The following is a 411,449-nucleotide window of genomic DNA, read 5'->3' on the forward strand; positions in this document are numbered from 1 at the left end:
ATGCTTGTTGCTAGTATTTATCACTCTTACTCTGATACCTCTTTCTCTTTTAGAATCATAGAATGGTTTAGGTTGGAAGGGACCTCAAAGATCATCCAGTTCCAACTCCCTGCCATAAGCAGGGACACCTCTCACTGGAACAGGTCGCTCAAGGCCTCATCCAACCTAACTTTGAACACCTCAGGGGAGGGAGCATCCACAATCTTCCTGGGCAACCTGTTTTGATGATGGGCTGGAAAGAAGTGAAGAACACAGATGCTCCTGTGGCCACAGCAGGCCTTCAAAAGCCCCTCATGCAAAATATTTTCCTGTGAGATGCTCCACATGGTTTTCAGCATATGGACAAGACAGAGAACCAAAGCAGTAATCTCTAAAAGGAGGAGTATAGTCAGGAGAAATATGCTGCTGGAGTACATGTGCTTCCAGACAGCAGTGAAGAGGTTAACTGTGACAGCACTAGAGTGGTGTATGAGTCCATGGTTACAGCTCTAAAAATTTGTCTTACTATAAAAGGGTCTCTATATTTCTGCTTACATTGTAATCTTCAGTGGAAAAAGAAGTTACTCCCCTGATTTGCAGTAAATTACAGCTCCAGGCAAAAACTTCACCAGAAGAGAAATATTTCTGACCATCCACTTTTATCTATACACAAGACACAATCAGTTTCTGTTGCAGAAAGTCTCCAGCACATTCAGTTATAATTACATCCAAGGTTAACTGGCATCTCCCAACCCCACAGCCCCAAAGCCTGGACTTGCTCTAGAGCTGCAGTGTCACTCTTGAACATAGAATCAGCCAGGTTGGAAGAGACCTCCAAGATCAGCCAGTCCAACCCAGCACCCAGCCCTAGCCAGTCAACCAGACCATGGCACTAAGTGCCTCATCCAGGCTTTGCTTGAACACCTCCAGGGACAGTGACTCCACCACCTCCCTGGGCAGCCCATTCCAATAGCAAATCACTCTCTCATGCTGGTGATTTCCCAATACCTGCACCAGGCACAGCCTCTGATGTTTCTCAGGTGTCTGAGATACAAAGCTCAGGTTTTTCTAATCAAACAATCCATTTCTTCAGCACACATCATGCTTATAATCTTGTGCTCTTCAGAATAAGCTGCAGGTTCTCATCACTGAAAATTGTCCTACCCTTTTTTTTTCAATTCATCCCAATGAAATAAGTTATTAATAATCATAGAATCAACCAGGTTGGAAGGGACCTCCAAGATCATCCAGTCCAACCTAGCACCCAGCCCTATCCAGTCAACTAGACCATGTATTAAAATAGCTTCCTTCCCCCTTGCCTTTGTAGACTTTCTTGAATACTCAAGTTTTTGCTTTTGGTTACATGTAAGTGGCTAAAGGGAAATATTTTATAGACCATATTTAAACAAGTAAGGGCCGTGGATTTGGCTCAGGTTTTGTTGGTTTCAGGTTAAATACTGTATAAGAAATTCGAGCCAGCTTTGATGGCAGGAAGAAATGTCATTAAACAGAGCCTCCTCCTCCCCCTACCCACCTTTCTCTTCCCCTCCCAGCCTTTAGCAGCTTCCAGAAAGCCAACTGCTCTTTAGAAAGGTAACCAAGCTCAGCTCATTTTGGCTCTTTGTTTTCACATCCCATCCTGGCATCACAGTCTCTTTTCAGCCTCAGTTCCCTCTCTCATCCAGCATAGTTTCTCTGCTGGGCAGCTCAACATTACAACCAGCCACACCCCTTCTTGCCAGCTTTCTGATTGTAGGCAAAGGTGAAGAAATTAAATCAGCTGTCAGACTAAAGCCTGTCCTAACAACATGGCTTTCAGACAAACAGGTAACTTCAGTTATCATTGCCTTCTACCTGTACTGTTTGCATCAACTCCAACTGTCTGCAGAACAGTGCCAGCAGCTGCTGAGGGAAGCTGGTTGTGCAGAGCACCCATGCCCTGACTAAACACGGTTCAGAAACATCCCACCTTGCACTTCCCACACATTCCAAACCCCTCCAAAAAGCAATCTGAAATATCTCCTCTGGGCACGGTGCACACATAGAGCTTATTTACAACCTCAAATCAGCTTCATTTCCTACTTCATTTGTCTTCATCAGGCACAATAAGGTCCAGAGAGAGACTTTTTGCTGCAGCTGCCATTCAAGACAGGTGTTTGCCAAAAGCAGAACTCAGAACTCATGCTGGAGTCAGTTTGGCCAGTTTTATTCCTCACCCTCGCAGAAATCTTGTACAATCTGTCCTGGAGTTCTATATACCCCAAAATTCCTCTCCCTCGGTGCTTTGAATAGGAGAGTAAAGGTATGAAAAACCTGTTCCACCCACCCCTGCCCTGCAGGTGTGAAGGGGGGGAGCAAAGGACCATTCCAGCATAAAGAGTGCCCCGTGCAGATACCCACGCTGGAACTGGGCTGGGGATTGGTTGTGATATTTGCATCTAGGAAATAGTAAATCAACTCTTTGTCTAGGAAAGGTATAAATATTGAGGTACTTCTTACCTTGGGGTTCCTGCCTTAGAGTTCTCCCCCGCCTGGATAGTTCCTGCAGGAGTCCACGGGTGCTCCGAAGGACAAGCTCCTGAGGAGCAGGACCCTCCCTGCTTTGGACGGCTTCCCGTAAGCACCTTTTGTGCAAGCTTAATGAGCCTAACGAGCCTCAGCTGTCTTCTGAAAGGGAGTGAGCAGACGAGCATCGGGACCGCCCTTCTCTCAGCCAGCCTGGCTCACCTGTGAGTCGTTTCTGCTCAGCCTGATTGATAATTAGGAAAGCTGTGTTTAATAGCCTTTTCCATCTCCTGGCTTCTAAAACAGTCACATTTATCTATACTATCCTTGTAAGATCTTCTCAATCAAACCGAGCCTGCTAATTAAACTAAATTAATTTCTGTATATAGTTTTGGGGGCAAGGTTTCAGGAAGATAAAATAATTACTTGTATATATATTCCCGACTCAGCCTCGTTAATTCCCTGCCTCCACAACACAATCCAGCTGCTGGATTTTCCCCCCCAGCATTCCCAAACCTGCCTTAAACTTCAGTGGGATGTTTGAACAAGAAGATTGCCATTGGAATGGGCTGCCCAGGGAGGTGGTGGAGTCACCGTCCCTGGAGGTGTTCAAGCAAAGCCTGGATGAGGCACTTAGTGCCATGGTCTGGTTGACTGGCTAGGGCTGGGTGCTAGGTTGGACTGGGTGATCTTGGAGGTCTCTTCCAACCTGGCTGATTCTATGATTCTATGTGTCTTCTCTAACCCTCTAGTAAGGAGTTAGTGAGGAAGACACCTGAGCAGCATCCTCATGTTTTCCCAGATTTGCCTGAGCAGCTTACAGAACCTGAGCTTATCAGATGTCCAAAACAATCTAACTGCTCTGAGTTCAGAGGCACAAACTTAAGATGTCATTATTTGTTTATTATACAGCATTATGATGTCCTGGGAAACTTTTAAAGCTGCTTGTATCCTATGAAGTGACATCACTGCAATGAAAGAGCAGGTCACAGTGTCACAGCTGGAAACATTGAATCCATCATAACAAGATCTCCAAGTTTCCAATTCAAAAGCTCTGGAGTGTTTAAGTATTTTTCCTCCTAAGGCTTTTTTAACTGAGGATTCTGCTTTCCATAGTTCACTAAGAATAGGATTTGGTACTAAGCTGTTGATATTTTCTGGTAACCCTAACTCTGAGAGCACTGTGTGTGGTGAAATGCAGTGTCAGAAGCTATGGTACAGTCCTGGCCAGCCCAAAGGTAGGGTTACATTGCCATGTTGCCATGTGATGGGGTCTTTATAAGTTTCAGAAGTGTATGAAATGCAGGTAAAGAGCCCACATTTGATGGTAGCTAAGCACAGGCTTAGCTGAGGGAGTAAATGTATGACACAGATCTTAATTGCACATAGTAGGACAGGATTTACAGACATAGAATGGTTTAGGTTGGAAGGGACCTCAAAGATCATCCAGTTCCAACTCCCCACCATAGGCAGGGACACCTCCCACTAGAACAGGTTGCTCAAGGCCTCATCCAACCTAGCTTTGAACACCACCAGGGAGGAAGCAATCACAACCTCCCTGGGCAACCTATTCCAGTGTTTCACCACCCTCACTGGCAAGAACTTCTTCCTAACATCTAGTTTCAATCTCCCCTCTGCCAGTTTAAACCCATTAACCCTCATTCTGTCATTACAAGACCTTGTAAATAGTTCCTCCTCAGCCCTCCTGTAGGCCCCCTTCAGATACTGGAAGGCTACTACAAGGTCTCCTCAAAGTCTTCTCTTCTCCAGGATGTAGAGCCCCAACCCTTGTAGCCTGTCCTCATAGCAGAACTGCTTCAGCCCTTTGATCATCTTTGTGGCCTCCTCTGGACTCGCTCCAACAGTTCCATGTCCCTCTTGGGTTGGGGGCTCCAGAACTGCACACAGTACTCCAGGTGGAGTACCAGGAGAGCAGAGTAAAGGAGTTAATCACTTGCTGGCCACGCTTCTCTTGCTGCAGCCCAGCACACAGTTGCTGTCTGGGCTGCACTCACACTGCTGGCTCATGTTGAGCTTTTCATCAACCCAGACCCCCAGGTCCTTTTCCTCAGGGCTGCTCTCCAGCCATTCACCACCCAGCCTGTATCTGTGCTAGGGATTGCACCAACCCAGGTGCAGGACCTTTTATTTGGCCTTGTTGAATTTCATGAGGTTGACCTGGACCCACCTCTCCAGCCTGTCCAGGTCCTTCTGGATGGCATCCCTGCCCTCTAGCAAGTCAACTCAAACAAGGTATCTAGCAGGATAACTGTGAAGAGGATCTATGTCACGAAGATGTTCATTGAGGCAGAGGATGAAGAAAAATGCATGGAAGAGGTCTCATACAGAAACATCTTCTGTTCAGCCCTTTCCCATTTGATCAGTGGAATTCAACATTCTTACATCACAGTATCACAGTATCACCAAGGTTGGAAGAGACCTCACAGATCATCAAGTCCAACCCTTTACCACAGAGCTCAAGGCTAGACCATGGCACCAAGTGCCACGTCCAATCCTGCCTTGAACAGCTCCAGGAACAGTGACTCCACCACCACCCTGGGCAGCCCATTCCAGTATCCAGTATCTTCATGAGTTTACAATGACAAGAGTGGTAGAAGAGTAGCACTGAAGAAGTTTGGATAAACCTGAGGACTCAAGTCTTCAGATTTTTCATAAAGAAGTTGAACTTGAACAATGATGCATACAGCTTCTGCAAATGCTTCTGGACAGGGAAGGAAGTTTAGCCTGCCTAGCACTAATTCTCTCAACAGTCTCTTCCATGTTTTCTCACCAACTGCAGAACAGTTCATTTTTTTCCCCTAAGTCCTTTTACTTACCACAGGCCACTTCTGAGAGCAATATTCTCTGAAACTCACCTAAGACACATCTGTAAAGAGGGGGAAAAAATGAAATCACAAGCTTTAAAAACAAAACCAAGTAATCACCACCAACAGAAATAAAACAAATTAACAACAGCAAATGTTTAGAAGAACCTTCCAAGTATAAAAATGATTTTCTATCTGGCCTACTGGCACTCCTAGAATTAATCAGCCTAAGCAGAAAGAGTATTAAACCTTTTTAAACCATGAAAATCACTTGAGAAATTTCAGCATGATTTGGAGGAAGAACAGTTAAGCAGTGAGTGCTTTTACTCTCACATACAAAACACAAAGGGTTATTTCTTAAAGATAAAAGCCACAAGAGCAATTATTTTAGTGCCAACCCTAGCTGTCTGGAGAACTAGGAGGAACCTGATACAATCTCAAGTCTGAGATTGTCAGCTCTCCATGAGCTGTTATTTTTTTAGCCCTATGGGTTCTGTCTCAGTGAAATAAAAAGAAGAGGGAGGTGGTGGGAATTGAAGGTGTCTTTCAAAGAAGGAAAAGAAATACTAATAAGATGAGTGACTCAGATGCAGTCACCCAGGAAATTTTGTAAAGAAGGAAGGAATGAAGCCAGCTTTGTTTCAGTGTTAGCCACTGGAAAGAACACCAATCTCTCTTCTCTCACATCTGTGTCTGAAATACTAGCAGCAAGACTTGGTATAGACCAACAGAGTATTTTGCCTGTAGAAAACTCCAGAAGGAAAAAGTTAAACCTGTCTATTGTCCAATACAGTACAGCATTGGCAGAGTGGTTAAAAAAATTACCAATCCTCCCTACAAAATCCCTAAAGACATTTTCTTCAGGAATTGCACAGCCTTCTACCCCTCTAAAAGCTATTAAGAGAGCATGAAATAAAATAGAATCATAGAATCAACCAGGTTGGAAGAGACCTCCAAGATCATCCAGTCCAACCTAGCACCCAGCCCCAGCCAGGCAATCAGACCATGGCACTAAGTGCCTCATCCAGTCTTCTCTTGAACACCTCCAGGGACGGTGACTCCACCACCTCCCTGGGCAGCCCATTCCAATGCCAATCACTCTCTCTGCCAACAACTTCCTCCTAACATCCAGCCTAGACCTCCCCCGGCACAACTTGAGACTGTGTCCCCTTGTTCTGTTGCTGCTTGCCTGGGAGAAGAGACCAACCCCCACCTGGCTACAACCTCCCTTCAGATAGTTGTAGACAGCAATGAGGTCACCCCTGAGCCTCCTCTTCTCCAGGCTGCACACCCCCAGCTCCCTCAGTCTCTCCTCACAGGGTTTGTGTTCCAGGCCCCTCATCACCTTTGTTGCCCTTCTCTGGACACCTTCCAGCACCTCAACATCTCTCCTGAATTGAGGGGCCCAGAACTGGACACAGCACTCAAGGTGTGGCCTGACCAGTGCTGAGTACAGGGGCAGAAAAACCTCCCTTGTCCTGCTGGCCACACTGTTCCTGATCCAGGCCAGGATGCCATTGGCTCTCTTGGCCACCTGGGCACACTGCTGCCTCATCTTCAGCCTACTATCTATCAGTAACCCCAGGTCCCTCTCCTCTTGGCTGCTTTCCAGCCACTCTGTCCCCAGCCTGTAGTGCTGCTTGGGGTTGTTGTGGCCAAAGTGCAGAACCCTGCACTTGGCCTTGTTAAATGTCATCCCGTTGGCCTCTGCCCACCTATCCAGCCTGTCCAGGTCCCTCTGCAGGGCTCTCCTACCTTCCAACAGATCAACACCTGTATTTCACTCTCTTTCATATAACACATTTAATGAGAAACAACCAAGTCCTATGGGACAGTGATGGGTAGGGCTGGGTGCTGGGTTGGACTGGATGATCTTGGAGGTCTCTTCCAACCTGGTTGATTCTGTGATGATGATCCTCTGAACAATCTCTCTTTTCATTAGACTCCAAACTCTGTTTAAAAAGCTGCTTGGAACATATCTATTTATTTCTGTTTCACAGCAGTACAGTCATGGAAAGTTTTCCATGTACCACAGCAAGGCCACAGAGCAAACAGTTTATCACTGGAGTGTCTGAGATTGCATGATGAAAAACAAACAGGGACTAATATATGTCAAAACCTTGGAAGTAGAATTTTAGACTCTAAGTGCCTGGTAAGGGGATTTTTTGAATGGGTTGTGTAGGCTAATAAATTTCTTTTTTTGGAGAACAAAAACAAGTCAGCTTTGTCTGGACCTTAATCCTGGGTTAATAGTAGATTGTTATCACAGTGCTCTTCCCCTGTAATTCAGTTTCTCTGCATAGATGTAACAGAATAAGTCTTTTTTTGTTTGTTCAAGGCAGCATGTGATGTAGTGATTCCTGTATAATTTTTGCCTGTATTTAGGGTGAAGAACAACTGGCTTGATTTTTGCTTACACTTTGGTTTCCTTTGGCTCTGGCCAGGAAGACGCTGCAGAATACCTACAGAAGGCTTCCCTCAGTAGCACTGAGCTGGTATTGAGCTTTGTGTATTTTTCCCCTTTCCTGTCCTTTCCTATTCTCCTGTGCAAAGATTTTGGTGGGGAGTCATTGGCCACATGCCCTGTGTCATCAGAGAGCTGGCAGATGAGAGCTCAGAATAGTTCACAGGCAGAAGATGATATGGCTTCTTGTGGTTCAGAGGTATCACCTAGTAGGTCTGGCAAGCACCTGTGTTCAAGAGTAAATGAGCAAATTCAAGTTGACTGGTACTTGCTGTGCCATATCTCACAGATGAGGACTGGTAAAGCTCACAATTGCTGGTCAGTTGCCACAGCACCAATGTGGGACCAACATTCCATATGAGTATAGCTTGGCTGCTCTCAAGACATAATGATTGAAAGCCACAATGAGCAGTGGGAATTAAGATGTCAGATTTGCCTAACTGTTACACAAATTCAGAGGAAATTGCAGAAAGCAAGGATGACTTGCCCCACTTCATAATCCACATATGGAGTCAACAGGACCAACACCTCTTGTTTTCGTGCATCTCACCAAAGTCTTCCCATGTCTACCTCTTGTTTTATTTTCTACACTGCCCTCACTAAAGTATTTAGCCAGGATCCACTTGACCGCTCTGTGATCGTATTATCACAAACACAAAACTTCTCCAGAAGAACAGATGTGCCAAACCAGCCAGAGGATGCTGAACTGAATGGAAAGTACACACTGATCAAATATTTACTGCGGCTGCTGGAGAGGGAGTTGAGAGCTGGTGCTTCCATGACATTTTGTTCCTGTAAAGCCAGCAACTGTTCTATGACCTCTGCATGTCCTTTCAAATCGTTAATCTTACACCAGAGGCAAATTGAGAGATTCAGAAAGGATAAGATTACTTATTGTCAGGCCATGGAGTCACACACTTTTTAATTAAGGCCATTAAGAGATGATCCTCATGATGATTGTGATAAGACTTTAGTTCATATGAATCATAGAATCAACCAGGCTGGAAGAAACCTTAAGGCTATTCACAGATGATCTTCATGATGATTGTGATAAGGAAGACTTTTTAGTTAAGGCTATTCACAGATGATCCTCATGATGATTGTGACAAAGAAGACTTTTTAGTTAAGGCTATTCACAGATGATCTTCATGATGATTGTGACAAAGAAGACTTTTTAGTTAAGGCTATTCACAGATGATCTTCATGATGATTGTGATAAGGAAGACTTTTTAGTTAAGGCTATTCACAGATGATCTTCATGATGATTGTGATAAGGAAGACTTTTTAGTTAAGGCTATTCACAGATGATCTTCATGATGATTGTGATAAGGAAGACTTTTTAGTTAAGGCTATTCACAGATGATCTTCATGATGATTGTGATAAGGAAGACTTTTTAGTTAAGGCTATTCACAGATGATCTTCATGATGATTGTGACAAGACTTTTTAGTTAAGGCTATTCACAGATGATCCTCATGACGATTGTGACAAAGAAGACTTTTTAGTTAAGGCTATTAACAGATGATCCTCATAATCATTGTGACAAAGAAAACTTTTTAGTTAAGGCTATTAACAGATGATCCTCATAATCATTGTGATAAAGAAGACATTTTAGTTAAGGCTATTAACAGATGATCCTCATGATGATTGATAAATAACTGATTGTAACAAAAGAATTCACAGATTAAGAGCAGAATGGCATAAGAACCAGTGCAAGGTTATCTAGCTCTGTCCTGTTGTACCAAGCACATCTGCTTAGCTGAAAGTTTAGTTATAAAAGCACATTCAAATTCCAAAAGTCAGCTAAGATTAGTAGTCTACAAATACTGGGTGTTTCCCTCTCATCTGATAGCCAAAACTCTCAAAACACCCTATAAGAATCAATGAATTAAAACGTTTTTACCACTTCCACACCTCATCAGGTGATTTATCATCCCTTATGAAAGTTATTATTAAAGATAAGGCCTGAGGCACAGCGTGGCTGGAGCTGCATAGAAAGAAAGTGGGAACAAACATACACCATGTGCAAGGGGGTAGCAGGGTAAAGACTCAGAATACAGATTAAATGTGAGAGAATAAAATAGCATGAGAGAATAAAATAGCAGCAGCTGATTTTTCTAACAGAAGTCCAGTTTGTCTCTGTTAAAAATGCACAGGTGGCCACCTTCTCTTCCATCCCTTTTCTGCTCCTTTGCAACCCTGTTGGGATACAGTGAATGTATCTTTGTCAGGCATCACAAAATACCTCAATTCTATCTAGTTCTTCTCTCTAGGAGAAGTGCAAGACAGCTACTTATCCTACACTTAGTAATATTTTGTCCCCCAGCATCCTTCTGGCTGAGGCAGTGTGGTCTGGATGATCAGGTAGTGAGGTGGATGTGAACTGGTTGAAGGAAAGAAGACAGAGTTGTGGTCAATGGGATGGAGTCCAGTTGGAGGCTTGTAACTAGTGGGGTCCCACAGGGGTCAGTACTGTGACCAGTTCTGTTCAATATATTCATCAATGACCTGGATGAAGACACAGAGTGTACTGTCAGCAAGTTTGCTGATGACACCAAGCTGGGAGGAGTGGCTGCCACACCAGAAGGCTGTGCTGCCATTCAGTGAGACTTGGACAGGCTGGAGGGGTGGGCAGGGAGAAATTGAATGGAATTCAACAAAGGCAAGGGTAGAGTCTTGCACCTGGGAAAGAACAGCCCCAGGGATCAGTATAGGTTGGGGACTGACCTGTTGGAAGGGAGCAAAGGGGAAAAGGATCTGGGGGTCCTAGTGGATGGGAGGTTGACCATGAGCCAATGGTGTGCTTTTGTGGCCAGGAGAACCAATGCTGTTTTGGGGTGTGTTAGAAGGGCTGTGGTTAGTAGGTCAAGAGAGGTTCTCCTGCCCCTCTACTCTGCCCTGGTGCGGCTGCATCTGGTGTACTGTGTCCAGTTCTGGGCCCTCCAGTTCAAGAGGAACATAGAACTGCTTGAGAGAGACCAGTGCAGAACCACAAAGTTGATTAAGAGACTGGAACATCTCTCTTAGGAGGAGAGACCGAGGGAGCTGGGGCTCTTTAGCTTGGAGGTGACTGAGAGGTGACCTCATCAGTGTTTAAAAGTATGTAAAGGTGAGTGCCAGGAGGATGGAGCCAGGCTCTGCTCAGTGATGCCTGATGACAGGACAAGGGGCAATAGGTGGAAGCTGAGGCATAGAAGTTTCATTTAAACATGAGGAGGATTTTTTTCCCCTGAGAGGGTGACAGAGCACTGGAGCAGGCTGCTCAGAGAGGTTGTGGAGTCTCCCTCTCTGGAGATATTCAAAACCCATGTGACTGTGTTCCTGTGTGATCTGGTCTAGGTGATCCTGCTCTGGCAGGTGGGTTGATCCAGATGATCTTTTGAGGTCCCCTTTGGCCCCTGACATTCTGTGGTTCTGGGAAGGGTATGCAGGAGTAGGCTTCCCCATGACATTTGTCACCTTTGTCAGTCATTGATAAGGGAGGGATTTTTGTCAGCAGGTTTGCAGATCATATGAGAGCTGGCTAGTCTAATGCTTTGGCATTTGAATGGCTCCCAGCTGCATCCTTTTGGCCCAGAGTCAGTAAAGCTCAGTGCAACCTCAGCAATAGCATTTGATCTACAGTGGTTTAAGAACACAACATGTGAAGCTTTTTACAGTGAGCCATATACCAAGAAGCACACTACAGACTACCAGTGTCCATATAAGGAACAATCCTGGCACAGAGCTGTTGTTCTCACTTAAGTCTCACTCACCTCACATTGCTTCAGCATAGATTCTGCCTGTACAGACTTCTGCATTGCACAGCCCTGCATCAGAAAAAAAGGAGTAGATGAAGCCAGTAACTCAATGACCAGTTTTAGAATCTGCAACGAAAAAAAAAAGTGAAGCAACAAAACAGAACAAGCCCCCACAGCTGTGATTAGTTCTTAGCCCTGCTGCATTTTTGCCACACATCTCTAAAGCCAGGGGGTTCATGGCAGGAGCTGCCTTCTCTACAAAGAGTAGTAACAAAGAGTAACTCTATTGCTCTCCTGACCTCACTGGATCAGCCCCTGGAAGCACCTATGTTACAGCTATTCCTGCATCACTGGGTCCACTCATTGCAGCAGAATGGCTCCAAAATGAAAACAGCTTGGGCTAAAGCTGCCTTCCTGCAACTCCTGCTGTTCCAACCTGCCCAGACAAGCAGGTCCTGAAGAGCTCATTCCTCTGCTTGGTTTTCATACATGAGAAAAGCTAGTTTTTGCTGTCTACAACTACCTGAAGGGAGGTTGTAGCCAGGTGGGGCTTGGTCTCTTCTGCCAGGCAACCAGCAACAGAACAAGGGGATACAGTCTCAAGGAGGTGTTCAAGAAAAGCCTGGATGAGGCACTTAGTGCCATGGTCTGGTTGACTGGATAGGGCTGGGTGCTAGGTTGGACTGGATGATCTTGGAGGTCTCTTCCAACCTGGTTGACTCTATGACTCTCCTGGCCTGCATATCCATAGGTTAGCATGAGGTATAGATATGACTGGTAGTCCCAAGGAAATATTGCTATTGTTTGCTCCTGAAGGTCCAAAATGGACAGCAGAAGTTTCTGCCATGTTTGTAGTAATTCTTACATCTGGCTTTACTGAAAGGGCAAAAGTTCTTGTGGGCTGTGGCACCTCATGCTTGATCCCTCCTGCAAATGGCCAAGCCAGCAATGATAGCCCAGGAGCCCAGGACTTTTTCTCAGTAGAGAACAGCAGTAATTATACCTGCTGAAAACAGGCTACTCAAGCTGTTTCTGTTGGCACTGACATTGCATAACACCCAGGGAAAATGAAGTTGTCCTCCTCAGAAACTTTTCCAGGTAAGATGAACCTCTGTGCTGTTCTCAGGATGAATACTGCTGGGAAGGGCACAAGTGAATCAGTCTGGACCACAAACTAAAGAATATGAAAGAATGCTTCTGTCTATACCAGAGCAAAGACATATTTACAACTCTGCTTACAATTTTAAACAAGCAGCCAAGTGGTCTGCCCTCCCTCATGAGAGACAGACAAGGAAGAACTTGCTTACTTAAAACTCCTCTTTTTTGTTTTCTTTTTTTCCTTTTTTGGATGGTCTGAAGTTCACAGTATCACAGTATTATCAGGGTTGGAAGAGACCTCACAGATCATCAAGTCCAACCCTTTACCACAGAGCTCAAGGCTAGACCATGGCACCAAGTGCCACGTCCAAGCCTGCCTTGAACAGCTCCAGGGACGGCGACTCCACCACCTCCCCGGGCAGCCCATTCCAGTGTCCAATGACTCTCTCAGTGAAGAACTTTCTCCTCACCTCCAGCCTAAATTTCCCCTGGTGCAGCCTGAGACTGTGTCCTCTTGTTCTGGTGCTGGCCACCTGAGAGAAGAGAGCAACCTCCTCCTGGCCACAACCACCCTTCAGGTAGTTGTAGACAGCAATAAGGTCTGCCCTGAGCCTCCTCTTCTCCAGGCTAACCAATCCCAGCTCCCTCAGCCTCTCCTCGTAGGGCTGTGCTCAAGGCCTCTCACCAGCCTCATGGCCCTTCTCTGGACACGCTCAAGCATCTCAATGTCCCTCCTAAACTGGGGGGCCCAGAACTGAACACAGTACTCAAGGTGTGGTCTAATCAGTGCAGAGTACAGGGGCAGAATGACCTCCCTGCTCCTGCTGGCCACACCATTCCTGATGCAGGCCAGGATGCCTCTGGCTCTCTTGGCCACCTGGGCACACTGCTGGCTCATGTTCAGGTGGGTGTCAATCAGCACCCCCAGATCCCTCTCTGTCTGGCTGCTCTCCAGCCACTCCGACCCCAGCCTGTATCTCTGCATGGGGTTGTTGTGGCCAAAGTGCAGCACCCTGCACTTTGAGCTATTGAACCCCATCCCATTGGCCTCTGCCCATCTGTCCAGGCAGTCAAGGTCCCGCTGCAGAGCCCTTCTGCCCTCCAACCCAGCCACATCTGCCCCCAGCTTGGTGTCATCTGCAAACTTGCTGATGACTGACTCCATGCCCTCATCCAGATCATCTATGAAGATGTTAAAGAGGATGAGGCCCAGCACTGATCCTTGAGGGACACCACTAGTTGAAGGAAGTGTTTTAACCAGCTGATGTTTGAACTCCTTTAGAGGTCTGGAAGAAGATTTTATCTTCCATATTTGATCAGAGTGGCAATATAAAAGGACATGAAGGTCCAATTTTACAGATTTTCCAGACAGTCTTCTCTGCCAGTGTCTGAGTTTTGATCCCCCCACAGTAGCCTTCCAATTGACCAGTTTCCATACTCCTCTGTTTTCGAACCTACATGTCCATTTTCTCTCCAAAATCACTTTTTCTGGACTACAGTACAACTACTCTATGTGTTTGTCTGCCCTTCTCTGCTTCCAGCCTCTCTCTCCATTAGGACTCTGCCAAAGTCACAGGATGCATTAGAGCTAACCTGTGTCTTACAGAAGCACAGAATTCACCAGGTTGGAAAAGACCTCTAGGATCAGGGTCCAACCTATCACCTAATCCTTCTAAGTAACTAAACCATGGCACTAAGTGCCTCATCCAGCCTCCTCTTAAACACCTCCAGGGATGGTGACTCTACCACCTCCCCAGGCAGCCCATTCCAATGCCAATCACTCTTGCTGTGAAGAATTTCTAACTTCCAGCCTAAACCTGCCCTGGTGCAGTTTGAGACTGTGTCCCCTTGTTCTATTGCTGGTTGTCTGGGAGAAGAGACCAACCCCCACCTGGCTACAACCTCCCTTCAGGTAGTTGTAGACAGTGATAAGGTCACCCCTGAGCCTCCTCTTCTCCAGGCTAAACAACCCCAGCTCCCTCAGCCTCTCCTCACAGGGCTGTGCTCCAGACCCCTCACCAGCCTCTGGACACATTCAAGCACCTCAATAGCTTTCTTAAGTTGAGGGGCCTAGAACTGGACACAGCACTCAAGGTGTGGCCTGACCAGTGCTGAGTGCAGGGGCAGAATAACCTCCCTTGTCCTGCTGGCCACACTGTTCCTGATACAGGCCAGGATGCCATTGGCCTTCTTGGCCACCTGAGCAAACTGCTGGCTCATGTTCAGTTGTTGTCAACCAGTACCCCCAGGTCCCTCTCTGCCTGGCTGCTCTCCAGCCACTCTGTCCCCAGCCTGTAGCACTACACGGGGTTGTTGTGGCCAAAGTGCAGAACCTGGCACTTGGCTTTGTTAAAACTCTTGGCATTGGACTGTGCCCATCTGTCCAGCCTGTTCAGGTCCCTCTGCAGAGCCCTCCTGCCCACTAACAGATTGACACATGCTCCCAACTTGGTGTCATCTGCAAACTCACTGATGCTGGACTCAATCCCCTCACCCAGATCATCAGTGAAGATAATGAACAGGACTGGGCCCAGCACTGATCCCTGGGGCTCACCACTAGTGACAGCTGCCAGCTGGACACGGCACCATTCACCACCACTTTCTGGGCCTGGCCCTCCAGACAGTTCTTAACCCAGCACAGAGTGCCCCTGTCCAAGCCAAGGGCTGCCAGCTTGACCAGGAGTTTGCTATGGCTGACAGTGTCAAAGGCTTTGCTGAAGTCAGGTAGACTACATCCACAGCCTGCCCCACATCCACCAGGCAGGTCACCTGGTCATAAAAAGAGATCAGGTTGGTTAAGCAGGACCTGCCCCTCCTAAATCCATGCTGGATGGGTCTAATCCCCTGGCCATCCTGTAGGTGCCCTTTGATTGCACCCAGGATGATCTGTTCCATTACCTGGCATGGCACTGAGGCCAGGCTGATAGGTCTGTAATTTCCTGGGTCCTCTTTCCTACCCTTCTTGTGGATAGTGTCCTGAAGCCCTGGATACCCCAAAATTCCTCTCCCTCTGTGGGAGAGGAAAGGCACAAAAAACCCTGTTCCCCTCCCCTGCAGGGGTGAAGCAGGGGGAACAAAGGGTCCCTCGGGCATGAGGGGTGCCCTGTGCAGGTGCCCACGCTGGGATGGGGCTGGGGATTGGCTGTGTGCTTCGTGCCTGTGAAGTGGTGACTCAGCTCTTGGGCTAGGAAAGGTGTAAATATGAACAAAACTGCTTTGTTAACAAATACTCATGCCCACTGTACAGAAGAAACCACAGCGCCTGAAGATGTAGTTTTCCCTCTGCCTCTCCTTGCTCCCACCAAAGCCACACATGTACCAAAAAAAGCAGAGTTTTGACTTCTTTTCTTTCTGTTTAATGACTGTTTACTTTCCTGTGGTTGGATGTTGCCATTTCCAATGCCGTAAGCTGACCTGCTTTATTACCAACATTCCTAACGCTACTGCTGAATGAAGGAAATAATTTCCCCACAAAACCACCTACACACACAAAAATTCTCTTTGGAAAAAAGGCAAAGCATTGAGATGGTAAAGGATAAAAATCAAATCCAGAGCACGTAATTGCTCAGCAAAACTGAGGTTTTGTGGTGTAAAAGTGACATGACTTTTTTATCTTAAGTGCACTGATGCTCTCACAGCTTTAGATATTATTCCACTTCTTGACTCAGCACTGACAAATGACCTGAAACAGCAGCTTCTAAAGAAATAGGCAAGTTAAGTGACAATTTAGTCATTAGTAGATGAAAACTAATTGAGCAATCTGAGACATGCTGTCCCAACCACAAGACTGCCAACAAATGTCATTTCTTGCCACCCTTTGACTCACTTAAGTGGCAACTATGAGAAACATGAAGCTCTTGTAATTCTCTCCTTCCCCATGAAGTTGAAATCTATTTACTGGGAGCCCGGAAGACAGAGGAGCTAATGTTGAGTGTTTATCAGACTACTTAGGAAGTACAAACTAATGCTAACTTCCCCTGTTCAAGTCTTTGTAAGTCACACAAATGATTAAGGAAGATGAACATCTTCCTTATGAGGAGAGGCTGAGGGAGTTGAAGCTTTTTAGCTTGGAGAGGAGGAGGCCACAACAACTCCATGCAGAGATACAGGCTGGGGTCGGAGTGGCTGGAGAGCAGCCAAACAGAAGGGGATCTGGGGCTCAAGCTCTCTCAATGGCTTGGTTTTGGGGTTTTGGTTTGGGGTTGTTGAGGGTTTTTTCCCCTCTTTTTTTTCCCCTCTTCCCCCCCCTTTTTTCCCCTCTTTTGCCCCCCCTCTATTTTTTTCCTTAGCAATGTTGTTATTATGTGCAACAAAGAAAGATTTCCTATGAACTGCTTACGATTGGAAGAGAAAACACTAACCACAGGCTTTGCACAGTCTGCTGTTACATACCAGTGAATGGCACTTACCCTCTCTTCTGAAAGGGCACTCTTGTTATTCCTTCTCAGTAGTGTGCAGAGAGTCACAACTCCTTGGTTAGTAGGAGGAGTTGCTTTATAATCCTATTAATGTGAGAATGACAACATTACGGTAACATGATATGCTAAAACATAATGTAATGGACAACATTAATTTAAACCCCTAAACACTATGCCTAGACCAAAGGCTTTAAAGTCTCAGGGGTGGGGGTAGTGGTGGTAAGAATTGGTTGCAGACTCTATGCAGTCTACACTGAAATAGGTAGCACAAAACAACTTTGTAGCTCTTTCCTTGGTCTGCATCTTCTGTGGAGCATAAACCTGAACCTGAAGTGAAACAGCTCAAAGATTACCACTTTATGTAGCTAATAATAATAGAATCAACCAGGTTGGAAGAGACCTGCAAGATCAGCCAGTCCAACCTAGCACCCAGCCCTAGCCAGGCAACTAGACCATGGCACTAAGTGCCTCATCCAGGCTTTGCTTGAATACCTCCAGGGACAGTGACTCCACCACCTCCCCGGGTAGGCCATTCCATTGCCAATCACTCTCTCTGGGAAGAGCTTCCTCCTAACATCCAGCCTAGATTTCCCCCAGCACAACCTGAGACTGTGTCCCCTTGTTCTGTTGCTGGTTGCCTGGGAGAAGAGACCAACCCCACCTGGCTACAACCTCCCTTCAGGGAGTTGTAGACAGCAACGAGGTCACCCCTGAACCTCCTCTTCTGCAGGCTGCACACCCCCAGCTCCCTCAGCCTCTCCTCCTAGGGTTTGTGTTCCAGGCCCCTCACCAGCCTTGTTGCCCTTCTCTGGACACCTTCCAGCACCTCAACATCTCTCTTGAATCGAGGAGCCCAAAACTGGACAAAGTACTCAATAATAAACTAATAATAGCTATATAAATGTAATTAATGAGTGTTATTTAGTGGCTGCATTCATCATGAATGTAATATATAAACACGTTATTGCATGCTTGGGTTTTCACCTACAGCCTTGTTTATTCAATATTATGATTCAGCAAAGGTGCCACAGTTTGACAGTTTCCTTTTACAGCCTATGATCTAGTTCTTCTCACCCAAACATTCTACTCTGCTTCAGCCTGGCACAAAAGGATAATTCTTCACTTAGTTTTCAAATTCTTTGTGGTCTGTTGTGTTCATTAAAGTAGTGTAAGGCAGGGAAAAGACAGCAGCAAAACAGCTCAGACCCTGCCACTGTCTGTTGACGTGAAACACAAAATGTTTGGTCACACAGCTGGTAACACAGGTTCAGTGTATTAAGTCAAGGCCAAAGAAATAGCACAGCTGTTCCCATCACTGAGTGATGCTGGATGCAAAAGTGACCAAAGATTTGTCTTTCAGGTCAGCTCTCTCAGCCTTTCTACAGTCACAAGCAGTAGCATTTCTGGAAGTAAGAGCACCTTCCCTGCACAAGATTTCACAGAATCACAGAAACATCCAGGTTGGAAAAGACCCTCAGGAACACCAAGTCCAAACTAGAACCCTAGTCTACAAGATTCACCTTAAGCACCACATCCAAACAACCCTAAACACATCCAGGGTGGGTGACTCAGCCACCTCCCTGGGCAGCTCATTCCAGTGCCTGACCTCTCTCTCTGTGAAAAACTTTTTCCTAATGTCCAATCTAGACCTACCCAGCTTCAGCTTGAGGCTATTTCCCCTTGTTCTGTCTCCAGTTCCCTGTGAGAAGAGACCAGCAGCAGCCTCTCCACAACGTCCCTTCAGGTAGACAGCAATGAAGTCTCCCCCCAGCCTCTTCTTTTTCAAGCTAACCATCCCCAGCTGCCTCAGTTGCTCCTCATAAGATTTATTCTCCAGGCCTTTCAGCAGCTTTGTTGCCCTCCTCTGGACTCACTCAGCACCTCCACATCTCTCCTGTATGGCAGCACCCAAAACTGAACTCTAAAGAGCCTCTCTACCCTCATTCAGATCAACACTGCCGCCCAACTTCGTGCCATCTGCAAACTAACTGGTGACACTCTGTGTGCCTGAATCAAGGTCATCAATAAAGAAGTGGTCCCAACACAGATCCCTGAGGAACACCACTAGTGCCTGGCCACCACCTGGATTTAATTGTCTCAGGTTTAGTTTAAATTTCCCAGAGACTCTAATATGGTTAATAGAACCAATAACAATTTACAGGATGCCTTTCCCTCTTCCCCCCTTTTCCAAAGCAAAGGAATTAGATGTAGAGAGGAAAAGGTAAAACACACCCAAATAAATAGGCTCACTTTGATTTGGAAGTTAAAAAAGAAAACTTTAACAATAAACAAAAGGTATTTGAGGTAGGGGAATTACAAAGAGGTATAGGGAAGGGAAAACAAGATACAAAATACATTTATACAACCAGACTGATGGCAGTGGGTTTTGTCCCCTCGTGCACTGGTGGCCATGTGGTAAAGCAAAGAGCAGCAGGATCAGGAGGGTGGTGCTGGCAGGCAGGGAGGCAGGGTGAGAGAGAGCAAAGAGGCAGTTCCTCTGCTTTCATAGGGGGGGCAGACAGGAAGAGGGAGTGGGCTAAGCACCACACCTGGAGAAAGGGTCAGAAACGACCCGGGGTCAGGGTCAAGACCACTCCTCCAGGAGGTTTAACCCTTTACAGACTGCCACTCTCTGGGCCCTCCTGTCCAGCCAGTGCTTTATCCAGGAGACAATGTGCTCAGCCAACCCATGCGTGACCAATTTGTCTACAAGAATTCTGTGGGGAGCAGTATCAAAGGGTTTTAGGAAGTTTAGGAATACAACATTGATAGCCTTTCCCTCATCCAGTAGCCAGGTTACCCTGTCATAGAAGGAGATCAGATTGGTCAGGCAGGACCTGCCCCTCATAAACCCATGCTGACTTGGCCTGATCTCCTGGTTGTTGACTATATGATGTATGATGGCATTTGAGATGACCTGCTCCATGGCCTTTCCTGGTACCAAGGTCAGACTGACAGGTCTGTGGTTTCCCAGATCTTCCTCTCTGCCCTTCTCATAGATAGGTGTTACATTTGCTACCTTCCAATTCATTGGTACCTCCCCAGTCAGCCAGGACTGCAGGTAAATAATGGAAAGCAGCTTAGCAAGCACATCTGCAAGCTCCTTCAGTGCCCTTGGGTGCAGCTCATCCAGCCCTACAGACCTGTGCACATCTAAGTGGCACAGCAGGTCAGTTACCACTTCTCCTCATTTATTTGATTTAGAATCCCTTACCCAACAAATTCCCTGAGCAAGTACTACTTTTCCCGAGTCAAGTTCTTCACTGAGAGAATGATTGGCTACTGGATTGGGCTGCCCGGGGAGGTGGTGGAGTTGCCGTCCCTGGAGCTGTTCAAGGCAGGATTGGATGTGGCACTTGGTGCCATGGTCTAGCCTTGAGCTCTGTGCTAAAGGGTTGGACTTGATGATCTGTGAGGTCTCTTCCAACCCTGATGATACTGTGATACTGTAATTCCCTAATAAATAGACCCCTCATCCCAGACCATGATGCCTATCAGCTGGTGTTGCCCCTCCCTCCATTCCTACCAGCTTTATGGCCAGTGCTTGCCGTGTTCCCAGTGCTGGGAGAACGAGCGGAGTTCACACAGCTCAGCAGGAGCATGGGCTTTACCATCTATGTAATGCAGTCACTTGGATGTCTCAGAGTTTGATAATGTTAGATGCAAATCGCTTCTGGGACCCTGATTTTTATCTAAAGACTTAATCACCCTGCTTGACATTTTCTATGACGAGATTTCCCCAGCTATGAGCTTCTCGAATCAGTCCAACGCACAACGTAACAGCACTTTTCAGAGCTGCCAGCTGGGTCTGTGCAAGTGTTTGGCAGCACCGTGTTAACTGTCCTCTCATGTAGTAAGGGCTATTGGCATTCCCCATTGTAGATCTTGTTTGTTTAACATAGTGATCAAAAGGCACGTTGTATTGCTACCAAACCCTGAGTCACCCTCCCCAAGGAGCTATCACCCTTTCTTTCCATTTGGGTGGAGATAGTATATTTCTTGCTGAGGGAGTGGTGATCTCAAGCTGAAATTTCTTGATAAAATTTAGTGAGCTGAAGCAGGAGTCAGGGAAAATGGAGACTCATTGCACACACGCCAGTAAGCTTTTGTCATTGCACTACTAAGATCGTGGCAGCAGCTTAGAGTTTGTTTTTCCTTAGCGCAGCCACAGAGGGAAAGGGAAGGAGCATCAGTAGAGGTGGTGCTGTGAATTTTGGAAAACATCTGGCAGATCCCAGCTGTAGCAAAGGAACAGAAACATCTCTCTTTCTCTCTCTCCTTCTCTCTTTCTCTCTCTCTCTTATTTTTTCCCCCCAGGCTGCCTGTGCCCCATCTCACTTTCAAACAGGGACAACTCTTTTGCGGAACCACCGTTTTTTACACTGTGTTTTTTTTGTGGTTAGGAAGATGCAGCAAGATCAGGATGTGGCAGTGGCTGTTTGCCTGCTGTGGGCAACGGCGTGTGGGCAGCGGGGAGAAATAGTGAGAGGTGCCTGGCATGTGCTAGGGGATGGGATTTAAGCATAAGAGTGGTTTATCCTGTCTTAGAGAAGGTCAAGCAGAGGACTTTGCAGCTGGATGCCACTTCTTTATGCCCCAAGACAAAAAGGAAGGGAGGAAGGGCCAGAATTCACAGCCAGCACTATGGCAAAACCCACCTCGGGTGAGCTCCTCATTTCTTTCCTAGTAGGTACTATAACCCTCTCAGTTGTCTGGTCAGGGAAGGAGGAAAGAGAAGAGCAACTAAATAAAAGCACAGGGGACATAGGGTGGCACATTGGAAGTGTGCTGGAATTGGTCATTTGGGCTGCAATGTGGTGGAACTCTGGAGAGTTACTCATAACACAAAGTTTTGAAATATGTACAACTCATGCTCAAAAAATGGCTTGTGTCTGAGGGTGGGGAATGTTTTTCCCCAGCCCCTGTTTGCAAAACAAATAGGAGGAAAATTTTGCCACAGGAAATTGTTTGTTTAAATAAAGGTAATTGCACTAAAGTTTGTTCAGGTAAGGCTTATTTTTACTGCCTGCTTCCTAGAGACTCTCCAGGGCACGTATCTGATGACACAGCTGGCTCCTACTGAGGCAAAAAACGTATGCCTGGAAGCCTGAGTCTGAGCTTGCCCTTGGAGAATTTTAAGTAGGCTTTCTTATGAATTAGGGAAAGTGATGCTGAGTGTCTAGGTTGTTTTGAGTTTTTGGGGTTTTGATTGTTTGTTTGTTTGAAGACTGTCCACAGTCAGAAAGGTTATTAATTTACTTCAGCCACATGGAAACATTAGCTGATAATTGCCATTAGCATATTATATATATTTTATAATGTGAATTTTTGCTTGATTCCCAAATCATAGAATCAACCAGGTTGGAAGAGACCTCCAAGATCATCCAGACAAACCTATCCCCTAGCCCTATCCAATCAACCAGACCATGGCACTAAGTGCCTTATCCAGTCTCTTCCTGAACACCTCCAGGGACGGTGACTCCACCACCTCCATGGGCAGCCCATTCCAATGCCAATCACTCTCTCTGTGAGGAACTTCCTCCTAACATCCAGCCTGTACTTCCCCTGGCACAACTTGAGACTGTGTCCCCTTGCTCTACTGGTTGTTGCCTGGGAGAAGAGATCAACCCCCACCTGGCTACAACCTCCCTTCAGGTAGTTGTAGACAGCAGTGAGGTCAGCCCTGAGCCTCCTCTTCTCTAGGCTAAACACCCCCAGCTTCCTCAGCCTCTCCTCATAGGGTTTGTGTTCCAAGCCCCTCACCAACTTTTTTTGCCCTTCTCTGGACACATTCCAGCACCTCAACATCTCTCTTGAATTGAGGGGCCCAGAACTGGACACAGTACTCAAGGTGTGCCCTGACCAGTGTTGAGTACAGGAGCAGAATAACCTCCCTTGTCCTACTGGCCAAATGTATAAAAGCATAAATCTCCTCATACACAAGCCACACTTCTGCACTGCCTGTATCAAAAAATCATTACTTAGATCACTGGCAGCAAATTGTTCTGATGTTTGATAGCAAATTTCTTTTAAAGAAATTATTGGATCTTATGGCTGGTTCAAGTTTTTGCCTGTGCTCAACTGGACACCAGTGCCAGTGCTTCACCATCACTGATGGAGTGATCCTCTCAAAGGTATTTCTGTATAGATATCTCTTGAGTGCTACAATTAATCAAACACTGACAATCCTTGCATGACTCTGGTATGACTGACAGTGACCTAGATTTCTCGTTGTGGCAGAAGATAAGATGACAGGACCATGTTTCAGCCTGATGGGAGGAAAGATTCTTCCCAGCCTGTCCACCTTCAAAAAGATCTTTGCTTGCTCAGCTGTGTATCAAGTCACTCTGACCTGCTACAATTAGATTACTCTAAATATTCTGCAAAAGGAAATGCTTGCTTTAGCTAATGCTGCAGGAAATTACAGGCCAATTCATTTATCATACTCATTGGAATAATACAACACTGGGTGCACACACATTATTCCTCTGATTATTCAGAGCACCATTGTAAAGCACTTAGTGCTCAGAATCTCATCCAAAGTGGAGATGCAAACTGACAGGTGCTTTTTCCTCCTTGTCTCTGGTTCTCCCCATTCCATTTCCTTCTGTCTTCACCTGAAACCACTGAAAAAATATATGGTACTAGCCTTGCCTTCTCTGTTGCTCCCAGTCTAGGAGGTTGGGACAAGAAGCAATCAGAAATAAGCAATACCATACAAGGAGTCTGACTACGTAGTGATATATTGCTCTTTGCTTTGAAGCTCTTTTGATCCTGCAAGGGTGTTAGACTACATAACCTTTAAAGGTCCCTTCCAAACCAAAGCATGTTTTGATTCTATGATTCTGTGGTCATAAAGAACTTCAATTTCTGCCTGGTTTGATGTGCTTTGAGATCACAGAATCATAGAATCAAAGAATGCTTTTGTTTGGAAAGCATTTTCCTCTGCTGGGGCACAGAGATGTACCAGAATGTGTTATAGCTCTCCTGGTATGACACAGGGCTTAGTGCACCCAACACTCCAAAGAGTGCCTATTTTTTACTGTTCATTAAAATAATGTAAGGTGGGCAACTCAGGCCAGGAGATGCATTCAAGGAAGCAACCATGGTCTTTTGCAAGAGTCACGTATGCAGTAAGAAGGACTCTCTCTGAGTTCTGTGTGAGCTGGCATTTCCTTTCAAGCTTTACTACAGTCTCTCTCAGTATTTTTGTCTTTTGCATTCCCTTCTTGTGAATATTTTGAAACATATATTAAAAAAATACCTGTTGAGTGTCTTCATGATGGATGCAGTTCTTTGACAAGACTCAAAGCCAATTCTTCACTTCTCAAAGTCCGTTTCAGACCTGAAGTCCTACGTAGAAATAAAGACCTGTTGCAATCAGAGACAGAAAGATATACCAGACTGATCCAGCATGGGATGACACCAACACTCAGATTATTTAAGTGATAGGTTTTGGGAAAATACATTCAGATACCTCTTTAAATGTTTGCTGTGTTTGCAGAGGTTTATGCAGTGGATGTGTTGAGGGGGGAAAAGTTCCTGGTGTTTTAAAAGCTTTTCACTGTAGTGCCTTATAGGTTTCCTTGCAGTATACACACTGGGTGAACAAAACAGCAGGTTTCACCTACTTGCCAGTGAAATCCAGTTTTTAATTCTCACCTGAGGCCTCACAGCACTGTAATCCTTGTCACATGCAGCTCCTTATGACAGCAAAATGATGTTCCATAACAAAAAGTCTTTGGCACAGAGATCCTGGAGGAGCAGTCACGATGAGTATTAAGGCCCACTTTTGACAGTAAGATGTTTGGATTTGGGTCAGATTAAACTGAAAGAGAAAATTCAGCTGCTGGTCAGTTAAATGTGTTTTTATCTGCTGAACTAAGCACACACTGGAGAAATCTGGTAAAACACAATCTCTATGGGTAAGTGCAATTTGGTTTATAAGTTCTTCCCATTTTCAAAGTTTCATTGTGCTGCAAACATGAGAGCATTGCAGAACTATCACAAGGAGATAGCAGTGGAATGAGAACAGCAACTTAAGTGAAGGAATGAGAGGCAGTGTGGGATGGGGATGATAAACAAGTTAGTTGGTTGTTCTGAAAAGCTGTTTCGTTTTCATCTCTAAACTCATATGCCTGCTAAGGTGAGCAGAGTAGCTTAGAGTGGGAGAGGAGAAGAGAGGGGAGGGAAGGGGAGGAGAGGAGAGGGGAGAGGGGAGGAGAAGGGAGGAGAGGTCAATAGCATCTGGCACAAAACACTGCAGGAATGGCAGTTTCTCCCAGGAGACAGCAACCCTGTTTATAAGGTGTCTTCAAATCCTCTTAAGAGAGATGTTCCTAGGCTGCCTTTGGTTCTCAACTTGCATTCCCAGTACCCACTGTGGTTCCAAGTACTGTTTCTCTGGTTTAAGGCTTTTCTCCAGACTTGGGGGGTTTGGAGAACGCACAAGAGGCACAACACTGCAATTCTGTTATCAAAACTCCAGTAAATCTGCCATGCAATGTAAACTATTCAAAAAAGGAAGACAGCTCTTAACTATTCACCTGCATCCAGGGTTTTGCAGTTGTAACTACTGTGGATTCCCCTCCCACATTCCTAATTGAGTCACAAACTATTTTTTTTCAGAAGATACTAAGTCTTGCTTTTAATCTCTCCTGCATTTTTGTGGCGATGCTCCCTGGAATACATAGGGTTTGGTTTTGTTCCCCTAGAGAAGGTTTGTAAAGTTCAGCTATATTCTTAGTTAGAGCTCATGTAAAATGTCATGTCAGCTCTTATACACTGAAGTCTGGTTAAAATACAGTGTGAATCCTTAAAAGGCAAGTGACTGGTTCCAGGTTTATGGTTTTAGCTGGAAAAAAATGTCAGCCAGTGAATTAAAGTCTCAAAATGATTCCTTAGGCTTCATCCATTTTCGGGGCACCTTGAAAGGGGAGATGAAAGAACTAAGTGCATCAGGTGATTGCATGATGAAGAGGAGGAAATACAGTAGACTTTATTGCTATTGATAAAGCAGCAACAGTTTCACCAAGCAAGAGTTTACAACTCAATATAGTTTTTCTTGTTGCCCTTCTTGGAGTGAGAAGAGTCTTTATTTGATGAGGTTTAGTCTGTGAAAATACCTGACTACTCCTGTGCACAAAGAATGGCATGAAAGAGGGAGAGGCAAGCATACTGATTAAGGAGAAGATAAAGGACACAGGTTTGTTTAGTCTAGCAAAATAAGGACAAATTAGCAGAGTAAGGATACAACTACTGTAAGCAAACACACCAGGACATAACACTGTGCAAGGAAGAAAATACTTAAGATAAAAAACAACGTTAAGCTTACTAAAAATAGGTAAGGACTGGCCAAGAATAAATATGTGCTGAAAATCAGGTTTGCAAACCCCAGAGGAATGAGAAATTCGAATAGCTTTATCTAGGGCTAAATTCCCAAGCTAGATTTAAAAGGGAGCTGGATATATCTGTGAAAATGCTACCTGTGATGCCCATGGAACACATCTGATCACACAGAAGCTACTCTCTTCTCTGACATCTTTATTTTCATGCCTGACTTTTGGATGCAGCATGAAAAAAATCTCAGAAAGGACTCAGATCAGACATGCACTGTGAGATGTCTTCATACGATTACAGAGCAGTGCACGCACATCTCTTCCACGGCTGTCAGTAGAAACTCAAACATAACCTTCAGCAAGTTCAGAGTTGCTATCAGTCAAACTAGGAGAGAACAATAATCTTCAGCAAGTGAAAAGAGTTACTCCCCACAGCACACGGTTTCGTCCCCCAAAGGAAGGAAGCCAAGAATGCACTCCCTTGGTAGGAGGGACAAAAAGAAGAACTTTTTATTGCTTTGGAAATGACTTTGCTGAATTACTCCCAGACACTATTGTTTTACTGCTATCAACTGCAAAGATTAAGTGAATACATGCTTGGGCTATCCTCCTTAGTATGCACAGGCAGCAGCAAGAGAAACAAAATACCTAACAATGGGAGCTGGTGAATTTGAAGGGCAGAGGAGTCAATGGGGAATCAGGCCTGACAAACATTTGCTGTATCAGACTGTCGAGGTTAACTGCCTCGTGTGTTTTTGTGTGCGGCCAACAGATTCCTCAGGCAGCAGCTCGGGTGAGATCATTAGCCTGAACAAGGAATCCCTCTCAGCAGAATTAAGTCGCAGTCTCCAAACGTTCAGACATCCATGACTCAGGCCTCTTAGAGGCATAAGATTTATCTTTAAAAGGCCTTAGAATTGTTAAATGTGTCTGTGTCTAATCTGATAGAACTTTAAAGGCTGGTTTAACAGGGGTTTTTTTGCATAAAAGGTCAGGACAGATTAGGATGTGCCTAATCCTTAGTGTGAAAGCCTAACAATGCTGCAGGCAGTGGGAGTTCTTAGCTAGTGACTTCAGCACACCAGATGCTTCTTTCGCTTTCATCTTGCTGCTGGTGAGTAACAGCCTGGTTTGTGAATTACTGAGGAGAAAATACTTCTCCTGCTTTGTAACTGAAGAAATTGGTGACTAAAGGGTCGCTTTGAAAGAAACTGTTGTCTATACAAGGACAAGAGGGAGATCCGCAGTTTCTCAGCTGTAAGACAAACTAAATTACATTACCTAAGATGTAATTTCTTAGGTCCTGTAGGTACAAGGTACATTTAGTTTATTGCAGAAGCAAACAAGAAATCCAGGAGCTGTTTCTTTGGAAAACAGGATGACATTGTAACTAATGTTTTTCTTTCTTTGTCTATTGGACTACCTTTGTTGGCCAGTGGGCTGCCTCTCCCATGAAAGCTCAGTACTTAATGCAAGCTCAACAGAAGCCTTAGATCTTTTCTGGGGTGAAACTTGATGCTATTATGAACATTCACATCCCATAACAGCTTCTCCAGTGATTCTTGAATGCTGTAGAGAAGACAGCAACAAATAAATATGTCAAAGCAATGGGACCTTGACAGAAAGATCTCTAGGTTGAAAAGGTTGGGTGATCAGAAGCTGGACATAAGGACAAATGTGATGTTGATAGCTGAGCACCTACACTTCTTCACTAGTGGTAGTATAGGACATTTCTGAACATCTGCAAGAACAAGGGGACACAGTCTCAAGTTGTGCCAGGGGAGGTCTAGGCTGGATGTTAGGAGGAAGTTGTTGGCAGAGAGAGTGATTGGCATTGGAATGGGCTGCCTAGGGAGGTGGTGGAGTTGCTGTCCCTGAAGGTGTTGAAGCAAAGCCTGGATGAGACACTTAGTGCCATGTTCTAGTTGACTGGGTAGGGCTGGGTGCTAGGTTGGACTGGATGATCTTCGAGGTCTCTTCCAAGCTGGCTAATTCTATGATTCTATGACCTTTGAGGTAACTAGATGGAGTATCTCAGATACTCATTTTTAGTTCAGAAGGACATAAGGGCTGTAATGGTTTGATTTTGGTTCTAAATCAGTTCTACAAATTTCTTATGATCTGGAGATGGGAAACCAATGATTGAAAGGGAACAGCTTTTGAAAGTTACAGTCTCAAAAGCTTTTTTGAGGTATATGGTCTTCCTGTGAGCCATCTAAGTATTAGAGGATCTAAAGGCAAAGTCACATGGGGATCACAAAGATGATCAGAGGGCTGGAGCAGCTCTACTATCAAGATAGGCTATGAGAGTTGGGGCTCTTCAGCATGGAGAAGAGGTTTCAAGGAGACCTTGTAGTAGCCTTCCATTATCTGAAAGGGGCCTACAGGGGGGCTGGGGAGGGACTATTGACAAGGTCTTATAATGACAGGATGAGGAGTAATGGGTTTAAACTGCAAGAGGGGAGATTTAAACTAGATGTTAGGAAGAAGTTCTTTACGGTGAGGGTGGTGAGGCATTGGCACAGGTTGCCCAGGGAGGTGTGCAAGTCCAGGTTGGATGAGCCTTGAGCAACCTGTTCTAGTAGGAGGTGTCCCTGCTTATGGCAGGGGGTTGGAACTAGATGATCTTTGATGTCACTTCCAACCCAAACTATTCTATGATTCTATGAGGATAATGACTGGGATGAAAAGTTCAACATCTGCTAAAACACACTCCAAAGACCAGTTACTGTTTCTAAAAAGACTGATGCAATTTCAAAGAGGATGAGGAATGCAGAAGATTTGCAGTAAGTGCTGGGAGGATCTGGTGAGGCTCTGATCACATCTGTCTTAGACACACACTGAAGTGGTAAGATGATGGGAAGGATTGGAGAATCCAGTGTTACTGCAAAGTCAGATGTTCATACATTAGACAGTTGCAAGGTAAATGTCTGACTGGACATACATCATTGTGGACAAAGACATCCTTTCCAGGCTGAGCAGAGAAAAAACAAGTTGATTTAGTGCTGGGGCAGGATCCAATGGCAACTTTGAGCCTCTCTCTCTCTCTGGCTCAGGGTGATACACCATCACAATGGTAGCTTCTGTTGCAAAGACTAAGGCAGGGAGCTCCTCATGAAGATCTTGTAAACTTTGTGGTGCTGGGAGATACACAGTCATTTGAGCTTTTGAGGTCAGCCTGTGGTTGCAAACAGCAGAAGCAGAAGAAGAAGGTGGATCAGAAGTCCATCCCACATGTGAAGGCCGAAGACTGATCAAAAAAGGCTGCAGAAAAGCACATTAGGAGCTGCCTGAGAGAAAATGAGGGATGGAAAGTTTGCCCTGTCCTTCCAGTCATGAGTGCTGAGGAGGATATAGTACCAATGGCACTGCTATACAGACTTTGTCAAAGTGAAACATCTGATCTTGATATATAAAGAGCATAAAGAGTAATCCAGGAGTTCAAGTTGCTGTTTTAAGCCATAATTAAAATGATTATTGTTGATAACTTTGACTTAAACTTATTCAACTGAAGAACACAAAGGGCATCACAAGTTTTGACATCTGTTTGATAGATGAAAGTTTCTTCTTTGAGAAAACAATTGCTGGTCTCTATTTAAGCTACCATGGCTGGAGGTGTCCTTCACTAGTTGCCATTGCTGATATATATGAGCTGAGGGAAGAGAACAATTCTATTCTGAAAGATGTTTATAGAATCAACCAGGTTGGAAGAGACCTCCAAGATCATCCAGTCCAACCTAGCACCCAGCCCTAGCCAGTCAACTAGACCATGGCACTAAGTGCCTCATCCAGGCTTTTCTTGAACACCTCCAGGGATGGTGACACCACCACCTCCATGGGCAGCCCATTCCAATGCCAATCACTCTCTCTGACAACAACTTCCTCCTAACATCCAGCCTAGACCTCCTCTGGAACAGCTTGAGACTGTGTCCCCTTGTTCTCTTGCTGCTTGCCTGGGAGAAGAGGCCAACCTCACCTGGCTACAACCTCCCTTCAGGTAGTTGTAGACAGCAATGAGGTCCCCCCCTGAGCCTCCTCCAGGCTGCACACCCCCAGCTCCCTCAGCCTCTCCTCACAGGGTTTGTGTTCCAGGTAGTTTCATATTTATTTCTGATATACTGGATTGAGAAAAAAAAGGCAGTGAGTAACAGTAGTTATCTAAGCATTGCAAGCTGGTTTATATTAATTCATAAGCTCTTCTGTGAGTCTTTTTGTAGTGCATTTTACCAGGAATCACAATCCATTGAATTTTACAGCTGAGGCTGTTATGAAAGATCCCTCCAAAGTTTACAAGACAGGGATAAGTCAGCCTGGCTATCCAACTTGTGTTGTAGATGTGTTAATCCCATCTATTTAAAAATCTGTCACCAAGCTAAACTGTCCACATACCTTCAAGAGAGTAAAATAATTTTTCTATGTTGTCCTCAATCTCTGCATATGGTTGAGCAGCCACTTGATCACAACCCCAAGCTAATTCCAGATCAGAAGTGATCCAGGATCCAAAGGGCTATCTTAAATAACCAGCCTACTCTCACACCCATGGTAGCCATTCAAGTAGTTTTCTTCAGGTAGTCTTTCTCCCATTGACTGAGCTTGCAAACCAGCCAGAGTGCATTATACCTACCAAGGGGAAATTATGTTTGACTAACCTGATAGCATTCTGTGATGCCATAACTGAATGAGTAGATTCAGGGAGACCAGTGGGTGTAGTCTACCTTGACCTTACAAAGGCCTTTGACACCATCTCCTATGACAGCCTAGTGAGCAAACTCAGGAAGTGCGGGATGGAAGAGCAGGCAGTGAGGTGGATTAGGAACTGGTTACAAGATAGAGTTCAGAGGGTGGTGATCAATGGTGCCAGGTCCAGCTGGAGAGCTGTAACTAGGGGAGCCCCCAGGGATCAGTTCTGGGTCTGGTGCTGTTCAACATCTCCATCAATGACATCGATGAGGGCATGGACAGACAGACAGTGGCTGCTCAGCAAGTTTCCTGATGACACCAAACTGAGAGGCTTGTCTGATACAGCTGAAGGCTGTGTGGTCGTCCATCGAGACTTGGACAGACTGGAGAGCTGGGCACAGAGGAACCAAATGAGCTTCAACAAGGCCAAGTGCAGAGCCCTGCATCTGGGGAGGTATAATAAACTCCACCAGGCTAGGAGGTGATCTGCTGGAGAGCAGCCCTGTGGAGAGGGACCCGGGAGTCCTGGTGGATAACAAGTTAACCATGGACAGCAATGTGCCCTTGTAGCCAAGAAAGCCAATGGGATCTTGGGGTGTATCAAGAAGAGCGAGTCCAGCAGATCAAGGGAGGTTCTCCTCCCCCTCTACACTGCCCTGGTGAGACCTCATATTGAGTACCTCATTTGGATTTGGGCTCCTTAGTTTAAGAGGGACAGGGATCTGCTGGAGAGTATCTAGTGGAGGGCTATGAGAATGATTAGGGGAGTGGAGCACTGCCTGATAAGGAAAGGCTGAGGGACCTAAGGCTTTTGAGTCTGGAGAAGAGAAGACTGAGAGGGGATTTAATAAATGTTTCTAAATATCTGAGGGCTGGGGGCCAGGAGGCTGGGAACAGGCTCTGCTCACTGCTCCCTGGGATAGGACAAGGAGCAATGGGTGCAAGTTGCAGTAAAGGAGGTTCCGCCTCAACACAAGAGAGAACTTCCTTACTGTAAGGGTCCCAGAGCACTGGCACAGGCTCCCCAGGGAGGTCGTGGAGTCTCCTCTGGACACTTTCAAGGCCTGTCTGGATGTGTTCCTCTGTGACCTGAGCTAGATTGTATGGTCCTGCTCTGGCAGGGGGGTTGGACTGGATGATCTCTGTGGGTCCTTTCCGACCCCTGCCATCCTATGATCCTGTGAAATAAGGGAAAGAAATACTATGAAGAACAATTAGCAGAGCCACTGCTCATTTTCTGGGCATATTTCTCTTCCCAAATAACCTGCAATCAGACATTACTGCAGAAAGTGATAAGGTGTCTCTGGATCGCAGGAGAGGAATGGGTTGCCATGCCCTACCTCACCAGAATACTCCTGCTCAAGGAACTGGAGGAAGCTGCCCACTGAGCTCTCATGCAGGTTCGCTACTGACTCCAAAAGCACAGTCCCACCACCGAGTGCATGTCGTGTCTGTGCACCCTCTCCTCTTGTTTGGCAATATCGAAGTGCTCAAGTGATGGAGCTGCTGTTTGTGCTTCTGTATTTCAACAGGATGCCAGCAGAGGGAGGGCAAAGACGGCATTAGGCTTAACGTGAGAAATCACACAGGTCACGCTGCCGAACAGAAAAATGGCATGACTTGGGGCAAAGACGAAAAGGAGTAGGAGTTTGTGAAAAAAGAGTTGCCCCAGGACTGTTTTCTTAGCTCCTTTTCCTGCCTTGGGAGCACACAACGCTGCACCGTGAGCACGGCAGCGAGCCCTGCGCTCCCCGCTGAGCTCTGCCGGGCCCAGGCAGCTGCGGCCAGCGGGAGCAGGGAGGTGACTGTCTCCTTGTGCTCAGCTTTGGTGGGGCCACACCTCGAGTGCTGCGGTCAGTTGTGAGCACCTCAATACAAGAGAGATGTGGAGGTGCTGGAGTGGGTCCAGAGGAGGGCAACAAAGCTGCTGAAGGGCCTGGAGAGTAAATCTTATGAGGAGCAACTGAGGCAGCTGGGGATGGTTTGAAAAAGAGGAGGCTGAGGAGAGACCTCTGCTGTCTACAGCTACCTGAAGGGACGTTGTGGAGAGGCTGCTGCTGGCCTCTTCTCACAGGGAACTGGAGACAGAACAAGGGGGAATGGCCTCAAGCTGAAGCTGGGTAGGTCTAGATTGGAGATTAGGAAGAAGTTTCTCACCGAGTGGTCAGGGACTGGAATGAGCTGCCCAGGGAGGTGGTGGAGTCAGTGACCCTGGATGTGTTTAGGGTCATTTGGATGTGGTGCTTAGGGACATGGTTTAAGGTGAATATTGTAGAGTAGGATTCTAGGTTGCACTTGATGATCCTGAGGGTCTTTTCCAATCTGTATGCTTCTGTGATTTTCTCTCTCTGTTTCCTGAATGGCCCAATTAACATGGGCTACAAGGGAAGGTCTTCCCTGGTGTCATGCCCAGGTGGCCAGGAGAGCCAGTGGCACCCTGGCCTGGATCAGGAACAGTGTGGCCAGCAGGACAGGGGAGGTTATTCTGCCCCTGTACTCAGCACTGGTCAGGCCACAGTTTGAGTACTGTGTCCAGTTCTGGGCCCCTCAATTCAAGACAGATGTTGAGGTGCTGGAATGTGCAACAAAGCCTGGAACACAAACTCTATGAGAGGCTGAGGGAGCTGGGGGTGTGCAGCCTGGAGAAGAGGAGGCTCAGGGGGGACCTCATTGCTGTCTACAACTACCTGAAGGGAGGTTGTAGCCAGGTGGGGGTTGGCCTCTTCTGCCAGGTAACCAGGAACAGAACAAGGGGACACAGTCTCAAATTGTGCCAGAGGAGGTCTAGGCTGGATGTTAGGAGGAAGTTGTTGGCAGAGAGAGTGATTGGCATTGGAATGGGCTGCCCAGGGAGGTGGTGGAGTCACTGTCCCTGGAGGTGTTCAAGCAAAGCCTGGATGAGGCACTTAGTGCCATGGTCTGGTTGGTTGGGCAGGGCTGGGTGCTAGGTTGGATCTTGGAGGTCTTTTCCAACCTGGTTGATTCTATGATTCTCAGTAAAGTCCTGAATAGCCCTAAGTATGCAGTACAGAAATATCATTAGGGAGTGATAAAAACATATCAGTCTTCTCAATAGAGGACACAAGTCATAGAAAGGTAAAGCTGAAAGAGACCTTGAAAGATAACTTAAATCCACCCTTCTCTACTGGGAGCAGTGAATGTAGCAACACCACCCCAGCAACTGTTCTCAAACTCTCCAATAGTTTGAAGTCTTTGTCACAGGATCACAGGATGTTAGGGGTTGGAAAGGATCTCCATAGATGCTGTTGTGGAGGCAGGGAATCAATGTGGCCTAGTCAGGAATTTTATAGAAAAATAGAGTTCTTTTATTTCCCAAAAACCTGCCCCCAAAACTAGATACAGAAATTAACTTAGCTTTAGTTACCAGATTCACACACAGTATCACACAGTATCATCACGGTTGGAAGAGACCTCAGAGATCATCAAGTCCAACCCTTTACCACAGAGCTCAAGGCCAGACCATGGCACCAAGTGCCACGTCCAATCCTGCCTTGAACAGCTCCAGGGACGGCGACTCCACCACCTCCCCGGGCAGCCCATTCCAGTGTCCAATGACTCTCTCAGTGAAGAACTTTCTCCTCACCTCAAGCCTAAATTTCCCCTGGCACAGCCTGAGGCTGTGTCCTCTCGTTCTGGTGCTGGCCACCAGAGAGAAGAGAGCAACCTCCTCCTGGCCACAACCACCCTTCAGGTAGTTGTAGACAGCAATAAGGTCACCCCTGAGCCTCCTCTTCTCCAGGCTAACCAATCCCAGCTCCCTCAGCCTCTCCTCGTAGGGCTGTGCTCAAGGCCTCTCCCCAGCCTCGTCGCCCTTCTCTGGACACGCTCAAGCATCTCAATGTCCCTCCTAAACTGGGGGGCCCAGAACTGGACACAGTACTCAAGGTGTGGTCTAACCAGTGCAGAGTACAGGGGCAGAATGACCTCCCTGCTCCTGCTGACCACACCATTCCTGATGCAGGCCAGGATGCCACTGGCTCTCTTGGCCACCTGGGCACACTGCTGGCTCATGTTCAGGCGGGTATCAATCAGCACCCCCAGATCCCTCTCTGTCTGGCTGCCCTCCAGCCACTCCGACCCCAGCCTGTATCTCTGCATGGGGTTGTTGTGGCAGCTCGCTTGAGAAGATCTACAGGATACCATCGGTAATCTGACTGTTTTGGAAGTCAGAGCTGGAAAAGGCTTGAGCTGTTAAATGAACAGCGTTTCCCACTGAACAACAAAGCTGAGCCAAAAACCACTCACAGTCAGGCTGGCTCGGTCCCGCGGCCTGTGCTCTCGCTCTCTCTCGGCAGCCCTGGAAGAGTCGTTAACAGGTACTGAGGTCTGCACAAAGGCGCTGATGGGTGAGGCAGTCCTCTGGAGGCTGGGCTCTGTCTGCAGAATCTATCCAAGCCAAGTGAGGGGGGGGGAGAAGTCTCAGGCAGGCAGGATCCCTGAGGCGGGACCCCAAAGCGGTTAGTCCCCCCACAGACAGAGAGCAGTTACCACTGCCTAGGCCCGAACCCAATCGGGCAGGCACTGCACGGGCAGCCCTCGTCACAGCCAACTACAGCCTGACTGCAGCGCAGGCACTGCACGGGCAGCCCTGGTCACAGCCAACTACAGCCTGCCTCCAGCGCAGGCACTGCACGGGCAGCCCTCGTCACAGCCAACTACAGCCTGCCTCCAGCGCAGGCACTGCACGGGCAGCCCTTGTGCGGGAAGGGCCCCTTGCTCCCCCCCTTCACACCTGCAGGGCAAGGTGTGTGTGTGGGGAAACAGGCATCTTTTCCTCTCCCATTCAGGCCACAGAGGGAGAGGCATTTAGGGGTCCAGGACAGATGCCAGGAATTGGAAAGGACCCAAAGAGAGTCCAACTCTGCTACCAGAGCAGGTCACAGAGGAACACATCCAGATGGGCCTTGAAAGTCTCCAGAGGAGGAGACTCCACAACCTCTCTGGAGAGCCTCTTCCAATGCTCTGTGACCCTTACAGTACAGAAGTTTCCCCTTGTGTTGAGGCAGAAGACTTTATTACTCCCACAGTGGGAAAGAATTTCATAGCATGAGGCTCTGTCTTGTTTCCTGAAGTGTGGACAGATGTCTTCTTTTACTGCCTTTTAGGTTCTCCATGGTCTGCAAGAGAGAGTGGAGATCCCACTCAGTACTCCTCAGCAGCCTTTTGCTCATGAAGCCTGTGTACTAGCCATTTTGTTTTCTAGCTTGAATAAACCAATTTTTTGAGCCTTTTCTAACAATTTTCCCCAAGGTCATGCTTTCATAAAACATTTCCTTCTGGCTGTGATCATAGAATCATAGAATCAGCCAGGCTGGAAGAGACCTCCAAGATCATCCAGTCCAACCTATCCCCCAGCCCTAACCAGTCAACTAAACCATGGCACTAAGTGCCTCATCCAGGCTTTTCTTCAACACCTCCAGGGATGGTGACTCCACCACCTCCCTGGGCAGCCCATTCCAATGCCAATGGATGCAGGCTGCTCTCAGCTTAGTTAGGGCTTCCTTAAAATCTGATGATCTGAGCCCATACTGGCCCCACTGTCCAAGAGAGTGGAATGCCTTCCACCTCTCCCATACCCCACTTCTGCTCATACATCCCAGGATGACACCGATCCTCTTGGAAGCCATCAAGTTTGTTTGCTGGGGAACTTTTATAACTTCCAGATCCTTTTTATGCAGTAGTACTTCTGACACGGCTCCAGCTATTTGATTTGATTTTGATTATCTTTGAAGTGTTTGGGATAACTTTCTTGAGGTGGGAGGATGGGATTTTAAGCATTTCCTGATATGGGCTGTAACCTGATACATTTTGGCTGTTTTCTCATGAATTCTGTTTTTAGTTCCTTCCTGTTTTGCTGCCCAGAGGCCTCTGCACCCAGGGCAGTGCAAAAATTGAAGTTAAGATGAGAGTAGCAGCTAATTGTTTCTGCTTGCTAATGAGAATAGGAAAAGTATGATGAAATTAAACTTTAGAGAGTTGCATATGACACATAAGAAAAATCAGGGTACCTGAAAAAAACAATTGCCAAGAGATGCGACATAAACAGCACCAGCAGATCTTAAGGCTACAATTAGTTGGCTACTTATAGTCAGCACGCAGTTACACAGGTTTGCTTACTACATAGAGTCACAAGTTGGGGAGGAAAGAGGTCATTTCACACCCTTTGTCCTTCCAAGACTATAAATAGCATGGAACGGGCTGAGAGAAAACAAAGCTTATGTTAGGGATTCTGTGTATGAGACCTAGGATCTGATCCTGAGGGAAACAGTAATTCTGCCTCTCCTTTGAGAAAAAGGATGAAGGACATGAGACAGCTCATAGAGTGGAGCCACAAGGAACAACGTTTTCTCTTCAGTAATTGTCAGCTGCCCTACTGAAGTCTTTTCCACATGTGAACTTTGTACAACTCCTGTGAAGCGTTTGCACGTTATTTCTTGTCTGATTTTGTATAATGGAGACCTTCAGTATGAAGGTGTAGGCTTAGCTCCTCGTCACCCTGATTCAGTAGAGGAGAGAAAATATCTCTCTACTGTTTGCTCCTTGCGAATAGATGCTAATCCTTCCTTACCCCAGCTCCTTTCCCAGCAGGTGGCATATGGCAGCACATGCTCTGTTACAGACACATGGCACATCCGAGCCCAAGTGCATAGGTATACTTGAAGAGCTGCAGCAAGAGAAACAAGAGGAAGTGTCCAAAAGCTGTTGTGTTCACCCAAATCATAGAATCAACCAGGTTGGAAGAGACCTCCAAGATCATCCAGTCCAACCTATCACCCAGCCCTATCCAGTCAATTAGACCATGCACCGAGTGCCTCATCCCACTTCCTCTTCCCACTTCACACATCAGCCAGGGTTAAACATAAGACAAAGCAAAGATCTGTTTTGCAGGACACGGTGATGTAGGAGAGTCATCTTCATCTGTAGTTAAGAAGGCTTTTTATTCCTCCTTGTTATGAAGTAGCTATTGTGTGCAGATGCTCTGGTCCTCCTCCTCCCCAAAGCTCTAGTCATCCCAAATGGATAAATGTACAAATACAATGACTTTGATGGTACCAGCTAATCCCAGAAGAAGACTCCTCTACCTCAGCTAATGTCTATCCAGCCAAGAGACAGGCAAATGATATGAATGCCACTGAGAGAACTCTTCCCTGGTCCAGCAGCACTTGCAATTCAGGGTCTGTTCTTCTATGTCTGTAATCAGCTGACTGTCTCTATCTAAAATGTTCCCTTTATACTTCCTGGCACCTTAATAGGCTAGAACTCACCCATGGCACACAGTGCCACCTAGAACCATTCTATGAGCTTGCTCTCCCATGTATTGCTAGCTTTCTACAGACTCCTTGATGATAGCACAGATAGCAAATGTCTCAACTGGGACTTCTCCGCAGATGTGGTTAGTGTGAGACTCTATTCCCACTTTCACGCTTTTGTTGCTGTCTGGGGGCTACCCAAATGATTCCTGACATCTAGGATATTTTTAAAGTCACAGGTTTGACATTCATTTGGAATAACTGTAACTGGGAAAGTAGCACATATGGATTTCTCTAGTGCTTAAAAAAAAATCCATTGTGGGAGTTTTCTGTACCCTAAAGACCAAACATGTAGGATGTCTAGGTTATATTGGTTGCCATCTGGCTCTCAGTCCCACTCTTTGTTTTCAGTCTCCAGGCCATTATGTCTTTAGTAAATAATCAAACATATTTTGTTCTATTAAATTTCTTTTCTGCTGTTGAATTGTTGATTATGAGCCAAAGGTTTATTTAAACAGGTGATGGCTTTGCTGCTTACTTGGTACAACTGGAACTTAGTTTTCGGTCACATCTACATGACAAATATATTTATGTCAAGAAGTGTGAACACAAAGCAATAAGCTGAAGTGTTTCTAAGGCTTTGGAAGCCTTCTGGAGAATTCCAGACTAAAATAGCTAAGCTTTATCCTCCCACTTCAGAGGCTGCAGCATCAGGGCAACTGCAGTAATAAAATGGGATTGCGGAGTGGAGGAGTGGTAGTGGAAGGGAATCGGAGTGGGAGGAAGGGGAGGAGGAATATGGAGCTGGAAATGGTGCAACTACAAATCACAATAGGCACAGCTTCTTTCAAAAACTAAGTTGAACCCCAGCCTCACTAACAAGTGTGTGACTATTTAAATAGGCTTAGGTAGTCCACTTCATGGCCCTGTGGTGAAGCTCTACCCTTGCCCTTAGCAAACCACATCCCTGCACATCTAAATCAACAGCAGATATCAATAGCATGACTGAAAACATACAAAAAACTTGAACTTTTCACTGAAAGAAACCATGACCACTCAGCTGGGTGCCTTGGTTGTTCAATCTCTGTCTCCCTTAGCTGAAGCATTTCAGACTAGAACTCTGAGAGAAGCCAAATCTGTCTTCTGCCGGTCAGCCTAAAATGTCAAGTGTTCACCGTGTCCTGCCTGCAAGCAGTCATGATGTTCCTCGGGGACCACAGGAATTGTAACAGAACAAATGCAATGCCACAGGTGGAAAGGAAAATCAAGGCATACAAGCAAGGAGAGAAGTGGTGGGAGCCACAACAGACAGGCAAAACTGGTATCTCTCTGTGAAACATTATTTGGGTCATTACTGTGCAGGTCTGAATAGATAACTCTTTGAAACCAGTCACCTCTCTCCCCATCCTGAACCTTGTGGCTGGTTTGGCTTTTTAAAAGAATGGCCATTTTACAGTAAATAAAATGTGATAACACCAAAACCTTTTCCTCTCTCTCTGTACCTGAGGAATCTAGGCTTATCCCAAGCATTTCCAAAATCCCATAGCATTTGAGGGCACAGTAGTATATCTGCCTCCCACAGCATCCTTCTGACTAAACCGAGGGAGCTGGGGCTGTGCTGCTTGGAGAAGAGGAGACTGAGAGGTGACCTCAGCAATGTTTATAAGTATGTAAAGGTTGAGTGCCAGGAGCATAGAGCCAGGCTCTGCTGGGTGATGCCCGATGACAGGACCAGGGGCAATGGGTGGAAGCTGAGGCACAGAAGTTTCATTTAAACATGAGGAGGAATTTTTTCCCTGTGAGGGTGGCAGAACACTGGAACAGGCTGCCCAGGGTGGTTGTGGAGTCTCCCTCTCTGGAGATATTCAAAACCCACCTGGCTATGTTCCTCTGTGTTCTGGTCCAGGTGATCCTGCTCTGGCAGAGGGGTTGGACTGGACGAGCTTTTGAGGTCCTTTCCAGCCCCTGACATTCTGTGATTCTATGATTCAGGGTCAGAAACTTTTAAATGAAAGCCAGTCAGAACTTCAATTAATACTCACCTTATTTTTCATTTTTATTGCATTCTCTTGAAGAAGTCTGTCTCAAGCCTACATATTTTAACAGGCTGCCAGTTCTTCCCTGCAAGCTCTGCAGCTTTCAGCTATTATTGTCCCCTAGGATTATGCTTTTCATGTACTGTTAAACATCACAGAATTAAACTCCCTCAGAAAAGCCAGTGTTACCTGGCCACACAACATCTTCAGAAAACTGCTCGAAATTATTTGCTAGAAAAACTCAGTTCCTAGTGTATGAGAGCAAATCTCCCTACAGAGAACATATCCCTCAGCTACCAGAGTTTTGAATCTCTGATTTCATCATGTACTTGAGACAAATTATGTTTCTTGAACTAAAAACACTGCTCTCATTTCAACACCACATCATGTTAACTTTGCTGGAGTGACATCAGAGTGAGGGCTAAATCATAGAATCAACCAAGTTGGAAGAGACCTCCAAGATCATCCAGTCCAACCTAGCACCCATCCCTAGCCAGTCAACTAGACCATGGCACTAAGTGCCTCAGCCAGGCTTTGCTTCAATACCTCCAGGGACAGTGACACCACCACCTCCCTGGGCAGCCCATTCCAATGCCAATCACTCTCTCTGGGAAGAACTTCCTCCTAACATCCAGTCTAGACTTCCCCTGGCACAACTTGAGACTGTGTCCCCTTGTTCTATTGCTGGTTGTCTGGCAGAAGAGACCAACTCCCACCTGGCTACAACCTCCCTTCAGGTAGTTGTAGACAGCAATGAGGTCATCCCTGAGCCTCCTCTTCTCCAGGCTGCACACCCCCAGCTCCCTCAGCCTCTCCTCATAGGGTTTGCATTCCAGGCCTTTAACCAGCTCTCTCTGCAATAAAAGCAGCTGTAAAGGATAGAGAACTTGCACTACAGAACTTCAAAGAACTTGAAGGTTAACGTTTAAAAGCACATGTTTGCATTATTTTCTTACCTTCATCTAACCCCTGTTGTGCTGAGTCCAGTCTGATAGTATAGATTAATTCAGGAAGCTTCACTTTCTGGGAAAACTTCAGGACAGAATGGGTTGTAGAACTGGGCCTTCTTCCTTCCATGAAAGACAGTCCACTTGCAAGCCTTTCTCACTTAAAGTCATCCATTTTCTATCATTCATTAAAAACTGGCAGCCACAAAACTAGCCAAAGAGGGCAGCATCCCCCACAGATGTCCAAAACATATTGTTCTTGGATTAATTTCCCATTCTAATCACCAATTAAAAAGCAGACCAATTAGCTTACTATTTTTCCTTCCTTTCCAGCCATGCCAGAGATGGAATTGGCAGAAGTCCTAGGCTGAGAGGAATAGAAAGGAGGATGTCTGTGTCTCAAGTTTTGATTTGTTCCTTTACTTTTCACTATCTGCCAGCATACGACTGATACGCAGCAAATACGAAGGCTGCCACAGAAGAACAGCTCAGTGTGATGAATAAACACTTATCCTCTAGCTTCAGAAGCTTATGACTGACTACTATTTCAACATGCACATGGATTTATTTCACATTCACATGCACCTATCTTGCAGTTCTGCCCAGAAAGCAGGAGTTTGTAGGAATGAGTGCTCCTCTATGCCCAGTTTATTTTGATGGGTAGTGAATCGCAGAGTGAAGCAGGTTAGAAATGACCTCTGAGATCATCGAGTCCAACCTATCACCCAACACCTTCTAATTAACTAAACCTAAAACACTTAAGTGCCTCATCCAATCTCCTTTTAAACACATCCAGGTATGATAACTCCACCACCTCCCCTTGCAGCCCATTCCAATGCAAAGAGCTTCTTCCTAATGTCCAACCTCAACCTGCCCTGGCGCAGCTTGAGGCTGTGTCCTCTTGTACTGTCACTGGGTGCCTGGGAGAAAAGCCCAACCTCCACCTGGCTACAACCTCCCTTCAGGTAGTTGTAGAGTAATTGGTAGAGCCCAATGCACAAATAAGCACAGAAGAGGACTTTTTTCTCTCTGGTCTTCTCATCATTAGGAAGGGCAATGAAGCTGGTGAGGGGCCTGGAGCACATCCCTGTGAAGGAGAGGCTGAGGAACCTGGGGGTGTGCAGCCTGCAGAAGAGGCAGCTCAGGGCAGACCTCATTGCTGTAAACAACTACCTGAAAGAAGGCTGTGGCCAGGTGGGTTCAGTCTCTTCTGCCAGGCAACCAGCAACAGAACAAGGGGACACAGTCTCAAGTTGTGCCAGGGTAGGTCTAGGCTGGATGTTAGGAGGAAGTTGTTGTCAGAGAGAGTGATTGGCATTGGAATGGGCTGCCCAGGGAGGTGGTGGAGTCACCGTCCCTGGAGGTATTGAAGCAAAGCCTGGCTGAGGCACTTAGTGCCATGGTCTAGTTGACTGGACAGGGCTGGATGCTAGGTTGGCCTGAATGATCTTGGAGGTCTCTTCCAACCTGGTTGATTCTATGATTGATTGATTCAAAGTAGAGAGTGCTACCTGGCTTTTGCTGTGCCTTTTTGAGGGATTAAACCTCCATCAATGCAATCCACCTCCATTCCCCCTTTCCAGATAACCCCTGCTGATGTTCAATAGCAAATGTCCTCGGTCAGACAGCTAATCTTCGCGTTTTGTTTTGTACCTCTGTGTTCTTATCAGTTGTGATACCACTCCCTCTGCTAGAGTGTCTGCATAATCCAGGATAACCTCTGCTTCAATTTGTTTTCATCCCAAGATGCAGAACACCTGCTTGGACACCTCTCTGTACTGCCACAAAACATAACCCTGCCAAAAGCCACCCCTTGTGTGTCTGTTTTCCCTGGAAGCTGGAATGGAAATCAAAGCAGTAAAGGTCAGCAGTGAATACTTTTTCACTGAGACTTTGCCTACCTGCCCCAGGTCAGTGGGAGTCATGTTAGCTTCATCACAGAAGTTATCTGCCAACGTGAAAGTGAAAAGCAATCCTTTGTTAAGACCTTTAAGTACCCCAGGCTGCACAAGACCTGTAGGACACATTTGAGCAGAAAGCTAAGAGACTGCTAAGTAAAAGTACTGCCATGGGTTTACTCTCAGTGAAATGCATGGCCCCTGGCAGGGCCACATATCCTCCCACTCACCTACACATCACTCCCCATTGCTCCTCAGGTATGGAGTTGAAATAAAATCATAGCCTGCAATCATGGCCCAGTCTGCAAGCAGGCCAGGGGAGCTCTCAGGAGGCTTTCTGGAACAAAAAGAAGCCAAAATCTAGTAAGTGCTGCACTCAGCTTAACTTTTGTTTCTAGATATTAGAGTATTTGTTATCTTACTATGACAAAGTTGAGGCTAAAAGAGATTTTAAACCCACAAACCTCAAAAAAAATCCCCAACAAACCTCACAAAAATCCCCAACAAACCTCACCCAACCCTTGCAGAAATACACAAAGTACAAGTAATTAAAAGTCAAACTATAGGGCAACAGATCTTCCTGACCTCCCCACAGGTCCTTACATAAGAATTGAGAGATATTTCATGCTTTCTCCAGAACTTAAGTCCAGTTTGAGAAAATTGCCATGAAGGGAGTGAAGTAGCCCTTGCCTGTGTCAAATGTTCCTGAACAGCAACTTTCCACCCGCTAAGTCTCCCAGAATTCAAGGTGTGAGTTATCTATTGCCATGAACTGCAGGGCTGCTGGTATCAGGTGGTGCCATGCATTTTACAATGTAAAGAACTATGATAAGTGTTCAGTGAAAAGATTAGTGTCAGCTGGTCTGCAGATTTTATCTATTGAGCTATTGTGTTCAAAAAAGCCTGCACTCAGGCATGGGCCATAAGAACAAGCATTTAACAGATACAGGTTTATCCTGTTTGCCTACTTCTCCTTACCCTGCCCTTGTAACTTACTAATGTTCTGCTAAAATACTCAGAGCAGAAGGTAAAGAATAGTCTGTGGGCTCCAACCTGCTGGGAGCTGATAGAAATGGTATCAGGTGCTTCTGTTACATCCTCTCCTCAGTTTCATGAGGGAACCCCACTTCCTTCTGGATACTTGGAGTAACACTCACAAACTGGGACACAGAAGGCTTCACCTCAACATGAGAAATTTCTTTACAGTGAGGGTAACAGAGTACTGGAACAGGCTGCCCAGAGAAGTTGTAGTCTCCTCAGAGCATATTAAAACCATTGGAATGGGCTGCCCAGGGAGGTGGTGGAGTCACCGTCCCTGGAGGTGTTCAAGGAAAGACTGGACGAGGCACTTATGAATCAGTTTTAACACTTCTTGCCTCAGTGCATCTTAAGAGTCCCTTCAAAGAAATAAAGCCTCTAGAATCAAGTTCTGTATTTTTCAACAGCTGTCCAAAATCCTTATTGATTACTTTGTTATGCTATATCCAATTGGAAACCAGATGCTGCTGAAGTTATCAATACCCCATACAAGTACAGGCATCTGCTTGCACAAAAGAACTTGCTTTATTGGCTCTTTACCTTCAAGCTCTTTGGACTAGGATCAGTCTCATCTGTGAGATGCATTACAAGGTCTTGTGCAACAGGTCTTAAGAGGAGCAGCTGAGGGAACTGGGGCTATTTAGGAAAAAGAAAACCACAAAGGAGGCTCACTGCTCTCTGCAACCTCCTGAATGGAGGTTTTAGTGAGGTGAGTGTTCCTCTCTTCTCCCTAGTAACAAGGGACACGTCCAGAGGAAACGGCCTCAAGCTGCATCAGGTGAGGATTACAACAGAGAAACTGCTTCACTGAAAGGGTTATCGAACACTGGAATAGGCTTCCCATGGAGGTGACTGAATCACCGTGGCTGGGAGTGTTTAAAAGACACATAGTTTTTGGTGCTAAGAGACATAGTTTATCACCAGGCTCAGCAGAGATAGATCACGGTTGGACTTAACGATCTTAAAAGGTATTTGCCAAATGCAATGACTCTGTGATTTTAAGTGGAGGGACTAACAAACAAGTAATTTCTTGTCATTTACTTCATGACAGAGAAGATAAACTGTCATTTTTTTTATTGCAAAATATTAAAATAAATTACATTTTACAAAGACTTAGCAAATATTTACATACAGTGCGATTCCAGTGACAATCAGCAACAAAGAACTGACAGACAGGTGTATTATGGAGTGATAAGACTCAGAACTGTACAAACTTCAAAAGCCATAGGAAAGACAACTGTTCAAAAAGCAAATCTATCACAAATGGAAATGAATTCCACGAGGCACAAAACCAAGTCTATAACAGAGTTTGGCTGCTGATTTTTTTGGTTGGTTGGTTGACATTTTTTAGGCCAACAGACTTGTATATTGCTTTTTGTTCTCCTCAGTGACACTTGTCTGTCTCTACACGTACTTTCCCAGCTCAACTGGAGGGAAAAAAAATAATCTCAACATATACAACTGTGCAACTGATGAACTCTTTTCAGTTTGCACTTTTATTTCTGCGTGTTTTGTGACAACCATTGCCAGCAACGGGTTCACAGATTATTAGCTCAGAAAAATTTAATGCACCACTTACTGCATTTCCTCTGATTTCGTACCAGTGTATCAGATGCCTTAAGACCACTTGCTGTGAGATATGTATCTGAAGATGATGCCCTTTTGGTAAAAATAAGGCTTCATTCAAGCAGAAGATAAATCCAAGAAGTGTCCTGCTGATATCATGAAGGATGGGATCACATAGTCTATAGCACTAAAAAAGGGCTTTTGTAGAAACAGACTTTTGTTGTCACATTTCAGGCTGTTTGTTTTTTGGAAAGTACTGGCTCATTTGGCACAATTAAGTTTGTATCTCACTTCACATGATGTGACTGTAAATACAATCTACTTGTAGGCGATAGCTAGAAAGAAGTTTCCACTTCTGTTCCATTCCTTCCTTATGCATGTTTGTAAGCGGCTTTTTAAAAACAAGTATTTAATAATAGCAATAAAAAAACCCATCTCCTTTTTGCTCTTCCTAGAAAGAGATCTGTCTCACCTATAAAACAAATTCCATGACGTTAAGAGAGCTGTTAACAGTATCAGTTTGCTGTATGAAATCTTACATGGTATCCAAAGAAATGTCTCTATACTAACCAGATAATTGAAATAAGTACAAGACCTTATCAAGCAGCACTGGAGAATTAACCCCAGAGAGGCACTTTTGAGGCTGAATAGCTCACAATACAACCTGGACACCCCTCTGACTCACTATGTGTAAATCTGAAGGCAGAAAAACATTAATTTTGACCCCTCAAGCAGCTGCTTTTTTTAAGACATGGAAGACAGGCAGTCAAAAAAGCTGTCTTGCTTAGCACTTTGGCAGTTCCAAGATGGCACCATAATTTTAAAAGCTCTGGGAAATAGCTCAGCTTTTTGGAGAGTGCCAGTATGAAACTTATGTGCCAACTAAACCCCTCCAAAATACTGAAAACAAGTGGGGCTTAACGAGGCCAATTGTGTCGGCCTCTGCGTAAAGAAGAATTCTTTTCCCCTGCGTTAAGTTTACATTAAGGCACATGGTGGGATGTCTTGAGAACAGTTTTGTGAGGTGTGATCATGTTTCCCAAGAGAGTGGGAATATTGTACTTTGTTTTAATAAGTTTAAACTATTATTTTCAATCCCATGACACTTATTATGCAGAGTTAGTCTATGCTGCCTACACCGGGAAAGGCCAGAGCGCCACATCTAACTTACTAATACAAAACAGATCCTCAGCCATTCTCAGCTCCAGCATACAAGTGCACTTTGCTACAGAGAATGGAGGCTCTGGGTTCCAGTGTGCCACATCCCCTCCCAGTGAAAGCAGCCTAGCCAAGAGTTTGGATTGTAGTATTTCTGTATCACTGAATTTTTCTCTCTTCTTTTAAATGCAGATTGAACTACGCTTTTCCACTTCATGCTCTTTCAGCAAGTCGTCTTTCTCCACATTGTCACGTAGGTTTCTAACTGTCACTAAAACTTTAATCTTTACAGCAATAGTGGAAGACAAAGTTGGAGCACAACAAAAGCTGTATGGAGTGTTTTCTCATTTTCTGTCACATTAATGCACACTTTAAAAAATGATGATAAAAAAAGATAGAGAAGGCTAGACTTGCTACACAAGAAGCCATGTGTATCATGCACGTAGTCTTACCTATCACTTCTTACAGTTACAAGATATAGCTGTCAACCACAACCCTTCAGGCACATAGAAATACTTGAAAGGTTTGGAGTCATGAAAAATGACAGGAGTATTAGAAATAAGTTGGTATCTTCCTGAGAGGGACTCTCTTTCCTGCCTGATGCAAGCCAAATCCAGCCACCTCCGCTCCAAATAGCAGTAACACAAGAAAATTTGATTTTGAACTATAGTCTCTCTTCAGCAATAGTTTCATAAAATACAGATTAATTGCCAGACCAAGTGATGTTGATTCCACACTTCTGCCAGTGTCGTAGCCTTTTGTGCACTTTCTATGTCAAAAAGAAGAAGTCATAAATCTGGAAATTTTGGGAAAAAAGACCAGTAAAGAGAGTCTCTTGTTTCACAGTACAGGACTTCAAAACTTCCCTTCAACAGGCTATTGAATCAGAGTGCCAGTTTCCCATATGTCCTCCTCCTGTGGAAGAGGCCAGTGACTAAAGCTGCAGTTCCTAGAAAGAGCTAGCAACTGAAGATTAGCATTGCAAGATTCCATAAGGTCTTCTTAAAGAGTTAGTGAATCTGCCAGCATTACACCAAAACCAAGAACGAGACAACTTTTAACTGTTCGCTGAACTTTGGAAACTTTCAGGCGTACTGGACTGACTTCAATACTGTAAAACCAAGCAGAACAGAACCTGACATTTTAAAGGTCTTGACTGTTTTCTGTTCCAAATATATTTGCTACACCTTAAGTCAGTTTCCTTTTGCTAACTTGTAATCAAGAGCCTCATTTGAAAGAGTTGTCAGGGCTAACATCTAGGTATGGAAAAAGTAAGGAAAATAAAGCTATGCTATAATTTACTTTGTAGCCAGAACTATTTGGGCAGAACTTTTATGAAGACACATACTTCCTTTTCAATGGGAAGCCCACATCCAAGCCAAGAGGTAATACTTTCAGGAGCTCAGAGGCAAAGTTCCTTTTAGAAAAGTGTCTCAGGTCACTTGATCACATCTATTTGCCCAAGATTTGACATTGCCCAGCCTTCTTGAAAGCAGGATAGAATAACCATTATATATGCACAAAAGGTCAAACTTTGAAATGAATAAACAAAGTGTAATCAACTGTTTCAAAAAAATCTTCTCATTCAAGTCTAGTCTGAAGTACCAAGGCAAAGTGGAACATCAAACAATACTGACTAACACACTGCACAGATCAGCAGCAGTGCTACGAGTCCCTTCTGACAGGCATTAGGGCATTTGGAGAATATCTGTGCCTTCCCCCAAGGTGATTTTTTTCCTCAGGAGAACAGTGTCAATAAAACTTCACCTGTACAAAGATACTGTATAAGGTTCATTCAAGTATTTCCTCTAGGTAATGAACAGTGGAAGGACACTTTCATCATTAAGAAAGTTCATTGCATCCCGCTTATGCTCACACATGCTTTGATCAACAGGTCTTCCAATTACTAGCAGTTTTGGGACCGAAGCACAGTTTAGCAGCCCAATTGGTGAGCTTCATCCCAGATGATTTTTCCTTGTTTGAGGGCTCTATCTTCATCCATCTCTTTTGAATTTTAGTATTTCTTTTATGGAATTACACTTCTCAGTCTGCCAATGCATCTTAGCTGTCATCTGCGTGTCCTGGTATTCCATCTTAAGTACAGTTGCACCACTTTGTTGTGGTAAGAGTTTAACAACGGGCAACACAAAAAGCAAATCCCTTGCTTTCATTTGTGGTCAAAGCAGGATTCAAGTCCATGTTTTCAGAGGTGAAACCGAGTAACCGAACGCACTTGATGGCCAAATCAGTCTGCAAGAGTTACACTCCCAAACTAATACCTCAATGAAATGCACGAACGCAGAGCAGGTCCAGTGTATTAACTAGTCTTTTCTACTTTGTTGAAGAACCATACAACCCCAAGAAGGGGCAGGACTCCAAATTCAACTGTTATTTTACAAGTTTTTCAGGTAAGCAAAGCTGATGGGCTCAGAAACCAACCTAGGATGGGAAAAGGACACTGGAGTTAATTAGTTTGAGACTTTTGTTTTCAGAGACAGGAGAAGCTGCAAGGGCATGCTTTTCTCCTTGCTCTCTAAATTTGTTCAAAAGCACTGACCACTTTCAGAGAACCATTGCCAAACACGTTTCACGTTGCAGCCTTCACATTGCTTACTGTATTATATTCATTCATCAGCTGTTCGTAAGGCACAGAAAGCTCCAGCTCGTTATTGGTAAAGGTAGATTCATCAGAAGATGGGAATTTAACCAGTTTTTTTGCAGTTTCAGATTCCTCTGCAAGATTATCATCCATGGAAGATTTTGACGTTTCCTCATCATCTGACATATCTTCCTCTTCATCATCATCTTCATTTACAAATGTTATATTGGCATTCTCAAATATTAAGGGTCGATAGTCTCTGGAATCCCATGCTTCACCTTCTTCTTCACTAATCCTGTCTAGCTGGTTTACAAACATGGTTCCCTCTAGAGGACTGTCTCCAATACGTTTATCATGCAGGGGTCTCAGCACATGACCGTTTTCAATGTCCAGGGAAGTCTCATCGTATTCAAACGATTCTGCTTTTGTGTAAATCACCTGGGCATCTATACTAGCATTCTGCATATTTTGCTTGGCATTTTCTACTTTGATCATTTTGTCATTGCTTGTCCTCAGAGCCTTCTTCCCAATTTGCTTTATAAGATCATTGTATGTTTCTTCCTTCTTTGAGAGGAAGCTGAAAATGTTGACATCCTTTGATGTGCCCATTTGAATGGGTTTTTTAGACCGAGGATGGCTGTCAAGAGACTCCTTTCTTTTTTTCCTCCGTTTCTTTATTGCTTTGTGAACTTCCACAAACATACTGACCTTCCAGTTAACAAAGAGTGAAAGCCAAGCTAGTCCCAGATAGATCCATAACTCCACAAAATATCTGTAAAGGGCATGGTAGTTTGCATCTGGATTTACACCTGCAAATAATTCGAAACAAGAATATTACTGAAAGAAGACTTGGAGCTGATAAACCTTTGAAGTTACGACCCTGAGAATTACAGCACTAACAGAGCCAGGTTATTCAAACACTGCTCCAAGAGGTGGTTACGTGGCAATCTGAAATGCTACTGACAGTAAAAGCTGATCCCTGGTCTTCCAGTTCTTGGCTTGATGTACTCTGACTATTGGACTACAACATAAGTGACAGCATATTTATCTTCTTGTACGCTACAAAAGCGAACTTTCTTCCTGTTTGAAAATTATAAGCCTTCCTGCCACTGAGGTATGCATAGAAGTACTTTCCTTGAGAAAAGGCTTCAAAACTTCACTTACAAGGACCATCTCCAAAGCCCTAAACAAGACAGTGAATTTTAGAGAAAGACAAGATTTAGGAGGGAGATGTTAGGATGCTCAGCATTTCCTGTGGACTGGTTCTAGAAAGCTGCACCAGAGAGCACTGTCTAATACTTACGCATTATGCTTGGGATACTGGACCCCATCTGAAGATGCTTAACTGTCATGGTTGATGGGAAAACTCCTTGCCTGAAACTGGGACCTGAGGCACTTCAAAGAGTATTGAACTCCAGAATTTAGCTCCAGACTTTGCCCATTAAAGGCCTTAGGCACTTAAATTAAAATTAAAGGGCCACTACACTGGATCAGTACTCAGCTTTAATTCAATCTTCTATGCAGCAAAGTATTTTGGAGAAGCTTAGAAACCACCTCTTCAAATTAGAGTTTGGAAATAGAATTGCCACACTGATACATAAAATACAATTACTGACCAGCAACAAAATCTCCAAATCCTATGGTGGTGATGGTGATGAATGAGAAATAGAGGCCTTCAATGTAATCCCATCCTTCAGTCACCATGAAGACGAAGGGAGGAATAACTAGATGGACCAAGACACCCCAAACAATGAAAATGGCTGTGCAGGTAATTTGTGCTTTCCTCTGTAGAAAAAGAAGAATTAAAAAAAGTCAAGGAAAGATCTCTAAATTTTCTTTTCCCATCCATGGAATCAAGCATCATCTGACAGCATCAGACATTCCAGAGTTCTGTGCTAACAATTTATCAGCATAACTAGAAGTCATTAAAATAAACACAACTATTTTTCTTTAACCAGGACTCATTATTCTTACAAACACTTGCTCAATTATCTCCTCAGTTTTCTTTTACACTCCTTAAAAAACGTTTAATGTTGCTCCTGGTATTTTATAAATAGGCATGGTATAGAAGATACAGTACTCTAGTCTAAAAAAAGCAGTCAGTATCTCTGATTTTCCTTTTAATCACTTGAGCATAGAGGATGAGAAGTGTTTAAGATGCTTCTTTCTTATGTTATACCTCTTACCCTCTGCCACCCACACAAATTCTGCACAAAGCTGCACATGTAGTTTTGTCTCAAGTGCCAAATGAAGAAAGTTCTTGCCCCCTTTCTGAAAGCAGGATCTAAATCAGTCCCATTGTTTTTCATGCTCTATTGCCCTGCATTGCTTCCCATCTCAGCACAGTTACAGCTGTGATAGAGTTCACTCAGGGGAAAGGAAGGAGGGCCAACACTAAACACCCCCTAGAAAGACCCAAACCAAAACCCTCAAAACCCAGCACTCCCCCCAGAAAAAAAACAACAAAACAACCACCCGAAAAACAAACTTCACCACCAAGAAAAGTAACAAAAAGCCACAAGCCAGTACCTCAGAACAAAACATTTCCAGCTGGTTCACTGAAAAGCTTGAAGTACTCAGGCTTTAGAAGCAGGTGGGAACGAAGCAGGACAGCTTATTTCTGTGCAGGAGGAGGCTTGCATGAAATGCCTGTGAAATGGAGCCTCAGCTACATTTGTCTTAGGTGTTTCTAATGTGAGAGATGTGTCTCCATAGAAGCTGCAAGATCTATATTTAATAGCAAAGATTTTGACAAGATCTCATTTTGCTGAAATTGCTCGCAGAACTAACATTTCAGACTCAGTGCTCCTAACAGTGCCCCTTTTCAGTTGTTTCTGTGCAACACCATCGGGGGAAATTTGTATTTGTGCAAGTGCTCATCCACTACTAAGATTAGCAGGTAAGTTACAAGTGTAAGCTTAATTTACACATCAAAACCAGACAGCGTGAGCATAAACAAAAGCAAGGTCCTCACCAGGCTTACTCCTCTTTTCGTGAGAAACTGGCCCAGCCTCTTGGCACGTCCTCCAAAGAACTTCCCCAGAGCACTGATCCATGTCAAGCAGAGAGGAACTCCAAAGAGCCCATAAAATATGCAGAAGAGACGCCCAGAGGGTGTCTTTGGAGAAACATTTCCGTAACCTGAAAGAGAAAAGTATGTGCACAGTCCTGTTTGACTGTGGAGAATGTAAGGCAATTCTACCTAGGGAGAAAACAACCCTGTGTGGGCTTCTGCTCTATCAGATGCTCCTTACTTCACCATCTATAAAAGCTTTAGTCTGCCCCAGCTGATGGGAGTCTGGATGCCTTCCAAATGTACTCTAGCAAATGTGTATTCCATTAATGCAAATGAAGAAAATTTGCATTTTAATTTGTTCCTAGATTTTATGCATCTTTTTCTTAGTGAGATAACTGTGAAATAAAGCTCACCACAAAGCTTCTGATTCCCCAGCTTTAAGCAACACTATGAAAAAACTTCTGTTGTTTAACATTTGATTCCATCCATTCATCCTGAAGCTAACTTCCATGTGAAAGATCCACTATATGCACTTAACTTGTGACCTAGCACCTTTAGAGGGTGAGAACTTAAGTGCAAGGTGGCTTGTGAAATAGCAAGGAATTTCAACTGGATTTAGTTCTTCATTGGTCACGGAACTCAACAAGGTGTTACAAACCCAGACTCTAAAATCAGCAGGCTGGTTTTGCCAGAGCTTTCTTAATTAGATGTGTTCCTGACTTCAACTTTTTGTTATAAGTAAGCTAGAAGCAGAGTATTATGAGTTCCAAATAATAAAGAAAACCACAGTACTGCATATGGTTTAACAGTTAAGACTTCCACATGAGTCTGGATGAGGCTCTTAGTGCCATGGTCTAGTTGATTGGACAGGGCTGGGTGCTGGGTTGGACTGGATGACCTTGGAGGTCTCTTCCAATCTGGGTGATTCTATGTACTCTAGGCAACTCCAGCCATGGGGACACCTAAATGGAAGAGTACAAACATACTAAAGCACTAGAAAACTACAGTTAGGAAAGTTGATATCATACATACCGATGGTAGTGATCACAGTAGCAGCAAAGATGACAGCATTAGGCCAGTTCCAGTTGTTGAAAGTATTGTTCCCAGTGATGGCAACCCCCTGATCAGCAGCATTTGACACCACCTGTAAGAAAACCGTTTATGGTCATTCCTGGAAACTCCTGGCAACCTGAAAAAGAAATATCTGTCCCTCTCAGGTGTCCCCCCTCTTTGTTCATAGCCAAGTTTTTCATGAAGACCAGCCTAGTCTATTCACCAACAGTAATTTTAGGAAATAGAAAAAACTTGCTTTGCCTAAGACAAAGTGGTGCAGGTGCTCTGACACTCAGTTAAGAGGTTTTAATTAGATGAGCTTTTACTCGATTTACCAGTTTAACCAAAATGGATCCCAGCCAGAGACCAAACACTCTTCCAGACTGAACTGGCATTTAACCAAATTCAAGAACTACACTGAAGGTTAATGTTAGGGACATCTTCAGAACTACTATCCATTTTAAAACACTGCTACATGCCTCAGCTTGACTTGGGTATGAGCAGGACATCACACAATCCGTGGCACATCACGGAATTGTCAGGGCTGGAAGGGACCTCAAGGATCATCTAGTTCCAACCCCCTCTGCCATGGGGAGGGACACCTCATACTAGATTAGGTTGCTCAGAACTGCATCCAGCCTGGCCTTGAAAACTTCCAGGGATGGAGCTTCCGCCACCTCCCTGGGCAACCTGTTCCAGTCTCACCACCCTCATGGTGAAGAACTTTTACCCAACAGCCAATCTGAATCTATCCACTTCTAGTTTTGCTCCATTCCCTGGGTCCTATCACTACCTGACATCCCAGAAAGTCCCTTGCACCAGCTTTCCTGTAGGCACCCTTGAGATACTGGAAGGCCGCAATAAGGTCACCTTGGAGCCTTCTCTTCTGCAGGCTGAACAGCCCCAACTCCAAGTCTGTCTCCATAGAAGAGGTGTTCCAGCCCTCTGATCGTCCTTGTGGCCCTTCTCTGGACACATTCCAGCATGTCCAGATCTTTGTTGTAACTAGGGCTCCAGAACTAGATGCAGTACTCCAGGTGAGGTGTCACCAGTGTGGAGCAGAGGGGAAGAATCACCTCCCCTGATCTGCTGGCCACGCTTCTTTTGATGCAGCCCAGGACACAGCCTTCTGGGCTGCAAGTGCACACTGCTGGCTCATGCTGAGCTTCTAATCCACCAGCACCCCAAGTCCCTCTTCCCAGGGCCGCTCTCAAGCCAGTCACTGCCCAGCCTGTATTAGTGTTTGGGATTGTCCTGACCCAGGTGCAGGACCTTGCACACAAAGCTTACTGCAATTAGTGTTCATTGACCTGCTGTCCCTGGCAGAGTCAAACCATCTACAAGCCAATGTAAAACTGTACACTTTTCAAATAGAGACAAATTAATGCTTTTCCAAAGTATTCCATGCAGCAGGACTCCAGTCCTTGAATCAAGCCCCTTTCTTATTCCATCTTTCAATCTACTATACCATGATAAATGTAAAGCACTCATTTACAATATGTTAGGGAAGCAGACATAGTTACTGGCATTTCCACAGATTCAGCAAGTCTATTTTCTAACATGTCTTCAGATGCTTAAGAATTATTAATCACCTTTACCTTTTGCAGGAAGAGACTTGGGATACTCAGCCTCCCTTGCCTTTTTAAAACTAGACTGTAGAAAACCAATTGATAAAAACTTTACTATTTAGCGCAGAAAGTCTAAGTTTCAGATCAAAACTATGCATTCTGAAATGTATTACTACCCCTTCAAAGTGAAAAAGAGTTTATCATATTCGCTGCCAGAAATCCCTACTTAATTTTAAATCTTTGCCCTGTCATCTTACCCTGCAATTGAAGCACTGCAGGGTATAAAAACCTGTAAAAACAGGTTACTCTGATTTTCCCCCATTCAGTGTAAATCAAGGCTGTTTGAACAAAACATGATAGGTGAGGTTTCCCTTGAACTGGTAAGAACTTAGAGAGGCACCTACAATCAGCTCTTCCTTCCCTCGTCACTCCTTCCTTCCTACTTGATTAAGATCTGATCTTGGACTCAGCACAGACTCAACACAAAGTTCAATCACTACTGAAAACATACACAAGTTAACACAGGTTTTAATTATTCTCAACACTTATTATCATCCTCCTACCATAATAAAAATGCCCTCAAACTGAATGTATTGTGTGTATACAAGATGTAAACAATTTAATTAAAAATTTACTTTTAATGTGCAAGTTGTTACAGAAGATAAAAGAAGAAGCATTGGAAGCGATCGGAGGTGCAGAACTAGATTTTTCTCCTGGTAGACTTAACGTGTGTGCAAAACTGCATGCAATGTCTTTCCACAGCCTACAGGCTCTGCATAGAAAAGGATAGAGAGAATTCTCACCAAGTTATCTGTCAAAAGAAAGCAGTGTTGAAATGAGAAGTAGACCTGAAAGGAGCAGGTTGAGAGCAAGCAATGTAACATCCTTCCAAGAAGCCTTAGACCACAGGAGTTCATCCAAATAGAGGCATTCCAAATAACTTCATTACTTTCTACTATGGTCTGCAGATAAACTTTCTGAAAGTCCCAAGGGACAATGATCTTCTATGACCTAATGACATGACACCACAGAATCACAGAATCAACCAGGTTGGAAGAGACCTCCAAGATCATCCAGGCCAACCTAGCACCCAGCCCTAGCCACTCAACTAGACCATGGCATTAAGTGCCTCATCCAGGCTTTTCTTCAACACCCCCAGGGATGGTGACTCCAACACCTCCCTGGGCAGCCCATTCCAATGCCAATCACTCTCTCTAGGAAGAACTTCCTCCTAACATCCAGCCTAGACTTCCCCCAGCACAATTTGAGACTGTGTCCCCTTGTTCTGTTGCTGGTTGTCTGGGAGAAGAGACCAACCCCCACCTGGCTACAGCCTCCCTTCAGGTAGTTGTAGACAGCAATGAGGTCACCCCTGAGCCTTCTCTTCTCCAGGCTAAACAACCCCAGCTCCCTCAGCCTCTCCTCATAGGGTTTGTGTTCCAGGCCCCTCACCAGCTTCATCGCCCTTCTCTGGACACCTTCCAGCACCTCAACATCTCTCTTGAATTGAGGAGCCCAGAACTGGACACAGCACTCAAGGTGTGGCCTGACCAGTGTTGAATACAGGGGAAGAATAACCTCCCTCGTCCTACTGGCCACACTGTTCCTCATACAGGCCAGGATGCCATTGGCTCTCTTGGCTACCTGGCACAATACATGATGTAATACCCCTCCAAAGGTCAGGTCATCTTCTTCACTGCCCAGCAACACTGCACTGAATGTTGCATTGAATATCAGTTCACTAGTCATTTTCCATGCTGTAAGGACACTTGGATATTTTGTCTATTGTTATTTCATCAGAAAGCACAGCATAGCTCATAGATCTTCTAAGAGGTGCACCAAAGCATCTGTTTCCATTGTCACTAGGTCATTATCTCATTGCACGACTTTACCTTCAGTATGAAATAACATTTCATACTGATGGTAAAGTACAGTTACGTTGAGATTTGCCAATGCTTGACATCTGGAGGTGTGAAGAGGGCCCAGATCCAAGGGCAAGAAGCTGCTGGACTGAGTAGCACAGAGCTGCCCTTGACATCCAGGCAGTTAACATTGTAGGCGAGGGACAGCCAGCTCTCTGGGTTACATAAACACCCTATATAGACAGTCATGGATAGTCCCCAGCCAAAGCTGCCACCTTCTTCCTGTCTCTGTTTGCACACAGCTATCTGCTGTTAGCACACAATTATCTATCATCTGCAGGGTAGTCTCTTAAGCTACTTTATGCCTACAATAAGCCTGAAAACATTATATGCATCCCAGCCACAGGAAGAAATATGGTCACAAAGCATGCTCAGACAGCTTTGGTGCAGTGGGAAATACAAAGCTGCTTTTCCAACAGTGTAACTTGTACCCATACTGAAATAATGAAATATTTTGGCTTCAACAATGTAAGTGGGCATTATACAGCAAATAGGGGTGGGCTTTTTTTCTTCCTCTAGTAAATATGTTAGGGATGCCATTATTTTCATATGCTAGGATACAGAATGTCTCAGGTTGCCTGTGTTGGATTTGTGCTACAGCAAAGGATCTCTAAAAAGTCTTGGATGGGAAAATGAGAGGCAAGGAGGGAAGAAAAGGGTAGACAGTGCAAATGTTCTTAATATCTTGGAAGATGTAATTTAGAAAAAAACCCTTACATTATTCCCCAATAAGAAAGCTGAAAATAGTTAACTCAGAACTTACACGTTGTCTTAGACCCCACCTCGCACCTCTACCAATGAAAGCAGGACTTTCTTTTCAGTCAAGCAATTTTTGCCTTACAGAAATAAAACTCTCTCTTCTCCCTCACTCCCCAGTACTCCAATTCTGCATTTTGGCAAAGGAAAAGATGATCTAGAGTCCCTGAACTACTGCTGAAAGTAAACAGACTTGTAATAGCAGAGGGAAATTTAAGACAGACATAAAAGTAACTTATCTTCTGATGACATCAACCCAAGTAGAACTAGGGGATGCTATCTGAACACAATCAAGCAGACACTGTCTCATTTGCTGGTACCTTCCCTCAGACAAACCCCAGCATTGCACCAAGACAGCATTGTGTTTCCTGGCCTTTGTGACTTTTTTGTTAACCCTCTTGATGATCAGGCTCACTCAAGATTTACCAGAGATCACTAGAAGTAACTGTTACACCTCCTGTCTTGGGCTAAGAAGAGGAATTTCTCACTGATGCTTTGGGCAAATGCCACTCTTATTCCCTCTACATGTACACAACAGTAATAACAGGCTAAGGAGTTCTCTAAACAAAATTCAAAGTGGCATGGAGAAGCCTTGACCCACATCAGTATCATCAATATGTTCCTAATGCTGTTTATCCTGCTCCTCCACTTTCTCCTGGGTGCAAGTACACGACAGCAAGGTTTGCCCAAACTGGGAAGATACATAGTAATGCATTTGTTCAAACTGTTTTTTCCTACTGGCCTGCCAAGGTTTGCTAGGGTAATTCTCTGGTGGCTTAAAAGCTTGCAGTAGTCAGCAGACTCATTTCCTTGTCTTTGCATTAGCAGAAGTTTGAAGTTCTGTCAATACCATGCAAGGTAAAATGCCTCACCACAGATATTTAATTCCAGCAGAAGTAATGGGAGGGTACAAAACTAAGAGAATAAGCACACTGCCTCCAAGAGACACTTATCATCACTGGGTAAGTAAAATACACTTTTTTACACTGGGCCATTTGGCCCTCAGAAGGAAGAATGGAGCAGAACTATGGCTTTCTGCCTCTCTAAGTGTGAACAAGTGCACAAGGATTTACTTTCATTTCCCTTCCAATATTTATATATACACTGAGGAGATCCTCCCCAGCCCAGCTCTCTCAGCTTTTCCTTGTAGGAGGACTGGTGCACCCTCTAGTCCTTTGACCACCTTAGTAACTCTTTGCTGGACTCCCATTCCATTCTACTCGCAAGAGTACAAAGGACAGCTGGCTGCTGCATCCAAAGGTAGATTCTGCTAAAGCAATGACTGATGCATTCTTTCAAGACTCCTAGGCTTTGTCACCTAGAGGATATAAAGATTTAATGCACCAAAACCCACTGAGAGAGAGTTTAGTACTTTAGGTACTTCAGAGACTCTCCTACAAGGACTAAATCTCTCTTCAAGTTGTTTAATTGATTTGGATGTCAACACGAAAAAAAAAACAACAGAAAACTGTGCAGTAGTTATCTAACTGTAGGTACGTAGAATATTGACAATTCAGCCACTCCTGATAAAATTTTCCAGAGTCAGATGAAACTCTATATTGCTTTTCATCTTCATAAGCAGATTTTAATGGTGACCAAATCCAGAAGCATCAGAGTAAGGAAAAACAAATCGGTGAAGTGATACAAGAAGCTGCATGGATGTCTTATGGCATTTTAAAAGGCTTAAAGTAACTTGAAAGTAAAAAATCCATGCCAAGCAAAGTGCACATCCTTCTACTTGTCTCCCAGAGTTTTCTGGCTCTACCTATAAAGCTACTGTAGCAGTCTGCTGTTTATAAGAAGCAGATTTTGAAATGCAATCAAAACATATTCGTTAATGTTCATCTTTGCAATAATAAAGAAATGGAAATATCCATTACAAAGTCCAGATGACCTAGATAATATTGTCTCAGCATTACATGTAAATAGAGAAAAGAAATTCACTCAGTGTCACTTCAAGAAAAAAGTGTGGAGGTGGTCACAGCTAGACTGACAGAATTGTGCCTCAGACTTAGCATGCAGACAGACGTGGCCATGGCTAGAAATTTCCTGCTTTGCTGGCATATTGCACTTTAACATCTGCTTGTATATTAAAAGCAGCAGAAGCTATTTCACAGGCACAGCTTGAATTTGTAAGTATTTCACAGTTAGATCAAAAGTAGTAGATTCACAGTCAAATTAGGAATATATTAATCCTGGCTGACAGCTGTCATAGCTCACCTATTAAGCAAGTTTGTGTGTCTAGTTGTTAAGCAGCAAATATGTATTTAGTATAATAATAAATGCCACAATCCTTTGAGTTACAGTAACTAGAGATAAGAAAAAAAAAACACAACAATTTAAAGCCAACTGCCTTCCTCCTGCTTATCCAACGTGTTCTAACTGAGCAGAGGATACTGTCCATCAGAGAAAACACTTTCCTTACTAGAGTATCTTGGCAGCTTGGGGTTTGGGTAAGGAAAAGAAGAACCAACTATGCAACTAATAGGAGAAGCCAACCATGCAACTAATGGTTTCACCAACGAGCAAGAAAATTCCCCTCCCACCCCTCTTACTTTTCATATCTAAATACATGAGGTATATACATGTAATGATTTGTTAAAATTTTCTGGTTTGAGCTCTCTAAAACCTTCGCTTTAGCCTATATATTCTTAAGACTAAAATATTTTGTCTCTCTTTCCGAACTTCTCTTCCATACAGAGGTGCATTACTGCTAAGAAAGTCTCGTTACGTGCCACAGTGCTCACTTTGGTAGCCAGAGACACAACGTGGCAGTGCTGCAGAAACTTGGGAGCATACGCACAAGGCAGGAGAAAGAGCAGCATTCCAATGTCATCTTTAGGAGGGCTGCTATAAATATGTCTGTGCACAGAGAAATAAAAGTTCATCACTGGAAAGGAAAAGAATAAATCTTTTGAGGCTTGGAATACAAAATCCCATAACCTAGAACACAAAACAGCAGCACCCTATTTGGGCATGCATATTTCTGCCAGCCACCTGACATATTTAGCACATAATTGGCTCAAGGCAAGAAGAAGTCTCAGGGAAAGATGGCCCCTCCAGAGCAGCTGAAAGTCACCAGAATAGTATACACCCCTGATTCCTGCCATCCTTTATAAACCTCTATTTCTAGTGTAATAACAGACTTACCCTGTGATTGACCAGGGCCAAGTGAACAAGTCTTTCAGGCTGCCCTAGCCACTTGACAGTCTATGCAGGACTATGCTAACCAGCAGGACTTAGAACAGCTGACCTTTCATTTCCCTCTCTGCATTATCTGTGTTGGCAATACAAGTTTCATGTCTGTCAGAACAAGAACAGTGCCAGATGCAAAAAGAAGTCTTTTAGCTGAGTCCTGGATTTCCTGCTTCACTTCTGTGGCTAATGGTTTGCGACCTGGTTTGTAGAAAGACAAATAAGACAAGTGAACCACATTGTCTCAGTTTAACAGGCAACACCCTTGTGTCTTGCTAACCTATGAAAGTTTCCCTGTCCTTTACTGACCTACACAGAGAATCAAGCTGGAAGGCCTTTGGGGCAAGAGATACAGGATATGAGTCAACAGCACCTGCATTAGAGAAAGATGACAGGATTTAATAAATTCTTCATTTATTAATGAGGACATCAGTTGACTATGTAAGTCTCACTTCAGACCAACTTAACCTAGTGGGGTGAATCCACAGTTACTCCAACTGCTGTGCACTGCATTTCTTCCTAGCCACATTCTGCGAGTTACTATGTTCATCAAGACTCTTGTTAGTCCTGGAACCTGTAGAGTCTGTTTTAACAAATGTAAAATCAGAGGCAGAATCAATTTGTTTCTAATAGCAGACTGAGATTATGGCCACTAGCCAAAGTTAAAATTGAGGCAAAAAATTAGGAAGTAGTCACTGACACAATAATGCTAACTTTTACTTCTAAAAGAATAAACTCCACAAAGCCCATGCTTGGTGCTGACAGAGGTAAGTAATAAATCTAAGCAAGAACATTACCCAAAATGCCAGAAAGATCAGTATGACTGTACAGGATTCCTTCTCCCTCATCTATGAATTGAACTAACCCAAAAATAAAATCAAACCCTGGAAAGCAAGTGTTAGTCTCACTATTTACATTCCCACACAGATCAACTACACATAGCAGCGAGCAATTTTCCCCTTTGCTGTAATATGTTGCATTTATAATATGGTTAAGTGTGATTGCAAGTCAAAAAATGTTATGCATTTTTCAGTCAACAGTTCAGTCTTAAAATGCAGTACCTATCAAAGTGAAAACTTTTTAAAACTACCACTTGGGTTAAAAAAATTTAAATCCTGGCAAAATATGGGTTTACATACTTCAGGAGAGGGTTTTCTTTCCAGCAGCAGCAAAATCTAACTCAGGATGACATGGTACTTTCACATTCCTACCAATACAGCAAATAGAACACTATCTTGTCAAGTTTTCCACAGAGAAAGGGCAGCTTAAGGTCTCCTCAACATTTCCTTTCAACTGCTTCAACATATCAGTGATTTGGGAGTTTTAAACAAGGCAATTACAAAGTTATTTAAATTTGCTAAAAGTGACTTTAAATTATCCAACAGTTTCTTAGCATACAAAGCAGGTCAAATGAGCTGTAGATGCTACATTTTATCCAAAAGATTATACAAGAAGACTAAACTGGCTCAACTAATCTTGCTGGTTCTTCACTTCTCCATATTCCATTCTATTCATGCAATAGGGCTTCTCAATGCCTAAATGAATTAGAGAACTAAGAAGAGGAGGCTCAGGGGGACCTCACTGCTGTCTACAACTACCTGCAGGGAGGCTGTAGCCAGGTGGGGTTGGTCTCTTCTCCCAGGCAAGCAGCAATAGAACAAGGGCACACAGTCTCAAGTTGTGCCAGGGGAAGTCTAGGCTGGATGTTAGGAGGAAGTTCTTCCTAGAGAGAGTGATTGGCATTGGAATGGGCTGCTCAGGGAGGTGGTGGAGTCACCGTCTCTGGAGGTGTTGAAGAAAAGCCTGGGTGAGGCATTTACTGCCATAGTCTAGTTGACTGGCTAGGGCTGGGTGATGGGTTGGACTGGATGATCTTGGAGGTCTCTTCCAACCTGGTTGATTCTATATGTTAAGATACTACTAAACAGAATTAAGTGGTCTTCAAGCAGGGAGAAGTACTCTTGACTAAATTGCATCACTGCTGTAAAGAAGATCTATGTATGTCCTTCAAAGAACAGGACTGAGCTTGAAAAGGGGAAAAAAGCATTCACATCTATATCACACACACATACTTTCATGCTGGAAAATGTTTGCTGTTTCTTGTAATTCTGAGAAAGCCTCATCTGAGGTTTATGCTAAATGCTCAGAACAGAGGAAGAACACAGAAATATCCTGAAGCAAACTGGAACTGCTCAACAGGCATCTCTATGATATATCCACAAAGAGAGTGCTTTTTCAGATAAGCCAATGAATTCCTATTACATCAGGTTTCCTCCACTTTCTTCTAAGCACTTGATGACAGCACTTTTCCCCCACCTTAAGCATCATTATTTTAATACACTACCAATTATACAATTAAACAATGCAGGAAATTCCTCCGTGGTTTGAGTCTCAAATGAAACAGAGTGAAAAACTGAGTGTGGGCACCTCAGGGTTTTTTGTCAGTTTGATTTGGCTTTTTCTCTTTTTAATGTGTAAGAGGTAGGAAACATTAAGTTTTCTTAATCTGTAACTGTTGATGCTGACAACAGGAAATAATTTACTTGACCTGTAAATGGTATTCTTGCCAAGAACAGTACTAGAGAAAAAACACCTTTTCTTGTCACTATGTCCTCTTACTCTTCATGTTTCCTAGTATTACTCTTGATGTGTCCTAGCTGACAAAAAGAACTAGGGCTGGGAATGCACATTTGTCACAGACAGGAACACTTCTTCTTTCATTCTTTGTTTTCTTGGGGTTTTTTTAATTACAATTTAACCAGATTGCCTTTCTAAATGATAAATTAATCTGTTAATTAACTCATATTATGAGCAGAACAAAACATGTCCTTCAAGTGCAATCTCAATGTGTTAACCAGAAATAGCTCTCATCCATCAAAGGGGGGGAAACAAGAAGCAGAGAAAAGGTTTTTCATGCAAAATTGTAAGATACATGCTCTATCCTGTTTTTAGCTTGCTACATGAAGGCTATGCAATAAACTGTTGATTTAAAGGAGATGTAAAGAACCACCTTTGTACTTGTTTGAACCTGTAAGACTCATAAAAATTTATTTGTGGCTAATATTTATGAGTCTGGAGGCCTCAAGACACAGTCCAGTGGAAACAATTTGTGAGTCTACAGTCAAATTAATTCTGCATTATTGTTTGGGAATAGAGAAGGTAAATAACTGTACCAGATATTCCCTGCTTGTCAAGATGATCAAAATTAGACAAAGCATGAGCTGGATAAAACAGGATACAGAAGAAGGGAGGATAAATATCTTACGCACTTCTGTAGTGCCAGCATTAGATATATTCAATATTTCTTCCTTCCTTACCCTGCCCTCTTCATCCCAATTAAAACCAGACATTTATGTGCTGACCATTTTAATAGTTCATATAGATGTAGATGCTGATCATTGCAATAAAGCAATTCCTTAGTTGCTTTATTTGAAAGGTCTTGTAATGACAGGATGGCTGGAAGGGAAGAGGTTTAAACTAGATGTTAGGAAGAAGTTCTTTCCAGTGAGGGTGGTGAAACACTGGCACAAGTTGCCCAGGGAGCTTGTGGATGCTCCCTCCCTTGAGGTGTTCAAGGCTAGGTTGGATGAGGCCTTGAGTGACATGTTCTAGTAGGAGGTGTCCCTGCTTATGGCAAGGGGTTGGAACCAAGATGACCTTTGAGATCCCTTCCAACCTAAACCATGATTCTTCTTGGAAAAACAGTCTTAGCATTACTATTATGTACTGTAACATTACCTGCTCAATCAGCACTGGTAACTAACACCATCACTGCTTCATTCCTCTCAGGGTGAATGCAAGCTTCACAAAATGTATCATTACTTTTGAGTTTTGCTTGGGAAATGACAGCTGAGTAATAAACCTAACGAGACCTCATTGCTGTCTACAGCAACCTGAAAGGAGGTTGTGGAGGGGCTGGTGCTGGTCTCTTCTCACAGGTAATTAGTGATAGAACAAGAGGCCTCAAGCTGCCACTGGGGAGGTTTAGATTGGACATTAGGAAGAATTTGTTCCCAGCAAGAGTGGTCAAGCACTGGAATGAGCTGCCCAGGGAGGTGGTGGAGTCACCAGCCCTGGGTGTGTTTAAAAGTCGTTTGGATGTGGTACCTGGGGATATGGTTTAAGGGTGAATTTTGTAGAGGAGGGGGTAATGGTTGGACTTGGTGACCCTGAGGGCCTTTTCCAACTGGGATGTTCCTGTGATTCTGTGATTCCTGTAATCAAGAGACCCTTCCCAAGATGCAAGTAGACTCTTTTCTTTCTTGCACTCTTGTGTGTGTGTCCCTTTGCATGGAGAATAAGGGCTGTGATTTTTAAGTTAATGGAAAACACCCTGGGAAATAATCACCAATGACATAATAAGAGAATTATCTCCTGGGCGACAAACAATGGCATGGGGAACAAATGCACCACTTAGCCCTAATCCTAGATGCCAAACTTCTATTAATTTTCAGATACTACAGAAAAACAGTAGTTCCAGGAAAGGGTGTTCATTTAACAGAAAATGCCTGCTTGCAGAAGAGAACTACTAGAAAACCATATGGCTTAGCTGAACTATACTCTTCCACAAGAGACCAGACCAGCAACATACAGCTCAACATTCGTCTAGTTTCAGTAACTTCCTCCTTCACACTATGCTTTGAACCTCTCCTCTCCTTCAGTTAGCCTGAAAAGGAGTTTCAGAATGTCTGTACCTTGGAAGTTGGACCTTGTTGTCCTTGAGAGCAATATAGGTTATATCATCAGTTTTATTTAGAGAAGATATGGTCTGACACACGTGGCATGCGTGTTGTGATAAGCCCTAGCAGTACCCTAACAGTTTTTTTTTAAACTAATGACAGGTCAATTGGCTAGCAAACTGTCTGTAATCTTTTAGAGTCATTTATTGGCATCATTTAATTTGTTAGCTAGGATGGCACCCATGTACCTGGGGCCTGTGCAAATCTGGTGATAATATAGACTCAGACACGCCTTCTATATATACAAATGCCTTTTGCAAACATTTATTGCTCAGCTAATTTGAGAGGTCTGCAAACAGTTCTGGCCAGTGATACACTAAATCATTACTGCTTTAGTTTAGAGGAACACCTAGTTCTTGGCTAGTGAAAAACTATGTTTCAAAAACTGAGCATTTTTAATATCAGCTGTATAACATCCTACTCACCCACTACAGTTTATTCCAGCTCTCCTTTCCTGTTCTCTGACATAAAAGCGCTATCATAATCTACAGCGGCAAACCTAGGGGGAATGCATTTATTGCATTACATCTCATCAGTCCAGTCATAGAGTTTAGGCATCTCAAAACAAAAAAAGCACACCAATAAACAACAAAAGAAGAACTTCAAGCAACAGCTGGATGCTCAAAATCTCTTTTCTGATGTCTTCATGCCATTCTGCAAAGTGCTGGTGAAACTCAGCTGGCATGATCTCTTCAAGAAATAGGAAGAGAGGTAGACAAGGGCTAGAAGACCAAATTATTACAGGTCAGTCAAAGCAATTTGCACTGCAAAAAAAACAAGGGCTGAGAGGGGAGAGCATTACTTTCTTTTGCTCTATATTAGAATCTACAACACAAGACTACAAATAAAAGCCATTTAAACCAAAATCCAGTGTTGGGATAAAAACAAACCAAAAATCTCAGCTTAATGATTGATTTAGATAATGTAAATGTTTCTACACTGTGGTATTAGAAGATTTTTGATCCAAAACACTACAATTATAATGCACTGGTGAGCATGTTATTGTCCTACAGTATAATCTTTTTAGTAAGAGTGTCTTTCAGACAAACTGTGAGAAAGGGCAAACAATTTCACCATTTTCTGGGGCACCATTCAAAAGGCATGCTTTCTTATGGACTAACATGATGCAGAGTAGGCAAGAGCTAAATACTAAAAAGTAAAACTTGGAAAGGAACAATTGTACTGTTAAATGGAACACAACAACTTTTGCAGCACCAGTTTGATTTAAATTTTCCCTGGCTGACTTCTAACAGGAGTTTAAAAAGGTCTTTCAGTAATACACTTAATTTCCTCTACTGAGCATGCTGGTTAGTGGTTCTACAAAATGGAAATGTGTCCCTACTAATTTTGTGAAGCCTCATCACATTTAAGAGAAGTACAAGTCAGTGTTACTTATTTTGCAATGATTTGCATTCCTTACTCACACAAAGTGCTATTCTACTGAAAGTTTACAGATTACTCTTACAGCTACAGACATAACACAAAAGATACCGTCTTCAGATTAAGCAGATATGAAAGAGGTGGGGGGAGTGTAAAAAAGCAAAGCAAGAGTTTTATCTGTCCTTGCAGTTTTCCCCCACAAACAAAACGTTGTTTTAAAAATAGGCACTTGGGGTGTGTTTTGACTGAAAATCTCTCAAGTAGGTTAGAAAAGTGTACAGGTGTTTTTTTTTAAACCTTGTTGTCTTACTGATTTCACAGTTGTGTTATGCCTTTCTTTCCATCCTCGTGAAAATTCTGTTGCTTTCCCAAACTACTAAAAGGAATGCCTCAAGGGTGAGGCTCCAGTTTTCATGCAGTAAATTCAAGAATAAGGCCTCAAAAGGATGTTTTGCCCAAAAAAGGCTGGACCTAAGGACATGCTACTTCTTCCTTAGCAAGGCAAATTGAGGCCAAGAGAGCACTGCTCATGTGACTTGACAGAAAAACTGTTACCTTAAGTGTGTATTAATTAACTCTCTCATGGCTGCATTGGTAGCTTTTATTCTTAGAAATTAAATCAAGAATGTGATCACACCTCTAAGAGAAAGCACAGAACAACTTAAGGCCACTCTGATCAGAAGTTTTTTGGCAAATCAAACCATTATAGTTGAATAATTAAGTTTCCAACACTTGCTGTCCTGCTGCTAACCTCCTTACCGTGAGAAATAGCTAACTGCACACTTTTAGTGACCTCCTGGCCTAGATGTGTGAAAAAGACTGAACTATTGTAATGAGAAAATGATTAATTCTCCAACAAAGTCCCAAGTTTTGGAAAAGTTTAATTTTAGGATGAAATGTGAAGTAAATAGAGACTCGAGTAGTAAAAGCCCATTTAAAAACCAACCAAATTATTGAGCTCTACTTCCATTCTGCAGTACAAATAGGTGTTACTGTTTCCTCTGGAAAAAAAGTTCTAATTTGTAAGGGTATTAACCTCTTGGAGGCATGACAATATTTTTACAGCATGCACTAAGACTTGCTTGTGTATGATGTATAGCACAGTTAATTTTCCTATAAGTCATCATTTACAGAACAGACAACATGAGTAGTATTAATGGAAAGAGATCAACAAGGTTACTTCCTTTTTGTCGCCTTCTGCAGAGTCAAATAATAAGTGAAACTCATAATTCAGCAAATGACTTAACTGGAAACTATTTTCTCACTGCAAAATGAAATGCTAAAGCTTACCTATTTGTCATAGTTGCAGATCCTATGCTTTAACAAACCAATGCTGCTTAACTTTATCCTTTCAACTTATGAGCAATGGATGTACAACAGTTTTGTAATGGCAGCGGGCTTCTTTGACAGATCATGACTGCAGAATTTAATGGCTGCTATCAATTTTTCCCCCATCAGTTTCAGGGCTAGATTCCAGTTTAATGAACTGTTTAACAAACTATTTTGATGAAAAGCAAATCCAGTGCTTCACCAACATTCCTTTACTCTTGCGATTAATGCAATTATAGAATTGTTTCCTTTTCACTTTCCCAAGTTCCACATAGACATATTTTGAAGACAAATTATCTAAAGGTTACTTCTGCATGAGAACTGCAGCTGTTCTGCAGATGCTGAGTGTCCCAACTTTTCTTTGGCATCTGATTACTCTTATTCTGAAATAAAACCCGTCAGACAATTTCATAGCTCTCATTAGTGCAATTCAATTTTGATGGCCCCCCTGCCAATATTCTTATAACACTTTTCCTTGGCTTGAGAAGAAAAAAAAAAAAAGTATTTCAACAACTTTTAACTTGCATCAGCTGAAATTAAGAAGTTGAAACAATCTATAGTAGCAGATCAGTTTTCCTTCCTATCTGACTGCATACATGGTGACTAAAGCAGCCAACTCCCCTTTAAAAAGAGCTTTGGAAAATGCTGTTGTCCTCATTTTAGAGATAAGAAAGTGGAAGCAGAAGAGTAGAGTTTAATCAAGCCCTCACACCAGTTGGTGACCTGTATTATGCAGGGTTAGGAGCAGACAATGTTTACATGAGACTATTGCAACAGAGTTGGTACCGATTGCATAAACAAATGCTAACCCATGCAGCAGTTTGCTTGTCCAAAACAATACATTTCCATATAGCTGCAACTGATCTAAGTAGAGTTAAACTAAGCCAAAACAATCCTAGTGTCAATAAAAAAGTTTGCTCAGATTAATTTACCAGATGGGAAAGGGTTGGAAGGGGAACTTTGAAGTGTTCCAATTGTTATTTTCCCCCCTCATCCAAACAAGACCACAAGACCTGTAGCAGCAACCCAGAAGCACAGTTAATCTTTCAAACCTCCCCTTCCCCCCAGTAAATGGTGTAATCTGGAATATTTGGGCAGAAATGCCTTATTAGTATACTGAATAAGTGAAAAGGGAAATCAACTTTAAAATGCTGCTTGCCCCACTCCCTGCCCACACACTTTCCATGTATGACAACAGTTCATTACGACAAGCCAAAACACAGGTGTAATCCACGTTTGACATGTTCACTTACACAGGCTTCAATAAGCCTTTTGACTCAGTGACTGAAATGCAGAACACAGTAACATTCTATTAGGAAGCATAGTATGATCTCTCTCCTTTATAACTATGCAAACAAACATGCTTCAGATAAGGAAATTTACAGAACTCAATTTGTTAGAATACTCTAGAAACTGGAGTTTGTTTCTTAGTAACTAGAACCAAAATGTTATAGGCTTTTGGTTTCATGAGCACATCCATTTGATCCTCAAATTTCAATACAGTATTAAAGATCTTGCTTGTCTGAAGACAAACTAGAAGCTGCTGCAAAAGTGTGTTAAGTTTCCTATCTTAAGGAGAAACAAGTGAGAAAAAAAAAGTTTAAAAAACCAGTTCCAGTAACAATTGTTACTTATTTGACAGTTCATGGAGTTTACAAAACATTTGTCCCAACAGCATCAAATCAAACCAATAGACTAAAAGTGAACAGGTTTGTGAGGAGCAGGGTCACCAAGTGTAACATTTTTAATTCATTAGAATTTTGACTTACAGAATAGGAGCAAAAAAGAGTTACACTGTGGGCTATTAACACTTTGTGACAGGACCTTTACTAAGTCACCTTGTTAAGGCAAATAAACAGTGAAGTTTCCAGGACCAACCAAAACTTTATATAACTGCGACCCCACAAGTGTCTCTCCCTGTACTGGTCCATCAATCAGGCAAGGCAGGCTTCCAACGTCAACATGGACAGGATGCTTTGTATGAATAGTAAAGCGATGGGTTTATGTTAAGAGGAGTAACATGGGGGAAAATCCTGCCTCAGAAATGTTATCTGCTTTGACACTCCTGTTACTATGTATTTAGGTTTATCCAGGGCTTAACCTGCAACAAAATTTTGTTATGTTAATGTAAATCCCTTCAACACTAGATTAGCTAAAGACTGATCTTCGAGGAAGATTGGGGAAGGAAAGGAGTGTGCTCTGGATGAATGCTTTCAAATATAGAGATCAGCCAGCATAGTTAAAGCAAGGCAGAAAGAAGTGCAATCAGTAACTAAGTATGCTTGCAAATAGCCTGATCTAAACATCCTCAGACCTGTAGAAGCATAACTTGCCTAGCCTATCTCATTTCTTCTGCAGAGAAAGTGAATAGCTGGTGATAGCATCCATTTGTTGGTTAAGAGCTGCCTACGCACTAGCATATTTCTTAAGCACAGCTGTCAGCATACACACAAACCCCATTTTTGCAGGAATCACACACAACAAGTATGCTCGAACACAATATTCTGCTATTCTATTATGTTCAGCACTATATTATCAAGTACACAGAAGGGGCTTTCTTCCTAAGGCAGCTTTCAATCCATAACTTTGACAAAAAACAGAGCAGATATGCAATCATTTTCCAATGATCTTTTCAGTCTTTATCACATTTAGTTCCAAGTCAAAAAACAATGGTAAACAAGTCATTGTATATAGCCTGTAGAAAGTCTTTTGAGTAAGTGGTAGTTAACTGAAAAATACCTTTCAACATTAAGACTACCAAACTCTGCACTCCTCCAAATTCAGGAAGTTTGCTGTCACTTCTAAACCTCTAAGACAAGTTGAAGGCAAGAGTAATTTACAGCATTGACATGCGGTGTGCCCTGTCACTTCTCAACTGTGCCATCCCTGAGGATGTAAGAAAGTCAAACCACTTTGCTAGCTTCTGGTTGTTACAGTCTCCTCCTTCTTAGCCTGGATTTCCTGCAACTGACATCTGACCGTTCAGCATTCATCTATTACCTTCTTAAAAGCTGAGAAAGAGGAAGCACTTGCACACTGCTAGAGAACCCTCTAGCTTAAAAGTGCTTGGTTATGCAAGATTCTCAGAATCATCAAAACCACAGAAAAGATGCAGTTACCTCAAATAAGTGAGACGGTTTTCCTGAGAAAGATTAACAGAATCCAGCTGAAAGCACAAAGTCAATACCTAGGGTGAAACAATTCCCCCCCAAAGTGTTTCTTTGCTAGTAAACAAGACACAGCCCAGCTGTGGAGACAGCTGGCCAATGAGCCATCTAATTGTAACGCAGCTGAGCATGCATTCTTAAAACACGTGCAAATAAAGCTCAGGCAGTCTCAGAGCTTGAACTATATTTTACTTTTCTTAAATGCAAGATGAAGATGTCTATGCTCTTTTCGTTAATCAGGTTGACAGACCTTAGAGAGACTACATAGCAACTTCATGAACAAGCATAATCATGCTACAGTCACAATTCAGCTAAGATACTACCTTGAAAGTCCAATTATTACCATCACAAATCACATAGAGACATAATAAAGTTAGCTACTGTTTTTTTTCTGCTACAATAGATGCAACCTCAATGTTTTTCATTCTTCCCCTCCCTTTGCTGGCTTTCTACCCCAAAAGCTGTTAACAACAAGAAAAGTCAGAAACATGGAAGTAGCATTTTAAAAGAGCAAACTGACAGTGGTGCAGGTGAGAAGCTTTAAGAGTGCACCAATACCAACAAGAAATAATGATTTTCTAAGCGTCAATGCCAGTGCCTTTCAAAAGCCCCCGGGCCAAAGAGGCAAGCCTTGATTACAAAACTGCTCTTGTGTCATTCTGCAGGCAAAGACGCACCACTTAACACTGGCTTGAAGGATGAAATTCTTATTTAACTAGAAAGTTACCACAATTCAACTATTTAACTTCATTTTAACTTATTTGCATTACAGTGCATGAAGCTGCTTAGCAGTAATAGCAACAGCTGTTGGTTAACTATTTTAACATATAGTATGGTGAGGGTTCCAGCCAGACTGATGAAAGAAAAGCCAAGGTAGAAATTGGCACCACCAGCGAGTTTGATTAGATGTCTTTTTATACAGCTACTTGGCTCCAATCACCTCCCCACTGCCTTTGCTGCCTGGAGGAGACTCAGCCTCACTTCTCTCATTGGCCAGAACAAACATACCTACTACAGGTGCTGCTTCTCTAACATGGGATCACACATAATTATTGAGAAACTTTTCCTCTAAAGCTTTTTTTACTCCCTTGAAGTGGGTTGGCAGTAATAGAGAGGAGCAGCAATGTAAGCACTTGGAGGTCATACAGAAGTCATCAGCATAGAATTTTGCCTTTTAGCCAAGCCACCAAAAATACTGTGTAATATCTGACTGCTTTCTGCCTCTGGACCGTCTCAAGTTCCATTAGCTATCACTCATTGCTGCCATTATCTTATGGTTGACTTTGGAGTCCAAATTAATATTAAACAACTGCCATCTTTGTTTCTAAGAAGGATCAGAGTTCAGATACCTGCCATAGTCCAACTGGAACCTTTTTTTGCACCTGTTGCAACCTCAAAGAGACATACAGATCTGCATTTTGTTTCTCAGCAGCTGGAGTCTGCTTACACAGTATCTGTAAGATGCCAGCATAGAACAAAGTCAGCTTAGTATCTGCTAGTTTTCTCAATCACAATTCACACCTACCTTTTCTTTAAGGCAGAAATATAGTCCTATAGGTGTGGTGACCTGTAGCAACTGATCTTACCAACAGAGGTGAAAACCCACAGGCCTATCACAGGAAACACTACAGAGGCATACTGTTCGAAAAGCAACTTGATTTCAGATTCAGAAATTATGATACACAACCTACTACTGGTTTCATAGTCCTTTTTTATCACTCATGTTTCTCAAGAAAGCAGTGCATGAGGACTGAATTTAAAACATTTCAGAAGCTACTTGGCACCTAATAGTGCCTTTTATCCGTTAGAGTTCACACAACACAATACCAAAAACACAAACAAAATCCACCCCTTCTTTACCGATTTGACTGTTAAATATGAGCTTCTACAGCAAGGAACATCTAGGAAGGATCTATCCTGACTGCAGTGAAAGTGTTAATGAGTACACAACTAACACAAAACATAAGATGGATGGACACAAAAAAACTGGCAGTCTGACAGTCTCTGCTAAAAAACTTGGCATTTTAGAGACAATATGCAGGATCAGCTGAGAAACCTGAACCTGAACGAACACAGGAAATACAGGGAGACAAAGCTAAGCCTACAGGCCTAAGTTATCCCTTCAATAAACAGAGCTAGTAAAAATGCAGAGTGTATTGCATGCCATATTTCAGGGGTTCAATCCGCATCTAAGTGTGGCTTTCCTGAAGGTATCTGTAGCACTCTAGAGACCTTCACATGCGAGTGCAGATTCTGAACTCATATACTCCATGAAGAAACTGAAATACTTGCTCATAAGCATTCAATCCATAAGACCACAGTCAGCACCAAAGTAAAATCTCTGCAAACACCAGCACTGTGATCAGTATGGACCATAGTACCGAAGCACAACACCCCTCTCACTTGCTCCCCCGAGACTGCCAATCAATTAGAATGCAGCTTGTTTCTGGTTGTACCTTACCCTGTTGGCATCTGTTTGCAGTACCAGCACAAGTTATGATCGCTGTTAACAGTATCCAGACAAAAGCAAAACAATAAATTTTGTTTAATTAGTATTAATCAAAATTTGTTTTTAAAAAAGGAAAGCTATACAAACTCATCTTTACCCTGTATGTTCACTGGTTACAGAAGGTATCTGGCAATAACTAGTTACACAGTATGAACCAAAGCAGGGATTCCAAGATCTTTCAGGACAACGAGCTGTTGATGGTCAGTAAATTCCCTTGAATGTCATAGTCCCTAGAGCAGAGCTTGTCAGAAAACACACCTAGCAGCAGAAAGTAGCATGTCAGGTAATACACATATTCTGTCCTAAAGTAACACAAAGATAAATTACAAGCACTGAAGGATGACGTCCACAGCATAAAAAAAAGGCCCATAGCAGAAAAATTATAACTTCTGATCGATTGCTATTGCTCCATCAGCAGAGAGTTGCAGTGTATGCACTTTAAGCTTTGTTTAACTATGTTCCAAGAAAGTTTAAACAACGTAATGGTTAAACAGGGGCGGGAGAGGGGGGGAAGAAGGAAAAAAAAGAATACACAACAGAAAAGCATGCATGCTTACATGCAAAGTTGCATGTAGAAACAGACAGAGAAAAACTGTGGATCAGCATACTGCTGCCCTGTCCTCTTTCCTTCTCCCAACCACATACTGCTGCCCTGTCCTCTTTCCTTCTCCCAACCACATACTGCTGCCCTGTCCTCTTTCCTTCTCCCAACCACATACTGCTGCCCTGTCCTCTTTCCTTCTCCCAACCACATACTGCTGCCCTGTCCTCCTTCCTTCTCCCAACCACATACTGCTGCCCTGTCCTCTTTCCTTCTCCCAATCAAGTGCCAATGTCTGTAACTTATGGGGTGAGAAGCCTGGGTTAATAGAGAAGAGTTTACAGCAGTCCTGTATTTTCATTTTGGTTCATCCCTGCTGAATTTAGAGGGTGCAGAATACATTTGAAAAATCTAGCATTACCTACTTCTCAGGCAGAACTCTCAATTTGTGCTGTCAAGTTTCTATCTGAGAGGTATCAGCTGTAGTTATCAACTGCTTTGCAGTTAAAGATGTTCTGTTGGCAGTCTCTTGTCCTTGTCTGATAGCTGCTCAGCTTGACTTTGTTCAGCCCATTCAGGAGTCTTAGCCTTGAAAGAAACGGTTCATCTGACATTCCAACTAAGAAATTCAGTTTCATAAATCAACAGAAGAATATAAATTATGCTATTAAGTTTATGTTGGGAAAAATCACTATACAAAATTTAAGCTAAAGCCATAATTTCTTTATTAATGTTGAGCTAATCAAAAGCATTTAAAACCTAGCTTTTGTAGGGTCAAGGAGTATTTCATATAGATTTAAACTTCGAGGTGGGGGCTTGGAAGTAAAGCATTGTGGAAAACTGTGCTCAGAATCACAGGCTATTTTTGAAGTCTCATAAAACTGACAAGCTCCAAAAATAAACAAATACAGAAACTTCAGCATCCTAAACACAAAACAAAATCCTGTAAATGCACTTGTCGGTATGTGAGTAGATACCATAGTCTAGCTTTAAAAAAAGAGGGGAGAAGCTACTATTAAGCCACTTGAGTGTTATTTCCATTAGCATAACCCTTCTGTGTGGCACGTATATCCAGCAGAAGCTCTCCTTAAAAGTCTTCCAAATATTTGCTCACAGCACTGGGCTTTAAGTCTAAACATTTAGGTTTTTAAAGTTATCTCTCAGGCCTGTTTAGAGTCTTGCATGCTTTTCAAATAAAGATGTCAATTATTTGTCCTTATACTCAGCGTGGCTGTCTACTTCTCCTAAATAGAGCCAGCAGTTTCTTTCTAAATTTTACTGCTCTGTTTTTAAAGTAACCATTTTCACTCGTCTTCAGGTAAGACCTTTCTTTTCACCAACCCTGATGTTTATCAATGGGCAGCATTTAATTATTTTTATGGCTTCGGTGGGCCACTAAAGGAGACTTCCCAGTAAATAAAATGTGACTGAGTGTTGGCGAGACTTTAGTTCCTGTGAATAGTGACACGAGGGTCAAGAGGGTTCCTCCTTGCATGAATAGCTCCTTTATCATTAGGCTGATGTTTCACAATCAGGATGGAGCAATAAAGAGTAAAAGTAAGGAACTGGAGAAGAGGGAAATTACTGAACTGGCTTACATTGGCTTCAGTCACCAAAACTCATTTCTGCAGCAGGGTAGGCAAAGGTATTATCACTGTGGATCTCTGCCTTCTCTTCCTTCCTACAGAGCCTCAGAACTTCTGGCCACAGCAAAAAGTCTTTTTAATAAACAGACAGAAGTGTTACACTATTCTAATTCCAATAAATGTGGCAGAGCTATATCACTATTAAAAACGTTTCTTTCTGCAGATATACCATAGCATTGAGACATTTCTATTCTAAGGTTACTATACATAGTGGGGTCAGATTGCACAGTTTGTGCCAATACATCATTGGGGCTGAGTATCTTGGAGGCCTACGTAAATTGTTGTGTAAAGCGTCTCAGACATTTTCATCTGAGCAATCAGCTTTACTTGGAAGACAACAGGCAGGCAGCAACCATCCTATCCAAGGTCCAGAGACACTTTTTAAATCATGGTCTATGTATCACTGGCCCAAGGAGAGTTTAAAGTACTTTCTTTAGCACATATTTATAAGTTATATGGCACATAAAATAATCAAAAGGAAACGGATTCTTCACTTAGGAGACTTTTAAAAGAAGTTCATTTTTAGGCATTTCTCAGGATTGGGGAGAAAACTTTCTAGCATATCTTACAATATCCAGCTTTTGAGGTTTTGCAGTATGATAAATGCATATAGATAAGTATTTATTGCAATATATTTCTACTGCAATGTGTTGTAAAAATCTTTTTGTTTTGGCAAACTCCAGACCGCATTTAACAGCCCACTTAATCACTTAAACTGTTGGTAGAGAGATACTAGTCTGTATGTGAATTGAAAGCCTGTGTTGATAACCTACTTGTGTTTTAAAATCACACTACAGATCTCCCTTTGTAGCCATTCCAAACAGTTTCCATTGCATACACCACTAATGTAAGGCTCAGTTGAACACAAGAGTTAACCTGAGTGAGAAACAAGGGCAGCACAGACTAATCTCTGTGATGTCACCTTTCAGAGTGACATCAGTATTGTTAGCTCAACTTTTCACAGAATCCTTGCATATGCTAACAACCATGTAACATACAGTTGATTATGGTGCTTGAACTTTAATATCCCCATTTTAAACAGTGGATAAAGTGAATGTTAGCAAAGCAATAGCAAAGCTCGGCATAGCTCTGTAGAGTCACCTGGGTGTCAGTGGTGACTGAACACAGAGACAAAAGGCTCTGGTATGAAGGTTGAAGGCTACTTTAAACAAGAACAGAGGAATTAGTAAAGTCATGCAAAATCCCAAGAACAAGTTCAGGGAGTCCATGGAAGAGACTCGGGAACAAAACAAAGGTAAGGATTTGGGGTGGAGCAGGAATTGCACATTTTCAAATAAACAACACTCTGGATGGTAAGAGGATACAACGGATGCTAGCGACATTTCAAAGATTCAGTAGAACCCAACAGAGGCAGCACAGATAGTGGGTGAGAAAGGACAACCACAATGAGTATTCCTGATATACTTTACAGCTTACTCAGGACGAATTTCTCATTCCTCTCCACCCCAGCTTCCTTTAGGTACACTACACTTCACTCTGCCTGCCATTCTCTTCTGTAAGAAATACAACTCCTTCTCTTTCTATCACTTCTCACATAGAAGTTGAATAAGAATAGGACGAAAACTACAAGTCTGGAAGAAAGGAAGCAATGAAGTTTCTGGTTACCAGCAAGAGTTAGAGTGAGACTCCCATTTTAGCTAACCTGAATTTAAGACAGCAGGATATCAATTAGGAACCATTGGACCAGCAAGACAGCACAGAAACTAAAGTATAGTTGAAAGTAGTAGAGAGGCAAAAGTGAAATCACATAACCATAAGAATATCATCAGGAGCTAACATGCACTGAAGAGGAGAGGACCTCCACAGTGTGACTTGGAGAGACATTCAAAACAAGTATTTTGATCTGGCCATAGTTCATATCATACTACTGTTTTTTACTCCTCACTGCCCTGCACCCATCTCCATCCTATAGTATGCTCTGTCAAACCATCCAGTTTAACGATCTGCCCAATAATTTTATACTTGTAATTTTGTTTTTTAAGCAAGACCTTTCGGACACTTCAAGATTAATTGTGATGAGGACCACAGGGAAAAAATACAGCTGACTATTTTCTAACATCAACCTGAGTTTCATCTTAAATTGAGCCAGAATCTATATTCTCCACTAGGTCTGTATTAAGTTAAGTATGCCAAGCTTAAGATACCTTCCAATCAATTTTTTTTTCTTGAGGATGATAAAACAGGTTTGGGATTTAACCCAGCATAAGATTTCAGTAAGATTTGAGAACAGCAAAAGCATACTCCAAAAACCCACGGTACCGCTTTACTTTCCAACATCCCTTTATAGTGTCAAGCCTCCATTTGCCTATCCATCCACCATACACCACAAAAACACATTTAATAGGGTACTGAAGCAGTAACAATGAGGACACTGCCACCAGAAGGTTCTGCTATCCGAAGCAGACAAAAAGCAGCCACCAACTGAAGTAGAATTTAAAGCACAAACTTCTAGGAGCTCTTCTATGCTCACACAGCATCAGTTACACCAGCAGAACTAATAAACCATTTTCTCAACCTTCCACACTTTAGAAGCCTTTTAGTAAATATAAAAATAATTACTAAACCCACATATCTGAAACATAACGATCACAAAGCCTAGTTCATATAACTAGTTCTGAAATCATGTCCCCACACATGTTGGTGGGCTACTTTTTCATGGTTCGCCATCACATGCCACAGTGTTTTAATGGATACCGCATCTGTAAAAAGGTACTGACCACTTTTTAAACCGCTCTACGATTTAACACGTGCTATTTATTAGTCATTAGTTTTGAAGGGTAATTCTGCCAGCTAAGCAAGGTAGGACGATTATCAACTCCTTACGGCTTGGACAGAAGTCATTCTCCTGAAGTGCAAAGTGGCAGCGCAAGAGCTACAAGCATCCCTCCCGTGCGAGGCATTCAGCCTTTCCACCAGTTACCCCAGCTGACCTCCGGGACCTGCCCTGCATTCGGACCCTCAGACACGTCTTCCTCACAACCACAGCACTCAGTAAAAAACAAAGAACCCCAAACCAGCCAACCAACCAAAACCACCCAACCCCCAAAAAACTAAACAAGTCACACTAAACACAAGAGGGGCAAGACGTTTGGCCTCACCTTCCCTCCCTTCCCTCCAACACAACATTCACTGAGGCAGAAGAAACCACCCCGGCTGCTAAAACAAGAGTCGCATTCACAGCTACTTGGTTTAGCAGCAGATGGACTTGTGGGCGCAGCCTCCGAGCGCGAATTCCTCCAGCCCCCAAGACCAGCCAGCTAAAACCAAAATTAACCCCAAGCTCTTTTACCATTTCGGAGGGAAAAAGAGGAAACGCAGACTCATTTAATCGCTGTCATTAAGTGGCTAGGAATGGTTAAGAGCTTTCCCCGCACTGCCGCTGGAAGGACAGTTAACAGGCACCGGGCTTTGTAAGGATGCAGCCACGGGGTCGGTCTTTCCCGGGGAGCCGCCAGGCTCTCCAGCCCGGCAGCGCTGGTCCCGCCTGCCCGCCCAAAGGCGCCGTATTTTTCGCTTCGGGGCGCCCGGCAGCACCTGCTGCTGCCGCCGCCCGCCGCCGCCACCACCGTCGCCTGGCACCCACTGGCCTCGGCCGAGTCCGTTGTACCTGCAGGATCTTGTCGAGACCCTCCTGGCCCAGGCAAGGGAACTGCTTGAGTAGCTCCGTCTTCTGCCGCTTGTAGTCATCGGTAGCCGAGCGCCAGTGCGGCTCCTCCAGCACCTCGAAGATCGCCGCCCCAATGGACAGGTAGAAAATGATGGCCGAGGTCAGCAAGGGTCCTCTGTCCACCATGGCGCCGGCGAGAGGGCAGGCGGGCCGGGAAGGCAGCCCCACGCTGCAGCTGTGAGTGCCTGAAGCCGCCCTGTCGCTCCCCTGACACCTCTGCCTTCGTCCGCCGTACCTCCTCTTCTGGCCTCTGCCGGGTTCCCTTAGTCTTCCACACACTCTCCCCTCCCACTCCCTTCTCCTCCTCCCTCTTTCTTCCCTCCTCTGCTCCACTTCGCTTCACTCCACACCTCCCCGACTGCCTACTTCTCCCAGTATTTTCCCCTCCCTCCTCAGCAGCGCTTTGAATTAGGTGCCCTCCCGCTTCCTCCCTTCACCCGCCCGCGCATGCGGGGCTACTGCCGGGGGAAAGGCCGGTGGGTCGCCCCGGCGTGCTGCCCAACCTGCTGCGCTCTGGGCTGGCCCCGGTTAGGGGCGGACGGTCTCGGCAGGACGGGAGAGTGGTGGTTGGCTCTGGCCATGGCCCGCCAGCAAGGGGCCGCCGCGGGGGACGGGAGTGAGGCCGCGACCTCCCTCCTCCTCGCCTCCCGCTCTGCCTGCGCGGCCGTTGGGAGCGGGTGTGGGGCCGTTGAGGTGAGCGCGGCCCGAGGCGCCTTCCCCCTGGAGCAGGGCTGGGCCCTGCGCTCGCAGCCGTGGGTTTGTCTCGAGTTTTTTTGGGGGGGTTGTTTTGTTTTGTTTTTGGGGGGTTGGTTTGTTTGTTGTTTTTTTTCCTTGGTTGGCTGTTTTAGGTTACCTCCCCCCCAATAGTTTTCCTCGAGCCGTAGGAAGAAAGGGTTAAAATTCCTCACTTTTATTCCCTTTTTTTCTCTTGCGCAGCTAGGTCTAGCGGAGTTCCTCGCTTTCGGCAGTGAAAAGCGATGAAGACGAGCTGCGCCTTTCCTGGATGCAGTGAAGTCTGGGAAGGCAGGCGAGCAGGACCTCTGTGGAGAGAAGCTGGGGGATCATTCTCTGAGCTGTTCTCCATACATTTGCAGTACAAATCCTTCACACCAGGAGCTGTGTCTGCCTTTCTTCATGCATTTTGTATGTTCAGTAAACCTAACTACGCGCATCCTGTGTGTGCCTGTGTGAGTTTGGGAGCAAGAGAGAGACAGCAGTGAGTGCTATGAGGTGCTCAAAATCCTGTGCGAGTTGGAGTTCACAGGAGGCTCTCCCGGTCCGTGAAGCCTTACCCAGCAAGGAGCAGCATGCTTACAGCCACAAAAGACTGCACGCCCCTCCCCACTCACACTTAAAAGGCAGAAGCGAGACAAATCGACTAGTTTTGAATGAAAGGGGCTGCAAATGGGCTTAAATGGGTCAGGGAAAGAGCAAAGCAGTGAGAGGATTTAGCTATGTGTTGTGCGCTCTGGCAAAGCAGGCATGGACATAGTTTGTCTTATAAATGCTGTTTTTATGAGGATAACTTAACTTTCTACCCCTACCCCAAGAGAAAAACGCTCAAAATCACGGAGCTATCAACTGCATTAGCACTAGGGATTTGCGGGTGTATAGGTGTGTCAGCCAGAGTCAACAGATCAAAAGACTGAGATAAACCAGCTGAAATTTCTCACACAGAATTAACCAGGTTGGAAAAGCCCTTTGAGATCATCGAGTCCAACTTTTGAACCAACTAAGCCATGGCACGAAGTGCCTCATCCAGTCTCCTTTCACATACCTCCAGCGACCATGACTCCACCACCTCCCTGGCTAGCCCATGCCAATCTTTCTGTGAAGAACTTCTTCCTAACATCCAGCCTAAACCTGTCCTGGTGCAGTTTGAGACTCTGTCCTCTTGGCCTATCACTGGGTGCCTGGGAGAAGAGACCAATCGCCACCAGGCTACAACCTCCCCTTAGGTAGTCGCAGAGAGCAACAAGGTCTCACCTGAGCCTCCTCTTCTCCAGGCTGAACAACCCCCAGCTCCCTCATATGGATATAGTTGAAATGGAAGGAGGAAAAACAGAAGGACAGAAAAAAGTAGAAAATATGTGAAATAGTATGACAAAACATAAAGGAGAACATGTGAAAGGCAAGGGAACATGCCTTGGTTAGGAGGTATCTGTAAAGCTCTGAATTATACCCAATGGATGCCCTTGTGTGAGATTGCCCACAGAAAATGGCACGGCCCCTAACTAGTGCTTCCTAATAACCTGTATATAGTGCTCAGAAAATACATCTGCAAGAGGTTCCTGACATCAGGACTGTAGAAACCACAAAATCCACAAGCATGTTACGTGATCAGCATCACTGTCTTTGCATGGGATTCCTCAGTTATGTAAAAGAAATATGATGAAGAGGAAAGGATTGACAAATCTCAGTAATTAAATATTTAAAATATATATATATATATGTGGTAGAGGTGAAGTAGAAACATCATAATAAAGATTTAAAAAATAACAAATGCCATAGAGAAATGATGGTTATTATTAAGGAAAAAAATAGGGGGATAGTTCATGAAGTTGCAAAGCAGAACTTTTAATTAAAAGGAAAAGAAGAATTTCATGAAGCATAATTACTACTTGAAAATTATTCCCAGGTGTTATCACTTGATCCCATGCTCCATGCAAAACTTGAAATGCCATTGGCTACGTAATTTGAGCATCCATACTAACAAAGTTAAAAACTGTAGGGTATGTAAATGCTCATGGCAAGTGACTGAAAAGTATTTTGGAGGAACCCTTCTCGTAGGTGAACTACGATGAAGTTTTCTTTTTGGTGCTCTTGCAGCTTCTGAGACATGTGCAAATGGTTAGGTTATTCCAACAGCAACATCAGTAGCCTGACACATCACAGCAATATCACACTTGTGTGTTCCTGACCCTGAACATCTGTGCTTTGTAACTTGAAGGTATTTGATTAAGTTTTGAAACGATACTCTCCTCCATCTGTCTTGAAGTCACTAAAAGGCCATTTATGCCATTGAAACAATATCCTAAACGCACAAGGAACAGCAGGAATGACCCTGAACCTATTGCAACTACAAAACACAGATGAGAGCAAAAGCACTTTCAGGCATTTTTTTAGAAAGTTTGTTTGCAATTTTGATCCAACTTCTGCTTGCCACTCTAAACGCCCAGTCACTGATTGCATAATTAGTACTCTCAGTAACTAAGTCAGTCAGTGTTTGAAAACAAACAAGCCTGAAAATCTCAGACCATTTTCCCTGTGTTGAAATGCTATTGCACTTGTTTGACTGTCTCCTGGTGTTTCTCTGAGCTTCAAAGAGGTAAGCCTGGTAAGGAATACCATCTAGAAGGAGTTTATTCCCTCAGTAACTATAGCCTACAAGTAGAGGTGATCCTGTTAGTATCAACAAACTTGTATTTAGATATTTCACTTTGATTCCTCTGTCTTTGGCAGGACAATTTACAAAGCATAACTTCACACTGCTGTCTGAGTGCAGCAAGAAGGAATGTTTTCTGTAGCTGGCCTCTCTTTGCACCTCCTGATCTAAAAATGCCTCTCCTGACCTCATAAAAGATTCCATATCCTTTTATTCCTGGCCCTTTTCTACTCTCTGTTTCCCTTTGATTAAACAGTACCCTTATTGTTAACCCACAACACCTGCCACATAGGCCCCATAGCTTTTCATGTTAGGCTAAGTTAATGAAAAGGCTGGTGTTATTCATTCAGAAGGTTTTGGATTCTGGTAATAAAATCAAGGGAGGAACAGCATACAGCCCTGTGGTGAGCAATACCACAAGTATCAATCATTTGTACTATTTGCATAGGTCATCATTCCAGGCTGTCCAGTCCAAAAGGAAGTCTCTTTCATCCAAGCTGTGTGTCTAAGACACATTTGCCGTACAGATGTTTCCTAGAACAGCCTGAAATGAATGAATAAATGTCAGAAACTGTTTTAGATGGAGCAAATAAAAGACACGGGCAAAGGAAACCTGCCATGTAGTGGCAATGACTGCACGTTGTGCTACAAGGCTCTCTTCAAGCCTCTGCCATTTTTCACCATGGAATTTATTTTTGGCTGCTTGATGGCTCTGTTCTCAATGGTGCCTGTCAGCTCTGCATTTTTCACTTTTCTTTATCCATTCCAATTTGGAGACCTCCATCATTGCTTTCAAGTCTTATACACCTAGCCATGTATGGGTTTAAGTAAGTTGAGGGGGCATACTATCGTGACAAGTGTTTTGGCTTCTTTGGTACAGGCTGGTGCATAGAGAAAGGGTAAGGCTGGTCTGCAGATGATGCAGAATTCTATGTAAGACATTTGTAGAAAGTTCCAAACTTCCCCATGACACTGTTTGTGCCTCTAGGGCTAAGAATTTACACAGAGCGTGTTTTGTGCCCCAAATATATGACAACAGGTACTAAATACTGTAAAAATAAAAACCTTTTCCAAAACAACCTGCATACCACTGCAACAGACTTCTTCACCCATGGACAGATAATGAGTGAACAAACACCACATGACAGATGTTAGTCATGCTGCTTAATGAATAACTGGTGATGAGTACAATACCTGTGTGGAATGTGTTCAAGGGAAAATATGCATTTGGATCATCTGGTTTTCACTAAGCTATCTGCAGTGTTCAAGAGAAATGTCTTCATCAGGAAGTCCTGGTAGTTCAGCATTTTTTTTCTGCTTGTGTTTCCTTGACTGCCTTGTTTCTCAGTCATCCAAAGCAGTCACTGGATCTTTAGAACTGGATGATGAAACCTGGCTTCCTCCAAAATATTACACAAAGGAAGCCTCTGGCCTTCTTTTTCTGCTCTACCATGGCCTCAGTCTTGCAGACAAACACTGATAGTATGAAATGCTTGTGATAGTCCTCCACACTGAAATTCATGTTAGTGATGTAGACAGTTCAGTTTACAGCTGAGCACAAGAACTCAAGTAAGGTAATATCAGTACCAAACCGTGTTTTGCCATCATTTTGCCAGCATTACTCTTATAGATAGTGTGCTCAAGGCTAGCTGAATACCGTGGTAAGAGTCACTGCATAATGCAACAACCTGTTGTTTTGTTATGTAAAACATCACTGTTGAGTCTTATTTTTGTGTCATTAAGAAGGATTTAAGTTCTATTTGTGTATAGTGATATGGATGAATGGCTGCTCAGTGCTCCCAGACTTGTTTCCCAAACCAGTTTACATTGACTTTTAGCAATCTCGTGTCATGCAGTGCTAGTCCTCTCCAGGGTTACACTGTCTGAATGTGACAGAAGCAGATTACAGGGCAGGGCAGGATTCAAAGAGCTGTCGGCCTTCTCTGTCTTGCAGTTGGTTGTGCAGCTGCATGTCAGCGTGCCAGGTTGTGCAACAGGGGCTCTTGTGTGTGATTGAGCAGTTCCAACATCCACATTGGGCTCCTCTCCATGCTCAGCATGTAGTGCTCACGTTTCGTTAGTCAACATGCCTGGGGAGCTGTTCCCACCTACCTCTTCCCTTTATAGAAACAAAATCACCACATCAATTTTGGCAGAAAATAAAGGTAGAGAGAATGTCAGTGCCTTTTTTTTTCCTTTAAATCTCTCTAGGGTGCATACTTGTGGGTAACAAACAAGGATAGCTATACACCCTAAATCCAGTGAAAAGGATCATATTCTTATCATCTATTCTCTTCTAAATGCTGCAGCAACTTCTTGCAAGATTACCTTGAGTCTTATCAAGGGGAAAAGAAAGATCAAGTAAGTAAGCAAGCAAGAGAGTTGGTGACATGCAGTTAAAAGAGTATGAATTTGAAAGAATGTCTTGCTATGGATGCCACTTGTTTTTTGTGCTTGGTGTCCTGGAATGAAAGAAGGGTCATGGCCCACACTGTCTCTATGCATGTGCCTCTCCCTTCCATGCTTAAGGGAGTTTTGTAAAAAACATCAGAATGCCTGGCATAGTCTACCTCTGCAGCCCTTTGCCTCTCACGTGGTCCCTTTGTGACCCTTTGTGGTCCCTCTGCCATCATGTGTGGTGTGGGGAAAGAACACAGCAAAAGCTGAGATGTAACACCCACAGCTGTCCTGCAAATGCTTGCAAGCTCCTGCTGGCTTTTAATTTTCAGTTTTTATCCTCCCAGACCATTATAAGGATAGATATTAAGAGGGTTTGGAGGCAACTTGGATTTCAGTGTCTGTTGTCTTCCAATGATGGCTTCCACATGCCAAAACCTGGTGTAGAAATAGCAAGCAAATCCAGGCCACTAGCAGATATGACTCTTAGGGAGGCAACTTGGCACAAAAATGAGTCAGAACATCAGGAAATAAAACACCTGGTCTAATGTTTCATTTAACAGCTAAACTGTTGTCACTGCTGTAAACAAAAAAAAAAAAGCTTTCTGCAAGTTATAACTTATTCTGGTCTGGTCTCACAGTGAAAACCATGCTCTTGGCTCTCAATGGCTTTTCAGAGGTGTGTGTGGAGAGTCACAGACAGTTGCAGTAACCCATGACTGAGGTGCAAGTCAGATGCTAGAGATTTTCCTTGTATTGTTTAGCATCTCAGCAGTGCTCTGTTACTCATTCTGTTCAATGAGGCCATTGAACAGAACTAGAACAAAGTCCTGGGAGACTGAGGGAGCAGTGAGTGAATGTGAGCAGATTCTAATTGCCCACACTGCTGCTCTTCTTCAGGAGCTCATGGAGGAGTCCTGGTAAATCAGGTCAGACTCACAATGATGCCAGCAATGAGGCATTGGAGAGGCCTGTTAAGAATCAAAGTTGAGGCAAATCAGAGAGCACCCCTAGCTATATCTGAGGATCTGGTACATCTGCAAAAATCTCTGAAGTAGTTGGTGGGGAGAGACAGAAAAGAGGGAGGGGGAAGGTAGCTCTGAGCCCATCAAGATGAAGTGATCTGGTGCTGTCCAAGGGCATTGAAACCAATGTTAACATTGCTAGCTGCTTTGTTTTTTTCACTCAGAGATGACCATTTGAGCTAGCCAGAGTTCCCTAGTGAATATTGCATTGCCAGCATGGGTTATAGAAACTAATGGTTAGCAGGATGTTAGAATTTTCACAACTCATTTAGCTTGAATACTAGTTACTTCTTTTGCTAAAGAAAGAAGAAAAAGGGAGAAAGAGCAAATAAAAACTACATGGGGTAGTTAATTAATTTTAAAAGATTGAGTCATTGAGGAGATGGGCGAACTCTGCAGATGACACTGCTTCAGTTAGGACAGAAAATTCAGTGCTTTCCTTGCATGTGGTTAAGATTTCATTGGAAAAAGGAAGAATATATAAATAATGGGACCAATCTGCAAACACTCAGGTCAGCAGCCTTTGCTTAAGAACTCTCACTGATTAAGGATAGTTAATATTGAGTCCCCAGGATAGGAGAGCATGGCTCTTAGGTCTGCCTCATCTCCTACCCTTGCTTCACTCTCTACTCTCACCCCTGATCTTTTGTAATTCAGTGGCAATCAGAGTTAATAAAAGGTGTGTCTGTGATCCTATAATTTGCATCATCATCTTTCATGATGAAATTTTCACAGGGGAGGAGCAGCAACATTTTGCCCAAGTTAAAGTTGTCCTGGCAATATATCAAGAAGCCTGAAGCCCTTAATTTTCGTAAGAGAGATCTGATTCCTGCAGCCTGTATTTGAGTGCAGGAATGTGTCCTGCAGAAACTACACCACCACTATTACCACCCCCCAACTCCCACTTCCAAGACAAGTCTAAAAGTAGTCTGGAGCTTAGTCTCTTGCATTACTGCCACTGTGTCACAAGCACATGGACAGGCCTTGCTGAAGTTACTGTGCTTCCTCTGTCACAGAGCACATGACACCTCCATCTGCCTTATCAAAAAGTAATTTTCCCTATCTGCTTTGAAGAAACTGAGCTGCTTTCACTAAACAGAAGTGGTCAGAACCTGCCTGCTGACGTTAACTGTGTTGTATGTTATTTCAGTGTGTGTGTATTATAAACAGGTGATAATACAACTTTGATTTTTGCTAAAGCAATTGATAGTTCTCCCAGTGCTATCAAAACATGATAAATAAGCAACGTCTAAGCCAGCCAAATAAAAAGCTGTCAGAAATGTCTCTCTTCTCATGTGCCATCTAGTGCAAATACAGCAGCCTTGCTTAATAAACAAGGCCTCATTTAATTCTGGGCTTGTCTCAACACTAGTCTTTTCCATGCACTTGGGACAAGATCATTAAACCTGCATGTATCAGCCAAAGACCTGCCTCTCAGATTTCCTTCTACTGCTGGGAAAGGCCCTAGTTACACAATTATACATTAACTAACAAATAGTTATTCTCAGTAGTGGGAAGTGAGTTATTGTGCAGCTCTCTGTTGGAGAGTTTGGATGCCTTCTATGAGATTAAATTCCTTTGCCCTTCTTTATGGTTGGACTGTTTGTAAGGCATGCTGCAATGCTGGCATCCAAACCTGCTTGGAGCACAATATGGAAAGATTTCAGTTGGAATATCCATTGTATCCATGATAGCATGTGGAAATCTGGCACCTGTGTGGGAAGGACATTACTGAGGCCCACAGGTAGAGCAGAAAGAGGATTTTGATACTCACTGGAACAGAAAAAGCTGATTTGGTCCTTCACTGGTAAGACAGAGTTAGAAAGTTGCTACAGCACTAAGTTGGGTATTGGAGCCCACAGAAGGGCTGTGCAGGCTGGTCACCATTGTGATCCTTAGGCAATAAGGCTGCACATTGAACAGATACTGCAGCTACAATTTTTGATCATTATCCAGAAAAAAAGTTGACTTTCATATCTGGAGTGACTAAACTAAATTGTTTTTTCTCCACTTAACTATGATGCAATCTCACATTTCTTTCTAAACAGAGATCCCAAGTTTTAAGATCTTTTCTTACTTTTTGGTAGACACTTTGTGGAGAATGTCTCTGAGGCTGGCATTTTTCTGTATCAGAAATGCAGTATTGTTATGCTGTGATTTGAACATAAAATCTGAATTCAGTCCTGTGTGGATAGCAGGATTTCATACCTTGAAACAACAGCAGAGAGAGGATGAAAATGCCTTAAATTATATTAAATGTACAATCTGGCACTGCTAAAGAGACAGATCAAATAACCTCTCTGTCTTTTCCATGTGTGACTTTTGCAGTTCTACATAGGCTTTTCACAACAGTTGAGCATTCCACATGAGGGCCAGGGTGCAGGGGTAGGGAAGAGCTCAGAATAACAGCCTGTCAGTTTGCCAACGCACACAGAACCAATATGCACCTTTCAGTTAGTCACTGCAGTGAATTATGTTTTCAGTTGTACCTTGCAGAGTGAAGAGCAAATAACTTTAGACTATAACACTGTCCAATCTGTTCCCCTATATGCACTCCTTTTCTTCTCCAAGGAATACACCGTACCATGCAGTAATGAGGGTGTCCAAATAACAATGGAAAGAATGACTCTTATATTCTCCTGAACTGACTTCGAAGTTGCATATCCAGTTCTATGCCTTTTTTGGTCAGTCTCTTTACACCATTAATGTCTAATTTTAAACAGACTGTGTAGGAGAAGAGATTCTAGTACACCTGATCCAACTTTTAAAGTCAGCTCCACAGAAAGGCAGACATTATGAAGAGGATAAAATCAGTAGAACTTTCCCTGCTTCCAGCACATTTACAATTGCTTAAAACTAGTCAAATCATACATTGATAGAGTAGGTAAAAATGAGAGTGGAATGTCACATATGAGCTGGAGTGCAGGACACAAAAAGTCATATGTTTCCTTAACATTAAGTGTTATATATGGGAGGCCACTTTGAGGCAGTATATCTCAATATTTGAGGCAATATAACTAATAAATTATCTTTTAGGCACCAATGAAAACCCACTGAAACCAACACAGGCCACCTGTGATATGCAAAGCTTTCAGCTTAAACAGTCACATTCACAAAGCTGAGCCATAAAGTCTAAAATGCCTCCAAATTAGAAAGGTTTACTGTTCTTCCTGGGGAGGGGAGTTTTAGGGACACAACTTATTCCCATGGAGCTCTTACAGTTGCTCATATTCTGTTTCTTCTCACAGTATGGACAGTGCTGCAGCTAGCAAGTCTTCTAGCTGGACAAAATGCCTCTGCTGTGATATCAGCATTGCCAGGCTAAGAGGGAAGACATTGGAACCAGATACATACATAGGATAAGAACGATAGTACTGGTACATTCTTTATTCCTCTATTGACTTTCTCACTAGGACTGTGCTCACCACATCCTGATGTGCAGGCCCATGATAAGGTTTATACAGCACCTGAGTTCTACTTAATCCTCAGTCTGGCTCTAAGTGGGCTATAAATTTTGTGTTATACTTCTGCACATGGGAGAATTTTGATTAAAGATTTGAGAGGAATGAGGACCTTTATTTTTAATTCTTCTTCTTAGTCTGGAAAGGACTGACAAAACCATCATGCTTAAGAAACTGTGAAGACAAAGAATAAAGGTTGCAACTACTACAGCAGGGGAAACTTTACACTATCACTCTGTCCTGTTTGAGTGGTCCACCTCAAGACACTGCTGATGCTCAGACAGTGTAGTTTCTACTCAGAAATGTTTCTGCTTGAGTGTCTGCTACATGCAGTGACAGTTAACTTTACACCATGACTCTGTCCTGTTTGAGTGGTCCACCTCAAGACACTGCTCATGCTCACACAGTGTAGTTTCTACTCAGAAATGTTTCTCCTTGAGTGTCTGCTTCATGCAGTGACAGTTAACTTTACACCATCACTGTCCTGTTTGAGTGGTCCACCTCAGCACACTGTTCATGCTCAGACAGTGTAGTTTCTACTCAGAAATGTTTCTGCTTGAGTGTCTGCTACATGCAGTGACAGTTAACAGAACATCCTGTCATATATGGTGCCTGGCACAGAGCATTGCTTTGCCTTTCCACCCTGCTGCTGAGTACAGGGGCTGTGATGATATTGGTCAAGGCTCCCAAATACACTGGCTGAAGCAAATACATTTCTCCAAAAGTAGTTCCTCCAAGACAAGCAAAATCCAATAAATACTAATTGAAAAACAAACAGCCCCTTAATTCTTTCAGATTTTTCCATGCCTGTTGGTCCACACAAGAATGTATTTATCTATTAAGAGAAATTCTGTTTAAGCAAGGGATGGATAAATTCTTCCATGCCTCTAAAATCCTCCAGGTCTTAGAGACAGCCTGGTCTTATCCTAACCGTCTTTAATACAAAATGAGTCTGGCTCAACCCTTTGCAGACCTCTGAACTCTCAGAAGTCTGCAACAGTGAGGCTTTGTGGGCAATTGCATCACGTGTGAGGGGAGGAGGTCAGAGGGAATCATCACTTGAGAATGCATGCCCAAATCTCAGCTCCTGTGCATGACCTGACACAGGGGCATGTCAGAACGTGCACAGAAAAGCACAGGGCGTGCCGCCGCTGGCAGACACATGCTACTGAACGAGGTTGCTTTGCATGCGAGCCTCTGTGGTTTCCTCCACCTGCTTCGGCTCCAGGCTTGAGCACTTCCTTTCTGCAGCTGACAACAGCTCTTACCTTGCAGGGTGCTACTGGAAGGGATGGGTGCAGTGGTGGAGCAGCAGCAGCAGAGTGAATCGCACTCAAAATACCTCAGGCTCAGCAGGGCTTCTCTTGGCATCTATGAATGGATAATGTCACTGCCATCACAACTGCAGAAATAATGACTGAGATTGACTTTTCCCTTTAAAAATGGAGAAGCTGCACAGTGAACCACGTATTTCTTGGATGCTATATGGCATGCCAAAAGGCTGTAACCTGTCAGATTTCAGTTTCTTTCTACCAGATCCGCCCAAGACCTTCTCTAATCTCCTGAAAATGTTGTGTCTTGTGTCTTATTGCTCAAAGATTAGTTTGTTTATGTTAGGCCAGAGAGGCTCTTTTCGAGAGAATCTGTTAGCATACAGGTTACTAAGCTGCTTGTAGCTTCCTCATGAAAGAGATGTTGTTCCCTGTTCCCTAGAATAGCACTGAAATTGTCGCAACAGTAAGTGTCCATTAAAGATGAAAAATAACTTATAAAATAGAATACATAGAATCACAGAATCATAGAATCAACCAGGTTGGAAGAGACCTCCAAGATCATCCAGTCCAACCTAGCACCCAGCCCTATCCAGTCAACCAGACCATGGCACTAAGTGCCTCATCCAGTCTTTTCTTGAAGACCCCCAGGGACGGTGCCTCCACCACCTCCCTGGGCAGCCCATTCCAATGGGAAATCACTCTCTCTGTGAAGAACTTCTTCCTAATATCTAGCCTATACCTACCCTGGCACAACTTGAGACTGTGTCCCCTTGTTCTATTGCTGGTTGCCTGGGAGAAGAGGCCACCCCCACCTGGCTACAATGTCCCTTCAGGTAGTTGTAGACAGTAATAAGATCACCCCTGAGCCTCCTCTTCTCCAGGCTAAACAGGCCCAGCTCCCTCAACCTCCCTCAACCTCTCCTCATAGGATTTGTGCTCCAGGCCCCTCACCAGCTTTGTTTGGATTCCTACATTTCATAGCTGAAGTGCTTCTGACATACTGAAAAGCACTTCTGTTCAAATACCGAAACAGTGGCTCTCTGTGCTCTCAGGAGGGTGCCAGCAGAAGTGTGAAAGAGGAAAGGAAATCTCCAGCTGAAGCAAGGAGGGGCAGTGAGATGACCGCTATCATTTCAACCAGCAAGAAAAAAAAGAGCAACCTCCAGCTGTTTCTGAACCACCAGCTCTTTTCTGTGCTAGGAGAATGCTACTCCCAGCCTCAGTTTAAATTTGTGTTTCAGAGAAGTAAATGCAAATGTCCCAGGTGAGGACTAATTGGTATGACAGAAAATGAAAGGAGCTCATGACACCAGGAAAGAACAGACTTGAAAAAGGGCTGAGTTTCATTGCCCTGCAGTTTGCTTTGAATTTGCTGAAGTTCAGATACATTCAGAGCTGGAGTTTTGGAAGAGATCCATCTCTCTTGTTAACTCACTTAACCTCTTTTGTCATGGATTGTTTATTACAGAATAGTATGCTTAAGATACCAAAGTAAAAAACACAGAAGAAGGAGTTGTGAGTACACTGGCCATCATAATTCTGTTCTTTAAAATGCTTTAAATGATTTGCTTAGGAAAGCTGGGGACAAGTACGTGTGAAGATATACTGTTCAAACCAATGAACTTTAACCACACAGATCTGCACATCTGAACAGATAACTACATCATAAGCTCAAGCACTCAGGCTAAAGCAGGATGGAGTTGTCAGGAACTTTCAAGCTGTGGACAGAACATATTCCAGTGAGTTGGAAGTAGTACAAAAGGACCACGGGCTGAAAAATCTTTTACCCTGCTTTGAGTTGCAAACAGAGTGGGATGTGGCCCAAAAATACACCATGAAAAGCTCTTTGAATTAAAGTAATAATAGAAATATGTCAGGTTTATACATTTTATCTGATGTTCCCAAATTGATTCATTAAGCATTATTTAGCACTAATTAAACTTAGAGAAGTGTTTTTACAGACAGCTCTGTTATGGTTGTGTGAATTACCCTGGGTCACAAAAGTAAACATTAAATAAATAAATAGAATTATAGACTCATAGAATCAACCAGGTTGGAAGAGACCTCCAAGATCATCCAGTCCAACCTAGCACCCAGCCCTATCCAGTCAACCAGACCATGGCACCAAGTGCCTCAGCCAGGCTTTTCTTGAACACCTCCAGGGATGGTGACTCCACCACCTCCCTGGGCAGCCCATTCCAATGCCAATTACTCTCTTCAGCTTCTGGCTTATCACAAGAGCCCAGGGAGGGTTTTTTTTGTAGCTAAGACGTTGAAAGATATGCACCTATTATAGGTGCCAGTGAATAAATCAAGAAAAGGATAGCAGACCATTGATTACTGTGAGGAAGATGTTCTCACTGCGTCCCCACCTAGTAAAGCCTGGGTCCAAATGTTTGCTGTCAGTTGCTAGAGACTCTGCTAACTTGACATAATCAGAAGCTAATTTCAGAGCTAATACTGTGCTAAAACCATATTTGTCCCATAGAGTGAAATCATGAAGCAAACTTAAGTCAATGTTTACTTCTACTGTTAAAAGCAAGGAGAAAGGGAGAGAACAGTTGGTGGCTGCAAGAGGGCTTGATAGCCAAAGACTAGTGTCCTTGCAAATCTGATAAATAACTGTAGCTTCTCGTAAGAGCTCCAAGGTTTCCTGTAGGATTCCTTTAGATAAGAATTTGAAGGGCACATGTTGCTTCTGAAGGTACATTCTCCTCCCAAGGTCCAGCATATGAGCAGAAACAACACTTTTTAAATTAAAAAAACAACAACAAAAACCCCACAACTGTTTGTCCCCCCTTCTATTTATTTTGTTATAAAGATGGGCTGTCTACACTCTCTTAGAAGAAGCATGCAGTGTCAGGGGATGTGTAAAGCAAGAGAGGCAATCAAACACGATGCTGGTCTTCAGAAACATAAACCAATGAAAAATCAAACCTTGTCATATGTAGCATCCAGAGTCAGACTCGTGCTCTAAATACACAATGTTGTTTCAAGGTAGTTCATGCAGCTTTTAAGTATCTAAACACACACTGACAACATAGTTGGAAAATATTTTCCAGATCCAGCATAATATCCTTTTACTTGTACAGTATGTTCCTTTAATAAGGAAGAGACAGCAATCCTGAACCTGCAGCCAGAGGCACTTGCCTTAGAGGTTCCTAGAACCATCTGGGCTCAGGTTCAAAGGCTGCTCAAGTGTTTAGGCTTAAACTAATCAAGTTAAGTATGTTCTTGACAGATTATTTTCTCCCTTTCATAGGTCTCCCCTGAGGGATATTAGTCATCAACTCAGCAGAACGCCCACACTGCATCCACACAATTTGAAGTACATGTTAAAATAATCCCCCACCTGAGCACACAAATGTGGTAACTGTTCAATCAGTTGTGCAATTTGCATGTGGAGATGAATGTTGTATTCAAGATGGGTTCGGGTGTGTGTTATGGATAGTTAAGAGAGGAGTCTGAAAAAAAACTGTTCTACAGCATTAATTTCCCATCATGTGATTTTATCATATTGAATTATAACCCTGTATCTTTTTATATAGATAAAGATGCACTGAACATACCTGACTGGTTCATATCACTGTGGCACTGCTGAGGCAACTGAGAATGAAGTGGCAGAGCTCTGCACAAGATAGTCACATTTTGGCAAAGTCAGTGGAACAGCAAGACAGGCAGGGTTTATTTTTTAACTGTAGTGGTCTCTGATTTAATATTCTGGATGCTTGGATTTAAGTTTGTTCATCAGTGCAACAGTTACTCTGTGGTTTTTTTTACATGAAAACCTTCAGGTTATGCAATGCACTATTCAAATCTGTGTTGCATTGCTCAGAAAGGAAGTGTGTCACCAGTCCCACTGGCCACTTACTGGCACCAAGTTGTTAGCAAAGTGCTGGTTTTTCCGGCATCAGGCTTTTAAATTAAAAGTTATTTATAGAATCATAGAATCATAGAATCTAGCAGGTTGGAAGAGACCTCCAAGATCATCCAGTCCAACCTATTCCCCAGCCCTGTCCAGTCAACTAGCCCATGGCACTAAGTCACTCATCCAGGCCTTTCTTGAACACCTCCTGAGCTTTCCAGATGAAGGCAGGAAAATAAGGTGGCTTAAGGTTTGAGTCTGTCAGCTCTCTCTGACTGAATTATCATTTTCTGTAATGTGACTAAAAAAACTACACATTTTTGCATGATCAGCCCAGGATAAAACTGGGTGGTTAAAATGACTGACACTTCACCTAGCCTAAGAGAATTCAACTAACATCAATTTGAGGCACTTGGTGACATGATCTAGTTGAGTGGATAGGGCTATGTGCTAGGTTGGACTGGATGGTCTTGGAGGTCTTTTCCAACCTGGTTGATTTTATGATTCTGTGATTCCCAGGGAACATATTTGTATGTTAAAAAAAAAAACAACCAACCAACCAAAGAAAACCCAACCACTTCTGAGTCACATGTTTACAAAACAGTTTCCCAATTTGAATTTCATTTCCTATATAGCTGAGAATTCAAAGAAAGGTCTGTGCTAGTTTGAAGCAGGCTAGAGTGTTTTAGTGAGAAGAACTAGATTACAGGCTGTGAAAGGAAAACGGTGGTGATGTCTACTTCCCTCAGAGGCTTGCTGAGATGTATAGGAACAAGAAATAAAAACATAGATAACCTCTCTCACTCAGGCTGCTGGCTGAGCTGCATCTCTCTAACCTCAGCCTCCATTTTCTTTTCTAATCCACTTTGCTTCCTAACCCCTCTGTCTGAACCTCCATTCTTTCTTGGGACTGGGGTAAGGTTGAGAGGGGTAGGGGGAAGGTGAAGGGGTGGTTGAGAGCCCCTCCTGGGGACTCAGGTTTCTGGGAGGGCTGTTGTGTTTCTGCATTACCTTTTACCTTGTCTATTTCTGTCTATAACTGCATCTACTGTAAATATCTGCTTGTATATTGTGCTAGCTGTAAATATAAGCTTCATTCATATTTCCAGAGCTGGCTGAGTCTAGTCTGGGTGATTTCTAAAGTGTGGGGGTGTGTGGAACACCCAAACCATCACAAGGTCATTTTAGAAGTTATCATGCATTTCATGCTTAGTAATCAGACTAATGTTTGGGTAGTGTTAATGGCACATTTAGGCTTTTCAATTCCTTGTGGAAGCCACAGAGCTACTACTAGGAGGCTATGCTTAGTTTTGTATTATAAAGTTATGTATTTCAATATTCCCTGTCAGATGAAAGGATGCTAACCAGTGTTAGGAACCGATCAAACCATTGGACTAATTTTCCATGGACTTCAAGAAAAGACTGGATGAGGCACTTAGTGCCATGGTCTAGTTGATTGGATAGGGCTGGGTGCTAGGTTGGACTGGATGATCTTGGAGGTCTCTTCCAACCTGCTTGATTCTATGATTTGATTCTATGACTATGATTTGATTTGATTCTATCTGCCTCACACTGATCTGGTTTGGGTTTAAACAAAATGCATTTACCTCAAATTTGTATAGCCTTCAAAATCTTAATCTCAAAGACACCCAGAAAATTTTGGGAAAGAAAAGAATTACCTGCGGTACTCTCCTGCAGTCATTATATATATATAAACACACACACACACACACATATATGTATATGCACACACATATATATATGTATGTATATTTCAGTGCTTTTTCCTTTTAGAAGAAAGAGCAAAATTATATACCTGAATTAATGATTTTCTTTTAGGAGAGAGAAAAATCAGTACTAGGAATTTAAGAATGACAGCATTTTAGAAAAGGTATTACACCAGTGAGCAGACAATTGTATAGGACATTAGCCAGCTGGAAAAAATGAATACTGATTAAATGAGATCAGGACCTTTATCTACCCACTTTAAACTCATTTTCTGGTTTGTAAACTTCCAATTCTCACGCTGAATAGTTAAGAGGTAAAACGAAAGACTTTATATTTCCTTCTTTCCTGTTCTCTCACAGTACTAAATCAGAAACTGATGCCAGTGGTTCAAGCAAAGTAAAATAAAAAGCTCACTATAAAACATCCAAGATCTCCAGAGAGTCTTGTAGGTAAATCAGTCTTAATAAAATAGCATTGACAATTTCTTTCAGTTCCAGAACCTCAAAAGAACCAAGACAATAATTATTTTCCCTTAGTAAATCACTGTAAGGTCAGAGTATGTTACTTTACTTGAAAATTTCAGCCCTAAAAAAGACAGTGTCAAAAAAAAAATATCTCAATGCTGTCCACTGATGATCATAGAGTCATAGAATCAAGCAGGTTGGAAGAGACTTCCAAGATCATCCAGTCCAACTTAGCACCCAGCCCTAGCCAGGCATCTAGACCACGGCACCAAGTGCCTCATCCAGTCTTTTCTTGAGCATCTCCAGGGACGGTGATTCCACCACCTCCCTGGGCAGCCCATTCCAATGCCAATCACTATCTCTGCCAACAACTTCCTCCTAACATCCAGGCTAGACTTCCCCTGGCACAACTTGAGACTGTGTCCCCTTGTTCTATTGCTGGTTGCCTGGCAGAAGAGAGCAACCCCCACCTGGCTACAACCTCCCTTCAGGTAGTTGTAGACAGCTATGAGGTTCCCCCTGAGCCTCCTCTTCTGCAGGCTAAACACCCCCAGCTCCCTCAGCCTCTCCTCATAGGGTTTGCAGAAGACATGCTGTTAGAGGTACTCTCTGTGCTTTTCTGGGTTTTGGCTGCTGCTAGCTGCCCTTGTTTTCACCTACTGCTGGAATATAGCTTTCTCATATGAGGCTGCTGTGTTATGGTGCTGCTTCCTACTGGTGTACTCTTATTTAATTTCTTCAGTCACTGCCTAATGTTTATGCCCTTTGCAATATGTGAATAGAAACAGAAATTAGGGAATGAAAGACACCAACAATATAAGTAAAGCTATAAATCTGTAACTTTTTTCAGTCCTCTACTTCAATCTTTACTATGCTTGTATTTATTTTCTTTTGTTACAGCAATATGCTGCATTTGTGTTTATCCTCCAAAAAAGAAAAAGCTTTTTGGGAAGCCCTTGGTTAGCTAGGAAGTAGGAACATTTTTTTAGGCACAGCAAGTATTTTTCCATCCAGGTCTATCTTCACAACCCCATGATGTCTTTGACAGATGAGGCTATTCACTTCACTGACATTTCCAGTGTGGAGTATTTAGTATTATGTAATATTTTGGTCTGAGGCATTATTTTTACCAGGATAATCACACAGAGCTGAAACCTATAGGAAAAATGCAGCTGAAAAAAACAGACATAATGTTCTGCTTTTCATATGGTAGTGAACTACTCTGCTATAAATACTTCACTGTCAATGTATCTTCATCTACAGTTTGAAGATAGTTGGATGTTTCAGTTCTAATTTAAATTTCCCAGAGACTCAAATATAGTTAATAGAACCAATAACAATTTACAGGATGCCTTTCCCTCTCCCCCACTTTTTTTTTTTTAAAGCAAAGGAATTAGATGTAGAGAGGAAAAGGTAAAACACACCCAAATAAATAGGCTCACTTTGATTTGGAAGTTAAAAGAGAAAACTTTAACAATAAAGAAAAGGTATTTGAGGTAGAGGAGTTACAAAGAGGTACAGGGAAGGGAAAAAACAAGATGCAATATATATATATATATATATATATATATACACAACCAGTTTGATGGCAGTGGGTTTTGTTCACTTCATGGACTGATGGCCATGTGGTAAACCAAAGAGCAGCAGGAACAGGAGGGTGAAGCTGTCAGGCAGGGAGGCAGGGCAGGAGGGAGCGAAACAGTCACTTCCTCTGCTTTCATAGGGGGCTAAGCACTACACCTGGACTAAGGTTTGGACCCACCACCAGGGAGGAATCAGGAGGACCTGGAGTCAGAGTCAAGACCATTCCCTCAGGAGGATTAACTCTTTACATTGGAGCAGTACAATTTCTGTGTAGAAACATAGCCCAGGTGATTTTTTTTTCATGATTCCAGTTGCTTATTCTGATCAATGTAGAATTCAGTTTAACTATGGATATATTTAGTTCAAGTGTTTTCTTGAAAATAAATGTATTTAAACCCTTCAGTTGATCTAAGATGAAGTGATTTGGTGCACAGGAATTGAAAACATGTCTTATATCAATGATGCATTATGCTATTGTGTTAGTGTACCCCATCTATTTGCTGGATGGACAGAATTCAGAGGTTTTTGAAAGGATGCTTGTTCTGGGAAAGCAATTATCCTGTGCTGGTTTGAGGCTAATTTTTACTGAGAGAAATTAAATCCTTAGCCATGAGAAAGGAAAAAAAAAACAACCCACAACAGTAACCTATATCACCAGTTTTCTGCTGAGAAACACAACTAGTCAAAATGTAGCTGAGTGCTTCACACACACACACACACACTGCTCAGCTCTCACTTTGGGCTGTGCTTTCTTTCTGGCAGTCTGGTCTCTGACTGATTCTGCCTTTAACTCTCTAATTCACCTAGCTCCTTTCCCTCTAACCTCCTTTCTGTCTTTTTTTTTTGACATGTCACCTCAGATCTCCAGATTTATCATGTGAGGTATATGTGGGTTGATCTGGTTATTTCTAAAGGGAGGGAAAGAGGGAGGGGGCATAGGGTTTGGGTCAGGAGCCCTTCTGGAGACTCTGATTGTTTCTGGGGGGGCTGTTGTGTTTCTGTGTTACTTTTAATTTGCATATAACTAGATATATTTGTATATATAGAATCATAGAATCAACCAGGTTGGAAGAGACCTCCAAGACCATCCAGCCCAACCTAGCACCCAGCCCTCGCCAGTCAACCAGACCATGGCACTAAGTGCCACATCCAGGCTTTGCTTCAACACCTCCAGGGACGGTGACTCGACCACGTCCCTGGGCAGCCCATTCCAATGGCAAATCACTCTCTCTGTGAAGAACTTCCTCTGTGCTAACCTGTAAATATAGCTTCATTCCTTAATTTCCAGACATCTGAGTCTAGTCTGGGTGATTTTCTTAAGTGTGGGGGTGGGGGGCAGGTAATTCCTGAACCACCACATATTTAAAGACAGAAAACTTAGCAAGAACTATGAAGAGAGACATACTATATATATATATATATATATACGAAGTAATATATATTCTAGAAAGTGACATGATTCTGGAACATATCATTGTATATGTCACTGACATATACAAGTTAATTTTATCTGCTCATACCTCCAAGGCAGAAAAATATGAGGATTTTTTGTGAAAGTTGCCTTTATTTTTTCATTGACCTCCTTCCTTGCAAACAAATTTTTAGTCATAGAATCATAGAATCATAGAATCAACCAGGTTGGAAGAGACCTCCAAGATCATCCAGTCCAACCTGGCACCCAGCCCTAGCCAGTCAACCAGACCATGGCACTAAGTGCCTCATCCAGGCTTTGCTTGAACACCTCCAGGGACAGTGCCTCCACCACCTCCCTGGGAGGTCACTACCCAAACACCTGCAGTGCTGTAGTGGAGGGCCACATAGGCCCAAATAGGCTTACATATGCCTTGCCTTGCCTGTACATGTATTTCTGCCCAAGCACTTGCAGTGTCTAATGAATTTAATTATATTGGATAGTCTGTGTGAGTATGACAGAAGGTGATTGTGAGAATTCAACTGAGAATGAGAAACCTGCAATGTAAAAAGGTTTTATTAGAAAATAAATATTCATAAACCCCCAAATGTTTCACCAAAATATTTTCAGTGCACTTCTGATAAAATGCAGGCTGGATCCACTGGCAATATACATCTTTGACTTAGAGCCCAACCAGTGGATCTGGAAAATAACCAAGAACTTGAGCTTCCAGGTTGATAGCTATGTGTCAGTGCTACAGTGGTAATCTGATGGCTCAGAGTTAGCCTCCAAGGCTTCCAGATCCCATGCTATCAGCAAACCCTATGAGGAGAGGCTGAGGGAGCTGGGGGTGTGCAGCCTGGAGAAGAGGAGGCTCAGGGCTGACCTCATTGCTGTCTACAACTACCTGAAGGGACATTGTAGCCAGGTAGGGGATGGCCTCTTCTGCCAGGCAACCAGCAACAGAACAAGGGGACACAGTCTCAAATTGTGCCAGGGGAAGTCTAGGCTGGATGTTAGGAGGAAGTTGTTGGCAGAGAGAGTGATTGGCATTGGAATGGGCTGCCCAGGGAGGTGGTGGAGGCACCGTCCCTAGAGGTTTTCAAGGGAAGAATGGCTGAGGCACTTAGTGCCATGGTCTAGTTGAGTGGATAGGGCTGGGTGATAGGTTGGACTGGATGATCTTGGAGGTCTCTTCCAACCTGCTTGATTCTATGATTCTATGTAGGTTGTTTCAAAATCAGCAGTCTAAAAGTTTTCCTTCTTTCCTGTCTTCCAGGTCAAGTTCCAACATCCAAGCTCTGCTCAAGGACTGTCCTTGAGTGCCATTGCTGGGAATGTGGGATTTTGTGTAAAGTGAGTTCTCTGTCTGCTGAGAAGAACTTCAGGACTTCCAGAAGTGGTGGGTGATCATATTGTGCCACATCAGTATTCCTCATTGTAAATGTGTATGATACCAAAGAGTTATTTAATTTAGGGTTTAGTGTGACATTATAGCCATGATTGTCTATATGGCTGGTGTCACTACAAGTGGCATTCATATTTCTCAGAGTGGTTGTATGAAGTTATAGTCATGCAGCTATACAGGTGTTAAGCAAGTGTGAGAGTCTAAATCCTCTCTCGTTCATCAACAAAGATAAAGATTGCCTTTGTTAACCTCCGTGACTCAGACTAGGTGCTTGGCCAAACGCTCAGGGATGCAAATCAACAGACAATGCCTGGGAAATTCCTGGACCTCAGCCTGGCTGGAATGCCCAGGATGCCTACATCTTATGTCAGCTATCCCGAAGAGAAAAGGCTGATGTCTATTCAGGCTATGGACAGGTACAGCCAGGGAGGGGGTGGAGGCCCTCCCCCTGTTGGTGCCGGACCCCTGCGAATGCATGAGGATACACAGGAATCATAGAATCATAGAATCAACCAGGTTGGAAGAGACCTCCAAGATCATCCAGTCCAACCTATCACCCAGCCCCAACCAATCACCTAGACCATGGCACTAAGTGCCTCATCCAGGCTTTTCTTGAAGACCCCCAGGGACGGTGCCTCCACCACCTCCCTGGGCAGCCCATTCCAATGGAAGATCCCCTGGGGAGCTGCAGCTGGACACCGAGCTAAAAAACTGTAGGAAAGACAGGAGCAATGCTTGCCAAAAGTGTGGACCTCCAGCAGACTACCAAGGGTGCACCTCCACCACACTACCAAATGGACCTCCACCAGACCACCAAGTGTAGACCTCCACCAGACTACCAGAGCTGCACCACCACCAGAAGACCCCCTGACGAACTCCACAGAAGATCATCCCTGGGCCATGCACCTGTCTCTCTCTCTCTCCCCGCCCCGATCTGCGACTGAGGGTAATATGATCCCAGCTCTTTTCCTTCTCTACTTCTTTTCTTCTCTGTTGTTCTCTTTATCTCCCTCCCTCTGTTTTGCCCAACTTTATCCTTTAATAAACAGTTTTGTGCTGATCTATGGTCTCGTTTGCACCTTAATTTCACAACAGGGAAATCTATAAGAACAGATCTTGCTCCTCTGGCCGGAGACATTGTTAATCTCTGTTCTCTGGACCTTGACAGCAAGTGAGTCTTATATTTGTATAGAAACTGATGTTAAACTCTGTAACCTGAGTGAACACTGTCTTGTGTTGATTTAGTCGCGGTTACTGCCTGCTGACTTATGCTAAATCCTTAAAGCCACTCATAACTTCCTCTGTATCAGGATGTATTCTGTCTAATCATTATGGTTTTCTTTTCTGTCGAGGGTTTAAGCCTTCAAACATACTCCAGTGATTCAGAAGCCTAGGAGTCCTTTTGGAAATTGTCTAGGAGCCTCAGTATTTTTGCAAGACACTAAACTTAAGTTTATCTTGAAAATAATACTGGCAGTCCTAAAATGACAGGAGTCTGCACCTGCATTGTGCAGCATAAAGCCCTAGATTAGAAAACAAGTCCAAAGTAAATATTGAGGATAAACAACAGCTCAGAAAGATCAAATACAAAACTCACGCTTCTGAATAGGACTGTTTAAACTTGCCTGGCTGCAGGTTAGGAGCAGTGACCACTTCGAGGTCACCTTCACAGTCAGAAATGAAAAGAACTCCAACATTTAAGCAATCTCAGATCTCCAGGTATAAGATCTGTGGAGAGCTCGGAACTCTAAGCTAGCCACACATTTCCCACGTCTGGGAATTTCTCATGTCTCATTTAATAACAATCTCCAACTGTGAAAGCCAGTAGTGATCACAGGTTCTTAAACTGTCAGTTATCTAGCATTTGCATCTCTTGTTGAGGGGAAGGATCAGGGTGTGGAAGAGAGAAAGGTGGCAGGCAAAGTGAAACTGAACTCGTAGAGAGATCTGCAAACACATAGCTTGAAAGGTCAGCCACTAAGCTATCTTGTAATGTGGAGACTCAGGAAAGTTAGCAATAGGGATATACTTTCTGGCAATGTCAACAAACAGAGAAAGCAAAATGCTAGCATGGCTTAAGACAGCTTTATGAAATTAATTTTAATCCTTGATTTTAATTAATATAACCAAGTAGAGTTACTACTTTCCTGTTTAGTACCAAAGACAAGCCCTAAGGAGATACTGACAAGCAATCTGTCTTGAGGGGGTAATTTCCAGATGGATTCAGTGCAGAAACCACATTCCTGAAACTAGTAGATGAAAGCATAGCAGCTGATACAGCTTAAATTTGTGACTGAGGCAAATATGTGTTTCCCTGGGTAGGATTAAGGCTGATACCAGCCATAACTGCAGTCACTTACTGCCAGCAGTAAGGGTTCTGGTGTTGTCCATCCAAGATGCTCTACTGGCTGCTGAGAATACACCACTGGTTTCTTCATTTATGTGAAAAATGACAAAACAAACACTCCCAATACAATCTGGGCTTTCTTTTACAGCAAGGTTGAGCTGGTTCAGGCAGGTGATGGTAATTTGTCTGTTGACATTCTTCTGATGGACAAAATGCCTATTATAAATAGGTTTGTTGCTTCTCCTGTGCTAGTGGCCTCTTGCCAGAACTGTGGTCTGATTTTGACTTTAAGAGTTTGCTCTGCAGATACAGTGCTCCCATATGTATCACAGTATCACCAAGGTTGGAAGAGACCTCATAGATCATCAAGTCCAACCCTTTACCACAGAGCTCAAGGCCAGACCATGGCACCAAGTGCCACGTCCAATCCTGCCTTGAACAGCTCCAGGGACGGCGACTCCACCACCTCCCCGGGCAGCCCATTCCAGTGTCCAATGACTCTCTCAGTGAAGAACTTCCTCCTCACCTCCAGCCTAAATTTCCCCTGGCACAGCTTGAGGCTCTCCCCAGCCTCGTTGCCCTTCTCTGGACATGCTCAAGCATCTCAATGTCCCTCCTAAACTGGGGGGCCCAGAACTGAACACAGTAATGCAGCTCCAAACATTAACAGAAAATTAATATGACACATTACTAAGTAGAATAGGCAATTTTAGAAGGTTAAAGCTTCCCACAGCTGTGTGGAAGAGATAGGAGACATATCCTTCTGTGCCTGGTGAATTCAAAGCTTATGAAGAAGGAAGGAATATGGGGATGGGAAGGTGAGAAAGGAGAAGTTAAAATGAAGGCTGCCTGAAGTTAAAATGAGCTCACAGTGCCTGGAACCTTACTTAGAGTTGCAGCCTATGCCTTTCAAGGTCTCTCATTCATCTGCTTTGATACCGATGTTGAGATGATCTATGTGCAGTAATTATATCAGCAAAGCCAAACCTCATTAATTTTCCAGGGTCTCAGCACCTTTCCAATTACATCTATCATGAATGCACACTTTACTCAAAAATCTCTTTATATACATACAAACAGTTTTCAGGATCAAAGCATTCTGCAATCAGACAACACATGGTGACAAAAGGGGGCTGGGAAATTCCATCTCTCTTCCTGATCCCACTGTTTACCAGCAGGACTGAAAAGGAGAGAGCTACCCTCCTGTGCCAGGCATCAAAAAGGATGCCCAGAGACTGCCACAGGACCACAGTGAGCCACTTTGGAAAGGTTGCTGCAAATCCAGGCTGGAGAGCAGAATATCTCGTCGTCCCTGGGGCAGTTCAAGGCAGGGTTGGATGTGGCACTTGGTGCCATGGTCTAGCCTTGGGCACTGTGGTAAAGGGTTGGACTTGATGATCTGTGAGGTCTCTTCCAACCTTGGTGATACTGTGATACTGTGATACTGTGATATCAAGAGAAATTTTGAAATCCTCTCACAGGAAGAGACAGAGACAAGTAGGAGCTGCATGAGAAAAACATGTAACATGGCAAATGGTCTGAAATAGGAGACTATCTTTGCTCTCACAACTCGGTACTTAAATCACTCAGGAGCAAACGCATTTCTATCTGCCTGCTGCAGGATCCTTCCACTTGCCTTGTAAACTTCCAGTCTGACTGCAGTCTCAGGTGGGCTTGGATTAGCTGGATGTTCAACCTGATTTTTCATGCAAATGCCTGTATTCTTCTAAGTGAACAAGCAGCTTGGTTCAAGGTTCAAATCTCATTGCTGCAGTGATATATTAACACATATAAATACCCTGATAAATTGGAGTTTATGCCAGTACCTGTTTTGGGCACTGAGAAGTTGCACCACACAGGAGGAGAGCTCAGGCGACTCTGGGTGGGAAAAGATGCAGACACATGACTGTTATCTCTTCTGGGTTGATTAGCACATGTTAACCACTTGGGTGGATGTTTATTTAAAACCATCTGCTCAGTTAATCTATGTAACTATCTAAAACAACTCCTGAAATCAGTCTTTTAAACAAAGATTGGACAGATGGCCAGCTTCACAATGCAGGTGGAGTACTGTAGGTTTGAGGAAGCAGATATAATTCAAATATAAGCTTGAATTACCCATTTTTCTTGCAGCTGTGGGATTGTTAGAGCTCTTGCATCAGTTCTCAGGTAGTGCTTCTTGTAACATAACCACACTCGTTTATGCTGTTTGTAGGATCTAGCAGCACAGACTGCTCAGCCTCCCATTACCAGGACACATCTAGCAGCTTCCCATTACCATGGCACATCTAGCAGCTAGTATTCAGATAAAAAAGCACAACTATTTGAGTGTGGACAGTTTCAGGCACCTTCTAGAGAACATTTAGACTTGTCATCTTAGTTTGCACTGCTATGACTGTTGCTGTGGCTGTCATCAGTTACTACATCTTAGCTGAAGTGGGGTGAAACTAGCCTCTGAGGGCTGCTAACTCCTTAAGTTTACTGAAGAAAAGAGAACATCTGATTGCATACTTATTACTTCTGAAGGCTTTGCCTGAGTACAGTCAGGCCAACAATCTACCTACCTATGACTCATTTTCTGTATTTACAAAAGAGAAATACAGTACCTGTCTGGCTCCTCAGTGGTATAGGAAACATAATGAGACAATATTCACATTTGAAAAAGAAAATGCATAGAAATGCAGATTTTTCTCTAGGTCTTGCAAGGGTAGCACTTGCTGAGCATGGAAATCATAGAATCATAGAATCAACCAGGCTGGAAGAGACCTTCAAGATCACCCAGCCCTAACCAATCAACCAGACCATGGCAATAAGTGCCTTATCCAGGCTTTTCTTGAACACTTACAGGGATGGTGACTCCACCACCTCCCTGGGCAGCCCATTCCAATGTCAATCACTCTCTCTGCCAACAACTTCCTCCTAACATCCAGCCTAGACCTCCCCTGGCACAACTTGAGACTGTGTCCCCTTGTTCTATTGTTGGTTGCCTGAGAGAAGAGACCAACCCCCACCTGGCTACATCCTCCCTTCAGATCCCTGAGCCTCCTCTTCCCCAGGCTAGACACCCCCAGCTCCCTCAGCGTCTTCCTACAGGGCTGTGTGCCAGGCCTCTCACCAGCTTTGTGGCCCTTCTCTGGACGTGTTCCAGTATCTCAACATTTCTCCTGAATTGAGGGGCCCAGAACTGGACACAGGACTCAAGGTGTGGCCTGACCAGTGCTGAGTACAGGGGCAGAATAACCTCCCTTGTCCTACTGGCCACACTGCTCCTGATGCAGGCCAGGATGCCATTGGCTCTCTTGGCCATCTGGGCACACTGCTGGCTCATCTTCAGCCTACTATCTACCAGTACCCCCAGGTCCCTTTCCTCCTGATTGCTCTCCAGCCACTCTGTCCCCAGCCTGTAGTGTTGCCTGGGGTTGTTGTGGCCAAAGTGTAGGACCCTGCACTTGTCCTTGTTAAATCTCATCCCATTGGCCTCTGCCCACCCATCCAGCCTGTCCAGGTCCCTCTGCAGGGCTCTCCTACCCTCCAACAGATCAACACCTGCTCCTAGCTTGGTGTCATCCCAACAGAAAATACAAGCTATGTTTGGGTATTTTGGTTGTTCTTGAAATCTTACAGAAATGTGGGAGCCAAAGGGAAGATAAACAGTTACAAATATTTGTTTGGCAATGTTTGGTTATCTGTTTACATAAACATATAAAACCAGGGTGATTTTTTTCAGTAAAATGTGTTCTCAGCAGTTTCATGAGACACATCTAACAGATGGCCAACCAACTAATTGGCTTTGTGGCTTTGCAGTGAAATAAATCATTGGGGGCAAATTCAGAATTTGGATCTTCTTGCCAAACAAAAATCAGAAATTTATTTCACTTAACACATCATATTCTGGCTGACATGAAGCATTTCATTTGAAGATTTTTTTAGAGAAGCAGAGATAAATAAGCAGTGGGAATAGTTCCCAGAACTGCTTCTGGGAAGGCAGTTGCCCCTTCATTCAGTATCTCAAGGGCTGTAGCACTTACACAGGGTGTGAGCTGTCCAGATTCAACTCTGTCCTCTGTCTCCCTCACTCACCTCACAGAAAGTGGCATAATCATCACACGTGGTTAAAGAGCAGCTCTCCACTTGTCTGTTGATGTACTTTCATTTCAGATTTGCAACTCCACCCTTCCAGGGGGGTTATCACACACCAGGTGGAGGCCTCATTCCTCAACACTTCTCTCTGGTCTTTCTTTTGTAATATTTAAGTGTTTTAAGTAAAGTGGAGTTGTGGTGCTAATCCAGGGTTTCTCACAATGGGATTCAGCACCCTACTCCCAAACTGTCAGATAAACCCAGTATCTGTCACATTCTCTCTCATCAGTGTAGTAAGAGGAGGAGTAAGTCAGGTTCTAGCCAAAGGTTTCTAATGAATTCAAACTGAATTTGTACATTATCAGGACAAATAACCCAAATATGCTTTGCTGAAAGTTTATCTAGCTTCTTGCAAACTCCTATGGGAGGAGTACTTGTTATAAACATATATTGTCAGACACAAGAAAGCTCAGAGTATCCAAGGAGATGGACTATGGTCTAAAACTGTAACTGCAGCTCCACTGAATGTGTGCAGCATATAGCAGTCTGTGTGAATATATGAGAGTTACATTAACCAGATATAAAATAAATACCTGAGATGGGCAAGACAAATTGAGTGTAAAGTATCACAGTATCACACAGTATCACCAAGGTTGGAAGAGACCTCATAGATCATCAAGTCCAACCCTTTACCACAGAGCTCAAGGCTAGACCATGGCACCAAGTGCCACGTCCAATCCTGCCTTGAACAGCCCCAGGGATGGTGACTCCACCACCTCCCCGGGCAGCCCATTCCAGTGTCCAATGACTCTCTCAGGGAAGAACTTTCTCCTCACCTCCAGCCTAAATTTCCCCTGGTGCAGCCTGAGGCTGTGTCCTCTTGTTCTGGTGCTGGCCACCTGAGAGAAGAGAGCAACCTCCTCCTGGCTACAACCACCCTTCAGGTAGTTGCAGACAGCAATGAGGTCACCCCTGAGCCTCCTCTTCTCCAGGCTAACCAATCCCAGCTCCCTCAGCCTCTCCTCGTAGGGCTGTGCTCAAGGCCTCTCCCCAGCCTCGTCGCCCTTCTCTGGACACGTGTTTAACTCACTGCCATTAAACATTTTTACACTTCAGACAGACAGTCATACACCGTGGAAAAAACATCATGCAAATTCATTGACAATAAACTGATCCTAGCCTCTAAAACATGACATCAGTATTCCCTGTCTAAAGGGTTGTCAATTAGCTACATTTCAATTCAAGTAAGTGTGTAGGGAGGATGAATAGAAAACATTTTTAAAGGGTCACTTGAAAAAGATCTAAGGAAGCACGCTGCCTCATGTGTTGCTGCTGATACACATACCAAAAAAAAAAGTGCCTGGAAGAAGCCAAAACAGAGTCAGGAATGCTGGCATAAGTAGATGAATGGCCAGTGCCTTTGGGGCACTGATGTTTCGTTGCATAGACCAAAATAGACAAGACCATCACATGCATTCACATGTAGCGGGAATGAGGAAAAATTCTATTTTCTTAATGTCAGGAGTCTAAGCCAGGAGACTTTTTGAAATGTATTGATAGATCACAAGATGAGGAAAAGGGAGAGTGCACAGTGGCTTTCATTTTCTTTTTCAGTCTTACAGAAATCAGTTAATGAAAATAAGTCATGCTTTACACCACACCAGAAATCACAGAATCATAGAGTCTTAGAATCAACCAGGTTGGAAGAGACCTCCAAGATCATCCAGTCCAACCTAGCACCCAGCCCTAGCCACTCAACCAGACCATGGCACTAAGTGCCTCATCCAGGCTTTTCTTCAACACCTCCAGGGACAGTGACTCCACCACCTCCCTGGGCAGCCCATTCCAATGCCAATCACTCTCTCTGCCAACAACTTCCTCCTAACATCCAGCCTATACTTCCCCCAGCACAACTTCAGACTGTGTCCCCTTGTTCTCTTGCTGGTTGCCTGCGAGAAGAGACCAATTCCCACCTGGCTACAACCTCCCTTCAGGTAGTTGTAGACAGCAATGAGCTCCCCCCTGAGACTCCTCCCCTCCAGGCTGCACACCCCCAGCTCCCTCAGCCTCTCCTCATAGGGTTTGTGTTCCAGGCCCCTCACCAGCTTTGTCGCCCTTCTCTGGACATGTTCCAGCAGTCTACAGCCATCATCCTCAGGCAAAGGTTGAAACACAAAGTCTGGTTAAAAGTCATAACAATACCTTTGTACTTGGATGCAACAGCTTTATTCCAGGGCACAACTTAGTGCTGTTATTCCTATATAGTAACTAGAGGTGGCAAGAAGGTAAAGCTACCTTCTGCTTCTTGTAAAATCCCAGGCTGCTCAGATTGTACTCAGGACAAAACACCAGCAGACAAATGTGCCCAAATGGGAACAAGTCAGTCCACTGCCCAGCCAAAACACCTGCTCAGCTACAAGCAGGGAAGCCAATGAACTTGGCCTATTTCCTAAAAACCTAGCCAGATTATGAGCCTATCAGGCAGTTACATCTTTAGCCAAGCTGCCACCTTGCCTGATCTTTGCCCAAAGCGTTGAGGTGCCATTGTTGTCTCCAGGAACAAAAAAAACATCTAAAAAGTCACCAGTGAAAAAGTTATTGTCTGAAAAGATGTGGTTTGCTGTAAAAGTCGTGACCAGGTCAAGAGGCAGTTCTGGCTGTGGTGCTTAAACAGTCTCCATTGCCTGAGGCCTGGAATCATTACAAAACATTGCTGATGCCAAAAGGGAGGTACACCCTGGAAACAGGGTATGTGATGTTGTCACAGTCCAAAGGATGCCCAGCTGGACCTTTAACACTGACTGACTATACGCTCTCGGGAACAGAATTATGACTCAAACGAAGTCGACTGCCCAAAATGGTTCATTTGGCAGACAGCAAATGTAAATACGGCGCTGGTCGAGTGCTGAGGACACAAACAGGGGGCAGGAGTGGATCCGGGTGCCACGGCAGCTCCCTGTCTGTCAGGAAGGGCAGAGCAGGGCCAGGCCACGAGGCAGGTCTCTCTCTCTCCATCCAGAGCGCGCCAGGGCAGAGAGACAGGCAGGTATGGAAGGCAGGCTGGTGCGAGTAGCGGCTCCTCATGGCGAGTGGTAACCCTCCCCATCTCCCAGCAGACAGTTCTCCAGCAGCTCCCAAAAAGCCACCCCAAACAGTCTTCCCAAGCAGCCTTTATAGCTTCAACCCTTGCCACCAAGCAGCAGCCACCTGCCCCGATGGCTCTGGGCAGTGTGCGCCTAACGCAATCGCCAGGGCCCAATCCGCAGGGGTCCGGAGCCGCCTTCGTCTCAGGGATTTCTGCTGCCTTTGCCAGCAGGCAGTCCCTGAAGTCCCACCGTGTGCATGTGTGTGTGTGTGTGTCTCCCGAGTTCAGAGTCCTTATTTGACCCTAGGGGGACAAGTATACCAACGAATTGGTTGCTCAGTTGAGGAGGATGCGTTGTTCAAAGAACCTCAAAGCCAATTTTAGTATTTCTTTAGATGCTTCAGTGTGTCCAGAGAAGGGCGATGAGGCTGGAGAGAGGCCTTGAGCACAGCCCTATGAGGAGAGGCTGAGGGAGCTGGGATTGGTTAGCCTGGAGAAGAGGAGGCTCAGGGGGGACCTTATTGCTGTCTACAACTACCTGAGGGGAGGTTGTGGCCAGGAGGAGGTTGCTCTCTTCTCTCAGGTGGCCAGCACCAGAACGAGAGGACACAGCCTCAGGCTGCGCCAGGGGAGATTTAGGCTGGAGGTGAGGAGAAAGTTCTTCACTGAGAGAGTCATTGGACACTGGAATGGGCTGCCCGGGGAGGTGGTGGAGTCGCCGTCCCTGGAGCTGTTCAAGGCAGGATTGGACGTGGCACTTGGTGCCATGGTCTAGCCTTGAGCTGTGTGGTAAAGGGTTGGACTTGATGATCTGTGAGGTATCTTCCAACCCTGATAATACTGTGATACTGTGAATTCTCCCAATGATGTTGAGCCATATGTGTATTTCCAGTCCCCTAGAGATGTTCAAGGAATAGCTGGTGAGGTAGGTAGGAGTAGGACTCAGAGGTCTGGCCACAGAAAACGTGAAGAAGCCTACTCTGCTAACGGCACTCCACTGAACGAGTGACTACTGTTCTTTATGCACTCACTGCTAACTGTCTTTACCCATGGGACTAGAGCACTTGAGACATTTTGCTTCTAAATTTGTGTTCTTGCAACTACAGGGAAAGAAACGTAGTTTCTAATGTTTACAAGCTTCATATGGGCTACTTACTATGTCACAGGAATGCACCAAGAATCACCTGTGTCTGAGGTATAGCTGACTCCAGCCACAGTCCAAAACTTGGCTTACTGACTTGTGTGTCCTAGGTTGACCCTTGATTGAGGTAAGCATTGAACAGAGATCTCTTCTCATTTGCTTCACTTGGTATTTTCCTAAATGATTCTTTTTATGATGCTTCCATGTGTCATAAAGACTTAATGGCTGTCACTAGACCTTTATGGGACTCAACAGCCAGCAATAAAAGGGGGCACTGAACTGTGATGGACTGCTTACAGGCCCTTGAGTACCTTGATGCACTTTCCACTGACAGAAGCCAACAAGAATATATAGCAGAGATGAGGCACATTCTCTGCAGCACAAATCACACATCTCTGACAGATGCTAGACACAAACTGGACATTAAAGTGCTGTGTGTCACTGAGAAATAGAAACTTTACCTTTAAAGAAAATCTTCACTTGTGTTAATAACTATTCCTGCCCTGATCAGAGTTCACAAATCCTGCCACGTAGCCAAAACCCAGCCAGTTTTCAGCTCTCAGAGAGACTGCAGCTGGTATTGGAGCTTTTGATTTATTCAAGCCAGACCTTGACAGTATCCCCCTTTTTCTATTTATATTAAAGAACCCTTTGCATTTCTCTAGCATATTTTATCAGGGGATTGATATCCTTTGCAGACAGTGATGAATGAATGCTTGCAGTGCCAGTGTAAATGGGGATTTATGTCCTCTGCATATGGGAAAAAAAACAAAGCACAAAGATGATTCAACTCATTAAAAAAAGGACTGGCAGAGCCAGGTACAGAATCCAGGTTTCCTGATACCTGAGCCAATGCCTTCACCTATTATTGTTCTCTCAACTGCACACTGTGCAACGAGCATTCCAGCTGGCCACAAACACAAAGAAAATCTTCATCTGCTTTTACAAATGAATGTCTAAATTCATGGATTTGTAGCTAGACACAGGTGAGCTAAATGACCAGGACAGCTTCAGGCATGAGATTTCACTAGTTCTGAAACTTAGTGACTAAATAAGGATGAGGAACCCTAGTTGTAGCCATGCCTTGGTGTTGTTTTTTTTTTTTTTCTTCCCAAATCGTTCCCTTTTTCTAATATGCACTTCTACTTGGCTATGCTGAGTGTGAAAGTAACACAGAAAATAACAAGATACTGTGAAGAGTAAAGGACTCTGCTATAGTTTCACTGGCATATACATGTTCATCTGTCATCAAAAGCAAGACTGGCTTTATTTATAAACATTTGGCAGGGTTTCCAGGAAATATATGCATCAACTAGACCTGACAGTATGTGATTTTGAACATAGGAGCCTCAGGGGGTTTGTAGGTCAACTACCGATAAAGCATCTTGTACTCTGTAGCCATAGGATCATGGAATCAACCAGGTTGGAAGAGACCTCCGAGATCATCCAGTCCAACCTAGCACCCAGCCCTAGCCACTCAACTAGACCATGGCACTAAGTGCCTCATCCAGTCTTTTCCTGAACACCTCCAGGGATGGTGACTCCACCATCTTCCTGAGCAGCCCATTCCAATGCCAATCACTCTCTCTGCCAACAACTTCCTCCTGACATCCAGCCTAGACTTCCCCTGGCACAACTTGAGACTGTGTCCCCTTGTTCTGTTGATGGTTGCCTGGGAGAAGAGACCAACCCCCACCTGGCTACGACCTCCCTTCAGGTAGTTGTAGACAGCAATGAGGTCAGCTCTGAGCCTCCTCTTCTGCAGGCTAAACAGCCTCAGCTCCCTCAGCCTCTCCTCATAGGGTTTGTGTTCCAGGCCCCTCACCAGCTTTGTTGCCCTTCTCTGGACACTTTCCAGCACCTCAACATCTCTCTTCAATTGAGGAGCCCAGAACTGGACACAGCACTCAAGGTGTGGCCTGACCAGTGTTGAGTACAGGGGAAGAATTCCACACTTAGACCAAATCATATCCAGATATCACATCTGTGTCAGCCAGACAAATTACTAATATTTGAAAAGATATAGGAAGCCATAATTGACATTGTGTGACACTCAGATTTTGTGTGCACCAAAGACTTTGTAGGTTACTGTGACTTGAATATATTTTTTGAGGCAAGGAACACATGGAAAGCAATGTTCCAGTGGAAATAGAAGTGAACATGACCATGACTAGCCCTCCAGTAGTTCTGAGTCCCAAGCATTCTCTTTACTTTCATAACAAGTCTTAGTGTTTCTCTTCCAGTCTGCCTCTTCTTGTTCCTCCTTGCACACATGGTCTTTTTGAATCCACTGATTTGAGAGATTTAACTGCAGGTCCAACCTGTGATGTGAACCATTTCTGGGGCAAAAGCTCTTACTTTTCAGCTCTTGCTGTTTCCTGAAATCATACTTAGAGAAGAGTTCTCAAAACTTCTGTTTTTACCCAGACACACAACTGTTTACAATTAAATGAAAAAAAGGCCAGGATTTGAATACTTGCAGTTTGAACACAAGATAACTGAGAATGATAGACCTTCTTGCAACACAGGGAGCTTTCTTTTGCTGTTGTAGACATCATTTGTGATGTCAGCATGGTTTTCCCCATGACAACACTGGAGAAAAAGTCTGAATGCCACTATTTAGCCAGTGGTGGGGTTTTTGTTGTGTTTTCAAACTATGTTTGCTTCTTTTTGACATAGATAATGCTCTATTCCTCTGTAGCTTCAAGCCACATGGAGACTACCTACAGAATGAGTCCCACCCCTGTCTGCTGTTGCTATTTACTGAGATCTGAGGGAGAAAAAAAGTGTCCAGACTATTATTAAAACACACTATGAAGGCGATTCACTCCAGCTTGAAAGTTTTGTCTACATTCTGTAGAATCTGCTTTTATGCATTAACAATTAATTGCCTGTCTGAATGAGCTTTTAAACATTATTATTGCACCATATTTATTGTAGAAATCCGAGTTGGTTGTTCGGATGCTGCCTCTCACAGAGAAATGCTTGTCACTAAACACACCAACAGATTATTGTCCCTAACATAACTGTTCTGTGCGATTCAGGTGTTGGGCTTGGTGAGTACACTGCAGGGCTAAACACATGTGCATGCACACAGTCTAGTCTGAGGACTGTTCAGGCATCCAGGCCAAATTCACAAATTCAGAGCTTCCAAAACCAAGAAAGCAAGTTGTCTGTAGTTAGGCTTGCTCTGACTCTGGCTCTTCCACCTTTGTTGTTCATGTTTTCATTATTAAGAACAATATGGAATGGTATATCTGTACATCCAGTGACCAGCAAAATCACTCTGTGCTTTGCAGCCTGTTTCCAAGTCAAGATTTCTGCTTTAGCCCACCCTGAACCCCTCAGCTCATTCTGCACAAAGGGTCTGAGATTTTCAAGCTATAACCGCTGCTCAGGCCACAGATATCCCACACTAACCTCGGTTTTGTGCTTGGTGCTTTTCCAAATATATTCTAATCCCTTGTTTCCCCATTCCTCTCTTGCTTATAAAAGAAGTCAACTAACATTTGCAACAAGCAGCCCTGGGGACAAGGCAGAGTGAAGGCCTCACAGCATGGCTCTCCAGCTCTCCTAAGGAGGCAACAGCCACCAATGGCAACACAACTTTTCCCATGGAGCCAGACTCAGACTCACATTGCACCTTCTGAAGAAGCTGCTGTAGCAGGAGTTTCGATTAGGCTGCTCAAAGCCCTTCCTTCAAGCAGAGATGCTTTTCCAGTATTTTGCTTTTCCTAACGTGCCACTTCTCCCTGTTTTCCTGCTATACACACTTTCACCAGCTCTCAAGCAAAGCATTAAAGAGGCAAAACCCGGACTAAAATCAGTGAGTTTAATTTATACAAAGCCAAGGTTGACTCAGCTACTCTTTCCCATAGGGAGCCCTCTGAAAGGCAAACATCCTGCAGAGATGTCTCTCTAAAGAAAGCACCTGTGTACATAGGAGAGCTCAAGCAGTAAAAATAGCCCATCTTTGGGGCAGTGAGGTCAGGAAGGCAGGTCAACATTAGCTGGTTCAATTTAGGCCTGGCACAGAGACATCTCTTTTTGGTTTGTGGAGCAGCACACACAGAAATGGTGTAATTCCATGGGCAGAAGGCAGCAGCAGGGAAAACCAAGCACATTTTTTTCCTTGGATGCTCGACTTTATGCAGTATCTTAGATCAGAATTTGGTTTTCTATCTTTCCTCATCTTTGATCTTTCTTACAGGTCTCAGTGTTTAGCTTTGACAAAAATATTTCCTAAACAGTTACAATTCAGTTCATTCTTATTAATCAACACTTTCTGGTGTTTTCACCCTGTAACATTTCCCCATATTTTCTGTTTAAGCTTCGTAGTAATATTTCCTGATGCTGAAAAAGACAATATATATGACTGATTTTAACAAAGCAGCCCTTTTCCTTCCATGCTTAACAGTCTGAAATGCAACTGTCTTTAAAAGCCCAGAAAAACACAAGGAAGAGAAACTCCAGGACAGCTGGGCAATGAAGGTGCACAATTAGTTAATGCAGTTCCAGCTTCACCATTCCTAATGTCCAAAGGGGCAGGAGAAATTTATAATCCTGTTTATTAGCTGTGTTAGGTAATCGTGATCCTAGTTATGTGTACAGCAAAGGTATTTTCTTACCTCATACAAATGGTTTGAGGCTTTATGCTTGAGATCTTTTAGTGGAAGGCCACTGATGCATTAAATCAATGTGCTGGCTAAAGATTCATAGCCATTGAAAACCAGTGAGTGGAAGGTAGTAGTGACATAATATGTTCTATCTTGCAAGGCAAGGTTGTGGGTCTTCTCAGGACCTTAAGCAGTATACACAGTACTGATCAGGAATATGCAATTTCTACCATACAAGTAGGAGCTGCAGCTGTAATCAATATACAAATCTGGAACTGGGGAGAATACTTCCAGATTTCCTACTACCCATTTTTGCAATTCTCAGTAAAATGCACTTCATAAAGATGTGGTTTCTTTTAGACAAAGTATATGGTAGCATTGTCAGACTGATACCTGTAAATACCCTTGTGTCATGGGAATGACTATGTCTAAGCATTTGGCTCTTCAAGACAGATTTTAATTTCATTATCTGAGGGAATATGTACAATAAATAATGGAAAGCAGTGCATAGATTCTTAATTTAGCATCTCCAGATGGCTGTTTGGAGAATAAATGTGCAAGACATTTGCTGAGGTCCAGAAGCAGTGTAGGTGCAGGACATGCAGGCTGATAAGCTCTTCCACTCCACAAGACTTATTACCTTTTGGGACAGTCTAGATTTTAATAATCCTGTCTAGAGTGCATCAGAGATTCCATGTAAACAATGATAAGTTTGTAAATAACACCTTCATCAGATGGGCCCTGACCTGGCATGGAGCAAGATGGCACAAATCAGCTGTCCCATTCCAATTCATTCCATTTCACCCACACTGAGCTCTGTGCGGTGAGACACTGCTTTTGGGATTGCACCACTGCCTCCCTCCCAGGCAGCTGCAAGAGCAAGGTAACACAAGGCCATGCTAGGAGGCTGGAGGGACTGGGCTGAGAGACTGAAGGTAAGAAGGTAGGGGAGCTGGAGCATGGCTGTGGCAGTTGGAGGGACCACAGGCATATCAGAGGTACGTGGTGACACGGTGGAAGAGATTGTTGAGGACTCAGACTGAGGTCTGGGGACAATGCAATATAAGAAGGGATAATTTCCAGTGTGTCTGTGTGTCCACTTTCAGAAGCTGCAAGTGTCTGTCTTGGCTGAATGCTCTCAGCCACAGCCTCAAGCAACAACGGATCCAGTTCCTTTGACAGCTTCCTGACATGTGCCACAAACACCATACCAGGATAACTGCACTTAAACTAATGATCTTAACTGCAGACATCTGAGGCAAAAATTAATCCTGTGTGTTCAGTTCACAGCGTATGTTTTTCATTTGTCCTCAGCTCTTCTGTACTCAGGTGAGTAGGTCACAGGTATTGTGCTGTTTACCTAAAAGCAATTCAAAGCATGCCAGCATGAGGGCTACTGGTGGCATGCTGAAGCAGCCCTCTGGCTCTAAAGCAATACTGAACAGTTGCCACTGCTCTGGTCTTCTCATCTTCTTGACTCATCTACACTTGCAATATTCATTTAAGTGTGAGCTGAGGCCACATAATTTTGTATGTTTTGTATGAGATTCTCCTACCTTCACCCACCAATACAGATGGGTTTTATATGACAGCATAAGGATGGCTTGAAAAAGTCATAGAATTTAACCTGAGAACTGAATCTGTATCAGTATAGAGAAATTGATATGGATGCTACCATCACAGCTTTGATGTATGAGCTCAAACAAACATCACTGCTGTATTTCAAGGCTACTACCTAGTCCCTTTGCTCTTGATTGCCTTATTCAATACAAAGAAAACAATGATGGAAGTTTATTTTATTCTTCACCTCTTCCCCCCTTAAGAGGCACATAATCTCCATTTAGACAGTTACTCTGATGTATGTTTTTTCACTTCAGATTACCTTGGATGCTTTGAATACTAGAACACTGTAAACTGAAGAGACACTTTTCTTCTATAAAATATGGTGCATGGATAGTATATATTATAGTCTAGGGGAAGGCTCTCTTTATTCCCTAGGTGGTGGAGTCACCATCCCTGGAGGGGTTCGTGAAAAGACTGGATGGGGCACTTAGTGCCATGGTCTGGTTGACTGGATAGGGCTGGGTGATAGGTTGGACTGGATGAGCTTGGAAGTCTCTTCCAACCTGGTTGATTCTATGATTCTATGATTGTATGATATCTGTGACATGAAGTGCATGAGCATCCAATACAGTAACCACACAAACTCTATAGATTGGATCTGTGTAAAACTGGTAGAAGTTTGTTTGAGTTTTCTTGTCAGTCCAGGCAGATCTGCACTACTGTAGTAAGTGGGCTACGGAGCATCTGCACATGATCTCTGGGCAGAAAGAGAGAACAAATCTGGGAAGACATGGAAATATGAAACTCCTAAGTTTGATGCATACACTGTGTTGTTGGGAAGCCTCCAGAGAATAACTGAGTGTGCTGATACAACTGCCCTACGTCAATTGCTTAATTGTCTATACTCCCTCTGGGTGCCTAAGTGATGAAACCATACCAAGTTTTTCATTAGCCAATTACATGAAGATAATGAGGCAAGCACTTAGGCAAATCTCTCTCTACATGTAAATTAGCTACTAATATTCTGAAGGAGTAGCTACATAACACCTTATATTGTTTAAAATCTCCTAAAGTCACAGGAGAGTGACTTTCCCTTGCAAAGAAACCCTGAGTTTCATGTTGTGGTGTGAAGGTCTTGCTGTGCACAATGTTTTATTGCCACTGATTTTTTTTTTTTAACTTTCTTCTTTCCCAGGCCATGACAATTGCTTTTATTTCTTGGCTCAGATTTTAAGCTCTTTGGAGCAGAAATGATGTTTGCCTGTGCTTGCACAGCAGAAGTGGGCCTCGCTGTGTGACATGTGGTTTGTAAACATGACTCCACTATAAATAGTGCATTAGTCGTTAATTATATTGTTGATACATTGCTATGCCTTAAGCATCATCATCACTGCCTATGATTCTGACTCCTCACAAGGACAATGTCAAGACATTTCCTTTATTGAAATGCTTGTCTGAAGTCATGGCTGCCCCAGGTCTTCCTGGAAGAGATTCAGAAACAGAAGTTGACACTGCATTGTGAACTTCAGTTGCCTAGGGAAGCACCCACATCACAGATTAGCATACTTTGTGAAACTTCAGAAGGTTAAAAGTTATTAGCTAAGGTATGTGCATTGTCATGCACATCTACATACAATTTGATGCATGCAAGAATCTCAGACTGCCTTGTAAACTTTTTTTGGCTTCCTACAATGTACAAACGTATCATGTAATCAGTTTAACTCCAGGATAAACCAGCATGTTTGGTCAGCACAGTCACAAAATATAAGGTGGTGGTCAAACTTGCCTGTTTGATGTATATTAGAAATGAGTAAATGCTGAACTCCACAAATTAGGTGCAGGTATATTCCAATTTCTTCTGTCAGACAGTGCCTAAACCACACAGTTTGATGTTATTTGACATGAATTGTTTTGGTTGCTAAGGTTGACCTGGAAATCTGTGGCACAGTTAAAAAGAGAAACCAGATCCTCTGACTCTCACTAAATTACAACCTCTGAGTTACAGCAACTGATGGTGTGATCCATAACAGTGTTTAACCACATAAAGAACAATATAAGACAATTTCCCAGCTACCTGAGGCAAATAAATATTACCTAAACTGCCTAGGGACAAGTAGCTTGGACTGGGTGTAGCTTGAAGCAGAGTTGCACGCTTCTATCCATGAAACAGATCGACCACACAAAATCAACTGTAGCCTAGCAGATACAGATTATTCTCTCCTTCCTGAGCCCCCAGACACTATAGTGGATTGCTGTGAGCCTGTCTTGCCCTGTCACTTCTTGACCCATTGTTGTTTTCTTGCTTTTGGCTGGGACAGAGTCATTTTTATTCCTAGTAGCTGATTCTGTGCTGTGTTTTGAGTTCAGTGTGAGAATAACATTGATAACACACTGAGTTGCTAGGTATTGCTTATCCTAAGCTAAGGGTTTCTCAGTTTCCCGTGCTCTGCCAGTAAGCAGGTGAAGAAGCAGCTGTGAGGCATGTCCAGGACAGACTGATCTGAACTAGACAAAGGGACTTCTCATATCACAGAAAGCCTAGAATGTCACGTCCAGTGTATAAACTGGGGGATGTTGGCAAGAAGGAGCAGATTGCTGCTTGGGCCTTGGCCACTGAATGGTGGACGATTATATTGAGCATCACTTGTCTTTTCCTGGGTTTTATTTCTCTTTTTTGGTTGTTGTTATTATTGCAATTATCTAATTTAGTTATTAATCTGTTCCTACACTGACCCATGAGTTTTACATTTCTCCCCTTTCCCCACCTCCCCATCACTCCCCCTGAATTTTCCTCCCCATTCCAATAAGCAAGAGTTGCTGGCTGGTGTTAAACTGTTAAACTATGCCACACTTAAGTTTTGTAGTCCTGGCCCTTATTGTTAAAAGGAGAGTAGGAGGTGTTTACCAGAAATGGCCAGTGCCTGATAACTGGCTGTCCTGGGAACCCTAGGTTCAATGTCCCTGAAGTTGAAGAGGGCCAGAAAGCGACTGTACAAGAAGAAACCACTGGAATGGGTTGTTCTTCCACTTCATTTGCCTGCAGTCAAGAGCATGGCAAATGTTGAAGCTCAAGAGATTGGAAACAGGATGGGAACAATGGTCAAAGGCAGAAGCCATAATCTGATTCAAATAAGTCAAATTACAAGCACTACTCACGTGCATTGGGAGAAATTACTATGAACAAGGCCCACCTTGGATGAGACTTCTTAACTTGTTCAGGCATTGTCATGTTGCAGCAGTTTATCTGCTTCTGGAGACACACTTGGCAATCACGAGTATATTCTTTGACCTTTACAGGAAATAAGATTGCCCATTCTTGAGGTATGTCTGCCTGAGCCTTTCCTTTCTGACTGCCATGATCATCTGCTACTATTTGAGTCCCAGTAGTCCTACATGTCTTCATATGTAAACTACAGTTCTAAGCCACATCACCCTCACATTGCCTCCAAGTTAAGTGTTTCTAGAGTACAGAGGTCCAAGCTTTGTCAAGGATAGTCACGTCACAGATCATGTCGAAATGTTGGTCAGCAGAATAATGCAATAGGTATGAGTGCTTATTTTCTTTCTCATTATTATCACAGTATCACAGTATCACAGTATCTAGCACATGTTCCAAATCTCTTGAAATTAAGGTACAAGAGCAGTTTTATTGTTTGTTCATTACTAGAAGAAACAGTCATCATTCTGTAGATGTGTTGATGTTTCTTAGAAGAGTTCAAGTGTGGCCTTGTGTCTGGAAGGGCACACGAGAGAGGAGAAAGGCCAAAGGTGGCAATTGTCACCTGGTTAGAGAAAGTGAATACCAACTACTTTTCTGTCACTTTAAAAGCCTGTATTTGGCAGATAATACTAAGAAAACAAGGCTCTGGGAGAGGTTTGGAACAAGAGACAAGAGTCTTAATAAGCAGAGTGAAGGGGAAGTATTTAATGGTGAAAAAGAAAACAGAAAGGTGAGATCAGCAGCGACTTCTTACAAGAGATACGTCATTGACAGCATGCAGCCTTTTGACTCACCTTCACTGTTCATTTAGAGGAAACCACCCAACTTTTCTTTAATACCAGTCATCCATTTTATAAAGATGTCTTAAATTCACATGCTTACCATATCCTACAAATGTACTAGAAGGTAATTAACCAGCTCTAATAAACTTCAGAGCGGTCAAGTATTATCTTTCAAGATTCAGCTGGGTAAAGGTCACCAACTCTGAAAGATTAACTCCTTGATGTAAAAAGATACTGCATCATTCCTCATTTTGAAATTGAATTCAAGTGATCCTTAGATATTATTTACCTATCATTTATGTAAGACCACCTCTATCCTGTTGCTTCTAGTGCCTTGCTTCAGGTAAGCTCTTCTGCAGCATCATTTTCTACACAGTTTTTACTTTCTTCCCCCAGAAAAGTCTTAAAAATATTATCTTTCTGCTGCCATAAAATTGGAACATTTAGCTGTGGTGGAAATGAATAACTGGGTATGAATTATGAGTATTGATTTAAATATTAATATTAATGTTTATTAGTAATATTAAAAGTTAGGAATGTTAATATTAATAATGTTAAATGAGATTCTTTGGATTTTCGGTCAACAGGAAGTAGTTGCACAAAAGGTATTTATAAACATGGAATTAAACACTTTAATCAATCAGAACTTGGAAAACAGGAATGTGAAAACAGGAAAATCCTAACTATGCTTATGGAGTCTTAGCATTAACTCCAGTGATGTACTCATGATGCTTTGTATCTGTTCGAAAAGACCTGTATGTACCCTATGCACCATGATACTCTCCTAGTTTCACCCACCAAATACAGATGGGTTTTATATGACACTTCCATCTGATAAGAACCTTGCTTCATTTTTATAGTCTCTTCCACTTTATGCACTTGACACAGTCTAACCCTACACTCATCTGCCATTGAACTTGTCATGCACAGGCAGCTAGAGGCCAGTTGTTGCCTTCCTTATTTATAGAAGTGATTCAAAGCAGTGCTTAAGTGAGATGTGGGGGAGCTGTTGAAGATAAAGAAAGCCATTTTTTGATCACATGAGGGCCCTGTTTAGGAATTCATTCCTCCATTCTTGGAGCTTTTAATCAAGATCTGTTGAATTCCACAGGAAAGGCAGCTGGATAGAGTGGGGTGTTCAAACTCCCTTCCCCCCTCTCCATCAGCAGAGGTTTCAATGGGGGAAGAAGAAGACACAAACCTGTTTTCCCCCATGGCAAAAGGTGCCCCTTTCTCACACGTGTGCTCAACTCAGGGGAAAGCTCACGCTAGAATCTGGGATTGTGTTTGGCTGGATTCTTCATACCCAGTATAGATTGGCACTGGACGTATCGTCTAGGAAGGACTTAAATAGAGTGATGAGAAAGTGTGTGCAGTCCCTCAAGGCCCACAAGTCCAACAAGACCATTAGGTCCATTTGAGAGAGTTGCCTGCAGCACCCAGACCTGGTTTCTCCTTGGACCAGTGTGTCTTGGCTTCCTGCTCGCTACTCCTGGAGCAGAAAGGACCCTGCCTCTGCCATAAACTGATGCTGTTGGCAGGAACATGCAAGCAGCGTGGCTGTCCCTGCACTGCTAAGGCAGTGCTGCTCCAGGACATCTGCTTTGTGGAAGCTGTGTCTGCAGACACTTGGACCATGGTGGGTTCCATTTGCATTAGACTTGTGCCGTGTGGTTCCGCAACTGGATTAGAACTTGCGGTTTCCTGAGGCTGCTGCAAAGGAGACCCAGGGACTGCCTCCAAATTCCCACTCTGCCCTTGTGAGTAAATCAGCCTTTCCTTAGGCTCTCTGCTCTGCCTCTGATTTCTAAGTGGAGTAAAGCTATCTTGAGGCTCAGCCTTTTCCATTTTCTGCCTTTCCCAAATTACCATAAGCATCCTTGTGGAAATTCCTGACTGAATTACAACCTGTAAATAAAATTTAACTAATTTTGTATGTAGTTTTGGGGAGGGGCTTTTTTTGGAAAACAAAAATGTTTTTATCATTTGTGCCCTGTCAAATTAACTCCCAACTAAATCACTCAATGACTTACAAGCAATTCCAGAGCTATTGACAGGAAAGGGTAAGTGTCTAGGTTTTGGACATAAGTCCTTTAAATCTTTATTCCCCTTTGTTTTCAGATGTGGGAGTAAGACCTGAAACTTACTTGGAGGGCATGAAATACCATTGGCTAGCTTTAACTTTGCATTAATGATGCTTTCTTCCAGTGAATGTAACATCTGTCAATTAATTTAAGATCCTCCTCAATGTGGGAGCTGATCAAGAATCACGTCTTCCACTTTGAAAGTATAAAACAAAGCAGAAAGCTGAGCTGGGAGATGTTGAATCATCAATGCTTCATCCTTGTGATGCAAGGATTAGGAGACCAGGAGAACTTAGAATGGCCTTTGAACTAGATGTACCTTGGAATTTGAATTAACATGGTATGAGGTCACAAAATTATTTTTCTGCTATTATTTTTGCAATGAAAATACCTAATCCCAAATAAGTCTATGACAAACCATTTCTTGAAGACCTCAAGGGATGGTGCCTCCACCACCTCCCTGGGCAGCCCATGCTAATGCCAATCACTCTCTCTGGCAACAACTTCCTCCTAACATCCAGGCTATACCTACCCTGGCACAACTTGAGACTGTGTCCCCTTGTTCTATCTCAGCAATATTGTCTGGAAGGGAGAGATTAGCCATTTTTCTCTTAAAAGCATGCATCATCTTTGATATAAATATGAACATTTAGATGAGCTTCATGATTTAAAAGAGGATGAAATACAAAAGAGGATGAAATGTACCTCTACTCGTGAGAGTCCTTCACTATTTTAGAGTTCATCCTGCTTTAGAAGAAATCACTTTTAAAGCTCTGTGTGCTAAAGAAATAAGTGAAACCAACTGTTTCAAACAATAAAAATAGCTTCTTGCCCTGCTGTGTTTCTATTGCCTGGCTGCTTGTTGTAGGCCTTTTTCTTATGAGTCACTGTGAGCAGGAGAGTTTGCTCAGCTGAATTATCTACCAGAGCTCAGGCTGTGTTCCGAGCAATGTGTGTTATAAATTTATAGGCAATGTGATGCAACCAAATGTTTGCATACCACTGTGGTATGTGCTCTATAAATACACAAAAGCAAACAGACATGATTTCCCCTGTGGTCATGTTGGTTAGTTACTGTAACAGGTGTCAGCCTCTTGAACAATTAAGATACCCACTACGTTTAGATATGGTTTGCACTTGTTCATATCTGGCAGGCATGCAGGTAGTATTGAAAAGTACCTACCATGAAAGGGGATTAACCAGCACTATCTTTTCCAAGCTAATTCTGCCATATGACCACTCCTGTGCTGCTCTCCTGGTATTTTTTTGTTAGTACATAGGTGTGTTCAGGTGCTGTTATTTGTTTTCCAGCTTTTATAGGCATATAAAAAGAAGTGGGAGGAAAACTTAAACAGGAGGAAAACACTGTGGAAATTGCTAGTGAAGTAATACAAACACCTTTTTAGGAACTATATCAGGTCAAGGCTACAGCAAAAAACCACGAGCCAGACCTCCTGGGCTTTGTTTTGCAGGTTGTCTGCTGATAAAGTCCATCAGCCTTGGACAAACCACCTGAAAGCACAGTCCTGCATCCACTGAGGGTGCATCTCAGAGACATGGAATAGATTAGTATTATAGGATCACCTGAAGGAAAAGACTGGACAAATGCAGAAGAGCAGCATGAGTGTTGCTTTTCTGCTCAAGATTTTGCTTCTTTGCTCATTCCCTCATTCCCCTTCCAACACACTAAAGAAGCAACAAGCACAATAGAACACTACAGACACTAAAAACATTTGAGGCAACTCTGAACACACTGAAGGGTTATCAGCACTCACAATTTATCACATTTCAGAGTAGAATCCCATTTTAAAGCATTGCATAGGGTTGGTTGGTGGCTAAAGTACTTCAAATAATTAAGTTCTAATTGCGTATTAGCTATCTAAAAGACATTATGGTATCATAGAAGATGATTATGGACTTCATTTTAAGGAGCCTCCAGCAAGTAGCAGAACAGAAGGTATAGCTGTTTTCCCAGCTCTCTCCGTGGTAAGTGAAGAACAGTAACAGCTTTTAATCTGAGACTTTAGGCTGTAACTGGATGCCAGGCAATTGAAGATTTCTTTCAAAGCTTCTCTAATTTGCATTCAGTCAGCCCGGGAAAACAACAACAACAGCAACAGCAACAACAAACCACCAAAACTCAAAAAAAAAAAGCATCCCAAAACCAAAACAAAATGAAGAAAGTGTCTGCTTGGCTGTTTTGAACTGTAATACCTATTTTCCTCTTTTCTCCCCAGCTAAGCCACAGAAGTGATGTCCTGAAAAAGTAATTCACTATCAGGTTGGATCTGTCCTGAGAAAGATTAAAAGTTCTTTTGGAAGGATGTGTGGCAGCATCTTGTATTACTGTACAGAAAAACTGCACAGGCTTAAGCACAAGATACAGTTGTGCCAAGATGAAGTTCTTCAGCAGGATTTTACAGAAGGAGAACAAGGGAATAGTTACAGTATGCTTTGCAATCATTAACTCTTATTTTATAAACATGGGTTCCGCAAAACCTTTTGTCTAACACCTTCTGCCAGCAAATATTTAAATCCAAGGGAGATGAACAGGCCCAAGGTGTGCCTGGGGAAGTATAGGCTGGATGTTAGGAGGAAGTTCTTCACAGACAGAGTGATTGGCATTGGAATGGGCTGCCCAGAGAGGTGGTGGAGTCACCACCTGCACCACCTGCCAGGGTGGAACACCATCCCTGAAGGTGTTCAAGAAAAGACTGGATGAGGCACTTAGTGCCATGGTCTAGCTGACTGGATAGGGCTGGGTGCTAGGTTGGACTGGATGATCTTGGAGGTCTCTTCCAGCCTGGTTGATTCTATGAAGCCTTTTGTGAACAAAGTAGACAAAGAGAGATTCAAGCACTAAAAGGCCCACAGAAATAATTTTCCAGCCCGTTAGCTGAAGTGCAAAACCTTCATGAATGAGTCAAAAGAAAATAAATGTGGGCTTCCTAGCATCTTACAGTGGCATCCCTTCACAAGTTCTGATGTGGCTAACATCCAGACTTCTTCCCTCAGGTTTCCTCCAGTACCACTTCATCAGATGGTACACTGATTTCCAGGCTATGATTTACCACTTGTGGCAGTTTGATCCACTTAGATTGTCAGACTAACTGTGATGATATATATTGTGTGTTCAGCAAAGGGGAATTACCTAAACCTGGGACTATTGCTGCTCTTTCCATTAATAGCACATTTAATCAAAGATCACAAAGCCTACATGATAGAGTAAATTTGGTCTCTATTCACTCCTGTTGAGATCAAGAGCTCTAAAGTTTGCAAGGTTCTTTTGGGTTCTGCATTCAGTGGCTTCACTTTTAAATGAATTTTAAACTATCTCACAACAATGGTTTCCTAACTGCAGTCTCTGTTGTGTGTGGCAATTTTAGAAAGCTTCCTAGAGTTGCTTGCACTTTTAGCTGTCTTTCAGATCTTCCTTCTCTTAAAAAACAGTTATTCTTTCACTAGAAGCAGCACAGAGCCTGTGATTAAATTAGGTGTGCTCTGGAAAATGAAAAGAGTTAACAAAGCTGCTCGTCTTTCTTACCAAGCCTAACTTGGTAGCTGAATTGGTATGTGTGGAAGGGAACTGCTTAAGAACTCCAGAGTAGTGGAGGCAGTGTTGGTGCTAAAGGAGTTTGAGAGCATAGGAGAAACTGTGCTCTTGTTGTTTGGGTTTTCTTTAGTTCTTTTATTACAGAAGTGCATTTTCCAGATGTGAATGCCATCCATATCTGAATAAGGTATAGATTACCTATATTCTGCTTCAAAAGATTTTAAAAGCTTCTCTCCTTCCATTTCAAAACACCTATAAAAAACCTCCCTCAGCCCCATTCTGTCTACACTGGGCTGGTGCAGTGGCTCTGACTGAGACAAGGCTGGAGCTCCAGGATCAGGAGCCAGCAGGGAAGTGTCTGGCAGTGACAGCTCAGCATTCAGCTGTGTAACACTCCTATCCGCCTACCGCATTTGACACTCAGCAGATTGAATGGCTTTGGTTTTCTAATTTAGTTTTCTTCCAACAAATAAACCAACTTTTCCCTTCCCTTTCCTTGACAGTGCCATCTGCTCCAAATCAATTGCTATTTTTTTTTGATGCTTTGTTACTGCCCACATCTTAGGCTATATTAAAAAAAAAAAAAAGAAAAGGCAGCTAAAATATTTCTATTTCTGCTCCAACCAAACTAAAATCAAAACATTCTGCTTATTAATTCAAGGGTTAATGTGTCTTATCACTTGTCTCTCACTCTGTATATGAGCAGTTCCTTCACTAGAACTGAATAAATTCCTTGCTGTAACTTACATTAACTCTAATCTGACACATTTTTGTCTTTCTCTGTGGATAGTTGCCATGAGTAGAAAGGAATTTGCTCATATTCATTCATCAATCAGCTTTAATTACTAATGTAAATTACATCACTCCAACTATCTTAGATCTGATTTAATGATGCACTCGATGCAGTTCTGTATGTGCTGCCACTTGTATGGCCACACAGTCAGCTGGGCCAGAGGGCTGATTTAGGAAGAAACAAAACATTTTAAATGATAAAACTCATTCTGAGCAGGGGCAGTTCCCATAGGAAGATTAATGTGGACCAAAGGATGTGTGGAGATAGCTATGCTCTCTGGTTTAAATTGTAATTGCAGATGAAGTTAATCTCTGCCTGATTCTGGCAAAGAGCTTTGGGCAGTCATAGAATCAACCAGGTTGGAAGAGACCTCCAAGATCATGCAGTCCAACCTATCACCCAGCCCTATCCAATCAACTAGACCATGGCACTAAGTGCCTCATCCAGGCCTTTCTTGAAGACCTCCAGGGACGGTGCCTCCACCACCTCCCTGGGCAGCCCATTCCAATGGGAAATCACTCTCTCTGTGAAGAACTTCTTCCTAATATCCAGCCTATACCTACCCTGGCACAACTTGAGACTGTGTCCCCTTGTTCTATTGCTGGTTGCCTGGGAGAAGAGGCCACCCTCCACCTGGCTACAATGCCCCTTCAGGTACATGTTACTTAGAGCCCAAGGCAACCATATACCTTACTAACTCCTAATGAGGACATATTTATAGCTGGTAAAAGTAAACCCACAGACATCTGTTGGGTAGGTTAGGATGTGATTTATTTAGAGGGATAGGAATAAGAAGGCAAATATTCAGAGCATGGAAACTTCATTGCTTAGTTTTGATCCAACATTTTAATCTCCACTACCCCACTTCATTCTCTCCTCCACCTCTTCTGAGGGTACAGACCACTGGAGAGGTTACTCTGTACACAGGTGTGGGAGTAAGTGCCAGTGCAATCTTAGGCTGTGTGTCTACCCTTAGTGTAGTATAAGTATTGCTTTGCTGAAATGTTTTTATTTACAGGTACCTGCCTACTACTTTTTAAACTGGCTTCACTGAAACATATCAGTTATTTGTCTTTTTCAGCCCCATTGTGCAGTCATTCTGGGAACAATGAATTGTATTTCAAAGTTCAGTATTAACTTCTGACTCATCTGATAGTTGATGCAAACAGTCTTTGTTTCTCTTAAGCTGCTTGCAATTTGCTGGTGAGATTTTTCATGAAAAATGAAAGAGAAAAGATGTGAGCCCAGAAGATAAAATCACATCTCTGCTGATAGAGATGCAGTTGAAACAGAATAAGAAAAAGCAGAGGGGAGAAAAAAAGAAAATGAATCCTTTAGGTCATCTAGTTTATTTAATTAAGCTAATTAGTTTATATCCATAACATATGTCTCCATTAGGAAGACTGTCAGTATATCTATTCTGGTATAATTATGTTCACAGACAAATTCAATTTAATGAATTGATTGGAATGAAAAGGCACAACACATTTTATCTCTACTACTCCAGGTCTGCTTTGGCATTATATGAGCCTAAGCAATAAAAGTAATCTAACTTAGTTCAGTTTCCATCACATGATAGGAAAGTGTTTCTGTCACCTTTCAAATCATAAAAGTGGTTTTTTTTTCATAGCCTTAGAGCTTGCCTTAGGTAAACTACATTAAATGATTTCCTTATGTTAGTCCTCAAAGATAGCATTGGAAAGTTACATGACTGCTACAGAAGAAAGCACTTCTTCAGAGGGAAGGAAAAAGTGAGCCATTTACTGGAAAAATTGAGATTAGCTGAACATGATAGATAAGACTTAAGAAGATCTAAATTCTCCCCATCTCTTCTCTCCAGCTCAATGCTCATCTTAGACCAGTTGATCTTGTGGAACTAAAGCCTATGAAATAGACTCTGATTATCTTCCCCTTGCCATCTGTAGTGCTCGGAGTTTAGTTATTGATGTTTGTACAATACCTGGAGACACAGAATTATTACCACGGAAGTATTAGCACTTCAAAGTGGTCAGCAGCTCAAAATAAAGAAAGAAAAAGAGCTGAACTGACATATGAGGCAGTGGGATGAGTTTGTGCTTATCTGAGTCAACAAAGGCAGACATTGTTTGCATTCACTTCAGATTATTCAGAGGCACAAAGCCCTGAGTAGCCATACACGTAAATGACAGTTCAGTGCTTGTTTCCATAAATTTGCCATTTACAGAAGGTGAAGACTAAATATTCAACCTGACTACAGTGCATGAGGTTTATCTGTCTTGGATCTCGGTCTCCTAAGGGCTTTGTTCCACAAACGTCTTGAGAACTCACTATGTCCACAAGGCAATTTACATGTCGCAATTCAATTACAGATGCAGAGTGTAAATAGCAGCTACACCAGTGGCAGTCATGCATGTAATTTTCTAGGTGCAAGTGAAAAGATTTCCATCTACCCTAGCCAAGTGGCAAATATGTTGATCAGAGATGGAATATTTTTGTTTCTTTTTTACCAGACAAATGCTTATGCCATTAGAAACCCTCAAGTTGTCTGACACTAATGTAAACAACGTTGCTCCTCAAGTCAAAATTCACCGTGCAGCATTTTCATCTGGTATCTTTGTATTTGTGATAAAGTGTGGGGAAAGGTTGCTTGCTTTGACTATACAGATACAGTCAAAGCTGCAAAACTTCCCTGCACTAAGATGCCTTTGCTTATAGAGCCTCCTCATCCTCAGTGCAGTGGTTGTTACTCTAGCGAGATATTTGCCTTCGGTGTAGATAAGGTTTTAGAATCAAAGAATCACAGAATCAACCAGGTTGGAAGAGACCTCCAAGATCATCCAGTCCAACCTAGCACCCAGCCTTATCCACTCAACCAGACCATGGCACTAAATGCCTCATCCAGTCTTTTCTTCAACATCTCCAGGGACGGTTCCTCCACCACCTCCCTGGGCAGCCCATTCCAATGCCAATCACTCTCTCTGCCAACAACTTCCTCCTAACATCCAGCCTATACGTCACCCTGGCACAACTTGAGACTGTGTCCCCTTGTTCTGTTGCTGGTTGCCTGGCAGAAGAGACCAACCCCACCTGGCTATAACCTCCCTTCAGGGAGTTGTAGACAGCAATGAGATCACCCCTGAGCCTCCTCTTCTCCAAGCTAAACACCCCCAGCTCCCTCAGCCTCTCCTCATAGGGTTTGTGTTCCAGGCCTCTCACCAGCTTTGTCGCCCTTCTCTGGACACCTTCCAGCACCTCAACATTTCTCTTGAGTGCTAGATGAAGTATTTGCAATTAACCCTTTGCTGGCTGAAAGCCACTGCAGGGTGTGCCCCTACAATTTCTAGTTTTTCATAAGCACTGGAGCTGGAGAAGGAAGTGGGTCTCTTTGCCTGCTCTGTAAGCAATAACAAACATGGCAGAGGAATGCTGTTTATTTGGTACAGCTGGAAAGAATGAAGATGATCTTCTTCCTTTATCCCTTTCAGGAATTCAGGGCACTGTTAGGTAACAAGAAAACTATGCTAATAATTTTCCAACTAAGTAAGCAAGCATTTCAGCACTGATACTGCAACTGGCTTCTCTACTGCTGCCCAGTTGCACAGGTAATGGATGAAGCTTATATCATGATACCAGAGCCATAGGAACACTTTTCAGCTAACTGCACTACAGAGATTAAAGCATTTAAAGATGCTAAGCAGAGGAATTTTAAGAGGGCTAACAAAATTGTAAGTGTTTAGCTTCATAACAAGACCCATTGCTAGACTATATTCCTTCCCTTGCTTAGACTACATTACTTTTTACATCTTTAGCTGTAAAACTTGGGGTTTTCCTCCACAGGATGTGATTCTCAGAAGGAATGTTTTAGATTCTTTGCACAAATAATTGATACTTGGGGACCTGGGGCTGGGAGTCATTCTCAGTGTCAGAAGACATGGACATGAGAACCTGCACTATGAAGCAGCCTTGTGCTTTTAGATTTAGGTCTTTTGTGCTAGCAATGATGAGTATGTTTCTATACAGATGAGTGTAGATAGTCTCAGTGTTTATCTGCTTGCTCCACATGGTGCCCAGACATGAGTCAGTTCTGATACAGAAGTAACAGCCTTTAAACCCCTTTAACATGAATCACAGAATCAAAGAAACATTCAGGTTGGGAAAGATCCTCAGGATCAACAAGTGCAACTGATAACCCTACCCTACAAGATTCACCCATAAACCAGATTGCCAGGCACCACATTCAAAAGACTTTTAAACACATCCACGGTTGGTGACACAACCACCAATCTGGGCAGCCCATTCCAATGCCTGACCACTTCTTAATGTGTAATTTTTTTTCCTAATATCAAGTCTAAACCTACTGAGTCTCAGCATGAGGCCATTCTCCCTTGTTCTGTCTCCAGTTACCTGTGAGAAGAGACTGTAGACAGCAATGAGGTCTCCCCTCAGACTCCTCTTTTTCAAACTAAACAGCCCCAGCTCCCTCAGTCACTCCCCAGAAGATTTATTCTCCAGGCCCTTCACCAGTTTCCTTGTCCTCCTCTGCACCTGATCCAGCACCTCCACATCTCTCCTGTATTGTGGTGCCCAACTCTGAACGCAATACTCGAGGTGTGGCTTCACCAAAGCCAAGCAAAAGGTGGACAGTCACCTCCCTGCTCCTGCTGACCACAGCATTTCTAGTACATGCCAACATGCCATTGGCCTTCTTGGCCACCTGGGCACACTGCTGGCTCATATTCAGCTGCTTGTCAATTAGAACCCCCAAGGCCCTTTCTGCCAGGCACCTCTCCAGCCACACCGTCCCAAGCCTGTAGAACTGCTTGGGGTTGTTGTGAGCCAAGTGCAGGACCTGGCATTTGGCCTTCTTGAAATTCAGCCCATTAATGTTGGCTCATTGATTAGCCTATCCAAGTGCCTCTGCAGAGCCTCTCTGCCCTCATGCAAATCTACACTGCCACCTAAGCTGCCATCATCTGCAGACTTAATGCTGACACTCTCTACACCTGAATCAAGGTTGCCAATAAAGATGTCAAACAGCAGTGGTCCCAACACTGAGCCCTGAGGAACACCACTTGTGCCTGGCTGCCAGCTGGATTTAGCACAAAAAAATAAAGCCTAAGAAGCTTATTTCAGTACTTTTGCAGCTGCAGGCAAATTTGTAAGGTATCTGCTCTCCAAAAGACTCCACAAGTCAGACATGCCCTACGACAGGCCACAGATCTCTCTCCTGTACCCTGCAGTAAACTTGTGCAGGGAAGGCTACAACATAAACTACATCATAGAAGGGTATCAAAGGGTGTTGTTAGTGCCCTGCAATAATGCTCTGCAGAAGGTATATTAGAGAAAAAATAAGCAGAAGATATGGGGGTCTGGCCCTACATTACAAGAAAAGACAAGATGAAAGAAAGAACTACCTGAGGGAAAGTTTGTGAATTGATAGATCTTACTCAGATGCCAGTGGCATTTGGATTTTCTAGTGCTAGTATCCGTGATAGTGACCAGGTCCCATCAGTGGCCATTTGGTTGCATTGAGGGTCACCATCTGATGCAGAGACCTCCCCCAGTCAAGTGATAGAAATGGGGAAAACTCTGAAATGGCAAAGCAGAGCTATTATGTTTCATCCTTCAGGAGATGGCTCACCTCTCTGATACATGGGGAGAATTAAGGGCAAACATAGTATTTTCCATCTTCTCCTGCTTATCTTTGAAACCCTTAAACAGAGCCCTTCTTATTCTGTATAGCTGTTTGGCAAAACAGTATTCTGCAAATGGAGCTGCTGTAATGCAACTCTGTATCATGGCACAGCCCTCAAAACACAAGCCATACTTCCCCCTCAGTCTTCCTTATGGACAGTTTTGCCATCACAGGAAGAGTCCACATCTTTTCCATATTTCTCCTGAGTCAGCATGGACAGTCAGTAATTCAGCACTGGCCTGCCTTCAGCTGGGACTGGGTGTTGGTGCACTGGCACTGTCTCCCCAGGCTGCACTGCCATGGTACAAGGATTTCAGCAATGAACTCACTTGAGTAGCTCCTGCCTTCATGCCCTCCATCCCTAGCTACTTATTCATACCAGTCTCTCCACTGCATTAACACAACTATGGGTGGGACAGTGGTGGGAACCACAGCAATGAAATGAACCTCAGTGAAAATGGCTCTCTGGGGGAAGGAAGATATGCAGCTATTTGCATCTCCTCTCTGTTCAGTGGTCTAGTTCACGGCATGGCCTGATGAATAGTTATGTCAGCATTAGAAGACCAGTCTGTGGAGATGTAGGGGTGGTGCTCCCCAGACCACAACAGGGCAGGGCCACCTTCACATGGCACTGTTGCCAGAGTGCCTGCACTGCTGTATGGCAGCATCAGCACTCCCATTTCTTAAAAGTACGAGAGGAAGAGAAGGAAGGAAATTGCTAATGATCATCTGTCAGCATGTGCAAATTTGTAAGAGAGAGGCAAAGACTCATTAAGGAAAGCTTACATACTGTTAATTGCTTCTTTTATGCTATAAATAGACTAACCTCCCATTATCAGGTTGAAAATAACCCTGTGTTTTGTTATAAAAGGAAAGACTTAGCTCTTAGTTTTATGTGGAAGGTTTCATTAAACAAGAGCTGACGTAGGATGCAAGAACCATGAAGCATGCCTGGGTGTGAGGGTGGGAAGAGAACAGCAAGCTCCAAACAGGAAGTTGTACCAGTTAACAAACAAGACAGGGCTGCACAGATTTAGTTAAACAGTGTGATTCTGCATAAGGACATTCTGACATTTGCTTACATCATGCTTTTGCTGGATGTATGCCACAGAAGACAGATATAAACTGAAACTGTATGTGCCAGTACTGGGGGTTAGAATGGTCTAAGACTTAAGAACCTTGTAACTTCAATTTGAATAGAGCAGATCTTTGAAAGGTACATACATGCTTAAATTCTCTCATATATCATGAAATTGTATCATCTTGTGAGGTCTGATTACTTGTCAATATAGCTAGGACACAACTTGATCTTACATGAAATATCTTTATGTAGTAGTACTGTTCCCCTCAAAATTCTTGTAGACAAATTGGCTGTGCGTGGCTTGGCTGAGCACACTGTCTCCTGGGTAAAGCACTGCCTGGACAGGAGGGCCCAGAGAGTGGTGCTCAATGGAATTAACTCCACCTGGCAGCCGGTCACAAGTGGTGTTCCTCAGGGCTCAGTGTTGGGACCGCTGCTGTTTGACATCTTTATTGGCAACCTTGATTCATGTGTAGAGAGTGTCAGCATTAAGTCTGCAGATGATGGCAACTTAGGTGGCAGTGTAGATTTGCATGAGGGTAGAGAGGCTCTGCAGAGGCACTTGGATAGGCTAATCAATGAGCCAACATCAATGGGCTGAATTTCAAGAAAGCCAAATGCCAGGTCCTGCACTTGGCTCACAACAACCCCAAGCAGTTCTACATGCTTGGGACGGTGTGGCTGGAGAGCTGCCTGGCAGAAAGGGCCTTGGGGGTTCTAATTGACAAGCAGCTGAATATGAGCCAGCAGTGTGCCCAGGTGGCCAAGAAGGCCAATGGCATGTTGGCATGTACTAGAAATGCGGTGGTCAGCAGGAGCAGGGAGGTGATTGTCCCCCTTTTGCTCGGCTTTGGTGAAGCCACACCTTGAGTATTGTGTTCAGAGTTGGGCACCACAGTACAAGAGAAATGTGGAGGTGCTGGATCAGGTGCAGAGGAGGACAAGGAAACTGGTGAAGGGCCTGGAGAATAAATCTTCTGGGGAGTGACTGAGGGAGCTGGGGCTGTTTAGTTTGAAAAAGAGGAGTCTGAGGGGAGACCTCATTGCTGTCTACAGCTACCCAAAAGGAGGTTGTGGAGAGGCTGCTGCTGGCCTCTTCTCACAGGTAATTGGAGACAGAGCAAGGGAGAATGGCCTAAAGCTGAGACTGCATAAGTTTAGATTGGACATTAGGAAAAACGTTTTTGATGAAGGGAGTGGTCAGGCATTGGAATGAACTGCCCAGGGAGGTGGTTGACTCACTGCTGCTGGATGTGTTTAAGGGTGGGTCATTTGGATGTGGTGCTTAATGATAAGGTTTAAGGTGAATCTTGTAGAATAGAGTTATAGATAGGACTTGGTGATCCTGAGGATCTTTTCCAACTTGGATGTTCCTGTGATTCTGTGATTTTAACTAGGTATTTGTATCTGACTGAGGTTATTGTATAATCTACATCTATAGAATAACTTTAACTAAAGTAAATCTGCAATCTGATCTGTGCTATTACCATGTGTGTTTCAGTGTGTGTGAACTGAATTGTATGTCTGTCAGCTGAAAAATGCCAAGAAAAAAAAGACCTACAGTATGGTAGATTTCTTGATCTGCCATTCACTGAGCCAATAAGCAAAGCAAAGAGAGACAGAAAGTCACAGTATGCTATGCAGTGGTCAATTAACACACAACATTGTTTTGCTTGGTTGATGGCTGCTGACAGCTGTGTGGTCTTAATAGCTGGGTGGTCCTTTTTCAGCTTACATAAATAAACACTGTAATTTCTGATATGACTGGGCTAGAGTATCCTATCCTCACAAGAGAAAATACAGGACACTTGCCTTGTTGGACAGATACTTCTCAGGCTGGGCTTCCTTGAGATGGTAATTTCACATTCAGGGTATGTAGCTGTGGATCAAAACCGTTATGGTCTCAGGATGCAAGGTGCTGAATTAATATTTGCTCTCTTTGCTGGATCAGAAATGTTCAAAATGTTTTTAAGGAGTAGCTCAGCAGCTAAGATCTGCTCTAATCTGCCCAAAATAGTATTTTGAACTCTTGATTTGTCTATTTCAAGTGTGCACTGCCACATGATTCAGCAGAACACAAAAACTGGCATCAATGGACAGGGAATGGAAGCCTCCTTGTTCCAGCTTGGCTAGAAAACAGCACGGTGCAGAATTTCCCCTCATTTTTGGGACCAAATTTATATTTGACTTCATGGAGAAGCATTTTGCAGTACAATTCAGGGCAGAAGGAGACATAAAAAACCTCAGAGGTGAAATGTGGCTTGAGGACTAAAAAGGCTTACCCAGAGGAAGAAAAAATAATGCCAAGACTTTAAAAGGTTGTCTGTAGCAGGTAGAGCTGAACACTGTATCTTGAACATTGTATACTGTCTGCAAATAAAAACAAGCCCTGGAGATAAGGACTGTGAGGGTTGGGAGCTGCAGGTAGGATATTTGAATTCCTGTTTGTTGGCTGATCAGGTTTACAAAATGGTTTTATGCTCAGGAGCATGTTTCTGCTATTTTCTTAGGCTCTTGGCACAAGAATGAAAGTTATTTCCTTAACACAGAAACAGTATGAGGAAAAATGCTTGAGATGGTGGAGGTTTGGCTTCACTGCCTGCTTTGGAGGTATGTGTATCATGTAACACTAAGCACGTCACTCTCTAGGGTCCTTCTATAATCAATGAAAGGAGATAAGGACTTCTGCTCTGCATCACTCTGAAAGAGCTTATCTTTCCCCAGTGATCACAGAGAAAGCCCAAGAAGATGAGCTAACTGACTTCAGCTGTAGTCTTACAGCTATTCTGGTTTAAGTTATCATCTCTTTCCTCCACTTCCCCAGAGATGATTTCCTTCAGTAAACTTTCTTACACCCCATCCAATGGCAAGTTATGCTTCAGTAGTACAGCTGTGCTGCAAACAACCTTGCATGACTACAGCAGTGAAAGTAACACTAATGAAATTACTTTTTGGGATAGAATCTTCCATTCTGGTTCACACAGTAACCACAAAAGCAGCTCTGCCAGCACAACTGGGGCACCCTTGTCAGAGGCAGGATAAAGCATCGAAGGAAGATGCAACATTGCTGGTTTTGAGTAGTTGTAATGTCCCATAGTGCCTTTGTCTGCCTCTATGTTTCTGGAAAATACACTCCTATTCCTGGGGATGGGACACATCACTTCTATATGCAAGACTGAGCATGCACCAGGGTCTCTTCTGTCTTTCTTTTGTCATTATCCTTATCACAGTATCACAGTATCACCAAGGTTGGAAGAGACCTCATAGATCATCAAGTCCAACCCTTTACCACAGAGCTCAAGGCTAGACCATGGCACCAAGTGCCACGTCCAATCCTGCCTTGAACAGCTCCAGGGACAGCGACTCCACCACCTCCCCAGGCAGCCCATTCCAGTGTCCAATGACTCTCTCAGGGAAGAACTTTCTCCTCACCTCCAGCCTAAATTTCCCCTGGTGTAGCTTGAGGCTCTGTCCTCTCATTCTGGTGCTGGCCACATGAGAGAAGAGAGCAACCTCCTCCTGGCCACAACCTCCCCTCAGGTAGTTGTAGACAGCAATAAGGTCTCCCCTGAGCCTCCTCTTCTCCAGGCTAACCAATCCCAGCTCCCTCAGCCTCTCCTCGTAGGGCTGTGCTCAAGGCCTCTCCCCAGCCTCGTCGCCCTTCTCTGGACGTGGAAGCAAGATCCTCTGGCATCTTTTGCTGAATCTACAGGTACTTACTGTGAGCCAAGTGCCTAAATATTAAGTTGAACAATTTCAGTCCTTGCCTTGGATAGGCCTTTGATAGAGAGCCTCTTTTTCCATATCTGACTGGAACAATAACACTTTTCCAACTTTCCAACTCATACCAAGAGCTGCTGTGATGACACAGGCTGCCAGATTGCTATCATCTGAGCTCAGGAAAGCTCAGAAAACCTACAAGACTGTAGTTCCTCTGATGCCAAATTTGTTGATAAGAGAATTCAGTGGAAGCCAGATTCTGTTGGCTGCCTGTTATAAGCAGCCTCATGACAGAGTTTTCTTCTGATGTGGCTTTACTCTGTAACTGCTGTTTGTCAGCCTCTATTGTAACATCATTCTGCAATAAGGCATCCATTCCTTGGGGGAAAAGAGAAATGGATGCTTCCTACTGGGAATGAAAGTGCCATTGATTTTGTTGAGAGTTGTAATTACATTATAAAAAGGTCCCTTCAGACTTGCACACTGACACATGAGCTAGTGAAAACCAAAATCACCCTCTTAACTGCAACCAAGCAGAGTGCTGTAAAGGGGAGCAGAGTAGACAGAAGCAACTAAACCAACTATGCAGTCACATTCTGAGATATTATCAGAAGCAAAGTTTGCAGAGGCTGTCAGAAAACTGAGGGAGTAGTGGCCTGAATTTGATGTCAGGCCTAAAACACATCAGAACAAAAGTACCAACTTACATCAGAATTTTAAATTCCCTGGATGGAAAAGAACATGAACAGTATTCAGAGGCAGTTTTAAACAACAACAACAACAAACCTCCTTACCTTCAAACCAGTCTGCAGTTCAACAACCAGCAAATAAAGGAGTAGAGCACTATGATGGGAAGAAGACTCTGACAATGGGTCTTCACAAGAGGTGCTATGACCTGCACCACCACCACTCAGATGATAAACAGGAATTTAGCAGGTGCCAGTTCTCACCTTATGACATCTTGTGAAGTCATGGAGACCAGGGAAACAGGGAGATTTGCAGTTACCTTTTTGGGTCTGTGTTGTTTTACCATGCACACCAACCTGGACTGTGTCTAAGGAAGCAGTACAGTATCTGCACCCTGCTACATCTGAGCAACTCCTCTCCACCAGTAGACACAAATGAAGAGCAAATCTCTTAAAGTGGTCCCTACTTAATAGCTGTGTTTCTGTTTTCTCAGACTGAATGGTGAGCTATCACAAACACATCAGGGACCAATGGCACTGCAAACAACTTGTCAGATGTGCATTGCCCACCTCCAAGTGTCCACGTGAGTACAGAGGACTGGAAAAGTTATTGTATCCCTACTGATTCATCATTTTCCCCCCCAGGTGAGCTGCTTGTGTTGTATAGCTGCCATTTTAATGTAGTTTGATCTTAACTAGTATATTTGATCTTTTGCCTTACTGTTTTTACAGATGTGTAATCTGGCCATCATATCCAATGAGATTTTTTTATCTCCTTGGGCTGGTTGAGATTATATCTTGCAGTTTCTCACAAATATCTCCACTTACACAGCTGAACTTCTCTACTGCACTATTGTCAGCTCACACCTTGATGACTACCATTTTCTCCTTTCCTTCTTTACTCTAAAAGCAATTTTTATTCAGCTTTATTGATTCTACATTATTGAGCTTTATTAATTCTACATTATTGACCCTGGCTACAAGGGTTTCCTGGCTTCCTGCAGCATGGTGTGTCATAAGGGTGGAAGTGCTCAAAGGACCCATCTTTTACTAGCACTCCAACTCTGAGAGATGAGTTTTGCAAATCATGTTTGCATCCACCCAGGCCTGTAAATGCTGCCTGATTTTGAGGCTTGCTGCCAGTGTTAGAGTTCAAAATCAGTGCTTGAGAAGAGACTGTTACAAAGAATACGCACAGTGGTGTCAAGGACTGAAAATAATGATATGAAAATAGGGAAGAGTTCTGAAGGATGATGCATACGTAAGATCTGGTGCTTTTGCAGCTATCGAGGTACAAAAGCTCACAGCAAGCTGAAGTACTCACAGGTTTATGGAGAGAACATAGGAAATACAGGCACATACTGTCCAGCACAGCTCCTTTTGCTTATGGCCTTGTTACAGCACAAGAATGTCCACACAAAACACTAGCAGAGTTACAGAGTTATGTAAGTACCTTGGCAAGCCAATAGCAGTATATTTTTGCATTGACAGCTCCTACAGTAATCAAATAACAAAGGTTCAAACTGGAAAGAACCCCAGAGTATGAATGCCATTGAACAAAAGCAATTGCTGCATATATTGTTGCTTTTGCATCTTGGAACTACAATGTTTGGCTTTAATATTACTTTCTACATCTGTATCAACTATGCAAGCTGATGTATTTTTCTTTTATTAAGATCTCTATGGTAGTGCAGAAGAAAGAATTGGTCAGTCCTTTAGTTGAGAAAGAAGTGCAAGGCTGGAGAGGCTGCCCATGTGCAACATAAAGAAAAAGCTGCTGGCTGAAACTCCACATACATTAACAAAGTGGAATTTGCACTCAACACCCATGAGCACTGAAGCTGTTATTTAGTTCTGCATAGGCTGATGAGGGGTTTCTATTGATGTCAAGAAATAGTGTGAGGCATAAATGTATATGGGAAGGAGGAGGAAGAAATAAGACAAAATGTTTTCTGTAAATCAGAAGCTAAAAAAAGGAAAAAAAAAGCTTGCAAATAAAGGGAACTTGGAAGCTATAGAACATGTAGTATCAAGGCAACCATCAGAGATGCTAAGGCCATTGTAAGAGTACTGATAGCTCTTGTCTGTATTATGATGCTCATTACAGAAGGAAGTGTCTGCCCTAAAACTGCTGAAACCGTCCTGTTGGCAGATTTACCCAGCTTTAGGTACTTGCCTTGACCAGTTTTTCCTCAGGGATGCAATGCATTCCCAGATTAGGTGCATGGCATGCACCTAAACCTTGATGACCCAATTGAAACCAAAGCAGAGAGCTTGTGGGAGCTTTCAGGTTCAAGAGTCTGTGTAATTAAAGATGTGCTGCAGCCAGGAGGTAAAGACACTGGGCTCTACTCTAGCATTGCACTGCCAGCCAGCCAAGGACAAAGTCCTAAGCAGCTGCTCTTGTGTAAGACATTTGAGTTTTGGCAGCTTTGCATGCAAAAAAACGTTTGTAGTTTGTTTCTTGGGCCAAGAGATAAGTTGACCAAGAAGAAATAGATTTAACCTTTTATTAGAGAGATGAATCATTACTAGTCTGTGAGGCTGCTAAAGGGGATTTCCTGAACTCAAGAGTTTGGGTATTAATAATAACGTGGGGTACACAGTCTGTTAGCAGGCTCACCAGCTAAGCAGGATGAGTTAGAGTGTGTGTAAGGCTCTCGAGGGACATGGATGGGAGTGGCTCTTTATATGATCAAAAAGAATGACAACATTTTGGGAAAAGATTTCTTTGTGGGGAGACATTGCTGAAGCTGTTTAGTGATGCCTGACTTTGAATTTGGTCAATAAGTATGGAGCCGGTAAAAGTCATCCTTGTCAGCAGTACCACTGAGGAACTGAGGTGAGCCAGCTGCTTCAAGGACTCTGTATGACTGCAGATGACAGATCTGGCTTAGGACATCACACAGGTCTGACATATCATAAGAGCTCTACAGGCTGGGGACACAGAGGCTGGAGAGCAGCCAGGAAGAAAGGGACCTGGGGGTGCTGGCCTTAGGCTGAAGATAAGCCAGCAGTATGCCCAGATGGCCAAGAGAGCCAGTGGCATCCTGGCCTGGATCAGGAACAGGGTGGCCAGCAGGAAAAGGGAGGTTATTCTGCCCCTGTACGCAGCACTGGGCAGGCCACACCTTGAGTCCTGTGTCCAGTTCTGGGCTCCTCAATTCAAGAGAGATGTTGAGGTACTGGAACATGTCCAGAGAAGGGCAACAAAGCTGATGAGGGGCCTGGAGCACAGCCCTGTGAGGAGAGGCTGAGGGAGCTGGGGGTGTGCAGCCTGGAGAAGAGGAGGCTCATTGCTGTCTACAGCTACCTGAAAGGAGATTGTAGCCAAGTGGGGGTTGGTCTCTTCTCCCAGGCAGCCAGTAACAGCACAAGAGGACACAGTCTCAAGTTGTGCTGGAGGAGGTACAGGCTGGATGTTAGGAGGAAGTTCTTCAAAGAGTGATTTGCCACTGGAACAGGCTGTCCAGGGAGGTGGTAGAGTCACTGTCCCTGGAGATGACTTTCAAGGAAAGACTGGAGGAGGCACTTAGTCTAGTTGATTGGCTACTATCCACCAGCACCCCCAGGTTGCTTTCTTCCTGGCTGCCCTCCAGCCACTCTGTCTCCAGCCTGTAGCACTGCTTAGGGTTGTTGTGGCCAAAGTGCAGAACCCTTCACTTGGCCTTGTTAAATTTCATCCCATTGGCCTCTGTCCACCCATCCAGCCTGTCTAGGTCTCTCTGAAGGGCTCTCCTACCTTCCAACAGCTCCACACCTGCTCCTAGCTTGGTGTCATCTGCAAACTTACTGATGCTGGACTCAATCCCCTTGTCCAGATCATCAGTAAAGATGTTGAATAGGCCTGGGCCCAGCACTGATCCTTGGGGAACACCACTAGTGACAGCTGCCAACTGGATGTGGCACCATTCACCACCACTCTCTGGGCTCTGCCATCCAGCCAGTTCTTGACCCAGCACAGAGTGAATCTGTCCAAGCCACGAGCTGCCAGCTTGGCTAGGAGGCCACTAGGCTGGTCATCTCATGCTGAAAACCTGTGACTGTAAATATGAGACCAAATAGCACATGCATAGCAGCCACTAATGGACACTGTGCATGTGCATGCATGTGTTTGTGTGGGTGGTGAATTCATACAAGATGTTCCTACAGATATTCATAGAACGGAAATTTGAAAGTGGAATAGAAAGTGGTGAAATTACTGAGTGCTGCATGGAAGTAACAGAAATGTCATGCAACCAGATGTTGGTTTTCCCCCATAAGTCTTTGCTATAGACTGGTATTTGCCTCACTATATTAGTAAGATTGTGCTTACTGGTAAGTGTCCATACCAAACCGATGACACATTAAGGAAGACTGTTTTTAATCAATATGTCTGTCTATCATACTGATTTTATTCTCCCCAGCACATTCACTTTCATAGTGGATAGACTAAGAGGCATGAGCTCCAGCATCAAAAGAAGATGTCAGAAGAATGTTTAGAGATTGGCATCTTTCATGTGGAGTTGGAGGTTTTAGATACATGTTAAACGTAGCAGTTAAAAGAGAACAGCTTTGACTGATGATGCAATGCAATGTTGGGATTGCAGGAAAAGATCTCAGCAGAAGGCCAGCACACAGATGTGTCAGATGGTATTGCATTCCACACACTAGAAGTAATGGTCTCCTCACTGAGCCATCAGCAGCACTGCTGCAGACTTCCTTATGTTTGAAAGCATTGGGATAGACTGGAAGAAATACTGGTCACTGCAAAAGACTTCAGCCTACTGGTGAAAAACCAGAAGAAGCCTTGAAAACACTCACTTTTATAGCAATGAATGGTTCCCATGCTCTTCAGCTGGAATCATAACCCTCCAAACAATCAGCATAAGCTAAGAACAGAACAATCTGGTTGATTTCAGTAAGTGTTTTACTTTCCTTGGGTTTTTTCCCTAATGGGAAAGGGGAATTGTTTTGTGACTTAGAAGATATGTATACTTTCCTGACTGTCTTGTTCTCTTTTACTCTTTGGAAATACACATGGGAAAGGGAGTCCACAATAGACTCTCATAAGACACATAAGATTCATAGAACCATAGTTTTAACTCAGGCTTGTAGACATCCCTGAGGCCATACTACCAGATGACCTGTTTATAGCAGGGCTAACTTCAAAGTTAGGTGAGGTTGCTCAAGGTCTTGACCAGGTGAATTTGGAAATCTCCTAGGACCAATACTCCAAAGACTCTCTGGGAACCTGTTCTAATGCATAGCCAGTTTTGGGGTGAAATCTCCTTCCTTATATTCAATCAGACTTTGCCTAACTGCAAACTGTGTACATTGCCTCTTCTACCTTGCCTGGTGCACCTCTGGGAAGAATCTGTTTCTTCTTCCTCTGTAGTTCCCCTCTAGGTAGTGGGAGATGGCAATTAGTTTCCAATTCCCCTTTTCTTTTTGAAGCTAAACAAACCTTGCTTGTTAAATATCTCCTCACATGTCAGGTATCCTGTATCATACTTTTGGTCCTCTGTTGAACTCCTTCCTGTAAACTGGGCACAGTTCTCCAGATACAGCCCTGTGAATACCAACTTGAGGTAACTGTCCTGCTGGCAAGAGTCCTGCTGAGAAAGATCCTCCTTCTTGCCTTTCTTGGAGGTGGGTGTGATATTTGCCTTTCTTTTTGACATCAAGGACCTCATCAGATTGCCATAATCTTTCAAATGTGGTAGAGCTTGGCCTTGAAATGACACCAGCCAGCTATCTCATAACCCTTGGATCCAAGCCGTCTCAAGGACTTGCACGTGTCCCCGTGCTTGTGCTGATGCATTTGTTTACACAGTCTCTGGCTTAATCTTCCCCTACCATAGCAATGTTTGTCTCCTTCAAACTGCCACAAGGCACATAGTTCTGGGAAGGTGAAGACAGACTTCAACAGTAAAGATGGCAGAAGAGGAGACAAGATCTTTGGCCTTTTCTGTGTCACTCATTACCAGGTCTCTTACCCTCTCAGGAATTGTTCTGAGCTGGCAATACTTTTTTCAGAGAAGGTTTGAGTGTCTGAGTTCTGCAACAGATTTTCACTTTTGAAAATCTGGGCTCTTCCTGGCATAATTTTAATAAAAGTTTTGTGAGAGAAAAGAAAATAGGAGACTGTCAATGTGAATATTTGCAGAAAAAGAGAGCTACAGATCTAAATAGTCTCTCACTGGGTTCTTGCTGGTCAGATTATTCCTCCCTATTATAACTAATATTTCCCATTTTGAAATTCTCTTCATAAAAAGAAATCATTATTCAGGAAAAAAAAAAAAAAACACCAAACCCACAAACCCAGCAACTCTTAATTTATTCCCCAGACTGTAGCTCCACACAGAAAGAAAACACAGATGTTTCATAACACAGCTGTAGAGTGAACTTTTCCAGGTTTGTGCATTTGGCACCCTTCTGCGTCTTTGGGACCCAAATGAATGTCTCAAGGCACATGGCTCCACTCTGGATGCTGTGCTGCTTCAGTAGGGATGAGGAAGTAAGCACAAGCTCCAGCAACACAAGCTCTTAGGATTTGAGTGAAACCAAGCCTGAGATGATTTGTGCCACAGGTTTTGATGTTTGCATTATCTCACAAAATCACAAGCAATTTTCCACTGCAGAAGCAGCAATACAAATATGGCAAAGGAGAGTCTGCAGGATTTGTCACTAGTTTAAGCCATTTGTGGTAGAGAATGGGTGCAGCTTTGCTCAATCCTTTGTGCATTAGCTGGAGTTGTAATCCAGTTGCTTGAGGGCTCCACTGACTGCTGGTGTAGCTGTAAATTATGACTTGCATCAAGTGGAAAGAAGGCCTAAAGGCTGGTATTGTCCCGAGGCAAACTGTCTTGATCCTTCCTTTAACAGTGCCCTTAACATGTATCCCCTGCTGGAGGTAGGTATACCTAGACAGGGTGTGCCTGCCCAACATGGGTTTGTTTCCTACCCTCATTCAGTGACTAGACTGAGAATCTCACATCTTTACAAAGCATTGCTTTCCAAATCTCTGCCAGTCCTCAACTGCATCATGTAACTTCCTTCTCCTTGCTCCTGCAGCTAACTTCTCCCAGATGCAAAGTCTGCAGTTCCTTTTCCTACCTCTCCCAAATCCAATGCAGTATCAAACATCTCACTTCAAATTCACCTGCATTTATATACACTTTTCCATAGCAAAAACAACAACAACAAAAAAAAAAAGAATTCTATGTCTAATAACAAGGAGGAGGAAAAAAAAAAGAAAAGTGATGCTGATGGCTCAAATTATAACTGTACAGAATTAATTCTCTGTAATCTGATCGTGCACCTTAATCAGGACTGCTCCCAGTAAGAGTGAAGGAACAACAGCATTTCATGGCTTCAGCTATATAGCACACTACAGAACCAAAGTACTAACAGGATTAGTTGTTGGAGTACCATACAAAGATTTCCTCTGTGAAGAACTAAGATGAATAACACTAATGTTTTGTAGAAAGGCAGAAACTGGGTACCAGCCAGATCTTTCTGTTCTTTAGTCACTACAGTTTATGCAAGGGAGCACAACAATGCAATAAGCTTTCTCCCTTTGGGACCACAGACATGGATTAGTCTCATCTTTTTGATATGCTTTATCTAGATTTGTTTGGCACTCCAACAAGTGGACACTTACTGATTTCTTCTGAGCTTACAGTTCCATCAAAGTAGAGTCAGATTTTTCTCAAGGGATTACTTAGCCTCGAGGGACAGAATGTAACAGGAAAACAGCAAAACATTTTTATGAATCAGACATCTACTTTTCTGCTAACAGACTGCACAATGAAAACATGTTTGTTTTGATTCTAGAAAACAGATGAAAAATATTTGGATCAAGCAGAGAAGAAAGGAATTTGCCAGTATACCTAGCAAGCTATTTGAAGGAGATACGACAATTACGAGCACTATGTCAGTGCCCAGAGAGACAGAAGAACGGAGTCATACTGTCTCTCACTGGATAATTAACCTTCCATTACTGTTCAAGGGGGTGAGATGAGATAAACTGTGTATGTGGCAGGTAGAACAGAGCAAAGAGGATCAGAGATGTGTGAAGGCAAGACAATAACTAGTATGAAAAGATGACAAATAAGGATACAGCAAAAAGAAGTATTTCAGCTCATTGCCTCTTCTTTTCCCTACACAAGACAAAATAATCAGAAATTAGAATCTTCTAACCTCCCTCATCTCTACTTAACCTTCTTAGGCAGTGCTCGTGTCTCAGATCTCTTAATTTCCTATCAAAAGCTTGTCACCAACCCAAAGAACTGTGCAGTTCCAATAGCTTTCAACTCACTTATGAGTTAACAGGCCAAAGATGCAAATGTATTCAGCTGTAGAGATGTCTTTTCCAGGATTTTTCAAAGCTTTGTCATCTGACAATTCTTTGATTTAAAAATGAAACAAAAGTGACTAATTTCTAGAAGTGATAGAGAAATTCAAGGCTATGCCCTACAGTAGGCTTACAAGGAGAAAGGTTCTAGGAATTAGGCTTAAGCATCTGAATCTTTGCAAACTCTGTGAGTCCTAAATTTCAGCTTGCCTGTAGGTCAAGCTAGTTGCTCAGCAAGAAACCCTAACGTGAGCCCAGTTCTGGGCCCCTCAATTCAAGAGAGATGTTGAGGTGCTGGAAGGTGTCCAGAGAAGGGTGACAAAGCTGGTGAGGGGCCTGGAACATAAATCCTATGAGGAGAGGCTGAGGGAGCTGGGGGTGTGCAGCCTGGAGAAGAGGAGGCTCAGGGGGGACCTCATTGCTGTCTACAACTACCTGAAGGGAGGCTGTAGCCAGGTGGGGGGTGGCCTCTTCTCCCAGGCAACCAGCAATAGAACAAGGGGACACAGTCTCAAGTTGTGCCGGGAAAAGTATAGGCTGGATGTTAGGAGGAAGTTGTTGGCAGAGAGAGTGATTGGCATTGGAATGGGCTGCCCAGGGAGGTGGTGAAGGTACCATCCCTTGAGATCTTCAAGAAAAGCCTGGCTGAGGCACTTGGTGCCATAGTCGAATTGATTGGATAGGGCTAGGTTGGACTGGATGATCTTGGAGGTCTCTTCCAACCTGGCTGATTCTATGATTCTGTGACTATTCATTGGTGGAAAGCAAAAACGGCTGCTATAAAGATGACTGCACACCATTCTCAACTCAGAGCTCTTACCTTGCCTAGAGAATGGCTATGCCACCTCTGACATGTAGTCTGCTACCTTCTCAAACTTCTTAAAGGTTTATTAAATGGAGAACCAAATGCTATTATGAGGACAAGTTTAAAATGCTTCATGCAGGAGGGCTGATTAATCCCATCTGCAGACCAAGGAGGGAGGCCGTTCCTAAGGACTCACCTGGCTTGGCCTCATGTCTTCAGTTTCCTGGGTCTGCTTCATAAAATGGAGCTAAGATGCTAAATGTTGGGGTGAGATGTCAAATGGAGATAAGATGCTAAATTTCAGGGCAGGATGCTAAGTTTTGGGGTAAGATATAAAATGCAGATAAGATGCTAAATTTTGGAGTGGGATGCTAAATTTTGGGGTGGGATGGTAAATTTTGGCATAAGATATAAAATGGAGATAAGATGCAAATTGAAGTAGGATGCTAAATTTTGGCATAAGATGCTAAATTGAGGTAAGATATAAAATGGAGACAGGATGCTAAATTTTGGGGTAATCTATAAAATAGAGCTAAAATGCTAAATTTTGGGGTGAGATGCTAAATTTTGGCATAAGATATAAAATGGAGATATGGTAAATTTTGGGGTGGGATGCTAAATTTTGGGGTAAGATATAAAATGGAGATATGCTAAATTTTGGGGTGGGATGCTAAATTTTGGGGTAAGCTATAAAATGGAGATAAGATGCTGAATTTTGGGGTAAGATATCAAATGCAGAGAATATGCTAAATTTTGGGGTAAGCTATAAAATGGAGATAAGATGCTGAATTTTGGGGTGAGCTATAAAATGGAGATAAGATGTAAAATGAAGTAGGATGCTAAATTTTGGGATAAGATATCAAATGGAGAGAAGATGCTAAATTTTGGGGTAAGCTATAAAATGGAGATAAGATGCTAAATTTTGGGGTAAGCTATAAAATGGAGAGAAGATGCTAAATTTTGGGGTGAGTTATAAAATGGAGATAAGATGTAAAATGAAGTAGGATGCTAAATTTTGGGGTAAGATATCAAATGGAGAGAAGATGCTAAATTTTGGGGCGAGATGTGTCCCTGCCCATGGCAGGGGGGTTGGAACTAGATGAACCTTGTGGTCCCTTCCATCCCTGACTGATTCTATGCTAAATTCTATGCTAAATTGGTGTGTTCAATATATTAATCTTGTTGAAAGCACAGATACCCATTTCTTCAATGGAATAATAATAATAGCTTGTCTTCCTTAGCGACTGGAGCGGTGTGAATAAAAGAGCTCTGCTAGACAGCAGAGAATGCCAAATGGGCATATTTTACTAGAAGAGAAAAACAGCTTGTCACTTCTAATTGTTCAAATTATGTGTGATTCAGTTCTTCCTGCAGTTATTTTTAAAGTGTTGTTAAGAGGGTATAATGTGCAGCTAAGAATAAAAGGGAGTGTGAAATTGTTAGCTCCCCTGGTAGGTACGTGGCGATAATGAACATTTCATAAAGTTCTTATTAGCAGACAAATCTCTGCAGTGCTCAGGATATGTCTCCTGGTGTTAACAGCCTCTGACTGAAGTAAGGGTCCTTGAGGAATACAGATGGGTTTTGATCTGCCACTTTTTTTTCCTTTTCAGTTTCTGAAATGTTGTGTTGTGTGCTCATCACTCTGCCTCTATCTCTCCGTGAGAATAGGCGCAGCAGACATAACAGGTCTCACTTTCACAGGATAGCCCTTGAGTCTGATCTCTGGGAAAACTACAGGCTTAGACTTTTTCTGGCCTGTTAACTACTCTTGTCCTCATGTGGGTATAGAAAAGGCCTGCTAAAGTAGCTAGATTTCTCTGGAATGTCACAGGAACTCAGCTCACACTGATAACAAAGATATTGGACAAGATTAGTTAGGTTACTCAAACACCACAGGCAGAGCTCAGCCCTACAACCCTGCCTAGTATGGTAAGGCAGGGACACCCTCAGTGCCTGAACCAGGTGGCCATGCCAGCAGAAGTCTCTTATGCTGATGCAATTTTAGCAGCAGAGCTGTGCTTCACCAGTAGAGCATGGCTTGCTTCTGTGACTTCACCTCCTGCTGTTTCGACAGGCCACAGCTGTGCTTACAATATCTGCAAACCTGTGGACAACTTCTGCACATGCCTGAGCTCTAGTCACAGAAACTCATGTACCAAGTCTTGAACTAACTTCAGACTTGTTAAGATGGGTGCAGGCAAATACTAGCTTGGGTGATGGCAGTGTAGATAGAATCATAGAATCAACCAGGTTGGAAGAGATCTTGAAGATCATCCAGTCCAACCTATCCCCCAGCCCCATCCACTCAACTAGACCATGGCAATAGAATCATGTGGTGGTATGAAAGAGCTCAGCCTGATCTAGCACTTTACCCAGCCCCAAAACAAATGTTACAGCTACTGAATCTACAAATGAGGGCTTTCTGATCTCTAGGGAGAAAGTCCAGGAGCTTACTTTTAATATTGAATGTTTGATATTCAACTCTTCCTTCTGGGACATCAAGATTGAAACTCAGGATGGGGAGGAGATGAAGAGATGGAAATGGCAGTTTGGAGTACAACAATCAGTGGGAACTTCAAATCCCGGTCAGATTGTCCCACTGCTCCTGAAATATTCCAAGACTAAGTCATAGTATGTTGCTGCTGTGAGGAACATCACATCCTTGCACATCCAAATGCTCGCAGGGCTTTCCTGCCTGCATCTCTGACAGGGAGGCATTTACAGGCTGGGTGTAACAGTGCCATAAACATGCCTTAGTCTGACTAAAGGGCTTTTTCTTTCCTAGGCTCCTGCATGCTTTTATCCTGCTGACCTTTGTTCTATTCAATGATTCAATCTGATGGATAACCAATCTGCCTATGCCATACCTTGATTTTTTGGCAGGTATCCTGCAAATGTTGTTATTGGCATTTTAAGTGTAAGCTTGCTGAGGTCACAAGAGTTTCTGACTCTCTTGCAAGTGGTGGCTTCTCCAGCACCCTGCAAATGTAATTTCTTTCCTGACTGTGGGCTCTGGCACTACAGAGTTCACTTTACAACATGACCTCCACCTTTGTACTCAGCTTTTCTGTGGGATCTCATCCTCTGGAGGAGCTTATCTCATCCACTTTAGATGTTTATAACATGGATATCTATCTGAGGTAGTCAGGCTAGGCTCACTTTATATGTAGTGGAAAGAGAGGCTTTCACAGTGAGATTTATCTGTTGTCTTTTTGTCAGCAAGTTGAGGAGGAAATAAAGTATGCCTCTGCCATACCTTTTTTCTCTCCATTTATTACTAAGGGCACTTAGTAAGTCACTCAGATGTGAGACCTTCACTGGGTAAATCTCACTCCATATGACTGCCAGGTGCTTGCAACATTATCTGATGATCTAATGTAGTCTTCACTGACATAACCATCAGTAAAATTAGTTAGGTCTATTGTGAAGTTAATAAGGGATTTTCTTCCCATGATAAACTTGTTTGGGTAATGGAATTCATCTGATCTACAAAGCAGAATGAAAAGAATTCTCAAGGTATGGAAGTAAGCTAACTTAAAAAATAGAAATCATAGAATTAGGCAGAGTTGGAAGGGACCACAAGGATCGTCTGGTTTCAACCCTCCTCCATGGGCAGGGACACCTCACATTAGATCAGGCTGTCTAGAGTCTCATCCAGCCTGGCCTTAAACACCTCCAGGGATGGGGCTTCCAACATCTCCCTGGGCAACTCATTCCAGGGTCTCACCACCTTCCCGGTGAAGAACTTCTTCCTAACATCCAGTCTGAATCTACCCATTTCTAGCTTTGTACCATTCCCCTTAGACCTATCACTACCTGATACTCTAAAAAGTCCCTCCCCAGCTTTCTTGTAGGCCACCTTCAGATAATGAAAGGTCACAATAAGGTCACCTCAGAGCCTTCTCCTCTCCAGACTGAACAGCCCCAAAATTTGGCTCATGTGTTTGAAAATCACATTGCTGAGCAAGCAATACTTTAAGACTGGGAGAACTGTCATAGAGATAAGACTTCAGAGTCTTACACCTGCCTGTAGCATTGGTTTTGTGGCCTTCAGGCCACTTATTGCCAGCCAGCCTCCCAGGAAATAATATGTTCTTGCAGCAGAGACAATGAGGAAGTAAAATGAATTCTCAGCATCTTGAAAATTAGTTTAACAAAAGTCTGGATTTGCCTCATATCTACAATGAAAAACAATTCAGAGAACTGATCTGAGACTTAATTATCAGAGTCATAAAAGGCTCTGTGACCTAGAAAAAGAGAAGAAACAACCACCTCAGGTCTAACCTCACTGATGTCAATGAAGTTACAGCTAGCATGATCTGAGGCTGTAGACTTTGTTCTTAACCATTATTCCAAATACCCAAAGTACCCAATGGGCAGGGTGATAGATGTGTTTCTTTTTTCAAGAACTTACCAGCCCAATCCATCTGAAACATGTCATGCATCATTCAGGAGCCAGTTGCCCCTCAATTAAAGGATTTTGGCTCTCTGCCCTTTTCTGTAAAAATAGTCCTGCCAGGGTGTTGCAGTCCTGCTAGGGTGTTGCTGCTAGTCTTAGTAGAAGCACTCAGACCTGATTTGGAGCAGGAAAGAGAGAGGGGCCTAGGAGTATGCAAGCTAAACAAAAGCTACAGTATCAATTTTCTCACAACCACTTGTGAGGAATGAGGAAACAACACTTAACCTTCCTTCACTATCCCTTTGTCATTGTGCTGGTTTGAGCCTAGCTAGAATGTTTTGGTGAGAAGAACTAGATTACAGGCTGTGAAAAGGAAACAATGGTGATGTCTACTTCACTCATAGGCTTGCTGAGATGTATAAGAACAAGAACATAAATGTAAGTAACAGAGTCACTCTCTGGGCTTTGTGGGCTGCACTTCTCTCTCTAACCTGCTTCCTAACCCCCCTGGCCCACCCTCCAATCTTCCTTGGGCATAAGGCAAGGTCTGGGTAAGGTAGAGGGGTGGGAGGAAGTTGGAAGGGCAGTTGGGAGCCCCTCCTGGGGACTCAGGTTTCTGGGAGGGCTGTTGTGCTTCTGTATTACCTTTCACCTTGTCTATTTCTGTTTATAACTGTATATATTGTAAATATCTGCTTGTATATTGAGCTAAGCTGTAAATATAAGCTTCATTCAATTTCCAGAGCTGCTGAGTCTAGTCTGGGTGATTTTCCAAAGTGGGGGGGGGAGCAGGGAACACCCAAACCATCACAGTCATTTAAGTTTCTGGTTCACACTGCAGATAAGAGTTGTATCATAATCCACTAAGCAAATGATTCTTGAAAATAGTAATTCATTTACTGTGGTGAATAACAGGTGTTTGTTTCATTGACAGGACACATCTTTGGTCAGCTTTGTTTGTTGAAATAGCGAGGCCCCTACTTAATGGTGGTCAGGGAACAGCAGCATTTGTGACTAGATAAAGCTATTCAGATGGGTCTTCCTACCTCTCAACTCATCAAGAAATCTGTCACCAACAATCATGGCTTTGGAACAAGCAAAGTAACCTCATACACCAGCCAAGAAATAAGTGGCAGCAAAAATCTTAATTTTCAGACGTGAAATACTTGATGTTTATGAGTAATAATTAGTGACAAAACCTGCATGGTAGTGAGAGTGATTAATTTTACTCTTCCCAAGTATTATAGGAGTGTTAAGAATTTTATGGAAGAACAGCAGATTTCCTTGCTAAGGGTTGAAGCAATTCACAACATGCATGGGCTACAGATTAGAAAAAGATTCACTGTGGGGTGTGTGTCCTAGACTGATGGGAGGGTTTTGGCAGGATTCTGCAAGCTTCCTGCACTGGTGCAGCACCTCTAGCATTTTTGAGAGAGAGAGAGAGCAGGAAAAGGGGAGGCAGACTGGGAATTGCAGGAGCTAGTCCCATGAAGATTCTTCACTTTGGTGCATGAGTGTGGTATGACGGTCAATAATTGGATGCTGAAGGTTGTGTGGCTTGCAGAGAAATGGGAGATTGCTATGTATCTTTACTGTGGGGGTGGTGGAGTGCTGCAACAGGTTGCCCAGGGAGGTGGTTGAGGCCCCTTCCCTGGAGACATTCAAAGTGAGTCTTGATGGGGCCCCTGGGTGATCTGGTCTAGTGGGGATGTCCCTGCTGACTGCAGGGGGGCTGGACTAGATGACCTCTAGAGGTCCTTTCCAGCCCAGCCCGGATCATTCTACCTTACAAATAATTTTGGTGCCTGCTGTGCTTACCTGACTTCTGCTTGTATGCAACCAGCAGCTGTGTTGTGGGGAGGTGTCTCTGGGATAAAAGTAATTTTAATCAACAGTTCTTACAAAGCCAAGACATAACAAAAGGCATTCTCAGGAATCTACTGATTAGCAGCTGGGAATAGCTTGAATTTTATCCCCGAGTCCAAGCCACACAAGCAAGATTTTTGTGCAGACATGGTAGCAGGTTGAGGTAAAAGCACAGCCTGGAGCACATACTAAGACTGCAATGCAGACATATCCTAACGCCCTGATTCCTTTGACTTGAGTACTTTCAGTACAGACTGTGGAAGCCTCTCAATCTGAATAGACAAGTAGCAAGCCAATATGAAAAATAAAACCAAACCAAACCAGAATCCAGACCTCTAAACGTCCAGCTATCTGCCCAGTTCACTGTTTTGCACTCATCTTTCTACAATGCACCTCTGAGGTTATGTGTTCTGCTTCAAGTAATACAGGCAAAGAAAAAGCTGAGATGTAATGTAGACCTTTTTGGTGCAGGTTTGCATATAGGCATGCACACTTTTGTAATGGAAAGCATGACCCAAATTGATACCTGGTTTGTCTGTGTGAGTGTGCATGAGTGACCCAGGAATAATAAACTAACCTATGTATAGTTCAGTGTTCATGGACAAAAGTAAAACAGACAACATCAAACAAGCTCTGTACTAGTGAAAGAGCAGGCACAAATCACCTTAAGGTAATAACAACAAAATACCCAGTACATATGACTTCCCCAAGCAAGACAGGTTGTACAGCTCCTGACTCCCATAAGCATCTCTGTCATCCCAAGGTATCAAGAGCTTCCTATCAGAGATGGGAAAGCCTGGATCTGGTAACCTTTATGCTGCAAGGCAGTGAAAGACTAAAGAGGGGAAAGAGCGAACTGAAGATAATGGAAAACACTTTCCCAGATGCCTGCTCCAATGAGCATGGCTTTTTGTTCTTTTTCAGAGTCATTGAAATCAGCAATAAGTAGTGGGATAACAGCAGGCCTGGGCCTGGCAGCAACAAATGGAGCAGTAAGGAAAGAGAGGAATGTTTACGGTTGTTGTATGGAAACTATTCAAAGGAAAACGAAGCATTTTACAGCCTGGATAACCTACCTAATTTAAAAGTGGACATGCTGCCACACATCCTCCCTTTGTAACTCTACAAAAACACAGGGTGAACGAGATTTCATGCCTGCCTCATCAACTTCAATGCACTCTGCAAGTGGTGCTGCTTTGCCTCAGCTCTGACTAGCTGCTCTGCTATTACCTGACTTTTATTACACAGAGCGAGCATCCTTGGCACACAACTGCTGTATGGCTCTGCTATGTCTGAGCTGCCCCAAGGGTTGTTACCCCACTGTGAAGCAGAGCATGCATCAAGTAAGGGAGCTCTCAGCACTTCCCAGAGCTGAAATCTCAGGAGACAGGGATCTGTCTCTGCCTCCAGGGATATCTTCTATCTTTTTGTGGGCTGATCAAGAGAAAAGGGATAGCTACACAAACGTTAATGTCCGCAGCGGTTTATGACTGGCACCCCTGCAGGCAGCAGCTCCCTCCTTTTGTGTTCTCTTACATTCAGGTAACCATGACTTCTATGCTCATATCATACCCATTAACCTGCTTATTTATGTATCTTTCTGTTTCCTAATCTAACCACCTTAAAAATCACTTACAAACTGACACAAGTGCATCCACTCAAGAAGTGATGGTAATTTAAATTAACCAATCTGAATCATCCCCTTGGGCATGACTCATTTTTTTTATATATATATTTAAAATCATATTTCACACAGCCAGGAGATGCAAAACTCAATGTTTACAATTACAGTGGCACTTTCCATTAATGCCAGGAGTCTGCTGTTTAGTGTGGAAGCAATCATAGAAGCCAAATATGTTGATTCCTGCATTCTCCAATACTGTAAAAAAAATCTTTAAAGAAGATGTCTGAAAACATTTTAGCTGAAGAAGTAGAAAAGGTTAAACCATTTAATGCATATATTACCCAAACAAAGTAATAAAAAAGAAGAAAAAATACTCCATGCAGATTGTATTGTTTGCTTTTGGTGTCTGATGGTGTTATCTTTAAGCTGGTTCTTTTTCAGTTACTTTTTTCATCTCTGGTGGTGCCTTTCTTATCTGTAGGGAGACATCCAGCAGGTCTTATTCTCCTCAGACTTATCTTATGCAAGAGAAGTCCATCCTCTCAAAGGATATGGAGTACTAAAACCTTTGAACAGTCTCTATGTAACATAGAAAACTAAAAAAGAATCTGAACAAATATATTCCTGTAACTCCTATCTGTGGTCTCAGGGAGACCAGAGAAACCAAGACAGGTTTGTCCAGCTTAGCAGCTGTGTACTGAATTATATAGTCAGATAATACATAAATTAAAACCATTTGATTAAAAAAAAGAGGAACTGCTCAGGGTACAGACTCATTGATGGGTTCAAAGTGACCCCTGGGCTGTCTATGTGCATGCCTGTATTTGGGTTATGCTGTAGAAAGAAGAATATGCACATCCCTCAAAACATTCCTTGAACAACAGCACAGATCAACCAAACTATTTCAAACAGGCAAGTGGTCTTGTCCAGATTCAGTGCCTGCTTTGTGTCATGGAGATGCCTCTTTTGCTTCAGTGGATGTGCCAGCTGCTGTGTCCACAAAAGAGAGTGAAAAACAGGAGCAGGTGTCTCTCCTGCACCAGGATGCCACTATTCTTGACTTGGGCTTTCACAGAATCACAGAAACATCCAGTTTGGAAAAGATCCTCAAGATCACCAAGACCAACCTATAAACCTACTCTACAAGATTCACCTTAAACCATATGCCTAAGCACCATATCCAAATGACCCTTACACACATCCAGGGTGGGTGACTCAACCACCACCTTTAAATGGAAGGAGTACAGACCTCCTACCTGGTATTCTGTACGAGAAAGACTGGACAAACCAGAGTGACCTGATACTTAAATGTCTTACATTTATGTGTTAACTCTCAGTTCCAGCAGGAAATGTACTGTGGGCCTACATTGTCAACTGACACAAAACTACATTGTTCAAAGATACGATCCACTACCTTTAATCACTCATTTGACATTCTGTTGAATATAGATTGGCTGAGCAGGGCATTGGTTGTAAAAAATTACAAAGTCTGTATCAGTCATTGGTTTGCTAAGAGGGATAAAACAACAATGTATAACCAATTGCTCACCTGGTTCCCTTTGCATTCTGCTTTCCACCTCCTCCACAGCTCCTATGTGCATGGCTGACGGGCAACCTTGACTGATCAGATAACACCTGAGGCCTTGCTGGTTTCCTGTCTGGAGGAGATAAGAAGGTGGTGTTGGCCCCTTCTGGGTTTTCTTTGTCTGGGGTAGGGGGCAGGATTTGATTTCTGTAGCATTTCTAAATTGTAAATCACTGTAAATACCTGTAAATATATTTTGTGTATATGCTTGCTGTAAAATAAAGCTTTTTTCCAGGTTGTCCAGGGAGGTTGTGGATGTTCCCTCCCTGGAGGTGCTCAAGGCCAGGTTGGATGAGGCTTTGAGTTCTAGTGGGAGGTGTCCCTGCCTATGGCAGAGGGCTGGAAGTAGATGAACTTTGAAGTCTCTTCCAACCTAAACCATTCTATGCTTCTACAATTCTATGATTTATCCCATCAAGTATCTGGCATGTATTTAGTGTTCCTCCACTATCATGATCTAGACTTTTATGAGGGGGAAGAACCCTGCACATTGGATATACAATTTAACCAAGAACTTCTCAATAGAAAAATGGCTGAAGTGAGACCTGACTTTTATAAGTAATTTACAAACAGTGCCTGCTTTAAACACTGCCCATGATTCCTCTTTGGAGGCTCCTAGGAGCATACTAATGCCCGTAAGAACAGCACTCTCCACTGCTTGGCAATGAAGCTGTGCTGACAGCAGTGTCAAATCACAGGTTAGGGGGCTGGAAGGGACCTCAAAAGATCATCCAGTCCCAGATCACAGAAGGTTAGGGGGCTGGAAGGGACCTCAAAAGATCACAGTATCACAGTATCACCAAGGTTGGAATAGGCCTCCCTCATAGATCATCAGGTCCAACCCTTTACCACAGAGCTCAAGGCTAGACCATGGCACCAAGTGCCACGTCCAATCCTGCCTTGAACAGCCCTAGGGACGGCGACTCCACCACCTTCCCGGGCAGCCCATTCCAGTGTCCAATGACTCTCTCAGTGAAGAACTTTCTCCTCACCTCCAGCCTAAATTTCCCCTGGAGTAGCCTGAGGCTGTGTCCTCTTGTTCTGGTGCTGGCCACCTGAGAGAAGTGAGCAACCTCCTCCTGGCTACAACCTCCCCTCAGGTAGCTGTAGATCATGCAATCCAACTGCCCTGCCTGAGCAGGATGATAGCTGCCAGCATATCCACATCACACAGCAAAGCATGAGCACAGAGACACCTCGTCCATAAGCCACTGCAGCTAGCAGAAGCAGCATGAATGCTGGAAGTACCAGGGAGGGAGGGTCTTTAGGTGGTCTACTGCTTTTAAACCAGACTTAGTGTCTTCAAAACCAGCTGCCATGTATTACTTCAGAGACACTAGCTTTGGTAGGTATAGGTCAGTATGAGCCTATGTGCCTGTGTTGAACAGGATATGTCCATGCTTTTTCTAGATCCCCAAATAACAGGACTGTTAAAGACTTAACAAAGTTGCACTTCCATCAAAATCACAAAAATCCTGTGTGCAGTGTGAAGAGATCTTTATACACATAAGAAACATATGAATAAGTAGCTTGAGCCTGGGCTTACATTTTGGGACAGAAAAACAGAAAAAGTGTTTTGCAAAATGCAAGTGAAGAACAATGTTTGAGTTTTTATCTCTATGCAAAGAAAATAACTGGCTTGGGTTAAGCCCTTCCCTAGCAGTGTTTGCAGACCAAACATTACACAGCTGCCAAGTGTCTAACAACCAAAATGTGAAACTGACCTAAAACAAAAGCAAAAGTGAGTGCTTTATTTCCAGCAACACAGCAGAGCCATAGATGCAGTGTGAGCAAAGATGTCCAGGATGTGATTCATCAGACATCTTAATGCACACAATACCAAAGCCTCCTATATAAGCAACTGAAAGACACACACACTGCTCAGGTGAAACTGGCTCGCACACATCATGCCCTTGAAGTCCTTTGATGCATTTATGTATGGATGCCTAATATTCAATGAGATTAATACTTTGACTAATGTTTAACAGATCAATCTGCAACATTAAGGTGCCCCTTTCGGTCCAGCTAAGCAGTTTGATGAACAGCAAAAGCAGAAATGAAAATAAAATTTTATAGATGAATGAGAAAAGGGGAGGCTGGAACTGCCTTGTGCTATCTGTGCAGTGACAGTGGCTCTCCAGGAACACAAATTGTTGTACACCAAAGCTACCTTTCATTGTCATTCAGGACTGTGTGCCTATACCCATGCAGACTAGCTAAAGTTCTTCACAGAGAGAGTGATTGGCATTGGAATGGGCTGCCCAGGGAGGTGGTGGAGTCACTGTCCCTGGAGGTGTTCAGGAAAAGACTGGATGAGGCACTTAGTGCCATGGTCTAGTTGATTGAATGGGGCTGGGTGCTAGGTTGGACTGGATGATCTTGGAGGTCTCTTCCAACCTGGTTGATTCTATGGTTCTATGATTCTAAAGCTCAGCATGACCTGCCTGATGAAGATTCAGGAGTGCTCAGACCTTTTTTCCTGCAGAAATACGATAGATGGGAACTAGATTACTGGCAGACATGCAGACCACATCTCATTTTCCTCAAGAGCTGTGTGGATGCTGTCACCAGCCACAGACAATAACTTGTCAAAGGGATCGTTTGAATGCTCACAGCATGCTAACAGTACTCCATCACATTAGCAGTATGCATTAGAGTTCTTCCTTTTAAAAGTACTGTACAAATCTTAAGTAGGGACTCCTCAGTACTTCTGAGAGCTACAGATTAAGGAATATTAATTCCATTTCATTGTTGAAAATGTTGTTACAGAAAAGTGAAAGGCTAAAGAGAGGTCTTACTCCTCCCAAAATTTGTCAGCCTAAGGATGCTGATCCAGAATACAACAGCTATTCCAACCAGATAAGCCTTTATTTCCTTGGGGAAAGCAATATGAGCTTTACACTTGTTAGGAGGGTTTCCTGGTATAGCAATGCCAATTGAAGTTAACTGGCAAATACTTCCTCATGCAGATAAGGTTTGAATTACTGCAGGAATGTTCCTACAACATGCATCACCCCCACTCCACCATTTCCTATATATATATATATATAGCATACTGCATTCAAAATTCAGTTCCTAGTGTATTGTGTACTGTTATATGTGTCTGTGTGCATGCAGAGTTTCAGCATCTCTTACTTCTGAGGTTAAAAGCATCCTGACCCACAACAACTTCCTGAACTGCACAGTGAATTACCAGCCATCTAAACAAAAGCCCTGGAGTAACCCTCTCATGCCCATCTGAATGAAGGCATCTAGGGCTGCAAACCTGAAAGTTACTACCTGTGTTTGTTAGAGTGATTCAGACTGCTCTGCAGGTCACAAACCAGATGTAAGGTAGAGCAGCATTTGCTCTATAAGCACCTTAGCCCCTTTGGAGCTAACTACCTAACTACCTTCTCAAAATTGCTGCCTACTCGGCAGGTGTTCACTTGGAATTTGGGGCCAGGATTCCAAGCCTCTACTCCTCCTGAAATGCAGCTGCTAAGCACCTTGAGTTGAACCTTTTTCAGTTTCTGCAGGAGAGCTTGCCCCACTTGATGTAACTACTTAACAGTGCTAGGAATGGATCCCAAATGTCACATCATCACATTCCCCTCACAAACGAGCTATAGAGTCAACCACTATCTCCGTTCTGTTCCTCAACAAATATATACCTTAGAAGGCTAAGAAAACTTCACTTCTGTTTAGCCTGAGGCCTTTGCTGTGATACAGAATTAAATCCGTTGATTTTAATCACGCAGATCATGGCTTCAACCTAAATGACTTTGCTAACCATTTAACTGCTGGTTGTTTTGAGATGCCTCTGTTGGGTTCCTACAAACAGAAGTGTCACATGTAGGTGTCCGTCTCTGCCAAAGAAACTGTGGCTAAGTGCTGTGTGGAAACAGATGCCTGTCTCAGTCAGACATTTCTATCATTTGCTCTTCTCATTTCCATTTGTTTTTTCAAGTTTTGTGTGGATAATTCTTTGCTGAAGAACAAGGGAGATCTCCTAGTTATGTATCTAAGCATTCTCATGCACTATATGGGGAACATAGTATCACAGTATCACAGTATTATTAGGATTGGAAGAGACCTCACAGATCATCAAGTCCAACCCTTTACCACAGAGCTCAAGGCTAGACCATGGCACCAAGTGCCACGTCCACTCCTGCCTTGAACAGCCCCAGGGACGGCGACTCCACCACCTCCCCGGGCAGCCCATTCCAGTGTCCAATGACTCTCTCAGTATCACAGTATTATTAGGATTGGAAGAGACCTCACAGATCATAAAGTCCAACCTAGCACCCAGCCCTAGCCAGTCATCTAGACCATGGCACTAAGTGCCTCAGCCAGGCTTTGCTTGAACACCTCCAAGGACAGTGACTCCATCACCTCTCTGGGCAGCCCATTCCAATGCCAATCACTCTCTCTGCCAACAACTTCCTCCTAACATCCAGCCTAGACTTTCCTTGGCACAACTTGAGACTGTCCCCCCTTGTTCTGTTGCTGGTTGCCTGGCAGAAGAGACCAACCCCCACCTGGCTACAGCCTCTTTTCATGTAGTTGTAGACAGCAATGAGGTCCCCCCTGAGCCTCCTCTTCTCCAGGTTAAACACCTCCAGCTCCCTCAGCCTCTCCTCATAGGGTCTGTGTTCCAGGCCTGTCACCAGCCTTGTCACCTTCTCTGGCCTTGCAGACCACATCTCATTTTCCTCAAGAGCTGTGTGGATGCTGTCACTAGCTACAGACAGCAGCTTGTCAAAGGGATCGTTTGACTGCTCACAGCATGCTAACAGTACTCCATCACATTAGTAGTATGCATTAGAGTTCTTCCTTTTGAAAGTACTGTACAAATCTTAAGTAGGGACTCCTCAGTACTTCTGAGAGCTACAGATTAAGGAATATTAATTCCATTTCTTCACATCACTGGCTACTCCTATTCAAGCACCAGAATATTATTTCTCTTCCCACTGTAGTCATTCCCTAAGGGCTAAATCCACATAAAGATTTACACATGTAGTGATTCATCAAGCAAGTGAGAGAGGGTGGGAAATGCTTCCCTATCTCATAGCCAAGTTAATAATTTATGAGCAGTGAAAGAGCTTCAAGAGTGGCCGAGATGGCCTGCCCATGAACTTTAGGTAGATGGCATTCATGTTGTACTACTGGCTTGCCCCACCTGAGTCAGAGTGGAGACTTGAGAACAGGTCCCTCCTTCACAGATAGGAACCACAAGCACTCTCCATTTTCAAAACAAAGCACTGGCTTTACATCTCACAAACCAAACAAAAGCACATCACTATGTTTAATATTAGAGTCCTGTCCACTTGTTTGACTTCTTTTTTTGTTTTGTAAGCTGTCTTGGTTATCACCTTTCATTATTTTCCAGAGTTAGTGAATCTTCATTAAAGGCAGGGAACACTGCAGTGTTAGTCTGGGAATTGGAGGTTATATAGAATCAAAGAATCAACCAGGTTGGAAGAGAGCTCCAGGACCATCCAGTCCAACCTAGCACCCAGCCCTAGCCAGTCAAATAGACCATGGCACTAAGTGACTCATGCAATAGTTTTTGGAACACCTTCAGGGACGGTGACTCCACCACCTCCCTGGGCAGCCCATTCCAATGCCAATCACTCTCTCTGCCAACAACTTTCTCCTAACATCCAGCCTATACGTCCCCTGGCACAACTTCAGACTGTGTCCCCTCATTGCTGGTTGCCTGGCAGAAGAGACCACCCCCCACCTGGCTACAACCTCCCTTCAGGTAGTTGTAGACAGCAATGAGGTCCCCCCTGAGCCTCCTCTTCTGCAGGCTGCACACCCCCAGCTCCCTCAGCCTCTCCTCATAGGGTTTGTGTTCCAGGCCCCTCACCAGCTTCGTCACCCTTCTCTGGACACACTCCAGCACGGGGATGATGCAGAGTGACATAGCTCTATATGTGAAATCATGCAGAAACTCCGTGACAGGTCTTCAACTTCCAACTTTTTAGTCCAGTGTTGTAAGAAGTATGCTGCATAGTACACTTTTGTGCCTACTAGTTGCCATCATTACATGTCACATCAAAAGACATTCTCATGTTCAATTCCTATGCCCTCAGCACATTGCTTAGCTGAAACATTCTGTTCTGAGTTCAAAAGGCCACAGTATAATGGAACAAATAGCAATAACATCCAGAGATGTCAGGTTTCAAGAGAGATCCCTGGGGAAGACTATTCCCTGCCCTTTGCTAAACAGTACTTCCTTGACTACTGCAGCTAACACTGCCTCAAAGGGAAGATAGATTCATAGAATCAACCAGGTTGGAAGAGACCTCCAAGATCATCCAGTCCAACCTAGCACCCAGCCCTAGCCACTCAACCAGACCATGGCACTAAGTGCCTCATCCAGGCTTTTCTTCAACACCTCCAGGGACGGTGACTCCACCACCGCCCTGGGCAGCCCATTCCAATGCCAATCACTCTCTCTGACAACAACTTCCTCCTAACATGCAGCCTAGACTTCCCATGGCACAACTTGAGACTGTGTCCCCTTGTTCTGTTGCTGGTTACCTGGGAGAAGCGACCAACCCCCACCTGGCTACAGCCTCCCTTCAGGTAGTTGTAGACAGCAATGAGGTCTGCCCTGAGCCTCCTCTTCTGCAGGCTGCACACCCCCAGCTCCCTCAGCCTCTCCTCATAGGGTTTGTGTTCCAGGCCCCTCACCAGCTTCTTTGCCCTTCTCTGGCCACCTTCCAGTACCTCAACATCTCTCTTGAATTGAGGAGCCCAGAACTGGACACAGGACTCAAGGTGTGGCCTGACCAGTGTTGAGTACAGGGGCAGAATAACCTCCCTTGTCCTGCTGGCCATGAGATGAACTCGTGGGAAGCCATCACTATGTTCCTTCAAGGTTTTCCTCAAGATCTACAGTGTTGTCAGTTCCTTCAAACTCTCCAAAGGCCAAGTGAGTTTGGAGCGTGGCTGCAGAGGACATCAAAAGTTTCTGTTTCCAGTGCTGAGTCTGGGCCACGAGCACAGCCGCCTCTGGAGAACAGAAGTGACTCTCACTCCCTTTGAGGAGTGAGAACAAGGACACTGCACACTGACTGGGATTTGTAAAGACAAATTCTATGTACAAGAGCATATACACAACAGGCAAACAGATAGAATAGGTGCAGAAACCTATTAAGCCCAAACTGGCCTTCTAGAATCCTCCCCTGCTTCTGCCCTCTGTCAGCCTGAAGGTAGGCCAAAACCGCCCCCCCCCAGCTGGGCCTACAAGGCCTGAGTGGCTCAGCTGCCTGCCTGCCAGCTCCCTCACCAACCACGAGATAAGGCTGCACTGCTTGGGGAAGTGGCAGCAAGCCAAGTCAGGCACTACCTTTTAAGCTGTGATACCAGAGAAGCAATAGGATAACAGTATTGCAATGTCCTGGGAGGAGCTGGTGCATCCCCCTGGCATGGGTCTCTGTCCATATGGTTTTGTGTAAGGGGGACCTAGGATCCCCCAAGCTCCCACAGCCAGTGAATTACAACCAAGCCGAAAGCAAGCCACCAGAGATTTTGGACACCTTTGCCCTCCTCACGGAGAAGACCAACAGATCAGAGCTGGCATAGGTACTGGACTTGGAGTCCTAAAATGGACATCATTAAGAGCAGAGAGCAGGAACAGGAGAAGTAGATATCATAGGTCATCTACAAGTACCTGAAGGGAGGCTGTAGCCAGGTGGGGGTTGGCCTCTTCTCCCAGGCAACCAGCAACAGAACAAGGGGACACAGCCTCAAGTTGTGGCAGGGGAGGTATAGGCTGGATGTTAGGAGGAAGTTGTTGCCAGAGAGAGTGATTGGCATTGGAATGGGCTGCCAAGGGAGGTGGTGGAGGCACCGTCCCTGCAGGTGTTCAAGCAAAGCCTGGCTGAGGCACTTAGTGCCATGGTCTAGATGACTGGATAGAGCTGGGTGCTAGGTTGGACTGGATGATCTTGGAGGTCTCTTCCAACCTGGTTGATTCTATGATTCTATGATATTGTTCCACTGTACTCATGTTTCAGAGAAATCTTTGACTCTTTGCCTAGCATGACAGACAGTTGTGTAGACACTGATTCAGCTGTAGGTTTCCATGTGCTGGCAGGAGATCTGTATTTTCAAAAAAGCAGTGAAAAGAAGACACTTTATAAAGCCAAAACCATGCTTGGTAACAATCACAGAAATGATCTGTTCTGGTGCTACCTCACACACAGCTAAGACTGCTGTAAGGGGAGACACTATTGAGCCTAAGTTCCTAAGCCATAGTGTAACAGCACTAAAGATGGACAGCTTTTTATTGCATCCTCCTCCTCCTCCATCAGCCAGAATGTTCCTTTACAGAGATGGAAGGGTCACAAGACCTAATTACATTAAAATTTTGCCCTGATTCAACTAGCAAGGAGTCATCTATAGCAAGCCTCTAATTCAGAAAGAATAAGGTAAAATGAGGTATCCCTTACCTGAAACATCAAATCCTTTTGCTGGAACTTGTAGGTAGATAAGTAACAATGACAGGAAGCTACACCAAGCTGAAAAGCTGAATGTTATTGAATGGTTTTGGAATGCCACAATGCTTTCTAAACACCCATGGACCCTCTCCTCAACTAATTGTGTCTGCTCTGTACTACCCTTCATACACAGCAGTTCTCTGATTGTGAGACAGCAATAATTAGTGACTATGGATTACACAGTTCAATGGAACCTAAGTCTTGGTTGATACCTGCACAGATAAAAGAAAAATTCTTTAAATTAAATGTATATAAACAGACACTGACCTCACTCAGGTCAAAAAGATCCCTTTTTACTCTAGGAAGAATCAAGTCTACCAGGATGGTTCAGAGTGCAACCTGAATGTTAATGGAGACAGTTTAGAGAGAGCAACAGGCAGTGGGATACACTCTGTGAGGAAGAGGATGGCTTGACCTTGAAACACAGAATCACAGAATGGTTGAGCTTGGAAGGGACCTCTGCAGGTCACCTGGTGAAGCACCCCTGCTGGAGCAGAGCCACCTAGAGATGGTTACCCAGGACTGTGCTGAGACAGCTTCTGAATGTCTTCAAGCATGAAGACTCTCTTGACAGCTCACGCCAGAGCTCAGTCAACATCACAGTGAAAAAATGCTTCCTGGTGTTTAGGGGAAATCTGTGTTTCAGTTTGCACCCAGGACAGGACTTCTGTCCTGTCACAGGACTCCACTGAAGAAAGCCTGGCTCCATCCCAGTTATACCATTCCTGCATGTACCAGAGGAAATCACCCTGAGCCTTACCTTCTCCAGCCTAAACAGTCCCAGCTTTAAAATGAGTTATCAGTTGTCCAGTAAGGTAAGTTGTAAGGTAAGATCTTATCAGTCAACCACTGACTTGGAGGCCATCATGGAAAAAGAGCTTTTTTGTTCTGGTCTAGGGATCTTAAAATCCTGTAGTCAACTACAACTACAAATTGTGCAGCTCTGAGCAGTCTGTACTATGCTGTTGCAACATCTTATTACATTTACTGGATATATCTCTCCCCAAGGGGTAAATGTCTCATTTGGACTATCTAAAAGAGGCAGCATGAGAAACACTGAAGCTGAAGCCAGGACTTGTCCTTAGAGTATCTGAGTTAGAAAGAGGCCTACTTTCTTGTTTTAAAGGATTGATTTCCTGGGAAACTGTATAAAGGTCAGAAGCACATTATGGTCTATGTGATTGTGAAAAAGCCTCTGGACACTGATGTTACACAAATATTTACAACTACCCTTACTAACCAAACCTGCTTCTAGCCCCTGCAGCTTCCAAGGAAGAAAACAGGATAAGAGGGAAGAATTGACTTGTACAGAATAACAGCAGTGAAAGTGTAATCCAAAAATCACTCATGGAAAAGGCACAGTTATCTGAACAGGAAGAGACAGTGTTTAAAAAAAATATCCAAGAGTATCTGTAATTTTCCAATGCAGATTACAGAAGACTGCAAGTCGGCTGTGACAAGAATGATAACAGAACCATGCTTTTGTTTTCTTTATTTTACCCTTGAACAGATAACCTTTCATAGTTTGGTAGAGGAGACGCATTGGTGATGATGTTTTTGTGATGTTGCAAAATTCCACTTTCTTCTCATCCTTCTGGGAACAAATTCATCCATGTCACTTAACCACAACACAACTTTAGAAAGAATAGAAAGGCTAGAGGGGCAGTTTATGGAGACTGATACAGTAATAGCTCTTGTCCATATGGAAAGCCAGCTGAGGGGCTGTAAATAAAATCACATTCAGAAGGGATAACATGATAACGTGGCATCAGAGGCAGTCTTTGATGAACTTAATATTTTTTTTAGGTGATGTAGGACACAAGCAAACGACTGCAGCTCTGGAGCTTGCAAGTAGTTCAGATACTCCTCCCATAAAGCATGCCGATGGTGAGCTGCTGGGTAGGACAACAGCGGAAGGAAGTGAATCAGCAAGGATTGCTGGGGCAGATACTGAGTCACCTTGAGACCCAGCTACATACGTAGGCTTGTGGTTGAACGCTGACATAACAGTGGAAGTGCTAAGATCAATGAAGAATTACTGTTTTTTCCTTTGCTTAAGTACTACTCGTAGAGTTCCTCTTCCTTTTAGCTCTTGAAGTGTACATTAGCTGTCCTAAAGTCATGCAACTCTGTGTGTGCACTTGAGTGAGATCAGGGTATCCAAACCTCTAAGGCACTCTTGAAAAACCACATCCACAAGCTACAAATATATGGGAATATGAGATAGATATAATTCATGTCACAGACTGAAAAGAAGAAACTCTTAGCATGCTAAGCAGCCTTCAAGAGCAAAGCTAGCAGAAGTCACCACAGCCTATCATATTTTGAATTAAAATGGAAGTAAATTTAATAATCATTCCCATGCTTTGACAGCAGAAACTCCTACTACCTTCTGAGCATTCAGATTTTAAGATACAGTTATATTTTCTAAGTTTTGCACCTGCAAGAAGGTGCAAAGGGCACATGTAAAAAGGGTACCAGGTTTTCTGCTGTAGAACTGAGACTGGCTTTGAGTTGAAAAAATACACTTTGGGTGTAGTGTAGGCCTAGCCATTATGAATATTAGCAAAGCCTTCACTGAGTACCCACTACTGAGAATAAACAAGATGAAGCATAAAAGAGTCAGGAAAGATTATACTAAGTGCTATTAAAGAAATTACAAGTGTTAAAAAACCCAAAACACCACACTTATTTTGCATTAGTTTTCCCAGCTATGGCCTGAGATTTCCACTACCTCCCTTTCCCAACTCTCCTGGCCCATTTAAACAGTATTTGCAAGAATGTTTATTACTACGGAGTCAGCAAGAGGCTGATGATAAAAAGGCTGACAGGAGGTTGACAGATTAAATATCATCCAGCAGATTTCTTTCCTCCATTTTCTCTTGTAGTCAGTTCCACCACATATCAACAGTCAGAGTAGCCTCCTCTGGAAATACACGTTTGGCATTACATGTTCCAGAGCTTGTGTTCCTGAAGACCACAAACTTTGGATGCACTGCATTTCTGCAAATCCAGCTATGGATATTTCTGATTTGAGTCTCATGTTCTCCAACAGACTGTTTTCAGTCTTTTGTCCATCATCCATGTATAATCTTGGTCAAATGCAGAAGCTGAAGGCTCACCACAATGCTTTGTTCTGGTTTACTGCTACAGTCATGTTTTCAAAGTTAATACTCTAAGATGCAAGTAGCACAACGGGGATAAGAAAAGTAGATCAGATATGAGCTTATACATGGCAGCAGGAGTTAGACTCTTTGACTTTTATAAATGGCATAATTTATCCCAAAATGTTCTGAGAATTTAATGGATTTTAAAAAAAATCTTAATAGTTCTATTCATGACTGACACAGACCAAAAAACCCCAACAGTTGTGCCTAATGACACGAGAAGTTCAAACTATCATGTCTTGGTCACATAGTTTGGTCTGTTTCTAGATTAAAGTAGCCCTTGTTAACATTGGCCATGTGATAATGTGTTACTTGGGATCCAGTAGCACTTGAAACTGCCTCTAGTCCTACTTTTCTAGCCTCCAAGATATAGCAAAATAAAAATCTACCTAAATGAACTGTTAAAATTTAACTGATGACATTTAATCTACTTAAAACTTTACAAAGGACATGCCTACAGAAGTACTGGAGTAAGAAATAGTTTAACCATTTATTTTCTTTTTAATAATAGTGGATCTCTGATGCAGATATTACTTTGAGCAAAAGTTTAGTGATGTGTTTGTATTAAGTGTCTCTACCTTGTGGCCATCCACATAGCAATAATCAGAGAGCAAAAGCGTGTTGCCATCTTTAGCAAGGACAAGCACATAGGTCATGGAGAGCAGCAGTGACTGTCAGGTGGCTTTAAATAGTGCTTCTCATTATGTCTTTCAGAAACCTGCAATTTGTTTTCTGCACTAAGTGGCACCTGCTTTTCTACTTCCAGAATTTGCAAAATGCCATAAAAAGAAAGGCTACAAGAACTTCAAATGCAAAGAAAATGACAACAGCATACAGTGTTGTGTTTGGATATGAAAGTTTACCTCATGAGTTGAGGTGGCAGGGTAGGTAATATCTCTGTAAATCTTTGGCTAATATTCCAGTTGGCAATTCTTGGTGGTGCTGCAAGTGAAACTTTTTATTGCCATTGCTAAATTGAGAACAAGAGAATTTCAGCCTCAGTAAGCAAGCTTTCCACATCATGTGAATATCAGAGCAGCTCTACTCCTGCATTTCAAAGTGATGCATCTCCAGTGCACTAAAATCACCACGGATTTTTTTCTTCCTGCATTTCAAAGTGATGCATCTCCAGTGCACTAAAATTACCAAGGATTTTTTTCTTCCCTAGACTGCTTCTGCAGGAACTGTGTAGGTATGAGATTCATCTGGTCCTTTTAGTTTTGTGTCTTTGTCATTGCCCATCTCCACATTGTGAAGTCCTGTCATGTTATTTTTGTCGTCATCCACGAAGTCTTCTGCCATCTCTGTGCTCTTGTTGCATTGACAGAAGTCACTGGAGCTCTCTAGAAAGTTGATGCAAAATTTGATAACCAGCGCTAGCCAGGCCATCCCAAAGAGGATCCACAGAGAGATTACATTCTTGTACCAGCCTGGATAGGTGCGGTCTGGGTTCATCCCTAGAAGACAATTGCCCAAAACATTTCCAGATTGGATCAAGAGTGCTTCATTAAGTGTAAAGCAAAGTTGGTGGAAATATGACCTATTAGTGATTTCTGTGTAAAATGAGTATGACCTCTACTTGGCATGTGAACAGATCTTGTAAGCAAGCATGTTCCCTAAGAACTGTAAAGATCATCCATATGACAGAAAAATAAATGCCAAATTACATCTATAACAAAGTGACAATATTTAAGAGCAGAGTTTCGTTTCTCTACTTACCATCCAGCATGACAACATTGTATTAGTATGTAAAGGGAGTCCCCTGCAGGCAGAGAGGTAAGTGGATGTATGTATCTTGTTAATCTAGATATAAGCGATCTTCTAAGAGCGGGTGGGAAGGGGCCTGAGCAGTCCTGAAACCTCTGAGAAGCATGAAGCTTTGGAAAACAGCTTGAAACTATGCTGTGCCTGGCTGGTTGCACAGCTAAGTAATTTGTGATGCCTTCTGAGCAAAGCCAAGCCTTTGATTGCATTTCCACAATAGTTAGTGCAAAGAGGCTTCTGCATGCTAGTTTAGTGTCGGCAGCAATATTAAGACAGACAAAGAAAGAAGTGGACTCATCCCCAGAACTTGTGACCAGGCTGCATTTATAAGGCAGGCTGGAGTAGCCTTACAAATCAATGGCAGCAGTCTTTCCATGAGCTTTTTGTCTACTGCTTCTCAGGTCTCATTAACGAGTTCACTTACCTTAGGAAGGGTCATCACTTTATAACTCAATATCTACAGCACAACAGATACTACAGGACCTCCAACATTTTCAGGACAGACTATGAGGATTTAACATCTATAAGGTGGTATCCCCATGAACCTGGAAACCACTCTTCATACCACATTCAAATGAAAATGATATATAGGGATGGGTTGAAATGAAACAACTGTAAAGACAGCTCTTTAGGTATTTATTATCTATGGTTGACTGTATGTAGGAATACTGTCCTGTCCCTACCAGCAGTTCCACATTCATGATCCTGTTACTGTCTACAAGATTGTGATAAGTAATAACTGGCCAGTGAAGCCATATTAAACAGCCAATCTTTTACAACCATTTATTTGGTATTAGTATATATTATACATGGGTTTTGTGCTCCCATTATATTAAAAACATTGAGGTTGTCACTAATGTTAAAGTCAAAGATTTAAAAATCTCAAGGCACTTGGAAGAGAAGAAGGTTACCAGGAGTAGTCAGCATGGATTTGCCAAGGGGAAGTCATGCTTAACTCACCTGATAGCATTTTATGATGCCATAACTGAATGGGTAGATTCAGGGAAAACAGTGGATGTAGTCTACTTTGACCTTAGCAAGGCCTTTGACACTGTCTCCCATGACATTTTAGTGAGCAAGCTGAGGAAGTGTGGGATGGAAGAACAGACAGTGAGGTGGGTTAGGAACTGGTTACAAGATAGAGTTCAGAGGGTGCTATTCAATGGTGCCAGGTCCAGCTGGAGAGCTGTAACTAGTGGAGTCCCCCAGGGATCAGTGCTGGGGCCAGTCCTGTTCAACACCTTCATCAATGACATTGATGAGGGCACAGACAGACAGACAGTGTCTGCTCAGCAAGTTTGCTGACAACACCAAACTGGGAGGCTTGGCTGATCCAGCTGAAGGCTGTGTGGCCATGCAGAGAGACCTGGACAGACTGGAGAGCTGGGCACAGAAGAACCAGATGAAGTTCAACAAGGACAAGTGCAGAGTCCTGCATCTGGGGAGGAGTAACAAACTGCACCAGTACAGGCTGGGAGGAGATCTGCTGGAGAGCAGTCCTGTGGAGAGGGACCTGGGGATTCTGGTGACTAACAAGTTACCCATGGCACAGCAATATGCCCTGGTGGCCAAGAAGGCCAATGGGATCCTGGGGTGTATTAGGAGTGTGTCCAGCAGATCAAGGGAGGTTCTCCTCCCCCTCTACTCTGCCCTGGAGAGACCTCATCTTGAATACTGTGTTCAGTTTTGGGCTCCCCAGTTTAACAGGGACAGGGAGATCTGCTGGAGAGGGTCCAGCAGAGTACTACAAGAATGATTAGGGGACAGGAGGGCATGGCTTATGAAGAGAGGTTGAGAGACTTGGGACTTTTTGTCTGGAAAAGAGAAGACTTAGAGGGTATTTAACAAATATTTGTAAGTATCTGAAGGCTGGCCAGGAGTGGGGGACAGGCTCTGCTCACTTGCTCCCTGTGATGGGACAAGGAGCAATGGGTGTGAATTGCAGCAAAAGAGGTTCAGCCTTACCACAAGGGGGAATTTCTTTACTGTAAGGGTCACAGAGCACTGGAACAGACTTCCCAGAGAGGTCGTGGGGTCTCCTATGGAGACTTTCAAGGCTTGTCTGGATGTGTTCCCCTGTGATCTGTGTATATGGTATTGTCCTGCTCTGGCAGGAGGGTTGGACTCAATGATCTCCTTGGGTCCCTTCCAACCCCTAACATCCTGTGAATCCTGTGAAAATTGTTTGCTTCTGAATAAAAAATGAAAACAAAGAGAAGAGCTATTTGACATGTTTGTGTAGAATACTCAACTACAGAGATAAATGCAGTCCTGGGGATAAGAAAGTTACAGGTTTAGGACCTACAGACAACCTGTGTCCAACAGGAGAGTTTACTGAGTATGTAAATTAACAGTTTTCAAGGTCAGTAAATGGCATCACATCAATATTACTAAATGAAACTGGCCAGGGACCACTCCATGACTTCAAAACCAAGTGTCATATATTTCCCCCAAAATAAAGCAGCTGTATCCAAACTGAACATTGGCCATCACTCCTGGCACATGATATTCCCTGGAATTTACCTGGTCCAGAGCATTCACAGTGGGGAAACAGCACAACAGTCTCAAAGCAGCAACAGACACTTGAACACATACCCTGTCTCTGTTTATTTTTCAGTTAAGACATAAACCACACACAGGGTTGTAAGGCCACTGATGTATTCCATTATTCCCATACTGAGTGGTGGTACACCTGTTAAAGGTACCACACAGGTGCAGGTACACCTGGAAGCAGGATGTATACTAGTGAAGAGCTTAAAACTAGTTATTGGGAACTAACAGAAGCGAAGCTGCCACAGCACAGTTTGGCATCACCTGTAAAATCAGCGTAGGAAAACGCTGAGCTGGCTAGCTTTTGTTAAGCTCCATCTGATTACCCTTACCTAAGCTATCTTGATTCAAGCTCTTAGTGTGCCTACAAAAGCTGTAGCTGTAACTTCAGTACATAATAAACAAGTCCTAAGGTAGCCACCACTAAGTTGTGCAAGCATCAAGCAAACTTTACAAGAGAAGAAAAGAAAGTCTGTAACAAGATATTTTAGTCTGTCTGTGTGCTAGGGATTCAAAGGTGCATGTTTCTGTAATCAATTTGCTTTCAAATGAGAAAGTCTTTGTGAAAAAGGTGTGCCCTGTGTTTAAGCAAATGCAAGGGCATGGGTCCAAATCCACTTCCTCTGGCAAAGGATCTTGGCAACCAAAGCTGGGCTGTGGTTGGTGCCTGACAGTCTACACCTAAGTGACTTTAAGCTGCATTTTAGAAAGTAGTTGTCTGGGGGGTTGACAGGAAATGGTCACAGTCTATTAATGGTGATGCAGAGTAGCATCTGTATAAAGCTCCCCCCCAGTGCACATCAAGTAATACCATCAGTAACTGCAGTGATTAAAACTGTGGCACTCCAGTCTGATGGCATAGTCATTCAAGGGACAGATCACCTGAATGCTGGAATATTAGTCACTGAGAAAATTTACTTGCTCTTCCACAGGTGGCATTGCTGTCTCAGAAATTATGTCTTCTTCAAACTGTCGTCTGTCTACCACAAGATATTTATCACCAGATCTGTAGATTGCTAGTGTTGTAAAATTGCCAACTTGGGAACTGCATATGCCACACTTTCAGCTCTGATGTTTAGTAGGTAAAGTAACGAAACATGTACTCACCAATCACATAATCTCCAAACCCTATAGTGCTGAGGGTAATAAAGGAATAGTAGAAGCCTTCTTCATAAGACCATCCTTCTTTGTCAGAAAATAACAAGGGAGGTAGCAGGAGGAACAATAACAAGCCAGTTACCAGTGCACAGGTCTTAATCAGAAAGGAAGCTTTTTTCTAGTAAAACAGGGGAAAAAAGTAAGAGAGAGAGAGAAAAGACTGTCACAAGAAGGGTGGCAGGGAAAGACCAGCTCTGTTTCACATAGAAAGTGATGCTAAACTCCATAAAACCACACTAACATCCATGACATTTCACTAGGGTAAGTGGTATTGCTCTCCCCAGTCAACACAAGCTGGGTGTCATCTTTATGAGTCTTAAACTAATGCCAGTTTAAAGCTTCTCCACAAACGTTCCCATGTAACTTACATGTGCAATTCTAACTACAACTGATGATAAACAGATGAGATATTCTAGGACTGTGTATGGCTCTAAGGCTCTAGCACTTCTGTTGTAAGGGAAGGCATTCATCACAGAAGCTTCCTCAATTAATAAACAACTTTATCTAACATCTCCTAGGGCTGTCATGAAATAAATTTATTTGCTTCCAGTTATTCCGGAGAATTACTGCTGTTTGGGCCAAATAGGTAGGCAGGCTGTTAGTCAAAGGATCACAAATACCACACAGTGCCCTGTCTTTTCTTCCCTGAACTTGAAGGTGAGACACATCCATCCACATTGCTTACCTGCCAGTGAAACACCTCCTCTAGGCAACGGGCACAATGCTGAACTCCCAACAGCATCAGCTGCCCAATTTCATTGAGGAGGATAAGGTTCAAAGGGATTCCAAACAGTGCAAACAAGATGCAGAAGATTCGACCAGCTGCAGTGCTGGGGCTCAGATTCCCATAGCCTAGGTAGAGGAACAACCATGTATTAAAACTAAAATATTCTCTGCTTTCTCTCCTTCCCTCTCCTAAAAAAGTAACACAAAAAGGTCACTGCTCTAAAAGATTTTTTTTTAATATATATAAATAACTGTAAGTTACATCCATTGTTTGTCATATCCTATTGTAGGTTAGAAAATAACATTTCTTTTCCCTGACATTTTTTTATAGTTCCTTTTCAATTTACCAGTGAATTTCCTCTCTCTCCTGCCCACTGTCTTGGCTGGGATCTGATGTAAATGCAAAACTTCCTTTTAGCTCAGTTTTTGTAAGCATTGGTGGCATGGGACTTGCTGGTAAATGATCCAGCATGACTGTTAGATGGTCTCTGAATCACAACAACAGTGTTTTAGTTAAAACAATAACCTTTTTCTACCGTTGCCCTACAGGAACTTAACACTGCCTCCTTGCTTAAACTCCTCATTTGCACCACAAGTACCAAATACAAACATCAAAATGTTGGCCTAGAGTTAATAAATCTAGAGGAATTATACTTGAGTGAAATACTTCTACCTCAGACTCCAAGAAAATTCTAAAAAAATTGAGATTTTTCCTTTTTCTCCAATCATGTGAACTGCTCTAATAAACCAGTACTGCACTGCAAGCACAGCCATACTTATATTTAGGACATCATGTCTTCAACATCACTGCTGAAGCATTTGTCTTTACAGAATCATAGAATCAACCAGCTTGGAAGAGACCTCCAAGATCATCCAGTCCAACCTAGCACCCATCCCTAGCCACTCAACTAGACCATGGCACTAAGTGCCTCAGCCAGGCTTTGCTTGAACACTTTCAGGGACGCTGAGCAGCACACTCTAATGGCAAATCACTCTCTCTGTGAAGAACTTCCTCCTAACATCCAGCCTAGACTTACCCCGGCAGAACTTAAGACTGTGTCCCCTTGTTCTGTTGTTGGTTGTCTGGGAGACAACCAACCCCCACCTGGCTACAGCCTCCCTTCAGGTAGTTGTAGACAGCAATGAGGTCCCCCCTGAGCCTCCTCCAGGCTAAAGAAGCCCAGCTCTTATCTCCACATTTACAAAGTGTTCTGTAAACGTGCCAGCTTGCACTTCCACAGTTTCAAGTATTTTATGCTACAGAAAAGGGAGATGTAATTTTGGTTTCTTTCACAGGATGACTTTTAAGGCAGGGGAAGGACTAGCACACGACAAGCGTTTCAGCAGTAACACAGCCAGTCAGAGACCTACTGACATCTCACTGTATTTTGTTTGTTAAATATTTGTGTATGTCCATATCCACGGAAAAGCTTCTACTTTCACCACAAACGATGTTATCCCTTCCCAGTGACACCTAATTATTATTGTCACAGTGCAAGCAGAGAGGTACCCATGCCTTACTACTAGGTGATATAGCCCCAGGGCAAGTGAGCAGCCTGTAGGAGGGAAGAGGTCCAAGGGTCAGGCTCTGTACATGGAGAAAGTGAGAGTGCAAACACAGTCAGTCCCATTCCTTCACTGACCTCTGTCCTACACCAGCTGCAGTAAGTCACTGATCAAAAAAGACAGAAAGGTATGCCACTCTGAGCCTGGAATATCTATGCCTTCTGTGCTGCCAACACCTCTCACTGTGGACAATCACCCAAGAAGTTAATTGTGCACATGCACCAGCAAACTAAGCCCAGAAAGAAGGACTGGCAGGAAACTGTTTCACAGCATGCATATAGACGACATCTTAGTTTCATTCCTACCCTCAATGAAGTAAACTTTGTGGAGGAATTTCCCTCCAACAGTTTTAGGATTAAGTGACTTGTGAGCCTCTGGGTTTAACATGTATGTACCTGGGCAGTCTCATTTAGTTGGAGGTGTCCCTGCTCACTGCAGAGGATTTGGACAAGATGACCTTTGGGGGTCCCTTCCAACTTCATGCAGTCTCTAAACATACAATAGAACTCCAAAGCAATGGCTCCAGTTCCCTGCCCCTGGGAGGGGGCAGAGCATCCCACAGAAGCATGGGATGCTGTTATGTAACTAGAGGTTGTTTTCAAATGCAGTCAAACAAAGGGGCTAAATTAAGCCTCTACAGCAATCTTAGTTCCAGTGCCACGCTCTTCACTTATGAGCAGCCCACAAAAGCGTGTAAACATTGTTTCCCCATGTGTAATTGTTGACTTCTGATAGCTTTCACCACTTCTAGACTAACAAGTGTGATGAGAGATGTAGGCAAGTGAATTGAAGGGACACGTGCCTGATGTGACTTGTTTCACAGTGCTTGTGCCACGTTCAAAAGATCTGATCCAGTTTTTATCTTTCATGGAATTAGGGTGTTTTGTGGGCTGGGCTGGCCCAAGAAGAAAGACCCGTGGGGTGTCATGTGGAAATGTACTGTGAGGCTACAATCTGAAAATGAATCACATACATTTAGGGCCAGCTTTCCCAAAGTTTTCTTGTGCTTCCCTGCCCACATCACCTCCCCCCACACACCTTCTTTGCTTTCTGCAGCAAGTTTTAAATGATTTGGGTAGTTCTTTTTACCATAGCTTTCCAGACTCATCCAGTCTCTGGAGAAGACTGTCAGATAAGAGAGAGAGAAAGGTCCATGATCTCAGGTCACTGCAAAACACAGCAGCCTGAAGGATAGAACAAGGGGACACAGTCTCAAGTTGTGCTAGAGGAGGTCTAGGAGGAAGTTGTTGGCAGAGAGAGTGATTTGCATTTGAATGGGCTGCCCAGGGAGGTGGTGGAGTCACCATCCCTGGAGGTGTTCAAGCAAAGCCTGGAAGAGGCACTTAGTGCCATGGTCTAGTTGAGTGGCTAGGGCTGGGTGCTAGGTTGGCCTGGATGATCTTGGAGGTCTCTTCCAACCTGGTTGATTCTATGATTTTGTCTTGAACATCCAGACACTCAGTGAAGCGTAGCCTGGCGAAGCAGACTGGTGTCTCATCTATGAAGAGTATCTGATCCACAGGGCCACTGTTCACCAAGGGATGCCAGTGTAGATTTACATTACTTTGCATTAGAAATTCAAACATTCAGAAGAAGATGCTCTGATTGGCAGCTGGGGTGATCTCCAGCAAGGTACAACCCTACTCCAAACTTACTTTGACCTCTGCCCTGTTAGTCCAAACTAACTAGAAGAGTAAACAGAGAATGGAGAGACTTCGTCTTGGCAAGGGATAAAGATGTCTGCAGGATAAAACCACCAGCAAATTGGCTTCCCTTTCTTTAATCATGTTTAGTACTACAGCTCTAAAGGAACTCTGAGGACAATTCTTCAAGGCACTGGCAAGAGAGGGTTCCTATGGAAACATCTGCATCAAAAGAGGTAATGCATAAGATCTGGGATGGCATGACATGTAAAATACAGTAGTGAAGAAAACACAGAAGTGGGGAGAAGGATTCAGCAGAAGGCCAGGAGTGCCCATCCCACGTGTTTCAGAGTTACAAATGCAGTTCCATTCAAGTTATGAGGTTGCCCAAAATCTGCATAAACTTTTGGATACTTCTATGAACAATAGATTATGGTTCATAGACATCTGTATCAAAAGGATTTAATCCTCAGAAGAGACTTAGCTGAAAAGTAAATTAGCAGAATTAGCTCTGTTCTAGCTCAGACTAAGACATCTTTAAACTTTTGGGATCAGAGTACCTAGTGTGTCCAGCCTCCAGATTAGAACTTTTCTTTTAATGCAAAATTTGCATACAGCTTTTAATCAAATAAATGAGGCTCATTTATGTGGAAAAAAAGGTATAGCATAGAACACAGTGCAAGAGAAGACACAGGGGTTCAAACTGTGGCAGTGGGGGAAGGACCTGAGGTCCCTTCTTGCATCCCAGTGAGAGAACGTTCTGATTAGAACTTGAGAAAGACACCAAGCCTTCAGAAAGAGGCTAAAGCACCTAAAGCAGAAAACAGAAGCTGATAGAGCAGAAAAAAACATCTCACAATGGAAAGTGATGCAGGTAGAAGCGATAACGGCTTTTGCAGTGCTGTTTGAGAAGACCAAGGAAGAAGGCTGACACAAAAGCCACAGGCATTATATTACATAAGAGGCCAACAAGGCATAAGTATCATTAGCTGCAGAGAGAACAGGGAAAACACAAAAGGGAAAAAGGACTTGCATCAGGCTGAACACATGAAATGTTCAAGTACATTCCTTAGCAAAATCTTTGTGCAGTACCTCTAAACTCCTGAGAATCTCTGCATTTCTATCTTCTTCAACATACTCTTAAATGCCTGAGAATTAGAACACTAACCTATACACAATTAACAGTTTCACTTAAAGCAAAAGCCACCAAAGGCTGGAAGGAACTACACGGGCTCTATATTGGAACCCAGTCTGTGTAGCCCTGTCTAATGAGTCTCCACTGCCATCATCTGGCACAACCGATACCTGATAGTGCAACACACTGAACATAGTTCCTACATAGAATAATATATGAACAAAAGTAAGGTGAAAAGGTGTCTTGAGTCACAGGAAGACACCACACACTCCACACACCTCCATATGCAAAATCCCTCTCTGAAACTTGGTTTGGCAGTTTGATGTTTTAAACCCAAGGTATCTTCAGTAACAGAAAAATCAAAGCAATGCATCACCTGGGCACACAAAGAAAATGTTCAATCTAAAAAAGGTACTTGAAGCTGAAGAAAGAGCTGACAGATTCAACACAAATCAGAGACCTGTGAGGGTTTTTGATATTCAACAACCATCTTTCCACACACCTTCACATCAAGGAAAGTTATTAATGGTTTTGAAGACTGGAGACATGCACTGACAAGATTAATAGAATCTGCCTTAAGTAACACTGTACCTACATACATTCTGTTGTTTCTACTCTCTCCCCCACCTCACCTATTTTCATCATTCCTTCATGGCATTGTGTTACTCATTTGCTGAAACCTGACTGAAGTAAATTACTTGTTCATCTATTTGACTTTTACCTAAACAAGCAGGTTCTCATCCAGTACAGGTAGCAATAAGGAGTGATTAATAAATGTAGGCTCTGAAGATTCAACAGCTAATATCAAGAGCTTACTTTAAATCATTGCCTCTGCTTGTTACAAGACAAGTTAGAGGATCATTACTGTGCTTGCATCAACAAAGCACTTCTAGGTTCATGGGTCCTTATATATTTCATGATATAAATAAGCTACATGAAGCCCTATAGAGCTGGAGCAGTGTCTGATAGTACAGAATGCCATTCTTATGCCTTTCCCACCTATGAGGCAGCCCTGTGAGCAAAGAACACTTACCAATGGTTGTTATTGCAGAGATGGAGAAAAAGAAGGACCCACTGTAGTCCCACTTGCCCAAGCTAGTGGTGTTTCCCTGGAGGGTTATGCCACTCTTGTAGGCCTGGATGATATCCTGCAAAGAGATAACAGCATGAGATCCCACAACCCACCTTATGGCAAGTTCATGTGCCTGGAATTTCCAGTGCTGATTGGTAACATCAAACTACAACTACTTTTGGCTCTTAACTACAACTACTTTTGGTTCTTTACATTAGATATCCTGTGCCTTAGAGACAAGAGATCAGAAAAATCAAAATCCAGAATGCTGGTTGTAAAGAAAGGGCATCTACAGTATCCAAAAGTAAGTTGCATGTGCACATGGTAGATCATACAGGCAAAGGTGTAAGAGATTGTAGGGCAAGAGATAACTAGCAAAGCCCAGTCAGGTAGTTATGATGACTGTCTTATGACACTCATTAGGAAAACAAAGTGTTTCCAGAGGGAATAGTCTGATGGCAAGAGTACCAGAGGAGCAAATATACATGCACATGTAAACAAGATACAAATCCCTTGCCTGTACTGGAGAGGGATATACATGGCTGTGATGTAGGAGACAGACCACATAGGATGATCAGTCTACTAGTACAGGGCAATGTGTGCCCACATCAGGATTATTAATAAGAATAAATGGGTTAGCATAATGCCCAGCTCTCTTCAATCCACTGCTGAAGTGTGCAGTTATGCCAAAATATCAGATGTCTTCAGTTTCCACATCTGACAATTCTCTCTTATGCCAGCAAAGTTACTGATGTTGATGTGTTAATCACACCACATACAATAAACATTCCACACCCACTAACCAAGAATCCTTGAGAGTTGGCTACCCTTGAATGTGAAGTGTGACCAAGAACACATAAAATTAATCATCACCAAGATAGACATGCAGGTAAGAAATAAAACTATCCTAACAACAGGGCTGCTGCATAAAGCTTCCACCATTGATCAAAAAGGAAATCACTCTAAGATCCAATTTGTATTGGTTGTGGGTTTTACAGAGGAGTTTTAGTTAACACAGCCATCAAACAACACTTCAAGCCTGCAAAGCAGGAAAGCTCTGCCCTATTTTACTGATGTAACATGCTGTAAGTGGTCTGTATAATTCCATACAAGGTTGTGAATTAAAAATGGTTTCCAGAGACATGAAGATCAGCTTGAAGTACAAGGACCATTATCTCTTTTCTCCAGAGCTACTAGTTACAACACTAAGAGCAAGCTCAGAGATCAAGACATTTTTCTAGACAAGAAACATTTTGATAGGCATTCTCCGATATTCAGGGTCACATTATAAACTAGTAAAGTCTGACAACATGCACTTCTCTGCACAAGACAGAGAGGAGAGCCTTGCTCTGAGGAAAGGCTAAGGACCAAATGCTTTATTCTGTGAAATGTTGCTGCAACTTGAGTGGGCTGACTTAAAAAATTGGTATGCAGCATAAGTGACATGAAGCATTTCATAGAGTCATAGAATCAATCAGGTTGGAAGAGCCCTCCAAGATCATCCAGTCCAACCTAGCACCCAGCCCTAGCCAGGCATCTAGACCATGGCACTGCCTCATCCAGTCTTCTCTTGAACACCCCCAGGGATGGTGACTCCACCACCTCCCTGGGCAGCCCATTCCAATGCCAATCACTCTCTCTGCCAACAACTTCCTCCTAACATCCAGCCTAGGCCTCCCCTGGCACAACTTGAGACTGTGTCCCCTTGTTCTGTTGCTGGTTGCCTGGGAGAAGAGACCAACTCCCACCTGGCTACAACCTCCCTTCAGGTAGTTGTAGACAGCAATGAGGTCTGCCCTGAGCCTCCTCTTCTCCAGGCTAAACACCCCCAGCTCCCTCAGCCTCTCCTCATAGGGTTTGTGTTCCAGGCCCCTCACCAGCTTCGTTGCCCTTCTCTGGGCACCTTCCAGCACCTCAACATCTCTCTTGAACTGAGGAGCCCAGAACTGGACAGAGTACTCCTTCTCCCACCTAAAAAAACCCCAACAACAACAACAAAAACCCAACCAAAAAAGGCTGTATAAGGAAGCCTCCAACTTCAATATTTGCATGCAATTCCTGCCCCTTGCCCTCCCCTCCAGTCTTCCAGGGCTGTATCTTCATTGGTTTGTCAGGCTGCAGGACTCGCAGGCTTTGACTTCTCTGCTCTTGTTCTCTGACAACACTTGACCTCAGGTGTAAGAAGTTCTGCAGACAATGACCTAATTGTGAATCACAGCCCTCACAAACACAATTCCTAAATTAAAGCATACTGCAAGGCAGATGTTAGAAATTTATACAGACTACCTGTATTTTTCCCCTTCCAGAAACCAGTGGTTAAACTTGAAAAGAAAAAGCTTGCTCTTCTCTCAGACTTTCTTTCTGCAGCCTGTGATTCTGCACTTCTGAGCAGTTAGTTTTGAACATGTGGGTACCTGCTAGAACAGCAACAGTCTAGTCCTCCTGTAAGTTTATTGGTTTGACCAATAGGTACAAAACCCCATTCACTCACATGCAGCATGTTTGTTGTTCATTCTCCTGACTGATGTCCTGCTGCTACAAGCTCAGCAGCTGACAAAATTACACACATCATCAAGTTTCTAAAGCCAGACAAACACGGAAGAACCAGGGAGGGCTGTAAGCACCTGTGTTATAGTTGGTCAAAAGAAATGGAAACTTCTTGACGCAGAAGTGAGAAATAAGCAGCCTGAACAAGCCCTCATGTGAGACGATCAGCAGGAACCCTTAAATGTGTCATTTCACCTCACTGCATCACTTCCACTCTGCACAAAGAGACCAGGCAGTTGTGAGCAGCCCTGCTAGCTCTGCAGTGATTTAGAACAGCTCAGTCTCTCACAGTCGGGACCTGAAACCTCCCTGAGGCAATGCTAGTGACAGAGGTATAGCATTTGTCTTAAGAACCTGTAGACAAGCTAAAGTATCTGCACTAAACTGCATCTCACACACATCTCAATGGACAGGGAAGTTACTCATTAGTGAAGAGCAAGCACTGAGATGGCACCATGCCAGCTGTTTCCTCTTTCTGGGATTGAGGCACTCCACATGTGTGTGGTAGGTCTTCAAGAGCCTTGGGCAGTAAGCCTTCAGCTAAGCATGTTCTTGTTAAATGTTGTTATAAAACATCCATGAAAGTCAATTGCTATTAGGCTCACTGCACCCCCCACAGCCTGGTGTGCTGACCACCGAGTACTCATGCAAACCAAAGCCACATCAGTAAACAGACACTTCCAGGAGAAATGTCAAGCCTGTCATTCTTATGAGGAAAGAGCTAAGCTATCATAGACTGAAACAGGTTGGAAGAGACCTCCAAAATTATCCAGTCCAACCTAGCATCCAGCCCCAGCCAGTCAACCAGACCATGGCACTAAGTGCCTCAGCCAGGCTTTGCTTCAACATCTCCAAGGTTGGTGACTCCACCACCTCCCTGGGCAGCCCATTCCAATGCCAATCACTCTCTCTGCCAACAACTTCCTCCTAACATCCAGCCTAGACTTCCCCTGGCACAACTTGAGACTGTGTCCCCTTGTTCTGTTGCTGGTTGCCTGGGAGAAGAGACCAACTCCCACCTGGCTACAACCTCCCTTCAGGTAGTTGTAGACAGCAATGAGGTCCCCCCTGAGACTCGTCTTCTCCAGGCTAAACAATCCCAGCTCCCTCAGTCTCTCCTTAAAGGGAAGGCTAGAGGCTGGTGCTAGTCTCTTCTCACAGCTAACTGGAGACAGAATAAAGGTGAATGGTCCCAAGATGACAGTGGGTAGGTTTAGACTAGATACTAGGAAAAAGTTTTTCATGGAGAGAGTGGTCAGGCACTGGAATGAGCTGCCCAGGGAGGTGGTTGAGTCACAGCCTAGAAGTGCTTAAGGGCCGTTTGGATGTGGTGCTAAGGGGCAGGGTTTAAGGTGAATCTTGTAGCGTCGGGCTCTAGGTTGGACTTGGTGATCCTGAGGGGCTTTTCCAACCTGGATGTTTCTGTGAAGGAGTCAGAGGTAGATATATCAACTTTTGCTCATTCTGAAGTACAAAATATTGCATTATATTATCTAGAATGAACCTTTGACACAGCAGCAGTGACAGAAAATTAAAGATCAATTCTTCTGAGAAGAGCAGAACTAATGGAGCTTGCTTTCCTACAGACATGCACATAGAGGCAGACTCACAAAGCAGAAAGCAATGAGATAGCTACTAATGCATAGAAATTGTTTCTGGCACAGGAAATCATTGGATTGCAAAATCCTAAAAGCCAAGGACACATTCAGGAAGTTACCCACTTATACTTGCCCTAATTTAATACATTCTCCTAGAGTTTTGCTTTTGGCTAATGCTCTTCTTCACAGAAAAATACAACACAGGAAAAACTCATCTAATGAACACTAAAGAAACAGATGAAGTCTCTCTACTTTCCCCACTGAAGAGGCACTGCTAAGTCCTTGCTGCTGATTAAAAAACAGTAATTGAAGTGTATTTTGGCCAGTGGGTTCAAAAAGTTACTGAAGAGGAACTGAATAACACACACTGGCTGACAGCTGATTGGTTCCCTCAAAACTGTCTTTTTGAGAACCAAGACTTCTTTTTCTTCTTTACATTGACTGAGGTGAAATCTCAGTGGCTTTGCTTTTCCTCTTAACAAGGCTAGTTATTTAGAGAGTGTCTTCTTCAAAACCTACTGCATTAAAAAGCACCTAGAAGGAGTAGCATCTCAAATCCAGTGTTTCAAAGCAGGTATCTCCCTAAGACCTCAGTCAATACCACCAGCTGCTCAAATGCAATGAATCTTGAAACTGTACAGTTTAGGCTTGATATTTTGGGGACTTGAAAGGTCATGTGTACAACTCAAAGAATGTGAAGGAAACAGGTGGGTAATTAAATAATCAGGAACAGAACTCTGCTTTGGTTTCTACTGACAAACTACACATAGCAGTAGTTTCACTTCTCTGCATTTACTCTCCCTTCCCACCTCCTGAAATGGTAATAATGTACAACTCACAGAAACTACTGTATCCTTAGCTGACAATGCTGACATAATTTTAAGCTGTAGATAAAAGTTTCCATAGAAACTACTGTAACTGCTAAAGGATTTATAAATGTGCTAGTTTGAAGCTAGCTGGAATGTTTTGGTGAGAAGAACTAGATTACAGGCTGTGGAGGGGAAACAATGGTGATGACTACTTCACTCATAGGCTTGCTGAGAGGTATAAGAACAAGAAATGAAAACGTAGATAACCACTTCTGCTGCTGACAAGCTCTGAGCTGCATCTTTCTAACCTCACCCTTCATTTTTCTTTCCTAATCCACTTTGCTTCCTAACCCCCTGACCGAACCTCCATTCTCCCTTGGGACTGGGGTAAAGTTGAGAGGGGTAGGGGGAAGGTGAAGGGGCGGTTGAGAGTCCCTCCTGGGGACTCAGGTTTCTGGGAGGGCTGTTGTGTTTCTGTGTTACCTTTTACCTTGTCTATTTCTGTATATACTGTACATATCTGCTTGTATATTGAGCTAAGCTGTAAATATAAACTTCATTCAAATTTCCAGACCCAGCTGAGTCTAGTCTGGGTGATTTCTGAAGTGTGGGGGGGTGGGGAACACCCAAACCATCACAATAAATGAGGATATTTTAGGTTCTTAGCTGTTCATGAGACAGTGCCCACTTATGATGTCAAATATTGTCATAGCTGGCAGTTAAAAAGATAGCATGAGTGCCATTCAACGTAGATGCAGGTATCTGCCCCATTACCTTTGTCCAAAATCATGCCTCAATATCCTAACATTTTGCTTACTCTGACCTCCTCAACACCAATTAAAAATTGCACCTTTCACCTCTGTGCTGTCACAACTGCCACATGACTTTCAGAAAAGGCACTTAAGATCAGCAAAAAGGAATGAATGCATACATGAAAACTGAGACACTACTTTCCCTGAAATCTCTACTTACAATCATAGAATCAGTCAAGGTTGGAAGGGACCACAAGGATCAGCCAGGTCCAACCCACCTGCCATGGGCAGGGACACTCTACCCTAGGTCAAGCTCCCCACAGCCTCATCCAGCCTGGCCTTAAACACCTCTAGGGATGGGACCTCAACCACCTCCCTGGGCAACCCATTCCAGCCTCTCACCACTCTCATGCTCACCAACTTCCTCCTTACATCCAGCCTGAACCTACTCATCTCCAGCTTCGCTCCATTCCTCCTAGTCCTGTCCCTCCCTGATATCCTGAAAAAGTCTCCTTCCCCAGCTTTTTTGTAGGCCCCTTCAGATACTGAAAGGCCACAAGAAGGTCCCCTCAGCCTCCTCTTCTCCAGACTGAACAGCCCCAACTCTTTCAGTCTGTCCTCATAACAGAGCTGCTCCAGCCCTCTGAGCATGCTCGTGGCCCTTCTCTGGACACGTTCCAGCACATCCACATCCTTCTTGTAATGGGGGCTCCAGAACTGGATGCAGTACTCCAGGTGGGGTCTCACCAGGATCTGGTTGGCTTTCTGGCCTGCAAGTGCACACTGCTGGCTCATGTTGAGCTTCTCACCCAGCAGCACCCCCAGGTCACTCTCCTCAGGGCTGATCTCCAGCCTGTATTTGTGCTTGAGATTGCCCCAACCCAGACACAGAACACTGCACTTAGTCTTGTTGAAGCTCATGAGGTTGGCTTGTGCCCACCTCTTCAGCCTGTCCAAGCCCCTCTGGATGGCGTCCCTGACCTCCAGCCTGTCTGCTGCACCACACAGCTTGGTGTCATCAGCAAACTTGCTGAGGGTGCACTCAATGCCTCTGTCCATGTCACCGACAAAGATGTTGCACAAGGCTGGTCCCAGAACTGATCCCTGAGGGACTCCACTCGGCCAAGTGGAGGCCAGTGACACGGACCCATTGACAGCCACTCTTTGGGTGCTGCCATCACTTTCTTCAGTACACTACACCTCTTTCCTTCTGTAATCTTTGATCATTTACTTAAAGGTTTTATTGCTGTAATCTATCTGCTCCCCATAATGACAGCAAGATATAAAGTGCAGAAAGGGGAAGCAAAGCCCTGGAAAATTATGACCCTACTGAGGAGCTCTGAAAGAATTCCTGACTCTCAAGTTCAAAATTTCTTTATTTCTGGGAAAAGAGACAGAAACCACATTTTCCCCTCAGAGAAAAAGATCATGGAAGGAGTCATACAAATAACCACTTTATAAACCACAGCTCCGGTGACTGTCATTGCCCTGTGTTTCTGAATGACAGCATTTTGGCCAGAGTAATCTTGAGATGACTTTGCAGGCCAAATCAGCATTTTCTAACTGTATTTGAAAGCATTTCTCAAGGAAGGCAAGAAAGCATGCAAATGGAGCAGGGTAAGACACTTCATTCCCAAGTTTAGTTGAAGTTTACCTATCCATATGCTAAAACCTCCAAAATACCAAAATCAGCTTTGCCAAGGAACTCCTGCTCTTCCCAAAGTTTTTTGCCTCGTTTGACACTCTCTCCTCACTTCCCACAATGTATCAAGGAGATCAAGGTGGTGTTCCCAAGGCACCAAATCACCATTTAGATTAATGTGAACATATAAAGATGCCTAAACTTTGTGCTCTGGAAATTCTATGCACTGTTGGCATACAAACTTTCATTTAAGTCTCAGCATATCAGCTGTAAATCGACAGAAAATAGTTAACATTAACCTTGATCTCAGATTGCAAGGAGGAAAAGTCAATTAACTTCAAATTATTTTACAAGTAGAGTATGAATCACACCTCTCACAGCCATGAGGCCTGATCCCCTGGCCTACTTGAAATGAAAACACAGATCTGAGTTCTGACCACAAGATCAGGCACAAGATGCATTATGAATTCAATGGAATTCAATTGTTTTAACATCATGCCACTTGAATAGCCTGGGACCTGATCAAGTAATTTCTCTCCTCACCTCTTCCAACCATGTTTGCTAGCATAACTAGTACTACTTCTAAACTAAATGAATTCTACCACCAAAACCACTTCTACTTTGCAACTGGGTCTCCACTGCAGCTTCTGGCACTCATCCAAACCTACATAGCAGAGTACAGTACTGCTGCAACCAATGCTACCCTAACCTACTAGCACTTTTCCTGAATATTAACCTTTCATAGTAAGAAAGAAGCTGTGGCATGGGCATGTAGCATGGGACAAAGCATTGCTGAATTCCATATGCTTCCAAGCTGCCTACATAGTCTGTGGAACAGAGCACAGCAGGTTGCACAGCATCATCCTTGTAAAATTGAGGCATCCTTTCCCTGTTAGTTTCTACTTCTTTTGATTGCATTTAGAAATGATAGACTATGATGAACTAGCACCTGCAAGAGTAATTGACATCTTTAAACAACTGACATGAACTACCACTTCCATTTTTGAAGGCACATCTCTGGTCTTCAGATAGCTAATGCCAGAAGTGCCTCTCAAACCTTCCTGATAGGACTGATTATGAAGACAGTCATCAGTTAATTCCAGGTTGCTACACTTCCTCACTTGTTACTTTCCACTAAGCTTGACCAGCTGTAACTAAGAAGTACACAATCAGTTCCTGTGCCCTCCCCTTCTTTGTTTAAGTAGAAGTGCTAGACACTACATCATTGGTCAGAAGACCTAGGAGTGAGTGAACTTACCAGAGACAACAGTTCATCAGTAGTTCTCACCTATCAAAAAGTCCAATAGGAAAGTGCTAGCCTATTGCCTTACTATATGACCACTGCCTTATAAACCTACCAAAGATACACTCTAAAAGGACATTATAAGCCCAGAATTGGTACTGTGCTAAGGTACTCATTATTCTTCTTAATTAATAGGTCTGGCCACAAGTTAACCAAAGCAGTAGTACCTTTTGATAAGAGAATTTGGAAAGAACAGTTACAGGGATCAACTCTGTTTCATCTGCAACAAGCCAATGCTTATTTGGCTAACATGGGTTTTATGAAGACATCACTAATTCACAATTCTAGAGTAAATGATGTTCCTCAAAGTCCCTTATTACCAACAGGTGATCTCTGATGCTCACCTTTTAATAACCATTTAGCACTGTAGGCAAGATGATTAAGTAAACTGTATTCATAGGATTGCATTTCCTGACAGGTGGCACAAATCTCTGTGGGTGCAATGTCAGTGCAGTGATGAGGATCTTTCAGCCACATGGGACCTCATTGCTTTTGTCAACATGAACTCTCTAGCTCCAGATATTGATTCTGGAGATAACAGTATCTAGATCCACCTGCAGGGTTTTAGTTTATGGTCTGCCCTCTAGAATTAAGTTCTTTTTGCTACATCTCAAAATCTTGCTAGATGAATTTTTTTCCCTTGTCAGTCCACCTTTTAATTTGCCTCCTGTACAACACTGTTCAGCTACTAGGAAGAAAATAAACTCTCTAGAGGCAAAACAGGACAGAACGTAAAAAAACAAGGGAATTAGCAAAAAAAAAAAAAAAATGGATAGTGTGAAAAAGATGTCACAGCCTAACACAGAAAATGCACTGTTGCAAGCCTGGCCATATAACCAATCATCTGACCAAAGAGACACTGAAAAGTACAGCTTCTAAAGCTACATCAATGCCTGTAACCAGTGATACAGGAAAATCAGCAAGTTTGCTGGTGCAGAGATATATATGTGTACACAGACACTCATTCTAGGCAGTAAAACCTGCCACAATTACACACTAGAAGGACATCAGGCTGGGTAGTGTGTCTAGTGTCTCTTATCCCCAGAAAGTCAGAGAGCATCTCAGCTCTAAGAGATATGGTAGCATAGAATATGCCTGCTTTGTATGAAATCTCACTCTCTGAATACATCTCAAATCTGCAATCAAAATAATTTTTGTCTGGACAGAGATTCTTATTTGTTGCTGTTGTTGTGGTTTCTTTCCCCCATATGAGTCTAGCTACTGTTCTTCACTGTACTGAGGGTGTATCACTTGAAACGTGCCTTATCACTGCATTTGCTTCCATGTCCTCCAAGTCTTACTGAGTTTCCCTTGATGAGACCCTTCAGCCAGTAATGCTGGCATGTGAAGATCACCATCATTATAGTAGAAAGGCAGATATTGTCCTCTTTGTATGTTGCTTGATGGCTCTTGAGCAACTGTTTGCTCTTGATCTTGTTTGTGGTGAACATGTGTTTATGTCACAGACTATCTACAACGTCAGAAAAACAGCCTAGGATTTGACAGGTCAAACAACCCAAACGTATATTTTCCTTGAGTAGATGCTACTGGATGCACAGTGCATGGACACATGGCCAAGTCCCTTTGTTGTCCCCTATGCTGTCCCTGTTCTAAATAACAGAAGCCAAGAAAAACGCAGATCAGCCTTCCCCATACGCATGCATACAGATATAAACACATGAGCATGCATTTTTCGTTTGCTTCTACATAAAGCATTTGCACATCCTACCCTCAGTTCTTTACTAAACGTGGAAGTGTTTAGCATCCTGCAGGGGAAAAGCCAGCCAGTCCCTTCCAGGCAAAACCAACAACTGTGGGAAGCAAGGAGTCACCACTACAGATGTCACAGTTTCTAATACTTTCTTCTCTGCCATTCAGCTTTTGTTGTTGGTCTTCTTCAGTCTTCTGTTAGCTAGGAAATTCTTCCCTGGGAAGAGTCTAAGCCATAGAAATTACCAAACAAGAATTCACTGGTCTAGCTACCACAGCACAGCCTGTTTCCCTTTGCCTTTCCTCCTGCTTATCCTCACACTGTGCTTTTCCTGCTAGCTCCTCAAAGCAGGAGCTCTCTACTGCTCTCCATCTGTGCAAGGGCTGGAAGAGTGGTTTCCACTCCACTGGTAACTAGACACCAACTGATAAACAGGTTGTAAAATAATGTCTGTACATGGCTTAGCAAACTGGGATTTTATTCCATATTGGCCCCTTTACAAATAAAATAAACAGAGTTTATTATTACCATCTCAGATGAAAGACCTGTAAAAACAATGTAGAATTGCCAGTAATGTCAAAGCAATTAAAATTCACACACGCCTTATGTTTTCACAAGCACTCTTCAAATGTCTTTCTTAATTAGCAAATAATCATCTGTGTGTCTAGAACAAAAGCTTATCTTAACAGGGCTAGCGATGACAATGCTTCATAAATGACTTGCAATTTACTGCAAAGAAAAATTGTGGAGCCCTCTTATAGTATCCAGGCAATTTCTGCACAGGAAATTAAAAGAGCATAGGAAAGAAGCAGTCCTGAGGATTAATGTCTTACTGTGAAAGTTAGTAAAAATAACATACAAAGCCATTCAAACGCAGATTATGGTTTCTCAAAGCATGAAGGCATGCACAAACACTCCATTAAAGAAGCTTTAACTTCCTCATTTAGGGATTTCTCAGGTCACAATTAAGTGCTCACATGGCACATCATAATAATGTCTGTTGTAAAGTGATCTGGGCAGCTGTCCTACTGCTTTGACTACCAGACAGTATGAAAAATTAGCAGATCTCACCCTAGAGTAAAGCAAACCATCAGAATGGCATTAGGAAGACCTTTTTACCTGTTCAGTTATGATGATGATCATCTCTCCACTACCATTATCTGATTAATCACTATCAAGTGAAACCCTCCAACCCCAGGGCAAGAGTCTTGCCTAGCACTCACTGCTCGATGAACCAGCACTGAACGAAGCTCAGCTTGGACCTCCTTTTATGAAGTGCTGGATTAGACTTCTCTGATGTATTTCTCACTTACCTTTCATATCACACAGTATCACAGTATCACCAAGGTTGGAAGAGACCTCATAGATCATCAAGTCCAACCCTTTACCACAGAGCTCAAGGCTAGACCATGGCACCAAGTGCCACGTCCAAGCCTGCCTTGAACAGCTCCAGGGACGGCGACTCCACCACCTCCCCGGGCAGCCCATTCCAGTGTCCAATGACTCTCTCAGTGAAGAACTTTCTCCTCACCTCCAGCCTAAATCTCCCCTGGCGCAGCCTGAGGCTGTGTCCTCTCATTCTGGTGCTGGCCACCTGAGAGAAGACAGCAACCTCCTCCTGACCACAACCTCCCCTCAGGGAGTTGTAGACAGCAATAAGGTCACCCCTGAGCCTCCTCCTCTCCAGGCTAACCAATCCCAGCTCCCTCAGCCTCTCCTCGTAGGGCTGTGCTCAAGGCCTCTCCCCAGCCTCATCGCCCTTCTCTGGACACACTCAAGCATCTCAATGTCCCTCCTAAACTGGGGGGCCCAGAACTGAACACAGGACTCAAGGTGTGGTCTAACCAGTGCAGAGTACAGGGGTAGAGTGACCTCCCTGCTCCTGCTGGCCACACCATTCCTGATGCAGGCCAGGATGCCACTGGCTCTCTTGGCCACCTGGGCACACTGCTGGCTCATGTTCAGGCGGGTATCAATCAGCACCCCCAGATCCCTCTCTGTCTGGCTGCTCTCCAGCCACTCCGGCCCCAGCCTGTATCTCTGCATGGGGTTGTTGTGGCCAAAGTGCAGCACCCTGCACTTGGAGCTATTGAACCCCATCCCATTGGACTCTGCCCATCTGTCCAGGTAGTCAAGGTCCCGCTGCAGAGCCCTTCTGCCCTCCAACTCAGTCACATCTGCCCCCAGCTTAGTGTCATCTGCAAACTTGCTGATGACTGACTCCATGCCCTCATCCAGATCATCTATGAAGATGTTAAAGAGGATGGGGCCCAGCACTGATCCCTGAGGGACACCACTAGTGACAGCTGCCAGCTGGATGTGGCACCATTCACCACCGCTCTCTGGGTCCGGTCCTGCAGCCAGTTCCTAACCCAGCACAGAGTGCTGCCATCCAAGCCATGGGCTGACAGCTTAGCCAGCAGTTTGCTGTGGGGGACAGTGTCAAAGGCCTTGCTGAAGTCCAGATAGAGCACATCCACAGGCCTCCCACATCCACCCAGCGGGTCACAGTACACAGTGCTTAGACACCACGGCAGCTTACAAGGGCCCAAAGCTGTAACACATATTCAGTGTACTACCAATTCCACCAAGAAAGCCAAGGAACGAGGGCCTGAAATCAGTTACTAGCATAAGTTCACCTTCCAAGGCCTTGCTGAAACTCTTCACTAGGTTACCTGTTTGACAGCTCCTAGGTTTTTCTCTCTGCTTGGAAAAAAAACCCCAAACCAGAAGCACTCAAGTCTCTTTTAGGCCCTTTGAACTCTGATGAGCAGCTACTACAGTTTGCACCCCCACCAAGCACCGTTTCTGTCACAAAACACAAACTAACCAAAAAACCCAACAAAACAAAGTTTCCTCCGTTCATTTGGCAGCAGCCACTTGATGCAGGCAGGCCAAAGCAGCAGTATCTACTGAATTACATCAGGTTAAGTAATCAAACGTCACATTCAGCTCCTCAGGCAAAAACTGAGGGAGAACCCTTTTATCCCACACTGCTCATAGCTACATCACTAAATGCATCCACTGGTACCGTCCTGGAGGCGTCCTCGGGATCATTTTTAAGGATATCTCAAGTAATGTTACCAGCATTATCTCTTTTCCTTTAAAAAAACAAAAACTGACCAAGTTTCGAGCCAGTACCGACGGAAATTAAACTTACCACGACAAAGCCTTTCCATTAGAATTCACCACTGACAAAATGTGACCAGCTGTAACTCGCTCTCAAGGCGTTCAACGGGGAAGCAAAAGCTACCTGCGCTTCGGGCCAGGTAAGGAGCGCGTAAGAGGACATGGCCTCGCTCTCTGTCAGAACACTGGCGAACGCCGCAGCCTGCAGGGGCAGCGGGGGTGGGGGCGCGGGAACCGCGAGGAGCGAGTAGCGGCGGTGAGCAGCTGCGCGGAGCCGGTCGCGCCTGCAGGCACAGCGCGGCGCCGCTTTCCGGCTCCGAGAACAGCTCTCGCCGCTGCCCGGGCAGGTTCCCCGGGCCGGACAGAGAAAAGAAAAGGCTTCGGCTTTGGTGGTTTGGGTTTTTCTCTGAGCTAGTCGCGGGCAGCAGACGAGGTTACTGCCGCTCACCTCCCGCCCCGCCAGGACAAAGGCAGCACCGGCTCTGGCAGCTCCCAACTGGGACGCTGCTTGGTTTTACTCCGCCGTGCCGGCAGAGTCCGGCAGAGCCCCAGGCTCACCTCGATGAGCCGCTGCAGGGCGGGCCCCTGCAAGCAGGTGTGGTTGCCGAGCAGATCCCGGTGCTGCTGAAGGAGGTGCTGGGCCGCCTGCACCTCGGCCGGCCGCTCCAGCGCCTGTAGCACACCGGCACCCAGCCCCACATAGCTCAAGTAAGCCGCAAGCAGCACCGGCACCCGCCAGCACCGCTGCTGCTGCCGCCGCCGCGCTGCAACCATCAGCCTCACTGCTGCCGCTGCCGCCGCTGCCAGGGCTGAAAAAGCCGCCGCACGGGGGGAGGGAACGCGGCAGCCCGCCGGAGGAGGGCTGCGCCAGGCAGGGTGCTCGGACGGCCCCCAGCACCTCCCCGAGCCTGCCCCTTGTCCCGCTTCGCAGCGCGAAAGAAATCTAGAGCCCCGCTGTTTCGAGCAGGGCAGCTGCTTCTGCAGCTTCCCCTCCGACAACCCTGACTCCCTCGTCTTCCCCGCGCCTCTCACCTGTCTTCTCCGCAACGTACAACTGCCTCGGGCCACCCTGCTCAGAGCTGCATGTGTCTGCGCAAAGTTGGGCACCGAATCACGTTCGCCCTACAGAGAGATGCTGCCCAGCTACTATTTCAACAATCGCAATTGCTTACATCAATTACAGATCGCTATACCAGTAGCTTGTGCAAATCTAATCTCCTCCTTCCCACAGCTGCTAAGCTAATTTAAAAGGCAGTAAACAGTTGTTTCTGATAATGACTCCTTGATATAAAACAGGTGTGAAGGCAGCAGGTTTCTGGGAGTCCTTTTATTGTTTGTGGGTTTTTTTCTAGGAAAGGTGAGAGTGCTTTTTCTTTTTTAAATGTAGGAAGGTGCCAAGACCTGTTTGATTAATTACTTTTTTTTTTGTATAGGACTATCTCAAATAGTCTTCTCTCACTGGTAGAAAAAAAACCCCAATCATTATGGGTGAATAAAAAGTTTGTACTTTGCAGATTTATTGCAGAATAGAAGATGAATAAATGCACTAACTATCTGCCCAGGATGCATATGTACATTGCCAGAGGGTAATATCTTTTCACCCTGCCCTGTTACCATATTTTTTCTTTTGGTAAGGAAAATGAGAGAAAAGATGCCAAGATACGAGGGGAGGGGAAGGGAAAGTAAGGGGAAAGTATATATTCAGTTTTTCTCTTTCATTTAAGATCTGGAAATATACTTACCTGAGCTCCATTTTGACATTTTAACTGCATTAAAATAAAATAACTTATACAAACACACTGAGTGTAATCATGCCAACACATTACAGACTAAACATAGAACATTTGATATTTATACTAAACATACGTGACATAAAATAAATGACAAGTGAGACTCAGAGCTGGCAACTACATGCAAGACTGGGAAAGCCCAGGACATAAAGAATGTAATTGCTAGAAGTTCACAGTATCACACAGTATCATCAGGGTTGGAAGAGACCTCACAGATCATCAGATCCAACCCTTTACCACAGAGCTCAAGGCCAGACCATGGCACCAAGTGCCACGTCCAGTCCTGCCTTGAACAGCTCCAGGGACGGCGACTCCACCACCTCCCCGGGCAGCCCATTCCAGTGTCCAATGACTCTCTCAGTGAAGAACTTTCTCCTCACCTCCAGCCTAAATTTCCCCTGGCACAGCCTGAGGCTGTGTCCTCTTGTTCTGGTGCTGGCCACCTGAGAGAAGAGAGCAACCTCCTCCTGACCACAACCTCCCCTCAGGTAGTTGTAGACAGCAATAAGGTCACCCCTGAGCCTCCTCTTCTCCAGGCTAACCAATCCCAGCTCCCTCAGCCTCTCCTCGTAGGGCTGTGCTCAAGGCCTCTCCCCAGCCTCGTCACCCTTCTCTGGACACGCTCAAGCATCTCAATGTCCCTCCTAAACTGGGGGGCCCAGAACTGAACACAGGACTCAAGGTGTGGTCTAACCAGGGCAGAGTACAGGGGCAGAATGACCTCCCTGCTCCTGCTGACCACACCATTCCTGATGCAGGCCAGGATGCCACTGGCTCTCTTGGCCACCTGGGCACACTGCTGGCTCATGTTCAGGTGGTTATCAATCAGCACCCCCAGATCCCTCCTCGGCTGCTCTCCAGCCACTTCGACCCCAGCCTGTATCTCTGCGTGGGGTTGCTGTGGCCAAAGTGCAGCCACAAGCCAAAGTTATTTGATGAGGAACAGAAAAGGTCAAGATCCACAACAAATCTTCACATAGCATACTCTAATCACAGTATCACCAAGGTTGGAAGAGACCTCATAGATGATCTAGTCCAACCCTTTACCACAGAGTTCACGGCTAGGCCATGTTAATGGCTGATTTTCTTGAATATTCTTAGAAATGTCACTTGTGGTGGATTTCTGTTTACACCTCCAGAAAGAATGGCTCAAATATTTGCAGGTGTTGTTTCGACATTGAAGATATTAATGCATCTGACAATGAGGAAGAGTTTGCTGAGTAAGTTTAAAGGGTAAGTATAAGCCTGGAAGGACATTTGCTTCTTGACCTGCACTTGATTGCAAGCAGTAGCTTCTCAGGACAATATACTACTTTTCTACGTTAAAGGTGAACATTTCTTGGGCTATGGCTTCGGCCACAGGCTATGGAGATACAGTCAGAGGCTTCAGAAGTGCTGTTTCCCATGCATCTGAGCCACTGATGTACAGCAGGTTGTGTGATCTCCATTACGGGCAGGATTGCACCACTGGTGAAATGAGTTTTTAAAAGAGCAGAAGAGTACCTTTTGTGCACTCTTTTGGCTTCTAGCAGGATTTCACATAACTTCTGCACCGTTTAACAGGAGTGTGGTAGCTTGGCCCAGGTGCCTTCAAGAAAGACCACAGAGACACAGCCCTCTGACAAGAGATAGAGTCCCAAGGATACTGCAACATTGCTATTCCATTCTGTTTTCTGGTCTCACTCACAGTCTGTGAAGCAGTGGCTAGCTGATGTCGCTCTCTTCCCTTCCCTGCTCCTCCTCCTTTCACTTCTGCTCTTCGGGAAGAGCGAGCATCCCTGCTTATGGTCTGCGTGGGGCAAATGGCTTCCAGCCAGCAGGGCATTATGAGATGAGACATGTGGCCTACCCTCAGGCCTGCTGAGGCTGGATGAGGCAGAGCATTCTAGAAGGTTTTAGTCCAGTAGACTTGGCCTAGTTGTGAATATATTCATTCCACCTGAGTGCCTTCTGTCCGTATGTAAATAGAATCTCCCTTTAAACTGCCAATTATTGCACAGCATTTTTGCTTTTACTCCCCAAAAGGAGTAAGTGTAATTTTGGTCCTGAGTAGCTCATGGCCCTAAACGAGGACAGAGAATTGTTTTAGTCCAGGAACTGAACAAATGCTAACATTTTATAGGAAAGCTGCTAACGTCAAAGAACACAAAATTAATCTTAATTAGAGGGATGTCAGTAAGCAAGTGGTCATCACTGTCAACATTCCTCCGTGGTTTTGATTGTTTTCTGATTGCAAATGAAAGACTTCTGCACTTGGCTTCTTCCAGTTGAGATTTTTGATGACAAAACTGAATTTCACTATAGCAAAAGAAAGGATGATAATTAATTACTCCAGGGCAAGTTGCCTTTGTTGAGTGAGAATTGCAAAATGAATCCTGGGACAGTAGTTTTACCACCAGAGCTGCTTCTTTGGAGGTTTTAATTGGCTGATGCCTACAAAACCTGGGGAAATGTCAATGTAACTGAAGCATTTCCTCCTTAGGAAACAGCCCACAACCTGTGGTATGGTCCTTTATCCACAGGGCTTGCTTAGTGTGAGATGTAGATGTAAGATATGCTTTGAAGACTGCTTCCTGTGTACCTTGCTCAGCCAGGGATGTGGATTCTAGGCTGCTCGGGTTCATCTTCCAATTTGATGGTAGCTCCTTCTGCCAAGCTTAAGTTAGACTTGTGCCACTTTAGCTGAAGGAATTTTTCCATCATGTCAGCTCCCACATTGAAGACCAGAGCCAGCCAGGCCAAGCCAAAAACAATCCAAATTGCAGTGAGGCTCCTGTACACTGGGATATAGTGCTTGTTGGGGTTTGTACCTGAAAAATCCAGGAAACTGCATATTAATCTTGACAGACAACCTGGTAGACAACATACATACTCCTACACCATCTTTATCCCTTTGAAATGGGTAATATGTTTGTGCAGTTCCCCCCCCTCTGCTTTTTGTGTTCCAGCTCTCAGGTTAAAGCATATCTTAGCTTACAGTTGGCATCAGACCTCTGAAGCTGAGGCTATATGTTTATTAGGGTTGCACAAAACTGAATTGTTCCATCAATAAGGATTCATCTTGGAAACCCAATGTCGAATCCAGGTTAGCCACAGTTTAGTTGAGACACACACAGAGGATCTCAGATGAGAGGATAACAAGGTTTACTTCTTCAGTGATGCAGTGATTTTTTTTGGTAGGGTGATATACTTTAGAAACCAGGATTCAAAATCACCTAGAAAATATTGTATGGAAAATACAGCCATTTTAAAGAAGTAGTTAAAGGAGTCCTCAGTTTGATATTTCTGCAGCATGGCACAGGACAGCACCACAGCCATTCATTTAGTCTCTGTCACTGAGATCACCATGAAACACCACAGTGCCCATATTCAGCATGGGATGGGTTTTTATCCCCTTTTGGGACATAGTTATGACTTCTAGGAGGAGAGAGTCGCTACCCATGACATAACAGACTAGTGGTTTTTAATGAACAAACACTTTAGAGATAATCTGTTAAGAGCATTTGTTCAAATAAGCAGGGGGGGAAATAGCTCTTCCTGTGTCTGTACTGCTGTCTCTCAGTTTAGATCTCTACAGCCTGTGTAGTGGGCTTCTTTCACAGGTATCCTAGAGCTGTCAGGAATATTCCCCTTGCTGTATACACTAGTCATTTCATATTGGACATGACCTCTTACTGGGAATGGTAAACATGTGCTGAAACAAGTGGGGAGCTGGGACTGCTTAGTTTGAAAAAGAGGAGGCTGAGGGGAGATCTCATTGCTGCCTACTTGAAGGGACATTGTGGAGAGGCTGCTGCTGGTCTCTTCTCACAGGACATTGGAGACAAAACAAGGGGGAATGGCCTCAAGATGAGACTGGGTAGGTTTAGATTGGACATTAGGAAAAAAGAATTCATTGAAAGACTGGTCAGGCACTGGAATGAGCTGCCGTGGGAGATGGTTGAGTCACCCACCCTGGATGTGTTTAAGGGTTGTTTGGATGTGGTGCTTAGGGATACAGTTTGAGGTGAATCTTGTAGAGTAGGATTATAGCTTGGACTTGGTGATCCTAAGGGTCTTTTGCAACCTGGATGAGTCTGTGATTCTGTGAAATCACCATTAGGAGAGGGTGCTTCAAAGGCTTAATACTGACAAAGAGATTTCATTGATATTCCACTCATGGACCACATTCGTATCAGCTTGGACATAGTCAGTGTTGAGTGGGTGTTCAGTGGCATATGTGAAATGAGTCTGGCAACTCTCAGCTGTCAAGAGAAAAATGTCCATGTCATATTACACATTAACTCCTTATTGCCAGTCTGGCCTAGCTTGCTCTTGTACCATATTCACAGTGGAATGGATATCTATGCTCTCTCTATTTAGTTTTACACTAGACTAACTAATTTCAACAAAGCTCAGTCTAGTTTGCCTTCTTTATTACCTACTACATAGTCCCCAAATCCAATGGTGCTCAGGGTGATGAAGGTAAAGTAAAAACCTTCTCCGTAGCTCCAGCCTTCTACATAACTGAATAGCAGTGGTGGGAACACTAGAAAAAGCAAGGTCCCAGTGATCAGGAAGACGGCTACTGCTAGTGTTTGAACCACCTGAAAGACAAAAAGATGGCATCTAAACAGCACTTAGCAGTTATCCAGGAGAAAATTCTGGGTCTCCTTTGCTCTTCAATCATAACCCCCTTCCAGTTTGGAATAACATGTTAAAAAAGAAAGGAAGGATAATCCAATGCTTCTATGCACTGCAGGCTAACACTGCTCTTTACCCCCCATATAGATATGACACCTAATCATGAATCAAAAAACTTGCAGAGTTTTAAAGTATACTCAGCTCATATCTTTGAAGTTATTATGGCAATTAAATACTCAGATTACAATTTCAGATCCTGTGGAGATGTTTTTGTGACCAATTGGCTCCTGTATTTAAGGCAAATCACTGTGTTTTCCGTGAGTCGTGACGCAAAGACTGGAAAGAACAAGTTAGGTTCTTTTCACCAAGACTGCTTCCAAAGATTTATAAAGTGGCTTGCAAGAGCTCAGGATGAAATCTAAGTGAAGTCAGTTTGCCTGCTTTTGTATTTTAACTTTGAAGCATTCTGAGTAGAACCGTTTTCTGTCAGCACAGGCAAGATTTGTGTCTCTCAGTACAAACATCTGCTACCTGGGAGGTAAGCTGCAGCACATGTGGCTGCATTAGATAGGTACAGAGTGGTCAGTGGATGGGTTGTGACAGGGGATTTGGGGGATTTAGGATTGAGAATCAAGAACTCAGGGATTTCCAGGGAACACACTCTGGTGAACTTTTGACTAGCAATATGTGGACTGATGCAAACTCATTGCAGTTCTTCAAAAATGCCCTCAAGGGCACTCAAACCAGAGTGTGATTTATACTATGCATGCACCTACTGGGACTGAATGAAAAGAGAAATCACTGATTATAAAGCAGGAAGTCCAGATATCATGTTTTTCTCTGCCTGTCTTTATTATCTCACATTATGGTTTTGTGGAGCTTGAGAAACTTACTGTGAGCCTACTGAGTGACTTTGACTAATCACTTTGTGTTATCTCTAGCTGTCTAACAATACCTCATTTCAAAGCACTTCATGAATTGCTGATGGACTGGTTAGAGTTGATATCTGTTCTCATTTAGTTCTACCCAGAAGTCTGTGTGAAATTTTACACTGGAATGCACAATATCATTTTTTACTCTGTTTTTAAAGAACTTTTTGGTACAAAACTATTGTGTGGAGGAACAGTAAGTCAGGAATGAAGAACTGATTTCAATTAATTGCCCAAAGCATGACAGAATTACGTTTAAAAGAATATGAAGCAAAAGAAAGAGGTTTTTCAGACTGAATGAGCAGACACAGCTCCAAAGCTTTGTCTGATCACAGGAATTCTGTCAGAAATATTAATTCAGGGGTGATAAGAAAAAAAAAATCACATTCCTGAAGTGCTGCTAGAAATCTTGGGAACAATGCAGCTACATTAGCATGAAAATCCTTCTGGTGGTAGACAAAATCTCTTTCTCATCTTTCCTTGCAAAGCTTGCTGCAGGCAGTCCAGCACAGGTTTAATTGTTCCTGCTGTCTGCCATAAAACACATGATGCCAGGGAAGCTTATGCAGCTAAAGAACTTCTTGGTCATATAAAACCAACTCTGCATTTGACAATACTTTTATAGCTTTCTTAGTGTAGCTAAAGAATGCAGTGACTCAGATTTTACAAATGAAAGAGAAAAAAAAACAAACCCTTGTGCAAGAACCCTGAAATCTTTCAACACATCTAACATATGTGATCTGCCTTTTCCCTCACTAAAGTGGTCAATGAATTGAACCTTTACTCAGAAACATGTACTGCCTTTGTGATAAATGACTTTCACTTAGTTTCTGTTATCAGTCCTTCCCTTATTCCAAAACATCTGGAATAGTTCAATGACTTACCAATAAACTATAACTAAGGAAAACCCAAAACAACCAGGAAAAGCCAAAGAAAAGGAAGGAAGTGCTAAATTGCTGGCACAATCAGGGAAGGTAATTCAAGACACATTAGCAGGCCAATAAAAGTGAGTTGTCTCTGCACAGTGTAGAGCTAGCTCATGGATAAATGATAGCACAGGCTAGATGATAAGAGCTTGATTCAGCAATGTGTGTTTGTGCAAGTATTCTGCCAAGGGTCATCAGAACTTAAGGGCCCTGCCCAAAATCTGGGCCATGCTTGCTTAAATGTTTTGCTGAGTCAGGTTTTAAAAAGGCAAATCTGGATTCCTTCAAGCAAACCCAAATTGCTTTAAAGCTATTGTAGGTAAAAAGAGTATATGAATTTTCTGATATGGAGGGGCCATGTAGTTGGCTCTGGTTCAGGAAAATATAGGCACACAAAAGGAAACCAAACCCAGCAACGGCAGGATTATCTGAGAAGAGAACACTGAATAGCTTTAAAATAGTGGAAATAAATGATAGATGGACACTGTACCTGAGCACGGCCTGGCCTGTGCACCCATCTTTCCAGGGTAATCAGATGACAGTTGAGGCCTTTCCCTAACTGATTAAGGAAGGCCAGGTTAAGGGGCACTCCGAATAAGGCATAAAACACACAGAAGGTCTGCCCTGCCACTGTGCTGGGTGACAGGTTACCATAACCTGGAACAAAAGGAAGAAAACAGCTACATCAAAGGCTTCACAGTCAGGCTCCAGAAAACAGCTACATCAAAGGCTTCACAGTCAGGCTGCAGCCCATCATGGGAAGTTTCTAGTCTTGAAGGTCAACTGTGTTAAGCCTCATGAGCCCCCGGACCTATGATTTGCTGCAATTAAAGCTGTCTACAAGTTGCCACGGCTTGTAACGGAGCTCTGTGCATTCACTGCTGCCAACAGATAAACTAACAGCTGTGCTAGTTTGAAGCAGGCTAGAATGTTTTGGTGAGAAGAACTAGATTACAGGCTGTGAAAGGGAAACAATGGTGATGTCTACTTCACTCACAGGCTTGCTGAGATGTATAGGAACAAGAAATAAAAACATTAGATAACCACTCTCGGCATCACTCCTGCTTGGGCTGCTGGCTGAGCTGCATCTCTCTAACCTCACCCTCCAATTTGGGCTAACCCACTTTGCTTCCTACACCTCTGGCTGAACCTTCATTCTTCCTTGGGACTGGGGTAAGGTTGAGAGGGGTAGGGGGAAGCTGCAGGGGTGGTTGAGAGCCCCTTCTGGGGACTTAGGTTTCTGGGAGGGCTGTTGTGTTTCTGTATTACCTTTTACCTTGTCTATTTCTGTCTATAACTGTATCTACTGTAAATATCTGCTTGTATATTGAGCTAAACTGTAAATATAAGCTTCATTCATATTTCCAGAGCTGGCTGAGTCTGGGTGATTTCTAAAGTGTGGGGGGGTGGGGAACACCCAAACCATCACAACAAGAAAAATATTGTTCTTAAGAGTATTGTCATTTTCTATGGATCTCTGATTTGAGTGCAACTGAGTCTTTCAAAGCAACCTCAAGATTGATAGAGTCATAGAATGCCAGGTTGGAAGGTACCTCAAGGATCACCTGGTTGAACCTGTCAGAGTAAGATTATAGTATAAATGGGGTGGCCCAGCACCCTGTCAAACCAAGCCTTAAAGCTTGCTAATGTAGGGGAATCCACCACCTCCCTTGGAAGTTTATTCTGATTCTAAGAGTTTGAATCATGAACACTTTTTTTCTGGCATCCAGTGCAAATCCAATCCAAATCATCCAGTTAAAATCCAATCCAAATCTGTCCAGCAGCAATGTGTGCCCCTTACCCCTTGTCTTTACCAAGTGACTCTTTGTGAAAAGGGAGTTTCCCTTCTCTTGAGAGATGCCTGTTATGTACTTGTACAAGGTTATGAGGTCTCTCTTAAGCTCTCTCAGCCTTCCTTCACATGACAGGTCTTCCACTCCTCTGATCATTCTTGTGGCCTTTCTATGAACCCTTTCCAGCCTGCCTGCATCCTTCTTGTAGAGTGGGGACTAAAACTGTACATGGTACTCAAGGTGGCCTGACAAGCATTAAGTAGAGTGGGAGAATGACATCTTTATCCCTGCTTCTGACACTGTTATTAATGCAACTCAGCATCCTGTTGGCTTTCTTTGCCACCTCATCACACTGTTCACTGAGATTGAGCCTTTTGTCCACCAAGACACTCAGGTGTCAGCACTCCACAGTGCTGGTCTCAAGCCAGGTGGCTCCAAATCTGAGCTGCATTTCTGGGTTATAAGATGTACAATGCATGCCCAAAATGATATTGCATGTACCAAGTACATGACTATCTTTTTGCAGGTGCAATATGCTGGATACACAAGAATAACAAGTATAATTGGAAAGCAGTAGAAAAACATAACCCATAGTAGTCAAGGTTGTCTTGCAGGTGTATTCTGTCCACCAGTTGCATATTTCTGGGGGCTTTACTGGAGGAACCCCCAATTTCTAAGGAAAAGAAGTACCTCACCTATAGTGGTGACAACAGTTCCTGCAAAAAAGAAGGAGTTGCTGAAGTCCCAGTTACTGGGATTTGTAGAGTTTCCTTCTGGGTTGACCCCTTTCTCCCATGCTTCCAAGAGGACCTGAGGCAAAAAAAGAGGTCAAAGGGGCAAAGATGAGCAATCCATCAGACTAAATCAGGAAGAATGTCACAAAAAAAAAAGAGAGAAGTCAATACTACTTCTATTGCAAGCAGAGCAATTAGCAGTGTAGGTCACAGGATAGAGTCTGATTGAAATGGCCTCATGCTGACATGGTAAAACTTGGAGACAGAGTTGGCCAGGAACTTGAACCTCTGTAGAACCAATTGAAGTAGGAGAGGTTCCATAACTAGTTGAAGACTAAGGAGGAGTGTCAGGAGCCCTCCTCCACTGGGAGAAGAAAGTGAAATAATACGATAAAAAACAAAGGCAGGTCCTCTTCTTTCCTGTCTAGTCACCTTGCTCCAGTTTTCATTTTGGGCATGTGTAGATGGTTGTGTCTTGTGGGGAGGAGCATAAGTGTGCTAGTTTGAAGCTAGCTATAATGTTTTGGTGAGAAGAACTAGATCATAGGCTGTGAAAGGAAAACAATGCTGATGTCTGCTTCCCTCAGAGTCTTGCTGAAGAAGAAAGGAAAACATTAGATAACACTCTCACCATTTTGTCTCACACTCTGCCTTGGGCTGCTGACTGAACTGCATCTCCCTAACCTCACCTTCCATTTGGACTAACCCACCTTTGCTTCCTACACCTCTTGGCTGAACCTCCATTCTTCCTTGGGACTGGGGTAAGGTAGAGAGGGGCAGGGGGAAGGTGCAGGGGTGGTTGAGAGCCCCTCCTGGGGACTCAGGTTTCTGGGAGGGCTGTTGTGTTTCTGTATTCCCTTTTACCTTGTCTATTTCTGTCTATAACTGTATATACTGTAAATATCTGCTTGTATATTGTGCTAGCTGTAAATATAAGCTTCATTCATATTCCCAGAGCTGAGTCTAGTCTGGGTAACTTCTAAAGCGTGGGGGTGCGGGGAACACCCAAGCCATCACAGTAAGGAATGTGATGGTTTCAGTTTCCTCTGTATAATTCCTGGTGAGGAGGAATTCCTGGGTCTGGCTGTTACTTGCCAGTATTTTTTCAGTGAATATGAGGCCTCTCCTCATCCAAAAGATCAGTTGTAGTCTGGGGTCACAAGCACCCTAGGACTGGATGCCAGGAGTGACTCTTTCTCCTTTTAGAGAGTCAGAATGAAGATACTGCACACTGATGGGAAGTTTAAAGAGAGCTTCTATTTAGAGGTGCATATAGGCAAAAGGCAGTCAGGTAAAATGAATACATCCACCAGCTAGGCCAAGTTTGTTGGACTAAATCCATCTAGAATCCTCCACCCGTTCCATCCTCAGCAGGCTTGAGAGTAGGCCATAACTGCTCCCCAGCCCCATCTTAAGCCTACAAGGCCTCAGCAGGTTGTGTGATGCAGCTTAAAAAATCCTGCCAGCTACGAGCCATCTCCACCACACAAACCAGGAGAGAAGGAGGGACGTTGCTCTTCCCAGAGAGAAGAAGTGAGGGGAGGAGAGGCAAGGAGCGAAAGAGAGTGGTAGCGGCCAGGCAATGGCTTAATAAGCTGTGACACCAGAACATGGAATGGGATAACAATATTACAACGTCCCAGGACACCCACATCCATCCCCTGGGATGGGTCTTGGTCCCTGTAGTTTTCTTAGGGGAACCTGGGACCCCTCAAACTACAACATTAATGAAATGGTGCTCCTCCAGATGGCACTCACCAGATGACCAAAACTACTATGTGCAAGAGAAATGGTGCTGCTATTTGTGCATCTTGTTAGCTGCCCAAATGAAGAGTGTGTTCCTTTGTTCTCCCCAAGGACTTCTCTGAAGGAGAATGATTATTCTCTGCACACTGACTTCAAGTATACCCTTGTTTGTTGGAAGAATAATCCTTGTTTATTGCTACCAGTTTTGAGGTTCAGGTCACAGCTTTCATGATTTTGCCAAAAGCTTGAAGGAATTACTTCTTCATCTCTTCTAGAGACTTTTGTATATGAGCAGGATTCATTGCCAACCCCAGCATTAGTTGGTTCCAGGAACACAAGGCCAAGGAAGGTATTATTTCTTGATTCAAGTGTTGGTCACTGCTAGAATGATTGTCTGGAGCCAGATTTCTTGGTGTGGTTGTTGCTTTTAAGTCATGGCTTTTAAACTGTAAAATAAATGGCATCCTGGTGCCCAGGAGAATCATTCCTAAACAAACAGGTTCATGTGCCACAGTTATAATGGCTCCTAGTTCCTTTCATCTACAGCTCAGGGAATGATTATGGCTGCAGTACAAAAGAAAATAGTGGTGAGTATTAGCTGTTTCTTCTGGGAGGAGAAGTGGCCAGTAAATAAAAGCAATGTGCTCTAATTTACAGTAAGACTATGAAGCCTACATAAAGCCATAGTAGGATGTGGAGATAATACAATCTGCCTGCCATTTCTGCTTCTGTCTCCTGATCAATGCATATTGCTGCCACTTGTGGTCATAGACAAGGATTTGGTCCTTCTGGTCTGTATTTATATCAGTTCCTTCGAGGCTGAAAAAGTATGGATGTAATCAAAACACAGACTTAAGAAAGGCACCTTCTTACTCAAGGAATCTCCTCTATCCTGTCAGAATGGCATAATTTCTTTTCCAAAGTATGTTTACTAGACATGTATTATATCATAGAGTTTGGATTTGCACTTTCCCAGTTTCAGACTGTCCACCTTAAGAGCTGCAGCTCAGGGCCACCTCTCAGCTAGGCAGCTTTAGCCAAGCAGAGACAATGCAGTTTATGTACATGGAATTGCAAGAATTTGCTTCATGCAGTCAAGTAAAAAGCCTAATGAATTATAAGTAGTAACTTTATTATTGGCCATAATGGATATGCAGAAAGAAACCTGGGCTGATTCTCATGTTCTAGGATTTAGGTTTAAAGAACTGGTAATAAGAGGATCATAGAATCACAGGATATCAAGGGTTGGAAGGGACCCAAAGAGATCATCCAGTCCAGCTCCCATGCAGGACCATACTGTCTAGCTCAGGTCACAGAGGAACACAGCCAGACAGGTCTTGAAAGTCTCCAGAGAAGGAGACTCCACAACCTCTCTGGGGAGCCTGTGGCAGTGCTCTGTGACCCTTACAGTAAAGAAGTTCCCCCTTGTGTTGAGGTGGAACCTCCTGTGCTGCAGCTTCCATGCATCACTCCTTGTCCTATCACAGGGAGCAAGTGAGCAGAGCCTGTCCCCATCCCCTCCTGACCCCCAGCCCTCAGATGTTTATAAACATTTATCAAATCCCCTCTAACTCTTCTCTTTTCCAGACTAAAAAGCCCGAGGTCCCTCAGCCTCTCTTCATCAGGCAGTGCTCCACTCTCCTAGTCATCCTCGTAGCCTTTCACTGGACCCTCTCCAAAAGATCCCTGTCTCTCCTAAACTGGGGAGCCCAAAACTGAATGCAGCACTTAAGATGGGGTCTCACCAGGGCAGAGTAGAAGGGGAGGAGAATCTCCCTTGATCTGCTGGACTCACTCTTTTTAATACACCTTGGGATCCCATTGGCTTTCTTGGCCACAAGGGTATCATAAGTATAAGGATACACCTTATACTTGTCAGCTGAGCAGGCTGAATCTGGTGGCTGTCTCTCATCACAGTCTGAATCCTGTGACTTTTCAGACTGGAATTACTGACATGATGAACAAGCTGCCTTAACCACGTTGTTAAAATGTACAGATAGATGATTGCTTCCCTGCTTTAGAGTTAAGAGATCTAATATAGAAGACCTCTTCAGAGGTCTTACAGATGATGAGTCAGAGGGCACCTACACTTAATTTACCTTAGGGACTATAAAGCCTAAGTACTTTGAAGCTTGGTGCATTGTAGGTGATAACTTGGTGCCCTCAGCTGGTTTCGTCTGGAACAATTTACCAGAGAAGTAATAGTATCAAATTCAGCAGAGACACAGCAAAATGTGATTCTTTGAGTGGCACAGCAGTGCTAAGGAAGCTTCACAGAAGCCAGAGACAGTTTTCCAGGATACCAGAGATTTAGCTAAACCTTCCAGTCCTAAGGTATATTTGCTTTACAATGGGAATCAGGGTTTTCTCCTTTACAGTCATCATCACAGAGACAAAGGAAAGGCAGGTAATAGCATCAACTGGTGAAGCTGAAAAAACCAGGAATGCTTTCAGGCACCTACTTTCTTGAAAACTTCAGTCATTTTCTGGCCAATGGTAAATGTTCCACAGGAAACATATCGCAGTGTTTGTAAACAGAACATTGCCATTTTAGACAGATGTTCATGGAGCTGCATTTCCCTTTCTTATTCAGAATTGTTTGCTGAAATCCTTCTACTTAATCTGGGCTTTTTGTTGATCAAAAGCATATGCAGAGGACAAGAAAGTCCTCTGACTTGGGCGGCACAAACTTGCAGCATCTTTAGAGTTTCCATCAGATTTAATGATGCAGTAGAAAGAGTTCAAACTATTTAGGTACCCAGCTCTGTAATTTGAAAAACTGTGAACGTGAAGAAAGTGGTACTTGAAGGATTTCTGTGCAATCCTTGCAATACTAGAATGAGAATATACCTATTATACCCAGGAAGGACTAGTAATTTATCTTCAGTCAGTAATAGAAGATGCCACTAATGGAAAACTCACATTGACAAAGAGCCTTTTATTTCTTATAAGTTCACGGTGGTTGAGTGGCTGTTTAGAGGCCTGGAAGTGAAGGGCCAACTTCAGAACCAGTAGACAGTTTGTAGTACAGAAGAATGGCAGAATTTGCACAGGTTTGGATTGCAGAAGCCTGGAAGGGCAAGCTATTTCTTGTAGGGCCACCTTCAGAACCAGCAGAACCTACTTCTTGTAGGGCCACCTTCAGAACCAGCAGAACCTACTTCTTGTAGGGCCACCTTCAGAACCAGCAGGCACTTTGTAGTACAAAAGAATGGCAGAATTTGCACAGGTTTGGACTGCAGAAGCCTGGAAGGCCAACCTACTTCTTGTAGGTTTTTTCTCCCCTATGCATATTTCCCTTGTGATAATTAATAAGGGAACTGAAAACCATGAAGTTAAAATTGTTGCAAGGTAGTACAAAGCTGCCTCAGCAGATTTGCATATTTGGTAAGTTCGTGACTGGGAAAAGAAGTGCAGTAGATGAAAGTAAAGAAGTATGTGAATGGGCTCGAGAAACCTCTGCCTTGTCTTTGTGCAGTTAGCTCTTTGCTGTCATGGATAGCAGATCATCTTATGACATGCTTGGCCACAACAGTTTAATTTCTTCTAACCAAAATAATGGGAATCTGTTCCTCTTACCTGTACAAACTGCTCCAGGGCTTGTCTGTCCAAGCATGAGTAGTTCTGCAGGAACCTGAGCTTCTCCAGCTGGAACTGGTCCCGAAAGTGACTTTCTGCCTGCATCTCCAGCAGCTGGAACACTGTAGCACCCAGGAGGAGGTAAAAGAGATACCCCACCAACAGGAGGGGAGTCCAACTGATCCGCTGGCTGTGTATGGTGAAGAGGGGCATGCTGCTGCTTGCTGCTGCCAGCCCCTGCTCAGTACTTATAGGCTGCTGTTCCAAATCTTGTGCTACCCAGGACACTCAGGAATCACACACTCATGCTGCCAGCTACTACATATAGGCCCATATAAAATGAGACTAAGAGGCAAATTTTATCCCTCTGCATTTTTCTCTAACCAAATTAAAGGAAGAGTATTTGTGGATTAATGTGAATCATACTATTTTTCTTCTATTAAAAACGTGTTATCCAAAGATCCCAGTCAAAGGAATGAAGCCAGACACAAGCTCTCTGAGATTGGTATTGTTTTCCAGGCTGGGAAGGTGAAATTAAACTAGTTGAATGACTTACCCAGGCTCACCCCAGTATAGAATCACAGACTTTTAAAGTATTGACAAGTAAAGCCCTACTCTAAACACTAGAGTTCTGCACAAGAAAACACTACAAACGCTCTAATTAGAGCAGACTTCCAACAACAAAGGAGACTACAGACCTGAATAAATGAGAAAGTCAATAGCTGCTGTCTGTTCCATGCAAACATTGCTGGTACTAGTGAAAACAAAATCATGAAATCCATCAACATCCTGAATTCAGCCTGGTCACAAGTCAGATCTTCTCTTTCTTTTCTAACCCTAATGAGATCAGTCCCCTCACTGCCTGTCCTGCAGCTCCTAAATTCTTTGTCATATGACTCCACTCCTTAGTCCATAGAGTTAGAGAAGGAACCACTCACTCCCCTGCTGTTAGTCTCCGTATTGCCCTTTTAATCCAAATGCGTAAGGGGGAAGGATGGCTTGAGGTTAATTGTTAGCTAAAAGCATCAGAAGTTCACTCATGGGAGCCTTAACGATTATCAGGCACTGGAAATGAGCTGGGCTTGCACATATTTCTGTAGGAAGAGCTTTATGGCTAGCATCATGTATGCCACTGCTTCTGAAAGACAACACACACACAGCAAGAGGGCCACGTGTCTAGGGCTGCAACTGCTACTAAACTCTCCAGCCAGATGTTCTGAATACAGATATCCATCCTTTTCTTGGCATTCAGATTATTTTTCACCTACTTTCAAATAAGTGGTAGTGCTCAGAGAAGAAGAGTTAAAAAAAAATTGTTTCATTCATATCTGTATCTGGGAAAATCCCTGTACTTGACAGCTGAACTGTACTCCTACTGCTTATCACTGACAGAAGACCTCTTGGTGTGTGCTAAGGAAGAAAATTACTCTCAGAGTATTGTCAACAACTGCTTTCATAATTCAAAGGTACAACTTGTTATTCCATACCTTGTGAAATGTTATGGGTAGAGAAGCCTGGGATGTTGCACAACTGTCTGTTATGCTAGCAGTGCTGTCTCTGGTGAGAGATACAGATGTTTGTCTTGTAGTTTGTAGGACCAATGTCTACCTGTCCAAGAGAATGCTAGCCTACTGGTTTTCTGGAACAGATACAAACACTTGTGCATAGCTGGGCTGAGACAAATTCCCACAGCTAAGAAGGTTTCACAGTTAAAGGTATTAATTTAGCCTGGAGAAGAGGAGGCTCAGGGGTGACCTTATTGCTGTCTACAACTCCCTGAGGGGAGGTTGTGGTCAGGAGGAGGTTGCTCTCTTCTCTCAGGTGGCCAGCACCAGAACAAGAGGACACAGCCTCAAGCTATGCCAGGGGAAATTTAGGCTGGAGGTGAGGAGAAAGTTCTTCACTGAGAGAGTCATTGGACACTGGAATGGGCTGCCCGGGGAGGTGGTGGAGTCACCGTCCCTGGAGCTGTTCAAGGCAGGATTGGACGTGGCACTTGGTGCCATGGTCTAGCCTTGAGCTCTGTGGTAAAGGGTTGGACTTGATGATCTATGAGGTCTCTTCCAACCTTGGTGATACTGTGATACTGTAATTAATTAATATAATTAATACATTGTATTATTATTATATATATAGTATAATTAATAAATACATATAATTAATAAAGGTATTAAGTTGTAAACAAACAAATGAAGCACTGAATGTCTTTTATGTCCCCTCCTGTTATGTCCAATCCAATTAAACCAAAGCATTCCAGACACCAAACTTCACAGTCTTAAGTTTTGCCTTAAGAAAAAAAAAAAAGTGTCCACTAAGGCTTACTTTGAGGAACTTAATTTTCTGAAGGGTTTTGTGAATTGAGGCACTGAAATTGTTAAGGTGCATTTACTTCTATATTTTAGATATTCCTACTTAAATCCTTCAGCATTGAAGGTACATCCAATTTGGTTGGCCAAGTGAAATGATTGCTAATCAACTTTGAGTGGAAGTGTGATCATCTTTACCATGACTGTTACATAAAAAGGGGATATTAAAAACAAAAAGAGGGGGAGGAGATATAAATCAGTTAATAGGTAATATAGCAAAGAACTGGGAAGAACTTTAACAGGCACATGGAATAGGTGATGTACCCTGGGGCTGATGTGCAAAGCTGTGTTTTTGCAGAAGGGGGTGGGGGGAAGTAAAAAAAAATTGTGTGTGCACAAGAAACTGCAGAGTAAGTAATGCATTCAGAGATTAATCACTTCACAGCTGAACAACCTTACAGATAAATGCAAGGGCAAAATCATGAAGCACACGTTTAAGAAAGTAGCTTCTATAAACATGCACAGTAGCATGCTGTTGTGGAGGCAGGGAGTTAATATACATATATAGAAATATATATAAAACAACATATAGAAATATATATAAAAATAGATTTCTATAAAATAGAAATATACATAAAAATAGACTTATTTTATTCTCCTGAAACCCTGCCCCCAAAACTATATACAGAAATCAATTCAGTTTTAATTAGCAGACTCAGTTTGATTGAGAAGATCTTACAAGGATACTATAGATAAATCTGACTATTTTAGAAGTCAGGAGATGGAAAGACTAAGCTACCTAACGTAGCATTCCCTACTATTAATCAGGCTAAGCCAAAGTTTACTACTCACAGGTGAGTTAGGCTGTCTAAGAGAAAGGGTGCTCCAGATGCATGTCAGCTCTCTCTCTTTCAGAGGACATCCGAGGCTCCTTAGCTTGCACAAAGGGTGCTTATGGTGGGAAGGGGGTCCTGTCCCTCAGGAGCTTGTCCTTCGCAGCACCAGGGGACTCTTTCTGCAGGAACTATCCAGGCAGGGAGAACTCTAAGGTGGGAACCCCAAGGTGAGAAGTACCCCAATATTTATACCCTTCCTAGACAAAGAGTCGAGTTATCACTGCCTAGGTGCAAAGGCCACAACCGATCCCCAGCCCCATTCCAGTATAGTCAGCATGGATTTACCAAGGGGAAATCATGCTTGACTAACATGATAGGATTCAATGATGACAGAACTGAACAGGTAGATTCAGGGACATCAGTGGATATAGCTGTGAGAGTCTAAATCACCTAATTGTACTCATCTGTAACAGAGTAAAAACATGAAAAACAAAGACAAACAGATAAATATTCTGGCAGAAGGACATTTTAATGTAATCTCCAACAAAGCAGATGTACAAAAGGGGGAAGAGTCTGGCCTTTCCCACCTCTGATCAAATCCTTGCACTTTCTCTTCCCAAAGCAAAAGTAGATCTGAATTTTACCTCACCTTGTACATTCTAAATCCTGCAGAAAGCTTACAGTTTCTGTGCTGGCTGTGCTGACTGTTACAGAAAGTTAAAATTAAAATCAAAAAGGTATCACTGCAATATTCCTTAACCATTTGTTTCTCAGTTGTTAATTTGATAAGCAGATACCTCTGGTAGACTTAAACATGCTGATTCACCTCGACTCCTGAATAACTATGAATTTACCACAGAGCTAAGTATCAAGAACATAAGGAAACACACATCCTTAAGAGTAATATGTAACTTCTGACAATGTATTGCTGTATTTTAATGTGAACAACCCAAACTCTTTCAAATGCACGACTATAACCTTATCACAGGCATGAAAAATGATGATTTCAATCTGGAACTATGGATATCTGAGAGAAACAAACTATATTTTACTGCATGTTTACATTTGGTTTATTCTGAAGTGTAAAATAGGTAGTATGGAATCAGCAGTGATCTTGCATTGACCTAACCACATTTACATGACTATAAGCTTATCACTAGCATGAAAAATGATGACTTCAATCTGGAACTATGGATATCTGAGAGAAATAGACTGTATTTTACTGCATTTTTACACTTGTTTTATTCTGAAGTGTAAAATAGGTAGTATGGAATCAGCAGTGATCTTGCATTGATCTAACCACATTTACATGACGATAAGCTTATCACTGGCATGAAAAATGATGACTTCAATCTGGAACTATGGATATGTGAGAGAAATAGACTGTATTTTACTGCATTTTTACTTTTTTTGGTGTAAAATAGGTAGTATGGAATCAGCAGTGATCTTGCATTGATCTAACCACATTTACATTTTCTCATCTCATTTGTGTTTTCTAAGTATCTGCCCTTTGTTGTTTTACCTTTATTGAGTGTCATTCCTTGGGGAAAAGAAATAATCAGCAAAAGGTCTCAGATCAAACTGTATAGAACTTTGCAACCCAGCAAAATATTGGCTTTGCATAGATGCCAGCTGGATGTAATTATTTTATCTTGATGCAAATTGTTGCAAACAGATATACCATCAGTGCTAATAGGCTCCTCCTCAGATTAAAGATGTAGAAGAGTATTAATACATTAGCTATTTTTAACATTTAGAATACATATAATGAATTCTCAATAAACAAACATACTTGGCAAATTCTTGACTGGTTATTTTAGTTTTGCTTAATCTTAAATACAAGCTGAAGACCCTGAGTGTGAGTATTCAAGTGTAATTCTTTGGAGCAATAGATTTTGCAGCCAAGGACATATAATTTCTATACCTTTACCAATTAAACCTGCACAACTGAAGTATTTATGCATACCTGTTTCTAAAAAGAAGAGGAAGGGAAAAAATAAAGGCCTTCAACTGTTTCTAGATGGAAATAGTGGACTGCAAGAAGAATTTCATTTGTTTCCCAAGCCTGAAAGGAGATAAAGAATACATTAGGCTCTATTTCAGGTTGTGCTGTCAGTTTTAAAACAAACTCCAGAGACACAAAAAACCCTCAAACAAACAAACAAACAAAAACCACAAACTAAACCAACAACAACAAAACCCAAACAAAAATCTCACCAAAGCATCTTAATTTAAAAGTTTTAGGAGAAACCCCCATTCATCTACTCTTCTGTAATTTCATTTCTTTACCTTAAAACTAAATAAGGCCACAAAAGTGTGTGTGCAGTCTAGCCCTTTGTAAGAAGCTTTCCAATGCCCTAACAACCCCAGCAAGCTCCTGTGTATGTACCTGCTTTAATTCTGCTCTGTTTAAAAACCAAATGGTAATAACCTACAAATCCTGAGGTAATAATCTCCACTGAGACCTCTCATTCCCTCTCTTGCATTATTGTCACTAAGGATACTGAGCATTCCCATGCTTTCTGTTTGTGAACCTTATTTTCCACTCTGTTTGCTTCTGCACACATTTTTTCCCCTCCTAGATAGAGTAAAGTGGGGCCCTGAGTTTGCCTCTAAGATACTGATCTAACAGTGTGAAAGGGTCAGGATCAATAAAGGAAAGTGCAGTAAGTATGTTGACACTTTTTAAGCCTAGCAGACTTTGGTTTGGCTGAACCTGTGCTTTCTCATGTTGTTTCCTGCAGTACACTTTGTGTGTAATAAGCAGGGAGTGAAAACATTTGCATGAAAATGAAGAAATGCTTATTGAAACCTCATATGGAGAATCTGAGAAGGAGACAAGAGAGTACTGAAATCAGCATCCTTAGATTCTACATGAAGCTTCTGACTCAGCTTAGTGACTCTGGGCAATTAATTTATCCATGGCTTATTTTGTGTATGTTTGAAATTTATTGAGGAAAGGTTCTGTGTAGGACATAGCTCTCCCCCCAAAATATTCAGTCAGAATACATTCTTTCTTCTTCTATTCTTTCTTCTTCTATTCTTCCTCTCTGATTAACTCTCCACTACCTCTGATAGCTTTTCTTTATACATAAAAATTGCTGTCTACAACTACCTAAGGGAGGCTGCAGCCAGGTGGGGTTGGTCTCTTCTCCCAGACACCCAGAAACAGAACAAGGGGACACAATCTCAAGTTCTGCCAGACATAGGAATAGTGGTGTCTTCTAGCCCACAGTTAGAATGGTTACCACTGCACCTCGTGAATGTCTTTAGCTTTCACTGCAGTGCTGAAGCACAAAGTATTTCCTTAGTAGTACTAATTCATAGATTTTACCCTCCTTTGTCCTGATAAATTAGATTTCTTTTTCAACCAGTGGTTCCTGCTATCAGTGGCTCCATCCTTCAGATCTGTGAGGTTTATCCTCTCCTCATAAGCAATCAAGGAAGAGAAGCCATCTTTTATCTGCCAGGTTGACTTAAAATCCTTCTCAGAAGTGACTGCTGAGCTGTCTCTTATCTATGGCACATCAGGTACCTACATGTTGGCAATATGTTAGTTGTACTTATGAAGCCTCCTTACTTCTTGTTCCCCTGCCTATACTTAGTGATAGGCACTGCTCCTTTTGGCTACTTAGGGAGCATGTAGCACATCTTTAAGTGAACTGCAGAACAATTGAAAAAAAGTGTTGAATGTCCTCTATTCTGCAAGAATTCCTTTCATAATTTGGGGTCTAATAGCTGTCAATGTTAATAATACCTTGTCCCTTCTGAACCAGATAGTAGGTAGGTATCACAGAAGGTATCACAGAATTAACCAGGTTGGAAAAGACCTTCGAGATCATCGAGTCCAACCTAGCACCCAACACCTTCTGATTAACTAAACCATCCACATGGGCACTTAGAATCATAGAATCAAGCAGGTTGGAAGAAACCTCCAAGATCATCCAGTCCAACCTAGCACCCAACACCTTCTAATTAACTAAACCATCCACATGGGCAGGTATTTGAGAGAGATGTTCATGATATGGTATGATTTAGGAGATAATCACAGGACGAGTTTTTGTTGGCTAACATTACTATGTTTCACAGAATGAGTCATATTTGGTCCTTCTAAAGGCCTGAAAAGTTTCTTGAATACACCTGCCTCTAATTGTGTTCTGGTGAACTGCCTGTAAATTCAACCTGCAGAAGAAACCTGACAACAGCTATTCTTAAATAAAGACAAAAGAGATCCCAAAGCCCAAATGTGTTAAGTGTTTGGTTTAGATGACTGCAGGGAGGCTGTTTTTTCTGCCACTGTGTGTTTACCTGACAGTTTTCTGATAAGCAGTGTGACACTGAAACCTCACTTTGTGACAATGCTAACACCATCTGCCAGGAGCTGACAGCTTGTTGAATAATGCTGCCATCAGCACTCAAGCACTGGTGGAAAGTTTCTGCTTCACTGACTACTAACACTTTCATCTTCTAATTAGTTGCTGCCACTAAAAACTATTTTTTATATATATATATATAAGAAAACAACAACAAAAAAAGAACACCATGTGTCATTTTTCTTTATCATGATGAGCTACTTTTAGTCCTTTTAGACTACCTTGCAGTGCCACCATTGTGTATTTACTGCTTTCTGTTTCCTGGGTAATTATTTTACTTATCTATGTTGTAGAATGAACTTTACTGCCTACCTGTGATTTCTCTCTGTGCCTGACTTGGTAACATATACCCACAGAAAGTTTCACTAGGCCTTGGTACAGGGAAATACCTTTTAAGAGCATGCTCTGCTAGACACAGTGGGCCAGTCTGCCTCATGAGGTAGGGTACACTGCAATCATTTCTGTAATCTTTGGTGTCAGTTGTTACAGCTAAACTTGCAAGAGATGAAAACCAGGCCAGATAGTTTCAAGAAAAAGTATACAGAAAAATAAGGAGGTATCAAGAAAAAAACATTCAAATTAATTTACTTAAGTGTAAAGAAATACACTAAGCTAGATGCACAGACATGCATAGAATCATAGAATCAACCAGGCTGGAAGAGACCTCCAAGATCATCCAGTCCATCCTAGCACCCAGCCCTAGCCAGTCATCTAGACCATGGCACTAAGTGCCTCCGTAGTTTTACACTGCAGCACTGAGCTATCAAAATAAATACATGTTAAGAACCTCAGGTGCTTAGAACAGCTGATAACATAAGGTAATAAAATTTAAGTCAGACCCAGTTCTCATTTGCTTCATTCTAAATGTGAACTGAACCTATTCTGGCTTAAAATGCTGTACTAAAGAATTTGGGTTGGCTTCCTATTTTCTGGCAGGATTTACCTTTCTTTTGCAGAATGTTCTGTCTTGCTTTAATGAAAGCTAGGATGTCAGCATCAGCCTGGTTGTCTCCAGTTAGAGGAATAGATGTACTTGAATTTGGTGGGGTCCTGAAAAAAGAAAGTAAGTAGGTTACTTTTCTACTCCATAATCTCCTCTCTTCTTCAGTATGGGGGTCTGCGTTCTTCAGATACATCATTGGAGATGGCACAGTTCAGAGGACAATCAGGCTCAGGACTTCTTAATTCTTTTATGCAGGTTCTTAAGATCAGTCAGTATCTTTTTAGTTTGATAGGGCTACATGCTTAGCAGCTATAAATCCTCTGACAAAGAGTTAAAAAGATGTTACTGCTGAGTCAAAGACTTACTGCCAAGCAGAAAAGCCTAGAATAGTGGATTTACCAAGGAAGTGATGGATGTGATAATGCCATGAGTTTGTTTGCCTGCTATGTCTTTTAACTGCTCAACAGTGGTTTTGCTTACTGTAAGTTTTCATACATACATAGAATCATAGAATATCAGGGGCTTCAAGGGACCTTGAAAGCTCATCTGGTTCAGCCCCCCTGCCAGAGCAGGAGCACCTCCAGCAGATCACACTGGAACGCTTCTTGAATATCTCCAGAGAGGGAGACTCCACAACCTCTCTGGGCAGCTATTCCAGTGCTCTGTCACCCTCACAGTGAAAAAATTCCTCCTCAGGTTCACATGGAATCTCCTATGCCTCAACTTCCACCTATTGCCCTTTGTCCTGTCACTGGGCATCACTGAGAAGAGGTTGACTCCATCCTCCTGGAACTGATCCCTGACATACTTATAAACATGAATGAGATCACCTCACTTGAGCATCTTCCCTATGAAGAGAGACTGAGAGACCTGGGGCTGTTTAGTCTGGAGAAGAGAAGACTGAGAGTGAATCTCATCAATGTCTATAAATGTCTGAGGGTTGGGTCTCAAGTGGAGTGGCACAACCTCTTTTTGGTGGTGCAAGGAACAGTAGATACAAACTTAAACGTAGAAGGCTTCACCTCAACACAAGAAGAAGCTTCTTTACAGTGAGGGTGACAGAACATTAGAACAGGCTGCCCAAAGGAACTGTGGAGTCTCCTTCTCTATAGGCTTTCAATATCCACCTGGATGCATTCCTGTGTGGACTACCCTAGGGGATCCTACTTTTGGCAGGGGAGTTGGATTCGCTGATCTCTGGAGGTCCCTTCCAACCTCTAACATCCTGTGATTCTGTACATAACTACAAATAAGCTGCTTTCCAAGCTGTTTTATCTACCTATAACACTTGTCCACTGGAAAAGGCTTTTCAGTTGAAGTTATTATATGTTTAGCATTTCTCTTCTAAGCACAGTTTGTAACGGTGTATTTAGTTTCTAAAAAGACTATTAGCTATGTGAGGCCTTAGCTCACTTTCTATTATTTCTTTAGTCAGGGAAATTATTACCAAAACCAGTGGGAGACTGGATAAGACTCAGTGAGAACTTTAGGATGTGGATTGCTGATGATAGATAAATTGCAAACAGCTGTTGTGCATTCCTGTGCCTGCAGATAGTGTTATCAATGAACCTCTCTACTAGAAAAGCAGATTTTTGCCATGGGACATCTAGCAACACTTTCCTTTCCCCAGGGCTTGTGTGTGCTGATGGATCTGGTGCCAATCTTAGAGGGGAAACTCAGCTGTAGGATTTTTCCAGTAGATGGCAGGATTGGCAAGTGCTTGCTTGTCTAAGTCTGCAGTAGTTCACTGTTGGCTGATGAATTGGTATTTCTGGCAGAGAGCTTGACAAAGGAAGGAAATTTATTACTAAAATTTTACTCTGTTACATTGTGCCAGGTTCAGTTTTGCAGAAGATACTGTGCCCAAGAGTATAAGTGACTTTCAAACTAACAGCTCTAGGTTTAAGGAACGTTTCTCTTTAACTCCTCAAGTCCCACACCATTTGCACCTGTCTAAATGGGTTAAAATAACCTCAAGTCTCAACCTAATTCAACTATGTATTTCATGTTAATAATATTCCATTCTCTATTACAAGAGCTAGAAAGGATGTGTGACATTATTACCTACTATAAATTTAACAGTATGTGGGAACTTCTCATCATAATTCTGATTTAGGATATCCTGAACACTTTTTTCCATTGATTTTGTAGTTCTTGAAAACTAAGTGATTTGGGGCCTTACATTCCACTTTCTAAAAGGACTCTGTATCTGTGCCCTGAGATACCTAGGCATCCAAGTCATATAATCATGGTTTAATCAATCACTACACACCAACAGAACCTTGGCAACCATTCATGAGTCTGTTCTTGGCCTGCAACAAGCATGAGGTGATGGGACTTAATGTGATCCAAGTTCATTGTTTTATTTTTCAATGAAATAAGCTTCTTTACTTATTGTTTGTCATGAACAGAATGGTGTCAGCTGAAATGATTTTTGGGCTGTGGTAGCTTATTGACTTTAAGTGAAAACTATTCTCCAGAATTGTTAAATCCCCATTTTAAAGGAGATTTAGATCTGGATCTATTAAAAAAAATCCCAGTCTTCAAGTCTGGTAGGGTTTGGTCTGAGGGGATCTCACTCTCAAGTGGATTCCTGTACTCGGGACAGAATGCTAAAACTTGCCTTAGAGTGCATGGGTGAACAGGGCACCTGATGAACAGAATCATAGAATCAACCAGGTTGGAAGAGACCTCCAAGACCAGCCAGTCCAACCTAGCACCCAGCCCTAGCCACTCAACTAGACCATGGCACTAAGTGCCTCATCCAGGCTTTTCTTCAACACCCCCAGGGATGGTGACTCCACCACCTCCCTGGGCAGTCCATTCCAATGCCAATCACTCTCTCTGGCAACAACTTCCTCCTAACATCCAGCCTAGACTTCCCCCAGCACAACTTGAGACTGTGTCCTGTTGCTGGTTGCCTGGGAGAAGAGACCAACCCCCACCTGGCTGCAACCTCCCTTCAGGTAGTTGTAGACAGCAATGAGGGCACCCCTGAGCCTCCTCTTCTCCAGGCTTCACACCCCCAGCTCCCTCAGCCTCTCCTCATAGGGTTTGTGTTCCAGGCCCCTCACCAGCTTTGTTGCCCTTCTCTGGGCACCTTCCAGCACCTCAACATCTCTCTTGAATTGAGGAGCCCAGAACTGGACACAGCACTCAAGGTGTGGCCTGACCAGAGCTGAGTACAGGGGCAGAATAACCTCCCTTGTCCTGCTGGCCACACTGCTCCTGATCCAGGCCAGGATGCCATTGGCTCTCTTGGCCACCTGGGCACACTGTTGGCTCATCTTCAGCTACTATCTATCAGCACCCCCATGTCCCTTTCTTCCTGGCTGTTCTCCAGCCACTCTGTCCCTAGCCTGTAGTGCTGCTTGGGGTTGTTGTGGCCAAAGTGCAGAACCCTGCACTTGGCCTTGTTAAATCTCATCCCAGGATATTAAAAAAAGCCTTAAACTGAGTAAGGTCATGCCCATGATCTGGAAACTAACATTATTATGCTCAGAGACTGATCTTTCACTGCTACCCTTTGCCTGTGGGATTACAGCCAGACATGTTTCCTTCTGTGGGATGCAACCTCTTCTGCTGAAATTAAGGAAATGTGTAAGTTATAAATATATATTTTTCCAATGACTCAAACTGCTGCTTCCATATAAGAGGTAAACAGAGTATCAATTTAACAAATAAGACCTTCAGCTTGGCAGAACCCAAATCTACGTTTTAGATGTCCCTAAGATTTCTCTAATCCCTAGGCTAGAGAGGTGACCTGTGTGGGTGCAATTCACATCCTTCCTACTGAAGCTCTGATTCTATTTCTAAGTCATTGCAAAGCATGTTGAATCATAAGGGGATGAAAGAATGTCATTTTGCTGTGTAGTGATTTGTATTCTCTGATACAACTTGCTTTTGGGCTGTTGTCAGAAGCCAGGACTTCCCTCCTACATGTTAGATGCTATTCCAGTGATGAGAAAAGATGAGAAGTTTTGCTAGTACTGCATTAAAGTTAAATGAAAGTCATTATGACAGCATGGGGTGGGGGTAATGATAACCCTCTCTGTGCGTTAAGCCTGAAGGACTGGATAGCTCAGGGTGCTTGACAAAGCCAGACAAAAACACAGCTAATGTGATTCAGTGTTATGATAATTCATAGGATCATGGGATGTTAGGGGTTAGAAGGAACCCAAAGAGATCATCGAGTCCAGCTCCCCTGCCGGAGCAGGACAATCCTATCTAACACAGATCACAGAGGAACACATCCAGACAGGCCTTGAAAGTTTCTATAGAAAGAGACCCCACAACCTCTCTGGGAAGCCTGTGCCAGTGCTCTGGGACCCTTACAGTAAAGAAGTTCTCCCTTGTGTTGAGGCAGAACCTCTTGTGCTGCAACTTACCCCCATTGCTCCTTGTCCTATCCCAGGGAGCAAGTGAGCAGAGCCTGTCCTCCCGTCCTGGCAGCCCTCAGATACTTATAAACATTTATCAAATCCCCTCTAAGTCTTCTCTTCTGCAGACTAAACAGCCCCAGGTGCCTCAGCCTCTCCTCATAAGCCATGCCCTCCTGTCCCCTAATCATCCTCCTAGCCCTCTGCTGGACCCTCTCCAGCAGATCCCTGTCCCTCTTCAACTGGGAAGCCCAAAACTGAACACAGTATTCAAGATGAGGTTGGAAAGGACCTCAAAGAGCATCTAGTTCCAACCCCCTGCCATAGGCAGGGATGCCTCCACTAGAACAAGTTGCTCAAGGCCTCATCTGACCTAGTTTTGAACACCTCCAGGGAGGGAACATCCACAACCTCCTTGGGCAACCTGTGCCAGTGTTTCACCACCCTCACTGTAAAGAACTTCTTCCTATGTACAAATGCATATATATAAAAGGCAATCAGGTAGAAAAAGTACGAAACCCATTAGGCCCAAACTGGCCTTCTAGAATCCTCCACCCCTTCCACCCTCAGCCAGCCTAAGGGTAGGCTGAAACTGCCCTCCCCAGCTGGGGTCTACAAGGGCTCAGCAGGCTGCACGACACAGCTCACAATTCCCTGCCAGCTGGTAGCCATCTCCCCTACAAACCAGGAGATAAGAAGGAATGCATGCTGTTCCCAGAGAGAAGGGAGAGAAGGCAGGGAGGAGAAGGGGAAGGTATCAGTCAGGCACTGCCTTTTAAGCTATGATACCAGAAAATGGAATAGAAGAACAACATTACAATATCCCAAAATGAGCAAGTCCATCCCCCTGGGATGGGCCTCTGTCTCTGTGACTTTGCTCAGGGAGACCTAGGGCCCTTCAAACTACCACACAGACAAATGAGATCCAGTAAAAGGCAATGCCCCAGGTTAAAAAAGCTGTGGCAGAATGAAAAAGGAATGCATCCCTTCTGAAAAGATTGGAATAACTATGCAACAGTGGCTTGACTCAAGCAGAATAGAAGAACAGGTCAAGCCTAGTGAAACTAAATACTCAGTGAGCTAAGTAACTTGAACAGACAAGGACAGATACATTTCTTAAGTGAAAGTTTACATGGGAGAAGACAATATTAAGATGAACAAAACATTTTCCTTAAAGTCTGAAGTGGAGCAGACATGGAGTGTTTAGCCCAATGTGTGTTTTAAGACTTGCAGATTTCATGGGAGCCCTTTAAGAGACATAAATGTACATACAGTATGAGATGCAGTTAGAACCACATCTTTGTGGTAGAGAAAATATAGACAAGTGGAGTATTCTCTTTCCAGTTTGAGAGATGTCACTAAGTATAATTTTTAACAATTTAGTTATGATTATTTTAAGTTCCTTTTCCTTTAATTCTGCACTGATTCTGGGATTGCTGATTAGATCCTTCTCTGTCTGAAATACGGAGATGGGTCATGGAGATGGGATGGTCTTGGAGGTCTCCTCCAACTTGGTTGATTATATGATTTTTTTTCCCAAGTTTCCCAAGCTTCATTTTAAGTAGTATATTCAGATCAAATGAGATTTAATATTTCCTCTCATATGAAAGACATATGAAAAGATACAGTCTGGAAACCTTCCACATCTACTCACAGGATCACAGGATCACAAGATCACAGGTTAATGAGCATGAGACTTGTACAGTGTCAAAGGCTTTGCTGAAGTCCAGGTAGACTTTCTCTTCCCAAGGCTTAATTTTTCTGAAATTGGAACTTTTTACTCTAATATGTTACTGACTCTAGGAGGGGGAAAATAGAAGTTTCATCCACAGTGGGACGTTAAGCCTTCAGCTCCCACCTCAAAAAGCACAAGCAGTTTTCTCTTTCCACATACATCACGTTGGAAATATACCTGGAAAAAAAATGTTTAAATAGCCTAGCATAAAATAAGATCAGCTTTCTGGAAATGCAAGGAGGAAAGAGTAGTTAACTCCAAAAGATCATTGCAAGAATATTGTTGGAGATGGGAAAACGAAACTGTATTTGTGCAGACTCTCACTTCAATTTAAGTTCAAGAAGATAAATGTTCTGGGACTGTGATAGGTACGCAAGGATCATCCAGTCAGTCTCAGCCAGTATGTCCATTACTTACATAGAGGCTCTTCAGGTGATTTTTTGCCATAAACCCTCTAAACTTGGCAGCTGAAAACAACCAGATACCTTCCCTCATTCTATTTAAAGTTCTAGAAATACTTTCCTAAGAACTGTTGTCCAGTAATAAACACGAATGACAAAGGCATCCAAAAAAAAAAAGTTTAAAAGAAATTTATAAGGAAAGAGTTTTGTTTCTGAGATAAGAATGGGGGAAGGAGAAATCACCGCTCCTGGATGCCAGTCTCCAGTTGTGCTGGAAAGTGTCTGGGCAGTATTGTATATTATTTTTAATTCTAGCTTAATCTGTAAAAGATACTACTCCCCTGAGTAATCCATCAGCACACCAACTGGAAGTTGTTATTCCCTAGGATGGGACAGGAAAGTCGAGCAAGAGATCCTTAGCTCAATCTAAAGGTAAAGAGAGTGACAGTTGTGGATCGCTTAAGCTAACCTGGATAACTTCGTACAAAGCTGGACCAAAACTTCTCTCACATTCTGTTGTATCAGCTGTTCTGTGGGACAAGTACATTTTCAGCCTAAACCCAGAAATGAGAAGCTTGAATTAGACCTAAAACTTGCCAGACATTTGCACAGTGAATAGTCCCTAAGTCTTGAGAGAACACAGAGTAAGAACTGAAGCAAAGCAGAGACTAGAGGAGGTTCTCATCAGTTTGAGCCATCTGAAAATGCCTTCTTATACAACTTTAAATCGTTCTCTTATACAACTTTAAATCGTTCTCTTATACAACTTTAAATCGTTCTCTTATACAACTTTAAATCGTTCTCTTATACAACTTTAAATCGTTCTTTGCATTGATTATGGAATTGTATTGGGTTTGGCTGAGCTGGAGTTAATTCTCCTCAGAGTATCTTTCTGGTGCTGTGTTTTGCAGTGCTGGAGCTGATACCACACCAGCGTTTTGGCTGCTGCTGAACAAGCACCCAGGCTGTGCTTTTCCAACATTTTCCTGCTGCAGGAGTACACAGAAGTGTGAGCAAGATCTTGGGAAGGGACACAGCCAAGCCAGGCGTATTCCATGCCATGTGACATCGGCTCAGGTATAAGAATTAAGGGAAAGAAGGAAGTGGGAGGATATTAATCCATGGTGACTGTCCTCCAGAGAAACTGCCACATTTAGAACCCTGCTCCCTGGGAGTCACTGACCACCACCTGCTGATAGTAAGTAGAGAATAGCATCTCTCTTTGCTTTCACTTCTGTCTGCAGTCTATTGCTTGTGTTTATCATTGTTATTAAATTGCTTCTATCTTATGATTGGCTTTTGTTATATTTTCCCCTCTCTCCTGTCCATCTAAGAGAGCGAGAGATAGAGCAGCATTGGTGGGCATTTGGCCCCCAGCCAAGGCCAAACCACCACAGGAATCTTTACTAGAAATACACAAAAACTTTCAATGAAAATTAGAATATATTTTGCATTTCAAAAAACCCAAACCAAACAGCATTCATTATTTAATGGTATGTAGCATGTATTGTTTGCTATAAAGCAAGGAACATAACTTGTACAGAGCAGTGCTTTAAATTTGTAGGTAAAGCCACTTATCAGTGAAAGATTAACTGCATAACAAGAAGGAAGGAGAGAGGGAGAAAAACAGAGAGGCATGGAGAGACAAAGGAAGAAGGAAGGGAAGAGAACACCTCCATTTATGGTCAATGAATATAGAAACTAGCACATTCAGGTCAAACCAGAAGTGACTGATGATGAAACAATAAGGATGATTGCATTTTTCTACTCTAGAGGATGCATCAGTATTTTACAGTATGAAATGTGCTATCATTGAGAAAAAATATGCTGCATAAATACACCAGCAGGACTGTGTGCAGTTCTGGAGCCCCCAGCACAAGAAGGACATCAAACTGTTGGAGCGAGTCCAGAGGAGAGCTACAAAGATGCTCAGAGGGCTGAAGCAGCTCTGCTATGAGGACAGTCTATGAGAGTTGGGGCTCTTCATCCTGGAGAAGAGACAGTTTCAAGGAGACCTTGCAGGTAACCTTCCAGCATCTGAAGGGGGCCTAATGGAAAGCTGGGGAGGGACTATTTACAAGAGCTTGCAATGACAGGACAAGAGGTAATGGGTTTAAACTGGCAGAGGGGAGATTTAAACTAGATGTTAGGAAGAAGTGGTGAAACTCTGGCACAGGTTGCCCAGGGAGGTTGTGGATGCTCCCTCCCTGGAGATGTTCAAGGCTAGGTTGGATGAGGCCTTGAGGGACCTGTTCTAGTGGGAGGTGCCTGTGGCAGGGAGTCGGCACTAGATGATCTTTGAGGTTCCTTCCAACAAAAACCATTCTATGATTCTATGACATTTTCCAACAGCAAATCTATGTAGGCTCCATATTAAATCACTTTGTAACATTTTTTTGTTTGTTTCCAGCCCACTGAATACATTCTGAAGGAGATACACTCTCCTCATAGCAAAAGCAACAAGTCATTCTGTGAAGTCAAAAGAACTGGGCTGTGATAAGTTACTTTCACTACAACTGGCAAATAACTGAATTACAGAAATTAATTTTCTACACTGTAATGTCACTTGTAATTGGAAATGCACTGTTTGAGTGCAGCATTGGTGAACTGCACTTCTAATAAAACTGCATTTTCTTACAATAAAGGAAGAGAAAAATGACAAATTTACCTGTCAGTTGACAGATGTTGTGAGGATTCGATAAGCTGGGGATAAACAGGTGCAGTATTTGGTGAGCTAAGCGTCTCTGGCTTTTCCTGCTGGGTCTAGATTGAAAAACACAACTATGTAGGTTAGGATTTTTTTAGAATGCTTAATATTGGCCTACATGTCTTAGCAACAAGGTAGGCAAATATTCATTCAGCAAACAAAGAGTCTGGACATACAGTTCTTTCTTCACTTAGATAAACACTTTTAAACACAGAGAAAAGTGTTTAGGGTTGGTTTTAATATTTTAAAGCTCAAATTAGAGGTTTTTAATATCTATCAGCATGTGTTTGCAGATCTGACTTTTATAGAGTGCTCAGAGGTACAGAGATCTCAAAATCCAAGACATCAGTCCAAATTATTTTTTCCAGTTTTCTAATCTTCTGATGATGAATCAGGAAAGGCTGAATCCTGGACCTTTCCTGTTTAAGGACAGAGAAAACTACACTCCAGTGGATTCAAAAATGTTACTTACAGTGTTTTGAAAAGCCTAGCTATTTAGGCATGAGAGTGACTAAAACATCACTCTCTTTGCCACTAATGCAGCTAGGGATTTTAACCTGAAAAGTGCTTGGCAATGATAGCTCAAAATGAAGCTAGTGAGGTTGCTCTTTATGGATAACTGAATCTTTCATGTTAAACTCCATATTTGCTTTTGGTTGACTTCTAAAAAATACATTTTAAATTTAAACAAAATGCTGGATTAATTCTGTTTTGTTTATAACAACTTTTTTCACACAGAATAAATCATTTTCATTTAATAATAAATATGGGATGGACTGGACTCAGCACTCATTTTCACTAGGCTGATGTGCATTTGGTGGCAGTGCTTTGCTGTGAGATGCCATGTCGCTACTTGGAAGACATTAAAAAAGAGTCAGGAGAGTATGAGAAAGTATCACAGTATCACCAAGGTTGGAAGAGACCTCACAGATCATCAAGTCCAACCCTTTACCACAGAGCTCAAGGCTAGACCATGGCACCAAGTGCCACGACCAGCCCTGCCTTGAACAGCTCCAGGGACGGCGACTCCACCACCTCCCCGGGCAGCCCATTCCAGTGTCCAATGACTCTCTCAGTGAAGAACTTTCTCCTCACCTCAAGCCTAAATTTCCCCTGGCACAGCTTGAGGCTGTGACCTCTTGTTCTGATGCTGGCCACCTGAGAGAAGAGAGCAACCTCCTCCTGGCTACAACCTCCCCTCAGGTAGTTGTAGACAGCAATAAGGTCACCCCTGAGCCTTGTTTCAGTTGAATCCCTTCTGGACCCATTTGTACTGTCTCCTGTGTTTGTGAAACTGTGTTCAGCTTTCAGACTGTGTTATGAAGTTCTAATAGACTGTTTAAAATTGCATGTCTTTAGTTTGTTTTTTTATACAAGCCATTAAATAAGAGCACTCTGTTTCTGCTGGGTTCTTAAACAGGCAATGATGGCAGCTAGAGAGTAGGGGGACAAGCTTTGTGCTGAGAGCTGCTGACCCGCTGGGAGCTTAAGAAAGCTGAAAAGTTGCTGGAGTCTTTGCAAACAAAGGAAGTTAAAATTCACTTATGTTTGCTGGGATTTGTCCACATATTGCTGCCAGAACTGCCATATTCTAACGGATATGTCATGCACATGATGAAAGCATAATTTTGCTAACAGCAAAAATAATTACCTTTTCCAATCTCCTAATATTTATTTTACAATCCTTCAGAATTTTAAGTATTTTGAGACCAGTTTTGGCTTTCTCTCTAGTGATTTGAGGAAATGTCAAAACACAAAACAGAGCAGAATGCAAGGAGTTTTGCTGGCGTTAGCTTCATATAACTCACATTAGCTTTGTCTAATTAATGTTGCCATAAGCACAGATCAATCACACACCAAATTTCATCTGTCAACTAACTACTTTTTTAGGAAATGTTGTGTTTACATGAAAATGGAAGCAATATGAGGATATTTCCTACCTGCAGATTTACTGCCTCTTGAGACCACCAGACTTCAAAGTCCTTTTGCAGCTTCGTCTTGCATTTGTCCATAAGAAGCTGTAGATGCTCAGTCTCTATCTTCAGTCCTTTCAAGCGATCAAACATTGTTTTATAACTAATATGAGAAGAAGAAAATATTTTACAGATCCCACCTAGAGTAGCCACAGATTTAAACTAGAAAAGAATATATAATAGCCAGAGATGCAAGGGACAGAGAGAGTGATGGTAGGAAGAGACACCTCACATTTTGTAAGTGCTTCATGGCACACTAAGTTCAAGAACATTCCACAAAGTTTTTATTTCATTAAAGAAATCAGTGACAATCAAATCATACAATCAGCCAGGCTGGAAGAGACCTCCAAGATCATCCAGGCCAACCTAGCACCCAGCCCCATCCAGTCAACCAGACCATGGCACTAAGTGCCTCAGCCAGGCTTTTCTTGAACACCTCCAGGGACGGTGCCTCCACCACCTCCCTGGGCAGCCCATTCCAATGCCAATCACTCTCTCTGCCAACAACTTCCTCCTAACATCCAGCCTAGACTTCCCCTGGCACAACTGGAGACTGTGTCCCCTTGTTCTGTTGCTGGTTGCCTGGCAGAAGAGACCAACCCCCACCTGGCTACAACCTCCCTTCAGGTAGTTGTAGACAGAAATGTGGTCCCCCCTGAGCCTCCTCTTCTCCAGGCTGCACACCCCCAGCTCCCTCAGCCTCTCCTCATAGGGTTTGTGTTCCAGGCCCCTCACCAGCTTTGTTTCCCTTCTCTGGACACCTTCCAGCACCTCAACATCTCTCTTGAATTGAGGAGCCCAGAACTGGACACAGCACTCAAGATGAAAATGGGAACAATGTTGATTATTGATTAAAATACAACTTCAATCAAATATGCCATTTTTTAATTTTGATTTCTCAGCATGTTACCATTAATAAACAACTTGCTGCTAGAGCCTGGATTCAGATAGGAGTTTCTCTTCCAGATGCAAGTTTCTTTAACAAGGTTTGTTGGCTAACATACAACTGGAGATTTACCAATACTATGAAACAGCGAGAAGCTTCCTCACAGATTGCACATAACAGAAATGTTAACAAATTACTTAGAACTGATATTCCTGCACCTCTTTTCTTTTACCCTTTAGAACTGATATTCCTGCATCTCTTTTCTTTTACCCTTTAAAACTGATATTCCTGCACCTCTTTTCTTTTACCCTTTAAAACTGATATTCCTGCATCTCTTTTCTTTTATCCTTTAGAACTGATATTCCTGCACCTCATTTCTTTTACCCTTTAGAACTGATATTCCTGCATCTCTTTTCTTTTACCCTTTAGAACTGATATTCCTGCATCTCTTTTCTTTTACCCTTTAGAACTGATATTCCTGCATCTCTTTTCTTTTACCCTTTACAACTGATACTCCTGCATCTCTTTTCTTTTATCCTTTAGAACTGATATTCCTGCATCTCTTTTCTTTTACCCTTTAGAACTGATATTCCTGCATCTCTTTTCTTTTACCCTTTAGAACTGATATTCCTGCATCTCTTTTCTTTTACCCTTTAGAACTGATAGTCCTGCATCTCTTTATCCTTTAGAACTGATATTCCTGCACCTCTTTTCTTTTTACCCTTTAGAACTGATATTCCTGCATCTCTTTTCTTTTATCCTTTAGAACTGATATTCCTGCATCTCTTTTCTTTTACCCTTTAGAACTGATATTCCTGCATCTCTTTTCTTTTACCCTTTAGAACTGATATTCCTGCATCTCTTTTCTTTTATCCTTTAGAACTGATATTCCTGCATCTCTTTTCTTTTATCCTTTAGAACTGATATTCCTGCATATCTTTTCTTTTACCCTTTAGAACTGATATTCCTGCACCTCTTTTCTTTTATCCTTTAGAACTGATACTCCTGCATCTCTTTTCTTTTACCCTTTAGAACTGATACTCCTGCATCTCTTTTCTTTTACCCTTTAGAACTGATATTCCTGCATCTCTTTTCTTTTACCCTTTAGAACTGATATTCCTGCATCTCTTTTCTTTTACCCTTTAGAACTGATATTCCTGCATCTCTTTTCTTTTATCCTCCTAGCTACAGGGACATTAGAGCAATGAATGGTTAACCAATGCGTATTCTGCATATTATTTACACTTAGTCAATCCTGTGTAGCCTAAAGAGTTTCCTTAGGTCAAGGAAAGCAGGACATTTCTGAACCAACCAAGAGTGTTCACACTACAGTTGGATTCAAACAGTAAGTTTTGACCACTAACCCTCAAGGAGAACATTAAAATACTTTTTTAGCTCAAGCATAGATTTTCCCCCAGTAAGGTACTGTGGCATCTTAGAGAGAAGCCAACAGCATACACACGAATTTTAAATGATTACTGAACCACAAAGCTGACATTTTTAAAATGTCAGAAGAAACCCTGAGGGTAGCTGTGTGTGCAGAATTGTAATTGGAATATAGTATCAGTGTAACTTAGCTCCTGAAGGACAGCAGAAGTTTGAGGCAGAGTTAATACCATTTTTTTTCTTCTTCCATTTGCGTTCGAAGTTTCTCTTCTACTGGATCAAGAGTATTTAGCTCTTCAGGAGGACTGGAGATAGCTACAGGAGAAATTATGAGATGTAAGCAATGACCATAAGATGTCAAAAGAAAAAAACCTTTTGATTAGAATACACACTATTTTTAAAGAGGTAGGTAATGAGATAGGGTTCATTAACTACTTATCTCTCCTGGAAATGTTTCTTCAAATTCCTTACTAATGTCTTAATCAGTACAAAAGGCATCTGATAAAATAGTGATTTTAATTAAATTGCTTTTAATTTTTACTTTTCCTCAGTAAAATCTGAAATATTAATTTTAGATATGGATAAATTTCTGACCTTCATGAATATGAAGCATTCATGCTATAGAGAAGTGTACTTGTGCAGAGCAAACTGAAGTGATTTAGGAAGCTACTATCTCTCAAACAAGAATGCTCACAGACCATGTGAGAGCATTCTTGCTATGTTTCCATGTAAAGCCAGCCAAATTTACTGTGAGGGGTCTTTGGCAGTGGTTAAAGGTACTTTTAGAAATGATAACAAAGGCTTTTATGTAAGATAAGAACCTCTATGACACAAAGTGCCCAGCTTCCTCAACCTTTAATGCAGCTATACCCATTATCTCTAGCAATTTGCTGGCAACATCAAGAAACTTAGGTGTGGGCAAGGTGAGCAGCACAAAGTTTTTTATGTGTATAAAATGGAAAGAGATGAGTACAGTGCAAACTGATAGATGAGTACAGTGCAAGCTACTGGCACTGTACTGCCTTGGCAGCAAAAATAGCATTGGGCCAGACAACCAGCAACAGAACAAGAGGACAGTCTCAAGTTGTGCCAGGGAAAGTCTAGGATGGGTTTTAGGAGGAAGTTGTTGGCAGAGAGAGTGATTGGCATTGGAATGGGCTGCCCAGGGAGGTGGTGGAGTCACCATCCCTGGAGGTGTTCAAGCAAAGCCTGGATGAGGCACTTAGTGCCATGGTCTGGTTGACTGGATAGGGCTGGGTGCTAGGTTGGATTGGATGATCTTGGAGGTCTCTTCCAACCTGGTTGATTCTGTGATTCTATGATATTTCATCAAGTAAATGTCTAAAACTTAAATATTCATCACTGAGTCCCAGTCACAAAAAGCAGAAGAGATCTTATCACAATGTTGGGTAAAGTTCAGTGAGAAGTGAAGCCCAGGACACATCTACTTGGGCACTTTGTAAATTCACTGTTGTATTTTTCCATGATGTTGCAGTCTCCATTTCAGGTTTTGGGTTTTTTTTTTTTGCCATGCCTTCTCATTGCAAGAACATGTTTGTGAACTAATCATCATTTTGCTCCAAAGAGTAGACCTTTTTTGAATCTGTCTAATATATACAGATGGATGCATTCTATCTCATGTCTAATACCAGCAGCATTCCATCTCCTGTCTAATACCAGCATTCCTCAACAGGCAGGCTCAGTTGTTTTAAAATAACATGATATGGACACCTGAGTGAACAGCTGGTAAAACACAGAAAACATAATATTTGTGCACAATTTTCAGATAAATTCCTAAGAAGAAATACTTTCTTTTTGCTATTTTTTAATTTCTCTGAAGAGTTTCTGATTACTGTTACACTTCTGCCTACACGTATAGAAATGGAAAAAGTTTAGTAAATCATCAAATAATTGTATCTATTCATTAATCATGTACAGAATCATTGAATCATAGAATAGTTTAGGTTGGAAGGGACCTCAAAGATTATCTAGTTTCAATCCCTCACCATAGGCAGAGACACCTCCCACCACAACAGGTCCCTCAAGGCCTCATCTAACCTAGCCTTGAACACCTCCAGGGAGGGAGCATCCACAACCTCCCTGGGCAACCTGTTCCAGTGTCTCACCACCCTCACTGGAAAGAACTTCTTCCTAACATCTAGTTTAGATCTCCACTCTGCCAGTTTTAACCTATTACTCCTTGTCCTGTCACTACAAGACCGTGTCAATAGTCCCTCCCCAGCATTCTTGTAGGCCCCCTTCAGATACTGGAAGGCTACTACAAAGTCTCCTAGAAGCTTTCTCTTCTCCAGACTGAAAAGACCCAACTCTCATAGCCTGTCCTTATAGCAGAGCTTCTCCAGCCCTCTGACCATCTTCATGGCCTCCTCTGGACTCACTCTAACAGTTCAGTGTCCTTCTTGTGTTGAGGGTTCCAGAACTGTACACAGTACTCCAGGTGCGGTCTGATGAGAGCAGAGTAAAGGGGGAGAATCCCCTCCCTTGCCCTTCTGGGCTTCTCTTGCTGCAGCCCAGCACACAGTTGCTGTCTGGGCTTTGTACACACTGCTGGCTCATGTTGAGCTTTTCATCAACCCAGATCCCAAGGTCCTTTTCCTCAGGGCTGTTCTCCAGCCATTCACCACCCAGCCTGGATTTGTGCTAGGGATTGCACTGACCCAGGTGCAGGACCTTACACTTGTTCCTGAGGTTGGCCTGGGCACACCTCTCCATCCTGTCCAGATCCCTCTGGATGGATCCCTGCCCTCTAGCAAGTCAACTGTGCCACACAGCTTGGTGTCATCTGCAAACCTGCTGAGGGTGCACTTGATTCCTCTATCCATACTGCTGACAAAGTATATCAAGTACATGTAAATTAAGAAACCCTGGGAACTCACAATTTTTGCTCATTTACATAAAAACATTGCAATGGATTAAAAAGCACAGAGGTGCTACTGCTGAAATATTAACTGTGTGAAATAGTTTCTGCAGCTGCAGGAAGAACACAAAGTAGTTTCTGCTTTGTTCACTCAAGATTATTTTTAATTCTCCAACTGACAGTTTGTCACATGAACCTTGGTTGTACAGTCTAGCTCTATGCTTCTAGTACATCAGCTGAGATGAGCCATTCAGCTGACGTGACTTCTGCGGAACAACAGCTTGGCCTCATCCCGGATAATGTAGACCCAGATTTCAGGGGTGCAGAGGAGGTATGATACTGATGCTCAGGGAAACATTCTTTCTGTGTATACTAGGGGTTTCTGTTAGTATAGAATCCTAGAATCAACCAGGTTGGAAGAGACCTCCAAGATCATCCAGGCCAACCTAGCACCCAGCCCTAGCCACTCAACTAGACCATGGCACTAAGTGCCTCAGCCAGGCTTTGCTTGAACACCTCCAGGGACGGTGACTCCACCACCTCCCTGGGCAGCCCATTCCAATGCCAATTACTCTCTCTGCCAACAACTTCCTCCTAACATCCAGCCTAGATTTCCCCCAGCACAACTTGAGACTGTGTCCTCTTGTTCTCTTGCTGGTTGCCTGGCAGAAGAGACCAACCCCACCTGGCTATAACCTCCCTTCAGGTAGTTGTAGACAGCAATGAGGTCCCCCCTGAGCCTCCTCTTCTGCAGGCTGCACACCCCCAGCTCCCTCAGCCTCTCCTCATAGGGTTTGTGTTCCAGGCCCCTCACCAGCTTTGTTGCCCTTCTCTGGACACATTCCAGCACCTCAACATCTCTCTTGAATTAAGGGGCCCAGAACTGGACACAGCACTCAAGGTGTGGCCTGACCAGTGCTGAGTATCTCCATCCACTTTTATACCACAGTTACTGTAGCAGAAGTCAGTAATAAGGAGTATTAGCTTTTTACATTACCACAACTGTACATCAGCCGAGTGTAAAAAATCAAGAATCCTACATTGTGAAGTCTTTTGTTAAGAGTATTGAGACACATAATGTAAAGAAGAGATTTTGACAGTGCTGCATTATGAAGAGAATAGGCTTATAGCTTTGATAGGGCTGGGTGCTAGGTTGGACTGGATAATCTTGGAGGTCTCTTCCAACCTGGTTGATTCCATGATATTTATCTTCAGGTCAATAGTTTTTATTTCACCTTCAGAAACAACCCATTTGGTGAAATGAAACATGAGATATAATTGATACCAGCTGCCTGCTTAGTGAGGAAGGTGAGCTCTGCATGAGTTGGCACTCAGTCCATATCAACCAACCATTGTTAGTTTGCTTGGACTCTTTTTCACAAAGATTGTAAGAGGCACTTTTAGTTTGGAGCACAGAAAGTAGTAAATTCTATCACACATTCCACATCACCAAATCACCCAGTACCAGAAAAAAATACAGCACCTGCTAACTGGATCATTGTTTCAAAGCAGTATGGGAAGCATGGATGAAACCCACAATTTCTAATGTGAGATAGCAAGTGTTATCATCATAGTTCACTGCAAACTGGCAACAGCTTGAAATACTCTGGCAGATTCTTGTCTACAGTCAGAAAAATTTGCAAGAAACTCTCTGTGACCCTGAACTTTATACTCTCTGGGGCACTCACATATATCTTGCCACCTGAGTGTATGCTAGAGTTCAAATTCCTAAGGATTTGCTGCCTTGTGCCTTAAATAGCAGGGTGCCTTGCTCTCCAGCTGTATTTTTGCAGTCAAAATTTTTGATTTTGCCACTGGATAGTCTTGTGTTTATCTACATAAATGTAGAATCACTTGCAGTGACCAAATATAGAGTTGTATCCAGTTCATGTTTTTACTGCTTTATCTACCAGCTTTGCAGCTTTTGGCAAACTTGGGCTTTAGAGCTTTCACAGAAGCACAGAATGTCAGAGGCTGGAAGGGACCTCAAAAGCTCATCCCGTCCAACCCCCTGCCAGGGCAGAATCACCTAGACCAGATCACACAGGAACATGTCCAGACAGGTTTTGAACACCTCCAGAGAGGGAGATTACACAACCCCTATGAGCAGCCTGTTCCAGTGCTCTGTCACCCTCACAGGGAAAAAAATCCTCCTCATGTTTAAATGAACCTTCTTATGTCTCAGCTTCCACCCATTGCCCCTTGTCCTGTCATTGGGCATCACTGAGCAGAGCCTGGCTCCAGCCTCCTGGCACTCAGCCTTTACATCTTTATAAACATTGATGAGGTCACCTCTCAGTCTCCTCTTCTCCAAGCAGCACAGCCCCAGCTCCCTCAGGCTCTCCTCCTAAGAGAAATGTTCCATTCTCTTAATCATCTTTGTGGCTCTGCACTGGACTCTCTCAAGCAGTTCTATGTCCCTCTTGAAGGTGGTGGTGGGGGCTCTGAATAGGACAGTACTCCAGATGTGGCCTCACCAGGGCAGAGTAGAAGGGCAGAAGAACATCTCTGGACCTACTAACAACACCCCTTTTAATAGACCTCAGGATGGCATTGGCCCTCCTGGCCACAAGAGCACACTGCTGGCTCATGGTCAATCTCCCATCAGCTAGGACCCTCAAATCCTTTTCCTCTTCACGGCCTTCCAACAGGTCAGTCCTCAACCTGGGGTTGTTCTTTGCCAGGTGCAAAACTCTACACTTGCCCTTGTTTCAAACTGGAATGTATGCTGCCATTTGTTTTATTTTTCTTTAAAGAACTACCTGTTCATCTTTATTCAGGATCAGCTTACAAGTAACTCTTCCCCTGCAGGACTAAGGGCATGTGTATTTTGGTGAATATTATTTTTATCTCTGCATTTAGTAAAAGGTTGTTTAAAAAGCCCTATGAGGACAGGCTGAGGGAGCTGGGGTTGTTTAGCCTGGAGAAGAGGCTCAGGGGTGGCCTCATTGCTGTCTACAACTACCTGAAGGGAGGCTGTAGCCAGGTGGGGGTTGGTCTCTTCTCTCAGGCAAACAGCAACAGAAAAAGGGGACACAGTCTCAAGTTGTGTCAGGGGAAGTATAGGCTGGGTGTTAGGAGGAAGTTGTTGCCAGAGAGAGTGATTGGCATTGGAATGGGCTGCCCAGGGAGGTGGTGGAGGCACCATCCCTGGAGGTGTTCAAGAAAAGCCTGGATGAGGCACTTAGTGCCATGGTCTGGTTGACTGGAAAGGGCTGGGTGCTAGGTTGGACTGGATGATCCTGGAGGTCTCTTCCAACCTGCTTGATTCTATGATTCAATGGAAGGGGTGTTGCCTTCATGTCAGCTACACTCAAGCAATGAAAAGTTTCTGAAATCACTGTGGCTAAAAGACCTCTGTTGGTTTCCAAATATATAATGCACTGAAAAAAAAACCCAAACCCACAACCTATGAAGATAAAAAATCAGAGAAACACAAAAATAAAAATAAAAAAGGGAAAAAAAAAAGAGAAACAGCTTTAAGTTTAATGTTTCATATTTACCAGTCTAGCAGCAGATTTAGTGGAACAGTAACATAGCTGGGTCGTAATCAGAAAAGCCCTACTAACTCAAGATCCTTGCCTACAATTAATGTGCTTGTTTGAGGCTAACTGGAATATTTTAATGAGACAAATTAGATTACTGGCTGTGAAAAGAAAATATAGTGACACTCAGAACCACTACACTTAATAAACACATTTTATGTTTTGTCTGCATGACATCATTGCCTCATCATTTATCTTGTTTGTGACAGTAGATAAAACCATACCTGATATATGAATAATCACTTGCCCTTCTGAGAAGGGGTGTGGTTTATTACCCTAAAGTTTTGAGGCTTTGTTAGCATTCATTTCTATCATAGAATCATAGAATCAACCAGGTTGGAAGAGACCTCCAAGATCATCCAGTCCAACCTAGCACCCAGCCCTAGCCACTCAACTAGACCATGGCACTAAGTGCCTCATCCAGTCTTTTCTTGAACACCTCCAGGGACGGTGCCTCCACCACCTCCCTGGGCAGCCCATTCCAATGGGAAATCACTCTCTCTGTGAAGAACTTCTTCCTAATGTCCAGCCTATACCTACCCTGGCACAACTTGAGACTGTGTCCCCTTGTTCTATTGCTGGTTGCCTGGGAGAAGAGGCCACCCCCCACCTGGCTACAATGCCCCTTCAGGTAGTTGTAGACAGTAATAAGATCACCCCTGAGCCTCCTCTTCTCCAGGCTAAACAGGCCCAGCTCCCTCAACCTCAACCTCTAACATGGGAGAGGTTTCATGTGGGAAAATAAAATCTCCTTTGCTATGGAGAAAGCTTCTGAAATGAATGAAAATGCTTCTGAAATGAGTTGCTTACCATGAAGCTGAAGCATTAGGAATACACTGCCACCAATGTGAAGACTGCAGTTGCAGTAAGCAGGCATGGCAATCCTGTGGCTGAGGTAAGAACTTGACTGAGAATAATACAGCACAACTTTACTGACACTAAGGTGCTAAAAGTGAAGTCACACTGAGTGTTTCAGAGCACAGAAGTACTGAAGCTTAGCACGTCTGTTTCTAGTTAGGGACTGTCAGGTAAGTAGCACAGTTCTCAGTTCTGAGAAGTGCCAGCAATATGGGCACAAGCATATACATAGCTATGCAGAGTAAATCCTGTGCTTGCAGGTCACATTTAGGAATGCAGTGCATGCAGCCACTGTGGGATCAATTCAACACCTCTAATGCTTTCTAAAAATAATGGGTGTTAGAACTTGCACTCTGCTGGAAGTCTGGCTGTGGTTGTCAGTACAAATACTCATGAAAATGCACAAAAGGATTTATTTTGGACTGTACACTGGTTTTATAGAATGCCTTTTGAAAGAATATTAAGGAAGAATATGCATATTTTATACTTAAGTGGTTCTGTTTCAGAATGTATAGGTGTAGAGGAGTCATACAACTGCTGTCTCACTTCAGGTTAGGCAATGAAAGGAAATTTGACCTTGATTTAAAAGGTGAATGCTAATCAAGTAAATGCATATGGAAGTAGCAGCCTAAACAATTTTGTTCTTTCTGCTATATTAGCATAAGACCTTTCATCTGCAAGAGAGAAGTAGAGATGATGGAAAACAGAAAGGAAAAATTACATTATTGATGACTAAATGAATGTATTATGAGCATGAGATTGTATTGTAAAGTGTTTAGTTTAACCTTTGGCTCAAATAAGACAAAAGATGTTAGGCCTGAAGCATCTCTGATGAATCTAATATTTTTCTGTGCAAATAGCAGAGATATGCAATGAGAAGTCACTTGGTTAAATGTACCATAAAGACCAAAGTACTACAGAAGTTTTGTCTGGGGATTCAGTGTAAGAGAGAAAAATAATGAGGAGTCTATAAGCACTTGACCTTCACTCCCACAGTTTCAAGATGCCTCCCACAGGGGAGGAAAAACAGTGGGTCACCAGGCCCAGGGGAAAAACAAGACGTGATGTATGTTAAAGACTTGTCTGTACTTGCCTTGATTATGTTAATGCATTGTTTGTATGATGGGATAAAAGGAGTCACCACTAGGGTGACAGGGCCTTTTTGGTCCTTTGCTTTTGGCCCTCTGTCCTGCACAGATCCTATGCCTACACTGGCCTGGAACACAGCGCACCTGCTTCAAACCAAAGTGTTGTTGCATTTGTCAGATTATTGGCAGCAACAGTTTTGGTTTCACTTTCCCAGCTGCCTACTCCATTAGCCCTCAAAAAGAGTTTCCTGCATGCTTTTCTAAACGTTGGTAGGATGCACCAGTTCTCCAGATGAGGTCTGAAGCCACAACATTAGGATTTCATGTTATCAGGAATGTTACTCTTCAAGAAGATTGATTTTGATGCTGTTCAGCGTTCTGGCACATGATCTGTGCTTGATCCATGCCACATACAGCTTGGGCAGTTGTGGGTAGATTATGTTTCTAGGAGCGTGTCCAGAGAAGGGCAACGAGGCTGGGGAGAGGCCTTGAGCACAGCCCTACGAGGAGAGGCTGAGGGAGCTGGGATTGGTTAGCCTGGAGAAGAGGAGGCTCAGGGGAGACCTTATTGCTGTCTACAACTACCTGAAGGGTGGCTGTGGCCAGGAGGAGGTTGCTCTCTTCTCTCAGGTGGCCAGCACCAGAACGAGAGGACACAGCCTCAAGCTACGCCAGGAGAAATTTAGGCTGGAGGTGAGGAGAAAGTTCTTCACTGAGAGAGTCATTGGACACTGGAATGGGCTGCCCGGGGAGGTGGTGAAGTCGTCGTCCCTGGAGCTGTTCAAGGCAGGAGTGGACGTGGCACTTGGTGCCATGGTCTAGCCTTGAGCTCTGTGGTAAAGGGTTGGACTTGATGATCTATGAGGTCTCTTCCAACCTTGGTGATACTGGGATACCTTCTGTCTCTACTGGTACCAACCTTGGTCACCTCTGCCTATGCATATGCCCATTGTCTGCAGCTGCAGAACAGCTAGGCTGTGCTGGGCAACCAGCTCAAGAAGGGGCAAGAAATACACATGCATTTAGACATTTCTCGTAGACAACTCTTTCCTATGACCTGAGAAGGAAAGGACATTGAGTTCTATGTTCTGGTAGCTGTCAACTGGCTAATGCTTGTACTGTATTCTAAGAAGACATTCCAATGTGTCAAAAAAAAAAAAAAAAAAAGAGAAAACTTCACAAGATTCTTATCTGGAGAAATATATCCAACCTCAGCACATTGGTGGGATATGCACATTTGCAGGATATTATTAGTAACTACAGTTTGCAAGTCATTATTTTCTTTAAACTTTAACATGCAAAGTTTTTTGAGCAAAGAAGTAGGGAAGTAATTTATTTTAGACCTTTCAGAAAGAAAAAAAATAAGGGAAATGGAAGAAATTTTTCAACATCTCATTATGCTGCTTCTCTTTCATTCCTTGTCCTGTGTTTTACATGATCAGATAGGAATTGCTGTTTTAGATCTGACCTTTACCTTGAAAACAGACAAAGGAAACACAGATATGAAATGCATTTGTTGTTAGATTATGTAACTGTTGTTCACCACAAAAAGCTCTCACAGAGGAAACTTTGACTGATAAAGGGCTAGTCAAGCTGCCCAACACTGGACATGGTCAGATGAAAAAGGTTTGCTGCAACTTAAACTGCACATTACTCTTAGTTACTTTACCAGCTTTTTAGATTCAAGAGAGAGGCTACTCTGAGGTATACAGAAACTAAACAAGCTTCAATCTAGAATCAGTAGACTGTGCATAACCCCAAATTTATTTTTTGCTCACTTCATCTGTAGGCCTGTTTTCAAATTACAGAATCATTCTGGTTGGAAGGGACCTTGGAAGATTGAGTGTGCCAACCTACTGCTCAAAGATGGGAAAAAACTGAACCAGACTAGGTTGTTCAGGTACATTATGAAAAACAAGGCAAACTCTATTCTGCAAACTTCTCTGATCATTTACAATGTGTAACAATCCTCCTAGCACCTGTTTCCTAATATCTTAATTTTAGTAGACCAGGGAGTTGGTGCAGACACCACCTCTGGAGGTGTTCAAGAAAAGACTAGATAAGGAATTTAGTGCCATGGTCTAGATGACTGGCAGGGCTGGGTGTTAGGTTGGACTGGATGATCTTGGAGGTCTCTTCCAACCTGGTTGATTCTGTAATTCTATGATCTCCAGCTTCTGTCTTGCTTACTTGCTAGTCATCATGAGCCTTTAACTAGCAATGCCATTTTTAACAGTGAAAAAAAAAACCCTGAACATTTCAGGATTTCAGAAGAAATACTTATTTCAAGAAAGCTTACAAAGGCTGCAAGCTGTTCCAAAAACAGTGAAATGCTAAAGTCAGTGTCAATAAAACCAAGAACTGACTAGCTGGGCTGTAAGTTCATGACTTCTAATCAAAATATCACTTGATCCAAAGATGCCTTTGCTCTTTTTTGAGATCAAATAAGATGAAATTGAGTGGGTCACACGAGAAGATTAATAGAAACACATGAGTAGCCTCAGAATTTTCTCTGACAGTTCAAGAGAACATACTTGCAGATATCTCCATTAAAGATGTAGTATTCACTTTCTTGAATACACCATCGAATCATGAAATCATAGAATCAACCAGGCTGGAAGAGACCTCCAAGATCATCCAGTCCAACCTAGCACCCAGCCCTAGCCACTCAACCAGACCATGGCACTAAGTGCCTCAGCCAGGCTTTGCTTGAACACCTCCAGGCACAGTGCCTCCACCACCTCCCTGGGCAGCCCATTCCAATGCCAATTACTCTCTCTATGAAGAACTTCCTCCTAACATCCAGACTAGACCTCCCCTGGCACAACTTGAGACTGTGTCCCCTTGTTCTCTTGCTGGTTGCCTGGGAGAAGAGACCAACCCCACATGGCTACAACCTCCCTTCAGGTATTTGTAGACAGCAATGAGGTTACCCCTGAGCCTCCTCTTCTGCAGGCTGCACACCCCCAGCTCCCTCAGCCTCTCCTCATAGGGTTTGTGTTCCAGGCCCCTCACCAGCTTTGTTGCCCTTCTCTGGACACCTTCCAGCACCTCAACATCTTTCTTGAATTGAGGGGCCCAGAACTGGACACAGTACTCAAGGGAAAACTCATGTCTGCCTCTCTGATTTAGCACTGCATCTAGTAAAGCCTGCCTGTGTGAGGTTGGGGACTATAGGGTTAAAAAATCCTGTAGGGACTAGAAAATTGTTACTCAATCCCATAATTCAGCTATCTCTTTATAAACTCATGGCGAGGCCAGTTTGTTCTCCTCTCCTCCGCCTCCAGCCCTGTGTCTAGCGGGACCCGCTTGTATCAGAACAAACTTGTAAGCACTAGACCAGTTTTGGGGCCTTCAGAGGCTTTTGTTTAGGCCTATGGATGGCAGAGGCATTGGAGGGGAGGACTGGAGCACTGGGGATTACAGATTTAGTTTTGGGTTGGGGGAAAAATTCAAGGGGTTTGCTACGATTTTGTATGTGCTTTCTAATTCCTTTCTGCATCTATCTTTCCAATTATAATTCTGTTTTCTCTCCAATTCATTTGAGGGCTTCATTCTGTCAGCTCTTTAAAAACCACAACACTGCCAAAAACAGTAAATGAGAAAACACAGCAACAATAAGACTGCTAAACACCCCAGAAAGACTACAGGGAAACCTGTGGAAAGAAACATTTCTGTCGGCCTGAGGTCTGAAGGGACAGGTGTTAGAAGTGTCTTCTTACTAGAACATATTCCTGTAGTTTGAAACCTGATTCCTAAATAACACTGAGAAAAACACAAAACATATTATCTTAAAAGAAACCTCAAGCACTGCCCTCAAGGCACTCGTTACTGCTTGTCTAGCTGCTGCGTTGGATTTGTGGTTATTTTCCTGATAGAGATCATTGGAATGGGCTGCCCTGAGAGGTGGTGGAGGCACCGTCCCTGGAGGTATCACACAGTATCACAGTATCATCAAGGTTGGAAGAGACCTCACAGATCATCAAGCCCAACCCTTTACCACAGAGCTCAAGGCTACACCATGGCACCAAGTGCCACGTCCAGTCCTGCCTTGAACAGCTCCAGGGACGGCGACTCCACCACCTCCCCGGGCAGCCCATTCCAGTGTCCAATGACTCTCTCAGGGAAGAACTTTCTCCTCACCTCCAGCCTAAATCTCCCCTGGCGCAGCCTGAGGCTGTGTCCTCTTGTTCTGGTGCTGGCCACCTAAGAGAAGAGAGCAACCTCCTCCTGGCCACAGCCACCCTTCAGGTAGTTGTAGACAGCAATAAGGTCACCCCTGAGCCTCCTCTTCTCCAGGCTAACCAATCCCAGCTCCCTCAGCCTCTCCTCGTAGGGCTGTGCTCAAGGCCTCTCCCCAGCCTCGTCGCCCTTCTCTGGACACGCTCAAGCATCTCAATGTTCCTCCTAAACTGGGGGGCCCAGAACTGAACACAGGACTCAAGGTGTGGTGTTCAAGAAAAGATTGGATGAGGCACTTAGTGCCATGGTCTGGTTGAGTGGCTAGGGCTGGGTGCTAGGTTGGCCTGGATGATCTTGGTGGTCTCTTCCAACCTGGTTGATTCTATGTTCTTTACAGAACAGAACTTGGTATACAGAAAAATGCCAAAAGTTCTTCAAGAGCGCTGACCTGAAACACAAAGCAGTATGCAGAACCAAGAAATGTTGTTAACGGCCACAGCTGCCACAGGCTAAAGCTTATGTTTTTTTCCCTCCAAGACAAGTCTGGAATAATTACAATGATTTAATTACCCTGTAGTAGCAAGAAGCTCTAATGATCCTCTAATCTACTTATGCCGTATTACTACCCACAAATGTTTTCAAAGTTAATTGCCCAGCATTTCAATCATTTGCTTGAAAACTGATCTGGTAATTTTTTTTCCTATGTTACAATACTTGCTCAAAGCAAATGTCAGAGAAGAGCTCAGTGTAAAAGAAAGGCAAAGAGGCACTGGATTTTGAACTTTCAGCCAGTCTTGCTATGATATCTTTGTCTTTGCCGCATAGGAAATGATCACCCTTTTTAATGAGAGTGGTGTTGCCAGATTTCTGCCAGTCTCAGAATTCAAAAAGTAAACCCTGATGCAGAGCATTTCTAATTGCCTTTTTTTTTTTTTTTAAACTTTTGCTTTGAAATAGAAAGACTGAATAAATAAAACCCATCACTAAATAGAGTGGCCTTGATACCACTAGAGGTCACCATAGGAATAAAATCAGTGTTCTACGCGAATAAGATGAATTTCTTACCAAAAAAACCCTCCTCTTGTTGCTTGATGTTTCATGCATAAATGTATAAAACATGACATGCAGAAACAGTGAGCATATAAAAATTCTTTCCCTTATTCTGAGGCCATTGAAAACTAACTGAACCAGTTGGGGTTTTTTTGGGTTTTGTTGTTTGCTTTTTTTTTTTTTTTTCCTTTTCTTTTTCCTTTCCCCTCTCTTTTTCCTCTAAAAGTAGCATAGTTTACACACTGGAAAGACATGAACCCACTGTTGTGGTAGGCCTGATAGGCCCAAAATAGGCTTATCCATGTCCTGCCTTGCATAGGCATGTTTTTCTGCTCCACCAGAGAGACAACTGTGGGGAACGGACACCAAAGAACCTGGAGCTGCTGAGTCTGGCCTGCCCAGGGTCCTGTGGTGTAAGGCACACACACACTTAGCTTGTGCCTGCCTAGTACAAGGCTGTGCTTTGCCCAAATTAGGGAAAAGTGAGCCTGTGGCTTAGCCTAATATGGTCTGGTTTGGCTAACTGCCATCCTGATTGGCTATTCTTTGTCCAAAGGGCAATTAATCTCAGCCCACACTGATAAAAGGAGATAGGCAGGTGAACAACCTGCTTTTGCTTCCCTGCTCTTTGCTGTGCTCTCTCTGCTGTGCCCAGCCCTGCTGCTCTTGCACACTGCCTTATTGCTGCCTGCTAAACTCCACTGCCGCCAGTTACCAGGAGCAGACCCTGGATGCCTGCAGGCGATCGGCCTGTGTGGCCAGCGTGACATGGTGCTGAGACTGCACCACATCTGCCTCTGCACCTGAAGGTCCTGCCTAGAATCCCTGGGCACATACACAGATCATCCAGAAGAAGCCAGCAGACAAGGTCAGAGATTGTCTGCATCCTGTCCCCAGAAGCCAGGAAGATTCAAGCCTCCACGTCCAACAAGACAGAGTCCCCTGAAAGCATTTGGGCACTGTCTGGACTGTGGCTAGCCCCTACAAGTGGATAATAATAATAATCTGTGAGTAAATGCTTCAATGCCTCTTTGTAACTCTCTACTGCCTGCTGCCATAGAGCAGAAAGAGCTTGAGCCCAGCTACTGGACAAGCAGCGTATTGACCACAAGCGGCGTTTGGCCATGGGAATTTTCTCTTCCAGTTCAATTAATGTTTCTATATATTGCTGGTTATGCCTAGATCTAGACATTATCCATAGAATGTTTCCATGACCATGTAAGAACCCAAATAGAATTAAAATCAGTGGTCAGGGGTGGGGAGAGTTCTGAATGGCAACATTAATAAACAATATTAATTTTGGAAAAGATCATCTCCCATCAATTAATTTCCCCTCCGCAACACCCACCTACATGGTTTTGAGAAAGCATCTTTGGCTGCCTAGTAGCATTGAGGATGTGTTGCTTTATCTTTTGTCAAATTAAAAAAGAAAGTAAAATCTTCAAATTCTGCACTTGAAACAGATTATTTCTCTTAAGTGCTTTATTTAGCCCATACAGAAGATATAATTCTTCAGCACCAGGAACGATGGTCTTAAGCTAGGCTATCTATTATTATAGTCTATGGACCATGGTGGATTTGTGTGGGAAAACACAGACCACCACTTTCCTCAGCTTCTGTCATTTTGCAATTTAAAACACTTGTGTCTCTTCATTTCTTGGTATTACTACAGATCAAGACTCTACTGCTTCATAATATCATCTGAGTTACATGATGTAAAGCAATGAAAGAAACTGAGCACACTATTTAAATATGGATTTATTTAAATAAGAGATTAACTCTGATGCAAACCAGCATTTTGGAAGTGCTGTGCACATTTCCATTCACACAGATGACAGCAGATGAGCTCAAGATAGTTCTTCTGAGCCTGATTAATGTTATATATGTCTGTATGATGCTGATATGATTGTAGAGAAGACCACCACACACTCTGTAAACATAGCTTGTATCCACACTAGATATAAACCATGTTGGCCTAGCTTTTCTAGTGGCATAGGCTGTATTAGAAGAGTTCAGGGTCAGGTTGGTCAGGGTGTTGTGCAACCTGACTAGTGAAAGATGTCCCTGCCTGACTTTAAAGGTCCCTTCCAAATCAAATTGTTCTGTGATTCTATGACATCTCACTCTGGACAAGTGGGAACAGCAGTTCCCAATTCTATCTCTTCAGATATGTGTTGGACAACATATTTGCACCCCATCAGGTATAGGATATACAGTAGCAGCAGCTTCTTGCAGCAGAATCAACTACTGCACTGGAAAAACAGTTTATTTGAAATTCCATGCACTAGCTTCATTATTCAGCACTGTCTGTCCTTGCTTTATTTTGGTACTCATCATACCCTTCTTTCACTTCTAATCAAGGAAAAGTGAGGAACCAGAGTGAAGCACGTTATAGACACATAGCAGAGCAACAAGAGCATAAACTGATGCTAACATCTTTAGAACAGGAGTGTAACAGGAAAAGATGATGCAGGCAAAGCTTATAGAGGGAACAAAGATAAGGAGAAAGCTCTCTGTTTCTCTTTTTAAAGCAAATAAGTGTTATAAATCCCAGTATAAAAATAACAGATGCCAAAAGCCTTGCTGTGAGGCATTGCCCACACTAAATTCAATGCTGGTATACCTTTTCAGGAGTTTGAATACAGCTGTTTTTTCTGACTCACTTAGACATTTTAATTTTTAGAAGGAATGGGCTTTTTCAAAGGAAGTTTGCCCAAAATATAACTTGGTAAGAGCTCTTTGAACAACAGCAAAACCAAAAAATCTTATTTCTAAAACCTAAGAAACAATATCTGGGAAAAGAGTTTTAAAAGAAGGTTAATAAAATGTAGATAAAGCTGGGCCTTAATGCTGAAATGCATGGAAAGGCTTCTGATTCCTTAGAGACCATTTGCCATCTTTACCCATATTAGATTGCACCTTCTATCTTTTTTCTCCCTTTTCAAGTAGCCCTACAGAGACCCTGCACTTGGTCTGGTTGAACCTCATAAAGTTGGCACGGGCCCGCCTCTCCAGTCTGTTCAGGTCCCTCTGGGTGGCATCCCTGCACTCCAGCATGTCAGCTGCACCACATAGCTTGGTGTCACTGGCATCCTTGCTAAGGGTGCACTCAGTGCCACTGTCCATGTCACCAATGGAGATGCTAAACAAGACTGGTCCCAGGACTGATCTCTGAGGGACTCTACTGGCCTCCACTTGGACATGGACCTATTGATGTGGACCACTCTTTGGCTGTGGCCATCAAGACACTTTTTAATCCACTGAGTTGTCCATCCATCAAACCCAGATTTTACCAGCTTGGAGACCAAGATGTAGCATGGGCCAGTGTGGAAGACTTTGCTCAGATCCAGATAAACGACATCCCCTTATCTACTGATGCTGTGATCTTTTCACAGAGGCCACCAGGTCTGACAGACACAATTTGCCCTTGGTGAAGTGTTGCAGGCTGTGCTGCCTGCTATCACTGCTTGCTGCGGGCCACAGTAAACAAGCCAATAGACCAATATGGTGCGAGCCTGCCGTGAGGGAGTCTTCAGACAATTCACTGTGAACTATGCAGAAGCCCCATTTATTGATCATAACAGCCTGAATTTATACACTCAGCCAGTAGAGCACAGGCCTACTCATTAGCATAATTAGTCAGGGACAACCCACCACATCTTGTTATTCTCGTTAGCGAAGGTCCATCATCTACCCCTTCTGAGATAAGGTGGCCAGCTGCATGTGAGACCCAAGGTCTGTTATTACAAGGATCTGCCTGTTGCCACTTCACATCCTTTTCCACAGCTCTCCTGCACCTGCACCTCTTCTGCATTCTGCATTCCCACAGTGAAGCTTTTATAGCTAATAAGGACGAATGTCACACTGAGAATGAATCCCTGCAATCTTACACAAAGTATTCAATGTTTCTCATTGTGTACTAAAAAACAGTAATCACCTTCAATGAAAACTCTTATCTAATTGTGTCCTTTGTTAATTCCCAGCATATGGTATTTTAAAAGAGATACCTAAGAACAATGGGGTTAAGTAATGGAATTTTCCACAGACATGATAGATATAAGTTGTTTAAAATCCAGCTAGAATAGTTTCTTAAAGAGTCTGAAATACAAAATGCTTTAAGTTCAGAAAAAAATAAGGCAGCAAAAATAAGGCAACTGGAAGATACTAAATTGTTTTCTAATTGAAACAATGGTGCATTTTATTTCATGCTGAGATTTCAACAGACTCTTAATTAGACTTCTTACCATGCAGTTTTCATTAAAAAGTTATCTTGATGACATTCTGGTCATCAAGAAGATCCTGAGAGACTTGACACCTGTTACTCCTTGGAAGAACATTCATCTAACAAGGCAAGCTGGCAAGTAATGTTTCCCAACTCGCAGATTAAATATTAAGTCAAAATACCCACAGCGTTTAAAAGACTGAGGAGAAAGAAAATACTTAGTGTGGTCTAGACTTAGTGATGATAAAAGAGATAGTAATGCTCAAAACAAAAGGCAAAACCACATGGCTTGCCTGCTACATTGTGGAATACTAATAGACTATTTAGCATGTGACTGTATAGCTGGTAAAGTCACTGCAGTGTCATTTCCCAAGGACATCAAATATAGTTATGCTTACGTATTTCATGCAAAGCAGCTTAGATACTTATTGAAAACAGCACAACATTTGCAACACGTTTTTTATGTTGTAAGAAATCAGTATGCAAGCCCAGATGTTGTCATGCAGATTGAGATATACAGTCAGCACACACCACTCTATTGTTTGAAACACTGAATAAGGAATTCTCATAAATGGCATTTCAAGGATTCATCTTGATCTAACTTCTTAACGTGGCATAAACTTAGTAGAAAGCATTATTAGAAGATAGTATATGTATTGGGCAGTATTAAAACATGGAGTGAATTAAAGAAGAATTCCATGTTATATGGAAGTTAATACTTTTAGATTGAATGGAATAGAATAGATCAGAACAAAACAGAACAGAGCATTTGGATGAGACCTACAATAGTCATTTAGTTCAACTGTCAGACCACTTCAAAGCTGACCAAAAGTTAAAGCACATTACTAAGAGTGCTGACAAATGACTCAACACTGTCAGGCATGGGACATTCATCACCTCTCTAGGAAGCCTGTTCTACTGTTTGACCACCTTCTTGGTGAAGAAATGTTACCTAATATCAAGTCTAGACTTCCTCATATGTTCCAAAGTGTCCTGTCACTGGATATCAGGGAGAAGAGACTAGCACATAGGTCACTTCCTCATCTCATATTGATAAAAAGAAACTTTATTGACAAAGATAGCATTAATTTTCATTGCTCTTTAAAGAAAGAAATATAAGAAAGAATAAAGATATAAAACAATAGCATCATCAACAGATGTTGACATGCATGGCTAAATTAGGAAGAGAAAGGGGAAACTATTTTGCTACTTGATGGTAATTTATTTTCCAAATTTTGAGCAAAGAAAGAGGGAGCAAAGAAAGAAAGAAAGAGGGAGTAAAGAAAGAGGGAGCAAAGAAAGAGGGAGCAAAGAAAGAGGGAGCAAAGAAAGAGGGAGCAAAGAAAGAGGGAGCAAAGAAAGAAAGAAAGAGGGAGCAAAGAAAGAAAGACAGAAAGAAAGAGGGAGCAAAGAAAGCCCCTCCATTTTCTCCTTCCTATTAAGACAAATATTGTTTTTTTGTGTTATGTATACATAGAAATAAAACCATTAACTGCAGTCTGGTCTGAATTAGCTCCATCTTTTATGTGAAGAAGGTCCATGAAGGCACATTGTGGGATCCTTTTATGGATCTAAGTGAGAGTGCCTTAAACTGCTACTGCTCCAGCAGATTTCTGTCACATTTTAGCCAAAGCTTACTGTCTAAAAAGTGAAATTCTCATATGAAAACTCTTAGACTGTTTCATATGTAGTCAGTGGAGTCAGTTTAAAGCATCTTAAACTAAATTTGGACAACTTCACACTTCTATGAACAACTGATATAGTAACTTTTAGCTTCACAGCTGTATCAACAGAAACTTCAAGAAATAGCTTCTCAACTTGTATAACTAGATGCAGAAGAAATGGCCTGTATATGCTTTCTTCAGTCCCTCTTGGGATAAGGAAAATTAAGAAGCATGTTAGATTGTGGCTAGGAGCTCAGTCTCAGGACAAATCAGTGCCTGTTAATGGGAATTCAAATTAGAGTCTTCAGAAAGCAAGAAAAACTTGAAAATGGAGACAGCTGGTCTTGTTTTAGTCTCTATGAGCTCAGAGTAAGCCATTGTCAAACCCCCAAACCTGTAAGACTTTCACGTTATTTTTCTCACCATACATAAAGTCAGGTGCCTTTCAACCCAAACCTCTGACAAAGTTCACAGAGTGTTCTCTGTGGTAGGGATTACTGTAGAAACACTGTGCTAAAAAAAAAATAAATAGAAAATACTATCTGCCTCTCAAGCAGATTCAGCCCTGGGAGAGAGCTTGTTGCCCTCATTGCATCCCATTGTATTTAAAACGCTTTACTCTTACCTAGAGCTGCCCTCTGAATGCGCCTCTGGGTAATTTCTCCTTTCAGATGGTCTGTAAAAGACACAAAATGCAAATAGTAAGGAACCAAACTGCAAAAACTAGTGAAATCATTGCTTATTTCCCAATATTTGAAATCCCTTGTGCTCCTAGCCAATTTAAGGAGTATTTTTGTGATTCACAGGACAAGTAGTTGTCTGAGCTCTATCCTTCTTGCTACTGCTAGTAAACAAGTAGTCACAATTTGGCTTTACATATAACTTTGCCCAGCAAGAAAAGCTGAAGATGAAGCTATTTACTGTCAAGCACTTTCACAGGATAATGAACTCCTGCTGCTAGATACAAAAGAAGTCCAAGTGAGGCGAGAAGACATACAGAATTCCAAATATTTGTTCAAACAGACTTATAGGCGCTAGCAGTGGAAATGAGCTATTAGGTCATCCAGTACGCCTCTTTGCCAGTGAAGGGTTCCCTGCAGTCCATTTTTTCCTGTTCATCCAGCTCAGCTTAAAATATCCCATGTGCTAGAGCTTTTGCAAGTTGTACTGTTCAACAGAACTCACTCTGCTTATGCCACTGGTATTAACAAATAACTTTAATTTCATTATCTCGTTATGCCTAGTTAGACTCTCATGCTTCATAGAATGGTTTACTCTTCTTTTGTTATCTCCAACTTAATCTGTGACACTATTCTAGTTCATCAATTATTTCAAATCATTAAGATTACCACATACAAAGCCATTATTCATAGATATTAATAGAACTAATAAAGGAAAAGCATAACCCTAATTGTGTAATTTGAGCCATATATATGCAGAAGGAGGATGGGATTATGCCTTTCAAGTTTTGAAATCAAAACAATTTTTAATCAGACTTACTTATAAGTTTTACTAAGATGTACATCTTGACACCAAAGCAAGAAAAAAAGTAATCCATGCTGGATTCACTTTTTCTCCCAAAACCTATAGTTATGTATATTATCCATTCTGAATTAAAAATATCCTTCTGCTTTCAAGTGATAAACTGTAAACTAATCAGAGCAAATGACATCATTAAAACCTGCCAAATGCTTAAGTTGAGAATGTGAAAAGTCATTTCAATTCATAGGTCATTAAAGTTAGACTGTTCTAGGACCACCAAAGAATGATGAAAAATTAAGCTTGTTTAGGAATTAATAGAACAAGTCTCAACTATTTAGTAGTAGTGTAGAAAAGATACTGAATGCAACACATAGCACCATAATAGCAAAGGTATGCTGTTTTGAATGCTCTTAGAAACCAAACCCAAACTCCCTACCTCCTCCTTGTCTGTAAAATGGGGTTTGAGGATTCTTAGTTTTCTCCACAGTAAGTTTTATGCTTTTAAATTGTTTCTATTAAGCCAATTAATTATTTCATACTTAAAGTTATCCATAAAATGAAGAAAAGCCTTCAGCTACTGAGAAACAGGTTCTAGCTATACCAAGTAAACCCTTTGTCTCAGCTGTATTAACACTCAACAGAAAAAACTTAGTTAAGTAAGCTCCTGATTTCTAGAACTCTACATGAAATCCCCCTTGATTAATTGCTTTACCAATGAAACCCCAGTTAAATCATCAATAATGTGCTATTTGTGCTTTGAAAACTCTATAAATGATGTCAATACTCAGTGAAACGTGATTAAATGTCCCATTTTTTTCCACAGATTGCTTTTTGCTGTTCTGGATATTTAGGTCTTTGTATTCTATTGTACTCTATCACACATGGTGATGTTAACTCAATATTGAGCCACGAGACAGTTACAAAATAACTGCAGTAATCTTGATATCCATCTCAATAGAATACCATTAACTTAGGTTCCTCAGAAAGCCAGCTATACATGTATCTTCAGAAAAACACTTTCTTAAGTACTGGGAGCTGCAAAAGGCACTGCCACTGTAATCTGAGAAAATGGTTCTAGTAGTGAGAATATGCTGTTCATCGAGAGTCAACTGAAAACAAGACATACAAGTTCTTAATCCTGTCAATACAGGGTTTTAGCAGTGCTATTTCTCTTTCTTTAACCTTGCTAGAAACAGATCAGCAGTAATCTAAATGTTTTGCATCTCAGGTGGCAATGAGATCAGCTGAGCAAAAGCAAACCCAACAAGTCAACAAAAGTAAGACCAATCAATACAAATACATGCAAAAACATGGACACGGGGATGAGATTTTTAATGACTACAGCCAAGAGGCTTGACTTTCAATTACCCTGAATTTACTCTTGGTATAGCAGAAGCCCTACTTCTACTGTAAGCTGTCTTTGTTTGAATGGGTAGTGGGGAAAGAGGCTCTAAAATGACTTTCAACATAATTAAAGACACAAACACACAGAGAATATATTGCAAGAAGGAAGGCCAGAGCCATTATGGGGTCTATTAGAAAGGCTGTGGTTAGTAGGTTGAAAGAGCCTCTCCTTCCCCTCTACTCTGTCCTGGTGAGGACTCATCTGGAGTATTGTGTCCAGTTCTGGGATGCCCAGTTCAAGAGTGACATAGAACTGCTTGAGAGCTACAAAGATGGTAAAGGGAATGGAGCATCTCTCTTAGGAGGAGAGACTGAGAGAGTCAGGGCTTTCTAGCTTGGAGAGGAGGAGACTAAGAGGTGACCTCATTCATGAATAAATATGTAAGGGTCAAGTGTTGCCATTGGAATGGGCTGCTCAGGGAGGTGGTGGAGTCACTGTCCCTGGAGGTGTTCAAGAAAAGACTGGATGAGGCATTTGGTGTCATTGTGTAGATGTCTGGCTAGGGCTGGGTGCTAGGTTGGACTGGATGACCTTGGAGGTCTCTTCCAACGTAGTTGATTCTATGGTCCTAAGTGCCAGGAGGACAGAGCCAGCCTCTTTTCAGCAATGCCCAGTGACAGGAAAAGGGACAATAGGTGCAAGTTGAGGCATAGGAGATTCCATGTGAACCTGAGGAGGAATTTTTTCACTGTGAGGGTGACAGAGCACTGGAATAGCTGCCCAGGGAGGTTGTGGAGTTTCCCTCTCTGGAGATATTCAAGAACCATCTGGATGCATTCCAGTGTGATCCTGCTCTGGCAGGGGGGCTGGACCAGATGATTTTTCAAGGTCCTCTCCAGACCCTGACATTCTGTGATTCTATGATTAAATGTAAGGTTCTACTAATAACTAAAAACTACAATGCAAAGCAGTGCAGTAGCAGATCCATAATCTGGGTTTAACACAAAATCCCATCAACCCAAAACCTTCTCCAAATCTTCCTTCAACCAGACCACAATCAAAACCCTAGCCTTTGTACACTTCTGCTTCATTCATGATACGGATCATGATGTTGTAGAAACGTTGTAATTCTTTTGTTTATCAGCTTTAAAATGAATGAGAAGTTGCAGCCAGAGAGGAACCAAATAAAGCCAGAAAAATACAAATCCAGTCTTACCATTCTTATAGTAAAAGAGTTTTTCTTTTATAAAGATAAAGGTCACACTTATTCATTACACAGAGTCTGAACTGCCTTTTCAGGGCAGCAAAAAAATGAACATTATGTTGCAGAAAACATCTTGGGGATAAACTCCAACTGTATTACAGGAAAAGTAGCCTAAATAGGAATTCTGTTTCAGAGGACATGACAGTATCATGAGACACCTGACTATAATTCCATTCCAAGACTTAGCCAGATATGATTTAATCTTTCAATTTGTTTTAATCCAATTTGAAATTTGACAGTTTATTTAGATTTCCTTTGGAAAAATCCTTCATTTTCATGTTGAAACTCTTATTTTTGTCAAAACCTCGACATTTTCTGTGCATGTTTTTGATTAAAGTAATCTTGCTCTGTTTTCACTACAAATACTTGTGGGGGAGGATGAATGTTTCTGACCTGCTCTACTTTTCTGCCTTTGAGAATACCATCACCCTAACGTAAGGCTTGAAGTTCATAAGTTACAGAAGAAGTGGATGAATCTCTTGCATGCACAGGCCTTCCCGTATAAACAAATGGAAGACTTCAGTCTTTAGTACTGCCAGTTCTACAACCTTCATAAACACAAATATTTACCCAAAGAAATATGAAGAATTGCATTCTCATCCCCCTCCCTCCTGCCACCTCCCCAGTCTATCCTAATCCCAACAGTGCAAAGTTGTGGACAAGGTAGTGTTTTGCAAAAGCTGAATTTCAGACTTGGAGAGAATCTCTCAACATATGGCTAATTATGTTTCCTGAAGTTTCACCAAACAAGAAGTGCTAAAAATAGGTCTGCAGCTTATACAAAATATTTTTTTTCCAGTGGAATCATTCCTCATTTGGAGATAACAGCCCCAATAAAATGTTGAATGCTGCAGCTCCACATGTTCTGGCAAAAAAAGTAGTTTTGGGGAATTTAAGAATTCACTCAGCATGCAGCCAGCTGTCATTAAGGCTGTGATAAATCTGTTGGTTTTGGCCTGTGTTTCTGGACACATGTACCAACCTGAGGTATGGAAAAGAGATGACCTGGTAACACAGGCCGTCAGCTTTGTGGCAGGAGACAAAAGCAAGGAGGGAAATGGAGAAGACAAAATAGAATAGAGAAGATTAATAAAGACTGATGTAAAGCAGAAGAATCTATCCTGTACAATGACTGAATATGACAGGTTTCATAAATTGAATAACATGGCTGTCCTTTAGCTTCTCCTCTTTCATATTCCTCTAGACTGTTTTAAGGAGAGGAAATTATCTTTCAATTTATTACAGGCAACAGTTTGATAACACTGCACATGCTTTAGGGAAATACAAAAAACCTGAATGTGTTGCAATTGAAAATGAAGTGATTTTCAGAAGTATTCTGGGTTTAAGTCCACATTCCAGGTTTTAAAGCTCCTTTTACATTTTATCTGATCTTCCATAAAACACTATTATTAGGTTTCAGAGACTGCTAACTTAAAGGATAAAAATACTACACAAGCTACAACCGTAACTACCTCCCTTTGAGAATAGTTGTTGTTATTGACATGGATAGACCTTTAACTTGATGCAGTGTCCATTCTGACTGAATAACTGACAAGCTGAAACCTTCATCAATAGCCTCTCATTTATTGCTATTCCTTAACATTTTTCTATTAGTGGATATTTTCCAAGCTTAAGAAGTCTTTCCATCCAGGAGATCACAAAGCATTCACACCTCAACTAGGATGCTGTGCTTCTTTCTTCTTTTGTGTTCTTTCTTCTTCTTCAAATGATTTTTGGTGTTACATAAAATACCTAGAACATTCTGTTATGCATCCAGGAATGTGGTCATCCTCCAGGTCATTTTGGGTCCCTGATAATGGTATATGGTTGGGGTTTTTTTGTTTGTTTGGAGTTTTTGCCCTTTTTTGTTTGCTTGGGTGGTTGGTTTTGTTGCCCTTTTTTATTGTTGTTGTTTGTGTGGTGTTTTGATTTGGGTTTTTTGGGTTTGTTTTTTTTTCTATTTCTCACCTGACTCCAACAGTGAGTAGGCTGGAGGTGCACAAGAAGTCGGGAAGGGACACAACTGGGTCAACTGATCAAATGAATATTCCATATCCTATCACGCCATGCTTAGCAAAAATGTCTAAGGGGAGCAAGAAGGAAGTAGAGCAATTTGGAGTGATGCCATTTGTCTTCTCATGTCACAGTTATGCATGGTTAGAACTCTGCTTTTCTGGACATGATTGAACACCTGCCTACCAATGGGAAGTACTGAAGGAGTTACTTGTTCTGCTTTGCTTGTATGGCTTTTGCTTTACCTATTAAACTGGTTCTATTTATCTCAACCCATGACTTTTCTCACTTTCACCCTTCTGATTCTCTCCCCTGTCCCACTGCACAGGGAGTGAGTGAGCAGCTGTGTAGGGCTTAGTTGCTGAATTGGGTTAAACCATGACAGGTAGGCTGAAGATGAGCCAGCAGTGTGCCCAGGTTGTCAAGAGAGCCAGTGGCATCCTGGCCTGCATCAGGAACAGTGTGACCAGTCGGACAAGTGAGGTTATTCTTCCCCTGTACTAAGCACTGGTCAGGCCACACCTTGAGTACTGTGTCCAGTTCTGGGCCCCTTAATTCAAGAGAGGTGTTGAGGTGCTGGAAGGTGTCCAGAGAAGGGCAATGAAGCTGGTGAGGGGCCTGGAACACAAACCCTATGAGGAGAGGCTGAGGGAGCTGGGGGTGTGCAGCCTGGAGAAGAGGAGGCTCAGGGCAGACCTCATTGCTGTCTACAACTACCTGAAGGGAGGTTGTAGCCAGGTGGGGGTTGGTCTCTTCTCCCAGACAACCAGCAATAGAACAAGGGGACACAGTCTCAAGTTGTGCTGGGGGAAGTCTAGGCTGGATGTTAGGAGGAAGTTGTTTCCAGAGAGAGTGATTGGCATTGGAATGGGCTGCCCAGGGAGGTGGTGGAGTCACCATCCCTGGAGGTGTTCAAGCAAAGCCCGGATGAGGCACTTAGTGCCATGGTCTAGTTGACTGGCTAGGGCTGGGTGCTAGATGATCTTGGAGGTCTCTTCCAACCTGGTTGATTCTGTGACAGGAAATATGCAGGGTTGTTCGTAATGCAATGCCTCTTACATATGCAGCAGGGTCAACTATGAAGACCTACTCAAGACTCTGCATCTATTAAATTTGATTCATAAAGTTGCATGCATCCACTTGAATCAGATAAGGAGTCCTGCTAAACAAGCACAAATTAAATCTTCCATGACCTCCCTGGGCAACCTGTTCCAGGGTCTCACCACCTTCATGGTGAAGAACTTCCTAACATCCAGCCTGAATCTACCCATTTTTGGCTTTGTTCCATTCCCCATAGTTGTATCACTACCTGATGTCCTAAAAAGGCCCTCCCCACATTTCTTATAGGCCTCCTTAAGATACTGAAAGGTCACAATAAGGTCACCCCAGAGCCACCTTCTCTCCAAACTGAACAGCCTCAACTCTGTCAGTCTCTTCTCACAGCAGAAGTGCTCCAGCCCTCTGATCATCCTTGGGGCCCTTCTTTGGACATATTCCAGCACATCCACATCCCTCTTGTAATAGCGGCTCCAGAACTGGATGCAGTACTCCAGGTGGGGTCTCACCAGTGCCGAGTAGAGGGGAAGGATCACTTCCCTTGACCTGCTGGCCACACTTCTCTTGATGCAGCACATCTGCAGCAGTTTAAAACTTTACTATCTCTTTCTCCTCTCCCTTCCCTTCTTCTCAAGGTCCACTATCAAAAGTTGCCTTCACAGTAGTATGGGTATCCTACATTCTGGCTGCTCAAGAACAGTTTGGCATGACCATACTGGCAATTTAAGCTATGACATGTAGAAATACACAATTTCCCAACACATTCTTACTATTTGAAGTTTAAACATCACAGATTCAAATGCATACATTTTACTGTCACACAAAAAACTGCACCTTTTGTGATTACTATTTAAAATCTCTCAGTTGGGCATGTTGCTTTCCTTGCCATACTCAGCTGATAACAGGTTTTTTTTACTGACATAGGTAACCCCTTCAAGCATGTTCAAATTTACAAACAGAAAGGTTATCAGACAGCAGTCTCTGTCACTCAGAATCACTGAAGGTTAGGGGTTGGAAGGGACCTTTGGAGATCATTAAGCCCAATCCTCTTGCTGAAGCAGGATGACCTAGGGCAAGCCATACAGGAATGCATCCACTGGGGTTTTCGAAGTCTCCAGAAGAGGAGACTCCACAACCTCCCTGGGCAGCCTGTTTCAAAGGTCTGTCACTCCCACTGTAAAGAATGTCTCTTTGTGTTGAGGTGGAACCTCCTGTGTTCTAAGGCGGAAACTCCTGTGTTCGCTGTGTGTCACTGCTTGCCCTACTCAATATGTAGTTCTCTAAACGTGGTTCCTCTTTCTTGCAGTAATTTCTAACCTTTCAGGTTTGTGATCACCTGAAGAACCTGAAAGTGTTCACGTCCATGGGACCTGATGTGATACACCCATGGGTACTGAGAGAACTGGCGGAGGAGGTTGCTAAACCCCTCTCTGTTATATTCCAAAAATCATGGCAGTCTGGTGAAGTCCCCACTGACTGGAAAAGGGGAAGCATAACTTCCATGCCCCTAGAGGAGCTGGGGAACTCCAGGCCAGTCAGCCTCACCTCTGTGCCTGGTAAGATCATGAAGCAGATCCTCCTGGAGGCACTACTGAGACAGAAGAATAGTGAAGAGGTGATTTGGTACAATCAGCATGGCTTCACCAAGGGCAAATCCTGCCTGACAAACCTGGCAGCCTTCTATGAACAGGTCACAACATTCATAGATGAGGGGTGAGCAACTGATGTCATTTACCTGGACCTGAGTGAAGCCTTTGACACTGTCCTGCACCACACCCTGGTCTCCAAGCTGGTGAAACATGGGTTTGATGGGTGGACAACTAGATAGATAAAGAACTGGCTTGATGGCCACACCCAAAGAGTGGCTGTCAATGGGTCCATGGCCAAGTGGAGTCCAGTGACAAGCAGAATCCCTCAGGGATCAGTCCTGGGGCCAGTCTTGTTTAACATCTCCCTTGGTGACATGGACAGAGGCATTGAGTGCACACTCAAAGTTTGCTGACAACACCAAGCTGTGTGGTGCAGCAGACAGGCTGGAGGTCAGGGATGCCATCCAGAGGGAAAACTTGACAGGCTGGAGAGGTAGGCACAAGCCAACCTCATGGTGTTCAACAAGATTCTTCACTCATAAAATCTCACACCATCCAGTAGAGACACAATCAAGGAAAACTTTTTGTACAAAAAGACTGTAGGATTTTAAAAACCAAACACAGATACAGGCTGGGCAGTGACTGGCTGGAGAGCAACCCCAAGGAGAGGGACTTGAGGGTGCTGGTGGACGAGAAGCTCAACAAGAGCCAGCAGTGTGCACTTGCAGCCTGGAGGGACAACCAGATTTAAAGAAAACAACTTATGTAATATAGCATTAACTACCTATGCTATGTTAAACCCATCTGGGGTAGGGGAGTGGTCTGGAAACCTGATCCCAGGTAGGCAGGGGGACCTGGACCCTTCTGGGGGGAGGACCCCGTGGTCAAAGTTTATTCCACTCCCACTTCCCATCCACAACCCCATTTAAAAGGCAGTCAAGTTCCTGCTCTCTCTCTCGCTACTGCATTCACCTCTGTGACATCTCCTTGCCGCTACTGCTCCTGTTAACTAGGAGAGTGGCCTAACCATGTGGCCACACCTGTGTTGTAGTTTTATAGAGCATGACAGACTTAGATTATTTTACTCTTTTCTTCAAAAAAAGGCAGTAAAATAAGAATGCTCTTCCTGAATTGGAGAGGAATACAGACAAGCTGCATTTAAAGATGTGCAGGAGAAGATACAGGGCACATGAATCCTTAACACCTAATACAGATAGGACACATGAGGATTCCCCCCCAGACCTTCCCTCCAACCAAGCTAAACCACCAAAACCCCAGTGCTTGTTTTCTACCACCCCTCCCACCCCCCCAATTGTCTCCCATTTAGGCCCAAGCAGGCCTGCATTGCACAGCTGGAAATTTGCTGCAGCTGCAACCTTGAAGGCCACAGGCAGGTTTACTCTTACATAGTTACCTAGGTAAGAATCCCTCTGGAGATCTAAAAGGAAGGGAGAAAAGAGAGAGAGCTGACTTGGCTGCTCTGTTATAGAGTGTTAGCAGGATTATGGGATTGAATAACAAAATAAGGATATCAGGGGATGACCAGATCCATTCCCTGGGACAGACTTTGTGGTCTTCCTAAGGGAACCTGGGACCCCTCAAACCACCACAACCTGCTACCTCATGCTGGGGCCTGCATCCAAGGAGAATCCATCTCAATCCAGACAATCCACTGCCATACAGCTTGGTTTGGTGTATGTATATCTATACCTATTCCCTTCCCTTCTATCTCTGTAACCTTCCTTTACTTTAAATGTCTTTTATTTATTGTTAAAATTACCTTTTAACTTTCCAATGAGTGCAAGACTGTTCTTCAGGTTTACCATTTTCACTCTTCTGCCTAATTTTTTCCATACAGGGAGAAGAGAATCATAGAATCAAGCAGGTTGGAAGAGACCTCCAAGATCATCCAGTCCAACCTAGCATCCAGCCCTAGCCAGTCAACTAGACCATGGCACTAAGTGCCTCATCCAGGCTTTTCTTGAACACCTCCAGGGATGGTGACTCCACCACCTCCCTGGGCAGCCCATTCCAATGGCAAACCACTCTCTCTGCGGGGGAAAGCATCCTAAATTCTGTTCCATTGCACCTGTGGGCTCTGGGAAAGCTTAAACAGCAACACTATCATTTGGCATCTTTTCTTTAAAAGAGCAAATGTAATAGACTGACCTAAGGACTTATTAGCTAATAAGCCAGCAAAGTGTAGGGTAGCAATTGAGTAATGACTACCTGACTTCAGTTCATAGACATCCGAGGACCAGAAAAGCTGCTACTTAAAGGTAATTTAACACATTTGTTGTCATGGCAGTTCATAGCTTGATTAAATCCAATGAGCTTGGTTCATTTGCTTCTAGTTATTCTAGTGAAAACCTTAAATAAGAAGGGTTTACTTTGTTTCTCACTTAGCATAACTCTCCTCCCTGAAAATACTTCTGCTTCTGAAGAACAGGACATCATTCGTAATAATTAGAGAAAGGAAAATGTTTCTGACATATGTAGAGTCCAGCTCAGATCCAAAGAAAATATTAGCATCTTAGGCCTGGAGTGACTGTTGCACTAATAAAGTTCCTGTGTCTAAAGAATAGCACATCACGGAAGCATAACAGAGTTGTTCAGATGAATTTACTTGGTTTGGTATTTTCTGAATAAGTCATTTGACAAATTATGTTTTCTCATTCTAAGGACCCATTCAGCCTATGTACTGTCACCCAGGGGCACTGCCTATTGTTTAAAAGTAAAAACAAACATATGGAAGCTGAAACAATGGACAATATTTAGCATTAGCACAAACATATGCATTGCCCCCTGAAGCCAAAAGACTTGGACCTTCCAAAATAAGTTTCCTGAGCATAGCTACAAAGATGATCTTATATTACTGAAGATGGCATTTTCTTCTAGGGAAGAACAGAAACAGAAAAAGGAAGAAGGCTGCCAGAAATCTTCTAGAGCTGCTAGGTTCTTTTGTCAGTCTCATCTTTAACAGAGTGGGGAAGAGAAATCCAGCACTAGCTAAGGACTGAGACTCAGAAATTACATCTTTCTTTCTGTCTGACAATCACCCAAGTATGACTTTGTGCTGTAGCAGAACAAACAGCTCTGTTACTGCTGCCATTGATCCAGTTGGTTATGTCTGAAGTGAGGGAAGAGTAAGACCTAGAAAGTATACATTGCCTACAGCAAGTGTATTAAAGATAGGTTACTTCTTGATTTCAGAAAGCTACAGTAAATCTTTATAGACCATTATTATAACAGAGTTTATATTCTTTGTCTATTTTCCCTCCTTGTTTGCACATTTTACTATCAGTCTTCTGGGCACTCTCATTCAGCTAATAGTATTACTTTATTATTCATTGCTTCATCTTAGGGTGTTAAGAATGATGCCAAGCAAACGTAACTGCACTACTCCAACACAATCTAAGCCCTGCTCACATTGTGGTGGCTTCTGAGATTCTAAACAAAAATGTTAATGTAACTAAAAAAAACCATTTTGTTGATTACAAACAAGGCAGTTGACTCACTCTGAACACTGAAGAAACAACAAAATCATTAACATGAACCTTTCACTGAAATGCTAGCAAGAAAAAAATATCCTGTTGTTCTCTGCTTTATATTATGAGCCAAGTGGTTGTTCCTAGAACAAAACAGATTCTGAAAGCTTTCATCACAGTACTAAATCTGCCCCAAGGTGGTAGCACCATTTACCATTTCGTAGTTATCTGCAAAAGAGTTATCTGCATGAGTAGAATAGAATCAACCAGGTTGGAAGAGACCTCCAAGATCAGCCAGTCCAACCTAGCACCCAGCCCTAGCCAGCCAACCAGACCATGGCACTAAGTGCCTCATCCAGTCTTTTTCTTGAACACCTCCAGGGATGGTGACTCCACCACCTCCCTGGGCAGCCCATTCCAATGCCAATCACTCTCTCTGTGAAGAACTTCCTCCTAACACCCAGCCTGTACTTCCCCCAGCACAACTTGAGACTGTGTCCCCTTGTCCTGTTGTTGGTTGTCTGGGAGAAGAGGCCAACCCCACCTGGCTACAACCTCCCTTCAGGTAGCTGTAGACAGCAATGAGGTCACTGCATTACAGCACTTTGAGAGAAATGTTATGGAAGATGCTGTGAGAGATCACAGCACTTTTACACTGTACTCTACAGATCCCTGGCTAAACTGTGCAACAGAAATCATGCCAGGAGTGATTTGGGCATCAATGGACAAATAAGCTCAACAGAATCAGCGTGAAAGTAAGTTACATTTCATCATGTTAAGAAAGAAAGAAGTTGCAACAGGGAGAGTTAAACCAAACAGAAAAAAAAATGTAGCTTCATGCAAAGCCAAATAAATCACATTTCTGGAAAAAAAAACCAACAAAAAAACCTGCAGATGGTGGCAAGGTGGTTAAGGAAATAAAATCTGCAGAAGCTCAGCTGGTTTTCTGTGTTTTCAGTTCCATGCTTCCAAAAATAAAAAGTGCAACATTAAAAACTACAGATTCCAAACCTGCAGTCATCGTGGCACAACGATTAGATATTTATCCAAAGCTAACACACAAGAGCTATGTTTTTTCAGCATTAGGTTGCAAAACAATTGGGCCAAGAAATTAAGGAGAAAGAATCTGAAGACTGTGTCAGCCATTTTGAAAGGCTTCAGCTTCAACAGCTACTGCTATTTTTGGTGGACACATAAACATGCCTCGTTTATTACAAAATTGCTTTGAAACTGACCTGGAGATCAGAAACAGACTGGGGCTTCTAGGCACTGGGCCACAGTGAATAACATCCCAGCTGGGAAATTACATCTGGGGGACTTTTTGTCCCTGTGCTCTGTTTTCTGTTCTGTTTTTCTCACAGATGGCTGCAGGTTTTGCAGAGCTGATGTGCTCTGCTCTATTAGTGACATCCCTTAGGAGTAAACAGCATAGTTACCCAAGATTAAATACGGTAGAAATACTGGTGTTTCTTTTTCTGACACAACTGCTGTGTCCTGACCAAATCAAGATTGACCATCAAGTGGCAGAGTGTTCCAGTCTGGGCCAGCGGCTTACCTGCTTCAGGAGAACAGAACTGATACCCCTTTTCAGGAGTGAGAATGAGGATACTGCACACTGACTAGGAGTTTAGAGAAGAATTCTATTTACGAGGGCACATATATACAAGGCAATCATAGAACCAACCAGGGTGGAAGAGACCTCCAAGATCATCCAGTCCAACCTAGCACCCAGCCCTAGCCACTCAACTAGACCATGGCACTAAGCATCTCATCCAGGCTTTGCTTGAACACCTCCAGGGATGGTGACTCCACCACCTCCCTGGGCAGCCCATTCCAATGCCAATCACTCTCTCTATGAAGAAGTTCCTCCTAACATCCAGCCTAGACTTCCCCCGGCACAACTTGAGACTGTGTCCCCTTGTTCTGTTGCTGGTTGCCTGGCAGAAGAGACCAACCCCCACCTGGCTACAACCTCCCTTCAGGGAGTTGTAGACAGCAATGAGGTCAGCCCTGAGCCTCTTCTTCTGCAGGCTGCACACCCCCAGCTCCCTCAGCCTCTCCTCACAGGGTTTGTGTTCCAGGCCTCTCACCAGCTTTGTTGCCCTTCTCTGGACACCTTCCAGCACCTCAACATCCCTGGCCCAAACTGGCCTTCTAGAATCCTCCACCCTCAGTTGGCCTGAAGGTAGGCCAAAACTGTCCCCTGCCACCAGCTGGGCCTACATGGCCTCAGTGGCTCAGCTCCCTGCCTGCCAGCTCCCTCACGAACCACGAGATAAGGCTGCACTGCCTGGGGAAGTGGCAGCAAGGGCAGAGAAGATAAGGGGGAGAGACCAAGTCAGGCACTACCTTTTAAGCTGTGATACCAGAGAAGCAATAGAGAAACAGTATTGCAATGTCCTGGGAGGAGCTGGTGCATCCCCCTGGCATGGGTCTCTGTCCATATGGGTTTGTTTAAGGGGGACCTTGGATCCCCCAAACTACCACACAGAGGACACCTGCAACATGCAGGTACTTTTGTGGGAGAGAAGAAATAAGTGGGGACTAAGTGTATTGAGGCTCTGTTTTCACACGTATCTTGGAGCCAGAAGAGAAGTGGAGAAGCAGCAGGCAGATGATCTCTTTATTTTAAAGAGCTTCCAGTCTACACTAACCTGTGCTTGACAAATCTACTCCTCATGTTAAGTTACTGCTTCACATGGTTCTAGATCACTGATTTGGACATGGAGTTCTCAGGTATTGGATAGTCCAGCTAGGGCAGCAGCTGCCCTGGACACACAAATGATTGCCTATGCAGAATGCATGCACAGTGATACTGAGCAGTCTTAGTAGGAGCTGTCTGGGTATACACAGTACGTTTGACACCTACAGAATACGCTGGGTTGCACAGGTCGTGCTGCTTGAGTGCCCAGTTGCAAATGCTCAGCAAAGCCTGAGCAAGTTGCATGTCTCCTGATACAGAACTCAGTGTAATGTTTAAAGACACTTCCATAGAGTGAAACACTTACTTGTGAAATAAGGAAAGGCCCTTAAAAGACCTCACATTGTATCTTTTGTATGATTCTTGAAGACTAGAAATAAGAAAACACTTAGAGGTAATCACCTTTTAAATGGAGGACAGTTTTAAAGTGACCGGCTGAGCACACATGGATTGCCCTCAACATCTCAGCATTGTCTCCTTAGCGGTAATAAAGCTTGGTGACTGCAGTTCAAGGGGGCAGCTTGGACTGTACTGTAATATATTTCACAGCGTAATGGCATTATTTGTCTGTTTAAAACAATGAGGAGGAAGTTCTTCACAGAGAGAGTGATTTCCCATTGGAATGGGCTGCCCAGGGAGGTGGTGGAGGCACCGTCCCTGGAGGTGTTCAAGAAAAGCCTGGATGAGGCACTTAGTGCCATGGTCTATTTGTCTGGCTAGGGCTGGGTGCTAGGTTGGACTGGATGATCTTGGAGGTCTCTTCCAACCTGATTCTATGACTCTATGAATTATATCTGATGATGGCTGTTGCCTTCTAGCAACTAAAACAACAACAAAGCCAAATGTGGAATTTTCTTTTCAATCCTTATATGAAAAGAACTCAAAGTGACCTCAGCTCGAGTTTTGCTTCAGTGAGAATTTCAAGATCTCAAGTTTCATGAACATTAAAGGTCTCTGCAGAGAACAGCAATTCATAACAAGGTACCTGAAGAACAGAATGCTGTGGAATGATGTTATTATCTGTTCATTAAATCTGCATACTGGATAATTTATGAGTTGTTCAGATGTCATTTGAAGCAGATTTGCCTGTGGAATGTAACCTTTCTTCTTGGAGTTTCTCAATCTCCTTTTAAACCCAGGCCTGCCATTTTTCTTTTACATGAGTCATTTCCAGTAAAATTCCCTGAGCATGTATATCAGATATAAGTCTGTGTAAATACTTGATACTTTCTGGAATTAAACTAGAACAGTGAATTATACTAATCAGCAGCTAGGAAGTCTCAATGTTTATTTCCATAAAAGAATAAGTATCTCAGAATATTACACTGAAGAATGGAATGCATTTCAAGGCACAATAATTTCTCCTTTACTATAGCCTCACTTCATTCATGGCTGAAGTAAGTCTAATAAGCTAATGTCTCCAAGTTGGAACATTTACATTAATATAAAACCCATATCTAATACTACTACCAGTACTGAGCTTCATAGAAACATAGAATCAACCAGGTTGGAAGAGACCTCCAAGATCATCCAGTCCAACCTAGCACCCAGCCCTAGCCACTCAACACACTGATTTTGATGCATTTTCTTTTCATATAGCAAATGATAATAGCAATTTTGTTTCATTTAGGTTTCACATAAAGCACAAAATCTTTCTTCAGTGGAAAACTCCCACTCCAGCAAAGGTTTTTAAAATGTTTTTTTGCTCATACAAGACTTTCATCAGTTCTTTCAGTCCATATAATCATTGCCTAAAATATGTACAGCATTACTAGTATCATCATTAGGATTCTTATCACAGAATTACAGAATCATAGAATCAACCAGATTGGAAGAGACCTCCAAGACCAGCCAGTCCAACCTAGCACCTAGCCCTAGCCAATCAACTAGACCATGGCACTAAGTGCCTCATCCAGGCTTTTCTTGAACACCCCCAGGGATGGTGCCTCCACCACCTCCCTGGGCAGCCCATTCCAATGCCAATCACTCTCTCTGCCAACAACTTCCTCCTAACATCCAGCCTAGACCTCCCCTGGCACAACTTGAGATTGTGTCTCCTTGTTCTGTTGCTGATTGCCTGGGAGAAGAGACCAGACCCCACCTGGCTACAACCTTCCTTCAGGTAGTTGTAGACAGCAATGAGGTCTGCCCTGAGCCTCCTCTTCTCCAGGCTAAACAACCCCAGCTCCCTCAGCCTCACCAACTGATTGTCTTTCTGTAATTTACTGCATGCATGTGAAGCTAAAAAGCCACGGCACAGCCAACAGAGTGCTCCCAAACCACCTCTGCCCACAAAACTTCATCTTCTTTCATTTCATATCTATATAAAAAAGGTGTCATTGGTTCCCTTCATAAAGCTGTCTACAAGTAAAGAAGAAAACATTCATGAAATTCATTTTAAAGTAGGTCTACTTAGTTTATCTCCATGAGGAGGTACAGTGGCCTTTAAAATAAATATGATGTGTACATACAGAGTCTTGCACATGGAGAAAAACGTGATTAGAAAGTCATATCTTACATTATTTATATGCTGATTAGTTTTAGCATTTACAGAAATAAAAGTTGAGAGGTACAAGGCAGTGAATCAGAATCCATACTACCCCTGAGCACTGCAATCTTGTCCCCACACTCCTGCAGTCATCATTTCAGTGTCACACTCCATTAACTGTGATACCTAAGGAAAATCTGAATAATTTCCAAGCAAATTAAATTAAGACTCTCCAATAAATTCGCTTTGCAATACTAGGACATGCCCTCACTAATGACCATAATTGGCTTTGCTATCCTACGAGCTCATGCACTGCAATAAAAGCTTGAAAAGAGGCAGAGCCATGCAACATCTCAGCATTCCTGTGGGTACAGTGGCGTCATCAACATCATGTGCACACAATCCACCCACCTCCCTTCTGTCATTCCCCAAGTGTCTGTTTCCTCATACAGTTATTACTCCCACACGAGTTTGTTCTTCCCTCTCCTAGCTTCAGTCATAATGTTAGCTGATTTGTAGGCAGAATAAACCCAATAGCTGCTTCCCTTTGAGCATTAACTACTATTCAACATGCTTTTTTTCTGTTAGGAAAAAAAGTACATCTAATAGTGGTATAAATGCTCCCAAATACACAAACAGGGATGAACAGGGAATCAGGTATTCTTGTACATTCTTCTATATAGGTAAGTTTTTTAGTCACTAAGTTCTGAATTAATATATGCAATTAATTTGCAATGAAAACTGTGTTTTTACTTCCCCTGAACTCTAATTTCCTGTATGATCAATGTGGTAGCTGGTGGGCCTTTTTGTTGTTATTTAATGCTTTGCAGTATGTTCTGATGTAGACTTCTTACTGCCAGAAATCTCTCACAGGTTGTTCTTGGTTATGGTGTAAAACTGCATAAAACTCCTGTTAACTCCTAATAAGGACAGAAATTTTGACTACAGAGGTTTTGTCTTTTGCTTTGTACCATCCAGCTCTATTTCAATTAGTAATAAATGAAATTAATTTTCTCCAACTTGAGTCTGTTATGCCTGTGATGGTGAGTGATCTCTCCATCTTTATCTTGATCCACAAGCTTTTTCCTCTTACGTTCCGTTCCCCCCCCCTATTTTGCTGAGGAAGAGGAGTAAGAGAGCAGCTGGATAGGTTCCTGGCAGCCAGCCCATGACACTGTGCTAGGCACAAACACTCAACCTTTTGCAAGAAGGAATTCTATACTGTCACTATTCTGAAATAAAATCCTTGGTTTAATATCAAGTTTTCTTCACAACGTCTTTTTCAGTACTACCAAATGATCTACAGTCCCAAGCTGTGCCAGGGGAGGTATAGGCTGGATATTAAGAGGAAGTTCTTGCCAGAGAGAGTGATTGGCATTGGAATGGGCTGCCCAGGGAGGTGGTGGAGTCACCATCCCTGGAGGTGTTCAAGAAAAAGACTGGATTGGGGCACTTAGTGCCATGGTCTAGTTGATTGGATAGGGCTGGGTGACAGATTGGACTGGATGTTCTTGGAGGTCTCTTCTGAAGTGGTTGATTCTATGATGTGTTTAAAAGTTGTTTGAATGTGGTGCTTGGTGATATGGTTTAGGGTGAACCATGTAGGGTAGTGTTATTGGTAGGACTTGGTGATCCTGAAGGTCTTTTCCAACCTGAATATTTCTGTGATTCTGTGAAAATTGAATTTATTATTTTTCTCTGATGTTTCTACTTTAGTTCTTAAAGGAACTTTAAAATACTCATGTGTACTATGAGCTATTAAAATTTCTTACAGGAGACATACAAGCATTGTTAATGTTCAGTGCAATACTACTGCTTTGTTAGTACAGTTCAAGGGATCAGTCTGGGTTTTTAGGTTACACAAGAATATGTGTGGGAAATGCAAAGTGAGAAGAAGAAGAACAAATGAGTGGTGGCCTTGGTTCTCAGCAGCTGCTGGCTACCTTATCTCAGAAAGGATAGATAAGGGACATCTTGTTAATGGGAAAAACAAGGCAGAGTTTATGCAGAGGACTGGGTTGTCCTTGCCTAATTATGCTAATAGGTAGGTGTGTGCTCTATGCTCAAAGACTATATAATGAGAGTCAGAACAATCAATAGAGTCTCTGGCATAATTCACATTGAATTGATCTGAAGTCCACGTGGCATTGCTTATGATCACACTGATCTCTGTGTAAACTCTGGCCATGTTCCTGCAGCAGCTAACAGATAGCTGCAACAAATATTCACTCAGATCATATAATCATAGCATCATTTCAGTTGGAAAAGACCCTTATGATCATTGAGTCCAAGCATTAACTAACAAGTCTGGTACTAAAACATATTCTTTAGCACTACATCTGTGCATCTTCCAAACACCTCCAGCAATGGGGATTCAACCACCTCCCTGAGTAGCACATTCCAGTATTTAGTAATTCCTTCAGTGAAGAAGTTTCTTCTAATGTCCAATCTAAATCTACCCTGGTGCAATTTGAGGCCATTTCCTCCTGTCCTGTCACCCACCTTGCGACAACCTCCTTTTGAGTAGTTGTAGAGGGTGATAACTTCTCCCTTCAACCTCCTTTTCTTCAAACTTAACAACCACAGTTCCCTCAGACACTTCTCATAAGACCTGTTCTCCAGATCCTTCACCAACTTCACTGCCCTTCTCTGGGCATGCTCCAGCAACAAAATGTCTTTCTTGGAGTGAGAGGCTGAAAACTGGACACAGTACTTGAGGTGCAGCCTCACCAATGCTGAAGTACAATCACCTTCCTGGTCCTGCTTGTCACACTATTCCTGATACAAGCCAGGATGCTGCTGGCTGCTTTGGCCACGCGAGCACACTGCTAGCTCATATTCAGCCGGCTGCTGATCAACGCACCCCTAAGTCTTTCTTTGCTGGGCAGCTTTTCAGTTACTCTTCCCCAAGCCCACAGCATTGCACGGGGTTGTTGTGACCAGCGTGCAAGATCTGGCACTTGGCCTTGTTGAATTTCATGCAAATTGCCCCAGCTCACTGGTCCAGCCTGTTCCAAGTCCCTTTGCATAGACTTTCTATCTTCAAGCAGATCAACACTTCCTTCCAGCTTTGTATGGTTCATATTCCCCAAATACACTTTCTGTTTCACTTCTAAAATTGAAGAACTTAATCAAAAATAAATTTTGAGGCAAATATTTTTAATTGCAACAAAATCCATACTGTACTTCTGCTTCAGGATTTCTTCTAGATTTTGCTGGAGTCCATGGGAATAGAGTCTTGAGAGGCTACATCTGCATGGCTTTGTTCTATTACTTCTGAAAGTAGCCACAGTAGACTCCTCTAGATATCAAGGCACTTGCAGACTGAATAATCTTGTCCCAACTTGACACTATAAATGGTACCTTCTGGACTGGCATGTGTCCCAGCACTTCCTGTACTGTCTCCCACACCCTCCAAATAGCTGTTCTCCCCCTAAGACATTTGCAAAGGATGCCAGGGGAATTTAAGGTGGCTGCTAGGCTCCTGTCTTCATGCAACATAGCCTCAGGCACTATGAAAGGCATGCTTGTGTGTGGCTGCTTATTGGTGGTGTTCACTACACCTGCTCCGAAAATCAATTTCAACTTCAGCAAGAGAAGTTTGACAGCAAGTCCTGATTTTGGCTCTACCTCGTTTGGGCTAAGAAATCTCATGGCCTTATCACAGGTGAGTAAATCTAGCAGACAGAAGTAAATTGGGACAATGCAGACTTCAAGATGGCAGCAGAGAAAGAGGTTGCATACTAATGTAATGGCATGTGTTCACACTGCTGCCTCAAACCTTCAGACATTATTCATCTTGGAGATGCTTCCTGATGCCTGGCATTGTCCTCCACAGCAGGTTTAATCTGACTGGAGGTTGGACTAGATGATGTTTCGAGGTGACTTTCAGCCCCTGACATTCTGCAATTCTGTGTTTTTTCCAAGTCTGCCAAAACCTATTTGGCAGAATTTAAGCAAGCTTATTAAGGACTCTGGAGAGAACCATACTTGCAAGGTAGATATTGAAATTCTACTTGCTTGGACCAGTCTGTGGATATCCATGCACGAGTTCTGTACTGACATTTATGTTCTGGTGAGTCTGAAGGTAACAAATAAGCTTACTGAAAGAAGGCAGGCTGATTCAACTGTCACGTCGTACAGAAAGAACCCAGTGTTCAGGACACTGCTGCAGCAGGGCTCAGCACCTGATTTCTCTGGTTCTGGATCCCTTCAAAATAGCCTTTGTGCTGTGGTTTGAGAACACAGTGCCAACGTGGCTGAGGCTTTCCACACAGCTGACATAACTTTAAATATACTGTGTAACATCTCTGAGGAACTTGTGTTATACTTGAAGGTGATAGGGAGGGAATCTGGCAGTAGCTACCGCTCATGACCACAGAGAATATAATCATAGCTATGGTATAAGTACAGTGTGCTTGTCAGAAGTGTCATGAGATTTTCATCCCTTCCCAGAAGTCAACTGCTGTTATAAGACAAAAAGTGATGATAATGACTTCATTGTCCATGTCTGTGCTTGTGCCGTCGAAAAAGGAAGGAGATAGAAACTCAGGCTATACTACTATATAGAGCAAGATCTATACCACTGGAGGCAGAGACCACACTACCTTTAAATCTAGTCCCTCACAGCCTGTGTCTGGAAGCTTGGAAAAAATTGGTTCACCTGAAGTAGTCAACACAGGAGGACAAAGACTTGATCTCCAAGGACTTCAGGGGCAGAGGACAAAATTGTGTTTAATATCTGACAGAGAGCCTGGATAGCAATTTTTAGGAAAGAAGCTGGAGGCTTGCAATCAACTGAACTCAGGAATTGACTAGGAATACAACAAAGGCTGCTAGGAGGATCACATAACACCTAGCTTGGGAAAAAAAATGTGTGCATGGGTGATTTTGGGCTTTGAACAACCAGAAACTGGAAAGCAAGCATATGCTATTGGGGCCCTAAAGCAAAAAATTATGCCCCCCGCCCCAGCTGCTTTAATTAATCTGTAGAAAGAGACTCCAGAGATGCAATTCAACAATGAAAACTTAGAATCATAGAATTTCTTTTATCAGAAGCAATATAAATGTATAGTTAAATACAATCCTTAATCCATAGACATCACAATTTGAGATGATGTTTTAGGACCTTTTAATCTCAAGATAAAATTCAGAAAAACTAATTTAATATCTTCTCATTTTCATAAATTTCATCTATCTTGTGAAGTGAAGAAGGAAGCTATTTTTACATTGTGGTATTTGAAATAATCAAAACTAGTATGCAGAACTGTTACTGCTATCTTAGCTAACTTTACACTAAATGTTAATGCATTGTCACTTTTCCTTTGGAAACTAGAAACTCTTCCATATCCTCTGCTCTGATTTCATCAGCTAAAAGGCAAAATGAAGTTAAAGGTGAAACTGAAGGATGAAATTAAAATCTACTCACTTATTTTATTTCTCACTTCATTTAATTTTTCTCCAAGGCATTTAGCTTCAGCAAACCTGTCAATGTAAGCAGAACAATACACCATTACTCTAAAGAACAACTAAGTAAACTAGTTGTTTACAACAAAATACAGAATTACTCAGGACAAATTTTGATTTGTAAATAAAACTAGTTTGAAAAAAAAAGCCTTTCAGAAAATATTGTCTCATCTAAAATAATCTATGTGCAAAAGAAACCATGCCACAAACAGGCTTATAAATGTATTTGACTTTCTACGTTTTAAATATTATGGTTTTTCAAATCTAACAGTTGGATTCTGTTAAATATTCATACAACACTATAGTACCAATTTGAATATGCTACATTACTTGCACTACCTTCACATGCATCTATATAAAAGAAAACATATCCATAGAAAGTCAAAATAAAATGTTTGAAAGTACTAGTCTGTTTATCAGGACTTATAGAATCATAGAATCAACCAGGTTGGAAGAGAGCTCCAAGATCAGCCAGTCCAACCTAGCACCCAGCCCTAGCCAGTCAACTAGACCATGGCACTAAGTGCCTCATCCAGGCTTTTCTTGAACACCTCCAGGGATGGTGACTCCACCACCTCCCTGGTGTCAGTCTGTAATTTGCATACTGCTGGTAATCACTGATCATGCTGTGTGAAAATGCACATCCTAGCCACTAAGAAAAAAATATCTGTTATTCTGTTATACTCAGCTACTTCTTAAATACCAATATAAATCAAAGCGATCTACAGGAAGGTATTCAAATAGCAAGCAAGCAGACTGAGAAGGATAGAAACAATTGATCAGGCTTTAGAAACTCCATTCTTGCTGTATGCGTATAGCTTGACCTCAAATCAAAAGTGGAAACGTGGGGATCACAGAATCAGCCAGGTTGGAAGAGACCTCCAAGATCATCCAGGCCAACCTAGCACCAGCCCTAGCCAGTCACCTAGACCATGGCACTAAGTGCCTCATCCAGGCTTTGCTTCAACACCTTCAGGGATGGTGACTCTACCATCTCCCTGGGCAGCCCATTTCAGTGCCAATCACTCTCTCTGACAACAGCTTCCTCCTAACATCCAGCCTAGACTTCCCCTGGCACAACTTGAGACTGTTTCCCCTTGTTCTGTTGCTGGTTGTTAGGGAGAAGAGACCAACCCTCACCTGGCTACAACCTCCCTTCAGATAGTTGTAGACAGCAATGAGGTCCCCCCTTGAGCCTCCTCTTCTCCAGGCTAAACACCCCCAGCTCCCTCAGCCTCTCCTCATAGGGTTTGTGTTCCAGGCCTTTCACCAGCTTCGTCACCCTTTCACATTTGAAATGTATGTTTCTGATTTAATTTACAGACCACTTCCTCATTATATGCAAATAATCAAATCTTGACATGGTGTGTGAAATATTCCAGTGATCAGAAGTTTCTTTTCTTAGCACCTTTTTTTTTGGCCAGTTTTCTGGTCTTATACAGCAGTTGCTGTCATAGTTATTCTTTTATATTTAACTCAGTACAATATAAATCTGTTTAAGGCAAATGACATGCATGTTATGTTTCCAGATGCTGTAAAAATAATGATAGTCAATTCAATGTCCAATGGCAACATCTGAAGAGTTCCTGAGAGAACTGAGGCTTGTTCAAGCAAATATGCATTGCAGTAGTCTAAATAGTAGCAGCTTAAAATGTAGAAGGATGATATGCTGCATTGTCCTACAATAAATATACATTAGGCTAAACATGAAATTCTGAAGTGTTACTTGGATGTTTACAAGCTGAAACTAGCTGAATGTGGAGGCAGAACCGTAAAACTCAATTGTTAAGCAGGCATTCAGCTGATCTGGAAGAGTATCAGTCTAGCCAAAGTAACTGAGGAAATCCACAAATTTTACTTCTGTCTATCACAAAGAATGTCAAAACAGTTATAAAATAGGACTTTCCCCAGGGGAGGCAGTGCTTGGAAAGTTGCCTCCTCTCAATTAGTCCATTTCCCTGTAAAACTGGATCAAGTTAGAATTTCAGGTGCCTGCTTCTGTATCTGCTCACTAACATTTGCTTTCAAGGCTGAGCTCATCACAGCTAAATGGCTGAAGCTGAGGGTTTCTCAGCCCTTACTGTTTCTTAGGAGAAAGGCAGAAGCATCTGTGAGACTTCTGTATAAGCTTTTCCCACTGGTAGAGCACCCAAGTAGGCCTTTCATATGGTGTAAAGATCAAAGGGAAACATCGCAAAGTACATCTCTTTCTCAGCTTCCATGAACCCAACACTCAGTTCACAAACTACTTAGTAATCCTGGAGGCAAACCTCCTGTTGGCTGATTCATGTTCAGAGAGATTTAGCTGGACAAGCTGAAGCCAGTTATCTATCCAGCATTTCTTATTCCTAGATTCCTGCCAATAACTGAGTGGGCAATGCCTCTGCTTCTCAAATACTACAGTTTAAGAACTGGCACAATAACATCAACTGAAGATTTACATTAAAGTCTGAAAGTCTAATAAACTCCATCTCTGACTATAGATCATATTCAAAACAAACCAGAAAACCACAAAAGATTTTACTCTAATAGTGAAAAGGAAAAAGGCTAATTATGCCACTTCTCTAATAAAGAGGTGATATTATCTAGCATAAATGTGATGTTCCTACAAAAACTGGTGACTGAACAATTATATCACTAGCTGAAGAGAGTTGATGTGTATCCCATACAGAGACCTCTTCACAGAAAGGCTGAAATTGCCAAACCATGCCTTCTATTACCTATGGGATAAACACTTAATGATGAAACCCTAAGGTATATTTAGCCACTAATTTTAATGGAACAAGTATTTCTGCAAAGATTTCACTCTTGAATGCAAAAGCCAGTAAGTAAACAGAGTTAGAAAAACAAATCCCAAATTCACAATGTAAAGGAAAACAAGCTCTGAGGCTGTCTAGTGAGAGTACATTTAGTGAATTAATGTTAACTCATTTTCAATTATTTATTCTATGAAACTCATCCATGGGTACTAAAAAAACCCCAAGTCAGCTGCTAAACAGCTGAAACACAGGAAACAAGGAAGGAAAAAAAGTGGGAAAATTAATGGAGAACAAAATGGAAACTGGATTTACATCACATCTGTCAGCTCAGCAGCATTTTACTACTGGAAAGATTGACTAGGATGGGATTTAAAAGATTTATGCAGTATGCAATATTTCACTGGAGTGGCTCAGCTAGGAAGATTTCTTGGTAGTGTATTTAACCAGAAACTTAGATGTATTTTTCCCCTTCTCAGGGAAATGATGCTAAAAGAACACAGTATTTTTAAGTTCTCTGAAAGTCAAGTACAGGTAGTCCAAATGGCAGAAATCTGATTCTGTCTGGGCATAGACAGATTTTTTTTTTTATAAGTAGGGCAGCAGTTATTAATGGATAGAAGAGAAATGGAAAAGAATTGCTTTGTATTAAGTGCAAACTAATTTGTAGAACACCACCTTTTCTATTTTACAAAGCCACTTCCTACATGCAAACATTCTATCACAGTATCACTAGGATTGGAAGAGACCTCACAGATCATCAAGTCCAACCCTTTACCACACAGCTCAAGGCTAGACCATGGCACCAAGTGCCACGTCCAATCCTGCCTTGAACAGCTCCAGGGACGGCGACTCCACCACCTCCCTGGGCAGCCCATTCCAGTGTCCAATGACTTAAACTATCTACTCAGTGCTGAGTTATGGTACTGAGCTACTGCCCCTCGGAAGAGCTCTGAAGTAGTAGGTGTAAAGTTTTATGTCAAAACCTGTGTTTCTTTCACATATGTTTACTTGTTTTAACAAGACAAATGCTTTTCAGTATTTGATTCAATCTGTTGATTACATTTGATTGCTTATCCACATGTAGTTACAGGGAAAAAAAGTATATTGTATGTGTGACGAAGCATATTCACACCCATAAGAATTTCACAGCCAAAACAAAAGTTACAACCTTCAAAGTCAAACTAGACTCACTGACAGTTCACTATTCAATTAATATAAGAATGATATAATACACACAAAGTCTTAAGAAGATGAGTCAGGAGCTCCTGAGGTAATATGAGACAACAGGAAAAACATCAGTGAAATCCCTCTGTTGCAGACTGTGCTGCTTGTTGTGCCTGCTTGCTGCGGGAACCATGGCAAAAGGCCTGTAGACCACTGTGATCAAGGCCTCGCCACATGGGACTCCAGATGACTCAATGTGAATTGTGCCAGAGACAATTTGTTGCATTACAGCCCGAATATAAATTCACTCAGCCAGCAGAGCACACACCTACCTATTAGCATAATTAGTCAAGGACAGCCTACTACATCAGCATAAACCACGCTTTGTTATTCTCATTAACGAGGTGTCTGTTATCTATCCTTTCTGAGATAAGATAGCCTCCAGCTGGTGGGAAACCAAGGCCAGAATTTGTCTGTTATCCTTCCTCACTCCATTCCCATAGCTCTTCTGCACCTGCATTCCCACATACCTTAAAGGAATTAAGAGGTGTTTCTCTAAGGAGATGACACAGTTGACAGTCCAGCTAAAGTGCCTCTTATGCCAGTGCTCTTAGAAAGCTACAATCTGGTCACGATTACTGCAACTTTTTGGGATGAATCCCATGACTGGAGTGTGGCTACTGGTGGCTACAGACTCTTCAGAAGGGATAGAAGAAGGAGAAAAGATAGAGTGTGAAGAGCAGTGTCTGAAGAACTACAACAAACAGGTCAAAAGCTTATGCATAAGAATCAGAGACCAAGGCAACACAGAGAACCTTGTGGTTAGCTTCTACTAAAGGCTGCCCTATCAAAGCCAGCCTATTGACAAAGCCTTCTTACTCCACCTATAGGAGGCATCACATTTGCAGGTTCTATTCCTGCTGACAGACTTCAACCAACCCAACATCTGCTGGAGAAGTAGCACAATGAGCTACAGGTGATCTATGAGACTCCTGGAATGCATTGAAAATAACTTAAGTCAGGTAATAGACAGCTTTACCAGAGGGGATGCAATACTGGACATAATGGTCACCAACACAAGTGAGCTACTAGGTGATGTCAGCATTTGAAGCAGCCTGGCCTGCAGTGATCATGCACTGGTGGAGTTCACAGCCCTGAGGAGTATGGATCAAGGAAGGAGTAAATTCAGGATCCTGAATTTTGGGAAACCAAACTTGCAGCTCTCAAAGAATTAGTCAATTTGAACTCATGGAAAGCAATCCTCAGGGACAAGGGAGCAGAACTGAGGTGGCAAATCTTTAAGGACACTTTCCATAGAGCATGAGCTCTCGATTCCCACATATAAGATATTAGGCAAGAGAAGAGCCCAGCACAGTTGAGTCGAGACAATCTGGGCAAAGTAAATAGCAAGAAGGAAATGCACAGGCAATGGAAGTAGGTACAGGTATCCTGGGAAGATTACAGGGCCATGGCCTGGTTGCATAGGGCCAGGAAGGCCAAGGCATGACTGTAGCTGAAATTGGCAAGTGATAGAAAAAACAGAAGAAGGGTTTCTATGGGTACATCAGCCAGGGAAAGCATACTATCTGTGACAAGTAAGACTGGCAAGATGTTAGCAAAAGAGAAGAAAGCTGAAGTAATCAACAATTTTTTTGCCTCAGTTGCCACTGACAACCTCTCAAGTGGATGGACTAGAAGACAAGGACTGGAGGAGCAAAGTCCCTCCCACTGTCAGAGAAGATCATACAGAAGTTGATAGGACCTGACAAGATGCATCCCCTAGTCCTGTAAGAATTGACTGATATAGTTGTCTGGCCATTCTTCATGGTATTTGAAGAAGTGTAGCAGTCAGGTGAAGTCCCTGATGACTGGAAAAAGGGAAACACTGCACCAATGTTAAAAGAAAGGTAGAAGCCCTGGGAACTACTGACCTCAGCTTCACCTCTGTGCCTGGAAAGATCATGGAACAGATCCTCCTAGAAGATATGCCAGGGCACACGGAGAACAGGAGATGATTAAAAACAGCCAGCATGACTTCACCCAAGCCAAGTGTTGCCTGACCAACCTAGTGATGTTCTCTGATGGGAGACTACATCAACAGATGCAGGTTATTCATTTGGATTTCTGTAAGCCTTTGGTGCAGTTCCCTGACAACATCATTCTCTCCGAATTGGAGAGATAAGGATTTGATGGGTAGAGTTCTTAGTGGATAAAGCATTGATTGCATGGTCATGCCCAGAGGGTAGTAGACAAGAGCTCAATGTCAAGATGGAGATTGGTGACAAAGTGTCCCTCAGGATGGTGATACTCAGACAGTACTGTTTCATATCTTCATCACTGACATAATGGAACTGAGTGCACAGTCAACCAGTTTGCAGATTACATCATGCTGAGCATTGTGGTTGACATGCCTGAGGGACAGGGTGCCATCCAGAGGGACATGGATAAGCTCAGGATGTATGTGAACCTCATGAGGCTCAAAAAGGCAAGGTACAGGACCCTGCACCTGAGTTGGGGCAACACGCGGTATGAACAGAAGTTGGGGTGTGATGGGTTTGAGAACAGCCCTGCAGAGGACTTGGGACTGTTGGTGGATGTAAAGCTGGATGTGAGGTGACACAGCCAAGGAGCCAACCATATCCTAAGCTGCATCAGAAGAAGCACGGCCATCAGGCTGAAGGAAGTGATTCTGATATTCTACTCTGCTCTGGTGAGACCTCACCTGGAGTATGTGTCCATCTCTGGAGTTATCACAGGAAAGACAGAGGCTTGCTGGGACATGTCCAGAGGAGGGCCACAAAAATGACCTGATGGCTGAATTACCTCCCCTGTGAAGAAAGGCTAGGAGAGTTGGGCTTGTTCAGTGTGGAGAAGTCTTTAGGGAGACCTTATTGCAGCCTTCCAGTACTTAGTGGGGACTTATAAGAAAGATGAGGATAAACTTTTCTGCGGGGCCTGTTGAGACAGGACAAGGGAAAATGGTTTTAAACTAAGAGAGTTTTAGACTTATACAGGAGAAATTTTTAATGCAGAGGGTGATGAATCACTGGAAGAGGCTTCCCAGGGAGGTAGTGGAGTCCTCTATCTCTCAAAACATTCCAAATTAGGTTGGACAGGGCTCTGAGCAAGATAGTCTAGTTGAAGATGTCCCTGCTTGCTGCAGGGAGACTGAATTAGATGACTTCTAAATGTTCCTTCCAACCCAATCTATCCTATGATCATTATCAAGTCAAGAAAGTCTACCCAAAATATCCAAAGGAAAAAAGAAGACAGCTAAAAATAAGCAGTTTGTGAATCAAATACTGTTTGTGGTATGACAGAAGTGGTTATGCAACTATAAACAAAATTATTAACATGAGTGGACTACATATGAAGGGAAGTCATGGTAACTTTTAAACATGTGGTATCCACACACTTCTTCCTGTGCAATTTGAACACTGGCTGGGTAACGGAGCTTTTGTGTAACTGGTAGTTCAGAGCCTGCATTCCAAATTACAGACTGGGTTTGAATAGAAATCCATTCTAATGAACTCAGTAAACTTGGAGCTGTAAGCATCTTTGCTAAAAATGACTGCAAATGGCAGGGAAAACTGTCTTGCTCCAGAGTATCAACATTCACAATAACAGTGATTTCAGCATTCATCTGATGCATATTAGAGAAGGGTTACCCAAGGTATTAGGCTGAATCTCTTTGCCCTTTAGGGACAGCAAATCTGGCATCAAACTTTGTGGATTCTGCCCATCTCTATTACATGTTCTGAAACCAGAAGGAAATACTGGATTGCTTCATAGCAATAACAGAGAAAAATATGGAAGATTTGTGATTAAACTAGAGGAAATTCAGAGCATGATTCAGAACTGTATTGCTCCCATTATGCACTTCAGTGTTCTGCTCAATAGACAGGAAGGTAAGAAATTATTGCAATGTAACAATTTGAGGAGTTATGATGCAGTGATGTGGTATCATGTAATATACTGATCAGAAGAAAGGCATTAGTAAACATTCAGTATACACAAGTAAATTCTGACATACATATCTTGACAAATTGTGTCCCTATGACTAAGTTATACACCCAGGTAGACAGTTAATAAGCTGGGACAAGTGATAAACAGCAAGATCATGAATAAGTCACAGAGATACGGAGATAATTTCTTGCCTTGGTTTCACTGAAATAATTGACTATGAGTCAGTGACCCTGAAAAAAGTGTCTTTCAGGCCTATTATGTCAGAAAATTGTGTTACTAATAAAGCAGGAGAAACTTAGAGGAGAAAACCTCAGAAGCAAAAAAGAAAAACAATCCCAAGCTTATAGCTAAGTTATCAATTTTAAGGGTAGATTACTTTTGGCATTTCAGTCTCAAAACCTTGACTGCTCTTGCAGTACAAGGAGTGTTAACATCTGAAACAGTGACACTGAAACCATACTCTTATCCAATCAACACAGGCAAATATTGGTGGTATAATTCGGGATGCTTAAAATCTGCTTTATGAGTATTGATTTTCTTCAATGTTTTGCCATTCTCATCATCCACTGAAAGATTTTGAAATCTTTTGCCAGCATTAAATCAAGAAGAAAAGTATTATTTCTTTTTTTGAGTGCAAAACTGGCAGAGAGAAGATAAAATCACTTGGAAAACAAGTTAGGAATAACAGACAAAAACATATGTTAAACATCTCCTGGCTTACTGTCCAACTCAGTATCAAAGCCAATAAGACATTTTGACAATGGAAATTGCAGTTATTGATTCAGTCATATGGGTCTTACTTCCTCCAGATAATTAATGATTTATCACATTGGTTCAACGCAGCTATAAAGATAAGATGAATAAAACCTGAGTAACTAGACACTAAGATTCCTCATGCCACCTTCATGCTCTATCCAGACTTTGGTACAACCATCACTCAGTGCCTTCTAAATATGAAATATACCCATTAAGAAAAGGTGAAGTTTCTGTTCCAAGTTTTCAACAGAAGCCTGGGATACCTGGTGTAAAATTATGCATTATGTTAGGGGCTGGAAGAGACCCAAAGAGATCATCAAGTCCAACCCCCCTGCCAGAGCAGGACCATACAATCACAGAAGATGCATCCAGACAGGCCTTGAAAGTCTCCAGAGAAGGAGACTCCACAGCCTCTCTGCAGAGCCTGTTCCAGTGCTCTGTGACCCTTACAGTAAAGAAGTTCCCCCTTGTGTTGAGGTGGAACCTCCTGTGCTGCAGCTTACACCCATTGCTCCTTGTCCTGTCACAGGGAGCAAGTGAGAAGAGCCTGTCCCCTCACTCCTGACCCCCAGCCCTCAGATATTTATAAACATTTATTAAATCCCCTCTCAGTCTTCACTTCTCCAGACTAAAGAGCCCCAGGCCACCCCAGGCCCCTCAGCCTCTCCTCATAAGGTCTCAGTCCCCTAATCATCCTTGTAGCCCTCTGTTTGACTGATCTCAAGTTCTGACCTGTCCCTCTTAAACTGGGGAGCCCAAAACTGAATTCAAGTAGAGGTGGAGAACTTCACTCAATCTGCTGGACACACTCTTGTTAATGCACCCCAGGATCCCATTGGCCCTCTTGGCCACAAGGGCACTTTGCTACTCAGACACATAATCAACTCTCAAATCAAATCTCAAATCAACTCAGCTGTGTGTTGCTGTGACACTCACCTCTGTTTCAGAAGCTGTTTGTTGTCATCAATGGTTATATTGTCAGCATGGTTCCGCTTGAACAGTTCAAAAGCTTCCTGATATCCAAGAGACATCTTTCCTTCTGCCCCAAGAAAACAAACAAACCATGAATCAATAAAAGGGAACTACTTCAGAGTCATCAAAAGACAGGCATTTTGCACTTATTTAACTTCTATTTAGGCAAAGTTATCTGGTCAGTCTGGGGGTTCTCCATTCCAGTCAATGGGAAAGCTGTATCTGACAACTTCATTTCATTTCACATTTCTAAAGTCTGGATGTTTAAGCTGTAGAATTTCTCAAGAGAACTTAAAATGTTCATAAGTAAAACCAAACTCCAAAACCTCAAAATATGTGAAATATCCTCAAGAATGAGGGGAAGGTGTTTTCAAAAGAGCAAACCCAAGTTTGCTTCTGCATTTCTCATCACAGTTCCCTATCTCCGCATATCTTGGGATCACAAATGACTGAGTGTGATCATGCAACGACTGAATTCTCTACTCTCAGAGAAGTAAGGAGGCAGGGTGCAGCAGAACTGCCACCTCGGATTTTCAAAGGGCAGACTTTGACTTGTTTAGGAGACTGCTTGGCAGAGTCCCTTGGGAGGCAGTCCTGAAGGGCAAACTCCTAAAGGCTGAATACTCTTCAAGACAGAAGCCTTAAAGGTGCAGTAGGTCCATACTGTCCTCATGTAAGATGAGCTGGCAGCAAAGAAGACCAGCCTGGCTGAACAGGCAGCTCTGCTTGCAACTCAGGGTAAAAAAGGGGAGTTTATGACCTTTGGAAGAAAGGGCAGGTCACAGCCAATGAGCAGCAAAAAAGACGCTAAGGGAGAGCCTCCATTCTCTATTAGACACAGCAGGACTGGTGACTAAGGATGAGGAAAAGGCTGAGGTGCTTCATGCCGCCTTTGCCTCAGCCTTCGGTAACAGGACTGGTAGTACTCTGGGAATCCAAACCCCTGAGCTAGAAGACAGTGAGGAGAACGATCCTCCTGCAGTCCAGGAAGAGATGATATGGTAGTCTGAGGGATCCCAGGTCTTCCCTTTGTGCTAGTTTGAAGCAGGCTAGAATGTTTTGGTGAGAAGAACTAGATCATAGGCTGTGAAAGGGAAACAGTGCTGATGTCCACGTCCCTCAGAGTCTCGCAAAGGAGTTTGGGAAGGAGAAATGAAAACATTAGATAACACTCATGCCATTTTGTCTCACTTTCTGGCTGGGCTGCTGACTGAGCAACATCTCTCTAACACACCTTCCACTCACCTTTGCTTCTTAACCTCTTGGCTGAACCTTCTTTAGGACTGGGGTAAGGTTGAGAGGGGCAGGGGGAAGGTGCAGGGGTGGTTGGGAGTCCCTCCTGGGGACTCAGGTTTCTGGGAGGGCTGTTGTGTTTCTGTATTACCTTTTCCCTTGTCTATTTCTGTCTATAACTGTATATACTGTAAATATCTGCTTGTATATTGTGCCAGCTGTAAATAAATAGCTTCATTTATATTCCCAGAGCCAGCTGAGACTAGTCTGGGTATTTCTAAAGTGGGGGGCAGGGAACACACAAACCCTTACAATGAGGAAAAGGCTGAGGTGCTTCATGCCACCTTTGCCTCAGCCTTCGGTAACAGGACTGGTAGTGCTCTGGGAATCCAACCCCCTGAGCTAGAAGACAGTGAGGAGAATGATCCCCCTGCAATCCAAGAAGAGATGATATGGTAGTCTGAGGGATCCCAGGTCTCCCCTTAAAACCACAGGGACAGAGGCCCATCCCAGGGCATGGACCTGCTCATCCCATGGTATTGTACTATTGTTGTTCTTTCTATCCCCTTACCGGTACCAGAGCTCCGGAGATGGTGCTTGACTGCGCTTCTCCCCCTTCCCTCCCCTGCCTCCACTCCTCTCTCAGCAGCACACGCTCGCGGGGGAGCTGGCGGGCAGGGAGCTGAGCCACCCACGCCTTGCAGGCCCAGCTGGGCCGTGTGGCTTCGGCCTACCTACAGGCTGGCTGAGGGTGGGAGGCCTGGGAGGCTCTGGAAGCCCAGTTTGGGCCCAGGGGATTCTATACTTGCTCTACCTGATGGCTTTATACATATATATCTATATATATGCTTGCTCTTGGGAATAGAAATTCTCTCTCAGCTTCCAAGCGGTGTACAGTACATTGGTACTCCTGAAAAGGGGTAAGGGTCAATTCTGTTCTCCAGAACAGAGGGTCAGTGACCTGCTGCACCACACAGATACACACAAGTCACGGGGCCAGATGCAATGTTTGCTATGGACAAGTTTATAGACCAGATGAGAGAACTGGGGCTGTTCAGTCTGGAGGAAAGGAGGCTCAGGGGGGGATTTTATTGCTCTCTACAACCAAAGAAAGGTGGGGGTTAGTCTGCTCAGCAAGTGACAAGTGATACATTAACAAAATACACCCAACTAAGCTGGGTTATTGTGATGGTTTGGGTGTTCCCTGCTCCCCCACACTTCAGAAATCACCCAGGCTAGACTCAGCCAGCTCTGGAAATTGAATGAAGCTTATATTTACAGCTGGCACAATATACAAGCAGATATTTACAGTATATACAGTTATAGACAGAAATAGACAAGGGAAAAGGTAACACAGAAACACAACAGCCCTCCCAGAAACCTGAGTCCCCAGGAGGGGCTCCCAACCACCCCTTCCACCTTCCCCCTACTCCTCTCAACCTTATCCCAGTCCCAAGGAAGAATGGGGGTTCAGCCAAGAGGTTAAGAAGCAAAAGTGGGTGGAGGGTGTGCTACAGAGATGTTGCTCAGTCAGCAGCCCAAGCAAGAGTGAGAGAAAATGGCAAGAGCATTATCTAATGTTTTCATTTCTTGTTCAACAAGACTGCAAGCGAAGTAGACATCAGCCTTGTTTTCCTTTCACAGCCTGTAATCTAGTTCTTCTCACCAAAACATTCTAGCTAGCTTCAAACTAGCACAGTTATGCAATACTGGGATGCTGCACCTTATTGGGGTTTAGCTCCATAAAATACATCTAAAATTCCACATATGTTTGGCTCCCCCTTATCATACTTAGAGTATCAGGGTTATTGTCCACTGACATCAATGGAACACAAGCCCTATGAGGAGAGGCAGAGGGAGCTGGGATTGTTTAGCCTACAGAAGAGGAGGCTCAGGGGGGACCTCATTGCTGTCTACAACTACCTGAAGGAACACTGTAGCCAGGTGGGGGGTGGTCTCTTCTCCCAGGCAACCAGCAACAGAACAAGGGGGCACAGTCTCAAGTTGTGCCAGGGAAAGTCTAGGCTGGATGTTAGGAGGAAGTTGTTGCCAGAGAGAGTGACTGGCATTGGAATGGGCTGCCCAGGGAGGTGGTGGAGTCACCAACCCTGGAGGTGTTCATGAAGAGACTGGATGAGGCACTTAGTGCCATGCTCTGGGTGAGTGCCTAGGGCTGGGTGCTAGGTTGGACTGGATGATCTTGGAGGTCTCTTCCAACCTGGTTCATTCTATGATTCTATGACTCTATGAATTCAGGGAGATTTCTGTGCTGTAAGGTACTGCTCACACTAGCATGAGGGGTTCAGTAACCAATAGAAGGTTTAAGAACTTAATTCAAAATACAGTAGAAAAACTTGCTCTCTGTCTCAGTCAAAATCAGCACATATGTTACCAATTTAACTTTTTTTTCTTTGGTTGAAAATAGAACCACAGAGAACGTTTGAGTGGCAAAGCACACAGAAATGCTCCACCTTTTTTGAACAGGAAAATAGAGATACAGTGCAGTGTTTACTGTTGTGTGATCCAAAGAAGGAAGAGGCTTTAGGGAAAAATATTTTTCTGTGATGATGACCTGAGAATATAATGTTCATGTTTCATGTCTGCCTTGAAGAAAAACAGGCGGTGTTGCAAGTAGAATTTTATAGCACATTCATCCCATCACTGGTCCTAGTTTTAAATTGCAGCCTGAACTGACCCTCCAGAAATGCTTTTGTTGCAGAATAAGTTTGTATTATGTGGAGAAAGCCTGGATGAAACTCATGACTGAGTCTAAAACAAGCAATGAAACACCCTTTATCATATATAACACTGCAATGTAAAGTATTTAACCCTTCTGGCAATGTCCTGCTTTTGAAAGCAAAAGTACTAGAAATAAGTTTGGAAAGCAAAACTGTTGTTGTAATTATTGCTTCCAGCTGGCAGAAATGCATCAATTAAAGGTAATCTGATGATCATTCTGCAGGTCAACACTAAGAGGCAACAGATTTGTACAGCCAAATAAAGCACCAAAAAATAGATCCCCAGAACTCTTGAGAAGGGGAAATCTTCTGATTTTTACAACCAATTTAATGAAAATTCAGAAATGTGTGAAGTAGTAAACAATCACATTTTGAAAATGGTATCTAAGGGAAGGAGTTAAAAAAGCTTATTAAGATTGTACCTTAGCATAACATGAATATAAAACACCTATAGAAGAATGTAGGCAATTTAGGATAATAATAAGGGAATATAACAAGGTTAATATCAGTAAAAGACAGCAAGTAACATTGGAAGCCTGATGGAATAGATGTATTTTCATTTGCTCTGTAATACAGATTGTTTCTTCTCTGTGTATAATGGTTTATGTTCAATCATGCACTTTGTATTTCCTTAAATAGCCTATAATTCTGTAAAATAGCTTTGCCTTCTTTTAAATGGCCTTCAAGTGCAAAGGTGCACTTAACATTAATGGTATGCTTTTTCTCCTGGGCCTAATTCAAACATATAAACTGCACTTTCTTTTAAAGTAAAGTGCTATTTAAGTTTTGGTCTTTTCCAGCTGTAAACTGAAATGGAGGTACATGAATATATACACAATATGAATAAAAACAGACTTGAGAGAAAAAAAAACTATTGATGATAACACTTTTTCAGCAAGGTAGTTGTGCTGGCTTGAGGCTAATTGGAATATTTTCTTAAGAGAACTTAGATTATTGTCTGTGAAAAGAAAATAAGGTGATGCCTGTATTATCCATTTGTTCTGCTGGGACATACAAAAGCAAGGACACACTAAAAGATAAGACAGACTCAACCTAGCTGCTGTCATATTAACTCTTCTGTCTGGACCAGCACATTTCCAACTTATCATTCTGCTTCTAATATCCTTTGATGGCCTTTCTAGCTGACCTTGCACATAAGAGATTCTGAGATAAGGGAAAAGGTGGAAATAAGGTGGAGGGGTGTTTGGAAGCCCCTCTTGGGCAGTCTGGCTGCTGGGAGGGGTTTCATTTTTCTGTATTACTTTTAACTTGTATATTACTGCAGATAGTTATAAATATCTGTAACATATTGTATACATATGCTTGTAAATTGTGCTAAGTTATAAATATAAAGCTTCATTCATAGCATATATCATATCATAGAATCAACCAGGTTGAAAGAGACCTCCAAGATCATCCAGTCCAACCTAGCATCCAGCCCTAGCCAATCAACTAAACCATGGCACTAAATGCCTCATCCAGGCTTCTCTTGAACATCTCCAGGGACAGTGACTCCACCACCTCCCTGGGCAGCCCATTCCAATGCCAATCACTCTCTCTGGCAACAACTTCTTCCTAACATCCAGCCTATACTTCCCCCAGCACAACTTGTGCCTGTCCAGCTCTCTGAGTTAGTCTGGTTAATCTAGTGGGGGAGAGGGAAACTCCAGAACCACTACAGTAGTTGAACAGTTCAGCTACAACTGTTAGACTTGGAGGTCTCTTCCAAGCTGGTTGATTGTGTGATTCTGTATGACCACATTGGTTTTTTAAATGTATCTAGCACTAACAGATCCTAGTGCAGCTGGCCTTAGTGATCACAGTTTATTAACACTGGACCATTTTTAAGGTTTTTACCATTAAGATTGCAAGAGTGCTCGAACTGCAAATGACACCTTCTGAGCACTGAGTCTGTCTACCTTCACTCTTCTGGTTTGTTGAGAAAAGGGTTATTGCTCAGAGAGGTGACCTTCATAAAGTTTAATACATAAAACCCGCAGAAAACATTTACATTGTTCTTCAGTTACATATGCAAAATTGTCAAACAATAGTATGATAACCCTGATGTCTTTGTCAGAAAGCAGAATCACAGTGTCTCTTTACAACCCCACCCTGTAACTAGATTTGATCCTCATGAGAGCTCCAAGGGGGTTCCAGTAGCCCTCATGCCAGAGGCTGCCAGTCTAACCTGCAAAAAATTATTGGAGACAACTCTCCAGGAGAGAAGCATTAAGGGTGCAAGCTGAGTTGTTCTGAGGAAGAAACATTAAGACTGTTAACAAAAGCAAACTCTTGGTAATAGCTGCTCAGGCCATGTATTCTGATGAGAAAGGCATCTGCCCACATATCTGCCCACTTATTTGTTTTTCAGAGACTACATTTTCACAGTAGAAGACTTTGTCTTTCCATTCCTATAAGTGGTTTGTTGGACAAGAATTGTCAAGTCTTCTGCTGCAATCAATAGGAACAAAAAGTCCCCTTGGCTCAAGGAAGGCTCTCATTCAAGTCAGACTTTGAAACATGCCAGGATAGCAGCTAGTAGGAATTATGGGTCATCATCCTTATGAAGACTGTCAACCTGTTCATGCTATTATGGATTGCCACTTATCAGAAATGAACAAAGCAATGCAAACATTCTCAAAAGAAACAAAAGTCTTTACAATAGACTTTACAAAAGTATTAGAAGTGTTTGCATGTAAGTATAATCCACTACATCTTTACTAAGATCCCTGAAGATACCATAGCCGTCTGTTTGGAATGGAAAAAGTAGATGTAACAGAGCTTCGGAATAATGAATCAATAAAGAATAAATAAAAATGGGAAAACAACCCCAAAACTAATCCACAAGTACTTCCCCACAGTAAAGCTCAGCTAAACTCTTCATGAAAAGCATGTGTATTGCATTCAGCTAGCTTCATTGGACTGCAATTGAAAAATGGGAAAGATATAAAACAAGGCTGTTCGTGGTACCCCTGTGGTGTTAAACCAAAAAAAAAAGGATCTCTGGGAAAGTCAAAAAGCCTCAAAGCAGACTTGGAATATTCAGACTCAATGAACCAAATAAAGCGTTGGTATAATTGAATTTCTCTGGCTCTGGAGTTTATTTACAAGGGAGGGAGAGGTTAAATTGTACAGTGCCTTGAGACATTGTGGTGGAAGGTTCCAAATTGTACCTAGAATATATATCCATCACATGCCCATAACACATACCTGAATACCCACCTTGGCCCCCCTTCCCGCTCTTCTTCCCAGGTGGAAGAAGTGGGAAAGCAGACAAAAGTTTGGCACCTCTCAGTCTATCACAGACTCCATACTTGGCCTTGTTTTTCAGCTCGCTCTGTTTTGTGATAAAGACAGATCATGGATCCTAGGCCTCTGCATCTGCCTTTTTTGGAGAAATAATTCAAGACTGGTTCTAGGGGAGGTTTTATCTGTTGCTGTTAGTCAAAGACACTTGTCAAAATGTTTAAAACCCAGCAAACTTTTTTTTTTTGCTGCTGCTGCTTATGTTTGGTTGGCTACCTGTGAAGAACTTCCTCCTAACATCCAGCCTATACCTCCCCTGGCACACCTTGAGACTGTGTCCCCTTGTTCTGTTGCTGGTTGCCTGGCAGAAGAGACCAACTCCCACCTGGCTACAGCCTCCTTTCAGGTAGTCATAGACAGCAATGAGGTCTGCCCTGAGCCTCCTCTTCTCCAGGCTAAACAACCTCAGCTCCCTCAGCCTCTCCTCATACGGTTTGTGTTCCATTGATGCAACCAAGTTTTTCCATGTTCTGATACCAATTCTACAGCAGAAATATTTTACATTTCAAGCATGACAGCTTGTATGTCTCAAAAGAGAAAAAAAAGCAGCTACTATTTGCAACCATTGCTTCTTTAAAGCTGCTTGTGACATCATATTTGATTATATTATACATACACACTTTGAAAGTCCTTAATTAGTAGGTTCAAAGAATGAGCCTGAAATGAAGCATGGTTGGTTTGGCAGAAGCTCATGGGTGGATACAAGGGAAACTATGAAGTCAAACCCACAAGAACTTTGCAAGACCCACCCAACAGTGCTACCACTTCTAAGTAAAAAAATCCTCACTTTTGCTTATGCTGGAATCACACATTTCAAGTAACTTCTCCTAACACTTAGATTGCATGGTGCAGCTTATGTTAAATATTAAAAACACATTAAATGAGAATTGCATTAAATATTAGTTGATGTAATTGTAGAAATGTTACTAAATTCCAGCCTTGGTGATACTGTGATACTGTAAATGTAAGAGCCGATGCACTAGGCCTACTGTGCTTAAGATGAAGACTTCAGTCAAGACTGAGCAAGAGAAAGTTAAGCTTAGTTTGACATCCTTTATGTATTTGCCATGTTGCAGTAGCAACATTCACCACTTCTGGTTTAGACCTGAAAAAGAGTTTTTATGTTCAAGGCCAAGGGCAGGGTTCTGCACTTTGGCCACAACAACCCCAAGCAGTGCCATAGGCTGGGGACAGAGTGGCTGGAGAGCAGCCAGGAGGAAAGGGACCTGGGGGTACTGATAGATAGTAAGCTGAAGATGAGCCAACAGTGTGCCCAGGTGGCCAAGAGAGCCAATGGCATCCTGGCCTGCATCAGGAACAGTGTGGCCAGTAGGACAAGGGAGGTTATTCTTCCCCTGTACTCAGCACTGGTCAGACCACACCTTGAGTGCTGTGTCCACTTCTGGGCCCCTCAATTCAAGAAAGATGTTGAGGTGCTGGAACATGTCCAGAGAAGGGCAACAAAGCTGGTGAGGGGCCTGGAGCACAAATCCTATGAGGAGAGGCTGAGGGAGCTGGGCCTGTTTAGCCTGGAGAAGAGGAGGCTCAGGGGTGATCTTATTACTGTCTACAACTACCTGAAGGGGCATTGTAGCCAGGTGGGGGGTAGCCTCTTCTCCCAGGTAACCAGCAGTAGAACAAGGGGACACAGTCTCAAGTTGTGCCAGGGTAGGTATAGGCTGGATATTAGGAAGAAGTTCTTCACAGAGAGAGTGATTTCCCATTGGAATGGGCTGCCCAGGGAGGTGGTGGAGGCACTGTCCCTGGGGGTCTTCAAGAAAAGACTGGATGAGGCACTTAGTGCCATGGTCTGGTTGATTGGATAGGGCTGGGTGCTAGGTTGGCCTGGATGATCTTGGAGGTCTCTTCCAACCTGGTTGATTCTATGATTCTAAGTGTTTACCTGTCTTTTTCAGCTACACCATGGTTAAAAATGGATGGAATGCTCTCAAAATTTGCCTCATGTGCACATTCTGTGTTGTTTTGAGAGATACATATGGTATTTAAGTTTTCCTTTTCCATATATCTTTCTTAATTTTAGAAAAAAACATTACTGTAGGGGGACAGGGATATTTTAAGAGCTCCAGCAAATGACAGCCTACATCAACAGAGTCATGACAGCTTGGACCAAATGTGAGTGACCTCTTTTCTTTTTTGTCAGGGACATCTGTAGAGATCTGCAATGTATTTTTGGTGCCTGAAGAATCATCTCCAACGTCAATCCAGCCAGTAACAACATAAACCACAGAAGAGGCACATTTCATTTTCAGAGTAGTTTAGCAGAGGAAAAATGACTTGTTATAAACATCAATTTGGTTTTGGAAACTTAAGCACACTTTTAATTTAATATAATATTTTATCTTTATTCTTTATTAAGATCCTGAGGTTTTCTGGACTAGAAATCTGTATACACTTAGGTAGATAAGAAGGAAAAAAGGGTCTGCAGTGGTATGCCATCAATTGTATATTAAGATAGCTTGAGGTTATATTTCAGGTTACAAACAATAAGAATGCAGGAACTGCTTCATGAGAAATTGGTTTTCATTGTTTGTTTGGTTTTCAACTTTTTCAGCAGAAACTCAGTACCAAAAGAACAGGGCTGGCTAAGGCAGAGTTGAGAGTAGAAATCATGAGATACACTCCATGTAAGCTACCTCTTCCTTCAAGTCCACAGCTTAGATTAACTGGCTTTTAACTAGTTTGCTATTTACTTGTATTTAGGGATCCTGCTGCTTATTCACCTTGGCAGCTGAAAACTAACAATTAGGAAATCACATCATCACAGAAATCTCCAGATTGGAAAAGACTCTCAGGATCACCAAGTCCAACCCATAAACCTACTCTACAAGATTCACCTTCAACCATATCCCTAAGCACCACATCCAAACGACCCTTAAACACATCCAGGGTTGGTGATTCAGCCACCTCCCTGGGCAGCTCATTCCAGTGCCTGACCACTCTCTCTGTGAAAAACTTTTTCCAAATGTCCAATCTAAACCTACCCAGTCTTGGCTCAAGGCCATTCCCCCTTATTTTGTCTCCAGTTACCTGTGAGAAGAGACCAGCTCCAGCCCCTCCACAATGTCCCTTCAGGTAGTTGTAGACAGCAATGAGGTCTCCCCTCAGACTCCTCTTTTTCAAACTAACCATCCCCAGCTGCCTCAGTCACATCTCATCAGATTTATTCTTCAGGCCCTTCAGCAGCTCTGTTGCCCTCCTCTAGACCCGCTCCAGCACCTCCACATCTCTCTTGTATTGTGGTGAAGTGAAACTTTGTAAAAGAGTGAACTTTGATCACTGCACTCTTGAAGCTTTATCAGAGTTTGCCTCCAATAAACTTTGCCTCAGAGAGCATTCCCTCTTTCTTCTATCATTAGAGATGTTTTGAATAACAGCAATCAGAGCAGTAAATGTATATTAACTGTACTCTATACAAACAAATTGAGCCTTCAGGATTCTAAACTCAGAGTCCTCAGAACTGAGGACTCCTAAGCATGTAATAACCTCCAGAGTATGAGCAAGAGGAGTTCTGTGCACATACAGCAGAATATGTTTAGAGAATTGGTAACACTACTCAGGTGCCTACATGTTCTTAAACATCTACCTTGTCCATAAGTTGTGGAATTCATTATGGATTAAAGCACATTGTGTCTCTCAGGTCACACAAAGGGCACATTTTAGTAAGCTTAAGCAGTTGGTAGTTCATGTAGAAAGACAGTTTCTGTAAGATATATTTTCCATTTTCATAGAACCATAGAATCAGCCAGGTTGGAAGAGACCTCCAAGATCATCCAGTCCAACCTAACATCCATCCCTAGCCAGCCATCTAGACCATGGCACTAAGTGCCTCATCCAGGCTTTTCTTCAAGATGATCTTGGAGGTCTCTTCCAACCTGGTTGATTCTATGACCTCCAGGGATGGCGACTCCACCACCTCCCTGGGCAGCCCATTCCAATGCCAATCACTCTCTCTGGCAACAACTCTCTCCTAACATCCAGCCTAGACTTCCCCTGGCACAACTTGAGACTGTGTCCCCTTGTTCTGTTGCTGGTTGCCTGGGAGAAGAGACCAACTGCCACCTGGCTACAACCTCCCTTCAGGTAGTTGCAGCCAGCAATGAGGTAGCCCCCTGAACCTCCTCTTCTCCAGGCTAAACACCTCCATCTCCCTCAGTCTCTCCTCGTAGGGTTTGTGTTCCAGGCCTTTCACCAGCTTTGTTGCCCTTCTCTGGACATGTTCCAGCACCTCAACATCTCTCTTGAATTGAGGAGCCCAAAATCATTCAAACTAAATGGTTTTGAAATCAGAGTCAAAGTACAGAAGAAGGAATCCTAGACTTACAAATAAATTGGATAAGTTCCTACCTAATTTTTCACTTTCTTCTGTTGTTAAAAGGCTTTTCACTTGTTTTTAAACCCCTTTAATCTATTTTATTCTGAATGAAAAAAACAAACAAGCCAACACATAATCAAACCTATCTTGAGGGATTGAATTATAAAAGAAACATGAAATTTTTGTACACTGTAAACCCTCTGAATGCTCTATAAATTCCTTCTAAACATGAATTTTGACAAACAAGAATATAACCATACTTGCCTTCTGCTTCAGTACTAACCATCTAGAAGACTGAGGTTTAAATAAAGCTACAATTTGCACTATTTAATAAAACATTTTTAATAGCTGCATTCAAAATGTTTTATCCAGAATGTGAATTACAGCTATATTTAAGTTAGTTTTACTGGAATCCTATGACACATTAAGGCAGAACTCAGACAAGGAATCAAATTAATTTTTGCTAACAACAATGACAAATAGAATGCACATTACACATTTAAGAGCAAAATTAGGCAAGACATTATTTACTTTCAGTATTCCAAGAGTAAAACCTTTCAAAACCATATTTCTTCATCAGAAAGATAAATTTGAACTTGGACGTTCTTAAAATACCATGAAAGGTTTACTTAAGTTCACATGGATTTGAGTTATGGCCATTAGCAGTTTGCAGCAAGAAAATTCCTGGCTCTATGGAAACAATGATAAACTAATCAAAATGAGAAAAAGATTTCAAGTAGCAACAGTCCAAAAAAAAAAAACCCAAAACATGAACAGCTGATCCAATCTTTTGGATATAAAAATGCAGCTATATCAAGGCTTTTTGAAATGCTGCTGAAAACTGTTAAAAAGAAAGTAATTGGTCATTTCCACCCCCAGTACATTTCATTTTGCAGGGTGAAGTAATAAATGAGGTATCTTCCCTTTGTTTTTATGAACATTCTTTTGGCTGCCAGGACTGAAGTCATTGGTTGTTGTCCAGTAGCACTGGATATTCATGTTGATTTTATGTGAGCTTTATATTAAACATGATTTTATGTTGATGTTTAACTGTTTCACTCTTGTATTGGGTTATATAAAGTGCAACATAGAAAGAATGTGTTAATGTCAAAGACAGCAAGAAGGGGTTTTGTAAGGAAAGCTAGGGAAAATACAGCCCCTCTGTGAATGAGGTGGGGGGCACCTCGAGTATTGTGTTCAGTTTTGGGCACTGCAATACAAGAGAGATGTGGAGGTGCTGAGTGAGTCCAGAGGAGGGCACTGAAGCTGCTGAAGGGCCTGGAGAATACATCTTATGAGGAGCGACTGAGGTAGCTGGGGATGGTTAGCTTGAAAAAGAGGAGGCTGAGGGGAGACCTCATTGCTGTCTACAGCTACCTGAAGGGACATTGTGGAGAGGCTGGAGCTGGTCTCTTCTCACAGAGAACTGGAGACAGAACAAGGGGAATGGTCTCAAGCCAAGACTGGGTAGGTTTAGATTAGATATTAGGAAGAAGTCCTTCACAGAGAGAGTGGTCAGGCACTGGAATGAGCTGCCCAGGGAGGTGGTTGAGTCACCAACCTTGGATGTGTTCAAGAGTCATTTGGATGTGGTGCTTAGGGATATGGTTGAAGGTGAATCTTGTAGAGTAGGTTTATGGGTTGGACTTGGTGATCCTGAGAGTCTTTTCCAATCTGGAGATTTCTGTGATCTAGTTACACAGGACCTGGAAAAGACTGCTGTACTGGAAACCCTTCTTTGCTTCAGTTTTTACTAGCAAGACCAGCCTTCAGTTATCAGAGGTCCCAGAGGGAATGGGGAAAGCCTGTAATAAGGATGACAGGATAAGAAAGAGGACTACTTAAGCACATGAAACAGATATATTGATGGGCCTTGATGAGGTGGACAAGAGTGTTGAGGAAGATAATGTTACTGTGAGGCTGTTCCCAATAATCTTAGATCAATCAAAGCATCCAAACACTAAAGGAAACATCACTCCTATCTCTAAAAAGGACCCAAGGAACTACAGACTACTTCAGTGTCACCTCAGTCTCTGTGAAGGTGATGGAGCAAGTAATCCTGGAAACCATTTCTAGGCATGTGAAGGATGGGGGAAGTGGTGCTCTGCCAAGCCTTCTAACAAACAAAACAGGATAGGATCAATGTAACAATCACAATCCAGAAAGAGTAGTCGAATTTCAACATCCTTTCAGAGATGACAACAAGTTGAGCCCTAACATTTGCATACCCACAGGTTAATTTCTAGCTGCAAGATCATTTCCTTCCTTTCTTACAATCCTTTTAACAGTTTTATAACAGAACAGATTTTAATTTCCCACTTCCTGTGTTCTGTTAGAAAGCTGCCTCTGACCTTTCTACCTGAAATGTTTACAAAGCTTCTAATTTATTGCTGTATAGCATTCATTACTTCATATCAAATTGATATTTAGTAATCATTTCCACCATTTACCACGCACTTGATATTTGCTTAATAGTTTCATAATTACATTTCCCTGCAACTTGCATTTTAAAAGGTAAAGTTTTAAATTCCTCTTTTAAAACAACTTCATTTTCTTTTAGAAAAGGGGCCTTTTCATCTACTGACTCAGCTCTACTTCTTTATTTCATCTATTCAATGCAAGATGCTTACATGTACTGCAATCTATGTGAGCTCTTACCTGTGACTTGTTCACAGGATCACAGGATGTCAGGGGTTGGTAGGGACCCAAAGAGATCATAAAATCATAGAAACAACCAGGTTGAAAGGGACCTCCAGGATCAGCCAGGCCAACCTAGCACCCAGCCCTAGCCACTCAACCAGACCATGGCACTAAGTGCCTCAGCCAGGCTTTTCTTAAACACCTCCAGGGATGGCAACTCCACCACCCCCCTGGGCAGCCCATTCCAATGCCAATCACTCTCTCTGGCAACAACTTCCTCCTAACATCCAGCCTGTGCTTCTCCCGGCACAACTTGAGACTGTGTCCCCTTGTTCTATTGCTGGTTGCCTGGGAGAAGAGACCAACCCCACCTGGCTACAGCCTCCCTTCAGGTAGTTGTAGACAGCAATAAGGTCTGCCCTGAGCCTCCTCTTCTCCAGGCTAAACAAGCCCAGCTCCCTCAGCCTCTCCTCTAAGGCTTGTGCTCAAGGCCTCTCACCAGCCAGGCATACATCTCACTGTTATTTTGTGTTTGCCAAAGGATTTAGCTTTTGTGTTTTCACAGAAGAAAAAGTTCTGGTAAGAAAACTTCAGTCATTCATCTCTATTCCTCTGCCACACTGGTTAGCAGAACTCTCCATATGAGTGCTCTCTAACTGGTTTCAGTCAAACATTTTAATGTGCTTTAAATGGCAAGTCTTTGCTACTCTTGCAAAGCTTAGATACATGGATATGACAGAATTAGAAAGTCTGGCAATTATGAACAGCAAGGGACAGTAACCTCACATGGAAAAGGAACTGTATCTAGAATAACCTCAAGGAAGGCTTGTGAGAAGTCATGTGTTGGATGTAAGTGGGACCACATAGCAGAGTCGATGTCTAGTGGTATGCTGCTTCTGCCATTCTTACAATACAGCTCAGTCTCAAGAACTTATAAGATAAATCAGTGGTTTTCTTCATAAAATAGATTACAGAGAATGTTGAGAGACATATCCATTAAAATGTAATCAGGCTCTATGCAGAGACACAATCATGTATGCTGAAGGGAAATACTGTTTGTATCACCAAAGCATAATTCACAAACTATGGCAGCTAAGCCCTTGGCAGGTGACCTTTCTGGTTATAAATTACTTGGACATTAATTATTGTTACTGAATATCTACTTACATGCATCTAAGCTCCTAATGTGACAACAGAGTTCCTATCATCTGATTGTATTCACTGATATCCCTCTTTAGCTACTTTAGGAATGTGAGTACTTTTGCTCTGGGAATTTCACAACAGAAGAGATTAAAAGTTGTCCTTGTAATGCCACGGGACAACTGCAGAATGTTAACTATGTGGATGTATTCTTTTCTTAGACTTGGTATGCAATCAAATGACTATTCAAAATGTGTAGTTTTCCATTTCAGATGCAGTTAAAAACGTTAGTTCATTAAACAAACCCAACCACCTAACAGCTAGATGCTTGCAGATGTCTGAGTGAAGGAGGATGGAAGGAAAGCAGGCAATAGTTTCACCAGAATCAGTGAAAGTTACTATTGCACAACCCAATCCTATGCATCAGCTAAAAACCTCTAAAATTTGTGTGTGATACATTTAGAACTTCCTGTGTGTAAGGACAAATGTGTAAACTCAACATGATATAAGTGAGAGCTTATCTCAAGACTAGAAGTAGTACGTGGCAACAGTTAGAGTTTTGCACTGTCTCTAACTTAGATTGCTTGAAAGAAATAAATTCTTGAGAAATGTCATTAATATTGCAGAAATATTTCTGGAATTCAAGCAAATATCCTTGTTTATTCCTCTTGGCACATATACTTCTCATAAAAGATTAAGAAGCATTTGGGACAAAACCCCAACAATCCATAGGATTCTAACAAGGCATCTGATTTAGCAGCAATAGTTAAAACTCCATGTGTTTTACATTGAAGAAGTAATTTAAAGCAGAAATGTTAAGTTCCCTGGCTAATACTATGACTTAGTGAGCTCAGAAATGTAGTTTAAATTCACCATTGGTGCAATTTCTATCATTTGCCCAAACTTGACTGCTACACATTTTGAAGTGCGTCATTAAAAAAGAGCTAAAAAGGAATTTGCATTAAACAGACAAAAACTCCACACCTGAAACACAACCTTCATTTCCCAACATTATTGTGAAAATAGCTTCTCAAATATAGGATACATCCAGGTTTTAAATTGACAAGATTGAATGTGGGAGGTCCTCACTGCCAGTCATTGCACAGAATCATAGAATCAACCAGGTTGGAAGAGACCTCCAAGATCATCCAGGCCAACCTAGCACCCAGCCCTAGCCACTCAACCAGACCATGGCACTAACAGTCGCATCCAGGCTTTTCTTGAACACCCTCCAGGGATGGTGACTCCACCACCTCCCTGGGCAGCCAATTCCAATGCCAATCACTCTCTCTGCCAACAACTTCTTCCCAACATCCAGCCTAGACTTCCCCCGGCACGACTCAAGACTGTGTCCCCTTGTTCTGTTGCTGGTTGCCTGGCAGAAGAGACCAACCCCCACCTGGCTACAACCTCCCTTCAGGTAGTTGTAGACAGCAATGAGGTCCCCCCCTGAGCCTCCTCTTCTCCAGGCTGCACACCCCCAGCTCCCTCAGCCTCTCCTCATAGGGTTTGTGTTCCAGGCACCTCACCAGCTTTGTCGCCTTTCTCTGCGCACATTCCAGCACCTCAACATCTCTCTTGAATTGAGGAGCCCAGAACTGGACACAGGACTCAAGGTGTGGCCTGACCAGTGTTGAGTACAGGGGCAGAATAACCTCCCTTGTCCTACTGGCCACACTGTTCCTGATGCAGGCCAGGATGCCATTGGCTCTCTTGGCCATCTGGGCACACTGCTGCCTCATCTTCAGCCTACTATCCACCAGTACCCCCAGGTCCCTTTCTGCCTGGCTGCTCTCCAGCCACTCTATCCCCAGCCTGTAGTGCTCCTTGGGGTTGTTACGGCCAAAGTGCTCTACCCTGCACTTGGCCTTGTTCAATATCATTCCATTGGCCTCTGCCCACCCAGCCTGACTAGGTCCCTCTGCAGGGCTCTCCTACCTTCCAACAGCTCCACACCTGCTCCTAGCTTGGTGTCATCTGCGAATTTACTGATGCTGGACTCAATCCCCTCGTCCAGGTCATCAATAAAGATATTGAACAGAACTGGGCCCAGCACTGATCCTTGGGGCACACCACTAGTGACAGCTGCCAACTGGATGTGGCACCATTCACCACCACTCTCTGGGCTCGGTCTTCCACATGGAAGATGGATATCTACACTATACTATTTCACTTTTCTTTGCCATCCTCAGCACTTATAATAGGAAAAGTTATTTAGAAGAGGAATGTGCTGGTTTGAAGCTAATTGGAATTGTGGTTTTGTATGACTTTTAACTTATATATAACTGTAAATATTTGTGTATATATATGCTTGTAAATTGTGCTAAACTATAAATACAGCTTCATTCCTTAACTTCCAGCCAGCTGAGTCTAGTCTGGGTGATTTCTTAAGTGGGGGGTTGGGGAGGTGGGTAACTCCCAAACCATCACAAGGAGTTCTTGATCCTGTTTCTGTGGTTTGAAAACTCTTTGTTTAATCAAAACTGATGACATTCCTTTTGCAGTGGAAGTAAAACTGCCTGCTCAAAGCCAACACTCCCCTGTTGTCTCTTTGACTCATCATGTAACAGAGGTTTTCTGGTGAAAATTCAATGGTCTCAGCAGCTATACTAAGCAACTTGACTTAAAATAAATCTTGTCACATAAATTATTTGCATGAAATTCCATTTCATATTGGCACAATTCCCCCTGTGAAAAAGCTGCTATTTTCAATTCCTTTTTAACCAAAAATTTGTAACCAACTGAACTTTGATTCATATGCAGCAAAAGATCAAAAGATAATTTTTGCACCAATAACCTCTGTAGCTCTAAATCTGCTTACGGCAAGACAAAGAATTAAGAGTGGGTTTGCCCCTTGGAGATCTGTTGAAATAAGTGACTATCTCTAGAAAAATAGTATAATTCTTCCTGAATGCCAAGTAAACTATGTTTATCTGATAGCTTTAAACTGCCTTTTTTCCCCCCTTAAGATCAAAATAGGACAATATATTATGGAAATTCCTTGTCATACAAGCTTACTTCAGTATTAAATGTGCTGTATTTTAGAGCCATGAGCTCTTGTGTTAGGCTTTAGTTAATTAAATAAACCTGTTGAAAACCAAAAGGATGTCTGCCTGGAACTTTGGACTTTTTCTTCTAATATTCTCTTGTATAAAGTTGTTTGGACATTCCTCATACAAAACTGAGATCTTCTCCTGTTCCCAAACACTGGTCATTAGTCAAACTGACGTTGTTATCTCCCTGAGCACTTAAAGACTAAAGGAAACTTCTGAAATATTTAGAATTATTTCTCCCCAGAGCTAAAGCTGAATGTAAATTGCATTAAAAAGTTGATCAAAGTGGGGAGGTATTGTAGGAAAAAAGATTACTAATTAAAAATTATTTTAATAGTCAGAAGTTTCCCAGCTCACTCTGAGTGCTTTACTCTGCTTTATATACAGCATTGAATGAAATACATTCGTAGGCAGCTTCTACTTGGAGTTTGCAATAAATATCAAACTTACTATAAATAGAAATGTTTACCCATGCCTGCACAGAATTTTAAGTAGCCAACATAACCTCTATTTACAACAAAGCTTCCAAAATAAATTAGCCATCAATAGAGAGACAATTTCAAGAACCGTGTTGCAACAGCTATGCTAAATGAGGAGGCAAGACTTCTAAAGTTTTATATTGGCTTCTGCTTCTAATTCAATGTCTCCCTTTCACAAATCATTTCATCTGCTCCTCAATGTTAGAAACCCAAGATTTTGCACTTATAGATGGCTTTTGTACATGAAATCTCAAAGTGCTCAAGAATGATAAACCACTCAAATTTATTTTACAGTTTAGAGAGATGAGGTCACTTGTGTAAGTTCACAAACTTAGTAAATAATAGACTTGAAATAAAAAACAGATGCCCTGCATCTCAGTCTGGGGTCTTGTTCAATAGAGTTGCCTCTATAATACAATGGTAAGCTGAATTGTTTGCTTTATGGTTTAAATCCACACATTAGTACAAGCATGCAAACAATTGTGAACATGAAGGAAAAATAGGACAAACAACAAAACTATGATATCAAACCAACTAACAACCTCAGACAATATACTTGATCACAGATATTCAGCTAAAAACCAGAAACATGCATTATGCAGGAAATATTCTTACTAAAACTCTTCAGTTCTTTAGAAATAACATCTAGTGGGTGGGCACTGCTGCAAACAAATCTGTCCAAAATTTCTATGCAAATGTAATGAAAAACTGAACATTACAAATAAAACAACAACAGAAAAAAGGGAAGATGACCATGTGAAGAACAGCATATCAAAAGCAGCATTAAAAATAAAAAGGGAAAGGCAAAGCTTCCATCCCAAACCAAACTTAGCACAGCTGCCACTTATGAATCAGAGTCATAAAATCAGCCAGATTGGAAGAGGCCTCCAAGATCATGCAGTCCAACCTATCACTCATCCCTAGCCAATCAACTAAATCATGGCACCAAGTGCCTCATCCAGTCTTTACTTGAACACCTCCAGGGATGTAACTCCACCACCTCCCTGGGCAGCCCATTCCAATGCCAATCACTCTGTGCGCCAACAACTTCCTCCTAACATCCAGCCTACACCTTCCCTGACATGACTTGTGACTGTGTCCTCTTGTTCTGTTGCTGGTTGCCTGGGAGAAGAGACCAACCTCCACCTGGCTACAGCCTCCCTTCAGGTAGCAACAACGAGGTCTGCCTTGAGCCTCATCTTCTCCAGGCTAAACACCCCCAGCTCCCTCAGCCTCTCCTCATAGGGTTTGTGTTCCAGGCCCCTCACCAGCTTTGTCGCCCTTCTCTGGACACCTTCCAGCACCTCAACATCTCTTTTGAATTGATGGGCCCAGAACTGGACACATTGTGAACAGAGTCTTTGCCATCTCAGAAATGTATACAAAATATTTCCTTCTCTTTAGTCATGCTTCAATTACTGTACTGAACTCCTTCCAAAGTATTTTTCCTGTCTCTTCTTGAACCAAAACTTATATTGTTCCATATATTGTCATTCTATTAATATCCAAGTAAATCAATTATCTGTGAATTTTATGGCATTTTTTCTGACATAAAGATTTCTTGTTGGTATTTATCAATATTGTTTATAAGAAAATGGTAAATATTTTTTCAAGATTCTCATCAAATGCATCATAGTATGACTCAACATTGTGGTAGGCCTGATGGGCCCAAAATAGGCTTATCCATGTCCTGCCTTGCCTAGGCATGTTTTTCTGCTCCAGAGAGGCAAGCATGGGAAATGGACACAAAAGAACCTGGAGCTGCTGAGTCTGGCCTGCCCAGGGTCCTGTGGTGTAAGGCACACACACTTAGCTTGTGCCTGCCTAGTGCAAGGCTGTGCTTTGCCCAAATTAGGGGAAAGTGAGCCTGTGGCTTTGCCTAATATGGTCTGGTTTGGCTGACTGCCATCCTGAGTGGCTGTTCTGTGTCCAAAGGGCAATTAATCTCGGTCCACATTGATAAAAGGAGATAGGCAGGTGAACAACCTGCTTTTGCTTCCCTGCTTTGCTCCCCTGCTCTGTGCCTGCTCTCTCTGCTGTGCCCAGCCCTGCTGCTCTTGCACACTGCCTTATTGCTGCCTGCTAAACTCCACTGCCGCCAGTTACCAGGAGCAGACCCTGGATGCCTGCAGGCAATCGGCCTGTGTGGCCAGCGTGACATGGTGCTGAGACTGCACCACATCTGCCTCTGCACCTGAAGGTCCTGCCTAGAATCCCTGAGCATTTCCATGAATTCCAGAAGAAGCCAGGAGAACAAAGCTAGAGATTGTCTGCATCCTGTCCCCAGAAGCCAGGAAGATTCAAGCCTCAACATCCAACAAGACAGAGTCCCCTGAGAACATTTGGGCACTGTCTGGACTGTGGCCAGCCCGCACGAGGGTAATAATAATAATCTGTGAGTAAATGCTTCAATGCCTCTTTGTGATTCTCTACTGCCTGCTGCCATAGAGCAGAAAGAGCTTGAGCCCAGCTACTGGGCAAGCGGCGTATTGACCACAAGTGGTGTTTGACCGTGGGAATAGTCTCTTCCAGTTCAATTAGTATTTCCATATTTGCTGTTTATCTTAGATGTAGATATTATCCATAGAATGTTTCCATGACTGTGTAAGAACCCAAATGTTATTAAAATCAGTGGTTGGAGGTAGGGACAGTTCTGAATAGCAACACTAATAAACAATATTAATTTTGGAAAATATCATCTCCCATCAATTAATTTCCCCTCTGCAGCACTCATTTACTACATTTACCAAGGTTCTGTTTTCCCTACTAGCAGTTCTGAAATGGCTCCTGATTTGCAATAACCCCTTAGTAATCCGTTCAATACAAACCAGCTTTTGAACTACTGCTCTTTTCAAGCCATCTGAAGATGACCTGTGATTTGACCCTAAGATTAAAGGCACAGTAAGATGAAGGTTGTGCTGATATTATAGGTAGCTGTCTAGCACAGTGAGGAATGTTGCAGGCAGTGTTACTGAAATACTCAGGTTAGTTACCATAAGAGAATAAGAAAACAGTAAAGCATGTTTCTAATATGTTTCTAACCTGTGTGGTCATACAACATACTCACTTTTATATGAACTAATCTATGTCTGCCTTGCCAGTCAACATTAAATGTTATGTCCTTTTGTCCAGACACAAAATGAACCATTGTAAAATTGACCACAGTAAGGAAGATAGTTTCAGTAATTAATGTACAGTTAGGCCAAATGTGTCCAGAGAAGGGCGACAAAGCTGGTGAAAGGCCTGGAACACAAACTCTGAGGAGAGGCTAAGGGAGCTGGGGTTGTTTAGCCTGGAGAAGAGGAGGCTCATTGCTGTCTACAACTACCTGAAGGGAGGTTGTAGCCAGGTGGGGTCTGGTCTCTTCTCCCAGGTAACCCAGCAAGAGAACAAGGGGACACAGTCTTGAGTTGTGCTAGCGGAAGTATAGGCTGGATGTTAGGAGGAAGTTCTTCCCAGAGAGAGTGATTGGCATTGGAATGGGCTGCCCAGGGAGGTGGTGGAGTCACTGTCCCTGGAGGCATTTAAGAAAAGCCTGGATGAGGCACTTAGTGCCATGGTCTAGTTGAGTGGCTAGGGCTGGGTGCTAGGTTGGACTGGATGATCTTGGAGGTCTCTTCCAACCTGGTTGATTCTATGATTCTATTCTATAACAAAACTATCAGTCTGGGGAAAAAAAAAAAAAAATCAATATGATGTTGTGCCTGCATGTAGGAAAAAATGAAGTTTGACAACTTGGACAATTGTTTTCTCACTGACAGTCAGGGGTGATCTTTCCTCTACCCCGTAATCTCTCTCTTTATACACTCTTTCCTAAAGTCCACATTTTACTTCATTACAACTGCCAAAGCCACTTCCTGAACGCACTTGGCAGAAGTGCATGGGTAAAAAAGCCTTATGACATTTTTCAATCCAAGCAAGATGGACATTCCACCCAGCCACATGGAAAAACAATTTAGCCCCAGAACTGTATACCAATGTTACGTATTAGACTGATCAGAGTATTTCAGTCCAGTAGTCATAAATCCTATTTCACATTTGTCAGGAAAAATACTATCAAACAGGTTCCAAACAAGCACAGCAACTACTTGATCTGTAACCCGATTGTTATTCCATTTTTGGTATTTTGCTGCTTTCCTCTCTTCCCTCTGTACTGCCTGGCATATGAATGCACTGTAATAAGTAACTGAAGAAAAGTCTGCAAAGAGCCTATTGATTGGAACCTGATATTATACAGTCACTGTTATATTTGGCATTGACACTATTTATGTTTCATTCAGTAGCAGGCAGAAAATGAAAATGCTTTGGGTTGTCATAAGAGAAAAGCATCAAATACCTGGTACAGAAAGCTGTCCATGACTGGATTTTATATTGGTGGACTTAAACAGGTGTTTCACCAGACCTTGGCCAGCGCAGTCTCTATTATGACAAAGTTAAGTCTTTGACTGCACCACCAGAAATTTTCTAGACCAAAGAATTAAAAGTATCTACAAAGGAAGTAGTACTATTGCTCTGATTGCTTTGGCTCCAGATCAACCTCTTCACCCTTACAGATGAAACAAATAATTGCCCAAGGGATCACAATTAGCATGTTAAAATTGTAACTATTTTCCTACAGTTCCCTTAATTTAGTGAAGCTCCATTAAATCTAAAACATGCACCAGCCCAGGTTCTTGTCTTTAAGCCTTCACTTATTTTTTTTCGGGGGGGGGAGGGGGCAACAGGTAAATTAAGGGAGATGAGCAGTTACTTCCCAGCTACTGGCTTTGTATTATTGTACATGTCATTTCAAAACATATTACCATCTTTTCTCTCTGCCTATTTTCCAGTCATAAACTCTCTTGGGTTCACTTTTCATTCCCTGGTAACTCAAATCTTGCTTGTTTCCAACCTACAGTTTCTTGTTCTCATTCCTAGCTTCACCATCCTAACCCACAAATCTCTTTGTCCTTTTCCACCCTATTCATCAAAGATTGCTCCAATCCATCCCTGACCTTCCCTTTCTACCCTTTCCAAATAAATTTTCTCCTCCCACAGTTTAGATGGTCAAGTGTGAGGTTTCAAAACCATTTTAATATCAATTGCTGACACGGTCTACTCCTATTGCACTTTCCTGGCAGACACAGTATTTTCACAAGAAAGACAAAAAATAGTAGTTGGAAACATGTTTGCTATTTGTAACCAGCACATGGTCTCTTATCTATTCCACCAAACAGATTTGAAGTAAAAAAGCCCCAAAAACAAGTGCAAGAGAAAACATGACCCCATGTAAACATAAAGTGAACAATTACATATGATAAAATACAGGTTACAAGTTTGCTTATAGGAATACAAAAATGTATAACCTCTCAAAGTTGGCACCCTTCAATTTCTTCCTTCCTTTTGTAATAGGTGAGACTTCTAGCAGTGCTTAAGGAGGCAGGTCCAAAATGTCTGATACTTCTAAGGCTAAAGACTTACATTCAGAAATATTTACAAAGAAGAAATGCTGCAAAATTGCCATCATATACATGCAACCCCCACTTCTGTTTAACATACCAACTACTTTTTTACACCAAGCTCAGTTTAAAAACAGTTAAAAGTTGCAGCTCTATACAGACTACAATGCAGGAATGAAACTTGGGCAACAAATGCATGGAAACTGTAACAAAACTCCTTTATTTGAAAAAAGCTCTATTCATTCAGTGCCTGACAGGCATAGATTAAAATGTATTTATTTATAGTGTGTACTTAAATGAGACTAGAGGGTAAAAAAAGCTATGTACTTTGTAATATAAATTATAGCCAAACTTCCTCTTTAAGAGTGGTACTATAAGCTCTGAGTAATTCTCATTGTTTCCATAATGCTGCATAATAATTAGCTGGATTTAAGTGGCTATGTTAATCCCCACTTAAATTATATATCTATTTTTTTTTAAAATTAAAATAAAATGGAATCATATCTGTCATAGAATCACAAAATCAGCCAGGTTGGAAGAGACCACCAAGATCATCCACTCCAACCTAGCACCCAGCCCTAGCCAGTCAACTAGACCATGGCACTGACTGCCTCATCCAGTCTTTTCTTGAACACCTCCAGGAATGGTGACTCCACCACCTCCCTGGGCAGCCCATTCCAATGCAAATCACTCTCTCTGCCAACAACTTCCTCCTAACATCCAGCCTAGACTTCCCCCAGCACAACTTGAGACTGTGTCCCCTTGTTCTGTTGCTGGTTGCCTGGCAGAAGAGACCAACCCCCACCTGGCTACAGCCTCCCTCAGGTAGTTGTAGACAGCAATGAGGTCCCCCCTGAGCCTCCTCTTCTCCAGGCTGCACACCCCCAGCTCCCTCAGCCTCTCCTCATAGGGTTTGTGTTCCAGGCTTCTCACCAGCTTTGTTGACCTTCTCTGGACATGTTCCAGCACCTCAACATCTTTCTTGAACTGAAGAGCCCAGAACTGGACACAGTACTCAAGGTGTGACCTGACCAGTGCTGAATACAGAGGAAGAATAACCTCCCTTGTCCTGCTGGCCACACCATTCCTGATCCAGGCCAGGATGCCATTGGCTCTCTTGGCCACCTGGGGCACACTGCTGGCTCATCTTCAGCCTACTATCTACCAGTACCCCCAGGAGGACATGCTGCTGTCCTGCCCCTTTTGGCTATAACACAGGAACACGGTCTTACAACATCCATGCCTATGTACTATTCCAGTGCTGCTATAATATCTTTGTAGTGCAATTTAGGAATAGAAGCCTCACTGGAAAAATAAGCAATTCCAGCAGTTTGTAAGGGAGAAGTGACAAGGACTGTATGAGAATGAAAAAAACACAACACTCAAAACAATTCTCTATCGCATCACACCTTTCTCTAGCCTGTGCATACCAGAAGAGAAGGTTTAGAAATTCCTGAAAATATAAAAGCAGAAATTGGTTGCACAAGCTGCCAAGGCAATTTAAATAGAACAGGGGCCAATGAAATCTCCTGAAAACAGAGATACGAACTTGCAGTATACATGAGAAAATTCAGTCAGCTTTAACACAAAGCCACAAATACATCTTAGGGTATGTTCTCTTCCTGCCTGTCCTCTGGAAGCAAATACGTTGCAAACAAGGACTGCAAATACCTTTACCTTTGTTCTTTGGGAAAACAGATACACAGACACTTTCAAAAACACAATCTTCTTGAGAGAAGATTTTTATCACTCTGTTACTTCATCACTTGGAGAAATCCTGGGTAATGTTAGCTATATTATAAAAGGTTAGTTGTGCATTGACTCCATTACAATAAAGAAAGTGACTCTGAAGAGAATGAAAAATACCAGTTCAAACTATTTTCATGTCCCTTTCATTGGTATCTTAGATGCACTTAGTTTTATATGAATTGCATGCACATATTGCTTGCAAATATTTTCTTTTTGGAACACAGGAAGTTCCATCTCAATGGAAGGAGAAATTTCTTCACTGTGATGGCAACAAAGCACTGCAACAGGCTGCCCAGGGAGGTTGTGGAGTCTTCTCTGGAAACATTCAAAACCTGCCTGGATGCATTCCTGTGTGACCTGCCCTAGGTGATCCTGCTTTGTCAGGGGGGTTTGACTCCATCTCCGGAGGTCCTTTCCAACTACTAATGGTCTATGATTATCAGATCCTCATAAATGCAAAAGGAAAAAACCCAAGCCTGAATATGTGAGTAGAACATTCTATTAGAAAGTAGAAACAAATAAAAAGAAATGAGACAGTTGAAATGCTCCAGCTTTTCATTACAAAAAAATCCTTTAAGCAGAGCATGAAGCAGATCTATGCACACCCTAAAGCATGCCATAAGTGAAAATCTTTTAAGTCAAAGAGTTAATTAACTTGAACTACTGATTTGATAAACCAGACTCTCCATCTTTTTATTCTCTGTATTGAGACAAACATGGAGGAAGTGGTTTGATTTCTCTTAAGGAGTAAGTAAAGGTTGAATTAGTGTGTAAATATATATTTTTAAAAGCAGGTGAACTCTCCAGATTCTTAAAGTTCAATGTTTTGCCAGTATGATAAATGGAGCTCTGCGGTAAAGGCTTGGACTTGATGATACTGTGATACTTAGGAAAATCACCCAGACTAGACTCAGCAACTGGATTTTCTTAGAGGTTTCTCTCTAGATAAGAGAAAGCTTAAAATGGCACAAGAAAGCAACAGTTACATTGTAATAATTAAATAAATTGCAGAAGGTTTCAAACATGGCATCCAATATTAACAGCATCAGATTTTCAGAATACTTTTTCATTAGTTCTGCTCAGAAATGAACTTCAGAAGAGAGATGTGGAGATGACCATATTATTTGACAGAATTACATAATTGTTAAGTAACATCAGAAAACTGAAATAGTATAAGTAAGCAAGTGTAGCAACATGAAGAGCTAGCAGCAGTTCAAGGGCCAGGAGATGATCAAAGAGATTTACTTTGTTTCTTGCATGTACTAAAGAGTAAGAATATTGATTATAGAAAGTGGGTGGAAACTAGACTGAAAATTAGTAAACTAGAAAAGACAAGAGGAGATGAGATTTATTTTTATTTGAATGTGTGTCTGTGCTAGTTTGAAGCTAGCTAGAACATTCTGGTTAGAAGGAATGGGCTGCCCAGGGACGTGGTGGAGTCACCATCCCTGGAGGTGTTCCAGAAAAGCCTGGATGAGGCACTTAGTGCCATGGTCTGGTTGACTGGCTAGGGCTGGGTGCTAGGTTGGACTGGATGATCTTGGAGGTCTTTTCCAACTTGGTTGATTCTACAATTCTATGACTAGAATACAGGCTGTGAAAGGAAAACAAGGGTGATGTCTACTTCACTCATAGGCTTGCTGAGATGTATAAAGACAAGAATCAAAACATAGATAAGGCTCTTCTCCCGCTGGGGAGCTCTGAGCTGCATCTCTCTCTCTAGCCTCTCTGCCATTTCTCCGTTTAATCCACTTTGCTTCCTAACCCCCTGGCCAAACCTCCATTCTTCCTTGGGACTGGGGTAAGGTTGAGAGAGGGGGGGAAAAGGTGGAAGGGTGGTTGGGAGCCCCTCCTGGGGACTCAGGTTTCTGGGAGGGCTGTTGAGTTTCTGTATTACCTTTTACCTTGGATATTTCTGTCTATAACTGTATCTACTGTAACTATCTGCTTGTATATTGTGCTAGCTGTAAATATAAGCTTCATTCAACTTCCAGAGCCAGCTGAGTCTAGTCTGGGTGATTTCCAAAGTGGGGAGGGGGAAGCAGGGAACATCCAAACCATCACAATGTCTAGCAAAATGACGCTGAAGATCGTATAGAGGCTTCACACTAGGAGTAGGACTATTTGTGCAAGTGTTTGGCATAACATCATTAACAAAACCAACAAAATCTCTCATCACACGTCCAGTCCAGTTGGCCTTAGTGGTTTGAGGAGCAACTGGAAACCCTACTAAATGCTTACCAACATCATCCATATTTCTTTAGCGACACAACTTCTGCTATGGGAAAGTGGCCTTAATTACCCTCATCTCAAGGATCTTTGATTGTTTAGGAAAAAGCACTTCAGCTCTTTGTCTAACTCTGTGTTATTAGTCCAACTTTCAAATTTGCCTTAACTTATGAAAGCCTTAGACCAGCTCCTATCTGCTGCCTCTAGTAATAAAAAGACTGAAGACTGTTTTTAGTGTAGCTTCGTAGATGGTTACAGAACATCTCAGCCATTGATTGGTAAAGCAATGAAAATTAGTAAGAGCTTTTACCTGATCTAGAAGTACAAGTTACGCAACTTAGTGCATAACACCACAGAAAACCAAATGTCACCTGAGCTCTAACTTTATGGGGCATCTCTAAAAAATTGTTTCTCTTTCACACAGAAGTCAGTAAAGGCCCTGATTTTCTCAAAATAACCTAAATGCTACAAACTCCCTGGTAACATAACATTCAACTTTTAAATGTGTGAGCTTACCACAGTGGCTGAAAATGAACAAAAAGGTACAGATACCAAATATATATTCTGAGCTGAAAACTGGAAGAGAGAAAGAGATGGTATACAAGAGGCAAGTGGACTGTACAACAGCAAAAGTATCCAAAACTTGAGAACTCATTCTCACTGAGGAAAAAAAAAAGTCATAGCTCCAACTTTGATGAAAAAAATGTAAGCACAAAATTGGCCTGAAACATTTGTATTTGACTTAATTCCTGTTAAATGTATTGAAAATATCAGAAAAAAAAGTAGGAGCTTGTGTGATATTTCCAATAATTGCCAGTTTAGTTTTATATTCTAATGTCTCTCCAGACAGCATCTGCTTCTGTTAGGCACAGGATGTGAAAAGGCACTTTTTTAGATACACAAAAGTGAAACAGGACTCTAGACTATTGCAGAATTAGCAGTATCTGCACAGAAATATCTGAAGACTAAGATAACAGGAAGGCTTCTAATGTTTTGCATTGTCCACAATATGCTCTGTTAAAAGCTGCTGTAGTCTCTTGCGACTGATGCTCATAACAGCAATATGGAAGAAGTTTCAGAGATGCATTTGCCAAACCTGACAGTCAATATATAAAGAAATTCAATCACCCTTCAAGCACACAGAAACTTTCAGAAGCATATTTTACCTATAAAATATCAAGAACTGAAGAAGTTCAGTCTCAGAAAAACCAAAAACATCTTTAAGGAGTTAGTCTGAAGGATCCAATAGCATTTTTAGGCAGCCAAAATATAGCCAGTGAATCAGAAAGCCCAAAAGATTTGAAATAGTAGAGAAGTTCCAGGGAACACTAGGTTACATTTCAGCAGACTAATCCGGATAAGAGAACAGTAAACTAGCATAAAAACACTGGAAACTTTCCCCATCCAAACAGACTCAAGAAGAAGGCAGTACAAGCTGCCAAAAGCATCTTTAACAAGCTTCCAAACATACGTTCCACATCAGAAAAGATTCCCAGCTGAGAAGTGGAAAGACATGATGGGCATCTTAGGAAAAAAAAACAACCCTGAAATAGTTTGCAAAATTAAATAAAAGTGGAGAAAAAGACAAAGCTATTGGTGGTCTTCTAAGCACTAAAGTGGTTTTACACAACATCATTTTCAATATATGAAAAGATTAAGCTTCAATGTCTCTGAAAAATTAATGAAAGCACTGTAGTGATCCACTCCCCACTCTCCTAAAATCCTTAACAACTTACAAAATTTGCTTTTGATATTGCAAATTGGGACCTCAAAGAGCAAAATCTGGGTTCCATCTCCTAAAAATAACTGTAACTTCATATTTATAAACACTTAATATGACAAATACACTAACACAAAGGGCTTTATCATGGAATAGAAACTGCAAGAGCTCGCTTAACTCTAAATCTTACAACCTGTACTTACATTTCTTTGTAAGAAAGAATATCCCTCTTTTGTGGCTTACAGAGACATTTCTAACAGAGCCTGAAACCTCCTAGAGCATTGGTTTTTACTGTTCACTGATCTCAATGAGTTCAGTTCAGAGTCCTCACTCAAGCAAAACTCACAGTGGACCCACTGTGAATTTCAGTAAAATTGGAGGGCAGAAGGGCTCTGCAGCGGGACCTTGACCACCTGGACAGATGGGCAGAGTCCAATGGGATGGCATTCAATAGCTCCAAGTGCAGGGTACTGCACTTTGGCTACAACAACCTCATGCAGAGATACAGGCTGGGGTCGGAGTGGCTGGAGAGCAGCCAGACAGAGAGGGATCTGGGAGTGCTGATTGATACCCACCTGAACATGAGCCAGCAGTGTGCCCAGGTGGCCAAGAGAGCCAGTGGCATCCTGGCCTGCATCAGGAATGGTGTGGTCAGCAGGAGCAGGGAGGTCATTCTGCCCCTGTACTCTGCACTGGTTAGACCACACCTTGAGTACTGTGTTCAGTTCTGGGGCCCCCAGTTTAGGAGGGACATTGAGATGCTTGAGCATGTCCAGAGAAGGGCGATGAGGCTGGGGAGAGGCCTTGAGCACAGCCCTACGAGGAGAGGCTGAGGGAGCTGGGATTGGTTAGCCTGGAGAAGAGGAGGCTCAGGGGTGACCTTATTGCTGTCTACAACTACCTGAGGGGTGGTTGTGGCCAGGAGGAGGTTGCTCTCTTCTCTCAGGTGGCCAGCACCAGAACAAGAGGACACAGCCTCAGGCTGCGCCAGGGGAAATTTAGGCTGGAAGTGAGGAGAAAGTTCTTCACTGAGAGAGTCATTGGACACTGGAATGGGCTGCCCGGGGAGGTGGTGGAGTCGCCGTCCCTGGGGCTGTTCAAGGCAGGATTGGACGTGGCACTTGGTGCCATGGTCTAGCCTTGAGCTCTGTGGTAAAGGGTTGGACTTGATGATCTATGAGGTCTCTTCCAACCTTGATGATACTGTGATACTGTAAAATAAAGCTTTTGGAAGTAGTACAGACAAAAACACAATAGATTTTGAAAACAATTGAACAAACACAAAACACACCCCAGAACCCCACCAAAACATTCATATCCCAGAAGTCAATCAAGTCTCCTACAAATATGTAGTGTTAGTCTTCTAGGTATTCATTGCAATCAATGTATTTTTACTGAGAGCAATTCTGTCGTAGAAACTATAAACAGAATTTTACTTTGCATTTTAATTTTCAATTTCTGGTTTTACAGAAGATTAAAAAGGGAACTATAACTGTGATCTTTAAAACAGTCAGAGATACCAAAACATAGCAAACCACAATTAAAACATCCCAACAATTGCACGCTGCAAAACACATGCCTGTAGGTGGATGTGTGTTCGTATTTATGACTTAAATTGGAGCCTCAGTAATAGGTGTTTTATCTGGTGCCCTGAAATAATATAACTTTAATTTTGTTAAACTTTTCAGAAGCAAGACCCATAAATTTGTTTAAAAGCATATGCTGACTGCTAACATTTGTTACATTTATCTTGAAGGCTTTTAAAAGTATATAAATCTGAAGCAGTTAAGTCTGATACTTTTTGCTTAGCCCTTAAACTTGGCAATAATGGGAAATTTATGCTAGCAAACAAGCAATTTATGTTAGAGAAAACATTTAATGCTTAAGCAATTAGAAAAACAACATGTCTTAAATATGAGTTACAGAAGTTTAACAGTAACAATGAAATATTTGCTGCATCTTATTGAGAGCTAGTAGTTCAGCTGGAAAACAAATGTAATGCACATATTTCCCTGGGCCTCTAACAGAAAATGTAGCACAAACTTTCTTTTCTCATTAATGACAAAGAACAAGAAGCCTGAACAATGCCCTAAATGCACCAGTGAGCTCTTTTGCTGATGAGCCAGCAGCGTGCCCAGGTGGCCAAGAGAGCCAGTGGCATCCTGGCCTGTGTCAGGAACAGTGTGGCCAGTAGGACAAGGGAAGTTATTCTTCCCCTGCACTCAGCACTGGTCAGGCCACACCTTGAGTACTGTGCCCAGTTCTGGGCTCCTCAATTCAAGAGAGATGTTGAGGTGCTGGAAGGTGTCCAGAGAAGGATGACAAAGCTGGTGAGAGGCCTGGAACACAAACCTTATGAGGAGAGACTGGGGGTGTTTAGCCTGGAGAAGAAGAGGCTCAGGGGGGACCTAAACCAAATTCCCACCTCTGCTACCTGTTCCTTTGAATCACAATCCTCACATTCAAGTAAAGACTAGTAAATCCTTAGGGCTGCTCTGGAGATAGTCTGTGGTATGGAGATGAAAACGTGCCTGGAAATGAGTTAATGAAGAGCTTCTCCCCCTGGCAGCAGAGTTCATTACTGCTTGTGGAGTACTCTATCATACAATGGGCTACATAAGTGCCCAGATTAATTACAAACACAAACTATCTTCTGGAAAGCCTGATGCTGCTACTTACAATTCAGGTTAACAAACACCATACACTGCTCTTTTCCCTCCCTTGCCCAGGGTATTTTCTCTAGTTATTTTGTTTCCCCATCTACTGTTAGAACTAAGGCTGTAAAACTCTGAATACTTCATAGCTTCCTTTCTGGTTCTCATCTCTACACTTTAAGCAGATGTTCCAGACCAACGTGACGAATACCAAGTTGATGTGGCAAATATGACTGTCTTAGCTTGAGAACCACCTCTGTGTAGCTAGAATCTTGAACCTGACTAATCCAGATATTGTATTGAATGTGTTATGATAGAAAGAGAATGAAGAATTAGAGAATTCTTGGGTTCTGCCAGAAAAAAAGAAATCAGCTCCAGCAAGGACACACACCCAGCACCAGTGGATGATGTTGTACATTGCAATGGTTACTGAGCCTAACCCTAGCAAGCCGGGGGGCCACCAGGCCCCCCAGCCTTTGAAATCCTCCACCAATTCACCCAGTGCACACCATAGGGACTCACCAGAGACGCCAGGCAGAGGACCCCTCAGCCCACAATGGGCCTAACTTGGAGCTTCTGGCTTTGCTGGGGCAGAATATAAAGGGGAGTCGCCGGGAGGTAAAAGTGGCCACACCTGGGGTGGGATGAGACTCCAATAGCCAGCTAATAGAAAATGGCATCACCTGGTGGCAGCACAGCTGATGTGTTACAGTAGGAAATTAATTAAATGGTGATTAATTAATTGTAAGCATAGCAGATGATAGCAATATCTGTAATCAAAGCTGATTACATTATGCCCAGATCAAATAGCACAATGAAGATACATATTTGAACAAATAATGCTGGCTAAAGCACAGCATTTAATTTATCTGCTGAAGGGGGCAGTGCAGTGACTGACAAAATATCCTCTGTGTTAAAAGAGGAGATGTTCAAACAAAGCCTGGATGAGGCACTTTGTGCCACGGTCTAGTTGACTGGACAGGGCTGGGTGATAGGTTGGACTGGATGACCTTGGAGGTCTCTTCCAACCTGCTTTCTGCTATGCTATGCTATGCTATGCTTCATTGCTGTCTACAACTACCTGAAGGGAGCCTGTAGCCAGGTGGGGGTTGGTCTCCTCCCAGGTAACCAGCAATAGAACAAGGGGACACAGTCTCAAGTTGTGCTGGGGGAAGTCTAGGTTGGATGTTAGGAGGAAGTTGTTGCCAGAGAGAGTGATTGGCATTGGAATGGGCTACCCAGGGAGGTGGTGGAGTCACCATTCCTGGAGGTGTTGAAGCAAAGCCTGGACAAGGCACTTAGTGCTGTGGTCTAGTTGACTGGCTAGGGCTGGGTGCTAGGTTGGACTGGATGATCTTGGAGGTCTCTTCTAACCTGGCTGATTCTATGATTCTAAAATGGGTACATCTGTTTGCTGACAAAAGATCTGTCATGAACACAGTGCCAAGAGTCTGGCCCCAGGATTGGCCATAAGCACTACTGGATGCATAAAAGACTGCAAGAAACATGTACCTTTGCTAAGTACTTAATTTTTCCTGGAAGGTTGATATCTACCTTTTGCTGAACACAGATTCTGATAGAAACCCTTAGTCAGTTTTTTCTGTTAGGGGCCTTTCTGTGGATTTTCCAATAGAGGGAGGCTTTCCCCTCCAAAAAAGTACTACATAAATATATACAGTAGCCAAGATAAATATTCTGAGAATTCTTAATAGAAGATGAAAATATTTAGCTTTCAAGATTGAACTGTTGCTGTCTTATCATCACTACTTTCCTGGTACTCATAAGCACCATCTGTTTATAGCAAGCACTTAGCACCTTTCATTTTAAACTTAGCCTGTCAGCCCTTTATTAAGAATGCCCTATTTTGTGTATATATATATATAATATATATGTATATATGCTTGCATAGCACTAGCAAAAAGTGATCTTAAGCTTTATGTAAGATACATAGCAGACAATTTCTTCCAAATTCCAGGAAAAAACCTTACAACATCTCAATGAAAGATAAAAGAAGTATCTAAAGATCATCAAAACATGATCCTAACAAAATTCTTTCACAGAACAGCCTAATACTCCTCAAGCCTACCCACATATACAACTATTTGAAGCTCTTACTAAGAAGGGCCACTGGGATGATCAGAGGGCTGCAGCACCTCTCCTATGAGGACAGACTGAAAGAGTTGGGGCTGTTCAGTCTGGAGAAGAGGAGGCTCCGAGGTGATCTTATTGTGGCCTTTCAGTATCTGAAGAGGGCCTACAGAAAAGCTGGGGAAAGACTTTTCAGGATGGGTGATAGGTTGGACTGGATGATCTTGGAGGTCTCTTCCAACCTGGTTGATTCCATGATTCTATGATTCTATGATTTATTGTGGCCTTTCAATGTCACAATATCCACAGTGTCTCCTGGTAAGCAAAATGTTTATATATCAGAGGAAAAACAAATCCAGCAGGAGGAAAATTTGTATACTGACAGATTTATGCTAGAAATAAGCAGCAGTCTGAGACTGCTTTCAGAATAAGACTTATCTGTACAGCAGAAGTGATAAAAGTAAAATAAAACAAGGTTTATCACTCCAGACATGTATGATGAAGTGTGATTTTTAATTGGTTTGCCAGGTTCATTCATACTTTGATTTATCCTTAAACTACTGATTATGGTAATCATTGACAATATCTCCTGAGAAAGAACATCTGCAGTTCTACACTTGAATTTTGACTTCACATACACTATCTCTACCAGATAGGAATTACAAATGAAACAAAAATTGCAGTAGAGATTTTATGATAAACTAAACTGTTGTATTGAAAATAAAATAACTGAAGCATTTATAAAGGCCAGGTTATTATGTGAGTAACCTACTGCATTTTTCTGAATGCTCATCTGAAATATAAATTAAATTCATAACCAGAGAGTTACATCTGTTTTGGAGGCTCAGGGGGAACCTCATTGCTGTCTACAGCTACCTGAAGGGAGGTTGTAGCCAGGTGGGGGTTGGTCTCTTCTCCCAGATAACCAGCAACAGAACAAGGGGACACAGTCTCAAGTTGTGCTGGGGGAGGTCTAGGCTGGATGTTAGGAGGAAGTTGTTGTCAGAGAGACTGATTGGCATTGGAATGGGCTGCCCAGGGAGGTGGTGGAGTCATTGTCCCTGGAGGTGTTCAAGCAAAGCCTGGCTGAGGGACTTAGTGCCATGATTTAGTTGACTGGCGAGGGCTGGGTGCTAGGTGATCTTGGAGGTCTTTTTCAACCTCCTTGATTCTATGATAAGTTGCTACTTCTGATGAAGGTGAATAAGTCTGGAGATTTTAAAATGCAAAAGCAGTGGCAAACCTAGCATGACAGCAACAGAATGAAATGAATCTATTCTTTAGCACAGAATGGTAAAGATCTGTTTCTGGACAAAGAAATGTGAAAGGTACACAGCATATCAATGCCAAAGTAAATGAAAGGTTCTAAATTAAGTAATTTCTCTTCTAAGAAACCACTCATTAGCTAGACCTGCCTACAACTCTTTCACTAAGTATTTCTTTTTCCTAAGTTTTCTGATGATTTTCTAGTTTAATTGTTTTTAGGGTAACGAAACAAGACAGGAAAATGGAAAACACATTAGAGACACAATTAGAGACACAACAGACACTGTTTTGGTAACCTATTAAAAGAATGATTGTAGATTTGAGAGCAGAATTAAATAAAGCAAGTTTGCAAAGTAAAATGTTCGAAGAGTTAATGCATGACACAGCCTACAAGCTGCAAATGGAAATCTTGATAAATTATATAAGGAATTTATGTTTAAATTATGAAGAAGATCTTTAATATCACACTGAAAGTTCTACTTGGGAGTTTAACCCTGGCTCAGGCCCCAGCTTTTCCATACATCTTTAGCAAATCCTTAACAGCTATAGACAGAAAGACACATGTATACATATGGATTTTGAAAAGAATGGCTAACCTTACAATCATGAATAGCTGCAGCCTTGCAATATGTGAAAAAGGAGGCTCTGTGCTCAAGTGAGAATGATATCTCACTTCATTTTTTTTCCCTTCTCTGGTGATGAAATGTCAGGACAGAATCAAAGTCAGGTCATCACCAAAGGTTTTCCTGACATATCTGTCCTTAGTAACGTAGAGTGCAGGAGATAAGTTTGAACCATCCAGTCAGTTGGAGCTTACATGGTGAAAGAACATAAGAACAAATATATTTGCTTGCAAAAAGAGAAAGCAGAATATCAAAGCTGAGAATTTGCTAATGCTTCTAAGATTATTATTTAAAGACTAAACCATAAGTGCCATTAAATACAATATGTAATAATACTACACATTTGTTGATAAAATAAAGCTACTTTGGGCTATGTTTTATGAGGACATAATTATATTTATTTAATAGTATTATGTCACTAAATCAAGTAAATTCTTCCTATAAAATGAGACAGAGCATAATAAATAGAAAAAGGATGGATGCAATCTCCTCTACTAATAGTTACAATCCTGCCACAAGTTACTGTGACAGCCAATTGCTAGTTCAACCACTAAGCAATTTTAGAGGATAATTAGCAAATTTAAACAGTTTAAGAAATCCATTCACATTATAACACTAGCAAAATCTAAGTTTATCCTGGTCAGCTGTCCTGTTTGAATTTTCAGCTGAAGATTCTCATTTCAGTAAAAAAATCACAAAATGCACAAAAAACAGTATACAAAATGTAGATCAAGAACACATAAAAATTTACATGATGGCCTGGGATGAGGTATTCTTCCTTACTAATGAAAACATAACCACTTCTGGAAACAGAAGTCTGGCAGTCTGGTGAAGTCCCCACTGACTGGAAAAGGGGAAATATAACTCCCATTTTCAAAAAGGGTAGGAAGGAGGAGCTGGGGAACTCCAGGCCAGTCAGCCTCACCTCTGTGCCTGGTGAGATCATGGAGCAGATCCTCCTGGAGGCACTACTGAGACAGAAGAATAGTGAAGAGGTGATTTGGTACAATCAGAATGGCTTCAGCAAGAGCAAATCCTGCCTGACAAACCTGGTGGCCTTCTATGAACAGGTCACCACATTCATAGACAAGGGACAAGCAACTGATGTCATTTACCTGGACCTGAACAAGGCCTTTGACACTGTCCCGCACCACACCCTGGTCTCCAAGCTGGTGACACATGGGTTTGGTGGGTGTACCATGAGATGGACAAAGAACTGGCTTGATGGCCACATCCAAAGAGTGGCTGTCAATGGGTCCGTGGCCAAGTGGAGGCCAGTGACAAGTGGAGTCCCTCAGAGATCAGTCCTGGGACCAGACTTATTCAACATCTTTGTCAGTGACATGGACAGAGGCATTGAGTGCACACTCCGCAAGTTTGCTGATGACACCAAGCTGTGTGGTGCAGCAGACACACCGGAGGGCAGGGATGTCATCCAGAGGGACCTGGACAGGCTGGAGACGTGGGCATAAGCCAACCTCATGAGGTTAAACAAGACCAAGTGCAAAGTCCTGCATTTGGGTCAAGGCAATCCCAAGCACAAATCCAGGCTGGGCAGTGACTGGCTAGAGAGCAGCCCTGAGTGCTGGTGGACAAGAAGCTCAACATGAGCCAGCAGTGTGCACTTGCAGCCTGGAGGGGCAACCAGATCCTAGGCTACATCAGAATTGTGGCCAGCAGGTCAAGAGAGGTGATTCTCCCCCTCTGCTCTGGTGAGACTCCACCTGGAGTACTGCATCCAGTTCTGGAGCCCCCATTACAAGAAGGATGTGGACATGCTGGAGTGTGTCCAGAGAAGGGCCACGAGCATGCTCAGAGGGCTGGAGCAGCTCTGCTGTGAGGACAGACTGAAAGAGTTGGAGCTGTTCAGTCTGGAGAAGAGGAGGCTCTGAGGTGACCTTCTTGTGGCCTTTCAGTACCTGAAGGGGGCCTACAAAAAAGCTGGGGAGGGACTTTTTAGGCTGTCAGGGAGTGACAGGAGTAGGGGGAACGGAGCAAAGCTGCAGATAGGGAGGTTCAGGCTGGACATGAGGAGGAAGTTGTTCAGCATGAGAGTGGTGAGAACCTGGAATGGGTTGCCCAGGGAGGTAGTTGAGGCCCCATCCCTGGAGGTGTTTAAGGCCAGGCTGGATGAGGCTCTGGCCAGCCTGATCTAGGGTAGGGTGTCCCTGCCCGTGGCAGGGAGGTTGGAACTAGATAATCCTTGTGGTCCCTTTCAACCCTGACTGATTATAATTCTAACCTGCTGACACCAAGAAATCTTTGTATTTTAACACTTAAATAATACAGCAAATAAAACATTCAACTATGCAACAGAAGTCTGCCTGCAGTTACTGGAAATTGTTTCATGTGGATATTGAAACTAAGAATTTGCAAGGATATTGTTAATTATTGTCATAAATGAGCAGTCAGTTGATGCAAGAATAACTGTAATGCTTAACTCTTTTCAGTTAAGCACTGTAAAAACTCCCTTACTTACACAATCAGTGTTAATTGATTAATATAATAGCCAATATAATTGTTTCAGTTGCTGTTTCTGTAACAGTTTCAGCACATAGCCAAATCCTGTGGTACTACTTATAAGCATGAAGTGAAATACGTCCTTAAAATCGTGGTTTCAGGTAGCTCTGAAAATTTAGCATGCAGAAGAATCTGTTTTCCAGAACATCTAATAGTGATTATTGCCTGTGTCTCTGTATCTCTTAAAATTTGCTCTTCTGGAATATACTGATGGGAATATTTAATGTCATCTTTTAAAGTGTTTGATTCAGTATTTATACCTCTTGGGGCTGGCAACATAAGTTTCAGGAATTTGTTTAATAGCCATATTAACTGAAGCATGAAAGAAAGTATTAGATGAATTAGTTACGAGTCCTGATGAGTCTATGGTAATTCCTAACTCCTGAGAAGACCATTTCATGCTCTTGGATGGTATTAGATGAATTAGTTATGAGTCCTGATGAGTCTATGGTAATTCCTAACTCCTGAGAAGACCATTTCATACTCTTGGGTGGTATTAGATGAATTAGTTATGAGTCCTGATGAGTCTATGGTAATTCCTAACTCCTGAGAAGACCATTTCATACTCTTGGACGGTATTAGATGAAGCAGTGTATTTACCACCATTTACCTACAAATAGTAGTCAGACAATGACAATGCCACAGCACAGCAATGTATTTACTACTATTTACCTACAGACAAATAGTACTCATCCAATGACAATGCCACAGCACAGCAATGTATTTACTACTATTTACCTACAGACAAATAGTACTCATCCAATGACAATGCCACAGCACAGCAGCGTATTTATTACCATTTACCTACAGATAAATAGTACTCATCCAATGACAATGCCACAGCACAGCAATGTATTTACTACTATTTACCTGCAGACAAATAGTACTCATCCAATGACAATGCCACAGCACAGCAATGTATTTACTACTATTTACCTACAGACAAATAGTACTCATCCAATGACAATGCCACAGCACAGCAATGTATTTACTACTATTTACCTACAGACAAATAGTACTCATCCAATGACAATGCCACAGCACAGCAATGTATTTACTACTATTTACCTACAGACAAATAGTACTCATCCAATGACAATGCCACAGCACAGCAGTGTATTTATTACCATTTACCTACAGATAAATAGTACTCATCCAATGACAATGCCACAGCACAGCAATGTATTTACTACCATTTACCTGCAGACAAATAGCAGTCACCCAATGACAATGCCACAGCACAGCAGTGTATTTATTACCATTTACCTACAGACAAATAGTAGTCATCCAATGACAATGCCACAGCAGTGTATTTATTACCATTTACTTACAGACAATTAGTAGTCATCCAATGACAATGCCACAGCACAGCAGTGTATTTATTGCCACTTACCTACAGACAATTAGTAGTCATTCAATGACAGTGCCACAGCACAGTATAGTGTATAGTGTATAGTGTGCTAGCCATCCTTAATGAATGCATTACTTGTGAACTCAGCTCTAACTATATAATAGAGAAATAACTACATGGACAAAAAAGTTGCATGTTTGCAATCTGATATCAGAGCTAGAAGCATAATTAATGTCTATTTTATTTGAATGTAAGATTTCTCTCCCAGGGTGGAAGACTGAAAAAAAATAATATTGTGTTTAGGGATACTGTGCAATTAATAATGACTACACAAAAACTCTCTCAGTACAGTACATGAATTTCTGATTTGGATTTCTGTCAGAAGTCAGTATTTTCAAATATTCCAAGGGAAAAAAAACAAACAAACAACTGCCTAGTGTTTTTTAATCAATTATGCTTAAGACCATCATTTTCTGAGAATTTACTCCAAGATTCAGTTGCAGGCCCTTGAATTTATATCTTGGTTTTGTAGAAGTATTCAGCAGAGCGTTCACACTAGTATGTGAAAGCCACTGGCACTCTGAGAGGGCTAATTCCTGCACTTGTGGTACAAAATTAGCAAAATAAAGCTGATATTGAATAAAAAACTTTCTTGTTCTGGTCCATACTTGAATGATATGCTGTAAATCATACTGTAATAATCCAATAAACTACTGACTGAATTACACTAACCTGTTTGTCTGGGAAGAGAAGGTAGACTGCAAACAGAAGAGCTAAAATCTTTTGCCTCTTGTAAACAGCAAGATGGACTCTGGCTTTCTTCCAAATTCAGCAGAAGAGACTGCTCCAAGGCTGCAGAACCAGCAGAGGCAGCATTAAGCTGGAAAAGAGCATCTTGTGATTTCTTTCTTTCTTTTTTCAGCATGTTTACCAGAATATCTGCAAGATACATTAAGGAATCATTAGAGACACTTTTTAAAAAGCAACAACCATCTTTGTTTATGTCTTCTTGATTCTAGGTAGAACAATTCACAATATGGAATCCTACATTTGAATGGGAATTTGAATTTGGGCATATTCTTTGTCATAGAATCATAGAATCATAGATTTGACCAAGTTGGAAGAGACCTCCAAGATCATCCAGTCCAACCTAGCACCCAGCCCTAGACAATCAACCAGACCATGGCACTAAGTGCCTCAGCCAGGCTTTTCTTCAACATCTGCAGAGACCACAACTCCACCACCTCCCTGGACAGCCCACTCCAATGCCAATCACTCTCTCTGCCAATAACTTCCTCCTAACATCCAGCCTAGACCTCCCCTGGCAAAACTTCACAGTATCATCAGGGTTGGAAGAGACCTCATAGATCATCAAGTCCAACCCTTTACCACAGAGCTCAAGGCTAGACCATGGCACCAAGTGCCACGTCCAACCTTGCCTTGAACAGCTCCAGGGACGGCGACTCCACCACCTCCCCGGGCAGCCCATTCCAGTGTCCAATGACTCTCTCAGTGAAGAACTTCCTCCTCACCTCAAGCCTAAATTTCCCCTGGCGCAGCCTGAGGCTGCGTCCTCTCGTTCTGGTGCTGGCCACCTGAGAGAAGAGAGCAACCTCCTCCTGGCCACAGCCACCCCTCAGGTAGTTGTAGACAGCAATAAGGTCACCCCTGAGCCTCCTCTTCTCCAGGCTAACCAATCCCAGCTCCCTCAGCCTCTCCTCGTAGGGCTGTGCTCAAGGCCTCTCCCCAGCCTCGTCGCCCTTCTCTGGACACGCTCAAGCATCTCAATGTCCCTCTTAAACTGGGGGGCCCAGAACTGAACACAATACTCAAGGTGTGGTCTAACCAGTGCAGAGTACAGGGGCAGAATGACCTCCCTGCTCCTGCTGACCACACCATTCCTGATGCAGGCCAGGATGCCACTGGCTCTCTTGGCCACCTGGGCACACTGCTGGCTCATGTTCAGGTGGGTATCAATCAGCACCCTCAGATCCCTCTCTGTTTGGCTGCTCTCCAGCTACTCCGACCCCAGCCTGTATCTCTGCATGGGGTTGTTGTGGCCAAAGTGCAGCACCCTGCACTTGGAGCTATTGAATGCCATCCCATTGGACTCAGCCCATCTGTCCAGGTGGTCAAGGTCCCGCTGCAGAGCCCTTCTGCCCTCCAACCCAGCCACATCTGCCCCCAGCTTAGTGTCATCTGCAAACTTGCTGATGACTGACTCGATGCTTATATTCACCCACAAATGTATCACATCCATAAGCTTTTCACAAGGAGGTTTACTAAAATGCAAACCAGCTTTTTTGGGAAACTCCTTACAATACCCTCTATATTTACTGAAAGTATATTTGGTGTACATCCATTTTGCCTAACAGCTTACAGAGGGCTTCGATTCATTCAGCCAAAACCACAGGAGCCCCAGTGATGGGTGTTTTTGATATGCTACTCATTTTAATCCTAATTAATCTTCTAAACGAACAGCAGAAAATCTAAGCAGTCTTTGGGGAACTTTATTAACTAGACTAGCTAGTCATAATAAAACACTTTGCAATTCAGTCATCCTGATAGCTCCTGGATACAATAAAGCAAGAAGGACCTCATTGTCCTTTGACTAAAGATATTCCATATTTCACAGAATCATAGAGTCACAGAATCAACCTGGTTGGAAGAGACCTACAAGATCATCCAGTCCAACCTAGCACCCAGCCCTAACCAGTCAACCAGACCATGGCACTAAGTGCCTCATCCAGGCTTTGCCTGAACACCTCCAGGGACCGTGCCTCCACCACCTCCCTGGGCAGCCCATTCCAATGCCAATCACTCTCTCTGTGAAGAACTTCCTCTTACCACTTCATGCATTAGACACTATTAATTTCCTAATGATAACTTGCAGTTACTGTGGTGGAAGGTCCAAATCGTGCCTAGGACACATACCCATTCCATGCCCTAAACACCTGCCCAAACACCCACCTTGGCCCTCCCTTCCTGCTGCTTCTTCCCGGGTGGCAGAAGCAGGAAAGCAGAGAAAAGCTTTGGCGCCTCTCAGTCTCTCACAGACCCCATACTGGGCCTTGTTTTGCAGCTCGCTTTGGTTCGTGACAAACACAGGTCAGGATCCTAGGCCTGTGCATCTGCCTTTGTTGGAGCAATAACTCAGGGCTGGTTCCAGGGCTGGTTTTCCCTGTTGCTATTGCTCAAAGATGCTCATCAAAATGCTTCAACCCCTAACAAACTGCTTGTTTGCTGCTGCTGCGTTGTTTTGTTTGCCGCCTGTTTGCCTTACTGCCTCTGTGTGCCACCACACTTTGCATGGCACCTAAGTGGGGACTTGCCTACGGCTGGCAGCCTGACCCTGCCTGATGGAGCCCGAACATAGGTCACGACCCAGCAACGACCTGGCAATGAGCTCCAACACTGGGACTCGCCGGCCGCCGCTCCGGCCTGAGGGCAGGCTCCTTGCTGCACACAGCCCGAGGGCAGGCTCCTTGCTGCACACAGCCCGAGGGCAGGCTGCTTGCTGCACACAGCCCGAGGGCAGGCTCCTTGCTGCACACAGCCCTCACTCACACTGCACACAGCCCGAGGGCAGGCTACTTGCTGCACACAGCTCACTCGCACTGCTCCGGCCCGAGGGCAGGCTACTTGCTGCACACAGCTCACTCGCACTGCTCCGGCCCGAGGGCAGGCTACTTGCTGCACACAGCTCACCCGCACTGCTCCGGCCCGAGGGCAGGCTCCTTGCTGCACACAGCCCTCACTCGGACTGCTCCGGCCCGAGGGCAGGCTCCTTGCTGCACACAGCCCTCACTCGCACTGCTCCGGCCCGAGGGCAGGCTCCTTGCTGCACACAGCTCACTCGCACTGCTCCGGCCCGAGGGCAGGCTCCTTGCTGCACACAGCTCACTCGCACTGCTCCGGCCCGAGGTCAGGCTCCTTGTTGCACACAGCTCACTCGCACTGCTCCGGCCCGAGGGCAGGCTCCTTGCTGCACACAGCTCACTCGCACTGCTCCGGCCCGAGGGCAGGCTCCTTGCTGCACACAGCCCTCACTCGCACTGCTCCGGCCCGAGGGCAGGCTCCTTGCTGCACACAGCCCTCACTCGCACTGCTCCGGCCCGAGGGCAGGCTCCTTGCTGCACACAGCGCTCACTCGCACTGCTCCGGCCCGAGGGCAGGCTCCTTGCTGCACACAGCTCACTCGCACTGCTCCGGCCCGAGGGCAGGCTCCTTGCTGCACACAGCCCTCACTCGGACTGCTCTGGCCCGAGGGCAGGCTCCTTGCTGCACACAGCACTCACTCGGACTGCTCCAGCCCGCACACCTGCACCCTGCTCTGCCCAGGGGGCTGCTGACCGCCCGGTGACTGCCTGAGAGCCGCGGGACACCTCTCTCGTGTCCGTGAGCCTTCTCAGACGGAAAATGTTCCATTTGGACTGAACCAGCAGCACAGCCCCGTGGCACCATCATCACCTGGAGTCCACCACCTGGCTTTCGCTAGATACATTTTCCTGTTTATGCTCTTGGAGCGCAAACATTGAGACTTTTGGCCAGTGAGGAACCGAACTCTCCTTACTCAAGTTGGTAAAGGTTTGTGTTTATCCTTTCAGCAGCAGTTTGTGCTGCAAGGCTCTCTAGTTACAAACCTTCCTAAAGACTTTTCCTAAGTCATTTAGTTTGGCTGTATAGAGACACATTCTGCACAGCAGTTTTACCACCCGCAGCATAGAATCTGCCTGTGTCAATTGTAAATAAGTTTGGGGAAGTTCTCTTTGTATAATTAATAAACTATTTAATCATTTTTCACACCGGCCTCGTTACAATTCACTCCTAACCCAGATTCAAACCCCTCCTTAACAATTACTTAGCAGCTGCAACTCTGTAAACCAGTGTTGTGTTCAAAGTCTTAGCTCTTAATTCTTCCTATGTGACTCTGACATGGATTTGCACAAGTCTCTTCCTTGTGCACCTTCAAACAAAGCAGTATAAATATGTATATGCATCTCAAGCACAAGCACATGTGATGGAGATTTGGGGTTTGGGGCTTTTTTCATCACCAATCTCATACTAATGAAACAATTTCTTTTGGGAAGAGATGCTTCTGGGAATACAGATCTTAAGACTGACATGAAAATTGAAGAACTTTTTAAAGAAGGAAGAATAAGGCAGCATTAAAACTGAATTTGATAGCCTGCCTTGGCTGTTCTGCCACCTCAGCTCAGACTTGGCAGCATGCTACATATAAAATCACATTCTCATTTGACATAAAATCTTGGTCCATTGACTGTAAAGAATCCGACTGAGTTTGGTTTTTTCCTAATTGTGAATGAATCTGCATCACCTATAAAGTCAAAACAAAATCAAACCCCTTTGCTCCATTCTTTGTCCACATCTGTGGTGAATAGTCCTAAAGGACATAAAATGGGCTTGAGCATGCCCTGTCTTATTTACCTGCCTGTCTGCAACCAGAGGCAGGAAAACAGGACAAAGAAACCCAGGCAGCCCAGTCTGGTTCAATCCGGTTGCCTGAGAGGGGTACAATGGGGACCATGCCCCTGTCACATGCAAGGTGTATGTGCCCCTCATTTTTGGAAGACAACAGCCTGTGGGTTCTGCCATTTTTGGGTCTGCTTGGGTGATTGCCAGAGGTGACTGGGTGAGTGTGTCGCCAATGAGACCATTAGCCTCGGACATTACCCTATCAATGGGGATGAACAGGTACATAAGGAGCTTGCCTGCTCGCTGGTTCCTCGCTTACCTGCCACTCACTCACCCACCTGCTGCCTCAGCCACCTCAGCCAGCAGCTGATTCCACTTTGCAGCCCACATGGAATTCGCCACAGGACTTCTGTTGAATATTTTCCTGCCTATGTTTTGGGCCACAGACATTAGGACTAGTGAGCATTCTTAACTCTCTGTTCAAGCTGCTAAAGGATTTTAATCGACCTCACAAGTGGTGAATGAAGCTGCCAGACTCTCTATTAGAGACACTTCCTGAAACCTGTCAAAATTCCATTGTACAGAGACATTCTGTAAAACAGTTCTGCCAACCACATCAAAGAACTTGTGTGGAGAGTTGTAAATTAGTTTGGGGGAATTATTCTGTGTATATTAATAAATTATTTAATAACTTTTAAATCAGCCTCATTGCATTTTATCCCAAACTGAGATTTCAACTAGCCCCCTTCATAACAACAGCTCTGTCAACCTGCTAAAATGAAGAGGAGGCTCAGGGGTGACCTCATTGCTGTCTACAACCACCTGAAGGGAGGTTGTAGCGAGGTGGGGGGTGGCCTCTTCTCCCAGGCAACCAGCAATAGGACAAGGGGACACAGTCTCAAGTTGTGCCGGGGGAGGTCTAGGCTGGATGTTAGGAGGAAGTTCTTGCCAGAGAGAGTGATTGGCATTGGAATGGGCTGCCCAGGGAGGTGGCGGAGTCACCGTCCCTGGAGCTGTTCAAGCAAAGCCTGGATGAGGCACTTAGTGCCATGGTCTAGTTGACTGGATAGGGCTGGGGGATGGGTTGGCCTGGATGATCTTGGAGGTCTCTTCCAACCTGGTTTATTCTATGATATGAACAAAAATAACTCCCACTCATTGTGCAGTGCTGCAGCAAACTACTCAAGTGAGGCAGCAAAATGGACAGGGCATGTCTGAGCAGTTCAGTATTTCTATATGCAAAAACCTTCAGCTTAATTTAAATGTTAAAGCTGTATGTAAAAAGTACAAGCCTCATATTTACTCTAAAGGCAGAAGTTCTCAAAGTAGCACTTCATTTGTCTAAAAATAACACTTCCAGGAAATTCGATTCTTTGTGAGGTAATAAATTGGTCTTTACAGACCATCAGAGTTTCCCATCATAAAGAACTGTATAATTTGCTTGAGGAAAGAGATTTAGGTGTGGCCTGATCCATGGTATTTGGATCTTGGCTGGTCCATTCCATAGCTAATTCATGCTTGGATCCAGCATTTTGGTTTGGGTCACAACTGAAGTGGAAGCAAGTGCAAAGCCTGAATCCTGCCACATAAAAATCTGGAAATGAGCAATTGCTTCAACACAGTGGGGTCAGTAAAATTTCTTTCACTACAGCAAACACCCTTTTCTCACACACCAAAACCATTGTAGCTACGTCAGGTCAAATATTTTTTTTCCTCACAAAGGATACTGATTTCATTGTCTCTTTGCTGCAGAAGTTCCTTCAGTTTTATCAGTTCTTCTTCAGCTGCTTCTTTATTAATATCTTTTTCTTCAGGGATGTGTTGTGAGAGCAGTTGTTTGTCAGACATATTTGAATGCTTCATTAGTTGCTATGAGGAGAAACAAAAAAAAGAGCACACTTAACAGCTATGTATTTATTCTGCTGTCCACCTGCCTAGCTATAGTAGGAAAGGTAAAACTTTTGTAGACCCTTAACAGAACAAAATCATGGTACCAGTTGACTGCCGTGTTATACAGGTTATCAAATACAGGGCAAGTTGTAATTGCTGATCTGCACTATCAGGCCTACAGTTTATTCTTTCTACATATATGTTTTGGTGTTCTCTAGTAGACTGGAACTTTCTGTATTAACAACATGTGATGGTTTGGGTGTTCCCTGCCCCCCCCACGCTTTGGAAATCACCCAGACTAGACTCAGCCAGCTCTGGAAATTGAATGAAGCTTATATTTACAGCTTAGCACAATATACAAGCAGTATATGCAGTTATAGACAGAAATAGATAAGGTAAAAGGTAATAAAGAAACACAACAGCCCTCCCAGAAACCTGAGTCCCCAGGAGGGGCTCCCAACTGCCCTTCCATCTTCTCCCACCCCTCTCAACCTTACCCCAGTCCCAAGGAAGAATGAAGGTTTGGCCAGGGGGTTAGGAAGCAAAGTGGATTAATCAGAGAAGCAGCAGAGAGGCTGGAAAAATATGCAGCTCCGAGCTCCCAAGCAGAAGGACTCCCTTATCTATGTTTGGATTTTTGTTCTTCTACCTCTCAGCAAGCCAATGAGAGTAGACATCACCCTTGTTTTCCTTTCACAGCCTGTAATCTAGTTCTTCTCACCAACACATTCTAGCTAGCTTCAAACTAGCACACAACATAACAAAAACTAAGTTATTTAAAGACAATGAATTAAGATTAGCAATGTATACATTATTATATTGGAAAACTATATCCCAAAATACAGAAAAAAAACCTATGTTTGCCTTTTAATACAGGAAGAACAAATTAAATTAAACCTAAGGAGTTTGCTCAGTGGCTTACAACACCATCAGGACAGTTAGTGTAACAGATTTGGGGAGACAGCATTTTTACTCTCTTTTTATCTTCCAACAGAGTTGTCCAAAATGAAGCCTCCATAGGGCTGGCACTACAGATAGCTATATCTGTCCATAAACAAGTAACTTTTCTGCAACTTTCAGTACTCTAATAACTGCATACTGAGATCCTTGCTGGATGGAATTTCCACTCCTGCTGAATTCTTCCAAATACTGAAATCTCCAAAAATGCTTGCTGCATTTTTCCAAATAAATTCCAATTTCTACCAGTCCTGCATGCACTTCACAGTTACCCTTTCCCAATATGGCTCAACAGTATTGCACTTCTTCTGTGACATTTTGAGTTGTGCATGCCTTCAAGTAACTTTGAGTGCCAGTTGCACTCCCATCTAGGTTTAAAAGAAATACCTTCACACGAATGAAGCAATATTTGATCTTCCGTGTGTCAGCACCAACATCCAGAGTGCTATCAGGATCATTATCTTCAAGATATGTTTCAATTAACTCATCCAACCTGGAAATTTTTAAAGAGGAAAAAAAATCACAAACAAGGAAACAATTCTCTAATGTGTCAAATACAATGTAAGATTTATCAAGCTGACTTGATATTAGTAGGCTATTTTCCTTTGAGGACCATGCAATTCCTTTATACTTTTTGTTCCTGATACTAAAACCTAGATTTGATACTAGAGATTCTACAACTCTGTATCAGAACACGCTTGCACATGCACATGAATAGCTGTAGAAGAGCATGTAAGAAATAGAATCACCAAATCATCCAGGTTGGAAGAGACCTCCAAGATCATCCAGTCCAACCTATCCCCCAACCCTAGGCAGTCAACCAGACCATGGCACTAAGTGCCTCATCCAGGCTTTTCTTCAACACCCCCAGGGATGGTGACTCCACCACCTCCCTGGGCAGCCCATTCCAATGCCAATCACTCTCTCTGGGAAGAACTTCTTCCTAACACCCAGCCTAGACTTCCCCCGGCACAACTTGAGACTGTGTTCCCTCGTTCTGTTGCTGGTTATCTGGGAGAAGAGACCAACCCCCACCTGGCTACAACCTCCCTTCAGGTGGTTGTAGACAGCAATGAGGTCCCCCCTGAGCCTCCTCTTAGATAATCTATTTTTCTCATTGTGCTGTTTTGGCTGTGAGAGTCGATTTTCTTCATAGTAGCTAGTAAGGGGCTATGTTTGGCTTTGTGCTGGAAACAGTGTTGATCACACAGGGATGTTTTCCTTCCTGCTGAGCAGAGCTCACACAGTCAAGGCCCCTTCTGCCTCTCACAATAGGCAGAGGGTGCACAAGAAGCTGCGAGGGGGCACAACCTGAACAGTTGACTCTTCTGTGCACATGTTGCGGAGCAAAGGTAATATAAAATGATGGGGTAAACAAGGTTCTTTTTTATAGAGGACTTTTCCCACCTCAGTCATAGCAGATTAAAAAAAAAAAACCAACAAACCAACAAACCAATAAGAAACAAAGTATTTTTGGTCAGTTGATTACCAGCAAATAAAATGAGCAAAAAGAACAATCCCCCAACTAAAATAAAAATTAACTGACCAAAAGACCTAATAATGAAATAACAAAAATCCTAGTAACAGGTATCTCACTCTCACTGGACCTGAAACTCACATAAAGATGATCTGTAGATTATTGCCTGAAGTTGAGGACCAAGAATTCCATTTCACACCAGAGACACCTTTATAAGAAATACTAGTCCCCTGCTTTCTCACTGCTCAGCTTATTAAGTTGGAGTGCGCTCAGCTTGATGGGAAAAAGCAATAATGGAAACCATTGAACTGAAATTCAATGGAAACCTAATTAAGGGGTTAGCTATAAACATAGAATTGAAAATTACTGAATTGCTTACAAGTTGCACTTAAATGCTTCAGAGAAAATATGCATCATGGATCTTTATTTCAAAAGTTGGTGTTCTTTTAATGGAAGATGGTTGATTTATCTAATTTTGAGGGGATTTTCTTATACTGGTGAATTACATAAGAAAAGGTTACAGGCACCATCCCTGGAGGTGTTCAAGAAAAGACTGGATGAGGCACTTAGTGCCATGGTCTAGCTGACTGGCTAGGGCTGGGTGCTAGGTTGGACTGGGTGATCTTGGAGGTCTCTTCTAACCTGGTTGATTCTATGATTCTAATCTGAAATAGACTATCCATAAAATGTTTTCAGCACAAGTACCTAAATAAGGAAATAAATCCCTATGAAGTGCATTTTAGAAATGATACAGTCTCTCAGTATCAAAATAAACATTAAACTAACAGTCATTTCTTTGCTGTGGTTAGTAACATTATCAAGGCAGCTGCTTTATTCATTAGCTTTAGCTTACTACATCTCTCAATCATGTTTCCATGCAAAATTTGTGCTAATCAAATACAGACCATCGATAATCATAGATGGCATGGGATTAGAACTAGATGATCTTTGAGGTCCCTTTCAACCTAAATCATTCTATGATTTCACATGTGTGATAGTTTGAAGCAAGTGTGGGGGGGCGGGTAAGAGCCCAAACCATCACAACATGTTAGGAAAAAATACTTAAAATCAGCATTGGACAAAAACCATAGAATCATAGAATCAACCAGGTTGGAAAAGACCTCCAAGATCATCCAGTCCAACCTAGCACCCAGCCCTAGCCAGTCTACCAGACCATGGCACCAAGTGCCTCATCCAGGCTTTTCTTGAACACCTCCAGGGACGGCGACTCCACCACCTCCCTGGGCAGCCCATTCCAATGCCAATCACTCTTTCTGGCTACAACTTCCTCCTAACATCCAGCCTATACCTCCCCCAGCAGAGATCTACTGATCTAAAATGGTTCTCTCTTTCCCCCCTTTTTGTTTGGGTAGGTTGTTAAGGCAAAGGAAATTACAGACCATTAAACATTTATTAATGTTATTACAGTAGATGAAATGTAAAAAGAGGATTTCTCCTAAGTCTCCATTCTTCCATTTAGGGTTGCAAGTTTCTACCCTAAAAACAGCAGGCCTAACATACACTAATAAAAACCAAGGGTGTGCTGAAGCTCGTTGCCAGAACCCTGCTGTATAAGGAAGAATAGTTTTTCCAACAGAAAATTCCCTGAAGGAGGAAGAATATGAAAGCATCAAAGACTAATTTTCTGTGAAAAACAGCAGTAAACAAAGAATAGAGTTGTCTCAGTGCTCATTAAAAAAAAAAGAGAGTAAAAAAATCACACAGACACACAAGTTTCTAAGTCAATGCCAAGGGAACAGTATCACATCATTGGTGAGATTAACATAAAAGTAATTTTGATAGTGATCTTATACATAACAACATAGCTCAAAAAGAAAGGCATGCCAGTGTTGATCCCAGCACTGTGCTTCAATTATGGTACCAGACTCTGAAAACACAAGCTGGGTCAAGCATAGATCTGTTCTTATGCTGATGCAGTTAAGAAAAAAATTAAAGCAGAACCAGTCTTAAATAGTTGGGGTGGAAATGTGGTAAACTAACAGTACTCTCTGTTAGGGACTGTGAATCAGTCCCAAATTCTTGGTCTAGCATTTCCCTCTTTTTAGTTGTTTGTTGTTGGTTTGGGTTTTTATTGTTGCTGTTGTTGTTTTTCCAAATATAAACACATGATGTACTGCAGCTCACAAGCAACTTTTACATTGTCAACTTAATTTCTCTTCTGTTACTTTCTAAACATCAGGAATCCTTTTAATTAATGAAGCCTGCTTACTCTTTAGACTACCTGAAGGGGCATTGTAGCCAGGTGGGGGGTGGCCTCTTCTCCCAGGTAACCAGCAATAGAACAAGGGGAACACAGTCTCAAGTTGTGCCAGGGTAGGTATAGGCTGGATATTAGGAAGAAGTTCTTCACAGAGAGAGTGATTTCCCATCCCAGGCAAAGCCTGGATGAGGCACTTAGTGCCATGGTCTAGTTGACTGGCTAGGGCTGGGTGCTGGGTTGGAAGAGACCTCCAACATCATCCAGTCCAACCTAGCACCCAGCCCTAGCCAGACAACTAGACTAGGTTGGACTGGATGATCTTGGAGGTCTCTTCCAACCCGTTTGATTCTATGATTCTACATAGCAAATTTTATCAAAAATGCTGTGGAGAATAGAAAGGGAAGGTATTTCCAGACATTGTGGTTAATGGCATGACAAAAAAGGTAAACCACATAGAATACATCTAAGCTTACCCTGAGAAGTGCTATAAGAATACACTGATGATGCGTAGGGCACATGATAGCAGTTGCCTAACACAAGTGACATATACAGAGAGTAATGTATTCTGTACCCATAAATATCTGCTCAATGCTTAATTTAACAGAAGTGGGTTAATGCCTGGATGAAATAAAGGTAACTAAATAGTGGAACTGGTTACCTAAGCATTTGTACAATGCCCTCTGCAACTGTAAAAATAGTTTTATTAACATAGCCTTGGAATAGGCTGCATTGCTTTGGTGTAAACCTGGAGCAGGGAAGTAAAAGCATTAAGTCCTTAACTGTCTTCTGGTCCTACAGTCTGGAAGATTTTTTTTTTTTTCACTTTAAACCTCTGTACAGTGCTTTAACAACTGAAAAAAAAATGAATCTCTTATGGGCAATAAAGAGATCTCCTTTCTACTACTGATTACAATGAAATGAAAAAATCTAAACACAGTGCACTTCATACTTAAGTGTACACAGTGGGAAGTTGAGCAGTATTAAAGTGGTGTGCTACAAATTTGATGAGCTTCAGTTTCATACTGAAAATACATTCTATGTCAGTCTATAAGTAATGCTATTAATCATACTAGCAAGTGAGTTCTAAGAAAAAAAAAATCATGAGACCTTCTAGATGCCTCAAGAATATTTTATCTGCCTTTTCACCCTGGTTGGGCAGGGTACAAGAGAGCCCAACCACGATATCTGCCACAACACTCACTAGGAGTAGAAATCAACAGGTTTTTGAATGCCATGAACATTTTGCTAATATTAGAGTCAACAATTAGGATTTATATGCTGCCCCAGCAGGAATCTGAAGATTCTATATTCAAGGTGGCATGAAACAGATGATTTCCCCCCCCTACTTTTATTAAGTTCATTTGTTGAAGGTGAAAATTTAGAAAATAAGGCTGCTAGTTTTTTTAATGAAGTCAAATAGTATCCTAGACAGATGAATGCTTAGCAGTAAAGACTTGCACTGCACAGTACACATGCATGCACCTCCTCTTACAGCCACAGTACCCACTTTTTAATCAGATGTATAGGCAAAGCCGTTTTTGTTCTATTTTATGTGAGGACAGCTTTCGGAATTCAATGGCTTCAATGTGGCAAACAGATGTAGTTTACACAACTGAAAATCATTCCAATGATGAAATGAACACAGATCTAAATCTTTTATTGTTAAGTCAAGGGGAGTTTTGGCATCGGCTCTAAAAAGAGCAAGACTGGCTATATATAGGGAATAAATGCCTGCATTGATGCTACACGCTAAGTTTTTGTTGCAGAGAAGAAACATGTCAAGTAGCTTGCCAAGTAGATGATTTCCTTCTACAGTCCTTTATAATAACAAAACTAAAGCGCATGCATAAGGAAATGCTACTCTATCACCTAATGTTTGTGGCCATAACAGTAGTCATATTCTAATCACTAGAGTATATATAAAAATTAGCAAGGGAATACTAAGCTTCAGCTTACCAACATTTGAAAAACACAAATGTCTGTAAGGAGAAGGTAGCAAGAAGTAGGCTGAAGATGAGCCAGCAGTGTGCCCAGGTGGCCAAGAGAGACAGTGGCATCCTGGCCTGGATCAGGAACAGTATGGCCAGTAGGACAAGGGAGGTTATTCTCCCTCTGTACTCAACACTGGTCAGGCCACACCTTGAGTACTGTGTCCAGTTCTGGGCCCTTCAATTCAAGAGAGATGTTGAGGTGCTGGAACGTGTCCAGAGAAGGGCAACAAAGCTGGTGAGGGGCCTGGAACACAAACCCTATGAGGAGAGGCTGAGGGAGCTGGGGGTGTTTATCCTGGAGAAGAGGAGGCTCAGGGGGGACCTCATTGCTGTCTACAACTACCTGAAGGGAGGTTGTAGCCAGGTGGGGTTGGTCTCTTCTGCCAGGCAACCAGCAACAGAACAAGGGGACACAGTCTCAAGTTGTGCCAGGGGAAGTCTAGGCTGGATGTTAGGAGGAAGTTGTTGCCAGAGAGAGTGATTGGCATTGGAATGGGCTGCCCAGGGAGGTGGTGGAGTCACCGTCCCTGGAGGTGTTCAAGCAAAGACTGGATGAGGCACTTAGTGCCATGGTCTAGATGGCTGAATAGGGCTGGGTGCTAGGTTGGCCTGGCTGATCTTGGAGGTCTCTTCCATCCTGGTTGATTCTATGAGAATTTGAAATAAAAAGAAGAAATGCAGGACAAACATAAAAAACTGTTCAAGGAATTATACATGATTCATATGTATTGTGTAAAATGTCACAGATTATTAACTAGACGCAGAAGCTCAGAATAAAGGTTTTCAGAAATCAAAGTGTCAAAAGATGCAGGCAGGTATTTAGTGATACTTTCACAAGTAGTTCAGCAGATGAAGCGCTCAAGCAATGTCATCAAGTATCAAAAAAGCTGCCATGATCAGGCACTTTTGAATGTGCTTGGAAATCACCTCGAAGATGTTTTTCAAACATCTAAACAATCAAATTAATCTATGCTGTTTTTCCTTCAAGCACCTCACTAATATGACTTACACTGTATTTCATCACCTTTCTTCAAACCATGTGACATCAGGTGAAAGGTAAACTTTCAAACAGTAGAAAACAGGACATCATACAGCTTTCTTCCTCTGACCCCTCCAGTGAAACAAACTTGCTAATTGTTGAATTTAAAATTATCTCTCAATAGTTTTAATGTAAAAGGTGATCACTGTGAACATACAAATATTTTCCACTTTCAGTGGCCATGTGTGATGGATTGGCTGTTCCCTGCCCACTTACACTTTGGAAATCACCCAGACTAGACTCAGCCAGCTCTGGAAATTTGAATGAAGCTTATATTTACAGCTAGCACAATATGCAAGCAGATATTTACAATATATACAGTTATAGACAGAAATAGACAAGGTAAAAGGGAATACAGAAACACAACAGCCCTCCCAGAAACCTGAGTCCCCAGGAGGGGCTCCCAACCACCCTTCCACCTTCTCCCACCCCTCTCAACCTTACCCCAGTCCCAAGGAAGAATGGAGGTTCAGCCAGTGGATTAGGAAGCAAAGTGGATTAATCAGAGAGACAGCAGAGAGGCTAGAAAGAAGTGCAGCTCAGGCAATGCCCCAAGAAGAAGTGCCTTATTTATGTTTGGATTCTTATTCTTTTACATCTCAGCAAGCCTATGAGTGAAGTAGACATCACCCTTGTTTGTCTTTCACAGTCCAGTTCTTCTCACCAAAACATACCAGCTAGCTTCAAACTAGCACACCATGGAACAAAATAGCAAGATTTAAGAAAAGTATTTCCCTGTACTTTAAGCATGCAGCTTCAGTAGCTGCATTAGCAATCTCAACTTCTTGTGCTGTCACTAAGGATTTTGTAACATTTAAGAGAAAAAAAAATGCCCTCTAGAGAAATAAATTGATTTAAAAGGATTCTAATGCTAGCATCTACGCTAGAAGTTAGTGAGACATTTAAAGACTGTTTAATAGTTAATATAGCTTTTCTCTTGAATATTGTCTACACAGCTTATGTCAGACAGTCTGCTAACTGCTACACCAATCTACCATTTGCCAAGCTGTGTTGACATAAGGCAGGGAAATATGATTCTATTTCTTCCACTTTGCAACTGAAATTGAACAGTGATATCAGCAAATAAGAACATTTGCTCTGCTTTGTAAATGAAACCATTTGTTCAACAGCTTAAGTATGAGTAACTGTTAAAGTTCTATATTGTACAACAGTGCAATATTGTTAATACCATGATAGCATACAGATGTCACAACACTGAAACAAAAAAAAAATGAAAGACAGAAAGAAGTAATGAGAAACCCAGGACTTGAGTGAGATGAACAATATATGACTGTTGAAGTAAAAAATAGAAGCCTTTGTAATAACATATGTATCTGAAAGAAATAAGGTAAAGTTATTAATAAATTAAAGTGCTAAACTCGTACTTCTGATCCTGTTCCTAGAGAATTCCAACTGGCAAAGTCTTTGGAAGCGTGGGTGCTCTGGAACACAGAACCTTGATTTGAAATCCTGACTTTCTGGGGGCATGTCGTAAATTGCTACTGAGCTCATTTGTGACAACAACAACAGCAAAAAATCCCCAATGATTCAAGCATAAAGGGCGCTCCCTTTCCCTTTGGCAAGCTTCTAACAACAACAACAAAACAGGTAATTTGAAGGCCATTTCCATCTACTCTAGAGCATAACACAGAAGCCTGTGTAAGTGCCATTTCCTTCTGTTTGGGATGCATGATGTTATTTTTCTATTTTTTAAAATTAGTCCAAAATGTTCCTTTCTCCTCTATCCCAAAAAAGAAATTAATTCTCCAGCTCAAAGAAATATTTAGAGATCAGCCTTTTACAGCTGTGGAGGTAGACAGTAAGATCCAAAGCAAGCAATCCAGATTTTGGAAGCATTTTATGGACTACATTCTGAACCACTTATGTAGTTTAGATTGTTTTTTTTTATGCTGTGCTTTTTAAATAAACAAAAAGAGAGCAGCAGAACACATGCATCTTAACATCTGTGAGAACACAATAATAAGATAAAAAATATGAGATAGTAATATAAATGCTCATCATTTAACACAGAATTCTGAAATAAGAACTAGAGAGATGTAACTTTACTCACAGGACTGATAATCTGTGTTGTATTAGCGTGTAGTGCTCACAAGAGTAGGACAAGGGAGGTTATCCTGCCCCTGTACTCAACAGTGGTCAGGCCACACCTTGAGCCCTGTGTCCAGTTCTGGGCTCCTCAATTCAAGAGAGATGTTGAGGTGCTGGAGGGTGTCCAGAGAAGGGCAACAAAGCTGGTGAGAGGCCTGGAACACAAACCCTATGAGGAGAGGCTGAGGGAGCTGGGGGTGTGCAGCCTAGAGAAGAGGAGGCTCAGGGGGGACCTCATTGCTGTCTACAACTACCTGAAGGGACATTGTAGCCAGGTGGGGTTGGTCTCTTCTCCCAGGCAAGCAGCAACAGAACAAGGGGACACAGTCTCAAGTTGTGCTGAGGGAAGTATAGAAGGAAGTTGTTGCCAGAGACAGTGATTGGCATTGGAATGGGCTGCCCAGGGAGGTGGTGGAGTCACCGTCCCTGGAGGTCTTCAAGCAAAGCCTGGCTGAGGCACTTAGTGCCCTGGTCTAGTTGAGTGGCTAGGGCTGGTTGCTAGGTTGGACTGGATGATCTTGGAGGTCTCTTCCAACCTGGTTGAGTCTATGATTCTAAGTGCCTGTGCTGGTTTGGGGGTTTATGTTTTTTTTCAAGTCAATACTTTTGTTTGGACTACTCATTTGTACACTCATCATTTCATGTGAACAAACTCTCCAGATAAAGAGCATCTTCAAACTCAGGCAGCCAGTCTTGATGAACAGAAGAGTCATAAATACCTGCCATGTTATCCATTGATAGACTCTAACTGCAAGCAGAACACTTAGATGCTACCTGTCGATTTTCATAAGCGAGCAGTATATTTATGGACAGGAGGCTCAGATAGATGTGAACCAGCATGTTCACAAATACTGACACAGGAAATCAAGCTCAAAATGTATGTATTCAAAAGCACAGAAAGAAATTTTCAGCCAAGTAGTGCCTTTTCATACTATCATTCCATTAGAATTCCATTTGGGCATTTAGTACAGTCCTACTTTTCCTTTGGGTATTAAAGACTTTTAGCAATTGTGAGCCATTCACATTTATATGACTGTGCATTTTCATAGCAAAAATCAGCAGGATGTTTCAGGAAGTAAGATTCCCAACTGCAGCCTAAACCCACAAAATTATTTCCAACCCCCTAATCTGCCTATAGAAACTAGAAAGCAAAGAAGACCCCAGGAGAAAATCCACACAAAGGATATTAGGAAAGTCCATCTTTAAAAGAATATATAGATTTAAGTATGTCTGAATACAGTCAGAAAGAGACATTAATCTTCTGAAAGACTAGTTCTGTCAGGATAAAAAGGAATTAGCCAAAATAAGTGTTGGAATGATACAGCTATTGGAATTTGAAACACTGGAACATAAGCCATGGACAGGCAAGAGTGCACGAGCTCAGTAAGTGCTGAGTTGAGATAAAATGGAAAGTTGGAATGACCTTAGAGAATGGTGTAACAAATACAAACAGATGTAAGGCTGGAGCCTGTGGTTTTCACCTATCTCTGCTGACTTAGATTGCTTAGACACAATGCAGGTGTTGCTGAGAGAATATGATGAATGTCTATGCCAATTAGTATGTAATTTCTAACACAAGTACCTGTAACCAATTGCAGTTTAATACAATTTGTAGCCTTCTGATGAAAGGTATAGAAACACATGTTTGGAATGCAATAAATGGAGTGGATTGGTTTGTATGAGGCATCTTCTCCCTGTCTCTTCTAATGCCCATAGTATTCAGCCCGTGGTGAATAAGTGCATTTAATTTTGCATGTAAAGCCAAAGAAAGACACTTCTGGGTTCCTTCTTATTCTTTCTGTGGATTGATGTTGGCACATTTGGTGCTACCTTATAATGCATTTGGTGCATGAAACTCACATACATTTGGACAGAATGGTAAATTAATCTTCTAGCCAGTTAATATTTTACCAATAACTATGTTGAAAGGTACTCATATTAGTGGTGTAAAATATATATTATATATATACACACTCACATATACTACTACCTAGTTCATTTTTAATACAGATGCCATGTAGTTTCTATGTTAAAAGAAAACAATCAAACTCAAGAACTAACAATTAACGCCAATCTACACAAGATACTCAGTGCTCAAGGTAGCAGCTTGTCCTGAAGTCTCAAGAACCTCCTGGATGTCAGAGGAAATTAGCACTACCAGCCTTTTTCTTGACCAGTTTGGAGAGAAATTTGGGAAAAAAAAACAAACACCAAAAAGTTGTCACAGCTTCAACTTAGTTGTAATTAATATACTAACCAAACAAAATTTCTAGGCAGCTGACACTGTCTTTCAGAGATTAAATAGGTCCACTCTGCAGAATCAATTACTTTTTCAGAACTAGGAATAGAATTCTGTTACTGTGAACATTTAGATCTAGGTATACACTTCTACATTATACATAGAAAGTTCTTGCTCACTGTACTGATCTGTTACAAAAAGGTGCAAGGTGGCAAATCATATATGTGAGTCATAGTATTTGACCTAAGGCATAGATTAATCGTGTATCAGAAAGAGAAGATTTCTCTTGGTCTGTGTCTACCACTGCAGCAGGATGCTTCTCAGCACAAAGATTGTTTCTTCAATTCTACTCAGATTGTATGTGCAGTTTTGAGAAATAGCAGGGTTTTCTTATTCTGCACTATTATACAACATTTACAGCTGTTACACAACATTTCTTTTTGCCTGGCATCTGACAGGCATTCTCATCCTTTGCATTTACTTCACTTCCTCAAAGCTAGGGCTGCAGAATCACTGCCAGCAGCCTGAGAGTGCTTTTCATGGAAAAATACCCTTCTAACCTGGCACCTAAGGTCACTTTATTGTTCACTCAGATAAGTTGAAAATTCTGAGAAGAATGTAAATATTTACACCCACAAATAAACTGATCAAAACCAGAAGGAAACAAAAAGAATATAAGACATTACTGAAGTAGCTCTTCCTGTGAAAGCTCTGATGTTCTTTGCTTGCCAGTCACCAGCGCCAGCTCATCCTTCAGCTCCTGGATCTCCTTTTGCAGCTGGACAATCATCTACAAACAGCAAGGCATAAACCAAGCATCACATACAAATTAATAACCAGTTTATAGTTTCTACATTAGAAGATTAAGTTTGGGGAAACAATAAATTTTGGGGGTTGTTTTTTTAAACACCTCCTTTAAAAATAGTTCAAATGCCTTAAATAAAGCATTTAAAAAATCTTTTTTCCACTGAAGTCTTCCAAACACAGTAAATTCTGTGCATTAGAGGACACAGCTGTAGAGAAAAAAATCCAAAGGATCATTTGCAAATGAGATAATTCAAAATATAGAAAGAAAAAAGTGGGCTGACTCATCAGTTTTGTCTATTAGCAGTGAAAACAATTCAAGTAGAATTGATGTCTTCATTAGGGAAGGGACAACTGAGAACATGAAGTAATGGTTTGTTACTTCCCCCTTTAGAAGCAGAAATTCCAAAATGATACCAGTATTTTAATATTATCTTCTTCTTCATAGAATCACAGAACCAACGAGGTTGGAAGAGACCTCCAAAATCGTCCAGTCCAACCTAGCACCCAGCCCTAGCCAGTCAACCAGACCGTGTCACTAAGTGCCTCATCCAGGCTTTGCTTGAACACCTCCAGAGACGGCGACTCCACCACCTCCCAGGGCAGCCCATTCCAATGCCAATCACTCTCTCTGACAACAACTTCCTCCTAACATCCAGCCTAGACTTCCCCCGGGTCAACTTGAGACTGTGTCCCCTTGTTCTGTTGTTGGTTGCCTGGGAGAAGAGACCAACCCTCACCTGGCTATATCCTTCCTTCAGGTAGTTGTAGACAGCAATGAGGTCAGCCCTGAGCCTCCTCTTCTCCAAGCTAAACAACCCCAGCTCCCTCAGCCTCTCCTCACAGGGTTTGTGTTCCAGGCCTCTCACCAAATTTGTTGCCCTTCTCTGAACATGTTGCAGCACATTCCACTCTTATTAGAATTAGAGCATACTATAGAATATACCAATTGCCACCAACAAAGAAATAGTATAAATTGACACTATGAAATGAAAATGCATTGAAGAATTAAAGATTGTGAAGGTGACTTAGAGAACTATAGTAGACTTTAAAATGAATAACTATTGTTTGAGCCTGTACTTTTGGAAAAAACACTGCTATTTTACCAATCATTAGCTTCCCAAGGCTAAGTTCTACAAGGTGCAGACAACATACAAATCTCCAGGACTAAAATGTGAATAGCTTTTTGGATACCTAATGACTGACCAATTCAATGATGTATTTAATGGCTTAAATGTACTAGAAGTCCAAAAACATTTTTAGAGCCTGGATGAGGCACTTAGTGCCATGGTCTGGTTGAATGGCTAGGGCTGGATGCTAGGTTGGACTGGATGATCTTGGACGTCTCTTCCAACCTGGTTGATTCTACAATTCTCTCTTTTTTCCTAATGGTAATTTTACAGCATTCTTTCTTCCTAGTTAAAATGCTCCTTGGACCAGTCTCAAGGAAGGACTGTACCTGTATGTTTCTTAGCTTTCTTAGCTGTTTAAGTGGAGCAGTGTGTTTTCATCAGGAAGAGAATAATGAAAGTGACTGTTGCTCTTCAGATGCTCAAGAGCCAAGAAAGCCTTTAAAAGATTTATAATGGCCTATTAAAACTCTATCCAAAAGAGTAAAAATAGTAGTTATTACATAGAAGAAAAGACATGGAACTTGCATATATAAAAACATTTAATAGGATCATTCAATACAAAATCCTAGATTATCCTTTGGCTGCTATTGATTATTAGAACATAAGCAAAGCAATGTCCTTCCCTCTGCCCCAAGACCAGTCTCACCAATCTGGGGTCAATTTCTTCATTGAGAACAGCTTCATTCTTAATAAGAGCAACTCGCTGTGCAAACCTGCAAGTTGATATAGATTCCTGGAAGAAAGAGAACAAAAGATTCAGTTAGCTTTGTAGCAAGTGAGTAGAGCAGACTGATAATGAAGTCATCAAACTGCTATATTTTTTGGTATATTTTACATAAATGCCATTTCATACTCCAAACCAAGAATATTCATGGGAAATTAAGTTAGCATTTTAATGACAGTGATGTAAAACTGTCAAATCATAATACAGATTTTATTGACCAAGTCAATCCCTTGTTCAGATGTGTTTCAGATGAGTTCCCAGTGGTCATTAAAGGGTAAGAAAGCCATACTACTCAGAAGGTAACAATTTGAATGATGAGAAAAAGAAATAGAACTAGACCAGTGTGCTAGTTTGAAGCTAGCTAGAATGTTTTGGTGAGAACAGCTAGATTACAGGCTGTGAAAGGCAAACAAGGGTGATGTCTACTTCACTCATAGGCTTGCTGAGAGGTATAAGAACAAGAATCCAAACACAGATAGGGACGACTTCTGTTTAGGAGCTCTGGGCTGCATTTCTCTCTCTAGTCTCTCTGCCATCTCTCTGATTAATCCATTTTGCTTCCTACCCCCCTGGCCCTTCCTTGGGACTGCGGTAAGGTTGAGAGGGGTGGGAGAAGGTGGAAGAGCACTTGGAAGCCTCTCCTGGGGACTGAGGTTTCTTGGAGGGCTGTTGTGTTTCTCTATCACCTTTTACCTTGTCTATTTCTGTCTATAACTGTATATACTGTAAATATCTGCTTGTATATTGTGCTAGCTGTAAATATAAGCTTCATTCCCATTCCAGAGCTGGCTGAGTCTAGTCTGGGTGATTTCCAAAGGCTCTGGAAATTGAATGAAGCTTATATTTACAGCTAGCACAATATACAAGCAGATATTTACAGTATATACAGTTATAGACAGACAAGGCAAGAGGTAATACAGAAACACAACAGCCCTCCCAGAAACCTGAGTCCCCAGGAGGGGCTCCCAACCACCCTTACACCTTCTCCCACTCCCCTTCCTTACCCCAGATGTTGCCTTGTGCCCCAAGCAAGAATGGAGGGTTGGCCAGGGGGGGTTAAGGAGCAAGTGGATTAATCAGAGAGACGGAGGGTGAGATTAGAGAGAAATGCAGCTCAGAGCTCAGACAAAGAGCGACTCCCTTATCTCTGTTTGGATTCTTGTTCTTATACATCTCAGCAAGCCTATGAGTGAAGTAGACATCACTCTTGTTTGTCTTTCCCAGCCTGTAATCTAGTTCTTCTCACCAAAACATTCTAGCTAGCTTCAAATTAGCACAACCTTACTGGAATTTACACTGATGCAATCATCTCCTGGAAACAAAGCTTAAATTCTTTTTGGCAAGAATGAGAATGGAAGTGCATGCACTTGAATTTCAAACTGTGTAAAACTGAAGACAGCAGAATATTTAGAGAAGTGAAAACATTTTTGTTGAAAAAAATATAGCAATAATATACCTCTATGTTTCTTTTGTCTATAGAGAGCGTTGCTATCATGGTAGTCATGCAGTTTCCTCCCAGGCTGTCTCTTAGCACTGAGGTCATCATAGAGTTTCGGTAAGGAATGTGGGACCGGTTTTTCTCTGCAAGGGCAATTATTACCTGAAAGGATAGTAAAAATGGAAAAGACTTCAAATTCATATGCATATCAATAACTGATACACAAAAAGGACAACAACAACAAGAGATACGTTCATGAATTGAAATTTCTGACAACAAAATTTTGTTTATGCACTCAGGTAGCATCAAACTCACTGATTTTATTGAAAGCATTTCAAATTATATTTCAGTGTGCTTTTGTGTCTTTATAGGAACTGTACCTGAAAGACTAGTAAGTTCAATTTTATCATATCCCAGCTTTACACCCTCGCAGGAACATGGAAACTGAACAGAACAAACTAAAACTTATATACTTGCATAAGACACAGGAACTTACTGAAAAATCTTCCTCATATTTTGTCTATTGTAATAATAAAATATGAATAGTATTCAAAATCTTCCTTAAAATAGGCTTTTAAAATTAAATATTCATAAAGCATGTGGTCTTTATAAAGGTCAATACATTTTGGAGAATTATAGAATCAACCAGGTTGGAAGAGATCTCCAAGGTCATCCACTCCACCCTAGCACCCAGCCCTGTCCAGTCAACCAGACCATGGTGCTAAGTGCCTCAGCCAGTCTTCTCTTGAACACCTCCAGGGATGGCAACTCCACAACCTCCCTGGGCAGCTCATTCCAATGGCAAATCACTCTCTCTGTGAAGAACTTCCTCCTAACATCCAGCTTATACTTCCCTCAGCACAACTTGAGACTGAACATGAATGCAATCACCCCTCAGTCTCTTCCTCTCCAAGCTAAAAAGCCCCAGCTCACTCAGTCTCTCCTCATAAGGAAGACATACACCTTCCTTAATCATTTTTGTAGCTTTGTGCCTCAAAACATCCAAAGACTATCTCAGCACTGGAATGAAGATTTCCAAAACACTGCACATTGCTAAACAGTAAGGTAGAAAAGGGAGAAAAGTTTCACTTTATCCTAATTTTACCTGCTCCAAATAATGTAATGACAGGTTGATGTACTTGGCCTCTGTCAATAAATGACCTCCAACTCCAGTCTTTGCAACACGCTCTGATCCAGCAAGGTCTACCAAGTGTAACTTGGAGCGTCGGATAGTTGCGGATCCTGGTTCCTTGCTGGAGATGTGAATAGTGAAAATGCAGTGAGAACGCGATGAGGCTTGGTTCATTGGTGTCTACAATGAGAAGAAGAGTCCTCAGGGTTCATAGCAATACATTTACAATTTTACAGCTGAATAATTGGACAATTAAAATTGTCTATCCTATTTTTAACTACTGTACCTGTAATAAAGATGCAAAAATTACCCAAAAGGATTTACCTAGCATTTGCATTCTGGCTAAATACTTGGGTGACTTTGATCTGGACAAATTGTACTGCAAGCAAACAAACAACTATCCATGTTCCAAAATACTCTTATGTCAGCAGACTCTTATTATAGAGTTTGCTGACATACTTAAGAGTATTTTGGAACACGGATAGTTGCTTGGTGTTGATCTGCTGGAAGGTAGGAGAGCCCTGCAGAGGGACCTGGACAGGCTGGATGGGTGGGCAGAGGCCAATGGGAGGAGATTTAACAAGGCCGAGGGCAGAGTTCTGCACTTTGGCCACAACAACCCCAAGCAGTGCTACAAACTGGGGATAGAGTGGCTGAGAGCAGCCTGGGGGTACTGGTGGATAGTAGCTGAAGATGAGCCAGCAGTGTGCCCAGGTGGCCAAGAGAGCCAATGGCATCCTGGCCTGGATCAGGAACAGTGTGGCCAGTAGGACAAGGGACTAGATACACTATTGGTGGCTTTTCCATAGTCTGCTTTGTTATGAAACATTCTAGGTGACAAAATAACCTGCCCATTGCAGATGTTGAAGGTGTTGTCTTGCTAACCCACAAAGGACATGTCTTAATAGAAAGCCTGCAATTTGAATATTCACTTACCAGGAATTATATGAACAGCTATATCTCTTGACTGAATTGTCTCCTCTTTCATATCACTTTTTTTCCTGACTTAATAGTGCTAGCACTACTGAATTGATTTTACAAACAGTTTCAGGTCAAAGAAAGAAAGAAAAAGTCTGCAAACCATAGCTATTTAACATGGATCAGTTTCCTGTTCCAGACACAAGTTCAGATGTAGAAAGCAGTTGTGCTGGAATAATTAATTGAAAATGCAGCATGCAGCAAGTGAATAAGTGATGTGCAGAAACAGCATATGCTTGTAGTTGTTGGTGAAAATTCTATCATGAAATAACAGTCATAGCACTACTTTATTTTCATAGAATCAGAGAATCAACCAGGTTGGAAAAGACCTCCAAGATCATCCAGTCCAACCTAGCACCCAGCCCTATCCAGGCGCCTAGACCATGGCACTAAGTGCCTCATCCAGGCTTTTACCTAATACAGCCAAGCTCGCATGGAGAGGAAGAAGTTTAGATTATTAGTTTACACATATGTGGAATTTTAGAAGAATATAGGCAAGGCAATGGCTCTGCTTAGCTGTCTGTTTTCTAAGGATCATGTCACAGTCCTGTGAAATGAGTATCAGAGTGCAGTCACATGTTATGCTGTCCTCAGAGGCAAACCTCAACAAATGAAGGGGCAGTGAGTTGTAGCATAAGAATGAAAGTTAACAGGCTCCGAGAGAAATGTCAAGCAAGAAAATACTTCCAAACATTTAAAATACATTCATACCAAGAAAACTTTGCATGTTGTTAAGCTGTACTTTAATTATGGATTCAGAATTGTTGAATAATCAGAGCCAGTTTCACTTACTAGGAAAGGGACAATTTCACTATTTGCAGCTCTGTGAAGCAGAAATGGGTATTTTCTTTTTTTTCAGCTCAAAATCCACAGCAGAATTAATATCCAAGGACATTCTCCTCAACTGAACTGATATTTGAGGACATTCTGCACAGTAGTGATGGCATCAGTCTTACTATACTGAAGTCAGCACCAGATCAATTAGCAATACAGATCTAGCTATGGAAGCACAAAGTAAAGGCTGCCATGAAAGAAGAAATCATCATACTCCACAATAAGCACTCTTAAGCAAACACAAGTTTCACCATGCAGCAAAGCTCCAAGTTCAAAAGCTGTGCACTTTTAGTCACACATGTTTAACTCAAGAGGCAAAGCAAATCAAAGATACAAAAGAAAATAATTTCAGGATGCTGAGTTCTAAAAGCTCAGTAGTAGTTGACCTATTAGATCTTTATTGTCTATAGCAATGCACTAGCCATAACTTGGCTTTGCACATGCCAAGCAGAATCTGCTGGACTGGTTATCAGAAATTCTATTACTTTTCTCTCCACTCATATAAAATGAGTGAAGCTGATTTGGAAGTTGTTGGATAGAATTCCAAGCTTCTATTTTTAAAGTCCTTCAGAGTAGAGCTGTGCCTTAATCAATGCAACGATACTCCTGTTTTATGACATAGCCTATCTCTACTTTGCAGTTTCTATTTAGAAAGCTCTATTAGGACTTTTGCAGGAAGTATAAAGCAACAGAAGATCAAACTCTTATTATATGGGATGGGATCATGAAATATTAATTGCATTCATCATCTTCAAAGCTTTGCTACTTTTACCACACAAGGACATGTGAAACACAGTAATGACAATTTGTCAGCATCTTCAATGACTACTTTTTATCTTGCTATCTTATGCATGGAACTACAAGTATCAGCATTTATCTGTTCAGAAAATTTGAAACCTGAAACCATAATCAAAGAATCATAGAATCCACCAGGTTGGAAGAGACCTCCAAGATCATCCAGTCCAACCTAGCACCCAGCCCTAGCCAGTCAACTAGACCATGGTACTAAGTGCCTCATCCAGGCTTTTCTTGGAACACCTCCAGGGATGGTGCCTCCACCACCTCCCCAGGCAGCCCATTCCAATGGGAAATCACTTTCTCTGGGAAGAACTTCCTCCTAACATCCAGCCTAGACTTCCCCCGGCACAACTTGAGACTGTGTCCCCTTGTTCCATTGCTGGTTGCCTGGGAGAACAGACCAACCCCACCTGGCTACAACCTCCCTTCAGGTAGTTGTAGACAGCAATGAGGTCACACCTGAGCCTCCTCTTCTCTGGACAGTGTCTCCATGCCTGCTAAAATATTCCTTTAAGGGCTCTCAGAGTCCATTTTGTTAGCAGTATTCAAACCATATGTACATGAAATCATCCGCACACTAATTTGATGTGATCAAGGGAAAAAAGAAAGAGGGGAGGGGCTTGGCTCTCAGCAGATGGTTGCTATTGTGGAAGCTATATATAGAACAACTGATGAGCTGCAGCTACTTACAAAGAATAACCTTTTCCAGGCATTTTGTGACATCATAAACCACATAAGCAGACTTTGGATGCTTTGTGGTATCACATGAACGCTACAGAAGAATTAACGCTAGGTCGTCTGTTGCTGCCTATTTGTGGCATGGGAAAAGAGAATTTCAATAACATTTCTCTCAAGTTTATGATTTGGTAAAGTATCAATGACTTTTTTTGACTTTAGAGGTAAAAGAGATATTTCAAGTCATACAATGGAACCTCATTTTTCTCCAGGATCAGGACATACCTGTGTTTTCTGAAATGAAACTGTATGGAAACTTTGTGACTTAAGCCACTGTATCTATTCACACAACATTTGCAAGAAGGTGGTTTCTACTTAAATGAGAACCTGTAGTACAGCCATATTGCAAGAAGCACCTGAGCCAGATGTTTCTGTCAAGAAATGCAAGGTAATGAAAGGTCCAAAAGCTTACTGAAGCCTAAATTATCCTCTTTAATCTAATTGTTAGCTATCTTGAATCAACAATGTACTGCAGAAGTTCTTCCCCATACAAGAACTTATGTATTTCCCATATACTTCTTTCATTTTGAACTATATGAAAAGCTGTTTGAAAAATCACCATTAAAACTAAGAGAAGTTGCTACTGCCTGGAAAGAGAATGTGTTGATTACAGCTGCCAAATACACTCACAGTAAATACAAAAAAAAAAAGAGTTCAGAACAGCTGGGACAAAAAGATTTCATAGGAGATAAATGTAGTCATTCAACCCATGCTTCCAACCATCTCCACTTGGTAGTTTCTACAGTTCCAGGGGATATTTAGACATCAGTAGTGCATGGCTTTTCCTGTCTGACCAAATTAATGACCAGCCATGGCATAAATATGTCAGGTTGATTCTTCATATATAAAGATTGTACCAGAGGAGGTTTAGGTTGGGTAGGTTTAGGTGTATCAAGATTAAGAAGGTCCTTAGGAGCAGTCAACAAGGGTTTATCAAGGAATAAAACCATGTTTAACCAACCTGACAGCCTTGTATGAGGACAAACCAGGTGGAAAGATAATGGTAGCGTAGTGGATGTGGTTTATCTTGATTTCAGCAAGGCATCTGACAGTGTCTCCCACAGCATCCTCGCAGCTTAACTGAGGAAGTGTTGTGTGGATGATCAGATAGTGAAGTGGATTGAGAACTGGCTGAAGGAAAGCACTCAACAGGACAGAGTCTAATTGGAGGCCTTTATCTAGTGGAATCCTGCAGCAGCTGGTGGTGGGACCAGTACTGTTCAATATATTCATCAGCAACCTGGATGAGGGCACAGAGTGCACTGTCAGCAGATTTGCTAGTGACACAAAACTGGGAGGAGTGGCTGATATACCTGAAGGCTGTGCTGTCCATTCAGCAAGACCTGGACCAGCTGGAGAGCTGGGCAGGGAGAAATGCAATGGGAAACAACAAGAACAAGTGTAGAGTTTTGCATCTAGGAAAGAACAACTTCATGACCATGAGCACCAGTTCATGTGCTCCTGCAGCCAAGAAGGCCAATGCCATTCTGGGGTGTATTAGAAGGGGTATGGTTAGTATGACAAGGGAGGTTCTTCTCCCTCTCTACTCTGCCCTGGTGTGTGGCTACATCTGAAGTATTGTGCCCAGTTCTAGGCCCTTCAGTTCAAGAAGGATCTGAGGGAACTGCTTGAAAGAGTCCAGCACAGAGCCACAACGATGATTAAGGGACTGGAACACCTCTTTTATGAGGGAACACTGAAGAGCTGGGTCTTTTAAGCTTGGAGGAGACTGACAGGTGACCTCATTAATGTTTGTAAGTATGTGAAGTGTCAGGAGGACAGAGCCAGGATCTTCTCTGTGATGTTTAAGAATAGGACAAGGGGCAGTGGGTGAAAGTTGAAGCATAGGAGATTCTGTGTGAACATAAGGAAATTTTTTTTCACTCTGAGGGTGTCAGAGCACTGGAACAGGGTGTCCAAAGAGGCTGTGGAGTCTCCTTCCATAGAGACGTTCAAACCCCACCCAGATGCATTCCTGTGTGACCTAGTCTAGATGATTCTGCTCTGGCAGGGGCGATTGGACTAGATGACATTTCAAGATCCCTTCCAACCCCTAATATTCTGTGATAATGAAAAACTTCTTTACTGAGACAGTGATATGCATCAGAATAGGCTCTGTAGGGAAGTTAGGGAGTTCCAGCATGTGTTAAAAAAGCCAATGTGTAGACATGGCACTTTGAGACATGGTTCAGTGGCCATGGTGAGGAAACTAGGAATGTAAAAAGTTTTAATTCAATCTGGAATGCAGCTCTAATATGGATAAAAGTATTTAATCTCACAACATTCAAATCCTATTTTTCATATTTCATCTAACAAAAAACCTCATTCAAACACTACTAGTGGCTTTCCAAATAGATTCAAGAGAGTATTAACAGACAATAAAAATACATTCAAAGGGAATAAGTCCAATTCAGAGATCATAATTCAGTCCCCATTAACCTTTAAATGTTAAAAAGTTTTGGTCTTACTTGAAACACATGTTTAAAGATTACCAAATCTTCCTACTTGTCCTATGCATACTTCAAACACTTTAAGTTATAAAGAAAATACTGTGTAGTCTGAAGTTTATTCTAAATTTAAGCAATGGACTATTATGCATATTAAAAAAAATCTCCTTCCTCATTAAAATTAAGTAATTATCATTAGAGGAAAAACAACTGCTAACTGTGCATGCATCTGCACTGTTCAGACATATCAATCTCACAAAGGTTTTACCATTTTGAAATCAATGCATGCCTTTGGTCTATCTCACTTTGCTATTGTAAGAGAAATAGTAAAAACATACTAAGAATTCTCTAAATCAGAGGTGCAGCCTCCTCCAAACACAGCAATCACAGGGTATTTTCATCACAAGAATTTAGAAAAGATAACTTTAGCTGAAGATCTTTTAATAGCATATTGACCAAAATAAAATGGTATGTGAACAGTACCTAAATGACACTGTGATGCTGCTACCATCTGTGCCATATGTCTGGTGAAGGACCTGGAACACAAACCCCACGAGGAGAGGCTGAAGGAGCTGGGATTGTTTAGCCTGGAGAAGAGGAGGCTCAGGGGAGACCTTATTGCTGTCTACAACTACCTGAAGGGTGGTTGTAGCCAGGAGGAGGTTGCTGTCTTCTCTCAGGTGGCCAGCATCAGAACAAGAGGACACAGCCTCAAGCTACACCAGGGGAAATTTAGGCTGGAGGTGAGGAGAAAGTTCTTCACTGAGAGAGTCATTGGACACTGGAATGGGCTGCCCGGGGAGGTGGTGGAGTCGCTGTCTCTGGAGCTGTTCAAGGCAGGATTGGATGTGGCACTTGGTGCCATGGTCCAACCTTGAGCTCTGTGGTAAAGGGTTGGACTTGATGATCTATGAGGTCTCTTCCAACCTTGGTGATACTGTGATACATCAATCCCATGTTTCTGTAGACACCATGGTCTGCTTATGATAAGTCACCCCACAAAACACCACAGTCACCTAAAGCCAAAAAATGTCAACTGATAACAGGTGCTAAATTCTGAATGCCTGAGAGGAAGCAGAAGCCAGTAAGCTCACTGAACTGTACTGCAACTGCAATGAAACTAAGAAATAATTACATAAATAAAACTTCTACAATGAACTTCATCTGAGTTTTTTGATGTCATATTAACATTCAGACCAAGCAAGCAATATTGCTGTAAGGGATGACAGCTATTCAAAATATTGTTAGATGAGTGAATTCTCTGCTACTGGGTTCATGCACAGCCAGCACTTGTTTTCTGACACGTACTAGCATGATCCAGATAAAACTAGCAAGTTTTAGAGTACAAAGTAAGCTAAAGGAAACCGTTCAGCACACAACACAGTTAAGTCATGGACTTTGTGTCACACAAGACTTCATGATACAATTAGCTGAGGTTAACAACAAGCATCTGAGTAAATCAATGTAAAGAATAATGCAATAAAAGTTATTATTTTGGGAAAAAAAATAGCCTATTTACTTGGTTTATCCTTTGCAGTATATATTTGCTATTGGCCACTGTTCAAAACAGGAAATGAGTAGACAGATCTTTGGTTTTACCCATTAGGAATAATCTTTTAGTTTTACTGAATGTAACTTTGTCTTAACCTTTATTAACTTAACATCTTCATTAGTGCTGCTATTTGTTCAAGACTTGTTTGGTATATGTTTTCTCTTTAAGCAACATTTTCCAGGTATGGAAGACAGTTGCCCTTTGCAGTTGCTGATTTATGATCCAGTCAGTCAGCAGCACATCACTCTTTAAATATCCTATCTCATTTTCATGGACAGCACTTCTGAAGTGATCAGAGAGTTCATGAAAAAACATTATCCAAGCAATGAACTGTTTTTTTTTCTGGTTTCATTACCAACTACCATGATAAATTTTCAGGTTCCCAAACTCAGTATCACCTTTGTCTCTTTTGCTACACTTCCTCAAATTCTTCTCTAAATTGTACCAACCTTTCAATTTCAATATTATCAAACAGTTCTTTGCCTCAATATTCATCTTTACTACATAAATATGCATCTGATGTGGAGAAGTTTATGATCATTTCAACCCTAGTGGTGTTAAGTAAGACATGTAGCAGCAGTTCCCACCTCAGCAATCATTCTGTTGGTGTCTCCCAAGAAGAGTAGGTTTAAGGCTTCTTCTTCATTGCTTGCTTGCTGAAGAGACAAGTTTTTTAGATGAATGTTCTGATCAGCATCTTCCATTATTGTAACTTTTCTACATGGAAAAAAAAACAGCAAATGACAATCCATGCAACACCCAAAATGGAAACTTATTGTTCTAAGGTAATCTTTGTTTCATACTTTAGTTTTGATTGCGTCTAAAAGCTGACATCTAAAACCCAAGATCAATCATAATAGAACTAAAGGCATCAATAGTAAATACTGTGTTAAAGGAAGTAGTGAATTTTAACTGACATCTCTTTTGTATCCCATAATTATAAATATCCACAAAGACAGTTCTAAAAGCTCTATTAGCTAAAGCTTTGGGATTTATTTTTATGACATATAGTAAAAGCAAGAGCAAGAGGTTAGATGAATCACAATCAGCAACAGAATGAGGGGACACAGTCTCAAGTTGTGCAGGGAAAGTACAGGCTGGATGTTAGGAGGAAGTTCTTCCCAGAGAGAGAGATTGGCATTGGAATGGGCTGCCCAGGGAGGTGGTGGAGTCACCATCCCTGGAGGTGTTCAGGTAAAGCCTGGATGAGGCACTTAGTGCCATGGTCTAGTTGACTGGATAAAACTGGATGCTAGGTTGGACTGGATGATCTTGGAGGTCTCTTCCAAACTGGTTAATTCTATGATCACCACAAACAAATAATAATTAGGAGTTTGTTTGCCATTACTACAGCTATTGAAGCCCAGATTATGCATAAAGCATAGCATAATCTTGATGAGCAAACAGGCATGGAGTATTTCAGAATGAACATATTTGGAACTAACATGGTTTTGATTACTTTGCATTTGTCAAGACTTTTTCCCCATTCTTCTCAAATGGTAACAATGGCAAATGTAAATGATCCCTTTCTTAAATTAAAAGCAAACAAACAGAATGATTGTATTTATTTTCAGTGTGGCTAGAAAAGCTCTCAGCTGTACTTCTTTAAACCTTGAAGTTCAGAAAAAATGAAGTAGTGTGGATATGGAAAAGCTGCAGGACACCTACTAAGTATTACTGCAACTCTTTTTCACTTTAAATATCCCTTTGATCAGACTACCTTATTTGCTTTACTGAATAGCCATTAGGGTCTCCTCATGTGCTAGCCTGAAGCTAGCTAGAATGTTTTGGTGAGAAGAACTAGATCACAGGCTGTGAAAGGGAAACAATGGTGATGTCTATTTCACTCATAGGCTTGCTGAGAGGTATAAGAGCAAGAATCCAAACATAGATAAGGGAGTTGCTCTCTGTCTGGGCTTTGAGCTGCATTTCTCTCTCTCTAACCTAGCCTGATTAATCCACTTGCTTCCTAAAGCCTTCCTTGGGGCACAAGGCAACGTCTGGGGTAAGGTAGAGGGGTGGGACAAGGTGTAAGAGTGGTTGGGAGCCCCTCCTGGGGACTCAGGTTTCTGGGAGGGCTGTTGTGTTTCTGTAGTACCTTTTCCCTTGTCTATTTCTGCATATAACTATATATAACTATATATATAACTATATATATAAAAATAAAATATCTGCTTGTCTATTGTGCTAAGCTGTAAATATAAGCTTCACTCAATTTCCAGCTGAGTCTAGTTTGGGTGATCTTACAATGTGTGTGTATGGGGGGGGGGGGGAGGGGGGGCAGGGAACACCCAAACCATCACACCTCAGTTAGGACATTCTCCAGAATTCAACATGGAAGCTGAGCAGTTGCATCACAGGATTTGAAAAACTCAGAGTGAACATTCTATTAAAAATCAAAGCACACTAATTCTGAGGGTGGCTGAGGTACAGCACAGTGAATTAGATGTTTTGAAATAACTTGTAACTACCACATCAGAACTGTTTCAAAAGTTATATAGTTATTAAAAAAAAAAACATTTCCCCCATGGATAGATACAGCATTCACTACCTAGATAATATAGTATGTAGTATCAAGTATTAGCTATACTATATACATGCATATGCATGCATATGTATGTGTGTATATATATATATATATTCCTATTCTTCATAGCTAACCACAAGAGGGAGTATGGGGCTTGAGTTTCTATGTCTAGTTCTTGCATGCTAAATACTCCCAGATGCTTCATAACCCCATAGGTTGTGTTTTGTTCTGCTTCACTTGTCATTTTTCCCCCAAAACTGACAGAATCAAACAGAGAAACTAACCAGCATTCCATAGCATTACTCTTAGCATTAGTTTACCCTCTGATGGTGAAAATATTGCAATGGATATATAGAAAAATCAAAAGACACTTTGTTGCTATTTTCAAGAAAGTAACAAACTCATATACAAAAGCACACACAATGCTTCTTTAGTAGTCATAATAGTTGTTTTTCCAAGAACCACTGCATCCCACTTGGCCTTAGGGTAAGAGGAACAGTGTGGCCAGTAGGACAAGGGAGGTTATTCTTCCCCTGTACTCAGCACTGGTCAGGCCACACCTTGAGTCCTGTGTCCCAGTTCTGGGCCCCTCAATTCAAGAGAGATGTTGAGGTGCTGGAAGGTGTCCAGAGAAGGGCAACAAGGCTGGTGAGAGGCCTGGAACACAAACCCTGTGAGGAGAGGCTGAGGGAGCTGGGGTTGTTTAGCCTGGAGAGAAGGAGGCTTAGGGGGGACCCCATTGCTGTCTACAACTACCTGAAGGGACATTGTAGCCAGGTAGGGGGTTGGTCTCTTCTCCCAGGCAACCAGCAACAGAACAAGGGGACACAGTCTCAAGTTGTGCAGGGGAAAGTACAGGCTGGATGTTAGGAGGAAGTTCTTCCCAGAGAGAGTGATTGGCATTGGAATGGGCTGCCCAGGGAGGTGATGCAGTCACCGTCCCTGGGGGTGTTCAAGAAAAGCCTGGATGAGGCACTTAGTGACTTAGTGACATGGTCTAGTTGATTGGATGGACTGGATGATCTTGGAGGTCTCTTCCAACCTGGTTGATTCTATGATTCTATGATTCTATGGATGGTGGCCAGTTTTCCTAGTCTCTATACATACAAAATGAAATTTAGACAGTGTTGATAAAATTGGGAAAGCCTTTTGGGTTAATTAACACAGAGATGAGCAGCACAGTTTCAAAACCATCCCCAAATAATGTAACAGAGCAGATGAAAATGATTTCTATTGTTGGTTTATGGTTCTATGCATTTTTACTACTTACGGCAAATCTTCCAGTCTGGAGGCCTCATGTCTTGGGTCCAGCAGATCATAACCACATTCATTGTAGATTTCTAAGTAGGAAACATGAGTTGTATATACTTTACTGCTATCCTGGATAAGAAAAGAAAAGAAAAAAAGGAAGAGCTATATAGAGGAGTCAGCTAGATAAGAGGACAAATTTATGCCTATAGCTTTCATGTTGCTTCCTCAACACATCTCCTTTTCCTGCATATGTTTTACATTTTAAATTTGGATACTTGTGTTTCCTGTTACCATATATATAAAGGCTGTTTTCCTCTCAGAAAACAACAAAAATCCAACCAAACACACACACAAAACAAACAAACCCCCCAAAACCTCACAAAAATGCCCCCCATAAATCTCATCACACTTGTGAGTTTAATCTGATGTTTTAAGAATCAACAAGAAAGGAAATATATGAAGCAATGATTTGTAAGTAGGTAGACAGAAATATCCCTAGAAGCATAACTAAGTACAGCTTTTGTTCCAAAACCCAATCTGGAAATGTAAACACAGACATTTTTGTAGAAATTATGTGCTGAGAAGGTAGCAAATAAAGCTGTTATTTTTTTTATCCTCTTTTGCTTTTATTACATGCCTAGTGCTAGAAAAGAACATTATTAGTGCACTGACTTTGTATATTGCTGGCAATGGCAAGATCAATCTGTTCACTTGCTCTAACAAAAGTCCTCCACTGGGTTGTACAGCACAACATGATCACTTTTAAAAAAGATGACTATTTCCATTCCCACAAAAGCAATCTTTAGGGCACCTCAAATGTTATGTGTACATTTACCTTCCACAGCCATACTTTGAAAGAGCAAAGGTAAAAGAGCAACTTAACATTGTTAATCCTCACTTGGATTATCACAGTATCACAGTATCACCAAGGTTGGAAGAGACCTCATAGATCATCAAGTCCAACCCTTTACCACAGAGCTCAAGGCTAGACCATGGCACCAAGTGCCACGTCCAGCCTTGCCTTGACCAGCTCCAGGGACGGCGACTCCACCACCTCCCCGGGCAGCCCATTCCAGTATCCAATGACTCTCTCAGTGAAGAACTTTCTCCTCACCTCCAGCCTAAATTTCCCCTGGCGCAGCCTGAGGCTGTGTCCTCTTGTTCTGGTGCTGGCCACCTGAGAGAAGAGAGCAACCTCCTCTGTTAGAAAACATGTTCGGTGGAGCGCTATGGGAAGATGACTCTTTGGTCACCAATACGGTTAGATGGTCAAATCCCTTTTATTTCCGTGATACAGTAACTTATATGCATTCTAGCAATAGGCGTGCTCAGCTTAAGATTGGTTACAGTCAGAGGGTCCAGAGTTACTTGTAAGGCATCAATAGGTCAGCATACCATAACAATCTGAGGGTCAGCCTCTGGGGCTGGCTAAACTCTGCCCACCTGCAGCTGCACTCCACCCCCTGCAGCTGCATGTGGGGGGAAGCTACCCTGTGCCTGCTATCTAAACTCCCAAGATGGATCCAAGGACATTCCCAGCACGGGTTGCTCATTGTTTTATCAATTCTTGTGTGCTCTGCTAACAAGAATTTCTCCAACACTCCTCCTAGCTACAACCTCTCTTCAGGTAGTTGTAGGGAGCTGGGATTGTTTAGCCTGGAGAAGAGGAGGCTCAGGGGTGACCTTATTGCTGTCTACAACTACCTGAGGGGTGGTTGTGGCCAGGAGGAGGTTGCTCTCTTCTCTCAGGTGACCAGCACCAGAACAAGAGGACACAGCCTCAGGCTATGCCAGGGGAGATTTAGGCTTGAGGTGAGGACAAAGTTCTTCCCTGAGAGAGTCATTGGACACTGGAATGGGCTGCCCGGGGAGGTGGTGGAGTCGCCGTCCCTGGGGCTGTTCAAGGCAGGATTGGACGTGGCACTTGGTGCCATGGTCTAGCCTTGAGCTCTGTGGTAAAGGGTTGGACTTGATGATCTGTGAGGTCTCTTCCAATCCTAATAATACTGTGATACTGTGATCCTGTACTTGCAGCATTTTAAATGTCTCTATTATCTTCTGCACAAAAGAATGGATGTCATGTTTTCTGTACAAACCTTCCACATTAAGTCTTTTGGGGCGAGGGGCATACACAGACAACACATATAATTTAATTAGAGCCAGTTTTCTCCATCTCCCAAGTTGTCAATTCTCTTTTTGCCAGGGCTGAAGTCTTTTTTTTTCCAGGCAGCAATATTGCATTTGGTTTTGATTCAAAGAGTAAAATACTTCCAATTCAGTGTGGTACAATGCTCCATAAATCACCGTGATTAATTTTTAAGTGCAACAATTAGACTTATGATTTCTGCAAGATATTTTTGCAATACAAAGTTCTACTTCTGCAGTTGTTGAAATGTAGCATTTGCACTTGTGATAGTTGTAAATAATAAGCTTCATTCAAATTTCCAGAGCTGGCTGAGTCTAGTCTGGGTGATTTCTAAAGTGTGGGGGGGCAGGGAACACCCAAACCGTCACATCCTTTATTTTGGCACTCCAGCGTGGGGCAAATTGATTTTGAGTGATTGTTAATTAACTCTGGAAATTTGAATGAAGCTTATTATTTACAGCTACCACAATATACAAGCAGATATTTACAGTAGATACAGTTATAGACAGACAAGATAAAAGGGAATAGAGAAACACAACAGCCCTCCCAGAAACCTGAGTCCCCAGGAGGGGCTCTCAACCACCCTTCCACCTTTTCCCACCCCTCTCAACCTTATGCCAGTCCCAATGAAGAATGGAGGTTTGGCCAGGGGGTTAGGAAGCAAAGTGGATTAGTCAAAAAAAACATGGAGTGTGAGGTTAGAGAGTAAGATGCAGCTCAGAGCTCCCCAGCAGCAGAAGTGAGAGAGGTTATCTATGTTTTTATTTCTTGTTCTTTTACATCTCAGCAAGCCTATGAGTGAAGTAGACATCAGCCTTGTTTACCTTCCACAGCCTGTAATCTAGTCCTTCTCACCAAAACACTCCAGCTAGCTTCAAACTAGCACAGCACTTATGTCAATGGATAAGTGAGAGTTTAAGGTAAGTTTCCAGCTCTTTGGTTTAGGTAATTTAAGACATTGGTGCAATGTGTTTCGCCCTATAAGCTATGCCAAATTCAGGATTCAAATAGCAGCAGGAGGAAAATCTATACAGCATTAAAAAAAAATCAATAAAGCATTAAGAACAGACAGAATTTATAAGAGTCAGATAGACTATAAGGAAAAATGAAAAATTAAATCATATTGGACAGTGTTTGCTGATGCTTAAATCTTTCTTTTGAAGTGAAATCAGTATTTATATGGGTTTAGTGACTATTTCTTAACTGGAAGCTTCAGATATAAACTCACATCAGTCATTTTTGGGAAACAGTTTACCATACCTTAAAGTGCTCTTCTAGCTATTGATAGCTAGTGCTTAGATACTGATATTGTTTACCTAACAGTAAGTAAAATATAGGCATTAGATAACTGATAAGTAAAATATAGGCATTAGATAACGGAATATTTTAAAATGCTTTATTTTAGTGATTTATGTGTTGGGTTTGGTTTGGTTTGGGGTTTTTTTTTGAGTATTAGTTGAGTATAAAGAAATTAGGCAAGTTATGAAAACTGAAAGTAATGCTCCATCTTTTACAAAACATAAGCATCAGAGCAATTTTTGACCTAGACACATGTGATGCAGTGCACACAATACAGAAACAGAGTGGAGTTAATGAGTGTTAAGAATGAATTCTGTGATCTGAACATATGTTATATCAATTAAAAACAGCACAGCTTTTTAAACCACAAAACCTCCTCTATTGATGTAGATTATTTTCAGTCTGTTCATAGGATCACAGGATGTTAGGGGTTGGAAGGGACCCAAAGAGATCATCGAGTCCAACCCCCCTGCCAGAGCAGGACAATCCTATCTAACACAGATCACACAGGAACACATCCAGACAGGCCTTGAAAGGATCCAGAGAAGGAGACTCCACAACCTCTCTGGGGAGCCTGTGCCAGTGCTCTGGGACCCTTACAGTAAAGAAGTTCCCCCTTGTGTTGAGGCAGAACCTCTTTTGCTGCAACTTACACCCATTGCTCCTCGTCCTATCCCAAGGAGCAAGTGAGCAGAGCCTGTCCCCCTGCTCCTGGCAGCCTTCAAGATACTTATAAACATTTATCAAACCCCCTTTAAGTCTTCTCTTCTGCAGACTAAAAAGCCCCAGGTCCCTCAGCCTCTCTTCATAAGCCATGCCCTCCAGTCCCCTAATCATCCTCATAGCCCTCCACTGGACCCTCTACTGCCAATGTCTTACTGCATAAGGTATCAATACAGCTCAGTATGCATAAATTTGACACTAAATATAAGCTGAAAACAGTGTCTCATACCTTCTGCAATTTATTAAAAACATATGATAGAGTCCTGGGAATGATGCCTCGATCGCTGTAACGTTCTGCTCCTCCTGTGATGGTAAAAGTTTTGCCACTGCCTGTCTGGCCATATGCAAAGATAGTGCCATTATATCCTGCCAAAACACTATAGAATTAAAAAAAAAAAAAAAAAAAAAAAAAAAAAAAAAAGGGTTAAATTATATAGAAGGCCTAACATATTTTCCATGTTTAGTTTTCTGCAGAACCAAAACAAATAATAGTAATACTTAATTACATAGCAGTTGTCTGCAGTAGAATCACAGAATCAATCAGGTTGGAAGAGACCTCCAAAATCGTCCAGTCCAACCTAGCACCCAGCCCTATCCAGTCAACCAGACCATGGCACTAAGTGCCTCATCCAGGCCTTTCTTGAACACCTCCAGGAATGGTGACTCCACCATCCCCCTGGGCAGCCCATTCCAATAGCAAATCACTCTCTCTGTGAGGAAATTCCTCCTAACATCCAGCCTAGACTTCCCCCAGCACAACTTGAGACTGTGTCCCCTTGTTCTGTTGCTGGTTGCCTGGCAGAAGAGACCAACCCCACCTGGCTACAATGTCCCTTCAGGTAGTTGTAGACAGCAACGGGGTCCCCCCTGAGCCTCCTCTTCTCCAGGCTCTGCACACCCCCAGCTCCCTCAGCCTCTCCTCATAGGGTTTGTGTTCCAGGCCCCTCACCAGCTTTGTCACCCTTCCCTGGACACCTTCCAGCGCCTCAACATCTCTCTTGAATTGAGGAGCCCAGAACTGGACACAGTACTCAAGGTACTCAGTAATAAAAGAACACTTGAAGACATATTATAGATACAATGGAATTTAAACTGTCTATAACTGAAAGACATGCTGATGACTCAATTTACTCCATTATTCACTAACATCATTAGCCAATCATTTAGCACTATTTACATTACCTTTGTAAATGTTTTTCTTTTGCTAATGATTTTTGTATCTTAGAAGACTGTAGGTGTCAGGAATTGTGACCATACATTACAGCTGAAGAATCCAGAAATTTTTCACATGTGACTTTGCTAACAGCAAACAGAGAAGACTACATTGTAGTTAGAAACCTTGTGTAAGGATACAGTTACACCAGAGGTCTTTTTCTACTCTAGGAATGCTACTATAGTGAACTATACTATATTAGGCTACTCCTAGCTTGGATAAGTGCATGCAGGAGAACCTGTGCTTTTACCAGTGTAGTAAAATCTTCATTTACTATGAAAATACACAAAATCACATTGCTACAAGCAAATTTTTCTGTTAGAACTGCATCTGTAGAAGAAGCTTCTGTGGAACAGTACTAGTAGCTATGCAATGGCATAGCTTGAAATGACATTCAGACTCAAGCATCTTTTTTTCCCCCCACATCTCATATTTCTACTTGCAGAAGTACCAAGTAAAAATTTAGTAAAAGATGTGTAAATTCATTACACTCTCGTCGTTACCTTCCACCAGATTTCCAAACAGTAGACAAGTTTAAGGACAAAATGTTTCCTGCATTCATAGAATCACAGAATCATCAAGGTTGGAAAAGCCCCTCAGGTGCACCAAGTCCAACCTAGAACCCTATTTACAAGATTTGCCTTCAACCATATCCCTAAGCACCACATCCAGATGATCCTTAAACACATTCAGGGTCGGTGACTCAATCACCTCCCTAGGCAGCTCATTCCAGTGCCTGGCCACTCTCTCCATGAAAACCTTTTTCCTAATACCTAATCTAAACCTACCCAGTCTCAGCTTGAGGTCATTTCCCCTTGTTCTGTCTCCAATTAACTGTGATTAGAGACCAGCATCTCAAAATTGTTCTACCACAATTCTAGCATCCTCTAACAAAATATATGGAGTATTTGAAAACAAAGTTATCAATAAAAAATATTTGCATGATAAAACTTACCAGAAGCAAAATCTGCTTTGGATTTGATGTACTATGCTTAAGGATCTATTGATTTTGCTAAAGACAAGCTAAAATTGCTATTGTACATTTTGTTTATTGAAGCCAAGATTATGAAGAATAGAGGGCAGACAACCCTTTCCTACGAGAAAAAGAACCATGTATAGATAGCTGGTCTGGTGCCATTAGAGATGCAATGATTCTCCAACTTACTAAAAGCCTGAGTAGTTGCCAAATTGCTTATTTTAGTCCATTACAGTAGGATGTTAGAGACAAAAACAGAAACACATTGAAAGCAACTACAGTGAACATCTGCTTCCAAAGACCAAAATGTCCAGACAGAATATACATAGATTTTAGATTCCAGATGTTAAAAATCAAAACAATTATTATTATAAAACACTTCATTTATCTTAGGAATTTCTTGTGCCCACTATCACTCTGGCTGAATTCTGAAGAAAGTAATGAGTTGTCAGAGGATAGGAGGTATCAAAGGAAGCTCAGAGATGACAGACTCAAAGCAAGCATGGGGAAGTGACTCTTCATGCAAAAGGTAGTTAAGCTGTGGAACTTCTTTCAATGAGATGCTTTAAATGTCAGAATTTCACACAGGCTTCAGAATAGACTGGATGGATGCATGAGAAAAAAAACCCAAAATCTTAGGGCTAATAAACACAGAGAAATCAAAAAATCCTTAGAATGCAAATGACTAGAGGCCACCAGAATACCTAGGGGGAATGTAGCTCTATATGCTCACACTGTTGTGGTGTTTTGGCTTGTTTTGTTTGATTGTTGGGGGTGGTTTTGTTTGTGTTCTCATTGCTTTTGTTTTTGACCACTGAATATTGACTGTTAATCCCTATGAGATACAACATACCAGGGTAGATGGGAGTTTTGTCTCTTGCAATAGAGTTGCTCTTTTATATTTAAGAGCTCTGCTTTTCAGCTCTCCTATATCTAGCATTCTGGGTTTTCTAACTCCTTCTCTTTCAAGTTGCTAAAAGCATATACTTTCAGTTACAATGACATGAGTACTCCATAAAGGTGTGTTCTGCAGTGGGCCTAAAAAAGCAATAAAGGTGTGGCTGCAAACTATTTACCTGAGGTCCCTGTACTTCACAAAAGCTGCTAATTAGACTCAGCACACATGTAAACATAGGATAAATGTCATATACTCTATACCATCAAGTCAGCTACAGAAGTCATTTGGTTTTCTTGTTGATTCACATATTTCTTCTACTTAGTGCAGCATATCAGCATGGCTCTAGTGGTTTTCCAGAAAACACAGATCAGAAAATGTGACCTATGTATCAATGTATTCTCACAGTCCAATATAATTACAGATAATATTAATATCTTGTGAAAGTGCTGGTTATGATTCCACTGATGAGTTTTACTTTAAAATCCTATATGAAAGTCAATGTTTTACATATGTGTGTAGAGGAGGCTCAGGGGAGACCTCATTGCTGTCTACAACTCCCTGAAGGGAGGCTGTAGCCAGGTGGGGGGTGGCCTCTTCTCCCAGCCAGCAACGGAACAAGGGGACACAGCCTCAAGCTGCGCCAGGGGAGATTTAGGCTCGAGGAGAGGAGAAAGTTCTTCACCAACAGAGTCATTGGACACTGGAATGGGCTGCCCGGGGAGGTGGTGGAGTCGCCGTCCCTGGGGCTGTTCAAGGTAGGATTGGATGTGGCACTTGGTGCCATGGTCTAGCTTTGAGCTCTGTGGTAAAGGGTTGGACTTGATGATCTGTGAGGTCTCTTCCAACCTTGGTGATACTGTCATACTGTGATATTCTCTAAGCAAAAATCCTAAACCTTTGATAAATTTAGCACTTGGAAGCACACAGGTTGAGATGATGTGCTAGTTTGAAGCTAGCTAGAATGTTTTGGTGAGAACTAGATTACAGGCTGTGAAAGGAAAACAAGAGTGATGTCTACTTCCCTCATAGGCTTGCTGAGATGTATAAAAACATAAGTCAAAACACAGATAACACACTCAGCACTTCTTTCACTTGGGCTGCTGGCTGTGCTGCATTTCTTACTCTCTAACCTATCCTCCATTTTGGACTAATCCACTTTGCTTCCTAACCCCCTGGCCGAACCTCCATTCTTCCTTGGGATTGGGGTAAGGTTGAGAGGGGCAGGGGGAAGGTGAAGGGGCAGTTGAGAGCCCCTCCTGGGGACTCAGGTTTTTGGGAGGGCTGTTGTGTTTCTGTATTACCTTTACCTTGTCTATTTCTGTCTATAACTGTATATACTGTAAATATCTGCTTGTATATTGTGCTAGCTGTAAATAATAAGCTTCACTCATATTTCCAGAACCATGTGAGTCTAGTCTGGGTGATTTTTCAAAGTGAGAGGGGACAGGAAACAGCCAACCCATCATAGATGGTTATTGATGGTCATCCTGTGAAGACTTTAATATATGCTCTTATAAAGATCATTCACTAAGCAGATACTTGCAGTCATGCTGCCTGGATGCTACCAGGGCATCCAGAACTTTGCTTTTTTCTTATTTCTCTCCCCCATCCAAGGAGCTGAGTCTTGGCATGGTTAAGTACACACTTGGTTGAATAAATTGTCTCTTTACTACTTCAAACAAAACACATCAAAGACACATAATCCAAGTAGAGGATTTGCTGAAAAGATCTTTCATGAACTTCTGCAGTGCTGTATAGCTCCCTGTTCAGAAGTTCATGGACTACTTCCAGACAGATTAGCTAAAATGTTGCTGGAGAAATCTGTCTCCAGTATATTTTAGCAGTTACTTGATTATGGTTGTCAGATTTTCTGGAGTGTCTTTTCTCTTAATAATAATAAACTCAGAACTATGAAGCCTACTATAGAGAAACATTAAAATCTCTAAAAGATAAATAAAATTTGTCCAAAGTTATACATTTCATTTCACTGCATTAAATTCTGAGAGTTCATTTTCCTTACATGCTAGAACACATAGGCACATGCTTCAAATGCTTTGACATAGCTATTATGCAAAGAAGAGAAGATCTTTACATCAGAAGCCACATGAAACAATATTTACACAATAAAATGCTATCAATTTCACCTACAGAAATATTTAGGGTTAGCTCTAAACCAAATGCAGAAAAACAGACTGAAAAAATAAGGCAGTTTCTAACCATCAAACTATTTTAGCTTTGCTTCTACCACTTTACAACCAGATACACCATGTTTCTATCTGGGAAACACAGACAAACTTAAATGTACAAATGGAAAACCTAAGTCACAGATAAGTCCAACATCTTGGACTTTATAGCTGTGATCAAGATCCACTCAATACAGACAAGTGTCACTGACCTGAATTTCAGCTTGGAAATAAAGTTTTTAATATTGCCCTGGACCTCAAATTTTGTGCAGATAAAATCTCTAGAAAAATATGGCATTCCCAGGAAAATACTGACATAATAGTTCTGTAAAGAATCATATTTTGTTTAACATACTGTTTAATAGTTTGTTATTAATATATAGCAGATGTCTGTTCCATTACTGTCAAGAAAGGCTCAAAAAGGCAAAACTCTGCTAATTCAAATGCATCAGGATAACTAACAAATTGAATCTTACTACTTTGTATTTAACTCATGATTCTGGAATATTAGGATTTCCCAGATTCTGTGGCAGAATTAAAGACTGGGTCAATACTTGGTAATTTTTGAGTTGTGTTATCTATCGTAGCATTTCGGGCAGAATACATCTGGTCAGGCTAGATGAAGATGTGCCTGTCATGAAGCTGTATATAACAAAAAGAAATATGTTTGCTGTACATATTTGTGAAGGTTTGGGTGTTCCCTGCCCCCTCACACTTTAGAAATCACCCAGACTAGACTCAGCCAGCTCTGGAAATATGAATGAAGCTTATATTTACAGCTAGCACAATATACAAGCAGATATTTACAGTAGATACAGTTATAGACAGAAATAGACAAGGTAAAAGGGAATACAGAAACACAACAGCCCTCCCAGAAACCTGAGTCCCCAGGAGGGGCTCCCAACCACCCCTTCACCTTCCCCCTACCCCTCTCAACCTTACCCCAGTCCCAAGGAAGAATGGAGGTTCAGCCAGGGGGTTAGGAAGCAAAGTGGATTAGTCAAAGAGGCTAGAGAGAGATACAGCTCCACTAATTCCCCAGCAGAAGTGAGAGTGGTTATCTATGTTTTTCTTTCTTGTTCCTATACATCTCAGCAAGCCTATGAGTGAAGTAGACCTCACCCTTGTTTTCCTTTCACAGCCTGTAATCTAGTTCTTCTCACCAAAACATTCTAGCCTGCTTCAAACTAGCACAATATTAATTTGAAATTCAAGCATGTACATTTATGTGCCTATGCTTACATGCATCTGCTGTATGTGAGGGTGTGTTCCATGATAAAAAGTACAAGACTACAATTGAATTATTGCAAGAAATGTCAGTTTAAAGCAAAATACTGGTAAGGAGATATGATGATTACCTGCTACGTATTCTGAATTCAACCAACAATTACTTGTGTAATAAGGAGCTGAGTTTAGCATTATGCTGTATAGTATAAAGTTGATTTTATTTCCCTTGGTGGAAGAATTTCCATAAATCAAGAAGAAAATGGTAACAGCTAATATAAATTTTAATGAACTATTGATTACAGGCAAACAGTATGTAATATATGGGTTAAAATTGTCCTATTGCAATCCTAAATCTCCTTTAGCTTAGAAATTACACTGCAGAATAAAGGCATAATTATACATTCATGTCAAGAAGATTTTAATGTTTAACTGAATGTTAAGCACTAAAAAATGGTTACTTCTAAAAAGCACAACAGCTTCTGCTTGACCTTACAAAGCTTGGTGCCATGGTCTAGTTGACTGGCTAGGGCTGGGTGCTAGGTTGGACTGGATGATTCTATGATTCTATGATTGTTTTAAACACAAAAAAAGTATTGAGTATATCCTCTATGTTGCATAAAATTGAAAGCACACCTTTTCTACATGACAAGGTAGTTATTACAAATGAAGTACTTGTAATAATTGATGAGACCTCAATATGCATTCCAATTGACTTGGAATATTCAATTTTAATACTTCTCTTGTTGTGAAGAAGAGATGCAATTTAAAAATCAGCAAGTTGAAATAAATGTTTCTGAAGTATTCCACATTTCAGCACAATCTTCAAATTGCTTAATACTGTTATATAAAAGCTTATGCCATGATGCTTGCTCAAGAAAATATGTCTTGGGCTTTATGAAAATAAAATTCTAATATGCTTTCTCTTCTTCTCTTTGGACTTGGGGAAATTCAAGAGGAAAAACAATCACTGCTTAAAATACAAAGTGTTCAATAATTTAAAGGTTCCATTATCAATAGTAAGATATTGTAATGACAGGAGGAGGAGTAATGGGCTTAAACTGGAAGAGAGGAGATTTAAAGTACATGTTAGGAAGTTCTTTCCAGGGAGGGTGGTGCAACAATGGAACAGGTTGCCCAGGGAGGTTGTGGATGCTTCCTCCCTGGAGGTGTTCAAGGCCAGGTTGGATGAGGCCTTGAGTGACCTGTTCTAGTGGGAGATGTCTCTGCCTATGGTAGGGAGTTGGAACTAGATGATCTTTGAGGTCTCTTCCAACCTAAACCATTCTATGATTCTGTGAATAAAAAAAAAAAAAGAATAAAAATACTCAGAATCCAGAGAGAAAAGATGTTAAAAAGCCACTGCATGTAAGGATGTAAACTGTGACACTGAGGACAAATGTGAAAATGCTGTTAATACGGCAGCTCCAACTATGGTGCTCTAAATGTATAACAGATGGGTTTTCAGAGGGAGATAGCATCTTTTAGTAGACATTCTAATAAAATTGAGAGAAAATAAGATTTGGCTCAGGGATTCAGTGGAGTGTTTGGGTTTTTTTTGGTTATGTTAGGAAGATCCTGCCTATTCCCTTACAGCCTTACTAAGCAAAAGCTCTCTACCACCCGATTTTGCCCAGGGAGGTGGTGGAGTCGCCATCCCTGGAGGTGTTCAAGCAAAGCCTGGATGAGGCACTGAGTGCCATGGTCTGGTTGACTGGCTAGGGCTGGGTGCTAGGTTGGACTGGATGATCTTGGAGGTCTCTTCTAACCTGGTTGATTCTATGATTCTATTATCCGTCAGGCATAGGACAATTCTTTTTAATATGGACTTGCACATAAATGCAGCTAAAGGAGAGCAACACTTTTCCCTCAAGTTTTCTTACTCAATAATCACCTCACCTGCACTTTCTAACGCACTCAGAATGAGTAGTTATTTAAAACCATGCACAGAGAGCAATTCACTTTTTATGCAAAAATCATTTTAGATGCCCATTTAAAGAAATGGCTGTTACCAAGTTAACTGGTATTTTCAGTTGCTCAACTGATTTGCCTCATGCCTTAAAGATGTCTCGTTCCTAAGTCTAGGATGCGATACAGAAGTCTAACTCATGCAAGCAACTCCACATAAATCGACAGATATGTTTACAACCACTTAATGTTCCCCAAGTGAGAAATTCCTCAAGTGAGAGCTAGACAATTTATGGGTAGCTAGTACAGATTAAAATATCATTCAGTACTTTGTCCTTGAATATCTGAGACAATATAAATTGTAGTTTAAAGCCCAGCAACAGTAGACAGAAGTTGAAAGCAGTCTGAGGTTGTTTTATTGTGGTTGATTTTTCTGACTACATTTTGGTTTGTTCCTTTTAATTTCTAGTAAAAGATCATGTGTTCTATTTAATGTTTGTGGACCTAGAACTTTTCACTTGTAGCTGTGCTCACTGTTAGTAAGACTTCAGGAGGCTTGTGTTTAAATATAATGAAGAACTCTGCTTTCTCTGCTGCTACATGGGTTTTGATGAATCAAACAGAACGGTTACAAAATTAGCAGCAGAAAAAGAAGGAAAAAAAATTATCTCCTTTGAGTTCTGTGTCGACTTCTGGACTCCCCAGTAGAAGAATCATGTTATAAAGAAACTGGAGTAAGCCTGAAAAAGACAAGTTCTTTTAGGCTGGACCATATTACATAGGGAAGCCAAAGGAGCTGTTTTCTACCACCCTAGAGAGGTGAAATGTAACTAATTACATCTCCCATCAAGCAATGGATTTTTACAGAGAAATGATTCAATTTTTTCTGAGAAGCTTATGGTGGCAGGACAAGAGGCAGTGGGCACTAGGTACGAGAGAAGAAATTCCAAGTAGGTATAGGGATAATTTCTTCACAGTGGGAGTAGCTAAGCCCTGGGAGAAATGCTCAGACAGGTTGTGGGGTCTCTATCTTAGGAGATTTTTAAAGCTAGTGGACAAGGGCCTGAGCAACCTGATTTAGCCTTGAAGCTAGACCTGCTTTGCTCAGATGGTTGGACTGATGACCTACAGAGATTACTTCTGACCTAATTATTCTCATTTGTTGGAGTAGGCACAATTCACATAGAATCATCATGGTAACAAGAAAGTAAACAATCCTGATCAGTCCCTGAAAACATGCTACAAATTCTACTCTACTTACTAGTCTTAATGCATTAGTTTTGTAACCACCAATATGACAGTCTTCCTCAGGGAAGTCAGGATGCTCTGATTCCTTTTGTGTTACTCCAAATTCCATTATGAAAAAGAGAAATAGTAACACTTCAGCTTACAGGTTTTTGACGCTGGCAGGTATTGAAGACAATGCAGAAATTTTTTCTCAGGAGCTGGTAAATGAAGACTGTGCATAACACCAGAAGCTATTACTGCAACAATGAATATGACATCTAAGGAAAAAGATTTCCTGCTCTGATACTAAATTCCTATTGCACAACATACTTCTCAATCTTAAAAAGGATTGAAAATATTTAAGATGCATTTTAAACCCATCTATAATTTAAATTATTGTTTTAACATAAAAACTTTGCAGTGAAATGGGTTTTTTACTAAGTTTATAACATAAATAAAATGTATCTAATTGTTTAAAAGAAGTTCTGCACTTTGGCCACAACAACCCCAAGCAGCGCTACAGGCTGGGGACAGAGTGGCTGGAGAGCAGCCAGGAAGAAAGGGACCTGGGGGTACTGGTAGATACTAGGCTGAAGATGAGCCAGCAGTGTGCCCAGGTGGCCAAGAGAGCCAATGGCATCCTGGCCTGCATCAGGAACAGTGTGGCCAGCAGGACAAGGGAGATTATTCTGCCCCTGTACTCAACACTGGTCAGGCCACACCTTGAGTGCTGTGTCCAGTTCTGGGCTCCTCAATTCAAGAGAGATGTTGAGGTGCTGGAACATGTCCAGAGAAGGGTGACAAAGCTGGTGAGGGGCCTGGAACACAAACCCTATGAGGAGAGGCTGAGGGAGCTGGGGGTTGTTTAGCCTGGAGAAGAGGAGGCTCAGGGGGGACCTCACTGCTGTCTACAACTACTTGAAGGGAGGTTGTAGCCAGGTAGGGGTTGGCCTCTTCTCCCAGGCAACCAGCAACAGAACAAGAGGACACAGTCTCAAGTTGTGCCAGGGGAAGTCTAGGCTGGATGTTAGGAGGAAGTTGTTGGCAGAGAGAGTGATTGGCATTGGAATGGGCTGCCCAGGGAGGTGGTGCAGGCACCGTCCCTGGAGGTGTTCAAGAAAGGACTGGATGAGGCACTTAGTGCCATGGTCTAGTTGAGTGGCTAGGGCTGGGTGCTAGGTTGGAGTGGATGATCTTGGAGGTCCCTTCCAACCTGGCTGATTCTATGGTTCTAAGAAAAAAGGCCTTATTGAGTAAGAACTAAATTCCACAGGTGTTTATATATAGACGGCCGAAAATTCTGGGATCATGAAGGAAATTTCAGCTTAAAAAACTACTTTGGTTTTGTTGGTTTATTTCATCTTCACATTATTACTTAACCTGAGTTCTTACATCTTCATTTTAAATGACTGGTAACAAAGGCACATTGGAAACAAATATTCACTAACTATTAAAATACTAGACTAATGAAAAAAACAGCAGAAAACACCAGTGACTTTGATCTTGAGGTACTGTCAGCACTCTCAACTCAGCTCTTGCTGACCTGTAGTATTTTACAACTTTCCTTCTTTGTCTCTGAAAACCAACTCAATATATCTATAAATACATATCTATAAATATATATCTATATCTACATCTGTATATCTCAGTCTCTCTCTATATATATATTTATAGATATAGATCTGTATCAATAAATATATATCAAAAACACTAGCAGGATGAGCTGCTAGCATTACTGCTCCAATTTCACAGTTTAGGGGAAATTTTAAGTTACATTTGTTTCAAGTTGACATCTCAAAAAAAAAAGTAAGCATGAACAACTCCAAGTATAGATTCTAGATGTATTTTGGACTTAAATGACTCAAATTATTAGCAGCAGTAGAGCTGTAATGCAGAGGTACCTGCAGATGAGCCAAATCACTGCTTCTACGAGGAGAGGCTGAGGGAACTGGGGTTGTTTAGCCTAGAGAAGAGGAGGCTCTGGGGGGACCTCATTGCTGTCTACAACTACCTGAAGGGACATTGTAGCCAGGTAGGGGGTGACCTCTTCTCTCAGGTAACCAGCAACAGAACAAGGGGACACAGTCTCAAGTTGTGCCAGGGGAAGTCTAGGCTGGATGTTAGGAGGAAGTTGTTGTCAGAGAGAGAGATTGGCATTGGAATGGGCTGCCCAGGGAGGTGGTGGAGTCACCGTCCCTGGAGGTGTTCAAGCAAAGCCTGGCTGAGGCACTTGGTGCCATGGTCTAGTTGATTGGCTAGGGCTGGGTGCTAGGTTGGACTGGATGATCTTGGAGGTCTCTTCCAACCTGGTTGATTCTATGATTCTATGATTCTCACGCTGTCACAAATATATTCAGCTCAGAATGGACAACTGTTCACACAAGCATTTTGACTACATTTTCTGCAAGAAAAAGCAGCAGAAAAAAATCCCTAACCCCCCCAAAACACCCAAAACACCCAAACCAAAACACACCACAAAAATCCCAGAAGTAGTTTGTGTCTTACAGATGATAACTCTTAAGCTAAACACAGCAAACAAGAAGGAACAAAACTTTGTGACAACGGGAATATTATCCTGGAGGCTATCAGATCCTTCAAAAAAACCATATGAAATTGCCATTAGGTTTGTAAACAGTCAAGCTGTTTCTTATTTGCATGATAAGAAAAATATTTTCAATGTTATTCTCTAATAAATCAACAGAAAACATACTTGCCATATTAAAACTGAAAACTGAAAACAGAATCAAGCCAAAGCACTAAGGTTTTCTAATTTCAAATTGCTTTCATGATCATGACACTAATATTTCAAACATGTAAGAGTAACTTTGTACTGTTCATAGACTAAAGCAATACTTAATTGTTAGCAAACTGTCAAAGAAGGGTGTTATTTTTTTTCCTTTGGTTTCAACTGAGCAGTAGAGTTAGTGCTGCTTCTTAAATATTGTTAGTTCTGCACACACAAAAAAATTAATCAAGAAAAACATTTAAAAGGCAAGAAGAAGGCAGAAAACAAATAATAAAAAGAAACCAAGTTAGAGATGACTCAAGCAGTAACAAAAAGTAATAAAAAACCCCTCAACAAAACACACAAGCAAATCACATGCTTCTAATGGTTTGCAGAGGCTGGCACTTTGACTGAAGAAGCAAATTAAATGAACTAATGTCTGGTGCCTCTGAAACCACAGTGCAAGATGACAATGTAGCTGGACTTAAAGAGAGAAAAGCAGTGGCCCAACTTCAAAGAAAGAACATTTTGAAAGAAAAAAAAAAAACCCAACACAACAAAATAAAACAGTAAGAAAAGAGGGTTGCATCCAATTTCCGTCCATCCAAGTACACAGTAGAAAGATTTCAGAACACTGCATTGCTGGTTTTAGTTTAAATAATGCTCAGGATTTTTCCTTTTGTTTTTGAACATTCATGTCTGTAACTGAATTTTCTCATGACTGTAATTATGCATGGCAAACAGCCTCAGAATGGTACTGAACTATTTCATTGATATTTTCCTGCTACTTTCTCATCCCTGCAATACACAGACAAAAACTTTTCCCTTAAAATGAGTCCAACAACAGAAAGGAGTGCATTTGCAACAGTTTTTCCCTGCAAGAGGATGTTGACTTAAAAAAAAACAAACAAAAAACAATGACAACAAAACCATAAACAGATAATGAAGAACATTTTGCTATGAAAGACTCTGGTCTTTCAAATAGCAAGGCACTTCTTATTGTCCCACAAGGGAAAGGAAAATTGAGTCATTAACTGTGGAGTATAATAAATTTCAGGCACAGTTCAGGTTTCCATAAGTCAGGGAAGACAATTTGAAGTGTGCACTTTTGCATAAGGAAAGGTAAAAATTAAGGAAGAGGATGACAAAAAAAAAAACATACATCTCTGCATAGAGGAGATGCTCAAGTCCCCAAATCATCCTTGTGGCTCTCTGCTGGACCCTCTCCAGCAGGTCCCTGTCTCTCTTGAATTGGGGAGCCCAAAACCAGACACAGTATTCCAGGTGTGATCTCATCAAGCAGTGTAGAAGGGGAGAAGAACATCCCTCGACCTGCTGGACCCACTTTTCTTGATGCACCACAGGATAGCATTGGGTCTCATGGCCACAAGGGCACATTTCTGGCCCATGCAGAACTTGCTGTCCACCAGGACTTTAAAGGTTTTTCTCCGTGGAGCTGCTTTCCAGCAGGCCAGCCCCTAACCTGTACTGATGCCTGTTCTTATTCCTCCCCAGATGGAGGACCCTGCACTTGTCCTTATTGAACTTCATAAGGTTTGCCTTCATCCAGCTCTCCAGCCTGTCCAGATCTTGTTGGATGGCAGCACAGCCTGACAAGCTGTAGCTGTCAGCCACCCTCCCCCCCCAGTTTTGTATCATCAGTGAACCTGCTGAGGATACACTCAATGCCCTCATCCAGGTCGTTGATAAAGATAGGGAACAAAACTGGATCCAGTACTGATCTCTGGGGAACACCACTGGCTACAGGCCTCCAACGTGATTCTGCCACTGATGACAACTCTTGGAACTCTGCTGTGGAGCCAGTTTTCAAACCACCACACAGAGCAGGCATCTATGCCACATCTCCTGAGCTTATCTAGAGGATGTTGTGGGAGACAACGTATTATGTGTACATAAAATATATACACACACACACACATATATATACACATATAATACATAGTATATTAAATACTCCACTATAAAAACACAAAGCAACATTACACTTTAGTATTATCAGCAACAATACAAACATCAATTTGAATGTAAGCTTTCACAAGTCATAACACTGTCAAAAAAGTCAACCCAGAATGAATTTATAAACCAATTTTAGCATTAAATATAGAAGCTCAGCTGCATGGAAATAATTGTATGCCTAAGTGCCACTGATTTAAACATCACTTCATTATTATCAAGTAGTAAAAATTATGTAGAAATCAAACCTGAAGGCTACCTAGTAGAGCAAATCAATGTATAATTTTTTTGATTCCATTGGCCAACACTGAAATAAAGGAAAACCATACCACTTCCTGTTTACTAGTGAATTACTCCATTGGAAAACCTCTCTGCATTCTAACAAAGCACTACAAAGGGTAAAACATTTAAAAATGAAGAAAGCAGTCAGTCTGTTCCTAGTTAGCTTTGATATTCTGAGATTTTGTTGAGGATAATTCAATCCATATCACACATCAAGGCTGTGCTAGTTTGAAGCTAGATAGAATGTTCTGGTGAGAAGAATTAGATCACAGGCTGTGAAAGGGAAACGATGGTGATGTCTACTTCACTCATAGGCTTGTTGAGATGTATAAGAACTAGAGTGTAAACACAGATAGGGGAGTCGCTCTCTGTCCAGACTTTGAGCTACTTTTCTCTCTCTAACTAACCTGCTGTCTCTCTGATTAATCCACCTGCTTCCTAATCCCCTTGGCAGACCCTCCAATCTTCCTTGGGCACAAGGCAACATCTAGGGTACGGTAGAGAGGGGTGGGAGAAGGTGGAAGGGCAGTGGGGAGCCCCTCCTGGGGACTCAGGTTTCTGGGAGGGCTGTTGTGTTTCTGTATTCCCTTTTACCTTGTCTATTTCTGTCTATAACTGTATATACTGTAAATATCTGCTTGTATATTGAGCTAAGCTGTAAATAAAAGCTTCATTTAATTTCCAGAGCCAGCTGAGTCTAGTCGGGGTGATTTCCAAAGTGTAGGGGGGCAGGGAACACTTAAACCATCACAAAGGCTTTGAGCATTTCTCTTTCCCAGCAAAATCAAATATCAGAAAAGATTTTTTTTTCTGCAATCACCATTACACTCACAGATATTGAAAGTTAAGTAAATGAGATAACCTGAAGCAACGTGCTTGTCTACATTTAGCCTACATCTAAGGCCAATCTATAGCAGTTGGTTTATCACCCAGTGACCCCTCCTCAGGAGAGAAGAGCAACTGAGAAAAGGAGGAGACCTAGAGATAGAAATGAAAATGGATTTAATGAAGCAGCCAAACTAGTGCCAATGCAAATATAAAGTATATTAAGTTATACTTAACCCAGCTGATGTAGATTGATAACAGTAAGAGGAAAAGAGGAAGCCTCTGTCCTTAGCAAACTTTCCTCTTTGTACTGAGTGTGACATTTGTGGCATGAGATATGCCTGTGGGCCAACTCAGGTCAGCCATGCTAGCTGACTCAAAACTGAGACCACAGCTGGCCTCAGATTCTGTAAAAGCAAATCCAGGACAATGTCATAAAGTAAGATAAGTAAAGAAATCCCTTTTGGATGAAAGACCATAACAAAAATTGTTAAAGCATAATTTACTTATTCTAATAAAGTTTCAAATTCCCTGGCTCTTCAATTTCACTATCAATTATCCTCCTGCTTCATATGGGACATTTAAAAATAAAATAGAGAGGAAAAAAATCAAGAAAATTAAATTATAAAAGAAATAGTTATGTCTTAACTTCCAAACAACTTTAGAAAGATTAAGTGTCCAACTGAGGATGACTGTGCAAAACTGGAAGACCACAACAGGCTAAAGAATAATGTGCAGAATTATAGCTTAAACCAATGGATAGGTCAGAAAATGAATGAGGAAGAAGTTGGCACCTAAAGTAATACTTCTCAAGTTGCTACAAGTTTAGATTCTAAGCAGTATGTTTGATAAACAAACAAACACTATGCAGAAATTCTGTTTCTTCCTTTGTGGGATTTTCTCCCCATCTAAAGCCAGTACTAACTTCTGCTGAGCAAAGAGAAAGGCATATTGGAAAATCCACCAGTTCAGAGTGGCATTCAATTCACACAGTGAATGTAGAATGTCTTCTACGTTGGTCTTAAATGGTTGCCTTTGCAATTCTAAAGTGAGCATTGTTTGATTATTATATGGAGGAGAAAAACAAAACCAATACCAAAATCATGGCCTTACATATTAAGACAAAACTAATGAGGGCAAATTTGAGAGCATCTCCACAGGTATCAATCCATGAGTGTTTCTAACTTAATAAAAAACTAAACAGGGGCATAAGATTTTCATTAGATTTACCACTTCATGGAACTATATATGGAATACCTTTCTAAGGCAACTAAGTGAGCTAATTCGGCATGGATTTCTATGCCTATACAACAAAGAGGCAACAGTAGAAGTACTATTTTAGGAGTTAAATACTGAACCTTAACACATGTAAAATTCTCAGGGGACTGTTGTATATCTCCTAGGTTTGGACATGTGAGTATCTAGAAAAACAAAATCCTAACCCACTTTTACAACAGCGAAACAAACACCTGCCACCTCTCCTCCAAACAATACAAGGAGAGCTATTTATGACAACGTACCATTCTGCTACTGGTTTGGCAATGCTGTCAAAAACCACATCTTGTTTTTCCTCTTGATCAAAAATTTTCTGAAATCTGAAAATATTAAGGAAAGAGCAATCTCTTAGAATGGTAAAACACTACTTGATTCATACATTTTAGTTTGTGTTTGTAATAGCCAATGTTTACATCATTAGGCTTACATAACTTAGTACAATGTTTTCCCTGTAGTCTTAACCACAGAATGCTGTTGTGCTATTGTACATAAACAGGCTGTAAACAATGCTGCTTTGACAAGATCTGTACAATAAAATCCTCTGATAAAATGATGCTGCTTTGAAAAAAATAAACTGTATTCTAAATCTACTAAGAAATCAGTGTTTGTAACTGGCATCACACTGAAACATGGATAAATAGATTACACTATCACCAAATATAGCATCCCACCAGTAGATCCAGGCTCATATTTTTTCACAACTGCTCCATTCTGCTGCACAGTTACTGTAAATCACAAGGAGACATCTAATTCAATTCAAGTTTTGCCACTTCCTATATAAAATAGCTGCACTTGTCTTCCAGAACCATGGAATATGCTCAAAGGGCAGTCAGCTACAGTCTGTCCAATCTGGTTTCAGCATCTCCATGCATGGAAGCTGTATTACCTCTCTGGGTAACCTGTTCCAGTATTTGATCACCCCACAGCAAAAATGTTTCTTAGACAATTTCTGAATTTCAGTTTGTGCCCATTAACTCTTGTTCTGACACTGGACATCCCTGAGAAGCACCTGGTTCCATCATCTTAACTCTCTCCCCCTCCCTATCAAGTTTTCAGGTGTTTCTACACATTGATAAGATCCCTGTATGCTGCCTCTTCTTCAGAATAAACTGGCCCAAGTCTCTCATCCTCTGCACACGTTAGCTGCTACAGTCCTCAATCACTTTTATGTCCCTTTCCTGGTGCTCAGAACCAGAGACATAACTCCAGATGTGATCTTCATGATGGCGATTAGAGGGGAAAGATTAACTTCCTTGACCTATTTGCAATGTAGCCCAGAGGCTGTTGGTCACCTGTGCTGCAAATGCTGTATTGCTGACTCACTTTCAGCTTTTGTCTACTAAGACTCTGGGTCCTTTTCTGCAAACCTGCTTTCAGTTTCCCTGAGCCTGACCTGGCTATTCCTCACCAAAAGCAGGACTTGGCATTTCACTTTGTTGAACTTCCTGAGATTCCTATTGGCCCACTTCTCCAGCCTCTTGAGGTCCCTCTGAACAGCAGCACAGCTGTTGGTACAACAGTCAACCATCTCTCCCAGTTTCACATTGTCTGTGAACTTGCTGAAGCTTCATTTGGTCTCATCACTGAGGTCATTAATGCTAACCAGCACTGCATTCCACTATTGACTACACTAGCCACTGGCCTCCAGATGAACTTTGTAACTTACAAGAGCTCTCTGAGCAAAGGAGCTTAGTTAATTTTCAACACCACTCACTGTGCACTTACCTAGGCTTTCCTGGCCCCAACCCTCAACCTTCCTGGGTCACCTGCTACTGCTCCCATCTTTCACACACTTTCTTTTTATGTGTTCTGCCTTTTCATAATTTCTTGTTCATATGGATGGAAAGTGATCCTTGAACATCAGGCAGCTCTCTGGGCCTTCTTTCCAGGGCTGTGTCTCATAGAATTCTTTCAAGCAAGTCCCTATACAGGCCAAAGTCTGATCTCCTGGAGGCCAGGGTTATGGCCCTACTTTTTGCCTTGCTCCCTTTTCTCAGTATCCTGAATTTCACTATCACATGGCAATTACAGACAAGGCTACCTCCAAGTTTAATATGCCTGATCAATTCTTCTATGTTTTCAAATACAAGGTGCAGCAGGGCTTCTCCCCTTATTGGCTTTTTAATGGTACATTAGGAAGTGGATAAGGGAAGGGCACCTGATGTCATCTATCTGGACCTGAGTAAGATGTTTGACTCTCTCTGACATCCTAGTCACCAAACTGGAAAAACACAGACTTGATGGGTGGAGCACTGCTGGATAAAGAATTGGCTGGGTGGTTGCATGCAGAGAGTGGTTATCAACAGCACAATGTCCACCTAGAGAGCGGTGACAAGTGGCATCCCTCAGGGGTCAGTGCTGGGATCAGTGCTGTTTAACATCTTTGTCAGCAATATTGACAGAGGAATTGAGTGCACCCTCGGCAAGTTTGCAGATGACAAGCTGTGTGGCAGTCAGTTTGCTAGAGTGAAGGGATGCCACCCAGAGGGTGACAGGCTTGAGAGGTGGGCCCAGGCCAACCTCATGAAATTCAACATGGCCAAGTGTAAGGTCCTGCACCTGGGTTGGGTGCAATCCCAAACACAAATCCAGGCTGGGTGGTGAATGGCTGGAGAGCAGCCCTGAAGAGAAGGACCTGGGGGTCTGGGTTGATGAAAAGCTCAATATAAGCCGGCAGTGTGTATGTTCAGCCTAGCAACCTGTTCTAGTGGGAGGTGTCCCTGCCTATGGCAAGGGGTTGGAACTAGGTGATCTTTGAGGTCTCTTCCAACCTCAACCATTCTATGATTCTATGAAGCTGTCATTCATACACTCTAGAAATCTCCTGCGCCGCTTGCCACCTGCAGTGTTGCCCCTCCTATCTGGAACTGTACAGTCACATAGAACTTCACAGGCTATATGCAAAGGCACTATGGACACCAGGTATATAGAAATGCACTACCAATTGCAAGGGATTATGCAGTGTGTACAGTTCCACAAACAAATGACATGCACAAAATATAGATGCCCAAGGAAGAGAGTAAGAACAAAAGAAAAGAATATTGGAAGTGACCAGGGCTGCACAGAAGGATGAGTTTTAGGGGGAAAAAAAAGCTTATTCCTTAACAACATTTTTGCTTTGTCTTAAAGATAATATGGCATAATTTTCCCTCAAAATCCATTTCTATAGGCTTTTTACTAAATTATGAAATCAGGAATAAATACCAGCATTCATGCTAGCCTGGACATCTGCAACCTAAGCTAGTTTTGCATATTAATATGGTTGGAAAGGGCAGCTCCTTTCTTCTCAAACAGAACAGATTTCCTTAGCTGATGCAAAAATTACATCAGTCTGAACTGCAGATGTTTATCTGGGGTGCTTTTTTAATAGTGTAAAGCAACACATTTACTTGATTTGGTGTTATAAAAAACAAGAAATACTCAACATGGGAAAAAAGACATTCTAAACCTTGTCATTAGAGGCAGTTATAGCTTTCATCATCATCATCAAAATTGTAAGTTTTCTGTTGAAAAGATGACATTTGATTTATATTGCTGGTACTTATTTTTAGTTTAAAAAAAAAATATTTACATTCTACAACCAAGGGTTTATTTCCTTCATCAATCTCTGGGTTTCTTTACCATGTTTTGGTTACGTCTGAAACAGTTTCTAAACAGTGCTTTACATCAAGACATCTTTTGCCAGCCTAAGTCAAGTCATTAGATCACATGAGAACACACAGTCCTGCATGCAGTTTTCATATACAAATTCACAACAACCTGCAAAAATTGAAGAACTGATAAAACAAAGTTGTAATGCTGAAGATTTAGAAATGTATAATGACTTGCAATGGACAAACAAAACCCCCTCAACTTTATCAAATGCTATCAAACTCTTTCAGGTGAAGAGCAAAATACGCTGGAGTATTCCTCTTAAGGGATTTGTATAAACTAAATTTTATGAAGACTTTTTCCAAGGTTCTATAAATTTGTATCACTACACATAGCGATACCAATCACTAAAAGCAGAAGACAAAATAGATGAGGCTTTTACTTACTTGAACTTGTAGCTCTCTCGTTTATTATTAACGAACCCATCTGCTAATTCACGTGGCATGGTAATCTCCAGACTGGAGAGAGCTGTCGCATCATTGTCAACTGAATAAACCTAATGAGAATGGATATGAATTAACAAGTTTTACCACGAGAACTGCATAATCCTTATGTATAACACTTAGGTAAGTTTAGCATCTGTAGCTTCCTGAAGAAAACAGCCATGAAACTTTCACTCAGTAGGTGAGCAGAGGCTTCTTCAGCTATTAGATATGAATTAACAAGTTTCACCACGAGAACTGCATAATCCTTATGTATAACACTTAGGTAAGTTTAGCAGTGTGCCCAAGTGAGCCAATGGCATCCTGGCCTGTATCAGGAATGGTGTGGTCAGCAGGAGCAGGGAGGTCATTCTGCCCCTGTACTCTGCACTGGTTAGACCACACCTTGAGTACTGTGTCCAGTTCTGGGCCCCCCAGTTTAGGAGGGACATTGAGATGCTTGAGCGTGTCCAGAGAAGGGCGATGAGGCTGATGAGAGGCCTTGAGCATAGCCCTACGAGGAGAGGCTGAGGGAGCTGGGATTGGTTAGCCTGGAGAAGAGGAGGCTCAGGGGTGATCTTATTGCTGTCTACAACTTCCTGAGCGGTGGTTGTGGCCAGGAAGAGGTTGCTCTCTTCTCTCAGGTGGCCAGCACCAGAACGAGAGGACACAGCCTCAGGCTGTGCCAGGAGAGATTTAGGCTGGAGGTGAGGAGAAAGTTCTTCGCTGAGAGAGTCATTGGACACTGGAATGGGCTGCCCGGGGAGGTGGTGGAGTCGCCGTCCCTGGAGCTGTTCAAGGCAGGATTGGACGTGGCACTTGGTGCCATGGTCTAGCCTTGAGCTCTGTGGTAAAGGGTTGGACTTGATGATCTGTGAGGTCTCTTCCAACCCTGATAATACTGTGATACTGTGAATTTTTCACTCAATAGGTGAGCAGAGGCTTCTTCAGCTATTAGACAACAAAATAATCACACACTAACAGTATCCATATAAACACTAGGGTAAGATTTGAAACAGAAACGTTGTCTCACACGATTTGCTTATTAAACTGCTTCCATGCTCACAGTCTTAAAATGAAACACAAAGCCACAGCCCCCAGTGCAAGCTCCTCCAAAAAACGCTGGAAGAATATAGCAGGAAAGACCATTATAGAGTGAGTGGAGTTGGTTAAAACAGGAAGACACTGAGGAGACTTAATTGCATGATTTCTGAGCAATGCTTTCATTATCTTTATTGTCCCTTGCCAGGACAGCCTAAGTCTGGGAGCTATACGTTCAGAACAGCATTTAACTATAAAACCCAGTGAGCAAGCGACAGTGTCTAGCTTGTGGGGCCTTTCTGCAGCAGCTAGACTGGAAAGGAGTTCCTCGCCCCTTCCACCGATAGCAGCACCCTAAGCTCCTCTCCTTCGTGATTACATTGACTTCTTTAAGCTTCGGAGAAGAGTACAAGGCTGTGGCTCTCCGCAGCAGCTCCGAAGCTACCACGAGCCGGCCGGGCCTCTCACAGGGGCGGGCAGAGCACATTCGCCGCCCGCTCCCTCCCGCCTTCAGGCAGCCCTGCCGCACGCCGTCACACAGGACACAGCAACTACCAGCCCTCAGCAGCCCAGGGGCTGGCTCCCCGTCCTACCGCCGTCTGCTGACGCCTGCCCAGCGGCTTAACCCGCGCATACACCCGGATAGTTTCCTTCACCATCGCTGCCGCCGAACACGGGAGGGCCGGCGGAGCCTCTCGCCTAGCAACGGCTACCCAAGCACGCTAACCAGCGTGCATCGCGGCCGGGGGCACACAGCCGGTGCCAAGGGGCGCGCCTTGCTCGCCGAGCACAAGAAGGGCAGGGCACAAGAAGGGCAGGGCACAAGGACAGAGCACCTTGCGCCCTTGGGAGCCCCTCACATCCTCGCGTGGCCTTGGCAGGGGAGCAGGGGCAGGAAGCAACTAGGCTCCGTCTGAGAGGGGCGGCTGCCACCCCCACTGCGGGCGGGGGACTGCCTGTTTGGCGCTCAATGGTAGCCGCCCACCAACTGCTTTCCGCGATGCCAAAGAAGTGCTGTGGCTGTGAGAAAAGTGTGCCGGTAACGTTGGCCAGCCAAGAGGTGCGGTGCTTACGGTGCGTGCCATTGGTATACCAGAAATTCCCTGCCAGATCTGTGGGTTGTGCAGTAACTGTGTAGCTGTGCTCCAGCTGAGACCACCTGCTCAAGGCCGCTTGGTTTGAGATAGGTGGTGTTAGTCTGTTGAAGCATCAGAAAGGAAAACTGGGGAGAAATCTGATCTTGAAATGGATTTAAAGTTTGCTTACAAGATCACCTAGTTCCAACCACCGTGGACACTTTCCACTGGGTCAGGCTGATCAAAGCTCAATCCAGTGTGGCCTTGTACACTTACAGGCAGGGAGCATCCACAACTTCTCTGAGCAACCTGTTCTAATATTTCAGCACTCGTAGGTAGCATAAATCTACCTTAGAATCATAGAATCATAGAATCAACCAGGTTGGAAGAGACCTCCAAGATCATCCAGGCCAACCTAGCACCCAGCCCTAGCCAGTCAACTAGACCATGGCACTAAGTGCCTCATCCAGGCTTTGCTTGAACACCTCCAGGGATGGTGACTCCACCACCTCCCTGGGCAGCCCATTCCAATGCCAATCACTCTCTCTGCCAACAACTTCCTCCTAATATCCAGCCTATACCTACCCTGGCACAACTTGAGACTGTGTCCCCTTGTTCTGCTGCTGGTTGCCTGGCAGAAGAGACCAACCCCCACCTGGCTACAATGCCCCTTCAGGGAGTTGTAGACAGCAATGAGGTCACCCCTGAGCCTCCTCTTCTCCAGGCTAAACACTCCCAGCTCCCTCAGCCTCTCCTCATAGGGTTTGTGTTCCAGGCCCCTCACCATCTTTGTTGCCCTTCCCTGGACACCTTCCAGCACCTCAACATCTCTCTCGAACTTGGCCTTGTTGAACCTCGTGGTGTTCACATAGTTCCACCTCTCAAGCCTGTCAACAGCAACACACAGTTTGGCCTAGATTACATACCATGAAGGCTCTGAAAAGTCATCTAGTGGGAAACAGAGGACATTGACTTGTTATAAGCGCTAAACTTATACAGAAGTAAATAGGACCTCAGTCATTTTGTGAAGTGGTTACCAAAGCATCAGATAATCAATGTGGTAGTGTTTTTGCCTTAGTTTTGTTGAGACAAAGTAAAGATCAGGTTATGCTGATTACAAGTCCACTATTTAAATGAAGTGGAAAATAAGAGACTTGTTTACAGAGGAGGAAAGAAATTCCTTTAACTCAGATATGATAAAAGTATGTTGATCTTGTATTCCAAATAAGAAAAACAGTAGGGGAAAGGTTTCCTGTCTCAACTGGACAACTATCTGCCTCAGAAGGCATACGAAGCGTAAGTAGTGAGTCTTCAGGGATTTAAATGGGAAAAGGCTAATCCCCAGCTAAAGCTGAGAAGCAGAAGTCAAAAGGGTAAAATAAAATCAAATGGAAAATATTACTTGGTGATTAAACAGAGAGTGAAGGATAAACAGGACATTGGAATGGAATAATGGAGAAGATAGTGAAGTATCTTCTCAGCATTGCTCCAAATCTGCAAAAAAAAAAAAGCCCAGCTGTCAATAAGGATGCTGAAAGTGCTGTTAGAGGCAGAAGTGGCTGACAGGCAGGTAGTGTGAGAGGAAAATAGCTGCAGCCAAGAGAGAAGCCGAACCCACAAAGTTTAATGAATTTGGGCTGGGACACAGGGATTTGGAAGGATAGAGTAGATAATTTCTGTCCCTGAATTCTGAAAGAATTGAGATGTTTAACTGAAGGCCCAGGAGCTGTATTTGTTGGTTTGGCTGGGTTTGCATTGAAACAGGTGCACAACAGTATGGTATTCGTGTTTCCTGGGTTAACACAGCCTGCTCGTACAAGTCCCCCTCCTCACACACAGATGGGAGGATAAATAACACATTAAAAAGTCTCTCTGGGTTGAGATAAAGAATTTTCTGAGATAATACAATGCACAGTTTCCTCAGCCTATTTGCAGAAAAGCGCCGCAAAACACAGAAGCAGCAGCAGAAGTCAGCAATTTCCTCTTCCCAACCCTGACCCACAGCCCACACAGATGAAAACACCAACAGTCCAAACTTGGAAACCAGAAGCAGCAACCAGAACAGGCAGCTTCTCATGTTAGAATCTGAACCTCAAGCTCCATGATACTTTGCTCCAGCTAGGACTTTCATTCTGAACCTGGCATGATGGCAGCATTGAATACACATTGGAAGATTGAACTGAACCCATGACATCCTGGACAAGTGCAAATGTAATAGCTAGCTGTGTTGTTTATCAGCTTAGCTGCATTGCAAATTAACTGAGCAGTGGACATTGAAACACGGCAGTTAGCTGTATGGAAAGTCATTTTGTGTCTGCTGGTGTTCAGCAGCTGAAATATGGAGGTTGGTGGATGAAACTACATGGCTTTTGGGACAGTCTGATCTGCAAAGGGTTTACCTGTCCTTCTTAAAACATGAAGTATGAGCTGTTACAAGAAAAAAACCTTTTTCATTTTACTTGCTCTTATATTCCTGGTCTCTAAGGTGTTATCTACCTGAGCAGAAGATACTGACTATGGTTCTTCTAAATCTCATCAGCATGCTTTTCATTTTCATGTAGAGCTCCTGAGGTATTTAAGTCCAAAATTCAAAGTAATGTAGCAGTGGCATCAGATAAAGGTTTTTCAACTTCAAAGAGAACAGTAACCCAGCTGCTCATGAGAAGGATGAGATATTTGGAGGATAAGACTTGGTAGAGCCTTTTATGTCATCCTTTTGAGGCAAACCCTACACTGAAGTATGGTCAAGAAAGGAAAGAGAACTTTCCATCACAGCTCAGTCATTCCAGCAACTGAAGAACGAAGCCAGCAGTTATATCGGTAGATCGAATGGAGCTTCTCTTGAGCTTAGGAGCAAGAAGTGCTGGTAAGTACTGTATAAGGTTCAAAGCAGTTTCAAAAAGAGCTCATTTTGTCCTTGAGAGAGATTCTAGTTCAATAAGACATTTTAAATTTACTTTAGGAATTAATGGACAATGTTTTATGCAGTGTGTTACACACAAGGTCAGATGTTGTAGCTTTAAATACACCTCCAATTTCTTAATAAATAAGCTCTAGGCTTTTGTATCATTGAATTATAAGTAGCTTGTATGTGAGTTTTGGTGTATAAGATTTGCAAAGTGTCAAGCAAGGGAAAATTTATACCACTGTGGAAGATAAAAGTGCAGCAGGCTCCCAGTATTGCACCTGTCAAGAGATACGCATTTAAACATGAAGACATATGGTGACCTAATATCTTCTAATCATAGAATCATAGAATCATAGACTCAACCAGGCAGGAAGAGACCTCCAAGATCATCCAGTCCAACCTAGCACCCAGCCCTAGCCAGTCAACTAGACCATGTCACCAAGTGCCTCATCCAGGCTTTTCTTGAACACCTCCAGGGATGGTGACTCCACCACCTCCCTGGGCAGCCCATTCCAATGCCAATCACTCTCTCTGTGAAGAACTTCCTCCTAACATCCAGCCTGTACTTCTCCCGGCACAACTTGAGACTGTCCCCTTATTCTATTGGTCTTAAGATGCTAGGTGTGAACACAACCCAAGTTATTCAAGGCAGACAAATGAAGCCATGGCGAAGTTAGTGGTGATACTTAGTTATCAGATGCTACCCCTGGCACAACTTGAGACTGTGTCCCCTTGTTCTATTGCTGGTTGCCTGGGAGAAGAGGCCACTTATTCAGGAGGTCTGAACATTTTTTGTTTGCTCTGAATTTACTGTGTTTCAGATCTTCTTTTGGCCTTTCTTGGAAAATCACCTTGTGTTTGAAGAATTTTCAGCATTTGCATTTGCGCTAACCTCAGGTCCAGTGTCTGAGAAAGTGCGTCACAGAACACAACCTGTAGGCTTGAAACAATTAGGTGACTGTATGAGTTACAGGACCTGGCAATTGCATGTTCTATAAAGGTCAGACACTGCATTCTGAACTAGCAGTTACAACATCACAACTAATTGTCTGCTTTTATGGTTGTACTTTTTCTTCCAACTGTTAAAATTGTAAGGGTCATATATACTGGAGCTGGCAGTTCAAGGACTTGTGCTCCATTATGTCACCTAGCAACTTAATATGCTTCCAAATAAACAGCCTTGTAAGTTTTATTATAGCCCAAACTTTCAAGTAATTTCTTTTTTTTTTTCTTTTCCCCAAAGTTTTACTTTTCATAGACTTTACTTATTCTTGGCAATAATCATGCCATTTGGCTGAGATAATGATTAGAAGTTAGAACGTTAAAATCTTTCCACAGATCCACTGGACAGGATGAAGGGCCAAATCTCTTGCCAAGGTCTGAGTTTGTCCCATCATCCAACTCCTGGAAATGTTAGTGCCAATTGTGCATCTTCTACATGGCCAGAAACTCTTCCTGAATGACTAGAACTTCAGATCTGAAACTTGGCCTGAATTTATGCATAGTATCTGTTGAGTATGTTATCTGTCTGCCAGAAAGAGTGCAACCTTTATTTGATGCAATGTGAAAAAGTTGTAGCAGTGGTTTTTGATGTTTCAGGTGTCATCCATCCTAAAGCCAGGGGAAATTTGGGCTTGAGGTGAGGAGAGAGTTCTTCACTGAGAGAGTCATTGGACACTGGAGTGGGCTGCCCGGGGAGGTGGTGGAGTCGCCGTCCCTGGAGCTGTTCAAGGCAGGATTGGATGTGGGGCTTGGTGCCATGGTCTAGCCTTGGGCTCTGTGGTGAAGGGTTGGACTTGATGATCTGTGAGGTCTCTTCCAACCCTGATGATACTGTGATACTGTGTAATCTTAGCCTTTTTTATTTTCCTTATGTGTTCAATATTTAAGTAGTTAATGCTGCCATGTAAACTGCATTGTTCAGCTTTTAATAGTCTGCCCTGTGAGAAGAACAGGGATGTCAGCTACTCTTACAGTCTGTTTCTTAGGAAACAGTGCTACAGCTTCATGTGTGTTAAGATTCACATTGGGAAAGTAACTTAAAATTTCATAGCTGTTTTAACATTCTTACCAAACATGTTTATGTTTCCTAAAAATATATATCTTGGTAGACTCAGCCAAGACAGAAGATCTTAAAGTAACTTTCGGAGTGCTTGTGTATATGTATATATGTATTTATTTATTTGGTTGATTTAGAGTAAACCAAAATTCCATGGAGAGATGTAGGTATCCTTAGGATTCTAACTACCAAAAGCAACAAATGTTATTTCTAAGTTTTGGAGGTTGCTTTGGTTGGTTGGTATTGGTTTGTGTGTAGAGGTGGAGGATTTGTTTTGGGTTTTTTTGGCTGCTGGGTTTTGTTTCTTTGTTGGTTTGTTTTTGTTAATTACTATTTCTTTTTAAAAGATTTTTTTTTAATCTATATGGTCAACTGCAGCCTTTTTTGCAGACTACAATGGAAGGACTGTTAGGAGGAGGTGTGAACATACTTCTGATGCAATGCTGATGTTACCTGCACAGTTTTCTCCACTTCCATGTTTATGGTTATTCATTATTTTGTATTTTGACACACAGAGGACATGGAGGTGATTCAAGACATGGTTTTACTAGGGGCAGGTCCTGCTTGTCTAACCTAGTGGCTTTCTATTACAAAGTTACTGTCAGTAGATAAGAGACAACCTACAGATGTGATCTGTCTGGACTTCTTGCAAAGCCTTTGACATGGTCCCCCACAACATCCTACTTAGCAAGTTGGAGTGGTATGGATTTGGTGGGTGGACTGTTCAGTGGATGAGGAATTAGCTGCATGTTCACATCCAGAGGGTAGCGCTCAATGGCTTGAGGTACGGATGGAGAGCAAGTGACAAGTGGTGTCCCTCAGGAGTCCGTACTGGAACCTGTGCTGTTTGTAGTGTTTTTATCTATGATAAAATGAGGGCTTTTTGTTCTGCCTGTTTATTTAGATGGAAAAGACTGAAGCATGATGCTAGTGTAGGGAAAGTGAAGAGACACAGGAGAGCAAGTAATTAAGAAAAATACAGAAGGGTAATAGTTAATCTGCGAAGATAGATTTGGATGTGATGACAATTACTTGAATAGGTGAGCAGATGAGAGAGGTGTGTACCTACAATGAGATAAGGGAAGTTATACAAGAGGAGGCCATTTAGAAAGAGGCAAAAAGTTTACATCCTCATCTAAATAGCACAGCATAGCTAAAACTAAGACGAGTTCTACTTCCCTGGGACACTGATGCAAGAAGCTGTCATAAAGAGCACACATAAGTACTTATACAGACTCACTGGTGCTTCAACGTGGATATAATAATACACTCCATCCAGGCATGCCAGACATTAACACATTTAGCTGCAGAGTTGGTACATGCCTTTTTCTTAGAGGAGAAAATTAAGACATGGAGAAACTGAGCAATGTGTCCAATTGTGTAAGCACAGCCTGCAGTGAAGCCAGAGAAAATGATGTCTTAAATACCAAGCCAGTAAGAACCTAAAAAGACAGAGATTAACCTTGGCACTAAACTTCCCCTGTATTTGCATACCGTTGTGAACAAGGGGTCAACAGGACAGTGCATGAATCAGTACAACTCTGTTCATGGGCTGTTGTTTACAAAGTAGGTGTTCTTTCAGGAGTTTCTTTTGAATGCTGTTTTTCTCCCACATACTTTTAGTCTGTATGTTGGTTTTGGCTTTTTTTTTAAACAAGGCTACCTGTTTCCACATTTAAAAAAAAAAAATGTATTGTGTGGGTTGTTTGTTTGTTTCCTTGTTTGCTTTTCAGCATCCAGGTTTTGGTTTAAAATATGCAAACTACTATTGCTCATTCAAATCACAGATGCCAGATGTATTTAAAGGTGAGTGATATTGTCAAATATTGATGTTGTGCATCTGCAGTTGGGAAATCTTACAAATAGGCTAAAATTGGTGTCCAGGAATTGTGGACATCAATTATTTGTGCCCAGGTGGCCAAAAGAGCCAATGGCATTGTGGCCTGTATCAGGAACAGAGTGGCCAGTAGGACGAGGGAGATTATTCTTTCCCTGTACTCAACACTGGACAGGCCACACCTTGAGCCCTGTGTCCAGTTCTGGGCTTCTCAATTCAAGAGAGATGTTGAAGTGCTGGAACATGTCCAGAGAAGGGCAACAAGGCTGGTGAAGGGCCTGGAACACAAACCCTATGAGGAGAGGCTGAGGGAGCTGGGGGTGTGCAGCCTGGAGAGGAGGAGGCTCAGAGGGGACCTCATTGCTGTCTACAACTACCTGAAGGGAGGTTGTAGCCAGGTGGGGGATGGTCTCTTCTCCCAGGCAACCAGCAAGAGAACAAGGGGACACAGTCTCAAGTTGTGCCAGGGGAAGTCTAGGCTGGATGTTAGGAGGAAGTTGTTGGCAGAGAGAGTGATTGGCATTAGAATGGGCTGCCCAGGGAGGTGGTGGAGTCACCGTCCCTGGGGGTGTTCAAGAAAAGAGTGGATGAGGCACTTAGTGCCGTGGTCTAGTTGGCTGGCTAGGGCTGGGTGCTAGGTTGGCCTGGATGATCTTGGAGGTCTCTTCCAACCTGGTTGATTCTATGATTTCTATGATTCTATGATTTTAGTTGCCAGTGTGAAGAGGTAGATTTCCTTTCTGAGTCATTTATTAAAATACAAAATGTTAAATTACCCACCATTGATCTTACATCTCAGTCTTGGCCATGGATTTTGTGTTTAGTCATTGTTTAGATTTTCCTAGCATCTTTCCCTTGAGAATCCCCAAGCCTGTAACAAATAAATGAGTTTCTTGCATTTGGAATTAAATCCTCTGCAAATTAAGGCTCAAATGAAGACTTTTACCACAGGCAACAATGTATTTTAGCTGTTTTTCCATGTATGACTGAAGAACACAGAGGTAAAGTAAGGTGGCCAAAGTTGAAAACAGAATAAACCCTATTTTCTGTACTGCAATTCATCATTTCTTTGCTGAATCAAAGTCATTGTAAACACTGTAAAGAATTTTGATCTTTCACTTGTTGTATAGAACGAAGATGTTGAGTTAGAAATTCCACAGCACTCTACACCGTTAATCCTTTTTGTCCGAAAGTGAGGTTCCTAAACACTTTGGAGGTAAATTGATGGACAAATCTATATCAGCAGCATTTATTCATGTTATTGTTAATGTAATAGTGTATCTTTTACCAATGGCACTGTTCACAATGTCAGGAGGTCTGTAGTTTTTTGCTCCAGTTTGCATTGTTTTGTGACCCCCCCAAGAGAGGGCAGTGGCTTGTATGCATTCCAGTCAGATTTATCTAAAGCTAACAAACATCGAGTACTAGGTATGATACTTGAAAACATAGATCAATATGTGTATCAGATTGACTCCATTGTTTTGGCAGGACAGTACTTTTTGAAATTTTCCTTTGAACATAGTTTTTCTTGCCAAAGATTAGCACATAAATACCTGCTTTTAACACAACAGATGGTTGTTAACAGCTACTGTTATTGAAGAAGCTGGAATTTAGTGGCGATTTAGAGGATGGAGCCAGTCTCTCGTTGGTGATGCACAATGACAGGACAAGGGGCAATGGGTGGAAGCTGAGGCATAGGAAGTTTCATGTAAACATGAGGAAGAATTTTTTTCACTGTAAGAGTGACAGAATGCTGGAACAGGCTGCCCAGGGGAGCTGTGGAGTCTCCCTCACTGGAGGTATTAAAAATCTGTGAGAACACAGACAGAGGATGAAAAGCAGCAGGCTATGATACAGATCACTGGCTGCAGTGAATGCCTCAGTGTCTCCTTGGTACCAGGGAGTTGTATACGCTGTGAGCAGGTTGATTTTCTACTCAAACGTGTGGAATCTCAGCTAGAAGATGAGGTTGAAAGATTAAAGGATGAAGTTCACAGGCTTAGAAGAATCAGGGAAGCAGAAGATGAGATAGGTGGTGCCAGGCTCTAACCGCCTCAATGAAGAAACAGGATTACCCATTAAAAGATATTGAGGGCCAAGTACCCCCTGTAGACACTCTCTGCCAGTTTGAGGCCAGTAACCTAAAGGAAAAGAGGGAGTGGAGACAAGTCCATGGTCAGACTGCATATGTGAAAGCCAATAGATTAATTCCCTCTCTGAAATGCTTATACACCAATGCACAAAGCATGGGGAATAAGCAGGAGGAGCAGGAGATACGTGTTAGGCTGAATTGCCATCACTGAAACATGGTGGGACAGCTTCCATGACTGGAATGTTGCCATGGATGGCTCTGTACTGTTCAGGAAGGATAGACCAGCAAGATGTGGTGGGGGAATGTCGGAGTCAGGAGGCTGGCAAGAGGCGAGATTGGGGTACTGACGACTCGACGCAGCAGCTTCTATGCATCAGTACAGCTTTATTAGGGTAGTGAAGCCTCTTATATAGTGCTCAGAGGAGGTGTATACAATCAGCCTGGGGCTGGCACAAGTGGACAGTACAGATTGGCTCAGAGCCACGTGCAAGGTGCAGATAGGTTGCCCTGTGCCAAAACAACCTGTGGTTCCCACCCCAGGGGGCTGGCAGGCTCAGCCCCCTGTAGCTGTGTCCGCCCCAGGGGCCAGCAGGTGTGCATGGGTTGCTCACTTGTCCACAGCCTAGCTTCCTGAGCCAGCAATGCTTAAGGACATTCTCCCATCACAAGTTCTCATGTTTACAGCTCATGTCCTGCTGCAGGAGAATTCTCCCACAGGGGAATTGCTCTCTATGTGTGAGAGCAACTGTAATGTGCTGAGTTCTATCCAAGGAGGAGGCAGAACAGGTTGAAAGTATGTTTGTAAAAATTAAGGGATGTGAAAGGAGGTGAAATTGTTGTAGGTGTATACTGTAGACCACCAAACCAATAGAAAGATATTGATGAGGTCTTCTACAGACAGGCCTCTAGAGCTAACTCCTTGGTACTCATGGGTCACTTCAAGCACCCTGATATTTGTTGGGAAGTTTACATAGCCAGGCACAGCCAGTCCAAAGGGCTCTTGCAGTGTATCAATGATAACTTCTTGATGCAGGTAGTGGAGGAAACAAGAAGAGCTGAACTGATGGACCTCGTATTAACTAATAAAGAGGGACTGATTGAGGACATTAAGGTCGGGAACAACCTTGGGGACAGTGATCATGACATAGTGGAGTTTAGTATTACACAAGGTAGAAGCAGACCAAGAAGTAGAATTACAACCCTGGACTTCTGCAGAGCTAATTTTGTGCTCTTCAGAGACATGCTTGCCAAAATCTCAGGGGCTAAGGCTCTAGAGAGTAAAGGAGCCCAAGAAAATTGACTAATTTTTAAAGACCACTTTCTCCAAGCCCAAGCTAGGTGCATGTCCCTGAGTAAAAAGTTGGGTAGATGTGCTAGGAGACCTGCATGTCTGAGCAAGGAGCTCCTGAAGGAAATTTCAGGGAAGAAAGAAACTTACAATTCATGGAAGAAAGGATTAGTCACTTGGGAGAAATATAGTGAAGTTGTCAGGGCATGAAAGGCTTCTTCAAATATATCAGTAGGAAAAGGAAGATCAGGGAAGGTGTGGGGCCACTGCTGAATGGGGAGGCAGCCCTGAAAACTGAGGATGCAGAGAAGGCAGAGTTGCTGAATGCCTTCTTTGCTTCACTCTTTAGACCTAAGGCTGACTCCCCTATGTACTCCAGACGTTGAATGAAGGAGAGGAAGCCTGGAGGAGGAATGCTCCCCACTGGTCAGTGCAGGCTGGGTTAGGGATCAGTTACGCAAATTGAACATTCACAAGTCCATGGGCTCTGATGGGATGCACCCAAGGGTGTTGAGAGACCTGGCTGATGTTATTGCTTTGCCACTCCATCATTTTTGCCAAATAGTGGGAGACAGGAGAGGTGCCTGAAGACTGGAGCAGAGCCAATGTCACTCCAGTCTTCAAAAAGGGATAAGAAAGAGGTTCCAGGAAACTATAGACCAGTCAGCCTCACCTCCACCCCTGGAAAAATGATGGAGTGGCTCCTGCTGGGGGGCATGTCACAGCACTTGGAAGAGAAGAAGGTTATCAGGAGTAGTCAGCATGGATTTACCAAGGGGAAGTCATGCTTGACTAACCTGATAGCATTCTATGATGCTATAACTGAATGGGTAGATTCAGGGAAATCAGTGGATGTAGTCTACCTTGACCTCAGCAAGGCCTTTGACACTGTCTCCCATGACATTTTAGTGAGCAAGCTGAGGAAATGTGGGTTGGAAGAGCAGACAATGAGGTAGATTAGGAACCGGTTACAAGACAGAGTTCAAACCATGTTGGCATGAAGCACTTTAGAAACAATTGTAGTGTATCACAATTGTTATCCAATTTGTACAGTTACTGAAGTGTTTTTCTTAACATTTTAAAGTCTACAGGTTCTAAATGTGTATCATCATTTTCTTCTACCACACATAAAATTCCTTAATGAATATTGGCTTGCAGGGTTATTATCCTTCCAGCTAATTCCCAATCCAACTCAGTTTGTCTTTTCCTGGGATTCTTGCCACATTCCATTTTCCCCTATGTGGCTGAAGTTATGTAGGACTGAAATACAGAATTATCTACAGTTCATAAAAGAATCAAGTTCCTTAAACTGTTTTGTTCATCCATTATGAATGGACAATAAATGCAAACATGAACTAACCAAACAAAAAGGATAAACACATTTAAGCAAGACCAGTTCCCAGAGAAATAATCTTGAAACTTGTCAAACAATTCATGAAGTGTAGAAGAATGATGATTTCCCATAGATCCTTTGTATATATTCTGGCACTCTAACTTTTCCTTTATGCATTTTAGTAATCTTGAATAGTAATTTCCATTGGAAGATCTAAAAGAGATTTACAGATATTAACAAGATTGGACATGTAATGCTGGTTTGAAGAAAAGCCATTTCTGTCTTTCAGTTTGCTACTTGGTGCTCTTCTGCCATCAGTTTCACAAAAGACTTCATTCACCAATTCCTAGTTATTCTCCTGAATTTGGGTTGCTTTTACATGCCCTAGTTTCTGAAGATGCCTGTGACTTGTCTCCTAGGTAAATGAATTATCTTCATAGAATCACTGAATCACAGAATTACTGAGGCTGGAACAAACCTCTGAGATCATTGAGTCCAGCCTATGACCTAACACCACCACATTGACTAGCCATGTCACTAAGTGCCACGTCCAGTATTTCCTTAAACACCTCCAAAGACAATGCCTGCACCACCTCCCTGGACAGTCCATTCCTCAGAGTGCTTGATTCTACAGGAAGGAAGCCACTCACTTGTAATCCTCTGCACTAATTCACTCTAGTGGTACTGTGCTCCTGGAATGATTTCAGGAGGGGTTTTGTGGCTGGCTTAATACGAAGCATTTTTCATCAGGTTTCAGAGATGAAGATTAAGCAATAGCATCTTCATCCATTTTTTTCAAGTAAGCCACACACTCACTCCAGTGCTTACTTGGTAATGTGTTAGTTGTGACCCCAGTGCTTACTTGGTAATGTGTTAGTTGTGATTCACTGTTCAGCAGTCCCCACAAAATTTATCAAGCCTCTTCCTGCAGGTTCACTGGCCCTGCCTGACCTTTCAGCCCTCAATGTATTTGTCAAATAATTTAAACTGGTGTTATTTTTGTCTTATTGTGTGTTTAAGGCTTTAGAAAATGCCTCTTGTCTCCATCCATATAATTTATTTACTACTAAGCCACAGTTACATCTAAGGTAAGGTATAACAATTTCAACAGAAGACTATAATTTCCTTGAGAGTGAAGCCTTCATAATCCACACTTGCTGAAGACTCACATACAAACTTCATCTGTGGAGTCTCCTACCAATTACAAATATAAGGAAACACAGACACTCCCTTTTTGCTTCATAACCATGTCCCAAAACCTTCCTTCTGAATTGTTTTTCCGCCTGCTTAGTTAGCCACTACCTGAACTGTTTCTAGCCCTACCATTTTTCCCCCTCTCATCTCCAGCTTGTACTTTGTAGTCCTTAACATTATCCAGTGAAATCTATAATCTTAATAGGCTGAGCCATGAATATGGTACTCTTACAAATCTATCCATATCTGTTCTTTGCTCAAGCCTGGCCCTGATCACTACTAACACTGTTTATGTCTCAGTCTCTGGCATCATTCCATTTTAGCATCTTAAGTCTTCAATAAAGTATTAAACAATATATATTTTTCTATACTGTTTGCCAATTCTAAGCTGTTAGTGTTTGATGATGAAATATTTGCTTGTTTGTTAATATTTCCTGGTGGCATCAGGTGACTTGGTGGTGCTAAAACCAGTCCTGAGTGAGGCAGTAGCACTTTAGCTATGAAAGCAAAGTTGTTATCCATAAAATATTTCTGAGAATGGAAATTAGTGATTTTTTGTTTGTTTGTTTGGCATTTTTTCTGGTTTTTTTTGTTTCCTTGTTAGACTGAATTTAGTGTTCTCTGTCGTTTTATTTCCCTCCAGAAGGACAGGAATAGCTGTGCTGCGGGGTTTCAGCTTGTCTATCTGCATGTGAATAACAAGCACAGCAATGTGCCCTAGTGGCCAAGAAGGCCAATGGGATCCTGGGGTGTATTAGGTGGAGTGTGTCCAGCAGATCAAGGGAGGGTCTCCTCCCCCTCTACTCTGCCCTGGTGAGACCTCATCTTGAATACTGTGTTCCGTTTTGGGCTCACCATTTGAAGAGGGACAGGGATCTGCTGGAGAGGGTCCAGTGGAGGGCTAGGAGGATGATTAGGGGACAGGAGGGCATGGCTTATGAGGAGAGGCTGAGGGACCTGGGGCTTTTTAGTCTGGAGAAAAGAAGACTGAGAAGGGATTTGATAAATGTTTATAAGTATCTGAAGGCTGCCAGGAGCAGGAGGACAGGCTCTGCTCACTTGCTCCCTGGGATAGGACGAGGAGCAATGGGTGTAAGTTGCAGCAAAAGGGGTTCCACCTCAACACAAGGGGGAACTTCTTTACTGTAAGGGTCCCAGAGCACTGGCACAGGCTCCCCAGAGAGGTTGTGGAGTCTCTTTCTATAGAGACTTTCAAGGCCTGTCTGGATGTGTTCCTGTGTGATCTGTGTTACATAGTATTGTCCTGCTCCGGCAGGGTGTTGGACTCGATGATCTCCTTGGGTCCCTTCCAACTCCTAACATCCTATGAACTTGTGAATTTGTATGAATAGATCCAGAAGTTTTCCATAATCAATGGCCCTGCACCAGCATTTCATTCTTGCTGTATAGAAGGCCTGAAGGAAGAACTTTAACTGTTAAAGTTGCTGTGGAATGTGCAGAGAAGTGCGAAAGCTTGGCTAAACGGTTCACAATCTAGCAGCCCTTTTGTACTCAAAGCAAGAATAAAGGCTTACTTCTGGATTCTGGAAATTGTATGAAGGGAGATGAGTTACTGCCTTCTCCAGTTGTGTATTTGAAAACTGTTTAAATAAATATACTCACTGGAAACCAATATATTTTTTTCCCATCCACTTGACTGTTTTGGCCTTTCTGACATATACCTTGGGAATGCATCTTTCCTATCCTAAGAAACAACACATCTGAGATCCCAAATCAGAACAAAGACTTATGTAATTACAGTGATTTTATCTCTTCTGCAAGCTAATTCCATGTAACTCATTTTAACGTAACATGACATGCACACAGAAAAGTATTTGCCATTTCCTCATATTACTCAAAATAATTTTCCTGTTATCAAGGTATTCAGGAAATGACTTGAAATAATTGCTTGGTTGTTGTCTTTAGCCCATGTGAAACAAATTAACTGAAACTGTGGAATCAGGTTCTCCAAGAAGAGAAAGGGTAAAGCAAGAAGCATGTTCATGTAAGATTAGTCTTCAATGTTTCACCTGTGCTTGTGTATGAGAGACTCAAACACTGAATAAATTTGGTTTTCTTCAGTTTTTGCAGTTGAGGAGCTCACAGATCTTTACAAAGATCTTTACAAAGCTCACAGCATGCATGTCAAGTACGCAATAATTCTGCAGTTCCCACTTCTCAGAAGAAAGAACAGGCCCAGAGAAATGAAGAATTCTATCAAGCAGACTGAAACATATCTATTTCACACAGACTGCCACTTTCATGTCTTGACCAAGTTGATCCAAAGGCAATTAAATTGTTACACTTTCTTGGGCTTGCCAAATCAATGTGGAAAAAAAAACCAAAGTGCAGGAATAAAACATTTTTAAAAGTTCATTCCTAAATTATATTGTTTTCTAAATTCCTAAATCATGTTCTTCCTGCATCAGGAGCAGTGTGGCCAGCAGGACAAGGGAGGTTATTCTTCCCCTGTACTCAGCACTGGTCAGGCCACACCTTGAGTCCTGTGTCCAGTTCTGGGCCCCTCAATTCAAGAGAGATGTTGAGGTGCTGGAAGGTGTCCAGAGAAGGGCAACAAAGCTGGTGAGGGGCCTGGAACACAAACCCTATGAGGAGAGGCTGAGAGAGCTGGGATTGTTTAGCCTGGAGGAGGCTCAGGGGGGACCTCATTGCTGTCTACAACTACCTGAAGGGAGTTTGTAGCCAGGTGGGGGTTGGTCTCTTCTGCCAGGCAACCAGCAACAGAACAAGGGGACACAGTCTCAAGCTGTGCTGGGGGAAGTATAGGCTGGATGTTAAGAGGAAGTTCTTCCCAGAGAGAGTGATTGGCATTGGAATGGGCTACCCAGGGAGGTAGTGGAGTCACTGTCCCTGGAGGTGTTCAAGTGAAGACTGGATGAGGCACTTAGTGCCATGGTGTAGTTGACTGGCTAGGGCTGGGTGCTAGGTTGGCCTGGATGATCTTGGAGGTCTCTTCCAACCTGGTTGATTCTATGATTCTATATAATCAGGACAAAAACCTCCTAGTAACAATTTTTGTGAATGAATGTTATGGAATTACATTAAAAGTTATAAATCTATTTGTTTATGCCTGCCATCTTTCTGTCTATACTTGAAATAATCAAAGAGTGACAAACAAGCCTTTTCTTGTGAAACTGGCTCAGCAGTCTTATCTAAACTGGTTCTCCGCAGCTAATTTGCATCAATGGTCTGTCTCCTATGAATGGGTGTATCAGAACAAAATGGACTAATGTAGAGCACAGTGACTAAGATCCTGGAGAGTCTCTATGCTCTTTGCACACATTTGCAAAGCTGTTATTCACATCTGTCTTCACCTGAAGTCTGATTATTCTGCCATCATATAAAACTGCTTCCCAAGTCTGGTTCAAAGCTGGATTCTTCCAATGATTATTCAATGTTCAAACTGTCATTAATTTATGAGATATATTTTGTTCTACCTGGAGAGAGAAAAAACGAAGTGTATCTGGGGTTCATTGGCTTTCTGTTTAATCCTGCATTGACTCAATTGTATGGAATCATAGAATCAACCAGATTAGAAGAGACCTCCAAGATCATCCAGTCCAACCTAGAACCAGTCCTAGCCAATCAATTAGACCATGGCACTAAGTGCCTCATCCAAGCTTTTCTTGAACACCTCCAGGTACGGTGGCTCCCCCACCTCCCTGGGCAGCCCATTCCAATGCCAATCACTCTCTCTGGCAATAACTTCCCCCTAACACCCAGCCTATACTTCCCCCTGCACAACTTGAGACTGTGTCCCCTTGTTTTGTTGCTGCTTGCTTGGGAGAAGAGACCAACCCCCATCTGGCAACAACCTCCCTTGAGATAGTTGCAGACAGCAATGAGGTTACCTCTGAGCCTCCTCTTCTCCAGACTAAACACTGCCAGCTCCCTCAGTCTCTCCTCATAGGGTTTGTGCTCCAGGCCCCTCATCAGCTTTGTTGCCCTTCTCTGGACATGTTCCAGCACCTCAACATCTCTCTTGAATTGAGGGCCCCAGAACTGGACACAGTAAACTATTGGGCAGGTGATAAGCGATATGTTCACAATAAATGTATGTGTCACATGAAAATGATTTCATACAATCATAGAATTGTTTGAGTTGGAGGGGGCCTCCAAAGGTCATCTAGTCCAGTGCAGGCAGCTGGGTCCCATCCCATACTCTGCCATGACTCTTTTGCATACTGATATTATAATGTGTTTAATATCTGTCATTTTCCAACATTTCATTTTCCAACGCTGGCATTTTTTCAGTGTTGTTAAAAATCTAATACAGTGACCTGTAGATGATTTCTCCTTTCAGACTTACTGGTTCAACTCTTTGGACCACTGATGTACTGGCACCCATGCCCACAGAAGAGGTTTTTTGCAAAGTTGTTTTAAACCATCGTAGGAAGTGACTCAAGATAATTGCTGGTCTAACAGGCTCTCTTGACTTCCTGAAGACTTTTAAAAATAAATCCTTTGCAAGAGGAGAAAATGTCTAGGAAAGAAGAGAAAACTCTGAGACTAGTCTGCATAATTTAGCTCTCTTTCCCACCCAGGTTCTCTTGCTGTTTTGCAACACATGATGATTGCTGTTAATGTGGGATATCAGTGGTGGCATTTCTGTCTGCATCTGTGTATACATTTTTTCCACCCAGGCAGTCTCTATTGCTTCAAAGAAGCACTGATGCTTTAAGTTTTCAGCCCAGTATGTGTGCGAAAGAAGCCAAGAGGAGGAAGTTCTTCACAGAGGGAGTGATTTGCCATTGGAATGGGCTGCCCAGGGAGGTGGTGGAGTCACCGTCCCTGGAGGTGTTCAAGAAAAGCCTGGCTGAGGCACTTAGTGCCATGGTCTAGTTGACTGGCTAGGGCTGGGTGCTAGGTTGGACTGCATGATCTTGGGGGTCTCTTCCAACCTGGTTGATTCTATGATTCAAATAGTCTGACCTACTCAATTCTCTTTAGTTTAGTTGATTGCTGCAGAGGAGTCAGAGCCTAGCCACAAATCCCTGTACGAGATAGAGCTCACTCTCCTGCCTCCTGTTCTGCCAGTGGTGAAGGCAGGGTGTTCTCAGTCCTTGCTGCCTTCTGTCTACCCTTGTGTGTGAGTATTGTCCATGCCTAAATGTAGTTTGAGAAGCACAGTCTGTCCTTCAGTTTCTGAGTTAAGTTGCAGTCTACTAAAGAGATTCTGGCTTTATTAGTCTTACTCTAACACTGCACTGCTTTTAATTGGAAGTGCACCTTCAGTTCTGTGAGCCTTGGTCTCCCTTGATTCTCACTTCTATAGGCATTTGTACTAGAGGAAACTGAGTCCAAAATGCTGTCTCTTCATTGCCTCACTGTAAATACAGATTTATCTAGTGCCACACATTGATTACAACACTCAGATACTGACCATCCTCTGCACAATCCTGGGTGGCTTCCTTCCCCCTTCCCTGAAACACAGGACACAATCCCTTGCACCAGACAAAGATAGCTGTGTCAGTGTCCTAGTATGATCCTTCTTGCTGGCACGTGTATCTGCCACACATTGTCAGCTTCTCTTCCCATTGCTTAAACTGTTTACTGACACCTGGTAAGCCATAATGCTGCTTCAGGTCTTGGAAATTAAGATATCTATGAGATCTCTAAGTGGTTTCACTCTAGTCAGAGCAATGGAGAATTAAATGTGGAAGCCAGAATTACAGAGGATAGAGTTCTGTCATGCAAAATGAAAGGAAAATCACCATGTGGATTTAAAACCTATGGCCAGGGCTGTGTGCATATGAGGACAAAGGCAGGGCTTTCTGCATGCTTGAGTGTGTCCTATTCTATTGAATATATGCCCTAACTCTGCCTTTCACTAATGCAGTGGGTTAGAAAAAAAACAAACCCTGGCAGCTTCCTAAATCTGGAATAGATGCAGAAATAACATTCATAGCAATACTAATGCAAGTGAAAAATCCCAGCATCTGAAACAACCTCATGCTTCAGGGTGTAAACTGATCAGCTGCAAGGTTCATGAAAGAATTTATCTTCTCTCTTTACCTCCCAGTTCTTATGTAATATTCCAGCCCACAACTAGCTGGATGTAGTGTGTTTTCCATTCTTCATGCTCTGAATCATCAGGTATCTAACTGCTGCTTGGGGCAGTGTATGAGACTAGAGAGCCAGTCTGTTTCACTGTGGCTGCAAGGATAGTATTTTAATATGGTTTCATTTCCTTTGATTTATTGTTTTGTTATGTTGCACTAAGGGAGTGACAACGAGTCTGCCATAGGTACTCATGTGAATGTGTATTAAGCCTGAAAAACGCAAGCTGTCGTATTTTGGCAGTCATATGCTGGTGGTGCAGAGGATCTTACTCTGTTTTCTTAGGGCTGAGTAATGCCCATGTTTGTGTTGGTCCAGTGCGTAAAGTCCATGTTTACCCTTCAAAAGTGTCTGCTTCTAGTATCTGTGTGCAGTTCTGGAGACACCAACACAAGAAGGACATCAAACTGTTTGAGCAAGTCTGGAGGAGGGCCACGAAGATGCTCAGAGGGCTGAAGCAGCTCTGCTATGAGGATAGACTCCAAGGGCTGGGACATTTCAACCTGGAGAAGAGAAGGCTTTGAGGAGACCTTGTAGTGGCCTTCCAGTATCTGAAGGGGGCCTGCAAGAAGTCTGGGGAGGGACTACTGACAAGGTCTTGTAATGACAGGATGAGGAGTAATGGGTTAAAACTGGCAGAGTGGAGATTCAAACTAGATGTTAGGAAGAAGTTCTTTACAGTGAGGGTGGTGAGACACTGGAACAGGTTGCCCAGGGAGGTTGTGGATGCTCCTTCCTTGGAGGTGTTCAAGGCTACATTGGATGAGGCTTTGAGCAACCTATTCTAGTGGGAGGTGTCCCTGTCTATGGTGGGGGGTTGGAACTAGATGATCTTTGAGGTTCCTTCCAACATAAACCATTCTATGATTCTATGATCTTTTGGGAAAAGTACTGTTTAAAATAAATTGTGTTCAAAGTGAAGCTAATTGTGCTCCCACATGCACACTCCCAGTCCAGTGGGAAGGGTTCTCCTCTATAGGAATCAGGAGTACAGGTTGCCCACAGATGGGATCTTTGTGCTTCTCACATCATGATGTGTTCTAAAAAGGGCTCTGTTACATCTGTTCAACTCCTTTATTGATGATCTGGATGAGGGCATTGGGTCCTGCATCAGTAAGTTTGCAGATGACACCAAGCTAGGAGCAGGTGTTGATCTGTTGGAAGGTAGGAGAGCCCTGCAGAGGGACCTGGACAGATGGGGTGGGTGGGCAGAGGCCAATGGGATGAGATTTAACAAGGCCAAGTGCAGGATTCTCCACTTTGGCCACAACAACCCCAAGCAGCACTACAGGCTGGGGACAGAGTGGCTGGAGAACAGCCAAGCAGAAAGGGACCTGGGGGTACTGGTAGATAGTAGGCTGAAGATGAGCCAGCAGTGTGCCCAGATGGCCAAGAGAGCCAATGGCATCCTGGCCTGGATCAGGAACAGTGTGGCCAGTAGGACAAGGGAGGTTATTCTTCCTCTGTATTCAGCACTGGTCAAGCCACACCTTGAGTCCTGTGTCCAGTTCTGGGCCCCTCAATTCAAGAGAGATGTTGGGGTGCTGGAACACCTTTTCAAACTAAGCATCTTTTTCAAACTAACCATCCCCAGCTCCCTCAGTCACTCTTCATAAGGTTTATTTTCCAGGCCCTTCACCAGCTTCCTTGCCCTCCTCTGCACTCACTCCAGCACCTCCACATCCCTCTCGTAATGACGTGCCCAAAACTGAACGCAGTACTCAAGGTGGACCTCTTTCCATCATTTATCAGCAGTCCTGGCTAACTGGAGAGGTCCCAGTTGACTGGAGATTGGCAAATGTGATGCCCATCCACTAGAAGGGCCAGAAGAATTCGTAGCACTACAGACCTGTGTCTGACCTCAGTGTTGGGAAAAGTAATGGAGGAGAACATCTTGAGTGCCATTATGCAGCATGTGCAGGACAACCAGGTGATCAGACCTGATTAGCATGGGTTTGTGAAGGGCAGGTCCTGCTTGATGGTCTCCTATGACAAGGTGACCTGCTTAGTGGATGAGGGAAAAGCTGTGGATGTTGTTTACCTGGACTTTAGTAAAGCTTTTGACAGCATCCTCCTGGAGAAAACTGCTATCCACAGCATTCTCCTGAAGCAAGTGGTGACTTGTGGCTCAGATGTGTGGAGACTTTACTGGGTGAAAAATTGGCTGGCTGGGCTCGAAAAGCAAATGGAGTTAAATCCAGTTGGCAGCCAGTCAGAAGTGGTGTTCCCCAGGGCTCAGTACTGGAGCCAGTTTTCTTTAATATCTTTATCAATGATCTGGGTGAGGGGATTAAGTGCACCCTTGGTAAGTTTGCAGATGACATTAAGCTGAGAGGGAGTGCTTGAATGTAAGAAGGTTCTGCAGAGGGACCTGGACAGGCTGGATCAGTGAGCCAAGGTCAGTTGTAAGAGGTTCAACAAGGCCAAGTGCTGGGTCCTGAACTTCGGTCACAACCACTCCACGCAGTACTACAGGCTTGGGGAAGAGTGGCTGGAAAGCTACCCAGTAGAGGAAGACCTGTGATTGTTGATTGCAAGCTGGCTGAACATGAGCCAGCAGTGTGCCCAGGTGGCCAAGAAGGCAAACAGCATCCTGGCCCGTATCAGGAATAGTATGGCAAGCAGGACCAGGCAAGTGATTGTCTTCTTATGCTCAGCACTGGTGAGGTCATGCCTTGAGGACAGGTTTCAGTTTTGGGGCCCTCGGTAAAAGGAAGACACTGAGGTCCTGAAGAGTGTCCAAAGAAGGCCAATGAAGCTGGTGAAGGATCTGGAGAGCAGGTCTTAAGAAGATGAGGGAATTGGGATTGCTTAGTCTGGAGAAAAGGAAGCTATTAACTACCTGAAAAGAGGTTGCAGCAAGGTAGGGGTTGCTCTCTTCTCTGAGGATCTGAGTGATAGGGTGAGAGAAAATGTTCTGAGAGTCACCAGGGGAGGGCTAGATTTGATATTAGAAGAAACTTCTTGATGAAGACATTCTCAAATGCTGGAATAGGCTCTCCAGGGAGATGGGTGATGTGGTGCTAAGGGAAATGGTTTAGCATCAGACTTGGTAGAGCTAGACAGTGGTTGGACTTGTTGGTGTTAAGAGTCTTTTCTAATCAAAATGATTCTATGGACACAGTCTCAAGTTGTGCTGGGGGAAGTACAGGCTGGATGTTAGGAGGAAGTTCTTCTCAGAGAGAGTGATTTGCCATTGGAATGGGCTGCCCAGGGAGGTGGTGGAGTCACCGTCCCTGGGGATGTTCAAGCAAAGCCTGGATGAGGCACTTGGTGCCATGGTCTAGTTGTCTGGCTAGGGCTGGGTGCTAGGTTGGACTGGATGAGCTTGGAGGTCTCTTCCAACCTCGTTGATTCTATGATTCTATGTTATGAAACAGGCAGAGCATAAAAA

General features: G+C 42.8%; 4 protein-coding genes and 1 long non-coding RNA gene across 9 annotated transcripts; 1 reads left to right on the forward strand and 4 right to left on the reverse strand.

Moving 5' to 3' along the window:
* Nucleotides 1-45,273: 45,273 nt before the first annotated feature.
* Nucleotides 45,274-80,194, reverse strand: KCNK5 (potassium two pore domain channel subfamily K member 5). The gene is made up of 5 exons (XM_064158314.1): nucleotides 80,009-80,194; nucleotides 53,608-53,719; nucleotides 52,534-52,700; nucleotides 51,176-51,344; nucleotides 45,274-50,368 (listed from the first exon to the last, which is right to left on the reverse strand). The coding sequence occupies exons 1-5, from the start codon at nucleotides 80,192-80,194 to the stop codon at nucleotides 49,548-49,550; spliced, it is 1,455 nt and encodes a 484-aa protein (XP_064014384.1). The 3' UTR covers nucleotides 45,274-49,547.
* On the forward strand, nucleotides 80,172-81,239 carry LOC135183380 (uncharacterized). The gene is made up of 2 exons (XR_010305543.1): nucleotides 80,172-80,245; nucleotides 81,005-81,239. It is a non-coding gene; the product is annotated as an uncharacterized LOC135183380 (long non-coding RNA).
* A 1,381-nt stretch (nucleotides 81,240-82,620) lies between these two features.
* KCNK17 (potassium two pore domain channel subfamily K member 17) lies at nucleotides 82,621-196,660 on the reverse strand. Of its 5 annotated transcripts, XR_010305544.1 has the most exons (7): nucleotides 196,441-196,660; nucleotides 182,353-182,467; nucleotides 176,935-177,101; nucleotides 176,199-176,367; nucleotides 159,080-159,188; nucleotides 91,605-91,707; nucleotides 82,621-83,997 (listed from the first exon to the last, which is right to left on the reverse strand). XR_010305544.1 is itself a non-coding variant. In XM_064158318.1 (6 exons), exons 1-6 carry the CDS (start codon nucleotides 196,654-196,656, stop codon nucleotides 118,696-118,698), a joined length of 780 nt encoding a protein of 259 aa, XP_064014388.1. In that variant the 5' UTR covers nucleotides 196,657-196,660; the 3' UTR covers nucleotides 118,617-118,695. The 5 variants fall into 5 exon arrangements, 4 of the variants coding, with proteins under 4 accessions (XP_064014388.1, XP_064014387.1, XP_064014386.1 ...); XM_064158318.1 differs by lacking the exons at nucleotides 82,621-83,997; nucleotides 91,605-91,707 and adding an exon at nucleotides 118,617-118,699; XM_064158317.1 differs by lacking the exons at nucleotides 82,621-83,997; nucleotides 91,605-91,707 and adding an exon at nucleotides 157,877-158,005.
* A 3,498-nt stretch (nucleotides 196,661-200,158) lies between these two features.
* On the reverse strand, nucleotides 200,159-212,215 carry KCNK16 (potassium two pore domain channel subfamily K member 16). Its single transcript, XM_064158319.1, has 5 exons — nucleotides 212,003-212,215; nucleotides 206,639-206,753; nucleotides 204,641-204,807; nucleotides 202,093-202,258; nucleotides 200,159-200,482 (listed from the first exon to the last, which is right to left on the reverse strand). Exons 1-5 carry the CDS (start codon nucleotides 212,213-212,215, stop codon nucleotides 200,259-200,261), a joined length of 885 nt encoding a protein of 294 aa, XP_064014389.1. The 3' UTR covers nucleotides 200,159-200,258.
* A 3,439-nt stretch (nucleotides 212,216-215,654) lies between these two features.
* KIF6 (kinesin family member 6) lies at nucleotides 215,655-388,846 on the reverse strand. The gene is made up of 21 exons (XM_064158320.1): nucleotides 388,781-388,846; nucleotides 387,111-387,220; nucleotides 383,319-383,393; nucleotides 366,593-366,740; nucleotides 362,215-362,324; nucleotides 359,005-359,134; nucleotides 351,047-351,253; nucleotides 349,960-350,103; nucleotides 348,426-348,512; nucleotides 346,529-346,632; nucleotides 335,154-335,259; nucleotides 333,647-333,788; nucleotides 327,216-327,422; nucleotides 285,888-285,990; nucleotides 276,269-276,324; nucleotides 254,040-254,090; nucleotides 234,158-234,242; nucleotides 231,623-231,758; nucleotides 229,644-229,738; nucleotides 220,461-220,567; nucleotides 215,655-217,209 (listed from the first exon to the last, which is right to left on the reverse strand). Exons 1-21 carry the CDS (start codon nucleotides 388,844-388,846, stop codon nucleotides 217,193-217,195), a joined length of 2,286 nt encoding a protein of 761 aa, XP_064014390.1. The 3' UTR covers nucleotides 215,655-217,192.
* Nucleotides 388,847-411,449: the final 22,603 nt, after the last annotated feature.

The sequence above is a fragment of the Pogoniulus pusillus genome, chromosome 18 (genome assembly GCF_015220805.1).
Source record: "Pogoniulus pusillus isolate bPogPus1 chromosome 18, bPogPus1.pri, whole genome shotgun sequence".
NCBI lineage: Eukaryota > Metazoa > Chordata > Aves > Piciformes > Lybiidae > Pogoniulus > Pogoniulus pusillus.

What these genes read in the sequence shown, in the direction of transcription:
- KIF6 (XM_064158320.1), bottom strand. Translation starts at nt 388,846, where the DNA reads ATGGTGAAGGAAACTATCCGGGTGTATGCGCGGGTTAAGCCGCTGGGC. An exon ending in ATGGAAGAAGAAAAAAAATG is followed by an intron (nt 231,759 to 234,157) that starts GTATTAACTCTG and finishes TTCTCATATTAG; the next exon opens with TTATAAAACAATGTTTGATC. An exon ending in CAACATCTGTCAACTGACAG is followed by an intron (nt 220,568 to 229,643) that starts GTAAATTTGTCA and finishes TTCTTTTTTCAG; the next exon opens with GACCCCACCAAATTCAAGTA.
- KCNK5 (XM_064158314.1), bottom strand. Translation starts at nt 80,194, where the DNA reads ATGGTGGACAGAGGACCCTTGCTGACCTCGGCCATCATTTTCTACCTG. An exon ending in GTCTCGACAAGATCCTGCAG is followed by an intron (nt 53,720 to 80,008) that starts GTACAACGGACT and finishes GTTTTCTTACAG; the next exon opens with GTGGTGTCAAATGCTGCTGA. An exon ending in TACTGTGATCACTACCATCG is followed by an intron (nt 52,701 to 53,607) that starts GTATGTATGATA and finishes TTTCTCTTTCAG; the next exon opens with GTTACGGAAATGTTTCTCCA.
- KCNK17 (XM_064158315.1), bottom strand. Translation starts at nt 196,656, where the DNA reads ATGGTTGCAGCGCGGCGGCGGCAGCAGCAGCGGTGCTGGCGGGTGCCG. An exon ending in CCCTGCAGCGGCTCATCGAG is followed by an intron (nt 182,468 to 196,440) that starts GTGAGCCTGGGG and finishes ATCTCTTTGCAG; the next exon opens with GATATCATCCAGGCCTACAA. An exon ending in AGGAGGTGTTTCACTGGCAG is followed by an intron (nt 176,368 to 176,934) that starts GTAAGCAATGTG and finishes CTGTTTTACTAG; the next exon opens with AAAAAAGCTTCCTTTCTGAT.
- KCNK16 (XM_064158319.1), bottom strand. Translation starts at nt 212,215, where the DNA reads ATGCCCCTCTTCACCATACACAGCCAGCGGATCAGTTGGACTCCCCTC. An exon ending in AACTGTTGTCACCACTATAG is followed by an intron (nt 204,808 to 206,638) that starts GTGAGGTACTTC and finishes CTTTTGTTCCAG; the next exon opens with GTTATGGTAACCTGTCACCC. An exon ending in ACAGGCCAGGCCGTGCTCAG is followed by an intron (nt 202,259 to 204,640) that starts GTACAGTGTCCA and finishes TTTGTCTTTCAG; the next exon opens with GTGGTTCAAACACTAGCAGT.